This window comes from Balaenoptera physalus (assembly GCF_965194825.1).
Source record: "Balaenoptera physalus genome assembly, chromosome: 7".
NCBI lineage: Eukaryota > Metazoa > Chordata > Mammalia > Artiodactyla > Balaenopteridae > Balaenoptera > Balaenoptera physalus.
In genome coordinates, this window is record NC_138886.1 from 53,427,390 (window position 1) to 54,004,105 (window position 576,716).

The 576,716-nt window shown below is 39.5% G+C and overlaps 4 protein-coding genes and 4 long non-coding RNA genes across 40 annotated transcripts in view; 3 read left to right on the forward strand and 5 right to left on the reverse strand.

Annotated features, from left to right (window-relative positions):
* Positions 1-14,839: 14,839 nt before the first annotated feature.
* On the forward strand, positions 14,840-66,388 carry KCNV2 (potassium voltage-gated channel modifier subfamily V member 2). The gene is made up of 2 exons (XM_082471001.1): positions 14,840-43,124; positions 61,222-66,388. Exons 1-2 carry the CDS (start codon positions 41,511-41,513, stop codon positions 61,501-61,503), a joined length of 1,896 nt encoding a protein of 631 aa, XP_082327127.1. The 5' UTR covers positions 14,840-41,510; the 3' UTR covers positions 61,504-66,388.
* A 41,820-nt stretch (positions 66,389-108,208) lies between these two features.
* Positions 108,209-183,019, reverse strand: PUM3 (pumilio RNA binding family member 3). 9 transcript variants are annotated; one of them, XM_082470980.1, is made up of 20 exons: positions 182,917-183,019; positions 156,370-156,484; positions 143,022-143,113; positions 141,867-142,085; positions 139,133-139,268; positions 138,464-138,539; positions 137,820-137,927; positions 136,310-136,403; positions 135,983-136,049; positions 134,620-134,794; positions 133,532-133,635; positions 132,442-132,520; positions 130,153-130,251; positions 129,179-129,232; positions 125,650-125,730; positions 118,779-118,921; positions 117,897-118,119; positions 116,150-116,237; positions 113,713-113,803; positions 108,209-110,004 (listed from the first exon to the last, which is right to left on the reverse strand). In XM_082470980.1, the coding sequence occupies exons 3-20, from the start codon at positions 143,101-143,103 to the stop codon at positions 109,872-109,874; spliced, it is 2,052 nt and encodes a 683-aa protein (XP_082327106.1). In that variant the 5' UTR covers positions 143,104-143,113; positions 156,370-156,484; positions 182,917-183,019; the 3' UTR covers positions 108,209-109,871. The 9 variants fall into 9 exon arrangements, with proteins under 9 accessions (XP_082327106.1, XP_082327108.1, XP_082327109.1 ...); XM_082470982.1 differs by lacking the exon at positions 182,917-183,019 and adding an exon at positions 162,694-162,805; XM_082470983.1 differs by lacking the exon at positions 182,917-183,019 and having other exon boundaries at positions 143,067-143,113.
* LOC309664904 (histone-arginine methyltransferase CARM1-like) lies at positions 148,430-439,815 on the reverse strand. Of its 11 annotated transcripts, XR_014266089.1 has the most exons (14): positions 432,419-439,815; positions 335,436-335,561; positions 283,340-283,446; positions 282,248-282,352; positions 263,630-263,740; positions 230,014-230,191; positions 224,939-225,029; positions 210,513-210,594; positions 209,194-209,279; positions 206,499-206,588; positions 204,529-204,666; positions 199,568-199,657; positions 163,110-163,204; positions 162,928-163,006 (listed from the first exon to the last, which is right to left on the reverse strand). XR_014266089.1 is itself a non-coding variant. In XM_082471027.1 (13 exons), the coding sequence occupies exons 1-13, from the start codon at positions 432,600-432,602 to the stop codon at positions 149,156-149,158; spliced, it is 1,422 nt and encodes a 473-aa protein (XP_082327153.1). In that variant the 5' UTR covers positions 432,603-439,815; the 3' UTR covers positions 148,430-149,155. The 11 variants fall into 11 exon arrangements, 10 of the variants coding, with proteins under 10 accessions (XP_082327153.1, XP_082327154.1, XP_082327149.1 ...); XM_082471027.1 differs by lacking the exons at positions 162,928-163,006; positions 163,110-163,204 and adding an exon at positions 148,430-149,189; XM_082471028.1 differs by lacking the exon at positions 162,928-163,006 and having other exon boundaries at positions 163,016-163,204.
* LOC309665024 lies at positions 190,874-193,937 on the forward strand. The gene is made up of 2 exons (XR_014266166.1): positions 190,874-190,936; positions 191,386-193,937. It is a non-coding gene; the product is annotated as an uncharacterized lncRNA (long non-coding RNA).
* Positions 357,911-365,038, reverse strand: LOC309663604. The gene is made up of 2 exons (XR_014265364.1): positions 358,760-365,038; positions 357,911-358,405 (listed from the first exon to the last, which is right to left on the reverse strand). It is a non-coding gene; the product is annotated as an uncharacterized lncRNA (long non-coding RNA).
* LOC309665027 lies at positions 416,159-432,395 on the reverse strand. Its single transcript, XR_014266169.1, has 2 exons — positions 424,763-432,395; positions 416,159-424,681 (listed from the first exon to the last, which is right to left on the reverse strand). It is a non-coding gene; the product is annotated as an uncharacterized lncRNA (long non-coding RNA).
* Positions 439,816-466,578: 26,763 nt separating the features above from the next.
* RFX3 (regulatory factor X3) overlaps positions 466,579-576,716 on the reverse strand; it is a 307,605-nt gene continuing 197,467 nt past the window's right edge. For 14 of the 15 annotated variants that reach the window (XM_082470961.1, XM_082470970.1, XM_082470974.1 and 11 more), the window contains 14 exons: positions 568,294-568,552; positions 549,901-549,975; positions 541,344-541,525; positions 537,673-537,792; positions 526,780-526,901; positions 524,926-525,038; positions 520,457-520,572; positions 519,865-520,019; positions 515,777-515,874; positions 512,305-512,454; positions 505,593-505,801; positions 495,543-495,696; positions 470,950-470,992; positions 466,579-466,995 (listed from right to left, as the gene is read on the reverse strand). In XM_082470961.1, coding sequence (XP_082327087.1) covers positions 466,757-466,995; positions 470,950-470,992; positions 495,543-495,696; positions 505,593-505,801; positions 512,305-512,454; positions 515,777-515,874; positions 519,865-520,019; positions 520,457-520,572; positions 524,926-525,038; positions 526,780-526,901; positions 537,673-537,792; positions 541,344-541,525; positions 549,901-549,975; positions 568,294-568,552 — 2,035 coding nt within the window. In that variant the 3' untranslated portion in view covers positions 466,579-466,756. Of the gene's footprint in view, positions 466,996-470,949; positions 470,993-471,931; positions 471,995-495,542; positions 495,697-505,592; positions 505,802-512,304; positions 512,455-515,776; positions 515,875-519,864; positions 520,020-520,456; positions 520,573-524,925; positions 525,039-526,779; positions 526,902-537,672; positions 537,793-541,343; positions 541,526-549,900; positions 549,976-568,293; positions 568,553-576,716 lie in introns of all 15 variants that reach the window. The other variant, XM_082470966.1, reaches the window with a different exon arrangement.
* Positions 520,579-576,716, forward strand: part of LOC309665036 — a 143,505-nt gene continuing 87,367 nt past the window's right edge. The window contains exon 1 of the long non-coding RNA XR_014266177.1: positions 520,579-523,287. This is a non-coding gene — a long non-coding RNA (uncharacterized lncRNA). The remainder of the gene's footprint in view (positions 523,288-576,716) is intronic.

The following is a 576,716-nucleotide window of genomic DNA, read 5'->3' on the forward strand; positions in this document are numbered from 1 at the left end:
GTTTTTTGGTTTCCTGAGTTCATGCCACAAAAGTTTGCTGCAGGGTCCTGGATAACTTGGTATCAGAGAGCTTGCACCCCACTTCCTAATTTGGCTAAAAAATCATGCAGAATCATCTGTGAGCCATAGAGATGAAAAGATTAGAAGCAGAAAATAAATAGCCAGAGTAATTGGAAAAACTATTTCCTTACAGCTGTATTTATCAGATGGGACAAAAATTTTTTGGAAACTTTTCCATCTTATTTTTAAAGAGCTCTATCCTCTGGATTATTTTATGAACACATCCCTTGTCTTACTACTAAAATATTTATAGAGATAGAAAGTTTACAGTAAGGCAGTTTTTAGTTTTGTTTTAATAAAAACACAGTCACATTTTACACATCTCTTATAACCTTCATCTTTTTTCACTTAGCCATACAAGATGACAATTTTCCTATGTAATATATCTTGTCTAAAGCATGATTTTATAGGCTATATAGTATGTCATGATATGGCTGTGCCGCAATTTACTTAACCTTGTCCCTGTTGATGAGCATTCATTTTGTATCCAATTTTTCTACATTTGCCATTTTAAAGAGTATTTCCATTACTTCCCACCTATACAATAAATAAGAAACCCCTTAGATTTTTCTCATAGCCCAGATGACTTACTCCCTAATCCTGATAGAAATCTGCAAGCTTACACTCTGGGATGAATAAACCAGAAAGACTCTGGATGAAAACAGGGTAATCAAGTTGGGAGTCAACATTGTCCATCTTAAGAGCCCTAACTGTGTTAGTTCCCAGAATGATTCAGGCAGATTTACACTCCTGTACACACACACACACCACAAAAATTTGAAGGTTTTAATTTGACCGAGGAAAAGTATCTTTACTTGCCAATGGTTGAATTCCCTCTAAAAATGGCCAGGTCCTGGACCCAGTCACGGATGGGGAAAACCACCAGCCAGCAAGCCCACCTAGGGCTCACAGAGCTTTAATCAGCATTTGATCCCCTTACTCTTACATATGAATAAACAACCAAGGGTCACAAAAATTTTTGGAAAATCTCCCACAATGAAAAATGAACTAAATTAGACAAACAGGAAAAAAAGAACTTCAGAAGAAAGAGTGTCAATGGAGAAAACAGAGGAAACCGTCCAAAAATATCTCTAGAATTCATAACTTTAAGACAAAAGCTATTGCATGCATAAAATAAAGCCAGGATGCTGTAAAAAAGAACATTCAGAGAATAAGAAAAAGCTCTTGGAAGTTAAACACTGGAACCAAAATTAAAAGGTCCGTAGAAGGACTCAAAGATAAAGGTGAAAAAAATTTCCCAAAAGCAGAACAAAAGACAAAGTAGAAAATAGGAGACAAAATATATGAGAACTAGAGGATGAGTTTAGGAGATCCAACACTCAAAGAGAGAGTTTCAGAAAGAGTTTGGAGAAAACGAAATAAAGAATATTATCAAAGAAATAATTTATGAGTATTGACTAAAAGAAAGACATGAGTTGCTAGGTTGAAAGGGCCCATTGAAGGTCCAGCACAGTACACACACACACACACACACACACACACACACACACACACACACACACCATGATATAGCACCACAACACTTCGGAAAACTGAGGACAAAGTGAAGGTCATAATTACTTCCAGAAAAAAAAGTAGGTCAGATATAAAAGATCAGACATCACAATGTCACTGAACTTCTCAACAGCAATGCCAAAACTAGAAGAAATGTAATAATGGCTTTAATATGCTGAAGAAAGATTAGTTTTATCTAGAATTCTCTACTCGAGCTACTAGTCAAACGTGGTGGTGAAGTTAACACATTTTCAGACATTTAAGGTCTTAAAAAGATTTACCAAACAAATAAAAAGTTAAGTGATTATTATTTCCAAGGAAATTAAAAGTAGTTGCACAAGAAGAATAATAAAAATACTATAAGTTGTACAAGTAAAATAATAAAAATACTACCATTGGGAATAAGATTTACATCACTCTAAAAATCTAAACTTTAAATGTTAATATAATCCAAAATTGTATAATGGAAAGATGTAGGGAGGGAGAACGTGGAGGTAGAAAATTGGGAAAGATTTTTAAGTGAGTAAAATCTTCATCTTTTATTCTAAGAAGTCAATTGAAAATATCTAACTTGAGGGAAAAAACAGGGTATAGCAATAAAGTCTTATCATTTAGAAAGTGGAGTGCCAGATTAGCAATAACAGCAGTAATAGTTAATAGCACCTGCTTCTGAGTGGCTGGGATCAGAGGTGAGGGAGGAGACTATTTTTCATCATAATCACTGTAGAAATGTTTAACTCTCAAAACTATACCTACATAATTTTTTAAATAAAAATAACTGTAAAAGAGAGAATGAAGCAAGGGCTCCAATGGCCTCAACCCATAGGATTGAGGAAGTTCTTTTAGCTTTGGTGTTAAGGAAGGTAAGATGATCCAAGAAACAGGTCGGACTCTGAATTCCCTGATGCAAGGAGGAATGTGTAGGCTGAGTAGGCAATGCCAGAGGCACAACAAAAGGAATGGGAACTCAAGTTTGAAATAGCTGCACAGAAAGGTTTCAAAACACACACCTGGATCAGGAACGGCTTTCTCTATGGGAACTCTTCCCTGAGCCCAGCCAGGGAGAACACCATCTGTTAGAGATCTAGGCCCTGGATTAGGGCACCACATGTTGTAAAATGGAAGAGATAGAAGAGGACGCTGGGAAGGGTGGTGAGCATAGAGAGATGGGGAGAGAGTGAGAGAGACATCAACTGACCATTTATTGCCTGTGCTAAAGAGTTTTACATACATGATAACACACATTCTCACATCATAATAATTCAGTATTTCTGTCATCTCCATTTTACCAGTGAGAAAACTGGAACTCTGAGAGGTTAACTAATTTGACCAATTCCACACCAGGGGTGTGGCTTACATTTGAGCCAATTCTGTCTGATGCCAAAGTCCTCTGTACCACGGCAGAGACAAAGAGTCAGAGAAAAAGATGGAGTTTCCTTTGCTTCCTGGGCACATCAAAATGTCAGGTTTTGTTGTTGTTTATTTTCTTAACTGTGGAAAAATATACATCACATAAAATTTGCCATTTTAGCCATCTCTAATGTACAATTTAGTGGCATTAAGTAGATTCACAATGTTGTACAACCATCATCACTATCCATTTCTGGAACTTTTTCATCATCCCAAATAGCAACTTCACACTTATTAAACAATGACTCCCCATTTCCCCTTCCCCAGCCTCTGGTAGCCTCTATTTTTGCTTTCTGTCTCAATGAATTTGTCTACTCTACCTCATATAAGTGGAATCATGCAGTATGTTCTTTTGTTTACAGTTTATTTCACTTAGCATAATGTGTTCCAGTGTCATCTATGTTATGGTGTGTATCAGAAATTCATTTTTTAAAGGCTGAATAATTTTCCATTATATGTACATAACACATTTTGTTTATCCATTCATCTGTTGATGAACATTTGAGTTGCTTCTATCTTTTGGCTATTGTAAAAATGATACTCTGAACATTGGTGAACAAATATCTGTTCAAGTCCCTGCTTTCAATTCCTTAGGGTATTTACTGTTTGTTCATTTTTAAGCCTTTTCTTCTCCCTTCACCTTGTTCTCTGAAAGTTCCAAGTCTTCTCAAACCTCTCCTCACCCATTCTTCCACCCTCATTCCATGATTCAAACCTCTCAACCCAAGAGGGAAGAACAGAGGAAACTGCACTTTTCCAATAGCACCTCATACTCTCTGGACTTGCTTAATTAATGACCAACGCACTTGCATCTTTATTCATTCCTTCTGTTATTATTTACCAAATATTTTGCATGCTCATTCTGTGCCTGACACTCTTCTAAGCGCTTGGGATACTTCAATTCACGATCTCTGCCATCATTAAGCTTCCGTTCCACCTATTGGTTTTTCTGACCCAAGATTATCAGAATATTTCCAAATCACAGGAATGGTTTTTATGGGACAGGAGAAGATAAGCAGTGTTAGTCATTTGAGAATGCAATTCTTAAATATGAGTAAATTGATGGACGATATGGCCCTGCTGAAAGATTTGGATCCCTTCAGAAGGAACAGAGTGATTACTTGACACTCCCCCACCCCCTGCCCCCCGCCATCCTCAGGAAATGATGAAAGCAGAAAAGTAGGAGGAGAAAGAAGGAAGATGCGGCAAGAGCCTTAGTTCCAGAATTAGCATATCTCGCTTTGATAAGTCCCATTTCCGGGAGCAAGCTATGATGGTGTTTGCATCCTTTCATCATGACGTTTGAAAGTTTAGGTCCTCCAGTGGTTTTACCGGATCACTTAGTAGATGACAGGCAGCATTTTCTGCTGGACCCAGAGTCCACTGAGGATTCTAAAGGAAGTTTTCAGACTCTAACAAATTAGGAAAGATGACTTTTGCAACTGTGCTCCATAGAAAAGCACAGCCTCATACATTTCTTTTTAGAGTTCTAAAAAATTTCTGGCTTTACTATATATACTACGATGCGGAATCTGCAAGCTATTTTAGAAAGAGCCATGTCTTCATGGCTCTGAAGTAATTTGAAAAACATCAGTGCCATTGCAAACTGGAGCATTAGGTTTTCCCCAAAAGGCATGAATTTAGGGTTCAGTAACTGGCATCAACCCAAAAGCAAGTCTTGGATGAGTGCAGCCCCAGCTGGTCTGCGGGCAACACAGTGCAGGGGTTCCTTGATCTTTTCAGGGCACTAGCTAGAATTCAATGTACTTTAGTATTTCCAGATCAAAATCAAGATGACATATAGACACTGAAAAATGATCTTGAAAGAATATGCTTCTCTAGTTTGGGCAAGAGGGGGCAGAGGAATAAAGAACTGGTTACTTTCAGTGACACATACCAACAGTAATCCCTCTACCGAAAGCAAGCCAGGACTGTCAAATTCAGAGCATTACGGTCTAATACCCAAACAACTTGACGGGAAATTAACCCCAGCAAAGCAAACAGAAACAGGTTTACCAAGATGACACTGCTTGAAGACGTGTAGTACTGGATTGGCCTTCTAGCCCAGAAAGCAGCTGGAATGGGTTTTCTTGGGGGTCCTTTTTGTTCCCTTCTGCCATCTATTGATAACTTTTCCCCAAATGCGAATTCTCTCTAGCATGATTTTTCTGGGACAGTGATGTTCTTTAGGATATGAAGATAGTGTAACATTCTCAGGCAGGTGAGTTTCAACAAATGACTGTTTAAAGCCTGGGTTATCCTCAAGGGAATGTTTACTATGTAAATATTCAAATGGCAACCTCCATTCAGAGGGCCTTAGGACATAAGAAGGAAAAGCACATGCTAAGATACCGAAGGAAGTGGAAAGCTCCCTCACTGGGGCATGGGAGTGGTATACTGCAAAGGTGAGCTCAGTTACAATGGATGCTCTCTTTGCAAATTACAACTCGCCCTTTGTGCCAACTCTGTGCATTTAACGAGGAGTGCATTTAGCTCATGCACACCCTCTGCAGCCAGAGATTATTTTTAGGTTCTTTATAATCTAATTATAGACCTAATTATAAAACTTACTAGTTTATAAATAACCTAATAAGTAACAAGGGACTTTGAGCCTCACAGCCCTTATGAAGAGGGTCCCGAACCCTCTTCCCTCTTGCAATCTTTACTCCTTCCTACTCTGTAATCGTGCTTACCTATTGCTTGACCCAGGGCATCAACCCCTATTCCTAGTCCTCACTCACTTTTGGATGGGCTTCCCACCTGCTATTGGTCTTTTATGGCACCTAATCTCAGACTCCCTCTACTTTAGAAGCCATAGGCTAACTACTTTGCCCAAGCTTGCCCCTGACCATGCAGCTAACATCTTGGTGGGTCCACCTGTACCTCCTCATCCCAAGGAGAAACTTAGGCTACACTTTCCCCCTTCTCTAATCCAGACTATACCATTACGGGTGACGCCTGCAGGCGATGAGGTTAAGGTCACTATGTTAAGGTCCCATACCGAAGGAGACGGTGAGCTGTAATGAAGAACTCCTGGTCTTGGATTTAGAAAACTTGAGTTATATACACAATTGACACTATGTATAAAATAGGTAACCAATGAGAACCTACCGTATAGCTCAGAGAACTCTACTCAGTGCTCTGTGGTGACCTAAATGGGAAGGAAATCCAAAAAAGAGGGGATATATGTATACATAGAGTTGATTCACTTTGCTGTACAGTAGAAACTACCACAGCACTGTAAAGCAACTGTACTCCAATAAAAATTATTTATAAAAAAGAAAAAAGAAAACTTGAGTTCCACCTTACATCTACCTACCCCTTACAGGCTATGTGACCAAGTGACCTGGGTAAGTCCAAACTTCATACATCAGCACACAAGGCCCTTTACGGTGGGATTCCTGACAAATTCTCTGGTTTCATCTCCTATCACTACCTCCATCACTCCCTTTGATCCAGCCATACAATTCCAGTGGTAATTCCTCATGCTCTGGGAAACCTTAGTGTCCTCACTACATTTCCATTCAAGCTGACCTACCCTTCCCCTCACTTCTCCTTTGACCTAATTCCTGCTCGGCCTTCGTGATACATCTCAGGGATCTTCATTATTACAGTGAAGCCTTCGCTGTCACTGTACCATCATCATCGCCACCATCTCCAGCCTCCTCTGGGCTTCTTTTCTGGAATTCTTGGGGTCAGGCACTGTGCCATATTTGGTTGTGAATTTCCTGTCCTTACATATGCCTGGCACAGAGTAGTACTCAAGAAAAGTTTGTAAAATGAGTGAGTGCTAAGCTGTTTCCCATGCCTCCTCCCACTTAATACTTACAAGGTCTATATTAATATCCCATTTGGCAAATGGAAAACTGAGGTGTCTCTTCTATTGGCTAATTATCTGGTTGAAGTCATTCAATTACTGGGTAACACAGATGCTTTGTGAACTCAGGCCTGCTTCATTCTAAATTGCCATCTCCTTCCATTACATCGTGCTTCTTCTACTGCATAGAACTAACCTCAGTGATGGACTTGAAGCATTCATGCAAACCTAATGTGGACTTAGCCCCCTCTGAAGGCTTCTAGACCTTAACAGAATGGAATATGCCATTTATCACACCTCCAACTAATGGCTTTACAGTTAACATAGGACTTATGTCTGTGAAAAACCACAAGACCACTTCTCTACTATTGTAAGGCAAAATTTTCACCTCCTCAAACCTATGAGAAAGAGAGAAGGAGGGCGAATGGGTGGGAGCAAAAAAAAGCACGGAGGCAAGAAGAGAAAGCAAAATAAATGAAATAAGAGTGGTTATAAGGTGAAGAAATTTATGACAGCTTATGACTAAGAATGTTATGATCACATAACTGAATGGAAAGGCTTCTTTGTTGCAACTGGTAGGACTTGTCAATCAAGGTTTCAAAGACCTTTTCTTCTAGCACAATCATCCAGTTGCTCTGTTTCTCGGTAACAACCTCATTTGTGTGGTTGTGGGACTCTATGCTTAGAGCTCTCTGGTGCTTTCTATAAGCAAAGATATCTCTGGAATAAGAGCAGGGTTACGGACACCTGTCACCAGAATCCTGGAAAGATACAGTGTAACCAAAAATTAAGTTTTCAGGGTCCTTGAGACCAGTGCTTACTATAATCAACTGCCATTACTGTGGCCCAAGGTGTGTGTGTGTTTGGGCTCAAAAGAGAGAGATTCTGTGTTGAGGCAGAGATGAGATGTATCCAGCAATTAACAAATATTGACAGGTCTAATAATAGTTTATCCTCAGCTAATCCTATAATGTGCTCCCATAATACTATAGCTAATCATGTAGAGGCCTGAACCTCTAGCAAGCTTGCCTCAGCACCCAACTTCCTGCTATGGGTGGGACACCAAAGAAATAATTGACATTTCTCTATTTTAAAGATACTGACACAGCTGTGGGTGCTTTGCCTGTATTTTAGTGATTCAGTTATTAATGCTAGCGTCATGAATTTTGCATAAAATATGGAACAGAGCGCTTTTGCCTACCACCTTAAAGAAAAATCAAAGTCAAAAAATCTATGTAACCAATTACAAATGTTAACCCATTTTAAAGTGGAAATATTGTACTATATCTAGCCTCACAAATCATTTTTAAAGCTGCCCAGTTCTGTAATATCTCTACATGGTTTACAAAATTTGCGATAGGTATGCTTTTTCTGTTGTCATCAATACTAGACTCTTCCCTATCTAACAGTTTTTGCTTTTTACAATTTTCCACAGTATGCGAAAGGATAATAAAAATGCATCTTTATTTTCTACCCAATAAGCTCCAACTTATAAGCAATAAAGACTCTTTCATTTTCACCAAAGTCATCTGTATAATAACTATAAAAGTGACATTTTATTAGGATAATTTTGGCTGCACGTAACAAAAAAAAACGTGACTGTCTAAATCATAAAGAATTTATGATTTCACTTATTACAAAATCCAGCAGCAGGGCTCCTCCAGAGTTAGTTTCCTCAGGGCTTGAACACTGTCATCATGGACTCAAATTCTTTCCATATTTCTGCTCTATCACTCTAGGCTTCTCAACTTGTCCTCAGCTGGCTCCCTCATGATTGTAAGTCGGCTGCAATCATCCCAGGAGTCAAGTAGACAGGACGACAATGGGCAGTTTGCTTTATTCAAGGAGTCCCTTCTTATCAATGGGGGAAATTTCCTAGAGTCCTGCAGTAATTTTCCCCTAACTTATCATTACAGCCAGAATTATATCATGTGACCATGCTTAATCCAACCACGGGCAAAAGCAATGGAATCACTTTGACTGGCCAGTGCCACCTTTCAGCACTGGGTCTGGAGAGCACAGCCCTTGAAACTTAGGGATATGGAGGAGGGTAGCCATTTAAACAATAGCAGAGTTCTATTCCAAAGAAGGAAGAGGGAATGACTGTTGGGTTCGACAACAAGAATCTCCAACAAATGCAAAAGCTACTTGATATATTCATTTTTCATTCATTTAACAAACATTTCCTGGGTGCCCACTAAATGTCACACACTGTTCTAAGTAGCAGGAGAATATCATAATAAGAAAAAAACAGACTCATTTCCTGACTTCCTGGACCTACTGATCTATTGGGCATTTCTTGATTGTCCAGGTTGCATTGTCCTAAAGCTGGAAGGGACCATGGAGAGCAAATATCTCAACCCTCCCATTTTAGAGGTGAAGAAACAGAAGCTGGGAATGACTTAAGACCTTTGCTGGACCAAGAATAAACCTAATTTTGGATTATCTGCTGTTTGCACTTTCTGAGGCAGCAATTATCATGGGTGCAAAGGCTATATATATGTGTAAATATAAGTTGTCATATGCTAATCCAAACTTTGATTTACTATAAAACAAATCACTTTAGGGGGAACTACTTATGCTATGAAATGATTCCCCAAAAGATTCATGTAGATGACATCCATCTGCCATTAAAATAAAATTTAATTAATAAAATTAGTGCATAATCTTCTGGCGAAGTAATTTCTTTACAAATCATGAAATTCAAATTTCTTCCTCCCATATCCTGTCATAAACCCAATCACTCTCTCCTCTCCAGCTCTATGTGGCACCAGTCAGCCCCTGAGAGTGGTAAGGGAGCCTCTAATCTGCACCCCTAAGGGGTCATTCAGAGCCTTGCTGTCCTGTGAGGGGCGGGCTCACTGTGTATTCCTTCCCCCACCCCCCCGCCCCGTCCTCTGCACATTGGTATCTAAGGCATACCTGTATCTACGAATTTAAGCCCTACCCTCTAGGATCCCTGCTAACAAGTGTCTCCTGAACCACCCAGGGCTTTGGTGTGGTCTGGACATGCCCTGTAATGAACTGCAATGAAAGTGGTCAAACCTCTGCTCAGAAACTTTACTTATATTTATGCTAAATTGTTAGTACTGATAACTCCTTTGTGAATTTATTCACAAAGAATCACAGAGATGCACCAACGTACAAGAATATCCACTGCAGCATTACTTGTGGAAGGCAAAGATCAGAAACAATCTTTCTTTTCTAACTTTTAAAATAAATAAATAAATAAATAATTTTTGGCTGTGTTGGGTCTTCATTGCTGCACGTGGGCTTTCTCTAGTTGTGGCAAGCAAGGGCTAATCTTCGGTGTGCGGGCCCCACATTGCAGTGACTTCTCTTGTTGCAGAGCACAGGCACTAGGCACACGGGCTTCAGTAGTTGGGGCACGTGGGCTCAGCAGCTGTGGTACATGGGTTTAGTTGCTCCGTGGCATGTGGGATCTTCTCGAACCAGGGCTCGAACCCGTGACCCCTGCATTGGCAGGCAGATTCTTAACCACTGTGCCACCAAGGAAGTCCCCAAGATCAGAAACAAACTTAATGCTCCTCATCACATCACAGCACGGGCCTGAATATCACCTGACCAGTAAAATGGAAGTAACTCTACGAACTGATATGGGTTGACCACCAGGAAACCTTAACAGAAAAAGCTCAGTGCAGAACATTATGTATAGCATGGAGCCTGTTCCTGGTGTAAATAAATAGCGGCTTCCCTGGTGGCGCAGTGGTTGAGAATCCGCCTGCCAATGCAGGGGACACGGGTTCAAGCCCTGGTCTGGGAAGATCCCACATGCCACGGAGCAACTAAGCCCGTGTGCCACAACTACTGAGCCTGCGCTCTAGAGCCCGTGAGCCACAACTACTGAGCCCATGTGCTGCAACTACGGAAGCCCATGCGCCTACAGCCCGTGCTCCACAACGAGAGAAGCCACTGCAATGAGAAGCCCGTGCACTGCAACAAAGAGTAGCCCCCGCTCTCTGCAACTAGAGAAAGCCCGCGCGCAGCAACGAACACCCAACACAGCCAAAAATAAATAAATAAAATAAATAAATTTATAAAAAATTTTTTTAAAAAGAAATACTTTTTTAAAAATAAATAAATAAATAAATATACCAGGAAACAGAAGGAATGTGTAATTGAATATGCATGGAATGTCTCTAGAACAGGGGTCATCAAACTATGGCCCGAGGGCTAAATCCAGCCCACCACCTGTTTCTGTGTGCTATGAACAGTTTTCACATTTTTCAAAGGTTGAAAAAAAAAATCAATAGAAGACTAATATAATTTCATGAAAATGACATGAAATTCAAATTTCAATGTCCATGAATAAAGCTTTATTGGAACACATACACATCCTCTGTATTCAACAGTAAAGTTGAATAGTTGTGACAGAAACTAAGAGTCTACGAAGAGTGAAATACAGTTGACCTTGAACAACTCAGGGTGGGGTGTGTTAATCCACATGTAGCTTCTGGTTGGCCCTCCGTATACTGGGTTCTTCTGCATCCGCAGATTCAACCGACTGTGTAGTACTATAGTATTTACTATTGAAAAATACTCGTCGGGCTTCCCTGGTGGCGCAGTGGTTGAGAGTCTGCCTGCCAATGCAGGGGACACGGGTTCGAGCCCTGGTCTGGGAGGATCCCGCATGCCGCGGAGCGGCTGGGCCCGTGAGCCACAAGTACTGAGCCTGCGCGTCTGGAGCCTGTGCTCCGCAACAAGAGAGGCCGCGATGGTGAGAGGCCCGCGCACCGCGATGAAGAGTGGCCCCCGCTTGCCGCAGCTAGAGAAAGCCCTCGTGCAGAAGCGAAGACCCAACACAGCCAAAAATAAAAAAAAATAATAAAAAATAAAAATAAAAATAAAAAAAAATTAAAAAAAAGAAAAATACTCGCTTATTGAAAAATAAGTGGATCCACACAGTTCAAACCTGCATTGTTCAAAGATCAACTGTACTTACTATTTGACGCTTTACAACACTTGCTTTAGAAGAATAACTACAGTTTCCTCTTGGGAAAATACGGGAATACAAAGACAAGGCAGGAGAAATCTGTTTTATTGAATATATCCTATTCTGTATTTCCAGTGTCCCCCACTCTTTTTTTTTAAAGAATATTCTAAAAGAATGGCTTAAATTTGTATACAAATTGCCAGAAATGAGGATCCTCAGGTGATTCTAAACTACATCCAGGGTTAAGGACTCTTACCCTGAAAGAGCATCTCGAAAATTAACGTTGGTTCATATTCAAAAGAAAATATGAGAAAAATAAAAGAAGCACAATTCATGATCATAACCAGTATCCAAAAATAACCTTAATGAGAAAAATGTGTGCCCGTATATACAGAAAACAATGAAACTTAAAATAAAGAAGGTTTGAATGAATATAGAGCCCAATCTTCCATGATGAAATATTTAAAAGATGCCAATTCATTCCCCCAAACAAAAACTCATAGAATTTTTAAAACTTGATTGATTCTAAAATTATAGGAAAGAATAATTGAGCTGAAATATCAAAAATAATTGTGAAAAACATAGAGGCAGGGAATTCTGGAAAGACAGTGCCTTGATGCATTCTGTGTTTCCTACACGTACAACTTCATACAAGCTTTATCTCACTTCTTGTGAGCCTTGCAGCAATTCAGGCAGTGCATAGGTGAACTGACATGCGTGGGCTGCTTTAACGCTCTGGGCCAGGTGAGAGCCAGTTTTGGGGGGTGAGGGGGCAGCAAAAGATCATCTCAGGGCAAGGTTCTGAAGCAGTCAGCTTTCGGGGAGAACTTGATCCACAGGGATCCCTGGACCCCTGCAGGGAAACCTGACATCCATCGGTCAACCTGAGCATTCCCAGACACTGGCCAGTTTCCAAAGACTAAAGAGGCTGAGGAGGAAGTGAATGGGCAGACCGAGGGTTCCCCAACCCTGAGGCTGAGGAGGACTGTGGAAAGCCTCCCCTGCCCGATCCAATGCCTTGAGAGGGAGCTGATGGCTTCCTACCGCTGCTCTGCCAGTTTTCAGGGTCAGAGCACCTCGCCTTCCAATACTCTCATCCTCCCACCCCATCCTCCAGCCCAGCTTAGGCATCCCAGCCCTGAACCCCAGTGAGCAGCAAAGAAAAAGAATAAACAGATGGCAAGGGAGCTGAACAGTCAGAGAGAGGAAGAAGAAACAAGGATTAGGGCAGGGCCCTGATGGAATAAAGCTTATTGAAGCAGATGGAGGGCAACCTTAAAAACATAAAATAAAATAAGAGCACTAAATAATACGATAATACGAGCACTGAAGAGATTCAAGTTCAGCACATGAAAAGAGACTTCATTTTTTAAAAATCAGTACATGAATTTAAGAAGAAGATGATCACTCTTGATACTCAAATTCAGTAGCCTGGACGGTCAAAAGGGTGAAGTAAGTAAAACCACAAGGTAAAAACACAAAGATCTGGTAATCATGAGGGAAAAGAGAAGAGGCTTAGACAACAGACCTAGGAAACTAACCTGAGGATAGTAGGAGTCCTAGAAGGAGAAAAAAGGGAAGAGAAGGAGAAGAAACAAAAGTAAAAAAAACTTCTCTGAAAATAAAAATATGAGTTTCAGAAACAGCCTAATGAATTTCAGGCAAAATTATTGAAAAAAGAGAGGTATTTATCTATGTTCTAACAAAATTCCCAAACTCCACAGGTAAGGAGAAAATCTTTAAAACTTCCAGATAGAAAGAACAGTTCTCTAAAAAGTAAAAGAGAACCTACATGCTTGAAAATTTTTCATCCTAGTGCTATTTAAAGCAGAAAAGAAAGAAAATAGTTACATATTTACATCAGTAGAAGTATAACTAAGAAAATGGTAAATCTCTGTGAAATTTTATACAGCCATTAAAAACAATCATTAAAGTAGGTGAAGGGGGTCAAAAGGTACAAACCTCCCGTTATAAAATAAATAAGTCTTAGAGATGTCATGTACAGCATGATGTCTATATAGTTAACAATACTCTATTGTATATTTGAAAGTTGCTGAGAGAGTAGATCTTAAAAATTCTCATCACAAGAAAACAAATTTGTAACTGTGTATGGTGATGGTTGTTAGCTAGACTTATTGCAGTGATCACGTTACAATGTTTACGTATTTTGAATCGTTATGTTGTACACCTGAAACTAATATAATGTTATATGTCAATTATGTCATTTTTTTATAAAAGAAAAACCTAAAAAAAACTATAGTTACATGGACAAGCACAGATATAAGGTAAAATGGTACATTATAAAGTAGATCAGAAAATTATGAAATTCTGTGTGCGGAGTGATTAAAACTTTTAAAATCTACATGAAAAAGATAGAAGGAATAAAAGAGATGACAGTGGTTATGTTAATTAATAGGATTGTATATTTTTTCCTTCTCTGTTTTATAAACTTTCTATAATGTAATATTCTATCAATGATTTTTGAGTTAAGTAATAATTAAAGTTCAGTTTTTTTAAGAAGGGAGTTATATTTTTAACAAGTAACGTGAAAAATCATAGTTTTAATCTGTAGATGCCAAAGTAAAGTTCACCTGCAGCACCGGCCTTGCAGCTGGACCCGACAATGTGGGAGAGGTTCCAAGATCAATGTGCTAATATTAATTTTGCAGATTGACACTGCCTGGAGTAGGGCTTTGCCTTAAAACTTTAGGGGGATTAAAATTCTTTTCTTGGGACTTCCCTGGTGGCGCAGTGGTTAAGAATCTGCCTGCCAATGCAGGGGACACGGGTTCGAGCCCTGGTCCGGGAAGATCCCACATGCTGTGGAGCAACTAAGCCTGTGCACCACAACTACTGAGCCTGTGCTCTACAGCCCGTGAGCCACAACTACTGAGCCCACGTGCCACAACTACTGAAGCCTGCGTGCCTAGAGCCCGCGCTGCTCAACAAGAGAAGCCACCGCAATGAGAAGCCTGCGCACCACAACGAAGAGTAGCCCCCGCTCGCCGTCACTACAGAAAGCCTGCGCACAGCAACGAAGACCCAACGCAGCCAAATAAATAAATTTATTAAAAAAAAAAATTCTTTTCTTGCCATATGGAATAAAAGAGGCCTCAATTCCCTTAATCGCCTGTGAGTTTGAGCACATTCAAGCCAAAGTTTGAGGGGACACTCTTGTCCCTCTTTGAAGGCCTCCCCCGCATCTAGGGGGGTGCCCTCCTGGGGAGGCTCCTCAACCCCTACACGGTGAGAAAGACAAAAGCAGCCCCTGATGGCAGCGAGCAGGCCTCACAGCAGCAAATAGAGCTGGGTGTCGCTAGACGGCAATGCCAGACAAAGTCATTCTATTACTGTGATAAACTGAGACAAAAAGAAATCCGCCCCATAATCACGTCTGAGCTCAGACAGAAGTGTAAACGCCACCAAAATAACCAACTACCCTCCCTTTCAGCTTGTAAGGCAGCCTGACGCTTGCTCCCAATCACAACGCTACCCATGTTTCAGACCTCCTCACATTCCAGAGAAGAACTAAGATCCCCAATCACAGAACGGCCCCAAATTCCTGATAGCACTCAATCCAGAGCCAACCCCTTCTTCCTTGAACTCCCCCGCAAATCACCTAACACTAGCTCCAATCCTGTAACATTATAAACCTTCTGGTATCTTCTTCCCAAGGCTCCCCACAGTTCCTGCAGGTGTGCAGTTTCCCTCAATGCAACGAGCCAAAAATCCCTACTCAGTTCAGCTGCAGGTGTGTTCCTGGGCATATCTGGCTTTAGGGCACTGACAAATGGAATTGCATCTTTATTCCTGGTTTGAGGCAACTTTAGGGCAAGCAATCAAAATTTAGTTGGCAACCCAGCCTAGGTTCTTGCCATTGTATGAAAACTGAATTCATGGCTCCCTGTTATTTGGTGTTTATCGAAGCTCATTTGAGAGAAACAGTAGGATGGACTGCCTGAAGCATGTCATCCCCTTCTTTCTCTAAGACCTCTGAAATCTATGCCTAAATTCAAGGAGACCAGCAAAGAACACTGACCTGAATCCCACTGTTTGGCATCCTTAGAACTGCCTTTACTGAGTTCAGCTTTGGTGTAACCCTGTGAGGGCTTCCATGAAACCTCATCCGTTGGCCACCGTCAAGGTGGCAAGATGCCATGCATCACACAATGCACCTATTACCAGGAACAGTTTTACTTCTGAGCAATCAGTTTATTCCCATTTATTTCCATACTGTGTGGATTGTATAGCTGTGAAGTTTCCATTTTTTCAAGTGGGTTCTTGGAAAGGGAGCCAAATCTGTAGCAAGACTAGTCTTCTTTCTGCCATTGGTGTCATTCCTGGCTCCCTTTTATATCTCTGCCATTGTTTTTTCTTTTCCCCACGCCAAATCTATGTTACCTTGCTGTACTTTACGTACCTGTATAAACTACCTGAAATACTTTTTTTTAAAAAAAATTGGGTAGGCTGTAAAGAAAGAGAGAGAGAAAAATCAAGTGTGAGATAGTATGGCACAAATTATAAAGCAGGGAAGGCACTGAGAAGAAGCTGAGCCCCCGAGAGGGGCAGTCAGCAACGGTGCCTGGCAGGCTAGACGGAAGGAGGACCCAAGAACACGTTCCAAACTGGAGGAGAAAACTGTTTCCTCTAAAAGCAGAACCCAGGAGAGTGTACGTGGGGCAGGACGAACAAGAGAGTGAGGAGACGTGTCTGACTGTCGTGGGAAGTTCATGCTGGGGAGATAAGCCTTGGGATGCAGAACAGGAGGGGAAGGTGGAAGGGGACTTGGAAACAGAAGCAGGTGTTCAGGCCCCATGTAGGTCACATCTGTGCTTCCTTTTTGTGTGTCTAACAAACACAACTGTCCTGGCCCACACACTCGGGATCAGGAATAGAGGTGGCAGAAGGGGACTGTATCTGTTTCCTAGGGCTATCATAGCAAAGTACCGCAGACCAAATGCCTTAAACAACAGAAATTTGTTTTCTCACGGTTCTGGAGGTTAAAAGTCTGAGGGCAAAGTGTTGGCAGGGTTGGCTGCTTCTGAGGCCTCTCTCCTTGGCTTGTCCATGGCTTTTTCCTCCCTGTAGCTTCACATGATCTTTCCTCTGTGCATGCCTGTGTCCTAATCTTCTCTTTTTCTAAGCACACCAGTCGTATTGAATTAGGGTCCACCCTAATAACCTCATTTTACCTTAACTATCTTTTAAAAACCCTATCTCCAAATATAGTCACATTCTGAGCTACTGGGGTTTAAGACCTACACATATGAATTTGGGGGGGACACAATTCAGCTCTTAACAGTATGTAACTTCAGTAGCTTCTGGAGAAGGCACAAAGCATACGGCAGCTAAAATACCATGAGGGTCAACATGTAAAATGCAATTTGTCTCACCCCTGATGGAAGGAACCTGCGAAGAATGATCATTCTGATCACCTTGGCCCCCTGAAAATCAAGTACGGTTCGTCTCTTCCAAATACCACTATCCAACAATATCAAGAGGAAAAAGTGAACTTTGGGCTTAAAGAAAATGAAAAAACAATTTTACTGACAATGACTGTAGTGAAAACTGTGGACAATTTATGATCATCCTTAAATACAGTGAGTGATAAAGGACACGCAGTGGTTCATGACAGCTGTGTCGAGACTCTCATCACTAAGGAGATGGTGAGAACACAACCAGTGTGACCTGGACTAATTGTTTTCTGGTCCCACCTATACTCTCCTCCATAGACACCACACTGTCTGGCTGAGATGGCCAATTCTTTCTTCTCTGTTCTAATTGCTTATCAGACGAGTTCATAGATTTTGCTAACATACCATCTCAGTGTCTTTAATTGAGAATACATTGAGTTCTGTAGAAGTAAGGCTTTTCTTATTCTTAGTATCTTCTACCAAAAAAAAATGCTGGCTGCTTTTCTCTTCATCTCAGTTAACCCTAGGCTGGCCTGTGTGATGCAGGCCCTCTGTGCTTCTCTACTCTGAGATTTTGGTTGGTTTTAGCAGCTGTGTGTGCTTTGTAGATAGAGCATTCTCTCTGTGGAAACATCACTCCTGGAAAAATCACCAAACCCCTGGTTGCTATGTGAATGGAAAGAAAATGTCACATCTTTTTTAAGAGAATGAATTACTTTTGGTTGTGGGTCCCACTGAAAAATGGATCCTTCATTAGGTAAAAAACATAGAGCCCATGACATTTTCTATGCTATCTACTAAATACTCCCTTTCCAAGATAACTCATGACATTATAATTTAATCACTTCAATATTGCGTTTGTTAGATTAGCAAGTAAATTCACTCCCTTCCTTTACTGAAATCCCTTCAGGATGATTTTCGCCTTCCTGTGCAACCACATCCCTGCGGTATTTTGTGCCATTCCTGAAGGTTATGCCCATTATAAATTTAGTTGATTGAAGCAGCCCTCAATTTTCGCTCTAAGTAGACATTTTTTCTAATATAAAAACATTAAATGGATAAAAGTGGGCCTCAGATCCAACTCGAGAAGACTTGAGCTTGAGAAATAGAGAATAATTGGATGTTCTTGAAATAAAGATTGAGTGAGAAAATTCTGGTTGTAGCCTTCAAGGCAGACAAGCCCAGGAAAGGCCTGAAAATGTGAGGGATGGCTTATGAGGCATTTCAGCACCCCAGCCTGAGGCGATAGCTCAAGTTCTTGCACTCCCCCAAGCTATGAGAAAATACACGACCATGGGAACTAGGGCAGAATCTTCAGAAATGACCACAGTTAAAGGAGAAGCAAAACAAGTAGACCAGCCAAAAGAGTAGGACAAGGGCTATTGGGAAAAGATGACATAACCAAAGTTTTGAGCCAGAAAACTGTAAGACCTTATACCCCAAACTGCTTTAATTTGAGATGAGGACCCAGGCTTTGAAGATGAACTCAGTGTCCCCAAATCTTCGGTCCCAGACCCTTTCCACAATCCCTGCTAGAAGGAACACCAGGATAAGCAACGTCAAAATATACCAGCAAGCTCATGGCGATAAGACATTCCTAACAGAAGCTATGTTCCTCTAACACCTCCCCGCGATCCACTCCCTACCCCGATTAGCTTTCCGGTGTTGTCCCGTTTTGATACTGATGGGGTGAAAAGCCATGATTTATGTTGTCATTGAAGCTTCCCAGCATCACCACCTGGCTCCCTCCACTGACAGGGCAGCACTGACTTAGTGGCATTGCCCTTGTTGATGTGAGCAAATAACTGCCAAAGTCTGAAATGAGAAATAAAAGTCAATAACCCTGCCTGTCCCAAGAAGAATGAGTAAAGTCAGGGACTAAACCGAAGTCGTCTTTTCCCTGTATTCTCTCCTTGATCCCTTACTAAGAAATAAATATCTTGCTTCCAGGAAGACCTCGTGTTTTAGGGCCCACAGTGTAAGGCCAGACTTGGCTTTGGGAGGGAGGAAAGGTGAAGGTGGGCTGGCAGCAGGCAGGCTGAGGAAGGATACACCACCTGCGTTTAACTCCAGTCCCACCATTTACCAGCTGTGGCTGTTATTGAACTTTTCTGAGATTCCATTTCCTCACCTGCAAAAAAATCAGTATAATAATGCTTCCTCTGCAGGTTGTAAAGAAGAAAATGTATGATAATTCTGATTACATAGGGAATGCTTTAAAAAAAGAAAGAAAAAAAACAGTAGCTATTACTGTCATTAAGAGAAGGAAATAAAAATTCTTCACCATATTCTTTTTGCCAGGCAGAGGCCAAGTACTGTCGACATAAATTATCTCACTTAATCCCCATTTCTGCCCTATGTAATGTGTAAAATTAACCTGGCTCAGAAAGGTACAGTTATTAGCCCAAGCTCATTTGGCTGGCAAGGGGTGGTTCCAGCTGCCACCCCCAGGTCAGTTCCTCTCCAGGGCATCTTCTAGCAGACGGCTGGTTTAGCCAGGTTTCAGTGGTCCAGGGCAAGGCATTTGGCAAGGGATGCTGTTATTTCCCTAGTGCCGTATGACTTCCCCATTAGTCAGCTGGTCCTGTGGAGTTGTAACTTTGAAGATAGGCTGGGTCATTGCAGTTCTCAGGGTGCCTGAAAGGGGCTTGGATGTACACCAGTACTAGGTTCTGTTCTCCTTATATTCTGTCAAGCAAAATCCTATTTTTTAAAATTATTATTATTATTATTTTCTTATGGTTGTGTTGGGTCTTCGTTTCTGTGCGAGGGCTTTCTCTAGTTGCGGCGAGCGGGGGCCACTCTTCATCGCGGTGCGCAGGCCTCTCACTATGGCAGCCTCTCTTGTTGCGGAGCACAGGCTCCAGACGCGCAGGTTCAGTAGCTGTGGCTCACGGGCCTAGTTGCTCCGCGGCATGTGGGATCTTCCCAGACCAGGGCCAGAACCCGTGTCCCCTGCATTGGCAGGCGGATTCTCAACCACTGCACCACCAGGGAAGCCCCAAAATCCTATTTTTAAGTTGTTTCACTGACAGTTCTGAAAGTTCCTTCTCCTTGGATGGGTGAAGTACTAAGGTTTTAAACTATGTGTTTGTCCTCCTATACATACACACACATACTCACATAAATGTAGATCGTGTGTGTATATATATACACACATATATACATACATAATACTGGAGTTCTGTGTCTCTTTGTATGCGTGTGTGAATGTTTGCAGCTTTAGTTTTTTCCTTTCAGCACCAGACTCATGACTTACACTTTGGGATCCTTTACCGGGGTGAAGAGGCCCCCTCCCACATCATTATTTCTTTGCATAACTAATGTATGTCCTTGTAACTTCCAACAGAAAGGTCCTCCTGTGTTCTTCCATATTCTACACACAGCTATTCATTTCCTACATACGAAGTTACCCAGTCTTCCTGACCTTCAAAATCCAGCTGAAACCTTGCCTCCTTTGCTTGAAATGAAAATATATATATATTTTTGCAGTGAAGGTTCTAAATTTACAAAAATAAATGATAACCTCAAAGAAGGCAAGTTTTGAACCCAGGCCTCCGCTGTTAGAGCCCTAAGCTTGTAACCACTGCACTCGGCAGCCTCCCACTGATGCCAAGTAGCATTTGAAACAAGAGTGGCTGGAAAGTGGACTCAAGGTTACCAGGGTTGGAATGGGGAGTAACTGTTTAATGGGTACAGAGTTTCAGTTTGGGATGATAAAGAAGTTCTGGAAATGGACAATGGTGATGGTTGCACAACACTGTGAAGGTGCTAAATGCCACTGAATTGCACACTTAAAAATAGTAAAAACTGTCAATTTTATGTATGCATGTTTTTCCATAATTGAAAAAAAAAAAGACAAAAGAAGAAATGGTGATTACCACTCTGTTGCGATTCATTTAACTTTTCTAAGCCTTAGTTTCCCCATGAGTAAAATGGGAATATTAACACCTACCTTAGAATACTGCTGTGATGATTAAGCTCTAACATATAGAGTGCACCTAGCTCCACCCACCCCCATGTAAGCACACTGTGATGCTCAGCCGGTGTTCGCTCCCTTGGCTTTGCCCAATGCTAACATCCCCGTTCATTTAGACCCCTTGGGCTGAGCTACAGGAGGTGGGGAATGCGTGGGCTAAATGGGAAGACTGTCTGCTATTTAGAGGTGGTGGACCATCTTCTTCAAATTCCCAGCACTTAATAGATGCCTAATAAATGTTTGTCCAACTAAATTGGAATGAATAGATAAACCACAAGGGGACAATAAAAGGATGTGGTGTCCTATTCTAAAACAGCTCTTGAGCCATGTATCAGGAGCTCTTAATCCACAGGAGATATAAAGAATATTTGTTGTTGATGAGGTAATTCTGCGGTTCACTTGATTTCATTCCAGATTTAGGCTACTTCTTTAAAGCTGCCTTTTTATGTGCAGTCTTACTATCTTGAACAACTGGAGCCAATGGGAAATTGGTGTTTGGGGGACCATCTGCAATAAAGGCAATGGCAGTAATAGGCACAAGAAGCAGATTCACAAGGCACAAGTTGCTTAAGCCCCAGTTAGGGATTACACTGAAATCTGAAAAATGAAAATAGGCATTAATTGGATCCACCTTTCATTTTTAGGGTTGCCTAGAGTCTATATAGGAATGATCAATATAATTAGGTAATTTGCTACGTTTTTTTTAAAGCAAAAGCAAGGAGCATAAAACTCGCCAAAAATATACAAATTCTAGATGTATCTAGTACTTTCATTATATACTCTGGTTGGTTAAGTGAAGAAGATGAGTCTAAGTGGAAACAGAAAGGGAAATAATAGAGCAAAAGAGACAGGAGAGAAAGAAGTGCAGGGTAGATTGGACAGGGAAGCAAGGAAAATAAGAAACCCGTAGAGGGAGGAGGCATGAGTACAGAGAGAGAAAGAAACACATAGAAGGCCTAGGGTGATAAGTTCTCAGTTGGTTCTGAGGCAAGTGGAAGTGTAACCTACTTTTGTTACACCCTGAGGTTACCATCGCCCTCGATCATTACCATTTGATGGCCTCAGAGTTCATGGTCCTACAATTGCTGTCCCCATGTTCACTGTCTCAGAAAAAGGCTTCATCATTCACTCAGACACTCACAGGAACCCCGGGCATCCTTGAGCCCTCTCTCGTCCTCATCCCTGTTGCCATGTTCCGACTTTTTTAACATCTACATGTATTACAGATCTATTCACCTATCTCCGTCTCTACTGCAGGCCGCTCTCCTCTCTCACCTGGAGAGGAAGTGTTGCCATCAGATCTTTGCCCTCTACTCCAGCATCTGCGCTGCTGGTAGTGATTTCTCAATGGCAAACCTAGTTGCCCTGGCTAAGGTTCTTTTGTCTCCAGTAACAGAAACTCACACAAACAGGCTTAAGCTCCAAGTAGGGAAATCTGTAATGCATATAATATGCTAGAGCTTTTTTTTTTTTCTCCTGCAAGAAATGTCTCCTGTTCTGTGAGTTTCAGTGGGCATCTTGTGGGGAGAAGGAAAGGAAGCAACTTCCAGGACTGGGGTGAGGTAAAGCAGAGATCCCAAGGGAAATGTGACTCCAAGCAGTGAACTCCTGATCTTGAGCCACGCCCCCTGGAGCGGCTGGGGCTCCGGGCAACCTACAGGGCTGAAATAGCTACAGCCCAGGTCAGCCGCGAGGGAGTGGCCTCTCAGCTGAATGTGGTACAGATCTCTGTCCCTCACACCTGGAAGAGCCACGATGCCTGGGCAGGGCACCAGCACCCGGGGCCCCGCCCAGCCATATCACTGAGGACAAGACCTGCCATGATAAGGGAGAGGTTGCCAGACAAGGGGAGAACAGCTGCCTTTCTGGACACTGGTAAACATCTGGAAATGTCTGGGTGAAGAAAATGGCAGAACTAAAAGAGAGAGACAGAACGGACTTCCTGCAAATCGGGGAATGCGGGCAAGATCATTTGATTGCTTGCGTCCGATCGTCTTTGAGCAGCCCCACCAGCTACCGCCAGGCAGGCCCTATCAGGTAATGAAATCACAGCTGCTGAGACGCCCCCCGCGCTAGGGAGCTGAAGGGATGGAAGTCATCAGATGAAGGAGATGCAGGCTATGTCACCACCCCAAAATGCCAACCGTGCGCCATCCGCCCTTGAAACCCTTTGATTCCCTTTCCATGAACTATACTGACAGTTCTCATACTCTAGCCAACATGAAATTCACGTAGGGAGTATTAAAATGCAGATGCCTGGGCCCCACCCCTGAGATTCTGATTTAGGAGTCCGGGAACGGGCCAGAGAATTTGCATCTCCACGGACCACAACACTAAGTAGCATTAACCTAAAGGATAGAGTCCAGGCTTTCTACCATGATCTAATAGGCCTCCATTCCTGGTTTTCACCCCTCTTTAGTACCATCACCTGCCACCCCTCCACCTTTCACATCACGCCAGCACCTACCCCATGCAGCACGGTATTTAGAAGAGCACTGCAAGAATTCGGTTCTGAGGCTCTATCTGCTCTTCTCCCAAAGCCCTTCAACTTCTCCCAAAGGAGGAAAAGTTGCTTTGAGTTAGACGGACTCCAGAATACTTACTGGGCCATATTTGCTAGTGGGTATGTGCAAAGGCCAGGCTCTGAATGTGCATCTCTCTCTTCTGTCTATTCCATGTTGAAGGGCCAAAACCCACGTCCCTATGGAGGAGCTCTGGTCAGAATGCTCTGGCCATTCTCCCTCCCTTCCACCCAAGTAGCAGAACTGGTAGGCTGACCTTTAGGAAGAGCAGGCTTGACCCCTGGTTATCAGTCTCTCTGTGACTCTCCATGTGGCTGTCTGTCTCGCTCTCTCTCCTCCAGCCGATCTGGTAAGATCTACAAGATTCAGATATGGGCAAAAAGGGAAGAAAGAGGGTTCTCAGATTTTGAGCTCAGGACCCATGCTCCAATCTACACTGGCATTTGGAGGAAAAACGCAACCAATAATAAATAAGTAAAATGATATTTTTCTTTTCTTTGTCATTGTTCTTTATTGCAAGGTCACTGCATCTATGTCACTGGGAGGGTAGGATTTCAGTATTCCTGGATCCCCTGGCCTTCATGCCATCATAATACTATCAAAACCTCACCCTTATTCCTTACAGGGCCCATTTCATAGCCTGGTGGAAAAGCCTGGGCCCACGGTCTGGTACCCAAGGATTTAATTCCTGGCCCTGCCAACTAATGACTCTGTGCCTTCTTTCCTCCATGGTCAAATGGGGATTTAAACCCTGACTTCACAGCGCTGTTGGGAGGTGTAACTGAGGAAAAGAACTTCGAAAAGTGTTTGAAAAGTATGAAACGTCAGCCATTTTGCTAAAGTTTTATTCTTTCCAAGGAGCACTGAGCCTGAGTCCAAGCGCTCAGCATAAAACTCACCGTCCTGGCGCCCCTTCTGGATCTCTCACCTATTCTTATCCTGATGACCCTCTTCCAAGGCAAGAAAGTCAAACCTGGAGCCCAGGGATTCTCAACCCCTGTCCAGATTGTTTTCCTCTACATGACAGAATGTTAGCCATTTGTTGTATCTTCAACCACAAACATAAAATAGGACTGGTCTGTGCCCAACTAGCCCCAAATATATTAACCAGGGATCCCTGCCTTTTGGACTCTGACACTGCAAGTGGGAATTCACCCATGATGGTATCACATTACCAACCATATCATGAGAACTTCTTACAGGTGACTAGTCAGTATTAAATACATCCTGGGGTGGACCAGTGGGGATACCGCCGAAACATCCTCCTGGATTCACCACCATTTCAACAAGCACATTTTGACAACCTCCTTTGCTGCCTTCTGCAGATCACCAAGCTGCTACTTTCTGTGTTGTCACATCATACTTTATGAGGTTATACGCACTAACTTGTATCCCAGCACCTTCTGTACAAAGGGACATTGACACACATTGGTTCAGCTTAACGGACTTTCCTATCGGGACTGACTCAAGGTAACTTGCAGCAGGCTCCGCTTCACACTTCAGTATAAACTGAGAAGGCGGAAGTAGGCTCCAGATCGGATGGAAACTAGCTTGTATTATATGCCGCACACTCATAGGCCTTGTCTTAACTTCAAAACGGCCATGCGATTATCAGATAAGGAAAAGACCGAGAGGTTAAGCAACCTATCCCAACTTGGTCACACAGTTCGTGCTGGAAACCAGAATTCAAATGGATAGGTTTGATTGATCACAAAGTCATTTGTCAAGATAGGAGCACAGAGACATCCTTTGTATTATGTTTAACTACAACAGCCAAACAGCCAACAAACCTACTTGCATAGGTCCCCGGTGTGCCTGTGTGCCCTGTCTCTCAGCCGCTTCTTAGGGAACACAGTGATTTCTAAACCTTCAACAATGACTTTCCTTATGCCTCACCACCTCCAAAATTTTTGAGAATAGGACACTTCAAACGTTCTGGTGTCTACTGTCTTTCTCTCTTGCAACTGGGCAGGGATTCCCCCCTCTCCCCCGGGCACACTCTGATCCAGCAGTATGTGCCATTCATGGCATAAAGAAAGCAGAGGAGTAGAGACCTGAGCCTTGAGATTTTATTACGGAAACAGCGATACCGAACATCAATCACACAACTGTGGCCGGGAGGCACAAGTTGAAAGCATAACGCAATTCACCTCCCAAAATTATTCACCTATGTTGTCATGAAATGGTTGACAAAGAAGGCAATGACTAAAGTGATTTAAAACTGGCATGTTGCAATTGTCCAGAAAACTATTCTGAAAACAGGTTTTAGGAAAAAAGGGAAAACAGATTATGGAAGTGAAAAGGACCTGGGACAGAAGCATTTTCAAAACCAGCTTAGTCCCCAGAACTCATCTTTCTCACTGCCTTATGCCTCCCCATTTGCAATATTCATCTTCATCTTCAGGCCATGGTTCCCATACCTAGTAGTGAATTAGCATCTTCCTGGGAGCTTTTTTAAATGCAGATTCTCAAGTCTCCTGTCAGATCTGAAGAATAAGAATCCTTGCAGAGTGGGACTAGGAATTGGTATTTATTAGACTTTCACTTACGTATCATTAGTTGACTCAAATGCAGCCAGGAACCGGCTGTTTTAACAGACACCGGCACGCAAGACAATTTTCTGGAAGAAAAAAGTCCTTTGCAATTTAAATCAGAGTTCCTTGCTGTTTGAAATGCTTCTGGGAGGTCCAAAGACGTCTTCCGCAGCGGGACAGCACCAGTTCCTTAGTACAATTCACCTCTTCTCTCTCAACTCCCATGAGCCACCTGTTTATTTTTAACACTTTCTGTGTAAGGAAATGCTAATAATTTTGTAGCATAATATTTCAGTTTATATTCTGGACCACAAAGGAGGCAACATTCTGCTGACAGGCAAAGCTATCACATTCCCTTGGAGATACTTATACACAGAGACAGTGGGATCCTGGCACCAGCTCCTCTCTTTACATACATGCGGTGCCACAGCTAAGCTCAGACCCTGGCTAAGATTAGCAATAGAAGAAGGACAGGGAGCAATTAAATTCACTTCCTATTCCCAAAGCGAGGTTTTTTTGCTTAAGTAAGCAAAGGCTTCTGGCAGGCTCCTCTTTGTGGAATAGTTGTATCAAATAACATTTGCACAGCACTTTACAGTTTCCAAATCACTTTCCTTTTCAATACTATCTCATCTAATCATCAGAGTAGCCTAGAGCAGTAGGTATTATTTCCTCCATTTAACCTATAGAGGCTGAGGCTCAAGTAGTTAAATGACCTACACAAGTTCACACAGCTAGGAAATGGAAAAACACAATTTGGAACCAGGTCTTTTATGAAACAAACACAATGGTAAAGATTCAAGTTAACTTTAATGCATACTATTGGCTATAACCAAGGAAGACGTCAAAACCTAAGTAAAAACTCGGCATTGGAAATGGACTTTCAAACAGAAACCGAGTGTGTGAATTTGCTAGTTCTACTTTTCTCAGTAAGACATTTGTCAGGAATTTGTCTTCTGAGCTGTTCCACTGGAAGAATAGCATGGTGAATAAGACTATGGAACCAGAAAGCCTGAGTATGAATCCCAGCTCTGCTATTTATGAGCTTTGTGACCAAGGGCAAGTTACTTAACTTCTTGGTACCTCAGTTTCTTTGCCCATAAAATGGGAATAATAATAATCGTGCACAACTTATAGAGTTGGTTGAAGATTTTAAAAGTTAGATCTATGTAATATATTTTAAATTATACCTGGCACACAGCAAGTTATCAGACACTTCCTCTGTACATTAGTAAAAATATCTGCTCACACATAATCAACTCTCAATTGTCTATATGGGGATTATTCACTGGGTTTTAGGTTTTAGTTTGGTTTTCACCTAGAGCAATCTGTGGCCCTGATACTCAGTTGCCCTTGAGGAAGAAGAAAGGAATTCACTCTTGCAGAGCAAGTACCACATGCCAGACACTTCACATGTGCCACCAGATGTATTTCTCACCACACCACCACAAAGTAGCTATCATTGTCCCCATTCCACAGATGGGAAAATCTAAGGCTCAGAGAGTTGAATAAACCCTGCTCGTAAGTGGAAGGGAAGGTTAAATCCAAGTCTTTCTCTTTCCTGAGCCGTTGCTCTTTCAGACTGTCTCGTGCTCAATACAGATATGAATGCTATCCTTACTAAATTCAAACTGCAACCACATGCCTTCCCCCAAATCAAGCCATCGTCTCAATCTAGCTGCCGTCCCGGGGCAAATCCTGATGGCCTAGAGAAACCACTTCCTGGGAAGTCAAAGGGCACAGGAAGATCAACCACTCGGTCAAGCCACCAACAAACCAATGTTTTCACTAAGGAACGAATGTGTGGCATGTGCTCCAATATGCCAAGTACTAGGGAATGATAATAGTACTTACCTTAGAAGATGACTGCAATGATTAATTGACTTATAATGGCTCTCACCTGCATGTCAAGGGTTCAATCACTGTTAGTTGTAACAGATAGTGAAGCATAACGTTTCATTGCATGAACTTGAGAGCCAGATTGCCTGTGTTTAAATCCTGACCCTGTATCACTCACTAGTGGTGTGACCTTGGGCAAGTTATTGAATCTGTCTGTGCCACAGTTGCTCCCCTGTAAACTGGGGATAACAGTAACACCTACCTCAAAGGATTGTTGTAAGGATTAGATGAATAATACAAATGAAGCCTTAGAACAGTGCCTGGAACATAGTAGCATAGTAACTACTGTATAACTGGTTGGTTTTATTATTAAGAAAATGGGGGGTTGCGTTGGGGGAAAAAGAGGTTGGTGAAACATGGAAAAACAGGCATTTACATACACTGTGGGTGGTTGCATTATATTAATGCAACATTTTTGGAGGGTGATTTGGCAATATCCAACTGCATTTTAAATGTTGTGTCTTGTGATTCATCAATTCCATGCAAGGAATGTAAACTACAGATGTACCAGCACAAATGTGTGCATTTGTGTGTTGAGGGAAGCACCTAGGGGTAAGCAAGAACTCCTTTAACTCAATAAGGTTAACTATCAGAAGTCTAGGTAACAACACTCACAAGTAGAATAGTATCACAGAATCCCCTTAAAATCAGGAATGGGAAAGGGATACCCACTATCATTGTTTCTAGTCGATACCATACTGAAGACCAAGCCAAATGCATTAAGAGAAGAAAAATAAATAAGGATTGGAAGGACAGAAATAAAGCTGCCATTAAGTACATATAAGATGATTGTCTACACAAAACTCAATAGAGTCTACAGAGAATTTATTATTATTAAAAGTAATAAGGGAGCTTAGCAAAGTAGCTAGCTATAAGAATAATGTAAAAAAATAAATTCCATTTCTATATAGCGACAATAAAAAGAAAATATAAGTTTTCAAAAGCTCTATTTGTTATATATTATTCTGTAACAAACTATCACAAAATTTAGCGCCTTAAAACAACAAACATTTATTAGCTCTTACTATATCTGAGGGTTAGGAATCCGGAAGTTGCTCAGCTGATGGCTCTAGCCAGGGGTCTGTCTCTCAGGAGATTGCAGTTGGTGGCGCTTTAGTCATCTGAAGCCTTGACTGGGGCTAGAGGATCTGCTTCCAAGATGGCCCACTCTTGTGGATGGAGGCTGGATATTCGCACGTCTCAGTTCTCTCCATGTGGACCTCTCTGTAAGGCTACCTGAGTATCCTCAGGACACGGCAGCTGCCTTCCTGCACAGAAGGTGATCTGAGAAAGAACAAGGAGGAAGCCACAGTGCCTTTAATGAATTAGTCTCTGAATTAGTTCTGCTTTATTTTTTCCCTAGCAGAAAGTCTCTAAGTCCATTCCACACCTAATAGGAGGAAAATTAAGCTCCACCTTTTAAAGGGAGGCATTCCACAGAACATGTGGACAGATTTTAAAACCACCAGAGATATCATTTTTAGCAGAAAAATCCAACCTACTTAGGAATAAATCTAATGAAAGATGTTTAAAACTTTAAAGAGAAAATTTTAAAACTTTAGTGAAAGACATTAAAGAAGACCTAACTTAACATAGAGATATATGTTAGGTAGTCTCAAAAGCGATTCTTTCAAACTGATATATTAAATCAATTCATGTCTAATCTAAGCCTCCAATAGAATTAAAAAAAAATTTTTTTTTAACTTGAAAAGCAGATTCTGAAACTCATATGGAAATTCAAAGGCCCAAGAATAGTAAACACACTCCTGAAGGAGAGAAAGTACAATATTGAAGAATACGCTCCACATATATCAAAACTTCTTATAAAGCTTGATAGCAACAGCAGTTAAAACAGTGTGGGATTGTCTCAGAAATAGACAAACTTTGCAATGAACAGAATAGCGATCCCAGACACAGACCTATACAACTACAGAAACTTGATACACACCAGAAGGAACACTGAAAATCACTTGACAAACAGTATAGCATTTAATAAATAATGCTGCCATAACTGCTTATCCATGGAGGGAGAAGATGAAATTGTATCTTAACCTCAGGCCATATCTTTACATAAATGAATTCCAGGTAAATTTAAAACTTAAATGTAAAAGGCAAAGCTCTGAAAGCCACAAAAGAAAATATACGAATATGACTTTGTGACCTTATGATATGGAAGGGCTTCTTAAGCAGACATAAAAATATTAGCTATAAATATAATTGATAAATTTAACTACATTAAAATGAATAAAATTGAACATAAAAAAAAGAACTGTAAAGAAAGTGAAAAAGACAGGCCACACATGGGTAAAAATACTTTTAGATAACCAATAAAATAGTATCCTGAATATAAGGTATTTCTCAATTCTCAAGAGTGGGACTGCTATATCAGTGTATATGTGAACTTTTAATTTTAATAGGTATCAATAGAGAATACTTAAAGCAGCTGTTAGCAATTCAAAGGGTTCTTCCCCACCAGCAATAAATCTTTATTTTTTGCCACTTTAATACATGACTAACAGTGAAACTGAATATTTTTTATTTGTTTTTATTATGGCATGTTTTGTAGTATAAGAAGAGAGTTGGCATCCTTTTCTTGTTCCTGGTTCAGGAAAAATAGCTGCAGCATATGTTTATTGGTTATTTCTTTTGTTACTTTGTAAATGTCCTACTCATATTCTTTTTTTCCTCTACTATTCAATATTGTCTTGGAGCTATGAGCAAATGCAAAGATAAGAAAATGATATAATCTGTATATACATTGAAAAGCAGAGATAACTCTTTTGATTCATTAATATGATTTAGTTTCCAGAAAATGTAGTTAAAAAAAGAAAACTTGCTACAATTAATAAGATAATTTGGTAAGATGGCTCAATACAATATAACTATACAAAGATCAATAACTTTTCTCTATACTAGCAATAAGCACCTACAAATGGAAATATGGGAGACATTTCATTTACAATGGCAGATAAAGTGAATAAAGTATTTCAGGAGAAACTGAACAAGGCAGGCTTAAGACTTTTATAAATGAATCTATAAAATCTCACCAAGATCATAAAACAAGGTATAATGAATGGAAAGAAAAACTACTCTGGACAACTCTTCCACATTTATATCTGTCTAAAAGCAAGGAGTTGGGAATGAACTTAGTATATTTGCAGAATAATTCAGAATGCTGGTAACCTGGCACTTTCATTCAGTCATTCAGCAAATTTTTATTGGGTACTTTCTGAGTGCCATACTCGGCTACACACAAGTAATAATCCAGATGTGGTCCCTGTTCTCATGGAACTGATAATAATTTAACTAACAAAAGACAAGCTTTTATAAAATAATAAATCATGAGGGTTGGTAGAAGAGACCTTGAATGTCGCCTGTACTTGTGTCATTATTTGACAGACATGGAAACAGAGGTCCAGACAGGAGTTGTGGTTTGTTGAAGTTCACACAGCTAGTAAATACAAGTTGGGACTAGTTTTCTTGACCTCCTCAACATACTCTTCTGCTGCTCAGTTTACAGTTTGAGGGGGTTTAGACTATGCTCCTTAGTGTCGTCTAATCCAGCACTTACAGAGATTTTATAGTATAGTTATACACACGACTACAGGCACAAGACTTGAGAAAAAACTAGGCATCATGATGGTGCTCAAACCCTACTGATATTTTGTTAGACAATAAACAGAGTACATACAAACAAGGGAACACCAGGCAGTCATTAAAAAGATGATGTAAATCTAGAAATACACCTATATATGAAAAATGACTATGATACAACATTAAGTGAATAAAGATTATAGAATGTTACATTTACCATCATGCTATGTATGTAAAATTATACACATATATATCTAAATATAGGTATGTGAAATTATACAATACATAAAATTATATATACAATGATATGTGTGTATATGTATATGTATGTGTATACATATAGTGTGTGTATAGATATATATAGATATGCAGAGATATAACGATTTCTGGAAGATCATTTACCATGACGTTAACAGTAGTATTTGTTCAAATATGAGGTGGACTTTATTTTCTTCTTTGTACATTTCTCTATTGTTGATTTTTTTTTAATATTGATCCAGTATCTTGTTTAAAAGCAATGAAATTTATAAGATAATTGTTCTGAATAACTTCAGGTATCAGGAGCATGACCAACGCGTTGGAACAAATGTTTGTGTTAGAACATGGACATCGGATACAGAAATCACAGCAGGACCTACTCATCTAGTAAAAGGGATAGAAAAGCAAATCTGCATTTGGGACCAAATGATACACCTTCCTAAAACTTACAAATAATCTGAAGGAGGCTGCATTCTGGATGACACGCTTAGCCTCTCCTACCCCTGAATTGCCAATCTTTGGGCATCTTGTCAGAGGAGAAAAATAATGCCTAGATATAGAAATCCCTACAGCATGCTTTCAGTTACATGCAGCTAAACGGATTCCCAAAAGCTGCATGCAATAAAACTTCCTTAAATTTGACTTTGCTTAGTCATAGTTTGTGATGCCCCCACATAGCGGGAGCTAAAATTGACTTTTGCCAAATTAATTTTAAAACAAATCAACAGTGAAATTATGAGGGCAAGGAAAATGATTATCTTTCCTGAAAGACTAAGCTACTTATTAATCACAAGTCCTTTAGCAGCACCAAGCACAGGGTTACGTACAAATAGTTGCTATGTCCACTATAATGATTTTTATTTATTCTATAACTCTTTTTGGCAATATCTTGCTAATCCAGTTACAATTTGATCTGAAGTCCAGAATACTGACTTCTCTCATGGAATTCTCTAAAATTAGCTTCAGTGCTTTAAAGTTTAATCTACATCAACTTGAGAACAATACAACCACACATATATTCATTTAAATCTACCATCTAGGCTTTTCAGTGAGTGTAACTCACACACACACATTCATCACCTAAGGTCTAACTCTTCTGTTATGATTTTATGAATAAACTTTCCAACGCAGAGACACGATATTTTAGAAAGCTGCACAGAAAGTACTTACCTACACTATGTGATTTTGCCATGACTGATAACTACTGATCTGTCCCCCTCCCCACCCCAAAAAAAGGTTTGGAGTAAAACTACATAGGCAATTTGAATAATATAATTGAGTCATCATTAATCACTTGTAATCCCTTCCCTTTGCCACGTTTATTAATCCTTAAAGGTTTTCAGAGAATGGTTCTATTCCAATATTCTTCGCATACCATCTGTTCAAGCACATTCCTTGTATTCTTACTAGATTTTCACAGACGCCACTTTTTAAATCGGCAGATCTCCTCAGGAGCACCGTCTGGCTCCCTTCACCCCTGCTTCAGGGAGCCCCCTAGTCATCACAGTAATACCAGCATCAGAGCAGATGTTCCATGTTCTCTGGCAGATTTCCCTCCCTCAGTAGAGTCCTTGAATGCAAATTTTTGAGATTTGAAAAAAATCTTTTGGGTGCAAGAGTTTTCTGCAATTGCTTTCTCTGTGTCAAATGCAGTGCACAGTCCTCTTTTCTGCTCTTCTGGAGACCTGGTCAGAGAGAATCTCTTTGCTCGAAGTACAGGGAGCAGAAACAGATACATAGAGACAGAAACCAGAGAGAACCCTGGAAAACCGAAGAGAACGAGATGCAAAGTCAAATTATACAAGGCTCAACGTTTTAAAGGTCAACTGGGTCTATTGTGCCATGGAAATTAAGCAACATTCTGGTCTGGGCAGAAGAGAGCAGATTGTTTTCGGAAGATATGTGAAATATAACTGTTGACTACCTACTGAAAACAAAATGGAAGACAGAAATTTTCCATGGAATTAGATCACTGAAGGCAATTAATTTGGATAACTGATTTATTAATTGCCGGGATCTGATATTGAAATTATTCAAAAAGACTCCTTCCAGATCTACAGCTTGCTTGTTCCACATGAACACAACCTCAAAGTGAAAGTATATGCTGCAGCGATGCTGAAACAATGTCAAGTCTGGGGGAAAGGCACTGGCGTAGAACAGGGAATGTTGGTGGGAATGTAAATTGGTGCAGCCACTCTGGAAAACAGTATGGAGGTTCCTCAAAAAATTAAGAATGGAACTACCATATGATCCAGCAATTCCACTCCTGGGTATACATCCAGACAAAACTATAATTCGAAAAGATACACGCACCCCTATGTTCATAGCAGCACTATTTACAATAGCCAAGACATGGAAACAACCTTAATGTCCATTGATAGATGAATGGATAATGAAGATGTGAGATATATCTATAGATAGATAGATAGATAGATAGATAGATAGATAGATAGATAGATAGACAGATAGATAGATAGATATAATGGAATACTACTCAGCTGTAAAAAAAAAAGAATGAAATAATGCCATTTGCAGCGACATGGATGGAGCTAGAGATTATCATACTAAGTGAAGTAAGTCGGACAGAAAAAGACAAATACCATACGATATCACTTATATGTAGACTCTAAAATGCGACACAAATAAACTTATCTATGAAACAGAAACAGACTCACAGACATAGAGAACAGACTTGTGGTTGCCAAGGGGGCGGGGGGTGAGGGAGGGATGGAGTGGGAGTTTGGGATTAGCAGATGCAAACTCATATATAGAATGGATAAACAGCAAGGTCCTACTGTATAGCACAGGGAACTATATTCAGCATCCTGTAATAAACCATAATGTAAAGGAAAAAAATAAAACAGGACTCCAGAGGCAGGCACGTACTAACTCACCTGTCTATGAGACCCCGGGCAAGTGGGCTGATTCATCTGACACCTGAGTTTCCTTATCTCCAATGTGAGCAGTGGGACTAGATGACCACTAGGTCACTCAGCACGTGTGTTTATATTTTATGTTGAACTGGTTGCATCCACTTCCCAAAATGGCATAACAGATGGCAAGATCTGTTGGATCAGCTGGGGCAAAGTGAAGAAAAAGAACCATGTTGAAAGACTGTTTATGTATGTTTAGGAGAAACAATAAATGTAGTTCAGATATCAAAGTGAAGCTTTTCTGAGCAAGAGACATATCGTTAAGGGCTGCATGATCTGTCTCGGAATTCCAGAGGAGAGGAAGGCACCCAGAGTGGCAGATAGATGAGTCCCAGATTCCAGATCCAGCTCTACCAGCCAATCACTGAGTAACATCAGGCAGGAAACCCACGTCTCTGAGTCGCAGGTTCTTCATCTTTAAGAGAAGCAATTAGACGATGGATGTGCTTTGGGAAAGTGGGTGCACCCTCCAGATTTAAGCCTGATTACAAAACATCGATGAAAAGAATGTTTAGTTACAGACTTCTCTCCTCCCCGTCACTCACTCTTCCTTTCTCCAAACTCACAGACAACTTTCATTTGGGCAGCAAGAATTTCAACTGACTGAGACACTTTGCAGTCAATCGCTGTTCCCATTCATTCCACGTTTCACCTATGATGAGACAGGTAAATTCAAAGAGAAGGAGGTAAACAAATACCTCAATAATTCAATTATTGGAAGAAATTCACCAGGCTTAGCAGAGGCCTTAAAAAATAAAAACTTTTTTTTTCCCTTTATTGGAGATTGTTGTTTTTGTAATTTCTTTGTTTTGGCTTGGGTATTAATTACCTAGATCCTCATCAATTTCAATCTTAGTCGTTCACTGACAGGGACCACAGAGATCTTGAAGGAAATGCAGCTTCCCAAGGAAATGCTAAACTTCTTGTCCTTTCTCTCTCTCTGCCTTTCAGAGCTAGGTCTGGGTAAATTTGCCAAAGTGTTTATGTTCAGCAATCTTGTTCTTCTTACCATTTGCCTCAGTTTCTCCCTTTTAATACTACTCTCTTCCCAAGCCATCCTGAATCTGAATCCGTTCTGAAATGGCCCCACCCCCCAGCCTGCCCTCTACCTACTCACACGTCTCCATCTCATCCCATGGCTCAATTCATTCCTCTCAAAATTACTTTCTCCCTGTCTCATCCCCTTTTAGTTTGGGAAGTGGTAGGCCAGTTTACGGGGGCAAACTCCTACGACCGTGGGCTTAGTGTCTTAAAAGTTCATTGCTCCTTGGGGCTCTACATATTTAAAAGACACTGATTCAGACACAGATAATATCTTAACTCTGCCCTATCCAAATGGTAGCCACTAGCCACTTGTGATCATTTACATTTAAATATAAATTAATTAAAATTAAATAAAATGCAAAATTCTGTTCCTCAGTGGCCCTAGTCATGTTTTCAGCCATAAGATTATTTCTATCAACACAGAAAGTTCTGTTAGTCAGCACTGCCTTAACATAAAGGGATTCATTTTAATGGTGGATGGTGAATATGACCATTATTTCTGTGCTGAGAAACTCTACAGGTGCTAAAAATGAATACATTTGTGTGTTGTAGGTGTATAATCAGGAACTGGGGAAGGAGGTGGCTGGATGAGGGAGAGATGACTATCTTTTGATGAGTATTATAGGCCACGATTTGGGCATATGCAGGCCAACTGAAAATAAAGCAGAGGGGCATTCTTTTTTTATATTCACAGGAAATCCTCTAGCAACACATTTTACAGATGAGAAAACTGAGACGAAAAGATGTTAAGAAATTTGCCCAAAGCTTTGAAACCAGAACGCAAAATCGAGTCGGCTTGAATTCCAATATTCTTCCCATTGTACCCTGCTGCCTATAAATCTCTGTCACCAGGGAAATGGGACTCATAGCCACTGTTCCCAGCCTCTGAGCCTCAGAGCTCACTAGTTTTCTTTCCCTTCAAAGTAGGGCTTGGGGCCATGTCAGTACAGAGCATAGATACTTTTTAACACTTTCTTTTGGGATAATCCTAGATTCACATGCAGTTGTAAGAACTAATACAGAGAGATCTTGCATATCTTTTCAATATATATCTTTTAATCTGCTACAGACTGGATACTCTACAAGGCTGTCATGACCCTAGAAGACTTCAGAAGCTATCAGGGAACACATAAGTAAATAATTACTACAGCGCTTGTTAAAACAAAAATGCAATGTCATTTTCACCTATTGATTAGCAAATAACGATAACAGTAATGATGTCATAGCGAAGGCATGCTGAAAGAGACACTCCCATATTTTATTGGTTAGAGTGTAAAGTGAGGCAAATTGGAAAGCAGGTTGGCAATATATATGCAGTATTTCCATCTTTCAGCTAGTATATTTTGAGGCCTGCTATATGCCAGGCACTGGCCTAGACCCTGGGGAAAAACAGTAAACAGAGTAGACACTGTCCAGCCCTTCTGGAACTTACTGTCCTGTTTTGTTTATGGGCAGATAAGCTTTTGTGAGAAGTGCCGTTATAGGCAAAGTAGAGAGAGCTGCTATAGAATCACAAGTGAAGGGAGGTGAATTCAGCCTTAGGAGACTAGGGAAGGTATTCCTAGAGGGAGGATAAGGGGAGATAGCTTTCCATCTATTAAATGATGAACAGGAGTTAGCCAGAGGGAGGAGACAGGGTGGTGTGGAGAAAGAGTATCCTAAACAGAAGGAACAGCAGGAACGGCCCATGGGAAGGCTCAAAATTAAGAGACAATGGCCTAAAACCTCTGGCAAAACTACCTTAAGGAATAACCCAGAATACAAAAACAAACAAACCAACAACCTTTCAAATACAAAGCCTTTTATCACATCATTAGTGAAAATAGTGGAATATGGAAAAATATCTATTTCAATAAAAGCTATTTGGTTATGTTATGGATGCTATACTCACAATATGGAATATTTTGTAGCCATTTAAAATAATGCTTACAGTGTTTTTTAAAATACTGAAAATGCTTATGTTAAAATGTTGAATGAAAAAGGCAGGATACATAATTTTATGTCTAATCTGACCACAGTCATGTTAAGTATACATATATAATTATATATATATATATATAATTAAATGGAAGGAGACAAGTTAAAATATTGATAATGACAGTCTTTTTTTTTTTTTTTTTTTTTTTGTATATGTGCTGCCGAAGCAAGCACAATAGTCTTTTGATAGTGAGATTTAGGTGATTTTCATGTATATGCTATTTTATAGCATGACATGACGTTTAGTCTGGAGCAGAGCCCAGCTCCACCATTTACTATCTGTGTAGCCTTGGATAAGTCACTTAACTTCTCTGTGTCTCAGTTTCCTCATCTGTAAAATAGGAATAATTATAGCACCTGTGTGATAGGTTGTTGTAGACATTATCATAGTACAGTATCTGGGCATGATACTGTTATTAATGTATGGATTATTAGTATTCTGTTTTCTGTTTTTTAAATTTTTCTTTAGTGCACGTATATAACTTTTATAATGGGAAAATCACTCTTCATTAACAGAAGTGCCTCAGATTGTAAGCTAGTGGGATGTGCTATCTTAAATGAGAATACTGAGAAGGGGCAGCTCACCCATCTCGGGGAAATAGAGGGATGTCAGACAAGGGTCTCTGAGGGAGAAGGCGACATCTGAGCTGACTTTTGAAGAACAAGGACTTAGGGAGAAGAAGGGCAGTGGAGAATTCTAGACAAATGGAACATCAAGCAAAGACTTATAATCTTAGAAATCTCAAGGCAGAATGGGGCTTGAAGATCAACCAGCCCACCTTTCCACCCACGCGGGTCTCCCTCTGCAGCACGCCCTACAGATGCTTACATGCACGCAGGCAGGAGGAGCTGACTGCTCTAAGAACAAATCCATCCCCTGGTTGGACAGTTCTCTTTGTTAAGAAGTGTCTCCGTATATGGACACTCATCTACCGTTGCACTTGCATATATACACATCAGAGAAAATCCAAGCCACATGCCCACACCGACACATGCACATGTTGGGAGTACCGGTCACCTAACCGTGGTCCAGCAAAGCAAAACTCCTCAATCTACTTCATGGTTGTGGTGCTTGTGGCTTGACTCTGAGACTCCTAACAAACATTACTAACTCTATGGTTTTTAAGTGCAAAAGCCGTAAGAGTGTTAAAGGTTTAGGTTAAAAAGTAGTACATGATTGCAATAGAAAGAGAGGAAATTAAAAACATAAAAATAGTGATGCTTTCACTTTTTATAATAGGATAATTCATTCTGAAGGAAAAAGGTGACTTTCGGTACCACATGAAAACTCCTGTGACTGTACTCAGCACAATCTAAAGAAGAGATGGCGTTGGAAAATGGCCAAGTGTGTGTCTGGAGAGACAACATCGATATTGTATGCCGACTAGAGAACCCTAGAAATGCAGTGAGCAACTCAGAGGCCAGGCCTTGCAGGAGGCTTTACTGGAAGCCACAGTAAATGGCTCACAGGTCTGAGCCCCGTTGGAAGCCAAACACCATCTGCCAGTGTTAATCTATCAGGTGCAGACCTTGTAGCAACTGTTACCTGTCCCAACACCTTTGAAGCATAGTTAGAACTGAACTACATGATAAAGATAGTGCTACAAATCCACGAGGAAATAACAGATTATTCAATTAATGCATTTAACATCTGGATAAAAGCCCAGAAAATAAAGTTGGGTCTCTACTTCACTCTCGACATCAAAATTAATTCCTGATGGATCAAATCCTTACATGAAAAATAAAACTATAACAAGTAAGTTTTTTAAGAATGATAGAGAGGTGAAGACATTTCTAATATAACACCCAGAAGTCATAAAATAAATATTTTACATGGAAAAAATCTCACCAAAGGATAACAGGAAAAATATTTGTAATTCATAACACAGGCAAAGTGTCTGTTTTCATAATATAGAAAGCTCTCCAACAAATCAGTAAGAAAATACCAACAACTCAGTGAAAAATAGAGAAAGAAATATAGTAGCTCTTAATCACATGAAAAGATGCCCAGTTGCATTCATAGTAAGAGAAATACAAATTAAAATTAACTCACACATCATTTTTCATGTATAAAATGGGCAGAGCTCAAGGAGTGTGATAATATACTCTCATACATTGATGGTGAGTTGTCAACTGGTAAAACTTTCATGAAGGAAATTTGGCATTATCAATCAAAATTACAAATGTGGTTTTTGACCTAACACCTCCACCTGTAATAATTGATCTTTCATATATCCTGACACATGTAAAATAGTGTAGGTATCAGGTTATTCATTACATCATTGTTTATAAGAGCCAAGGTAGAAAACAACCTGAATTCTGTCACTATCAAACTACTTAGTGGCTATTTTCAAAATGAGGCAGATATTTATGTTCAGATATGAAAACACCTCTAAGATACATGGTTAATGGGAAAATAGCAAAGTGAATAACATACTGTAATTTGTGTTAGTAATAAAGAGCTATTTGGATGATAGATGGAGACAGGTTTTTGCTTATATATGTTTAAGAGTATTTCTGGAAGGGTAACCAAAACCTCAGAGGCACACTCGATAGCTAGGAATTCGAGTTGGGGGAGAAATAAATTTTCTACCGTAACGCATCTTTGTACCTTTTGAATATTTTGTAGTGAATGTGTATTAGCTATTCAAAATAAATTGAATTCAGTAACAAATTCCTGCTTGAAACAAATCCCTTCCTCTTCTCTGCTACCTCTGTATTTTTCACTCACTTTTTTTGTTGTGCTTGCATATGTAAGTATTTATATCACCTATAAAACCATGAGCAACTTGAGGGCCGCAACTATGTCTCTGTCAAGTTTCCATCTCCAGCATCTAGCATCTAGCACAGTGCCTTACACATGGCAGGAGACTTTTTTTTTTTTAAGTGATGTCTTGAAGAGTGATGAAGACTTTTTCCTTGGAAGGAAGTCTGGTCACCAGATACAGCAGCTGAGCGGGGCTGCAATACCCTAAGAACATCTACCCACCCATCCTGAGATTCTACCTTGAAACGTGTCCTTATCCTTTAAGAGAAGAGAGGGAGAGAGAGACAGAGACAAAGAGAGAGAAAGAAACTGAGATAGGTTTAAACATGAGACTAGACTCCAGAGCAGTGCTGCTAAGAGGAATACATTTGGGGAAAAAAATGTGATCATGTGACTGGATGGGAAGAGATCATTTGAGATCTTCTAGGATCTAAACAAAAGATAAATGCTGAGAGGAAAAGTGACTGGTCAGGAGGTCCACTTTAAGCATTCTGTTGCTATCTCTGTCCCTGTTCATGGCGGGTTTACCTAGGGCAGAGGCTGCAACTTCAACAGTTAAGTGTCAAGACACAGGCACAGACATTCTATAGCAAATTCAGTTGATTTCATCTCAGCACAGGGACACTGGGCACTTCCTAAGGGCAGGGTTGGCCGACATTTTTATTAGCAATCATCTCTGCCACCTTCTGATTATCTACAGATTTAAGACACATAATCATCCCCTAGGTCACAGAGTGGAGGGAGAGGGGGAGGAAACTGGCTAAGAGGCTCTAAATCCCTCCTAACACTTCTTCCCTATCAGCAAGATTAGAGCAGTCAACAGCCGTCTGCCTATGCGTTCAGACCCGGCAGGCTGGGCTGGGCTGGGCTGGGCTGCCCAGGGCCTGAGGAGGGAGAGCTCTGAGGGCGAGGCTGCGGACCCCAGGTCTGCTGGTCCAGGCCGGTCTCTCTACAACGGTGCAGAGCACGTGATCCGTCTACCAGTGGCGGTGAGCAGGCTGGGGACCCTACCACAACCAGGAGGGAAAAGCAAGGGTGCACCTCCTCCAGCCATGCTGAAACAGAATGAGAGGAGGCGGTCTTGGGGCTACAGGTCCTGGCACACTGCGGAGAGTGAAGACGCATCCCAGGCAGCCGGCAGCCAACAACGCAGGAGCATCTGCTCCGTGGGGACCCGCCTGGGCTCGCAGGCCAGCGTCCCGTCGTGGACCGAGGGCAACTATAACTACTACATCGACGAGGACGAGGATGGGGAGGAGGAGGAGGAGCAGTGGAAGGACGACCTGGCAGCGGAGGACCAGCAGCCCGGAGAGGCCACCACCAACCACGGCGAAGGCGGCACCGACGCTCCGGTCGTGTCCTCCACTCTGAACGTGAACGTGGGCGGCCACAGCTACCACCTGGAGTACGCCGAGCTGGCCAGCTACCCCAAGACGCGCCTGGGGCGCCTGGTCACCTCCACCAGCCGCAGTCGCCAGCTGGGCCTGTGCGACGATTACGAGGAGCAGACGGACGAATACTTCTTCGACCGCGACCCGGAGGTCTTCCAGCTCATCTACAACTTCTACGCGTCCGGGGTGCTGCTGGTGCGCGACGAGCTGTGCCCGCGCTGCTTCCTGGAGGAACTGGGCTACTGGGGCGTGCGGCTCAAGTACTCGCCGCGCTGCTGCCTCATCTGCTTCGAGGAGAGGCGCGACGAGCTGAGCGAGCAGCTCAAGATCCAGCGCGAGCTGCGCGCCCAGGCGCAGGCCGAGGAGGCCGAGGAGCTCTTCCGAGACATGCGCTTCTACGGGCCGCAGCGGCGCCGCCTCTGGAAACTCATGGAGAAGCCCTTCTCGTCGGTGGCCGCCAAGGCCATCGGGGTGGCCTCCAGCCTCTTCGTGCTCATCTCCGTCGTGGCGCTGGCGCTCAACACGGTGGAGGAGATGCAGCAGCAGGCGGAGCAGGGCGCGGGCGGCGGCAACCCGCGGCCCTTTCTGGAGCACGTGGAGATGCTATGCATGGCTTTCTTCACGCTCGAGTTCCTGCTGCGCCTGGCCTCCACGCCCGACCTGCGGCGCTTCGCGCGGAGCGCCCTCAACCTGGTGGACCTGGTGGCCATCCTGCCACTCTACCTGCAGCTGCTGCTCGAGTGCTTCACGAGCGAGGACCAGGTGCGCGGCAAGGGCTCGCTGCACGAGCACGACCTCGAGACCATGGGCCGCGTGGGCCAGGTGCTGCGCGTCATGCGCCTCCTGCGCATCTTCCGCATCCTCAAGCTGGCGCGCCACTCCACCGGCCTGCGCGCCTTCGGCTTCACGCTGCGCCAGTGCTACCAGCAGGTGGGCTGCCTGCTGCTCTTCATCACCATGGGCATCTTCACCTTCTCTGAGGCCGTCTACTCCGTGGAGCACGACGTGCGTGGAACCAACTTCACCAGCATCCCCCACGCCTGGTGGTGGGCCGCGGTGAGCACCACGGCCCGCGGGCTTTCCCACCCACTTCCCCAGCCCGACAGACGCTGCTCCTCACCTTCCTGGGTCATGCCACCTGCCTTGCTTTGTTCCCTCATCTTTCCCCTGCCTTGTTTAACGGCCATTGCTTTCTCCCTTCCTTCCATGTCCCCAGCTTAAAAAAACAAAAGATAAAAACAACAAAACAGAAAAAAAAAAAAAAACAACGGGTGGGTGCTAAAAGGTTGGAAAGACGTAGTCCAGTAAGAAAGACGTAGTCCAAGAAATTTGGTGTGGTCTTAGTTATCTCCAAATCTAGATTTAGTCTTAATACCCCTGAGAGGCTGATTTTAAGGAGTAGTCATTGTTCACGTTCCTGGGAAGATTCGTCATCGCCATTCTTGTTACTTGTCCCTTATTGAACACCTATTGTCCTAAGTGGTTTATAAAGCATATCTTAATTCAGCATCACAACCATGTGAGGTGGTTAGGATCACTATTTTTTTAAGAGGAAAATTTTCCTTCAAATTTTGAAGGAAGCCGTCCAGGTATGCAGGGGAGGAAATGAGACTTGGCTGAAAAGTGTCAACCCTCACTGAAATCCCACTGGTTCTAGCTAAATCTGAGCATCTAACACTGAAACTTGCTCCAATGCCACAAAAATTCTTTCAGGACCTGGCATTATTGCCCCATTTTACAGCTAGAGGAATTGAGGTGCAGATAATTTGAGTTATAGTAATAATTTAGACACACAGCTAAAGGTAGTAACGTGAGGACAAGCCTGTCCAGTTGCAAAGTGCATGCCCTTTCCACAGCCCAGCACTGCCTCTTTCAAGCTTCAGTTTTTCTGCATGCCTTGCTTAATTTGCACTTAGTATATTAGTTATTTTTGGCATTTTCTTTGGTGTTTGCCTTTTATAATAATTTATGCCATTTACTCAAATATCTGTGTTTCTGATGTGCTAGACTAAATCCTTGGAAAATCCCTGAATCCCTGGAAATGCTGATTGGGTCTTCTAAGATCAGTGAACACGTTGACATATGTGCATAGGAAAGAACTGGGTGTATGCTTTCCTTATTTTTTTTAAGTAGATTGTTTGTAATGCCTTTAAAGACATTAAGCAAATATAACCAGTTTTTCCTATATTAGAAAGTGGATATTTTCAACATTAACATTGGATATGTTAGAACCCACAGTCTGGAGTTCTGATATGAACCTACCCAAGGCTCCTACTAATAGTGTAGTATAGTGGAATGGAAGATTTAGATTTAGATTCTAGTCCCAGATCTGCTAATAATTAACTGTGATCCTACATGATTAACTGTGAAACCTCACTCCCTACCTCCCTGTCCTCAGTTTCCTCATCTCAAAAGGGGAGGGTGTAGAGCTCTACAATTCAGTGAGGCTTGCTTCCCTGGAAAGCAGAGCTCTCATATGTACAAGATTTGTGAGCTTTCTTCAGTGATGGGATGATGTTAGGCTCTTCCAAACGAGCTGGCCAAATGCCGCTCCTCTGATCATATTCCAAATGACAAAAGGTCATCCCCATAGTAGATAAATCATGTGTACAGACGGGGTTGATGAAGGATGATTTGTTTCCAGCAAATGACGTTTACTTTGGAGGTGAGTAAAGCAAGGAGGGAAAAGAGAAAATCCACATGCTGATGATATAATACCAAGTTTTAGAGAGTCAAGTTTCCATTCGTCCAAATATCTTAGAAGGCTAGCGTATGTAAGCTGCACCTAGTGGACCCTTTGATACTATATTCTGAATACACAAAACGTTTTTTACCTTTTGTATATTAATATAAAATTTTTGATAAGAATTCTATTGCTAATAATGAATTTTTCTTTTTAAAAAAATTCCTGAAGTGAATGCCTAGTGATCCCCTTTAATTTCTTGATGTGTTTATTGTTTAATAACATTTAAATTTTCAAATTATCCCCTTTTTAATATTAACAAAAATTATCTTACTCAAGGTCACTGTTTTCTATAGACTTTACAATAAAACTTGAATCACCATTCAGTTTCTATCTATAACAAATTTTACTAATTATTGCTTTTACCAATGTGAATTTTCTTTTGTAGTCATTATCTCTATCAGGCACTATTTTCACAGGCCAAAATTTACACATGTCAACCTACCATTTACCAACCTTAACCTTTACCAATGACCTTCATCCATTTTATTCTCTGAGAATTATATATACTATTAAAAATCATTATGGATTAAAGACTGATAGGTTGTGTTCGTTTCTAAACTAACCTATGAAAACAATAGGAGCAACTCCCCTTGAACATCTGAGGACTGCTCTATTCCCCAGGACCAATATACTATTAACCCAATTCTTCTATATACTTCTTATGACATTGTATATTGTGTAGTAAGGGCCCTTATTTTCAAAATAGCAAAGAGAAAAGAAGATGCCAAGTAAAAAGATGCAAAATATTAGGACCAATTCTTCACATAACCCACAAAAATCCATCTTCTTCATTCATTGAGCAAGATTATTTTTTAACATCTTTATTGGAGTATAATTGCTTTACAATGTTGTGTTAGTTTCTGCTGTATAACAAAGTGAATCAGCTATAGGTACACATATATCCCCATATCCCTTCCCTCTTGTGTCTCCCTCCCACCCTCCCTATCCTACCCCCCTAGGTGGACACAAAGCACCGAGCTGATCTCCCTGTGCTATGCGGCTTCTTCCCACAAGCTATCTATTTGGTAGTGTATATATGTCCATGCCACTCTCTCACTTCCTCCCAGCTTACCCTTCCGCCCCCCCGTGTCCTCAAGTCCATTCTCTACGTCTGCATCTTTATACCTGTCCTGCCCCTAGGTTCTTCAGAACCATTTTTTTTTAGACTCCATATATGTGTGTTAGCATACAGTATTTGTTTTTCTCTTTCTGACTTACTTCACTATGTATGACAGACTCTAGGTCCATCCACCTCACTAAAAATAACTCATTTCTTTTTATGTCTGAGTAATATTCCATTGTATATATGTGCCACATCTTCTTTATCTATTCATCTGTCGATAGACACTTAGGTTGCTTCCATGTCCTGGCTATTATAAATAGAACTGCAATGAATATTGTGGTACATGACTCTTTTTGAATTATGGTTTTCTCAGGGTATATGCCCAGTAGTGGGACTGGGGGGTCATACGGTAATTCTATTTTTACTTTTTAAGGAACCTCCATACTGTTCTCCATAGTGGCTGTATCAATTTACATTCCCACCAACAGTACAAGAGGGTTCCCTTTTCTCCACACCTTCTCCAGCATTTGTTGTTTGTAGATTTTTTGATGATGGCCATTCTGACGGGTGTGAGGTGATACCTCATTGTAGTTTTGATTTGCATTTCTCAAATGATTAGTGATGTTGAGCATCCTTTCATCTGTTTGTTGACAATCTGTATATCTTCTTTGGAGAAATGTCTGTTTAGGTCTTCTGCCCATTTCTGGATTCGATTTTTTTTTTTTGATATTGATCTGCATGAGCTGCTTGTATATTTTGGAGATTAATCCTTTATCAGTTGCTTCGTTTGCAAATATTTTCTCCCATTCTGAGGGTTGTCTTTTGGTCTTGTTTATGGTTTCCTTTGCTGTGAAAAAGCTTTTAAGTTTCATTAGGTCCCATTTGTTTATTTGTGTTTTTATTTCCATTTCTCTAGGAGCTGGGTCAAAAAGGATCTTGCTGTGATTTATGTCATAGAGTGTTCTGCCTTTGTTTTCATCTAAGAGTTTGATAGTGTCTGGCCTTACATTTAGGTCTTTAATCCATTTTGAGTTTATTTTTGTGTATGGTGTTAGGGAGTGTTCTAATTTCATACTTTTACATGTAGCTGTCCAGTTTTCCCAGCACCACTTATTGAAGAGACTATCTTTTCTCCATTGTATACTCTTGCCTCCTTTATCAAAGATAAGGTGACCATATGTGCATGGGTTTATCTCTGGACTTTCTATCCTGTTCCATTGATCTATATTTCTGTTTTTGTGCCAGTACCATACTGTCTTGATTACTGTAGCTTTGTAGTATAGACTGAAGTCAGGGAGACTGATTCCTCCAGCTCCGTTTTTCTTTCTCAAGATTACTTTGGCTATTCAGGGTTTTTGTGTTTCCATACAAATTGTAAAATTTTTTGTTCTAGTTCTGTGAAAAATGCCTTTGGTAGTTTGATAGAGATTGCACTGAATCTGTAGATTGCTTTGGGTAGTAGAGTCATTTTCACAGTGTTGATTCTTCCAATCCAAGAACATGGTATATCTCTCTATCTGTTTGTATCATCTTTAATTTCTTTCATCAGTGTCTTACAGTTTTCTGCATACAGGTCTTTTGTCTCCTTAGGTAGGTTTATTCCTAGGTATTTTATTCTTTGTGTTGCAGTGGTAAATGGGAGTGTTTCCTTAATTTCTCTTTCAAATTTTTCATCATTACTGTATAGGAATGCAAGAGATTTCTGCGCATTAATTTTGTATCCTGCTACTTTACCAAATTCATTGATTAGCTCTAGTAGTTTTCTGGTAGCATTTTTAGGATTCTCTATGTATAGTGTCATGTCATCTGCAAACAGTGACAGTTTTACTTCTTCTTTTCTGATTTGGATTCCTTTTATTTCTTTTTTGTCTCTGAGATTGCTGTGGCTAAAAGTTACCAAACTATGTTGAATAATAGTGGTGAGAGTGGGCAACCTTGTCTTGTCCCTGATCTCAGAGGAAATGGTTTCAGTTTTCACCATTGAGAACAATGTTGGCTGTGGGTTTGTCATATATGGCCTTTATTATGTTGAGGTAGGTTCCCTCTATGCCTACTTTCTGGAGAATTTTTATCATAAATGGGTGTTGAATTTTGTCAAAAGCTTTTTCTGCATCTACTGAGATGATTATATGATTTTTATTCTTCAATTTGTTAATATGATGTATCACATTGATTGATTTGCATATATTGAAGAACCTTTGCATTCCTGGGATAAACCTCACTTGATCATGCTGTATGACCCTTTTAATGTGCTGTTGGATTCTGTTTGCTGGTATTTTGTTGAGGATTTTTGCATCTATGTTCATCAGTGATACTGGCCAGTAGTTTTCTTTCTTTGTGACATCCTTGTCTGGTTTTTGTATCAGGGTGATGGTGGCCTCGTAGAATGAGTTTGGGAGTGTTCCTCCCTCTGCTATATTTTGGAAGAGTTTGAGAAGGATAGGTGTTAGCTCTTCTCTACATGTTTGATAGAATTCGCCTGTGAAGCCATCTGGTCCTGGGCTTTTGTTTGTTGGAAGATTTTTAATCACAGTTTCAATTTCAGTGCTTGTGATTGTCTGTTTATATTTTCTATTTCTTCCTGTTTCACTCTCAGAAGGTTGTGCTTTTCTAAGAATTTGTCCATTTCTTCCAGGTTGCCCATTTTATTGGCATAGAGTTGCTTGTAGTAATCTCTCATGATCCTTTGTATTTCTGCAGTGTCAGTGGTTACTTCTCCTTTTTCATTTCTAATTCTGTTGATTTGAGTCTTCTCCCTTTTTTTCTTGATGAGTCTGGCTAATGGTTTATCAATTTTGTTTATCTTCTCAAGAACAAGCTTTTAGTTTTATTGACCTTTGCTATTGTTTCCTTCATTTCTTTTTCATTTATTTCTGATCTGATCTTTATGATTTCTTTCCTTCTGCTAACTTCGGGGTTTTATTTGTTCTTCTTTCTCTAATTGCTTTACGTGTAAGGTTAGGTTGCTTATTTGAGATGCTTCTGTTTCTTAAGGTAGGATTGTATTGCTGTAAATTTCCCTCTTAGAAATGCTTTTGCCGCATCCCATAGGTTTTGGGTTGTCATGTTTTCATTGTCATTTGTTTCTAGGTATTTTTTGATTTCCTCTTTGATTTCTTCAGTGATCCCTTGGTTATTTAGTAGTATATGGTTTAGCCTCCATGTATTTGTATTTTTTACAAATTTTTTTCCTGTAATTGATATCTAGTCTCATAGCGTTGTGGTCAGAAAAGATACTTGATACAATTTCAATTTTCTTAAATTTACCAAGGCTTGATTTGTGACCCAAGATATGATCTATCCTGGAGAATGTTCCATGAGCACTTGAGAAGAAAGTGTATTCTGTTGTTTTTGGATGGAATGTCCTATAACTATCAATTAAGTCCATCTTGTTTAATGTATCATTTAAAGCTTGTGTTTCCTTATTTATTTTCATTTTGGATGATATCCATTGGTGAAAGTGGGATGTTAAAGTCGTGTTACTGTCGATTTCCCCTTTTATGGCTGTTAGCATTTGCCTTATGTATTGAGGTGCTCCTATGTTGGGTGCATAAATATTTACAACTGTTATATCTTCTTCTTGGATTGATCCCCTGATCATTATGTAGTGTCCTTCTTTGTCTCTTGAAATAGTCTTTATTTTAAAGTCTATTTTGTCTAATATGAGAATTGCTACTCCAGCTTTCTTCTGATTTCCATTTGCATGGAATATCTTTTTCCATCCCCTCACTTTCAGTTTGCATGTGTCCCTAGGTCTGAAGTGGGTCTCTTGTAGACAGCATATATACGGGTCTTGTTTCTGTATCCATTCAGCCAGTCTATGTCTTTTGGTTGGAGCATTTAATCCGTTTATATTTAAGGTAGTTATCATTATGTATGTTCTTATTACCATTTTCTTAATTGTTTTCGGTTTGTGATTGTAGGTCTTTATCTTCTCTTGTGTTTTCTGCCTAGAAAAGTTCCATTAGCATTTGTTGTAAAGCTGGTTTGGTGGTGCTGAATTCTCTTAGCTTTTGCTTGTCTGTAAAGGTTTTAATTTCTCTGTCGAATCTGAATGAGGTCCTTGCTGGGCACAGTAATCTTGGTTGTAGGTTTTTTCCTTTCATCACTTTAAATATGTCCTGCCACTCCCTTCAGGCTTGCAGAGTTTCTGCTGAAAGATCAGCTGTTAACATACAAGGGAATCCCTATAAGGTTATTTGTTGCTTTTCCCTTGCTGCTTTTTTTTTTTTTTTTTTTTTTTTTAATTTTTATTAATTAATTAATTTATTTTTGGCTGTGTTGGGTCTTCGTTTCTGTGCGAGGGCTTTCTCTAGTTGTGGCAAGCGGGGGCCACTCTTCATTGCGGTGCGCAGGCCTCTCACCGTCGCGGCCTCTCTTGTTATGGAGCACAGGCTCCAGACGCGCAGGCTCAGTAATTGTGGCTCACGGGCCTAGTTGCTCCGCGGCATGTGGGATCTTCCCAGACCAGGGCTCGAACCCGTGTGCCCTGCATTGGCAGGCAGATTCTCAACCACTGCGCCACCAGGGAAGCCCTCCCTTGCTGCTTTTAATATTTTTTCTTTTTATTTAATTTTTGATAGTTTGATTAATATGTGTCTTGACGTGTTTCTCCTTGGATTTATCCTGTATGGGACTCTGCGCTTCCTGGACTTGATTGACTATTTCCTTTCCCATATTAGGGAAGTTTTCAACCATAATCTCTTCAAACATTTTCTCAGTCCCTCTCTTTTTCTCTTCTTCTTCTGGGACTCCTATAGTTCGAATGTTGGTGCGTTCAATGTTGTCCCAGAGGTCTCCGAGACTGTCCTCAATTCTTTTCATTCTTTTTTCTTTATTCTACTCTGTGGTAGTTATTTCTACTATTTTATCTTCCAGGTCATTTATGCGTTCTTCTACCTCAGTTATTCTACTATTGATTCCTTCTGGAGAATTTTAAATTTCATTTATTGTGTTGTTCATCATTGTTTGTTTGCTCTTTAGTTCTTCTAGGTCCTTGTTAAACGTTTCTTGTATTTTCTCCATTCTATTTCCAAGATTTTGGATCATCTTTACTATCATTACTCTGAATTCTTTTTCCGGTAGACTGCCTGTTTCCTCTTCCTTTGATTGGTCTGGTGGGTTTTTACCTTGCTACTTCATCTGCTGTGTGTTTTTCTGTCTTCTCATTTTGCTTATCTTACTGTGTTTGGGGTCTCCTTTTCCCAGGCTGCAGGTTCGTAGTTCCCATTGTTTTTGGTGTCTGCCCCCAGTGGCTAAGGTTGTTTCAGTGGGTTGTGTAGGCTTCCTTGTGGAGGGGACTGGTGCCTGTGTTCTGGTGGATGAGGCTGGATCTTGTCTTTCTGGTGGGCAGGACCACGTCCAGCAGTGTGTTTTGGGGTGTCTGTGACTTTAGTATGATTTTAGGCAGCCTGTCTGCTGATGGGTGTGGCTGTGTTCCTGTCTTGCTAGTTGTTTGCCATGGGGTGTCCAGCACTGGAGGTGAGCAAGATTTTTTTGAGCACTTCGTGTGCCAAGGAGTATTATAAATACTAGGGATACCGAGTAATAAGAAAAAAAAAAGGTGAAATTTTTTCCCTCATGGAGTTTACATCCGAATGGAGAAAGATAATGAATCATTTCAGATATGAGTGTGTCTTATATAGGATAATAGGATAGAGAGTGATCTGGGTGGCAGAATCTACCTTTGATGGACTAGTGGAATAGTCAGAGAAACCTTCTTGGAGAAGATGACATTGAACTAAATCTTGAATGATGAGAAGGAAGTCATCTAAATAGACATGACCAAGCAGACATGAGAATCTGAGAAGTAGAATCCTAAAAGTACCTCTGCTCCAATATTCTCCAAGCATTTTATTGATCATACATCTCATAATTTTAAAAATTCTGAGCACACACCCATGATAAATATGTGTTTAGTTAATCATAAGTTATAAGCTATTTATTGCTATAATAACAATGCATCACAAACCACCCCAAAATTCAGTGGCTCGAAACGTCAAGCATCTATTTGCCTTGTGAGTTTGCAAGTCAGCAACTCAGGCTGGTTTCAAGTACAAGGTTAGAAGAACCTTGGACTGGTGTCAGCTGCTCACATCACAGTCTGATGGTCAGCTGGCTGACAGCTGGATGAATAAGGAGACTAGGGCTAAGAGGGAAGTTTATAGCAATACAAGCCTACATCAAGAAACAGGAAACATTCTCGAATAAACAACCTAACCTTGCACCTAAAGCAATTAGAGAAAGAAGAGCAAAAAAACCCCAAAGCTAGCAGAAGGAAAGAAATCATAAAGATCAGATCAGAAATAAATGAAAAAGAAATGAAGGAAACAATAGCAAAAATCAATGAAACTAAAAGCTGGTTCTTCGAGAAGATAAACAAAATTGATAAACCATTAGCCAGACTCATCAAGAGAAAAAGGGAGAAGACTCAAATCAATAGAATTAGAAATGAAAAAGGAGAAGTAACCACTGACACTGCAGAAATACAAACGATCATGAGAGATTACTACAAGCAACTCTATGCCAATAAAATGGACAACCTGGAAGAAATGGACAGATTCTTAGAAGTGCACAACCTACCGAGACTGAACCAGGAAGAAATAGAAAATATGAACAGACCAATCACAAGCACTGAAATTGAAACTGTGATTAAAAATCTTCCAACAAACAAAAGCCCAGGACCAGATGGCTTCACAGGCGAATTCTATCAAACATTTAGAGAAGAGCTAACACCTATCCTTCTCAAACACTTCCAAAATATAGCAGAGGGAGGAACACTCCCAAACTCATTCTACGAGGCCACCATCACCCTGATACCAAAACCAGACAAAGATGTCACAAAGAAAGAAAACTACAGGCCAATATCACTGATGAACATAGATGCAAAAATCCTCAACAAAATACTAGCAAACAGAATCCAACAGCACATTAAAAGGATTATACACCATGATCAAGTGGGGTTTATCCCAGGAATGCAAGGATTCTTCAGTATACGCAAATCAATCAACGTGATACATCATATTAACAAATTGAAGGAGAAAAACCATATGATCATCTCAATAGATGCAGAGAAAGCTTTTGACAAAATTCAACACCCATTTATGATAAAAGCCCTGCAGAAAGTAGGCATAGAGGGAACTTTCCTCAACATAATGAAGGCCATATATGACAAACCCACAGCCAACATTGTCCTCAATGGTGAAAAACTGAAACCATTTCCACTAAGATCAGGAACAAGACAAGGTTGCCCACTCTCACCACTATTATTCAACATAGTTTTGGAAGTGTTAGCCACAGCAACCAGAGAAGAAAAAGAAATAAAAGGAATCCAAATCGGAAAAGAAGAAGTAAAGCTGTTTGCAGATGACATGATACTATACATAGAGAATCCTAAAACTGCCACCAGAAAACTACTAGAGCTAATCAATGAATTTGGTAAAGTAGCAGGATACAAAATTAATGCACAGAAATCTCTTGCATTCCTATATACTAATGATGAAAAATCTGAAAGTGAAATTAAGAAAACACTCCCGTTTACCCTTGCAACAAAAAGAATAAAATATCTAGGAATAAACCTACCTAAGGAGACAAGAGACCTGTATGCAGAAAATTATAGGACACTGATGAAAGAAATTAAAGATGATACAAATAGATGGAGAGATATACCATGTTCTTGGATTGGAAGAATCAACATTGTGAAAATGACTCTACTACCCAAAGCAATCTACAGATTCAATGCAATCCTTATCAAACTACCAAAGGCAGTTTTCACAGAACTAGAACAAAAAATTTCACAATTTGTATGGAGACACAAAAGACCCCGAATAGCCAAAGCAATCTTGAGAACGAAAAATGGAGCTGGAGGAATCAGGCTCCCTGCCTTCAGACTATATTACAAAGCTACAGTAATCAAGACAGTTTGGTACTGGCACAAAAACAGAAATATAGATCAATGGAACAGGATAGAAAGCCCAGAGATAAACCCACGCACATATAGTCACCTTATCTTTGATAAAGGAGGCGAGCATATACAGTGGAGAAAAGACAGCCTCTTCAATAAGTGGTGCTGGGAAAATTGGACAGCTACATGTAAAAGTATGAAATTAGAACACTCCCTAACACCATACACAAAAATAAACTCAAAATGGATTAAAGACCTAAATGTAAGGCCAGACACTATCAAACTCTTAGATGAAAACAAAGGCAGAACACTCTATGACATAAATCACAGCAAGATCCTTTTTGACCCAGCTCCTAGAGAAATGGAAATAAAAACACAAATAAACAAATGGGACCTAATGAAACTTAAAAGCTTTTGCACAGCAAAGGAAACCATAAACAAGACCAAAAGACAACCCTCAGAATGGGAGAAAATATTTGCAAATGAAGCAACTGACAAAGGATTAATCTCCAAGATTTACAAGCAGCTCATGCAGCTCAATAACAAAAAAACAAACAAAACAATCCAAAAATGGGCAGAAGACCTAAATAGACATTTCTCCAAAGAAGATATACAGATTGCCAACAGACACATGAAAGAATGCTCAACATCATTAATCATTAGAGAAATGCAAATCAAAACTACAATGAGGTATCATCTCACACCCGTCAGAATGGCCATCATCAAAAAATCTAGAAACAATAAATGCTGGAGAGGGTGTGGAGAAAAGGGAACACTCTTGCACTGTTGGTGGGAATGTAAATTGATACAGCCACTATGGAGAACAGTATGGAGGTTCCTTAAAAAACTACAAATAGAACTACCATACGACCCAGCAATCCCACTACTGGGCATATACCCTGAGAAAACCATAATTCAAAAAGAGTCATGTACCAAAATGTTCATTGAAGCTCTATTTACAATACCCAGGACATGGAAGCAACCTAAGTGTCCATCATTGGATGAATGGATAAAGAAGATGTGGCACATATATACAATGGAATATTACTCAGCCATAAAAAGAAATGAAATGGAGGTATTTGTAATGAGGTGGATGGAGTTAGAGTCTGTCATACAGAGTGAAGTAAGTCAGAAAGAGAAAAACAAATACAGTATGCTAACACATATATATGGAATCAAAGGGGAAAAAAAAAGGTCATGAAGAACCTAGTGGCAAGATGGGAATAAAGACACAGACCTACTAAAGAATGGACTTGAGGATATGGGGAGGGGGAGGGGTGAGATGTGACAGGGTGAGAGAGTGGCATGGACATATATACACTACCAAATGTAAAATAGATAGCTAGTGGGAAGCAGCCGCATAGCACAGGGAGATCAGCTCAGTGCTTTGTGACCGCCTGGGGGGGTGGGATGGGGAGGGTGGGAGGGAGGGAGATGCAGGAGGGAGGAGATATGGGAACGTGTGTATATGTGTAGCTGATTCACTTTGCTATAAAGAAGAAACTAACACACCATTGTGAAGCAATTATACTTCAATAAAGATGTTTAAAAAAAAAAAAAAGACGGAGACTAGGTCTTTCATCATCCAGCAGGCATGTATCCATGGCCGTGGCAAAGGGCAAGAGAGAGAGTGTGCAAGCCCAATCATGCAAGCACTGATAAGCTTCTGCTCATGACACTTGCTCAACTCATTGGCCAAAGCGAGTCACAAGGCCAAACTCAGAGTCAAAGGGAAGAGCAGGTTAGCCCACTCACTGTAGGAAAGCACTGCAAAGTTATATGGCAAAGAGCTTGGATACAGGAAGATACAAAGAATTGGGTCCAGTAATACAATCATTGTACTGCGTTAAGATATTACTGTCCAAATATATTATGTGTATCAGAAAACATACACTCACACATTGAAAATGTAAAGAGGTAAGGAAAAACAGGATTGGTATTTTCTTGCCCCACTCCAGTGCTGTAGCCCTTGTGGTATATTCACCCACATTAGGGACAGGTTCTCTAATCCCTCCCTCCATGTGTTTTTAGTACTCTCAGACAACTCCAAAATCTGACTTGTTTTTAATAATCTCCCCTCTCTCTATGCCAAGGATCCTGCAACCTTCCTCTGTAATTCAACTCGGGTTTTTAAGAGAAACACAGTAATTTTCATTAATGTGAATTCTCCTACAGCTGCAGAACAAATCCCTCATGGACACCCATGTCTGCAAATGCTCATGCATTAGGATATAAGATAGACCCATCCTACTCGTCTGTCAAACGGAGGTTATTTGTGAGCACGAATGTAATAGGAAACATATGTAAAAACACTAGCCTGTATGCTATCCTCAGTAAATAGAAGCTACCATATCTGACTAGTTGATAGCCTTTATCACATGGAAGCAATAACCTTTGCTTCCAGTTTCATTTTTGGGAAAATAAAACAGAAGTGATTCCTTCTCTCCTGGGGAAAAGAGAGAGGCTGTAAGATGAACAAAAGGGTCAGCCGTTCTATCTTGGGAGAGTTTCTGAGTGTCCAAATAAACAGGCCCATGCCTGGAGCAGCTCCAGCCGTGTTGGGACTCTCCGAGTTGCCTGGGTGTGGGAAATGCTCGGCATAGCTCAACAAGAACAATTAGCTCTATGATGAGGCTGTAAGCTTTGGCCTCTGTTGTGGCTATGTTTTTAAGGAGAAAAGGACAATTGGACTGTTCAATAGACCATTTCCTTCTGAGCTTTCCAGAGCAAGTTAAAGCTGTAGAAACTACATAGGAAACTATGTCATGAACTCATTCCTTCAAAATTCATGAAAACTATCTCTAGCTGAAGCATCAGATAGTTGTAGCCCAGAGACCTTGTTTCTATCTTTGTTTTCCTCAAGTATGTTATCATTTCCTTGCAAATAGGTGGCACTTAGAAGATCACTGAGATTTATTTTATTTTATTTTTATTGATTGCTTGCTTGCTTTGAGAAGACCCCTTTGGAAGGTGAATCAGGATAACAGAAAACAAAATGTGGGAAATTTTAAACAGAAGGAAATCGATACAGGGAGATAGATACATAGGCTGGAAGAGCAAAAAGGAGAAAGTGAGATAACCCGAAGATTGGTAACTGTAGGAAATAGTGTTGGCCCCAGAACTGGGGAGACAAATGGGAGAAGGCAGAGTTACTGGAGCCTAGGAGTACAGAGAAGGAACCACTGTGTAGCTGTTGCCAGACCCCTAAGATGGCATCCCGAGGCTGGTGCTGGGTGTGCTGAAAGATGCCTGAGCCATAGCTATCCGCTGTTGTTGAAGGATGATGACAGAACCCAGAAGCAGGAAGAGAGACTCTTACTTCCTCATTCCATCTTCTAGTCTCCCACCCGTGTCTCTCATTGGCAGAACCTAACCAGAAGACAGCAGGCAAGGAAATCTGGGAAATGTAGTTTGCATCCTCCCAGCCGCTGAATTACAAAAAAGAGCACAGAAGGGTATCGGGCTTTAGGGCTGAGAGATAATGAGTAAATGTCTGGCACAGAAGGCATTAAAGTTCTCCTAGCTTCTTCAGAAATAGCACAGGAGCCATAAAGGGGGGCAAAGGCTCTTAGGCACTTTTATAACTTTTGATCTGGCGGACTCCTGATTTTGGGGTGGTCCCCTTCTGTCTCCCTAAACCCCTCCTGTTGGCCAATATAACTTGAGCGGGACGTGATAGAATTGTAGAGGGCAGGGAGAAGTAGCAAGTAAGCTGAGGATGTGGAGGGCATTGTCACTATTGTGTACCTTTCTAGGAATAGATCCCAAACTTGCCTTAGCTTCTGCACACCTCCCCCTTATTGTACAATTTATGTACATGTCAGAACTTTCATATACGGATGAGGCCGGTTGTTCTTTTCAAGGTGATTACCCATGACCTCATTCTAACAGTGTTTCCACTGATCAAAACATTTTTTGAATTCCACTGAGGAATTATCTTCAGCGCCTGTGACATGTCCATTTATTAATACTTCTTTGTAAGTGGGGCTAAATCTTTACTTTTTTGAAGGTGGATTCAATATTTTTAAATAGTCAAGACCCTTGAGTTGAAGACCGGCACCTAGAGTTAACCCTCAAGGGGAATAAGAACACTTGTTTCAAGGTCATGCCACTGAATCCTCTGAGCAGATTATAATCCCAAAGAGGAATTCCTGAAATATTTGTAGCAACAGCAGCACGGGTAAGCTAAATAGAGCCTTTGAAGCTAAATCCTTTAAAGGACAACATGCGTTGAAGTATGTAATAATTTGAACCAGAAAATGTTAGTCTTTACCACCTCGAATTCTTTGGGAAAACTAAGAAGAGGTGTTAATTCTTTTGAAAAATCAGTTTTATTCCCTGAGATCATAATTCCTAGATGCAGGGACTACTGGGTGCTAAAATGTAATCTGTGCGTAGATCATTATGAAGGAAACAAACATTCCTTGCTGAAGGAGAAATTCAAGTACACTTATTCTAAAGTTTCAGAGAAAAACCGGATGCTTGTTCTCCTGGTAACGTTTAGTGGGTCAGGATTTGCTGATTAGTGGGTGAGCTGCTAGGGAAAGGTTACATTCTGGCTTTGGGGATCCAATGGCTAGGGAAAATATGTAAATTTTCAACGGAATGGTAAGTTTCCAGTTTACAGAGTGGCTGAGCCAGTCAGTTTTTTCAGGATATTAAGATGGATTGCAGAAATTGCAGTCACATGTCCAAACCCCACTCCTGCTAATGTGAGAACTCACTCTGGGAGGTCACTTTGGTCCTTCTGGGACCTTCCATTTTTCATGCTCATTCAGGGAGAAATGGTTTGGCCTGTGGAACGTGGAGAAAAAGTTTCCAAAAGCCAAGGAATCCAGAGTTCCTCTGGAGCCAAGAAGCAAGAAGCAGATCACCGGGTGAGTCAAACAGAACAGTGCATAAATTAGCTATGCATTTTGAACAAATTCTTCAGAACCAGTCTTATAGAGTCTCGTATCAGAAGAGATCTTTTCTCTAAAAATAGAGATCCAAGACATACAAAAATATTTAGACCATATTATGCACATCAAATATTTAATCTTCCTTCAGCCAATTCTCTTTGCTTTTGACTTTTTGCTCAAAGTTCAGCCAAAAAAAAAGAAAAAAGAAATTGGGGTTGGGAGAGAAGCAAAGCCAGTGTGGGGACTGAGCAGAAGTTTAAATTAGGTACTTTGTCTCAATTACTTTCCTTCCTCTGTATCCTCCTATCTCCAACCCTCCCCCCAATCCTGGACCCTTGAGGGGCTGGTTTACACCAAAGCCTCTGCTTTGGCCTTTCATGGATGCTTCCTGTTCTGAAACTACCCCTTCCTGTCACCCGCTCTTATATCCAGACTCCCTTTAGGCCTCCTCCAGGGAAAGTCGACTGACTAAACATCCACACAGAGGTGTGAGTGACAGGGTTAGTGTCAAATGAAAGCTGTTCACACACCTGGACAGAGATCTGACTCGGGTTCTTTTACTTTCAGCGTGGCCAATTACAAGAAATACACACACACACACACACACACACACGCAGAGCAAGCTTTTTTTTTTTTTTTTTTGTACGATTAGCTCACGATCTTATTTTATCACTGCCTCTCATGGCCCTTTGGTCGAGAAGGTGGGAAAAGCAGATTCTCTACTGGAGACAGAGTGTACCCCCCCCAGTCTCCCTCACACAGCATTCGCAGGAGCCAGGGAGGAGCTTCTTTCCACAGCCCGCTGGTCTAACAAGCACAAAAACTAACATTATCCCTTACACACCCTGTGTGGTTCCTTCAGTTCCTGTAACAATCCTATGAGGTGCGCACTATTATTCTCTCCACGTTTCAAAAGCAGAAACTGAGGCAGAGAGAATTTAGGCGACTTGCCCAAATCCCACGGCTGGGAAGTGGATTCAGGCCCATGTGGCCCTAGTGCCACACCTGCTTCCTTAACCTAGTCGACACCCTCCTGCCTCTCGTAGATGCTGCCTTGTGTTTCTCCACTGTGAGAAGGGCAGCCCAGCCCTCAGCAGTTCTCTCCCCAGAGACGGTGTAGTGAGAGGTAGTGTGTCACCCATCCCAAGAGGAGTTGCAACTTTCCCCTTTTTATGGGCTGGATGGAGCTTTGGTTCTTATCAGCTCCCCCAGATTTGCCCAGCTGGTCCACGTCTCCATTTCATTCTAACTAATCAATCATACTTACTCTAAGTTCAAAGTAATCCTTACATCATCGCAACAAAAATGTTTACATTTCTAAGTTAAAGGCTGTCCCTGTACAAATCAACAGGGTGACTGTACATTTTATAAAAGCATATGCTGGAAGACTGTGCGATGACACAAATCGATGAAGCCAGTGCTGCCCCCTGGAGTTGTGCGATGCACAGTTTTTTCAACTGTAATCAACAGCCCTGCCTAAAAGGCTTCTAGTAATTTTGCCAAGAGTCTGGGGACCAAAGGGAGTCTTAGTACATGAGGCATAAAAAACAGGTCCCGAGAGATTTTTCTGGGTTTTCTCCGGCTACATTGACTGATAACTAGTCCCGTGGGTATCTGCATTTTAAAACAGAAGCTTGTTAACCTAAATAAATCTCTAATTAGTGGGATTTAAAGCAGTGTGACAAGTGTGATGGGAAGACTTTCATGCAGGGTGAACATATTTTTGGTCGGTGATGTCTTACAAAAGTCCCTTCGCAAAATAATGAGTGTGTCTCTCCAGACATTTGCAATTAAAGCACCTTCATGTAAAATATCTCATTTGACTGCATAACAACTCTGAGAACTATTACAATTGTCTCTATTTTAAGGATGAGAGAAGGACCACAGAGGAGGTTGCTTAATGCTTTTTGCGTGCCTGACACTGTGTGAAGTGCTTTATAATCATTTTCTTATTTAGTCTTCACAAGAATCCCGAGAGTTAGTTATTATCCTCCTGTTTTAGATGCAGGAACCAAGGCTTAGAGACTCTGAATGTTTTGCCCAAGGTCACTCAGCTGGGAAGGGTCAGAGTCAGGACTTGAACCCAGGTCTGACTGGTTCTAAGCCCAAGCTCTTTCCCTTACGTGTATCATGTAGGCAAATCCAGGGACTCCGTCCTAAATTTGGCCCCAGCTGAAGGGAGGCAAAGACCTACATTTATTGAGCCTATTCTATGCCAGGAACTTCACACACGTTATTCTTCTGTGCCCTTCACAACAACCCTTTAAAGTAGATATAACTCCCCTGTATTGTATGTAAGAAAATTGATAAGTGATAGGGTTTAGACTCAAGCCTTTCAGCTCCAAAGCTTATGTTCTTTCCACGCCTCAGGTCTTGCAGGCAACCTTTCCAGTACCTCCTAAAGCTGACTCCGTGAGGAGCTATTATACGACCCACGTGCACCTTCAGCGGGACGGAAGACACCTCCCTGCCTGGTCCTCTCCCTTTCTTCTCCTCACTCCCGATGCTGACAATTCCATTCTACTTTCCTCCCCTCACAGGTGAGCATCTCCACCGTGGGCTATGGAGACATGTACCCAGAGACTCACCTGGGCCGGCTTTTTGCCTTCCTCTGCATTGCTTTCGGGATCATCCTCAACGGGATGCCCATTTCCATCCTCTACAACAAATTCTCCGATTACTACAGCAAGCTCAAGGCTTACGAGTACACCGCCATACGAAGGGAAAGGGGGAATGTGGAGTTCATGCAGAGAGCCAGAAAGAAGATAGCTGAGTGCTTGGCGGGAGGCAACCCACAGCCCAACCCAAGGCAAAATAATTAATATTTGTTAGGATGTGCGGCTGGTCGATGCCATGAATTTCAAGGCTTCCTTCCTCCTTCCTTTTTTTTTATTATCAGGATTAACAGTGAAAGGACACGTGAAGCAGACGTACACAAAAGGCATTCAGTTCACAAAAATCTACCTCTAGAAATGTTCATTTTGGCCCAAACTCAGACCGCCTCATGTTACTCTGTAACTAACAGTGTTGTGTAAGATACTGACCTTCCCAATGACATTGATATTGAAACCTCCTTGAGGGGAGCAACAGCTTAGATTTCTCTTGTAGCTTCTCATGGCTTTTCGATAAATACTTTCGGACTTGAGTTGACTTGAGAAGAATTCCCCTGATTGAAAGAAAAAAGCATTCTTAATTGTCTAGAGAGAGGGAGTGTTGCAGCAGGTACTATATGAGCTTTGGAGTTAGACCAACCTCAGTCAGAAGCTCAGATCTACCAGCTGTTCAATTTGGGGCAAGTTACTTTTAACTGTCTGAGCCTCAGTTTCTTCAACTTTAAATTATACTTTAAAAGGCTTCCTAGTAATATGAGCATGGAGATTGGAGATACTACTTGTAAATGCTCAATAAATGGTAGCTGCTAAAATTGTCTGAGTAGGTATTGTGTAGTAGATTCTTGACTGGTGGTTCTCATTCAAGGGAGATTTCGTCCACCCCTCCCCCACTTGCCCCAGGACATTTGGCAATGCCTAGAGATGGTTTTGATTGTCACCACTGTGACAGAGGATGAGAGGGGCTACTGGGACTAGTAGGCAGAGACCTAGGTTACTACTAAGCATGCTCAGGACAGCCCTATCACAAAGAATTATCTGATCCAGAATGTCAGTAGTGACAAAGTTGAGAAACCCTGGTCTAGCTATAATGTGGGTGTCCCCAGACCTGACTGTGACGCATGCCCGAGGGTGTTAGCCCCCCTCCCTAGACAGGAGCCCCTACATGTCCTCACCTCTCAGAGCCTCCTTTTTCTCTGCTTTCCATGAAAAAACAAAAGCAAACCAAAAACAAAAAAACAAAAATCACTGCCTTTTGGACAACTGTTCTGGGCTAAGCACTGAACGAAAGGAATTAAATGGACATGGCCCTCTGCTCTGGGCACCATCTGTGGGTCAGAAAACCAATTCCTACAGGTTCTTTCTCTCCCTGCCCCCGTCTCCTCTTAATTCCTTCCTTCTTCCATAAGACTGTTGGAAAGTGAAATCCTGGGATTTAAAGGCACTTTTGAACTGAACAAACAGAGGTTGCCCCCGTAACTAGGGGCTTGCCATGCCAACTATCAAATTTGTCTCAGGGCATGATCGTATCTCCAAGTGAATTGTAAAAATAAGAGTAATCATTTTGTGCGTTCTTACACTGACAGGCACTATGGGCTGCACTTTAGAATATATAACTCCATTTACTCCTTCATCTATCCCTAAATAATTTATCATATTCCTTTTTTATTTAGGAAGAAATAGGCTCAGAGAGGTTCAGTAATTAGGCCAAGTTCACACCACCAGTAAATGGTAGGACCAAGCTTTGAGCCCAGGTCTGTATGATCCCTAAAGCTCTTGCTCGAAATCTAAACTTTTGGTTCTCAGACTGCATCAGGGTTTGTGAAACACAGAGTGCCAGGCCCCACCCCCAGACTGGCTGATCAGGAGGTCCAGGCCCCACCCCCAGACTGGCTGATCAGGAGGTCCAGGTGGGGCCCAAGGATGTGCCTTTCTACTAAGTACCAGGTGATGCTGCTGCTGTGGTCCATGGACCACATTCTGAGAACTATAGTCTAAATCACTTCACTCTGCCCCTCCCACAGGGAGCTCTGAATATGAAAGTAGGGGGCACCTGGTGAGAACTAGGTCTAGATCTCCTGATCTCCTAAGTCCTAAGCATCCTTAACATCGTTATAAATGACCTGGTACATAAAGGATGGACAGAAGCCCTACTGTTGGAAGGCAGCTAGATAAAATAGGATGCCCAGGTAAACCTGAATTTCAGATAAATCACAAATAATTTTTAGAAGTATGTTCCAAATATTGCATGGTATATACTTCTACTAAAAAGTTATCTCTTGTTTATCTGCAATTCAAATTTAAATGGGTGTCCAGTAGCCTCATTTGCTAAATCCAGCAACACTATACCATTGTTTTTCAGAGACAAAGGTTACTCACATGGATGGAAATCACCCCCAGGTCCTCAACCCCACCCAAACATCAGGCCCCTCAGCCAAGGGGGACTTCTCTCCCCTCTTGCCAAATAAGAGAGGGAGGAATTTCAAATCGGGCTCCTTGACAGAAACAATCCTGAAAACAGAGTTACAGCAGGCAGGAGATCTGGAGTGCAGCTTTCAGAACCACCTGACCTTCTCAATGCAACAGCCACCCCTTCCCTGGGAGGGGTCTGTTGATGAAATGCATCCTCTGGGGCTGTTGAGGACACAGGGAATAGGAAGGACCAGTGTCCATCACCCCTCCCTCTGCTCAAGACCCAGAGAAAATGACCCTGACCTCCTGAGCAAAACAGACTCCCTGAGAGACAGGGGTGGGAAACAGTGGAGGGAAGGGTGGAGGAGGCCTTGGTGAGGAAGATGAACTTTTCCAGCTCCCTGGGAGGGGATCTGGTCAATCGCAGTGGCCGCCTCCTCCCAGTCTTACTGGCCCCATCTGCTCAGACAGCTGTGCTCTGCCTCCCGAGAGAGACTGACAGAAAGGCGTTAAAACAAACAGAAGTAGCATTTCATGAGCCCAACTGTGCACCAGGCACAGAACCAACGTTATTTCACTTCATCCTTCAACAGCAAGAAGCAGGTTTCAAGGTGGTCACTTAAAGAGGCTTAGCCACACTGGCCTTGACAAGGTCTTTGGAACTGGGTTCGAAATCTGGCTCTGCCATCTACTATGAGGTTGAACCATATAACATTGCTATTTGCTTAAAAAAAAAAAACAGATGAATGTTGGCAGTTTCATACGGTAAAACTGAATAGTTGTGTGGTCACTTAATTTCTCTGAGTCTCAGTTTCTGCGTTGTTAAAATGGAGATAGCAATAGTGTCTTCCTGGGGGTTGCGGTAGTAATTAAATGACATAATGTATTTAAAACCCTTAGCACACTATGTGGCACATATTAAGAACTAAATAAATGTGGCTGCAATTATCATCATCGTTACTATTTTGCTGGATGTATAGAAAAATTGTACAAGCCCAGAGAGGGTCACTTGTCATCGGGGAGAGGATTCTGTGGATGAAGACAGTTTCTGAATCCTTTTGCCAGCCCCCTAGCCATCCAGGGCTGTGCACAAGACTCCAGACCAGTCTCTCCAATAAAACTGTCTGTGATGATGGAAACATTATGCACTAATACAGTAGCCACCAGCCATGTGTGGCTACTGAGCACTTGAAATGTGGCTAGTGTGACTCAGGACATACATTTTTTATTTTATTTCGTTTAGTATAGTTAACCTGTATTATTAGATTAGTGTCAGGTGTGCAACATAGTAATTCGATATTTTTATAGATATACTCCATACAAAGTTATTATAAAATGTTCATCATATTCCCTGTGCTGTACATTACATCCTTGTAATTTATTTATATCATACTTCGTAGTTTGTACCTTTTAATCCCCTTCACCTATTTTGCCCCTCCTCTCACCCCTCTCCCCATTGATAACCACTAGTTTGTTCTCTGTATCTGTGAGTCTGCTTCTATTTTATTATATTTGTTCATTTGTTTTATTTTTTAGATTCCACAAGTAAGTGGAAACATACAGTATTTTTCTTTCTCTGTTTGACTTATTTCACTAAGCATAATACCCTTCAGGTCCATGCATGTTCACAAGTGACAAAATTTCATTCTTTTTTTATGGCTGAGTAATATTCCGCCATCTATATACACATACATATATAATATATGTGTATGTATGTGTGTGTCTTTTCTCTATAAAAGTCTTTTCTCTAGCTCCTGTTGGTGGAAGGCTCCTTAACATTTCTGGTTTGGCCCTGCTCAGTTCAAATCTATTTTTACTCAAATAACCCTTATACTTTTAGCATGCTTCAGTATACCTTTTAACAGAATCTTTATCAAAATCTCTTTAAACACTTTGAGTCTGTTGTCTATTTTCCATCTGGATCCTGACTAATACACCTTGTCTATCTTAAGAAAAATATATTGCTCCTATTCCCCAAATCACCACTGAAAAGACGAAGCGTGTTTATCTGAGGATTCATATCTCCCCGACATATTACCCCAGACTGAGAAACAGAGCCCTTGGATTTAAAGACAGGAGGCATATCCAGCTCACAGATGTTTGTAGGACAGTGATGATGGGCTCCCTTAACTGCCAATGACTCATCCTTCCTGTCAAAGGCCTCCAGCTCTGCTCTCCTTAGGAGCAATTTTCAATGACTCAGCCTGTTGAATTCCCTTCCCCAAACCCATCCCACACATACAAATGGAGTTTCATGACTACATGATGGAACAGTGTGCATAAAATAAGTTGGAATATATGCGGCTAGGAACAGATGTTTTGGTGCCCTCTGAAGACATCAAGAAACCATCCTGGCCAATCTACTACCTTCACTCACACAAGTTTTATTAACCTTGTTTTGTAAGTAATATAACTGAAACCCAGAGAACTTAAGAAACATGCCCAGAGATGGCAAACATCTGTTTCTCACGCCGCCACCCTCCTTCCTATGCCCACAGCAGACACTGTTAATCAATCACTTTACTCTTTCCCATCAAAAAACCTTCTCACTGCAGCTCTCCGGTAGCCAACACAAATCTGTCAGAGTTGACACTCAAGACCTGTTTGCCATCCTCACGTGCTCAGACTTTAAAAATTAGAAAGTGGAGCTAGAAATCAGTCTCAGTAGTCTCCTAGTGCACTATTCTTTTTTTTTTTTTTTTTTTTTAAATTTTATTTATTTATTTATTTATGGCTGTGTTGGGTCTTCGTTTCTGTGCGAGGGCTCTCTCCAGTTGCGGCAAGTGGGGGCCACTCTTCATCACGGTGCGCAGGCCTCTCACCATCGCGGCCTCTCTTGTTGCGGAGCACAGGCTCCAGAAGCGCAGGCTCAGTAATTGTGGCTCACGGGCCCAGCCGCTCCGCGGCATGTGGGATCCTCCCAGACCAGGGCTCGAACCCGTGTCCCCTGCATTGGCAGGCAGATTCTCAACCACTGCGCCACCAGGGAAGCCCGCACTATTCTTTTTTAAGGATTTCCCTATAATCCAGAAAACCTGTGCAGACTATGTTCATTCTATCCTTAATACCTATGATGCCATTGTAAGGAAAACTCCCTGAGCCTCAGTTCCCACATTATAATAACGAGATTAGTAAGACCTCTTTGGGAGGATTAGCTGATATATGAATGCAAAGTCCCTGGCACAGTCTATCATATGCTAGGTACTCAACTCATGGTAGCTCTTATTATCCGTTCCTCATGAACAATGTCATTTACGTCCACCATCCAGAGCATGCCCTTCTATGGTGGTCATTAGGGTCCATGTCATTGAGCTGTTAAATATTTTCATTCTTCTGTAATATATGCATCGTAGCTTGCATTTCTCCACCACATTCAAGTTATGTGTGGCCAAGTGTCTGGCTTTGGCCAAACAAATGTGAGCAAAAGAGACACGTATTACTTCTGGACAGAAGCATTTGACTGCTGCCTCTGTATTCCAGTCTTCCCTTTTTCTGTCTCGGTGATTATGGAAATAGATTGCAAGATGGAGTATCCATCAGCCCACAGCTCTGAGTGACAATGATAAGCAGAACCTTAGGCTGACCCCACTTGACATGTAGTATAAGTGAGAAATACACCTTTGTTGGGTAAAGCCATTGAGATTTTGCAGTTGTTTCTTTCTGCAGCCATAACCTAATCTGCCTAGATAAATACCGCTTTCTATACCAAGGTTCCAGGGAAGCTGAAACTTCTCCACCTCACAAGAGAGAAGTGACTTGAAATATTCACGTCTTAAAGGTTCACATCCCCCAAAGTCATTTTGTTACTCTCTTACACAGTGCTGGATAGTAATGCTATTTAAATGTATTGGACTTCTCTGGTGCAGTGGTTAAGAATCCACCTGCTAATTCAGGGGTCACGGGTTTGAACCCTGGTCCAGGAAGATCCCACATGCCGCGGAGCAACTAAGCCTGTGCGCCACAACTACTGAGCATGTGCGCTAGGGCCCATGAGCCACAACTACTGAAGCCTGTGTGCCACAACTACTGAAGCCCGTGCACCTACAGCCCGTGCTCCCCAACAAGAGAAGCCACCAAAATGAGAAGCACACACACCACAACGAAGAGGAGCCCCCCTCTCCGCAACTAGAGAAACCTGGCGCAGCAACGAAGACCCAACGCAGCCATAAATTAATTAATTAATTAATTTAAAATATATATATAATGTATTAAATGCCCAATATGTGCCAAACATTGTTCTGGGCACTTCAAGTGAACAAATGTGCACACATAGCACAATTCTGGCATAGAGTAAATGTCCAAGTTCATGTTCATCTTCATCACTGTCCTCATCACCATGATCACGTATCATCTCCAGTCCTTCCAACGACCCAATGAGGTAGGGACGGCTATGATCTCCACTTGACAGAAGAGGAAACTAAAGCACAGAGCAGTTAAGTAACACGACGAAGGTTTCAGAGGTAGAAAATGACACAGCAAAGATATGAACTCAAGTATGCCGGAAACAAGTCCTTGTTCTTTCCATGCTGCTACATACACTTCCTGATGAAGACCACAAGTTCTGTGCCATGCACTTTCCTGGTCACTCCACTTCCCACTGGTGGGGCGGGTGTCCCACCATCAGATATACACACCTGGTGCCACCATTTGAAACTGTTGGAGGCTAATTCATGGAAGAAGGAGAGAAACCAGCCTCCCTTAGATCAACTCATCCATGGAAATGAAAACTTGGCATTCAAGAACAGGATTATGTTTTTCTACCAGCTTCAAGATTCACTGTTAAGAGGGGTTTCCCCCTCCCCCCTCTTTCAACTTTCTTCAACATCCCTAGGTTGTCATTTATTTCTATTTCATACGTAGCACAGGGCCAGGGGCCAGTGGTAAGTTTGCCTTGCCCTGTCCATCTCCCTAGAGCTGCAGAGGCCAAACAGGGAGGGAGGGAGAGAACCCAAGCGCGGACAGACCCACCAACTACCCTCCACTCACCACGTCTTCCTCCAGGCCATTTATTTCATTAAAGTGCAGGATGCTCAAGGGAACCTCCAGAAGGAGGACAATTTCATTTTTCCCACACCTTGGAAATTAAACTTCTTTCCAAAAAAATAATTTGCTTTGTTCTTTGAGAAAGCTAAAGAGAGGAGAAAAGGGGTCAAGGAGTAAGAGGTAAGAAAATGAGAGGCAGAGAGGAAGGGAGGGAAGAAAAATAAAAAGTTAAATAGAATAGGGGAAGAGAGGGAGATTAAGATAGTCAGGAAGGGAGGAGAAAGAAGAGTGAAAACACTACTGTGTATAAAATATATAACTAATGAGAACCTACTGTATAGCACAGGGAACTCTACTCAGTACTCTGTGGGGACCTAAAAGGGAAGGAAATCCAAAAAAGAGGGGATGTATGTATATGTATAACTGATTTATTTTGCTGTACAGCAAAAACTAACACAACATTGTAAAGCAACTGTACTCCAATAAAAATAATAAGAATAAAATAAAAATAATAAACTGTATTAAAATTTTTTAATTAAAAAAAAGAAGAGTGAGCACAGAATAAAGTAGCAGTGGGACTGGTTCTGTGCTTTCATGAGATCAGCAATCCATTTGAACTTTCATCTTTTCTTAAAATTTTAGTTGGTACCATATTGCCAATCGCCCACATCTGGGTGTTTTACAGTGTTCCCTTTCCTATACTCCTACCCACATCCTGAGAAAAGCTACTAACTCACTAGTCCCACAGTCCAATTCATAACCAGAGTTCATTTTGAAAGGACACAGAGTAGTGGGAGGAGGAACTTTGTAGTCCATCTGGACTAGGTTCAGAATGCAGCCCTAGCACATTTTTTTCATTCAACAAATATTTATGGACAACCATATATGTGCCGAGCACTGTTCTAGGCACTGGTTTACAGTGAACAAAATTCCACCCTCATAAATCTTCCACCTCATAAAGCTTTCACCCTCATAAAACTTCCACCTCAGAGAAATAAATAAAAATGAAAATATATGGTATCTTAGTGATAAGTACAATGGAGAAAAATAAACCATAAGAGGATAAGGAGTAGCAATATTGGGGGGAGGGGCACTTTTAAATAAAATGATCAGGGGAAGCCTCAGTGTGAGGGATGCTACTGAAACAAAGCTTTAAAATGAGGTGAGGGTTTAACCCTGTAGGTGTCTAGTGAAGAGCAGCCCCCAAGTGCAAATGCCCTGGGGCAAGAGTATACTTAGTGAGGGCATGAGAAGCAAGGAAAATGTGGAAGGTTCCATGCAGTGTAGGTCCTGGTGGGAAAGAAGGATTTTTGAAGTTCAGACACTAGAGTGAACTGGAAAATAGAAAGTGATGAACAAAAAGTGGGACAGTTGAAACTGACTTTAGGGAAAGGCTGCAGTTCCCTTAATGACACGTTCTGGAATAAGACCAGGGGAGTGAGTGTCTCAAATAGGATAGAAGATACAACCATTAAAGAAGATGATATGAAGGACCCGAGAGACAGAGCATTGGAAGTTTCATCTATGGAGATACTAGAGTCACCAAGAATTGGAGAGGAGAGGTTTTGGAGAGGGAGCCAGCTCCGCCTCTTCAAGGGACTAGAAGGAGGGCCTGGAGATCAGTAGATGATTGTGCTAAGAAGGAAAAGGGGGTCTGATGACTTGCAATTCAAATTTTCTTTGGAGCAGTTAGGGGGGAGGAAGGCAGAATGATCTGGAAGCAGCAAGAAGGAGCACGGAGGACAGGCCCAGTCGGTAAGGGCTGTTGGATAGAAAATCACCACCACTTGAGAGGAGTGCAGGAGAACAGGATCCTCAGGGGAGAGTCAGGTAGCAGTGAGGTTCATTGTCATCTCACTAGTATTTACTGTGCAGATGGACCAAGGATGCTAAACGCCCTGCAAAGCATAGAATAGTCCCACAAGATGAAGATTTGTCTCATCCAATGGTGCCCCCATTGCAAAACACATAATACAGTTCGGGAGAGAGAGCATTCAATATTCAAAGGAAAGGCTAAGAGTACAGGGGGAATTGTTGATGACTGACACAAGTTCCAGGGACCAGAGTGGAAGTACTGTAGAATTCGGAAAGGAGAAGAGATGGGGTCAGAAAAGAGGGTGTCAGAGTACCGCCTCTTTGTCCTGGAAGCTTGCTTGTGGCTTGTTTCTCCAGACCATCAGACTTAGGTCTTGGACTAGAACTACACCACTGGCTTTCCTGGGCCTCCAGCTTGCAGAAGTACTTCTCAGCCTCGAAAATTGACCGTGTGGCTGACAGGGTCTTCATGCTCTGGCCAGGTGTCCAGCCTGTGCCTCTGAGGTGGGAGATCCGAGTTCAGGACATTGGTCCACCAGAGACCTCCTGGCTCCATGTAATACCAAACAGCGAAAACTCTCCCAGAGATCTCCATCTCAATGCTAAGACCCATCTCCGCTCAATGACCAGCAAGCTACAGTGCTGGACACCCTCTGCCAAACAACTAGCAAGACAGGAACACAACCCCACCCATTAGCAGAGAGGCTGCCTAAAATCATAATAAGGTCACAGACACCCCAAAACACACCACCAGATGCGGTCCTGCCCACCAGAAAGACAAGATCCAGCCTCATCCACCAGAACACAGGCAGCAGTCCCCTCCACCAGGAAGCCTACACAACCCACTGAACCAACCTTAGTCACTGGGGGCAGACACCAAAAACAACGGGAACTATGAACCTGCAGCCTGCAAAAAGGAGACCCAAACACAGTAAGTTATGAAAAATGAGAAGAGAGAGAAATATGCAGCAGATGAAGGAACAAGGTTAAAACCTAGCACACCAAACAAATGAAGAGGAAATAGACAGTCTACCTGAAAAAGAATTCAGAGTAATGATAGTAAAGGTGATTCAAAATCTTGGAAATAAAATGGAGAAAATACAAGAAATGTTTAACAAGGACCTAGAAGAACTAAAGAGGAAACAAACACTGATGAACAACACAATAAATGAAATTTAAAATTCTCCAGAAGGAATCAATAGTAGAATAAGTGACGTAGAAGAATGGATAAATGACCTGGAAGATAAAATAGTGGAAATAACTACCACAGAGCAGAATAAAGAAAAAAGAATGAAAAGAATTGAGGACAGTCTCGGAGACCTCTGGGACAACACTGAAGGCACCAACATTCGAACTATAGGGGTCCCAGAAGAAGAAGAGAAAAAGACAGGGACTGAGAAAATGTTTGAAGAGATTATGGTTGAAAACTTCCCTAATATGGGAAAGGAAATAGTCAATCAAGTCCAGGAAGCGCAGAGTCCCATACAGGATAAATCCAAGAAGAAACACACCAAGACACATATTAATCAAACTATCAAAAATTAAATAAAAAGAAAAAATATTAAAAGCAGCAAGGGAAAAGCAACAAATAACCTTATAGGGATTCCCTTGTTTGTTAACAGCTGATCTTTCAGCAGAAACTCTGCAAGCTAGAAGGGAGTGGCAGGACATATTTAAAGTGATGAAAGGGAAAGACCTACAACCAAGATTACTCTACCCAGCAAGGACCTCATTCAGATTCGACAGAGAAATTAAAACCTTTATAGACAAGCAAAAGCTAAGAGAATTCAGCACCACCAAACCAACTTTACAACAAATGCTAAAGGAACTCTTCTAGGCAGGAAACACAAGAGAAGAAGAACACCTACAATAACAAAACCAAAACAATTAACAAAATGGTAATAAGAACATACATAACGATAACTACCTTAAATATAAATGGATTAAATGCTCCAACCAAAAGACTGGCTGAATGGAAACAAAAACAAGACCCGTATATATGCTGTCTACAAGAGACCCACTTCAGACCTAGGGACACATGCAAACTGAAAGTGAGGGGATGGAAAAAGATATTCCATGCAAATGGAAATCAAAAGAAAGCTGGAGTAGTAATTCTCATATTAGACAAAATAGACTTTAAAATAAACACTATTACAAGAGACAAAGAAGGACAGTACAGAATGATCAAGGGATCAATCCAAGAAGAAGATATAACAATTGTAAATATTTATGCACCCAAACAAAGGAGCACCTTAATACATAAGGCAAATGCTAACAGCCATAAAAGGGGAAATTGACAGTAACACGACTTTAACACCCCACTTTCACCAATGGACATCATCCAAAATGAAAATAAATAAGGAAACACAAGCTTTAAATGATACATTAAACAAGATGGACTTAATTGATAGTTATAGGACATTCCATCCACAAACAACAGAATACACTTTCTTCTCAAGTGCTCATGAAACATTCTCCAGGATAGATCATATCTTGGGTCACAAATCAAGCCCTGGTAAATTTAAGAAAATTGAAATTGTATCAAGTATCTTTTCTGACCACAACACTATGAGACTAGATATCAATTACAGGAAAAAATCTGTAAAAAATACAAATACATGGAGGCTAAACCATACACTACTAAATAATCAAGGGATCACTGAAGAAATCAAAGAGGAAATCAAAAAATACCTAGAAACAAATGACAATGAAAACATGACAACCCGAAACCTATGGAATGCGGCAAAAGCAGTTCTAAGAGGGAGGTTTATAGCAATACAATCCTACCTCAAGAAACAAGAAACATCTCAAATAAACAACCTAACCTTACACCTAAAGCAATTAGAGAAAGAAGAATAAAAAACCCCCAAAGTTAGCAGATGGAAAGAAATCATAAAGATCAGATCAGAAATAAATGAAAAAGAAATGAAGGAAACGATAGCAAAGGTCAATAAAACTAAAAGCTTGTTCTTCGAGAAGATAAACAAAATTGATAAACCATTAGCCAGATTCATCAAGAAAAAAATGGAGAAGACTCAAATCAACAGAATTAGAAATGAAAAAGGAGAAGTAACAACTGACACTGCAGAAATACAAAGGATCATGAGAGATTACTACAAGCAACTCTATGCCAATAAAATGGACAACCTGGAAGAAATGGACAAATTCTTAGAAAAGCACAACCTTCCGAGATTGAACCAAGAAGAAATAGAAAATATAAACAGACAAACACAAGCACTGAAATTGAGACTGTGATTAAAAATCTTCCAACAAACAAAAGCCCAGGACCAGATGGCTTCACAGGCAAATTCTATCAAACATTTAGAGAAGAGCTAACACTTATCTTTCTCAAACTCTTCCAAAATATAGCAGAGGGAGGAACACTCCCAAACTCATTCTACAAGGCCACCATCACCCTGACACCAAAACCAGACAAAGATGTCACAAAGAAAGAAAACTATAGGCCAATATCACTGATGAACAAAGATGCAAAAATCCTCAACAAAATACTAGCAAACAGAAACCAACAGCACATTAAAAGGATCATACACCATGATCAAGTGGGGTTTCTCCCAGGAATGCAAGGATTCTTCAATATACGCAAATCAATCAGTGTGATAAACCATATTAACAAATTGAAGAATAAAAATCATATGATCATCTCAATAGATGCAGAAAAAGCTTTTGACAAAATTCAACACCCATTTATGATAAAATCCCTCCAGAAAGTAGGCATAGAGGGAACTTACCTCAACATAATAAAGGCCATATATGACAAACCCACAGCCAACATCATTCCCAATGGTGAAAAACTGAAACCATTTCCTCTAAGATCAGGGACAAGACAAGGTTGTCCACTCTCACCACTATTATTCAACATAGTTTTGGAAGTTTTAGCCACAGCAATCAGAGAAAAAAAAGAAATAAAAGGAATCCAAATTACAAAAGAAGAAGTAAAGCTGTCACTGTTTGCAGATGACATGATACTATACATAGAGAATCCTAAAGATGCTACCAGAAAACTACTAGAGCTAATCAATGAATTTGGTAAAGTAGCAGGATACAAAATTAATGCACAGAAATCTCTTGCATTCCTATACACTAACGATGAAAAATCTGAAAGAGAAATTAAGGAAACACTCCCACCATTGCAACAAAAAGAATAAAATACCTAGGAATAAACCTACCTAAGGAGACAAAAGACCTGTATGCAGAAAACTATAAGACACTGATGAAAGAAATTAAAGATGATACAAACAGATGGAGAGATATACCATGTTCTTGGATTGGAAGAATCAATATTGTGAAAATGACTATACTACCCAAAGGAATCTACAGATACAATGCAATCCCTATCAAACTACCAAGGGCATTTTTCACAGAACTAGAACAAAAAATTTCACAGTTTGTATGGAAACACAATAGACCCCGAATAGCCAAAGCAATCTTGAGAAAAAAAAAAAAAACGGAGCTGGAGGAATCAGGCTCCCTGACTTCAGACTATATTACAAAGCTACAGTAATCAAGACAGTATGGTACTGGCACAAAAACAGAAATATAGATCAATGGAACAGGATAGAAAGCCCAGAAACAAACCCACGCACATATGGTCATCTTATCTTTGATAAAGGAGGCAAGAGTATACAATGGAGAAAAGACAGCCTCTTCAATAAGTGGTGCTGGGAAAAATGGACAGCTACATGTAAAAGAATGAAATTAGAACACTCCCTAACACCATACACAAAAGTAAACTCAAAATGGATTAAAGACCTAAATGTAAGGCCAGACACTATCAAACTCTTAGAGGAAAACATAGGCAGAACACTCTATGACATAAATCACAGCAAGATCCTTTTTGATCCACCTCCTAGAGAAATGGAAATAAAAACAAAAATAAACAAAGGGGACCTAATGAAACTTAAAAGCTTTTTCACAGCAAAGGAAACCATAAACAAGACAAAAAGACAGCCCTCAGAATGGGAGAAAATATTTGAAAATGAAGCAACTAACAAAGGATTAATCTCCAAAATTTACAAGCAGCTCATGCAGCTCAATATCAAAAAAACAAACAATCGGATCCAAAAATGGGCAGAAGACCTAAACAGACATTTCTCCAAAGAAGACATACAGAGTGCCAACAAACACATGAAAGGATGCTCAACATCACTAATCATTAGAGAAATGCAAATCAAAACTACAATGAGGTATCACCTCACACCAGTCAGAATGGCCATCATCAAAAAATCTACAAACAATAAATGCTGGAGAGGGTGTGGAGAAAAGGGACCCCTCTTGCACTGTTGGTGGGAATGTAAATTGATAACAGCCACTATGGAGAACAGTATGGAGGTTCCTTAAAAAATAAAAATAGGGCTTCCCTCGTGGCACAGTGGTTAAGAATCCACCTGCCAATGCAGGGGACACGGGTTCATGCCCCGGTCTGGGAAGATCCCACATGCCGCGGAGCGGCTAGGCCCGTGAGCCACAACTACTGAGCCTGCGCGTCTGGAGCCTGTGCTCCACAATGGGAGAGGCCGCGACAGCGAGAGACCCGCGCACCGTGATGAAGAGTGGCCCCCGCTCGCCGCAGCTGGAGAAAGCCCTAGCACAGAAACGAAGACCCAACACAGCCACAAATAAATAAATAAATTTATTTTTAAAAAAAGAAAGACATGGAGTAAACTTTAAAAAAATAAAAATAAAAAAAAGACCTGGGTGCTAGGTGTACTCATTATAAAAAATAAATAAATAAATAAATAAAAATAGAACTACCATACAACCCAGCAATCCCACTACTGGGCATATACCCTGAGAAAACCATAATTCAAAAAGAGTTATGTACCACAATGTTCATTGCAGCTCTATTTACAATAGTCAGGTCATGGAAGCAACCTAAGTGTCCATCAACAAATGAATGGATAAAGAAGATGTGGCACATATATACAATGGAATATTAGCCATAAAAAGAAACGAAATTGAGTTATTTGTAGTGAGGTGCATGGACCTAGAGACTGTTATACAGAGTGAAGTAAGTCGGAGAGAGAAAAACAAATACTGTATGCTAACACATATATATGGAATCTAAAAAAAAAAATGGTTATGAAGAACCTAGGGGCAGGACAGGAATAAAGACGCAGATGTAGAGAATGGACTTGAGGACACGGGGAGGGGAAAGCGTAAGCTGGGAGGAAGTGAGAGAGTGGCATGGACTTATATACACTACCAAATGTAAAATAGATAGCTAGTGGGAAGCAGCCGCGTAGCACAGGGAGATCAGCTCGGTGCTTTGTGACTACCTAGAGGGGTGGGATAGGGACAGTGGGAGGGAGACGCAAGAGGGAAGAGATATGGGGATATATGTATATGTATAGCTGATTCACTTTGTTATAAAGCAGAAAATAACATACCATTGTGAAGCAATTATACTCCAATAAAGATGTTAAGAAAAAAAGAGGGGGATGTCAGAATGAAAGTCTGGGAGCTGAGTAATGCCGCAGTAGTCCTAGGCATCTTAGGGTGACACGGATGAACGGCGGGGAGCTGGTCCTGCTGGTCTCAGGGCAGGAGGGGTGATGAATTTGTGAGTGTGGAAGGTGGGAGGGACGTGCCATCCTGGATCCACCTTGCACTCCTACTGATGCAAGCGTGGAGTCTCCATAAGGGGTGACCTAATCTGGAGCACCTGGAGCTTGGGATTCCCTCTTGGCCCTGAAGACTGGAGGAAGGAAGGCCCAACAAGGGCATTCCGAATGCCTCTTGATTCCTGACAGGCTAAGCTCTGTGTCCTCGTGCAAGTTACTTAACCTTGCTGAGCCAGTTTTGTCATCCATACATGGCCCCCAAATACCCATCTCACAGGCGTGTTGCAAGGCTTAAAATTAGGCAATGGCAGGAAGCACCTAGTCCGGCGTGTGATAGGTGCTCCCGGCTATCAGGCCCACAGCCTGTGGCTCAGGCTGCACATACCTGAGTTCAAATCCTGACTCTGCTGCCCATTAACTGTCTAACCTGGGGCTAGTTATTTAACCTCTCTGAGCCTCAGTTTCTTGTAAGTAAATCGGGAGAACACTACCAGGTACACAGGGCTCCTGTAAGGAATAAATGAAGGATGACGTAATGAGGTGTTATGTTTTGCCTTCTCTTTTCGGGAAGAGACTGCAAAGCATAACAAGGTAATTTTCTCCCCCCACCCCTAACCATTCCTCTAGGGAATCAGCAGGCCTCTGTGTTCTGAGCTCCCGGTCCCAGGGAGAATCAGGAACTGCTTTTAGAAGTTTTCAGGGCTGCTACTCAGGCCGTTGTTTGGCAGGCCCGAGCACATTAAGGAGTAAGGCGAGATTGTGCTGAACTGGACGGCAACGGAGACTAGGGTCTGGAGTTGACGCTGGCCGATAAGCAGCCTAAACCCAGGGAAAGAGCGGGTGAATTTCCTGAGATGGGGAGAGAGGGAGGAGGCCTAGGTTCTGCAAGGAAACCGCTGACGCTTAGCTGCTGTCCTAAGGTGGACTCGGGAGCTGTGGAACGGCTGCCGGGAGAGCGCACTCAGGGCCCGCACTTCTCTCCCCAGCCCCGCCACTCTGACGGCTGCTTCTGCAGCTCGGAAGTCACCACATTTCGTGTGAAGAATGTATGCTACATTTCCTTCCCCATCTTGTACTTGGCTCAGAGTGTAGCAGTCCACCCACTTGAGACAATCGGATAGCTCTGGAGTCCCGGTCGTCCTCCACACAGGTGTCCCTGGGGGTCACATCACCCTCTCAGCATGGGGTGGTGGCAGCTGCTTGCGATGCAGCTGCCTTGCCAGACATTGCGGGTGGCTCGATGACGTCACTTGGCGTCTGGTGTGTCCTGCTTCCCTTTATCCCCCACCTAGGCTCCAAATGTCAACCTCTTGCTTTCCACTCATCCCTTAGTGACTTAGGGCCAATCATGTTTTTTCCCTGTGAAATGGGAACAATTCCTATGGCCTAGGATTATTGTGACTCATGAATAATATAAACCCTTGAAATGGACATGGCAATTAGCAGATGCTGAATAAATGGCAGAGGTGGTGGTGGTCGTAGAGCTAATGGTACTAGTAGTACTAGTAATACTAGTAGTAAGACAATAGGTAAAGGGCTGGCTGGCCCAGATTTAACCAGTCCCAGCAGCCCTGAGAATGCTGTTCAGCTCCCAGCTTTGTCAGGACCGCGCTGGGAAAGTTGGGCCACCTCCCCAACTCTCTGCCTTTGTTTCTCCATCTGTCAAATGGGGATAGTCCCATCCACTTTAGAAAAAAACCCTTGGGGCTAGAAGGGTCCTTAGCAAACATCCGGTCCAACCCTTTCTTCTCTGTACCCCATTTGACAGAGGCAAAAATTGAGGTCGAGAATGAAAAGCAGCCTACCTAATTCATGCAATGAGTACTCTTTCCAAATCCACAGAAGCTTGGTTTATTTTTATTTTGTTTTATTTATTAGTAAGGATTAGGAGGATTGGGAGCAGCAAGGAGCAAGCAATCTAGAAATGTGACTTTCTCTTCCCTTGAGAGGCTTCTAATTTATTGGGAGAATGAGATAAAACCATGGGAAAAAAAGTTTTTAAAAAATGAGATAACATATGAGAAGTTCTCTGGAAAATGAAAAATACGTGTCGACAAATTGTGCAAACAGCCCTGTAAGACCGCTCCCTCTGACCTCACATCTCGGTATCCACAGCCTTGTCTAGGCCCCTCCCACACTGTCCCAGAGCTGATCTGTAGAACAGGCAGAAGTGATGGCATGTCACCCCTGAGATTAAGTAACAGAAGACTGCCCCTTCTGTCTTGGGCTGTCTCTCAAATCACTCGCTCTAGAAGAAGCCGCTGCCGTGCTCTGAGGACAATCAGGAAGCCGGTGGAGAGGCCTGTGCGGTCAGGTATCCAGCCACTAGCCAGACAGGAAGTGAGTCCTACTAACAAGCCCTCCCCGGGAGTGAGCTTGGAAGCAGACCCACCAGCCCCAGACCATTGCAGGACTGGGTGGCAGCTTGAGGGCCACCTCATGAGAGAGCCTCCACCAGAACCACCCAGGTAAATCTTGCCTGCATTCCTCCCCCATAGAAACTAGGAGATAATACATATATGTTTTTTCAAGCTGCTAAATTTGGGGTAATTTGTTATGCAGCAATAGGTTGCCAATACATAAACAAGGACCGCCATCATTCTTCATAGGGTACTTACTGTATGCCAGCCCTGTGCTCCCCAAAAGAAGAATAGGTAGCAAAGACGCAAGACAGAAACTCCAGCTAGGAATTATGACTGCACTGGGCTGAGGCTTCCCTTGGATGTGTCCCTTGGGAGCAGAGGGTAGTACACAATGATGGGGAGGATGTATTGGGCTGGCCAAAAAGTTCGTTCGGGTTTTTCTGTTATGGCAAAACCCGAACGAACTTTTTGGCCAACCCAATAGAACCCTCAAGAGAGCTTATCGAGTTCAAGTCATGGTTTCTTCCCAACAGTAAGATCACTAGGCTCATGTGTGTGCCCGCATGGATGTATGTGAGAGAGGGATGTACATATGAATGTCAGGATGGGCCAGGGCTCGTAGAGATGGCCATCTTCCACAGGGGCCTTAGAAGGAGGCAAGTTCTCAAAGGTTCCTTGACAACAGGAGGGAATACAATACCTCATCTGGAGTAAGACCTTTAGCTGCTCCCATGAGAAAGTCTGGCTGCCTCTGTGAACTAGGTTTCAGTCCTACCTATATCATGTATGGTGTGACATCAGTCTAGTGACTTCCCATCCACAGAATGGAAATAAAATCTGTTTTACTCTCTCAAAAGGATGCAGTAAAGGTCAGATGAGAAAATACTTTGCAAACTACAAAACACTGAGTAACATAAGGAAAATAAAGTGAGATCTCGTATATAAAGTCCCTAGAACAGAGCCTGGCTTACAGTCTAAGGTTCACAAATGTTATTTTTTCCTATTGATAAGCTCACCTCCGGTAAAAGAAGAAACAAGCAAGAAAAGTGATGGCATCAGGTGTTTTCTGACTTCTGGCCTGTGCGCAGTTGTCACTGTCCTCCCAGGAACCCCCATCAATGCCCTGAAACATCCCCACCCACCCAATCCCTCCCCCACCAGCAGGACTCACCCAGTGGGAACTGGCAGCCTCTAGGCAACACTGCCGAGAATAAGCAGGATTCGACCACAAAGCAGGGGCAACAGGTCGGGAGGGTTTGACAACTTCCTCTCACGAGGATCTGAGGAGGCTGAGACCGCTGGAAGGCATGGGATGGAGTGATAAGGAACAGGAAGACTTACTGAAAGGGCAGGAAAAGAAACCCAGAGCTTCCTTTAATCCCTCTGCCTAGGGCTTGGGTACTGATTTCAATCTCCAGCTCTAGGATTAATGGGACAAGGCAACAAACACCTGCAGACAGGTGTGCTTCTCTTGAAGAACTGCAGTTGAGGTCTGTAACAGGTTGAATTGTGTCCCCCCAAAAGATGCTGAAGTCCTTACCCTTAAGGTCATTGAATGTAAAACAGGGTCTTTGGAGATGATCAAGTTGAGGTCATTAGGGTGGGCACTAATCCAATATGACTGTGTCCATATAAAAAGGGGAAATTTGAACACAGAGCAGATGCACGCAAGGAAAATGCCATGAGATGGCAAGATCAGGGTGATGCTTCTACAAGCCAAGGCCAACAATTGTCAACAAACCACCAGAAGCTAAAGGAGAGGCATGGAACAGAACCTTCCCTCATAGCCATCAGAAGAAACCAACCGTGCTGAGACCTTGATCTCGGACTTGCAGCCTCCAGAACTGGGAGACAATAAATTTCTGTTAAGCCATGCAGTTTGTGGTATTCTGCTAAAGTAGCCCTAGGAAACTAATACGAAGTCATTTGGTGTCATCAGCACAAAACCACGGGGTCAGACAGACCTCATATGAACCTCTGCACTTACCAGCAGCATGACCTTGGGCCACTTACTTGCCTTACTGGGCCATGATTCTTCAACTGTAAAATGGGAAATTCCATACACTTTATGGACAGTGGCTGAGAATTAAGCAAGTAACAAATGAAAAGCATTACAATGCTTGGTTCCTGGTAGCCACTCCACAATGGCAGTGGGGTTTTCATTAGCAGGGATGACAGCTCAACTCAAATTCCTTCACCTTTCTAAACCACTGTATTCTCACGAGGGAAATAAAAGGACCAGCTTCCTGCCAGTCTGTGAAGATGCTGAACGCTGTGAAGGCAGAGGCCCCCAGACCCAAGTGTAGTAGATTTCTTTGGCTACATAACAAATTGCCACAAACTCAGGAGCTTGAAGCAATATTATCTCACAGTTTTGTAGATCAGAAGCCCAGAAGGACTTGGCTGGGTTCTCTGCTTAGGGTCTCACAAAGCCAAAATTAAGATGCTCTTAAGAGCCCAGGATGGGCTCTTACTTGGAAGTTCTGTGGATCAGTTACTTCTGAGCTCATTCTGATTGTTGGCCAAATTCAGTTCCTTGCCTTTGTAGGACTAAGGTTCCTGGCTTTGTCCTGGCTGTTAGTTAGGGGTCACTCTCAGCTCCTCAAGGCCTGTTATCTGTTTTTATTGACAGCACCTCTAATATGAAATGTAGAAATTGGCTTTCTACATCAAGCAATTCTCCAGTTCTCTGGGTACACCAACTGGATGACCTACGATCTCATTCAATTCCTGTCCTACCCAGAGTTAGCACGGACTCCACAGGCTAAGGGCTCAGCCCCACAAGATACCTCCACTTCAGACTCCAGTCACAAGCCCAGGCAGTCTGTACTTCTGACCAACTGGCTGTAAAGTTGGGGAGTTCCCATAACTCCCACCTCAGGTTTGATAATCTGCTAGAACAGCTCACAGAACTCAGGGAAACACTACTTAATGTTTACTGGTTTATTATGAAGGATATAAAAATGATAAAAACATACAGCCAGAAGAGGTATATAGGGTAAACTCCAGAAGAGCCCTGAGCACACAAGCTTCTGGAGGGTGAGACCGCCTCCCAGCATGTGGATGTGCTCACCAACCTAGAAGCTCTCCAAACCCCATCCTTCTGGGTTTTTATGGAGGTTTCATTACAGAGGTGTAGTTGATTAAATCATTGACCATTAGTTACTAACTCAATCTCCAGCCCCTCTCTCCTCCCTGGAGTTGGGGAGATGGAGCTGAAAATCCCAACCCTTTTAATCACAGAGGAACCAACCAGCATCCTGATGCTATCTAAGGGCCCACCAAGAGTCACCTCCTTAGCATAACCTCTGGTGTGGTTGAAAGGAGCTTATTATGATTAACAAAAGACATTCTTCTCACCCCTTAACGGTTTTAAGAGCTCTTTGCCAGGAATCAGGGATGAAAACAAAATATATACTTCTTATTATATCACACAATATTAAAAGATCCTTCTACAAGGCCCCCTCCATCTCAGCAACAGAGAACTGCCATCATGTCAAAACTGCCTCATACTTCAATTTTCCTGATGTCTTCTCCTGCCACTAGCTGGAGAAACTGCTCTGCTTTTAAAGGGCTCCTGGGATGAGATTAAGCCCACTTGGGTAATGTCTCTTGTGTCATGTCACAGAAGTGACACCAAAGAGCAAAGGTCATAGGCACCCTCTGAAAATTCTGCCTACCACACCAACTATTCTTGGCTCTACCACTGAGTGGATGATTAACTTTGGACAAGTCCCTTGTCCCTTTTGGACCACAAATTCCCTTTAACTCTAATATCTTATAACTCTCCCCTTGATCAAATCACACTTTCTTAACTTTATAGAATGTGTCCTGATTAAGGGTAACAAAGAAACCTCTGTTCTCAGAGAAGTTTTACAACCTAAATGCAACATTGTTCATCCTTTAATACCAATTACAATCAACTGGGATTTTTAAAAATACTGATGCTGGGCCCCCATCCTCAGAAATTATGATTCACAGGAACTCTTGGAAAAGACAGACAAGGGGAACATGCCCTTCTCTGTGGTGGGAGCTTAAATGGAGAGGGATGGGAGTCTTCTGTTTGCATTTAAAGTCTTTCAGGGATGGAACAGATAGGGCTGAAGGCATTGGCAGCTGGACCCAAGTGTGCATCTTAGCGCAAGACATCCCTACAAGTCACATAATTTCAATTTTGTATGTTTGCTTCTAGTGGTGTCCCTAGGAGTGAGCTGAGGATATAAGTTAGTAAACATACTTCTACAGGGACTGAAACACTGTGCTCCAGACACAGAACACTCTGGGGGAAGCCCGTCTAGCTCCAAAGCTCAAGTCTAGGTTATCTCTTTGAGAAAAATGAATGGAATGCATTTTTTTTTTTTTTTGGTCTAAGTATCCCTATGTAGGTATGTATGTGTGTAAATATATATATATACATATATTTAGAGAGAGAGAGATTATATAAAATTTCTCTTATTTGCTAACTACTGGATAGTAGACAGTTGATATTTATATTCTCTACCAAGTTCTTGGTATACAGAATTTTGCCTTGCAGATTTTAAATCCACACAATTTAAACATGCCAGAAAAAATTGTGAAAATTTTTGTAATGGGCAAAAAGACTATTGAGTGTCTTCAAAAGAATGCTAAGTATTTAGAGGAACTTTCTAGGGTTATCTGATTCTGAAGAGGTCTGTGCCTTCCACTGTCTTTGACTATTTTACATTCTGTAGAGATAGAAGTTGACTTCTGGAGGTCTAATAAAACGCAAATGATTCTCGTTAATAGAAATGCCAAATCTTATTGGGTGAAGATGCAGTGGAGTACTACCCTTTGGATATTGAAGAGTTTTATATCTTTCAGTAAATTTTTGTGACTTTCATTATGAAGGAAAAATATTAAGGCCCCTTTCTTTTTTTTTGGAGGAAAAAAAACCACATTTATTTATTTTCCCTCAGAGAAAGCAAAGGGGGTCATAGAGCCAGGTAATAAGGGAGTCCTACTCATTGCTAGGGTGGAGGTAAGTCTTATCTCAGAATGTGTGACAACAGGGGTCTTTTACAGTAGCCTTTTCCAGGAACACAGGGCTCAGATAAAGTTCAACACTGTCAACACCATACAGTAGAATTCAGCAATAAGAGAACCATCCATCTCTCATATTATAACTACAGTGAATCCAAACTTTTGACCTAACGTAGCTAGAACACTATCCATCATGATAGAAAATAATCTTTATTTGGGGGAAGGTCTTCTTTGACAGATGGGAAAGATTTTAAAATATCTACACCATAAACTTTTTTTTTTAACATTTTTATTGGAGTATAATTGCTTTACAATGGTGTGTTAGTTTCTGCTTTATAACAAAGTGAATCAGCTATACGTATACATATATCCCCATATCCCCTCCCTCTGGCGTCTCCCTCCCACCCTCCCTATCCCACCCTTCTAGGTGGTCACAAAGCACCGAGCTGATCTCCCTGTGCTATGCGGCTGCTTCCCAGTAGCTATCTATTTTACATTTGATAGTGTATATATGTCCATGTCACTCTCTCACTTCATCCCAGCTTACCCTTCCCCCTCCCCATGTCCTCACATCCATTCTCTATGTTTGTGTCTTTATTCCTGTCCTGCCCCTAACTTCTTCAGAACCATTTTTCTTTCTTTTTTTTTTTTTTTAGATTCCATATATATGTGTTAGCATACGGTATTTGTTTTTCTCTTTCTGACTTACTTCACTGTGTGTGACAGTCTCTAGTATACCATTAACTTTTAAGTCACAAATTGATGTTTCTCCATAAATTTGGAAGTCCTTTGATATAAAATGTACCCAAAATACCATTGGGCAGTATCTTTCATATCACATGATTCATCTAAAACTAAAGAAAAGTACTTGCAATTTTTCAAATTTTGAATTAGTTGATCTTTGATATTATTAGAAAGGTCTTGAATTCTATGGGCAATTCTTTGTTTGCTTAATTCAAGATCTTTTAACTTTTGTAAAATACTTTCAGGCTTCTCATACTTTTCTAACAAAGTTTCTATAACTGAAATAGATTTTTTTTTTTTACCATCTCTCCATCTAAAAATAGTTGTGTGTGTGTGTACATGCACACGCAAGAATTCAAAGTTACAAGCTCAAATCCTGTTAAAAATTATTTTTAAATTTTTTGAACATTTAATTTTGATTTCACGTGACTAATCCTGTAGATTGTTTTCTGACTCTTGAGAGGAAATTTCACTATTATTGACTTAAAATGTCTTTTTACACAACACACACCTTTTTCATTTTGTTCTGCTGTAGCAAACTGCAACTGCCATTCTATGTGAAATCTACAACATACCTCCTTCCAGTCTTTAAAAAAAAAAAAAAAACTCTTCTAATATACGCTATAGAATGTTTGTGTCCTCTCAAAATTCACATGTTGAAACCTAATCCCCAGTGTGATGGTATTTGGCGAGGGGGGCCTTCGGGAGGAGATTAGATCATGAGGGTGGGGTCCTCATGAATGAGATTAGTACTCTTATAAAAGTGACCCCAGAGAGCTCCTTTGCCCCTTCTGCCACTTGAGAACACTGGCAGAAGACAAGCTGTTATGAACCAGGAAGTTGGTCCTGTCCAGACACCAAATCTGCCGGCACCTTGATTTTGGACTTCCCAGCCTCCAGAACTGTGAGAAAGTTTTCTGTTTAAGCCACCCAGTCTGTGGTATTTTTGATATAGCAGCCCAAACAGACTAAGACATCATAGTCCTAGTTTCTCTGTCTCCATTCAATCCTGCATCAATAGTACAACTTTCTTTTAAAGTAAAAAAAATTTATATGTATTACTTTAATTAGAAAACTGATTTAATTATAACAAAAATAATAAGCATTTCAGCTCAATTACCTATCCCAATTTACATGGGAATTACTATAGCTCATGTGGTCTGTATAAAATGTTCAAAAAATTATACTATATCAGTACACAGAAAAAAAAATCAGTTGAACTGAAACAATCCACTGTCGCTGACTAGATCGCGATACGCTCGTGTGTAACACCAGAAAACCCAAAGTGCCCAGTCCAAACACTGCAACCATAATATATTAAGTGATGCAAAAATTAAAGTGAAATTTAGTCCTACTAAAACAATACATTCGTGTTTAATGGCAAAATGCTTTACACTGCTTTGGTCTTTAACTTTAAATTAGTTAAAATTAAATAAAATTTAAAAAAATCAGTTTCTCAATCAGCTGTGCTACATGTCAAGTGTTCAAAGCCACATCTGGCTAGTCGATACTATATTGAATAGTGCAGTTTAGAAAGGGGAGAAGAGACATCTGGGGACCTACCAGGAGATGTGGGATTTTGAAAAGAGGGAACAATCACAGGAGAAGATTTTAGTTTTGTTGCTGTGCCGTATTATCCTCCTTTTGCTGTTCCCTCAAGAAAATCTAGAGAAGTATATACACATATGTGTGTGTGTGTATATATATATATGTTTTAAGGCCTTTTGAATCACATCAGTGACTGCTTTTAGTTATTGCATTTGTCTGCTTGAACTGCTATAACAAAATACATCTCTCTAAATTCTCTTCTTACATACAGATGGCCAGCAAACACATAAAAAGATGCTCAACATCACTAATCATTAGAGAAATGCAAATCAAAACTACAATGAGGTATCACCTCATTGGTCAGAATGGCCATCATCAGAAAATCTACAAACAGTAAATGCTGGAGAGGGTGTGGAGAAAAGGCAACCCTCTTGCACTGTTGGTGGGAATGTAAATTGATACAGCCACTATGGAGAACAGTATGGAGGTTCCTTAAATAACTAAAAATAGAACTACCATATGACCCACTACTGGGCATATACCCTGAGAAAACCATAATTCAAAAACATACATGTACCACAATGTTCATTGCAGCACTATTTACAATAGCCAGGACATGGACGCAACCTAGATGCCTATCAACAGAGAAATGGATAAAAAAGATGTGGTACATACATACAATGGAATATTACTCAGCCATAAAAAGGAATGAAATAGTGCCATTTGCAGAGACATGGTGGACCTAGAGACTGTCATACAGAGTGAAGTAAGTCAGAAAGAGAAAAACAAATATATCGTATAATATCACTTATATATGGAATCTAGAAAAATAGTACAGATGTACTTATTTGCAAAGCAGAAATAGAGGCACAGATGTAGAGAACAAACTTATGGTTACCAAGGGGGGAAGGGAGGGTAGAGGGGGTGGGATGAACTGGGAGATTGGGATTGACATATATACACTACTATGTATAAAATAGGTAACTAATGAGAACCTACTGTATAGCACAGGGAACTCTACTCAACACTCTGTGGTGACCTAAATGGGAAAGAGATCTAAAAAGGAGTGGATATATGTATACGTATAACTGATTCACTTTGCTGTACAGCAGAAACACAACACTGTAAAACAACTATACTACTCCAATAAAAAGTAATAAAAAATAAAAATAAATAAAGTCTCTTCTTATAAGGACACTAATCCTATCAGCTCAGAGCCCCACCCTTACCACCCCATTTAACCTTAATCACTTCTTTTCTCCAAATATGGCCACACTGGGGCTTTGGGCTTCAACATATGAATTCTGAGGGGACACAAACATTACTCCATGACAGTTATACAGACCAACAGGAACAGTCAAAACTTTTTATTTTATTTACTTATTTAAAATTTTATACATTTTAAGAATTTTGCTGACTAGAGAGCCACAGAAAGGTGGACCCAGTGAGAATCCACAAGGTGGTCCAGGATTTTAAACAAATGTAGTATCTTTCCCCACAGATTCAGGCTAGCTAATGTGTAGCTAAATGTAGCTTTCCTTTAATCACTGTATTGGCTAACTGATTTGAGGTAACTCATACACTTCTGATTTAAACCCAGTCTAAGTGGGAAAATACTGATTAATTTGGATTATTCTCCTCCTTTCTCTCATCCTAAAAGTGGCACCTGGGCACACAGGAGATTACATAACACCATGATGTGGTGGATGGGGGCAGGGTGGGCATCTGAACCATGGTTGTTTCTCTGCGGGCATCCTCCACTGAAGTAACTCATCCATCTGTTCTTTGCTCCTCATCTCTTAACCTAAGGAATCCACTGTTCAGGTGCCCTTGTCCTCGGAGATCCTGCCTCTGGTGGAGGTAGGTTGTTCCATGCCTTTCTCATGCCCACCACAAAGCCTCTCAGGCAGCCCACAGTCATTCTGGCTGCTATCTGTCCCTTGCAGCATCACAGGAGATCAGATCTGGAGTGCCGTCTTAGGTGCTCCTTCCCTAAACATGCCATTGTTTCCATTTTGCTGTGATCAGTGCCCCCATATCTGGGGCTCCTCTAAGACACCTGCAGTCTCCTTCAAATACACTCTTAGAAACCAAGATACAAATTTTCTCTGTCTACAGAGGTCATCAATTATCTGAGGTTTTGCGTCCCCTTCAACCCAATCAGGTATCGACTCAATCAAGTAAGAAGACTGTTGATGTCCTTCTCAAGAACCTACAGCAGTGGTTCACCCTCACTCTCCTCATTAAATCCTCTCAGGAATCACCCCCACCCAAGCCCAGATGAGAATGAGTTTCTGTCATCCTCTGCATGGCAGAAAACCTGGCCTTGTATCACCACCTATTTCCCCACTGACACATACTCTGTGTTTCCAGTCCTCTAGATCTGGCCTCAGCCCACTCACTTCCATTAGGAAATGCAGAGAGAAAAGTAGAAAGAAGAGTAAAATGAAAATCTGCACACCCTCCACCTAGATTCAACACCAGTTAACATTTTACTATATATGACTCTAGCACGCGCTCTCTCGCCACACATTTTTTATACTTTTTTTTTAAATCAGGCATTTATAAACAAGAAAGCGTACATTAATTACGTAAAAATAGTTTTCGAATAGTAAAATTATTAAAAAGTTAGATTTAGGTTTTCAGAAAGATGGAGCCGAAAGTACACAAGGTTCTCATTTACTCTTCCTGCCACCCTCCCATCACACTCCCATCCATAGTTTCACCTATTATTAACATCTTACATTAGCGAGGTACATTTGTTGCAACTGATGAACCAATATTGATATATTATTATTAATTAAAGTCCATAGTTCATATTAGGGTTCACTTTATGTGTTGTTCTATGGGATTTGATAAATGTATGATATCATTTATCCACAGAATAGATTAACTGCCCTTAAAATCCCCTGAGCTCCATTTATTTCTCTCTCTCCACCCTCCATCCCCACCAAACTCCTAGCAAACATGGATCTTTTTACTGTCTCTATAGTTTTGTCTTTTCAAAATGTTATATAGTTGGAATCACACAGTGCACAGCCTTTTCAGACTGGCTTCTTTCACTTAAATATGAATTTAAGAGTCCTCTATGTCTCTTCATGGTTTGATAGCTCATTTTTTTGTTGTTGATGAATAATATCCCATTGTGTAGATGTAGCACATTCATCCACCTATTTAAGGACTTCCTGGTTGCTTCCAGTTTTTGACAATTCTGAGTAAAGCTTCTATAAACATCCGTGTGTAGGTTTTGTGCACACATAAGTTTTCGACTAGTTGGAGTAAATAGGAGTGTGATTGTTGGATGGTATGGTAATACTGTTTAACTTTCTAAGAAACTGACAAACCGTCTTCCAAAGTGCTGTACCATTCTGCATTCTCACCAGCAATGAATGAGAGTTTCTATTTCTTTATAGCCTCACCAGTATTGGGTGTTGTCAATGTTTTGGATTTTGGCCATTCCAATAGGTGTGTAGTAGTATCTTATTGTTGTTTTAATTTGCATTTCCCTAATGACATATGATGTAGAGCATCTTTTCATATGCATATTTGCCATCTGTATATCTTCTTTGGTGAAGGGTCTGTTCAGATCTTTTGTTCACTTTTGAATTGGGTTGGGGTTTTTTTTATTATCATTATTGAGCTTTAAGAATTAGTTCTTGGGCTTCCCTGGTGGCGCAGTGGTTGAGAATCTGCCTGCCAATGCAGGGGACATGGGTTCGAGCCCTGGTCTGGGAAGATCCCACATGCCGCGGAGCAACGAGGCCCGTGAGCCACAACTACTGAGCCTGCGCGTCTGGAGCCTGTGCTCCCAACAAGACAGGCCGCGATAATGAGAGGCCCACGCACCGCGATGAAGAGTGGCCCCCGCTTGCCGCAACTAGAGAAAGCCGTCGCACAGAAACGAAGACCCAACACAGCCATAAATAAATAAATAAATTAATAAATTAAAAAATAAAAATAAAAAAAAAAGAAACTGCCGAAGTGTTTAAGAAAAAAAAAAAAAGAATTAGTTCTTTGTATATTTTAGATACAAGTCTTTCATCAGATATGAAGGACTTTCTCCCAGGGTGCAAGCTAACAACCATAGTTTTATAGATGCTGGTAGAAGACACAGGACTTCTGTGTCAGAGACAAAGGATTTTACTACTCTCAGCACAGCAAGTGGCATGAGCTTCTTGTTCACATTGGCTTCTCTTGCCCTCAGTTCCCAGGGGGGTAACACAGAGAAGCCTGGGAGGAGGGGTGCTGTACACACAGTGGGTCTGTGTCACAATTAAGGAACTCCAAGCTCAGGAAGCCCAAATCTTTTATAATGGGCTGCAAGAAAACCTGCTTGACTTTTACCCGAGAGGGGGACTCTGTTTTTATTATGCTACACTCTAAAAAAACCTTTCCCTTTGGCGTAGAGAGAGACACTCTATCTCCCAAAGCTTTCTGCTAGTCAAATGTCATTGAAAAGACTGTTTGGTGAGACTTCCATGATGGCGCAGTGGTTAAGAATCCACCTGCCAATGCAGGGGACACGGGTTCGAGCCCTGGTCCGGGAAGATCCCACATGCCATGGAGCAACTAAGTCCATGCGCCACAACTACTGAGCCTGTGCTCTAGAACCCATGCACCACAACTACTGAAGCCCACGCGCCTAGAGCCCGTGCTCCGCAACAAGAGAAGCCACCACAGTGAGAAGCCCACACACTGCAATGAAGGGTAGCCCTCGCTCGCCTCAACCAGAGAAAGCCCGCATGCAGCAATGAAAACCCAACGCAGCCTAAAATAAATAAATTTATTTTTTAAAAAAAAGATTGTTTGGCACAAAAGCTGTTAGTGTCTTTGCTCATAAGATTGTGCAGAAATTGATAAAGAACTGTCTCCCCACAGGAATGATACAACACCTCTAAATATCTTGGCATGTGTACTCTAAATAAATTCTCCTGTATAATTACTATAACATTATCACAAATAAGAAATTTGACAATGATTTCAAAAATCACAACTCCAGCAATTAATATCCAGTCCATATTAAAATTTCTCCAAGTATGCCAATAACCTGTTTTATGGCTTAAAAAACAAACCCAAAACAGAATCTTATAAAGGTTAACCATTACATTTGGTTGTTTTGTCTCTTTAGTATCATCTTGTCTAGCACAACCCCCTCTCCTTTATTTTTTCCTATTGGGGAAAAAAATCTCACATTCTGAATTCATCTGATAGCTTACTTGTGATATCATTTATTTATTTATTTATTTTAAAATTGATTTTTTATATTTTTTTAAACACTTTTATTGGAGTATAATTGCTTTACAATGGTGTGTTAGTTTCTGCTGTATAACAAAGTGAATCAGCTATACATATACATATATCCCCATATCTCTTCCCTCTTGCATCTCCCTCCCTCCCACCCTCCCTACCCCACCCCTCTAGGTGGTCACAAAGCACCGAGCTGATCTCCTTGTGCTATGCGACTGCTTCCCACTAGCTATTTATTTTACATTTGGTAGTGTATATATGTCCATGCCACTCTCTCACTTTGTCCCAGCTTACCCTTCCCCGTCCCCGTGTCATCAAGTCCATTCTCTAGTAGGTCTGCATCTCTATTCCCGTCTTGCCCCTAGGTTCTTCATGACCACTTTTGTGTGTGTGTGTGATATCATTTAACCTGCTCCTCTCCCCCATGTATTTATGATAAATTGAAAATTTAGTCTAGAGACTAGATGATTCAGATTAAGCCATTTTGGCAAAATTACTTCATAGGTGATGTCCATTTTAAATACAGTGAGAAAGCATCATAGCAGGAGGCACTTAATGTCACGTTGTCTTGCTACTAGTTTTATTACTTGGATAAAGTGACAACTGCAAGATCTCTCCTTCAAAGGTACCATCTTCTCCTTGAAATTTGTAAGCAATCTGAGATGTAATCGTTTTGGCATCAAGCAAATAGCCTATTCTCCAACAGGTTTTAGCATCCATTGAAGTTTCTTTCCTGAATTAATTATCCAGTGGGGTTAGGCTTTGCTACTAATCATCAAAGCCAACCTTTTAAAATTAAAAGAAGTGAGAATGAAAGCAGGGAAGGAGGAAGAAGGAACACCTCTCTTCCTGTAAAAATGCATCTCTTAAAATTGACAGCTGTGGCTTTCAAGAGCTCATTTTGGAAAAAGTAGTCAAGAATTTTACTCTGTTTTTAAAGGTCCCCAGCATCCACCCTTCCCTGGAGCAGTGAGCCTTAGTCCCAACAATGGAAAGAACACAGAACAAAGAAGAATTATTGAGAAGGAAAAATACACCAGGGAATATTTCAAATATTATCCGGCTATACCTAAATGGTAGGGGTAGAAAATCATCAAAGGATACCAGAACTCGTGGGCAAAGGTTTGAGGAGAAACATAGTATTTACACAGTCACAGCATACATTCCTCCAAATTCCTTATTAATTTAAAAAGAAAAAGAAGTAGCTTTCAAGTTAAGAAGGCAGACCCTCCTTAACCAAAAGGTCAAGGTTAACATCAGCAAAAATAGGACAAACTGAAGATGCCTCCTGATGTACCTGGGACACAACATCATTTCTGTGCTACTCCTGCCTAGATAAAGCAAACTCTGGGTTAAATCAGGCAAACCCAAGCTGAGGGACATTTTTGAAGGATGTGCTCTTCAAAAATGTTACAGTCAATCATGGCAAAGGAATGCTGAAGAACTACTGCAGATTAAAGGAGATTAAAGAGGCATAACAACTAAATGCCATATGTGATTCTGGAATAGACCATGGACTAAAAAAAAGAAGCCATAAAGGAACTTATTGGGATAATTGAAAAGATTGTAATATAGACTGTAGATTAGAAAATAGTATTACATCACTGTTATATTCTTGATTTTGAGAACTGTACTATGATTTTGTGAGAAAATGTCCTTGTCTAAGGAAAGAGATACAGACGTATTTAGGGATAAAGGGACATATCTCCAATTTACTCTCAAATCGTTCCAAAATACACATATACAAAAATATGTTTAGAGAAAAAATGAGAACATGGGGCAAATATAAACAATTGGTGAATCAGGGTGAAGGGTATATGTATGATTCTTGCAACTTTTCATAAGTTTCAAATTACATTTCCTCCACCACCCAAATAAAGCCACTCCTGTTTTTTTCACTTTCCTTACTTCCTGCTCAAAAATTCCTGTGGGAGAATGAGAATTGGCCTGGAGACAGAAAACCTGATTATAATTCTCACCTTCAACAATTCACCTTCAACAATTTCCCATCCTATATCACACAAGAAGCCTTGGTAATGCTACTAACAGAAGCCCACTTGTGTGTAATGCTCAGTTCATAAACACTCTCACACATACCATCTTACTTCATTCTGAACATAACCCTGAGCTATAGGCAGGGAAACAACTATTTCCACCTATCAAATGAGAGGAAAAAACAACAAAAAAACCAAAACCTGGAGGCTTAAAGTGGCTTGTCCAAGGTCACTGAGTCAGTGAGTAGCCAAGGTGGGACTAAACCCCAAGAACATGACTCCCTTTTGAATGCCATAGCCATTATGCCCTGCTGGTCCTAGTTCGGCAACTGAGGGACTTGGTTGCATAGGTCTTACTTTCATGTCCTTTTCCCCAAGGACAGTTGGAGTATAGAAGATTTGGGAAGTGAAGAGGTGGCTGTGAAGATGATGTCCAGGAACAGGATTTTGGTTATGAAGGCTATGGTAAAGCCAGGAGAATACTGAGTCCCAGGCCAGGGATGTGGTGTATCACCGTACCATGGGATCAGGAAGAATGCATTTGCCAACTCATGACCCCTAACCTGAAAAAGAGTTCCTTAAACTGAAAGATGAAAGCAACAGAGAAAACTAACTAGATAAAATGGCAATAATTCCCACTAGGAAACCACAGAGTGGGTTCAGCTATAGCACTGATGACCTCAGATGTCTCTATAATGATGTACAAAAGGAATGACCATGGCAAACACGGAATTTTAATCTGAGGGAACTACAGTCTTACAAGTGTCAAGGAAACTTGGTGGGTTGAGGATCTCACAAAGTATGACCCCGTGGAAAGTTGAATCATTGAAAAGAAATATCTACAGAGGAGTAAGAAGAATCATATGAAATGTTAAGAGCGTGTAGACTTAGTTGGAAATCCATAGACCTGAAACAGACAGAGTGAAGAGCATGTGGGTGAAGCAAAAGGAGAGAGAACCAAAATTCTACCAGTGGAAGTATGCTTCTTATCAAAAAGGCTACAGCAAACATTATTAAGAGAGACACAAATGTCAAGACTGAAGAACCAATTAGAACTCTAGTTTCTTTCCATAAGGCAGGCCTCTAGACCCATAAGAAATTGCAGATCTGTTGGAGGGAAAGTAGATTTTGGCAAAATTACAAAAATAAAAATGATAAAGGTTAGACAAAATTCCAACTCCAGTCATTTCTGATTTCTCCCATGTCACATACCCAAAATAATCTGTGAAAGTGAAGAAAGACTGGACACAGACCATGTTCAAGTTTTCCAAGTGCGGAGAAGGAGAGATTCCAGAAACAAATGGCAAGCAATTGGCAAGCAAAAGTCCTCCCCCAGAGTGCTTAGCAGGTGGTTTGCCATTTAGAATGGAAGACAGTGGTCTTCAGGAGGCAGCATGGGTCACTGAAGCAAGCCATGACAAGGTGACTCCACTTCCTACAAGGACTGGACTGACAGCACAGAGGGGTGCAAGAATGTAGAGGACGTGCCGTTAGCAGAATTCCTGACATCTTCTCGGAATAGTGGACAAAGTATTTAGAAACATGGGCTGGATGTTAGTAAAAAGAGTTAAATCCGTAGCTTGTTGGGCTTGCCCAAACAATGTTGATTGACGTATCCACAACAACTTGGACAACAGCAGAGAGTCCTCTAGTTGGCTTCCGAGCTTGATCCTTGGCTTGGTTTTGATCAAAATTTGTATTAATATCTTGAGTAAAGATATAGAAGCCGTAGTGTGCTGAAACTGGCTTATGAGCATAGATCATTAAATTCTTAGAAGATTTGTGAACAGGCTGACATGTTAGCTTGTAATTGGTCATAGTGGGGTAATTAGACTATAGAAATTAGCAAGCACTGTAAATCAGGGCCTTTCCTTTCCCTTCCCAACGAGAACTGGTTGTTAACATCTACTACCACACCACTAAGTAGAAAACAGTATATTGGTTAGGACTCATTTGACTGAAGCTAAAATCGGTTTAAGCAAACAAACAAAAGAACAGGAATTTCATGTAACTGGAAAGTCCAGGTCAGAGCCTTAGGCAGAGTTGGACACTGGCACAAATGGTGTCACAAAGACTCAGTCTCTCTCCTTCTACTGCTCTCCCTCTATTCTGCTTTCCTCCATGTTGGCTTCATTCAGTAGTAACTCAAGGCTTTTATCATATTGGCATTGCAATGCCAGTGGAAAGAGAGGCCCTCTTCCTCAATAATTTAAACGAATGATCCACTCACTATGATGAACGGGATAGAGTGTTTTGATTGTTCAGTCCTGGGCTGTGTTCCTATCTCTGGGTATAAAGACTGAGAATGTGGAAGTGGCCAGCCAAATCATGATGACGTTACCAGGAGAAAGGGAGATGGATGCTGGGCATCTAAGGAACATGTGCCCGAAGTGCATTTACTTGATCTGTGAAAAAGACTGAGAAATTATAATTCAGCTAAAAAAGTGTAATCTCGGGATGACTGAATCAATGGGCATAGAGTGCCAAATCAGGAAATGTAAGAGCTGTTCTATAATTACTTAACTACTCGGAGTGTTGTATTCAGTTCTTGGCACTGCAGTTTACAAGCGCCATTAAATATTCATGAGAAAGTCCTAAAACCATGGATGTAGAAGAATGTACTGAAAATGGCTGAAGAAATCAAAGAATGTTTGCTTTGGAGAAAAGAAGATTTAGGAGCACATGGGATCTCTGTTTTCAAGTACTGAAAGTCCTCTTCTAACAGAGGCTGTCCTCTGTGTGACTCTAGAGGGTAGAGTCACAGGACCAGGGGGCAGATTTGATTCAACGTAAGAAACTACTCCCTGACCCTGAAGGCTGCCCAACAACTTGAATGGGTTGACTCACATCAGGGAGCTCATACAGATTAGACTCTATAGTCAGTAAGGCAAAAATCACATGCAGCCAAAATCACCTTGAAAAGTACCTATAAAGAATGGTTAATATAGATCATGGGTTTGTGCCTGTGATATGTATGTATAAACATACAATGTATTTAATAATGTACAACATAATAGAGAGCACAATCTTTTAAACACTGGCCTGACAAAACCTTTGAGAAGTGTGTGGCGACCAAATAAAACCACCACTGATTCAAGTCTCCCATTGACATTCACTTTGGGGCACAGACCGATTGGGTGTGACAATCACTCTTCCCTCCCACTCCTCTACAAGCACATTTGGTTAAATCATCCTGTTGTGTAATAAAAAATTTGACTTTCCTTTGTCCCTGCTTCCTGGGAGAAAGACTCTTAATCCTTAGAATTTCCTAAGTAACAGGAGCATGTATTTATTCATGAGCCTCTTGGATCACACCTGAGTTTATGCTAAGAGATGAGATAAGTCAGGATGGGGGCTGGTCACCAGAAAGACTACATGACTGGAGTTTGGGGACTCGGAGCCAGCCCAACCTCCAGGGAGGGGAGGGGGACTGGAGATTAAGTCCAACCCCATAACCAATGATTCCATCTATCATGCCCACTAAAAACTCTAGAGATCAGCTAAGTGTTATTTCCTGACTAGGGAACACATTGAGGTACTGAGAGAGTGATGTGTTCCACCAGGAGAGAGCACGGACGCCCTGCATTTGAAGCCCTCCCACACCTTGCCCTGTGCATCTCTTCCTTTGGCTAGTCCTGATTGTATCCTTTACAATAAAACTATAGTCACAGCGTGGTGCTTTCCTGAGTCTTGTAAGTCTTCTAGTGAATTATTGAGCCTGAGGGGTTGTGTGAACTTCTGAATTTGTAGCCAGTGGTCAGAAGTGTGGGTGGCCTGGGGACTCCTAAAGTGTGGCTGGCATCTGAAGAGGGGGCAGTCTTGTTGGGGACCATGCCCTTAAGTCTATGGATATGACACTAACTCTGGGTGATCAGCATCAAAAGCACACAGCAGTATTCCAGTTGGTGTCAGAGCAATCGTAACTTAAACATGGGATGTGATTGTACAGTACATCTAATGATAATTCTCTAATAACTCCAAAAGTCTACTTTTTTAAACTACAGACTTAACAAAATTAACACTTTTATCTTGGCCCATAGAAAAGCCATTAGGCAATAGTCTTGTACTATCTTACTTTACGGAATTTATGTTTAAAAGAGGCAAGAGGGCTTCCCTGGTGGCGCAGTGGTTAAGAATCTGTCTGCCAATGCAGGGGACACAGGTTCGATCCCTGATCCGGGAAGATCCCACATGCTGCGGAGCAACTAAGCCTGTGCGCCACAACTACTGAGCCTGTGCTCTAGAGCCCGGGCGCCACAACTGCTGAGCCCACGTGCCACAACTACTGAAGCCCGTGCACCTAGAGCCCGTGCCCCGCAACAAGAGAAGCCTTCACAACGAGAAGCCCACGCACTGCAACGAAGAGTAGCCCCTGCTGGCCACAACTAGAGAAAGCCTGTGTGCAGCAATGAAGACCCAATGCAGCCAAAAATAAATTAAAAAAAAAAAAAAGAGGCAAGAAAACTGGAATCTGAGAGTCTTTGGCTCTCATGCAATTTCACTTTACTGATTCAGGTTACCAGAGAGCAGCTAAGGTCTAGTCATGCAACAGCTTCTCCACAGTGAGGTCAGGCCAGTTAGGAAAGGAAAGCAGATACCCTCTTTCTAAATCAGAATATGACCCAGGAGACACTAGCACCATAATAACAAGATGGGCACTCCCATGTCTAATAGCTTAAAAGTTTGGCGAGATTTTTCTTTTCCTTTTTTCTTTGAGAGAGATGTGAATCAAAAATATCCACTGCCAATTTCACAGAAATTCAGAGAGAGGGGAAATCCACTTGCAAGCTCTTTCAGGGCAGAAAGGACAATGCATTTTTTCCCCAGCCCCTTCAGTCAGAGGCCAACAGCAGCAGTATTCATCCCCAACACAACATCTATTCAAATCCCTTAAGATGCCCCCAGAGATGTTGTCCTGCTCCCCCGGCGGTAAAGGGCAGGGAGTGAATTCCCAGAAAGCAGAATTGATCGAGGGGGGGAAGTTATAGGGGTCCTTCTCAGCTGCATGTAAGGAAGGACTTTCTGAGTGGAAGGTGCTTCTCAGGAGATTGGGGATGAACTCCCTGTTACTAGCAGGTCTAAGCTCAGGGTCACAGCCAACTCATGGGGACAACTGGACAAGGAGATGTGCAAACCCGATAAGGGATGAGGACATCAGAAGACACTTCAATCCCTGCAGCTCTGACAGCCTGTGGTTCTATCTGTATGTTCAAAGTAAAACCAGGGAAAATAATCCCATGCAATGAGACTCATCCGCTGTGTCCTTACCACAGACATTTCTCAACAATAAATCCCACTAGAGTACTTCCTGCATGATGTTATTTAGGGAAGTTAAGGGAGATTTTGGAACTACTTCAATGCTCTTAAATTCATTATCTAATGCTAATTAAAATGATCTGTTTTGCTGTCACCAAGGAAAATCTTGTTAGCGAAACTGATGAGTTGCAGCGAGCTCTGTGTCACTGAGCTGGGAGCAGATGCATGCTTACAGCACCACACTTCCTATGTCACCGACAGTTACAGGCCAAGGAGAATTAACCTGGCCGTGTACCTGGCCTCGAGCAGGTTTCTAGGGCCAGCCAGACATCTGACAAGCACTCGGCTGGACAGCAGGAGACTTGCCTCTGACCCTCTATGCCACCTTGGGGCAGTGACCTCATCTCTCTGAGTTGGTTTAGATCAGCCTTATTCAACCTATTAAAATCACCACAGGATCTTTCAACAATTCAGTACCCTGGCTCCACCCCAGACCAATTAAGTCAGAATCCCTGGAAATGGGGCCCGGGCATCAGTATTTTAAAGCTCCCTAGGTGATTCCGATGTGCAGGTAAGGTTGATTACCACTGCATCTGATGGCCTCTAAGAACCCCTCCCTCCAGCCCTGTGCCCCTCCCCGTTTCCAGACTAATCAAATGATGGGCAATCATTTGCTCCTTTCATCACTCTCTTGCAGACACTGGTTATAATGAGTCTGATTCAACGGACTTCCACATGAGTATCAGCTGTTAAATCATGGAGATTAACTACTGTTAATCATGACCATGTCTTAGTTATTTTTGTATATGCTTAGCACATACTAGGTGCACAGTACTGATCTGACAGATGAATGATGCAGAGGCCAAAAATTCCATGTGCAATTCATCCCATCTCTCTGCTTCACTTTGAGTGGCATTTTAGTCATGCTGCTGCTCCTCATCACTCAGCAGAGCAAGAAGAGTTAGTTACTAAAGTTAAATAATGTATAAGACTCAACTTTAATAACAAAATAGCCCCAAATAGTGACTTAAACAAGAAAAGTTTATTTCCCTAAATACATAAAACCTTGGCTTTCAAAACATGGTTCTGGGACCAGCACAATCCATATCACCTGGGAACCTGTTAAAAATGCAGACTCTTGGGCTCCAACCATTATCTACTGAATCAGAGACTTTTGGGGTAGGGCATAGAAATCTGTTTTAACAAGCCAACCAGGTGATTTGAGAACCCTGCCTTTATAAAACCGTTTGAGAGCTGGTAGTCCAAGGCTAATATAGCAACTCCATGAAGTTGTCAGGGACACAGGCTCCCTTCTGCTCACACGCCTAGGGTAAAAACCTTGTCCACATGCTCCAATACAGCTGCTGAAGTTCCAGCCATCACATCTAAGTTCAAAGGAGTGAGAGAAAGAAAAGAGCAGAGGAGGGCACTCTCTCTCCTTTAACGTGACTTCCTGAATGAGTACATTTATTCTTACGTCTCATTGGCAAAAAAACTTTTCTGTGAAGAAGGCAGAAATGTTTTTGAGTCGGGCAGTCCACCCAGCCAAAAAGTGGCATTCTGTTTCTGAGGTACTGAGATAGGAAACTAGTTGTTTCTATCTCGACTAATCACCTAATAATGATAAAAAGGAAAACTAAAACTTATGAGTGCTTTTCATGTCCAGGCACTGTGTTAAGTACATCACATGACAGTATTCTATGGGGAATTGTTACACAGTATGCGTTCTTAGCCTCAAAGCTATGCTACTCTGATAAAAATGCTGGTGGAGGAGAAGAAAGAAGATGAGCAATAACCAATATTATATATCCATTCTTATTTAGCAGGAATAATACAGCACTGGTTTTGCCATCACTTAATAAAGCTGAGCTTCCAAAGCAACACCCACCCCCTTCCAAATGGCTGGTTTGTTCTTTCTAAGGGTGCACGTTCAGTTCACTAGGACAGGTGTGTAGTGATGTCTGTACATTAAGAAGCTTGCGTCTTGTGCTTCCCTGGTGGTGCAGTGGTTAAGAATCCGCCTGCCAATGCAGGGGACACGGGTTCGAGCCCGGGTCCGGGAAGATCCCACATTCCGCGGAGCAACTAAGCCTGTGCACCACAACTACTGAGCCTGCGCTCTAGAGCCCGCGAGCCACAACTACTGAGCCTGCGCGCCTAGAGCCCGTGCCCCACAAGAGAAGCCACCGCAATAAGAAGCCTGTGCACAATGAAGAGCAGCCCCCACTCGCCGCAACTAGAGAAAGCCCGCAGCGCAGCAACGAAGACCCAACACAGCCAAAAGTAATAAATAAATTAAAAATAAATTTCTAAAAAAAAAAGAAGCTTGCGTCTAAGGCAAGGGATCCAGGATTCGTGGGGCCTAAAGCCTGTACAATTTAGGATCTCCCCTTAAGAAAAAATTAAATTATGAATACAAAATGATGTAGCAGGCTTTGGAATGCTAAGCAAGCAAGCGGCCCAGATGCTTAAGCCTCGCTGGCTTCACAGGAAATCTGCTTGCAGTCTAATGCCTCCCTTCTGGCTCAGCTTGCTGATTGCATGTGGCACTAAGGACACAGTGCAGGAGATTGCAATCTCAGTGGCTTTCTAGCTTTTTGTTTGTTTTTAACAGCAGAACCCTGTTACAAAAAGAAACCTACTCCAAATCTGAACACGTTAAACAGATATTAGTGGGGCTGCTCTCACTGGAGCCCAGGTGGCTGGTCAAGAGCCCCATCGGCTCTGCCCCCACCTCCTACCACAGTGTTGCTCCCAAGGCATCTCAGGGCAAACGGGGACTTAGAGCACCCCATCTAGAAACCACCTGATCTACTGGTGGGTTGGGGGTTAGAACTCACATCTATCCCAAGCTCTTTTCATTCTACCATACTAATCCTTCGATTCCCAGGCCAGGCCTCAAACGCCTTTTGCTGAGCTCTCACCTTATCCCAAATGCAGGATTTGTTGTACTGCAGAATCAAAGTACAACGTATTACCTGCTTCTAAGGTGAGTCAGAACATGCCTGTCCCACCACAATCCTGGTGGAGGAGGGCTGTGTACTTCTTGTATTAACTTAAGTCACTGAAGGTTATTCCCCTGAACTACTGGTCCTCTTTCTCCCCTTCTTCCACCCTGCACCTCTGGCCAAGGCGCTGGCACACTGCAACCCTGTGACTTGAGAACCAAGCAAGGCAAGGAATATCCAATCTATCTGGGGAATCATGAACACCTACAAAGTTTTACAAGGCACCGTCACATACACAATCTCATTTGATTCTGACCTCAACCCTCTGAAATTTTCAGGTACTAACTCTATTTTTATAAATAAGAAAACAGAAGTTTCTAAAGATTGTGACTCACATTCCTGGTCAGTCTCAGGGCCGAGCTTCAAAGCCAGATCTTCTGAAAACAAACTCCAAGTGCTTTTCACTGTGGCACTGCTCTCAAAAACCCCTCCCATTTGTAGTGAACGTTCTTGTTTAAAAAAGTGTATTAATTGAGGGAACATGAAGCAGGTGGCTTGTTTTGTAGATGAGTTAACTGAGGACCAAAATCACCTGCCTATAAGTGGCAGAACCCACGGCGGGTCCAAGCTTCTCAAACAAATCCAAGGCAACTTCCTCTACAAAGCAATCACCTAGAGTGGGCCCACAGTGTCTCCTGGTGCTGACTCATACCCATCTCTGCATGACAAGACCACTAAGCAAGTTGAAACCCTGTACTTCTCTGCTGTTCCTAGGCTTTTTGGCCCAGGTGAATGACCTCAAATTACCCCTTGCTCCTTCCCAAGGAAAGGAACTCCCTCTCCAAGCTGCCTAGCTCTCAGCATTCTACCCGAACAAGTTGATAGACTTTAAAGGAAGGTATTAATCACAGGCTACAGCTAAAGGTGCTGTTCCTATCAGGGTTATTTGCATTTAAAAAAGAGCCAATTTGGGCTCAAGTGCTTTCACCCATGCTTCCTAAGCTGTGGGCAGAAGAGACTGCAGGGGGCCTGCAGACCCTACCTTGCCCCAAGCCCTAGCTACAAATGGAGTGAAGGCTTTTCAAAGGTACACAGCTGTTTTAAATTGACTGTAAAATATGTATTTAAAAGTGGTAATGAATTCATGGACCTTCCTGTGTGATTTCTTAGCCAATACAAACTCAAAAGTGCAAGTGTAATACTGCATTTTGGGGCAAGGGTTGCTGAAATGTTTGATGTCAAAAAAACTCAACAATGGGAACTTTGACTTCGAAGTCATGGCTTTGTGACAACAAAGCTTTCCAGCAATCTCCAAATCTCCCATGATTCTACCTGGCCACTAGAAAGCCTGGCCCTGGGAGTGAGCCCCAACCTGTGTATTCAGGCCCAGTTTTAGGTCCTTTTCACATATAAACTCAATTTAAGTTGGGTTAAACCTCACAGTGACCCAGTGAAGCCCCAGAGCTCTAAATGTTCTTGTTTTGGTCCCATGCCAGATTCTGATTTGATGCTATTTATTAAAAAGAGCACTTTACCCATTAACTAGTCATCGTGGCCAAGTGAATGGTGTTATGATCTGGGAGACCTGGGTCACGTGCACCTGATGAAGGCAGGTCATGACGGGCTCACCCTACACAAACGGGATGGCTGAAACGTGAGAGGAGGGGAGCTCCCAAAGAGGTACCGGCTAGACCAAAACACACGTCCACCTGGTTGTGTTACACGCAGATGCAATGGGTTTCAATACATCTATGTTTAGAACTAGATTTAAGTATTAAGCAATATAGATGGGGCAGAATAGTTGATTGGGCAAGAAAAATAATACCCAAGACTTGTCCATTTCCTCAAAAGCACTTCCTTGCTGTTACACAGGTCTTTAAAAATCATGTTCATTCTTTCTATCACTGTCTACTGTTGAATGTAACAGCAGCAAGTCAATGTCATTACTGGCAGGTTTATCAATAAGAACATGAGTTTTAAATGCAAGAGGATTTCTATCTGAAAGGAAAGTCTGTTTTCAAGCATCTGGAAGTCATTTAAAATACCTAAATTATTCATTATACTTAATTATAGTCATCAAGAGCACAGTCAGATGATTCTCATAACCTTACCAGATTTCTATCACCTTCCACTTAAGTGCTATCACATATCGGCACAACTAAGAACTAATCATTTCCCCCAAGATAGAATTAATTCCCCTAAAAACAAGACAGCATGGACCAAAATTTCTCATTACCATGTTTTTGGAGCTCTCTTCGTCCACTTACATTCAGCAATGGGCATGAGGCCGTGTTTAAACATTAGAAATCATTTTGATGAAAGATTCCAAACACCAGTCCTTCACAGGGATGCAAGTGGAAACATCGGCACTATCTTCCAAGTCACTGTTTTGGGTACAAACATGCCCACAGCAATCAGTGTCTGTTTGCAAACTCTGGAATGCAGAGCAGAGCGGCCGTTTAGTTACCATTCATAAAAGACCAATCCAAAGAACGTATCTACTGGTTGACTTCATTTAAACCCTTAAGAATTCATCTGGGAAAAAGGGTAGGGAATTTGGAGGCACTGTGGTGGTGGAGGTTTTGAATTTAGAAAAGGAAAGGTGGTGTCTTAGTTTCCTAAGGCTGCCTAACAAATACCACAGACCGGGTGGCGAAAACAACAGCAATTTATCTCCTCAAACAGCTTCTGGAGGCTGGAAATCCAAGATGAAGGTATGAGCAGGGTTTGTTTCATTTGGAGTTCTCTTTCCCTGGCTTGTGGATTGGCCCTCTTCTCTCTTGCCTTCACATGATCTTCTCTTTATGTGTGTCCTGATCTCTTCTTACAAGGATACCAGTCATACTGAACTAGGGCCTACCCATGAGACCTCATGTTACCCTAATTACCTCTTTAAAGACTCCAACTGCTGATACAGTCATTTTCTGAGGTACGGTACAGAGGTGGGAGTGGCGGTTAGGATTCCCACACACACACTTGAAGGGGACACGATGAATTCAGTCCTTAACAGATGGAGATGATTATAACCTTAGTTTCCTTAGGTTAAACAGTTTCAGAGGTGAGAAAAAAGTTCAAGTGGCAGATTTTTATGCTTATTTAAGTTCATTAGTTTTAGAAATAGTTTGATTAGTGGCTCAGTATAAACTGTTGCTGCTTTTTCTGAGACCTTGTGCTCTCTTAACCATTATTCTAAAAATATACACACACTCTTGTCTTTGTAAGACATACTCTTAAGAGTGACTAATCTGCTATGATTAAGATGTAACCTTTTCAAAATTTCATTGCAAACAGAAACAGAAGTGCTATCGCATATTTTAAAGAGCCTGTCCTTTGCGTTCAGGCAAGCAGGAAGCCTTATTCCATTAGGCAAACACACATTACCCCAGGCTTAAAGGGGAACAGGTTCTCCTTCATTCTAGGCAATGTCAGATCGATCCCTGAGAAAAGCATGGGGTGCAATCTGAAAGCTACAAAAGCTAAATTTTAAAATTAAAGACATTCTCTAAAGCAGGAAACTTTCCATGGAAAATACATCCTCCATTCAGCCAGGTAGGCTGTTCTCAATTTGGTTAAAACCATTTGTTGATTTCTGCTAAGAATAAATTAAAATGGTAGAAAGTCAAAACAAAGAAAAGAAACAAACAGGAGAGAAGCCATCAGTGAATGAACAACAACAAATATCTGGAAAAAGAGGAAGCCACGGAGAAAGTTATCAGGGCCAAGAAAGCTGAATACCACGTATAAGCAGAGGAGCAAGTTAATTCTGTGATCTACAGAGAATCCCAGCAGGTAGAGGTGCTAAGTACTGGGGAAAGCTGGAGTGAGGCCTAGGATGGAAAACAGGGGGATTGGCTAAAACTGGTGGACTACCACTCCACACATTGGCAGAAGGCTGAGAGTTTATTTTGTGGACTCACAGTGGTTCGATTTCTTCAGACAAGGGGGTCCCAGGTATAAGAGAACATGAGGGAGAGGTGCTGTACTCAAAGCAGGTGGGTTAATGAAAATCTGCACACAGTGTTGAGCAACCAGAATTTTGGCTGCCAGGTGGATTTCCCTCTAGAGGCACAGAATGGCCCCGACACAAGGCCTATGGATCCTGACATCTGGAGGACTCCGGTGAAACAGGGGCATCCACACCTCGTTGCCTGCGTAATGAGCAGTCGACAGTCCAGAAGGGCCTGCCCCCTTTCTGATCAGTTTTAAGTGTCTTAAGTATATAAAGGAGAGCCAAAGGTCTCTCCCAGAAAGTGTCAAACATGAGAGACCAAAATAAACAAAAAGTGCAGACACAAGAAAAGAGAGAAAGCAAGGGAAAACAAACAAACAAAAAAGACAACATTCCCAGGGGTTTAGGAGATACTTCATTCAAGAAACAAGAAAAGAACACGTCAATGGAAGGGCTGACAGAGAAAGTGGAGGAAATATCTCACCCAGAAAGCAAAACAAAGAGCCAAAGAATTGAAAAAGAAAATTAGAGGATCAAATCAGCGTTCGAAATCTGCAAAACAGGAGTTTCAACGAGAAAGAATAGAGAAAATAGGGTTGGAGGAGGAGGGGGTTAGGGAGACGATACAGATACAGCCCCCAAATGGAAGGGCTTCACGTCTCCGACTAAAATCCTCAAGCACCCAGCACGAAGAATAAAGAGCAGACACACATGACACACAGCAATGCACATGATCCTGAAATACAAGGAGACTGCGGATAAAAAAAGTCCTGAAACCTTTCAGATAAACCCCTCACAACCCCCCCCAAAAAAGGCCACATATAAAAGACTGAGAATAAGAATGGCATTAGACTTCCATAGTAACTCTGCAAGCCAAAGAAAATATTGACCAATGTCTTCAACATTCCAAGGCAAAATTCATTTCAAACTAGAATTCTATATCCAGCTAAACTAGGTGTCCAGGTATGAAAGGGTAGAATAGACATTCAGACTTTAAAATTTTACCTCATATGCATTCTTTCTCAGGAAGCTGCTAGAGATTGTGCCCCATTCAAAAGAGGATGTTAAGCAAGAAAATGAAATGCATGGGATCCTGGAATGGGCTTTCCCTAGGAGACACGAAGGGAAGGCCCGGGATGAGGATGGCTGTGTTGCGGGTTCTTAGGACACTCAGAAAGCCAGCTGGCTCCAGCGGAGGTGTCTGCCAGGTGACCTGATGTACTGGATGGTGTGGAAGGCAGTGTTCACTGACAGGTTAGCACCACTTTAGCTGCAAGTGTCTAAAGATCCAGCTCAAAATGGCCTAAATGATAAATGAAAGTTAATTCTCTCACATAACAGGAAGTTCAGGGGTAGGGCAGCTCCAGGAGTTGATTTATTCAGCAGTTCAACATTAAAGTTTCAGATTCTTTCAACCTTTTGCTCAGCCATCCTCAGTATGCTTTCTGCATATACTGAAGTCAGCCAGCAGGAAAGGGACTCTGTTCCTTGTGGGTGTGAGACCAAAGGAACCTCTCCCAGGAATATACTTCTCTTCCGAGGTCCACTGGCCAGGCTTCTTCCTAAATCCATCACTGACTTAAGGAAAGGGCCCCTGGGATTAGTTCGTACCAGTGTTCTTTTGCATGAGCCACACAAGGGAAACGTTTGTATGGCCTGGTGGAGTAAGGGTTGAAGCTGTTAAAATTTCAGCACATCTATGACCCACTGGAGGCACACTAGATGGGTGGGACACACTGGAGCCATCGGGAAAGGGGTCGACCCCAGAATAACACGCGAGCCTTGACAGGCTGAGAAAAGAGGAAAATGCCTACTGGAGAAGAGTGTACGCAATTCTGATGGACAGTTTGAGAAAAATTAATTATAGGAATGTAGGAAAGTAAGCAAATAAAAATAAATGAGGCAATTTATTCATTCCGGGAAAAAAAAATGGTATAGGAAATGTCATGACAGCTGACTACTTCTTTCAGTATTTAACAACTGACGTCAACATAATCATATAAACTGAACACCGATTTATCAAAGATGATGCAATTCTACTGGGAAAATGGAAAGAAAAGAAGTACGGAGACAGTGGTGGTGAAGAGTCTTAATCTGTATTTTTCCATAACAGGAAGTTAAAAGAAAATGCCTAAAACAGATAGATTTTTTTTTTTTAACCCACAAAAATCATATATTTAAAAACTTAGCAGAGCTAAAAAGAACTGAAAGTCACTGCTTCTGGGGAGGACAAGGCAGGCGTGTGGAGGAGTGGGGCAGAAGAAGGATTTCTGCTCTTGTTATATGCTTCATAATATTCTAACTTTCAAAACTACGGATGTTATTTTTTTAGTCTTACAGATGGAACAAACAGCAGAATTTCTGTCCCCCTCTCTTTCCAAATGGGCCCTTTATACGGAAAACAAACACGCAATATATCAGTCAAACAAAAGCAAGCTCTTCCCCATTGTGTCCCACCCCACCCCCAGTTCCCCCAAGGGTCCCACCTCTACCCTTAGACCTGGCTGGGTAGGGGTGGGGGGGAGGCGGGGGGCGGGGTAGGGGGAGAATCCACGCCAAAAGGGAATTACAGGCATCGGCTCTTTTGCTCCTGCAGGGTTCAATGCACCCGCAGGAGAGGGCAGCAGGTAACGTCCTGGCAGCTGGTGCGTTGGGAGTAGTCCTGGGACCCAGCGGTCTGGTAGGAAAGGCACAGCTGTTCTCCTGAGGTGTAACTGCAGTGACAGACCTGAGTGGGTGTCCTGTTACAGCAGGCTACTTAGAGAAAGCCCCAAAGCTCGGTTTCGAAAGCAGTCAGGTATTCATAGGCAGGGCTACATGAGCCTGGCTATGAATTCTTCCAAGGTCTACCAATCCTTCCAAGCTTTGTTGCTTGGAAGCCAAGTGTAGTTTTAAAATTCAAACATCCTACTTGTACTTAAATTCCAACTTCTGCACTGTTAAGAACTTTGTGTATCCTTCTAACTCAAACTCTGTAGGCCTCAACTACTTTAGGGAAAGTCCCAAGAGAGAAAGTCTCACTACAAGGAGCTATTTACTTGGAAGGTCCAGTTTCAAAGACAGGAAGATTTTCCCTGTGACAATGACCTTAACACTGCTACCCACTATGATCCCCTAATTCATCCAGCACATTTCCCCCTACAAATCTTAACTTCCTGGAGTGGCTTGTTTCCAACAAAATCTAACATGGCACCCAATCCATAAGGCAGCTAGGAATGCAGCTGTCCTGGATGTAGAGTATCCCCATCCCTGTACCCAACAAGCCCCAAGCCTTCCTGAAGTTCAGTTCAAAACCACTGACTGCCACCTCACTGCTCCCACCAAGGACTCCCCGTGGCTCTTCTTTACCACATCCTGCCTTCCTCTGAAGCAGGAAACTCTCAGGTTCCTCCTCCTCCATGAAGCCCTCTCAGACTACTGTTCACTGAAGATGTCTTCTCCCCTGAATCAATGCACGCAACTACTTTATATAAATTTGGTTGGTCCCACTGTGTATGACTGTTAATTAAACCTTTTACATTGTGATTTGCCTACTATTCAACAAGATAAAAGAGAAGGCTGAGATTTTTTTCTTAAAAAGGCCAGTTTTAGACATCATTTTATAAACAGATTCTTATACAAAGAAGGAACGCATATACAGAGCACCCCAACTGCCAGTAAGACGGCCCCTAGCCCTTCTTTTCTGTGCTGGGAAAGCAGAAGAGGAAAAATGACTCCAACTTGTTCTTAACTGTTTCTACCTAGGCAGTCAGTTTTTCAAGTAGCATTTCTATTCCTTTGCTGGTGTTTTTGTTTTTTTCCAATGTGGGAATAAGGCTTTTCAATCCAGCTTTGACTTTATTTGCAACATCTTGATCAGAGCTCTGGAGAAGGCTGAAGAGAGAAGACAAAAATTAACAAACAAAACATTAAATTTCATAAAAAACCCTTAGATTGTCTGCAAATACTACCTTCGCACACAGTACAAAAAACTCATTGACTTGTGAGACAAGTTGTGTAACTATAAATACTTTTTTTTCCCCATTCATCAGATGAATGATGGGGGCTAGTAGCCTATATTCTAAAACCACATAATTGGTCCTGCTTTCACTTTGTCTTAGGACGAACACCCTGCCTTAAAATTGTTTACTACATTTATTCTACCTTTCCTTCTCCACCTAGAAACGCTCAGGAGCAAGGACCCTGTGCTTTATTTATCTCACGGCACCACCTACACAGAGCAGACAGTCAAGAAATGCTCACTGAGTGACTGAATTAACATGCGTGAATAGGTGTACACGAGGAAAGGTGGGGGGCATGAAAGATAAGCAGTTAATGAATGGCCTTCTTACCGAACTCTATTGCCAAAACATTGAGTGAAGGGGTAAAGAGCTTTACCTTGGAGCTTAACTGCCCAGATTTGAAACCTGCCTCTGCCACTCAGTAACTATATAACCAAGAGCATGCTATTTAAATTCTCAAAGACTCAGTTTCCTGGCCTGCGGAATGGGAACAAAAGAACCTGCCTTCTTCACAGGGCTGTGTTTCGAGGCTCACATGATCCCGTATCTGAAGCACCTAGCCAGAGCCTGGCTCCTAGTTAACCACTCGATCAGTGTGAGTCATTCAACAAAATGAGGTCAGCTCTGCTCTCTGAGACCTTGCTGGCGTACTTTATCACAGGTGAGCAGAGCTCTGCAGACTGGCAACAAGTAGGCCCCTTTCTCTCAATAGGGGCCAAGTCACAGGCACTCAACCACCAAACCCCAGGGCCGAATTTCCTATTCTCCCCCAACTTCCTCATGACCACGTTTAAATGCTGACCACTGAAACACAACCCAGAAAGAAATCACTTGGCATGTCTGAAAGACCCTGGTCCCAATAATTTCCATCATGTCCACAGAGAGGAGGACATGCTTGTGGAAGACAAGCAACAAGTATTGCTTGCCACCTGCAAAGCTGAAAAGTAAAGTGCCCTCTCGATAGACTTGTGACTCACAGGTGTTCTTATTTGATACACCTTGGCTAAACACACAGTCACACAGTGCATAATAGTGATACAGGTTAATATTTACTGAACACACGCATTAGACCTAATGCTAAGCATTATGTATGCATCATCCCATTTAGTTTTCATAACAACCTAGGATTATTATTAATCTCCTTTTACATCCAAGAAAATTAAGGCTCAGAAAAGCTGAATAATTTGCCCAAGGCCACACAGTGAGCTGGGACTGGAACCCAGGCAGTCTGTCTAGAGCTCATGCATTTAAATGCTAGAGAATTATGCTTCCCTGAGTTATTTTTCAGACTGCATACAAGGCTGATTTTTTCACCCAGAATGACACTTTGTCACTTACTCTAAAAAAGATTCAGCAAAACAAACAAAAACAAACACGCACACACACACATACTGCACGAGTTTTAAAGAAAAATATAAACAAGGAAAGAATTTTGCCAAATAAGCACATGACAATATTCTAAAGCCAAATAAAAATAATTATTATATTAGTCAATTATTAATTTATCGCCAGTTTCACTTCCCTTTAGAACCTCAGATACTTCATGTTCAGATATTTCATATTCCCGTTTTAAGGAGTATTCCATAATAAACCTATAGTATCCTTCTCATGTTTGAAATCCACCTAAGGGGAGCTCTGATTGATGAGCAATCTTTAAAAATTAATTTTGTTGAGGATTTTTGCATCTATGTTCATCAGTGATACTGGCCTGTACTTTTATTTTTTTGTGACGTCTTTGTCTGGTTTTGGTATCAGGCTGATGGTGGTCTCGTAGGATGACTTTGCAAGTGTTCCTCCCTCTGCTACAATTTGGAAGAGTTTGAGAAGGAGAGCTGTTAGCTCTTCTCTAAATGTTTGATAGAATTTGCCTGTGAAGCCATCTGGTCCTGGACTTTTGTTTGTTGGAAGATTTTTAATCACAGTCTCAATTCCAGTGCTTGTGACTGGTCTGTTTATATTTTCTATTTCTTCCTGGTTCTGCGGCACATATACAGTGGAATATTACTCAGTCATAAAAAGAAACGAAATTGAGTTATTTGTAGTGAGGTGGATGGACCTAGAGTCTGTCATTCAGACTGAAGTAAGTCAGAAAGAGAAAAGCAAATACCGTACGCTAACACATATATATGGAATCTAAAAAAAAAACAAAAACTGCTTCTGATAAACCTAGGGGCAGGACAGGAATAAAGACGCAGACGTAGAGAATGGACTTGAAGACACGGGGAGGGGGAAGGGTAGGCTGAGACGAAGTGAGAGAGTTGCACTGACATATATACACTACCAAATATAAAATAGATAGCTAGTGGGAAGCAGCTGCATAGCACAGGGAGATCAGCTCGGTGCTTTGTGACCACCTAGAGGGGTGGGAGAGGGAGGGTGGGAAGGAGATGCAAGAGGGAAGGGATATGGGGATATATGTATACATATAGCTGTATAACAAAGTGAATCAGCAACTATACTCCAATAAAGATGTTAAAAAAAAATTTAATTTTACGGCATTGCCAGAATTTTTAGTTAACTGAGTGTAATGAAAGAATGTGTCAGTAGGTGTTAACATTCCAAATGCCCAGTAAAGAAATTCATGTCAAAAAATTTCATGTTTCGGCTAATGGACTCCGGCTATTCAACATCAACTGGAAAATCAGCTAATTTTAATGATAAATAAACTAGTGATCTGTATCACCCATATATTTGGAGATACTGATATACCTAAAAATAAGGAATGCCCATTTGGAATGTACGTATTTGTGAGTATATGTGTACCAAATCAAAATATATATTGAAGAAATGCTTACAACATTTATAAACATATACAAATTAAATTGCATAGTAACTTGCATGTGAAATACTGTGGGAAATTCAAGCTGAGACTGGTAACTGTTTTTCCAAATCTCGATAACACAGCAGGGTGAAAAAAATCAACAGTGATTACTTCAAAACAACACACAAATCTATTTTAAAATGAATATCCTTAATAAAAGGGTTTTTTATCTGGGAATAGAATACATGGAAATTTCAATGACCTGTAAATTATAAACTCAACCTATGTCCAAACAACAATATACAAGTTAAGCATATGTCTCAATTTACAAATCATCAGTTTTCTATCATTTTAATTAGAAACAAAGATTAATTAGCATGTAGACTTTAATAGCAAATGCTTCTCGAATCCTTTTAGAATAGTTGAAAACAAAGTCAGTAAAGTCAGTCACGATTTGAAAAACAACTCTGTCAGTTTTTACAGGAACAAAACTAATCCATTAAAAAAGAATACAAGTAAACTTTGGTCAAAACCATAAATGTGGTGAAACAATCAAATGATGTCTTGTGAATGCCATATTTTATGATGCTTGCCATCCAAAAGAGGGCATATGAAAAAAAACTGTAAGGACTGATGGAAAGAGTTACATTTGCTCTCTAATATTTGGTACACTTGTGTAGACCAAGAGTAACTGACAGGAATGCTGGGCTATTGGAAACAGACATGAGAACTGAGAAGTGTGCGTGAAGGAAGCATGTTCTGCACTCACGGGCACTGAGGACGAGGGCCCTGAGCAGAAAAGGCACACGTTCTACATACCTAGAAAGAATAATGGCTCCTCGATTGACACTAGCCCAGGACTTCAGGTTCTTCATACCAACAAGCTCTACGAGTGTTTTTGCAAAACAACCTGTAAAATAAACTTAATGAACATCATATACCAAGATTTAAACTCCCAATTTCTCTCTCTACTACCCTTAAAGCTGGAAACATGTTTTAATGAGAAAGCTAATAAAGAGGTCTCACCCAGTATCACTTAACACTAAAAATTCTAGCTCAGCTTTATGTAATACGTTTTTAATACAGCCATTTCTCTCAACTCTGACCCAAATCCTCAGCTATGTTTAGCAGTAATTACTCAAGAGAAACAATGACTTCTTATAAAATGCTCGCTTGGTCATGTTTGCATTTCTTTGTACTATTTAATGATTTAACCCTGACCTGAAAATTATTCAGGAAGTAAATGTTTGACAGCAGCACCTCGTGTTTGGTTAAAATCAAGTTTCCCCTCAAGGAAAATGCTCACTCAGAAGGTGCCGTGAACACAATTAACAGTCAAATGACTATTCTGGCGTACACCTGGCAATTTCTCTCTACAATACTAAACATTCGTTCACCCATCAAAAATACGATTCATCTTTTGTGATTATAGCACATCTGATTCCCAAGGTCTCAGAGTGTATTATCTTATTCACTGTGCCATCTAAGTGTTAACTAACTCTTGGACAAAGGAGAAATTCTGAAGACTAGGATCTGGTACAGATGGAGGTGGGGACAACCTATCTTAAAGGCAAACATCTTGGGTAGGTAGCACGTAAAATTCAAAGATAGCCAAATATGAGGAGCCTTTAAAAGCCAAGAGGCCTATGACTATTTTACTCTTCGTGGCACATGCTCAAGAGGGACAGAAATCAGCTGGTGAGGCAGACAATGTTTTCCAAAGGTGACCACAACAATATCTCCTGTCTGTGTATGCTTCTAGAATAGTGCCACTCCCTCATCTAAAGGTGGAACTGATGTCTTCTCCTTTCGAACTGGGTGGGCCTTTGTGACTGACTTAATCAAGAGAGTACAGTACAACTGCCCTTAAATAACTCCTGAGGCTAAATCATGAAAGTACCATGCACCTACTTTGTCCTCCTAAAACTCAACCACTATATTGTGAGGAAACCCAACAGCCTAGGGAGAGGAACCAAGGCTGCTGGACTTAGCCACTGCCAGCCATTGTGAAAGTGGATAATCCAACCCCAAGCCAAGCAGCCCCAGATGACTCAGAGTAGAGCTTCTGAGCTCCACCGAACACCGACCAAATGACTGTTGTTTTGAAAACTAAGTTTTGAGGTGGCTTGTTACACAGCAACAGATAACCAAGACAGCTAGCCACTCATTTGGTGCTACATGAAAATGACAAATACATCAAGTTCAAACAGATGTGTTTTAGGGTTGCCAGGGCAATTTAAATAAGGAGAAAAGTCACTAGAAAATTGCTTGGATTTTAAAAACAAGACAACTTTTCTGACATAAACTCAGCTCAACTATGCACCAACTTCTTAATAATAAAGAGATAATTCAATACATTATTTTTTCTTCAAAATTTATTACCAGAAGCTTCCTGTTTTATAAAAAATTTACAGTGAGAAATAGGCCCAAGTCTCTGTTCTTAAAGGTAGAGTGAGAAGTGACAGTTCTTCTACTATACTGATTGCCTCACTAGCCATTAGAACTGCAACTTGCCTCAAGACATAAATTCATGATCTGTCACTTTTTTCAGACACAGTAATAGAAAGCCCAAACTGTTTTAACTCAGTGGGAGGAAGCCTCTTTAGCGGCTAAAATACCAGATGGAGTTTGAATTTAGAAAGAGAAGGTCTGGTCAAAGACAGGACTGAGAGGGGAATGATATGCAAATTTTCACTCATCAATAAATAAAAGATGCTGTCCTCCTCTTGAGAGCTGAGTTTCTACAGAGCAGCTGTAAGGTTTATGAAAAACCAGGAAGTGCCAAGGACTGGCTTGCTCTTTGGTCATATGTATTTCAATGCCAAATAGGCACCAGTTCAAAATTCTCTGATGAGGATAATTTTCTTCTGCTTATCCTTTCCTCAAAACTAAAGATAAATATGCTTTTCAACTGGAATGACGATACTCACAAACCGGCCCTCCTACTCTGCTCTCACCATCCTCAAAGAATAAAACGGCATTTTAGAACGCTGGACAAACCCGTTTTGAAGTCTGAAGTAGCAGAGGAGGGAAGAGAGAAAGGGGGAGAGGGGGGGAAAGGGAAAGAAAATGAAAGGATTCTAGGGGACAAATTTCCAGGGGGAAAAAGCGTTATTTGCGACCACTAAATCATTTCTTACTCACAAACTCAACAAACTTTCATTTGAACTTAAATGGCCGGCATAAAGTTCAGGGATGCCAGACATTACTGAAATTCCACATCCAATACAAGAAAAGGTCAAGTTGCACAGCCTACCTTCTCGTCCACTTTCTTTCATCTTTTTATCTTGTTCTATTAACCACTTCAGAACTAGATGTCCTGCAGGATGTTCTGCAACGTGAAGCTGTGAGGGGTCAAGAACATATTAATTAAAAAGCTGTTTTCATCCACTCTATATCACCACATACGGATAAAGTCTCAGGCGAGTTGAAAGTTCCAAAAGGCTTAAGAGGTCTTTACCTACAATGACTACTACACCTGGAGGGACGAGAGATCTACTCCAACCCTGACTGAAATGAAGATGGTTATTCAGGATAACGTGGTCACTGAGGCAGCTCACATTCAGCTTCATGAGCTCCAGTTTGAACAGCTCTACCACCAGGCTCATCTTAAGATCACGCTAACCACTTTCCAGACTGTCATACGCCATTCTGAGGAGCAAAGAAACCGATGGGACAGAACACTACAGCAGAAACATTAAAACCTAATGCTGAATGATGTTTAAATCATCGTTTAAGGTGATGCCCGAGGAGCACTACCTGATGAGCAGGCCAAGAAAGCATCGTTCAGCTTAATCTCACTCCTTTCCAAGGGCCATACCGACTGTTCGCACAGAGACCCCCTAGGATCTCTCCTTGTCCAGCACGGGAGACAACAGGCCCTGTGTCCTTACAGAGGGACTTTCATTACACAGGCATCGTCCCAATTTGTTAACAGGATCTGCTCTGTGAGGGCAGGAGCCAGGGCGTCTCTAAGATCCATGGCCCATTTCTTTCCCCATCTCCTGTGTCAGAAAACAGCGGGCTCCCCATCCATGTGGGTCCATCAGGAGCTCACAACCCAGTGCGGGGCGAGGGCCGGGCAGGATCTGGCTTCCGCCTTCCTCTTCCCTTTGCTCACTGATTTCCAGCCCCCTGAGCCTCCTGTTCTCAAACATGCTGAGCTTCTTCCTTCCTCCAAGGCGGCCGCACATGCTCTTCTCTCTGCCTAGAATCTTCTTTCTTCACTCAGCTACCAGTCCTTTGGGTCTCAGCTTAGCTTTCACTGCCTCAGGAAGTCCTCCTAGGACAGGCTGGCTCCCATTTGTACATAATCCCATAGAACCTGGCGTTTTCCTTCACAGCACGTATCTCTATTCTACAATAAATAATCATTTGTGTGCATATTTATTTAAGTATTGTGTTTCCCCAAATGGTATTCTCTTTTTTGGGGGTGGGGGGGTGTTGACCACTGCCTAGCACATATCCAGTGCATGAACCAAGAAACTTAAGATACAAGGCAGAATAACACAAGGCCCAAATAACATAGGCAGGAGCTATCAGAAAGAGCAAAGACTTTCTGACTGAGAGGGAATTAAGGAAGACTTCACGGAGAAGGATTCCGAGGACCTGGAAGGATTAATAAGGCTTTCTACAGGAAGAGCATAGGAAAATGGAAACATAAGCAGCACCTGAGGTTGAGAAAAGAAGTACATACAAATGAAAGAAGTGCAAAAGTCCACAGCAAATTCAAGACAAAATTAAGAACACAGAATATGCTGGAAAGACAGCCTGGGTCAATCATGGACAGCATTAAGAGGATTTTGTTTTTCCTCTGCAGGTATGTGGAGTCATCAGAAGACAGTGAGTGTTAACAGCACTGTTTTGAATTCGCATTTTCCAAATGTACTGTGGGTATGAGGTGAGTTCATTATCACTAAAATTCTCTTTATAGCAATGTTCCCAGTGATTGGAGTTTTTGCAGCCACTGTGGCTTTCCCACCTGTCTCATGATAGCACCGTACCTCTCCATCCTTGCCACCAGGATGCAGCTCTGCCGCTGCCAAACTGGCGACGGCATTCATGGCGGGCTGCACGTCTCCAGTGGCAGCTCCCAGGATGTCAGCCACGAGCACACACGCAGACTTATCCAGCACCACCTCTTGAGCGTGTCCTTGCAGGTAGCTTAGCAAAGCTGGAGAAATGGATTCTAAGAGCTCTCGTTGGCGGATCTCTGTATCTTTCTTACTGTGGTAACATGTTGAAAGAAGAATTAAGGCGAGATAAATAGCAAAGAAAATACGGTGTTTTATTATCACAGAAATCTCTAAGGGCTTATAACAGTTTGTGCCACGCTCTGTTGTCTAATTTCTGTTGTGCACGTAGATGAGCAGTTTGAGGGCGGGATATCTGTCTTTCATCTTTGTGTCCCCAGGATCTGAACAGTGCCTGGCACAGAACGAGCACTCAATAAGTGAAGCTTGCCTTGTGTAATACAAAAAAATAAATCTCAAACCAACCCCAAACCAAATATCGACAACAACAAAACATCTGACAACACACGTTTAGACTACCTTATGGATTCCGCTCCCTAGCGTACTTGATTAAGTGCCACCAGTTGCTTTAAACATAAAGCAAAACACACACCTGAGCGCCTACTATGTGCTCGGCCTCAGAGGCGTTCTTTTGGCATGATGCTTTCATTTCCTTTTCAGGATAAAAACTTTAAGAATCTGCCAAAACTGCAGGCTTAAAAGTGGAATTCACCTTTGGAGTTTTAGAGGGGGAGGGAGCATGAGAGGTGTACACATGTGAGTAGATTTATGGACGCACGTGCCACTCAAAACGGGTGAACAATCAGAGCACAGGAATAAAGGGCCCAAGCCCTTTAGTCTACTGTCCCTCACCTGTGTGCGTTACCGTCTCCTTTCTGCAGAACTTCAATGATCTCTCTTACCGTGTGTGCAGGATCTCTGGGGCTTAGTAAATACAACAGGACCTTCCTTCCATATTTGTCATTTACTATGTTAGGCAAGGAATTAATAATTTCCTGTAAAATTATAGAAACAAAAAGTGAACCTATATGCTTAAAATAAACTATGACTGGAATCTGAATGGTAAAGAAGGATACATAACTTTTCCCCAACGTACTTAATGAAAAATGTACAGCTAGTTCTGAAGTCGTCTCATTAAAGCACAAAGAAATTTACACTCGGAATACAGAACTGCCTCTCTACTGGGACTAGCATTACTGAACAATCCATTTACATTTAATCGACCAAGCTCAAGGACTTGAAAAATATATATCTAAAGGAGTTATCTCATTCATTGTAACCAACATTTCTTAGGCCACTATTACTAGGGACATTGCTTGCTGGGGCCACTGAGCAGATACAGTTAATTTGCAGCTGCACGTAAATCTAGCAGCAGCATTGATGACGACCATTCTTATTAGAATTTCCCTAATGAGATGTATGTGAAGGGAGATAAAGAAACTCTGTTAAATAGAACAAGTGGATAAAGGCTTTTAAAGTTAGGTTACTTACTCATGGCAAATGAAGGCTGTTTAAGTATCACATCGAAAACAAAAAGAGGTGGGAGGGAAATAAATGCAGAAAGAGTCCATGGAGCAGTTACAAATAACCGCATTCTATGACATTTCCAATCAACTTAACAGGAACAGTAACCTCCTTTTCTAGTTGTTTGATTAAGGAACAAAGGCAATGTCATCCCCACCCCACCTGAGCTCCTGTGTAGATTTGGTGATATTTGCAAAGACAGAAAAGTCACTGTTTAAAAATTCGTTTATCCTACGTATTCAACAGAAAAATCATTAGTCTTTCCCTCTCTAACATTCCTATTTCTTATAACAAACCTATTATTCAAAGCCATGTGTGTCTGAACACCAGAGATTCTTCAGAACCGGCTGGGGTCACAGAAAGAATTCAGTCCAACCACCCAGCTTTATAGATGAGGGACCCAGAAAGGGGGGAGGTGACCTGCAGGAGGACGTGAGCGTGTCAGTGAAAGGGCTCTCACTAGCTCTGGTCCTCTGACTTCAACTCTAGTCTCTTTCAAAGAAAACATACACCCCATTCTTAAGGAAAGGAATTCTCCAGGAGATGATATACTCAGATCTGCTATTCTCTTAAGTGCCTACTGATTACAACGAGATTAGTAATTTCAGTGCAGGAAAAAAAAAAAAAAAAAAAAAGCTAGAAAATAGGTGCAACAGATCTAACCACCTCAAAATCAATAAAAATTTTAACCGCTCAGAAAAAATGACTTAAAATTTCAGTACTAAAGGAGAAGACAGAAAAAAAATGTACATCACTTCATGGGGATGGGAGCTCTTTTGCAATTTCAAGGTAAACATGCCCCAAAGTAGACTCAACATATGCATTTTTGAAAAAAGAGGTATTTAGTGCCACAAATATGGGCTACTTTTAGTGTGGCTTTATTTAAGGTTTAACCAACTCATAAAAGAAGATAAATGCTTTAATCAGTTTAAAGAAGAGACTGAGAATGATACATAGCTTAGGCCAATTTGTACAATCATTAAAAAACCTCCACAACTTTGCTGTGCTTAAAAAACCCTCTGGGGTATTTATACCTTTAAAACAATTGCTTTAAGAAAAAGGGGGGGGGGAGTATGCAGTGAAGAACTATGAATGGCTGCTATTTATTTTTAATTAACTTTTTTTTTCTTGGCCTAGGAGGAAAAGGGGTGGCATGAAGCCAGCAATGTAGTCTTCAATGTACTTGATCTTCTCTGTGGGTTCTACACTTAAGGACTAGCGCATCGTATCTCGCTTGGGCAGGAAAGGTTTCACCTTAACAACACAAGATGCATATAAAATCCACGCAAAAATACTACTCAAGGACTAGTGTCCAAATTCACTGAACTTTTACTACCTTTCAGTATGTAATTAAGGAATTTAGAATCTACACTTAGGTTGGTCTAAGATTCTTAAAAGAGTGCAATGTTTATAAACTAACAATCATATGAAACTAAAAAATGTTTACTTAAAAATGTGATATCATTTAATTCTCCCCCAACTCCCCTGTATTCCTGGTTTCCTACCATCAAAAACATTCTCTTGGAAAAAATAAAACAGTATGAGTGATGCTATTTTATGGAGTACTAATTCATTTCTCTTTAACCTGGGTCACACACAGAGGAGAGAAATTTCTAGATGATCACCTGGAGAACACTGAGTGTCAAAACACATAGAGATAGGGAAGAGGCAGCTACAGAGCAGTTGATTTGTGCTGAATTTGGTCTCTGGGTTCAAGCTGTGTAGCCTTTAGAAAATCCTTTAACCTCTCTATACATCAATTCCCTTATCTGCAAAAGGAAATGATACACCTGCCCGACCTGTGGGCCACTATCAGGAGCAAATCAGAAAATTCACTCTGTAAACTGGAAACTGCTATAAAGTAATTATCTTCATATGAAAAACACCCATCAATATACAGCATCTTTAACTATGGAGATTAAATAAAGCTGACGGAGTCATGAGTTTGGCATCCTCAAAAGAGAAAGAACCCCAACAATGAAGGTTCAAACGTAAAGGTTTTCAATTCACTTTCCCTCTTACTTAGAGAAAATCACAAGAAGGACCACTGTTGTAATATCTTCCCCTTATGCATTACTCTAAAGCAGGTATGTAAACAGAAGAAAAGTGCAGGAAGAACAAAAGATCTCCCTTGTGAAAATGTGTGGCCATTCTGACCTTATGTTGGACCCTTATCAGATTCTTTGGCATTCTTGTTTTGCCAACCCTCTTTTAAAAGGGAAAGGGAAAGGTCAAAATGAAAGGTGCACACTGGAAGTAAGGTTAGAGCACACATGCATTTTCAGTGGAAGAAAGAAATGCAAAGTGCAACATACATTACTGAGCACCATGCCCATCTGTGGTGCATGTTCCTCTATGGAAGGTTGTGTGTGAACAAAAAGAAACACAGGCTGACCTTAACCTTAAAGAGCTAAAATCTAGCAGAAGAGGCAAGAGGAACTCTTTAAAAGTTAAAAATAAAAATAAGAGATTTAAATAATGGATAAAAACAGAAGTGTAAAAAGAAGGTTAAATCACCGGCAGTGACTGCAGCCTCTTGAGTATTTTGTTTTAAAAAATGCGGTGATTTTATACAAAAGTCCAACTTTTTGGCTGCACTCAAAAAATTGGGATGAGGTTAGTAAACGTACAGAGTTTTGGTTTTGCAAGATGAAAAAGTTCTGGAGATTGGTTGTACAACAATGTGAATACACCTAATACCACTTAACCATATACTTAAAAATGGCTAAGATGGTAAATTTTATCACAATTAAAAAAGAAAAATAAATTGGAAGATCTATCACCATGGGGCTCACACTCCCAGAGGCTGGAGCCAAGGGTGGCCACCGCCTTGGACAGGGCATGTGCATTCTAGTTCCCCCCGCCCCTCCCAACCTGGCCTGCCTCACTCATCTACCTGCCTGGTCAATGAATGTTTCTGAGTTTGTAAGCCCTGGGTCAGATCACAATTAACTGCTAAATGAATAGACGGCAAAGACAAAAATTATAAGAGCTGAGAGAACGGGGAGAGCAGGTCTGGCTGAGAGATCAGAGAACATTATCTGGAGATTGAATTGGAGCCTGGTCTTAAAGAGAAAAGGAGTGTTTGTTAGGCTATGATTTCAACCTGACATTTCAGGAAATCCAGTTACTCTGAATAGAATGCTTAGCAACACTAAATTTTCTTGGCTATTTTTAAAAGCACTGCATAATGCAACAGGTTTTGTAGTGGCTGGGCGGGAAACACAGACACACGACTCTATATAACATATGGGCAGCATATCTGGCAACCCACAGTTCTGCTAAGTAAATGCCTTTGAGAAACGAGGAGACATAAAAGAATGCTTACAGAATTATCTGGAAGAGCAAAAAATAATATGAATGTTTAAAGTTACAAATACTATAAACAACCTAAATGTCCATCAACAGAAAAAATGGAAAAATCAACTGTGGTATATTCATAGAGTGGAAAACTATTTGGCATTGAAAAACGAATGGTTTAGAACAGCGGTGGGTAAACCACGGCCTGTAGGTCAAATCTAACCAGCAGCCTGTTTTTGTACATCCTGTGAGCTAAGAATATATATATTTTTTTACATTTTAAAGTGTTGCTAAACAAAAAACAAAGCAAACAAGAATATGTGACAGAGACCATACACGACTCACAAACCCTAAAATAATTACTATCTGACCCTTTATTAAAAAAGCTTCCTAACCCTTGATGATGACTCACAAACATACGCCAAAAGGAAAAAGCAAGTTGCAGGAGAAAACACATCACTTATATAGAATCTGTAAACATGCAAAATAATACCATAAACATCTACATATAGCAAAAGGATAAGGGAATGCATGCAAATAATAAGCACCAATCCATCACAGCAGGGGTGGGGGGGCGGGTACAAGGATATGCAAAAAAAAAAAAAAAAAAAAGTACACAAAGGGCTTGTACTTCAACTGTATTTGGCAAGTTTTACTTCTTCCTGCCCGATCAGGTGGGAGGCTGGGTGTTCACTGTTATGATTCTTTATATCTTCTGTATAGCATCTTAAAGATACTACACTTCAAAGTACGTATCAATATTCACTCTCAAAGAGCAACTGGCCAGTGCACTTACTTCCTTTTTAGAGGATCACTGCTGTCAAAGCAGTTGCATCATACCAACAATTCCAGGATCGGATTTTATAAGTATGTTTATTTTAGAAAGTAAAGTAAGTGGGAAACAGTGTGTATCCATTTTGAAAGGAGAGGGCTCAACTGACCAGGCTGTGATTTCAACCTGACATTTGCAGGAATCTGGTTACCCTGAACAGAATGTTTTGCAACATTAAGCTTTCTTGGGTATTTTTAACAAGCACTGCATACTGCAACAGGTTTTGTGGTGGATGGCGGGGGAAAATGCAAGAGCAATTAGCATTCCATAATTTTATCACTGGCTACATAGTTTAATGATACACAAAACCCGTTGAGCATTTGTCAGCTAGAGGCAAGACATCAGCAAATGAGGCCATTCTCAGGGAAAGCTGCCCTAAGCATGAGAAAGTCACTAGGAATGTGGGTTAAACAGTTGTGGGAATCAAACTGATAAGCACAAGGAATTAAAACTGTTTCAACAGCGACTTTAAGTGGGATAAATCTTTGGAAAAAATTAATCTAGCAGACAATTGTGGCAAATCCTGAAGGAAGTTTGGTTTCTCTTAAAATCCATTTGGAACAGTTATGCAAATTTTAGTTGTCATGAAAATATTAAACAAAAGCAAGCTTTCAATAGCCCAGCCTGTTTCCATTTTCATGAAACAACTTTATTCATTAGCTAATCTATGGCCTCACATTTCTGTCACTGGAATGAAAAACAATCATTATTGATTGGAGTCAAAAGGGTAATAAAGTCACAAGGAACATGTCAAAATACTCAGTTTGTAACATCAAAGTCCTGCCAACTTGTTTCTTCCCACAATCCTATCCCAAAGAAAGTCATCACAATCTTAAAACAGTCAAGGGGAAAGCTGGAAAATGACAGCAAGGGCATGAGAAATTCACACACTGGGACCTACAGCTGGCATCTGAGAAAACAAATCTCCTATCCCTTCACTAGTTGGGACATTTTTCCTAATCACCCAGCTCTAACTGGCCCAGATAGGCTACAAAGAGGCCACAGCACCACCACAGGCCAACAGGTAAATTCTCTTTCTGAACATCCATATGCTTCTCCCTGCAGGTGGTGTGGAAGTCGCTTTTGTCACTAAGATTTCTGCAAGGGCCCCATCCATGTGTACCAACTTTCAAATGAATAATCTGTGTCTATACAGATTATGTGCTTTTTAAAACATTTCCAGGTTCGGTCCCTGCTACCAATGCTGCAATTTCTTACGCCTTCCCCCGAAACCTCTATCATACACCTAACACAACTTGCATGCTAGAAATAAAGGAAGGAAAAATAAAACAGGATCACAGAATCTCAAGTCAGAAATGGGGCAGTCATTGCAGAATGAAGAAAATTATTTCATAATATAGTTTTTACTTGGGTGAAGTTTTTTTAAGAGAACAGCTCAGTTTTTCTGAAGGCAAATTTAGGGTTAAGTAAACCGCATTCAATTATTACCACTTTATGGTCATTATACCAGGCTAAAAAGCTGAAATGAAAAAAGGAAGCTAGTATTCTAATTTTAGTTAAAATTTTTAATCTAACTCTACACCAGCTTTCATGAAGTCTCTAAGAAGCCATCACAATTGAGTGAACTTCATCAGTTTTTCTTTTCCAGTTCAAGTCAGGACAGATGTATTGATAAGCTATGCAGAGCTAGTTTCTCCAAAGGGAGAGAAAAAAGGTCATGGATAGCTTCTGCCTGGGGGGACATGAGTTCTTGAATAACTGAAGAATTACTATGAAAATAAATTTCCGATCAAATCTAAACACTGCATTGCTAATTTTTCTTTTAGTATGTTACATGGTCTAAAAAGTCACATTACCCTAATTTAAGCAGTCTTTTACATATTTAAAGCAACATTAATTAGTAATAATCAAGTAACAGGATTATGGTTTGTACGGGAATAAAGCAACCCCCCAAAATAGGCTTAAGGCAACTAAAAAATAAGAAATACTGGCAGAAAGTATTTACACACTTCAAAGTCTTTACACATCTACGTGTGAAATCGAACTTACACACTCACAAATGATGTATCAATTTAACTTAAATTCAAGACTATGTGAATTACTTACTGATATGATTATCTGCCTCACAAGCTTAGTATCATCAATACAGTCAAACGCCGCCAATAAAACCAAGTGGGAGTATTGGCCCTGTGGGAATTGAAAGCCAGTAAAGGTTAAAAAAATACACAGATTCTCCCTTTTCTTCCACCTAAAGAGTTACGTTAAAAGGTTATCACCCTGACAACGTATCCAACACAATATAACGGAGATGGATAAAAGTCATTCAAAGAAATGTGCTCTTGTATCAGGACCTAGTTAATTATATTCTAGGTTGAGTAAGAAAAAGACAGAAACAGATAAGCACATTCTTCAATGTTAAATAGCTGAGACTCATTTTTTTAAACAAATCAGAATATAACACCTCTCAAAAATAGGTATCCTGTTAAAGAATAGCTACTTGAAAATTAAACTCAAAGAAAATTACAGTGACAAGTGGGAAAAAAACAACTAGAGTATTGCAATCATGAAAAAGAAAATATATAAACTCAGATATAATTATATACACAAAATATACATCATACACATACACAGAAAATCCTAGAAGGAAAAACACTGTCACCACTGGGTTGAAGGATTACAAATAATTTTTCATTTTCTTTGGTATATTGTACAATTTCTTTAAAATAATCCTACATAATTAAAATAGAAACACTAAAAAAAAAAGAACTAGAAGAATATACTTATATAGTGAATATGAGAATAAGATAAAAACAACTGCTTTCAAAAAGTAGAGCAGCATGAGATCATACAAATATACATTAGGACTTTCACAATCACTACTATTGAAATAATAGAATTTTTTCCATGATGCTGATATTGTTCCAAGATTTAAAGAACTTCTACTTTATGTTAAAAAAAAAAAAGTTTTCAAAGGTTGTGGCATATTCCTTTTAAGTATCCCAGATGATGATATAAATCTTTTTTTACTTTAAGAGGGATTTGACTTTTGCTACCAGCCAACACTCATTCAGAGCCAGATCCGATGAATATGGCAGGAATAACATCTCAACTAGAAACAAATTGGAGAAAAACAACAAAGGTCTAACATCTTTACTGTATATAAGACCAACAATCAACTAAAAATGGGCTAAGAACATGAAGAATCAGTTCACAAAGAGAAGTACAAATGGCTTTAAGCATATGAAATAATGCTCATTAATTAAGGACTATAATTAAAACAATGAAATACTATATCCCACCTGTCCTATACACAAAAGTGAAAGCCCTTGATAATATACTAATTTGGCAAAGGTTTGGGGAAAGGCAGGCACACTTTTATGTTGCTGATGAGAATGTAAAGTGGCTCAACCTCTTTAAGGGCAACTGACAACAACACTAAAAATTTAAAATGCATGTACTTTCTGATCCAGCAGTTGTAGTTCTAGGGAGGTATCTTAACAGACATGCTTCCACATACCAACAAAGGATATGCCCTGGAGAATTATTTGAAATAAAAAACTAGAAACTAACGTGTCCGATAGTAGGGACTGGTTAAATGAACTATGGAAGTCATATAATAAAATATCAAAAAGTCATTAACGAGAGAGAGGTAGATAGATTAATATATATTGAAATAAAATGACCCCTGAGATGAATTAAATGAAGGAAACAAAGTAGAGAATGTTGTGCATATAGTACACAACCATGGGTTTCTGGTTTTTTAAGTCCCACACACGGAAACACACCCAAGTGTAAAATATCTCAGGGTGAATACAGAAGGTGGAACAGAATTTAAGTGAGAAATAGACAATTCTACAATTATACTTGGAAGTTTGAACACACTTCCCCAGCAACTGATAGAACTAGACAATGATAAATAAAATCAGTAAAAACATCCATGATCTGAAAACACTATAAACCATTTTGATCTAACTGACGTTTATAGAGGATGACACTCAACATATTCTTTTCAAGACATTAACACAGACCATACATTGGTCCATAAAATAAGTCATTATAAATTTCAAAAGACTGAAATAATACAGAGTATATCAAGAAATCCCTAATATTTGGAAATTAAATACTTCCAAATAACCCATAGACCAAATCCATGGGTTGTATTAGTTTATCTCACCCCTTTAGAAGCAACTCCTTGAGATAAAAAAGACATTGAATTGCTAATTTGCTAACATCGCAATACCTTGTGGGGATGAGGTTCTCCAAAAAAATTTACTGTTGATGTAACCAAATTGTAAAATTAAAACAATCTAATTTTATTACAAAAGAGTGTCTTTTACTATTAATACCTTTCAGAACGTTTTTTTCCGATGTTATTTTATTTTTATATTTTTATTTTATGTTGGACTATAGTTGATTTACAATGTTGTATTAGTTTCAGGTGTACAGCAAAGTGATTGAGTCATACATATACATATATCCATCTTTTTTTCAGAATCTCTTCCCATCTAGATTATTACAGAATATTAAGTAGAGTTCCCTGCGCTATACAGTAGGTCCTTGTTGATTATCCACTCTATATAGTAGTGTGTATATGTTAATCCCAAATCCTAGTTTATCCCTCCCTTCCACCTAATAGAACTTTCTATTAACATTCTATTTTTACTCATTTCTAATTTAAAATATTCAAACTAAAATGTTATACAAAAAGATTTACTTAATGATGAATTATGAATCATAAAATTTTCTCATACTCTGAAAACCCCTCACTCGAGAGCCTCTTATTTCATTTTGTTACAGGCAAGTTAGCTACCTTCTACGTGGTTTTATACTAACTCTCTTCCTAATCTTGAATCCTACAGAAGACAACAGATATGTATACAATCACAGAGCACCAGTTTATCTGAATTTGAATTAGCATTTACTATATCAAGTATTCACTAGATGCCAGTAGTTCTTATTGGATTTTTCAGAGGGAAAAGTTGTTGATATCACTAACTTTAGTTCATCTGTAAATTAGAAGCTATAAAATATAATATATAAAATAGTTCAAAAATTGAAAACTAACGCTTACTACTACATATATTTTAGAATTATTATGGAAAACTATTTAGTATTTAAATACACAGAAATACTATTTTTTGAGGCAACTAATCCTTCAGAAAAAACACTTTTTATATCCTCCAATTTCATTAGAAAAGCTGTTATAGCATCTCCAAAAGATTCCAAAGAATTATAAAACTTAACTAAAATTTTCTTTGACCACAGTACAAATTTAATCTAAGAAAAAAAAAGAGACAAGTTTCACTTTCTGTTATGTTTTGGTGGTAATGAAAATTGGTAACAAGTTTCTGAAGTGCAATTTACCTAGAGACTAAATGTCAGGTCTTCAAAACTTATCTAATAAAAATGGAAAATTGCCACAGTACAATGTTAAATGAAAAGAGGAGAAATTCATTTTGTGTAAATTTAATAATATATAAAAAGACATGCATATGCATAAAAATAGATTATAACAAAATGAAACAACAAATAATTTTCTTGGTAATTTTCTGAACTCTTCAAATTTCCTATAATAGATATAAATACATTTTATTATTAAAAATAGTTAAAAGAAATATGTAGTTTTTATACTTACATTAGCCACCTTTTCAACATAAGTCTTCATTGTTTTCACAATCACTTTCCTGTCCTTAAAAAAGAAAAACTGTCTCAATGAACTTACAGCTACAGGTTTAGTTATAGATTAGCTATAGATTAAGGTATTTCATAGTTAAAAATTTTATATAATATTAAACTTTCATTGGAGTGGCATACTTTTCATTAGTGAAAATAGTTATTGAACCAGAACCAAAAAATGCAATACACTATAAGAAGTCCTCTCAGAGCTATTTATAATCTTAGACTTCTATGTGACAATCCATTGAGACATAAATATGGAACCATAAAATTATTAGTTGCAAGGCAAACCTAGTGAAACTACCTCCGTTTATAGTCAGAACTGAGATCCCTCTTCCAATGTCTGAACTGTCTTCAAATGCATAAAAGTCTAGCATACAGATGGCATTCAATACATTACTTGTTGAGGAGAAATTAAATTTGTATTAAAAAGTGGATGAAAGAAAAAAAGTGGACAAAACACAACTGTCTTTTAAAGGCAGAATTATACCAATCAAGGAAATGAGGATCATTTCTGTTAAGCTTCTATAATGAATATGGATCTTTACCTTTTCCCTCAAAGTACTTAAGAACCATGGGAGCAAATGCACAGCTGCTCATTTTCTTCTCTTTTCTCTCCCTCTCCCACAACAAGATCATTAAATGAGGAATCAAAGAGGCTGACAGGTACCAAAACTTTTATAAACTTAAGCCTAACATAAATAGTGTGTTTACTTGCTTGACACACCCCTCCCCATACAAGACAACCCAAGGTTTTCAAACTTTAAGAAGACTCCAGTAGAGAAGAAACAAAAGGCTCAAAGGGGAGCCAGTTTCTGTGAGGCCTTGAGGCACAACTTTGCAAAGATAATATTGTTGTGCGCAAGAGGGCAAAACCCCAAGGAGACCGAAAAAGTCTAAGGAAAGGCAAGTCAAGCCCTGAGTGCCGCTTACCTTGGGCGTGCCGTGCCACAGGCAGTGCATGGCCACTCTGGCGCCATCGTGTGTGTGCGCCAGGTATACCACTGCTTCTCGGATGGCTTCAATCATTTCCTGGGGAATGAATGCAGTTCAGGGCTTTGGTTTACTCTTTCTTGTTGCTTTTTCACAATCTGCCTACTAAGGAGCAGTTATGCACAGAGAATGAAAGGCAGAAAGTATAGGTAGCAAACAATTTAATGTTTAATTTTGTGGACAGGCATAACATCCATACACCCTCTTCCTGGAAACATTCTTTTCCATCAAGAGCAGTAAGTACTGCTGGCAGGCAATTTCTATTAAAATCCCTGAGTTTTACCAATGTCTGTTCAAAAAAGTATGCATACAGTTGACCCCTGAGGGCAATTTGAACCAGGCGGGTCCACTTATACGTGGATTTTTTTCAGTAAATATGTACTATAGCACTACACCATCTGAAGGTGGGTAAATCCGCAATCAGAACTGCTGATGGGGAGGGCTGATTATAGGCGGATTTTCCACTGAGGGGGACGGGAGTGTCGGCACCCCAACCTCGTGTTGTTGTAGGGTCAACTGTTTACGTACAGTATATTCTAAAGGACTTCTCAAGAAAAAAAAAAATCTAAGAGTTGGCTGTGGGAAAAAGGGAGTTTTTAATAAAAAAGCCAGATAAAATAAATAAAATGTTCTTCCCTAAAAGAGTCATGTATATAACAAGCAGAAAACCAAAACACTAATTTTGTCTGAAAAAGTTTTTCTTTTTTAATTTATCACTGGATTACCTCTGGAAATCATATTAATAATTCACCATAAAGACACTTAAATAACATTTTTCTAAGAAATATTTATCCCTACATTAATATTTAGACTAGGCCTTCACTAGGCCTTTACTCAATGACCTTTAAGTAAAAACTCAATCACTAATTTATTACAAGGTAATTTTAGCTTATTTTTAATCTTTATTCCTTATTTTCAATGTATGTAATTTCGTAATTATATTTGGAAGTCTAGCATATAGGACATAAGTGAGTTCTGCCAGCTAACAGCTGCGGTGCCAGTTTAGTCTATTCCCAATTTAAAAATTTATATTAAATAAATACAAAGTCTCCTACCAGGATGGAGAAAAGTGGCCTATTTTTATCAATAAGGAACAGCAATTTCACCCTTAACTATCTCACAATCCTTTTCCAGGATAAATCTCAAGAACATAGCTTTCAGCTTACATACCTGAACTTATGAATCTCTTCAAAGCTATCCAGTTGGGGAGTTAAACATATATTCCAATTATGCTTCTTTTGCCTCCAAGTTTTTTTTTTTTTTAAAAAGTCTCTCTATTGAAAATGCCCCTGGGGCCACAAAGACCTGTCTGATTATTTTATATTCACACTAAGTTCCCAATGATTTTTTGCTATTACTAAAACACATTCAACATTAAAAAGATAAAGACTTTCCACTACGGAATATATTCAAATGATCATTTTCTCAGTTCTGAAAATAAAGTCCTGCCTCAGTAAATCCAGAACTGTGAGATACTGTGCTGTGCCAGAACAAGAGAGAAATCCCCCAAAGAGAATCAGCAGCTGCTGTGGTCACTGAACCACATGCTTAGGTAGGTGGCTACTCTTGGAAAACTATTTTGCATGTCAATTTTGAGAGGGTCAAAATTCCTATGAATGTTTAATCTGGCATATTTGTTAAAAAGACGTGAGTCTCATTACTTGGTTATCGCTTATTATTAGAATGAGAACAAATGGATGATGAGTTCACAGTATGATGAGGCAAGCAAAATTCAGGGGACTAAATGAATTCTCATCTATATTCCCATCACTGACTTGAAGGGCAGTGCAATTAACCTTCACTCTCATGTAAGGTCCAGTTTTTCACGGTTCACTTAGTTTTACCTAAGTGTCCTCCCGTAACCTTTTAACACCAATATAATTTTTTTTTTGTATCAATACAGGTGAATTTCAAACTCCCTGAATGCTGAATATTCCTCCATGTTAGTTAATTTTCTGATTAGGTTAAGTTAGAGGATGCTCTCTGGATTATAATTAAAATATAAAAATTCAATGAAATTGATAAAATTATGGTCAATTCTACTGTCTTTCTGGCAAAAATCTAAGTGGAATTAGTAGACTTCTTCAAAGGGAGTTTAGCGCATTATCTTTTCTAAATAAGGAAACAATTCTTTAAAATTTTCAAAAGCCAATATACATCAAAGCAGTATTCCACATTTTTTACACAGTTCTACATGTTTCAGTTTAAAACCTAAAACCAAGAACTTACTGATCTCAGCTTTGGGGGTGCATAGGTAAAAAAGTCCAAGAATACTTTATGTACCAGTGAGTGCTTAATCACAGCTTCTCTGAAAACAGAAAAAAAGAAGAAAATAAAAGTCAGAAACGGCACCACAATAATACAGACATAGGTAACCTCGGTCGCCCTAAAATAATCAAAACAAGTGAAATCGTTTTAGCAAATGTCATTTGTCATAAAATAAATCATATCTTTAGCAATACTAAGACTAAAAAAAAAAAAAAAAACTTTTAGACCTATTAAAATATTTATAGGTCTTGGTTGCCATCTACAACCAAGACCAGAGTACAAGTTTCTAGTATCTAATCAGCAAATATGAAATTATCATTCAAAATACACTCGACTTTCTTAAATAAGGACATCTATATTCTTTTACACAACAATGGACATGTGATTAGAAATCCACATGTTGACTATTTTTTAATGGCTATTTTCTTTCTGTCAAGCCTCCTTTATAATGCGTCAGTTTCATAAAATCATTTTAGCAGTTAAATCCTAAATAGATCAAAACAGTATCAGCAGTTGCAACAACACCTAATTGATCCGAGCCTCCTAGTGTGACACTTGGTGAATTCAGGTGTGCAGTGGAGGCTAATGATCAGGCACCAAAGACTTCAAGTTCACACGCAGTATCCACGTAGACGGCAAAAACATGTTGTTCTTAATGGCAAGGCACTGTTCTGAGCACGCTGGAAATATGAGCCCATTTAATCTTCATAAAACGCTATGAAATATATACTATTATTATCGTAATTTTACAGATATGGAAACTGAGGCACGGAGAAGTTAAGTTGCCCAAGGTCACACAGTTAGCAACTGAGAGAGGCACCAGGATTCACACCCAGGAAGACTGGTCCCAGACGTAATGCCCCGACCACTCCACTGTGGTACAAATTCCAAGAAGGCCAAATGCATGGGCTTTTAAGTCTCACAATCCAATTTAAATAACAGACTATAATTGGGAAACTATCCACCTTTTCTCTGCAAAGGCTATATAAAACTTTCCTCCTTCAAATGCCATTTGTTAAGAAAAAAAAAAAAAAAAAACCAGCTTCCTTACTTTTGGGCCATTGGAGTTAGAATCTGTTTCATTTCATCCATGATAAGCTCTAGTTTTTCCGGCTGTACCTTTAATACTTTGTCCAGAGTTGGGTGATCTGCTGACTGCAACAGAAGAAAAATCAAACCCCTCTAAATTTAATCAAGTTTCTTCAACTTCAGAACAAAGAAAATCAATTATTGTCATTTTACATAAACTTAAATTTTTAGATTTGCCATATTTACATAACAAAAGCCCCACTGTAGATACATTCACAGGGTACTCCTTGATTATCTAATTCTCATTCTATACACCCACCATCGTACTTCCAGAGCCAAGCTAAATAACCAACCAGCCAGTTCATACTCGCCAAGCACCTAGCATGTGCCTAATCATAAGATCAAGTAGTCAGTTAACAAATTCTTGCCACCATGTTTTGTAATTAGCTGGATATTCCTATAGTGACTGTGACAAAGGAAACAGAGCACTAAGCTCAACCCAGGAGCTGACACTGACTAGCAGAAGGAACCCAGGAATCAATCCATCTCCCTTGAGATAAATATGTGTATTTGTGTCCTAAAGTCTGAAATTGATCCTTTAACTGTCCTACTCCCATTACTAGCCTTGTACTAAATCCAAGGTTGGGTCTCTCTACTCTGCTTCCTCTCTGCATATGACCCGGGGAAGGGTAATCCACAAACATGAGGAAACATGGGAGAAGGCAGCAACAGGGAGCTCGATGCCCTTCAACCAGAGCTGGTTAGGGGGTGTTTACAGAGCTTCACTGACTATTAAGAATCTTCTTCCTTGGTCTATCTGACTGTAGAAACAGAAGTACCAAAGCATTACACACAGTACTTGGGAAGGAGTAACAAAAGTAGTTTTAATTTATAGGGGATTTAAAGATTGTGCTCTGGGAGAAAGAAATGTAAGTATGATCACTTGCTTACTACACCAGAGGCAAAATAATCCAAGAGGATAAAGGCTATGAGGTAGTCTCTTAAAGGAACAACCAAAGTATAAATACATTCTGAAAACAGGGCATTGGAAGGTAAGGAACAGCACACAGAGAAAGTAAAATCTCTAGGCAAGATGTCTTGAAATGTCACCTTGTAAAGCTGAAATGTGTTCCCATAGAGCTCTTCTGTCAGCATGTTCCTCTGCTCCAAGATGGCTTTATCATTGTAGGCGTACTCCACGATGGCGGATGCTTCCGCATGCCGAAGCATCTTCCTCACGTGACCTTTAAAGCTTCTCATTATCTCTGCAACCTGTGCTTTATTCCTAAACCCAGCGTGACCATGGGAAAAGAGAAGCGACAGAAGGAGAAAGCTGGGTGGCAACAAAACATGACACACTTCTTCTGAGACCAGCTCGTCATTGTGTGTGGAGGTGGCTAACACAGAGAAATGCTACGAGAAGGGAAATCAAATTGCCTTGTATTTCTACCCTGTATTTCTTTCTTTTCTTTTTCTGTTTTTTTTTTTTGGCTGCGCTGCACGGCTTGCAGGATCTTAGTTCCCCAGCCAGGGCTTGAAGCTGGGCCCTCAGCAATGAAACTGAGGAGTCCTAACCACTGGACCGCCAGGGAATTCCCTCTACCTTGCATTTCTAAGTGACTCGGGGGCCAGCCTGCCTAGGTTTGAAAAGACCTAGGGTCTTACCAGCTGAAAGACCCTGGGCAAGGTATTTCACCGCTCTGTGACTCAGCTTCTTTAGTCATAAAATAGAAAGAATAAGGTTGATGTGAGGATAAGTGAGTTAAGATGCACTGAGAACTGTAACCAGCACATAGTAAGTGCTCAATAAATGTCAGTTCCCATTAGTAAATTGTTCAGCTTAAAAAAAGTGGGGCAGAAGGAGAAAAGGAGAAGGTAAAAGTCAAACATGCAGGATAATATGAATAAAACATACTCCAGGATTCTCTTTTAAAACAGGACTTAATCACAAGTATTTCTATTCTATCCTAGAATAATCAAGCGGCCAGTAATTCTAGTCAGGAATACAGTTTCTGAAAATTTGTCAGCTGTACTTTTTTATTGTTGGTTAGCATATTTCGGCCCGTTATTATACTTGAGACAGCAAGACAAGTATCAATTCCACCTAGTTTAGGAAATCCTCCCACCTTGACATTTCCTAACCCACTAACCCTGCTTCTGAGCCTACTCACCTGCCCCTCCCATCACTCCATCTTCTAAATAACTGGTGACTAATTTAAAGTTCATTATAACCATTTCTCTTCTTCCAGGGCTTCAAGATATACTCGTAAGAACAATGAAGACAATACCATCATTTTACATTAATTTTAGTAACATTAATTTTTTAAGACCACACTCCTTGCAAACATCACAAGCATCTGCTTAAGCCTACTGTTATGGTAACAGACTTTTAAGCAACATTTATTTGCACACAATAGGTATCCACACCTTTAAAAAACTAATAAAAAAATATTTTATAAATAGAACAACTCACCCATACATGAGAAACTTCTTAACAATATTTCTGGAATATTTAGCTTTACTTAATTCAACCAAATCACCTGAAAAACAAAATACATTACATTAATGATAACCTCATTTCAGTCCTCCGGAAACAAGGGAAGAACTAACTGCACAATCTTGGGAACACAAACAAATAACTCCCTATTTGTCCCAGGCAAAAAAACAAATAAACAGAAAAGGTCCTGCAGAGGACACACTGCTATCCCTCAACAGAATTCTTTTCCAGGACAGTGTTGGGTATTTCAAGAGAAAACAAGCGACTTTTTACAAACAATTACAAAATATATATAAGAAATACCTCGCAGTTCTTCAAAAGCCTGTTTCCTCTGCTCTTCGTTGCCATACTGAATGTAACACTGGATCACACGAGTTGAATCATGTGCAAACGCAATCTGTAGGAAAACAGTTGGGGCCTTTAGACAAATTCTCCCTGAAAATATATGTTTCTATCATATTATTTATGTTGTATTGCTGCCTCTTTTACAATTCCTTGTGAGGAAAAAAAAGTAGGGTCTTCATGGCTAATCAAACCTAGGTTACTTGGGAGTAGAAATTCTTGTTTAATTGTTCAGAATGGCATTCTTTGGTTTTGCTGGCTACCATACGGCATTGAGACAGGAATGCATTTAAGTATTCTGCAAGATTCTATCACTATAATTCAAACCAAACCTGTCTAATGATTATACACACTACATTTTTCATTTCTCTGATAGTTACTTTCCCTAAAAGAGGAATTTTCCAATGCAAAAATTCTATTATTCTATGATTTTTTTTAAAATATAAATGATCTAAGAATGTTTGGCTTTGGCAATCAAAGTATTGCTACATAAATAATTATACCTAATTATTATAATAATCTAGATACACACTGGCAATTACATTATGAGCTAATCACTCCATTTCTCACATTTTCATTATAATCCCTGAACATACATCCAGTTATATTCCTAGAATTTCAAATCTGATTCTCCAACCCAACCCCCCTCACAACTATTGGATGGATTAGATCCTCACTGAAGGACTTGCTGATCAATTTTCTAAAGCAATGACTGCAGATAATCAGTCATGCACTATTATTTTTTATATGCTACAGTCTACTTTAATAGTGCTTATTACTCGTTGCTGAGTCTGTCTTTAAATTTTTAAATTCTAACAAGTCAGAAGGTGAAGGTATACCTTCATCAAAGTCATGGATTTCCGAAGAATTTCCTTAAGGGAGATTTGCATAGACATTTTTGATAAAACTTTAAAAATAATTTTTTTAAAAAAATAAGGCTGTTTTGTGCATATGTTGATTACCTACTATGTAACCAGTATGTATATGTGCTTTAAGTGTATTTTTCTCATTTAAACTCAAAGCAACCTTAAAAGTGGGTTGTTGTTATTAGCACTTTATAGATTAAAGTAAGTTTATGAGAAGTTAAGGAACTTGCTATCCTTGTGACCCTGGAGATGAAACTTAACTTCTCTGAGCCCAGATGTATCAAACGTTTAATAGGGATGATGACTAAGTTAAAGGATACAAAGTATGCACTGGTTAGCATAATTCCTAGCACACAGTAAATAATCAATAAATAGGCTGTTATTGTCTAAAGGCACACATATTTTAAATAGCAGAGTGAGTATTTGAATACCAGACTAACTCCCAAGTCCATGGGCATGCAGTAATAACCTAAGGGTAATTGGGAAAGGATCTTGAGTGTAAATTATTTATAAATTGAGTATAACAGACTACTGCTAGAGATGCGGAGGAGTTCCAACCTAAAAAGACCTTGCTGGCTTTAAGAAAGCAGCATCTGGGAACTCACTATTTTAAGACAGTCCTTCAAACTGCAATACAGCATCTGGTTAGACCCACGTACGTGGTTCGGCAAAGGCTGCCCCTCAAGGCTCTCCAAAGATACCGAGTCTGTTGGCTTACAAGTGAATATCACTAAGTATTTATCCAAATACACAAGAATCAATAGAAGTTTACTATAAAACAGGATTAAACAGCAACAACGAAAATCAATTCAGAAGTCCCAAATCTATTATTTTTTAAAGATCTTTGCATGATGCTTGTAAAAGCAGGAAGAAAGTAATCATGTGTTTGCATCACACATACAAAATAGCCAGCAATTTAGAACATGCAAAAGTAAAGAGTTTACAGCAAGACATTCTAACGAACACTGTTGAACTAATAAATTCCTGGAGATAACTTTAAGAGAACACTGACTTATTTTAAGTAAATTATTTTAAAATGAACAGTCAAAAACTTGATAGCCTTTTCATAATTTCCTGGCGGTAAGGTCTCTCACTATTAAATTTTTTAATCAGTATTATAAAAGGTATTTGAAATTTGAGGCCAAATACATTAAAAACAGAAACAATTTCACCTGCCACAATGGTCAACTACCCTTTACTGCGAGTCAATTTCAATTGTTAAAATTGCAACTGAGTATGCCCTACTTACAGTTTTAATTTTCCCTTGAATCAACTTCTGCAAATCACTCATCAACTTCACTCTTTTTTCTTTGTCACAATCTTTTCTATAAAAGAGGCAGGAAACATAGTCTAAGTAAAGACATTATTTTAAGCACACAAAAATAAAAACCATACCAGTGTATGTTCACCCAGTTCAGTATGATTTTCTCTTCGAAGAGAACAAACTGGACATTAAAATTACTATTCCAGAGCAGCCAGAGAAAAGTAATTTTCTCAAAGGCAGAAACTCATCTCACAAGGTATAATTTTATGCATCAATCTAAATCTTAACAGCCAGAACTTCGAAAGTAAAGAAAATAATAAAACATGTCCAAGACACCAAGTACTCAAGTATTTCAAAACCTAGCCGAAAAGAATTGTCCTTCATTTTCTCAGAAATTTCTCAGGAAGGACGTCAAATCCATTTAAACTCTCATTCATTTTCATAAGCAGATCTGACACCATCCTAATGATTCCACACGTTTCTGCGATGGGCAGACATCCGAACACTGATGCCTCTACTGGAGTGTTATGAGTACTCCCTAAATAACCCAAGCGCTATGCCATTTATCTGAGGACATTTCACTATTTACTAGGTACACTGTTACTCCTCCATCATCTCAAAGGGCCTAAAAAAGATGCCATTAAGTAGCATTACCTTCTTAAGATCTCCCAGATGTGCTTCGCCCGAACAACAACGTCGTAGTTGGTTTTATCACTGAGTTGCCTGCTCTGCTTCAGTTCTTTTTTCTTTTTTTTGAACTCATCCCATTTGGGTTTCTTGGCTGCTGTGTCTAGTCATTACAGAAATTATTTTCAATTACATTTAACATTCTCAGTGCCATACACAAGTACAAATTTGGTACCTATGGCAATCACTAATCAAGATCAATACTCATTGAGGAAACTAGAAAGGGAAAAACATCATTCCCTACCAACTTATACTTTATTTCATTTTCTGAGCAGTTTACACATTTCAAATTTGGTTGACACCAACTGTTCATTTATTCAACAGCTATTTATTGAATCTTAACAGGATACCTATTAAGAAAAAAAAAAGGAAACTAAACAGATTATAAAAGCAATTTAAAAAGTTTAAGCATCTTTCTCAATTGTAAAATAAAATTTTACTCTAGAACATTAAGATCATTGGACTTTAGGTATAATCAGTTCTCAATGAAAACAAAAATTAGTCCAAATTAACACAGGAAAAACAATATTCAAAAATTCACTCTTCTGAGTGCTGTTATGTATTAAGTAATTTAATTCTTACAACAACCCTATGAGGTGGGTACTATTATTATCCCCTTCATGTCAGGGAAACAAAGGCACCAAGCAGGTAAGTTCCTTGTCCAAGGTCACGTTAACTCCTAAGTGGCAGAGTCAGGATTCAAACCCAGATATGGCTCTAAAACTTTATTCTCTGATGTCTCTTACTCATGACAATGCACAATCAAAATCCCTCAGTTCTCTACAATTAGGGTCATGCTATAAAAGTCGAGTATCTTTCTATTGGTTATTTTTGGTCTTCACAATCTAACTTATTAATTGAATGAAAAACCCAAAGAGGCCAAACAAAAAAAAAAACTTAATAAAATGGGTATTATTTACATGAGTACCCTGCAAAGAACCCTTAGGAGAATAAGTTATTTCTAGATATCTCCCCTTCTCTGATTGGAAATACACTCAAAAAACAAAATTCTCCTATAATCTCAAAACCTAGGGATTAACATTTTATTCCCTTCTTGTCTTTTCCCCTACACGTTTTATATTAATTTCCGTATTGTCCTTACTTAAACATTATTATGTTGTAAGCATTCTTCCATGAAACTAAATATTCCTCAAGAATATACTTTTTAATGGCAGTCAAGATACTACAGTGTATTTAGTTACTCCTCTTTCTGCTCACTTGCTTATTCCCAGCCTTATTCCTACAGGCAACAGAAGGCACATTTACCATTAATATTAGGGCATCATGTACTATGCAGCAGAGAATAACAACCAATCCAGAGTTCATTTAGTTCTACAAATATTTGGGCACCCTTGACATATACCATGCTGGGTTGCAGCAGATACCACCAATTTTGGGGATGTCTAGTCTCCAATCCCCCTCAGTTGCTGGTATAAAACTGAGAAAATAAAATCAAAGTTCCACTTTGAGATGCTGGGAACTTATCTCCTATAGCAAAAGGAACCAGAGCTCCACTATAATAAGATGAGGATGTGTGTGCATTTAAAACGCAGGTGTCAAGAACTCCAGTGTGGAAAGGAAGATTTAGGACCTAATAGAGAAACTAGGAAAGAGTAGGTAGGAAAGAGAAGCTGGAAGAGAAGGGGGAAAGAGAAAAGATGGAAGCTAGAGCATGAAAGAATTCTCCAGGCCTAATGAGAAATAATGAAAATTTCCCTCCTTTCCTCTCTCCCTACGCCCCTGTCTTGGAGCAGCCCTAGGCAGAGCAGAGAACAGGGACCAGGTCTAAAGAACTGGAGTAAAAAGGCCCCATGGCAGGGTCTCAGTTGGCAGCAGAGGAGCAGTGTCAGGCTATGCCACGCTGGAGAAAAAGAGTATGAAAGACACCAGAGAAATTCTCCTGATGCTGCAGAGAAGGCATATGCGTGTCAGCACGCGTAACCTGGAAGCTGCTCGTCTGAGACCAGTGCAGGACAGACGATGCACAGCAAGGGCAGGCTGTACAACAGACAGCAAAGCTCTGGGTGAGAGACAACCGCTTAAACATCATGATGAAGAGATTAGTAGTTTGTTTCAACAAAGAGGAGCCTTGCCAACACTTCTAATCAGTTAGCAACCTATCCTGTTCAACCAATTCAAGTCAAATCTGTCACATGTATACTATACCTTCTCTGGAAGTGTTTACCGGGTCTGAGCCATCTGATGGGTTGATGATATTAGAGTGGCCTGGGCTCTGTGAGGGCAGGGTCTGTATGTTTCTTGTTCACCAGGGCATCCTTAGCCAAGGCGGATGTTTAGCTGGGACACACTGGTTATTTAAATATTAAATTTAAGTATTAACTATTTGTTTGTTGAATGAATGAGTTCATTAATTTTAGCCTACAGAAAGGAATGTTTTATTGAGATTCCAGTGCATAAAGCCATTACAATTTAGCCTAATTCCACAGCTAGGGGAATTCAGCAAGGGCCTAGGAAGTAAGGAATTCTAGGTACCAGAGGACAATTTTGACCAGAGAAGATGCTTTCTGTTTTTTATTTAATCCCATCTACCCTCCCACCCCCACCCCAAGTGTTGCCTGTCAAGGAACAAGAACAGAAGGTCTCTACCAGACTTCTAGAGTTCCTGTGCACAGTGGTTCAGGCAATAGCTCAGGCAGGGCAAGGTTTCTGCAAAAACTCTGCTAAAGGAATCAGTGCTTACCATCATTTTTACTGTCTGGCTGGAATTTTCTCTTCCTGTTGAATTTATCTGCCTGCTGGAATTTGTTCTTTGGTATTTTATCCCCTTGCTGCTTATTCTTGAACTGTTTCACACCTTTTTTCCCAGGTTTTGTGGCAGTTTTCTCAAGGTTCTTAGATGTGATTTTAGGTCCACCTTCCTTAACAAATTTTTTTGGGAATGTCTTTGAAGAACCAGAATCTAGTGACAATAATAAATAATTGTTAGTTCAATGATCCTGGGCCTAGATCTTTTATCCACTGGATTGTATTTGTTACAGAAAATTACACACTTTTTAGTGAAACATACGTTGTTTTAGTCTCAAAAACAGAGCACAGTAGGACTTAAAAAATCAAAACAAAATTTAAAAACTTACTCTGATTATAAAATTATAATACAGGTTCATTATAGAAAACCTACGAAGTAGAGAAATACATAATAAAAACTACCCATAATTCGAGAGATAACCACTACTGCCAGTTAGGTGTACTTCTGTTTTAAGCACATATCACAAGATGAGATATTATTTATATGTCTGTGTGTGTGTGTGTGTGTGTGTGTGTGTGTGTGTGTGTATTTAGAGGGTCAATAACATAATAGGAATCTAAGAATAAAATGAACATTTAAAATTTAGAAAGTATACCATATATAAACAAATTTAAAATGTTTATTTTTCAGAATTTCTAGTTGCAAGAAAAAAAAAAGATTGCTTAGGAAACTAGTCATTGACACAATTCCTGACTTTTCTATTTTGCAATACTGACACCTGATGGAACAATAAAGACATCACAATGAGAAATCCTGAAGACCTGGCTCACCAGTAGACGTATTAATCAGCCACAATTTATCAAACGCTAAAATAAAATGTTGTTGTGAACGAGTGAGGGAACAGCATCACTAGCCGACATGTCTTTCAAAAGTACAGCATCCACCAATTATCCTGGCAATTTCTCAAAGGTCTAAGTTTCACAGGGAACATGCAAACTCATATATAGTAACACCCATTTTTTCCTACTACTTTAATCCTAACTCTAACCCATGAATAGATTGGAATCTGCTACATGCCCCCTCATTGCACCAACCGCTCCCTCCAAGGGCCAAAACAACCACATGGGAAGCATGTTTTGAGTATCTTACCACTGTTTTTATGAAATCTGTTTTTTTCTTGTGATGGCTTTGTACCTTTTCCTGCGATTTTTTTTTTCCCTTTGACTTCCATTATAGCAACTCTGGAAAACAAAAACAAAATCCAAAAAAGGATCACTGAATTGCTCTCATCCAATAAAAGTCATTAGTGGTCACTGCCACATTTACTCCTTCAAGTCACAGATGCAGGACAAATTAGCTGCGTCCAGCACAGGCACCCATGAGTCCAGGAACTACACAATCATGACTTCTAAGATTGTAAAAGTGACAATAAATACGATACCAATACAAAAACTAAGAACACACACACACCTTGGCTAGTGTGTGATGTTTTGGAGGCAACGTTTCAGCAATAGTAATGGCTAAAAATAAATCATTATTTACACTAAGCATGATAAAACTGTCAGTGTTTGCATTACTTACAACCTGGGAAGACTTTGTGATGAGAAATTGACAATATTACCACTTGATTTTTTGGTCTCTAGCCTAAAAAGTCAGGAACAAACATTGCACTTATCACATATTCAAATTTAATGAAAGAAGATTATCTAAAAGTTCCTTATGTAACCCAAGGTAGCTAGAACAAAAACTAACTTCAAACGTTTAATCTGTTATTCTTTTAGAGGCAACCAAGTAATTTTCAAAGACCTCCGAAATAAGATTGTTGAAATATTTAATATTTCATTTTAAAGAAATCTGCCTAACAGGCTGCTTCTGGATAGAGACCCCACCGCGCACAGGGCAAACAACAGATAACCCCTCAGCTGCCCAAGGCTCCTGAAAGCAGCCGAATGTATCAAGAGTAAAAGTTATTATGTTTTATTTGTCTATTTCTGTACCTTCCAAAGTTGCATATTCAACTCATTTCAAAATTTCTAAAGTTGACCCTCGCGAGTAGATGCTAGGGATCCCTAGACAATTCCAGATATTTCTAGACAAGAATTTTCCATTGAAGAACAACAAATTTCTCAAGATATTAATAGATATAAGAGAAACAAGGGGTTCTGGGGTGAAATGTATTTGGGAAACTCTTAAATGAAAATAATGAAGGAGGCGTCTTTAAGGAAAGGCAGATTCTTTTAATTTGCTAATTTAAGCCATTAATCACCAAGCACAAGCTGAAGTATGCAGGATTTCCTAACCGTAGTTGAACCACTTTTTCCTGGAATATCTCAAGGGACCAGTAGGGTCCCAAAGAGCACTCTGGAAAATGAATGGCCTCTAAATTACTCCGTTTCCTTAGATCATTAATGACTGTAGGGTCACTGTCACTTGGCTATAGCCTTCATAACCACATCTGCATCCCTTAGCTCTTCTGTGCATGAACTTTTTATTTTGATATAAGTTTAGTTTTAAAGAAGAGTTGGGAAAGACACAGAGAAAGGTCCAGTATACCCCTCAGCCTCCCCTAATGCATTTACCCAAACTAAGAAATAACATTAATATGATGCTATTAAATTTGGATTTCGCCAGTTTTTCCACTGACGTCGTTTTTCAATTCCAGGATACCTTGCATTTAATCATCAAATCTTCTTAGTTTCTACCAATCTGTGACAGCTTCTCCATCTCTACTTGTTTCTCATGACCAAGACACTTTTGGAGAGTACTGGTCAGGCACTGTGTAGAATTCCCACATTTGGGGTCTGTCTGACATCTTCCTATGATTCTACTGGCCTTACGGATTTGAGGGAAGAATACCATAGAGATGAAGTGCCCTTTTCATCCCATCACATTAGGAGGAGCATGATATTGACATGACTAGCGATATTAACCTTTATCACTTGGTTAACATAGTGTCTGCAAGGTGTCTCTGCTGTAAAGTTACTGTAGTGTTTGCAAGGTGTCTCTGGTGTAAAGTTACTATGTCTCCCTTTCCATACTCTGTTAGAAGCAAGTCACTAAAATTCAGCCCAAACTTAGGGGGAGGAGAATTAAGCTCCACTTTCTAGAGCGGGGAGTATTAAAGAATTTGAATCAATGCATTAAAATCCCCAGAGCAATTAATAAATATTTTGGATATGTTTTGAGATCATGCAAATATCCTGCACCCCCCACTGATTTTAGCACTCTCCAGTGGATCTTGCCTGCAGCAATTTCCGTGGTGTTTACATGATGATTTTCTATTTCCCTTACTTTTACCTTCATTATTTTGTATTCTTCTGTAGGGAACATTTGTTCCTTCTCCTCATTCATTTAATCATTTATTTACATCAGTATGGCCTCATAGTATTTTATTATTTGTGATATGGACTAATAGTATCTTTATTTTGTTGCTAAAATTGTTCCAGCTTTGAAATCTCTAAGGTTGCTTCTGTGTCCTTTTCATATGGTCCATCCTTTTTTTTTTTTTTCCTTAGCATGTCCTTAATTCCTGGCACTTGTTCCAAGTTTGCCTTTTATTTTCCTTGCACAAGCCCTAAAATCAGCCATTTCTCCAAGGAACCCTAGAGAAACCCTCTTATTGAGATCTGAGTGCTAGGTGTGCTTGTCACTGGGGTGTCACTGCTTCTAGGTCTTTTCACCAGACAGGGCTAGGTAATATATGTATGTATATTAGCCTATGTGTATACACAAACCTGTATCTCTGTACCTATTAAGTAAGTTCATACTAATGTCTCCAACTCTAATCACGTGCCACAGGGTTATAGTTGGTAAAAACAAATGTACCAACTATAATGTGGTGTTTATTTACAGTTCTTTTTGTCTTTTCCCTCACAGTATCCACTCAAAACACTGCTTTCCAAAGTTACTTAGGTCAGCTCTTTTCCCTCCACTCCTTCAGTGACGTCTTTTTATACATTTGTACTAGTTAGATGCATTTTGTTTCAGTCTGCATTCCATCTCCTGACATGTCAGTTGACTTTCTTTTCATCTGCCTATAGTCAAGTTCATTCTTTTTGGTGTACAGTGCTGATTTTGACAAACCCACAGTCATGTATCCTCCACCACAGCACCTTACAGAACTGTCCCACACTCCTAAAAGTCCCCTGCGGAACCCCTTTGCAATCATCCTCTCCTGGCTCTCTTGGCAATGCTTGATCTTTTTTCTACCCTTTAGTTTTGTGCCTTTTCAAAAATGTCCTATAAATGGAATTCGACAATATACAGCCTTTGGGGTCTTGCTTCTCTCACTTAGCAAAATGCATTTGCTTGGGGACCCTGTACCATCACATCCAACCATCACACTCCAGTGTCTTGGAATTGTCTCCTCTTTTTCCCTTCCCTTTACTACCCCATTCAGACTCCATCTCTTGCTCATTGTTTTCCGCCGTTAGACCCAGTCTGCTATGATCCACCACCTGCTGCCCGATTAATCGTCCACTATCACATCCATTTCATGTCATTTCCCTGCTCTAACACCTTCAAAAGCTTCCCACTGCTTATAGGAAAAATTTCAAACTCAGTCTGGCATTCACGGCCATTCAAAACTTAGTCCTAACTTACCCACATCACAATACCACGCTGAAGCCAACCTTACTCCCTCACTACTCTTTTTCAGGAGCCAAACTTTAAAGCCATTCTCTATCAATATAAGTCCTACCCATCCTTCACATCCAGCCTAAATGACAATTTCTTATCATTCCTCCTCCAGATGCCTTCTTTCTTTCTCAAATGATTCTCCTTATTCCTATGGCACATTTTGATGACCTTCTTATAACAACGCTTTGGACTTGAAATGTATTGAATACCTACACACTATGTGCTAGAGAGCTAATGGGTTTTAAAAAAATATATACAAAAAAAAAAATCCAAGTGTGGTGTGATAGAGACAGGCAAGCAGAAAATTAAAACATGGCATAATTAAGCATTATAACTGAAGTATATAAAAAGTGTTCAGAGAGCCACAGAGCTGAGAGAGCCCAATTCTGCCTCGTGAAGGAAAAGAGGAGAGATTTCCCAGACATAGAGGGACACGTGACTGATCATGACTGATCTTTACTCCTCTCAGCAGGCTCAGCATTGCACTTTGAAAGTAATGACCATTCAGTACCCAACTTCTAAATGCTGGCATTCCTCAAGGCTTCCCCTCTCTCTTCTCCCTAGGTGATCTCGTGCAATCCCATGGCTTTCTATGCTGGACTCCCAAATTATCTCTCCATTAGGAACATCTCCTTGGGTTCCAGGCTTGGGTATCTAACTGCCTACCTGAAACTTCCATTTAGGTGTCTAACAAACACCTTACACTTAATAGAACCAAAATAAAATTCTTTAGCTATATGACCACTGCAAACCACCCCCAAACAATAACTTCCTCATCTAATTTCCCCACCCTATTCCTCCCCATTTCAGCAATGGCACAGCATCCACTCCACTGCTCAAGGAAGAAACCTAAGATTTACCTGTGAGAGTTTACTCTTCCTGGTCTGCTACATTCAATTTTTCAATAATTCTCCTTGAATCTTTAAAAACACCTCTAACCCTTCAAATTCAATCTCCAGTACCACCACCCTAATTCAAACCATCATCAATAATTCAATGATAAAATCAATAATAATCCAAATTATTATCCATTTTCCAAAAAGAACCAGGGCCTATTGTGTTTCTCCCTTGCTTATAAGCCTTCACTGTGTTCTAATAATGGGAATATTTTTCCACTGTAGAGAAAATCGAGACTCCCACCATGGCCTTCAAAGCCCTACAGAACCTTCTCTCACCCTACCCCTTTATCTTATATGGCTGAACTTCTAGCTCACTAACATCGGTCCCCCTTCCACCTCAGGGACTTAGCCCAAGTCACGGCCTCTGCTGAAAGTAGTTTTCCCTGGGCTTTCAGATTTCAGGGTTGCCTCTCGCCACGCTCTAGGTCTCGGCTTCAGGATCACATCAGACTCCCCTATCTTGTATCTCAGCACCCAGGTCATTTCCTTCCCAGCGCTTACAACCTGCAGCTGTACATTCAGGTTGCAAAACTGGGCATCTAGCACTGACCGGGCGCAGAGCGGATGTCTGTCAAATACACGACAAAAAGGCTGAAAGCGTGGTAGGGAGAGGAGTTGTAAACCGCCCTTGTCGCCAGGCTCCCGTCAACCCCCAAACTCCCAGAACAGAAAAGGGCACAGAAAGCCGCCCAGCGGGTGACATGTGTGAACACCTCTACCCGAGAGACCCTCCGCCTGCAGCGCCGAGCAGTCCGCAAAGCCCTCCGAGGAGCAGGCGCGGAGGACGCAGCACTCACCGCACACGTGCGACCCCGGCCAGGCGCGCGTCCCAGTTCCGCCGCCACGGCTTCCGCTTCCTCGCTTTGCCCCGCCCCCTAGTCGCCTTTTCCCTTCTTCCTCGGCCGAGTTCGGTTAAGGGGTGGGGATTAGCCGGAAAGACGGAAATTCGGCATTTCTATTGGCCCACTTGGGTTCTCACTTCGTCCAGAGGCGCGAGGGCTGCGTCACAGGCGAGTTTTGGCCCTTGGAAGGATCCGTGGGGCGAGGACGTGATAGCGGCTCCTGAAAGTGACGTCATTAACCCTGTCGCTTCCCGGCCGGGGGAGCCGGCGGCATCTCACGAGGCCTGACCAGTTGTGGAAGCGGAGGCTTGGTTGGCTCGGCTAATTTGTAGCTGGAACTGAGGCTAAACTAGTTAACGCTTTGAGAGTGCGTTCATTTGCATCCTCCCTGGCAGTCCAGCGGGGGACGTTAAAGGGAAATCTCGGGAGTCGGCTAGAATTGCGATCTCGATTTTTTCCCGCTTCTTAGCTGTATGCCTTTGGGCAAATGACTGAATTTCTCTGAGCCTTGGTTATCTGATTAATAAAATAGAGACGGCTGAGTCATACAGGGAAAGCGCCTAGCACATTGAATGATCAGGACAAGCGCTCAATAAACGTTTGCCGTTTTAAACGTCTGCGCGTTCCTCCAGACTGCAGTTACCCAACTTAACATTTCAGGAAATGAGACTAGTTAGGATGTTATCCCCTTTTTACAGATGAAGAAACACCACAAACCTGGTCTGGTCAAACAACAGAATTTATTCTCTAACAGTTCTGGAGGTTGGAAGTCGGAAATCATGCTGGGAGCGAGGTTGTGCACTCTCTGAAGGCTCTAGGGGAGCACTCTTTGCCCATTTCAGCTTCTGGTGGTTCCAGGCGTTACTTGGCTTGGGCTGCATGACTTCAACCTCTGCCTCTGTCTTCACACGGCTTTCTCTTCTATGTCTTCCCCTCTTCTACGTTTTATAAAGACACTTGTCATTGGATTTAGGGCCCATCAGGGTAATCAAGGATGATCTCATTTGGAGGTCCTTACTTAATCACATCTGCAAAGATCCTTTTCCCGAATAAGGTCACTTTCATAGCTTCTGCAGGTTGGTACACTGACATATCTTTTGGAGGGCCACTCGGAAAGTTGAGGAATGGGACTTGATCCCAGGGGTGTCAAGCATCAGATTTTACTGTCTTCTAAATCACATGGCTTCCCGCCTCTTAAGGCATTAGCCTTGAAACTGATGATTCACTAGACTACGCTTCTTGAGAGCGGGGGCCATCATTACTTCCCAGACACCTATTCCCACTCTTCAGCACACAGACCGTTGACAAGTACTTATTGTCTGCCTTACGTATTATGTTTGGATAAGCTCATTTAAGTCTCATAAGAACAGTTAAGTACGTCTTTCCCCCTCATGTTATGGACAAAGGGGAAACATTCAGTATTTCTGATCCAGTGAGTCTGACTCCAAACTCAATGTGACTGATTCTGGACTGCTTTCTCTAATTCATTAGTTCTCCAGTGAAAGCTCAAAAGGAGAGAATACAGAACAGGAATGGCAGGAGGTCCATCAGCAGCACGTATTAGGCAAATAGTATGGTATGTGCTAATAATAATAATAACAACAACAAAATCTTAACATATACACCCTACCTGGAAGAGATTCATTTGTATTTTCAGCACCCCATATCCTCTAAGACACATCCATGTAGCTGTCTTAAACATATACATCAAACTCTAGTATCCTTCTGCCTTCTCACCAGGGAGAAAAAAAGTTGTCACATACCTAAGTCCTAGATTATTATTTATGGTGTTATTTATCAAATCTGTGCTGTCAAAAAGTTAACAAGAAAGATTGACTTGAGTGTTTTGTTTGGAGTGAGTAGGAAGTATCTTGCGGTTTCGCAGACCACCACCACCACCAACAAAAGTTTTCTATAATTTTACAGTTGACCAAGTTAAGGCCGTTAATTCTTCAAATATTTAATGCTCTAAATGTTGAACGTTCTATGTATTCCTAGAAGCATAAAATGCTCTTCCTAAATGACATGGCATGCAATTTAATCAGGACAACCAGACCTGTACACATGCAAGAGGTTTATAGCAACAGAATTACGAGCATTGGCATTGGAATCAAAAGAACTTGGCTTAAAATCCAAGGAATATGTGACCGTGGACAAGATAACTAATCTGTATGGGCCTCAGTTTCTGCATATGTAAAATGGGAATAACAGCACTTATCTTTTGGGGTTGCTGTGTGACCCAAAAGCCGATAAAGTTATCAGCTAATAGTAAATGTTTGGTGATTTGTATCTTGGGGTGGAGGGGGAGAGAGCGAGCGCACGCCAAGGTGTATCCATTAGAAATTATTTTGGTTGCAAGTCATGGAAAGTTCAGCTAATAGTGGCTTAATCGATAATTTTCTTCCCCCAACAAAAATTCTGAAGGCGATTGGTTGCTGTAGTTCAGTGGCTCAACAGTGTCATCACAGACCCAAGCTGCTTTCATTCTTTCCTTTTTCGTTTGTACCTTTGGACCACCTTCACCCATTTCCCCTACGCTTGATCCCCCCGCCTCTGACAACCACCAATCTGTTCTCTGTTTTTATGAATTCCGGTTTTTTGAGATTCCACATATAAGTGAGATCACACAGTATTTGTTTTTCTCTGTCTTATTTCACTATTGTTTTCTGACTGCAAGACGTACTTCTCAGTTTCCAGATTTATATCAGAGTTCAGGGCTAGGAGAATGGAGAAAAGAAGAAATCCACTTTTTTCCCCCCAGTAGGGCGCTATCCTTTTATCTCAGAGGGAAAAGACCTGGCAGGGTTCCCCTTCTATTTAAGCACCTAGAACTCAGTCACATGGCCACCCCCAGGATTGGAAGACCATCAGACATAATGTTAACCAGGCATTTGGAGTTCATTCTTTTTCCAGCACTCTAGTAAAATTAAAGGTAACTTGGCAAATATGCTTTCATCCAACAGTAGAGGTTTGTTATTTAAACTGGTTTAAAACTTAAAATAACTGTAGTAAGCTTAAACATAAAATAATTGTAGTATCCAAGGTAGTGGATCTCAATCTTGGCCACACATCACCTGTGGATTAAAAAACAGCAACAACAACCACAGTAATTCTGATTTAATTAGTCTGAAGTGGGACCTGGGCATTGAGAATTTGGAAAGTTCCCCCAGAACATGCTAAGGTGCAGCTAAAATTAACTGAGGATTAAACCCTGTTTAATCCTTTTGCAGTCACTAGAATTAGAGAATTAAATGTATAGTGCACTTGTTTCTGTAAGTAGAATGTCTTGGACATAACTCTCTCTCTTGTTGCTTGAGGTCTCCTGCAGTGATTTAACATCATTAGATATTGAAAATGGTTTAAATTTGAACTATACACTTCCAAATGTATTCTGGAAAATATTCACTTTTTTTTCAATTCATCATGATTTTGTACAATTTTTCTTTTTCATAAAAATAAAGTGTTAGGTGTCAGCTCCCACACATCTCCCCTCCCTCCAGATCAGTTTAGAGTTCTAACTAATGGATTTTTAACTAATTGGTGTAGTTTCTCTGTTTCCCAAATGCATAAGCAGGGATAAAGGGCATGTTATTGATATAAAGCATAAGTGAGATTTTGGCAAAGATTGGGTTTTATTTTCAGGACCTATTAGAATCATAAATCCATGGAAACGGAGCAGTTGCCAACACATTTTCATTTAGTAAAAAAGAACTGCTTCTGAGTAGAGTGGATTATGTTTTTCAATACATTTGCTGAAAAGTGCACAAATATAGTCTAAACATTAATTGTGCATTTAGAATGTTCTAGTTACTGTCTAGTAAACGTAAAATTGACCTTGTCTGAATTTTACTTTCTTTGGTGACACCCACAGGAGCCACAGAAAGAAAAATCAGACCATCAAAACGAAAGTGTATCTGACTGTAGTATAAAATACCACCTTTAATGAGAGATCATGTCAAAGATTAGTTAATATCACTTAAAGCCCACGAGTTATCACTTATACATGGAGCATTAACAATGCACTATGGTAAAACAAAACTCCTCAAGCAAAATGTACCAGCCCCAGGTTTTAGCGAGGATGAGAACAATTAACACGTTTTTGGTTTAAGTTTTCGTTAAATTTTTGTTTTCGGGCTTTATAAGAGGTATTTCCTTTGGAAACTAGTGACTGGTTTTGGCTTGTGATTTCCTTGATTTCTGAGCAATAAAGACTTGATAACCAAGCTTATTAATAAATTAATAATTTTCTAACTACTTCTGCCATTTTACTTTTAAAAACTATAGACAGGTTAAGTCAGGGCTTACAATGATGTCTAGCTCTACGTCCCTACCCAACTTTCCTCCTACTTTTAAGATGGAGAAAAGATTAGCCAACTAACCTAAGCCCATTATGTCAGTTTGAATTCTCCACGAAACAGATGCCAAGATAGAATTAGAAGGCCAAGACATTTATTGGGGGGAAAGCCTGTGAAAGGCAAGGATAGAGGGAACAGGACTAAGAGGGAAGCCTCAGACCATAATACTGATCTAATACTGATCTGACACCTGTGAAGGGAGGGACAAAGGGAGGAGGAGGTGGTAAAGAAGATCTTTTAATTGAGGGTTCTGAGACTCTGGTAATCATACCCTTGTAAGGCAAGGACTACTACAGAGGTCTGCTTACAGATATAATGGGGGCTAGGGAGTACCGAGAGGCACCTAAGTGGATCGCCTGGGCTCTACAGCGATCCCACACGTCCCCATCTCCTCCTCCTGATGAGAGTTCATCACTCCTGCCAACACAGTGACTCCTCACTGTTGGTCCTGGACACAGTGAGTCCAAAATGTCCAGGTAGCAGCCATAGTTAAGGGGAACTCTGGCTCTGTCCTCTGCCAAGAATATGTCCCCTTTGAGACAAAGACCTCGAACTCTGCAGAGCCCAGAGCTGTAAGAACAGGAAACACAAATGGCCCCAGAGGGCCATTTACAATGATGGCAAGTGGGGCCATTCCTGCTTCTGCTCCTTAGGTCTCAGGCCTATGGAGTCTTCTTCTTACAGCACTATATAGAGATCTCTGATTTAGATTTATTTATTCTGCATTCTGGAAGATAGCATCCCATTTTTGCAGATTATGGCCTCTAAGCTGGTGCTTCAACTGCACCTTTAGAAAGCCAATGCAAAGCTCTGTCAGGTCGGCTGCCTCTGGATGGTGCAGTATGTGATATGTCCTGTGGATCACATGACCTCCCTTGTTGTGAAGTGTGTTCCCTATTCAGATGCCATGTTGTGTAGTTTTCCATGACCATGGATCAGGCACTTCTTAGCTTCTGGATAGCGTTGCTGGCTGAGGCTCTTGGGCAGGAAAGGCGAGTCCATACTTGGAATAGGACTCTATCCCTATGAGGAGAAACAGCTGGCCGTTCCAGAATAAAAGGAGCCCAGCGTCATCAACTTTCCAGCAGGTGGCCTGTTGGTCTCTGGGAAACAGTGCCATATCAGGGGCTCAGCACTGGTTTCTGTTGCTGGCAGGTTCTACATTCAGAGGAATCACTAGTTAGATTGGCTTTGGTTAAGTGGAAGTTCATGCTGTTGGGCCCATGTGTAGCCTCCGTCTCTGCCATTGTGGCCTCTCTGTTCATGTACCCATCAGGCCAGCTCTAGAGTGCCCAGTGCTGCAAGCTCACTAATGTCAACTGGCCGAGTCGTTTTTGTTTTCTTGGTTGTTCAGTGTTTATTGTGGATGCCTTTTGATGGATATTAACAATGTGAAAATTGTCACTTGCTGTGTCCACTCCCATCTGCCTCTACCCTGGACCTCCTTGTTTCCCATTGTCCTTTTCCTTCCAGGTCCCTGACCAGCTGGTTGGGGCATTGGCCAATGATAGGAATTTCTACATGTTCTCACCTTGGGCCACTTCTCCTTCCACATAAATTGGATGACCAGGAGCACTGCTTGCCCATTAGGAAGATTCTCCCCCTCTGCTGTCTTTCAGCCTGAATGAGGTTGTAATGCTACTATTTAGTTTCAGTTTGCACCCCCAAGCCTAGCCAACTCATCTGTAAACTGTGCTTGGGCTTTCTCCTCCATCAGCTATTTGTAAGGCACCCAGCTCTGTGGCCATCGGGGAGAAACGAGGAAGCGGGGCTGGTGTAATCACGTGGATGATATGGAGGTCTGGGTTTTCTATTCGTGCAGCTGACTCATGCCCTCTGGTCTTACTTGGGTTCAGTCCCTGATATACCATTTCCATGTTATAATGGATTGCTGCTGGGCCCTTTTCACTTCATGCATTGACAGGAGAGACAGAACCAACCTCCTAACAGGCAGTTGTGGGTGGATGGTCATTGGTACACTATCATCAAGCACTCTGTCTCTATGAGGTCTCAGTAACATGCTAGGAGCTATTTCTTCAGATGCACATAATTCTCCATTACAGATGGCAAGGCCTTGCTAAAGAACCCCAAAGCCCTGTGTTATGATCCTCCTACTTGGGCTTACCATGAACTCTGCGCTTGCATCTTTTCTCACCACTGACACTTCCTACGCCACAGGGTCTGCCCCATGTTCTGCTCTAAGTGGAGAGGCTGCTTTCACTACAGCCTAGACCCGCTGTACAGGTCCTTCCTGACCCAGGCTCCACTCAAAGGTGGCAGCCTTCCACACCCTCCAGAGCATGGACCAGAGCAAGATTCCCAGGTGTGGACTATTTGGCCTCCAGAACCTGAAGAGGTTCCCCAGATATTGTACTTCCTTGTTTGTTAATAGGGAATCCAAGAGGCAACAACGTGTCTTTACTTTGGAGGGATATCCTGACATGCCCCTGACCCTAAAAATGTGTACCTCCTTTTTTTTAGTCCTAGCTTTTTAGGATTCCTGAAAACTTTACTGAAGTGGCCTGTCCCTGAAACTCTGTAGAGTTTATTTCCCACCTTCTTGAACACATGCTTCTTACCAAGGTCTCTAGCATGCTAGCCATGTCTTTATTTTACAAATGTAATGCATCAGTGTGATGTTCTGCGGGATGTCCAGATGGTCCAGATCTCTTTGGACTATATTAAGACAGAAGGTGGGCGAGCTAACATAGCCCTGGTGCAAAACTGTAAATGAATATTGTTGTTCATTCCAAGGAGTGTGAACTGTTTCTGATCCGATTTTCCATCTGTTTTTTCCATCCTATTTTACCATCTGCTGTGGTAACTCAGGCATTTCACCTCTGCTCTGTGACTTGAGTAAAAACAGGGTGTTTGGCCCATTCCTCCAGGGTCCTCGCTGGAGTGTTAAATCCCATGTCCCAAGAAAGTGACCCCAAGTCAGAGTTTTCCCGCTTGTTCACTCTTACCTTCCAGCCCCTTGCTCAAGCACCCTCATAACCCAGTCCCTGGGGCGTCGTCTCCCCTGACAGTTGTATGCTGGCCAACTCGTGCTGGTCCCATGGGAGGGGGGGTAGTTTCTCTTCTTCTTCATCAGGCCCAGCATGTCCTCTGCTGGGCTATGCTGGACTTAACCCTAGTTACTGGCCTGGCAGCCAGGAGAGGCAGCGGGGGCAGCCCCTGAGAGCAGGGCATCGGGGAGCAGGTTTGTCTTGCAGGGAGAGGCCTCTGCAGTGTCTTCCTGCTCAAGCAGAGTGTGGATCTTTACGAGGCAGTGTGGCCACCTCTGCAAGCTCTGCATGTTCAGGGCAGTCAGCAGAGCAAAACTGGGGGCACCCACTCATGTCCCCATCCCATAGCTCAGGGTCTCAAGTTCTCCGAAGCGGGCCACTGGCCTCAGTGTAACAGGCTGCCTTGGCTAAGCATTTTAAAGGTTCCGGAGACCCGTGACTCTGGAATCTTGGGCTTGCCCTTCACGTTGTCCTCTCCCGCAAGGGACAGGAGCCTCTTTGCAAGTGACCAGAGATGCCTCTGCTTCCTCCACTCGCCTTTAACTATCTGTTTCCAGTCCTCACCGTCACTCTGCAGGGAGTCCTCCAACTCCACTCCCCTTAGATACACGGAAGCCCCCCATAACCTCCAAATGCCTGAACCGCCGCCCTGGCAAGGGCATTCCTCTCCACCAGGGACGCCCTGCTCATCAGTGGTGATTGTTTTTAGTAGTTGAACAACCATCTGTGCCAAGGACTAGCTGTGCCCCACTTACCACTTGGACTGGGGTCCTCTTCACCAGCCTGTGGTGAGTGATCCCGTCTCCAACCCCATCTTCTTGCCAGCTTTCTGGAACCACTCCTGGTACCAGTGGTGTTATTTCAAGTTTTCTGGGAAGCAAAAGCAGAGTTAGAAACATACGATTTATGCAGGGAATAGCCTGTAAAGATAAAGGGAAGAGGAAGCGGGGTAAGAGGAAGGGCCTCGGACTGCAACGTGGGAAGGAAGGATTGTACAGGAAGAGCCCCAGAGAACAGCTCTGAGAATGCTTTGGCCAGGCTGGTGTAGAGACTCAAAGCAAAAACTGGCCGTTAGAAGAGTCCCGAGTTGGGCAGGGATGGCCTGGCTCTTGCATCACAGCCACGTTCTGTTGTTGGCTTGGAGCAGCCCCAGAAACCTGTGGCCTTGGTTTGGATACTGTGGTGGACGCTGAAGGTCTGAGAGCTGGAGGCCTTCAGCTAACCCCACCTCTCACCTCCTGCAGCAAGTTCTCTCCTGAAGGAAGACCTGAGCGGTGCACACTCTGCCTGTCACTGTCATATGACTGGTTTAGTGTCAAGACCAGGACAAAAACCAGAACCACCACCAGGGCTTTAGAAGCCTAACCTTATGTCTTTCCTATATTTAGGGGGACAAGATAAATTTCTACCATATACTCTTTAACGTATTATCTAGTATTTAGCAACTCAAAGCAATAGGTCTTCCAAAAAAAATCTCAAAAAAATAGCTCCTTAGACAATAAATTATATAAACTATTGAATCAAAACATGACTTCGCATTGAAAGCAGAAGTTAGGTTTTTGGGGAGTACACAATCCAGTGTTTGTCTTAATACACTTTATCGCTGAGGTTTAGCATGTGCAAGGCCGGGTGCTCTTGGTGTTCTGTCCACAAGACAGGGACGTGAAAATAACGATCTGAAATTTTTAATTTGGTGGCTGAGTATTTCACATATATTAACACCTGAATTTTTACAACATCATATCATTTCACAAGGATTAGCTGTGTGAAAGCAGGGAAATTGTCCTCTGTTTGCTGCAATATCTCTAGGGCCTTGCAGACTGCCTGGCACATATTCAGTTGTCAATAATATTTGTGAAATGCGTGTCATTGTTAAACTATAATTGCATGAGTATAAGGATCGGAGCTATTTTATTTGTGGGCACATAGTAAGAACTTGAGTCAACAAATTCAGCAACTATATTTATTCAGTGGCTATTCTGTCCCAGGCACTGTTCTAGGCACTTGGGATATATATTAGCCAACAAAACTAAGACTTGCTGATACTAAACACCAAACAATAACAAACACTATATAAGGGCACTGTAGGATACATGAGAAGTACTATAGTAAAAAGAATAGGGCTGGGTAAAGAGAGAACCAGAGTAGGGGAACCGGTTATAATACCAAATAGGATGGTCCGAGTAGGTGTCACCAAGGAGAGGTTTGAGGAGAAATCTGGGGAGGTTGGGAATTCGCCAAACATGCATCTGGGAAAGGAGCCTTCCAGGCAGAGGAAAGAGCTGGAGCAAAGGACACAAGGCAGGAGTCAGAACCCCACATGACTATGTCTTTGAGGAACGGGGGCAGGCCAAGGAGGCTGGAATCAGCCAGGGAGAGGAGTAACGGGAAACAAGTTCAGGAGGAGGGCGGGGCTGGTTGGCAGATGGTGAAAGGGTTTTTAGGCCATTTTAAGGACTTTGGGTTTTATTCTGAGTGAAAAAGAAGAGCCGTCTGAGGGTTTTGAGCAGGGGAGAAAAATGATCTGACATCGAAACAATAAACTTCTGTAGGATTAATGAATATGTGAGGTAGATAGAATCATGCTACTTTATTGCCCATGAACTGGTTCAATAAAACTCAATGTAATGATACATATTTTTTTGCTGATTTTTCCTGATACTCATTCTTTATCTCTAGGGAGCTGCTTGTCTTACGTAACTTTATCATTCCCACTTTCAGCAGCAGCAGAAGGAATTATTTGCCAACCACTTAATCATGACTAACTAGATACCGCTGGATAGTTTCAAGAGCACTTTTCATATGTATTATGTCACTCAAATCATCACAACTATATGTAGTGTTACATTACCGATATATCACTAATACAGAAACAAGTTCAAAGAGACGATATATATATTGCTCAGTCACACATTTAATAAATGGCAGAGTATGAATTTTGTCTCCTCACCTAGTGTTTGTAAACCTACATTCTAGGTCCTAAAGACAGAAAGTGGTTTAACTTCCCTAGGAGGGGTTCACAGTTAGGTGGGAGGCCAGGAGAGGAATAAAGAAAAATATGGTAAATATCAGAATAAAGAAGTAAAGGCAACGTGCCAAAGTTATGGTGTGTTCAGCAAAAAGATCCACAAAGAGGACAACGGTCCTGATGGTTGGTGGCCTCAGATACACTGAAGCAGCAAGGCGTGGGGCTCAGGTGGTGGGAATAGTACCGGCAGATGCTTGGGGGTCAAGACGAGCATTGTGTCCTCTGGGAATGGTTGAAACCTCCATTTTGAGTGGAAGGAAGTTGTAGGAGACAGGATTACAGACGGTAGAAAAAAGCCACATGATATAGAATCTTAAGCCATAGGCTAAGACCATCTGTACTTTATCCACTGGAAGTTGCCAATGATTTCTGAGTGGAGATGGTGATGTTTACAAAGTTTTTGTTTTTTAACCTCCTTGGACTTTTAAAGAAAGTTCAATATAACATGACTGTTTAGTGGGGGTTGACATGAGAGGCAATGTCTTAGAATGAGTTCCTCCAGAAGTCAACCTTAAAACCAAGACTCAAGTGAAAATAACTGATTTTGGGGGTGGTGCCAGGACATACCAACATGGGACTGGGGGAGAGAGATGGGGAACAGAAGGCAGACAGTAAAGTATTCATTGTCAAGTAATTTATCATTGTGGATAACTGGAGATTAGTCTTGTTGGGGGACTCTGGGAGCCTGTGTAGAACATACAACTCAGAGGTATCCCACCCAAGGGATGCAGGAGCTGAGGTGTTTATACATGAGCTCCCAGCAGTCATTGGTTGAGGGCTGCTCCTGGGGGCGGGGATTCGAGGTTCCCCAGAACCATCAAAATGGCATCTGGTAGCATTGGAGAAACAGACATAAACGCACCTGCTGGCAATGGGGTGGGGGCAGTGTGCAGAATAGAAAAGGGTGGCTGATACGGACAGGCTATTGGCAGGATCTGCTACAGGCAGGAGCAGCAGTAGGTTAAGACCCCTAAGCAGAGAGTCACATGGGTCCAGACCAATGTGCTGACAGCAGGAAACGAAAAGAAGGAACAGATTTCAAGAGCTTTTATAAAGGAAGAATTGCAAGGCTTGGTTTTATAGACCCTTGCCTTAGAAGGCAACAAGGGACTCTGTCCACTTAATGACTGTGGAGTTAACCTCTGAAAAAAGTTCACCTGCCCCACATGTATTCTTTTTAATACATTAGGGAAAATAAGTACTTACAAGACTCATCATTTATAACACCTATGAAATACACATATTAGGGAAGGATCTGGGGAAAGGAATGGTAAAGCTTATAAACAGACTCATGGGAGAGTAACACACATCCAAATTCCAGACTTGCTCATTTTAGCCAATCTGTCTTTTGCATGGGGACAAAAGAAAAAGTAATGAAGAAATAACATAAACCAAGAAACATTACCTATGGATAACGGAGATAAAAAATAAGGTAAGTATAACCTAGCAGTTTGTTCAAATATTTCAAGCAGGAGCTTTTGAGAAAACTCACCAAAGACTGAAGGTAGAAAATGGAAGAAGCATGGGAGAGTAATTTACTGAGGCGTTCATTCAACCTCACTCTCAAAGCTGTCACTAAAAAATAAGAGGTCTTTTCCCCTTTTCTCACCCCTATGCTCCTTGGCAAGATAGTCAGACTTATTAAAAAAAAAAAAAAAAAGAAAGAAAGAAAGAAAGGAAAAAAGAAAAAAAAGAAAAAGGCTGTGTTCCTGGAAGAATGGAGCTGAAATGTCCAACAGGGAAAACACTGCGGGGATTGGAAAGGCAAAATCCGGGCGGTGATGGGCAGTGGAGTGGAGGTGGGGTCGGGGACTCCTGGAATGTGGGCGATACAAGGTGGAGCAGGGGCACCTGCCTCAGAAGGTCACAGGACCTGGGAAATGGGCATTTCCTCGGCTGCCATCACAAACTAAAGATTAAAGCCTCACTCCTCAGTTTTGGGGGCAGCTGACATCCTGTAGGATCCTTTAAGATCCACGAGCGAGGGAGCAGTTTCCACAAACCCAGCTGAAAATATTCACTACCTCTGGCGTTGGGAGCGCAGCCCAATCAATCTGATTTCAAAAGAAAAAATGCTGATTCCTGCAGCAAATTCATCCCTGCAGTAGAAGAAATATATAACCTTTCCTTTTTCTGTTTGCTTTGTTGAAACTATGCGCGCCGTTCTGAGGTTCGGATGGGAGGGCAGCGAGTGATATTTTGCCAAGTGTATGGATGGAACCGTCCTCCGCGTGACTTTTCCCAGACCTTGTTCGTCTCTGGAGGCTCCTCCACACTGACATTCTCAGTGATGCAACGAGAATTGATTTTTTCCCCTTTCTTCTCCTAAATTCTTCTCATCTTTCCATCACATTTGACAGGAGAACAAGAATGGGCACATATGCCCAAGGGGATGGAGATCTTTGAAAGGTACATATTTGAAAGGAAAAAGGAAAAAGCAAGGAGAGTAAGCAAAGCAAGGAGAACAGGAAGATGAAATGGGAGAGTGAAGCAGAAGAGGAGGCTGGGGTATAGGGGGGAGGAAGTGGAGAAAAAGCAGAGTAGAAAGGCTGAGAGAGGAGAGGGAGGGAGGGAGGGGACAGGCTTAGTCACCCTCTGATCCTTTTGCCTTAAAGAATACCATAGATGCTGACCATTCAGGGTTCCTTCCTGTCGGCGAGACAATCTGCAAAAGTACATTTGGGCCAACGTTTACAGGTATAGGAGAACTAGCCAAATGTCTCCTTGTAATATTTAATTTATTTAGTGACATGGACATACTCAAAGCCACATTTAAAATAAGATACAAATTTGGAAATATTGTTTGCTTTTATGTGTCATTTAATAAAGCCTTCATATTCATTTTTTTTTTTGTCTAGGATGTCTTTTTTATTTTTTTTTAGCTTGCCTTATTCATATTCATTTTCTTTAAAAATTTATTTATTTAATTTATTTATTTTTGGCTGCATTGGGTCTTTGTTGCTGTGCATGGGCTTCCTCTAGTTGCAGCGAGCGGCGGCCACTCTTCCTTGAGGTGCGCGGGCTTCTCATTACGGTGCCTTCTCGTTGCGGAGCACAGGCTCTAGGCGCGCGCGTGCTTCAGTAATTGTGGCACTCAGGCTTCAGTAGTTGTGGCTCGTGGGCTCTAGAGTGCAGGCTCAGTAGTTGTGATGCATGGGCCCAGCTGCTCTGCAGCATGTGGGATCTTCCCAGACCAGGGCTCGAACCCGTGTCCCCTGCATTGGCAGGCGGACTCCCAACCAGTGCGCCACCAGGGAAGCCCCATATTCATTTTTGATGGAAGCATCCTTGTCATCAATAGAGGCACTTTTGGAGTCACCCAATACTGTTTTCAGAAAGGACTTTCAACATTCAAGTTTACCACCCAGGAATAATGACTGTATAATATTTCTTTGTCCCTTAAAAAAAACCCAAGAAACAAAAAAACCTGACTCTCTCAGGAGCCTTCTACTCACATCCAAAATCTGCATTGATCTGAACTAGTTTATAGCTCATCTTCTCTAAGCAATATTCTGTTTTTCAACATAAGGTAATTGAGAGAAAATCTTATAAATGAGAAAGTCTGTAAGGACTGGATGCAAAGGTGATTTGCTTTCATTTTTCTTTGAAGTAAAATTCAGGCAAGTATGACACAGTTTTTCTAGAAGAGAGAATTTGATGGCTCAAGGCAAAGCTGATTAGTTTTAGCTTAAAATACTCCAGAGACTCCTTGAGACCTCTGCTGTCAGACCAGACCGGGAACAAACTCCAACTGAATCACACACAGAGAACACCTTCTAGGAGGTATTTTAGCTTCCATTAGGTTCTGGACTCTTCTAGCCAGGTCAGCCTCTCCAGAAACTATGCCATGAGGGAGCCTCGCCTGTCACCAGCGGTGGTTCTCAACTGAGACTATTCTGCCCCCCAGTGGTCACCTGGCAATGTCTGGAGATATTTTGGGCTGTTATTACTGGGGTGTATTCGTCAGAGTTCTCCAGAGAAAGAATCCATAGGATCCGTGTATACATACATAGAGAGAGAGAGAGACATTGATTTTAAACAATTGACTCACGTGATTATGGAGACTGGCAAGTCCGAAATCTGTAGTTCAAGTCGAAAGGCGATCAAGATGAAGACCCAGGGAAGAGCTGACGTTGCAGTTCAAGTCCAAAGGCCGTCAGCTGGCAGAACTCCCTCTTGCTTCCAGGAGGTCAGTCTTTTGTTCTATTCAGGTTTTCAACTGATTGGATAAGGCCCACCCACCTGATAGGGGCAATCTGCTTTCCTCAAAGTCAACCAATTTAATGCTATCTCATCCAAAAGCACCCTCACGGAAACAGGAGGTGATGGGACTTTTCCAGTTTGTAGGGAGCTATTAGATTCATCTGGAAAGAAAGTGATGGGTGAACACATCTTAATGAAGATCACTCTTCCCTTCTCTTTCCACTCTGACTTGCTGGGAAAGAGAACTATTCCACTGAGGGCAACCTATGACAAGCCCACTGGTGTGGGACTTCTGAGCAGACAGAAATGTAATTTCTTCATGCCGATGCCTCAGTCAATCTTTCAGCTGCAGAAATGTGCTGAGGAAAAGGGAAGAAAAGAGGGTTCATGGCAGCTCCCCTGACCTGGGTAAAATGTGAGCTCAGATGTCCCTGGAGTAAAACCAGCATCTGAGCGGAACTGTCACTGGACAGTGCAGCCGACCGAAGCAGCACAAATGCACCCGAACTGACAATGAACTTGCGGACAACAGTAGAGCAAATGGGCCAACGGTGCAAAGCCTGCATTCACTCATTCCTCATTCCTTCACTCAACAAATAACTTGCGCTAGGCTCTGAGCGAAGAAGGCAGCCGGGTCTCTGTTCTCATGCAGCCTCACGGAGAAAGAAGTGCAGTCAGAAATACGCCATCGAGGAGAACGTTGTTCTGGATGGATTTACAACCTCATTTAGAGGTGACTTCTGCTCTACGCTGGCGGGAAAGAGTCCCGGATTTGGGGCCAAAGCTGGATTCAAATCCTAACTCTTAGACTTCCTGGCTGCCAAGTCAGTGATCTTCTTGGATCTCCTGTAAAACGGGGCAAAAACACCTGCCACCCCACCTGTCATGTGGACGTAATGTGAGAAGCAAAGACAATAATGCATGAAAATGTTTTGCCAGTTCTAAAGTCCTGAATCAGGGTTTCTCCTCCCTGGCTGCACACCTGGTAGCTTTTTGAAACTACCAATGCCTGACACCCCACAAGGCCCCGCCCCTCACCACTAGCTCAGACTAATAGGGTCAGGCTCCCTTAGCGGAAGGATCTAAGCATTGGTATTTTTTAAAAGCTCTCAGGAGAAACTAGAGCAAAGCCACCTTATCGTCATTGTCAACTGGCATACTGTTACTTCCGCAAAGTAATCATATTGAAAACTTGCACTTAGTGACCCTTGCATCCCAAGGTTGGTTCAAATTTGACAGAAAAAGTAGATTTGGGCCACTCTGCTTTGGGGGGGTCCTGCTTTAATGCTACAAGCAACAGAGAAGCCTGCTATATAGCTCGGAACAGGAAAGTCATCCAGTGACCTCACAGGCCAGGAGAGTCTTGAGTGGCGGCTGGGGGACAGACCTCACTGCAGGCATGAAAGATGGTCCATCCATCAGGTAGAGTGTGATCTCCTAATGGCAGGAAATAGGACTCATACAACAGACACGGGATTTTCTGCTCTGTGACTGGTACTTTTTTAGATGTTAGGGATACTATCATAATCTGAAGAGACAACAATTGCTACTCTCATGGAGATCACGTTTTAGCAGGTGAAGGAAGACAATAAAAATTAATAAGTAAAATACATAAAATGTGAGATGGCGATAAGTACTACAGAGAAAAGTAAAATAAGGGGTATGGGTCTCTGGTCCTGTGAAAGAAGTGAGAGAGTGAGCCATGTTGGTCCCTGGAGGAACAGTGTTTTAGGCAGAGGGAACAGCAAGTAAAAATGTCCTGAGGCAGAAACATGCCTGGTTTGGTTGAGGAACAGCAAGGAGGCCAGTATTGTTGCTGAGGGTGAAGGTAGTAGGAGGTGAGATCAGAGAGTTATCCACAGGCCTGATTACAGAGCCTTGTAGGATACTGTGAAGACTTATTCTGACTCTGAGTGAGATGGATTTTGAGCAGAGGAGTGGTATGATTTGACTTGTGTCTCTATAGGCTCACTGTCTGCCACATGGAGAATGAACTCAAGGGGGCAAAGGAAGAAGGTAGCCCAGTTAGGAGGCTGTTATGACAACCTGAGAGGAATGACTGGTGGCTTAGACCAGTGAGGAGGCAGTGGAGGTCGTGAGAAGTGGTTGGGGAAGGGAGGAGAAGTAGCAGAGCCCACGTCAGGAGCTGGCGTCGCAACTGATGATTCAAGGACAAATTGACCAAAGCGAGGAAGCAAATCCAGGGTCAACGTGTCAGAAACCCAGAACCCACTAAGATCAATGCCACCTGAAGCCTCCAGACAGACAGAAAAGGAGTCCCCCGCAGCCTTCGTATCTCTCCGTGCACCTTGCATTTGAAACGCTCCAAGCACTAAGACAAATAAAAACGCTTTTTTGAGGGGAAAGAGACTGTCACCATTATAGAAGCCCTGTGAGCATGGGAATTTAAACACTGCCAATCACTGCCCACTGATGAACATTTCTAAAAGGAGACATAAAGTATGATTCTGCAAAACCTGGCTTGAATATTATCATGGATCAAATTTGTGATACTGGGAATTGGCAAGCCTGGACACATGTAGTGGAAAGAAACGCGGTAGAGCTATGCACAGACCATTCTAAATGCCAATGTGTTCTACCCTGAATGTTCCTACCTGCAAGACAGAGAGAAGTGTGAGGCTGAGGAAGAACATTTGCCACCAGGCGGCACTATTTCCCCTGAAATGTCTGACAGTATCCAAACCCACAGGATGGATGGGTGACACCTGAGCAAGCTAGAAAGAAGAGTCCTGATTATTATTAGTCTCTCCTAAAGTCGAGTGCCTGGAGCCCCAGAGGCAAGGGGCGAATGCGGTCCTATCTGTTCTTTGGCAATTCTGCAGGCTCCCTTGGCACGGAATGACTTGAAGGATTCTGTTCTTCCCAATCAAGCTCCTGACAGAGTGTAAAACAAGAGTTCTTAGCCCTCTGGCATTTGGCTGAGGCTTCTGAACTCCTTCTCTGCATTATGTTTTTAAATGCATAATATTTAGAATGCAAAGGATTACAAAGTAAGCCAATTATATTGAAATGCAATCATCAGAATACTGAAGAAAATGTGAGATACAGTAATACATGTGCTTCTTTATTAATGCAGTAAATGAGATCCAGGGGTGGGTCTCCTGCCCACTGTGGTTTTGGAATGCTAATGAGCGAAAATGATATTTCCAGGTATCTGCAACAACTGTAATGTGATGTTTGTGGTGGTTATATTTGATGGAATAGATTAATTTTAGTTAGAGGTTGATGAAAATAAAGATGTATTTGATTTTTCTCTCTCTTGCACCATTTCACGGACCGCTTGAATTCTGTCCAAAGACCTCTTGAAGACTGGAAGACCCCGGTTAATAATCCTTGTTCAGTGCCTCTTTAACGAGTCAATCACGCATATTGCCAGTTGAAGAAAGCAAAACCTCCCTCAGGCTAGCCAGGCTCCAGTCGAAGAAGGAATGAGTTCATTACAATCCTTCCCCCCCAGACCTCCTTTCTGGTCATGCCTCTGAAGCGCTGCGATTTCTTTAACACCTTCTCTTCTTGGAGTCTCTCCTCTCCTCTTTGGCAGCTAAAGCCAAAACCGATTCCTAGCCCCTCTTTGCTCCTCTCTTTCTTTCTTTACCCAAAATCAAGATGAGGAAAAAAAAAAAAAAAAGATGAGGGACTTCCCTGGTGGTGCAGTGGTTAAGAGTCCGCCGGCCAATGCAGGGGACACGGGTTCGAGCCCTGGTCCAGGAAGATCCCACATGCCGTGGAGCAACTAAGCCTGTGCGCTACAACTACTGAGCCTGTGCTTTAGAGCCTGCAAGCCACAACTACTGAAGCCCACGCGCCTAGAGCCCGTGCTCCACAACGAGAAGCCACCGCAATGAGAAACCTGCGCACCACAAGTAGAGTAGCCCCCGCTCGCCGCAACTAGAGAAAAGCCCGTGCGCAGCAACGAAGACCCAACGCAGCCAAAAATAAATAAATAAAATTTATTTTTTAAAAACCCAGAAAACAAAATCAAGGTGAGTCTCACTAAGTCCCAGAAATAACGCTCAGTCGTTTGTCCTTTGGTTTTCCTTGCCGTTCTTTTCCCTCCAGAGGTGAGGAGGAAGAGGGAGAGTGTAGTAATTGATGAAAGCCAGCAAAGTCCAACTGTTAGAGGAACAGAAAATATGGCAACTTTTGAGTCTCTAAGTCGTTCTACCTAAAATATCTCCTTCCCTCACTCCGTTAATCTCTAGCCCCCATCCTGCTTTACTTTCTTCACCACTCTTAACCTTATCTAAATTATCTATATATTTACTTTATTGCTGTTTCCCACACTAAAACTGAGCTACAAAAGGGCAGGGATTTGTCTGTTTCACGTCAGTCTCCCTAGTGCCTAGAACAACAGGACTGGGTGTGTAGTAGATGCTCAAGTAATACTTGTTAAAGGAAGGAGCCAGATTAGAATGGGATGGGAGTGCAAATAATTCTCAAATTTCAATTTTTCAGTCTTTTTTCTACCACTGTATTTTATTGATGCTGGAAGAACAAAAATACCATGGGTGAGTTCCCCAGAGGGTGACTTCTTAAGGATTAGACAAGTAAAACAGAGAACAAGCTTTGGTTTGCTACTTATAAGTAATACACTCTGCATAAATATCTTAATTTTATGCAATGCAAATGCATTTAAGCCTTTTTATTTAGGTTAGAGAATATTTTACGAAAATAAGTATTTTCTCCTCTTTTGAATTTGAAAAAAAGAAACCCTGTTTCATACTATCTCTCTGCAAATGGCTTGTGGGTCATGAGTGAATTTCTATTAAATATGATATCAAATATATATAATAAGGTTACACTTAGCTATATACATATTGCTAAATAATAGAGGCTGGGATAAATTTTATACAAACACACAGTCTCTTAACAGTACAAATGAAAATTGGTACTTTTATTATTAATAATTTAATTTCTCTGTAAATTGTCTTACTTCATCATTATGCACAAGATAGGTAAGGACATTTTGTCATTTTTCGTTTGTGCCTTTTGGTCCAGGCAAATCAAGGTGTAGGTAATGAGATACTGAATTCCTACTGGTGGGACTTCTGTAACCTCAAGAGTAACATGGGTAACAGAAGACTGCAAGTGGGAAATCCACGTTATTCTCATTTTCCAAGAAGGGAGAAAAATTCTGCAAGCTGCAGAGTGGGGAGTTGAGTCTCAGTTCCAGTCAGCCAGCCTGGAGAAGCTGTAAGACACCCTGGTGCCAGTGGGTGGAGCCAGCGAGCTGGGCCCAAGGACAAGTGGCAGCTCAGTAACTTCAATTCCTTTTTCCTGGAGCACGCTACACTGGCCAGCACACCACAGTCATGCATGAGTCCCCTGAAAGACATCTGAGGACCTCACTGTACACTTTCTGACAAGTGGAGAGATGTGGGCTAAGCACAAATTAGGTGAATTTGGAGCACTTAAAAAATAATTGGCCATTCTCATATCTTATCAAATTGTAAGATTCACTATTCTATCCTTTCTATGACCAACCAATTTCTAGATTCACATTGAATCACATATGAGATTGTTTTTATCAAATGAGTTAATAGCAATCAGAGAGTCGATTTGGGCAATTTTACAATACATTAGGAAATAAAACCAAAAATAAACAAATGGGACCTAATGAAACTTAAAAGTTTGCACAGCAAAGGAAACCATAAACAAAACAAAAAGACAACCTACTGAATGGGAGAAAATATATGCACACAATGCAACCTACAAGGGATTAATTTCCAAAATATACAAACAACTCATACAACTCAATATCAAAAAATCAAAAAACCCAATCAAAAAATGGGCAGACTATCTAAACAGACATTTCTTCAAAGAAGACATAAAGATGTCCAACAGGCACATGAGAAAATGTTCAACATGGCTATTAGAGAAATGCAAATCAAAACTACAATGAGGTTATCACCTCACTCTGGTCAGAATGGCCATCACCATGAAGTCTACAAATCATAAATGCTGGAGCGGGTGCAGAGAAAAGGGAACTCTCCTGCACTACTGGTGGGAATGTAAAGTGGTACAGCCACTATGGAGAACAGTATGGAGAGTCCTTAAAAAACTAAAAATAGAGCTACTATATGATCCTGCCATACCACTCCTGGGCACATATCCGGAGAAAACTGTAATTAGACTACACTAAATGAAGAAGTATAAAGTCTAGAATAAGAGAGATGAAGGGCTTACTCTCCTCTGGGCTAGTACACCTGGAAAGTTGTTTGTACTCAGTTTGGAATATCACATTTTTCAAGTGGATATAGACAAACAGGGAGACTATTAGCAGAGTGACAAGGGTGCTGATGACTTGGGATATGTATATGAAATCTGTACAAAAGATCTGAGGCTGTTTAAACATGAGGAGGATCATGGGTCACGGGTAGGGGAAAAAGCACGTGGCTCAGATCTTGAGGCTGACAAATAAAAGACTGTGCAGTCACTGATCTAGGACCGATGAATCAAAAGGGAAAGAACTGGAATTAGGTTCAACAAACAGAAGAATGTTCAAATAGCTGCAGATGTTCAAAGATGAAGAGATGTCATTAGGGGGGAGTGAGTTCTCATTCACCGGAAGTATTCAAGCAAATGACACTTCTCAGGGATTTGGGAAGAAGGCTCAAGTATTAGAGAAGTGGTCGGTGAGGTCAAGGTTCACCATATGCTAGTCTAGGGACTGCTGATGGTCCACTATAAAATTTTTACAAAGTCCCTGGAAAGATATAGGCAACATATCTTATAAATGAAAAGTTTCTAAACCTTCATTTATTCAATTTAAAGGACTACCATTTATTCCATTTTTTACCTCTTACTTTCTAAGGGTGAAATACCATACCTTGTAGGAAATAATGGTAATGATAGATAGTAGTATGTTTTTAAATATACCTTACCTGGCAAAATTAAAAGTTTGGAAACCCTCTATTGAAATCTCTAAGTTGTCTTGAAACATAATAATGAAAATTGAAATGAAAAAAATCAAAGGGCTACTTATCTTAGTGATCTTTAGGATTCCTTCCAATCCTGAGATGCTATATATGATTCTAGAAACTATTCAGCATCCTTAGGGAATGAGATTCTCCTAGACTTCATTTCTCTCCCCAGTAAGCCTAGAATGGCATTAGTGCATGTCAGCCCTGCTCCTCTGCCTTGCCCATCCTTTTTATGCTCATAACTTCCTGGGTTTTCTTCACACTTTTACCATATAAGCGTGCACCTCTAAACACCACAGTTTAGATTTTGCATGTTTTTGGATTTGATGAAAATTGAGTCATAGAAAACCTGTCCTTTGTATTGGTCCTCTTTTGTTCAACATTAAAAAAAATAAAAAAAAAAGATTGATCCAGATTGCTGTATGTAGCTTTTTAGTTTGTAGCTGAATATAGCCAAAATATAGCATGATTTATCAATTTCACTTTGATGGACACCTTTTCCTGTTTTTTGCTATTGTGAATAATGCTTCTCTGAACATTCTTACCTGTGTCCCCTCATGCAGAGTAAAGAAAAATTGATGTAAGTTGGATATTTTATATGAAATACAACTTTTGTGAAAATCAAATATTCTTGCTGTACATGATCACTGACTCAGTCATTACTGCCCAGGAGAGACACATGATGAAAATACTTACAATGTCTTAACAAAACCAGAAAACAAACATCTCAAAGTATGATGGACATTACTTGAAATATGAAGAGGTCATTTATCAAATCTACCAATTTCCCCCTATTCATATATCTGCCTGAATTGAGCCTCTTCAGTTCTGTTTTTTTTTAAACTTCATTTGGAAAAACAAAATTACACATATACAAAAACACATGAAACATAAATATGCAGCTCAATGAATCAGTGTAAAGTGACCGTCCGAGTAACAACCATTTGTGTCAAGAAATACATTTCCAGTACCCTAAAAGTCCCCCAAGTCCCTCCTGATCCCATCCCCCACTTTTATGCTCTTCACTTCCTTGTTTTTCTTCCCTTTTACCACATAAGTGTGCATCTCTCAACACTGTATCTTAGTTTTTGCCATTTTTGACCTTTATAAAAATGAAATCATGGGAAATTGTTATGGTCTGAATGCTTGTGTCCTTCTAAAGTTCCTATGTTGAAACCCTGCCCCACAGCATTACGGTACTAGAAGGCAGGGCCTTTGGGAGGTAACTTAGATGAGGTCATAAGGGTGGAGCCCTCATGAGTGACATTCGTGCCCTTGTGAGAGTCATGAGGGAGCAGCTTGTTTCCTCGCTGCTCTGCTCTCTGCCCTGTGAGGAAGACAATGAAAAGTAGCTCATAAGAAGGCTCTTACCAGCACCCAACTGTGCTGGCACCCTAATCTTGGACTTCAGCCTCCAGAACTGTGAGAAATAAGTGTCCATTGTTTCTAAGTCACCTTGTCTGTGGTACTTTGTATAGCAGCCTGAAGGGACTAAGACAGGACTCATTTTGTGTCTACCTTCCTTTGCTCAACATTAAAAAAAAAAAGATTTATAGTAAGTCCCCTACATATGAACCTTCAAGTTGCGAACTTTCAAAGATTGGAACACGTGTCACTGGATCGTTTTTTCAAGAGGGTAGATAGAACTGAATCCAACAAGGAACCACAACCTGTGCCATCAACATCATGTGTGAGTAAAACTGCAGCTTGCCCTCTGTCTCCTGTTGCCGATGATCCTTCGGCTCTACCATCTCCCACCCCCTCTCCCTCCTCCAGTCAGTAACTCTTCTTGCCTGTTCACTTGATGCCAGCCCCTGTATGCCAGCTGTTGTACTGCACTATTGTACTTTTCAAGGTACTGTACTGTAAGATTAAAAATGTTTTATTTTTTGTTTGTTTTTTATGTATTATTTTTGTGAAAAGTGTTGTTAACCTATTGCAGTACAGTACTATATAGCCAATTGTGTTAGTCGGGTACTAGGCTAACTTTGTTGGACTTACAAACAAGTTGGACTTACGAATGCGCTATCGGAATGGAACTCGTTTGTATGTAGGGGACTTACTCTGCTCTTACTGTAGCTGTTGTTCATTGACTGCAATTGCATAAAAATTTCTCTATCGGTTTTACTTTGGTGGTCATTTTTTCTGGTCTTTTGTTATTATGAATAGTGTTGCTCTGGAGATTCTTCTACATGTCTCATGATGTGCTTATGCAGACCTTTTCTAGGGGTAAGACTGCTACATCAAGAAGATGAACATCTAAAGTATTACTAGATGGTGCGAAACTATTTCCCAATGTGGATATCCAAATGTATACTTCCAATAACATTGCATATTAGATCTCACTGTTCCACGTTCTTATCAACATTTGACATCGTTCGACTTTTAAAATTTAGCCAATCTAGAGAATGTGCAGTGACAGCCCATTGCAGCTTTGATTTTTATTCCACTCTGAATTAATGAAGGTGAGCACATTTTTATTTGGATTCCCTCATCCAAAGGGAAGTAGCAATCAAAACCCTTCCCGCTCGCCTTCCTTCTCTCTTTCCTTCCCTCATTCTTTTTTCACTTAAGGATATTCAATTGTTACAGCACCATTTATTTAAAAAGACATCCTTCCCTGTTACTCTGCAGTGGTTCTTTAGTTATAAAGTGATTGTCTATGTATGAATCTGTGTCTGGGTTTTTAAAAAAATTTTACTGAAGTATAGTTGATTTACAATGTTGTGTTAATTTCTGCTATACAGCAAAGTGACTCAGTTATAGATATATATATTCTTTTTCGTATTTTTTTCATTATGGTTTATCATAGGATATTGAATATAGTTCCCTGGGCTATACAGTAGGACCTTGTTGTTTATCCATCTTATATATACTAGTTTGCATCTGCTAATCCCAAACTCCCAATCCTTCCCTCCGCACTGGCAACCACAAGTATGTTCTCAATATCTGTGAGTCTGTTTCTCTTTCGTAGATATGTCCATTTGTGTCATATTTTAGATTCCACATATAAGTGATATTATATGGTATTTGTCTTTCTCTTTCTGACTTACTTTGCTTAATATGATAATCTCTACGTCCATCCATGTTGCTGCAAATGGCATTATTTCATTCTTCTTGATGGCTGAGTAATATTCCATTGTATATATGCACCACATCTTCTTTATCCATCCGTCACTGGACACTTAGGGTGCTTTCATGTTTTGGCTATTGTAAATAGTGCTGCTATGAACATAAGGGTGCATGTATCTTTTCAAATTATACTCTTCTCTGGGTATTTGCCTAGGAGTGGGATTGCTGGATCATATAGCAACTCTATTTTTAGTTTTTTGAGGAACCTCCACAGTGTTTTCCATAATCACTGCACCAATTTACATTTGTCTGGGTTTTTTATTTTGTGCCACTCTCTACTTGCTCATCCTTGCACCCATACCTGGATGTCTGTCTACAGCACCATAGTTAGTCTTGACCTATGATGGAGAAAGTTCTCCCATCTTCTTCTTCAGCAGTGCCCTAGCTATTCTTTGCCCTTTGCTTTTGCACTGAATCTTCAGTAATGAAAAAATAGATCTATTTAGTTTCATTTCTTTCCTCCCTCTTCCCAATGTTTGCTCCTAGGAAGTCTCTTCATCCAAACCTGTTTTTTTTTTATCCTTGCTTTTTTTTTTTTTTAATATTTACTTATTTATTTTGGCTGCGCTGGATCTTAGTCGTGGCATGAGGGATCCTCAGTTGCAGCATGCGGACTCTTAGCTGCGGCATGCAAGCGGGATCTAGTTCCCCGACAAGGGATCAAACCCAGGCCCCCTGCATTGGGGCCTGGAGCCCCAGAAGCACCAGGGAAGTCCCCATCCAAACCTGTTTTATAACAACATCTCATTTATGTAATTCTTATTACTTCCTTTTAGATTCAGAAGACTTGAATTATAAAAGAATTACCCTCTCATATTTTTTCAGTAAAAAAAAATGTTTCTACATATTTAATAGGATGGGAAAAGAGACTAGAGATTAACTCTCCTTAATGTCTTAACATCTCATTTACAAATGACCTCAATGGATCAAACTAACTTTGTATTTCATGTGAATTTAAACAAGATGACATATAATAACAGAGTGCCTGAGTGCCAGGGTGCCTTCACCCTTATTCCACCTATGCCAGTTGGTCCCAGTCACCTCCTTCTTTCTTCCCAACCTCTCCTTGGTAATGTCTGGCCTCATCTATTGGAAAATCTATTTCACAGATGTTCTTTCCATTTTAACTGGTAAAGCCCTTTAACATCTGCTCACTCTCGTGTATTACTTGGACAAGACCTCTTCATGCATCATCAACCACCTGCTCTAGAGCTGTCACAGAACAACTGGATTTGAAAAATTTAAGTAGAAAATAAACTACTCAATGATTAATGAGTTTCATAGCATTTCAGGAAATGGATGTCAGACTCACCCAAATGCCTGCTACCAAAGAGAGGTTTATGGCAAGTGTGCTAGTGAACAGAGGTAACTAAGCTCAAAATCTTCATTAAAAGCCTTTAGATTTAAATTGCATTTGACGGCTGGTAATCAGAGACCTGATCTGAGTAGCTTAAACAGATGAGGGGTATAATTTTGACATAAAAAAGGATCCAGAGGTAGGCAGTCCAAGGTTGGTGTGATGACTCACTGCTACCAGGAATACAGGCATCTCCTTTTGCCTCCCCACCCTGGGTCATGGCTGCAGCCCCAAGGATGTTACTTCATCATCCAAGATGGCTACCAGAAGGCAACCACTCTTCTTGTACTTTAGCAAAGCCTCAACCTAGACCTAGAATGGGAGGATGAAGAGGCTTTGCCTTTGCAGAGAAGAGAGGAGAGGAGATGGAGGACATTTCCCCTGAAAGGGCAGAGGCTGGAAGTCAATGGAGGTCACAAATGTTTGCCCACATCTCTGTAAAGATCTCTGGACTACTAGTAGGTCAAAAGGTCTTTTTTTTTGGCTGCGTTGGGTCTTTGTTGCTGCACGCAGGCTTTTCTCTAGTTGTGGCGAGCAGGGGCTACTCCTGGTTGTGGTGAGCGGGCTTCTCATTGCAGTGGCTTCTCTTGTTGCGGAGCACAGGCTCTAGGTGCGCGGGCTTCAGTAGTTGTGGCACGCGGGCTCAGTAGTTGTGGCACACGGGCTCTAGAGCAAAGGCTCAGTAGTTTTGGTGCATGGGTTTAGTTGCTCCGTGGCATGTGGGATCTTCCCGGACCAGGGCTTGAACCTGTGTCCCCTGCACTGGCAGGCGGATTCTGAATCACTGTGCCACCAGGGAAGCCCCAAAAGGGTCTTAATTCGTGTTTTTAAACTGCCCCCCAGGGAAGCTGTGAGCCAGCAATCTATGAGAGTGGCTACCTCACTGCCCTCCTTGGTCACACTTGACCTCATTCCTAGGTACCCAGTGCGTTCATGATCTCTCTTCTCAATTTTCTATCAAGCCCCAGTTTTAGGTATTGCATTAAAATCTGTATCACTGATAAAACTCCTAACTCTCTCAATGATATTTCTATTTAAACACTCATAAATGACATCCAAAGTTGATCACTGAAAATGCTTTACATCTCTTCCAATTTGGGATTAAAATAGTACATCATTGCTTTATTTTATATTTATTTTATTATCGGTAAGTTTGGAGTTTTTCATGTTTATTCGTCTTTTCTGTATCTATCGAGAATTTTTGCTCATTTCTTTTGCACGTTCACAAATTGGAGTGTTAAGAGGTTTTATTTTCAATTTATGCAGTTTCCTTATATAGTTAGGTTTTCAGCCCATTGTCTGTATTTATTACAAACTGATCTTCTATTTCCCTGCTTCATTCTTCAGCTGTATCTATCCTATTATTTACTCCATCTATTATATTCTCTTTAAAATATCGTAGTTTTCACCTGGTTCTTTTTTTTTTTTTTAATTTTTGGCTGCATTGGGTCTTCTTTGCTGCACACGGGCTTTCTCTAGTTGTGGCGAGCGGGGGCTACTCTTTGTTGTGGTGCGCGGGCTTCTCATTGCGGTGGCTTCTCTTGTTGTGGAGCACGGGCTCTAGGTGCGCGGGCTACAGTAGTTGTGGTATGCGGGCTCAGTAGTTGTGGCTCGCAGGCTCTAGAGCACAGGCTCAGTAGTTGTAGTGCACAGGCTTAGTTGCTCTGCGGCATGTGGGATCCTCCTGCACCAGGGCTCGAACCCATGTCCCCTGCATTGGCAGGCAGATTCTCAACCACTGCGCTACCAGGGAAGCCCTCACCTGGTTCTTTTTTGACATTTTGTTTTGTATATCTAACATCCCTTATCACAGGCGTTTCTTGTGTTCATTTAAATTCTTGTTCCAGCAGTGCTGCTTTGGATGGAGTCTGAAGGGCTCATGTGTGTGACTTTGAAGAGAGGAAAGGATGAGCCCCATGAGTTACCAGGCAACTCCTGTGGTCGGAAATGTGTCTTTAAAAACTTAGAGAATATATAAGTCCATGCTACTCTCACTTCGTCCCAGCTTACCATTCCCCCTCCCCGTGTCCTCAAGTCCATTCTCTACATCTGCGTCTTTATTCCTGTCCCGCCCCTAGGTTCTTCAGAACCAAGCTAGTGGGAAGCAGCTGCAGAGCACAGGAAGATCAGCTCGGTGCTTTGTGACCACCTAGAGGGGTGTGATAGGGAGGGTGGGAAGGAGACGCAAGAGGGAGGAGATATGGGGATATATGTATACGTATAGCTGATTCACTTTGTTACACAGCAGAAACTAACACACCATTGTAAAGCAATTATACTCCAATAAAGATAAAAAATAAGTGAATAAATAAAAACTTAGAGAGCAGCAGTACTGTGGGGAGGGCACCTCTTCACTACATTATGTTATAAGCAGTCGCTCTGGGGTAGACATGGAGGAGGAGAGGAGTGAATCCTTCAAGACTGCCCTGTCCGGTAGCTCCTTTCCTTCAACACCTTACCCTAGGAGGCTTTAGGGCCTGCCTGCATCCCGGTTACACTGACAGAGGGAATCTGAAGAGGTGGTCGGTGATTTCTCCAAGTGACCTGGAGGAGAGGAAGGGCAGATTCATAGGCTTTCCTACAACTTCTCTTCTCCCTGTGGCCTCAGGCCACCCTTCTGGCTGTAGCCCCCCACTGGTCCTCCCACAAAGCCAGGCAACCCGCAGGGGCAGCTCACATTTTTTATCACTAGTTTCTAGAATCCATATTTCTTCTTGGTACTTGAGTTACTCCAGGGTTGATTCTGGAGCAGGGAGCCAGCAGCCTGGGTGGTTGGTCATTGCATGCGTTACCTAACGCTGCTGTAACCAGTGACCACAAACTTGGTGGCTTAAGACAACAGAAATGTATTCTCTCATAGTTCTAGAGGCCGGAAGTCCAAAATCAAGCTGTTGGTAGGATTGGTTCCTGCTGAAGGCTCTGAGTGAGAACCCATTTCTTGCCTCTCTCCTAGTTTCTGGTGACTTTTGGCGATCCCTGGCACACCTTGGCTTGTAGCTGCGTCACTCCAGTCTCTGCCACCGTCTTTACATGGCCTTTTCCCCTGTATCTGTGTCCTCTCCTCTTCCTATAAGGACACTTATCACTGGATTTAGGGCCCATTTGGATAATCCAGAAAGAGCCCACCAAGAGATCCTTAACTAATTACATCTGCAAAGACCTCTTTCCCAAGGACCTACTGTATAGCAGAGACCTACACTCAATATTTTATAATAACCTATAAGGGGAAAGAATCTGAAAAAGAATATATCTATATATATCTATATAGATATATAAATATATAGATATATAGATATAGCTGAATCACTTTGCTGTATACCTGAAAATAACACAACATTGTAAATCAACTATACTTCAATTTCAATTTTTTTTTTAATTTAAAAAAAAGATCTCTTTCCCGAATAAGGTCACATTCACAAGTGCCTAGGACCACCAGTCAACCCACTATAGCCATAGTGGCAGAAGCTAAAACCTCCAAGGGCAGCTGGTTCACCTGTGTCTATTTTTATGAACTCATCCAAGCAAGGCGTTTGTGCTTCTCTGATATCACCTGTCCCTCTTGTGAAACATGCCTTCTTGAGCCCAGAGGCCAAATTCTTTCAGTATCCACCAAAAGGTCCCTCTTTCTTTCTCAAGCCTTTAGGAGGTCATAAGAATTCTTGTTAAGGAGACCTTTCTTGGTCTGGCTTGGAGGAAAGCCACACCCATGTCCCAGGCTCTCTGACCTTCTCTCACCTCTGACAATCTTAAGAGAGAATTAATAGACATGCCTAGCGGGGCCAGACTATCTAAAAATCTATAAGCCATTAACTATAGCCATATTAAGCCAATAAGAACCCATTCCCACACTTGCCTTCAAAGCATGCCAGGCTCCAGAAGGGGCCTGAAGAGTGACAGCCTGCAGCTGGGCTTGTCATCCGGGGGGGCTGGCTGGGAACAGTGAGCTCCTCACACTTTACAAACCGTCCGACCCTCAGGAGAAGGTTCTCCAGCTTCACCTGAAGAGGAGGATTCATCACGGGTGGAGAAGGCCATTCCTTCACATCGAGACAGAACGAAGGCCCGGGAAGGATTTAACAGGGAATTAGTAATGGCCAAGCTCCTGAAATAATTGGGCTTTGAAAACCCCGAGTTTTGCTTTTCTAAATGACTCCGGGTCGCATTATGCCTATTGATCTGCCTGAGCTTTCGCAGCCTGTAAATGATGAGCCTTTCACTGCGCTCCATGACTGAAGGGCACACAACGGTGAGAACGGCTCATTTCATTTTTTTCGATTTATACAAAAGACGCCATGGCCTGAACCCTCTAGGCACCCATCTCAGTACATAAATATGCCAATTAAGCTAAACGGAAATCCTGCAGGTTAAAAGTGCCTCATGAAAGAAGGAGGCTTTTCCCAAAGCCAGAAAGTTTATCCACAGAGGAAATACCGAATCAACAAAAGTGGGTTTGCACCAAACCATTAATGTCAAAAAAAAAAAAAAAAAAATCAAGAATTCTGAGATCCAAAAACGAAGAAAAATCATTCCCCTCCCCGCCCAAAGCAAACAGAGGGACAATATCTTGAAGCTGTGAATTCAAGATGCTAAGCAACTGTTGTTACTGAATTTTTTTTAATTAATTAATTTATTTATTTATTCATTTTTGGTTGTGTTGGGTCTTCGTTTCTGTGCGAGGGCTTTCTCTAGTTGCGGCAAGTGGGGGCCACTCTTCATCGCGGTGCGCGGGCCTCTCACTATCGCGGCCTCTCTTGTTGCGGAGCACAGGCTCCAGACACGCAGGCTCAGTAGTTGTGGCTCACGGGCCCAGTTGCTCCGCGGCATGTGGGATCCTCCCAGACCAGTGCTCGAACCCGTGTTCCCTGCATTAGCAGGCAGACTCTCAACCACTGCGCCACCAGGGAAGCCCCTGAATTTTTATTTATGACATTTTCCTGGTGAGGGTTGGTGGTGGGGAGAGGCGAAGGGGAAGAGACCAGTGCTAGAACTGAATTGACACCAAGAGTGTCTCAGGTACCCACCACACGTCACAGTGGGTGTGGGCAAACCAAGGTCAGATATGCTGTGGTCTTGTTACCCAAAGTATGGCCCATCATACTGGCGCCCAGCAGCACAGCCAGCAGTGCCAACAGGGAGCCTGTTCCAAGTAGAGACTCTTAGGGCCCACCCAGATTAATTTAGGCAGAATCTGCACAGATGGTAGCAGGTGAAAGGATTTTTACCTAAGGCTCTTGGTAAAGATGTGTTTTGGGGGGCTGAAAATATTATATAATCCTCCCAATTTTTCTCCCACCAGTATTACTAAAGAGGCATATAGGTGCCACAGACTAAACAATGTCAACGTTATCAAATACATTTAATCAAACCCTAAGCGTCTTCATTCACTCACTCAGTCGCTCTCTCAGCCCCATGATAAATCCTCACTGAATATTTATCAGTCATCTACCTGACATATCCCATTGCCCTTGGACTGCTGCCTCTCTCCTCTGCTTTCTTTTCCTGCCACACTTTATAAAGAGTCCTCAGTACTGCTTTTATTTCCTTAAGATCTTGCTCTGTTTCTCTGCCATCTGTCTTTATCCCCACTGCTCCACAGAAACAAGTCTTGAAAACCCCCCGTTATCTCTTTGTCAAATGCCAAGATAGAGACTCTTGAACATCCATTAGGAAGCAGGACCTGAGGAAAACACCTTCTCTTTCTGTGGCTTCCATGACAGTGCATTTTATTTGCTCTCTTACTCCCCAGACTTCTCTCTCCCTTTGCTGCCAGCATTTCCTCTAATTGTTTACCTTCTCCAGGTGGAAAGAACAATCACGTATTTTTCCATTTCCCAGCACAGACTGATAATAGCTACTACTTTTGCATAGATGTGATGTGGGACAGGCACTGTGTTGGACATTTCACTTACATTCTCAGTTAAACTCACAGCATATCATCAAGTACTTGTTCCCCTTTTTAAAGGTAAGAAACTCAAGAATCCAAGGAGTTCAGTAACTTACTGAGGTCTCAGAGCTGGTTGGTAGGGAGCCAACTGCATCCAAAATATGGCCAGCAGGAAGCTGTTGTCCTCTGTAGGAATCCAGAATAACAGGTGCTGGAAGGACTGACCGACACTTTAGGAGAACAGGAGTCCTGTATGGATGAGCGCTGAGCGGAGAGGGCTGGAGGCCGCCTGTGTCACCCACAGGTAGAGTCAAATAGGAGACATCGGCGGCGCTGCTAAGCGGATGGAATAAACCTGGGAAGGAAGGCGGCTCCACGGATGCTGACACTGAGATGAGGAAGAGTCAGTAGCATCAGTTGGGAAGAAACCGGTCCAGAGACAAAGTCCTAACCGTATTATCTATAAGCACCATGACCCCAAATTACCAATTTTCAAGTAGGTTCAGTCCAGTGGGCAACACTATGGGCTTTTTCCACAGCCCACGCTGTCTAGAGACAAAATAGGTAGAATCACATTGATTTAAGGGCCCAGGCTTTGATTATTAGAGGGACGTGGATGTCAAGCTGGGCTCTACCCACACTTGCTATGTGGCTTTGTACAAGTAACCTCTCTCTCTGAGCCTCAGCTTTCTCAGCTGTAAATGGTGGTAATCATAATGCCTAGCTCATTCAATTGATACGATGTCTAAAGAGATCATGCAAACAAAGCCCTTAGTACAATAGAAAAGTTTGCTAGGTTGGAGGCTGGGGAGGGAGGGGAGTCTTTGCTCTCAAGGGCTTATAGGGGGTGGCGGAGGAGAGAATAGACCTTGAACTGGGTAACTGAACCATTTAGCCATATTTTTCTCATGGGATTCTTGTGGGGAAGCATTTGTTGGGAAAACGTGTGAGGTGACAGATTCTATCTTTATAGCACAGAACAGCAGGATGATAAAAACGGATGGAGAGTGTGGGGAAGCAGATTCCAGCTCGTTATAAGTAATAACTTTCTAACAATAAACATTGTCAAACAGTTCTTGACAGTGAAAGAGTGAGTTTCCCAACACTGGGATTCAACAAGCCAAGATGGGTGGCTGTAAAAAGGCCTTCAGGGGAATGAATTCCTGAACTTACGTTGTTTTGCTCCTACCCATCTTCCTGACCTTCCGGTCTGAGAGGCTCTCCAGGTTCAGGCATCTTCCTCCTCCACCTCTTTTCTTTCATCCACTCCCACTGACCACTCCACCACTTTTCTCTGTCTGAGGTCTCGCTTCTGAGCTCCAGACAGGTGTATCCTGTTGCCACCTGAACTTGGACGGCTCCGATTCCCCAAGTCCCAAGCAGAACCTGTGATCTCCCACCCCGCCCCCCGGGTCCTCCTCAATCTGTGAGCACGGACTCAAAGGCGTTTCAAAGGACTTCCCTGCTGGGTTGTGAAGGAGAAGTGAGAGGATGTACTGTCAGTAGAGGGAGATGTCAGCTAAGAAAAGAAATCTCACAAGCCTGGTCGATAGGATTTTAAGGCCATTTTTTTCTCAACTCAAAAAAAGCTTTTAAATTTGGCTCTTTTTGGAACTCTGAAAAAATGAATGTTGTTTTATAACTTCTGACAAGGTATTTTCTATAGTTGGGCAGGTTCTTTCAGCTGATTTGCCTTATGCGAGTGAAGCAATCATTGCATTCAGGCTTTAACGTAGACAATCCTCACAATCACACACATTTAGGTCTGCCTTTCCCCTGCCACCTGTGGCATAGAGCGGCCAACCCACAAGGCCCAACCAGGTGTGCTAAGTCCAAGCAAGACATGACCAAGGAAGACACACTTCCCAGCCCAGAGCTCCAGGTTTAGCAAGATTCTCCCTCTGGTCATGTGTCACAGGCAGCCCCTCAGCCATCCAGCCCAGCACATGGGGGTGAGCCCTGCTCTCGGCTCCGTTTTGTCCCCATCCTTGCATTTCTTTGTTACTCTACCCAGTTATAGTTTATACTCTGTCATCATATATAGTTTATCCTTGGAAACGCACTTAAATCCTTTTGGAAAAAGGCAGGATGGATGGATAGATGAGCGGATGGAGGGATAGATAGATATATAGGCAGATAGACAGATACTCTTTAACAGCCACCTGGGAAAAGGGCTATTGATAAATCCTTACTGTGTCCATTGATTCTACTTACAATTTCCCTCTCTTCTTTTCTCCCTCTGATTCAACTTCTCTTTGCTCTCACGTTCCTATCCTGCCTTCTGTGTCCCATCCCTGCCACCCTCCTCATCTCTGACCCAGGAGAGGGTCTGGGGTAAGTGCAGGCTTAGCACTATTAGAACTTTCCAGGAAAAAAAGCTCCCTCAAGTGTGTTCCAGAAACGCGAGGTCAGTGTTAATCTTCTTGGCACCTTTCCCACTCTTGTTCCATTCTCTTGGCCATCACTGGTCTTCATTCTGGAGAGCTCACCTCTACCTTGTGTCCTGCTCATTTTTCACTCGAGGCATTTGGGGGCAGCTGTAATCAGCTGGATGAGTTACAGAGGGAGGGGAGTCTTGAGAAGAGAACTGTCAGAGAAGAAAGAATTCTGAATGCCGGCTCCTGGTGAGAAGGGTCACATGCTGGGAACATCCACAGTCCAGGAATAAAGTAATGATACCTACGTACACGCACATACTCAGACTCATCACACAGCAGTGATGCCCGGAAGTCTCACACCTTCCCATACATTCACCTGACTCAAGGGGGAGAATCAGTCTTTTCAACAGTTCAGCTCTCACTCTCTCATCAGGACAGTCGCTTCGCACAGGAGGAGTTCATGGGAAACGAAGCCTTCGGAACCCATTCAGCGGTGGAGCCTCATCCTGCTCTAAGAAAGAGAACTTTCATTCAGTAAACATGTATTGAGTACCTATTGTATGCAAGGGAACCTGATAGGCAAAGGGAGTGAGGGCGGGAAGTAGAAACACAAAAATGTGTTCTAGCCAGTTCTGCAAAACTCTGGGGAAAGCACCATAAAGAAAATACTTATTCACAGTTGGCCAGTCAAAATCGCCAGATGTGGCGAATCATGCTCGGCATTCATCAAGATGAATTCTCTCACAATTTATATGGATAGAGTGTGCATGTCAGCTTCTGAGACAAACGATAACTATGCGTGCCAACCCTCCAGGACATGCAGTTATCAACAGTTAAGTCCATTCCTGAGTCATCAACAGCTAGGAAAATGTTGATTCCCAAACCACTGGAAGAGACAGCAGGTTGGTAAAGACTTTACAGGGAAACAAGGAAAGGAGCAGCAAATTGGGGGGTCTCAGTGGATATGAAATTCAGGCAAATGTTTCCAAGAATGTGGCCATTAAGAGAGGCTAGACAGAGAAGCCTAAAATATACTGCCACTTTCTTTCGGGTTTATCTGAAGTTGTGATATTTTAATACAAAGCTATGTATTACCTATGCAGTAAATAAAAGAACAAGCAACCCACTTTGGCCAAACAGTTGTCTAACAGCCCTCCATCCTGACACTTTGTTATAGGAGCTCAGTTTGGCTTGACTCTCCTCCCACAATATATCTATCTTGAATTGACAATGTTTTCATCTCAGTCTCTCTGGGTTTGGCGCTGGTAATGCTTATTCTTTTGTGCTTAGCTCTGTGGTCTCCTTTTGAAAGAACCTGTCTGTTTCCTCACCATTTCTAAGCTTAGGCAGTAAAATACTTCAGTTTTGTTCTCTCCTTGGAGCCACCATCACTCCCTAACATATATGATGACAGTGTACATAAGAGTGCTTTATCAACAGTAAAGCAATGGACAAATGTTAATTGATGTGATTCTAAGTAGCTGCTCTAAATATCTCAACTTGATTTCCAATCACAATTCCTGTTATCAGGTTAAATTTGAAATAAAATCGCCCTCCTTTCTTCTGTGATGACTGAGCCATCCAGGCACAATGCTATTATGACAGCTGGGAATCATTTGAAAATGAGCTTCACTTCACTTGGCATGTCAGATGGTAATTTAAAAAACTGGGTCCTTTTTTTAAAAATATTAGAATTGATTCACATTCAAGAGGCACACCCACCCTGCTAGGAGAGGGGCTCAGATATGCAGCTGGTGGTGGGACGTTAAACCAGGAGCACGGGGACCTGGTCACACGATAAATCCTGATGGAGGCACTGCAAGGATGGCCAGCCAAGACGGAGGCATTTGCGATACAAGGCCAATTTTGACAGAGAACAGGAGGTGATCTTCGTAGGTGACTGACTTCAGAGGGATCCAGCCAAGGACCCCCGTGGATGTGCTGGCAGGAGGGCAGAGCCTTCCCAGAGTACTGGAAGGGATGGGGTGATGGCGAGCAAACACGTCAGTGATGGCAAGGTTCCATGACAGACCTGGGAACTTGTATGAGAATTCTTAGGCACAAATGTCACATTTCCTACCTTGTTCTCCCAGGTACCTTCTACCTCCTCACAGGTCCACCCCATTCAACAGATGCTCCCAGACACATGAGAGATCTCAACTTAGACTCCGTTTTTCATACCTACTACTTAATAAAAAACTGCTTTCCTAAAAGACGTTCATCATGAATTTCACAGCTGTTAGGTGAAGCTGCAAAAATCCACTTCTCTCCAAGTTGCCAGATTCCTATCTTTGTAGATGCAGAATCATATGTTGGCTATAATACCACTTGTGCCAAAAGGCGGAGAGAGGGAAGAATGCATGTGTATTTGCACGTGTGTACTGAAGGATGGACAAGAAACTTACAAGCCTAGTTGACTCAGGGGATGGGAAGTGGAAGGCTGGGGACAGGGTTCAGATGGAGACTCCACTGTACATTCTTTTTACTTTATGAACTCTGAACCAGGTGAAGGTATTGACAGTTCAAAAATTAAATTTAAATAATTCCTAGCACTGGGAGCGTCTGTCACCTTGCTTATAATTGCTGATGATGGGAGGTCTCTGACTTCTTACCTTCAACCGTCATCATTTTGATGGTCATGCTTTCTGAAGACCCAGCATCGTCACTGACTGCCGTCAACTACATAGAACTTTTCTGGTTTTGTAAGGAAAATACTTACTTCGAGAAAGACAAATACCATATGATATCACTTATGTGTGGAACCTAAAATATAAGACAAATAAACCTATCTATGAAACAGAAGCAGACTCACAGACATAGAAAACAAACTTATGGTTACCAAAGGGGAAAGGGGGTGGGGGAGGGATAAAGTAGGAGTTTGGGATTAGCAGATACAAAATACTATATATAAACTAGATAAACAACAAGGTCCTACTGTATAGCACAAGGAACTATATTCAATATCCTGTAATAAACCATAATGGGAAAGAATATGAAAAAGAATATATACGTATATATAACTGAATGACTTTGCTGTACACCAGAAACTAACACAACATTGTAAATAACTATACTTCAATTAAAAAAAGAAAGAAAAGACTTACCTCTTTCTTCCTCTTTTTGTCCACGTCTCTCCTGGGTACATGGTTTACTCTTACTTTAAACGGAGACTCTAGTGGGCAGAAACTTGTCTTCAGGGTCGTCGGGCAGACAGTTGTACATTGCCAGACGTGGGGCTAAGGTTCAGGAAAAGACTCCAGCCTACATGTAGTCTATAAAGACCAAGCTGCTGCCCAAGTCCAACCGAAGGTGGAGAAAATGAGGTGCTTTACATGCTGTCAAGGCAGAGATTCAGATAGAGGCACCCAGCTCTCACCCCATGTCTCTGCTATTCTTCACGTCACGACTCCTGGGAAGAGCTCTCTAGATACTCTCTGTCCACTTTGTCATCCTCTCCTTCACTCTTCACCCCTGAAATGGCTCTTATCACAGCCTCTGATAACTTCCATGTGACTTATCCCAACGGCTAAGTCTGTTCCCATCGTATTTGACCTCATAGCCACATTTGACACAAATTGTTCATCCCTCATCCTTGAAGCAATTTCTTCTTTTGTTCTGTCACTCGTTCCTCCTACTCTACTGGGCAAACTGCTCAGGCTCTCTGGCAGACCCTTTCTACTCTCTCCAACTTTTCAATGTTAGAGTTCTCTGCTCCGGGCTCTCTTCTCTTCTCTACACTGTCTCCCAGGGGACCTCATCCAGGCCTGTGCTTTAATTCCCACCTGCATGCTCTGTGGCTCTCCTGCCCCGACCTCCAGACTGGGCTCCCCTTGAGTTCCAGATGCACACATCTAACTGCCTGCTCTCAACTCTCCTCTGACACAAGCGGCCATCTCAAACCCAACATGCCCACAACACAACTCTTGATTTCCCCTCCCAAACCTCCCCCTCTCCTAGTCTTCTCCATCTTAGTAAGTAGCCCTTTGTTGCTCAGACCAAAAACCTGGGAGTTGACCTTGATTCTTCTTTTCCTCTCCTACTGACAGCCAATCTATTGGCAAGTTCTGTTACTACTGTCTCCAAAATAGATCCTAAATCTGGTCGCTTCTCAACATCTTCACCACTAAAAACCTTGCCCTAACTCCTTCACTACTAATTTGTTCTGTGCAAACAGCTTCCTACTTGATTTCCCTGTTTCCATTCTTGCCCACATACTATCTGTTTATCAAAAGCAGCCAAAGTGAACCAGTACCTGGGATAAATCCAGTCCCATCACCCCTCTGCTTCAAACCTTCAAATTGCCAATATCTCTGAGATAGTAAGTACTCTGCAGATATTTGTTAACAACTGAATAAGAAAGAAAGAGACCCAGTTACCAGTTTGATGCACAACACAGAAATGTACAAATACTGAAGCACCAGGTGACAGCAGGACCAGCAGCCAAAGCTAACTCGGTACAGAGCCACCCACTGGAGCATGCGCCCTCACTACTCAAAGCGTGGTCCACGGCCAGCAGCGCTGGCATCACGGCGGAGTGTGTTAGGAATAAAGAATCTCAAGTCACACCCCCAGACCTATTGAATCAGATTCTGCACCTTAACAAGCTCTCCAGGTGATTCATATGCACATTAAAGTCTGAGGCGTAGCACCCACAGACCACTTGCATCTCCATTTCCTGCCCTAGCCCAGCACCAACTTCTCTAACTGGCCATTAGGGCCAAGCAGGTCAGCACACCTGCTCCTCATCTGCAGCATCACTCAGTGGGCCCGGCAAGGCGATTCCGATTGCCCACGGGTTTTGCCAAATTGCAAAACCTAAGATTGCCAGTCTCCATGCACATGCAAACCTAGTGTGCCCGATTCTAAAGCTCACGATGTTTAACTTCTCCATCTTTGAAAGAACATGGCCCTGGAGTTTTTGTTTTGATAAACACATTCTTTCATTCTAATTTCTAGGTATTTCCTAATACCTGGGAAACAGTGCCAGTCGCCTCTGGTGCTCCTGAGGTATAACTGCTTTTGTTGTGTCCCCCAAATAATCTCTCTCCTGGTGAGTTACAGATAAATGGGATTTCCATATTACTTCACTTATATTAATATAACACTGATGGGTTTTGTTTTTAATGGAAACAATATACTGCAAATATTAAACTAATATGTTTTTATTTCTTCCTTAAGTCATCACCCTTTAGTTCATCCTTTACATAGACTTTTTGATCCAAGGCAAGAGGGTGAATGAATGAAGGAATGAGTAAATGAATGAGATGACTTCTTTAGCCACAATATGTTTAAAATTAGGTTATGAACAGAAAGCGGAATTTTCTAAATTCCTTTCATATAAAAGAGACCCAGACAAGAGTTCCTTCTGTAAGTAGATAAGATGCTACTCCATATTGGACAGCTAGATCTTGAGACTGCTATCCTAAGGTAGAGGAATACGGTTATAAAGCAGGGGAAGGAATAGCCACTCCTTCTGCCCCAAGGAATTATAGGTTCCAGAGGGGAGAGAGAGTGGTAGATGGGGGTGGTCAGGCATGTGCCCCTTTTCCTCTTATAATTGGAAGCACAGAAGTTTTAGAAAGGGTATCAACATGGAGCTGGGAAGAGAAAGCAATAAGAATCTATTTCCTATGGCAATAAAATATGATAATAGCTATATTTAATGATGCAGGCACTGTGTTAAAAGCTTTATGTATATCACTGCATCAACCCTCCCAAGAACCCTATTGCTATTACTTCATTTTAGCAGATAAGGAAACTGAATCTCAGAGAAGGCAGGTGACTGGCTCAAGTTTATACGTCTAGTAAGTGACAGAACCAGGATTTGAATCCAGCTACACTCTAACTAAAGAGCCCTCACCTTTAACCATGGTGCTATTATATTACTTTCAGTAATAACTGATGTAGAACTTGGCTGATTTGCCTGCCTAGGGTCAGGTGAATTCCTCCTCCACACTGCCCCCAAAGAAACCCATGCTAGAGACAAATCTGATTATGTCACTCCTCCACTTAAAAAACGTGGAATGGTTCCTGGTTCCCTGTCTGCAGGGTAAAGTCCAAAGTCACCATGGCATACATCAGGAGAGGAGCCACTGAATGGAACCCGGATGAACACTTGTATAGAGAGCAGTTACCCTCTTCATTGCCTAATTTCTTCCCCATCCCCTGAGATAAGCTCATGCATTCAACCAGCTTTTGTATAATAGCATGACTTAAAATGGCGTCTCTCTTCTCCATAGCTGGATATTCACATCTGAGCAAGGCACTACAGCTCACCTCTGTGGCCAGCGCGTGTGATAAGTGCAGCTGCACAGGGTCCTGTGGTTTAACGCTCTGTAGCTGCTGTCCTGAGATCCTTAATACTTTTATCTTTGAATTTATGTAAGTGGAATATGCTGGGACTACAGAGCACGCGCCTGGGGCTGGTAGCTTCCGCTCACAGGGGGTCCCGCCTTCCCACTGCCTCTCTGGGATCCATCCACTAAGCCCCAGGCTCCGCCTGGCTTCTCCCTCCCTGCCCCTGCCCCTGTCCCTCTGACTACAGTAGCAACCAGGCAGGGTGGCCTGAGTTCTACTGTTACACTCTGCCCCCAGGGGGGTGCACGGCACAGGTAGAGTTGGAATCAGGCATGTGTCCAGCTGTTTCCAGAGGTGGGGAAGAGAAATGCTAGTTCCTGCTCAGGGACTGAGCTGAGTTTGCAAATCCGTGGGGCCCTCGCAGCCACTCTCAATCTCAGTACTGGGAAGTCACAGTCTCTTGCGGGGTCACCCATCCACCGTGGTTTGGAACAATAAGCTCACAAAAGGGGAGACAGACTCATCTACCCAGGCTGGGTCTCTGCATCTTTTTTTTTGCACTGGGTGGTACAAATTATGAAGCTTGCTCTGTCTATGGCTCTCTGATGTGTTTCGTTAAATATAGTGGAACTGTCAAGTCACAATAAAATGTGACATTAATGTTACTTCCAAGGGTGCTGAGTGCAAGACACTAACAATTTAATAAGTTTAGGCTTTTGTATTGACCTATGTTAATGTGTGATTTCATGCTATCTTGCATGGCAAGGGAAGTTTCTCAGAATTTATTTGATTGCTAGATCAATGTGAAAATGCATTATCGGCCTGCCTTGAGCATGGCCAACTGTTGACCTCTCCAATTAAGTAGACTTGAGAATGAAAATTCAATTATAACGAACAAACGTTTCTTGAACACTTTCTATGAGCCAGGCCCTATGCCAGGCCCTGTGGGGAATATGCACATTTGTGAGATTTGTTCCTATCTTCGGAGTGCTTGCAAGCAAGTGGGAAGAGGGAGACATGCATGTGTGGATGACTATGGTATAATACACCATCTTACCTTATAAGTGCAGAGGAAATGGAATTAGTAGTGCGGCTGGACTGTCTGTAGGCAGCCCCTCATAAGCAGGTGATAGTGGTTCCTTGCCTTATGTCCATTCCCCTTCTTGGGGAATGGAACCCTACTTTTTTTCAGGCTCAGTCCACCTCCAGCTCAGAGGTAAATCTTGTTCAGTTTAGCCCCTCTGTAGTAATCCCATGTCTCTTGTCACTGACTGGTTTAGAGGTGGGCATGTGACTCACGTCTGGCCACGGAAGCATGAAGGCAAGTCTGTGGGTTGCTTCTGAAAGGCTCTTTTGCAGTACAGAGAGCTTTGTGGTTAAGAGCACAGACTCTGGAGTGGACTGCCTGGTTTACAATCCTGGCACCACCACTTACTAGCTGTGTGTCATCAGGAAAATTACTTAACCTTTCTGTTTCCATTTCCTCATCTGTTCAACGGGGTTAATAATAATACATACCTACAAGGATTGCTGTAAGGATCACAATTAGTTTATGTTCGTAAAGTGCTTAGAAGAGTGCCTGGTACGTAATAAGTGTTATATAAGTGATAACCATCATATCTTTAAGAGGAGACACCAGAAGTGACAGCCTCTTCTTATGACCCTGGACGTCGGTGTGTGTAGATGTGACTCCTGTAACTTTCATGGTCTCCTTGTGCCTCTTAAGGGGGCTGACCCATGAGGGAGGATGGCAGAGCCAAAGGAGGGAAGAACCTCAGTCCTCGATGAAAACACCAAGCCACTGAGTCACCAATCCTGGAGTCCACTCTACCTCTGCACTTCTTGTTCTGTGATATGATCAAGTTACAGTTTTTTTTCAGTCAGTGCCTCATTTTACTGGCAGTCAAAGGCACAATTTAACCTCTAAAGCAACTGCCTGGTGTATGTCCTGGAGCTCCTTAGCCTGTGCGACCTCTAAGTCCCACAGCTGTCCTGGTTGCACTTCCCGAAATGCGGGCTACCTCAGAGCAGCTCCTGACATCAGCTCCTTACCAACTTGCTACGACTCCCCAGGGCTCTGGCCTTGTCTTAATTATGATGTGATGGCTTCATGAAAGACTGAGGTTTCCAAGGTTTCCCTAAATCCAGAATCTACTCTTGATATTCACAGGGGACATGCTTTGAGGTCACTTTCAAATTTGCAAATACTATGGTAATGTAATTTCCCCATAAAACACAGTAAATTAACACTTAATAAGTAATTCCCTTTGATTCTTAATAATTCTATAAGATACAGGACTGGAATAAGTAGTAAAGTTACTAGATTCCTCCATTAAAGTAAGCTCTACTCTACATCATTTGTTTAGTAACACTAAGAGCTTACTTAAATGTCTAAAAATAGGGTGAAGATGATGACACACAATTTTTAAGGAATACCTCGGGATAGTTATTGATGACGCGGAGATGCGTCCTCTGAGTTACTGACAAAAAGACCCTCCCTATCATCCACCCTTGTAGCAGGTTATCTGTTATCAAATTTGTGCTTCAGCGCAAATTATAAATCATAAATTCATAATATGATAGATCTTCAGGACTGTTCAAAGATTGGGAAATAATATCAATGTTCTGAATCATTAGAAGTCATGGGTTTCATCTCTTGTGCCCACGTCTATGGATTGATAATGGCTTCCTAGGGTGTCAGGCTGAGAAGGACTGTGAGGTCACATCAGGGTTCGGTGGGAAAGAGTGTGGGGATTGATTATGAATGTCTGCCCCGGGTGTGGGTGGAGGCAGTGGCAGCAACGATATTGTGTTTCTATAATCCAGGGTTTACGGTTTCTTGAAAAGCAATTAGAACACTGTCAGGCCTCATAAATTGTACCAATGTTTTCTTAGGTCAGTCTCCCAAGGCAATAGAAATAAAAACAAAAATAAACAAATAGGACCTAATCAAACTTACAAGCTTTTGCACAGCAAAGGAAACCATAAACAAAACGAAAAGACGAGCCACCAAATGGGAGAAAATATTTGCAAATGATGCGACCAACAAGGGCTTAGTTTCCAGAATATACAAACAGCTCATGTAACTCGACAGTAACAACAACAAAAACAACCCAATCAAAAAGTGGACAGAAGACCTAAATAGACATTTCTCCAAAGAAGATATACAGATGGCCAAGAAGCACACGAAACGATGCTCAGCATCGCTAATTATCAGAGAAATGCAAATCAAAACTACAGTGAGGTACCACCTCACACTGGTCAGAATGGCTATCATTAAGAAGTCTACAAATAACAAATGCTGGAGAGGGCGTGAAGAAAAGGGAACCCTCCTACACTGGTGGTGGGAATGTAAGTTGGTATAGCCACTATGGGGAACAGTATGGAGGTTCCTTGAAGAACTAAAAATAGAACTACCATATGATCCAGCAATCCCACTCCTGGGCATATATCCAAACAAAACTATAATTCATAAACATATATGCACCCCTATGTTCACAGCAGCACTACTCACAATAGCCAAGACATGGAAAAAACCTAAATGTCCATCGACAGATGAATGGATAAAGAAGATGTGGTATTACATACATACAATGGAATACTACTCAGCCATAAAAAACAATGAAATAATGCCATTTGCAGCAACATGGATGCAACTAGAGATTATCATACTAAGTGAAGTCAGAAAGAGAAAAACAAATGCCGTATGATATCACTAATACGTGACATCTAAAATATGACACAAATGAACCTATCTATGAAACAGAAACAGAATCATGGACATATAGAACAGACTGGTGGTTGCCAAGGGGGAGGGGGTTGGGGGAGGGATGGAGTGGGAGGTTGGGGTTAGCAGAGGTAAGCTATTATATATAGGATGGATAAACAACAAGGTCCTACTGTATAGCACAGAGAACTATATTCAGTATCCTATGATAAACCATAATGGAAAAAATATTTTAAAATGCATATATATGTATAACTGAATCACTTTGCTGTACAGCAGAAATTAACACAACACCGTAAACCAACTATACTTCAATACAAAAATATTGATTAAAAAAGAAAGAACACTGTCAGACCCGATTCCATTATTCTGATTACTCTTAACTTCAGGATAGATTTATTTTATCAACGTACATTTATTGAGCACCTTCCACGCACTGGGTGTACTGTTAGGCATTGTGGAAAATTAAAAAGTGAATCGGTCTCTGATCCAAGCCACAAAGAACCAGTTAATAGAAGAGAAAGATGTGCGTGTTTATGGTAGGAAGTGATAAAATGCTGCATCAAAGGGTTCGTTCAAGAAGGGAGACACATTAAAGGTAGGAAAGGGTACTTTTAGAGAGGCATGCTGGTGAGGGTGAGTTGCAAGGAAGCCTTGCAGTCTTGGGAGTAGGACTGTTGGCATGGATAGAAGGAGAAGGCTATTTCAAACTGAGCTGCCAGAAGGAGTGAAAGCACCAGAGTGGAAAGCTGACGGCTGTGGGTGACCGGCTGACTGATGAGAATATGTAACCGCTCTTTATCCCAGGTTCCCCCACGGAGTGAGCAGGTTGCCTGTTGGGCTTCATTAGATTGTGGTGCTGACGTGACATCCATTTTTATAAGGGTTGTTAAGCCAGGGGAAAACCCGCTCTTTAGAAAGATCATCTTTCACCACCATTTGAAGTGTGACATACGGCGAATGTCTTAACGTAAAGGAGAGGCCTCACTGGTGTCTCACACTGTACATTTTTATTGTAAACCTAAGAGGACTGACAAAGCTTCCATCTTTATTTTCTTAACTACGCACAGAGTCATCAAATACTGCCAATGAAGAACATTCCTGACATCATATTATTCCACGACCTGAATAAAGCAAAAATTCTTTAACACATCGCTGAGCTAGGCACTAGCTATTGATTTACTGAAAATATTTGCAAGAACAGATGAAAACTGCCAATAGGTCACCCCTCACATGCTCTAATGTCACGCCACACATATGCATACGTTATAAACATGAGGTAGGGTTTTGTTCAATTTCTTTTTTAAATACTTCAAAAATTAAAGCAACGCTGTTGGCTTTACTATAAAAGAAAAAAACAACAGAAAAGAAAATCATTCTTCGGCTACATGCAGAAAGCTGTTAAGGACCAGTCCAGGTAAAGAAGCACCAAGAAATAGATTTGTCAGTAAAATTAGGACGCACATTTGAAAGTTAAGGAGGGGAAAAAAAGGAATTTAAATAAACCTAAACAACCTTGTAAAGTTTAGAATGCATGTGAACGTGAAGGATTAACTTGCATGTCAAGGGACTTCTCGGGCCTTCATTTACTTATGGCTTGGCTTGTCACTATCTTCTAAGCAAACCTAAAACAGAGAAGGTGATTCTGTGACACTGAGTAATTAAATTGCACCAGATCCAAAGCTGCAGGCAAGCCGGTTGTATGTTCACGTCCCCTCCTTCCCTCCCTGCCCTCCTCTTACTTCCCTCTTCCTGCTCCATGCCGTTTCCTGGAGTTTTCATGGGCAGCCTTAGATCTGTATTTACCCACTATATTTAGTGAGTTTGATTATGCACAGCCTAAATTCAGATCTGAGATGATGATCCAGAGTTTTGTTCACTGAAAGACTTTTTCTTTTTTTACAGGTTTACAGCAGACTAAGCAACGACTCTCTTTTCTTGCTATTCAATAGGCTCGTTTTGCCTCAGGGCTTTGCCCTTCCTGCTCTCCTGCAGAAGGCTCTGCGTGCACGTCTGCCCAGGCTGGTTCCTTCCTGACATTTATGTCTTCACTCTGCGGCTACCTCTTTGGAGAGGCCTAGAAGATCACCCCACGTAAATAACACCCACCCCCCGATCCCTGGCCTTGCCACTGCCCAGCACATCACTCTGTTCATTTGTTTTCTGCTATCCCTTTTTCATTCTTGCAAGTTTTTATATAATTAAAGTATTTTTATAGATACTGTAAAGTTCACCCTTTTTAGTGTCCAGTTCTGCAAGTTTTGACAAACACATAAAGACATACTGCCATGATTACAATCAAGATCTAGAAAGATTCCATCGCCATGCACAATGTTCCCATACCCCCTTTTATAGTCAACCCTCTCCCAACCCCAGCTCTGATCTGTTTCCTGTATCTACAGTGTTCCCTTTGCCAGAATGTCATAGAAATGGAGTCATATAGTATGTAGCCTTTTAAGTCTGGCTTTTTTTCACTTAGCATAATGTAGTTGAGATTCAGCTGTATTATTACATGTATCAGTACTACATTGCTTTTGACTGCTGAAAATTATTCCATTGTATGGATGTTATTCATTCTCCATTTGAAAGACATTCCTGCTATTTCTAATTTTTTGTGATTATAAATAAAGATACAATAAACATTCAAATATAGTTTTCATTTCACTTGTGTAAATACCCAGGAGTGGGATTGCTGGGTAATATGGTAAGTGAATTTTTAATGATAGAAGAAACTATTCAACTGTTTTCCAAAGTGTCTGTACCATTTTGTATTCCAACTAGCAATGAATGAGAGTTCCAGGAGCTCCACGTATTCCTCAGCACTTGGTATTGTCAGGATTTTTATTTTAGTCATTCTAATAGGTGTGTAATGGTATGTCATTATGGTTATAATGTGCATTTTCCCTAATGACTAATGATGTTGAACATCTTTTCATGTGCTTATTTGCTATTATACCTTCTTTGATAAACTATCTGTTCAAATCTTTTGCTCTTTAAAAAAAATCATTATTTTCTTATTATTTTTCTTATTATTTTTGAGAGTATTGCATCACACCTTCTTTTTATATTCTGGATACTAGTTTTTTTTCCAGATATATGACTTCCAAACATTTTCACCCAGTTTGTGACTTTTCATTCATTTTTAATTTTGATAAAGGACAGTTTATCATTTTTTTCTTTTCATGAATTGTTTCTGGTGTCATATCTATGAAATTATTGTCTAATCCAAGGTCACAAAAATTTTCTTCTATGCTTTACATTTTAATCTATGATCCCTTTCGATCCCTTTTGAGTTAATTTTTAGAGATGGTATGAGATATGGAAGGGAGTTTTGTTTTTTTTTTTTAAATGGCATACTGATATCCAATCATTCCAGCACCACTTTTGAAAGACAATCACTTCTCCATTGAGTTGCCTTTGCAACTTTGTCAAAAATCGATTGACATATATGTTTGGGTCCGTTTCTGATCTCTATTTCATTCCATTCATCTACATGCCATCCATTCATCAGTACTGCACTGCCGTGATTACTGTAGCTTTCTTGTAATTCTTGAAATCAGGAAGACATTACTCTGTTTATCCTTTTCAGAGGTTACCACTATCTGAAATTATCTTATTTATTTGCTTACTTTCCTGATGTCTGTTGGGAGACATCAAACCATGAGACCAGGGAGTTTGTACCTATCTCATTCTCTCTTATACCCCAGCACTGAGAAGAGTGCCTGGCACACAATAATTACTTAATAAACTGGTTGAAAAAAAGCACAAAGGAAACCAATATTTAACTTGAGGAAATCAAGGGAACTTAGTATTTTGGGGGAAGAAGGGTCAAATTGTTTTGTGAGAAGCCATGAGTAGAACAGAGGCTTGGCTTGCGGTGTGAGCATGGAAGATGAAATGCTCTTTGGGCCACGGCATCTTGGTCACAGTTCTTTTAGGAGCCATCAGGAGCTCCATGGGGCCACATTCATTCACTCATTCATCAAGTGTTTACCTAGCACCTACTGTGCTAGATACTGCATTACACTGCATTATAAACGGCAGTAGGCAAAATCTTGTGCTCAAGGTATGTGGCATTGCGGACAAATAAAATAATAATTGAGACAGAGCCACCCAGGTGCCCTAAAAGTGGAATCTGCACAGGGCTCTTTGAGTGATGTGGGAGGGGCATCTCAGCCCGCCTCGGGCTTGGGAGGCTTCTCAGAAGTGAGCAAACTTGATTAAGGTCTCAAGTTTCAATAGGAAACTTTGGGCCCCAGCTTTCCTTAGTGGGACTTGGCAACAGTACCTCAGAGCTCTCTCTCCTGGTGCTCTGAAGCAGCTTCAGCTGTTTCTGGGTTTGGGGCACCCGTGGTGGTGGTTTTACGGATTAACACTCTCTTGGTGCCCTCTACTTTTCCTTCGTGTCACTTATTGCAGTTATGATGATATAATTAATTATGCAGACAGCTATTTAATGCCCACTTCCCTCCCACTACAATGAGAGCTTCATGGAGGCAGGGGTTGCACCTGCCCTGGTCACAGCCGCATTTCCACAGCCCAGCACAGTGAGTGGCCCAGCCAAGTCCTGGGACAGACTGTGTGGGACCCTAATGATGAAGGACTAGTCTCACAGTTCTTGGAAAATCTACTAGGTTACCGGAGAACTTTCCCTCCCTGATGGAGTAGTTTTGTGCCTTTGCTCACTTTTAGGAACAGCTGTAAGCTCTTCTTTTATTTTCAAATTACTTTCAAATAACCAATAGTCAAAATAAAAGTCCCCCCGACCCTGCCCAAGGAGAAAGAGAAACTTTCACATTATGTGTAATGGTGGATGCTCATGTGTTCAGCAATTAATTTGTTGATCTTGACATGTTTTTAGCATGTCACTGGTGGCCAGATGGTATTGGGGATCTGCCAAAACCCCAAAATGAATCTTTTGCTTTTGTGTGTCAGTAGGGCCTACTGTGCCCTAAAAATGGGCAGAATAAAAAGCAAATGGAGAGAAAGTTATTCTGAGGCTGTATTACCAATTGTTCCTCTGGGTAACGCCATTTATTTTAATTCTCCCACATACACACATACAACACACACACACACACACACACACACACACACACACTCTCTCTCTCTCTCTCTCTCTCTCTCTCTCTCTCTCTCTCTCTCTCTCTCTCGGGCTGCTGCTTCTCGGTTGCTGCAATAGCAAACTGGAGTTGCATGTGGGGGAGGAGGAGAAGGGTATTAACACTGTTGGACATTTAACTAAGCACCTACTATATACCAAGTACTCGTCAAAGATTCTGTCAGTTAGCCCACATCTCCACTGAGGATACCAAGGCCTAGACATCAGGAAGGGCTGGTGAAAAACTATAGTCAATATCTGTGATTCCCAGGGAAGTTACATTTTCAAGCACCTCATTTGCTTAATTAAATACATGAATCAGACTTGCTGCTGAGTGAGGGAAAAGGGGAAAAGGAAAGGCACCTGCCCCTTGCTCCACTGTCCATCTGTCTGACAGGGCTGTAGCCATCTTAGGCATCAGCAGACCCCTGACACTCTCACTTTGACCTTGTGGCTACTGTGTTTATGCCTTTGTGCGAAGCAGAGGCTGGCCAAGGCCCGGGCCCTCTCTCCGTGGTTTTCTGGTTCAAACCTTGGTCTTGTGCGATGAAGTGGAAGGGGGACTCAGAGTTACTAGCTTAAGTGGTTCTTTCATTCAAAAGTGGATTTTCTGAAACCTTACAAGAATTCATTTTCTTTTCCAAAACCCAAATGATTCTGTTTGGAATGAACTACAAATCAACATCTATTTACTCAGAGAGAGAGCTGGTGAGCCGAGAACAGGAAGAAAAGAAAGTGACATTTATTGAGCACCAGTTATGTGAACTACTAAGTACTTGGACATGTTATAGATCCTTGCAATCGCCTGGTGAGGTATGCTGTTTATCCCATCTTACAGATGAGAAAACTGAGGGCTAGGCAGGTTCAATAGTACTGGTGAGTAGTCAGCCTGTTCTCTCCGAGGCCAAAACCTGTGCCCTTTGCTTAACATGGCAGGATCGTGCAAGGGGATGGGAGTGAGGACTTCTCTCTTCCCTCGGAATTAGAGACAGATCCATATTCCTAACTGACAATAGGTTTCAAAGAGTCACACCATGTGTGATAGCCTACATACAACATATACAATTACAGCCTTGCCTCCCCTGCTTCGAGGTCAGCATTTCATTTTCCCATCTTGGCCAAAGAATTCTTGGTGTGGTTTCCTGAGTTTCCCCTTCTCTTCAAGCTTTTTAATACTATACAGACATGATGCTTTGAATTAAAGCCTTGGGGAGACATTAAAATATGAGAGGAAAGTCACTTTCTATTAAGAAAGTCAAGAGTGACAGTGTCCAGTGGTTTTATTTGTGTGGTTGATTTCATGTGTGGATATTTAATTGGCTCGCATTGAATAGCTATACAAATGGGGAGTTTTTCCAGAAACATTTGTTGTATCCAACCCACTGTGGCAAGTTCTTCGTATCAGACAAAATCTGCACAGCTGCCAAAGAAAATTGTGTCCTGACTTACATGATCTCAAAAAACATCTAAAAAAATTTACTTTAAATGGACTCATGTTTTAGGTGTATTGGAATAACTGCTACATAAAATCATCCCATAGTGAATGAAGGTCAAAGAAGATCATCTTTAAACTCTACATTTTGCAGATGAGAAAACTGAATGCCAGAAGGAAAGTGACTTTACCTGAGGTCACACAGCTCTTTACAGCTCAGCTGTAAGGAGAATTCACTTTGTAGGACTCTCCTGCGCTGTATCAGGATCAGATTGTTATATATTGAATTCTATTTAATGGAACATAAAACACTCAACTCCATATCGGGATCCAAGTCTCCTTAGAGAAGAAGAACAGATGCTTTTTCTCCTCTTAGGAAAGATGGAATTATTCTAAACCTCTTTACCTAGTCATATGGTCAGTTGAGATCCTATATACATAGGTGTGAAATGGATGAGGGCATATCTTACCTAAAGAAAGGATTCTTTAAATCGAGGGTGTTCCCAGACCTGAAGCCTGTCTGGTTTACCAGCGCCACGATCTGAATGTCATAGCTCTGTCTGTAAGGCAGAAAAAGAAAACCAACACATCAACTCACAAGGCTGGTGTTAGCCAGTCACATGTATTTAGGGCATCTTCTTTTTTCCTTTTTTTCTACTTTTTTGGGCGCACCATGTGGCATGTGGGATCCTAGTTTGCTGACCAGGGATTGAACCCATGCCCCCTGCAGTGGAAGCGTGAAGTCTTAACCACCACTGGACCGCCAGGGAAGTCCTGGGCATCATCTACGCATACCTACTTCATGCGGGTTTTAAGAGCATGTGTTTCGCATCTTACACATTTCTGCATCTGTTTATTTGGATACTATTAATATTGGTAGAGGCAACTGAAGGCTTGTTTGCTTGCAAATTGTTTATTACAAGAGTTTGATAGCTATAATTTCTTGGTTTAAATATTACAAAGGTAATGGTATTTCTGGTTGATTAAAGTATTTAAAAAAAAATCTTTATCAATATAAATGGCAGAAATGGCTTTAAGTAACAGAGACCCTTTATGGGTCACCACTGATGTACCAAAACAATCTTAACCATGCGAGAATTGGCTAAGCTAAAACCTCAAACTGACGTAAAACAGCCAACAAATGTGACTGATTTTAAGAGACCCCAGACGAAGGCTCAAGCAATTACAGTGAGAAGAAGCGGCTAATAATAACAAGTAATATGCTATATCCTTGATGACTAATCTGAAGGGGCTATGTTTGTGGGATTTTTATTAGTCATTCTCAAGAATATATGTATTTCTTTTGGTTATAAAAGGGTGACATATTCACTGTAGAAAAATAAGGAAAAATAGAAATAGAATAATCATAATGTCACTAGACAAGGATTCCTTCAACTAGCATTGTAGAATATTTCTCTTCTATGTAATTTCCCCTCTATATATTTATAAATATAAATTTTTAGCAAAATCATGCTTAAATTGCTTAAATAGTCCTTCTTATCTCCTTATTTTATTTAACGTTAGCATTTATCCTATAATTCTCAACAATGTATTTTTCAGTACCATTATGTGGGTATAGCACAATTCATTTAGCAATTTCTCATTGTTAAATATTTATGTTTTTATAATAACATATTGTTACTTATGGTAACAAAAATCTGGTTTTATGACAGAAATTCTCTGCAAAAGACATTCCTGTAATACATCTTTATGTACTATCTAGGATTATATTTCTTGGGATAAATTCTTAGAGGTAGACTCACCAGGCTAAAGCATATAAAACATATTTAAGGCTCTCAAGACCTACTGCTAAAATATCTTCCAGAAAGTGTACCAAATTACTTCCTCATCTACAAAGCATAAAACTACTAATTTCATTATACTTTTTCCAATTCTTAATATTTGAATGTTTGGGATTAAAATATTATTATTTTAATTTGAATTTCCTTGATAACTAGGCTTCTTTTTTAAATTCCAGAAATTAGTGAGTGATATAAATCCCTCCCTATCATTCCCAATAGTGGCCTGGGTAGGTTTAAATATAAGGTCAGATTCTGTGAAACCAGTAACTCAAGGTCTAGATTTTATTGAGGACAAACAAAATAAGAGGAAGACATAGACATATATATATTTTTTAAACACTCATTTGAACACAGGTATAGATTTATGTAAATACTGCCACCACAAACAGGATGTTATTATTCCTTTGCAGTCACACTGTCTCCCCACCCATAACCCCTGGCAACCACTGATCTGTCTCCATCACTATAATTTTGTCTTTTCAAGAAAGTCATACATATGGGATCATACAGTATGTAACATATTAAGACTGGCTTCTTTTGCTCAGGATAATTAGGCTATGCAAATTTTGAAGGAAGGTTTACACTCTGGGCCTCTTTCTGCTTAATAATTTTTAAATAAAAGTTTGCCTATTAAATTTGCAAATGATACAAAATGGTAGGACTCACTAACATGCTACACAAAAAAATTTTTTTAAGTAAGTAAGATAATCCATTGGCTCTAGTAAGGATCTAAAAACAGCATGATGAATGCATGGGTGGAATAAATACAAAAACTTGAATTGAAGCTGACAAAAATCAGCTGCATACTAGGAGAAGGGAGAAATGACTTAAAGATCATGTAAAAATATACTTTTTGCTTTTAATTATCTAAACACTCAAGTAAAATGGCCCCCAACTTAACTTAAACTTTAATTACATTACTATTATAAGTATGGTACTCAAAACAGCAGTGTTCACTGTCGCCTTGTAGCCAGCACTTACCAGGACATGTATGCTGTCCTGTATTTAGTTTTGGAGAATTATTTTATTTTATTTTTAAACATCTTTATTGGAGTATAATTGCTTTACAATGGTGTGTTAGTTTCTGCTTTATAACAAAGTGAATCAGCTATACATATACATATATCCCCATATCTCCTCCCTCTTGCGTCTCCCTCCCACCCTCCTTAACCCACCCCTCTAGGTGGACACAAAGCACCGACCTGATCTCCCTGTGCTGTGCGGCTTCTTCCCACTATGTATTTTACATTTGGTAGTGTATATATGTCCACGCCACTCTCTCACTTTGTCCCAGCTTACCCTTCCCCCTCCCCGTGTCCTCAAGTCCATTCTCTACATCTGCATCTTTATTCCTGTCCTGCCCCTAGGTTCTTCAGAACCTTTTTTTTTAGATTCCATACATATGTGTTAGCATACGGTATTTGTTTTTCTCTTTCTGACTTACTTCACTCTGTATGACAGTCTCTAGGTCCATCCACCTCACTACAACAAGTAACTCAATTTCGTTTCTTTTTATGGCTGAGTAATATTCCATTGTATATATGTGCCACATCTTCTTTATCCATTCATCTGTTGATGGACATTTAGGTTGCTTCCACGTCCTGGCTACTGTAAATAATGCTGCAATGAACACTGTGGTACATGACTCTTGTTGAATTATGGTTTTCTCAGGGTATATGCCCAGTAGTGAGACTGCTGGGTCATATGGCAGTTCTATTTTTAGTTTTTTAAGGAACCTCCATACTGTTCTCCATAGTGGCTGTATCAATTTCCATTCCCACCAACAGTGCAAGAGGGTTCCCTTTTCTGGAGAACTGTTTTAAAGGGGACACTGAGAACCTGTGTATTTCCAGAGGGAAGGACTTAGAATTTTAAACTATTTCAAAATCCCTCTTATAGGAGGGAGGAGCTGAGGACGTTAGCCTGAGGACAGGGAGACCAGGAGTATATTCAGTAAGATGCTCCTAATACTTGAACAACTGCCATTTGGAGGCTGGAACAGACCTATTTCTTTTGAATTCAGAAACATAACTAAGATCAATGAGTTGAATCTACAGGAAGTATCAATAGATCTGTGATCAACAGCAAGAATAATTTTTTAATAATTAAAGATGTCTAAAGTAGAAGAAAGTAGTCAACAGTCAATGACTATATGAAAAGTCATAACCTTATAAGTAATTAAAGAATTATAAACCAAAACAACCAGATGCAACTTTAAACACTTATTTTGGAGTCTATTGGATTTGCAAAAGCCATAGAGACAGTTATCATCCAGTTTCATGAAAGATGTGGAGAAAAGAGTTTGCTTATCTGTTGCTGGTATGAGTGGATATTGGTGCAGTCACTGAGAAAGGTAGGATCTAGTAGACTGTAACATGTACCTACCCTTTGATCCAGCATTTCTATTTTTAGGCATCTCATTTAGAAATATTCATGTCACTGTGCAAGCTCTATGTTCAAGGATACTTAGTGCAGAATTTTTTGCAATGGCAAAAAAAAAAAAAAAAATTGGAAGCAACCTAAATGTCAGTCAATCAGGGATTTTTAAAAAGACATTATGGTACATCCATGTCCTTGGCTGTTCTGCATTTATGAAAAGAACAAAGCAGATCTATCTGTACAGATTCAGGACTTATTACTAAGTGAAAACTTAAGTTGCAGACTGCTAGTGCAACCTTCCTGTAAAACAATAACAACTCTAAAACGATGTTATTTGTTGGTACATGCACCAAAAATCACTTGAAAGGATATGGACTAAGGGCTCACATCTGGGGAATGGGGTGAGGGTGGGAGCGTTCCTGGACTCTAGACACACTTGTAGTTTTCAACTTACACGTGAGCATGTTTGGTTTTTGTCATGAAAAAAATAAAGACTTTAAAAATGGAAGGGTTGATTGGTGAGGTAGTGAGCTCTCTGTCACTGGAGTGTTTAAGCACAGGCCCAAGGAAGGTGGTGGGGGTGGGAGTGCCGGTAGGGAGGGAAGAAATTTGGATGAGATGACCTCTGAGTACCCTTAATATCCTGAGAGTCCCTGAGCTACTCCTCTATGCCTTTCTCTGTTAATTCACCCAGGAAAAGCTCCAACAAGATGAAAGAAAATAGAGCCTTCTAAAAATGAGGTAAGTCAAAGTAATCACTGCTGAGACCTCGTGAGTCCATTACCAGAGGGCAGCAGCCGGTCCTGCCTGACACACCACGCACCACCCCTGCAGTACTTTCCCCCCTGCAGTACAGATCGATTTCCCAGTACTAAATTTGGGGATGTGGGGCTAGACAGATGGAAGTAAGGCCAGGAAGCTGACGTGGGCTTTAGAGCGCTTGATAATTCAAGTCTTCGGCAAGTGCTCCCATAAGCTGATAGATTTCCTTCCTTCCTTCCTCTGCGGTCAGGTGGGGAACACTGCCCTTGACTTATCTTAAGCTTCTCTTCCTGGCCGTGCTCAGTGCAAGGTGACGTGTGCCCTGCAGGCTTTGAGGCTGAGGGCATCTCAGCAAACTCAGCCAGGCCTTTGTAAAGCCTGCTGTCCATTTCTGGTGCTGGCGTCTCAGGGGCCTGCCAGCTTCCTCCCGCCCCCACCTGTCAGCACCCAGGAAACAGGCGGGATCGCGTCTGTACTCTCCTGCTTACCGTTTATTGGCCACAAACAGCACTCTCCCTGAGAGGGTCTCTCCTTCCTTGGCAAAGAGAGGAGTCTGAAGAAGGCACCGCACCTGATACCAGTGAGTCAGAGGCTCAGTGGGCGCTGTTGACAGCCAAACTGTTACCCTGTGGGGCAAGGGAAGAGTTAAAAGCCAATTAGGCTCCAGGCCCACATTAATGGATTGAACTGGGGACGAGGGGTTTTCATTGTTTATTAACTCATGGAACACTTTTAAGATACGAATAGCTCAATTTATTGAGCAGTTACTATGTGCTGGGTACAGTGCCAAGAGCATTATGTAATTAGCCCATTAAATCCCACAACAACCCTACAGAGTCAGGCCAGGCTTCAAACCCAGGCACTTGGTCACTCTATCAATCTGTATGGCTATGTCAAAGTTCATTAGAAGCCCGATAACAGCAGAGTTAAATTGGGAATTGATTTGTTGGAAAAGTCTGGCAGGGTGAGAAGTCTGGAGTGTAGCCTCTTACTGTCTCATGCCCACCTGTTCAGGGGTCCTGATGGGGTTTCTGGAAGCAAGAAAAACTACGGGGGCAGATGGCCTCTACTGCCCTTCAAGCCCGGACATCGTGTGTGTTTGTGTGTGTGTCTGTGTGTGTGTGTACAAGTTGACGTTCTTCATTTCATATGAAGAAGTGGGGACACCCTGCTGGTGCTTTGAACGCTGAGGTCACCTGTCCTGGGATTAGGCAGTGGTCATGGGCTTGTGGGCAGTAAGGTGCACACTGAACACGGGGAAAATTGCTAGAGAGGACATTTTGCCTTGAAGATTTTGGGGGGAAATTTTATATAATTTAACTGCTAAGTAATATAAACCACCTTTATATCAAAATATATATTCAGCTATATTACGGAGTAGAATGCAAATGTTCTACAGCTTTTTAAGATAAAGCATTTAACTTCAAAGAAATTTCCCCCTTGAAGCAGGCGGCTTCAAGCTTATCTCCCTTACCCTTGCAGGAACAAATTCGTTTACTTGGGATGTTAGTTGGGGAGAGTCTGAGAAATAGATGCACAGATTCCTTGAACACACATGCTGTGTGGAATAGGAATGACTCGTACATTGTTCCCCTTCTCTCTGATTGTCAGCCCAGACAAGGCTTCCAGGGATCCCGGCCTCCCCTGAGTCCCCCAAGCCCCCTGAGCTGTATCACAGACCCACAGACACGTCTTTCTCAGTAGGTGCTAAGGAGAGCCTGGATACTTTTATAAGAAGTGGAGGAGAGTGCACTGTCAGTTTTCCTTCTGCCTGGTCACGTGGCCCAGATCAACCCTCACTGCTAGCTGGGACACATGGAGAAGCCTGGGAAGAGAGCAGGGGTGTCAGGAGGAGAGCAGAGACTTGGGGGTCGTAGGAGCAGCGCAGCCCTTAAGAGAACACCCAACACTGACAGTCAACTAGTAGGTGGTCTCTCCCCTACAACTTGCAAACCTTTCCAGTAGGGGAGAGGAGCGTGCACGGAGGGGGAAGTTACCTAATGCTGCCTGCCTGATCACTGAAAAAGGATTCTAGATCGTGAAACTGAAACCTGTGAACCAACATGGGGGAAAGTATGATTTGAGGTATGACTCAGACACAAGAGGTTCTATAACCAGGTGTGATGGAAACAATGTCAGGGGCTTGCCTCCCCCATGCCCCCATCTATTCTGGAAAAGAACAAGCTGGTTGATAAAGCACAGGCCCTCTCTTACGCCTCCAAATCCCAACACAATTGGCCTAAGAGTATTTTAGCCAGAGTTGATATGGCAACTATGGAAAACTGTCTTATTTTCATTTCACTCTAAAATCTAAAAGTAACATTAACATCAGTGTTTGTTTTCTGGAAACGTGGAGAAACAAATATTACGGTTGTTGAGCTTAGTTTTTTTAAAACCTTAAAGTTACGGTAGAGGACGGCATGGGAGAGAGTAGGCAAAGAAAGGGTATGATACATACAGAGAGCCAACAAAGGCCACGTCAAACCAGAATGCCAGGCCGTGGATGAGGCCAGACTGCGCCATCTGAAACACAAAGGGAATTTCTACTCTGCAAGGAAATAAAAAAAAAAAAGAAAGAAAAAAAGAAACACTTGGAATTATTTTTGTTGTTGTTGACAGACATACTGGATACATTTGTGAGATCAGTGGGAACATTCACAGAACATTTTCTTTTTCTCTTAAGCACTCTTGCTTTGGCAGCAAGATTCTCTTAGTGGGTGATTAATGCTTGGGTGACGCTGCACATCTGAGAATGTTGCTTCTTGATGAAACTCTGCAAGGACCAGCCCACTGTGCTGCAGTGACCCAGAACTCCACAGGGCGAGTGCAGCATCCGGAGCTGGGCTGGACTACTAAACAGGAGGATGACTCAGGACGTAGCTGACAACCGTCCTTCCAGAAGCCAAAACATGGGCTGTGGCAGCTCCCCTACGCAGCTGTTCAGAAGCGAAAGGCTATTCAGGGCCCTAAAAGATGAAATGGACCACAAGGGGGAACATCAAGCTCAGAAGGTCACTGTCATAGCTCATTTATTTTTCAGGGAGGCAATATGACTTCCCACCAGGCTACAGCAAGAGTCATGCGGAAGTTGCCATGGTTGATGCCAAATGCAGAGTAAGTGGGAAGAGAAGGAATGCTGGAAAAGATATAACAAAATCTAGAAGCTGGACCTGTTTTAGCTGTGGAACTTTGGTAAGTCACTTAAATTCTCTGAGCCTCAGTTTCCTCTTTTGTTGAAGAGTGGCAAAATCTCTCTTCTACTTCCCTTTCACAGGTCTTGTGTGTGTCAAGTGGGAAAAAATGTATGTAAGAGTGCTTTGTAAACTTCAAAGTATTCCACAATTAAAAGATGATATTATTGGTCCACTGCTGGGGCTGTACTACTCCAGGGAGACACATTTTAGTGAATGTGCTAGAGATTTTCAAAGGAAAATCTTATTTTTAAGATTATTTGCATTTATGGTGCCTCCAAAGGCCTAACTTCTTCTACCCTGCAGTAGTCAGAGCATTTCTAGAGTTTTCCATTATACTTGTCACATTGAATTTGTTTGTTAATGCACTGTAATTATTTCCTCCCACTTTTGGAATTCCCCTAAACAGACCATGAGCTCCTCAAGGAGAGACTTAAGAAATTACTTAATGTATCTGTGCAAGCACCAGCACAGTACCCAGCACAAAGGAGAATCTTAACAAACATTTGCTGAATCAATGCAACAAATGAATGAGTGACATCTCTGAAAAGCCAACAAAGACATAATTTTCAAAAAATTCCCTGACTCAGGAGGCAGCTCAGAGCAGCAAATAAAGCCAATGAAAGTCAATTTTGTCTGGACCTGTGGTAGTTATTAGACTTGTTCCCAAATGCCACTTCTCTTGCTCTGAGCACACAGTAGTAGTGCATTCATCCACCTTCCTGTGCTTAGGTACTGCCACGTGATTTGCTTTGCCCAATTAAATGTGAACAGAAGTGAGCTGTGTCATTTCTTGGCAGAAGCTTTTATTGCCAGTACATGCTTTGCCGTGCTCTTTCTTCTTCCTCAGTAATCAGCCTTGTTCCAGACAGAGGCTGCTGCACCAGCCTGACTGCTGGCGTTGGCAATGCTGCATGGAGCTAAAGCTGGTGCACATGAATAAACCGTGTAGGGGAGAAAGGCCCCTGTGTTATCATAAGTCACTGAAGTTTGGTTTTGTTACTGCAGCATGCTCTAGCCTATCCTGACTGATACAGCATCCTTTGTCCATCATGATCTCAAGGTAGATGATGGTTTGAGTTAGCCAGCTGTACCTTCTGAAGTCTGACTCTTGCTTCCTCGGTAGTTCAGGCAAATTATAACCTAGCTGGGTCTTACATTTCTTACCCAGAAAAAAATACGAATATCAATCTTCTCAGGCAGAAAAGGGTAAAATACTAATAATGAAAGGTAATCCAAAGGGGATTCATATCACCACCTGAGAAATGAGTCTTCATTTCAGAGTCTCTTCAAGTGGAAAAAAGAGGGCAAAAACTAACATTTACTGAGGGCCCTCTTTGAAAATGAGCCAGTGCATGTAAAATTCTTAGCACGTTACCTAGTATGTAGCAAGCACTCAACAAGGTGTAGCTCTTCTTCCTGTCATTATTGTGGTACTGGCCTCGGTGAGTGGTTAAAAAGCCCAGACTCTGGCCTTCTGAAAGGTTCAATACTACCTCTAACACACATATTAATTCTGTGCATTTTACATAATTCTGTGTATGCAACTTACTGTTCCACTCTGCTTCATTTCTGTCATTGGTGAAGTGGGGACAAAAATAGTACCATCTGCATAGGGTTGCTGTGAGGATTAAATGAGTCATTATATGTAAAGGGCTCAGAACAGTGTCTGGCTATGTTAGCATAAGCTACTACTATTTAATTTTTCTCATTCAATTCCTAAAGCAATCCTATGAAGGAGGCATCATTTCCCTCATTTTGCAATAAATGAACTACTAATTGATGGACCATTCCTGTGTGTGACTCACACCTGAAATCTCTTCCCTGTGTGAGCTGTGGAACTCTGTCCTGAAGTTTGGGGGATGGGGGGGGTGGGTAGAGGAGATTTTATTTTATTTTTTATTTATTTATTTTTTTTTGAGGAGATTTTAAAAATCAAGAGCAACATTGGTTGGTACTAACCTGTGGAGATCTGCCTCTTCTGCATCCATAAAGTTTACTGTGTACTTGACTGTCCGAGCCATCAAAATCCTAATGTCAAATGTGTCCTTGGGGAAAAAAACCAAAGATGCCTTTCTATCAGAATAAACTGAACTCAAACAAGATTGCAGTCTAGCTTTCCTCCTGAAATTTTAAGTCAACAAGAGTTAGAATTTAGAGGGCATAAGCTTAATGAGTATAATATTAATAATAAAAGCTCACAATTATTTAGTAAGTGCTTTATTTAAGTAAGTGCTTTACTAGGTTATATCATTTAATCCTCACCAATGACTCTGGAGCAGGCATTTGGTGTTTTTTGGACCATCCAGAATTTACCTCCTCTCGACACTACAAGAAGTTCCATAGGAATTTAGTCTACCATCAGCTCCAGGTGTGGCCTATGACCTCAGATTGGCCAACGAGAGCATTGCTTTTCCCCTGAAGACAGGAACTGGCTCACAGATGGACGCAGGACCCAAGGTAGGACAATCAGGCTCTATCTAAACTAATTCTGGGGGTTTTGCCCAAGTTATTAGGAAAAGGCAGGCTCTCCTGTGGGACTTAGAGTTGTAAGAATCTGAAGTTGTAGCTTCTGCTGCCATCTTGCTACCATGAGGAGAGATCCTGTCTAGGAACAGAGTAAAACCAGAGGAAATGGAGATAAGTGATGAGAACAGAAAAACCAGACCATTGTGACATTGTCTGAACTCCTGCAACAGGTCACTGAAGCCAGCTCTGTCTCCAGGCTTTGCAATATTTGAGGACCAATAATTTCATTTTAGTTTAAGCCAGTTTGAGTTGGATTTCCTTCCACTTAAAACTGAAAGAGTTTCAGATAATGCAAACTTAAGTGGCCCAAGATTACACAGCTAGATGGGACCACAATTGAAACCCAAATCTGTCTGACAACAAAACTCCTGTTCCAAGCTATTTATTACCCAAAGCTTCCCCTTTTATTATGCCTTGGGCCACCAGAATCAATGGGAGGATGTGAATTATTGAACAAGTATGAGGGCTGAGTATTTGCATGGGGTGAGTCAGGACAGTTGGAGAATCAGAAGTTACTTACTGAAAGGCAGCTGGAAAATCTCCTTGCTTTCAACAGTATCATTCTCTGAGAATTTTCCTAATTGATCGGGAGATCAGAGCTGGAAAACTTGAAACATAGTGCTCCAAGGAGCTCTTTCTTTGCTTCTGTGATGGCTTAGCACAGAGCCTGAGAGCACAGTGCGTCCCAGGTGCCTGAGTTAGTAAGTGAATGAATCAACAGATAAACACATGGGAAGAAAGAGCACACTTACTACTATTGGCTGTCTGAAGTATTCATCCACCGCAGCACCCCGGAGACTGGACAGGTTAACCCCGTAGAAGCACTGCTGGTACCTAAAACAGGTAGCACAAAGAATCACCATGCATCTGTCCTGCGTCCCCAAGATCCACAGAGCTATGATGTGCTGCGAGGTCGCCTCACTGGTCCTCTAAGTTAGCCCTGGAGCAAGTGTGAGAACGTGTGAAGGGCAAGGGGTAGATTAGAGGAAGAAACCTCTCTAGAGAATCTGCACTTGAACTGGGGTGGGGAGAGAAGGGAGGAGGTAGCTGAGATGGAGGAAATTACTTGTGGGGAGAATACTGACAAGGATATTTGGGGGCAGGAAGGCCTTAGGGTCCCCCACCCTTGACCTCACACCACAACGTGGCTGCCTGCTCCAGGACATGCCTTCCATGTCCCGAAATACAATTCCTTGGCCCTCTCGTTATCTCAACCCAGAGCACAAAGCCTGGGTTTTGAGATCTCCAAAGCCTCTTGATACTCCCACTGTTTTAGGAAATAGATTTCCCTTTTCTGTCCTTCCATAGCCACTGGCCTGCACCTTGCTGGCATTTGCCATGGTGGCCAACACCAGTTAGAGTCACAAGTCAGTGACAGCTGTGTCTGGTGGTGAACTGCAGCTGACTCATCACTGGGCACATTTCTTCCCAATTCTGTGGTCAGGGACATCTGGACCACAGAAATGGACAAGTTCTACAGGTGCTTCCTCCCCTCACTGAGCCAGATGTGAAGCATCTACCAGCACATGACTGGTGCCTGGAGCACAGCGAGAACTCCCTGCCAGCTTGGCTAATGGTCTTGGCTCTTTACAGAGCAGATCGAGGGTGTGGATTAAGAGTGGCTTTGTTCACACTCTGCCACTGACTGACTGTGTGCACTGGGCAAGTCACCTGAACTCTGTGCTTCCGTTTCCTTATCTCTAAAATGGGAATAATTATAAGCTTACTTTGTAGGGTTTCAGTAAGGGTTAAATGAGTTACTATAAGTAAAGCACTTGAAGCAGTGCTGGGCATTTTGTTACTACTATGTAAGTGTTGGCTATTATTCTCTGAACTTCCCTTCTCAGATCACCACTGGGCACTAGGGCAGCGCTTCCCAGTATGACTGTGCCATGGGATTACTTGGAGAGCTTGTTAAAAATTCAAATTCCCAGGTCCAACTCCAGAAAGGCTTGGGGCCCTTATCACTAGAGGTTGAAGGCCTTTATCCCTAGATTGAAAAGAGGTTTCCCTACTAAGGGTGTGTGTGCACATGCTGTATATAGCCTGTGAATCAAATGGAAATTCAATTCATCAGTGTCTATCCTCCCCGACCCCTACACCTGCTGACCTGCAGGGAAAAGAGGGAAAAAAAAAACACAGAATAATCATAAAAATGGGGGGCGTGCAGTTAGATTTTCAGTCAAAGTAAGGCTCTTAATCAGGAGGCAATGCCTCAGATGCCCTCACGAGACGCAGGGAGGCCTAATATTGTTAAGTCAACAGCCAGTCGCCAATCTGCAAGCAAAACACCATCCCCCGGAGCCTCTTACAGATCCTGAAAGGCTTATACCATTTCTCACCTCTGAGCCTTTGCCTGTTTTCCCTCCTGCCTAGAATGCTCCTTTCCTTCTATTGCCCTATTAATTCCTACTCAATCTTTATGACTCAGCTCAAATATTTCCATTCGAAAATGTAAAACCTGGTATTATAATTAAATATTCAAGTTTTAGGCACTTAAAAGCGGAAGTTATTCTTTTTCTTTCAGTGTATATTTAGCACTTAGCATGGGGCCTTGAATACTGTTAGTACTAAAAATATCTACATATCTATCTATGTATTTAATGAATGAATGGAGAACTTGGTGTCCTGAATGGTCCTGTGTGTGGGCAATGGTGCCAATAAGGACAATGGGGAAACAGAAAATCATTCGCCATAGTTTCTTTGGCTTCATCTCTTGTTTCCTAATCTTCTCCTTCCATCAAGGGCCAGAGCCAGGCTGTCCACAGGTAAAGCCAAACTGCTGTATATCACTTTATAAATACACATTTTGAAAACAAGACTCCTATAATCGTAGAAGATGTTTGGAAACAGAACACTGTAAGTTTAGACGATCTTCTCAGTATTTAGAAAGAGAGTGGAGGTTTTCTTGGGCAAGTAAGTCATTATCACAAAATTTTTTTATTGGAGGGAAGGGGGGAGAGAGAGGGTAGGGGAAGAGAGGAGAGGGGTGGGAGGGAAGAAGGGGGTGAAGACAGGGAAGGGGAGAGGAGTGGAGGGTCAGACAGAGACAGAGAACTTCCCAGAAAGCCCAGAAGGACTCAACCTTGACTGTCCTTGAGAATCTCCTGGAAAGCTTTTAAAAAGTACCGATGCCTGGACTGCATCCCCCGAGTTGTGATTTATTTGATCTGGGGGTGCAGCCCTAGCACTTGTTTGTTTCCAAAGCTCAACAGGTGATTCTAATGCACGATCAGGGTTGAAGACTACTAAGTTAGCTGTTCTAGAATCCTGGCCAAGTAGGTGAAAGAGAAAATCCCAAAGGCAAAGACAGCCCTCCACCTGGCAGTGGCGGAGGATGGAAACTGCCCTCTATTCTCTGTGTACTAGTCTTTGCATTCAACCTCAGCTCTGAGAGGGGCCCAGGATGTGCCATTCTCTTTGTGTGTTCACTGCCTACTAAAACCCAGCAGCCAAGATCAGTGTGGTGCAAACGGGCACCATTCCTGGGGCAGACGGAGAGCTGTAGGCAAAGAGCCCACTGCCTGGGTTTTAAAAACTTTCTGGCTGGACCATATTTCCAGTTCTTAGAAATCTCAAATCTCCTTCTGAAATGCATCATAAAATAATGAAAGCAGATGGGAGGTGGCACCTTTCTGGGTTTCCTAAGATACACTGCTGGGGGATGGATCAGGAAACGAATCTGTTGACTTGGAAGCTGGGGATAATTTCCATTGTTTTCATCATATGTGGGTTTTATTTTCCAAGTTAGCTTATGGCCTCTTTATGAGCACATAAGGAGGAGTCTACATGCATTTTTTTCTCTTGACTTCAAATTTCAAGTGTACCTCCCTCTTCCTCTCTTCCTTTGCCACCATAAGACATGCAACATCTGAAAAGTCCTGCAAATACAGTCCAGAAGGAAAACAATCTTACATTGGCTACCTAAACACACCCAGAGTACAGCAAAAGAGGCCACCCATTTACCATTCCATCAGCCTCTCCATGGTCTCCATGCAGAGCCGAGCTTGGAGAAGCATCCAGGGGAATCCTCCCTCTTGGGTCTCTTTTGTTTTTGTCTCTCCTCTAGCTCACCTTGGTCTTTTGTCCTTCCTCCTCCTTCACATATCTCCTCCCACAGTGTCCTGGATCTGTCTTAGAAGGATGGTGGTACTGCCCGAGGTTCTCTTGCAGAAGTTAACAGTGGGGGGTTTCTCTAACACACACACTCCTTTGTCTTGCTAATATGAACACACGCGCTCTCGTAGCATAACTCAGATGTTTGACTATAATAAAAATCTCTCAGAAACTAACACAACATTGTAAATCAACTATACTCCAATAAAATTTTTTTTAAAAAAATCTTTGCTTCCTCATTCTATTCTAACAAAAAAATTCACTCATCCCCATTAAATACTTCCTTCCTTTAAAAAGGCCAAAAAAAGAGAGAGAGAAGGAAGAAAAGTAAGGGAGGAAGGAAAATCCTATTCTGCTGTTTGACAATTAAGCAACTTTTGGGTATCTTAATGGAATATGTTCTACCAGAATTAACAACCAGTGATATGCCAACCTGAGGAGAGACATATATAACCCTAAGAACTAGGAAGCAAAAACAAGGATCCAAAAATGTCACCTAAGCCACACACGATGCTGAGGATGCAGCCTAAGAGGGTGGCTGGAATGGCCTGCTGGGAATGCCTGGTAGGAGAAGGATGCGTGTCCAGAAACAAACTGCAACTTTATTTCTTATACATTCCTTTCATATAGCAGGACTTGAAGCTTGGCTGTTTTTGACAATTTTCTGCATCAACAGCATGCAGACATACCATTCTGTAAAGTGGTATCTATAAAGATGCTCAGCTCATTATGTCTCTGGTTTTGCTGGCTTAAACCCCAGCAAAGTGGCTTATATTTTACATGTGCTATATTTATATGCTTTTTGTATTTGTAAAAATAGGGTTTTTTTTTAGTATAAAGGAGAAAGGGAAATGGGTGCACAGGCCTTAAATGAAACCAAGCTTCAGACTGCCTCTTTCATTAAGAAGAAAGGGAAAGCCTGGGGTTCTGTAAAGGAACCCATGGGGCACCCCTCGGTGTACCAACATAAATCTAGACATTACTGGTTTGTATAAGAACCGGACCTACGGAAATGGATTCGAAGAAAGAGTGGATCAGTCAAGACAACTATGGTGGACATCTTTTGTTCATTCTACCCAGCAAATAGTTGCTCTTCTTCTGATTACGGCACCAGATTTTCTTCTGAGAGGCACTTCTTCCTCACTCTCAGTTCTTGGGGTTTGGATGGTTTGACTCTGCCCTCGGCAATAAAGTCTGGCATGTAGCTGAGTTGTAGCCAATCAGAGTGTCTTATCTCTCTGGCCTTAATGATGGACTCAGGGTTAAGCATGTGACCCAAGGAAAGTCAAGTCTAAGACTTTTGTTCAAACTGTTGCAACAGAGAAGTGGACATGGAGCTATGAGTGTATAAATCTGGATTTGCTGGAAACCACACTGCTGCCATGAAGAAAGAGCCCTAACCAAGAATGGAGCTGAGCTAAGGGATAGAGAGAGACCTGGACCCAATGAGTGTCTGTGCCCTGGAATCCATTTGTGCCTGAGAAGCTGAATCTACTCGGGCTTTTCAGATACATTAGTCAAGAATATTCTTTTTTTTAAGCCATTTTTTAATTCTTTCTTTTGTCACTTAAAACCGTTAAGTGTCTTAACTAAAAAGAAAACAGTTAATAAGAGTGTGCCATTATGTGTGCTATGAATATAATTCTGATGAATAGTTTTGTCCAATTCAGGGGAGTCCTAATTCTGTGAGTACAGAACTAAAGTGCTTTAGCTTAGACTGTACAGAACCAGGCCCAGGGATGAAGAAGTGATGTCTGCTGAAGTTGAACTCTGTCTGAAAATGGAGAGCTCTGATGCCAGAGGATCCAGAAACTGAAACAGTGTATCCCTGACTACACAGATCTGGATGTGTATGGGCCCAGTGGCAGAATACTATGAAAGAGCTATGAGTTTGACACAGGTTACAAGAAAGATGAATACAGAAATTGCAGCTTATTTCATGAGCAAAAGCCAGGTGAGTTCAAGAGCTGCAGACATAAAAGAGAAGCAGAGGAAATATCAAGAAGAAATACTGGGTAGCTGAACGAAGGTTACAGTTCCAGGAATCACTGAATGTAAATGAAGTAAGGACAGCGGCATATGAAAGTCCAAACACAATTGTGTTGGTAGTATTCCTGCAAAAGTTCTCTGTGATACTTTGTGCATACACTTGACTTCCGACAAAAATGTGGTTGTATCTCATGGTAATTTGAAATGTTCTTATTTGGTCCATATGGTATTTCTAAGAACCAGTGACTATCAGGGCCAAATATATTTTTGGGAAAGACCAGAAGGCCTAAACTTCTAGCTATACCAAAAGAACCTTTAGCAGAAATTTCAGTTTGGGGGCAGAATTAACCTAAGAACAAACCATGCAGTGCCTTTGCAGTAGAATGTAGTAGCTTGTTCATTCAGCGGAATGGATTCCCTTCAAAATAATGTTTCTCAGCAACACCGTGGTCAAGAAGGCATTTAGTAGAGTCAGAGTGGAAAGGTGCAAGAAGGGAGCTCTCATTGCCCGTGGCAGAATTCTGCTTACATTCATCTTCCCTTGTCCTTTGTAAGCACAGACTTCTGATGTCTGTAAAGAACAGCTGACTATAGACCATCCACCACCGGCATCCCTGCTATCGCTCAACTCGCTCTGCCGTTGTCAAGCATGATGGGTGCGTACAATCCACTCACAATACTCTGAAAAGGAAACTGGGAAATGTCTTTTGGTTCCTTAAGTGGTGTATCACATTTGAAGGGGCACCTCAGATCCTCTGTCTTATCTGCCTCTGGAGTCCTCAGCCAGGTATTCTGCCCCCGCTGTGTCAAGGTATGGACTCATCTGACTCCACGTGAGCACAACCCAGCAGCGCCTCACCTCAGACCTGCACCGTGCGCTCTCCCCTCCTGCCCTGAGCATCCCTGCAGACTGTGGGGCATGAGATGCCCCGACCCCCATTTGGTGTCCAGGCATGCACAACCCCGAAGTGCAGACTACTTAATGTTAAGGGGTAAACAGTTGCCCAATGAGGAGTTAAGAGCCAATGGATAAATACACTTCTCTCCCACCATCTGTATAAACTGTCCCGAGATATAGTTCATTTGACCTCTAAAGATGGTCCTGAGGGATCAAGCAGTCTCTTGGTATTTGATACCATGTGGTGGTCAGCTCAGTAATGCACTTTTGCATCATCTCTCCCTCCTTTCCTGCCTCCCTCTGTTTTCTCCTCATTCTTGTTTTACTGGGATGGCATTCGTTAATAAAGTAGCTTATGAGCTTTATCTAAGACCCTGATTCCTGGGGAACCCAAGCTAAGACAATCAACATGGCTGTGGCCCTTGAATGTAGAATTACTGGTAATTGGGGAGGGAAAATCCTTAGCATGTAGTTTCATCACAATTACTAACAGTCTCACTAGTGGCTAATTAGGATGCAGTAAAGGTAGAAGGTGAAGCACTGGGCTATATCGTAACTGTGTGCTTGAAGTTTTGGGGTGATGATAATTATATGGATTGAGGAGTAGACAAGGCTCTGTTAATAGCATTGGAAGCTTTGCAAAAAGAAGACTATTATCTCAGAGCAGTCAACTCCCAACTTAAGACACACTGTGAAATCCAGAGGGCTTCCTTAGCAGAATTTCAGGGAATTCCTATCTCCTTGGTGCTCCAAGGCCTTCTGTGCAGAAAATCAGGTATAGAATTTGATAGTTAAAAGCCACATTCTTGAAACTGGAACTGCCCCATCTCCCCACCCCAAACAAGATAGTAAAGCAGCAACAGTGGAAGAGTTGCAAAGGATATTGGGTGTGCAACCTTGACAGATCTTACATATCACAGTTGGGGCCCTGACAGGAAGAGACTAGGGCCCTGAGACCTGGAATTAAGAGAGTAGAGTGGACAAGGCAGAGAACCCTGAAAAGACCTTCCCAACTCCTCCGAATCCTTCAAACCAGCAGAAGCCTAATTCTCATCTGTCCTGTCAGAGGAGAGCAGCTTGCCTGAAGACTGCACAACAACTCCTCTTGAAGCCTGGGCCTTGCAAGATAATCTTATTCCCCTCAAGATCTGCCTCACTGTTGCCCATTGCCTCCAGGCTAATGGTCCCTCATTGCTGTCAGGCTGGTAACTCCAGCACAGCCCAAGCAGTAAGTACAATTCCTACTCCAGGAGGAGATAACTTATATTACTAAAACATTAGAGAAGCTGGTTAATATTTTCTGCTAAGAACCAGGGAAATGGGTATTGGAGTGGATTTTAAGGGTGTTGGACTAGTGGGGGTAGAATATGTCAGCATAGGGTGCAATTCATCAACAACGGCACTCCCAGGATTCAATGTTCTAGCAGATGCCACTCCTAGTAGTCTGCTGGGATGTCACTTTGAAGCTTGGTCATCATGATGGCCTGCAGTTAATAAGATGGAGATTCCAGAATTTCTGCAGTATAGTATTGAGGAAGGGGTCCAAAGGCTGAGAGGTGGAAATGCTAGATGGATTTACTGTGGAAGACGTAAGAATGTTCCACCTGACTAGTCTCAGGCAAAGTCCAAGAAACTCTCCATTCATAAAGGTAATGGGGAACAAACTAGTGAAAGATCGGAGGCATGCTGTCCTCAGTACATCAAAGACAGTGACGGGTGATGCTGCCATTAAATTCTGCTCCGAATGAGCATAATCTGGATGGAATTCCAGAATGTCAGAAGCAAGAAAGCAGTAATTAACCATCATGGGCTAGAATGACATAATTACTGTGTTGGACGGCAAGACTAGAGTGACAGTCAGGGTACCTGGATCCAGAGGGATCTGTAAGTGGTTGCTAAAAGATCCTAGTGTTACCAGAGAGGTGAAATACATGCACCGTCACTAGACAGTGCTCAATTTCTATAACAACAACAACAAAAATCTTGCTAGCTTATCAGCAGGATGTTAGCTGTCACAATGGGAAGATTAGGTCCCTCACCCAATTTCCAGATCTAATTTAGAGATCTGGTTTATGGATCCAGTGACCACTGGCCCATGACTGAAGTGGAAACCCAGTCCCTTGAGGGAGGACTCTGCAATGCCACCGCAGGAACACATGGTAAACATTCCCCAATTCTTCCCTGTGGCAAAGCAACTATGTAGCAGAAAGGAGAATATCTAGATTTTTTGAGGAATGTGAGATAAGAAGTGATATCGATATGAGAAATCTTAGGATATCTCTGGTTAGTAAGGGTTTATGCAGGTAGCAAAGGAAGGTTTGACCAAGTCTATTGCACAGGGTGTCCAATGAGTTCTTATCCACCACGTCGTTATTTTCCCAATCCCTGAATGTACAAATGGGATAGACATATTCAGCATCTGCTAGAACCCTCACACTGGCCTCTGAAGAAAGGGCTATGACAGCTGTACAAGGAGAGGTCCCATCCTTGAAACTCCCCATCCCCAGGTAGGTAACACTGTTAGCTTTAATTTATAAATAAGAAACTTGGGTCTAAAAGAAATTAGATTAACTTGGCTAAGGTTTTACAGTTAGTAATTGACAGAACCAAGAATTAAACACAATTGAATCTGGTTCTAGAGTCTGATTTATCTAGTTTTTAACTACTGCCTACTTGCCTATGCTTGTATGTTCTATAACTGTAATAAATGTAATGAGGTAAACTAGTATCATCTCAAACTTCTTGAGAATATTTGGTTATTCCTCTTAATTGATCCTATGTATATATTTTTCTTGATATGAGAATCCATTAAAAATTGTATTTAAAGGCCTTGGTTTTAACCCCCTGAACCAATTATATATTTTCAGTACTGTCAGTAGCACCCATCACTTAAAGAAGTTTTACAGCTGAGAATGATGATTCTTCATGACTGAGCCTTACTCTCAGGAGATACTCTTCAGAATCTTAATTAATAAGGGCCGAGGAATCTTAATCAAGTAAGAAAAGGAAATTATTAATTCTGTAGGTGACTGCTACTAACATCAGAATGTAGTAAGCTTGTCTACCAAGAGTGAATCCCATGACTGGTTATTTAAAAAGGGTAAAGTTATATGCTTAGTGCATACTTAAACTAAAATGAATTTTAGAGTTAAATGTATATTTGAAAGACTGTTAAGTGTAAAAAAAAAGTAAAATATGAAAGAAGTAGAAGGAAGCTAATACCAGACTCAGGGTGGGGAAGACTTTTTTCAAATAAAGGAAAAGAAATAAACTGTAAAATAAAATATTGGTAGATTTACGTACATAAACGTTTTTAACTCCTTTTGTGGTGAAAACCACCATAAAGAATATTACAAAGTGAAGAGAAAACTCTGAAGAAACTACAACAAAGTCTTAATATCCTTAATATATAAAGAAATCTTATAAATAATGCATTTGTCTTCTAGTTAACAAAAATGTATTGAGCAATTATGATCATCTAGGTCAGACGATGGGGACACAGCAGTAAATAGAACAGCCACTCTTACAGAACTTGTAGTCTCATGGGGGGAGATGGCCAAGAAATAAAACAGATAAGTAAAAGCATATATATGGCAGATGATAATAAGTGCTATAGAGAAAAATGAAGTGAGAAGTGGGATAAGGGCTTCCAGGAGGGAAGAGATTACAAGTTTTAATTGACAGACGGTCTCCCTGAGATGATGACAGGTGAGCTAAGACCTGAAGGAGGTGAGAGCGAGCCACAGTGACACCTGCGTTTCAGGCAGAGGGAAGGGCAGTGAGGTGCCAGCAAGCCTAGTATGTTCGAGGGGAAGCAGCGAGCCCAACCAATGAGGCCAGAGTGGAGAGGACAAGAGAGCAAGTAGCAGGAGATGATGTCCGAGGGACAGCAGGGTGGAACTTGATCAGGCGGAGTCTTACCATCTATCGGGAGAACTTTGGACTTTCCTATGCAGATGATCGGAAGCCACTGGAGGGTTCTGGGTGGAAGAAGAACATGATCTAATCATGTGTTATCAAGATCATGTTGGTTGTTGTTTGAAAAGAGGAAATGAGTTAGGAGGCTATTTCAAGACTGTAGTAGAAGCAGAGTTTTTCGTTTTGCTTGTTTTATGTTCGTTTTGCAGGGGTGGGCAGGGGGTGGTGGTGAAAATCAGCAGCTTGCCTTTGGATGTATTAAATTTAAGATGCCCAATAGACATCCAAGGTGAGCTGTCACCAGCCACTTGGACATCCAAAGTCTATGGTTCTGGGGAGAAGTCTGGCCTGGAGTTCTAACTATGGGAGTTGTCAACATAAAGATGGTATTTAAATGAGATCACTAAGAAAGTAAGCACAGACAGAAATAGGAAGACATCTAAGAACTAACCAGGAGTCAATCCAACATCAAAGATTTGAGTCATGAGGAAGAATCAGCAAAGGAGATTTAGGGCCAATAACGAAGGAAGAAAATCAGGCTTAGGCTCAGAAGTGAAGTGAAGAGTCAAAGGCGTCAAGCGGCATTGTTGATAGTTAAGTCAGGTGAGGACTGATGATGGGCTGTATCTGGGGATCTTATTTATTTAGCCTGTTAGTTATTCCTCAGTCTCTCAGCCCACTCCCTCAGAATACACCCAGACTCACTTTTTGCATCCCCCTCCCTCCCTTCAGCCAGCATCCACTTCTTTGCCTCTTCTAACGGAAATCAGAAATCGTGCAAGCTTTCACCACCTGTTCCTTGGATCAATACAACAGAGGGCCTTCATGGTAGTAGTCTAATGCAGAAACCCCCTTATAAAGGGACAAGAAGTAGAAACAGAGTGAAGGCTATGAATTTTGATAACTATATATTAAAAAATTTTGTGTGTGTATCTGTTGACTAAAAATAAAACCATTCAAATGCACCAGCTATCAAAGAAATACAGATTAAAAATAAATCGGCCACCATTTTTTTTTTGCAAATCAAACTGGCATTTAACAGAACATATCCTGTACGGGCAAGACTCAGCAGACATTCTCATATACCACTGGTGGAAGTGTTAATTGGTAAAGCTTTTCTACAGGGCAATTTGGCAACATATAAGAATAATTTTTTTAAAGTTTCTTCTTCACACCTTTTGGTCCAGTGATTCTGCTTCTAGCAATTTATTGTAAGGTAATAATCAGAATGTACAAGATTTCTATAACAGGATGTTCACTTTAGCATTGTTTCCTATAGAATTTATAGAGGTCTATAAAATTCTACATTCCTGTGGAATATAGGAACAATACCTCAGCATTGTTTCTTAATAGAATGTATAGGGTTAAATTATAATTAAAATAATTTAATACCCAACATTGGATCTTCAGTCAATAAATTACAAGAGAGCCACAAAAGAAATACTCTGCAGCAAAATAATATCTAAAAGACCTGAGAACATGTCAACAAGGTATTAATAAAGTTTTAAAAAAGAGCTATAAAATGGTATTTATGGTATGAGTCTAATTTCATAAAGAAAAAGAAAAATGAGAAAGATAGCAACTAAAATCTTGATGGTAAGTATTTCCATACATGCTTGAGATCACAGGAGTTTTTATCAGAAATATTTACTGAGGGCCTACCATGTGGCACGATAGGTAGTGAACAGGGACAATATTCCAGCTCTTGCAGTGCTCACATTCTACGAGGAGGGATACGGACAATAAACAATAATAAGTAAGTCTCTTAGGAGGTGATAAGTGTTGGAGGAAAAATACAGAGCAGAAAACGTGGGATTGGGAGTGGTATGGCTACCACTTTAAATATGGTGGTCAGGGTAGGTCCTATTGAGAAGGCATTTAACAAAGCCTTTATGGAGTTGAAGGAACTAGCCACGTGAATCTGGAGGGAAAGGTATTCCAGAGGAGGATGAGCAAATGCAAGGCCCTAAGGTGGGAGTTTGTCAGGTACGCCTGAGGATGGGCAAGGAAGTCTGGGAGGCTGGAGTGAACACAGCAGTAGAAAATGAGGAGCCAGACTGGGTAGAACCTACTGGAGGGCTCTGGGGATGTTGGAATAGACAGGTTAAGAAGCTACCGTAATAACTGAGATGAGAGATGATAGTGTTGTGATCAAGGGGAAACAGTAAATACAGGGAGAACTGGTCAGATTCTGGATATACAGTTGATCCTTGAACAAAAGGGGGGGGGGGTTTGTTCATGCACCTACCCTCCACGCAGTCAAAAATCCTCATTAACTTTACAGTCAACCCTCTGTATCCATGGTTCCACATACACAGATTCACATGTAGAGCTAGAGTATATATTTATTGAAAAAAGTCCACACAGTTCAAATCTGTGTTGTTCAGGGGTCAAATGTACTTTGGAAGTAAAACCCAACATAACTTCTTAATGGTTTAGGTATGGGGAACAAAGAAAGAAGGCCTTCAAGATTTGGAGCCTGAATGATTAGGAGGATAAAGTTGTCAGCAACTGAGGTGGAAAGACTGTGTGTAGAGCAGGTGTGGGGTGGCAGTGGGGGAGATCAGGAGTTGAGCTGTGGACATGGTGCGTCTCTCCAAGGGCAGACGTCCAGGAGGCAGTTGGCTATGGAAAAGTATGGAGTTCACAGGACAAGTCTGGAGAGATACACTCGGAAATCATTAGCATAGAGATGGTATTTGAACTGTGGGAATGGGGGAGCTCATCAAGGGAGTTCTTACTACCTAGAGAGTTATTAATAATCACAGTGGACGGGCTGAGCTCCCCATCAAACATACAAACATGTTCTATTCGTTCCATCAAAAAAACTACCTTTTTTATACCTCACTTCCCTGGTCAGACACCACCCATCTCTCTGACTCCCTTTGCAGTGAAATTCCTCAAAAGGGGTGTCTCTACTCAACAGTCTCCAACTCCGCCTCCTCCCCCCCCAACCCCTTTGATTTCTCTCAAGACATTCTGCCAAAACCACCAGTGCAGTAGATGGTACTGCTGGGAGATCACAAAAAAACTGCCTGGACGACCAACCTCCCCTATAAGTCTGGCATACTCTGTCACCTGAAATTCCTCTCTCTCCAACCTCTCCATTTAAAATAGAAACATTTAGGGTCAGCATGACCTTACATGACATCATTGCCCCCTCTGTCGCCACACACATACACACTAAGAGGCCATTCACCCCCGCTGGAAATTCTGTGGTTTGTAGTTTCAAAATTACAGATTGAATCGAAGCCATTAAAGGTTATGAAACTGTGGTGGGAAAGCCTATTTTGCAGGAAAAAACTGGGGAGAAAGAAAAATCATAACCCTTTGACCTCACTCCTCATAGAACTTCGTAATGCGGGAAACCAAAGCACTTCCTATTTCCTGCCCCTTCACCAAGGGATGGCATTACAAAGAGAAAGCCCTGGAAATCAACTTTGGATATCTCTGTTGGATGGTTCTGCATCCTCAGCCAGAGCTCAAAGTTTACATTTCAGTACGCATCCTCACCCGCCTGCGGCGCACGCTGCGCTCCCTCCTACACACCTCACGTTCCCACTTGGATGTGGTACAGCTTCTGTTTCTCCCCCCAACAGGTCCAATACTGTCATCCTCCTCCCCTCCTTCTCCTTATAAAAACCAGTCTCAGGAAAGAAAGGCAGAAGGAATGGTGGTTTCAAACTGGCAAGAGTTCTGTGTTAGTTCTCATTTTACCAATGGAAGAAACCAAGTCTCAACGATGAAGTGAACTGCCCAAAAGTCAACAGCTAATTAGTAGGAAAGCGCCAAAAATTTTCTGATCAACTCATTTACATCCAGGTATATTGATTGATCTGCTCTCTGACAAAGGCATGTTCTAGCAGAAGCCATAGCCTTGGGCCAAAAGAATGGATGGAGGAAGTGGAAAGGGAGGGACAGCAGGCAGGGGGAGGACGCTATTATTTCAGCATCAGGGCAGTTTTTTGGATGTTTGATTTTGCCTAACCGGCTCCCTTATTTGTCTATTTCAGTAGTTCTCAACAGGGGGTGATTTTGCCTTCCAAGGGGATGTTTTCGGTAATGTCTGGAGACATTTTTGGTTGCCACAACTAGGGAGAAGGTGCTAGTGGCATCCAGGAAGTGCATGCCAGGAAAGTTGCTAAACAGCCTACAGGGCACAGGACAGCCCCTGACCCCAGTATATGACCCACAATGTCAACAGTTTAAGAACTCTGGTTTACTCTGAAAGGAGGGGAAGAGAGAAGAGAACGTTACCAAAAGTTGGCTCTGGAGTGGTGTTCCATGTACAGCTGTTCATCAGAAAAGGGGGCCAGGTGGATGTCGCCGAACGTCGGGAACATCATTCCTATTGAGCAGAAGACAACAGACTCAAAGTTGACTCCTACTGCCTTCTTACTTGAAGACCTGCCACTTGACCTGTTCCATTCTTCCATTCCATCTCAGTTATTACACAGCAGGCTAAAACGTAAACTTGCCTCAAAGCAATGATAAGAAAATTAGGCAGAAGATTGGAGGGAATATAAAAAAGAATGTCAAAGCAAGTCAAAAGCTATGCTATAATAAAAGTTTAGAGTCCTAGGTGAGGCATTTAACCTGGCATATTGGCTTTCTAAGCTACTGTGTTTTTTTTTTTAACATCTTTATTGGAGTATGATTTTTTTTTTTAATTTATTTTATTTTTGGCTGCATTGGGTCTTCGTTGCTGCGCGCGGGTTTTCTCTAGTTGCGGCGAGCAGGGGCTACTTTTTGTTGCGGTGCACAGGCTTCTCATTGTGGTGGCTTCTCTTGTTGCGGAGCACGGGCTCTAGGTGCATGGGCTTCAGTAGTTGTGGCACATGGGCTCAGTAGTTGTGGCTCACGGACTCTAGAGCGCAAGCTCAGTAGTTGCGGCGCGTGGGCCCAGCTGCGCTGCAGCATGTGGAATCTTCCCGGACCAGGGCTCGAACCTGTGTCCCCTGCATTGGCAGGCAGATTCCCAACCACTGTGCCACCAGGGAAGTCCCTGGAGTATAACTGCTTTACAATGGTGTGTTAGTTTCTTCTGTATAACAAAGTGAATCAGCTATACGTATACATATATCCCCAAATCCCCTCCCTCCTGCGCCTCCCTCCCACTCTCCCTAACCCACCCCTCTAGGTAGTCACAAAGCACCGAGCTGATCTCCCTGTGCTATGCAGCTGCTTCCCACTTCAGCTACTAGTTTTTTTTCCTTTCTATATGTCCGGTGCTTGGAATTCTGGGCACTTCTTTTATTTATTTATTTTTTCTTTTATTTACTGTAAAAACAACTTAGCTTTGAAAACAATCAACGTTCCCTCATCCTATCACATGATTATTTTCATTCTTAGACTTTGTTGATGTATAATCATATTGACCATTTATCGTTCTAAGTGCTGTTAGAATCTATGCTTATGTGCAGGCAGGCTCACCATCCTCCACGCTGGGAAGCCCACAGCACTTGTGTTTTGTTCCTGACATTTGCAGTCACTGGGGGAAAGGGCAGATAACTTAGCAGGCAAACAAACACCTAGGCTGGCAGACCTGAAGCTGGGCCTTTCTGGGCAGGCAGATGTGGCGATCAGCATCATTATTCTCGTCGTCTAAAAAACTACAGATCTTTCATCATCATCACCGTCATCATTCTAATAATAATACCTAAAATTTCTTGTTTATGTTAACTCTGCCTTGAACCTTTTTATGGGCTTTCCATGTATTAATTCATTTAATCCTCATAATAATATAAAGTAGATTCTATTATTATATCCATTTTATAAATGAGAAAACTAAGGAACAGGGAAATTTTAATGATTCAGCCATAACCACAGAGATAATAAGCAGAAAGAAAAAACCCAGGGGTGAAATCTCTTCCAATAGTCAATGGTCTCATACGTTAACTATGCTCCCCTTGATGTCTGTTAAAATAGAACAGATCATTTTAATTACGGTATTTTCAGAGGTGGTCAGAGAAGAACCACGACTGTAACATCATTCATATTTCTCCATATAAATCTCAAGCACTGTTGTTAAAACAATAATGATTGCTTGGTGGTTTTTCAATTTCAAGATACAAGGTTATTAAACAACTTTGGAAAAGTCGTATGTATCCTTATTTGTGTAAACTTGGGAAGTTTCAGAGGAGGATGATCTGAGCCCAAGCCTAACAGGAACTGAAAAGATATTCGATAAAATGGAGGCGAGGAAATCATCAAAGGTAAAATATAAGAAAAATTCCAAGAGTCGAAGAAAATGAGTCTTCTGATTTAACATACCCACTAAATGGCCAGCACAAGAATTGAAAAAGTTTCACACTAAGACAACTAGAAGTGAAAAAAAATACTAAAAGCATCCAGAGGGAAAAACTATGTCATTTTAAAACTTCAGGAGTCAGAATGGCATTCAACTTCTCAATAGCAACATTGGGTACCAGACGCCAAAAAAAGATGCCTTAAAAATACTGAGTAAAAATTGTTTTCAAGTTAAAATTCTCTACCTAACAAAATGATAATATGAGGACTCAATACACAGTAACTTCTCAACCACCCTTTCTCCAGAAGCTATTAGATAATAGTCTTTGCTGAAATGAATGGTATAAACCAAGAAAGGGGAAGACAAAAGAATATGACGGAAAGTCAAAGTGGGGTAGCCATACAATAGGACTAGAGAGCTACCAGTTCATGCGTGGTCGAGGAGGACAGAGCATTACAGGAGAATTCCACAAAATAAATATTTATAGGCAATCTGTCAGACCTGTTAAAGCATGGAAAAAATTAGTCATGAGTATATAGAAAACTAAACTAATGAAAAAAACAAGGCAATTAACTCCAGGAAAAACAAAAGATTTCATGAAAAAAAATATATAATCATATGCACCTACTACACCACCTGACTCAGCACTGAACAGTATTCACATTGTCATAATAATGTAAACATCGATTATTGATTTAAACAAGTAATAATCTAGGTCTATATTTCCTTATATTAAAAAAAAATTCTGAAATCCAAAAAGCTCTGCAAAGCAACAGATTTTTGTAAGTTTGCAACATCATTTGATGGCAAAACCTGACCTGAACTGACATGAGTTTATAGTCTTTATTTATCCTACTTGGTATCCATGTTCATGTTTTGTTGCAGAAATACTATGTGTTTCGTTATGGAGGGCTGCCTCAGATCCCACTGGAGGTGTTAAGTAACACATGGTATATGACCCTATGACCTTTCCAAAGTCCTCCAGATTTTGAATTCTGAAACATATCTGGCCCCAAGGGTTTGGATAAGGGATTGAGGACCTGTATAAATACATTCAGAGGATGGGGGGATGCCTCAAGAAGGGAAGGAGCTGCTATGTAGGAAAGCTAACTCCTCAACCAGAGAGTGACAAGAATAGCAATATGATAATTTTACATAGAAATATGTAGGTAAATAATAGAAGCAACAGAGAACAGAGTTGAAAGGAAAAGCCTTCGGGGAGCAGTCTCTGGATAGGAAGAGGTGTGGCAGAGGGTGACTATTTTTCATTGTAAGCCTTTTTATTGTCATGTGATGCTGTAAGCTATGCCTTATTTTGATGGAAAATAAAAATAATTAGGAAAAAAATCAATCATCCTTCCCCCAGGAATGCACAGGGTAGAAAGCTGATGAAATCAGTATTCATTTCTACTTGTCTAGTTAAAAGAAACATAGCCAAATATAAAATTTCATAACCATTTCAAATATCTGGGGAAAAAGGATGCCCAGATATTGTCTAAATATCCGGCTTAGAGGGCAGCTCAACAGATGCATGTGAATTAACTTTGTTTAAAGTCTCATCATACAAAAGCACCTAACCATTTGAGAAAAATCCAGAAAAAAAATACAAATATTCTTTCTGGGAGGCATTGAGGAGGAAATCCAAGCTACTTTGCTTTCATCTCCTGTAGTTCAATTTTATCACATGAACACAAGGCCTCCAAGATCATCCTGGGCTGATTTATAAATGGGAATGCTAATGGAGTTCTTGACATTAGGTATACTTTGCCCAAGTTTATTTATTTCTGCATGAGTTTTTAAAAAAAAATGCCTATTTCTAAATCCCTAAATTTTGAAACATGCAGGAAATTACAGACAAACTTAAAGCTTTACTTATGCATATAGACCGGGTAACCTGGTGGGTAGGAGTTGTAGTTTATTCTCTGTTTTGTCTTCATTGGGTATGACTAGGGAGCCACAACAATAGTACTTTAAAGTAAGTAAAACGGGTAAGGAGCTGCAATTCTCATCAGAGATGCAACTGGCCAGTTACCTTCTAACCCTTAATTGAAAAAAAATGTGCTGTTGGAACATGTCCACTCTCTGGGGTGAACAGTGGAAAGTCAGTGTGTGTGCAAGGAGTTGTGAGTGTGGATTTCAGGGTTAGACAGATCTGGGGTCAAACCCCTGCTCTGTCACTTATTAGAGGTGTGTCCTTGCCACGTTGCTTTCCCTCATCGTGCTTCAGTTTTCTCTTCCTAAGTGCGGGTCGTAATACTGTCTCCCGCTAAGCCAGGTCTCAGTCTTGGCCCTACTGACATTTTGGGCTGGATAACACTCTGATGTGTGTGAGGGCTGTCCTTCACATTGAAAGATGGTTAGCAAGTCCCTGGCCCTTCTCCCTAGGTGCGGGTAGCACCACCTCTGCCAGCTGTGACAACTCAAAAATGTCTTCAGACATCACCAAATGTCCCCTGGGAAAGGAGTATAAAATCACCGAGAACCTCTGCACTAAACCTCCAAATAAACTGAAAACGTTCATTATTCACACTTCGTAAGGTTTTCATAAAATAATTTATGCAAATTGCTTAGCACACACAGACACTCGTTAAGCACAAAGAGAATACTGGACTTTATATTATTATCTCGATTATACGTAGTGACCATAGGGAAAGAGACACACAGTAGGAAGAGAATATGTTAGAAAGAAGAAATGGACACCAGAGAGTTTCTCACATTACAGAAGGTCAACACTTGAAAGGGCTTTAGAGATTACTTTTAATAATACTGATGGGGAAGCCAAGGTCAAAAGGTCAAGTGTTAGGCCAAGTTAGCTAAGGAAAACAGTGAGTGAACTAGGACAAAAATACGTAACTCGGAACTGGTCTCCTTTACCATACTGAATACCACGCAGCCACTGCCATCAATGTCTTTTGGAGACTAGCTCATTTATTATGGGAGAATAAGATGAGAAAATCAAAGAACTGGTTTAATAGAAATGCTCTCTCCTCCTTTCTGTAAAGGACTGAATATGGGGGAAGTAAGACAACATATTTTATAGAAAAGTTAGCCTACTTTCTAAACCAGGAATTGGCCAACTCACCATTTGCTTTCAGCCATTTTTTGGAATGAAGGTAACTTTCCAACATCCTTTCATTGAACAGCATGTATCCCATTGGTTCTGAAATGATCACATCTACAGCCTCAGGAAGTGAGATTTCTTCAATTTTCCCTGGCAAAACAATGATCTTGTCTGAAAGGTGGTTACTTTTCACTAGCATCTGTAAAAGATAAAGTAGAGTACCAGTACTACTGTTATACAGAATATTATAAAAATTAAGTATTATAGGTTAGGGGTTGGCAGGGTGATAGGGATGAGAGGGAAGTGACCTATTTGCTTCTATAAATACCATAAAAACATTATTCTTACTGCACAAACATTTCATGTTTACTATGGATAAATTAGAAGATACAGATATGGAACAAATAAAAACACCTATAATCAATACCACACACAAATAATAACAACTAATAGTTTGATATAGACCCTTCCGGGCTCTTTATACAAACATACACTTATATGTGCACGTGTGTGAGTATGTGTGGTCCATGTATGTGTGTGGATATATGCACATGTACTTTGGGGGGGGTATTAATAGTTTCAGCTTATTTCCTACTTTTCTACTGGCAATAAAGATGCCCAAAAGCTCTGTATAACAATCTTGCATAACTTAATAATCCTGATCCTTATTAAATCATCTCTTGATCTTTTGATTCCAAAAATAGATAATACCAAGTTCATTAGCCTTTTTTTAGAAGTACATTTTACAGTTATCTATTCTTTTTTCTTTGATGTCCTCTGTATTCTATTTAATAACTTTGAACTCTCTTAAAAGAGGGACCTTGAAGACAAATATAATTATTATATTTCTAATACATTTCTTAATGCCAAATATGACAAGGTGGTTGTATTATTACATGTATGTCTTTCTGCTGCCTGAAAAACTATATCCTAATAAACATCTTACATGCACCAGCACAAATATATACAGCACATCCTTTTCCAAGTTGTGGTTTCCTGAGACTCTTAGATCTTTGCTCATTGTATTTATATGTAGTCAGAGGCCCTCCAATTTGAATTTTTGGAACTTGACCCTTTCCTCACCCTAAATGCAGTATACCAAGCATTTGTCATGATTCAGTTGCATTTTCTCAATTTCTGATCACTTCTTCCCAAAGCTAGGGTATCTTTCACCTTGAATTCCATCCTCTAGGGTGCTTCTCACCAACATTACACTGCAAGTTTGTTAAATGTCTTTTCCACCTATACTTTCCTTGAAAGAAATCAAGTAATCTCTGATCTAAGGAAAAACAATGAAGAAAACTATTTGTACGTGTCATCCACTGTCAACATTTACCCACGCACAAGGAGTTGTGGAATTCCATTCTATCAACATTCTACACATGGATGTCAAGTTCAGGGGTCTGTGGACAAGAGGTCTAAAGGGTAAAACTTTTGGTGCCCTGCTTGTCTCTGTACATTCTCTTCTCAGGAGAGCCCTTCACCTCCGTAGCTGTAAGCACGGCTCCACTGTGGATGGCTGTTCACACTACAGCTTTAGGTTTCTTCTCTCACCTGAGCCCAGGCCATTACCCGGACATTTCTACCAACCTGCTTTGTTATCTCTTCATTCTCAACAAGTAAAGAGCCAACCTCAGCTTCTTCTTGAAAACTAACCATTCCTCTAAATTTCTTTAAAATCTCTATATAATCTTGTACTTCCTTGATTCCGTTTTGGTTACTAATGCCATAATCCTTAATATCCTGGAGGCATACATAGTTGCTTCCCATGGACAATTAGTTACTACCTTTTCTTATTTCTACTTTTCAGATATGTCTCATTTCCACCTTTCCTTTCTGCATCAACTTGTCCAGTTCTTAGTAGCTTCAAATCTGAAATTTAAAAATAGCATTTATATAATGAAAATAATAATAGCAGCGTCTACTTCACAGGCCTGCTTGAGGCTAGAACAAGATAAAGCATATTAAGGGTCATGTAAGTATTAAATTAGTATTGTCATATTATTGTTATTAAAGAAAAGTGTTCACTGAAAAAGAGAAATGTAGATGAGCAAAAGAATGAAAATAAAAATAACTGTATTCCCATCATCCGGATGTAGGCAGGATGCATTTCGTAGCAGACTTTTGAGTGTATCTCTGTTTATAAAAATATGTACTTCTGGGGCTTCCCTGGTGGCGCAGTGGTTAAGAATCCACCTGCCGATGCAGGGGAAATGGGTTTGAGCCCTGGTCCGGGAAGATCCCACATGCCGCAGAGCAACTAAGCCCATGCACTACAGCTACTGAGCCTGCGTGCCACAACTGCTGAAGCCCGCGCACCTAGAGCCCATGCTCCACAACAAGAAAAGCCACTGCAATGAGAAGCCTGTGCACCGAAATGAAGAGTAGTCCCCGCTCGCCACAACTAGAGAAAGCCTGCTCGCAGCAACGAAGACTCAACGCAGCCAAAAATAAAATAAATTTATTTTAAAAAATGTACTTTTTGTAGTAATATTTCATAACCTTTTGTTTCATGTAATAGGTTTTAGACCAGTTTTCTGAATATTTTTTGCATCATGGTGTACATAAAAAAATAACAGTCATTTTTATGACACACTAGTGTGAATAGGAAAGACTGCCTGCAGTTTGAGACATTTGAGCTGGGGGCTCAGGCCACACAAGACCCTGACCATCTCCCATGAGGGCAAAGGGCATCAAAACTTACTACCTGGCACACTTTTCGGGAAGCTCTGTTTTAGACATCTTTCCATGAATTGCTCTAGAACATAATTTTTATTGGCTGTATAGTATTTCATAGCATACCTTGATTCATTTAACCAACCCCAAGTTACCGGACATTCAGATTATATCAAATGCTTCATTATTACAACAGTGTATCAACAAATAACAATGCAATTCAATCTGGGGACATACTTCTCACAACTTTTCTCAAAGTTAAAGGGTGTGGAACTTTTAAGGGTCTCTGGTTCACACTGTTCCACTGCCTAATGGAAAGGTGATTCCATTTCTAAATTTCAAGCCCGTCCTAAATTCTGCTTATGGGGTGTGAGGGTGTCCACACAACCTCAACGTATAAAACTGCCTCATCCACCTGAACCGTGATGTTGGAAGGGACATTTTTCTGGCTAAATTTTGCTGGAGGGACCAATAAGATAGGATGATCAAGTGTGTGTGATATCTACTCTACATGGAGACTTTACAGAGAATAATCCTAGACTCTTGAACCCTCATGAAGATCAGAGGTCTAATATAGTTTCAGAGAGAGGATGTTATAAGCTGTCAGAAGGGCAATTTGAGGTTCACAGGAAAGAACCTGAGTCTCACTATTCTCACTGGTAAAGGACATACCACATACGTACAGCCACTGCATCTTGCAACTTCATTTATTTTTTAACCAAATTCAAAGAACACTAGATCAAGAATCTGAAGATACAGATCCTAATCCCGCCTTTACCATCGAAGAGCTGTGTGTCCTTGGGGAAGTCACTTAAACTCTCTTAATTTTAGTTTCCCTCTTGCAAAATTGGAGTTTAAAACTGAGTTGTTTTAAGGCTCCTTCTAGTTCTAACATTTCATGATTAGAAGAAAGCAAAATTTCTGCAAAGTACGTTCCAGGAGTCCATGAACATAAGGAGTTTCATGATCAAATAATATTGGAACTTCTTTATAATATATATCCTTCTTACGAATTCACAGCGTCTATTAGCATATTAATGGAGTTGAGAAATTCTGCAGAAAACTGTTTGGTTTGGCTAAATCAGACATCCAAACTTACTTGAATACTTGGCAGTTTTTTTTATTGAATGTTTATTTATCTCCCACAGATCAATCTTTAAGAAACAATAAAAATAGTTATTTGATAATCCTACGTTTGAATACAATTCCTTGACAGAGATATTTGAGAACAGGACATAAACTCAACCAATAATATCTCTAAGACACAAGAGCAGCTAATTCCACATGTGAGACACACTCTATTCTTTGAGTCAGTCTTGCTGCCTTCCTTGCTCTTTGGTTTACAACAGATAGTTTTATGTTAGCCTGTCACTTCAGATCCCATTCTTCCAAAATTGAAGTTCAGCAGAACTATCCTTTCTAGAGTAATACATAACCAATATCCAGGAAGAGAATATATTACACTTAAATCATATATAACCATTTTGGAAAACCATTTGGCATTATTCAATTAGCTGAAGATTTCTATAACTTAGAAATATCACTCCCTTTATAAATATACATTCTAGAGAAATTTTTGAACATGTGTATAAGATAACCTGTACTAAAACTTGATAATAATATTGGTAATTATAAAATAAAAATTTAAAATAAACTGGAATTAACTATTCACAAGGAAATGAATGAATAAATGGTGTTATATCTAGGGGCTTCCCTGGTGGCACAGTGGTTAAGAATCAGCCTGTCAATACAGTGGACATGGGTTCAAGCCCTGGTCCGGGAAGATCCCACATGCCGTGGAGCAACTAAGCCCGTGAGCCACAACTACTGAGCCTGCGCTCTAGAGCCCGCAAGCCACAACTACTGAGCCTGCGTGCCACAACTACTGAAGCCCACATGCCTAGAGCCCATGCTCCGCAACAAGAGAAGCCATCGCAATGAGAAGCCCGCTCGCCACAATTCAAGATAGCCTGCATGCAGCAACAAAGACCCAACACAGTCAAAAATAAATAAAAAAAACAAATAAATTTATAAAAAATAATGGTGTTATATCTATACTATGAATACGGTTAACGGTGAGAAAAGAGAACTACAGGTATTTGTGTTAACATAAATTAATTTCACAAGCAGAATTTTTGGGAGGAAAAGAAACAGGTTGCTGAAGAATATATAGTATGATTCCTTTTATTTAAAAGGTCAAATGTATTCAAAAGTAAACTGTATTGATTAGGATATACTACATTATTTTTTAAAACTCTTTTATGCTAAGATGTTGGAACTTTTGGGGGTGAAGAGAGGGCATGAAATTTGGGAGAAACATATAGGAATTTTAATACGGTTATATTATTCTAGTTGTTACACTGGGTTGTGGGCATATATGTGGTTTTTATATTTATATTCACCTTTATTTTTGGATGCAAAAAGTATTTTATAATAGGAAATTTAAAATTATACTTTTAATAGAAAAGTTTGAAATAATCGTAATAAATGCAGATTTAAAAAGACAAACTGATTTCTGCAATCAGATAGAAGCTAACAGATACGGAAGACAGATTAAAACAAAGCAGCATAAAGGTAATTAATGTCTCCGAAGAATGGGAAAATCACTCAAAGATATATTAAAATAAAATTCCCCTGAAGTAAAAAAAATGGAATCTGTTAACAGCAAAAACACATAGTGGTCATAAGAAAATGTCATACAGTAATAGCAACATGGAACTATATTCTGCTCAAGATTTTAGATTTAAAGAAAAAAGAATTAATTCCTTGGGTACCCTGCAGAAAAGAAAATCACCTTAAAAGTGAAAGAAAATCAGGCTGGCATTAGACTGCTCTATAGTCATATTCATTTTAAAAAGATAACGGGACAACATCTACAAAACTCAGAAGAAAAGAAAATTGTGCCCAAAAGAAGATTAAATCCAGAGGAGGTACTATTCATATTTTCAACATGAAAGAAATCAGGATAGCACACATAAGCCCTTTCTCAAAAACTGCTTTGCCAAAAATAAAAAATAAATTCATACAATTAAGATATGAATTAAATAAAGAATTTGGTAATAAAGAAGCTATATTAAGAAACTAATGGTTTGATCATGGCAGAGAATAGCGCTCGCTCCAGTTGTGATCTAATTTGCATTGTTTTCCAAGGCCTCCTAGGGTAGACCGCAGGGCTCTGTGGGACTAATGGTGCGTCCTGGATGTCAGAATTTTGGGTGGGTTCAGAGGTCACCCTGAGATGAGGACGGTTGTGAGAACCACCAGTGATTCTGGAGCTGTATGAGAGTGGAAGTCGTGTAGTCCAGGCATGTGATTTTTAGGACCCAGGCAGAGTTCCTGGATAACTCAAGTGGAAACACCTTTCATTGCTCACCAGCCTTCATTGCTACTGCAGCAGAATCCCTCCCATGGACAAGGAGAGGTGGTGGAGTTAACGTGTGGTTGGCAGAGTTCTACTGAAAAGGAGATTCAGATTTTTATGTGAAGCCAATTTCTATTCAAACTTAACTGAGCTGTACAGTTGGTATGCACTGAAATGAACATACCTAAAATGCACAGTTTGGTAAGTTTTCATATTTGTAAAGCCACGGATCCATTATCATAACAACAAACATCCAACACCAATATCTCCCTTCTGACATGTCTCCCAGGGCTCCCAGGCAATTACAATTGATTTACTTTTTTCCCCACTCAATTGGTGTTTTCTAGACTGTTAATATCATTGGCATCTTAATGTTTACTTTTGTATTTGTCTTTTTCTTTCATGATGCATAATTATTTTGAGAATCATTTAAGTTGCAGGTATGAATAGTTCATTTTCTTCCTGAAAAATAACAAAAGGGGTTTTGTGGTTTGTTTGCAGTTTGGCCACCACAAATAAGCTTACTATGAACATGTGCATAAAATTCTTCATATGAATATATGGTTTCATATTCTGAATTGAATGATGGCACCCTTATGCACTCCCGTCAACAGTATGGAAGCATTCCTTCGCTCCTGTGTGTTTAAGTCAGTGTTAATTTGGGTTTTGTGTTAGTTACATGGAGATGAACTAACTGATAAATGCTGGGTGTCTTGTTCAGCCCAAGGGGCCTTTTAACCGTGTGAGTCATAACAGAACCATGTAGTTTGAGAACTCAGATCAATTTCTACCCTTTTGCTTTTAGCTGAGTTACTTGTGGGCTCCAAGGGAGCACACAGTAGTAGAGGACTTGTGTGGATGGGTGAAGAGTCTCCTCTTCAGTCTGTGCTTCCCCTTATACAAATGAGTCATTTCTCTGGTGAGGCATTTTTTTTCCATCCATAAGCAATCTTCAGGGCTGTGAGTCTCCGGTGCAATTATGGTCATTAGAGAAATGCTACATATCAGCATATGAATACAAAAATTAAATTTTGATTTGCCTCCTGTGGGCAGATATATCAACAGTACTTAGTTGTATGATTATATAACTATGGTTATGGTTAGGTTATATAATTATATATTTATATGATTATATTTTGGTGGCTTTGCTTTTGGTAGAATCAATGATAATGTTAGACCCTTACCTATCACAAAGCGTGTCCCATTTATTTTCTCGTATCTATTCCATAACACTGTGAGTGAGGTGTTAATATTATTTCTACTTTACAGATATGAAAACTGAAATTCAACATGATTAATTCTATCAAGGCTACTCCTGTTTCGCTGTACCAACTGGTCGCTAAAGGAACTCTTGACTGAACTGAGATTTTTTAATAGCAAAAGTCATTTAAAAATATACAACAAAGAGCATTTGAAGTTAGAGCTTTCAATATATAAAAATGACCGACAAATTATATTCTTCATTCTGCTGATTTGGAAGTTGTAAAAACAATACCAGTAAACTGGCTATTGGTCAAAACAATGTGAGGAGCCTTGTTGAAAAAAATTATGCATCTATAAAATAATTCTGACAAAGCAACATTTTAACAATTTAAATATGAAGGAAGTGGGATTATTTGGATTGCATTTTCCACCAAATATGTGAGTATAAAAACTGTCTCAGGTGTTACCAAATTTCAAATGTTACATCTTCTCAAATGTGAAATTCAGCTAATTAGTCCATCCTTGGCTTTGAGAGCAATTAGTGACTTGAGAATATCTAGCGGCGCGATCTCCAGGCAGCTCTACAGAGCTCTGAAGACAGCAGATGAGCAGATGGGATTGTTCCTCCAGGGTGAGGGCAGATAAACGCCTGTGTCACAAAGATGTAGCCGAGGCATCCTGAATTTTCTTTTCTCCAGGTCCCTTTTAAGAAGAATACCCAGTCTAAAAAAGCTGCCTATGAAAGAACCACATTTCTAAAAGGTCATCCAAGCAGTATTATGAATAGGTGGAAGTATGTGTAACAACCACAAACAGATCTAAAGAAGTGTTAGCTTGGGCAGAACTCCATTACGGAGTTCTATAATTAGGAGCTTATAGAATAAACACACGGACGCAGTAGGGCTCTAGTAAGAAACTAGGTCTGAATCAAACACATTTACTCTACTATTAAAACTCGTAGACTCTTAGCATCTGGCTCTTGCTATGTGTTCTTCCTCCTTCCCCACACCACTTGCCTTCTTACAGGGATGGCTCAGTAAGACTGGACGTTTCAGAACTTCTTCCACATCTGAAGCCCTCTGGCTTCAGAGAAATATCCAGCCACAGAGCATCTTCCTTCCAAGATGATCCCAAACCACACATTGTCCCAGTTAAGCTTGCCAAAGAAAATTTCATCCCCAGGCCGTTAGTGCCTTAACTGACTTGTTATCTCCCAGAAATGTTTCAGCAAGATCTGATTAAAAAGTGACCTGGTGAAGTATTTCTGGAAGACCCTTCATCTGTTTCTGCCAGTTATCAATGACCTTAGTCCTCCTGCTAAGAAGTCCTAAGTTAAAGGCGAAGGATGCTTTTCCCTCTTTGCATTTCCTTCTCTTGATTTCTTTTTTTTTGGGGGCGGGCGGGGTGGCTGCATCGGGTCGTAGTTGCGGCACGCTGGATCTTCCTCGAGGGACACGGGATTTTTCATTGAGGCGCCGGCTCTTCGTTGGGGCACGTGGGATTCTAATTGTGGCATGTGGATTTTCTCTCTCCAGTTGTGTCACGTGGGCTCCAGGGCACGTGGGCTCTGTAGTTTTTGCGGCACGCAGGCTCTCTAGTTGAGGCGCGCGAGCTCAGTTGTTGCAGCACGCGGGCTTAGTTGCCCCACGGCATGCGGGATCGTAGTTCCCCGACCAGGGATCAAACCCGCATCCCCTGCATTGGAAGGCAGATTCTTTATCACTGGACCACCAGGGAAGTCCCCCTTCTCTTGATTTCTGTTTTACTCTATAACTTCACAAAGGCACTGTGACAAAACAAGAAATATATTTGATCCCTGCCCCTGGTGCCCCGACACAGAGCTCCTAAATCCCCTGGAATTTCCTGGGTGACAGAAGCATCTTTTGTTCTAATGAGCTGACTCTTGTTGGGCTCCTGGATAACTTCAGGATGGAGGATGGTCACCAGAAAGATCAAGCCATGATTAGAAGCTTGGAGTGTTTAGTCCCATCCCCCACTGTCCAAGGATGGAAGAGGGGCTGGAGATTGGGTTAATAATAATCGATCTTGATCATGCCTACATGATGAAGCCTCCACAAAAACCACTCATCTAGGGGGTTCAGAGAGCTTCCAGGTTGGTGAATGCATGCACGTGCCAGTAGCACACCCCAACTCCATGGAGACAGAAGCTCTGTACTTGGGACCCTTCTAGACTTCACCCTACGTACTTCTTTATCTGGCTGTTCATCTGTACCCTTTATAATATCCTTTATGATAAACTGATAAATGTAAGTAGATGTTTCCTTAAGTTTTGTGAGCTGTTCTAGCAAAGTACTGAAACTGAGTGGGTTTGTAGGAAACCCTGACTTAGTAGCCAAGATGGACAGAAGTATGGGTACCCTGGGGACCCATCACTTGCGACTGGTGTCTGAAGTGAGGGCAGTCTTGTGAAGCTGAGCCCTTAAACATGTGGAATTTGACACTAACTCCAAGTAATTAGTGTCAGAATTGAATTAAATTATATGACACCCAGTTGGTATCCAGAGAGTTGGAAAATTGGTTGGTATGGGGGGAGAAAGCCCACACATTTGGTGTCATAAGAGTTGTGAGTAGAGAAACAGTCTTCCTTTAACACATATGCACAGTGATGATGCCTAGTCTTCTATCTTAACACGTGGGGACACTCCTTTGCTGAGACACTCAGATAATTTCTCAGTATTAATAGAGTTGACCTCATGTGTCCCCCTTGTTTCATAGGGTTTGTTTATAAAACAGACTCGGGCTCTCATCCGAGTCTTGAGTTCAGTTTGAGATAATGCAATTTAGAATATACAAATATTGGCACTGAGCTCCAAGAGAGTAATTAAAGGGTAGGTTGTCAGAAGCTCCAGTGATTGTAACCATTTAGCCTGAAGACAGAAGACTTGGGGTTTATATGTTTATAAAATGTGATGGAAGAAGTGAAAGCATAGAAGGGACCTCCAAGATCACGATCATAGTTCAATGACCTCATCGTACAAGACAGGAAACTGAGATGCAGAAAAGGGATGTGACTTGTCAATTTCAAGAAACCAAGGAGCAACCCAGTCAAGGCTAGAAGCTGACCTCGCTGTCCCCCACCAGGAGGAAGATCCGAGTTGCTAGATCAGTCACGATCCAGACCGTGCCTCACAGATTTGCTGAACGACACTTGCACATCGTTTCCTTGTCCTGGCTTTACGCAGAATAATTCAACCACCTTCTCCATCACTAGCTGCTATGCAGACCAGCTGAGGAATTCTCCTGCTGATTTATTAGTCTCTACTGGGCTGTGTTCCATATAATTTTCAAGCAAAGGAGAGAAAAGATTCCTATTAGCTAGCAAGTTGTGTGAAGCACAGAGGTTAAAACAACATCTACCCTGAATAATACATTTAAAAAGTCACCCAAAGCATGTTATTCAATCTGGCACCCAGATTTAAAGATTGCCAGATGGCCCAGCCTGGCCTCTGAGGAAGAAATGTCACATTGCTCTTCCCTTCTTTTTTCTGACTTGCACTGATAATACCACAAAGCAGTAGAGTAGAAAACCACAGAACTGCAGCATTCAATTATGCTAATAAATAAAGGTAAGCCGCTCAGGCTGAATGCTCTCTCTATACCTGGAGACAAAACACAGCATTTGTATATATAATACCAAATTCCCTAAGCATTTCTAAGAAAGCCAGAAACCTCAGGAAGAGATCAAGAAAGGGGAGGGGTTTCAAATACTTCCCAGGGCAAGCCTTTCGGGACCCAACTATGCGAATGGCATGATAAAGTGTAATCTACCAAATATACTATCTCACAAAGCCAGATGGACTTTTAATTCCAGCCCCAGTATCACTCTGAATTGTCCCTACGTTTGGTTTAACCAATCAGTTCTAAGATTAGGTATCAGGCACAAAGTGCTCTGCTCTGTTGTACTACATGATGGGAGAGCATTACATATATGACCAAGCAGAGGCCCTGCCCACTATAGGTTAGTGAAGGAGATAAGACATATACACGGCCAAAAATAACAGCTAAAGCTGATGCAGGGCTTACTTATGTTTTGCACTATCTCAAGTGCCTAATATATTCATTTGTTTAATCACAATATCTCTACAAAGTAGGCTATATTTTTTATTCTATTTTGTTAATGTGGAAAGTGAAGCTAGGTAATTTGCCAAGGGTCACTGTTATACGTTGATTGTCTCTCCCCTCCCCCCTTAATTAATATGGTTGAAGTCCTAATCACCAGTACCTCTGAATGTGACCTTATCTGGAAATACAGTTGCAGATGAAATTAAGTCAGGTTGAAGTCACTGGAGTAGGGTGGGCCCCTAATCCAGCATGACTGGTCTCCTTATCAAAAAAGGGAAATTTGGACACCAGCACGCAGGCAGAGAGAACACCATGTGAAGATGAAGGCAGAGATCAGGTTGATACAGCAGAAGCCAAGGAACGCCAAAGACTCCAGCAAACCACCAGATGCTAGGAGAAAGGCATGGAACACATTCACCCTCATAACTGTCATAAGGAACCAACCCAGCCAACACCTTGATCTCAGTCTCCTAGCCTCCAGAACTGAGACAATAAATCTATGTTTAAGCTACCCAGCGGTACTTTGTTACAGCAGCCTTAGCAAGCCAATACAGTCACCAAGCCAATAAAAAATGAACACAAACCCAAGCAGTCTGGTGCCAGAGTCTGCATTCATAACCATTTCACTAAACTGCTTATACTATTTAAAGCATTGAGCTAAACACCATACACTTCCTTACATATAAGGCAGAATGAGAGCCACGTAAGGGATATATAAGCCAAGTCAGTTCAAAGAAAGATTTTGAGTAACTTAATACAAAACATTCATTCCATAAAGTATTTGTTGAGAACTTACAACTGTAGAGACTCAAAAAGTGTAAGGTGTGTCTCTATTTTCATGGAATTTAATAATCTAGTTGGATCTCTGAACAGCTAAATGAAAATGTACTGAATTAGGGAGGCTTGACATCAGAAGTTTATAAAATCCAGAAGGTCATGCAGGAGCTATGAGGTTAATACTGGGGTGGAGGAGATTTTGAGTAGAGAAAACAACATGTATAACGTCACAAAATCACAAATTGGAGATGGCAAGGCAAGGAAGAGAAAGCCCAGATTTCGAATAAACCATGTAAGGCTGGATTAGTGCCACTAACGTCTAGAAAGCAGCCCTGGGCTACAGCCTGCTGCCTCTGCTGCTAGCCCAGGCCACCCTCTTGTCACCATGCTGATTTCTTGTTCCTCATTCATGTCCACTCTGGCTGCCTGACTCCTCAGATCTAAACCTCAGCTTCTATGACCATCTCACACCTGCCACGCTTTCCACTCCCTGCTTCAAGGGCTTCTTGGCTTTGTCTCCAGCTTTTTTGGTTCCACACATCTGGCTACTAGGGACCTGGGACAGCCAAGTCTGCCTGGATCAGGCACTTAAGGGAGGGGAAGGGGCCGGGCCACTTGTCAGGATAAGGGGAGGGAGGTGAGTTGTTATGGGCTAATTGTGTACCTCCTCCGCCCCCCAAGTTCATATGTTCAGAGTCCTAAACCCCTCGCACCTCAGATGTGCTGTATTTGGAGAGAGGGGCTTCCAAGAGGTAATTAAGTTAAAATGAGGTCATTAGGGTGCGCCCTAATCCACACACAAACACAGACCCTAGTCCTGACAGAGACACACACAGAGAAAAGCCCATGGGAAGACACAGGGACAAGACAGCCGTCTACAAGTTAAGGAGAGAGGCCCCAGAAGAAACCAACCCTGCTGACACCTTGATCTTGGACCTCTAGCCTCCAGAACTGTGAGACAATGAATTTCTGTTGTTGAAACCACTCAGTCTGTGGTACTTCGTTATGGCAGCCCAAGGAAACTAATATACAGGTGATATAGGAAAAGGAAAGGGACATATTTGTCAGTGAATCCTCTCTGTCTCTGGGGCAGCTCTGGTTCCTGGAAGGGAGTCAAGATCAAGAGACTGGGCCTTTCTGCATGCCAGCTGTGGGACAAAGCCCCCAGCCAATTAAGGCTCTGGGAAGCGGGAGGCTCAAGAGAGACGGATCTCATCGCTGCCCCCTCCTCTTACTATAAAGACTGAATCAGACTCACCTTTAGGACTGTTGTCACAATAAGGTTAAGTGTGATTCCAAACACCTTGCCCATCTCCCCAACACACATATTCGTTTTCTCAGAAGCTGTCATTTATCCCAGTTAGAGTTCAAGGCCTAAAATGCAAAGGGATTAAGAAGGTGAAATTCAGTAACACAAGAGTAACCCAGTTGGTCAATCAACAAAGGGAAAGTGACAGTTATTTCTTCTTCCATGTTTTGGTTGGAAAAGCAGGAGGCATTGGGCGCTGGAAGCAGGAGGAGGGTTCACAACAGAGATGAATGCAGTGTGTGCGTATGTGTGTGTGCATGTGTGTGTGTGTTTGGGAAGACGGCTATAGAAATGGTGCCTGGAGGCACAGCAGTAAGATTTTTAAAAATTCTGCCTAGCACTGGCCTTATTTACCTTCAACAGAGTCGTTGTGCAAGTATTTTTGTTTATGCTCGCTGCTGAGCTTCCAAGGATTTATGAAGATTTCTTTTGTGACTTCATTATAAAGGTGCTTCCTTCCCAAGGGATCCATTCATCAAGGTACCATGGTAGTGTGCTTCCTGCCTTTGGCCTTGCCACGAAAGCCCTTTCAAACACACTGTGCACAGCTGCAACGCAGAGCGTGCTGCCTCAAGCACACGAATTAAATTAAACATCATTCAGTAAGTATGAGAAACAGGCTGTCAAGGCATCAGGAGGAAAGTGAAAAATTCAATTTGTCCTGATCCTTCCTTGACATAATCTGCATATTTGGAGCTATTTGGATCTGCTTGGAGTGAAACATTTCTCCAGGAGAGGGGTTGTGTCTTATTCTTCCAGAATATCCCCTAGCACCAAGCCAGGGTCATAGTAGCACTCAGCAAATGCATATTGCAGAACTATTCACATTGTCACCATAAAGCTGTTGTCTGGCAGGCGCAACCTCATTCCAAAGTACCAAGCACCCATTTCTAGGTTTAATACTAAACGGTTTTTGTCACTGACTTACTCGATTTGCTAGTAACCTCTTGCCTGTTTATTGCAACTTTACTTTCACCTAAGTAAGCGTGTGGAACAATGCTGGCCTGCCGAAAGCATTAATGTACCCTTGTAAATAATGGGGCTTTGTGTTCAACTTGAAAGGAATAACAACAGCCAGTAGCATTTGGACAATGCTTCACAGTTTGCAAAAGGCTTTCACATGCTTTATCTTATTTAGAGTTAGGCAGGTATACGTTTGAGCCTTGCGTTGATTTCACCTGAGCAGGACCTGCTCTTCCTGGGAATTTCTGGGCAATTCTTCCTCCCCTATTCTGATCCTGCAATGCTGGTGAGGCTGCCAATTACAGCCAGCTTCTCCCCACTCCAAGCCACAGAAGTGGGCCTGGGACCCAGGCCAGGCAATCGTAGTACTCCCATTCCTCGGACAACAATGATCCGAAGGATAGGTAGCTAGACTAATCAAAATCCTTTCCCGAGATTTCTTCAACGTAGACCCGGGGGAGAAGGTTACTTGTTTTCTGAGTCATGCACCTGAAAGGACGTTATTCAGGGGCTGCTGATGGTCTTCCCTTCTACATGTAGACGGACTGTCTATGGTAGGAGCATAAATCCAACACAGCGAGAAGGAAGCAGAGATAAAGTGGGGGAGGAGAGAGAGAGAGAGGGAGGGGGAGACAGAGCGAGACACAGAGAGAGAGAGAGAGAACGAACCTCATTTGGATGGCTAGCCACTTTCCCCTCTGGACTCCCTGGTTATGTGAGGCAATAAATTCTTTTTTCTCTTAAGCCAATGTGAGTTATACTTCTGTGATTTGCAACCTAAAGCCTGACTAACAGATTTTACAAAATTAGACCTTATCTCTTAAGTTGAAGAAACCAAACTGTTTTCCTATTGTCCACAAATATTCTCTTCCCCTTCCTGTGACCCATTCCCATCAGGCTTGGTCATGTGAGTTGCTTTAGGCAATAAAATAAGCCATAGCCATGGACATGGGAGCAAAAAATTAAACCTTCTGTTGTTGTTAGGCCCCAGAAGTTGGAGTTTTTTGTTACTGTAACAGAACCTTGAGGAAAAAAACCTTGCCTATCCTGACAGATACACCTACATTAAATGCTACAGCCCATATATCAACCTAGGCTGTTTGATTCCAGATTCTTCAGTCCTTATTTACACTATGCCAGGCTGCTTGTGGTAAATCTAAACTCACCAAGTTTTCCAAAGTATCGCTGAAAAATAAAAACCATAACACAACACAACAAAACAAAACAAACCATAGTCTCATGGAAAACCGCAGGTTGTGCCAGGATGACTGATGTAAACAACGACCAAGCTAATAACAAGAGCAGCTAATATTAACGTCCACTAAAAGGGAGCCTTAATGAGGACAGAGACCTAGGATATCGTGCTCACTGTTATATCCTCAAAAGTTAGCACAGTGCCTGGCACGCTGTGAAGCTCAATAAGTATCTGATCGACGTTAAAGGGAAGAGTTCCGTTTGCAGACTCTACGCTGAAGGGTTCACACACTCTCGTTGGACTCATTTACTCAACAGGAATGGACTGTGCACCTCCTATGTGCCAGGCACAGTTGTAACCACTGTGGACCATGGAGATGACACAGACCAGACCTCTGCTCTCACACCCCTTCTATTCTACGGCGCGGTTGCTTATGTCACCATTATTGACGCCTGGAGCCATGTCATTTTTTGTCAGGGGGCTTCTGTCTGGAGCATTTGAGGTGCTCGGCAGCGTCCCTGCCCTCTACCCCTCTCTCCCAATATGACAACCCAAAATGTCTCTAGACACTGACAAATGTCCCCAGGGAGGCAAGATCAGCCCAGACTGAGAGACACTGGGCTAGTGGTAGGAGACAGCCAAGCGGGCTATTGATTTGAAATATCTTAGGGTATAAAAGTGCCATTAGTGAACATAAAGCGGGTAAAGGAATAACGAACGGTCCAAAGGGAGGTGCTTCTTCGCTGAGTGATCAGGGAAGACCTGGGTTCTACGTTAATGTTTGAGGAGAACTGTGGAGTGAGTGCCAGCCCTGTGGCCACTTGGGGGAAGAATTTTCCTGTAAGAGGGAACAGTGAGAGCAAAGGCCAGGAGGAGTAGGAAGCGTGCTCCTTCCTTTGGAGAAGAGCAATAAGGCAGAAAGGCTGGAGCAGAGTGAGCGAGGGGAAGTGAGGCAGGAAACGTGGTCGGGGAGGGGGGCCGGGGGGAAGCCAGTGGGAAGGACGCTGGACTCTACTCAGGCTAGTCTGGGGAGCCCCTGGAAGGTTTGAGCAGAGGAGCGCCAGGTTCTGACATATCCTTTTAAAGAATTACTCAGGCTGCAACGTGCAAAACAGAACAAAAGGGACACGGATAGAAGCAAGAAGACTAGTTAGGAGGCTAATCTGCTCTTCTGGGTAAGAGATGGCTTTGCCTGGAGGGGAGTGGGGAACAGTGGGTGGATTCAGGATATATTTTGAAGGAAGAGCTTGCTAGATTTGATGTGTTGGATACGGAGAAAGAGGGAAAGGAATAGATAATCAGATGTACTATGATTAATATCCTCATGGTACAAATGAGGAAACCGAAGTGCAGAGAGTCGAAGCAGCCTGTGCAAGACCAGAGCTAAGTAGATGGCAGAGCCAGCCTTTCCCCCAGACACTGATATCAGAGCCTACACTCTTTTTTGTTTTTTTTTTTTTGCTGCCTGCTTGGAGTTTATTTTCCACTTGGTGCAAGGCACAGGGTTATGGGGTGTCAGTAAGGCTCTCATGTGGCTTGGATAGTAAACAGTGGGGTCTTCTCAACTTCCTTTTTGGTGTTCTGATGTTAAAAAACCCAACTGCTTCCCTTGGCTGCAGCCTGCTTAGGCTGGGGGAGGGGAAGGAGGGGCGGGGCTCTGAGGAGCCTCGCGCCTCGGAAGGAAGCCGGGCAGCTGGCGGTGGTGGCCCTTCAGGACGGGGCCTGCCGGTGCTTTTGTCAGGCCGGCCGCCAGGCTGCTGCTCGCCCACGGCTTCCCGAGCCGGGTCACAGGTGATCACTGCCGGCGGAGGCCTGGGCGGGTTCTGAGTGCTGCCGAGACTCCAGCACTGTGGCCATGAATGGGAGAGCGGACTTCCCGAAAAAGCAGCTAGCCCACCAGTGTCCCGGGCGGGCGCTGGGGAGACGGGGTGGAGGGGAAGGGCTTCCGCAGGAGCTGTGAACTGGCGGAGCCCAGGCGGCGCCGGCAGCAGTCGCGGGCGGCCACGAGCGAGCCGCTGGAGGGGAAGGCTGCCGCGCTCGGCCTCGTGGGTTGCTGGAAACCTCGGCGGCGACCCCTCGCGGGCCTCGGCGTCGGGGACGGGGACGCCAGGCCACGGGGCCCATGTGCGCGGGAGACCGCGGGCGGCCGCTCCACGACCCAGAGGCACGGGGCCCAGAGCCTACACTCGTGATCTCTATTTTATATGCCAATCACAGGACTGGCAGCGGAGGTGGGGGGGGGGGAGCAAACTGAGGCGCTCCAGTTACCCATCTTCTTCCGACATAGCACCCTGTCACCCTCTTTCAGGGTCCAGGACATCCCAGACGTACCCCTATAGTCATCATACAGAAACAAGCACACAAGACAGTGGCAGACCTGACCTTTCTCATTAATAGCTCTTGTTAGATCCATGCAAAAATAATGGATATTTAATTCTTACAAGAAGACAGCTTAAAAGATTCAAAATTACCAAGAAAACTTTTTGAAATATATATTTACACCCAATATCATTCACAACAAAGCTCACCTTAAGGTTATATATGGTGCTAGTAAAAAGCATCCGGATTTGTAAGACATTTAAACAGCTTATCATCTGAGATAACGGAGACAAACTTTTACAATTTTTTTTTTTGAACAACTGTTCAAAGAAATACATTACTCAATCCAGTTCTGCATAAAATTTCTCCAAGCTTTATATGCCATTTCTGAGGTTCCTTACATAATAACAAATGATCAAAGCCACACATCAATGAGAAATACTGGTTCTTCCTGCTGTGGTAAAAACGACTGAAATAATACATGGAAACAATATAGCAAAAAAGTAAAATGCATTCATCTATTACCAAATATTATTGACAGCTTAAGAGAAAACATTGTTGATGACTTTAAGAAACAATTCAGAAAAAATATGCTATGTGGAAGGTGTGCTACGTTTGTATTAAATACAGATGTTCCTAACGTAAGTTATGTTAAATTCTAGATTCTGTTTCAAAAACAGGTACCAGAACAACTGTTTTTCTGAGAGCCCACTAAAGAAACCATGTACTGAAGAAGATTCATGATCTTTAATAATATCAATGTATGGGAAAACTGTGTACATGTAACCACTGACGGAGCAGTTATTTTGGTGCCAATTTCTAAAAAATTCACATAAAGAGAATGTTTCAGAGATAGCTCACACGTGAAATTCCTTCACGGCATCATATATCAGTAAATTATTAGAGACAAAAAGTTTAAGTAAGAAGTCCACATGGGCTATGGGATGTCATCGATGTGAATAATTTTATGCTTTTTAAGAAAGCCTTTACGAGATAGTACACTGTTTATAGTACTTTGTAATAACATAGGGATGTCCTGGGAAATCTTTACAGCAATGAGCCTTTGCTGGCTATTTCATAGCAAAGTATTTATAAGAGCTGCTCCACTTACAAATGAATCATGGAATTTTCTTGTTAAAGACAAGAGCTGTAATTTGCTGAAATTTTCTATGATGACATGTAGCTGTCAGAATTATTCTACTAGCAGGCACTTTTGAAAAAATAAACTTAATTTGCCCTTTCAAAGATGACTTTTAGTAATGAATGAGGGAGGAACAATTTTTCAAGAGAAACTCATGCTATGGAAAGAACATTTTGAAAATTGTTGTTTTGGGATATTTCATGGTTTCATGATTTCATTTCCGAAAAGGATATAAAAAGTCTCAGATGGGAAAAATTTAAAATACTTGGAAGTATGATTTTCTAATTTGCTTAAAAATCTTCCAAAAGAAGAATTTTAATAATTTTAAACCTATTTCTTAAAAATGTAAAAATGTAACACCTTCTGATTAGTTTGTAAGACTTTTTGATTGACTATCAGAGAAAAGAGATATGTATTAACTAAATTTTATTTTGCATTGCATAACTGTAGATGGGTTAAAAATTGAGTATTGTGATTTATTTAGCTCAACTTATTTTTGCCCTTCTTCCATTTGAATTTACATGTATTTGTATGTTTTCCACCCAGTGGCAACAGCCCTCATTAACTAATTAAACTATATTTAATACAGAACCAGACTTTTAAATCACATTATCACCAAATATTAAATCAATATTTAAAATCACACAACTCTATAGGTTTTTGTGTGCTATTAGTGAAATACATATGTTTTAAAATATTATTGATTTTCATCCTTGTCTCATCGCTTCCCCCTTTTCATGCATTTTATTCCCGGTTCTTATATTACTGCACGAACTAAGACTTCCAGTACAAAAGTGAACAGAACTTTACTTTTGTTTTTTAAAAAGCAAGTCTACTGAATGCTTGTTGAATAATTTAAATACAATGAAACACACTCATTTTAAGTGTATATAGTTTAATATGTTTTAATAAATATGTGTACCCAAGTAACTACCACCACAATCAAGATATAGAAAATATCCAGCACCCCCGATTTCCTTCACGGTCAATCCTGACCCCTCCTTCACCCCACTCGCCACCACCTACCTCAGGCAACCACTGATGTGCTTTCTGTCACTATTAGATTAGTTCTGCCTACTTCAGTATTTCATATGAATAAATTAATATGCTCTTTTGTATCCAGCTTCTTTTACTCAGCATAATATTTTTGAGATTCATACATATTGTTATGTATAAAAGTAGTTTATCCATTTGTATTACTTAATAGCATCCCATTGTTTGGATATACTATTACAATTGGCTTGTCCTTTCATCTGCTGATGGACATTTGGGTTGCTTCTAGCTTTTCATATACAAATCTCTGTGGAAACATATATTCCGCAAAGAAATTCCTTACTTCATTTAGGTAACCACCAAGGAGTGGAATTGCTGGGTCACAGGGGGAGTGCATTTTTAACTTTAAGAGAAACTGCTCAATTATTCTCGAAAGTTCTTATGTCATTTTACATTACCACCAACGATGTATGCAGGTCCAACAGGCTTTATCGTCAGTCTTTTCAACTTTAGCTATGTGTGGGTGTATAGTGGGATCTCATCATTTTAACTTTGGAGTATGTTTATAATGTACATAATATGTGAGTACAATAGTACATACATAGTTTTCAAAATAAACTTATCTATATATAAATATATGTTGATGGGATAGCTAAAAATGTACACCAATCAGGATACACAAGCAGAGCTTTGCAGATACATAATCACCGTAAGGACCAGGTCCCTGCCTTAAGTACTAGCCACTCCAACACACAGGAAGTTGCTTTTTTAAATACTACATTATGGTGGTTTTGAGGTTTAAAATGTTTTATTTTTTAAAAGAATCTCAGAAGGAGAGAGAACAATTTCCTGCTTTCAGTTCCAAGTTCGATACCTGTCAGCAGAGGCTGCCTGTTTGCTGGGGCAGAGGGGAGACTGTGCTGCGTGTTTCTGCTCCAGTTTCACGTACCCTGTGGTGCTGGCTTTAGTGTCACCCGTGATTGAAGTTCATTTCCACAGAGGGTGACCCTAAAGAAAAACACGTTTCCCCTTCCAGCATTGCCCCAGGAGGTGGCTGGGCCCCAGCAGTTTCTTGGGCACTTTACTTGCCGTCCACACTAAAGTTTAGGGACACTCATCTGTCATTTCATGGCTTGTTGGCAGAAAAGCAGCAGTGCAAATACCAAGAAGTCTCAGCGGTAAGTCCGTTTCAAGCAGGTCAGATGCCCGGTAATATGCGCAGTGTGATAGTTTAATCAGAGAATCGTGCGGTATTATTGCTTCTGCCTGAGAGGAGCAGACGTTTTTCTTTTCAAGAAAGCTCTTTTCCGATGGCTATTAGGTTGTTGAATGAGGAGCTGCACAAAAGAAATGCCGGCTCCTTGTGGTCTCTCAGATCATTAAAAGGTAACCCAGGTGGCAAAACCCGTTATCATTTCCTCAGCTACAGCAGATGAAAAGAGCAAGATTGGACACCAATCTGAGGCTACATGATGGCCAAACCATCAGCCAGAGCGAAAGAGGATTCATCAATCCCGCGGAAGATGAGGAGTCAAAGTGATTACTTAGCATTGTGTGGGGAAGCCAACCTGTTGATGTGACTGAGTTTTTTCCTCTTCAGACGTTGCTCTGGTCTTCGAAGGGTCTCACTGCTAAACACCGATATTGTTTTTTTCCCTCTCTTGCGGGACTTCCTATAGGGTGAAGCTCTTGAGCTACCTGGAACTGGCTGGGGAAAGTAAAGTTGCGGTGGGGATGGGAGTGTGAAGCAAATTCACAGCTAGAGCTGAAGGGAGTTAGTTCTAAGACATCAAGACATTGTTAGCAACCATTAGTAATCAACCATCTGAATGCTTGTTAGTTTCACTCCCCAGGAGAGTTCAAATGACACCTTTCTTATTTGGACAAATTTAAATTACAGTCTGTACCACCTTCCCTGCTCTGCTTGCCAAGAAAATGTGTAGCCTAAATCACAATTCCCCTAAAATGTGTAGCTGCCACCGCAGAAAAATGCTTCAGGTCAACAAACACTTTCTGTAAACATGCTGCTTCTCTCCTCTAATAGCCAGAATCAAACTGGCCCTGAAATGGGGGCCAACGACAGCTCTGCACCATGGGGGCTGCTAGGAAGGAGGAGAGGGACAAGAAGGTGAGTGGCTGTGAGCTGAGACTCTGTCTTAAGGAAAGTAGATTTCAGAAGCTGCAAAGTGAGCTAAGGAGCTGCGTGGGTTATGGTTTAGATATGAAGACGTGTCAATGTTGGAAATAAGGACAGTTTCCCACAGCAGAAGAAAGGCAACTGTGGATGTGGGCAAAGCCCTTACTTATCTAGGCCCCCTCTGGAATTTGAAGGAATTGGACATCAGCTTCAAAAGGTTTTCTTTTAGCCTCCAGACCCTTCTTTAAATAAAAGTTGATCCAGAAACCCAGTAAGTAAAACAGATAAAAGGGGTATTGCTCTCCTAACCATCAGGGAAATGCAGGTCAAAATCACCATGAGCCATCACCTTAAATAGGATGGCTTTTTACAAATAATAGCAAAAAAATAAGTTGGTGAGGATGTGGAAAAATTGGAACCCTCCTTATACATTGTTGGTGGGAATATAAAATGGTGCAGCAGCCACTATGGAAAACTGGAGTTCCCACAAAAAATTAAAAATAGAACTACCGTAGGATCTCTGAATTTAAATTCTGAGTGTATATCCACAAGAAGTGAAATCAGGACCTTGAAGAGATATCTGCACTCATGTTCATTGCTGCATTATTCACAAAAGAAAATGTGGTATATGCATACAATGGAATATTATCCAGCCTTAAAAAAAGAAGGAAATCCTGCCATTTGCTACAACATAAATGAACCTAGAGGACATAATGCTAAGTGAAATAAGCCAATCACAGAAGGGAGAATACTGTACGATTCCCCTTACATGAAGTATGTAAAACAGTCCAACTCATTGAAGCAGAAAATAGAACAGCATTGCCAGGGGCTAGGGCAGGGAGAAATGGAGAATTGTTTTTCAATGGGTATAGTTTCTGTTATACAAGATAAGTAAGTTCTAGAGACCTACTGTACAACACAGCACCTATACTTAACAAGGCAGCATTGTGTACTTTAAAATATGTTAAGAGGATAGATCTCATGTAAAGTGTTCTTATCAAAAAAGACAAAAAAAAACAAAAGAACACAAGGAAACTTTTGCAGGTGATGGATATGTTTAGTAACTTGGTTGTAGTGATGGTATCATGGATCATGCATACATCAAATTCTTCAAGATGTATACACTTCAAGTGTGTGCAATTTTAAAATATCAATTATGCTTCAATCAAGCAAAAAAGGGGGGGTGTTAAAGGAAACAAAACCACTACCTCAAAAAGATATCTGCATTTCCACGTTCACTGAAGCATTATCTACAATAGCCAAAAAACGAAACAAGCTAAGTGACCATCAATGGATGACTATATAACGAAGTTGTGACCTATCTATCTATCTATCTATCTATCTATCCATCTATCTACCTATCTATCTATAATAAGAAATGAGGAAATCCTACCATTTGTGACAACATGGATGGACCTTGAAGGCATTATGCCTCAGATAGAGAAAGACAAATACTGTATGATCTCACTTATATGTAGAATCTAAAAAAAAAAAAAAACCCAAACAACAAAAACAACCCCACCAAACTCACAGAAAAAGAGATCAGATTTGTGGTTACTAGAGGTGGGGGGCTGGTGGAGGAACTGGAAGAAGGTGGTCAAAAGGTCAAACTTCCAGTTATAAGATAAATAAGTACTAGGGATGTAATATACAACATGATGACTACAATTAATACAGTGGTATGATATATAGGAAAGTTGTTTAGAGTAAACTGTAAGAGTTCTCATCACGAGGAGAAATCTTCCTTTTCTTTTTATTGTATCTATATTAGATCGTGAATGTTAACTAACCTCTTGTGGTAATCATTTCACAATATATGTAAATCAAACCATCATGTTGTACACCTTATTCTTATACAGTGATGTATGTCAACTATTTCTCAATAAAACTGGAAAAAAAAAAAACTGAGGTTAAAAATAAAAGCAAACTTTTTAAAAAGTGAAAGGAAAAAAGAAAAACAGACAGTCAAGTTGCTTTTAACCAAGTCTCAATGGAGTGCAGAATCCATTTGTTATTAAGCTTTTAGTCTTTCTGGCTATTTACTAAATTAGATGTAATAACGTTTATCCATCATTGTAAAAAGAGGGTGTTGCTCTCACTTTAGGAGGCTTGGGGCAGGTAGGCTCACTGCTGCTGTTCAAGCTCCTTTCTCCCTCTAATTCAGCCCCTGAAGGGTCTCCTTGATGCATCCTTCGAAAACACTGTGGGAAATACATTTTAGGGGCTGTTTCATCCCTGATGTTACGAAATTCCAGTGATTCTCAACCACTACTGACAGTTTCTAATCATATATTTGTGTGGTTATTATATCACGAGCTCCATGAGGACAGGAACCACGTCTATCTTGTTAGCCATTATAGTGGCGAGCGTAAGACCTGACACACACTAGGTAATCAACTAAAACAAAAATTTTTTTTAATGAATTAGGGTTATGTTAGACCAGGAGTCACCACTACTACCCACAGGCAGATCTAGCCCACTACCTCTTTTTGCACGGCCTGCAAGCTAAGAATGGTTTTTATATTTTTACAAGATTAGGAAAAATAAAAAGAAGAATGATATAACTTGACACATGAAAATTAAATTAAATAAAATTACATTACAGTATTCATCAATTGTTTTATTGAAACATTAAAAAAAATAAAAAGGACTAATAAGGAAATTTCAAAATGCAATTTAAACACACACTTTTGAAAAATGTGCTCTGCCTGGTCCCATGCTTCCCACTGTGCCTGGCATCCCTCTTCCATGATATCCGTTCAGTTGATTTGTACAGAGACATGGATGAAATGAGACTCCATAATGATACTGCTAATAACCACGACGGTGATAACAGTAGCTAGAGAATGTCAGGCACTGTGCTAATGCTTATATTGATTTTCTCATTCAATTCTCATAATATCTTCACAAGGGACTATTATTACCTATAATTTTATAGGTGAAGAAAATGAAGTAGAGAAAGATCAGGTAATTTGTGATCGTAGGCAGAATGGCCTTTCAGAAGTGTCTACATCCTACTCCCTGAACACTTGGGAATATGTTACTTTACATGGCAAAAGGACTTTGTAAATGTGATTAAATTAAGGATCCTGAGATGGAGAGATTATCGTAGATTATCCTAGCGGGCCAATATAATTGCAAGGATCTTTATATGACAGAAGCAGGAGGGTCAGAGTCAGAGAAGAAGTGATGATTCAGAAGTCAGAGTGATACAGCCACCAGCCAAGTAATGTGGGCAGCCTCTAAAAGGCTGGAAAAGGCAAAGAATGGATTCTCCCTTAGAACCCCCAGAAAGGACACAGTTCTGTAACACCTTGATTTTACCCCATAAAACCCATTTCAGATTTCTGACTTCCAGAACTGTAAGGTAATAAATATGTACTGTTTTAAGCCACTGAGTTTGTGGTAATTTGTTACAGCAATTAGGAAACTAATACACTTGTCAAGGTCACATGGCCATTAGGCCATGGATCAAGGATAAAACCCCACACTGTGTGATTCCAGAATCTGCATCATCAATTTTAATCCTGGCAAAGGTGTTTAGCGCCTGCCCCCCCTACTGGAAAGAGAGTATTGAGTGAGATGAAGAGGCATCAATACTCTCTCCCAAGTTGCCTTCTTGCCTCATCCATCACCAATCCAGCTACAAGTAGGGTTATTTCCTAGGTGGGGTTTTGTGGCAAATGGGGTGGCATTCCACGTGGACTACTTTAAACTGCTCCTATGTTAAGTGTGTTTCTAGTTGATTTTGCCAATGGAGGAAGGTTTCCTTCTTACATGGCAGACCTATCTGCCTGTTTAAGTGCTTCACAATAGATTTCTTTCTTTTTTTTCTTTTTAATTTATTTTTGGCTGCGATGGGTCTTTGTTGCTGCGTGCGGGCTTTCTCTAGTTGCAGCGAGCAGGGTCTACTCTTTGTTGCAGTGCATGGGCTTCTCATTGCGGTGGCTTCTCTTGTTGCAGAGCACAGGCTCTAGGAGTGCAGGCTTCAGTAGTTGTGGCATGCGGGCTCAGTAGTTGTGGCTCATGGGCTCTAAAGCACAGGCTCAGTAGTTGTGACACATGGGCTTAGTTGCTCTGCGGCATGTGGGATCTTCCCGGACCAGGAATCGAACCCGTGTCTGCTGCATTGGCAGGCGGATTCTTAACCACTGCGCCACCAGGGAAGTCCCCACAATAGATTTCTTCAGAAGAAAAAGATGTTTTTCCTCCTGGCTCCTGTATGAACTATCTACAGGGGTAGCTGCTCCAGCTTCTAGACAAACACATTCATCTCTTCACCTCCAAAGACGCCACTAGTCACTGCTTACCTGGATGTTGAAGAAGGAGGTGGCAGTGAAGGACTGTGTCCCATGAGCCGTGTCCCATCCTCACGACCTAACTTCTCCAAGGTTCTTCCTCATCTGTAATGTGGAGATGATATTATCTGCTCCAAGCACCTCAAAAACTCTTCCTGAAGAGCTATGAGTTTATAGATGTGGAAATGCAACCTGAATTCTAAAACTTCAACTTTGCAAAATGTGTATTATTATTTCCTTAACAGATCCGTTATTGCCACCTTTTAACTTTATTGTCAGTTCAAAAATAAAGAACTGTTGATGGGGCTGGATGGAATTTTGTGACTCAGGCTTTTGGTGTCTGTGGGAGAGTGACAATGGAGAAGTTAGCTATTGGAGACACTGAAGAAATTAGAGAAAAATCCTAGCTCAGAGGATAAACTCACGTTAGAACACTTCAAAGTATACCGTCTTTCTAGTGTTCAGGATTAAAAATTAGAAGTACCTTTTCAACAAATGGCCTTCAAAGCATTTGTGAAGAGATTATCAACATATTTAAGGCGAGGAATCCCGTAAGAATCCAAGGGTTTTTAAAAAATCTCGCTGTTGGCTGTAAGAGGTGCAAAAGGAGAAGAGGGGCATTTCACTTCTCTTCATCTTTAAGGATGCAAGTCAAATTGCAACTCTTCTCTGATGGTTCCGTGACCAGCCCAGCTGACGGGAATTGTTCCTTGCGGTGACATTTCTCGTCTCTGCCATTCAGATGCACTTGGCATTCACTGTCCTATGGCAAGAATCTCACTTGTGTGAAATCCAACTGGATGACAAACTGCTTGAGGGGAGCAATCACATCTTATATGTACCTTGTGTCCTCACAGACCTTAGAATAGTACAAAGCACATCAGATCAGATGATGGATTGAGTTTCTAGAAAATCGTTGCCCACCCCTAAAGCACACATAACATATTTACCCTGTGACCTTGCCTCTGCTTTTAGTATCATCCCGTTTGCTCCACCAATTCAACCCTCTTCCGTGATTTACCATTATATCTTTATTCTCCATCAGCTTCCTGTCTATAGACCAAAGTGAGGATCCTGCATCTTGATTTTGCAGTACTTGCTGTGGCGTACCATAAAGATCCTTCCTTCAGGACCAAGGCGTCATTCCCCCAGCTGCTGCAAATGTTGCCAGATGATGCTTCTCAGGTGAGTTTTGGTCTACGAACTTCCCTCGGCCCAAGAGAGTCACCTTACCCAAAGTTACACTCCTTCCTGAGGAAGTGTATACTTAAAAATGTGAAATATAAAGGCCCTTGCCTCAGGTGGTTCAACTCTGATGGGTTTCCCCAGCTCAAGAATTCCCTGTGGGATTGCCTGAGCCCTTTATTCCAACTACATTTCAGCTTAACTCCTCTACCCAATTCTATCTTATTTCCTTCACAGGTCAGGTTCCTGAGAGCCTTCTGCAATAAACTTCCTGCATGCAAATCTGTGCATTAGAGTCTGTTTCTTAGGGAACCTGTTCTATGCCAGATCTTACACATAAATAAGGGAAAGATAAACAATGCCCACGGCAAGAGGGATTGGGGAGGGCTGCCTCACCTAACATCACACCAGTCTGACCTGGCCATGGCTGCCAATACCTGGCAGTGAACACAGCCACCAGCCTGGCCATCACATGCCAGAAAAGTGACGTATGGCCACCTGTGTCCTCTTCATCAGTGCCACCCACTAGAACTTTCTTTGAGGAGGGACATATTCCGTATTTTCACTGTTCAATATGATAGCCACTAGCTACTTGTGGCTACTGAGCACTTGAAAGGCAGCTAGTGCGACTAAGAAATTTAATTTGGACGAAGTGAGAGAGTAGCATTGACATATATACACTACCAAATGTAAAATGGATGGCTAGTGGGAAACTGCTGCATAGCACAGGGAGATCAGCTCGATGCTTTGTGACGACCTAGATGGGTGGGATAGGGAGGGAGACTCAAGAGGGAGGGGATATGGGGATATGCGTATACATATAGCTGATTCACTTTGTTATACAGCAGAAACTAACACAACATTGTAAAGCAATTATATTACAATAAAGATATTTTAAAAATTAGTTTATATTTACATGTAAAGAGCCACGTGCCTAGTGGCTACCATATTGGACAGAAGAGCCCTAGATTATGAATCCAGCAGGTCTAGAAAGGCAGCGTCACAATAGCTCCAATTCCACCTGCCTTTACCTCCACCATCCATGACCTAGAAATACTTGGTCTGACTCCTTAAAAGTCATCCTAATGAAGCATATATAGGAACTGTGTACTAGTAAAGTCTAATTGTTAAGTGGCCCAATAATTATTATGAACATTGTTAAATCTACGAGCCAGAGAGCTTTGTTGCAAGTTTAAATTGACTACAACACATAAATCTATTCATGATTGCTGACCCTCATAGTCTTTTAATCTCCTGGCCCTTCAAGGAATTTATCATCCAGATGGAGAGACATGACATGCATTCGTGCACAATTTTAAGTTAAGAAATAGCCTCCCCTTGACTATATATACATGTATAAATTTGATTAATGCCTTTTTTCCCCATTTGGTCTGTATGATCTGAGGGCTGCAGCTTTATGTTTCATAATAAGAAAAAAAAAGCAAGAGATAGCTGCCCTTTAGAGGTGGGCAGGCTCATGGGTTGGGAACCCACGGGAGATCTTTAGTTCTGCCCTGTTCCTTGGACAAGAATGATCTCTTGTTACTGACCCAGAAATGTCAGATGTGGCCCGGGGTGAAAGCATATGGCTGCACCTGGGCAGGTTCATGACCACCCTGCAAAAAATGACTAAATGTGCATGCCCTCCAGACAAGGAGTCATTCACATCATCTCGTCATCTGAGGTCAGCCCTTACAAAATCAGTTTGAGCCACTGAATGCGACTGAAATTGAATTCTATGCAAGCTGAAAATATTGTTTACTTAAAGCCCAGAAGCCTTTCATGAGAAGAATCCAGGGACAGGCAATGGTAGTTAAATTTATACATTTTTCTTTCTTGTTACAATTTTATATTTTCCGAACAATTTAATGAAGACTCCAGAGAAAAGAATTAAATGTCTGCTGGTTCAATTACCAAATAATGAAAAGGTGGAAAGTAGCACCGTGTACTGTGTGCCGAGAGGCTATTGAAGCCTATTCTTGGAGTGAAAATCTTTTGTGTGCTGCTTACACTCGCCTTTGCCACCCACAAATTGTACAGACGAGTGTCAGCAGAAGAAGCAGAAACCAAGAGCTGGTGCAGATCATCCTCTGCAAGGGTGAAAGGCCTGGCCCACGGGGGACATCTCATGACACCCATGGCAGCAGCCAGGAGCACGGCGGAAGCCACGGGTTCCATCAGGAGGGACCAGGCTGTCCTTAAAGCCATCCTTTGAGAAGATTCTAACCATCCCTGGCCCTGAATGCATTCTTAACTAGCCTGTCCTTAGGGCCACATGCCGGGAAGGCCTCAGGGGCAAAGGAGACTTGGCAGCAAGGGTTTCAAGGATGCCTTACAGTCCCCGCAGCATTTGGAAAGCTACCCCTGCCCACGCCCCCGCACCCCCCCCCCCGCCCTAGCCATACACAGAAAAGAAGGATTACAGAAATACAAAAATCCTCCATAGAAGCTAAAACCAAAGACAAAATCAAGCTCTGATGCTTCAGAATTCTTTGGAACATTGGTTTTAACGCTTTAAAAATCAAGTCTCCCTGGAAATACTAAGCAAGGAAAGAGGCAGTTAAGTGTAGACTCTTCTCGCCTCAACGCCCATGGTGACAGCGTATCTCTGCTCACGCTGGGGCCTCCCCAAAACATTTTATTCAGTAACATCAAAAGACTCAATGGACAAGTCATTGTACAGCTTCTTTTTCACCTTTAAATTCTTCTTGGTTTATATAACAGAATGGTCTCGTTCTTAGGAAATCCACGCTGAAACGTATAAGGATAAAGGGCTATGATGTATATAACTAACCCATAGAAAAAAAGTGTGTGTGTTTCTATCTACATATATGTAAAAAATATATACACACACACACCCCTATACGTATGTATACATATTTGTGTATGTGTGTGTTCAGGTATGGTGAGAAGGGAGCAAGAGTAAATGATACAGCAAATGGGGTAAAATGTGAACAACACGTGAATCTAGGTAAAGAGCATTTGGGTAGCCTTTGAATTATTTTTATTTTTACAACTTATCTGTAAGTTTGAAATTAGGTCCACGCTTTAAATAGTTTAAAATAGTTTCAAAGTTTAAAACAATACAAAGTTTTACAATTTTAAGTTCCTTCCCTTTTCTTCTCTGTATTGGCTTCTTGCTAGAGACCCTTACAATTATCCAGCGGACCCTCTGGGTAAAAGTGTCCACGAGGGTAGCCCTGCTCTGCGAGAAGCCAACAGTCCTGCTGATGTGTTTAATCAGGATGAGAATTCTCTTGGAGAAACCAATCACACACACAGTTCCAGAGCGGCCCCCTCCCATGGTGTGCTGGTGATTACTGGGAACGTGTGCTGGGACATAGTTCTGAGGGAGACAGGACTATGTCTAGGGAATGCACCACTAGCTCGCTCTTCCTCTCTTCCCTTAAAATACTACAACCAAGGGTATGAAATTTTTAAAAATAACTATCAAGTATGTCTCAAACCACCTTAAATACATGAGAAAACAAACCATATGAGAAAGAGGAAATCTCTAAATTAATGCCTTTCTCCCTCTCTCTCTCTCTTTTTGGTGTCTGATACAAGAGACAACAACAGGATCAATCTCTTATTAGAACAGAAGCTCTCTGAATATAGGAATACACCTTCATCATTTCCGTTTCTCCTGTATCCCCCAAGAAACAGACTTGTGGGATGCAAGTGAATGAAGATGTGATTAAATGAATGGGCAACACCTGAGACAAAGTTCTACCCTCAACTCCTCACCCTTAAGATTGCATTTTGAGATCTATTAAAATCGAAGCAGAGGCATTTTTATCTATGGGTTCTCTCTATATAAGCTTGTATTTTCCTCTTTTCTTGTTTAGAATTCCACATTTAAATCTTATTTAGAACTCCATAAAGAGAAAAGGTGAGGCACAAAACTGGGAGAAGACATTTTTCACATGTATAACTGAATAGAATTAATATCCAGAATATAGAAATCATTTCTACAAATGAATTAGAGTCAGTGTAACAATTCAAAAGAAAAACTGTCAAAAAATTGGAACAGGTATTTCACAGAAGAGAAAGTACAAATGGCCAAACACTGTGCAAAGATACTCCAAGTCATTAGTGAGTAGAAAATACAAATTAAAACCACAAATACGTAATAAACACCAGATTGGCAAGAATTCCAAAGCCTGACAGTATCAAGTGTTGACAAAGTTGGAGAACAATGGCACTCTCGTTAACTGCTGGAGGGAGTGAAAATTGGAACAACCACTTTGGAAAACAATTTGGCATCACAGAACAGAGGTGAAGGTATACATGCCCTATTACCCAACAATTCTACTCTTGGTTATGTACTGAGAAACTCCAGCACAGATGCAGTGGGGAGTGTGTATAAGAATATTTATAATAGTATTTTTATAATGGAAGCCATCCAAAGTCCATCAACAGCTCAGTGCACTGAGCGTTTCATATAACAGAACACTACCCAGCACTGAAGAGGAATAAACAGTGGCTGTATGCATCAACCAAATGACCCTCAGGAGATCATGCTGGGTGAAAAAAGCAAATTATAGGATACATACATTACGATTCCATTTATGGAAAGTTCATAAAGGATAGGTTTTTAGGGACAGAAACATATGCGGTAAAACTATAAAGAACAGCGAGAACGTGATTAACAAAAATTCAAGACAGTGGTTACCTCTATTTAGGGCAGAAAAGAGAAGTGATCAGGACAAGACACATGAGCCTTTAATGGAAATGCTAATGGCCTATCTCTTAAAAGACATAGTTGGGACTTCCCTGGCTGTCCAGTGGTTAAGACTCCACATTTCCACTGCAGGGGACGTGGGTTGGATCCCTGGTGAGGGAACTAGGATCCCGCAAGCCACGTGGCACGGCCAAAAAAAAAAAAAAAAAAAACAGACGCAGTGGACACACATTCATTGTATTGTTGTTCTTGACACATTTTACAAACGTACACATTTGTACACATTTTACAAATATTAAAATGTACACATCTTACAAATATTCTTTTGTGTGCCCTAATAGTTAATAAAAATGACTCTTAAGAATTGGTACGTAAGCAAATGACCAAAAATATTTTATCCAAGACTTGTTGGAAGAAGAGAGTGTAACAACATGCCAGCCATCAGGCCCTGGCAGTCTTTCCTTCCGAACATGCCATACTGTCTACTGGTCTCTGGCCCCTTCTGGGTCATTCAATCCAAAACCAACCATCACTCAGAGCTAGCACTTGTCCCAGGTCGGAGGAAAGTTTCAGGCTGTTCCTCAGAAGCAGCAGCCCAGCGTCCCCCTCTATCTGCCATTCTATCCCTCATTTAAATGCAGGCATCCTCCAGGTGTGAATGACAAGCACATTACCTTGTGCGTGCACGTGCACACACACATCCAGCTCTGCAGCTTGACTGGGTTGTTATTACATCCAAATATTACTGAAAGCTATTATTACTTGACTCTTGACTTTGACTTATTCTCCAATATTTGTACACATTTTATAATGATAATGGAGTACCATATTTAAAACAAGGCATCTCCCTGTCCTCCAATCAGAACCTGAAATCTGAAAAAGAAGCACAGACATCTGTCCATGCTCCAATTACAACCATGTAGCAACAGTCCCTTAAACCAAAATTGAAATTTAAAGTGACTGGTGCAGTTACTGCCAGTACAGCATTTAAGAAAAAAAATAAACCTAGCTCCAGGGTTGTCTGACTCCTCACCTCAGTAGGTCATTAAAGATAAGATAGCATTCATCTCCCCCAGGCCCAAGAAAGTTTTGTTATAATTTTAGTATCGTGAAATTTTTAAAATAATTGTTTTCGTATCAATTATTACAGTGAAGGCGGGCTCCTTCAGCAGTAACATCCCAACAGGAAAAAAAAATCAGACTGGTAAAACAAAAATTCTTCTAAATTGACCTATGTGGAAGGTCAATCACTTAGTCCCCTGAAGTTTACTGAAGACCTAGTTAGTAACTGCTGTAAAAGTACAACCACTTACCTCAGCATATTGTGCTACTGAACTGGCCTCAACTGCATAGACTCTCCGAGCCCCGGCCTGCACAGCAAAAAATGACAGTATTCCTGATCCACAACCAACATCCAGAACAACCTGGAAGGAAAGGAAAAGACAAAAAAGGGGTGAAAACGCAAACTGGAGCTTAGTTGTTGGCATCATGCCAACTTTGAGCGTTGCGATCAGACAAAGTACTAGCTTTGATTTTTTACAAGTGGTCTTACCCTGGCCAAGTTATGAATCTCTGTGAGCCTTCTTTTTCTCCTACGTTAAATGGGGTTAATAATACCCACCTTTTAAGCTTTACTGTGGGGATCAGTATGAAGTGTATACAAAGCACTTAGTGTATAATTGGTGTTTTTCAAATTATTGTTATTATCACTACAGTTTCTTTGTTAACATGGTTTACTTTTAGGATGTTTAGGGCCAAGAAAAGTAGTGGGTCATGAATGAATTTGCTTACCCTACCTGTCAGCATGAACAAAATGAAAACTGTCTCAAATAATCTTTAGCATTATATACATATATACATATGTATATGCATATTATATGTATATGTATATGTGTGTGTATGCATATTCAGGAAAAACTGAAGATAGTCTTTAAAAATCCAAAAGTGAGATATGTGCTTTTTGTTTTAGGCCCCCTCCAAAAAGTTGGGGAGGTTTATATGGAGGGTAGGAGGGTATTAAGACAGTGGACACATAGAATTTACAGAAACTTCTTTCCAGAAACTTCTATTCTCTGTGTTCAGACCTAGGACTTAAATCAAGAAGACCACCACTCACTGGCACAAAGGGACCAACCAACATTTGGACCTGCACGCTGTGAGGAAGAGGAGGACAGTCTGGATTGGGCCCCTGGCCCCATGCACAGCTGAAGCTGAGGTCTGAAGCTCAGTCTGATCGCTGAAATCTCAGGCTCCTGTATTTCCGTCTCATCAGTGACTTTTATTCTTAGCATCTTTTAGCACTAGCTTTGAGCAAGGCATTTCACTTGGCTCTAAATCCTCACAATAAATGTATGAATAGATAGCCTTATTATGGCCACTTGTGAGATGACAAACTGAAAATCAGAGACATTGAATGAGCCCAAGTTCACCTAGCAGTAAGTAGGGGAGCCAGGAGTTGAATCTGGGCACTTCTGCCTTCCAAGCTCACGTTCTATAAAATCACACGTTGATTATTTAATTTCACTTTTATAAATCTGATATTTTAACCCAGCAATACCAATAGGCAATGAATGACAAAGTATTACTTTTTTCAGGAAAATTTATAATAGTTTTTTTTTTTTTACTTTGATAGTAGGAAAATTTTTCCAAAAAATAGGAAATATCAGACGTTGTGCATGTGTGTATCTGTGTTTTAATTGCAGTATCACACTGTGCTGACACAGCTACGGTGCCATTATTCTAAGAGAACATGCTGTTAGTAATGGGTTCACGGTGCTCACTTATATTAATCCTAGAGCTGTGGCTCTATTCCATATGGTCTCCTAGGGTTTGGATAATTAGGAGCATTACTAATTTAAAATGTCACCCAGTCTCTGGAATTTGCTGTCAGGCTGTCTATACTTTTAGAAATACCACTATTCACTTCTCCTCATCTTCCCTAGGAAATACTTCATCTTCACATGGTCCTGGTTTATTGCAAGAATACCCATGACTGCTGTCTAGAGAGAGGAGGCTGTAGGTTGGACAGTGCAATCCATGGTCCCCTAAAAAGATGCACCACATCCAGAAGAACCTTTCCAGAGCCTTCTTCAATTAAAAATATAATAGGACTTCCCTAGTGGCGCAGTGGTTAAGAATCCACCTGCCAATGCAGGGGACATGAGTTCGAGCCCTGGTCCGGGAGGATCCCACATTCCACAGAGCGGCTGAGCCCGTGTGCCACAACTATTGAGCCTGTGCTCTAGAGCTTGCGAGCCACAACAGCTGAGCCCACGTGCCACAACTACTGAAGCCCACACGCCTAGAGGCCGTGCTCCGCAACAAGAGAAGCCCCCGCAATGAGAAGTCCCCGCTCGCCGCAACTGGAGAAAGCTCGTGCAGAGCAACGAAGACCCAACGCAGCCAAAAATAAATAAATTAATAAATTAATTTAAAAATATAATACCTTAGATACTATGCTCAGTCCAAAATATGGATACAAAATTAAGATACAATAGAAATTGCACCTGCTTGCTCTGGTGACAGGTGTCCTAGAAATGTGTGAAGGGAACACTTTGTCTCTTTTATTAGGGTGTCATGAAGCACATCTTAGAGCAGTGTTTTTCAGTTCTCTTGATCCTGCAGACTAAAAACCAAAGAAACGTTTTACCACTGGGAGACAGACATCAGACAGAGGGAATGGGGAGAGAGAGAAAAATTCAGAGATGGGAGGGAGCCTGATATGGTTCAGCTTTTTGCCAAATTAGGCCTTTTGGTAGGAAGATGCACTGACAGGCCCAGACCCTACCTAGAGAAGAGTTGAAAAATTATAAACTGTTGTCCAAATACCTTATTTCGATAACTAATTTCAAGCCAAAACAACCTTATTCATTTGGCTATTTCAAAACAGAGCATAGCCCTTGAAAAAGAATCTGATCTTTTGCTAGCATTATCCAGATAATGCCATCTGTCTCCCGCTTGTGTGTATATTTAAAAAGTTAACAAGTGAATTTTCAGTCTGGGGCTTGGAGGAGAGGGAGAGGGGAGGGAGGGACATTCTGCCCCGTCTACGTAAGCCATGAAATGTTGGAAACAAAGCTGAGGAAGGCTGAGAATTCATTCTCTGGTGAAAAACAAACAAGTCCAAGCAAGTATTTAGGCTCTAATGGAAATACACTCCTTCAGCCCTTTCCAGCTGGGGTTTCCCAGACTAGGAGAAGACAGGACATTAATGCAGATAATTCTGTTACACCATCTTATCTGGCACCTCAGGAAGCCTTGGAGCTGCCTCTCATCACGTTTTCTTGTCCTCACAGAAGATTATATTGAGCCCATTTTTTATTCTACCATTGGTAGGCCATCACAGAACTGGGTATGTTTGAGGACCCTGGCAGACATTAAGTTATACTTTCTTATCCTAGGGAAAAGTATCTCACCTCAGACAGAGGCAAAAGAGAGTAATAAAATCCCTTTCCACGTGTAAAGCAGTTGCCAGTTTCCAAAGGACGTTCCCCTGACACTATCTATTTGAGCCTCATGCCCCTCTGGGATGGAGAGTACATAGTTATGTCCCCGTTGTAGTGAGAAGGAAACAGGCTTGGAGAGACTGTTTCCAGCCCAAGGTAACACTACTGGCAAAGGGCAGAGCCGGATGAGGACCCGGTGCTCAGCTGTCTGTAGCACCACGGCCATCTTTCTGTGCAGCAGAAGATGGGAGGAAAGGGTGGACCGTGAAGAGATGTAAATCTGACCATACCACACCCTAAACACTTCCGATGGCTCCACGCTACTGGACTCTGGTTGGGATCACCCAAGAGAAAAGACAACAGGAGGTCAGAGGCAGTGAGGACAGTGAGGTCAGATGACTTACTCTCCTGGCTTCCTCCCTCCCTCCCGGGTCTCCATGCATTGCTGTGTCCCCTCTACCAAAAGCCACAGCTCTTGCTGGGCTTCCATCTCTTATAGCTATGACTATTCTCTCAGGTTTCCAGCAACTACCCCTTCCCCCTCCCCCTTTAGGCCAAGGGGTGGTAACAGGTCCCCACTCTTGGTAGTGCCAGGCTGCTTCACCGTACCGTGTTGGTTCCCTTTACTCTGCCCACGTCACTGTAAATGGTCCTGTTATTTAACTCTTCTAAAACACCTTGTCGGGTGTGCCTTGCCTCTCCTGCAGGAACCCTGGCTGATACACCAACTCATCCTTCAGATCTCGAACAGCTCTCCCTCAGGGAAGACTTCCTTAGCCTTTGCTCCCCTCCCAGGCTAAGTAAAGTCCTCCAGCTCTACGCTTTCTTATCATCACCTACTCAAACCCTTCCTTCATAACATTCATCACAGTTATAGTTTTTCATTCAAAGAGGCATTATTTGATTAATTTCTGCTCCCTCCCCTGGACTGCAAGCTTCATTAAAGGAGAGACCTTTATCTGCTTCTTGGTCACTACTGCATCCCTGATACAGCATGGGGTCTGGCACACAGTAAAAACACTCACTACATCTTTGTTAAACAAACTGAATAAATAAAAATGTGTCTCACTACCACAGATAGGGAACAGATTCATGATCCAAAAGGTACAGCGCAAATCTGTTACCTCCCTGAGAAAGTACCTTCTACCAGCGTAACACATCCTCTTCAATCTTGTGATCTTAAGCATCCTTCAAAGGATGACTTTCTTTGGACATTGCCATATTGTCATTACATTACAATCCAGTTAGCTCTGGTATGCAATGTTCCTCTAGAGAGAGAATTCATCCTCAGCTTCCCCTGGATACACAGGCAGTAACTATAAAAATGGCTAATTTGGGGCTTATATGGGGCAGCACCAGAAAATGGTATGAAATCCTTGCGAGGACTAATGGGGAAAAGTCAACAATTGGTCCATGTAACAGTGGCCAAAAGTTCTGTGAATTTATTTGTAAATAAGGTTTTAAAAATATTAAAAATATAAGGTCATTTTGCTTGTACAGATGATTTTAATTACATGCTCTTATGGTTTCCTAGACAAAGAAATCTTGCAAAATGTTTGAACAGGTCTAAAAAGCCCCAAGAGGGTTCAAAGCTATTTATTTGGATTCACTAGGCTAAAATTAACAAAGAGCGTCCAGGTCCTTAAGAAAACATGAAACAAAACTACCCTTGAATAATAAAGTAAAAATAAATATGTACCATTATTTTTATACTTATTATGTACTACGCTTGTTTAGTACTTTTACCTTATTTACTCATGATGACAACTATCTAATGTGGGTACCATTATTTTCTCCATGTTGCAGATAAAGAGGCTGAGAATCAGATGGAGTTGAAGTCATACACTTAATAAATGGCAGAGATGAGATAAAAACAAATGTACCTAACTGAAACCCTATGCTCTTAGCCACTCCCTTCATTTTCAATTCTATTTTCTGTGTTGTTCAGGCTACAGTAATATTTGTCCCATTTAGCCTTCTTTTCACCCTAGCAGTTTTATAACTGTTTTCCAATATTGAGGTCCTGATTATCCCACAGTCAATTCCTCCAGTTATGCCAGTTATGATTTATTCATTCTTTCTTTATTTGCTTGAGCATATCAATGGCTGCTCTGAATTGCAATACCCCAGCTGTCATTTTTGTATGCCTTATACTCCGAAATTGTGTCCTACCCACCTGGCACTTCCACAGCCATTGCTGCTTCTTCCAGCCATTATTTTATTACATCTGTAGATATCTCCACTGAACCACCCCAGGTTACAAGTACCCCATGCTCTTGCATTGTCAGGTACTTTACCATCATAGTTACCTGCCATGGGCTCCCTACCCCATAGACTGCGCCCAACTATTCCAACATCCAAACTGTTGACCAACAGGGTGACCGAACAGCTTCCAAGCGGAAAGAGGATGAGGGAACTACACAGCCTTTTGCAGTCCATCACATCTCTTACTCTAGCTTTTGTCAAAGAAGGAAAATTCCAAATCACTTCAAGAGTTGCAGAAGACATCCCTTGATGGCCTTTGCAGCTTAGGCTTCAATCTTGTTCAGATAATTAGAACTTTCTCTATGGCAGAAGAATTCTGCTGTGATAGCTCCCCGTAAGACAGAACTCTACATCTGCTGTGCAGTGAAACCTGCTTTCAACAAAAGCGTTGCCTGTATTTAAATAATGAATAAATAATACTTACGAGCACCCTGTTTCATTCCACCTGGTCTTCTGGCAGCGGGTAGATAAACCCTTCACCAATCTTTTAACCACCCTTGCACCAGTTCTCCAACTATTTTTCTCTATTATTACAGAAAATACAAAGCTGCTGATCACTCCTACCTTCTCTCTCCATGATTAACCCCCTTCTTATGCTGCCAATAGACTCAGACTAGCTCACTCAGCTCTAAACCCTCAGGCACTCAATCACTCACCAGACATCAAAAGTGTCTTCTTCTATTACCCACTGTGCCAAATACTGCTAGATGCTGGGAACGCAAAGTTGAAAATAACATGACTGTCTACTAGGGAGAAGCATAATGCTGTGTTACAGTGGCAACGATAGTACTATATAATGGACCCAGTGAAACTATGAAGGAGGATTAGTCTACTCTACCAAGGATTCTGGAAAGACTTCACTGAGATGACCCGAGGAGTGAAAATCAAGGGGTAAGTCAATGTGTGCCATCTGAATGGAGGGAGTGGCAGGAGAGCAGTCTGAACAAAGGCACCCAAGAATGACAGAGCCAGTCATGTCTGGGAGGCAGCAAATTTTCTCAGGAGCATGATGTGTGCGTTAGAGGTACAAGTGGGGGCATGGTTGAGAAATGAACATGGCAAGAGCAAAAGCTGATGCTTGATTGTAGATGGTCTTGTATACGACACTAAGAGCTTGGACTTAATCCTTAAGCAAAGAAGGATCATAGAACAGTTTTCAGTGGAAGAATTATTTCATAGTCGTATTTCACCAGCATCATAGTGGTGGCGTGGATTGGAGGGCACAAGATCAGAGGTTGCAACACAGACACTGGTGGTTCCTAATTAACATCAGCCCCTTCTTACTTCCTATCAGAACCTCACTTTATTGCGTATTTATCCTCCTCTGTGTGGTTAACCATCCCCAGTCCCAGGGAGGGGATCCTGATTGGTCCAGGGCAATCATAAGTGGTTCCATTTCTCTTGCCAGTGATCATTACACTTGCGAGTGTGATAAAATATTGTTAACGAGACCTGAGGGGAAGTCTGTTGGGAGCTCCTGGAAAGGTTTTCTCCCTTCTAAGACAGACGTAAGAAAGATGCTGCTTCTTTCTTGGACATGGTTAAATTGAAATGTGATGCCCAGAGAAATTGGATTAAAACACCTCCAGAATCACACTACCTCCAACATTTTAGCCAATTTAAGTAGGGATTTCCTCCTACTGGAGGCCAAAGCTATCTTAACTGGGACAAGTAGGGAAGCTAACTGGAAAATATTTGCAATCCTCCAGGAAAGATATAGTAACAATGAGAACAAAGAATCAGCTGTGGGACAAAGGGGAAGAGAAGGAGTTGCAAAAATGCGGGATTAATAGAAGCTAAAGAATTTGGAAACTGGAAAGGAAAAGAAAAAGTCTAGCCTGACTCCCAGGTTCCTGGCTTGGGGGATGTTTATAACACCTTCAGTTTTTGCAGCACGCCAGAATGGAACGCTCGCCTTGCTGGCCGGCCAGAGTGGCCCTAGGAATTGCTTGTACTGGTCTTTGAAACATGGAGCTGAGTTTCATTGCTGCTGCTACAGCTGAAGGAGTTTGCTGCAGAGGCTTCTCCTGTTCCCTCACATTGCTCACGGGTACAATAAAACAGTGCCCACCTCCCTCACGCCACATGCACTTTGTCCCTTGCCTCCTACCGCAGTGCCCTTGTCGCAGCTGAGGCATGGGGCAGGCACGACAGTACCCACTTGGCACGCATGCACGTGCACCATGAAGAGTAGGGAGTTAACACCCTGCGGGGGCGTGCTTCACCAGTGGGAGATGGCAGCCAATGGAGAAATCATTCTCCTTTTCTCCCCCGATGAACTGTTTGAAGACAGAGTGGCTTCATACGACCTCCCTGAAGATGTCCAGTGACAGCGAGTGATCGGTTTTTCATCAAGCTGTGGCCAGCTCAGTAACACCCTCCCTCACACCTGCTCTCCCTCCTGCTCTGCCTCGCTCCTGCTCCACTGAGATGGCCCCCCCTAAGAAAGTACTACCACGTAAGCCTTTGCCGCATGATCTGTGATTCAGGGAACTGAGGCTAAGAACGTGGTGCTACTTAAACAAAATTCAACATGTTTACTGACATTTTTCTGTGATTCTGTCTTTTCCGGGTTTCTGAACTTCTAAATTCTAAACCTAAGCCATCACTCTGGAGTTGAGTGATTGTGTCAATACCTCAGATTTAGGAAATCAAGCAAAAAGAAGATACAGGCACAAGCTCTTAAGTTCATCAATGCCCAATTCCTGGTTCAGTGCTGGAAAAGACCAGGTTCTAGTACAGCAATTTAACTCCTTTTTACTGACTTTATCCTACTTATCCACTTACATTTTCATCCTGGAAAGCAGATATTAAAACAAAGACATCTACTTTAGAAGTTACGTTGCAACAGAGTCGTCTATATAAGCCTTTAACAAAGTCAGTCGTTGCTCCGAACTGGCCCTTCTTGGCACTGTCTTAGAGGGAATGGGAAAGGTTTAGAAATTCAACCCTAGGATGTTTCTAAAATGCCTTGACTTCAGTGGGAAGGGAATCCACCAGGCAGAAGTTAACAGTAAGTTAGCCATTAAAACCATACCAGTGAAATATTGATTTTTTTCAAACCTCTTTTTTTCCTAGTTCCCTCCCATGCGGAGCTGAGGCACTGAGAATTTCACCTTAGCAATCTGTCCCTTCTTTAATGATTCTGCAAGAGTGGCATCTGGTATGATAGTCATTAGTGCCACTTACCAGATATTTCTGGTTCTCCTTATGGGCACATGGTAGAATTGTATCCCTTGCTCTCTGGGAATTAGGAGTGACCACATGACTTGCTTTGGACCATGTAATGTGGTCAGAAGTTAACATGGGTCACTTTCAGGTGGAAGATTTAAGAACCAGGGGTGTGCTTTGCCACGCTCCGCCTCTCTCTGCAACAGGAACTAGTCATGTTTCACATGGAGGCTGCTTCCTCAGCCTGGGTCCTGGAGTGAGAATGAGACAAAATACAGCCCTTAGCTAACCTATAATGGATTAAATGAGCACGATATAAAGCTCTATTGGCTTAAACCACTGAGGTCTGGGGGTTGACTGTTACAGCAGCATAACCTAGTTGACCCTAATAAGCCCAGTTAAGTGCCAGTGATTTCTGATTCAAATTTCCCAGTATGTCCGCAGAATTCTGATGCTGTGCTGAGATTTTGGTACAGCAGTTCACTAAATTCTTATAGCCATCATGTGTTAAGTGTTCTTATCCCATTTTAAAATTAACCCCAAAAAGATTAAGGTCACATGTCAGCATCTTGAAAGGTACAGAGACAGGCTTGGAGCACAGCTATCTTGACTAGAAAATCCATCTACTGCATTAAAGCCCCTAGCTCCCTCTTTCCCAAATGCCCTGAAAGACAGTCTGTGATCGTTGTTTATTCAGTCTTCTTGGCTCTCCTTGAAAGCTGCACTTTGCTTTCATACCAAATGAAAGCATTTTCCTCTGCTGATTCTGGCATCTTTCTCCAGTACTCTTACAGGAGCAGATTTTATTCAGGCTCAGGAGAATCCTGGTACAGACACACCATCTGCTTTACTCACATTCAGGAAATCTATGTGGACACCCCCTTAGAGCTTAAGGGGCCAAAGAGATCAGTTAAGACCAAGATCCATTTTCTACCTCTTTCTCCTCACCTGTACTACAGAGAATTTATCCCAGAGATGAGTTTTTGTGATATATGACCTAACGTGAACCTTGGCCTCTGTACTAGGTCGAATAGTGTCCTCCAAAATTCATGTCTACCCAGAACCTGTGATTGTGACCTTATTGGGAAATAGGGTTTTTACAGATACAGCAAATTAAGATAACGTCATACTGGATTAGGGTGAGCCCTAAATCCAATGTGACTGGCGTCATTACAAGGAGAGAGAAATTTACATAGAGACACAGACACATGGGGAGAATGCCATGTGACAAAGAAGAGATTGGAGTGGTGCATCTACAAGTCAAGGAACACCAAGGACTGCCAGCAACCTCAAGAAGCTAGAAGGAGGCGAGGAAAGATCTTCCCCTGGAGCCTTCAGAGGGAGCATGGGCGTGCTGACACCCTGATTTTGGACTTCTGACCTCTGGAACTGTAAGAGAATAAAATTCTGCTGTTCTAAGCTACCTAGTTTGTGGTAATTTGTTATGACAGCCCTAGGAAACTAAAACGGCCTCCAAAGTCCAAGCCATAGGGAAAAACACACACACACACACACACACACACACACACACACACACACACACACTAGACAGAGATATATAGATGTATCAGAGATCATTTTTCACTATCACATCCTGCCCCCATACACGTTCCAAAAATCACATAGATAAAATAAAATATCAGTTTGATTATCAACCTAGAACACATAGAGAATGGCTTTATGTCACTCCCAAAATCACTGTGCAGTCCCAGCACACATGAGTTCGCATATAGCTCTACCACTTAGTAGTCGTGTACCTTAAAGCAAGTTAGTTAAATTTATGTATCTCTGGTCCCTTCATCTATACTATCAGGCTAATAATACACCTTGAATTTTGTTGTCGTGTGGTGTGGCGGGAGTTTACCATTCTTCTGTGCCTCTCAGCATCTGAACCCCCTTCCTATGCTTGGAGAATGTCCCACTTCTGGGGCAGCACCAGCCTCCCACTTGGGAAGTTACAGGTGTCTGCTCCTCTCTTCCAGCACCCCTGAAGCTAAAGCACAGGCATGACCGGGGCTCTCCTGATAAGATGCACTTTGCACTCTGAAGCTGGCAGTGTGCAGACGCAGGACAGCACAGAATCCACTCAGGTGCGGTCATGGCCACCTCCCGGTTCCAGCAGCACAACAGAGAAAGGTTCTAAGGACAACATTCCAGGGTAGCAGCGGGTGAAGCCTATGCAGGTTGCGGTGCCCACGTCTGGCTGCATGGAGGTCTCCCAGAGATCAATTCTGCAGCATGATTCTGGAAATTATTTTTCGCCTTGTAGCCTCCACGCCTAGCTCTCTGATGATCCCATATACTTTTCGGAAATTCTTTTTTCTTTTTTTTCTTAAATTAGCAGAGTTGGTTTCTGATGCTGGCAGCTAAGAACCCTGACTAACATGCAAGGATTAAAATGAGATAAGATATGCAAAGCACCTAGCAGGAGTCATGAGTTACTTCCTTTCTTCCCACTTCCCTCCACAGTTCTAAATGAGGATGCTGCTGTCAGTGGTTAACAGCACTCAGGGCGAGATGCGGAGGATTCGGAGAACGGATAAAGACACTGCGGCATACGCACACAATGGAATACCGTGCTGCCTTAAAAAAAAGGAGATCCTGCCATATGTGACAGACAACATGGGTGAACCTGGAGGACATCATTCCAAGTGGAATAAGCCAGACACAGAGGGACAAATACTGCATGATTTCACTTACATGAAGTATCTAAAAGAGTTAAACTCTTAGAAGCAGAGAGTAGATTGGTGGTCGCCAGGGGTTGGAGAGAGAGGGAAACAGGAAAGTATTAGTCAAAGGGTACAAAGTTTCAGTCATGCAAGATGAATAATTCTTGAACTTCCCTGGTGGCGCAGGGGTTAAGAATCCGCTTTCCAATGCAGGGAACACGGGTTCAAGCCCTGGTCCGGCAAGATCCCACATGCCGCGGAGCAACTAAGCCCGTGTGCCACAACTACTGAGCCTGCGCTCTAGAGCCTGTGAGCCACAACTACTGAGCCCGTGTGCCACAACTACTGAAGCCCATGTGCCTAGAGCCCGTGCTCTGCAACAAGAGAAGCCACCAAAATGAGAAGCCCGCACTCTGCACGAAGAGTAGCCCCCGCTCGCCGCAACTAGAGAAAGCCCGCATGCAGCAACAAAGACCCAACGCAGCCAAAAATAAATAAATTTTAAAAGAGATGAATAATTCTTACTTCCTAGACATCTATTTCACAGCTTAGTGCCTACAGTTAACAATACTGTATTTATTACTTAAAAATTTGCTAAGAGAGTGGATCTTATGTTAAGTGTTCTTATCACAAAATAATAATAATAGTTATCATTATAAATAAAGAGGACAGGAGGAAACTTTTGGAAGTGATGGATATGGTTATGGCCTAGATCGTGACGATAGTTTCATGGGTGTATACTTATCCCTAAACTCATCAAGTTGTATACATTAAATATGTACAGCTTTTTGTATGTGCTTCATACCTCATTAAAGAGGTTAAACATTTTTTCAGGAAGCAAGACCTGTTTTAACACATGCCAGCACGACTATCTGGCAGGCCTGTGCTGCAGCCTTTATTCCATCGGTGATTAAGGTTGGGCTTCATTAGTGTGCCAGGTTAACCAAATAAAGTAGTAGCAGTGTTTTAAAGTCAGAGAATTTCAGAGCAGGATCAGAGGTGGACTCAAGGACATTCGACCAAACTGATGATAAGTCCACACCAAAGAAAACTCAAACTGGAAGAGCCAGAAGCTCAGGCTCTGCAAATCTGAATATCAGCTGACAATCTGAACAGGCTGCTTTGCGTGTTTGTTGTAGTTATTTATGTTTTCTTTTAAGCCTTCAAATCCCTGAATCCCTTCTGCCTAAGCCAACCTCACTTTTGGATGCTCTAAGCAGCTGTCGCAACTGGGAATTCTCTCCTTTAGTGAAAATGCTGATTTAAAAAAAATAATAAGCTCCCGGCTCCTGCTTACTCTCACAAGTTTCCAGCAACTGGTGCCCTGACAAATGAAGCGTCAAAACATTTCCAAATTAAAACCCTACGGCTCACACAACCCCACACAACCCCGTACCCTCAGCAGGATGGACTTTCCCTGCTTGTTCCAAGTGCACACTCAAAAGAAACTAAAAATAGCCATATGGCAATTAACAGAAACTCTGGGGAGGGGGAGGGGGTGGGTTCCAGCAGCGTCAGTTTCCTGGATAGATTCCAAATGGGGTTCTCAGCCAGCAGTGCTCTGGCCAAGGAAGGATTTTCATTAAAACTGCATGGAGGAGGCAGAATGAAGAAATCAAGATTTGAAAGATTTAAAATTATTGCAGCGGTAGAAACTATAGCACCATCCCCAAGACCATCAATAATAATAATACTTGCTATTATGGACTGAGTTGATATTTTAGGCCATGTACTAAGCACTTCCTATGCATTGTATCATCTTGATCCTGCAAGGACTCTAGGAGGTAGCTGCTACGCTCACAGATAAGGAAATTGAAGCCCAGGGGCTTTAGATAACCTGTTCAAGACCTCAAGGCACACAGGATAAAGGTCTATGGCACATGCACAGCAGGTGGCCAAGCTGGAGTTTGAACTCAGCTCTCTGGCTCCAGAACTCATGCACATAACCAAGGTGCAATGCTGCCTCATACCTGCATGGGGATGTTTAAGTAACCACAATGTTTTCACTCCATCCTTAAGCCCAGAGAAACAAAAGTCTCTCTTGGCAATTTCAACCAACCTTCCCATGGCAGTGCCTTTCAGAGGTTATGTGCATGGGCTCTAAAGTAAGGTTAACTGGGTTCAAATTCTGGCTTTCTCATTTATCAGTTGTATAAAATCAGGTAAATTATCAACATTCCCAGGTCTCAGTTCTCTCATCTCTAAAATGGCAAAAATATTAGTCTTTATGTAATAAAGTTGTAATGAAGATCAAAGGAAGCTGCGATAGACTGAATTTTTGTGCCCTCCGAAATCCACATGTTGAAACCCCAATCCCCAGTGTGATGGTATTTGAATATGTGGCCTTTGGGAGGTAATTAGGTCACAAGGATGGAGCCCTCATGATGGGATTAGTGTCCTTATAAGAAGAAACAGAGGACAGCTTGCTTCCTCTCCCTCTCAGCCATGTGAGGATACAGCGAGAAGCCTGCTGTCTACAAGCCAGGAAATGAACCTTCACCAGACATCAGCTCTACAGGCACACTGATCTTGGACTATGAGAAATCAGTGTTTGTTGTTTAAGACACACAGTCTATGGTATTTTTGTTATAGCAGCCTGAACTGAGACAGAAACTGTATGGAAAGCTCTCAGCATGGTGCTTGCAGATACTTGAGTTGCTCAATAAATAGTAGCCATTGGTATTGATCATTCTAAACCCATGCCCTTTTAGGTAATCAGTTTCAATGAGAAAGAACACAAGAGCTTAGTAAAAAGGTAGCATCCTCCATGGACTGAGGGGTCCTTCGAGGAGGGTCTTCTGTATGATGAAGCAAACAGAAAAGGATTTTTAAACATTTTGGATTTGTGGTGGATTTGATAGATTTGGAGTTAGTGTGACCAACTATCCTAGTCTGTCTAGGACTGAGGGGATTCCTGGGACATTAAAACTGGGACAATTTGTTCCTTCAGTTCCCAGTGGGGAGGAGATACTTACTCGCAGGAGTGGGCAGTACGAGAAGCAAGAGAGGTCATCTCCCCTTCCTCTTTTTATCTCCTAATAGGAGTGACTTATCTGACTGGTGATGCTGGAAAATGGTTTGAGCTCGCATAGTGCTGGTACTTGGAAGGGGCCAGCCTGCCGATCCTCTACCCAAGCATGTGCTCTTGAGTCCCCCAGGTGGAAGCTTGCTGGGCAGGCTCTGGACTTGTCTGGGGAGACCACATGTTCAGCATACAAGTGAGAGGAAAAGTTCAGTTTGAGGGGGGAAAAAAGGGGTAGGAGGCCTTATGTGGATACAGGCCCAAGCCCCATTCTGCAAATAGCATTACCAAAAATAAAGCTGATACTGTGATTTCTACCTGACATCTGTGTCTATTTCTAAACTGGTTCAGAACTCAGAGGGGGAAAGGGATATAATTAATGATCAGTCATGTGATTAATTATCACCTTCATAAACCCCAACAGATGGATGCCTATTTTATTTCACTGGCAGAAAAACCCATTTCAGGCTGGCAGGAAAAAGGTATTTTGTAGAACCAAATGAGTTTAGAGGTGGGAGTGACCTTAGAGATGATCTGGTCCAATATCTTTGTTTTTACAGATGAATGACAAAATCTATATGAAATTCTGTGAAAAACTCATCAAATGCAAGTAATTTGGGGGAGTGGTCTTTAGAAGCTATAACCAGAATTAAAAACAGATTATAGATAATATAGAAAATAGAAAATAGATTATAGATTAAAACTAAGCAATTTCGGGACTTCCTTGGCGGCCCAGTTGTTGAGACTTGGCCTTCCAATGTAGGGGGTGTGGGTTCGATCCCTCGGGGAGCGAAGATCCCACATGCCTTGTGGCCAAAACACCAAAACATTAAAAAAAAAAAGAAGCAATATTGTAACAAATTCAATAAAGACTTTAAAAAATTGGGCCACATCAAAATAAAAAAATCTTAAAAAAAAGCTAAGCAATTTCAGAAGGAGAGAAATTTCCCCAAATAAAAGTATTACAATCAACAGTTGAGAGCTGAATTATTTTAATTGATGAGAAACCTGTAAGACTTAGGTCAGTAAGACTGCTTATCCACAACCTTGAACCCCAGGTAAGGTGTCAAAAGAAACAAGCTTTTCCCCTCCATCCTCACCTTGCCTACCTACCATAACCTGGTCCTCCTCATGAGGAATGCTTATTACTTCCTCACTGTTCACCAGGAATGCCCCACTGGCAAAGCAAGGGTCCTGGTACCTCAAGACATATGAGACCCTTTGGTCAAGCATGGCCATTTCTGGTCTTATCTTTTTCTCTTACCATCACCCTCATCCACCAGAGTACCTATATTTGACTTTTTGAAAATGTCCAGTTTTGGGTAAGCAGGAGAAAGCCCACTTTACCCTGACTCTCCCACTGAATACAGCTATAAAACCTGGACGGAATGCATGCAGCAGCTACTTGAAGCCTCTGAAAAGTCAATAGTAGCAGGGAGACTGGGAAAGAGGATCAGAACTTGAAATAGTACTGATCCATACCCCCTTACTCTCACCCGTGGCCTGAACTCAACACACCAGAAACGGACACCAGGGTGCGGGCAAGAGAGCTGCGGGAGGTGTCCTCTGTTCCGGCTCCAGCTGCAAGAAGGGGAACTCCGAATGCTCAAAGAGAGTGTGCAAATTGTTCTTCCCTCGCTCTTCTTTTTTCTTTTCCTCTCCCCTCCCCTCTCCTCCTCTTCCTTCCCCTCCTTTCTTTTCTGTCCCTTTCCTCCCTTCTTCTATGCTCCAGCCCCCAGAAACCTTGTGGGGGTCTCATAGCATCACATCAGCCCAAACTATGAGACAGGGGAAACTCCCTCTGCCTTCAATGGTGCCATAGTTCCCAAAAACTGGGGCCAAGCCCCACTGCTTTTTTCCCTCTCTTTGTCCTCTCTCTGCTTGGCGATACCTAGGCGAGGTCATAGACGTGCACGGCAGAGTGAGCTTTTTGTCCAGAGACTAAAAGTGGTCCCAGGGAACCAGAAAGTATCAGGGAGATCATGGAGTGGAAGGAACTGGGCAAAGAAACCCCATAAAGTATTTTTTCAAATAAATTCCTGTACTCACCCCTCAACCTATACGTGCATGGACCTGATCATGAGCACATCAAACTCTGAGAACTCTGCCTAGGTGCCAGATTGACCATCCAGTGACGTGCACATGGAACAGAGCCCAGCTGCACTGCTAAGGCTTTGAAAAGTGAAATGACACGGGAACCAGAGCCCTTGGAAATTCAACTAGTGGCGTGGAACACGCAGTCCGAACCTAACCAGGTTGAATGCATCCTAAATCAGAAATATTAACTCTCTGCATAGGCTTTAAACAAGACCCAGAGTCTCATAATATTCAAAATGTATGGAAAACAATCTAAAATTCTTTGGCATAGGAAGACCCAGGAAAATATCAGTTCCCTGGGAATAGATAATCAACTGAAGCAAACACAGCAGTGACACAGATGTTACAATTATCTGGCAAAAACCTTCAAGTAGCTATTATAATAAAGCTCCAAGCAGCAATCATGAACACTACTGAAATCAAGGGAAAAATAAATAGTCTCAGTCGAAATATATGACATAAAGAAGAGCCAAATGGAAATTCTGGAATTGAAAAAATATAACCAAAATTAAGAATTCTCTGATGGGCTCTATAGCAGAAAGCAACCCATGAGCAAATCAACTTCTAGCTGGGGGCCTATTTATCACTATTTTTTCGTGCGTCTTCTCTCTACTTTAATTAACTATTTCAGCATCATAAACTACAACGCAATTTAGTGGCTTGAACGAGAACCAATGTATTATTTCTCCCAACTCTGTGGGAGGGTTGGGCAGTTTCTCTGTTGGTCTTGCCTAGACTCATTCGTGTTCCTGCATTCAGCTGGAGGGCTGGTTAGACAGGAAGGTCCAGGCTGGCCTCAGTTATTGGTCTGGCAGTTGGTGCTGGCTATTGACTGGACTGCCTCACTTCTCCTCCAAGTGACCTCCCAACCTCCAGCAGGCTAGACAGGGCTTCTTCACAGTATGGTGGTCTCAGGGTTCCACCAGGGTGAGCCCAGAAGCCACAAGGCTCATGAAGGCCTAGGCTCTGAAACTCACACAATGTCACCTCTGTCATATTCTGTTGATCAAAGTAACATCCCAAGGATTGCACAGAGATAAGGGATAAAAAACTAAACTATGTCTTCATGAAAGGAGCAGCTGTACAACTTTGCAAATGGGTGTGGGTGCAGGGATTGGGATCCTTATTTCAATGTTCTACCACATTCCTCCTGGGGAATTAATGCTGCAAATCTCAAAGGCCACGGGTCTACAATTACTATGGCAGTAGAAGAGACTGTGAGGCCCAGAGAAATCTAGTGTTTGCCTACGATCACAGAGCTACTTAATGGGAAAATATGAAACTAGACCCCATGACTGCTGATTCACTGACCAGTGACCCTGTTTCTGAGATGAGCTGTATAGTATCTTGAAAACCTTGGCTGTTTAACAGGTAGGAAAATAAGGGACGACACTTGTATAGAGTGTTAGCAATCATTCATCATTCAGATCCATTCTGTGAAGGAAATAAATGCAGGCACTTGTGGAGTCCATGAAAAAAAAAAATTGAAGTAAAGTGACCCAATAAGGGCTATTCATTATGTAGCAATACAGCTCCTAACCTGTTCTGTGCACCAAAACATAGTGCATTCAGTCTCTTGAGTTCCTGGCTCTCAAAACTTAATTTCTTTACTGAGGTAAAGTTCACGTAACATAAAATTAACCATCAACCATTTTAAAGGGTACAATTCAGCGGGTTTTGGTACATTTACTATGTTATCCAACTATTACCTCTGTCAAGACATTTTCATCACCCCAAAAGGCAAGCCTGTACCCACTAAACCGCCACTCCCCAAGTCCCCCTCCCCCAGCCCCTGGGAACCACTAGTCTGCCTTCTCGCTCTGGATTTCTATTCTGGATGTTTCCTATAAATGGAATCACATGGGCTTTTGTAGCTGGCTTCTTTCACTGCATATGTTTTCATGGTTCATCCACACTGCAGCGTGCATCAGCATTACATTCTTTTTATGAATAATATAAATACAAACAATATTCATAATATTCCATTGAATGGATATACCACATTTTATTTACCTATTCGTCAGTTAATGGGCATTTGGAATGCTCCCACGTTTTGGCTACTGTGAATCGTGCTGTTATGAACATTAACGTACAAATAGTTATCTCAATACCTGCTTTTAATTCTTTCAGTTAGTTAGGTATACAGTCAGAAGTGGAATTTCTGGGTCATATGGTAATTCTATCAAAGCTGAATGTTCAGTCCAGTTTTTTGACAAGGCTTCTTAAAATGGGTTGAGATTAATAACCTGCTGCCAGCATTACCTTATCTCTAAAGTCAGTGTGGTTCTGGAGGATGGCTCTGTGGTAAGTGGCTGTCCTCACAAAATCTTGCATCATGTTCTGCTGCTGGGAAAGGCAGCCATAAAACTGTAAGGGAGAGAGAAGGACAGGGAGGGTAAACACGCCATGAGGCAGGACCTGCACGAGTACTTGGCTCTCACAGCCACCTGGGTCAAGGCAGGCTTGGTCTAACGCACCGGGGGGCCGAGGCTCTGAGACACCCGTGACCTCTCCACGCTGGCCCCATCTGTAGGGCCCACAACTCTAAGGAGACCCCAGAACTTTGCCTCTTGCTTCATACAGTGGATTCAGACCTAGACCTTGACCAGATTGGCGCCCAGGGTCCCCTCCCAAAGCAAAGGCTGAGAGAGCACAGATCAAGAATAACAGAGTTGCCTCTGTGAGAGAGAAAGGGGCCAGGGCCAAAAGGGATGGCCCTGACGAGTCCCATCAGCCTAGAGAGAAAGATGGGCCTTGGATAGAAATCCCAGGAGAGGGTGGGGTGGGGTAGAAGGCAGTGACGGTGGTGATCCTGAGGCAAGCCGGCTGGCTGATGTGGTACGTATAAATCCATGAGCATTGACAGTGAGTAATACATATCATCATTGTAATGGCCACCATTTGGTAGCGTTTTCTATGTGCCAGGCACCATGCTAAGTGTTTCACATACATCCTCTAATCAAATTAAATCACCAAAACGATCAGATGAAGTATGTTCCTCAGCTGAGGAGACTGAGGCTCAGGAAGATACAGCCACTTGCCCAAGTCCTGACAACTCACTAAGTGACAGAGACAAGGTTCCAATCCAGGCAATGCTGTTGCTGCTGGTCAGAGGACCACACACCAGAAACCGCTGCGCTCTCGGGACTTCCCTGGCGGTCCAGTGGTTAAGCCTCCCCGCTTCCAAGGCAGGGAGCATGCGTTCAATCCCTGGTCGGGGAACTAAGATCCCACACGCCGCGCGGCGCGGCAGAAGAAAAAGAAAAAACCGCTGCGCTCTTCTCCACCCACCGCCTCGCCCAGGTGTGTGTCACTCTGAAACGACCCAGTTCCACCTGGGACCGCTCCCCTGACCTGGAAGTACTGTGCAGCAGACGCCTCTTCTGTCCGCTGGCTGAACACTGAGTATTCCTTTTCCTCACGCCGGCATCTTTTCAAGGTATTTGAAAATGCGCTGAATTCTGCAAGGAGAAGAAAGCAGAGCTATTTCTACACCTTGGAAACCACAGCACTCACCACTGCACTGTTCACAAAATTCCAGCTGAGAAACTGTTAGAAGATTAAAACGGCGTGTTCACCTCTGAACACACGCGTGACAAGGAACGGCAAGGCGGGGATGGGTACTACTCTGAGGTGTGACACCCTTATTTACACTTGTCAGACATATTTGCATTCAGAAATGTCAAGTTTGAGACCATAATGGCACACAGGCAGAGTCTGGGCTCACTGAATTCTCCTGGTACGGTGCTAACAAAGCTCATATCATAGGCTTATTCTCAGTATGTGCTCTGAGGAAGGTGACTGTTGATGATAAGAAAAATAAAATATATGTGAATACAAAATATATATGTATATAAGTGAGTATATATATAAAATCTCATTCTATCATTATAGTGACAAGTTTTGTTTTTTATTTTCATATTTAGTATTCCCTAAGCGTATAGAGAAAAGGTAAAATAACTGGGGATATGTGTATACAAGGGAATGCTTTCTACTGTGTGAGGAAAAAAATACAGAAGTGAAGGCTCAAAGAATCCCAGAACTGATATTACTAATAGATAACACAGCATGCACAGTGGTCAAATTCTGTGACTTCTGCCTTAGAAATATCTCTCAAAGTCCCGCCCAGTGGTCCTCGCTGCCTGGGGTCTCTCTCCTCTCCACTGCTGGTGCTGTGACCGGGTCTCTCTCTTACAGCCCACGTGGGATCCGTAATGCCCACCCAGTCTGGATTCACCATGAGCTCCAGCCCCTCACGTCTGTCCGCCCCTGTGTGCGTGCCCTCCTCGCCCCCATTTCCTGCACACATAAGACCTGCACTACACCCTTACGCGCCCAGCGTGCTGCTGAAGCACTTACACATTTCCAGGTCAACCTGGGCCTGGCCTGGCTTCTTGACTTTGAAACCCCTGTCTCTTCTGTTTGGATTACCTTTTGACATGAAACTCTTATTCATTCTCCAAGATTCAGTTCAATGAGCATTTCTTCACTGCTGTGTTCTACAACACCCATAGGCAGAATGAACTGCTATAACACACTGGGCCTCAACACTTGGCTACAAACCAGAATCACCTAGGAAGAATTTTTTAATGTAGGTGTTGGACCCTCCACCTATACTGAGTAATTCAATGCTCTGGTAGTGGGGAGAAGGCATCTCTATTTTTTTCAAAAGCCTCCAGTTTTCATGTGTAGCCAGGGACCAGAACCTGTGCTCTCATCTCATGCTCTCAGCTTACCATCTTATTTCATATTTTACCCGATTTATCAATTTTTAAAGTGTCCATCTCTCTCTATATATCAAACTCTTTCAGGGCATGGTTTGGAGGCACGGTGTCAAGCCTTATTTATCTCTAGTCTTCAGAACATAGTGCTAACATAACAGCCACCCAGTAACAGGTTGAAAATGTGAATTCAATAAATTTGGGGAAATGATAAATGAACTTGGTGAAATTGTTTCAATTCATCTGTCAATAGATGAATGGATTAAGAAGATATGAGATATATATATATATATGAATATCATTCAGCCACGAGAAAAATGGAAATCCTGCCACTTGCAACACCATAGATGGACCTTGATGGTATTATGCTAAGTGAAATAAGCCAGAAAGAGGAAGACAAATACTATATGATATCACTTATATTTGGAAACTTTTTTTTTAAAAAGTCAAACTTATAGAAACAGACAGTAGAAAAGTGGTTGCCAGGAGCTAAGGGGTGGGGAAAATAGGGAGAGGTTGGTAAAGGGGTACAAACTTTCAACTATAAAATGAATAAGGCCTGAGGATCTAATGTATAACGTGGTGACTACAGTTGTTAACATGTATTATATAATTGAAATTTTTTTTTTTTTTGGCTGCATTGGGTCTTCGTTGCTGTGCGCAGGCTTTCTCTAGTTGCAGCAAACAGGGGCTACTCTTCGTCGAGGTTGCGGGCTTCTCACTGCAGTGGCTTCTCTTGTTGCAGAGCACGAGCTCTAGGCACACGGGCTTCAGTAGTTGCAGCACGCAAGCTCAGTAGTTGTGGCACGGGGGCCCTAGGGTGCGCGAGCTTCAGTAGTTGTGTCACACGGGCTCAGTAGTTGTGGCTCACAGGCTCTAGAGCATAGAGTCAGTAGCTGTGGCACACGGGTTTCATTGCTCCATGGCATGTGGGATCTTCCCAGACCAGGGATCGAACCCGTGTCCCTTGCATTGGCAGGCAAATTCTTAACCACTGCGCCACCAGGGAGGTCCCTATATTATTGAACTCTGCTAACAGAGAACTTAAATGTTCTCAACAAAAAAAGGAATAATAAAGTAAAATAAAATACAATAAATTCTCGGATATACTGAAAAACAAAGATGATACTGGATACTATTTACCCAGCTCTAGTCTCCTGGCACCTCTCCAATTCCCTCAGAGTTCTCAGAGATTGCCAGCAGTGGTTTGTGTTACCCCTCTGTGAGTTCTTTGAGTCCTGGGCATCTCAGTTGTTTGGGCTTTCAAAGCCTATGGTAAACTCACTTGTCCAATAAATAGTTTTTTGAATATTCTCTACAGTTTCAAGTCTCTATCCTTTGGGGGAAATTTTACCTTTAATACAGCCAAAAGTAATGGCTGCCTAATTTAGTGAATAGGATGTGTGGTGAGTTGCAAAGTACCATTTTGGGGTCAAAAGCAAAATTTTGATATAAAGTAATAAGGATAGTCTGCTTGTGTATCTCACCAATTGTCTTCAAAGGAGAAGGTGAAAGAGAAGCTCCAAAGAAGTTTTGTGTTACACCAGCATTCATGCAATACATAAACAGCCTTCCAAAATCAATACTACTTTGGATGTATTGGCTCTGTGTTTGCTATTTTTAAAAAATCCAATCGTATTACATTATACACGAAATAATCATCACTCTGTAATCCTGGCACAGGGACCACATTTGATAAACCAAAAATCAGGGTCTCTAGTTTGACCAGTTTGGGATTTAGGAAATTAGAAGTCAGATATTGGCAAGTCCAGGAATCAACATCAATTAACTCTTGACTATTGTGAATTCTGTCACAACGGCTGCCTAGAGAATGTTCTCTTCACAAGTCACCCTTACCTTTATTTTAATGGATAAATTAATGTGGGTAAATAAAAGAAATGTCTGTGTTTCCACCTGATGTATAACGATAGAAAAAAAAATCACATATTAAAAAGGAAAGGAAATTTAATTGTTTATTTCTCCCCTTTCCTCCGTCTCCAGAAGAAAGGACTCTGGTAGCCACTAAAGACCCTGTCTTAGTCCGTTTGGGTTGCTATAACAGAGTGGCACAGAGTGACTTATATAAATAACAGAAATTTATTTTGATTATAAATGAACTATTCAGTTCACTCATTTATAATCAGTAGGAGAGACTGTCTAGATGTTGGGGCAGCTCTATGATTTGGGTCTGTAACATGTAATAACTGAATTCAGTACCCTAGTTTTATGTTAAGCTATTAGGATTTTCTTGATAAAAGTTAATCCCCCTGCCTCCCCAGCCTACCTGTATTTCTCTTAATGACTTCTGGGTCCTGAGCTCCCTGTGCAGTCTGAAGAAGGTATCGCAGTCAGAACCATGTATTGATGATAAAAGCCTCTGGTAGCAATAAAAGTTGTCCTTAAAAACTGTTCTGGAGGCTGGAAGTCTGAGATCAGGGTGCCAGCATGGTCAGGTTCTGGTGAGGGTTCTCTCCTGAGATGCAGACTACAGACTTGTGTCTGTGCCCTCACATGGTGGAAGGAGCAAAGGAGCTCCCTGGGGTCTCTTCTGTAAGGATGCTAACCTCATTCATGAGGGCTCCACCCTTCTGATCTAATCAGTTCCCACCTATACCTGAGACTGCTATGCCTTTCTCCGGAAACACACATAGAATATATCTGTATAGGAAATTTCCTGAAATTCAATTTGCATTTATCTAACTTTGGGAGCAGGAATGAAGAAGGTATGGAAACTTTTTTATGTGAATATTATGTTCCTCTTCATTAAAAAAAGAAGAAAAGAACAGTAATACTGACATTTAGGAGTTCAGACGGTGAATAGATTTTGACTTAAATTGCACCATAACCAAAGATAATTGATTCTGCCAGTGATACCTAACTAGAACTTTTTGATTAATTAAACTTTCACTGCCAACTGGGCCCAAATACTTTAGTTCACACACCTCTGATGAGGGAATAAATAGGAGAAAATAAACCCTTGATTCTAAGGACCATGAAACCAGGAGAAGCAGAATTGAATGGGGGCACATGGTCAGTTTTGTTCCCTTTTTTGTATACTGACTATAGGAAAATAGATACCTTTTACTTCCTTCCCAGTAAAAAGACCTTAATCTGGCAAATCTGAGCTGATGGACTAGAGAGAATTCAAATGGGCTATCTGTAAATTATTCAAGATAGTCCAAAAGCAGCTCTGCAATAATGTCTACAGTTTGACCTTAAAAAAAAAAAAATCCATACCATGATTATCATATTGTCAGTGGTGGATTTTCCAGTATAATTTTGGGACATGTGGCCAGAACAGCTGAGGCAGTCAGACAGGTATCACCCTCTCCTGGCACAGAAAGATGCTACATCTTGGTAAATAAACTCTGTACGGCAAGCACCACAGACAGTATCACTTGTAAATAGTAGCTATTTAAGAGAAGCAAGCAAACAAAAACAGATCCCTTCAATCTGGTCTTTTAGGAGTAACAGAACAAAAAGGAAATGCTGTGTCTGAGTAGTCTTTAACTGATCCTTGAGTATAACTACATGCTAAAATTGAAAGTAATGGTTTGTCAAGAAAGAACCTAAGTCAAGTCTGAGAATCAAAGTGGAATAGTTAGAATCATGGCTGAGGCATGGAACTGTCAAGTCCTTGGTTAATATCTACATGATAGAGAAAATTACATCTATGTATTGTGCTGAGAAATGACAAAACGTGATGGTTTACAGCCAGAGTAGTTACAATGCCAGTTCCACCAGGCCATTCTCTTCAGAAACAGTGCTGATAAACGTCTCCTTTGAAAGGAGTTCCCATTTTACTCATAATCCATGCTGTGTCCGAGGCACTTGGCTTTTACTAGCAATTGAGGGTGTTTCCCCATCCTTATCTACTCTGCCCTCAGACCTCAGGGAAACACCCCACAGGGATCTCCTTATTCCAGAGCAGTGGTTAGGAGCCATATCCTCCCACCTTTTCTGCTCTAAGCAGTTAAAGGAGACAATATGCAAATGTGAATACCATTTAAATTTTGTTATGTTCTCAACAGTTGGCCTTTCTTTACTCTCCTCTGGGAGTCATCCTGGCTCTACAGAATTAATGGCATCTTTCAAACAAATGGTGCCTGCCGATCAAAAGTCTCCTCTATCCAAAAAAAAAAAAAAAAAAAGAACTCCTTGCTAAAATGTTTTCCAAAGGCATAATCACCTGCTGGATTTAAAGATCCCTTCACTCCTCTTACCAAAAGTCTCTCCCTCTAGTTTGGAGAACTGAAGAAGAGAAGATGGGTTACTATTACTGTATCTTATTTTGGAACCTCCAGTGAGCATTACTATAGACAATGTCTGTCCCCCCCGAAAATCATACCTAGTCTCCAATGTGATGGTAGTTAAGAGGGTAGAGCCTTTGGGAAGTGATTAGACATAAAGTAGATTCTCTGAGTGCCCACCATAGATAGCATTACTATAAGACACTGCAGGTTTCTATTGTATACATGAGAAAACTAGAAAAATGGACAGCTTCCCCAAACTTCAAGCTAGTGCTTTTGTCTCCTCTTTAAAATAAATTTGTTAGCATTTCTTAAGAGCAACTGCCAATCAACCTCTCTTAAAATAAATATGCTTATAAGCTCTAAGAAATCAAATTTATTTATTTGGTTTTGCTCTCCTCTCAAAACCTTACAATTAGCAACCAAACCTATAATTCATAACCTATGTAATACTTAACTAAAATTATTTTTGTACAAACAAAACATTAGTACAAAGCACTGGGAAGGGCTATTTGGGAGTATTTTGTATATCTGTCATATCTCTAAATATGAAGAATCTTATGCAGAATAACTGGATTACAAATCTTATCAAATGTCAGAGGCAATCTACATGCATGTCTTTAACCAATTAAACACTTTCTGAGATGACCAGCAGTGACCAAAACATTAGTAAAATAGTGAGCTTCACCATTTATGAAAGTAAGGACAGTTTGCTCATTTGTCTCATTTGTCTGAATACTGAGCCAGTTGCCCGATCCCTGTGGGATCCTAGCACACTTGCCCTGACACTCCACCCATCAGCAAGGAAAGACCAAGATCTGAGAACTGTGTGGTTTCCAATAAGCAGAAGGATCAGGGGTCAGCCTTGGACAGAGGGATAAGTGACTAAGCCAAAGCAGGAACAAAATTCTCAGGAAAGGATATCAGTGAAAACTCTTTTGTTGGCAAGAGGTGGAAATTCAACTAAGTTTAACTGAAATAGGAACGTTATGGCTCACCAAACTGAAAAATCCAGGATTAAAATTCCATTTTCTAGAACGGCTGTGTCCAGGAGTTCGAATGATCTTAAGTCCCACCTCACCACCCCCTTCTCTTTCTTTCCCTTTCTCTCTCTCGCTCTTGGTCTCTCGCTCTAGTTCTGTACTTCTCTGTTTTACCTTAAGGTTCAGGCGGGTTTCCCCTCCCACAGGGCAAGATGACTATCATCATCTCCAGAACAACACTGCTACTAGCTTAGCAAGCCCAGTCCTTCCAAAATGTTCCAACAAAAGCCCCCGATTAAGTCTCATTGAACCAAGTTAAATTAAAGACCCATCTCTGAATCAATTGCTATGGCTAGGGATCAATGCCTATTGACCAGACTTGAGTCAGCCCTATCTAAACCCAAAGGAAAACTGGGCTTCTGTTATCGTAAGAAAGGAGAGTAGATTAACCACAGTTGACCACTGCCAAAAGAGAGGTAGAAGCATTACAGACTAAGTTGAAGTGACAAACGGGTCACTCAGCCTGGACCAAAAGACCCAGGTACTAATAAACAGGATAGGCTCTGGGGCTCCAAAGAGGAGTGATCCTACATCTTGGTTTACCTGGGACATTGCAATTTATGTCTGCCATCCTGGAGAGATTACTGGTTGCATTCCCTCTCACGCTCAAAGAGTCCTGGTTGGGATGATAAATGACTGGATCACCCTGGCTACAAGATGATGTAGTCTTAGGGGAGGCAGCCAGGCAGGGTCAAGTACAAGAGGAATAGGCAGTTGAGAGAGATGACGACACAGAAAGATGCAGATGGGGAAGACCACACAGATAATACCTGTTTCGCCACATGGTTTCAGGACACTCTGTTCCTCTGCCTTAAATGTCATGAGACATTTCCTTAGAGTAACTTCCCTTTGTTGTCCTGAGCTACTTTGTATAGGTAGCCTTGACTAGAACAGAAATCTCCCACTTCACAAGAATTGTTTTTTGTTTTTTGTTTTTCCTTAGTCATTGCCAGTTGACTCAGGTTTAAGAGTTCTTTTGGTTTGGGTTTGGTTTGGTTTTTGGTTTTACTAACAATTTTATATATTTTTATGTTGTACTCATTTCAAGTGTTTTTTTTTTTAATCTACACCATACTTTTCTCTACCTTAGAGGTGAATCAGTGTCTTTGCAATTGGGCTCATTTCTACCATTATTTTTTAACCAATTTCAGTGAAGACCCTCCCATATGTGCACTACTTAGGATCAAGACTGGATTCCACAAAACCACCTAGTTATTTGAAGGTCAACAGACTTGCAGAAAGACAAATGGTACTTCAGTTCACTAAGCGAGGCCAGAATGCACCTTCTGGAGCATTTAGCATATATTCACAGAGAGACTAATTTATTTATGAGGCTGCACGAGCCATTATTCAATTAGTTCTCATGGCTTCCCAAGGCCTCTGCATGCCTCCCAGCAAGCAAAGCAGCACAGGTGAACACCAAACAGGTGGCATCAGGCACATTTCCAACTTGATTAGATTTACACAGTTTTTAAAATGATGTTTAACAACTTAAACCAACATTTTTACAGCTGCCTATGCCATACTCCCTACATTCCCAAAACAGTTGACTTTAGGTAAGCATTACTGTAACCCAACATGAAACTTAAAAATTTGAAATAGCAGACTGTACCTTCAGTACATAATGTTTGGGGCACTTCACTTTGCCAAGTGAAAACTTAGCTTAATAACTAGATACAAAAATCTCTCTGGGCCTTCTCTTTATATATTATCTGTAGACGAATGAGACAAAAAATACCCATAAACTCGGCTGAGAAATTCTGTACCTGTTGCAAGGCAAAGGAAAGAAAGGACTTTATACCTGGAAGACTTAAGATTTCAAGTTACATTAAAAAAAAAAAAAATTTCAGATGACAAGTAGCATCTTTTGGTTTTGCAATACAACTTTTAAGATCTAGCTCTCTTCCCATTCAAATATGGATTTAACAGTAATACTACATACAATACTTATAGGAAATTAATCTTGTCTTCATTTTTAGAAAGCAAAATGCACCTACTATAGTTTTCCCAATGACATGAACCTATAATTGGTTAAAAGCATGGATGTGCATGTGTCTTCTTAGCTCAGTCTCTTTGCTTTTCTCTTGTTTCCTCTTTCACATTTATACAGCTGGTCCACTGTGTGCAAAATGACTGAGCAGAGGCTAAATCCAGCCTACAGGCACTTTTAAACCTGGTCATCATATGTCTTAAAAATCAGAAAAAAAAATCTCACAGGAAATGTGAATTTCTGGCTAAAATTGCACAGCATGAAATCCCTGGGTCTGACTTGCTCTGTGGCAACAAGCACATGAGGGAAGTAGCTGCTGCCACCTTTTGAATGAATACGAGATTTCCCGTTCACCACAGCTGCCACCATTCTTTCTTATTTGCAACCAGCTCACTTCATGCATTTCCATGACCTGCCTGGGCTCTGTAGGCATTTGAGTCTGTGATCCCATATCCCCAGGGGTCCATTGCAAAACTCAGTGGACAGCAAGTCTGCAACTTAAAATATCAACTACTTCCCTTCAATTTCTAAGCACCATGAAATCACTGAAGCTAAGGAAAATGATAGCTAAACACACTTTATCATGCTATCTTTTCAATCAACTGTTAGTTGCATTTTAGGCTTACAGAAGAAGTTGCTGAGTTTCTCGACAATGATTTTATTTGGCTGTTTTGTACAGACACTCATTAGGGCAGGTTCAAACTCTGACTCTAGAGCTATTAGATAAGTTCTGGTGAAATGATCACTATCATTCCCAAACAAACTATTTTCATATGAATACGGTACTGTTGACTGACCTATAGTGTGATTTCAGCTGTGAAGATGAGCTTTCATTAGACCATCCACCTCCCCCAACCTTCCCCTGTAATTAGATATGATCAAGGAGACTCAAGAGTGTGACATCCACAGTCGAAGAGCAATTCCACTCAGGATGTCCACAGCATGCACTGCGTTATCATCATCCCCTAACAAACTGATCCAACCATTTACTTTGATGACAAACGGCTAGTGGATTTATTAACTGTTGAATGAATGCTTCCTGGCTGACATCCATCTATACTTTCCTCATATGGAATGGTGGATAACATCGACCATTTTAATTTTCCAAAGTCAGGAAAATTAAATCCAGGAATACTGGTTATCATTCAGTGTTTTCATAACTACAACCAGCAGTTCTTTTTGTATGTAGGGTGTATCTGAAACTTTAACTGCATCCTAGCTCTAGAATGAGCACTGAGTTTAGAACCCTTGATACTCTACTCTGAAATATGCTCTAAATCTTACTAGGAGCCCGCTCGAGAAAAATTTTCTTCAGAGTGAAATGCCAAGGGAAACTTGGCTTGACATTCTGCCCACCTACCACTGATCTGCCCCTTATGGACACTGGGAATCTTATAAGTCAACAGCATTTTCTCTTTTGCTTGGGTGCCAGGATGCTCAGAGCCAAAATCATGGGTTGGCAGTAATTACAGTACCCATGATTTATGGGTCCTATAATATGTAGGTCTGTGCTTTAATTTCCTCTTGGCTTCAGTCTTTCTATATTTTCCCTGATCTTAAAATTTTATCTATTTGTATTTTATTATATAAAAGCGTGAAGAAACAACTTCTCAGTAGAAAAAAGTGGGAGATGGATGGATGATGGATAGAAAAATTGATCTATTGTTCTCATCATTACTATATGAAGATTTAACAAAGACTGGTTGTTAAATCATTCTGGAATTTTCTGCCTCACTTTCCATACAATAACCCACCCTGCTCTGAACAGCAAATGCAAGGACTTTGGAAGCAACAGCGTTGGTCCCATATGCTAAAAGCAGATGGGATCTACACTGTCTTCACAGTAGCAGCTGCCCAGGAACCAAAGTGAAGAGGAGGAGGCTGGGGGAAAGAGCACGAGGGGAGAGAAACACAAAAGAGCAATCAGGAGCAGAGAAGAGAGATACCTCCTGCTACCAGTCTCAGCCACTGTTAAAAAGCAAGCACACATTTATGAACTGCTCCATTTGATAATGTTTGCACATTTATGGTGTCACTTAATTCAATTCCCACTGCCAAGAGGTGTTCTGATCGCCACTGTACACATGGAGAGGGAAAGACACAGTTTGTTCTGAGTAAAAATTAGCAAGGCCAATGTTCCTTCCAATACCACTATCTGCATTCCAGAAAGTGGGAAATTCTAAAATACAGAAAGTCCATGTTCTACACTGGAAGAAGCTGTCTATGTAATGAATGAAGATGGCTGGGAAAATAAGGAACAAAAACAAAAATTAAGATGTAACATATCAATGTAACATAAATGACAGGGAAATGACTTCAGCTGCAGCCAGAGAGACTGGCTAAACAGGGAAATCCTTTTGACTCCAAGTGTTACAAAATCATGACAGCAAAGAGTTCTCTGTGTGTAACTGCAGAATTTCCTTATTTGGAGATGTTACTTCCAACATCTAGTTATTTATTATTCTAGGTTGGCAAAATTTTGCCAAAAATTTATTTACAATACTCTAGCTGATCTCTCACTTTTTTTTTTTAATGTTTCTTGACTTTTTTAATAGTGAAGGGTGTAAACAATGTCACTGTCCATCTAGCGGAGGAATGAGCAGGAAGAGTGTGCTATATTAATACGATGGAATACCATGCAGCCATTAAAAGGACTAAAGTAGATACATATGCCAACAAACACAGATTTCAAGAATAGGGCTGAATATTAAAGCAAGTTTCAGAATGACTGTAGGATATAAGATCCTTTTATAACTTAAAATAAAGTCAATATTATATATCAGGGGTTGGCAAACTTTTTCTGCAAAAGACAAATAGTAAATATTTTAGGCTTTGCAAGTCATATATGCCATCTGTCACATATTATTCTTTTTTGTTGTTGTCTTTGGGCTTGAGGACACAGAGAGGGGGAAGGGTAAGCTGTGATGAAGTGAGAGAGTGGCATGGACATATATACACTACTAAATGTAAAACAGATAGCTAGTGGGAAGCAGCTGCATAGCACAGGGAGATCAGCTCGGTGCTTTGTGACCACCTAGAGGGGTGGGATGGGGGGGTGGGATAGGGAGGGTGGGAGGGAGACGCAAGAGGGAGGGGATATGTTTACATATAGCAGATTCACTTTGTTATACAGCAGAAACTAACACAACTTTGTAAAACAATTATAATCCAATAAAGATGTTAAAAAAAAAAGATCTCACTGTCCTTTTAAATCAGGTAACTATCAATATACATGAAATGAATATCAAGTTTAGAGTGATATCAGCATCATAGCTGAATAAGACGTCTCTTGTTCCTGTCCAACCCCCCCTTCCTAACAATAAAAATTTGGTATCCATCCACGGACAAAAGTGCCTTTGTGGGAGCTGTGGGATCCAGCACCATACACCAAGAAACCCAGGAGAAGTCTCACCCACCCATGTGTTGGGTAATAGGTATGCAGATCTTGGTCCCAGCTGTGGACCCTGAGTGGCCCATGAACTGGCTCCAGCCCCTCCTAGCCATGGTCTGGGAGGCCCTGGAAAACACTGTCTTAGATAATCACCCATGGACAAGAGATCTTTTGTGGAAGTCCAGGTTTCCAACAGATAAGTGCCAGCACACCATTGAAGCAAAACAAAAAGTGAATTTGGACACAATGGAGAGGGTAAGAGGAACATTTTGACATTTCTCAAACTACCTCTCACCCAAGGCAGTAAAGCTTAGGGCCAAGAGAGATCTTGCTCGTGATTTCTACCACGGTGAAAAACGAGAGTGTGTAAGTGCCCAGCTTCCGCAGCTGTGCAGGCTGCTGCCAAAGACGCTCATTTCTCTCTTGCCCCATCCACAGTACTGAATCGTAAGCAGCGTGTACTGGGGATGAGGGGAGACTGGGAGACGAGCAGACAGGATTCTCAGAGGGCATGAAATGAACAAGACTCCTATTAACTGCATTGTGAACTCCACCAAGAAGCTCACCAATGAGCTGCTGGGGACACCTCACCTGTGGATCTCCCCAACTGGCTCATGGGCATCCCCAATGCTCTGTGTGCCTTACCCACACACACATCTACCCTGTGGCCAGCTCTCTATGCAAGCTCCCAAGAGCGTCAGTGACAGCAAGCTTTGACAAATAGCTAGTGAGCATGTACAGAAAGCTAGCCCAAATCTGCAGGCCAGGGAGAACCCATAAACTTAAGCTTTAGCACCACCTTTGGGGAGACAAAGGGAGACTGTCAGCACTCAGCCTGGGGCATTGCAGGATCAAGAGAGGACATTCAAACTTAAGAATTCTGTCACAAGAGGGAGCAAGAAACACAGAGCAGATGTATCCATAGAAGGTCTGAGAGCCTCAGAATCCTTAGCAGGGCTGATGGAAGGTACTGCTGTCCCAGTTAGTAAGGACTGGAGGAAGTGATGCTACTTCAGATGTGAAGACAGCAAAGCAAATTTCAAAGAACATGACAAATCAAGGAAACAAGACATCACCAAAAGACCACAGTAATCTTCTAGTAACCAAGCAAAAAGACATGGAGATCTGTGATTTATCCAGTAAATAATTTGAAATAGCTGTTCTATGGAAACTGGATAGCTATAAGAAAACACAAAAAGACAATTCAACAAAATCAGGAAAAGTGTTTTCTGCGTGAACAAAATGAGAAGTTTAAAAAGAGAGACAAATCGTAAAAAAGAATCAAACAGAAACTCTGGAACTGAAGAATACAATGAACTAAATTTTAAAATGCAATAGAGAACATCAATAGCAGAATGGATCAAGCAGAAGAAAGAAGTTGTGAGGTAGAAGATAGGACCTTTGAAATTATCCAGTCAGAGGAGAATAAAGAAAAAAGAATGAAAAACAGTGAACAAAGCATATGTGATCTATGGGACATCATAAAAAGAAACAACTTAAAAATTACTGGAGTTCCAGAGGAAAAGGGGGGTTGCATAAAGCTTGCTTAAAGAAATAATGGCTGAGAATTTCAAAAATCTGCAGAGAAATTTGGGTATCTAAATTCATGAAGTTAGGTCACCAAACAAACTCAAAGAGATTCTGCCCAACACACATTATAATAAAACTGTCAAAGACTGAAGACAAAGAGAGAATTTTAAAAGCAGGAAGAGAAAAGAAGCTTGTAACTTGCAAGGGAACCCCCATTAGAGTATCAGCAAATTTCTCATCAGAAACCTTACAGGCCAGGAGACAGTGGGATGATGTATTCAAAGTGATGAAAGAAAAAACTGCCAACAAAGAATATCTTATCTGGCAAAGGCATCTTTCAGAAATGGAGGAGAGATAAAGACTACCCGATAAATGAAAGCTATGGGAGTTCATCACTGCTAGACCTCCCTTACAAGAAATGCTGAAAGGAGTTCTTTCACATGAAGTGAAAGGACACTATTAGTAACATAAAAACATTGAAAATATGCAACACACTGATAAAGGTAAATATATAGTCAAATTCAGAATACTGTCATACTGTAACATGGTGTGTTACCCACTTAATTCCAGTATAAGGATTAAAGGACAAGAGTATTAAAAATAACTATAGCTAAAATAATTTGTTAATAAATACACTATATAAAAAGAGGTAAATTGAGACACCAAAACTAAAACAGGGGTGGGGTGTATAAAAGGGTATAGTTTTTGTGTTATTGAAGTTATTATAAGTGTAAAATAGACTGTTATATTTATAAGATGTTTTGTGTAAGCCTCATAGTAACCACAAAGCAATAACCTATAGTATATTCACAAAAGATAAAGGGAATCAACGTATACCACTGTGGAAAATTACCAATTCAAAAAGGAAGGCATCGAGAGAGGAAAACAAGGAACAAGGGAATTTGTTCATCAAGAAAATAATAAAGACGGCATTGGTCAAGTCCTTACCTATCAATTATCAATAATTATTCTAAATGTAATTGGATTAATTTCTGCAGTCAAAAGGCATAGAGTAGCTGGATGGATAAAAATAACAAGACCCAACTATATGCTCCATACAAGAGACTCACTTCAGCTTTCAGGACTCACAAAGGCTCCAATCCAAGAGAAGGGACACAAAAAGATATTCCATGCAAATGGAAACCAAAAGACAGCAGTGGTAGCTATACAGTGGACCCCTAAACAACACAGGGGTTAAGGCTGCCAACCCCCCATGCTGTTGAAAATCCGCATATAACTACAGTCAGCCCTCCACATCTGTGGTTCCACATCCATGGATTCAACCAACCATGGATCATGTGGTAATGCAGTATGTATTTACTGAAAAAAATCTGCATATAAATAGACCCACACAGTTCAAACCTAGTATTGTTTAAGGGTCAACTGTACTTACATCAGAAAAAAATGGACTTTAAGCCAAAAACTGTAAAAACTGAAAAACAAGGTGATTATATAATGATAGAGGGGTCAATCAATCAAGAAGATATAACAATCACAAATATACATGCACTCAACACTGGAGCACCTAAATCTATTATACAAATACTAGCAGATCTGAAGGGAAAAATAGACAACAATACAATAATAGTACAGAACTTCAATACCCCACTATCAACAGTGAATAAACCAACCAGACAAACAACAAGGAAACATTGGACCTGAACTATACTTTAGACCAAATGAACATAACAGATTTATATAGAACATTCCATCCAACAGCAGAAGAATACAGTCTCTTCCCAAATGCACAGAGAACATTCTCCACAATAGATCATACGACAGATCACAAAACAAGTCCTAGCAAATTTACCAGTATCAAAACAAATCATACCAGTATCTTTTCTGACAATAGCAGTATGAAACTAGAAATTAATAACAGGAGGAAGGCTGGAATATTCACAAATACATGGAAATTAAACAATATACTCCTGAATAACTAATGAGTCAAAAAAGAAATTTAAAAATATATAAGACAAATGAAAATGGAAATACAACATACCAAAACCTATGGGAAGCAGCAGAAGCAGTTCTAAGAGGGAAGTTTATAATAATACACAACTACAGAAAGAAAAAAGAAGGATCTCAAATAAACAACCTAACTTTATACCTCAAGAAACTAGAAAAGGAAGAAGAAAATAAGCCCAAAGTTAGCAGAGGGAAGGAAATAACAAAGATCAGAGCAGATTCAAATAAAAATAGAGACCAGCAAGGGGGCTTCCCTGGTGGTGCAGTGGTTGAGAATCTGCCTGCTAATGCAGGGGACATGGGTTCGAGCCCTGGCCTGGGAAGATCCCACATGCCGCGAAGCAACTAGGCCCGTGAGCCAGAACTACTGAGCCTGCGCGTCTGGAGCCTGTGCTCCGCAACAAGAGAGGCCACGATAGTGAGAGGGCCGCGCAACGTGATGAAGAGTGGCCCCCACTTGCCGCAACTAGAGAAAGCCCTCGCACAGAAATGAAGACTCAACACAGCCAAAAATAAATAAATTAATAAAAAAAAAAAATAGAGACCAGCAAAACAACAGAATACACCAACAAAACAAAGAGGTACTTCTTAAAAAGGTAAATATAATTGGCAAAACTTTACACTATCTTTAAAAAAAAAAGAAGACTCAATTATTTCAGAAATGAAAGAGGGAACATTACAACTAAGACCACACAAATACAAAGGATTAAAGATACTACAATTAACAATTACACATCAACAAACTGGATACCCTGGAAGAAATGGATAAATTTCTAGAAACATACAAACTACCAAACTGAATCATGAAGAATTAGAAAATCTGAGCAGAGCTATAATGAATAAGGAGACTGAATCAGTAATAAAAGAAAAACTTCCCAACAAAGAAAAGCCCAGGGTCCAACGGTTTCCCTGATGAATTCTATCAAACATTTAAATAATTAATGCCTATCCTTCTCAAACTCTTCCAAAATATTGAAGAAGAGGAAATACTCCTTAACTTATTTTATGAGGCTAGCATTACCCTGATACCAAATCAGATAAGGATACTACAAAAAAACAAAACAAACAACAACAAAAAAACTATAGGCTATTATCCTTGATGAACATAAACGTAAAAGTTTTCAACACTCTATTACCAAATGGAATTTAACAGCACATTAAAAAGATTTATCCCTTTTAATTAAAAGGAATGTACCTCAAAATAGGAATGGCTATATATGACAAGCCCACAGATAACATCATACTCAATGGTGAAAGGTTGAATGCATTTCCTCTAAGATCAGAAACAAGATGAAGGGTGCCCACTCTTACCAATCCTATTCAACATAGTACTGTAAGTCCTAGCCAGAACAATTAGAAGAAAAAGAACGGAAGTAAGGAAAGAAGAAAGAAGGAAAGAAAGAAAAGGCATACAAATTACAAAGGAAGAAGTAAAACTGTCTTTGTGTTCAGATATGACCTTATATAGAGAAAATCCTAGATTCCACCAAAACACTGTTAGAACTAATCAACAAATTCAGTAAATTTGCAGGATACAAAATCAACATACAGAAATCAGTTGCATTTCTATACACTTACTAACAATTAAATATCTGAAAAAGAAATTTTAAAAAACCACATTTATTCACAATAGCATTAGAAACAAAACACTTAAGAATAAATTTAACCAAGGAGGTGAAAGATCTATACACTGAAAACTATAATACACTGATGAAAGAAACTGAAGATGACACAAATAAATGGAAACATGTATGTTCATCATTCAGAAGAATTAATATTGTTAAAATGTCGATGTTACACAAACTTATCTACAGATTCAGTGCAATCTCTATCAAGATTCTAATTGCATTTTTCATGGAAATAGAACAATCCTAAAATGTGTATGGCACCATACAAGACCCTGAATAGCCAAGGCAATCCTGAGAATGAAGAAAAAGCTAGAGGCATCACACTTCCTGATATCAAATATACTGCAAAGCTATATTAACCAAAACAATATGGTACTGGCATAAAAATATACACACAGATCAATGGAATAGAATTGAGAGCCCCAAAATAAACTCTCACATATATGGTGAACTAATATTTGTCAGGGGAGCCAAGAATACTCAATGAGTAAATGATAATCTCTTCAAAAAATGGTGTTGGGAAAACTAGATAACCACATGCAGAAAAATGTGATTGGACAGCACTTACTAAAATTAACTCAAAATGGATTATAGACTTAAACATAAGAACTGAAACCATAAAACTGCTAGAAGAAAACAAGAAAGAAACTCCTTGATATTGGTCTTGGTAATGATTTGTTGGATATGACACCAAAAGCAAAACTGCACAAGTGGGACTACATCAAAAAGCTTCTGTACAGAAAAGAAACAATCAACAAATGAAAAGATAATCTATGTAATCGGAGAAAATACTTGCAAATCATCTGTCTGATACAGGATTAATAAACAAAATATATAAGGAACTCATACAAATCAACAGCAGAAAAACAATGTGATTAAAAAATGAGCAGAGGACCTGAATAGATATTTTTCCAAAGATGACATCCAGATGGCCAACAGATACATGAAAAGATGCTCAACATCCTAATTATCAGGGAAATGTAAATCAAAACCCCAATGAGATATCTCCTTACATGTGCTAGAATGGCTATCATCAAAAAGACAAGAGACTGCAAGTGTTGGTGAGGAAGTGGAGAAAAGGAAGCCCTTGTGCACTGTTGGTGGGAATGTAAATTGGCACAGCCATTATGAAAAACAGTATGGAAGTTCCTCAAAAAATTAAAAATAGAACTACCATATGATCCAGCAATCCTACTTCTGGGGATATATCCAAAGGAAATAAAATTACTATCTCGAAGAGTTTATCTGCACTCCCATGTTCACTGCAGCATTATGCATAACAGCGAAAATACGAAAACAACCTAAGTGTCTGCCTACAGATGAATGGATAAAAAAGATGTGGCATATATATTCAACGGAATATCATTCAGCCATGAGAAAGAAGGAAATCCTGGCATTTATGACAACATGGACATACCTTGAAGGCATTATGGCAAGTAAAATAAGCCAAACAGAGAAAGACAAATACTGTATATCACTTATATGTGGATTCTATAAAAGCTGAACTCATAGAAACAGAGTAGAATGGTGGTTATGGGGCGAGGGAAATGGAGAAATGCTGTTAAAAGGTACAAACTTCCAGTTATGAGTAAGTGCTGGAGATCTAATGTACAGTATGGTGATTATAGTTCATAATACTGTATTATATACTTGAAATTGCTAAGACAGTAGACCTTAACTGTTCTCACCACAAAAAAACAATGGTAATTATTTGAGGTGATGGAGGTGTTGACTAACCCTACTGAGGTAATCATTTCACAATATATAAGTGTATCTAATCAACACACTGTACACCTTAAACTTACACAATGATATATGTCAACTATATCTCAATAAAGCTAGAAAAAAGCATCAAGTTTATAAAATATTGCACTTTAAAATTGTTTCCTGTCTTGTCTACACACAGGTACACAAACACACATGCACATACACTCACACACACTCACAGGACTCTAATCTGAAGAGGTACAGTATAAAAGTATATAGTGCAAATGCCAAGAGCTCAGACTCAAACTAGCCTGTCTGGCATCCAGTTGTGGCTCTACTATTTGCTATCGTGTGACCTTGCACAGGTTACTTAAAGGTGTCCTTTGAAAAATGAGGATTGAGAATAATACCTATCCCCTAGGGTGGTTGCTGAATATAAATATATGCACATATATACATACATATTTACATTTACTTACAAATGTATATACACTTATATCTATGTTTACATATATATGTCATATAATAAGTACTCAGTGTTAGCTCAGGTTGGAAATTATTTTATTCTGCTAAAGAAAAACGAACAGACACAGGTGTGAATTTTATCCAAGGGGCCCCTAGGCCTCCCCTCCACTGGGGATTTGTTTCTTTTGCAATTCCTCAAGGGTAGGATGGCCCTCTCTGAGTTATTTCTTTGAAGGTCTAGTATTGAAATTCATTCCAGTACTATGGAAGGAAGCCAAGAAAGTCAGCTTTTCTTGGAAGGCTGCATGCCTCAGAAGAACCTGAGCCAAGGGGGCCAGAGTGCTGGCAGTGAGTCAGCTCCTTATTAAAAAGCACTTATTGATCACCTGCTGTGTGCTGGGCACAAGAGCGGAGGCTATACAGGGGGTACAAACAAAACTAGAAATGAGGTTCCCACCCTCAAAGAAGAGACACACACACACACAAAATGACTATTACAAACCAATGCATTAGTACACACAAAATGGTGTGGGATAATTTGTTTTCAAAAATCCAAGGAGACCAAGTGTTGTGTATTCATCCCATCAGGGAAGGCTGTTTAGGGGAGGCGAAAGGTGAGCTGCAGGTAGCAGGAGGAATTTGGAAAGGCAGAGAGGAAGGAGGACGGTCATGGCCTGAAGCAAAGCTCCCAGCAGGGAGATTTTTCAGTCTGCTGTGAAAGTGGGGAAGTGGCCTAATTTTCCAGTGTGGAGGGGCCAACATATGGAGTTACAGAGAAAATTAAGGCTGGACAGAAAGGCCACTTGGTGATGTAATGTTCAGTACAAGGTTAGATTTGTCATCTCATGCAACAGGTAGCCTGTGTGGATTGCTGAGGAGGGTGTGATGACAATTTCAGCAATTTTCTTTGCATTGAGCTTTGGTCCTGCCATGGATATCACAGTTAACTTTTTGATCAGTTCCATCAAAAATCATTTGATCGCATCTTGTATGAGGGAAGGAAGCCTGTCTCTGGCCTGTTCACCATCGTCCAGGACGGGGACTGCACAGTATAGGAGTGAATAAGTAAAAATCTCTTATTTGATAATTAAATAAGTTAATACACGTAAGGTGCTTAGAAGAGTACCTAGCACAAAAGAAGCTCTACAAAAGTACTGCTATTCTCCCTTCCTCCTTCTCTTCTTCTTCCTCCTCCCCCTTCTTCATGAGTAAGGCAGAGTATATGCACCAGGGCCTCAATGAGTCCCGTCCATTGGGCCACGGTAGCTGAGTATCGCCACGCGGGTTGTGCACTGCACAAAATATTCACATAGACCACGAAGAGAATAGTGTTGTCTGGAATTGTTTTACACAACAGCCCTCACAGGCCAGCTTTCCATGACATACTGAACTTGGAAGCTCCTTTCACACTTCAAAATTCTAGAATAACCTCAAAACCCCTTCCTACCGTCACAGCAGAAGGGAGATCAAAGGGTGGACAGAGTAGAAAGAAACTGTTAACAGTGCAAAAATGAGAGAAGGCATTCCCAAGGTAACTGCCAGCTGCAGCAGGCATCTTTTAAGTGTATTGGAAGAAAAAGAGCCTCTTAAAGGGTTTTGCAAAAAGGAAGAATAAGAAGATCACTACTTTAAAGGCTTGAACTTGAGTAACTGCAGTCGGAGATACAGAGAAAGCTCTGCAATCAGTATAAAATACCTGATTCAAGAAGGTGCGAGGTCAGGTTGGGACGGAACAGCACAGGATATGAGCAACACGGGACACAAAAGGATTCGTGGGTGATGTCAATTCAGGAAGACTTCAGGAAACAAACTGAAAAGGATCAGGACTGCCGCTAAGGGATTCACCAATTCTTTCTGGAGGTAAGATCAGCTGTTAGTATGCGAATATCACTACTTATTATTATAGTCTCAGAAGTGTGTCTGCAATTCATTTGTTATATAAAAGGAAACAATTTAGAAAGCTGTATGCCATTAAAACCATATGGAAGTTCTAGGCATTCACGACAAGTCACTTTGTTATCCTCAAGGCCAGGAATATACAGGTAGGTGGTCCCCAGGTGATAAGCCCAGTAAGGATTCTAGTTGGTGGCCAGATTGGGCAGAACAAGTAATCTTACGAAGAAGTAAGGGTAAGATTGGTTTTTAAGCGGAAGTTAAAATAATGCAAATACCTCAAAGGTCAACAACCATACATCTCACCTTGCTTGCAAAATGACTTATCGGCAAATTGTGTACATTTTATTAGAATGACTTCCATGTAATAGAAATTTACCAATGACAAAGCGTTAACTGCCCAAACCTCAAGTGGGCTATATCACAAAGGATGGAAAGGGAAAGCTCTACCTCTGTGGCTGCCGAGGGACCTTGAGCAGAGGGAACAGCAGACGTGCTGGCAAGGGTGATGGGGATGCTGGGCTTCAGCGCCGCAGCGCCACTGGGCGGCCGGGGGCTGACACAGGTACAGGGACTGGCCTCGCCATGGCAGTCCCAGATGGGTCTACGCTTTCTTGGAGAGAACACCCTGAGCGTTCCCAAACACCCCAGAAGCAGTCCTGCAAACATCCAGATGACAAACTGTCCCTGCTGTGCCTCTCTTACAGCTATGATCACTCTGCCATGTGTGTGACAGTTACTGGGGCACACGGCCACCTCCCTGCTAGATTCCTAGCTCCTGGAGAGTGCAGCTGTGCCTGGTTCATTCTGGATCTCCCGCAGTGACTAGCCCAGCACTGGGCCCGTGGTGAATGCTTACAGTGTGCTGGGCTATGTACATTTTATCCATTATCTCATTTAATCCACCAGCAGTCCTCTGCAGTACATACTGGCATTACTCCCATTTCACAATGAGGAAACCAAACCTCAGAAGGATGAAGTGACTGCTGTTAAGTTATACGGCTGATCGGTGAAAGCACCAGGATTTGCACCAAAAGTCATGCTTTTAACTATCACATCACCCTTCCTCCAGATTAGGGGTGGGTAAACTATCACCCATGAGCCAAATCCAGCCTCTGGCCTGTTTTTGTACCGGCCACAAGCTAAGGAATTTTTTACATTTTCACATAGTTTAAAAAAATCAAAGCAAGAATAATATTTCGTGACAAATGAAAATTACATGAAATTCAAATTTCAGTGTCCATAAAAGATGTTTAATTGGAGTACAGCCACCTTCATTCTTCTACATATTGTCCATGGCTGTTTCCATGCTGCAAGCGCAGAGTTGAGTCATTCTGACAAAGGCCATACGGCCCATGAAACTAAAATATTTAGTAGCTGGCCCTTTACAGAAAAAGTTTACTCACTTCATCTCTAGATACAGAGCCAAGCAGCAGACATACTTCTCTACCCAGCTGTGCAGGAATATTGGCACATAAGGTCAGAGAAATCATGGAGTGATAAGTACCAGGTCAACTCGCAAGCACCATCTGAAGGCCATGGCTACAACCTGGCCACACCTGGAACCAGGAGGCAGGCACAAGGCACTTGGCTCAGGACCGTTTGCTGGCAGAGGAGGTATTGCTGATGGTAGTTCTGCAGGTCAATGAGGACGCTCAATAAACCACTGATTGCTTTGGTCAATTGCAAGTAACAAGATCTTGCGGATGACTGAGCCGTGCAGATGATATGAAAATCACATTTAGCCTTCAGTCAGCAACCTCCTTTCCTGCTGAGCTCTCTGCAGAGATGCCAACAAGTTGCGGAACTAACAGACTGGGGTATCGCCATCTTGTGCTACAGATGCTAATTGAGCAGTGACATAGCCAGGGGGCAGACTGCAGGACGGGAGAAGGGCAAGCCAGATGTCTGTACAATCCTGTACCTGCAGGATGAGTAGGACATGGATGAACCTTCTCTCTGCACAGCCAGGAGAACACAGTGGAAGCAGCCAGAGGGAGCCCTAAAAGCAAGAAACCAGCTCTGGGGAGGGGGTGGGGGGCTCAGGAGAAAGAAGGACACGGTCACTACCTGCCCCTATGTTTTACGGGCCTCCTGCCAGATGGTCAAGGCAAAGGACACCCATGCCCAGGTAAGGGCTGGGACAAAGTGGTCAGCACACCAGATCTTACTAGATCCCCCATACAGGACATTATGTCATTAACTGTGACCTGGTACTCTAAGGTCACTGTTCTGCACAGCAGCTCTCCTGCAAATGTGCAGTAACAGGAGGGGGAAATGAACAGAAATTACATCTTTGGAAAACAAAGTGGTACAATTAGAAAAGCACAGACTTTGGGGTCAGAATTCCCGGGCTTCAGTTTTGTCTCTGACACTAGTACTCCCTACATGATCCTTATCAGATCACTTAGTTTTTCAGATTTTTGGTAAACTCTGCAAAATGAACTATCAGAGTTAATCAATGGGTTATGTATCCTGTATGTCAGGATTAGGTTTGTCTGCATACAACAAAAACTCAAATAACAGAGTGACTTATTTTTCTCTCATATAAAGGAAGTCCAGAATTAGGGAGTGCAAGCCTGGTGCAGCAGTTCCACAGTCAAACAAACATAGGTACCATGGAATGCTTCTCCTCTGATGTGCTTATAATATACTTTCCACCCTCAGTGTGCCTGATAGTCAAAAACGACTGCTGCAACTCCGGCAATCAAGTCTACACTCCAGGCAGCAAGAAGCTGGAAGAGGCAATGAATAAATGACATAATCCCTCTCTGAATCAGCCCATATTAAGGAGATTTCCCAGAAACCCTGTCCAATAAACTGCCATCCTTATTTGCAAGGCTGGCTGGGAGGTGTACATTTTAACGATGGTCACTGTCACCTCTAATAAAATACAACTTCTGACAGTATGGAAGGAGGAGAGAATAGAATGAGGAGGCAATAAGTAGTCTTGGCCACAAATGCTCACCTCAAGGGCCGATGCTGTCCCCAAATTACCTAATGTGTATGAAAGGACATTTCATACGCAGAAGGACATGAAATAAAATCCACTCTCCTTGGTTTCCCATACAAGGCCCTTCATGATTGGGCCCTGCTCTCCCTGCTAAGTCACACCTCCTACCACCTCCCTGTCTTGTACTTTCTGCTCACCACAGCAAACTGCTGGCAGTTCCTTGCATGGCTTGCCTCCATGCCTTAAATCTCCTCCTCTTTGCCCAACTCAGGTACCATCTTCCCGAAGCCTCCCTGGAGCTCCAGAGTGAGGTAAGTGTTCCTTTGCTGTCCTCCCACAGTGTCCCACGGACATTCCATCCCACCATCCTCCTCATTACCTTGAAATAATCATTCTATGCTTTTATCTTTCCCTCTAGACCTGTGCTGTGCAATACGATAGCCACTAGCCACATAAGGCAAAAGAGCCCTTGACACGCAGGCCAGTCCAAATTCAGATGTGCTCTTAAGCACAAAATGAAATTTACAAGATTTCAAAAACACAGGGTGAAAGAAAAGGAATGTAAAATACCTCGTTAATAATTTTCTATATTGGCTTCACTTTTGAACTGTAACATTTTGGATGTACTGGGTTAAATTATACTATTAAAATAAAATTTATCTGTTTCTTCTGGCTTTTTCAAAACATGTGTTTACTACAACTTTAAAATTACATATGTGGAAAGAGTTCTAGAGATGGATGTCGGAGATGGTTGCACAACAGTATAAATGTACTTAATACCACCAAACTGTACACTTAAAAATGGTTGGGGGCTTCCCTGGTGGCACAGTGGTTGAGAGTCTGCCTGCCAATGCAGGGGACACGGGTTCGAGCCCTGGTCTGGGAAGATCCCACATGCTGCGGAGCAACTGGGCCCGTGAGCCACAACTACTGAGCCTGCGCGTCTGGAGCCTGTGCTCCGCAACAAGAGAGGCCGCGACAGTGAGAGGCCCGCGCACCGCAATGAAGAGTGGCCCCCGCTCGCCGCAACTAGAGAAAGCCCTCGCACAGAAACGAAGACCCAACACAGCCAAAAAAAAATGGTTAAGATGGGGACTTCCCTGGTGGTCCGGTGGTTAAGAATCCGCCTTCCAATGCAGGGGACGCGGGTTCGATCCCTGGTCAGGGAACTAAGAGAGCCAACATGCCACAGGACAACTGAGCCCGAGCACCACAACTACTGAGCATGTGGGCTACAACTACAAAGCCCACACGCTCTGGAGCCTGCACACCACGACTAAAGAGAAGCCCATGCGCCACAACGAGGAGCCCACGCGCCACAGTAGACGATCCCACACGCTGCAACTAAGACCCAACACAGCCAAAAATAAAATAAATATTTTTTTAAAATGGTTAAGATGGTAAATTTTGTTATGTGTATTTTTAAGAAGTGAAATACACACACATATATGTTTTAAATTACATACATGGCTCGCTTTTGAGGCTCACCTTGCACTTCTACTGGTGAGTGCTACTCTAAAGTATTAGCTCCTGAAGGGAAGCAACTATGTCTCATTAATGTTTGTGTCTCAAGCCTGTACAGTGTCTGTTTCCTAAGTGTTGGTTGCACAAAATCATACATATTATAAAATCTCTGATCACAATATGACAAAGGCAGGTGAAAGGGAAAGATGATAGTAGTAAAGGACATTTTGCAAGACCAAAATGTGCCCTATTCGGGGCCTTGAGAAAGTCTGGGAAAAACCAAGGTGGCCTTTGTCATGTAGTGGCTGGTGCACAGGCCCATGGACCTTGGTTCACATCCCAGTATCGCTATGAACCAGAGAATGACTTTCACAAGTGACATTCACCCCAAGCCTCCCTTTCTTCACCTGTAAACAGGGGATGATTACAGCACTGACCTTATCATGTTGCAAGGAGAAATAAAGGAGATTCTGCTGGCACAGTCCCTGAAGCATAATGAATGATCAATAAATGTTAGCTTCTTTTTTTTTTTATTAGCTTTTACGGGCCCGTCGTGAAGGAAAAACAGTTTTTTAAAAGTTGCCTGAAGCCAACCCACATTAAGTTATTTCCCTGCTGAATATTAAAACAATTTTCAATCTGAGATGACAAAAATAATCTGAGCTGGCAGATGTATGGTGTTGTCACCCACTCTGTTGCTTGGAATTGAATGAATTGTACGTAAGTACCACTCTTTCCTTGTTTGGAAAAGCACCTGACTTGAAGGTCTGCTGCGTGTTCCGTGGTGCTGAAGGGGTCCTGCACACGGGCACTATGGCATAGCCATGCAGGCAGGTGGAGCAGCTGTGCTGGCTGGGCCAGACACACAGGTGTGTTATGTTCCTAACTCAGTCGCCAAATCTCAGTGGCTTAAAACCACGTTTCCTTCTCATTTATGCTACATGCAACAGGCCAGTGCAGGGCCTTTGCTTCATGTTATTCTCACCAAAGGACCCAGGCTAGGAAGTGCCCAGGATTGTGTCTGCAAGAAAGCAGGAACATGGCTTGTAAAATCTTCAGGCAGAAATGACACACCTCTCTTGTTCACATCTATTGGCCAAAGCAAGTCTTATGTCCGCGTCTAACTTAAGGGAGTAGGGAAGTGGAATCTTATCTTATGGCTAAAAGAAGAAAAGGAGAGTAACACCCATGAAGAGCTCTGATGACTGCCACTGCCTGAGTAGATGGTCACGTGATGGCAAAGAAATGACACCACCCAGTGCCCAAAGATGAAATTCTGGGATTCTAACAAAATTGCCCTCAATTTCATATCCATAGAAAGCAGTGAAATGCAAATTGAAACTATGTACTGTTTTTAAGAACAACTGAGTCAGTAAAACCTACAACATCCAATTTTGTTAAGGTTTCAGTGAAACGACACACCCAAACACTCCTGTAGCCATCATAAGTCAGAACATGTGTTTTGGAAAGCAGTCTGGCAGTATGTATCAGAGCAAGAAGCGGAAGTTCATATCCTTCGGCACATTTGTTCAATTTCTGGGGATTGACCTGAATGAAACCATCCAAAAACTATAGGCCCAAAGACATTGATTTATTTGTAAAAAATGTTGCTATTACCAATTATAATAGCAAAAATATTTATAATTTAAAAAGTAGAAAAAATTAAAACATCCTACTATAGAGGCCAGGTTAATAAGTAAGCTATAGGAACTCTTTGGGGAATATTATTTATATTTTTTTAATTATGCTTATAAAGTCCAAAAAATATGGAAATATGCTTATGATGGAGTACTAAATGAAAATAGTAGGATGCAAAATAATATGGAAATAATAATCACAACCATTTAGAAATGGGTACAAAACAAAAATGCTGAAAATAATTAAGCCAAAATGCTAACAGAAATTGTATTAACATTTTTACCTCAGAAACAATAATGAACAATAAACTTTAAAATGGAAACTGATAAAAACTAAAAATTATCTCCAGCTGCAAGGGCTTCTGTGAAGAGGCTGCTGGGGCAGAAGTTACATTTAGAAAATGGTTTCTCCATAAAAGCATGGCTCTTTCACAGTACAAGCTCACAGTAGCTGCTCAAAAACATTATTGAACGAAGACGTAAATAGACATTTCTCCAAAGAAGACAGACAGACGGCCAAGAGGCACATGAAGAGATGCTGAACATCGTTAATTATTAGAGAAAAATGCAAATCAAAACTACAAGGAGATATTACCTCACACCAGTCAGAATGGCCATCATCAAAAAGTAAATGCTGGAGAGGGTGTGGAGAAAAGCAAACCCTCCTACACTGTTGGTGGGAATGTAAATTGGTACAGCCACTATGGAGAACAGTATGGAGGCTCCTTAAAAAACTAAAAATAGAGCTACCATATGATCTAGCAATCCCACTCCAGGGCATATATCTGGAGAAAAACATGGTTCAAAAGGATACATGCACCCTAATGTTCACTGCAGTGCTGTTTACAATAGCCAAGACATGGAAGCAACCTAAATGTCCATTGACAGAGGAATGGAAAAAGAAGATGTGGTACATGTATACAATGGAATACTACTCAGCCATTAAAAAGAATAAAATAATGTCATTTGCAGCAACATGGATGGACCTGGAGATTATCATACTAAGTGAAGTAAGTCAGATAGAGAAAGTCAAATATCATATGATATTGCTTATATGTGGAATCCAAAAAAATGATACAATTGAACTCATTTACAAAACAGAAACAGGCACACAAACTTAGAGAACGAACTTATGGTAACCAGGGGAAAAGGGTTGGGGAGAGGGATAGATTGGGAGTTTGGGATAGACATGTACACACTGCTATGTTTAAAATAGATAACCAACAAGAACCTACTGTATAGCACAGGCAACTCTGCTCAATACTCTGTAATAACCTAAATGGGAAAAGAATTTGAAAAAGAATAGATTCATGTATATATATATATATAACTGAATCACTTTGCTGTACACCTGAAACTAACACAACATTGTTAATCAACCATACTCCAATATACAACAAAAATTAAATAAGAAAAAGGTACAAGCAGTAAAAAAGTAAACACTAAATACCTTTTTTATAAACAAACAGAAAAAAGCATTTACTGAATAAATAAATGAAAAAGATTAATGGAGAAAAGAAAGAGAAACAATCATAAATGAATGTTGAATTGAGAACATGAAAATGGAGGGATTATCTCTCTTAAGAACCCTGGCTAGTTACCACTAATCACTAACGAGATAAATAGTAGTCAAGCCTAGAAAGAACAGCCTCCCTAGATTAGTTCTGGCCCAGGATGTGGGCCGGAAGGTTTTATCAGCCTCAGAAACTCATTTGTTCCTTGATGTCACCACCACTCAGGAGTCTCCTCTGCTTTTATTTCCTTTTCCCCCTCAACCATTCCTCCTTGAGTTTTACCCCTCCCATCCCCAAGACTGGTCCAGGACAGGGTCTGAGTTGGAATGCCTGCCTATTAGAAAGAGCAGATATTTTCCCTCAACCACAGGGAAAATAAGATAATGGTGATTTTACTCTCATTCTACGATCTGCCCTGTTCTTTTAATGATATGCTCTAAACCCAGATCACTTAATGAAATTCCCAGGAAAGCCTAAATCAAAGTTTCCCTATGGAATATAGACCTTACATAATTTAAATATGTAAGACCCCCATGTATGGTTTTACAGGGTGTGTACTGCCCAACCCTGGGGCCACACTATTTATCAAAAGCATTGCAGACTTATTTATTTATTACAACTCTTTAGCAAATGGCAGGCAATTGTATTTTCTTCTGACAGAATCAGTATACAGATAACCTTCTGGCAGATGAGAGAAAAACTATCTTAAGAAAGGGTTTGTTTTTTTTTTCTAGTTTGGATAAAGTGTTATGTGGACTATGGTGGCTTTAAAGTATGCTTGATGAATACATGTTAGTCCTTGCCTTCTCCTCCATAGACTACCCTAGAAAGGATTGGCACACTCAAATCCTTCACGGTTCAGAACAGGTTATGGAAATAAGTGAAGCAGGCCAAGTGTGTGCATCTTTAGATAGTGGCGACTGTCAAGAATCTGGAGGGTAGAGTACAGACCTAGTCTAAATGCCTTAAAGCTTAATTTAAAAACAAAATCACTTTGTAGGCTAAATGTAATTTATCTTCTGGGAAATTCATTTCTCTGGTGATCAGAGAACTGTTCTTGATTTGACCAAGAACTACATTTGCAAACTGTAGTTCTTGGTCAAATCAGTGATGATAAAAAACAAAAAAGGAATAGAAATGCAGCTTATTTGTTGAACCTTAATTTTCCTCCTTATTTCAGCAATCAAACCCACAGAATTTTCAAGAGGTTTCCAAGTTACTGTTTCTCAACCAAATGTGATTTTGTTCCCCTCGAGGAACATCTGGCAAAGTCTGAAGACATCTGGCTGTCACAACTGGGGAGGGGCATGCTGCTTAGAGGCCAGGGACGCTGCTAACCATTCCACGGTGCACAGGACAGCTCCGTCCACCACCACCACCAAGAATTATCCAGACTAAAAGGTCAATGGTGCCACTGCGGAAAAACTCTGCTCAAAGTAGTTCTGTAAGAATTGAAAAGAAAAAAAAGGAGAGAGGGAAAAAAGGAGACCTTTAGCTTGATGGGAAGAGAATCCTTAAACCCTATGAACATCTATAGGTGTGGATGGTAGAAACTAAAAAGGTTAGCCAATTTCTGGAACCAGCATAGGCAAAGGGGGTGACCAAGATGTTAGCAAAGAGCTATAGGCGTTCCTAGGCAAAAGGTTGTTCCAGTTTGTTCTGGGGACTCCTGGAAGCACCACTTTATCCACACATTTGTGTGATGTGCAATGTCATGTTAGACCATTACTGTATCTGTGAGTTTCTGGGCATATGTTTCATTAGCACGTGAACTACTGGAGAAGATGGTGGCATCTTAAATTCTTTCCTCAGAGAAACCTTCACCCATGTTATTATTCTTGCTGCTGAATATGGACGTTATACTCTATAACACTACTTGTTTATAAAGAGTTTGAATACTAAGCCTCAGGTATACTGTGAAATTTGCAAACTGGCCTGAACCTATGCCTCCTGCAAGTTACTTTGGTAGAGAAATGATTTCTGAGTTTCAAACCACCAGAAGCAGATCTTAACTCCATTCTGATCGATGTAAGACCACCATTGACTATACATCCCAGGAGGTCTAGTAGTCCTTTAAATGAGCAAACTAACATGTTGTCTCATCAACAAATTTTTTATAATGATACCTCTTCCTTGAGATGAGTTTAATACAGCATACTGTCTCTTTCTTTATGCCCCATGACTCCATAAGGATACACTAAAATAGCTTAAGATGACATGAACTAAATTGCTTTCGGGACATCCCTATCTTATCTGGGAACCACAGGGAGTCTTCTCTTACAAAGAGAAGGTGGGAGGGTTGGGGGAGGCACTTGCCTGGTAACAAACTGCTCAACAAACAAAATCAATGAAAGGGAATATTATATCCCTAACACCCAGCTCAGTGCCTGAATGGTTGAGGGTTTTAAACACCAAATAAATATTTTTTTCTTTGAATCACAGATGATATAAATAATGCCTCCCATTTAAAAATTTTTAATTTAACAGTGTATCTAGAAGGTTTTTTTCCTAAGTATGCAGAGGTTTTAGCTTTTAGACAGCTATATGGTATTCCAAATCACCAACAGTCTAATGATGAACATTTTGGTTGTTTTCAGTATTTTGATATTAAAAATAATGAGTTAATGTTAGTATTTTCTTAAATATCATTTCTCCCATTTATGAGCATATTTATAAATTAAATTCCTAGAAGTGAGATCAAAAGATATGCCCATTTTAATTTTGAAATATATCACCAAATTGCCCTCTATAGAGACTGTTATAATTTATACTCCACAGGAATATAGGACAATGCCTATTTCCCCACATCACCACCATCATAGTGCATTAACCACTTTTTTACCAATAAATAAATTTAAATATTTAAAACATACTTAAATATTTTCTTTTCTGTTAACCTATTTTATGACATAGTTCCTTTGACACTCTCAAGACAGCGAAAGCATTTAAAAGCACTTTAAAGAAGGATGGGGAGATGGCGCTAAGGAAGACTGCAAAGAGTAATGCTGAGCCCAGACTACCCTATATTAAATAACCTTGCTCTGTTTCGCCAAAAACTATTAGCCAAATTCAACAAAGCCCAAATTATAAAGATTCTCAACTTCTACTGCTCAGTCACCTCACCTTCCTGCAATTGCTACTGTAATTTGAAGAAGGCATTTCAATGCAACTTGAAAACTCTTGATCAATACACCTCGGATGACCAGCAGGTAGATAAACATATAGGTAAATGAGATTTGTTTCAAGGAAAAATGTCTGTAGCTCTTGATGCCCCAAATCATATTTTTTTTTTTTACGTTGTAACAACTCTTTTTTCCCCTAATATCTTTATAGGAGTATAATGGCTTTACACTGGAGTGTTAGTTTCTGTTGTATAACAAAGTGAATCAGCTATACATATACATACATCGCCATATCTCCTCCCTCTTGCGTCTCCCTCCGACCCTCCCTATCCCACCCCTCTAGGTGGTCACAAAGCATTGAGCTGATCTCCCTGTGCTATGTGGCTGCTTCCCACTAGCTATCTATTTTACGTTTGGTAGTGTATATATGTCCATGCCACTCTCTCACTTCCTCCCGGCTTACCCTTCCCCCCACCTCCCCGTGTCCTCAAGTCCATTCTCTATGTCTGTGTCTTTATTCCTGTCCTGCCCCTAGGTCCTTCAGAACCATTTTTTTTTTAGATTCCATATATATGTGTTAGCACATGGTATTTCTTTTTCTCTTTCTGACTTACTTCACTCTGTATGACAGTCTCTAGGTCCATCCACCTCAATACAAAGAACACAATTTAATTTTTTTATGGCTGAGTAATATTCCACTGTATATATGTGCCCCATCTTCTTTATCCATTCATCTGTTGATGGACATTTGTTGTAAAGCTGGTTTGATGGTGCTGAATTCTCTTAGCTTCTGCTTATCTGTAAAGGTTTTAATTTCTTGTTGGAATCTGAATGAGATCCTTGCTGGGTAATCTTGGTTGCAAGTTTTTCCCTTTCATCTCTTTAAATATGTCCTGCCACTCCCTCCTGGCTTGCAGAGTTTCTGCTGCAAGGTCAGCTGTTAACCTTATGGGGATTCCCATGTATGTTACTTATTGCTTTTCCCTTGCTGCTTTTAATATTTGTTCTTTGTAGTTAATTTTTGATAGTTTGATTAATATGTGTCTTGGTGTGTTTCTCCTTGGATTTATCCTGTATGGGACTCTATGCGCTTCCTGGACTTGATTGACTATTTCCTTACCCATATTAGGGAAGCTTTCAACCATAATCTCTTCAAATATTTTCTCAGTCCCTTTCTTTTTCTCTTCTTCTTCTGGGACCCCTATAATTCGAATGTTGGTGCATTTTACGTTGTCCCAGAGATCTCTGAGACTGTCCTCAGTTCTTTTCATTCTTTTTTCTTATTCTGCTCTGCAGTAGTTATTTCCACTATTTTATCTTCCAGGTCACTTATCCGTTCTTCTGCCTCAGTTATTCTGCTATTGATTCCTTCTAGAGAATTTTTAATTTCATTTATTGTGTTGTTCATCATTGCTTGTTTGCTCTTTAGTTCTTCTAGGTCCTTGTTAAACATTTCTTGTATTTTCTCCATTCTATTTCTAAGATTTTGGATCATCTTTACTATCATTACTCTGAATTCTTTTTCAGGTAGACTGCCTATTTCCTCTTCATTTGTTTAGTCTGGTGGGTTTTTACCTTGCTCCTTCAACTACTGTGTATTTCTCTGTCTTCTCATTTTGCTTAACTTACTGTGTTTGGGGTCTCCATTTCGCGGGCTGCAGGTCCGTAGTTCCTGTTGTTTTTGGTGTCTGCTGCCAGGGGGTAAGGTTGTTCAGTGGGTTATGCAGGCTTCCTGGTGGAGGGTACTGGTGCCTGTGTTCTGGTGGATGAGGCTGGATCTTGTCTTTCTGGTGGGCAGGTCCACGTCTGGTGGTGTGTTTTGGGGTGTCTGTGGCCTTATTATGATTTTAGGCAGCCTCTCTGCTAATGGGTGGGTTTGTGTTCCTGTCTTGCTAGTTGTTTGGCATAGGGTGCCCAGCACTGTAGCTTGCTGGTCATTGAGTGAAGCTGGGTCTTAGTGTTGAGATGGAGAACTCTGGGAGAGCTTTTGCTGTTTGATAGTAGGTGGGGCCAGGAGGTCTCTGGTGGACCCATGTCCTGAACTCGACTCTCCCACCTTAGAGGCTCAGGCCTGACATCCGGCCAGAGCACCAAGACCGTGTCAGCCACATGGCTCAGAAGAAAAGGGAGAGGAAGGAAGGGAGGGAGGGAGAGAGGGAGGGAGGGAGAGAGGGAGGAAGGAAGGAAGGGTAAATACATAAAATAATTAAAATAGAAAAAAATTATTAAAAATTAAAAAATTAAAAAGTAATAAAAAAAGAGTGAAAGAAAGAAGAGAGCAACCAAACCAAAAAACAAATCCACCAATGATAAAAGCGTTAAAAACTAAACTAAAAAAAAAAAGATCAAACAAAAAAACCAGACAGTCACAACCCTAGGACAAATGGCAAAAGCAAAGCTATACGGACAAAATCACACAAGGAAGCATACACATACACACTCACAAAAAGAGAAAAAGGAAAAAAAAATATATATATATATATATATAAAATAAGAAAAGGAAGAGAGCAACCAAATCAATAAACAAATCTACTAATGACAGTAATCTCTAAATACTAAACTAAGATAAACATAAAACCAGAAACAAATTAGATGCAGAAAGCAAACCCCAAGTCTACAGTTGCTGCCGAAGTCCATGGCCTCAATTTTGGGATGATTTATTGTCTATTCAGGTATTCCAGAGATGCAGGGTACATCAAGTTGATTGTGGAGATTTAATCCGCTGCTCCTGAGGCTGCTGGGAGAAATTTCCCTTTCTCTTCTTTGTTCGCACAGCTCCTGGGGTTCAGCTTTGGATTTGGACCCGCCTCTGCGTGTAGGTCGCCTGAGGGCGTCTGTTCTTTGCCCAGACAGGACGGGGTTAAAGGAGCAGCTGATTCGGGGGCTCTGGCTCACTCAGGCCGGGGGGAGGGAGGGGTACGGATGCGGGGTGAGCCTGCAGCGGCAGAGGCCAGCGTGACGTTGCAGCAGCCTGAGGCGCCGTGTGTTCTCCCGGGAAAGTTGTCCCTGGATCACGGGACCCTGGCAGTGGCGGGCTGCAAAGGCTCCTGGGAGGGGAGGTGTGGACAGTGACCTGTGCTTGCTCACAGGCTTCTTGGTGGCTGCAGCAGCAGCCTTAGTGTCTCATGCCCGTCTCTGGGGTCCGCGCTGATAGCCGTGGCTCGCACCCGTCTCTGGAGCTCCTTTAAGCTTCGCTGTTAATCTCCTCTCCTTGCGCACCAGGAAACAAAGAGGCAAGAAAAGGTCTCTTGCGTCTTTGGCAGCTCCAGACTTTTTCCTGGACTCCCTCCCGGCTAGCTGTGGCGCACTAGCCCCTTCAGGCTGTGTTCACGCAGCCAACCCCAGTCCTCTCCCTGGGATCTGACCTCTGAAGCCCGAACCTCAGCTCCCAGCCCCCACCCCGCCCTGGCAGGTGAGTAGACAAGCCTCTCAGGCTGGAGAGTGCTGGTCGGCACTGATCCTCTGTGCTGGAATCTCTCCGCTTTGCCCTCTGCACCCCTGTTGCTGCGCTCTCCTCTGTGGCTCCGAAGATTCCCCCCGTCTCCACCAGTGAAGGGTCTTCGTAGTGTGTGAAACTTTTCCTCCTTCACAGCTCCCTCCCAGAGGTGCACGTCCTGTCCCTATTCTTTTGTCTCTGTGTTTTCTTTTTTCTTTTGCCCTACCCAGGTATGTGGGGAGTTTCTTGCCTTTTGGGAAGTCTGAGGTCTTCTGCCAGTGTTCAGTAGTTGTTCTGTAGGAGCTGTTCCACATGTTTATGTATTTCTGATGTATCTGTGGGGAGGAAGGTGATCTCCACATCTTACTTCTCTGCCATCTTGAAGGCGCCCCCCCCCAACCAATCATATTTTTATAGACTTACATATGATTTTTACTTTGATTATAAAGATTTTCAAAAGTACATAAAATACATAGATTAATATAAAGATTTCTATCATCAAGATTCAAAACGTACTAAGATTTTGTAAATCTTAATTCATTTCTACAGTCACGTATTTTTTGTTTTCTTAGCTGCACATTTGAAAGCAAAACCCAGACATAATGTCATTTTGTCCATAAATATATCAGTAGTATGCAGATATTTCTGTGCACATGTTCGGCAGGAAACAGGCCAGTGAATATGTAATAAATGCTGAGAGCAGAGAGGCATGGAGCAGCCGTGCTCCAGATGAGTGTAACTGAACTATGAGTTTTCCTCATAAGAGAAAAAAATTGAAAAATAGCTCCTAGAAACTTGAAGCCTTTAGTTTTTGCTTTCTTGAGTCACTATCTGAAGCATAATCTCACATATACTCAATAGAATATCAACTTTAATATAGCAAAGGGGCATAAACAACCATAACGTGCAACAAATCCAGTTATAGTTGGTCATTCCAACTTTCCTCTCTATATAATTAATAAATAAGTAGACCAAGTATCATTAAAGATAAGTTGACTTGACTTGACTGATATTTAGAGAACAGTCCACCCAGTAATAACAAAACACATATTATTTTCAAGTGCACGTGGAAAATTCACCAAGATGGACAATACTGTAGACCTGAAAACAAACTCCAACAAATATGAAACTACTGATATCATATAAACCATGTTCTCAGACCACAAAAGAATCCAAGTAGAATATAGAAAGCTATTGGGAAAATGTCCAAATGTTTGGGAATTAAACAATATACTTTCAAATAATCATAGATCAAAAAAGAAACCCATAGGCCAAAAAACAAGTAACAATACAAATTATTTTGAACTGTATGGCAAGGAAAACAGAACATACCAAAATTTATTGAATGCAGCTAGGACAATGTGTAGAAAGAAATGTAGAGCATTAAGTGTGTATATTGAAAAAAAAGAATGGAATGAAATAAATGATCTAGGCATCTACCTTAAGAAGTTAGAGAGAGAAGAGTAACCAGAGAATCAAAGTAATCAGAAGAAGAAAATAATAAAGAGCAGGAATCAATAAGATAGAAAATGGACAAAATAGAGAAAATGAATGAAACAAACAGCTGTTTCATGAAAAGTATCAATAAAGTTGATAAACCTCTAGCTAGACTAATCGGGGAAAAAAACCTATTTCCAATATAAGAAATGAGAGAAAGGACATCATTACAGATGATACCGAGATAAAGGAATATTATGAACAACTTAATGGCAACTAATTTGACAACCTGGATGAAATGAACAAATTCCATAAAAGACATAAACTATGACAGCTCACTCAATAAACAGTAGATACATTAAATAGACCTATATATATATTAAATAAATTAACTTTGTAGTTAACAATCTTCTCCCAAAGACAACTCAAGGTCCATTTGGCTTCCATTGTTAATTCTAACAAACATTTGAGGAAGAAGCAATGCCAAATTCTACACAAAGAGTTTATAGATTAGGGAACCTGCCCCAATTTTATAAGACCAGTATTACTCTGATACACAAATCAAACAAAAAAATAAAGAAAGCAATACCTAAGGAACATAGACACAAAAATTATTTATAAAATTCTAGCAAATCTAGTTTAGCAATATATAGAAAGGATCATACATCACAACAATGATGTTTAACTCAGAAATTCAAGGTCGTTTTAACATTCAAAAATCAATAAATTTAATTCATGATATTAATAGGCTAAACATAAAAATGATGCAATCATCACAGATTCAGAAACAGCATTTCACAAAAGATAATTCAAGATAGAAACTATTAGCAAATTAGGAGTAGAATGGACTTTCTTCAACCTGATAAAAGACATCTACAAAAAAGAACTACAGCTAATGGTGAAAAGTGAATGCTTTTCATGCTGAGATCATGAACAAGGTAAGGATTTCCATTCTAATTTCTTCTAGGCAACACACTGTACTAGAGGTCCTAGCTGGTGCAATAAGCACGAAAAAGAAGTTAAAAAAAAATACAGATAGGAAAGCAAGAAGTAAAACTGTCTCTAATCAAAGAAGATATAATCATTTATGCAGAAAATCCTAGTAATCTATACAAGACACCTACAAGAACCAAGTGACTTAGTCTGTCTTACTTATCAAGTTCATCTATTGCATTCTTAAAATCAGTGTATCTTTCAGTTTTAGAATTTCCATTTGATTCTCTTTTAAGACATCTAACTCTTTAGTAATATTATTTATTTGGTAGTTTATTTTCTCAAACATATTAATGTACAGATATTTAAAATCTATAATAACCCTAATATCTGAATCACCTGTGGGCTTGTTTAATTGTCTTTTTAAAAAATAAATTTATTTATTGTTTATTTAAAAAAAAAAAAGAACTAAGTGACTTAGCAAGATTGCAGAATCTTGCTTACATATTAAAAAAAAAAAAGTCAACTGTCTTTCCAAAGCAATGGATAATAAATGTACACTAAATTTGGGCTGCTTGATGAGGAACAGGACATTTGCATGATTTCAAAGTGCCTTCACACAGGTTGCTTATTAGTTACATCTAACAGGGAAAGCATAATAACTTTATAGTGGAGAAACTGAAAAACATCTTGACCTGGTGATCAAAATTTCTATTATCAACAAGGGGTAGATAGATCTCAATGCTCCCTGATGTGAAATCCTGAGAAGGACACAAGAGCAGTTAGGTAGTTTTCTGACTAGGGATGCATAACCTGAATCTTTCCATGAGGAAACATAAGAAAAACTCAAATTGGGGAATATTTTATAAAATAACTGGTCTCTATTCTCCAAATAACATGTCATAAAAGAAAAGGTTGAGGAACTGTTCCAAATTAAGGCAGTCTAAAGAGACAAGACAACTAAATGCAATACACGATCCTAGACCAGATCCAGAACTAGACAGGGTAAAAAGATGCAAAAACATTATTGGGACAATTTTTGAAAGTGGGTTATGGACGGTAGATTAAATATAAATATTGAATAGATGTTAAATTCCTTAATTTGGTAATTCTACTGCAGTCACGTAAGAGAATATTCTTATTTGTAGGCTATACCTCGTGAAACACTGAAGAGTAAAGAAGTATGACATATGCAAATTACTCTCCAATGGTTCAGGAATATAATATGTGTTTATATATATGTACAGACATATACAGAGATGGATATAATGTGAAAAAATGTTGTAAATTAATGAACCTATTCAAAGGGTATTCAGAAGTTCTCTGTTATGTTTATGCAACTTCTCTGTAAGTTGGAAATTTTTTCAAAACAAAAAAGGATAAAGGAACTTCTCCAAGATTCATAATTCCCAGAATAAGGTTCACCTGTGTCTTTATTTCTTTTTCTCACTTAGTGGAATGTTGATAAAAGTGGGCTTTTCCATGTTTCTATTATTATCCCAATTAATGACATGCGCCTTCTAGATTAAACGTCAACCCATGGAGAGTGCAGGGGCAGACGGGAAGCTGTTGAAAGAACAGAGCCTTACATTTTCTCTTTGTCACTTGAGCAACTTCCTTCATATCTATGAGCCTTAATGTCTTTGTGTGAAAATGGGAATAAGTAATAATAATATACCAACTTCACAGGGATGATGTGAGAATTACAATAAGAAAAAAGTATAAATACATAGCTTTAAAAAGTATATTAAAAAGTACATACATAATGTTCAGGCAATGCTGGGCCTCTGCTTCATGCCCTCAGATACTTTCAATCTCCCTTAAAATCCTCACCATGACCTCCAATGTCTCACCTGATCTGGCCTCTCGTTCTCTGATCTCACCACTCTGCTTCTCCCATTGCATCTAGTCCCTCTGTTCTTAGTGCCATTCTGCAAGCATTCTCTGCCTCAAGGTCTTTGCAGTTCTGTTCGCCTGTCTCGACCACCCTTAGCCCAGACACACACAAGGCTCCTCCCCTCCTCCACTGCAGCTCTCTACTCAAATGACAGATGTCTTATCAGTGAAGCTTTCCCCCTAAAATTACTGACAAAACAGTAAACACACTTAATTCCTATTCTCTGCCTCTTTCCCTGATTTATTTTTCTTTTCAGGGCTTATCACACACAACCCACTATATATGTCCATTTACTAACTGTCTGTGTCCTCTTAAAATGTCAGCTATATGATTGTAAGGACTTTTATTTATTCAGCACTGTATATTTAGCACATAAATAAGTGCTTGGCACATAACACTCAATATTTGTGGAATGAATGAATGAAAAGGAAGTAAATCTTGCACATATCTAGTACATGCATAGTCAATGCTTCACAGAAATTATCTTAAGTCCATTTAATTAAAATGTTTTTTTCTCTGTTGACATCTGTCATTATTAAATATCCCCACTGCTTCTAAATGAATTTAAATGCACTGGATTTCACCGTAGTCTTTGAGATCACTGGCGATTATTTAATATGTAACCAAATCAGGCTTGCAGATCACTGAGTCACAATTTTGAAGAAGGAAAGGAGGGAAAGAAGAAATATTCCTCACACAGACATCTGAATATTTGCTCATTTCTTTCTTAGTGGTTCCACCTAATTATCAAGACAGGGCAACTCCCCAGTAAAGTTGGATTTTCTTTCTTACCCAAGTTACAGATAATTGGCAGCTGTTCACTCACTTCTAAATATAAAATAGCACCCTCACATTTCAAATGCCACATCCTCTTACTCCAGAAAAGCAGAGCACATCTCAAAAATTCAGCGATCGTGTCCGATGGGCAGTGACACCAAGAGACGGTCTTCTGTCAACACCCAGGCTGACAAATGACAATATCCCACTGCCACATGGGACCCTCCGAGTCACAGCCAGCTTGTTCCTCACTTGCCACTACCTTCCTGCAGCTGTGGCTTCCAGCCTGCATCACGACCTGCCCTGACAGATCCAGAATGAGGGGTCAGCTGCTTGGCTTGTTCTGTTTCCAGGGCCAGAAAAATCAGACAGGCAGCCAACTCCCCAGGGACTTTCACTGAGTTTGAAAACTACTATTCAATTAAACCATGGACGACCACCAATTTGCAAACATCTGCATTTGCAATCCTTTTGGTGCTGGGATTCACTTTCAGCAGAGATCAAGAGACACATGAACTCCAGAATAGGAAGATGTCATGAGGCATCCCTGGCAAAATCCTCAAGTCAGAAACTCCTGTTATCAATTATTTTTCCTTCTTACAGAGGAATGAGACTAATAAATTATAGCCAGTGCTCTAAAGCATGGTGAGCCCAGGTCTTGGTGCTCATTCCTAAAGTACAGATTACACACTGAACCAACTAAGAATTCATGATACCAGAATTAGTCCTATCCAAAGGGCTTCTTATTTAGAAACTTTCTTCCTTGCTTTTTTTATTGGTATAAACGGATTAAGAAGTATCTTAGTATTCTAAATTACTGAACCCAAAGTCTCTGTCTCAAGAAATGTAATGGAAAGGGCTAGTATACTCTCTCTACTTGTCACCTAAGTCAACAGAATAATGACAGGGACCTTGGTGTAGGATCAGGGCCCCCAGTACTGAGTCATGCTGGTTCTGGGCCTTATGACTATCCAAGCTATTTAAGATTATATCCTTCAGGTAGAGGGACAGAAGTAGTGTGGTAGTACATGGCAACTGCTTGGCCATTGGATGCGATAGAGAATAATAAAATACATCCCAAGTTCTTTACACTTTGTCTATTGAAATCTCAAAATTTCCATTTCACTGCAATTTAAAGATTCAAAGATAAGTTTCAACCAGAAAATGAAGGCAGCCTCAACTTTGAGAGTCCCTAAAACATGAAGTTCCCAGGCCTGCTAAGACTTTTGGTACCAACTCTGAACAGTACCATAAGCTTGAAACATGGATATCACAGAAATGTGAATTCTATCTATAGTTTTCCAGTATGGTTTCCTTGAGCATTAAGTGCTCTAAGTGAGAACACATTAAAAGAAAGGTTTTCCATTCAGTCTTCTTGCTGTGCAATTGCACCTTATTCTTTCACTGGTTTATTTCTTTCTTAAAACTAAATGTGTCATTACAGAAGGATGCACTGTGGTGTTGGAGTAGGTAACTCTAGATTTAAATCCTTAGTCAGTTAATTATCAGTCATATTACCTTAAGAAAGTGACCGATTTTCTCTGAATCTCAGTTTCCTCATCAGTAAGATGACCGATTAAATCCTTCCTCAAGTGGACGGTATATTAGATGAGACAATAGGTTTAACATTTATAGTATAAAAAGTCAAAACAACATTTTGCTCTTAACTTGGTTATGCTGATCACATAGCCCAGAAAAAAATTTCCATTTATTAAAGGCTTGAATTACTGAAATCCATAAAGTACCAAAAAATTATAAAACATTCACATGCTGAGATAAGCCACATTCTGATTTTCATTACCAAAGATAGGAATTTCTCGTTTTATTAAAACTGACTCAACCATAACCCAATCAGAACTGCAAACTGTCAAACAATTATACACCAGTAAAATGAACAACTGCAAGAAATTCCTAGAAATGTACAATCTGCCAAGACTAAATCAGGAAGAAATAGAAAATATGAACAGACTGATGACCAGTAATGAAACTGAATCAGTAACTTAAAAACTCCCAACAAACAAAAGTCCAGGACCAAACAGCTTCACAGGTATGCTCTACAGAACATTTAAAGAAGACTTAACACTTATCCTTCTCTATTAAACTCAAAAAATTAAAGAGGAATAAATGCTTCTGAACTCATTCTATGAGGCCAGTATCATCATGATACTGAAACCAGACAAAGACACCACAAACAAGAAAATTATAAGCCAATATCACTGATGAACATAAATGCAAAATCCTTGACAAAATATTAGCAAACCAAATTCAATAATACATTAAAAGGATCACACACTACAGTCAACTGGAATTTATCCCAGGGATTCAAGGATGGTTCAATATCTGCAATTCAATCAACATGCTACACCACATTAACGAATTGAAAAATAAAAATCATACAGTCATCTCAATAGATACAGAAAAAGCTTTTAACAAAATTCAACTTCCATTTATGATAAAAACTCTCAACAAAGTAGATACAAAGGGAAAATACCTCAAAGTAATAAAGGCCATATGTGACAAACCCACAGCCAACATCATACTCAGTGGTGAAAACCTGAAAGCATTTTCTCTAAAATCAGGAACAAGACAAGGATGCCCACTCTCTCCACTTTTATTCAACATAGTATTGGAAGTCCTAGCCATCACAATCAGATAAGAGAAAGAAAAGGAATATGAATTGGAAAAGAAAAGGTAAAACTTTCATTGTTCACAGAAGACATGATACTACATAGTGAAAATCCTGAAGATGCCACCAAAAAACTATTACAACTAATGAATGCATTCAGAAAAGTTGCAAGATACAAAATTAATATACAGAAATCTGCTGCATGTCTATACTCTAATAACAAACTATCAGAAAGAGAAATTAAAAATACAATCCCATTTACAATTGCATTAAATAATAAAATACCTAGGAATAAATCTAACCAAAGAGGTTAAAGACTTGTACTCTCAAAACTATAAGACGTTGATGAAAGAAACTGAAGATGACACAAGCAAATGGAAAGATATACCATGCTCATGGCTTGGAAGAATTAATATTGTTAAAATGACCAAAGGCAATCCACAGATTCAGAGTAATCCCTGTCAAAATACCAGTGGCATTTTTCACAGAACTAAAACAATTTTTAAATTTGTATGGAAACATAAAAGACCCTGAATAGCCAAAGCAATCTTGAGAAAGAAGAACTATACTACAGAGTTATAGTGATCAAAGCTACAGTGGCACAAAAACAAACACATAGTCAATGGAATAGAGAGCCCAAAAATGAACCCACGTTTATATGATCAAATATTATATGACAGAGGAGGCAAGAATATACAATGCGGAAAGACAGCCTCTTCCATAAATGGTGTTGGGAAAACTGAACAGCTAAATCCAAAAGGATAAAACTGGACTACTTTCTTACACCATATACAAAAATAAATTCAAAATGGATTAAAGGCTTAAATGTAAGATCTGAAACCATAAAAGCCCTAGAAGAAAACACAAGCAGTACTCTCTTTGACAGCTTAGCAATATATATATATATTTTTTTTGATGTGTTCCTTTAGGCAAGAGAAACAAGAGCAAAAATAAACAAATGGGACTATATCAAAATAAAAAGCTTTTGCCCAGCAAAGGAGACTATCAACAAAACAAAAGGCAGCCTACTAAATGGGAGAAGATATTTGCAAATGATATATATGATAAGGGGCTAATATCCAAACTATACAAAGACCTCATACAACTTAACATCAAAAAACAAACAAACAACCTGAGTAAAAATGGACAGAGGATCTGAATAGACATTTTTCCAAAAAAGACATACAGATGGCCAACAGACACATGACAAGATGCTCAACATCACTAATCATCAGGGAAATGTAACTCAAAACCACAATGAAATATCATCTCACACCTGTCAGGATAGCTATCATCAAAAAGAAATAAATAACAAGTATTGGCGAGGATGTGGAGAAAAGGGAACCCATGTGCACTGTTGGTGGAACTGTAAATTGTTATAGCCGTTGTGGAAAATAGTGTGGAGTTTCCTCAAAGAATTAAAAATAGAACTGCCATCTGATTCAGCAATTTTACTTCTGTGTATTTACTCCAAGAAAACAAAAACACTAATTCAAAAAGATACATGCACACCAATGTTTACTGAAGCATTATCTACAGTAGCCAAGAAATGGAAGCAGCTAAGTGTGCATTGATACATGAAATGGATAAAGAAGATGCAGTATATATATATATATATACACTGGAATATTACTCAGCCATAAAAAAAGAAATCTTGCAATTGTGACAACATGTATGGATTTAGAGGGTATTAGCTAAGTGAAATAAGTCAGATGGAGAAAGACAAATACCATAATGATCTCACTTATATGTGGAATCTAAAAAACAAAACAAATGAATAGACAAAACAAAATGAAAACAGACTCGCAGATACAGAGAACAAATGAATGGTTATCAGATGGGAGGCAGGTGGGAGATGCGGTGTAACGGGGGAAGGGGATTAAGAGATATTACCTCCAGTTACAGAGTCACAGGTGTAGAAAACAAACTTATGGTTACCGGGTTGGGGGGAAGGGGGGAAGGACAAATTGGGAGATTGGGATTGACAGATACACACTACTACATATAAAATAGATAACTAATAAGGACCTACACAGGGAACTCTTCTCAATACTCTGTAATGACCTATATGGGAAAAGAATCTAAAGAATAGATATATGTATATGTACAACTTATTCACTTTGCTGTACAGCAGAAACTAACATTTTAAATCAACTATACTCCAATAAAAATTTTTTAAAAAGAAAAAGAAAAGAAAAATGCCACAGGGATATAATGTACAGCATAAGGAATATAGTCAATAATACTGTAGTAACTTTTTTTTTTTTCTGGCCACGCCTCATGGCTTGCAGGATCTTAGTTCCCTGACCAGGGATTGAACCCGGGCCAAGGCAGTGAAAGTGCTGAGTCCTAACCACTGGACTGCCAAGGAATTCCCAACAATGTTGTAGTAACTTTGTATGGTGACAGACGGTTACTAGACTTATCGTGGTAATCAATTCATAATGTATGCAAACGTCACTGTGTAGTATACCTGAAACTAACATAATATTATATGTCAACTATATTTCAATAAAAATAAACAAATGCACATACTATAAAGTCAAATGGGGAAAAAAAAAATTCCCCCATGCTCTTTTACAGTCAAGCTCACCCTAACTCCCAGCCCCAGACAATCACTGATCAACTTTCTGCAACTGTAGATTAACTATGCCTGTTCTAGAATTTTATATAAATGGAATTATACGATATGTACTCTTACGTACCTGGTTTATATCACTCGATCTAAAATTTTTGAGACTGATCCATGTAGTTGAGTTCACCAGTCATTCATTTCTTTTTATTAATAATTGGCTTCCATTGTATAGATATGGCATAGTTTGTCCATTCACATGCTAATGAACAGCTATCTGGGTTGTTTCCAGATTTTGGCTATGGTAATAAAGCTGCTGTAAAAATTCCTGTACAGGTCTTTTGGCATACATAATGTTTTTCCTTCTCTTGGGTAAATATCTTGGCATGGATTTGTTGGGTCATAGGATAATGCACATTTAACTTTTTAAGAAAGTCTCGTTTTCCTCTAGGTCTCACCCACAAAGAGAATGGTTGCCAGTAAGTTGTATATATGTAACAGCAACTGCTATGTCATGTTTTAGGATGAGCAGGAGGGGTACCTGCCTGCACCCCTTTGGGACGGGGGTGCAAGGGGGCTACAAATGCTAGAATGAAGGACCGCTTTTCTGTGAAGTAGAAGCACATATATTAGCAGCGAAATTCTTCCCATTTTTTTCAGTCTCTTTACAGGCGTCCTCTGGTTTTTCCCTGGAAGTAAAATGCCTGTCGCACTTTCTTCATGGGGATGAAGGAAGGAGGAGAGAGGCTGTAGAGAGCCTGTTGATCATTAGGTAGAGAGACATTTAGCTAATCCCATCTGGCTCCCCCGTCCTCACTGCTAGCCTCCATATTACTGTCTGAGTCTGGAGCCCCTGGGGTTCTCTTTTATGGCAGCACCCACTCATAGATTCTGGGCTGCGGCTTCTTCTCTCTGATCACCCATCTTCTAGGAATTTGTTGAACTTGCATTTCCTGATGGTCCTTCCTTCATTCTCTTCACTCTTGCTGTGTTTGTTATTCTACTGAGGTGTTGGGAGAGAGAAGGAAAATGATTGTCTTTGGTCTGTAGCCCTCACCCAGAAATCAATGGATCTGATTCAGTGCACTAATCTTGTACTAAATTTGGCGACTGAAACTTCCCTAGCCAAGCTCATCAATGACCCTGCTGTTTAATCCAGCGCACACCTTTACGTCTTTTCCTACTCAATCTCTCTGTAACATCTGGATAACCTTGCTCCTGTCTGAAGTGTGCTGTTAACTTCCACAGTACTACTCTCACTTGGTTTTCTCCCGCCTTTCGGCTGCTGCTTTCAGTCTCATTTCCACACTTCCTGTTCTCTACCCATAAATGTCGGTGGTTCCTTAAGGTGTCTCTTTAGGTCTTTGTTTTTTCTCACTCTATATATTCTCCCTAATCTTGTTGCCCAATGTGCTCTTCTAAACCCCATTCTTGCCGTGTTTAAACAGTCCCTTTCCTGAGAAGCCTTCCTCGACCCTCAAGGCTGAGGTAGGTGCCCTGACTAATGTCCCCACAGCACTTAAGAGACTCGTTCAGAACTTCTCATATTGCTTGCTCATGAATCTGTTGCCTCCTCCAACCTTAAGATCTCTCAGAGTCCGAGGCTGTGTTTTTCATCCAGAGCAGCTCACCTGGGATATGGATGGTGATAAATAAATATTTGCTGGACTGAACTGAGACAACAGATATTTTAAAATGCTTTGTGTTGTATACATGTTATTACTAGGAATAACAGTAAAATTTGCACTTTGAAGAAAAAATTTGCCAGAGAAAGATAAACCTCAAGTTAATCAGAGAAAAACAAATTCTTAATTGTGTAACATAAGTTAATGATGTTGTGCAGAAATTAATGATGCAGTGCAGAAATTAATGACGCACATTTTCATGTGAAAATTATATCCTCTTCATTCCTTGGCACCTCTACAGAGCCAAAACCAATATAGATTTCACCCATCAAAAAAGTCTCATACCCATGTCCACAGCAGTATTATTCATGGGGGCCAGAAAGTGGAAGCAACCCAAGTGTCCATTGATGGATGAATGGATAGACAGGGTGTGCTATATGCACAGACTGAAATATTATTCAGCCTTAAAAAGGAAAGAAATTCTGACACATGCGATAACATGCATAAAACATGAGGACATTACGCAAAGTGAAGTAAGTCAGTCAAAGTGAAATAAGTCAGTCACAAGAGTACAGGTACTATAGAATTTCGTTTCTATAAGGTACCCTAGAGTAGTCAAAGTCATAGAAACAGAAAGTAGAATGGTGGTTGCCAAGGCTGGTGGGGAGGCAGGGAATGGGGAGTTGTTATTTAATGGGTACAGAGTTTCAGTTTTGCAAGATGAAGAGAGTTATGGAGATGGATGGCGAGAGTTGTACAACAATGTGATTGTACTTAATGCCACTGAATTGTACTCTTAAAACGCGTTAAGATGGTACATTTTAAATTATGCGTATTTTACCACAATTACAAATAAAATTAAAAAGTCACACACACACACAAAGGAATTGCAGGCTGTCATATCTGACCTACAAATATAGCCTTCTCTCTGTATCTGGGAGCCAGTTCTTGTGAAAGCAGGACTTCCTCATATGTATTTTATTATTAAAGATAAAACTCCCCTCAGTACTCCAAAAATGTTTATTAAGTTGTTCTTGTTTGAATTTTAACGTGGAGGTCCTACTAAGATGCTCACACAGATTTATGTATCAGAGCTTGCCTGAGAAATGCACCCTACAAGCTCCTTGGGTTCAGGCCTATCTTTCCTGGCTACTGGGGCGGGTCTAACTGTGCTGAGGTAGTAATTGTGTACTCACTGAGTCTGCTTCTAAATTATTTGTTGTTCATTGCTATCTGGATATCTAGCTTTATTTCTGCCTCAAGTCTGTTTCAATTATTTCTGTCTATTGGATGTCTAGTCCCCTCTAACAAATGAAAAGTACTGAGAGGTTGGTATTCATCCTCATTTGGTATTGTCTGTCCACAGTTTTGGAGATATCTTAAATGACTAAAGCACCTACTTATCTATAACGTAGGTCTACATTTTACCAAGACTAGGGGCCTATCTCTATTGAACTGTTAAGAGGGTTGCCTGTGGAACATCCTGTACTACTGATATTATTTTTCTTAGCTGTAGAAGAAATTCTAAAATGCCTTGTCCGTGAATGTCTTTCCTGGAAAATATGTGTTTGTGTCTGATTTGATTTGACCTATGAATGAAGTTTTCTGTACTATTGTTCTCTGGAGTTTATAAATGAGAAAATCTCCCTCCTCCTTACAAAGAAAAAGTTCTGGGAAATACTCCTCCATGGGTCTCTCTTTTTTTTTTTAAATAAATTTGTAGCACTTTTTTTCTTTAATAAATTTGTAGTATTTCTTTTTTTTAAAATAAATTTGTAGCATTTCTTTCTTTCTTTCTTTCTTTCTTTTAATAAATTTGTCCATGGGTCTCTAGATGGGACTCAAATATGCCTTACTGGGTAGGCCATGAATGCCAGGCCTTCACCACTCTCCACCTGGGCTCTTTCTCAGGGTGGTGTATGAAGCAAGCAACCTTGAGGTATGAAGTAATATCTTCTTCTGGAACAAAGAGCAAGCCTGGTTACCACTTGCTATTAAATAGAAGTTCCCCAAGCTCAGTGTTCCTCTCCTGTAATGCATCCCACTGCATGTGCAGGCCACCCATCTTATCCTCCACATCTGTCTGGGGGATTTGGGGCTTAAAGAACTCAGAGAAAATATGCTCACCCTTTGGCTACTGCTCTTTTCCTGAGAGTCTAAAATAGTCTTTTATCTCTGCACCAGGAGTCTTATGTCTTCTGTCAGCATTCATGGAAGAGTGGCAACCTAACTTGTTAGTTTACAAATCAGATAAAATCCAATTAATATTGTTAAAATGAAAATTCTCAACAAACTGATCAATCTCAATCACAATCAGACCAAGCACTTTTGTAGAAATTGACAACTTAATTATAAAATGTATATGTAAATGCAGAGGACCAAAAATACCTAGAACAATCTTGATAAAGAAGAACAAACTTAAATGGACTTCAAGTGTTACTTTAAAGGTGATCCAGACAATGTGATACTGGCACAAAGATAATCAAGAGAACAGAAGAGAGAGCTCCGAAATAGACCAAGTCTACATACAATCATTTGACTTGCAAAAGTCTTTTCAACAAACAGGGCTAGAATAAATGGATATCCATATAGTCTAAAAATAATCTTTGACTAAATACCTTACACCAAATAAAAAATGATTAAGATTGACTGTATACCTAAAATATAAAATCTGAAGCTATAAAACTTATGAAAGGAAATATAAAAGAAAAGGATAAACTGGCCTTCATCAAAATTTAAAACTTCTTCTCAACATAAGACATCATTAGGGAAATAAATAAGCAAGCTACAGACTAGAAGATAACACCCATTCATTACATATGTGATACATATCTGGTATCCTGGATACACAAAGAACAATTCCATAGATAAACAACCAGTTAGTAACAAGCAAATGATTTTAATTCATAATCATGTGAAAAACTGCTTAACATCATTAGGTATCAGGAAAATGTAAATTAAAACCACAATGAGATACAATTACACACCCACCAGAATGAAACAACAACTTAAAAGACTGAACGACCAAATGCTGGCAAAGATATGGAGCAATCAGAACTCTCACACATTATTGGTAGGAGTGTAAAATGGTATGACTACTTTGGAAAAAATTCTGGCTATTTCTTATAAAACTAAGCATACGCTTACTCTATGCCCCAGCAATTTTACTCCTAGATACTGATCCAACAGAAACGAGAAAATATATATGGTAAAAGAATATTCATCATAGCCAAATGCAAATGGTGATCTTCTACAGCTAAAGATATAAAGAAGGAACCACAACAAGATGGTAGGAGGGATGGAGATGTCATACAGTCAAGACCCATACCCCCAGGTGGGTGACCCATAAACGGGAAGATAATTACATTGCAGAGGTTCTCCCCAAGGAGTGAGTGGTCTGAGCCCCACAATGGGCTCCGCAGCCTGGGGGGTCCCACACCAGGAAGATGAGCCCCTAGAACATTTGGCTTTGAAGGCCAGTGGGGCTTACTTTCGGGAGTTCCAAAAAGCTGTGGGAAACAGACTCTGCTCTCAAAGGGTGCACACAAAATCTCACACACTCTGGGACCCAAGGCAGAAGCAGTAATTTGAAAGGAGCCTGTTTTAGACCCACCCACCGATCTTGGAGAGCCTCCCAGAGAGGCAGGAGGCAAATGGAGCTTACCCTGGGGACACAGACACCGGTAGAAGCCATTTGGGAAGCTCACTGTACCACATGGGCACTGGTGCTGGTAAGCGCCCTTTTGGAACCCTCCCTCTAGCTTATTAGTGCTGGGACGTGGCCCTGCCTACCAGCCTTTCAGCCTCAGTACTGGGATGCCTCAGGCCAAGCAACTAGCCAGGTGAACACGGCTCACCCACCAGCAGACCCACGGCCTAAAGACCCCCTGAGCCCACAGCTGCCCCTGTCCATCAGAGAGGCCAGGACCCAGGGCTGGCTCCACACACCAGTGCGCTAGCACCAGCCCTGGGACCCCCAGGGCCCTACAGCCAGAGACACTGGGACCCAGCTCTGTCTACCAGTGAGCCGGCATGAGCCAGCAGTAGGCCCAGGACCTTGTCTTACCCATCATTGGGCGGTTACCAGTCCTGGGTTCCCCTGGGCCCCAGCCCCACCTAGCAGCAGGCAGACACCAGCCCCGGGACCACTGAAGCCCTGCAGCCTGCCCTACCAGGATTTAGCCTGCCCACCAGCAGGCTAGCACTAGCCTCCAGACTCACAGGGCACTGCAGCCAGCCACCTGGTTCCCCCCAGCAATGAGCCAGCACTAGCTCTGGGGCCCCCTGGGCCTCAGCCTCACCCACCAGCAGGTCGACACCAGCTTTGGGGCCCCCCAGATCCTACAGCCAGCAGCCTCATGACCCAGCCCCACCCACCAGCAGCCAGAAATCTTTCAGAGTGCCTTTGAGTCTTTTCTTAAAATACTTCTAGTTATACTTTAATTTACCTCCCTATTGCTAGACATTTGTTGACCAGAGTCTAAAAATGCTCAGCAAGTGATTCAAAGACAAAAACAGGATGAAATCATTGACGCTCAAACTGAAAATCACATTTCGGCAAACAACTTCATCTTCAAGGAGAATCAACAACAGTGGTGAAGATCTGGACAATCCTTGGTGTCCTTTCCTGCAGCTTGGGATGAAGGAGAACCAAAGCAGGGTTGGCGGGCGGGGTATTAGAATACAAACGTTCTCACGGTCTAGGGAAGGCTGACTGCCCTGTAGACACCACATCAAGTTAAGCACCAGAACCAGTTCTAAACCATTCTATCAATGGATGGCAACTCACATCAGGAAACATGGTGCTGAAAGTCAACCAACCAGGAGATTTGCCTTTGGAAAAGCCAGGGGCTTGGAATAGACACAAAACTTACCAGCATGAGACTCAAACTTCAGCAAAGCACTGCGGTAGCCCAGAGAAATCAAGACGGACTCCTTCCCCACACAGCAACATTCAGTGTCTCCGTTGAGCGAGCATTTGAAGACACAGACACCATCAGCTATGAAAGGTGGGAAAAGAGGATTAGGAAAATCCACTTTGAGGACTCTAAAAAGGTTCAGGCGTTCCTGCGTTTCTGTTTTCAAGGCCCCCCATTTCTATCTCCTTAATATAATGCCTCCGGGGACATATGTGAACATGAGGATGAATGTAACCACGGTCAAAAAAATAATTCTTCGCATATGGCTTAACAAAGGGCTCGAAACTGACTCTTGTCTCTTGTCTTTGTGTCTATCGTTCCGTTCCCTATAACACTTTATTCCCCAAATCATTTTGTATCTCTTGACACCATCCCAGGAGAGATCAGGTAATGGTTTCCTGGGTGATTCTTGAGCACCTCCTATGTGTCCAAGATATCACAACAACTCTTCACTGTGTGTATCATCACTGCCAGTGTTCCTAGGTGAATACTAGGAAAAGAGTTTAGGTCCAATATGCTAATAAGTGGCAGAACTGGAATTCAAACCCAGGTATTTGACTCCAACGCACGTTCTTCCTACCACAGTGTGCAAGCAGGATAAAGAGGGAGATTCATTCTGCAAGCAGGACCTGTGGTAAGTGGCTATGGTCTCATTAGATTCATCTATAGATAATTGGGAACTAACTCTCAATTCCTCTCTTTACAGGTTAGACAGGGCTTTCACCTTGGGCAGCTGTAGTATGGTAGAAAGAGCAATGAAACTTGCAGTTTTGCTTTCATCTTTGATGTTTACTAACCCTGGAACTTCAATCACCCAATCATTTTGAGCCACATGTCTTCATTATGTAAAATAAAAATACTGATGCTTATTTCACAGGCTTTTTGTGAAGACTGAATAATAAAGGTGAAATAATTTCTAAAATCCTATTAAAACAATAAAGGACTATTATTATTCCTTTCATTATAAAGTAGATCTTAGTTTCTATTCTTAATGTTTTCCTTTCTCCCTTACAAAATTAAATAGAATAATTGTGTTAACTTAAAAACAAAATTATATATATATAAAATTCTACTGTTACACATGAGCATATGCACATTCAAAACAGACACACAGGGTTAAAATGACCAAATATTTTCAAATATTTTCATCCATTATTTCACTCACAAGTGAGTACCTCCTGATGGAAGCATTCACAAATATTTTTCACAAAACATCTTGGCTGGTTAAATAGTGCAGATGTTTTGAAAACATCTTCCTGGCATAAAACATGATTACAGGTTTAGATATTACAACCCAGTCAGTGTCTCAAAGCCATAAGCGTCTCCTTGCAGGGAGGTAGCCATGAATGTAGATACAGAAGAAGAGTTTGGGGTCTTTTAAACAATATGTTTTTTTTGAAATCAAAAGAAATATTTTCTTCAAGAAAGCAGGATTCCTAGCATTTACCAATTATTTCCTTCATGGTTTAGAAGTAGAGTAAGAGAGAAGGAAGAAGGAATGAGGATTCTAGGCTTCTACAGTCCCTTGTACATACATGACTATTATAGTCTGTGAGCTCTTTGTGGGCAGGGGCAATTTTACTTTATTTTTGGAATCAATATCTTTTTTCCTCTGAATCAAAACCTAGCCCAGTAACTGGTACTTAATATTTGCTGAATCAGTGAAAGCATTTCTCCATGTATTGACTGCATACCACCACAGAACAGGTAAAAGGCTTTATATTTTATCTGGTTCAATTCTCCATAACCAGATAGGCTCATAAATTTTTGTTTTATCATTGTTTGTTTGTTCTGTTGTAATTTGATTAGAATATAAATTGAATAGCTCCTTTTCCTACTTTTATAAATTGTAAAATGCCTGTCCATGTATCCTCCTTTCTTTATCCTCTTCTAACCCTCTGTTTAAATATGGGTGGAGAATGTCTTTTTAAGCATGCAACAAAATCCAGAAAGTACTGGTAATTACTCAAAAATTTAAAACCTACATATGGCAAAATTTTTAAAATACTTTAAACCAATTTAAAAAGCAATGATAAACTAGGGAAAATATTTTCAACACACTTAACAAAGACTTAATATCCCTAATATATAATCAGCGGTAAAAAATAAGAAGCAATCAACCTACTGAAAATTTAGTAAGAAGGATTAATAGACAACTGGCAACTAGAAACATGCTGATAACAAAAAAAAAAGTGAAAAAATAATCAATCTCAGAAATGATCAAAGAAATATATGATAAAACAATGAGGTCAAGCTTTTTATGTCTTACTGTTAAGTTTTTAAAAGTATAAAATGACAGTATCAAATGTTGGAGAGGGTGAGAGAAAACAGTGAATGGCAGTTATTCACAATGTAAATTTCTATGCTCCTGGAATACAGTCTGCCCATATGCTTCAAAATTTAAAACCTATGTACTCTTTGTTAGATATTCTACTCATAATAACATTTTTTCTACAATGTACTTTATCAAGTGTGAATAAATGTATATTCAAGGACATGCAACTTAGAGCTGTTTATTTAGCTATCAGATGTAAAGAGGCCCAGAGCCCATCACTTACATGGCTGCTTAAATCAGGCACCTCCAAGTTAAGGCTGCCGAACAGCATGTGTAATATTACTGCGGCAATTTAACGCTGTGTTTGTCTTTGGAGAAAGCTGTTTTGAAAGATATACATCAAAATGCCATCAGTGGTTTCCTCTGAATGGAGAGATGTGGGAACATTTTTATTTTTCCCCTCATAAAGTTCTGCCTTGTTTGAATTTTTTATGTGACTACTTATTTTTATAATTCAAAAAACCAAGAAAGCTATTTTCATCTGGTAAAAAGCAATCAAACAAAAGACACACTACCACTGCTAATGTAGTTAGCATGTTAACTACTAGTGTAACTGCCACATTCTCATTCTTGGTGGGTATTACCATTCCTTTCATTTGTTCATTTATTAGATATTAATTGGTACCTCCTTCATTCAATATAATTATTTAGGAATTTCTGCATCCAATATAATCATTATTTTAATTCTCATTTTAAAAATCATTCATGGATGGACTTCCCTGGTGGCGCAGTGAATCCACCTGCCAATGCAGGGGACATGGGTTCGATCCCTGGTCCGGGAAGATCCCACATGCCACAGGGCAACTAAGCCCGTGCACCACAACTACTGACCCTGCGCTCTAGAGCCCGCAAGCCACAACTACTGAGCCCACGTACCACAACTACTAAAGCCACGCACCTAGAGCCCATGCTCCTCAACAAGAGAAGCCACCACAATGAGAAGCCCACGCACCACAACGAAGAGTGGCCCCTGCTCACTGCAACTAGAGGAAGCCCGTACGCAGCAACAAAGACCCAACCCAAAAATAAATAACTAAATAAACATTAAAAGTAAAAATTAAAATTAAAAAAATCATTCATGGAAATGAATGTTTTATCATGTTTTTTATTTGCTAATCTTATATCTTCTTGTGTTGATTTCCTTTCCTGTCCTTTTACCATGTTAGTACAGAAAACAAACATTCTAAATGATTTCTGTCCACTAATATGATCAAGATTAAATTGCAGCTATTCTAGGGGAGAGTGTATTAACCGAGAATTGTGTCTTTTTAAATTTAGAGAATTTATATTAGAAAAATGAAGACATACGATAAAAAATTGTTTGAGAAATACATATAAATCCAAGACCAGGAGATACCATTACATTGGTGAAAAGTAAGGATGGTAAGGAGATCATTTCCACTGTACACCAAAGTAAGGTACAGGGCATCTATCTTTCTATCAAGTTGTTATTACTTGTAATAATAACAACATTTGCAGAGCACTCTGACTCCCTTTACAAACATCTCATTTCATCTTTTCAGTGATACAGAAGGCTGGCTGCTATCATTCTGCTTTTGAACTTTACTTTCATTGACGGCCCTCTTTGCTACTTTTTCAAAGGGCAAGGCCTGATCTCTTGGTAGCAGCAGAGTAACAAGCAGAGTAAGTTCATGTGCACAAAATTTAGCGAACTTTAGCAAAGCCCAGAGCCTTGTTTCCTTATTGAGGAAAAGCCACTGTTCTACCAGAGGACTCTCAAAGAAAATCCATAATGATAGTGAATCCAGATGCCTTACTCTATCCTCCACCTCAGCCTATCTGACACAACTTCCAAAGGCACACAAAGAAATCCAGGATCCAACCATTTTACGAGTGCATACAAGTAAACATGGAAAGTGCATACAAGTAAACATGGAACGTGGCACCAGATAAAGTCAAGAGAATTGTCCTTGTCTCTCTTAAACAGTATTTCTCTACTTTTCCACATATATACCTCCCTCTCCTTTCAGCCTATGCAAATGCAAAATCCAATCTCCACAGGAAAGCTACAACACTAGTTGATCAAGAATATTAGATATCAGGCATGGTCTAGAACAGATATTCTAAAATATATTTTTATACATAAATTCCTGGACCAAAGAGTACTCATGACCTAATAATATGTCATTATGCCAGTTCTTTGCTAAGTAAGCCTTTTAATATTTTGCTGTCAGGAACTAGGAAGCTAGTCTATCTAAGGAATGTTTTCCTAGACACATAACTAAAAAAAGGACTGTACAGGCAGCACCTATAAAGATGGAATAAAGTATATAGACAACTACACAATTATTTTCAACAAATTTAACTATGGAAGATGAGTGTAAAGAAAAAAGGACAGAATTATGGAACTCTAAGAAATCTAATATTAAAATTAGACATCAACGTTGAATAACACAATTTCTTAGGGGATGTGACACAGTAGTAATAAATGATATATTCATAGCTTTTTCCTCTCTTCTACCTGGTAAGGAGAATTCTGTATTTGAAAGATTAGATTCTAGGCTTTTGCTTGCTACAGTAATGATTGTGAAGAAAAACTGAAAATGGATCGATTGATTCAGGTTGAAAGAGACTAAAAGTTAACAGCAGAAAAGAAATGAAGAGAATGGGAAGATCAGGAGAAGGAAGAAAGGGATCTGCAGGTGGTTCTAGAGTTGAGAACTGGGGTAGCTGCCATATGTGAGAGACAGAGACAGAGAGAGAAAAGGGGCTTTTAAGACATCAGTCTCAGAATAATAATAATGAATACTATCACCACCAACTATGATTACTGAAACAGATGTCTAATTGTTTTGTTGTTTTGGTTTGGCGTTGGTTTGGCTTTGTAAATGTGCACCCCTTCCCCTACGTTTTGTTTTATAATTATGCTAAGTCTACACTGTCAACGCATACAGCCATTACACAGTAGGACTGTTCCTTTTCAGCCTTCATTTAATAACTACTTAATACTCCACACTAGTCCTATGCAGATGCCTCTCTAGTCTTTTTGGTTGTCCAAAGTCATTCTCTAGTGGAACCTTAGGAAGGGCTCGCTGAAACAAATTCTTTAGTAGATTCCTTAGGAAGGGCCAAGGGAATGATATTCTCTGAATTCTTGCATGCTAATCACTGTCTATGTCTTTTATATTTTTGAGGGTCAGTTTTTCTGGATATAAAAACACATTTTCTTTCTCTGAAGATCTTTAATGTCACTCCATTTTCTTTTAGCATATAGCATTACTGTCAAAAGTCTAATGATAATCTGATTTCCTTTCTCATAACAGATAATATGCTAATGTTGTCTAGATTCCTAAGGATTTTTTTCTCTTTCTTTATAAGGTCAGTAATTTTTACTAGAAAGTGCTTTATGCTGGGCATTCTAGGCCAATATAATATTTTCAGGCATAAAGTTTATTCTTTCAGTACATGTTTTCAATTATTTCATCAATATTTTCTCAACTGTAATTTTAGTATTTGTTTCTTTGTTCTGATATCTTCTTCAGAGACTCTTATGTATATGTTGCATCTTCTTTGCTTATGTTTGCAATTTTCTTTTGAATTCTTATGTGTTTTTATATTCCCTCTTACATTTTAAAAAATTTCCATTTTTCTCATTTATTTGATGTAGTTTTTGTCACTTCTATTGAGTCTTCATTTCTAAAATCATTATTTTATTTTTGGAAAGACTGGTTCAAGATGGCAGAGTAGAAGGATGTGCGCTCACTCCCTCTTGCAAGAGCAACGAAATCACAACTAACTCCTAAACAATCATCGACAGGAAGACACTGGAATTCACCAAATAAGATATCCCACATCCAAAGACAAAGGAGAAGCCACAATGAGACAGTAGGAGGGGCGCAATCACAATAAAATCAAATCCCATAACAGCTGGGTGGGTGACTCACAAACTGGAGAACACTTATACTACAGAAGTCCACTCACTGGAGTGAAGGCTCTGAGCCCCACATCAGGTTTCCCAACCTGGGGGTCCAGCAACAGGAGGAGGAATTCCCAGATAATCAGACTTTGAAGGCAAGAGGGATTTGACTGCAGGACTTCGACAGCAGTGGGGGAAACAGAGATTCCACTCTTGGAGGGCACACACAAAGTAGTGTGCACATCAAGACCCAGGAGAAGGAGCAGTGACCCCAAAGGAGACTGACCCAGACCTACCTGCTAGTGTTGGAGGGTCTCCTGCAGAGGCAGGGGATGACTGTGGCTCACTGCGGGGACAGGGACACTGGCAGTGGAGGTTCTGGGAGGTGCTCCTTGGCATGAGCCCTCCCAGAGTCCGTGATTAGCCCCACCAAAGAGCCTGCAGCCTCCCGTGCTGGGTCACCTCAGGCCAAACAACCAACAAGGAGGGAACTCAGCCCCACCCATCAGCAGACAAGCAGATTAAAGTTTTACTGAGCTCTGCCCACCAGAGGAACACCCAGCTCTACCCACCACCAGTCCCTCCCATCAGGAAGCTTGCACAAGCCTCTTAGATAGCCTCATCCACCAGAGAGCAGACAGCAGAAGCAAGAAGAACTACAATTCTGCAGCCTGGGAAATGAAAACCACATTCACAGAAAGACAAAATGAAAAGGCAGATGGCTATGTACCAGATGAAGGAACAAGATAAAACCCCAGAAAAACAACTAAATGAAGTGGAGATAGGCAACCTTCCAGAAAAAGAAGTCACAATAATGATAGTGAAGATGATCCAGGACCTTGGAAAAAGAATGGAGGCAAAGATGGAGAAGACGCAAGAAATGTTTACCAAAGACCCAGAAGAATTAAAGAACAAACAAACAGAGATGAACAATACAATAACTGAAATGAAAAATACACTAGAAGGAATCAACAGTAGAATAACTGAGGCAGAAGAACGGATAAGTGACCTGGAAGACAGAACGATGGAATTCACTGCCGTGGAACAGAATAAAGTAAAAAGAATGAACAGAAATGATGACAGCCTAAGAGACCTCTGGGACAACATTAAACACAACAAACATTTGCATTACAGGGGTCCCAGAAGGAAAAGAGAGAGAGAAAGGACCCGAGAAAATATCTGAAGAGATTACAGTCAGAAACTTCCCTAACATGGGAAAGGAAATAGCCACCCAAGTCCAGGAAGCACAGAGAGTCCGGGCAGGATGAACTCAAGGAGAAAAACGCCAAGACACATAGTAATCAAATTGACAAAAATGAAAGACAAAGAAAAATTATTAAAAGCAACAAAGGAAAAATTACAAATAACATACAAGGGAACTCCCATAAGGTTAACAGCTGATTTCTCAGCAGAAACTCTCCAAGCCAGAAAGGGAGTGGCACAATATATTTAAAGTGATTAAAGGGAAGAACCTACAACCAAGATTACTCTACCCAGCAAGGATCTCATTCAGATTGCACGGAGAAATCAAAAGCTTTACAAACAAGCAAAAGCTAAGAGAATCACCACCAAACCATCTTTACAACAAATGCTAAAGGAACTTCTCTAGGCAGGAAACACAAGAGAAGCAAAAGACCTACAAAAACAAACCCAAAACAATTAAGAAAATGGCAATAGGAACATACATATCGATGACTACCTTAACTGTAAATGGATTAAATGCCCCATCCAAAAGACACAGACTGGCTGAATGGATACAAAAACAAGACCTGTACATACGCTGTCTACAAGAGACCCACTTCAGACCTAGGGACACATACAGACTGAAAGTGAGGGGATGGAAAAAGATATTCCACGCAAATGGAAATCAAAAGAAAGCTGGAGTAGCAATATTCATATCAGACAAAATAAACTAATATAAAGAATGTTACAAGAGACAAGGAAGGACACTACATAATGATCAAGGGATCAAACCAAGAAGAAGATATAACAATTATAAATATATATGCACCCAACATAGGAGCACCTCAATACATAAGGCAAATGCTAATAGCTATAAAAGAGGAAATCGATGGAAACACAATAATAGTGGGGGACTTTAACACCTCACTTACACCAATGGACAGATCATCCAGACAGAAAATTAATAAGGAAACACAAGCTTTAAATGACACAATAGACCAGAGAGATTTAATTGATATTTATAGGACATTCCATCTAAAAACAGCAGATTACACTTTCATCTCAAGTGCACATGGAACATTCTCCAGGACAGATCACATCTTGGGTCATAAATCAAGCCTCACTAAATTTAAGAAAATTGATCATATCAAGCACCTTTTCTGACCACAATGCTATGATACTAGAAATAAATTACAGGGGAAAAAAAGTAAAAAACACAAAGACATGGAGGCTAAACAATAAGTTAGTAAATAACCAAGAGATCACTTAAGAAATCAAAGAAGAAATCAAAAAATACCTAGAGACAAATAACAACAAAAACACAACGATACAAAACCTATAAAACCTATAGGATGCAGCAAAAGCAGTTCCAAGAGGGGAGTTTATAGCAATACAATCCTACCTCAAGAAACAAGAAAAATCTCAAACAATCTAACCTTACACCTAAAGAAACTAGAAAAACAACAAACAAAACCCAAAGTTAGTAGAAGGAAAGAAATCATAAGGATCAGAGCAGAAATAAATAAAATAGAAACAAAGAACACAAAAGCAAAGATCAATAAAGCTAAGAGCTGGTTCTTTGAGAAGACAAACAAAATTGATAAACCTTTAGCCAGACTCATCAAGAAAAAGAGGGAGAGGACTCAAATCAATAAAATTAGAAATGAAAAAGGAGACGTTACAATGGACACTGCAGAAATACAAAGCATCATAAGAGACTACTACAAGCAACTCTATGCCAATAAAATGGACAATCTGGAAGAAAGGGACAAATTCTTAGAAAGGTATAACCTTCCAAGACTGAACCAGGAAGAAACAGAAAATATGAATAGACCAATCACAAGTAATGAAATTGAAACTGTGATTAAAAATCTTCCAACAAACAAAAGCCCAGGACCAGATGGCTTCACAGGCTAATTCTATCAAACATTTAGAGAAGAGCTAACACCCATCCTTCTCAAACTCTTCCAAAAAACTGCAGAGGAAGGAACACTCCCAAACTCATTCTAAGAGGCCACCGTCACCCTGATACCAAAACCAGACAAAGATACTATAAAAAAAAGAAAATTACGTACCAATATCACTGATGAATTTACGTGCAAAAATCCTCAACAAAATACTAGCAAACAGAATCCAACAACACATTAAAAGGATCATACACCATGATAAAGTGGGATTTATCCCAGGGATGCAAGGTTCTTCAATATATGTAGATCAATCAATGTGATACACCATATTTACAAACTGAAGAAGAAAAACCATATGATCATCTCAATAGAAGCAGAAACAGCTTTTGACAAAATTCAACACCCATTTATGATAAAAACTCTCCAGAAAGTGGGCATAGGGGGAATCTACCTCAACATAATAAAGGCCATATATGACAAACCCACAGCAAACAACATTCTCAATGGTGAAAAACTGAAAGCATTTCCTCTAAGGTCAGAAACAAGACAAGGATGTCCACTCTCGCCACTCTTATTCAACATAGTTTTGGAAGTCCTAGCCATGGCATGGCTAGTAGCATGTAACTGTCTGCAGATGACATGGTACTATACATAGATAATCCTAAAGATGCCACCATAAAACTACTAGAGCTAATCAATGAATTTGGTAAAGTTGCAGGATACAAAAGTAATGCACAGAAATCTCTTGCATTCCTATGCACTAACAATGAAAGATCAGAAAGAGAAATTAAGGAAACAATCCCATTCCCCATTGCCACAAAAAGAATAAAATGCCTAGGAATAAACCTACTTAAGGAGGTAAAAGACCTGTACTCAGAAAATTCTAAGACACTGATTAAAGAAATCAAAGATGACACAAGACAGTTGGAGAGATATACCATGTTCTTGGATTGGAAGACTCAATACTGTGAAAATGACTATACTACCCAAAGCAATCTACAGATTTAATGCAATCCCTATAAATTACCAATGGCATTTTTTATAGAACTAGAACAAAAAATCTTAAAATTTGTATGGAGACACAAAAGACCCCAAATAGCCAAAGCAATCTTGAGGGAAAATATTGGAGCTGGAGGAATCAGACTCCCTGACTTCAGATTATACTACAAAGCTACAGTAATCAAAACAACATGGCACTGGCACAACAACAGAAATATAGATCAATGGAACAGGATAGAAAGCCCAGGAATAAAACCCACACACCTATGGTCAACTCATCTATGACAAAGGAGGCAAGTATATACAATGGAGAAAAGACAGTCTCGTCAATAAGTGGTGCTGGGAAAACTGGACAGCTACATGTAAAAGAATGAAATTAGAACACTCCCTAACACCATACACAAAAATAAACTCAAAATGGATTAAAGACCTAAATATAAGACCACACACTATAAAACTCTTAGAGGAAAACATAGGAAGAACACTGTTTGACATAAATCACAGCAAGATCTTTTTTGACCTACCTCTTAGAGTAATGGAAATAAAAACAAAAATAAATAAATGGGACCTAATGAAACTTAAAAGGTTTTGCACTGCAAAGGAAACTATAAACAAGATGAAATGACAACCCTCAGAATGGGAGAAGATATTTGCAAATGAATCAACGGACAAAAGATTAATCTCCAAAATATATAAACGGCTCATGCAGCTCAATATTAAAAAAACAACCCAATCAATAAATGGGCAGAAGACCTAAACAGACATTTCTCCAAAGAAGACATACAGATGGCCAAGAGGCACATGAAAAGCTGCTCAACATCACTAATTATTAGAGAAATGCAAATCAAAACTACAGTGAGGTATCACCTCACACCAGTTAGAATGGGCATCATCAGAAAATCTACAAACAACAAATGCTGGAGAGGGTGTGGAGAAAAGGGAGCCCTCTTGCACTGTTGGTGGGAATGCAAATTGATACAGCCACTATGGAGAACAGTATGGAGGTTCCTTAGAAACTAAAAATAAAACTACCATGCGACCCAGCAATCCCACTACTGGGCATATACCCAGAGAAAACCATAATTCAAAAAGACACATGCACCCCAATGTTCACTGCAGCACTATTTACAATAGCCAGGTCATGGAAGCAACCTAAATGCCCATCAACAGATGAATGGATAAAGAAGATGTGGTACATATACACAATGAAATATTACTCAGCTATAAAAAGGAACAAAACTGAGTCATCTGTAGAGACGTGGATGGACCCAGACGGTCATACAGAGTGAAGTAAGTCAGAAAGAGAAAAACAAATAGCGTATGTGAACACATATATGTGGAATCTAGGAAAATGGTACAGATGAACTGGTTTGTAAGGCAGAAGTAGAGACACAGATGTAGAGAACAAATGTATGGACACCAAGGGGGACAGTGGGGGATGGGGGTGGGATGAACTGGGATTGACACGTATACACTAGTAAAATAGCTAATAAGAACCTGCTGTATAAAAAAATAAAATTAAATTAAAAAAATAAAATCATTATTTTATTTTTAATTATTTATTTTATTTCTAATTACTTCTTGAATCCTTTCATTTCACTTCTGAGTTTTTCTAATTCTGATTTATGTTTATTATTTCATGTCCTATATAATTTCCTTAATGTCTCTTGTCTTGCAAATTAATCTTACAGACATATTTTTGGAACATATCTTTACACCATGCTTTCATTGTTGGTAGGGATGTTATTATGTCCTTGACCACCTTTTTTCTTCGAGTCATTCTGTATGGGATTTGACCTCAATACTCTTCTGTTGCTCATTTTAATGTAAATATCATTTTCCTGAACTTTTGGAAGGATGGTAATTACACATATAGTTTTATAGGAAACTACTAAACTCTTTTCCATAGTGACTGTGATATTAAACATTCATATGAGCAATGGGCAAATAATCCAGTTTCTCTACATACTCAACAATGTATGGTGTTGTGCTGTCACTATTTTTTCCTTTAGACATTCTTAAAGTTGTGTAGTGCTATCTCACTGTGGGTTTAATTTGCACTTCCCTAATGGCTAATGATGCTGACCATCTTTTCATGTGCTTATTTACCATCTGAATATCCTCTTCAGTGAATGTCTGTTTATATCATTTACCTGTTTTCAAAATGGATTGGTTTTGTTTTGTTTTGTTTACTATTTTTGAGAGTTCTTCATATATTGTGGATATGGTCCTTTATCAGATAGGTGATTTGCAAATATTTTCTCCCATTTTGTAGTTTGTCTTTTAATCCTCTTAATAGGATTTTTCACAAAGCAAATTTCTAGTTTTGATAAAGTCCGATTTATCAATTTGTCCTTTTATTGATCATCTTTTGGTGTCAAACCTAAGAACTCTCTGCCTGAGTCCCTTGACCTTGCTAGTTCTATGGTTTCACTACCTCTTAACTGGACAACTGTGACAGTCTCTCCACTCTTATCTGCTCTGGCAACTGAAAATGAGTTTGCACTACTCCAAGCTGCCAGATTACAATTAATGAAGCACAAGTGCAGTCACTACAATGCTCTGCTCAAACCTTCAAAGATTTCCCCACTGAATATTAAACAACAGACTCTCCTGCCTGGAACTGTAAATCCACAGGTATCTTTCCTGTTTCTGCTCAACAGATCCACAACCCCCTAAAAATATACCATACTCCAGCCAGACTAATTACCAGCTGCTGTACAAGAAAAGCTTATAATTATGGTGATAGTAGAAATGTGAATTGGAAGAGCGGAACTTCTAAAGCGATCCAGAAAATCAATTCTGCCACTGAAAACACTGCCTAACTTACCAATGTCCATTTTAAACACCACCACCACCATGGCACCTTTCCTGATTGTTCCCAACTGGCATATGTTATCTCCCTCATTTCACTAAGCCAACAGCACTTTGAACCTCTGTGATAGCACTTAGCTTATTCTGCCATTTTCAGCCCAGTCTTAACCATTTTGCAATGTGTCAGACCTTCCATGGGTGGGACTGTGTCCTCTTTATCTTTGATTCCGCTGGAGGACCTGGTACGTAGCAGGGACCATCAACTGTTAACTTGGCTGGAACCACCATCAGCATCACTCCAGTTCGGACACGTCTGGCCTACCTGCCATATCCACTGCCGAAAACAAAGGGCAAGGACAAACTCGACTCACCTTTCTAGACTCTGAATCAGCTTAAACGTATTTTTTAACCATTCTCTCTTTTTTTCCACATCCTTCTCTCCACACATAACCACAGCAGAAAGAACAAATGAACACTGAAACCAACTTCATAATGAAATTTTAAACACCTCTGCGGCCAATATTTTCAAATCAGAAGGAAGTAACATTTCATACTGCCTTTAATGAAGGAGTATGCCACTTCTCTAACAGCTTCTCCAGGAACCTACTGCTCCCTCAAATTTATTTGCAATGCTTGTCTGAGTAATCCTGCAGCTCTCCCTGCAATTTCTCAAGGTGTGAAAGTGACTAGATGCCAGAGGGCCATGGTTACTAGGAATTCTAGGAAAAGGAGTACTGGATCTTGTTCTTCTTTTAATCTCAATTTTTCCCTATCAAATAAATGTCTACTGTTTCCAGAACAGCACTCAGAACAAAGAATATGATTGATACATGCTTACTGAATTAAACAACTGAATCAGTACAGTTACAGAAGCCTTGGTCACTTCCTAAACCACACAAAAACAATGAAAATGAAATCTCAGAGCATTACAGATATCAAAGTGTCAATCAAACACTTGGTATTTTCAGTTGACATTTTTTTTTTCAACTCTGGCAAATGGTTTGGAGCTTTTGACTAATGAAATGATTTTCCAGTTATGATGTAAGATCAAGAAAAAATTCACTTCCTCATTTTTCCACTAAGAATGGAAAATTCTTAATTCTTCCTACTTTCCCTGAAGAAGCTGGTCATCTCAGATTTAAATTTAATTTCATTGTGAATGTCTCTTTAGAGTCTAAACTAAATATTATGGAATCTACTTTCTTTCTGGGAAGAGTTTTCTCAGATCACCAGCTTCCTCCTTGTGGTTTCTAGAGACTATAAACTATTCTCTTGAAGTTAACTCAACCAGGGATAATTGCTCTGGTGTGGATTCACTAGCTATAACAACAAAAAAGCAAGAGCTTCCAATGAAAGAGTATAAAATAACAACTCTGCTGTCAAGAGCTGCTGTAGAGATTCATTTTCGGTTTTGCCCTGCAGCAGATGTGGTGGAACCAGATGTCTGCAAGCCTTGGTTTGGGGATTCAATCAAACATGCACACGCAGCTAACATTTATGAGCATCTGCTATAACCCAGTCATTGCTGATTGACATTAGGGAAGATGCAAAGATAAATAAACTGTAGCCACAGGCTTGAGAGAGCTCACAGCGCAAGAAGAGGTCTGTTCAAATGTTATGGCACTGCAGAGAAACAAGCAACTAATTTTGCCTGGGAGATCCCTCATAGGAGACATTACACGGGACTTGAGCCTTGGAAGAAAAGAGCTTTACAAGCAGAAAGGAAAGAAGGGAGAAAGGTCATTCCAAGCAGAGGAAACAGCATATGTATTGATACATAGGCTAGTGAATGAGTATGTCATGAATGAGAATGGCAGATCTGGAAGTTCCACTTCATTTGCAGGTGGAATAATGAATGTTAATACATCAGTCTGCAGAGGGCAATTGGAAAAGGGATTTTTTAAAAGTTTTGATTTGCTGCAATTAATGCTGCCATTTTGACTAACAATAGTTGCTCAAAGTAACAGAAAGAGAATCGGGTGACCCACCAGCTAGCCACCTTGGCTGAGCACTTTCACACCTTTCACCTCATTTGTTCCTCACTGCTGTGTCATGAGATGGGGTTCCTTATGCCCATTCTATAAACAAGAACATGAGGCTCAGAGTTATTGGGGGATTTGCTTAAGCTGACCTCAGTCTGTACTGCTTCAAATCTATTCTCATTGCTCTACCTTATGTAGCTCCCTTGACAAGTGAAAAGAAAGGGGAGAAGGACAGAGAAAGGCATTTCAGATTTTATACCAAGCTCTTCTTATCAAATTATTGACTCAAAAGACACTAGAGGTCATCTTACCCCACTTGCTCATTTAATAAATGAGGACTTGAAGCCCAGGTTGTAAAGTGATTTGTCCAAGACCATATAGTTAGTTAATAGCAAATCTGGGGCTAGAACTTTAACATCTTCCATTAGCCTCCTTGCAATTGGAAATCTGCAAAGTTGGAATTTTCTTTAGTTGGTTACATTTGCCTTAAAACCCTTATTCAAAAAAAACCTTAAATTATCTGTCAATTTAAACACACACACATTCACACTCCACACAGCCTCCTGTACACACTAATGATTACCATAGGTTAGAGAAGAGACCAAAGGATGGTCAGGCAAATCAGAAACTCTTGGCAAATGAGAAGCAGCTCTTGTGTAGTTTGGAAAGCTTACTGCAGAGACACTCCATGGTGACTGGTCTTTTCTACCCAATGGAAGAGACTGCGAAAGTCTCTCTTGCGTGTGCTGTAATAGCATTGCTCAGCACCACTGAAGTTCTGTTGACTTTGTTGCACTTCTACTATTACTGCCTGGAGAAATCTGAGAATGTGCTATCACCTTTCTTTTTACCTGTAGGTGGCAAGTAATCTATTTGAGGGTCAAGATTCTGGATGTTATCGTGGATGATTTGCACACTGAAAGAGAAATATAGTGGGGAAAATTAAGTCCAAGGTATCCCTTTACCAAGTAAAGGAGGAATCTCTTATTGTTAGTTAAGCCTAGAACTATAGAGATGAAAGAACTCAAATTCCTCTGTTGCCAATCAAAGTGTGCTCCATGGACCAGCAGCCTTATCATCACCAGAAGTTTGCTAGAAATGTAGACTGTCAGGCTTACCCCAGATTCTGCATTAGAATATGTATCTTAATCAACCCTAGATTCTGCATTAGAATTCGTATCTTAATCAAGACCCCAGGATGACTCATGAACAAGAAAGTTTAAGAAGGACTGTTCTAACCATCCAAAAATAAGGATTGTCTATCCTATTTTTTATGTCATGCCACGTATTTCCTTTTCATATTCTTTTCTGTTCATTTATTTATATGTGCCTATATGTTTATATGTTCATTAATTCATATGTGCCTATATTCTCAGCACCTTTGCTATTTGAAAAATAGAGTTCCTAGAAGTGAATGCTAGACCTCAAAATATCATTAGAACGATTAGACATTTGACTAAGTCTCTATTCCATTCAAAAGTAATTTCTAACACCACTAAATTAAGCTTAATTCAATGATGGCTTCAATTACCCTTGAGAAATAGATAATTGAATGTTTTTGGTCTTTTGCCTGCATAAAGGTTAAAGTAGATTCCTGGTACCAAGTACAATGTGGTAAAGGGGAGTTTCCCCACACCAGCAAGCAATTCCCTGGACACCAGCAGAGTGTCTCTGACACTATCTACCCAGAGACAGTATCAGATTCTACTGGTTAAGGGTCCACTCTTACCAGATTGCCCTGCCTCCAACCCAGCCCACTTCAGATGCCAGTCACAAGCCAAGGTTGTTACCTGTGCTTCTGACCAACTGGCTACAGATCACAGGTACCCACAACCCCCTCCTTGGATTCCATTAATTTGCTAGAGCAGCTCACAGAACTGAGAAACATTTTACTTAATAGATTACCAGTTTGTTTTAAAAGGATACCAGTCAGGAACAGATGGAAGAGACGCACAGGGCAAGGTATGGAGAAAAGACACAGAGCTTCCATGCCCTCTCCAAGCTCACATCTCCCCCAGCACTCCACGTGTTCACCAACCTGGAAGCTCTCCAAACCCCATCCTTTTGGGTTTTTATGGAGGCTGCATTACACAGACACATTTCATTCAAACTCCAGCTTCCCTCCCCAAAGGTCAGAGGATGGGGCTAAAAGTTCCAGCCCTCTCACCACATGTTGGCTCCGTTGGCAACCAGCTCCCATCCCTAGGTGCATTTCAAAGGTCACCTCATTAACAAGCCCAGAGACACTTTTATCACTCTCAACACTTAGGAAATTCCAAGGGTTTTAGGAGCTCTTAGCCAGGAACTGTGGACTAACACCAAATATATATGAGAAATGTATTTTAGTCATCTGAATGACCAACTCCATATTTCTTATAAATCACAGTATATCACAAAGGTAAGACAAGAAACAATCTAATTAGTCACTGAGTGAATTCAGCTCTGTTCCACCAGCTTTTACAATAATCAATGACTTGGGAGGCATTTCCAATTTTCTTAATGGTATTAAAAATTTTTAAGAAGCATATCAATGAAAAAATGTTGCCTGCCGCAATAAACAAAGGATATTGCAGCCCTCAGCCACTGCAGCCACCCTCAGCGATGCACCCCGAGGAGACTCTGGATGGGAAAGCACGGGATACTGGCCCCAGATAGCTGAGGTGCATATAAAAAGAATGATTTCAGTGAGCCCAGACTCTTGCACCTTCCCATACACAGAAAAGCGCTAAATTCCTTAACTTGAGATATGATTTTCTTTAATTAACAGTAATCTTTTGATGTTCTAACTACCTGTTCTTTGTTGCAAAAACTCCTATGTATCCTGGTTCCTCCCTAACCTCTTTGGAGCAGTCCCTCAGAGCTATCTGAGAGGCTGTGTCCCAGGCTTAAGTCCTCAGTTTTGCCCTGAGGAGAATAAAACATAATTCTCAACTTTTAGGTTGTGCATTTTTTTTTCAGTAGACAAGCGCAAAGGCAGTTAATGTTATGTTTTTCAAAATGGTTACTAAATAAACAGATAAACCGTCTAAAATTTTTAAATGTGCAATACTTTCAATATTCCTTTAATTAGGGAGCAACTAGGAAATGTTTTCCTAATGCCATTTAATACAGCAGATCTTGATTTGGAATTTTCCAAGAAATCCTAGGTTTGAAGAAAGGGTGACAAGATGACCAAGAGGGCTCTCACTGGCAATCAAATCGTAATTTTGCCCCACACCTTCACTTTATACAGGAATTCTTGATTCTTTTATAAAAGGCACTAAGAGACTTGATCCAGTACAGCAGTTGTATTTTTACTGCAGTCACAGAAGGATTCCTAATGTTTACATCAGCATGTTTTTATAGAACACAATGCAAATTTTTAAATAATTGAATTACTTTTTAACTTTACAAAGCACAAATAAGTGAGGACAGGATGGTTTACATTCAGTAGTTGTGTTGATACAATTGGATAAACATTTGAGGAATGAAAATCATTACATATTTACCTCTTATTTTTCCCCCACACCCCAAAAATTAAAATTTATTTGTAAAAAAAAAAAATAGGGGCTTCCCTGGTGGCGCAGTGGTTAAGAATTCGCCTGCCAATGCAGGGGAGGTGGGTTTAAGCCCTGGTCCAGGAAGATACCACGTGCTGCGGAGCAACTAAGCCCATGCACCACAACTACTGAAGCCCGCGTGCCTAGAGCCTGCGAGCCACAACTACTGAAGCCCCGCGCACCTAGAGCCCGTGCTCCGCAACAAGAAGCCACCGCAATGAGAAACCCACGCACTGCAAAGAGTAGTCCCGGCTCGCCACAACTAGAGACCCAACACAGCCAAAAAATAAAAATAAATAAAACAAATAAATTTTAAAAATAAACTATAAAGATAATAGAAGAAAATATAGGTAACTTGCCGTATAAACTTGGGCTGCAGAATATGTGTATACATTTTCTAGGTATGATACCGAGGTCAAGAGCCATGGAGGAAAAAACCAAATACATCTGACAATCTATTCTTTACAAGCTCACAAACTTAAGACAACTTACAAAATGGAAACATGTCACAATATATAATGAAAGGACAATATCTTTAAAGACCCACAAGCAGAGAAGCAACATTTCTGTCTATCAAATTCGTGAAGATGTTTTTAGTGAATGTGGGTTAAAATACAGAGAAATAACACTCATACGATGTGAGTGTAAATGAGAGAATATTTGGGGAGGACAAATTGATAAGATATATCAAAAACTTTAAAAGTAATCATGCCCTCTGACCCAGTAATTTCAGGCTGGTGAGTTTATTCTTAGAATATAATAAAGACTGTGTGGAAAGATTTAATTACAATTCATTCATTATAGTGCTATTTGTACTTTCAAAAAATTGGAAAATTTTAAATGTCAAGCAATAGGGGATTAATTAAATAGATCAGGGTACTCCACATAAAGAACACCATAAAACTGTCAAAAATGTTAACATGAATAGTTGTTCCTCATATATTCAAAAGAATAAAATGTTTTGTGTAACTCTAATTTTATAAGGAAAAGAATTATAGAAAAGTATCTGGAAGCATAGGCACTGAATCTTTAAGAGCATTTTTTTCTTGTGGGTAGAATTACAGGTTATCTTCTTGTCCCTGTTTTTGTTTTTGTTTTTTTTTATTTTTCAGTAATTAATATGCATAGCTTTTTTCATAAGACAATAAGATTTATTTTTACAAAAAGACAGATAAAAATGTAGTATATATCTCAGATGCCTTAAAGTGGTAGTAATCACTTAGTATTACATTGAATTGAAAAGCGCAGAAAATGAATCATATGTATGTACAACACTACACTGAAATTCCCCTCTAGGGAATTATTAGAATGCATCTGGCATTGAGTTCGGTAAATGCATCATAAAGAATGAGAGTATCAAGGCTAAGTGTGACTGTCTTCCCACATTTCTCTAAAAATTCTCATAGGTTTTCAAACAAATGAGTGCAAGTTCATATATTGTATGGTGTTTACGCATATCTTCCTAATTCACTATTATTTAAAAATACCATGCTGTATTTTGAGTAGTGAGCTTTCCTAACTTAACCATCTACCTTTTTTTCTTAACTCGAAATCTTTATCTGTTTAATTTTTCTGATAAATCCAGAACGTGAAACCTGTGTACAGATGAGACACTCAGTGTCCAGACACTCACGAAGGCCACTCTCTGAAATACCGCTAGACAAAAATGTATCTCCCCTGCTTTTTGTCTTCTACCATATTTCTAAATTAAAGTTTCCATCACCAAAACACTTGGTGAGGACCAGTCTTCAGACTGTAGATCTGTAACCCTTGAAATACTTTGCTAAAACATCTATATACATACATATGCTTATATTCATAAAATATATAATATGTATTTGTGGGTTTAAAGTTGTAGTTGACAATAAAGAGTAAATAATTGATGGTAATTTGGAATGTGTTTCCCATCCAATTATCAAATCATACAAATTTTTTTACCTAGATCGCCTCATGTATTGTACGTTTGTATTGGGTTGGCCAAAATGTTCTTTCGGTTAGTGAATATAGTGTTCAATAAAATTCTTGGTGAAAATCATAAATGTGTCTCTTATTTTTACGTAAAACTGAACGAACTTTTTGGCCAACCCAGTAGAAGTAGATTAAGGTATGCCCTAATTTGACTATGTTCACAATTCTGTGAAAATATTTCTCATTGTAATTAGTCCTTAAATCACCCTGGGGAGGTAAATTAAGAAATAATTATATTCCATCGTGGACCTAGAAATAGAGCCCCAAGTTATTATCTTTTCCCTTATATATAGTTCAGTATTTTAATTTATTTTTTAAGTTGGTTTTTAGTCCTTATATAATGTTACACATAAAAATTAACAGGAATGTTTACAGGCATAAATTCAATTCTGAAAAGCAAGCATAGGCAGGCGCTATAATATTCCAGGCTTTGCTAATTAAGAAGGTAACAAAGAAGAGCAAGAAGAGTTTCTGCCCTCCAGGGGCTCACAGTCTCAACTTTAAAGTGCTGTAATATAAAGTATAACCATGAAGTGTTAAGGTGACAGTGCGTGCAGACGAAGAGCACCTGCCCAGACTAGGAGGGGAGGGGAGGTGTTCCAAGGGACTTCCAGGAGACGGTTCTAAATTGAGGCTTAAAAATAACTAGGCAGAGACGCGAGAATGAAATTATCCAGGCAGAAGTAAGAGCAGGTACAAAGGCACAGAGGCATAAAGAAGCGGGGTATGTAGGGGAAATGACATTAGTTTGATGGAGCTGGAACACAAAGGGCGGGGCCAGGAAAAACAGGAGGAGGACGTTGGCAGGAGCTTCATATACCATGTTCTTCCATCAGGCTTTAGCTGAAAGAACAGAAATCTCTAACTAGATTAAACAAAAGATATTTAATTTAGAGAAACAGGGCTTAGAAAATCATTGGAAGAGTTTTGTAAGCAGCTTCTAGGCTGACCCTTAAAGAGCAATCTCCACAGCAATCCCTCCCAAATGACCCTCCAATGAAGCCACCATCTCTGCCATAATCAGAAACCAGAGAATCTAGAAGCTACCACTGCAGCTGCTGGCTACAGGGCTACGCAACTTCAGCTGCAACTGATGCCAGCAAAATGGGTGCTTCAGTCCTAGCTCTCAACACCAGATCCTGGGAACTCTGCTGCCTCTGCCACTAAAAAACATAATAAATTTAAATTCCAAATGTGTTCATGGTGGAAAGATCAGAAACATTGCCTTTGCGTCATTTCTGGCTCTTAAAAAAAAGCTCTCCCAGATCCACCTGCTTGGTGGAAACTCTCCAGCCTCTAGCCTGCATGAAGGCTTGCTACAAAAGTTAAAATGGATTCAAGTCATCAAAACCATGGTCTTCAGCACACCCTGAAAACGAACCTGGGTTTCATCAAGGATTTTTTTTTTTTTAAGATGTAATTCACATACCATTAAATTCACCATTTTAGAGTGTACAATTCAGTGGGTTATTTAATTCATAAGGTTGTGCAACCCTCATTACATAATTCCAGGACTTTTTCACTACCCTAAAAAGAAACCCCATACCCACTCTCAGTCACTCCTTATTCTTTCCTTCCACCCTCTGCTAAACACTCGTCTGCTTTCTGTCTCTATGTATTTCCCTATTCTGGACATTTTGAAAAACTGGACTCATGCAACATGTGATCTTTATGTCTGGCTTTTTTCATTTAGCCTAATGTGTTCAGGGTTCATCCATGTCATAGCATATGTTAATACTTCATTCCTTTTTATGGCTGAATAATAACCTAATGTACGGAAATACCATCATTTGTTTATTCATTCATCAGTTTATCCACTGATCAGTTGGGTTGTTTCCTATTTTTTTTTTTTTTTTTTTTGGCTATCATAAATAATGCTGCTATGAACATTCCAGCACAAGTCTTTGTTTTAACATATGCTTTCAATTTTCTTGGGATTACATCCAGCAGTGTAATTGCTAGGTCATATGGTAACTAAGTCTAACTTTCTGAAGAACTGTCAAACTGTCTTCCACCACAGTTGCACCATGTTACATTGCCACCAGCAATGTATGAGGCTTCCAATTTCCCTACATCCTCTCCAACACCAGTTATTATCTGTTTATTATTATTATTATTATTGCTATTATTAGATTATCATTATTATTGCCACCCTAGTAGATTTGAAGTGATATTGTGGTTTTGATTTGCATTTCCCTTATGACTAATGATGTAAGTAATCATCTTTTCATGAGATTACTGGCCATTTTATATCTTCTTTGGAGAAATGTCAATTCAAATCCTTCCTCCATATTTTCTCCCATTCTGTGTATTGTCTTTTCACTTTCTTTTTTTTTTTTTTTTTTTTTTTTTGGCACAGGGCAAATGACCCAGTTTCTTTTTTTTTTTTAAATTTTATTTATTTATTTATGGCTGTGTTGGGTCTTCGTTTCTGTGCGAGGGCTTCCTCTAGTTGCGGCAAGTGGGGGCCACTCTTCATCGCGGTGCGCAGGCCTCTCACTATCGTGGCCTCTCCCGTTGCGGAGCGCAGGCTCCAGACGCGCAGGCTCAGCAATTGTGGCTCACGGGCTTAGTCGCTCCGCGGCATGTGGGATCTTCCCGGACCAGGGCTCGAGCCCGTGTCCCCTGCATTGGCAGGCAGATTCTCAACCACTGCGCCACCAGGGAAGCCCTCACTTTCTTGATAGTTGCTTTTGATGTGAGTTTCTAATTTTGACCAAGTCCAATTTATGTTTTTTTTTTAGTGGCTTGTGTTTATAGGTATCATATCTAAGAAATCATCACCTAATCCAAGGTCGCAAGATTTAAGCCTACATTTTCTTCTAAGAGTTCCATAGTTTTAAACCTTACAATTTTATCCATTTTGAGTTCATTTTTGTATATGGTGAAGCAGTCCAAATTCTTTTTTTCTTTTTATGTGAATATCCAATTGTCCTGGTACTATGTGCTGAAAAGACTATCCTTACCCCATTTAATTGACACCCTTGTCAAAAATCAATTGACCATAGATGGGTTTATTTGTAAACTCTCAAGTCTAGTCCATTGATCTAAATGTCTATTCTTATGCCAATACCACACTGTCTTGATTACTTATAGCTTTGTACTAAGTTTTGAAATTGAGAAGTGTGAGTCCTCCAACTTTGTTCTTTTGCAAGATTGTTTTGTCTATTCTGGGTCTCTTACATTCCCATACAAATTTTAGGATCAGTTTATCCATTTCTGCAACAGAAATAATTGGATTTTTTACAGAAATTGCACTGAATCTGTAGATAAATTTGGTGAGTACTGTCATCTTAATAATATTTAGTCTTCCAATATCATCTTAATAAAATTGTCTTCCAATCTATGAACACAAGATGTCTCTCCAATTATTCGTCTTAATTTCTTTCAACCATGTTTTGTAGTTTTCAGTATAAAAGTCATACACTTCTTCTGTTAAATTTATTCCTAATTATTTTATTCAAACAATTTAAAATTATCTTCAGATTGTCCAGTGTATAGAAATGCAACTGATTTTTGTGTGTTGATTTTGTATACTGCAAACTTGCTAATAAACTCCCTTACTAGCTCTAACAGCTTTTCAGTGTATATGGGTTCCTTAGGATTTTTTATACACAAACAGAAATATTTTTACTTCTTCCTTTTCAGTTTGGATGCTTTGATTTCATTTTCTTGTTTCAGTCTCCTGTACAATGTTGAATAGAACTGGTGAGAGCAAACATCCTTGTCTTGTTCTTGATCTTAGGGGGAAAGTTCTTAGTGTTTCACCATTAAGTATGATGTTAGCTGTGGTCACCAAGGATTCTAAGCAGGAGACGGAAGAGTTACAAGATTGGAAGCATAGAGATGCAGGTTAATACGGGGAGATTCACTTTCTCTGCTTTATAAACTAAGGTCAATTTTATTATCATAATGTTCCTAGTGTCTGCTAGGTTTCTCAGTCTATTATCTCTCTACACTCTAGATTCTGTGCAAGGAAGAGACAGTTTCTAGCCTCCTCTTTCCAATGAGAGCACTTTTCTCCCAGCCCTCCACACCACCAAGAAGACTAAGATGCTACCTCCTAGTCCCAGTCACTAAGAGAACACTTCTCCAAGAAAACTTTATTGACCTCTTTGTTGTCACAACCCCAAGAACTACAGAAGAGAATAACACCCAGTGGCCCCACACCTTCCAGCTGGTGCCCACTCTCCTCACATTCAGGACTGATCCCATTGTGCTTCACCTTCCCATTGACCTCATGGAGTACTAGAATTTCAAGCCTCCCAAGTCACTCATTTATCTGGCCCAGTATCCCGTAATTCCATGGCCTCCAACACCCCGTCACTATACCCCTGGTCTTTTCCTCCATAACCTTGATCTTGTATTTGAAGTTCCCCTCATCCTCTTGTATACCAGAAACCTGGCTGACCCATAATGAGCTCACTCTGCAGGCCTCTCAATTAAAAGCTATTTTCTTTCTGACACCCCTTAGGTATTACTTACCTATTGCTGGTAACAAATTACCACAACCTTAGCGGTTTAAATTGACACAAGTTTATTAGTTCATAGTTCTGTAGGTGAGAACTCCTTTACTTCATGACTGGCTCCTTTTTCTCACTCAAATATCAGTTTCAACATCACTTCCTAATAATAAAGCCTCCCCGCTGCCCCCAATCATTCCATCTTTAGTCTCTCAGTGACTCCCCATCACATTAACCCTATTTTAATTCTCCACGCAGCTTTATCATTGTCTGACTTTTAATAAATTAGTTATATATACTATATGCTCTCCATTAAAATATTTATTGGAAGCTTTACCCCCCCCTCATCAGGTAACTTTACCAAATTTATTAATATACCTAACAGTGTTTTCAGTTGATTCTAGGTAAATAATCTGATATTTGAAAACAATGATAATTCTGTGATTTCCTTTCTGGCACCTTTTAGAAAAAACTTATTTTATTGCCTAAAATTTCGATGACACCATGGAACAAATAGCAGTGAGAGTAGGCATCTATGTCACATTTTTTTTACTATTAGATTAACATCTCTAGTTTGACCATTTAGTATGATGTCTGCTATGGACTTTTGATACAAATTCTTTACCATATTAAGGGAGTTTAAATTTTTAACATTGTTTACTAATATTTTTATCACAAATGAAGCTTGAATTTATGTTTCCAGCATCTATTTATATTTTCTTCTCCTTTAGTCTATTAATGTGCTAAGCGCAGAATTTTATTCACAGATATTCTATCCCTGCATTTCTTTGACAAACTGTCTTAAATATTGTTAATTATTGTTCTAATAAGCTACTGTGTTTCATTTGTTAAGAGTTTAGTATATTTTCACACCTTTATTCCTATGGAAGATTAATCTATGGTTGCTTTGCTCTTTTGCCATATTTGGCTGTCAATGGCATGTTAACTCAAAATGAATACAGTGCCTCATGAAATTGACCAAAATACTCTAACTCTGGATCAAGTTTAATAACACTGTAATTATCTTTTTTCTTAAGGATTTGGTAAAAGACTCCCAATTAACTACCCCACTTTAGTAAAAAATGACACTTAAAATTTTTCTCCAAAATTATCTCCTTCTTTATCTTTTGGAATGCTCTCCAAATCATACACTGGTTTCTTGCTTGATCAAATTGCAAACTGAGGTTTCTTAGTTCAATCTACCCCAAAACAAGGAAGAGGGTGAAAGGGCAGATGAAAAGGTAAGCTCTTGGTGATTCTACTTCAAACTATATTATTCTCTTTATCACTTCTAGAGAAGTCTAAAAGAGTAAATGCAAGATTATCTGTAAATCTGCTGTTTTCTTGTCCTTGTCCTTTGAGCCCAGAGGCAAGGATTGGTTATGGATTGGTTATGGATTAAAAGCTACTTACTCTCAGTGTAGACCCCTGGTTTCTGATATTTGTCAAGTTCCCACCATTCAGCTACTGAGAGAGCCAGGGTTCTGAGGAATTAATTCCATTAATACTTTCCCATCAATCAAAATGTTTCTTTTAACCTATTTCTTTTTAAAAGTTTTATATCATGCTCTTTTCAACTTGTTCCTTACTAATCAAATACCACTTTTGAAGTACATGACTTATTGCTTTATGGTTTCTTTTCTAATTAGGAGCAACGTGGGCCTTAAGAATAAATTGATCCTACTGTATAATACTGCCACCACGAAAAGCTTCTGAAGAACTATTAATTGGTGTAGATCAAATAATTCCACATAGCACAATACTTCAGTCACTTTGGTTTACATTTCACAAATAATTAATCTTGGAAGACACACAAGGAGGTTGTCCTGCTCAAACCCAGCCTTCTGGATATTTTAATGAGTCATAACTGTGGTGGATATTTGGTTGCACCTGCTTTAATAATTTTTCCAGACTAAAATTTATGTGGTCATGCTATATGGAGTAGAACTTTCGGTCTTGGTCTATACATACTGACTCTATGTTAGCACAGATGGAAATTTTTCTCTTATGATAATATTGATCCTGCCTTTGAGTCTCTACTCTCAACTGTTGCCCTTAAGTTCACTTCCAAGCAGAATATGTGTGCATGAGTGCATAGGTAAGCAATGGAACGGAGTAAGGCATAGAGACTAGTTCTACTCGGGCATGCAACCTTCTCCCTCAACCCCATTTTTATAAAAGAACGCCAACTATGTGCCTAGCTCAGCTGATAGTTAAAGCACATGACTCTTCATTCAATGGCTGCACAAAAGGACCTTACTCAGAAACATAATTTTGAACTCCTTCCCAATATCTATCAAAATATGGGCTAACAGTAATATTTTTAAAATATGTCTGCCAGCCTTGAAATTCTAATGTCCGCCTCTATATTAAGGCAAATGATCAGAAAGATGTATATCACACATCCATCCTTCCTTTGATACCTCTCCTCTTCCCCTTTCCATTGTCCCATAGTCTCCCATATAGGAGACTGTGAATTGATTATTCTTCCATCTTTACATAGATGGCTTAGAACTAAACTTGACGTACACCCTTAGCAAGTCCATAGCACAGAACCATGTTTGCTGCCCTTGCCTTAATACTGATACCATTTCATATCTTTACCCTTTTTTTCCTCTTTATCTTTCTTTCCTACTGGAAATTAATTTTCTTACTGTGTATTATTCAAATCTTTGAAGTCTCTCTGATTTCATTATGAAATAGAATGGGGGGCACATAAATAGCTGATCTCCCTGCTTCCAAAATTGCTAATACTTATTCTCCCCGTGGATGTTGAGTGAATTTTCCAAAATAAACTTTTTATCCTGCCACTGCTCTCCTTAAAACTCTTAGAAGGCTCTCCATAATATGTGGAACTGATTCCAAATTCATTTGCATGGGGCCTCTAAGACCTCTTTCTTCAAGCTCTTATTTCTTATTTAAGAACCAACATGGCATAGGAGTTAAGAGTTCAAATCCTGGTTTCACCAATAACTGGTAGCTGGACAAATCATTTAACCCATCTAACCTCGGTTTCCTCATCTATGAAAAGGCAATAAGAGTAACTGCCACACAGGTTGTTGAGCAGGTGAAAAGAGTTGTTATATATAAAATACTAAGATGAGACTTAGTAAGTGCTTAAAGCATATTAGCTCTTGCTATTAGTTTTTACTGCCTTCCCCATTAATTGTGATCTGTTCCTGACAAACTATGTGCAGTGATCTATAGTTCTCTCTACATTAAATAATTCCCACAACTTTCTGTGTTATGTACCCAACCTTTGCCCATCTATTCTAGCAGGTGAAATCCTCTTTTGCCAGAGCCAACCCAATTATCTAACCTCTCCAAATAGATAGATAGATAGATAGACAGACAGACAGAGTCTTCCTATTCCCTACCCAACCTTCCTATACAGAAGAGCTGAACTGAACAACTCTTTCTCTCACTACTATACTCTGTGGAGTCCTGTATTAAAGTACTAAGCTCATTGCATTTCAAATATGTATTTATCTATTGGCCTCTCTTACTGAATGGTGAGCTCTTGGAGGTTCAAGACTGTGACCTAATTACAACTTCATCTCCAGAAGCCAGCACAGTGACTAGCCCAGAGTAAGCTCTCAATAGTATGAATAAGTGAATGAATAAATGAATGAGAAACTGAATGAATGAATGATGGAACCCTGCTAGGTATAAATAATGTAAACAAAAGAAACAATTCATGAGAAGAAGCAATAAAGGGGATTAATGATTAATGGTTTGGGGGGAAAAGAAAGTAGACTATGTTTTAGCAAGCAATACAAAAATATGCTGAGGCTTATGAAGATCAAATGGGTAACAATGCACATTTCATTTTAAAGTCAGTGCATTTCTAAATGGTGAAGTGCCCATACTGGATAAGTGTCTGCCCCTAAGTAAATTTAATCTGCATCTCTATAGGTTGTACACATTATATATGCTCTGCGTATATTAATAATGTTAGTCTCTTGAAAGTTACTCAAAATTGCATGCTCAATAAGGTGAGGAAATATTTCTACGGCAAATTTTTGTGGTTAATTTTATGAAACGAACTCTTCTTCACAGAAGATTTATTTCATTGCAGCCCTCAGTGTGATATGGTCACCCTGGATTTACCCTGAGGCATATATATCTTTCCTCTTGTCTGCCTCAAGGCCAACATTCAGTATCTTCAAGGGAGTTACTGGAAGCTGCAAATGTCACCTATGGCCAAGGGGCCATCAAGATCATTGTTCCATCTAGGAATATATGATCATGACCTCTTTAGAACCAGATTCTAACCAATATATTTTCATAAAATTTCTCTTTCAATAGGTCCATTCCAAATATGTCGATAAAATAGAATCTTACCTATTCAATTAAAAAATCGTAAGTTCCCCCAAAGCATATACTTACAAAGAAAGAAAGAAGGAAGGAAGGCAGGGTGGGAGGGAGGGAGGAAAGAAGTCAGAGATAAGGAAAGACAGAGAGAGAGAGAGACAGAGAGCAACAGAGGGAGAAGGAGAGGAAGAGGGAGAGGGAGAGGGGGAGGGAGAGGGAGGAAGGGAGGGAGGGAGGGAAGGGGGGAGAGAGAGTGGGGGAGAGAGAGGGTGGGGGGAGAGAGGGGAGAGACAGAGAGACAGAGAGACAGAGAGAGAAATTGGATCAGAAGGCCATATTCATTTTTTTGGCTGGATCAATTAACTGCATGAGTTATTAGATTTTAAAATAAATCGGTTATTAAAAGTCCAAATATTAAAAGATTATTGATTATCACACTATGAAATAATTTAATCAAAAATTTCAAAATAAAATTGTTAATTTCTTCAGTTTTTCTGGATTAAGGCATGCAAGCTTGCTGAGGAAGAGTAAAATACTTTTCCATAGCCAAAATGTTTTTAAAACTCACTACTTCACTATCAACAGAAAGTTCCTCAAATGTATTTTTTCATCTTATATCTTATGTTCTAAATTCAAAATACACCATACAAAAGAAACATGAAGACATCATAAGTGTACAGCTCAAGAAACTTTCACAAATTCAACATGTATCCAGCACCAATATGAATAAATGGTACAATCCAGCAGCCCCACTCATGCCCACTCCTGAGTCTCTTTTCCTGACTTGCTATCCTGACTGTTGTTACCATAGATTAGTACTGCCTGCTTAAAACTTCACACAAATGGAATAACACTATGAACCTCTTCTGCATCTGTCTTTTTTTTCTTTAATTATAATGAGATTCTTTCATATTGTATGTAACAATACTTAATTCCATCTTATTGCTATAAAATATTCCATTTTATGAAAAGTTCATAATTAAGTTATCCATTCTACTGTTGATGAACATTTAGGTTGTTTTCAGTTTGGGGCTACTACAACTAGTGCTGCTACGAATATTTTGTACGTGTTTTTGATACACATCTATAAGCATTTCTATAATATATCTGGGAGGCAGAATTGTTGTAAACACTTAGGAGACAGAATTGCTGGGTTATAGGGTAAGAACATGCTATGGTAGCTACTGCCAAACGGTTTTCCAAAGGTGGTGTAACAATTTACACTTCCATTAGGAGTGTATGAGAGATTCAGTTGCTTCAAATTCTCACCAACACTTGGTATCATCAGCTTTTAAAATTTTATCCATTCTGGTGTGTGTAGAATGATATATTACTGTGATTTTATTTTCTATTCCCCTAATAATAAGTGAGATTGAGGGCTTTTTCTCATGTTCGTTAGCCATTTGGATATCCTATTTAAGCTTCTGTCCATTTGTCTATTGATACAACTACCTTTTTTCATATTGATTTGTAGGAATTCTTTACATATTCCTGACAGGATACCTTTACTGGATACATATAATCAAAGACCTTCTGCACCACACGCTGTCAGTCCCCTGCCAGTATGTCCAGGGATCTTACGCAGCTTGGTGGAAACTTCCCATTCATGCCAATGACTTTTTTACCAGGAGCATCTGTGTCTCTCTACCTGAAAGATTCTGGCTCAGATATGTGCTCAGCCCATGGTCAGAGTAGTCTAGGAATGCCAAGGAGTTCACGCCCTTAGGAACAATTCTCCCCAAAAGTGGAGACCCATCAACCCTTTCACAGAAAAAACCCAACAGCTGCCAGCAAAAATGCAGGTTTGCCTATTTGGAATAAATGGTCCTAAATATCTGTGCCAAGCAAACACAGTCACAGATAGCAAGCGCTCACTAACAAGGTCTTTCATTCTCCCTTCTGTGAAACTCCACCACGGGCTACATGCAGAGACTGTCATTCAAGGAATATGTGCCCATGACAACCAGCCAGCTAGCGCACCGTTTCCTGGTAGAGTCCACTCTATTAATAGACAACTACTTGTCATCTAAAGGCTCAGCAGGGCTGATTCACAAAATGTCCCGAAGTCTGAGCATTAACTCAAAAGTTCTAGTACACTTCTTGACGCTGAGTGATACGTGCCAATGACCACCAGGTGGACCCTGCAACTGAATTCACCAGAATTCAGTGAGAACAATGCTTAAAGGTAGAGAATTGTGATTTGGTATGACTTTGATCAACACCTTAAAAGAACAGAATAACACTTTTTTTTTAGATTTGATTTTTATAAGCTAGATAATAATAACCTGGACAAAGGATATCGAGCCCAAGATGAAAGACAAAATGAGAGAAATGGTCTGTCAGAAATATAATGAGTTAGGAGGGATAGTTATTAGTTTGGGAATTTGCCTTTTTTTTCATATTTGTATCCCCAGAGTCTAGCATAGGCCTGGCATATAACAAAACTCAAAAATACTTTTGAATGAGTGAATAAATGAACAAATAAACAACGCAACACATTAAATATGTTAACTGATATCTAAAAATATGTCCCATGTAAATCAATGTTTTATGAAAATGAAGGATCCCTCTAAGAACGGAACCTTTTGGGGGTTCAATCACTTATAATAAAATCCTTCTGAAAAGGCTCACTACTAGGTAAAATATTTAGGCTAGTGGACAGGGTTTAAAATCTAATCTGAATAAATAAATAAACAGCCTTCTCATTCAAAACACCAAGCATAAGTTCACATGTATTAGGATATTTTTTTTTGCATTATTCAAGGCTAAAACATGTCCTTCCCAACTATTCACTGACCATATATTTACTGATTGTACCCTGTATACCATGTATTAGATTAAGTACTGGGGATAAAGTGGTTTAAAAAATACATGTGATATAGTTGGAGAGATAAACAGTCTTGTAAATCAGTAAACCATGGTGGAAATACATTATGAAGGAAAACTAAAAGTGCAGTGAGAGATGACAACAGCAGACCTGATCAACTGCCACGATGGAACATAAGCAACTCAACTCAGCACACATTTATTGACCACCTACTAAGTGCAAGACACTGTTATCTGCCCTAAATGGAAGATAAAACAGGAAAGGACAAAATTTCACCCTTAGGAGGGCTACATAATGAACCAAACACAGATGATGCATTGGAGAAAGATCAGAGAAACATAGCAGAACACATTTTGAATATGATTAGCAAACAATTGAGATCATGGGCTTTTTTTCTTTTTTAAGCTATCCTCTTTTTACTGAGGTAGACTTGATTTACAGTATTATATTAGTTTCAGGTGTACCACATGGTGATTCAATATTTTTATTGATCATACCCCATCTAAAGTTATTACAAAATAATGGTTATTATTTATCTGTGCTGTAGAATATATCCTTGTTGCTTATTTATTTTATACATAGCAGTTTGTATCTCTTAATCCCCTACCCTCTTTCCTCTCCCCACTGGTAACAAACAGTTTGTTCTCTATATCTGTGAGTCTGTTTCTGTTTTGTTATGTATAGTCATTTGTTTTATTTTTTAGATCTGCCTATAGAGTATTTGACTTTCTCTGTCTGACTTATTTCACTAAGTATAATATCATATAGGTCCATACACATTGTTGCAAATGGCAGAATTTCCTTCATTTTTCATAGCTTAGTATTCCATTGTGTGTGTGTGTGTATATATATATATATATATATACACACCCACACACACACACACACACACACACACATTTATCCATTCAATTACTGATGGACACTTTTGTTTGATTCCATATCTTGGCTATTGTAAATAATACTATTATAAACGTTCAGGTGTATGAATATTTTCAAATTAGTGTTTTCATTTTCTTCGAATATATACCCAGGAATGGAATTGCTGGATTATATATGGTAGTTCTACTTTTATTTTTTGAGGAAACTCTACAGTATTTTGCAAAGGGGGTGCACCAATTTACATCCCCACCAACAGTGTACTAGGGTTCCCTTTCCTCCACATCCTTGCCAACATTTGTTATTTGTAGACTTTTTGATGACAGCCATTCTGACAGGTGTGAGGTGATATCTCACTGTGGTATTGATTTGCATTTCTCTGATAGTGATGTTGAGCATCTTTTCATGTGCCTATTAACCACCTGTATATCTTTTTTTGAAAAATGTCTATTTGGGTCTTCTGCCCATTTTTAAATTGGGTTGTTTGTTTTCTTGATATTGATTTGTATTCGCTGTTTATATATTTTACATATTAATCCTTTATCAGTCAGATCATTTGCAAATATTTCCTTCAAGTCAGTAGGCTGCCTTTTCATTTTGTTGATGATTTCCTTTGTTGTGAAAGAGCTTTTAACTTTAATTAGGTCCCATATGTTTATTAATGCCTTTGTTTACTTTGTCTCAGAAGACAGATCCAAAAAAACATATTGGGTTGGCCAAAAGGTTCGTTCGTTTTTTTCTGTAAGATGGCTCTAGCAGTACTTAGTTGTCTTTAACTTCATTCAAAACAATTTTCTTAGATTGTATTGTGACAGCTGTCAAACCAGCGTGCATTTAAAAAAAAACTTATCAAAATTGGTGAATTTTTGTGTAGTCATTTTAATAACTGAAGATGAAAGAAAAAAAGCAACATTTTTGGCATATTATGCTTTATTATTTCAAGAAAGGTAAAAACACAACTGAAACACAAAAAAAGATTTGTGCAGAGCATGGAGAAGGTGCTGTGACTGATCGAACGTGTCAAAAGTGGTTTGCGAAGTTTCGTGCTGGATGAGATTTCCCGCTGGACGATGCTCCACGATCAAGTAGACCAGTTGAAGTTGATAGCGATCAAATCGAGACATTAACTGAGAACAATCAACATTATACCACATGGGAGATAGATGACATTTTAACGATACTAATTTTTCCAGTCCAGGAACACAAGTATCTTTCCATTTCTTTTTATCATCTTCAATTTCCATCATCAGAGTTTTATAGTTTTCAGAGTACGGGTCTTTGACTTCCATGGTTAAATTTATTCCAAGTACTTTACTCCTTTTGATATGATTTTAAATGGGATTGTTTTCTTTTTTAATTTATTTTTATTTTTAGTTGAAGTATAGTTGGTGTACAATGTTGTGTTAATTACTGCTGTACACCAAAGTGATTCAGTTATACAGACATACACGTTCTTTTCTAAATATTCTTTTCCAGTATGGTTTATCATAGGATACTGAACATAGTTCTTGGTGCCATACAATAGGACCTTGCTGCTTATTCATTCCATATATAAAAGCCTACATCTGCTAATTCCAACCTCTAAATGGGATTGTTTTCTTATTTTCTCTTTCTGATACTTTACTATTAGTGTATTGAAAAGCAACAGATTTCTCTATATTAATTTTGTGTCCTGCAACTTTACTCAATTCATTTATTAGTCCTAAGAGTTCTCTAGTGGAGACTTTACGTTTTCTACATATACGATCATGCCATCTGCAAATAATGACAGTTTTACTTCTTCCTTTCCAATTTGGATAATTTCTATTTCTTTTCCTTGTCTTATTGCTATAGGACTGCCAATCCAATGTAAATAGAAGTTGTAAGAGGGGGCATCCTTGACTTGTTCTTGGTTTTACAGAAAACGCTTTCAGCTTTTTACCACTGAATAAGATGTTAGCTGTGGGTTTGTCATACATGACCTTTATTATGTTGAGATATGTTCCCTCTACCAAATTTGATGAGAGTTTTTATTATGAATGGATGTTGAATTTTGTCAAATGCTTCTGCATCTCTTGAGATGATCATGCAATTATCATCCTTACTTTTGTTAATATGGCATATCAAATTGATTGATCGGTGGATTCTGATCCATTCTTGCATCCCTAGAATGAATCCCACCTGATCATGGTATATGATCCTTCTTATATATTGTTGAATTCGGTTTGCTAACATTTTTGAGCGTCTTTGCATCTATAGTCATCAGAGATATTGGCATGCAACTTTCTTTTTTTATTTTCTTTAGAGTTTTTTGTCTGGATTTGGTATCAGGGTAATGATGCACCTGTAGAATGAATCTGGGAGTGCTCCATACACTTCAACTTTTTGGAAGAGTTTAAGAAGGATAGGTATTCTTCCTTACATGTTTCATACAATTCCCCTATGAAGCCATCCGGTCCTGGACTTCTGTTTTCTGGAATGAATAGCAGACTAAATGACAAAGAAGAATGAATAAGTGATCTGAAAGAAAGAAAAATGGAAACCACCCAATCAGAACAGCAGAGAGAAAGACAAATGAAAAAAATGAAAGCAACATACAAGATCTATGGGACAGGTGACTTCCCTCATGGTCCAGTGGTTAAGACTTTGCGCTTCCACTGCAGGGGACATGGGTTTGATCCCTGGTCAGGGAACTAAGGTCCTGCATGCTCTGTGGTGCAACCAAAAAAAAAACCTCTGTGGGATAATATAAAACATGCCAACCTACACACATAATAGGGGTTCTAGAAAGAGAAGAGAGAAAAAAGGAGATCGAAAATGAATTTGAGAAAATTATGGCTGAAAACTCCCCAAATCTAAAGAAGGAAACAGATAGCCAGGTACAGGAAGAACAGAGTGTCCCAAACAAGATCAACCTCTACAGAAACACACCAAGTCACATCATGATTAAAATGGCACAACTGAGAGATAAAGAGAAGATTCTAAAGGCAGCAAGAAACAAAGAGTCAGTTACAAAGGAACGCCCATTAGGCTATCAGCTGATTTCTCTTCAGAAACTTTGCAGGCCAGCAAGGAGTGGCATTATGTATTCAAAATCTTGAAAGGGAAAAATTCGCAACCAAGGATACTCTACCCAGCAAGATTATCATTTAGAATAGAAGAAGATATAAAGAATTTCTCATGGACTATTACTCAGCCATTAAAAAGAATGAAATCATGCCATTTGCAGCAACATGAATAGACCTAGAGATTATCGTAGTAAGCAAAGTACAATAGGTCAAAAAGAGAAAGACAAATACCATATGCTATCACTGATATGTGGAATCCAAAATATGACATAAATGAACATATCAATGAAACAGAAACAGACTCACAGATATAGAGAACAGACTTGTGGTTGCCAAGGGGGAGGGAGTGTGGAAGGGAGGACTGGGAGTTTGGGATTAGCAGATGCAAACTATTATATATAGGATGGATAAACAACAAGGTCCTACTATATAGCACAGGAAACTATATTAAATATCCTGTGATAAACCACAATGGAAAAGAATATGGAAAAGAATATATACATTATATTTATACCTACATATATATTTATATATAATATATATGAATGTATAACTGAGTCACTGTGCTGTACAGCAGAAATTAACAAAACATTGTAAATCAACTGTACTTCAATAAAATTTTTTTTTTAAATAATTTCTCAGACAGGCAAAAACTAAAAGAATTCAGCAATACCAAACCTACCCCAAAAGAAATATTGAAGGGTCTTCTCTCCACAGAAAAAAAAGGAAGAATCTATTAGAAAGGGGAAATCACAACAGGAAAGACAAATATATAAAAGGATTGAAGGTTACTTAAATAAGCCAGTATATAGATTTTAAAACAATCCAAAAAAATTTTGTAAAAGCAGTTATAACTACAGTTAACAGCAAAAGGATAAGCATGAGATGTAAACTAGGACATCAAAGTCATAAAATATGGGAGAGGAGAGTATTAAAGCATAGATCTTTTAGAATGTGTTTGAACCTGTATGACTATCAGTTTAAAGCAGTAGGTATAGCTGTGTGTCAACACACTTGAACTCCATGTCAATAACAAATCGAAAATACACAACAGATTCACAAAAACCAAATAGAAAGGAACTCAAGCATAACACAAAAGAAAATCATCAAACCACAAAAGCAAAAACAAAAAGTGAAGATAGAACTACAAAACAACTGGAAAACAGGGTTTAAAATGGCAGTAAGTACATACCATCGATAATTACTTTAAATGTCAATGGACTAAATGCTCAGATCAAAAGACATACAGTGGCAGAATGGATCATAAAACAAGAACCTACAATATGCTGCCTAAAAGAGCCTCACTTCAGGGTGAAAGACACACACAGATTGAACATCAGAAGATGAAAAAAATATTTCATGCTAGTGGAAATGACAAGAAAGCAAGGGTAGCAATACTCATCTCAGACAAAATAGACTTTAAGACAAGGACTATAAAGAAAGACAAAGAAGGACATTTTATAATGATAAAGAGATCAATAAAAAAGAGGATATTACACTCATTAACATATACACACCCAATATAGGAGTATCTAAATATGTAAAACAAAAACTAGCAGACATAAAGGGAGAAATTGACGGTAATACAATAATATTATAGTAGGGGACTTTAACATCCCAATTACTTCATTGTACCGATCATCCAGACTGAAAATCAGTAAGGCAACAAAGATCTTAAATGACACAATAGACAAGCTGGACTTACATAAATACAGGACACTACATAAAAAAAAGAAAAAAGGAAAAAAAAAAACCCAACAGAATACACATTCTTTTCAAACTCACATGGAACCTTCTCTAGGACAGACCACATACTAGGTCACAAAATAAGCCTCAACAACTTTAAGAGGACAGAAATTACTTCAAACATCTTTTCTGACCACAACAGTATAAAATTAGAAATCAACTACATAAAGAAAAGTGGGAAAAGAACGATCACATTGAGACTTAACAACATGCTACTAAAAAAACCAATTAGTCAATGATAAAACCAAAGAAGAAATCATAAAATATATCAAGACAAACAAAAATGAAAACACAACCTTACAAAATCTATGGGATGCAGAAAAAGCAGTTCTAAGAAGGAAATTCATAGCAATACAGACATTCCTCAAGAAACAAGAAAAATCTCAAATAAAGAACCTAACTCTCCACCTAAAAGAATTAGAAAAAAAAGAACAAACAAAACTCAAGGTCAGCAGAAGGAAGGAAATAATAAAGATCAGAGAGGAAATAAATAAAACAGAGATTAAAAAATATAAAAGATCAATGACAGCCAAGAGCTGTTTTGTTTTTTTTTTAATACTTAGATACACTTCTTTTTTATTTTTTTATAATTCTTTATTTTATTTATTTTTGGCTGTGTTGGGTCTTCGTTTCTGTGCGAGGGCTTTCTCTAGTTGCGGCGAGCGGGGGCCACTCTTCATCACAGTGTGCGGGCCTCTCACTATCATGACCTCTCTTGTTGCGGAGCACAGGCTCCAGACGCACAGGCTCAGTAGTTGTGGCTCACGGGCTTAGTTGCTCCGCGGCATGTGGGATCTTCCCAGACCAGGGCTCGAACCCGTGTCCCCTGCACTGGCAGGCAGATTCTCAACCACTGCACCACCAGGGAAGCCCCAAGAGCTGTTTTTTTGAAAAGATTAAGAAAATCGACAAACCTCTAGCCAAGTGTACCAAGAAGAAAAGAGAGGACCCAAATAAACAAAATAAGAAATAAAAGAGAAGAAATAACAACTAATACCACAGAAACACAAAATATATCATAAGAGAATACTATGAACAGTTGTATGCCAACAAGTTGGACAACACAGAAGAAATGGACAAATTTCTAGAAACATACAACCTGCCAAAACTAAGTCAAGAAGAAAGATAATTTGAAGAGACTGATCACTAGAAGGGAAACTGAATCTGAGTTTGTAATAATAACAATAACATAAAAAAACTCCCTACAAACAAAAGTTCAGGACTGGATGGATTCACTGGCGAATTCTATCAAACGTACAAAGAAGAACTTATACCCATTCTTCTCAAAGTATTACAAAAAGTTGAAGAGAAGGGAACACTTCCAAATTCATTCTATGAGGCCATCATCACCCCAATATAAAAACCACAGAAAAACACTACAAAAATATTATAGGCCAATATCTTTGATGAATATAAATGTAAAAATCCTTAATAAAATATTAGCAAACCGAATCCATAACAAGGATCATACACCATAATCAAGGTGGATTCATTCCAGGGTCACAAAGATGGTTTAATATACACATATCGATCAACGGGATACACCAAATTAATAAAAGGAAGGATGGACTTCCCTGGTGGCACAGTGGTTAAGAATCTGCCTGCCAATGCGGGGGACACGGGTCAAGTCCTGATCCAGGAAGATCCCACATGCTGTGGAGCAAATAAGCCCGCGAGCCACAACTACTGAGCCCACGTGCCACAACTACTGAAGCCCGTGTGCCTACAGCCTGTGCTCCACAACGAGAAGCCACCACAATGAGAAGCCCGTGCACCGCAACAAAGAGTAGCCCCTGCTCGCCTCAACTCGAGAAAGCCCACAGGCAGCAACAAAGACCCAATGCAGCCAAAAATAAATAAATAAATAAATTTATAAAAACAAGTAAATAAATAAAAGGAAGGATAAAAATCACATAATCATTTCAATACAAAATTCTTCATCCATTCATGATAAAAACTCTAACCAAAGTGAGTAGAGAGGGAACGTATTCCAACATAATAAAAGTCATTTATGACAAACCCACAGCCAAAATAATACTCAACAGTAAAAAGCTGAAAGGCTTCTTGCTAAATTCAGAAACAAGACAAGGATGCCCACTCTCACCTCTTCTTTTCAACATAGTATTGGAAATCCTAGCCACAGAAATCAGACAAGAAAACGAAATAAAAGGTATACAAATTGGAGGGGAGGAGGTAAAGCTGTCACTATTTGCAGATGACATGATACTTTATACAGAGAACTCTAAAGTCTGCACAGAAAAACTATTACGACTAATAAATGAATTCAGCAAGGTATCAGGATACAAGATCAATAAACAGAAAACTTTTTTTAAGAAATTTATTTAGTTATTTATTTTTGGCTGTGTTGGGTCTTCGTTGCTGTGCATGGGCTTTCTCTAGCTGCGGCAAGCAGGGGCTACTCTTTGTTGTGGTGCGCAGGCTTCTCATTGCGGTGGCTTCTCTTTGTTGCGGAGCATGGGCTCTAGGCATGCAGGCTCAGTAGTTGTGGCTCATGGGCTCTAGAGTGCAGGCTCAAGTTGTGGCACATGGGTTTAGTTGCTCCGCAGCATGTGGGATCTTCCCAGACCAGGGGCTTGAACCCATGTCCCCTGCATTGGCAGGCGGATTCTTAACAACTGCACCACCAGGTACGTTCCAATAAACAGAAATTTGTTGCATTTCTTTACACCAACAATGAAATATCAGAAATTTTTTTTTAAATCCCGTTTAAAATTGCATCAAAAAAGGAAAATTCTTAGGATTAAACTTAACCATGGAGTTGAAAGACCAAAAACTATAAAACACTGATAAAAGAAACTGAAGATGATTCAAAGAAAAGGAGAGATATCCCATGCTCTTGGATTGGAAGAATTAATATTGTTAAAATGGCCATACTACCCAAAGCAATCTACAGACTTAACATGATCCCTAGAAAAATACCTATGACATTTTTCACAGAACTAGAAGAAATAATCCTAAAATTTATATGGAGCCATAAAAGACCCAGAATTACCAAAGTAATCCTGAGGAAAAACAACGGAACTGGAACCATAACCCTTCCAGACTTCAGTCAACACAACAAAGCTACAGTAATCAAAACAGCATGGTATTGGCACAAAAACATATATATAGATCAATGGAACAGGACAGAGATCCCAAAAACAAACCCACACACCTATGGTCAATTAATCTACTAAAAAAGGAGGCAAGAATACACAATGGAGAAAAGACAGTCTCTTCAAAAAGTGTTGCTGAGAAAGTTGGAGAGCTACACGTATATCAATGAAATTAGAATATTTTCTCACACCATATACAAAAATAAATTCAAAATGGTTTAAAGACCTAAATGTAAGACATGCCACCATAAAACTCCTAAAAGAGAACATAGAGAAAATATTCTCAGATATAAATTGTACTAATATTTTCTTAGGTCAGTCTCCCAAGGCAAAAGAAATAAAAGTTAAAATAAACAAATAGGACCTAATCAAATTTACAAGCTTTTGCACAGCAAAGGAAACCATCAACTAAACAAAAAGACAACCTACGGAATGGGAGAAACTGTTTGCAAATGGTGTGACTGACAAGGGTTAATATCCAAAATAAACAAATAACTCAAACAACTCAATATTGAAAAAATAAACCACCCAATAAAAAATGGGCAGAAGACCTAAATAGACATTTCTCCAAAGAAGACACAGAGATGGCCAACAGGCATGTGAAAAGATGCTCAACATCACTAATTATTAGAGAAATCCAAATCAAAACTACAATGAGGTATCACTTCATACCATTCAGAATGGCTATCATTAAAAAGTTTACAAATAAGAAATACCTGGAGAGAGTGTGGAGAAAAGTGAACCTTCCTACGCTGTTGGTGGAAATGTAACTGGTGCAGCCACTATGAGAACAGTATGGAGGTTCCTTGAAAAATTAAAAATAGAGCTACCATATGATTCAGCAATCCCACTCCTGGATATATATCCAGAAAGGACAAAAACTCTAATTTGAAAAGATACATGCACCCTTATGCTCATAGCAGCAATATTTACAATAGGCAAGGAATCAACAAATGACTGGCTTATAAAGATTTGATATATACACACAGTGAAATACTACTCAACCAAAAAAAGAATGAACTAGCGCCATTTGCAGCAACATGGATGAACCTAGAGAATATCATACCAAATGAAGTATATCAGAGAAAGATAAATATTATATGATTTTACTTGTATGTGGAATCTAAAAAATGAATCTATATACAAAACAGAAACAGACTCACAGACACAGAAAACAAACTTATGGGCACCAAAGGGGAAAGTAGGAGGGGGAGGGATAAGTTAGGAGTATGTGATTAACAGATACAAACTACTATACATAAAACTGACAAGCAACATGGATTTAGTATAGCACAGGAAACTATATTCAATATCTTGTAATAACCCATAATGGAAAATAACCTAAAAAATATATTTATATAGAACTGAATCACTTTGTTGTATACCTGAAACTACCAATACGGTAAGTCAACTATACTTCAAAGAGAAAAACATAAAATCTCGAAAGTAGCGAGAGAAAAATGACATTTAACATACAACAGTACAGCAGTTTGAATTATCAGTGACTTCTATCTGTAATAAGAGTTCAAAGATAGTAGAACACCCTCAAAATACTGAAAGAAAAAAATAGCTACTAACCCAAAATTCTATATCCAGAGAAAATATTCTTCAAAAATGAAAGCAAAATTAAGATACTTTCAGATTATGGAAACCAAAAAGAATGTGTTTCTAGAAGACCTGCACTCTTAAAAAGGCTAAAAGGCAGAGGGAAATTATACCAGATGGAAACCTGAATTTTCAGGAAGGAAAGAAAAACATCAGAGATAGTAAATATGTTTTAATTAAAAAAGATTATGTTCTCTTAGTTGTTTTAAAAGTTGCCTTATAATTTAAAATAAAATGTATGCCATTGTGTTCTGAGGTTTATAACAAATGGAGATGTAATACATATGATAAATATAAACAATAGGAAAGTAAATGGAACTGTACAGCTGCAAATTTTCTACATTTTACGTAAGTGGTACCATAATAACTCTAAGTAGACTATGAAAAGTTTAAATGTGTATTATAATTCCTAAATCCACTCCTAAAACTGCAAAGAGATATAGCTAAAAGTCAATAGATAAATTTTAAAGGATTTATTTAAAATATTCAAATAATCCACAAGAAGGCAAGGTACAAGGAACAGAGGAAAAAACTGCAGAGGGGACAAACAAATAATGATGACAGAAGTAAATCAACCATATCAATAATTAATTAAATGTTAATGAACTAAATGTTTTAATTAAAAGGGAGAGTTTATTGGAATTAACTGAAAACCAAAACCCAACTATATGACGTCTACACCACTTTTAAATGTATATATGTGCAATCCATAAGCATGTCAACTACAAATTGGTACTTGCCATGTACCTCTACAAGGATTAAATCATGTGCTATTGCAGCTGCTGATTTTCAACACCCCTGAAAGGAGTTCAGGGTGGAGAAAAGAAATGAGACACTCTGTGCTAGGGGAAAAACTGGCAGAACAGGTCTTCAGACAGTTAGATATTTTCAGGAGCTGATTTTATGAGCCCAATTCTTGTATCTCCTCACATCTACAAAAGCACTAAAATACTTCATGGTGACGACCGCTCCTCGTGACTAGCAGAAACCTTCATGAGAGGAGCAGAAACCTTCTGCAAAAAATGTGCTTGATTGCATGTACTCCCCCCTTCACCACAATCACATATATACTGACCTTCCCCCCTACCTCTTTGGAGCAATTTCTCAGAGCTATCTTAGATGCTGTTTCCCGGGCTATAGTCCTCATTTTGCCCCAAATAAAACTTGACTCACAACTCTCACGTTGTTCATTTTTTTTTAGCCGACAAGCGTATGGTTGGAGTAGGTACACTCATATCACATAAAGTATACTTCAAGAATAAAGATATACCAGAGATAAAAAGAGTCATTTCATAATGTAATATGCTCATTTCATCAGGAAAACAAATAATCAAAAAAGTGTATGTACCTCGTAGCAGAGTTTCAAAATACATGAAGCAAAAATTGCCAGAGAAGAGCTTAAGACGGCGGAAGCATAAGACGCGGAGATCACCTTCCTCTCCACAAATACATCAGAAATACATCTACATGTGGAACAACTCCTACAGAACACCTACTGAATGCTGGCAGAAGACCTCAGACCTCCCAAAAAGCAAGAAACTCCCCACATACCTGGGTAGGGTGAAAGAAAAAAGGAAAAACAGAGACAAAAGAATAGGGATGGGACCTGCACCAGTGAGAGGGAGCTGTGAAGCAGGAAAGGTTTCCACACACTAGGAAGCCCCTTCGCGGGCACAGACTGCGGGTGGTGGAGGGGGGAAGCTTCGGAGCCACGGAGGAGAGTGCAGCCACAGGGGTGCGGAGGGCAAAGTGGAGAGATTCCAGCACAGAGGATCGGTGTCGACCAGCACTCACCAGCCCGAGAGGCTTGTCTGTTCACCCGCCGGGGCGGGCGGGGGCTGGGAGCTGAGGCTCGGGCTTCGGAGGTCAGATCCCAGGGAGAGGACTGGGGTTGGCTGCGTGAACACAGCCTGAAGGGGTTAGCGCACCACAGCTAGCCAGGAGGGAGTCCGGGAAAAGGTCTGGAGCTGCCGAACAGGCAAGAGACTTTTTCTTGCCTCTCTGTTTCCTGGTGCGTGAGGAGAGCAGATTAACAGCGCTGCCTAAATGAGATCCAGAGACGGGCGCGAGCGGCGATTATCAGCGCGGACCCCAGAGACAGGCATGGGACGCTATGGCTGCTGCTGCCGCCACCAAGAAGCCTGTGTGCGAGCACAGGTCACTCTCCACACCTGCCCTCCCGGGAGCCTGTGCAACCCGCCACTGCCAGGGTCCCGTGATCCAGGGACAACTTCCCCAGAAGAACGCACGGCGCACCTCAGGCTGGTGCAACGTCATGCCGGCCTCTGCCACCGCAGGCTCGGCCCAAATCCATACCCCCCCTCCCCCCGGCCTGAGTGAGCCAGAGTCCCCGAATCAGCTGCTCCTTTAACCCCGTCCTCCCTGAGCAAAGAACAGACACCCTCAGGCGATCTACATACAGAGGCGGGTCCAAATCCAAAGCTGAACCCCGGGAGCTGTGCGAACAAAGAAGAGAAAGGGAAATCTCTCCCAGCAGCCTCAGGAGCAGCGGATTAAATCTCCACAATCAACCTGATGTACCTGCATCTGTGGAATACCTGAATAGACAATGAGTCATCCCAAACTGAGGAAGTGGACTTTGGGAACAAAGATATATATATATTTTTCCCTTTTTCTCAATTAGAGAAAGAAGAACAAAAAAACCCCAAAGTTAGCAGAAGGAAAGAAATCATAAAGATCAGATCAGAAATAAATGAAAAAAAAATGAAGGAAACGATAGCAAAGATCAATAAAACTAAAAGCTGGCTCTTTGAGAAGATAAACAAAATTGATAAACCATTAGCCAGACTCATCAAGAAAAAAAGGGAGAAGACTCAAATCAATAGAATTAGAAACAAAAAAGAAGAAGAAACAACTGACACTGCAGAAATACAAACGATCATGAGAGATTACTACAAGCAACTCTACGCCAATAAAATGGACAACCTGGAAGAAATGGACAAATTCATAGAAATGAACAACCTTCCAAGACTGAACCAGGAAGAAATAGAAAATATGAACAGACCAATCACAAGCACTGAAATTGACACTGTGATTAAAAATCTTCCAACAAACAAAAGCCCAGGACCAGATGGCTTCACAGGCTAATTCTATCAAACATTTAGAGAAGAGCTAACACCTATCCTTCTCAAACTCTTCCAAAATATAGCAGAGGGAGGAACACTCCCAAACTCATTCTACGAGGCCACCATCACCCTGATACCAAAACCAGACAAAGCTGTCACAAAGAAAGAAAACTACAGGCCAATATCACTGATGAACATAGATGCAAAAATCCTCAACAAAATACTAGCAAACAGAATCCAACAGCACATTAAAAGGATCAAGTGAGGTTTATCCCAGGAATGCAAGGATTCTTCAATATATGCAAATCAACCAATGTGATACACCATATTAACAAATTGAAGGAGAAAAACCATATGCTCATCTCAACAGATGCAGAGAAAGCTTTTGACAAAATTCAAAACCCATTTATGATAAAAACCCTCCAGAAAGTAGGCATAGAGGGAACTTTCCTCAACATAATAAAGGCCATCTATGACAAACCTACAGCTAATATCGTCCTCAATAGTGAAAAACTGAAACCATTTCCACTAAGATCAGGAACAAGACAAGGTTGCCCACTCTCACCACTATTATTCAACATAGTTTTGGAAGTTTTAGCCATAGCAATCAGAGAAGAAAAAGAAATAAAAGGAATCCAAATCAGAAAAGAAGAAGTAAAGCTGTCACTGTTTGCAGATGACATGATACTATACATAGAGAATCCTAAAGATGCTACCAGAAAACTACTACAGCTAATCAATAAATCTGGTAAAATAGCAGGATACAAAATTAATGCACAGAAATCTCTTGCATTCCTATACACTAATGATGAAAAATCTGAAAGTGAAATTAAGGAAACACTCCCATTTACCAATGCAACAAAAAGAATAAAATACCTAGGAATAAACCTACCTAAGGAGACAAAAGACTAGTATGAAGAAAATGATAAGACACTGATGAAAGAAATTAAAGATGATACAAACAGATGGAAAGATATACCATGCTCTTGGATTGGAAGAATCAACATTGTGAAAATGACTGTACTACCCAGAGCAATCTACAGATTCAATGCAATCCTTATCAAACTACCAATGGCATTTTTCAGAGAACTAGAACAAAAAATTTCACAATTTGTATGAACCACAGAAGACTCCAAATAGCCAGAGCAATCTTGAGAAAGAAAAATGGAGCTGGAGGAATCAGGCTCCCTGACTTCAGACTATACTACAAAGCTACAGTAATCAAGACAGTATGGTACTGGCACAAAAACAGAAATATAGATCAATGGAACAGGATAGAAAGCCCAGAGATAAACCCACACACATATGGTCACCTTATTTTTGATAAAGGAGGCTAGAATATACAATGGAGAAAAGACAGCCTCTTCAATAAGTAGTGTTGGGAAAACTGGACAGGTACATGTAAAAGAATGAAATTAGAACACTCCCTAACACCATACACAAAAATAAACTCAAAATGGATTAAAGACCTAAATGTAAGGCCAGACACTATCAAACTCTTAGAGGAAAACATAGGCAGAACATTCTATGACATAAATCACAGCAAGATTCTTTTTGACCCACCTCCTAGAGAAATGGAAATAAAAACAAAAATAATTAAATGGGACCTAATGGAACTTAAAAGCTTTTGCACAGAAAAGGAAATCACAAACAAGATGAAAAGACCACCCTCAGTATGGGAGAAATTATTTGCAAATGAAGCAATGGACAAAGGATTAATCTCCAAAATTTACAAGCAGCTCATGCAGCTCAATATCAAAAAAACAAACAACCCAATCCAAAAATGGGCAGAAGACCTAAATAGACATTTCTCCAAAGAAGATATACAGATAGCCAACAAACACATGAAAGGATGCTCAACATCATTAATCATTAGAGAAATGCAAATCAAAACTACAATGAGGTATCCCCTCACACCAGTCAGAATGGCCATCATCAAAAAATCTACAAACAATAAATGCGGAGAGGCTATGGAGAAAAGGGAACCCTCTTGCACTGTTGGTGGGCATGTAAATTGATACAGTCACTATGGAGAACAGTATGGAGGTTCCTTCAAAAACTAAAATTAGAAATACCATACGACCCAGTAATCCCACTACTGGGCATATACCCTGAGAAAACCATAATTCAAAAATAGTCATGTACCACAATGTTCATTGTAGCTCTATTTATAATCGCCAGGACATGGAAGCAACCTAGGTGTCCATCGACAGATTGAATGGATAAAGAAGATGTGGCACATATATACAATGGAATATTACTTAGCCATAAAAAGAAACGAAACTGAATTATTTGTAGTGAGGTGGATGGACCAAGAGCCTGTCATACAGAGTGAAGTAAGTCAGAAAGAGAAAAAAGCAAATACCGTATGCTAACACCTATATATGGAATCCAAAAAAAAAAAAAATGGTTCTGAAGAGCTTAGGGGCAGGACAGGAATAAAGACACAAATGTAGAGAATGGACTTGAGGACACGGGGAGGGGGAAGGGTAAGCTGGGATGAAGTGAGAGAGTGGCATGGACATATATACACTACCAAACGTAAAACAGATAGCTAGTGGGAAGCAGCCGCATAGCACAGGGAGATCAGCTCGGTGCTTTGTGACCACCTAGAGGGGTGGGATAGGGAGGGTGGGAGGGAGACGCAAGAGGGAGGAGACATGAGGATATATGAATATGTATATGTATAGCTGATTCACTTTGTTATAAAGCAGAAACTAACACGCCACTGTAAAGCAATTATACCCCAATAAAGATGTTAAAAAAGAAATCAATCACATAATTCACCACTTTAAACTATAATGTTTCAATTAACAAAGAAAAGCCATATGACATAATTCAATAATTACCGATTATAAAAACTCTCAGCAAACTAGAAGGGAATTTCCTCAATCTGACAAAGGGCATTTACAAAAAACCCTCATAAAACATTATACCTCAGGGTTTAAAAATGTGAACAGGCAAGCCACAACGAGAAGAAAACATCCTCAAAACACACAGTTGGCAATATACTGGTATGCAGGATTTATAAAATACTCCCACAACTCCAAATAGAAAGACAAAAAAAACCCCAAAATAGGCAAAAGACTTGAAATGATACTTCACAAAAGAAAATATGCACAGCAAATAAGCACCTGAAAAAGTTCTCAACATCAGTAGTCAATTTAATTAAAACTACAACAAAATACATACTACTAAAACCCACTAAAATGGTTACAATTAAGAAGACCAAGAACACTTAATTGAGCTTGTGAAGCATCCAGAACTTTCATGCATAGTTGGTGAGAGTGCAAAATGGTCTAACCACTTTAGAAAAGGCCTGGAAATTTCTTACAACACCCAACATCTATTCACTCTATGACTCAGCATTTCCAATTCTAGGTATTTTCTCATGAGAAATGAAAATATACGTTCATAAAAAAGACTATGTACAAGGATATATGGATGAAAAATGTCACTGCCATATCAGTACACAAAGGATGTTGCAGCCATCAAGCCATCAGCCACTGTAGCCGCCAGCCACCTCCGTGGTGAGCCCTGAAGGAACTCAGGATGGAGACAAACAGGTTCCCCAGCACACCACCAAGTGGTCAGCCATGGCAGCGGCCCCCAATGGGGGGCCCCAACATCCTGGCTCCCCCCTTACCTCTTCCGAGCAGTCCCTCAGAGATCTATCTGAGAGGCTGCCTCCCAGGCTTGAGTCCTCAGAAAGTCCGCTGAATAAAACATAATTTCTCAGCTTTTAGGTTGTGCATTTTTTTTTTGCAGCTGACAGATATTTACAGCAGCTTTATTTATAATAGCCAGAAACTGGAAAGAGACCATGTGTCCATCAACAGAAATGTACAGACAAACTGAGGTATATTCATACACTGGAATACAAGCCGCCAATAAAAAGGAACTAAGTACTGATACTCAAAACAGCATGGATGAATCTCAAAAATATTACGTTGAGTAAAAGAGGCTTTACACAGAAGAGTAGGTACTGCGTGATTCCACACAGAAGAGTACGTACTGCGTGATTCCACACAGAAGAGTACGTACTGCGTGATTCCACACAGAAGACGGGCAAAACTAATCCAAGGGGAAAAGTATCAAAGTAGTGGTTGCTTTTGAGGGGGTGGGGAGGCACAAGACTGAGAAACTTTTAGGGGTACTGGTAATGTTCTCTATCTTGATAGCCGCTGGGTTACGTGGACAGAAGAATTTGTCAAAACTTATCAAATGGTACACATAAGATTTATATACTTCATTCATGTATAAATTTTACCAAAAAAGAAAAAAACAGTAAACAAGTTATCAAACTTTATGATTTGCATGCTGAAGTATTTAGGGAGAAATGTACAGCTGTCTACAACTGATTTTGAAACATGTCAAAACCAAAAATATTTATGAATTGATAGAGGAATGGATTAATAAACAGATATGTATAAAGCAAGCATAGGAAAACGTTAGTGATGGAATCTAGGTTTTGGATATATGAATGTTAACTAACAATATAAAATATTCATTAAAATATTTGGGGTAAAGAGGAAGTTCGTACTTCTCGAAATTTAGGTGAAAATATTTCAAAGTGGTATTATTTTTTTAAATGGAGGATTTGTGGCCATAATAACTATTTTTCTAAAGTTAAAGCATATTAATCTGGAATATAACCTAAAATGTATACTTTGAATTAACTGTGTTTACATTGTCTGTTATTTTTATTAGAGCTGCATCAGAAATCCAATCTGTATCTACACATAGAATGTAATTTTGAAAGGGATATTTTGAAAGCCAGTTATGAATTGGTTTTGAATAACTGTCTTCAAAAGATATATTTACCTCTACCCAAACTTTTTTTATATCCGTATGTGTCACGTTCTAATCATCTGGGAAATTTAATGGCTTTCTATTTTGAATTGGTTTGAATAAAGCAATCCTTTTTTATTCAAGTGTTTTCTACATAGGGGAGCCAAGAAAATAAGTTTAAATAGTAACAGTTGTGTTAAACTAGAATTTCTAAGTGACAATTCTCGTTTCTAATAATTCTACCAAGAAAGACTTCAAAATTTCTGACTCTTTAAGTTTTTACATATGACAGATTATGAACATCTTGGAATTATTTTATATAGGCAGATGAGAATTCCATGTGGCTCCGCAAGATACAATCTGTAGCTTGTTAGAAGTGATAGTATAAAACAAGGATGACAAACCTATGGCAACTCAGTTATTCAGTGCAGATCCTAATAATCCATCAGGGCGCTCCTTCCCATCCAGCCCAGAGCAGTCACAGAATCCCTCTCAACACAATGTCTAGTAGGCATTACTATTTGTAAGAGTTGACATAGAAGAAACTTAGTGATCTTGGCCCTTGCCCACGTGTCTTTAGGTCATGGATGCAGTAGTCACATTACTGTTAACTATAAACATGACTTGATAGTTACATAACTGAGCTCTGTTGACTGTGGAGGATTCTCTGGGGAAACACAGTCTGAATTGTTACAGAATTTTCAAACTATGAGGCTGAAAATTCTCTCATGGTAGAGGCAAAATAATTCTTATCCTTTTAGCAAAAGAAATATATGCAGCATTGAAAGTAATATTCACAAGAAGAGTCAAAATTTAAAGACACTGGTAAGTAACATATTTTATTTAGTAACTTATAGCAACTTATATTCTATCTCATTTCCAAAAGGTTCTGAATGTCATGAAGAACTGTATAGCACAAAAGATTTATTAGTTCCTTTGTTTTCTTTTGTGTGGTTTTTAAAGATTGTGGAATCAAGGTATGAAGGAAAAATGTTGCCTGCCCCACAGTAAACAAAGGAGGTTGAGGCCATCAAGCCAGCAGTCACTGTAGTAACCCCTAACTGTGCACCCTCTGGGGATTCAGGATAGAGAAAAGCAGGATACTGGCCATAGTTAAGGTGCATATCAAAGGAATGATTTCAATGAGCCCAGACTCCAGCATCTTCTCAAACATAGAAAGGCGCTAAATTCATTAATTTAAGATGTCTGGTTTTCTTTAATTAACAGTAACCTTTTGATGTTCTGACTACCTGATTTTTGTTGCAAAAACTCCTATATATCCCTTACCTCTTTGCAGCAGTCCCTCAGAGCTATCTGAGAGGCTGTCTTCCGGGATTAAGTCCTCAGTTTTGTCTGCCAAATAAAACATAATTCTCAACTTTTAGGCTGTGCTTTTTTTTTTTCAGTCGACAAAGGTATTTTAATTCAATTTGCTTCTACATAAATCTACAGGATGGAGTGACTACGTCAACAGGGCAAGAAGTGATCTCTGCTGCATTTAAAGTAGACCAGGACTAATCAAACGTGAGAAACAATGACATTATTTGAGCTCCTGAGTCCTGCTATGCCTGAAGCAAAATCATTTTTGAAATTTTGTAACATTAGTCTTTTTTACTTATTGCAGTTTAACACGTGATTCTGACACCTACAACAAAAAGAGTCCCCAGAAATAGATTATTCTAATAAAAATACATATATTAACTTGATAAAAAAGAGAATTAAGAAAAACAGTAAGAGAGCAAAAATAATATCTAACATGTGTGGAGAATTACATGTACCATAAACTGCCCTAACTGCTTTATACATGGTACTCATTTAATTCTCACAAATCAGTGAGAAAGATATTACTATTGTCTCCCTTCTACAGATAAGGATATTGAAATGCAAAAAAAAAATTGAGAAATTAACCCAGCCCCACTCACAAAGTTAGTAAAATAGGGCACTAGGAGTTGAACCGAAGCTGTTCTGCTTCAGAGCCCATCCTCTTAATCAATAGGTTAATCCACTTCTCTGCTTAAAGGTGGAATAAGTACACAGGCACACATCCTACAGTCTCATACACTTGCTAGAAATGGGCTGTCAGTTTGTCTCAGACCTTCTTAATCTGGTTAACAGGTTGGTTACACACAGAGATGAACATAATCAGATACTGTCTCACAATGTCCAGAATATAAATATATATCAATTACTCATAGATATCAGAGATACCTAAGAAATTCCTCTTCTGAATTTTCATGAGGAAAACAGACTGATTTGGTGCACAACACTCTCAACAGATAAGAAATACCAGGGTAAGTTTCATATAGCTCCTACTTATCGTATTTCAACTTAAGTTGAGACTTTCAGGACAAATTGTAAATAAATCAAAAGTTATTCTACTAGAGATCAAAAATAATGCTCTCCAGTCATAAACAGCCTGTTTTTACCTAAGATAAAATTTAGTCTATAGACGAAGGGCTGAATTTAATTATTTCAGACATGTACCTACATGAATATTATTTTAAATTGTTGACTTGACTTTTGTCAACTCCAGACAGCAGATGGTTGTGTTATAGTCTCTCTCAAGAAACTAGAATGCCCATGTTCCCTGTTTCCCTTAAAATGGAAGGCTTACATGTTTTGATATTGAAAACTGAGGAGCTTAATCAGTATCCTAGTCTCCAAAATAAGACACTCCACCTTCAAAGAGGGTGGACCAAAGGAGTTGATGGAGGAGGACCAGTGCATAAAGCCAACATATATTGAGAAAACAGCTTTGGATCTGTTCTCATCCAAAGAGGGGAGAAAGAATGGTAGCCCCATGCTTCTTTCAAAGAGAGCATGGCTGAAATCTTTTTTTCCTGGAAATTTTTCAAAATTGGCATTATTAATTTTAAGTAACGTAACCTCCTTGTGAACCCTCTAAGATGAATTAGTTGCAAAAGTAACCCCTAGGCAACACCTTGAATTGACCTTTTGTATAGTTACTAGATATAAACCAATTAAACATCATAGAACATCTGTTAAAAATAAGATCTTGGTTGAGAAGTAGTTGATTGTGGGCCATGGTTTGTTCTGACAGTAAATAGATATCTAGCAGGACCAGATGTCAGTTGAGTTTAGTTCTAATTTGTGGTAATAAAATCATATCCTTTATATTTTCCTTATCTATCTAACGGAATGTGATCCAAAAATTGGTTGACATCTTTAAGATCAAATTAAGAGAATTGGCTAGACTTTTCTCAGCTTTACAGCATAAGGAATTATTTTCTGTGTCAGAGGATCCTTGCCTGCTCATTCTGCTTTTTTTAGGGGTATTAAGTTTTGAGCTCTAAGTAAGCATCTGTAGACAAAGTTTTTATTGAGGTTAAGCAAGTTAGCTAGCTCCTGTACATAAGTCAAAGACAGAGAAAAGAGCAATAAAAAGTCTGGAAAAGTTATACAGAGAATCCTGACAGATTTCTCTATAAGGTTATAAAGAATATATTAGTGGTTTACCTTACACTACGTTGCCTTATATAATTTAATAGGCAATGTTCTAGAGGTTTGACAGTAATTACCTCATTTAATTCTCACAACAACCCTTTAAGTTCAGTACTACTGTAACCCAAACTTACAGATGATAAAACTGAGGCACAGAAATATGAATTAATCTGCCCCAAATCACATAACTAGAGGGTGGCTAAACAGACTTAAAACCTAGCCAGTCTAACTTCAGAATCATGCTCTAATCACTGTGCTATGCTATATTATCTCGGCTCATGAAGCACAAATTTGTTTTTTCAAAGGAGGTTTAGAATACGTTTTGAATGGGATGTCCAATAAACTAATGGATCTACCATTTGGGGAGGGAATGGTTATACACAAATGTCCTTTAAATAAAAAACAGATGACACCAAAAGCACAGGCAACAATAGATTTTTTTTAAAAAATGAGATTTCATCAAAATTAACAGCTTTTGGGCATCAAAGGACAATATCAAGAGAGTGGAAAAGACAACCCAAAGAATAGAAGAACATATTTGCAAAGCATATATCTGATAAAGGATTAATATGCAGAAGATATAAAGAACTTACAACTCATCAAAAAACCAAACAGCCTAATTCAAAAATAGACAAAGGGCTCATTAAATAGACAATTCTCCAAAGATACACAAATGGCAAGAAGCATATGCAAAGCTGTTCAACATCACTAACCATTATGGAAATGCACGGTCAAAACCAAAATGAGATACCACCTCACATGCATTAAGATGGCTACTATAAAAACAAACAAACAGGGATCTCCCTGGTGGCGCAGTGGTTAAGACTCCGTGCTCCCAATGCAGGGGGTCTGGGTTCGATCCCTGGTCAGGGAACTAGATCCCACATGCATGACGCAACTAAGGAGCCAGGCGAGCTGCAACTAAGAAGCCCACAAGCCGCAACTAAGACCCGGTGCAAACAAATAAATTAAATAAATAAATATTTTTTAAAACAAACAAACGAACAACCTCCTCCCCCCAAAATAATAAGTTAATGAGGACCTACCTGAAGAAATTAAAAACCTCTGCATTGCTTGTGGGAATATAAAATGGTGTAGTCACTGTAGAAAACAGTTTGGTGGGTCCTCTAAAAGTTAATCACTGATCCTGCAATTCCATTCTAGATATAAACCCAAAAGAATTTAAAGCAGGGGCTCAAAAGGAATCAAATTCTGATGCATGAATAGGGGCTGGGCCAGAGAAGCAGAACTCGAGGTGGGACCAAAGGCAAGGAAAAAAAATTCTGATACACACTACAACATAGATAAAACCTGAAAATACTGAGCTAACTGAGATAAGGCAGACGCAAAAGGACAAATAACTGTATGGTTACACCTTTACGAGATACCTAAGAGGCATACACATAGAGACAGAAAGTTACAATGGAGGTTACCAGGGCTAGGAGGAGGGAAGAGTGGAGGGTTATCACTTAATGGGCACAGAGTTTCTGTTTGGGATGACAAAAAATTCTGGAGATGGATAGTAGCAATGGTTGCACACATTGTGACTGAAGTTAATGCCACTACATTGTACACTTAAAAATGGTTAAAATGGTAAATTTTATTGTATGTATATTTTACCACAATAAAAACTATTTTTAAATTAATAGTATCTACAATGGTTTCATCCCATCCAGGTGCTACTTCACCTGTAGAATTAAACAGATAAATTATACGAGATCAGAGCAGAATTTGAAGAGTTTGAGACGTGCAACATCTTCACTGGCGGACTTAACTATCTGTAGAAAAGACATTAGTTGTGCCCAAACAGAAAGGTCCCTAACTCCGAGGAAACACAAGCTGGCCAGTTACCCTTGGTTTATGAAGCTGATCAAAGTAAGCCTCTCGGGACCAAGTGGAATATGGGCACCCATAACCCTCGCACCTGAGGTCCATCCCCTAGGAAACTGAACTGACATGTACACTAACTGCTGCTTCTCCTCGCTGGGCCTGGGTTCTTCCTTCCTAAGGGCTGTTTTACTTGAGACTCCTTAGGTCAAGGACAAGTTTGGGATGAGTTTTAAATGTAACAACAGCCTAGGTGGCTGCTCCTGAATTCCATTACACACCTTGCTTCAGTGACTAGGATGTTATCTGCCATTAACCTGGAGAAGAAAAGGCAAGGTTGCTTTTCTAGTCATCTAAGCAATTATATGACAAACAGCAAAGTGACAGCCATTTCTCTGTGCAGAGGATTGAATTTAAGATTTTTAAATGACTTCTAAGCTGGCAACCAACTGGATGTGAAACTTTGGGCATGTTGCTTAGATTCTCTGAGCTTTGGTTTCTCTTACCTCTAAAGTGGAGAAAATATCTGTTTCATAGGATTATTATGTAACTTAAATAAAATCTGGGATAGTGTCCAGTATGTAACACACACTCAATTAAAATGCATTTTTGTTATCACAAGGAAAACTCTTGTGTACTGCATTAGTCAGTGTTCTCCCAGAGAAACAACAGGATATATACACACACACACACACACACACTTACACACACAGAGACAGAGAGATATAGCGAGAGAGAGAGAGAGAGAGAAAGGAGAGAGGGAAAGGAGATGGACGGGGGGAGGGAGGAGGGAGAGAAAGAGAAAGAGAGACTGATGGATGGATTGATTGACTGATGTTAAGGAACTAGTTCACACAGTCATAGGGGGTAGCAAATCCTAAACCTGTAGGACAGGCCAGCAGGCGGGAGACTCAGGGATAAATTTGATGTTGCAGTCTCCAGTCCAAAGGCTATGTGAAGGCAGAGTTCACTCTTTCTTTGGAAGACCTCAGTCTTTCCTCATAAGGCCTTCAGCTGATTGGATGAGGCCTACCCACACTACAGAGGATAATCTGTTTTACTTAATGCCAACTGATTTTTTTTTTTAATATTTATTTATTTGACTGCACCAGGTCTTAGTTGCAGCATGCAGGATCTTAGTTGCGGCATGCAAACTCTTAGTTGCGGCACACTGGATCTAGTTCCCTGACCAGGGATTGAACCCGGGCCCCCTAACGTTGGGAGCGTGGAGTCTTAACCACTGGACCACCAGGGAAGTCCCGCCAACTGATTTTAAATGTTAATCATATCGAAAAAATACATTTTCAGCAACATCTAGACTAGTATTTGGCCAAATAACTGCTGATAGTCTAACCAAGTTGACACACAGAATGAACCACCACAGGTACCAAGGGTATTCCATCACATAACATTTCCAACTAGTCATTTTAGCTGACTAGTTATGCTGATTATGACTCCCAAGATGGGTGGGCTGGCGGGGTGGGGAATCCATCCCAAATGTTAGTAAAACCATTTGATAGAGACATAAAAAGAGAGAGAGAAGGAGGTTTTCTGACAAGGGTTTCATGCAGGGTACAAGCACAGTCACTGGACTTGCTCTCTGAACCCCAGGTTCTCCAACCGACCGAAACCAGCTCAAAACACACAATGCTCTGTGTGTCCCCACCCTCTTTGGCTCACTTTGATCCTTTCATACGATTTTCATAGAAAATCTGTGATTCACAATTTTCTGAGGTTATATTTGGAGTGTTATTGGTGGCTCTATATAAGGGATGAATCATCAGCTACAACCGGTCTGGGGATGGTAATATTTGCCACAATACGTGAAACCTGTACTATATGCCCTTCGTAAGATCTTGTCCATTGGCAAAAGACCTCAGAACACCCAAATGGTCAGGCTTGGGTTTTTAGCTATGCCTATCACATTAGACTGACTGCAAAGAGAAGCTAACTTATTAGGACAGAAATCAGTGATAGGAAGAAACAAAACCAGACTTGCGTCATGCAACTGTATGAACAGATTCTACTCTTAGAGTTGCCACTTGGCTCAGTAACTCAGGACAAGGCAATTCTCTCTAAAAGTAGTTTTTTCCCTGTAGAACAAGGATATAGCTTGTGTTTTCTCCCTTATGGGGTTTGCATAAACTTGGAAGAAACCACACAGAAATTAAAACAATTTTGACCCACGAAAATCAAACACTTCAGGAAACTTTACCCAGTGGCAGTCTTTCCAAAATAAATTTATGGGTCATTGGTCATCTCAGATACTGAGTAGCCATGACATGCTTACTGAAATTAGAGAGCCACTCTGGAAAGTTCCTTCTCATTTCAAGACAATATTTACCAAAATTATTCAGGTCCCATCCATTTCAATTTGGAATTGGAAACATGAAACATGGAAATTCACACATTCTTACAGATTAACAAACCAATGGCCACTTTACTTAATTCTTCTTTATTAAATATCATATGACAAAAGTTTCCATCATATCTATTTTGCATCTCAGAATATGTGAATGGGCTGCTAGGTTTTATAAGCTAAATACAGCTTTAATATTGCGGAACTCTGAAATCAGATTTTGGTAACAAGTGGATTAAAATTACTATTTTAAGAAACTGTCAGTTGTGCACATTGGTGATACAGTGCTATGATGCATGTCATTCCCTTTAAAAAAACTTCATTCAAAATCTAGTATTGTTCAACTAAGCATGCCAAGTCCTGTAAGTCAAACACAATCACCAAATTTTCTCAACAAATAGTTGATTAGAAAAACCTTAAGGGATATGGTAGCTCTTTTTGCCTATGGTATGATGCTCAACATTCTTATAACATGACCATTCTCATAACATGTTGGAAATTCAGACAAACAGAAGATTAGCACGTCAATAAAGATTATTACAGGAGTATTTGCAGAAGAAAAAACTACTCATGTCTCCAAAGCACATTCTCACACAGTTTAAAAATAGACAAAGGCATTTTCATTAGCAACTGAACCCTCTCAGCAATTGCAGGAAAAGGAAACAATAACTTTACTGCAAGCCTTATTTTTTTAAAAAACAGGGTGATACAAAAAATAAAAAAGGGTTCACACAATAGGGAAAGCTTGAAATTTCAGTGTATTGGGCTTCACTGTCAGTGTTTATTATCTGATCACTCATTTATTATTTTTTGCTGCAAACTGCATCAACCTCCTTTATCATTCTCCAGGAAGCCATATGACATTGTGTTCATAGTAAGTCACAGTTAATTTTACCTTGAGGATTCTTTCTAGAATTTTCTAACAGTGCTAAAATTACTGAATATACCCAGCATATCACAAACCAAAAATGGGAATTGTTAGGTGACCAGACAAATGTTAAGTTTCATGACACATCTACCTATCAAATGCAAGTTACACGGTACAATCCAAGTGAACAGAGGATTCTAGAGGAGCAATGACTCAGTCACAGAATTCTTGGGTAATCTTGGAATCATCCCTCTACCTTCAACAATTAAAATGCTAGGGGTGTCAGCAACTTTGCATGCATTTACAATTGTTATTTGATGAAACACTTATATGCGTTATACAAATCAAAGTCCTAATTGGGGGAGCCACAGAAATCCAAATTAGTAGAATCCTCTCCATATTAGATTGGATCATGAAGAGGAACTCAGTGAGCATGTACATATACGAAATCAGAGAAATGAAACAAAAGAAATCAGACGTAAGTCAAAACAGGTACTTGAGTGAGTGCCATGAAAAGTGCCTTCTGAATTCTCCTGAAAAGATCCTAGAAGCCATCTAGGAAGTGTGAAAAACACCCTGCTACATCAAAATAACTACTACTCTCTCTCTAAGGATAAGTAAATGTCCTGGGCCTATGAAATTATTCTGACACAAAAAAAGCACGGTAAATAATGCTCTCAAATAAAAGTCACTTTAATAAAACAAACTTACTGCAAGAAGAAAGTTTTAGTTCAAGTTCTCAATACGATAAAAGAAGAAATTGCCTTTTTAAAATAAAGCAGACTATTACCAGCAAGGTACAGGTTAAGATAAAGAAAGCCTGTATTAGAATTACAAATATGGTACCCAACTTAAAAACTGTAATAACTGTTTAAACTGTAAAACTGTAATAACTGTAAAAACTGTAAGAACTGTTAAAACCGTAAGAACTGTTTTAACCTGAGATTAGTATAAAATTGATTTTGCTTTACGGTCAGAGGTAAGGATCCAATTCATTATCACAAATTTGCTAAATAATGTTTCTTCCCACTGATAAGTACTGAATTCTCCTAAACACTAAATTCTATTTCTGGGATATCTACAATACTACACATCTACTATCCAATCTTGCACCAGTACAATACAATTTTAATTTGGGGAGTTTTACAACACAGGTTCATATCTGATAGGGGAGAGTCTCCTCTAAATATTTTTCTTTTTGAAACATTTTTTAAACTGTTCTTATTATTCATTGTTCCATAAAACTTTCTGGAATAATTTTGTTAAGTTAAATTGAACTTCCAGCAAGTTCAGTTGAGATTTTATTAAAATTGGACTGAATGTATCTATTAATTCTAAAAAAAATTGCATACCTAAGTGGAAAAAGAATCCAGAAGGAAAGACCTAAGAATACTAACGATGATTATCTTCAAGTGATGGAATTACAAAATCCTTCTAAATTTCCTCCTCATACCTTTTTGTGTTTTTCAAACTTTCTACAATAGACAATTATCACTGTTATATATAACTAAGGATTGCTTACGTATGACAGTATAGTAAATCACACACTTGACGCTGCATATAACTGAATCATAGAGATACATGACTTATTTCTAAGATGCTCCTGGAACCCAGGTGAAAATGACAGGCTTCATTATAACTAATGATGGATCAAATTGTAGGGACACAGAAAATATTATATTAATTTCCTTATACTCCATCAAATGTTATTATATTTTCTTTATCTTTCATAATTACATAAATACAGATTTAAGAATACATTTTAAAATCTCAAGGATAATGTTTGGAAAAAATCAGGAAGCAAAATTTTCCAAATATTTTAAGATGAAATAACATTAATCAACTCTGCCATTTGTTGACTAAATACCATGTACCATTTAACCCTCAGATAACAGGAGTTACTATCCTCACATTACGTCTATGGGGAAAACAACAGCAAAGAACAAAAATTAGCAGATTTGGGATTTCAATCTGTGCCTGTCTGATTCCACAGTGTATTTTTTTAGCCTCCATGTATACTCCCCCTCCCACAGTAACAGCCCACAGTGCCCCATGGTAATACCCACGGGATATAAAATTACATACTTAGGTCCATTTCTGGGATATCAATTCTCTCCCACTGATCAGTCTGTTGATTATAGTTTGGATAATTTTGATACCAGCATTAATAATAACGAATTTTTCTAATGTGGAACACAGTATGTTCCTTCATTTATCCAAGTTTTTCATGGCTCCCAGTCAAGTTTTAAAGCCACTTAATGTAAATCGCTAGACAATTTTTTAAGGTCATTCCTAGGGATTTTATATTTAGACCAATTGTCTAAACAGAATTTATTCCATTATAGGCTCTATTATGTTTTAGCTCATCTGTGGTCATGTGAACTATTTCTGTATGTTTGTTTTGAATCTGGTCACAACTCTCGATAATTCTAATTTTTCAATTGATTCTCTTTAATTTTTTTAGATAGACAATTAAATGATCTATAGATTTTCTTTCTTTTTTTTCTTATTTTTACACTTGTCATTGAATTGGTTAGAATTTTCCAGAATGATAATGGTTTAGCAGGTGTCCTGGTCCTGACTCTAAACAGAAATCCAGAACTAATTTTCACCAAGTCTATTGGTACGACCTTACAGGCTGGTAAAGAGCTGCTGTCCTGACACCCCCCAGGAAACCCCCAGTTTCCCACCCAGAAAGGTTAATGCTTTGCACAGCAGAAGCCTTCAAAGGACTCATCCAGTTCAAAGGCTCCTGGCCATCCTGTCCGGTGGTACCTGCAATGTGCTTACCAGCCATTAAAGTTTCTTCTATATCAACATTATAAAATAGGCTGTTGAGTGAAGATCTGCACCCTTAAAGATATTAAGAATCCTTCTCTTCCTGAGTTTAATATCAGAAAATTATGTTGGATATCGAATATTTACAATACCATAGACTTACTTAGAATGACATTTAGAGAGGATTTTTTTAGCACAGAAAACTGCTATGTTGTGATCAATGAAAACCAGAGCACCAATTTTACATATGCTGTAAAAACAAATATGTAAAAAAAAATACTTAGAACAAAGAGACTTAGAGTATTAGTGATGATTGTCTTATGAGATAGTTTTGTTTTCTTCTGCCTTCCACCTTTTTATAGTTTCCTTTTTACCTTACATAATGAGTTTGCAGTACTTCTACACTGAGGGAAAAAAAAAAACCTTTATGCCAAAAAATGAATATAATTCAGCGCCCTCAAAAACTCTGAAACAATGTGCACATACATTAGATTAAATTAAAATAATGACCAAGCAACATGTAAAAAAAAGTGCAAGAAATTAGCATAAAGTGAAGTACAGATGTGCAGCAGGAGGGAGGTATCCGGCAGAGTACATAGTGGAAATTATTCATTTATGATTTATAGGCTTACCTATTTCTGATAAGAATTTCAGGTTGTTTACAAGATTTGATGAGGGCAAAAGAGGGAAAGTTGTGACAAACCTCCTTGGAGAGTACAGGTGAGCTCGGCAAGCTTCAGCCACAATACTTTAATGATGTGCTATTTTACTGTGTCCCTGTGAATACCAGCAGCTCCGAGAACTGTAGAGATCTGAGTCAAGGCAATGTTAAATACTGACGGTATTCTGAAAGGATTAATTGTGCTGGGCCATTGAAACAAACCAGCATTGATACTTGACATCACTTGAACCCACCTATCTGCTTTACTCCCTTGTTAGAAAGGCTAGAAAACGTCTAATGAATCCTTTTCTCTCACTGTTGATTTGTAAGCACTCGTGGAAAGAAATAAAGACTTCAGGCTTCCTATCTGCTTTCAGGTATAACAAAGGAAAGGAACTAGATGGAGCATTCTGTTCCACAGAGTCTCAAAACATAACTGAGAGACACCAGTGGCCATGCATTTCATAGTTAAACGGCTGTGAGCCAGGCTGTACTTCGTCACTCCATGATGCTGGATGCATTAGCAATAAACCATGAAAATGCCAGCCCCAAACCAAAAGCTCTCACAAAATAATAGTCACACTTCACCTGGTGTCCATGACATTTCATCAGACCTGAGTGTGAATTAATCTAATAAAAGTGATGTGCTCTTGTTGCAATTTAAATTAGTACAAAAATCTGGGACACTAGACTACAAAAATGTACATGTAACTGAAGAATATATTGCTATATACCTTTATAATTTCTACAGACAACCACCAAGTGGAAGCTAGCTAACGAAGTTTGCTAAGCAATCGAAACAGGCTTAGGAGACTTTGGGTAAGTTATTTCACCTTTTTAAGTCTCAATTTCCTCAGCTATAATTATGAGATAATAAGGATGATGATAGTGATGATAATAATAATAATAATAATAATAATAATAATAATAATACCTTCCTCATGGGGTTGTTGTAGACTTAAATAAAATACCAACATGTGGATTTGTAATTGCTGTGTAAAGATGTGCTAGGCTTTGCTCTTCTTTTTGGGCATTTCATTTCTCTTTCCGTGTGAAGATCATTCTGAACAAATTACTACAATGCCAGCCAGTATATTTCAAAACAAGTGGAGAGTGAGCCTAAACCCAACAATCGTGCAAAACCATTTAAAATTACTGGCAGATGGCCAAGGGACCTACCCAGGCAAACAGAAGAGATGATAGCAGAACCCAGAGGTGCTGCTCGTTAACAAGCAGCTTGAACCTTCAGCAGGGATAACATGCTTAAAATGAATGGAGGTCAAATAAGTAATACAATTTTTAAAATGCTAATAGGAAAATAGGAAGCAAATGTATGAAAGTGTAAGAATAGCCAGGCTGCACAATGCTTCCAAATCCTTGCACTGGAAGCAAGGCCATATAGAGAGTACTGTTTAATCAAAGCGTCCTTAGAAAAGTAATTTTATACCCCGTACACCTGTATTAACTAACTAAACACACTTACAACATGAATTGAGAGAACTCTTCTCTGACCATGCCACTGTAAAACTTTTAGTTACTCCATAAAAACCAACACATCTACCTAGTGGAAGGCCGGCCCACGAACTGTCCCAGTTAAAGATCTAAATTAGAACATTGGGGAAATCGGTGAATTAGGGCTCCTGTTCTTTGTTTGTCAAGATGTTCTGCCTAGATGAAACCACTAGCAACTGTGAGTGCAGGAAACTGTGAATTTCCATAAATAACCACGTTTTCATTTCACACCTCTTATAACTTTCAAATCCAAAACCTAGACTCTCCCAGGTCTTCTGTGTGGTTCATCTGCTACTTGCTGTGAATCAATCCATACTTGAGCTAACAAGTCATTCCCTTTCATAACAGTGCAGTAAACCGATGAATATATTAGAAAATTCACAGAATGTTAAAGCTGAAAGGTCCTCAGAAATTCTGGCCTGAACCCCTTATTATCCAGATGAGAAAAAAACAGTGGCAGACAGAGGCCCAGGCATTTGACCAAAGTTGCACAGTAGATTAATTTTTAAGTGAATGGCTAACACAGGAAAGAGCACTTCAATACTAGTGGCTTTTCAAATAATTTTTAAAGGAAAACTTTTTTCGTTATTTTGTAATGAAATCTTACACGGACCTCCAATATATATAATAGTCAGAGGTGCCGACTAAAGGCCAGGGGAGCGACTGGCTGACCCAGCAGCCCCTCCTTCCACCTCCTCCACCCCATCCCTAACTCTGGCCTGCACCATACATCTGCAAAACCCTGGGACTTAGCGGAGTCTGTACCTTTGCATGCCTCACCATGGCACTCCTGTTTCTGCTGAAACACTGTTGCTGCCCTCACTACTGGGCTATATATCCTCTGTGGTCACTGAGTGCTCTGCTCCCGGGGGCCAGAGGCACCCAGACTCACGAGCCCTGCTCCTCTCCCCTTCCTCCTGCCACTGCATGCACTCAACTACTTCTCCTGGTGTCTTCTCTCCTTTTAGGCCATAGCCATGGACAACTCTATTAACTTCTCTGCATGTCTAAGCAAATCTATTTTATTTTAAAATGTATCAAAGCAAAGAAAAACAGATTTTCTGGTTCAGAATGTCACTACTGTTTTATAGTTGGCCCCTTCTTAACTTGGCAGTCTGTTGGAAAGAAAAAAAAAAAAAAAAAATTGGAAATGTTTCTTCCTGGGGTTTTCATCATTCTGTTAGTGAGCTGGGTGGACTCATTCTCCAGGGACTTGAGAAGCCCTGGCCTCTCCAATAGGCATATTCAAGCCAACACGGATCATTAAGCTTTGGGAAAGTCGTGGGATTGCAAAACCAGTTCAAGGCACTCCAACAGAAAGCAATAGACAGAAGAAGACTATTCCCGCTTTCTCACTGCTTTTATTTTCACAAGTGCTACAAGCTCAAAGCAAACATTCCCCTCCACCACTCCTGCCGCCCAAAAATAGACACAGGATATAATGCTACTCCCTTTATTTTTCCCTCTTCATTCAACCAGGACACCATTAACATTTGTGAAATGACAACTTTGCTGTGTGGAATTGTCCTGTACTTTAAAGGGCATTTAGCATTATTGCCTTCACCCACTGAAGGCCAATTATGCCACTCCTTAATCACTGTGACAACCAAAAATGCCCGCATATATTCTAAACACCTCCTAGGAGCATAGAACAACCTCTGAGAACCAACCCCTGGTTATAGCCTCCTCCATTTTTCCCTTCCTGCTTTTCCCCAGGTTAGGTCAGGTGCCCCTTCTCAGGCCCCCGTTAACACCTTTGCAGGTCTGCAGTACTGTCCATTAGAGTGTATTATCGCGTTATCCATTTCTGAATCTGTCCCCACTGCTCTCTGACCCTATCTATGAATATCCTGATGGCAGGGATCATACCTGAACCTTTGTATCTATTAAACGCTCAATAAATGTGTACTGAAAAGAATGGAGAAAACAAGCAAATGACATATGCAGGGAATTTGGTCTATGCTAAGGGAAAAATGGGAATGTGTTTTAAAACATGCAAAATTTTTGGAGCTTCTATCTTCTCAACCCCCTGAAACAACTCCAAAATGTGTAATTTTGGAGAAACTATGCAGAGATGTTTTTACTCTTTGGAGGAACGTGTGTGAATAGCTACTGCCTACTTTTGAACCTCTTTGCTACCATTATTAATAGGGAAAAAAACCTGATTCCACCACCAATCACAAATCCATTCAAACTAATTAAATTATCCTGGCAATATTTGCATAGTCAAAATGGTTGCTAAATGGGGAATAAAAAATCCATGTTTTACCTTAAGGGGATTTCATATGCCAACACCAGAAATAAGGGGTAGATCAGTGAAGAAAAGGCCTCACCAGGATGTGTGAATTACAAGAGACACACCTAAAATACAAGGACACAGGAAAAGCACCCATGAGTCCCTTATTTTACGAGGTTTCACATGTGCCTCAACTTATTGAACCTTCACTATTTAATCCCTTAGGAAGTGATACTATTACAATCCCCATTTTACAGATCAGGAAAGGTTCCCAGGCATTAAGTAATCTCCCCAGAGCACAAAACTCACAGGTAGCTAAGCCAGGATTCAAGCTCATCCAAGCTTAAATTCATTCACCTCCAAGCTCTGAATCACCATGTTCAACCATCTCCCACGCACGTAGGGTTAGGCTCTTCTGACAAAATTAAAGGCACTTAAATATAAACAAATTGTGTTGCTGCTTCAGAGTCACACATTACACTAAGTCTTCATGTGTCATTGCTCCCATATCAGGGCTGCTTTCTCAAGAGGAGAAGGTAGAAGAGGAAGGAAAAAGATTTTTTGATATCTATCATGTGCCAGGTAATGTGCTTTGTATTAAAATCTTATTTAATCCCTGTAATAAATGTACCTGTGTTGTCAGATAAGGAGATCGAGATTCCAAGGTTAAGTCACCTACCAAATCCATCTTTCTCTGAGGTCACACACATAGGGAAGACTCAAACTGGAATTCAATGCAAGTAAGGCTGACTATTCCATACTACCACCTATATAATTTTTTAAAACAAAGAAAATATTGGAAGAGACTGGGCTTCCTAAAGTGTATAGAAATACTGGCTCAGGTAGTATACACACGATATCAAAACATCAAGTAAAATTGCCGTTTTTGTTAGGATGATCACTTAGGCTGCTGGTGGAAACCAAATGATAGAAGCTTTTCCAAAGAAAGAGAGACTTCCACTAAATTTTTCACAGAGGTAAGAAAAAAAATCTAGCAAGAGGTTTGTTGACTGATACTCTTTATCTTCAAACAAATTCTGGCCCATCAGCCCATGCTCAAGAACAACTTCCTGATTGATAATTATATTAAATTATGCAGATAGAGCTGTGGTTCTCATCTGACTCTATTTTGTGCTTTATAAAAGTCTTTTCTAATCAGCAAAGATTAGTTACAATATGTTTTGTATCAGTAATTATAAAACGGCCATGGTATTTAGTACATTTCATTATATTTTCAAGCATCAGATTCTCAGGTTATTAAATTAGACATGCTACCACTGGGGAGTCTGGCAATTTTTCCTAATTAGCAATGACAAAGGGAGACAAAGGGAATATTGTTTCATGGTCCAAATGTATTCAGAAGCTAATATCTTCTAAGAGACACTAAACTTGGTCTCACACACACACACACACACAAAAACCAGGTCAACTTTTGCCAAACAGCACAAAGCTGGCATTCCATAAAAAAATTAAAAAATGAAATCCCTCTTTTCCCTCTATTTGTGCTTTTGATGCTATTTTAACACAACTGCAATCAAAATGATCATTGAAGGAAATATTACAAGTTATATGTGGACACCAATGAAAATCAATAAGGCCTCTTAAATAACAGTTCCAATGAAACCAATTATGCATAATTCTTACCTTCACAACTCAATGATGCTTGAAATGAAATCCTTTTATACCCTTTATGCAAGTATATCTCAGTAGTAGTTAGTGACTTGAACAAGGGGATTTTTATCAGCAAAACTTCTGCTATTGCACGTCTACCTTGATTTACAGGGTCAAGAGGTACTGGATCAATGCATTTAGGTGCATAAAGCATGCTGTTTCTTAGCCTGTAGAAAAATGATACCTACAGGGTCCTCCTGCTCTTAAATAGGGGTAAGAAATGGAAAAAAAAAAATCCTTTACACACAGGTTTTTTTAACTGTATCAAAGTTTTTATACGTATCAAAATTACAGTTTGAAAGGAAAATCAGAGAAACAATCCTTTAATTTCCCTTCTCTCTCTACTTTCCAATATAACACATCTTTCCCAGGCATACTACCAAAATACATATGGACAAGACTAGATATAAGGAATTATTTGCACTGTCAAAAAAATCATATATATATGTCTACAATGATATAGATATATATACTATATACATGTTTTAAAAATATATACCAATAATGACAGATATAAAATATATTTAAAATAAAAAATATACATATCATTAGTATATATTTTATACACATGTACAAACATCTATATTGTCATCAGTATATATTTTATATATATGTGTATACATATCATCATAGGTATATATTTCATGTATTTTTCCCATGACTTAGTGCAAATACTTCCTTGATTATAATATTGCCCAGATTTATTTTGGTAATATGCCTGGGAAAGATATGATGATGGCTGGCAATTATCACAGTGCTATATGCTAGGCACTATTCTAAATGCTTTTCACACTAACTCATTTCATCCTAAGGTAGGTACTAATATGATCCTAATGTTCCAGGTTAGCAAACTGAAGCACAGAGACTTTCCCAAGTCACACAGGACCTAAGTGCTAGAGTCAGTATATAAACCCAGGCAGACTGGTCCCAGGATCTGCACACTAAAGACAAAAGCTACTTAGCCTAGCCCAGAGGACCCAGCATGTGCAGATGCCTGCAGTTCTCCAACATCTTCTTCAATATCCTCACCTTTGCTCCTCACTACTGGCCACAGTGGCCTCTTTTAGAGCATTCTGTTCCCTGTGCCAGCCACAGGATCTTTGCACATGCTGCTCAGTCTTGCTGGATCACTCTCCCCTCTCCTCCTTGTGAATCTCAGCTCGTGCCACTTTCCCAGAAGCAGACTTTCCATGACCTCCCTGACTACCTACTGCCCCATTAGAGGTTTTCCTAGCACCATGTATTTTTTCTTTGGAGAACAAGATTACACTTGTCTATATAATCATGTGATAGACATCAGTTTCTCCCACTGAGTTCGAAGATGGCAGGAATTGGGTCTGCTTTTGTTCATCTTCAGTATTTCTGCCAGTACCCAGTACTGTGTACTGAATGCATGTATGGAGGAATAAATAGACTGCTTGCTATTGTAGCCTCTAAGCAGGTAAGTCTTTCAGATGGGTTTTTCTGAATCTGAAGAATGAAAACTGTTCATGTATAAAAGAGGGCCAAAAGGAGGGAGGATGTGTCAGAGAATGAAGGGCTGGGGGGGGCGGGCAGCGGGCAGGGACCTCATTCATCCACTTAGCTGGCAATCACTAAGCACCTCCCTGCTGAGTATCAGGAAACGTGGATGGCATGATGAGGACAGTTTTGGAATGAAACCATTCTGATATGGGTAATTAAATGCAATACAATTTAAGGGCAACATACAAAGGGAAGATAATGGAGGAATAAATCAACTCAACATGGGCTACAGTTAGGAATGGTTTCAGTGGCAAAGAGATATCTAGCTAAGCCTAGGAGGAGACAAATGAGTTTTTCAGGTTGATGGAAAAGAATTAGGTAAGTATTATGTTCAAAGTTACAGACATAGGAGAGAACACAAAAGGGTTTGGAAATGCAGGAGTGCCCAGGAAAGCTGGGGGCTGGGGGACAGGAGGCGGCTAAACAGTGGTCAGATCCTGGAGGAAACTGTATGCCATGCACAAGAGTTGTTTTTCCAGTGTTCAGTAAGGAAACAATAGTTATAAATGTCGGATAAATATGATATAAAATGGCATAGATTGTTTTCCCATGCCTAAGATGTTTCTTCTCTTAACTTCACAAACTCTTGCCTTTTCCACCCTCGACATGTTTGCCAAGGCTCTCTGCACTCTCTGCATGTGGCCCCTCACAGTTTCTTCTCTCTCCTGGCTTCAGGGATCACCTCCATGGAGGTGATTCTCCAGACACTATCGCTAACCCTGTATCCTTTTCCGAGTTTTACCTCACACCACTTATTTCCATCTGGGCATTTCCTCTTTGTTTTAGCCTTCCCTTGTCGACTTTCCAGTAGCTCCCTCTCATGACTTCACAGCATCTATTAATATAATTTTATTCAGGATGGAAGCCTCACACTCATATCTCCCTCTCTTGTTGGACAGGTGAAGACGTTATGTTTGTGAATATTGGAAAAATCGTACTAGTAGCAATGTAGAAATTATACCTAAGTGGGAATTGGGGTGGGCACTAGAAAGGCTGTTGCAGCCTTCCATCTAGTTCCCTTCGCCGTATGGAGCATTTCAAATGTGAACTGCACTCTGGGGAAGGCTTTGAGGTCTTAGATGTAGGTAAGGCCACCACACACAGGCGTGTAGGTTGTACACTGCACACAGGGGTTTAACAGGGGCTGAAATCCAGGCCACACTCTTGTTAACCTCTCCCTGTGCAGAGGGAGGTACCTTCTTCTAACTCAACAATGGCCCTGAACATAGAAGTCTAGCACACAAACAAAGCAGAAGATAACTCTGGAATCACACAACAGACATGCAAGAGGAAAAAGAAGAACGATCACTCTGCCTAGTGACAAATACACTGAAGTCCTGGTGTCATCTACACCTTTGGCAACTGGAGCAGAGGTCCCCAGGCTGATTGCTTGCTGCACATCCACACTGTAAAGTGAAGCCTGCCCTCTTACAAGAGCCTACTGCCAGGCTTCTCACTGAAGAGCAAAATATCTTGGGGAAATAGACCCTCACTAGTGCATGTCAGTAGAAACTCATGCTGGCTTATAGAATAATCAACACATAATTGCATAGGAAATGCACATCAATCCTATACACTAATCAATCTGGTCTTTTTAAAAATACATAAACTAATATAAACAAGTAATATAAATACATACAACTAAGGAAAATCAATGCCACAAAAGAGAATAATCAGGAGAAATAATCAGAACAACTGACAACAGAAGAACTAGAAATAATTTAGTAAAAAGAGGATATTTTAGGTTTGATATCCATGAAGAAATTAAAAGGATATTGCATCAAATTTTAGCAATGGTTGAATCTAGTTGGAGGGTATTATGTATTCATTGTACCCACTTTTTAATATTTCTCTATGTTCAGAAATTTTTTTTGAAAAGTTAACAGGCAAAAGAATATTGGTCTATAAAACAAGGACAAAGACAAGCTGCTATAATTGAGGGATGAAAAATAAGAAAGAATTCTGAAATGGAACGAGGTGATTATTAGAATGAATAAGTCTAAAGGTCAAAAAAGTGAAAGGCCACTAATTGCTGAGGAAGATGAATTTTTAAAAAGTTTAAAGATTCAGATTCATTTTTGTGAAATTTCAGAATACCAAGTATAGAGAGAAAAATAAAACTACTACAGGGGGGAAAAGTGGATAACCTATAAAAAACTAGATCAAACTGAGAACAGATTTCTCAAAACAACACTGAATACTAGAAGGCTATGTGGAAATACATTCAATGTCTGAGGTGAATTGTACAGCCAGCAGTTAGAAATTAACTTGAGGGCAAAATAAAGACAGTCTGGGTTATTCAAGACTCAGAGAATTCACCTCCCATGCACCTAATATAGCACACAATGTCAGCCAAAAATGACTTAAAAGTAGAAAGAAATCCCAAAAGAAATTAAAGAAAGCAATGTCTTTGCCATTGGGATATTATTCCTTGGTTAGCAAGGGTTTAGAGATATGAAATTATATTGCTTTCTCTATGTAAGTCCTAACCAGTACTTGGTACTGTTTCAAGTATCAATACAATTTAGATAATCATAACACTACACTATTTTACTGAACTTATAGACAAAGCAAAGGAGACTTAGAGATACGGAACAAGAAATAAGTGGTCAAAACATCAATAATGGGAAAAGATATGTGCTTAACAAAATCAGTAAGGTTAGAGTGAAAATGGTCTAAACTTCTCATCTACCATGACAAGAGCCAACAGTTTGAAAACCAACTGGATAACAAAGAAGACTACATCATGTGACATCATAAACGACTAAGCATGGCTACATATCAGGCACTGGATAGGGCGTACATGAAGGTAAAGTTTTTAAGATGGTAGAACCTTGAACCTAGCCCACTTTTCAAATTCCTATTTAAAAGGGACATATTGTAAAATAAGCTCACATAAGGTGGCAATAAATGTTCCTTTTAAAATATTTTCTCTTTTCATATTTTTCATCCCAGGAAGCCTCAATACAGTGGCAGGTGTATTTTATATAAATGACCAAAATGTAACAATATAAGTATGCCTCACATCTTGATCTCCATCTGTTTGCCTGTTAGAAAATTAAACAGCCTTGCAGCAGATCATCCTTTCACAAATTATCCCTTCAGATGGCCTCTGTGTGTGGCACATTAACCTGAGCCTTGTGTCTCCTAAAGTTAGAGTGACCCTCTTCAGGCTCCGCTCTCGGGACAACAGTGTTTTTCCAACACAGGCTCCGTCTTTACATTCTGCAAGCTGACTATGAAATTCATTTGACTACAGTGAAATCTGGCTTTCATGAGGGGTTCAGGAGTTAACTGTTACTGAAAAAAAAAATCTGTGGGAGGAAAAGTCTGTCATGGTTAATGATATGATTTATTGCAATTACAGAAAACTACCCTGATTGTTCAAATTGCGGTCTGTGGGCCTCAGCCAGATTAAATGCCAGGCTGCAGCTAGCACAGGGAGGTAATCAAGTAATTGCCTTTGCTAAAGAACACTGTTCTTAATTCACACAGCAAACTTTTTAAAGTATAAATTGGTATTATGGGATTGAGAGAAACAAAACACCAAGATTTTAAAAATTAGATCATGCAACGAAAAAGGACCTAGTATTTGCTGACCAAAGCTAATTTGTAAGGCAATTTTTCTTTGAAGATATTTTAAGTTTAGTGTGTTATATAGAGCCAAAGATTTCATATAACCCAAGATCTAATTGTTAGAAAATATAATAACTGCCATTTGTGAATGTTTGTTTCCCCCAACAAAATTCATATGTTGATATCCTAACCCCTAATATAATGATATTAGGAGGTGGAGCCTTTGGGAGGTGCTTAGGTCTTGAGTGTGGAGCCCTCATGAATGGGATCAGTACCCTTAGAAAAGAGACCCCAGAGAGCTCTGTCTCCCTCTTTTACCATGTGAGGACACATGAGAAGTAAATATGTTTGATTAGATATTATCCACTCAGAAGACAGTCTGCCTGAACCAACAGATTTGAGAGTGAAGGGTGAGGCAGCATTTTTGAAAGTCTGTCAACTGTCACAATTAATTTGTTCCAGTTAAAATAAAAAAAGAATTGGTCACCTATACTGTCTGTGATAGATGTGGATGATCAAAGATTCCCAGTGGTTAATTGTGGAAATGCTTTTCTAATCCCGAAAGAAAATGGTGCCAAAAGATAAGAATAAGAATAGTTAATATGGATGGTGGCTATCTGCATTATCTTTCAAAACCTCTAAGAGCAGTTTTTGTATAACATCCCTAGCACATCTAGACTCAAGCCATTTCCAAACCACTACTAAAGGGCATATGTTAATTACAGCCCACAATGACGGCACCAGACTCATTAAAGGCTTTATTGCATCCTCCCAAGAAGCATGAAATTAAGCTTTGTTCTAAAGTTTAGAGATGGGCTAAGTTTCCATCTTGCCTATGCTGAATCTACAATCTACTGAGAAAACAGAATGGACAAAGAGAGATACCACAGATAATCTACTAATGGCTCACCAGAGACATTCCATGAATACAAGGAAAACATGAAAATAAACACACATACTTTAGATACATTAACACACAAATCAGGTTGAGTGGATGAGGAAGTGTGAGATGCAGACTGATCTGGATTAAGGTAAACTAACCCAGAAAAAGATATTATTGGGTAGACATTAGAAAAAACTTGAAAGAGATAAATATCAGATGTGAAATATACATAGAAATGTAGAAGACATAATCTAATTTGAAACACTGGCCATGGAATAGGGCTCAGCCATACCAGAGGTGTTTACCTGTGCAAGGGCTTGACTGTCAGACCCACTCAGAGAAACAGGAGCTGAGGTAAGTAGTGAAGCTGAGGCCAAAGTGACCCATGAGAACAGCGGTTGCCAGGAACCAAAATCAGAATCAAAGTTTTTCAAAAATAATACGATAAATAAATAAATGACAAAAACCAGAAACCAAGAGAAACAAATTACAGAACAGAGGCTAGGAAAGATGAAAAGTGAAGGAAATGCCCAATTAATTTCAACAGTCTGGCTGGCTGTGTGCTGTTTTAGAGGACTGGACTTTTCATTCTCCTGGCTAGGCATTTAATTTTGCATCTATTTGGTTTGTTTTTCTGTTCTTCCCCCCTAAATACAACATTCATTAGAGGAGGAACTCTGACAACACAAAAGAAAGCCCTGGTTGTCTTCAGAAAGTCTCTGGGGTGAAAAATCTGAGGTTGGTAACTTTTCTCAGAAATGTATTCTGTTTAAGAAAAATCTTGGTGATTATTTCTTCATCTTTCTTTAATATAGCAATACTTATTTGTCTCCAAAAGGATTTGTTTCTGTTCTTCTGTATACTGGCTTATTAGTTACAGTTTATTTTTCATTCCTGAAATGCTGTCAGATAATTTACTAATAAATACTGTCCATTGTTTTTAAAATGCTACCACTAGGGTGTAACCAAGAGTAAATACTAAGATTCTTTATACATAGAAGGAAAAAAAATAGAAAATTTTCCAACTAAAGTAACTTAACATGTCTAGTTTATGCCAATAATGAGGTTAATAGGAGAGTTCTGTGTTCAGTTATAAGGATATATTGATGGAAAAGTCACAATTCCTGAGTTTAGGATATAAAAAGCCACAAAAGACCATCACTCTAACCCTAGTTTTATATTTATGTGTCAAGTTGACTGGATCGTGGGGTGCCCAGATATTTGGCTAAACACTATTTCTGGGTATGTCTGGGTGAAATCAGCATTTGAATTGGTAAAATCAGTAAAGCACTTTGTCCTCCCCAATGTGGGTGGGCTTCATCCAATCCACTGAAGCCCTGAATAAAACAAAAAGGCAGAGGAAGCAAGAATTCAACCCTTCCTGCCTGACTACTTGAGCTGGTACACTGATGTTCTCCTGCCCTCAGCACTCCTGGTTTTCAGGCCTTCAGACTTGGGCTGAATTACACCACTGGCTTTCCTGGTCTCCAGCTAGCAGGCAGCACATCATAGGACTTCAGCCTCCATAAATGCATGAGCCAATTCCTTACAATCAATTCTTCATTCATATATATATATGTATAAGTATAAAATATATATAAATATTTCCATATCCTACTGGTTCCATTTCTCTAGAGAACCAAGACTAACCTTGAGGTTACAAGGCAAACTGAATTCAAAACCCCCTGAGGCTAAAAAAAAAAAAAAAAAACCCTGAGGAGAGATGGGAGACGCAAATTGGCAAACTAGGGAAGAAAGAGGTGACAAACTTAAAAACATTAAGTGAAAGATTAATACATTTTTAAAGACTGAAGTAGACTAGCACAACAGTTTAGAATCCCTGGAAGCCCCAGACACAAGTGGAGTCCTTACCCACTCACTAACTCTTTTCTATGGGCCTCCACAGTGCTTATGAGAAAGACTGAATGCAGAGCGGGAAACCTGAGGGCCCCATCCCACACCTGATGTCACAGGGTGCAGAGCCTGACAAGGTATGGGAGTGGGGCAGGAGTATCTAGAGAAGCTAAATGTCTATTACATTCCTGGAAATCATACAATTGTTTTCCTCCCTAGCTCTATTAAAATAAATTAATGAATTTTCTAATATTCTTACAATGAAATTTTATTGAATATTTTAAAAATATTCTGTTGGAGTCCGTTCACTTTATTTAAGACTTCTTTCATCAATAGTCGTAACTGAGATTGGTTATAAATTTTTATAACCAGTAAATTTTTATGCAGTCTTTATCAGTTTGTGGATCAATGATAAATATGTCTCTTAAAACAAATTTGAAAGATGTCCTTTATTCTACTTTGGAATATTTTAAGTATGCTTTATGTTATTGACCTTTAAAAAGTTTGGTAGACTTCCCCTGTGACACCATTTGGACCTGGTGCTTTAATGGGGTAGCCCTTTAAATATTTCCTCTATTTTCTTCTATGATAATTGTTCTGTTCAGAGCTTTGACTTCTAAAAGGGTCAATTTTGTAAGCTGCATTTTTAAAATTATTTGTGGTATTTACTTTCTCAGTTTTTTAAATTTAGTACAAAGTAGTCTCATGAGTTTTATAATTTCCTCTCTTTTAATATCTATTTCTCCTTGTCAATTCTAGTTTTGTGTATTTGTGCTTTCTCCTTTTTCCTAGATTAGGTTAGCTAATGGTTTCTCTCTTTCATTGATTTTTCTCGAAGAACAAGATTTTGAAAGTTTTTTCACGTTTTCAACTTTCTAACTCATTCATTACTACTTTTAATTTTAATTTCTTCTGTTTTTGTTTGTTTGAATGTTATTTTTATAACTTTTGAGTTGGGTATTTATTTCTTTTCATTTTTATTGATATGATAATTTAATGCCATAAATTCCCTTTGACAACTGTTTTAGCTATATCCTACAGACTATGATAGGTCAAGAGGTGTTTAATTGTTTATTTGCTTTGTTTGTTTTTAAATTTCCAAGAAGGCCATGTGTTTTAAAAATTTTGTTTCCAATTTCTATTTTTATGCTAATAACCTTAAATGGCTTTTAGAGCAGTAAATTAAAAAAAGTTTTCAAAATAATGAAACTTTAGAACCCCACAAGACAAAAAAAGAAGCAAAGCAAGCAGTGTGTTTATATCGATCAAATGGGAAGAAAATGGAGTAAAGGGGCTAGGTTCTTGAACAGATAAAAAACTATAATGAGGGACTTCCTTGGTGGACCAGTGGTTGAGAATCCACCTTCCAGTGCAGGGGACGCAGGTTCGATCCCTGGTCGGGGAACCAAGATCCCATGTGCCTCAGGGCAATTAAGCCCGCACGCTGCAACTACTGAGCCCACATGCCACAACTACAGAGCCCCCAAGCTCTGGAGCCCATGCGCCACAACTAGAGAGAAGCCCACATGCTGCAACTAGGACTCGACATGGCCAAAAAATAAACAAACATACATACAGGATTTATTTTTTAAAAAACAAAACTATAATGAAAACTAGAAACTGCCAACGTTGCAGAGTCAAATGCCTAATCACCAAAAATGCAGGTAAGTGCTCAAAGAGAACTGGAAGGGAGAAGAACAAATGCTATGATAAATAATAACTGACATTTGGCCTCAAGATCAAAGAAACAATAGGGATGATGGGAAACAACAGAGACAAGAGGGACTGAGGCGACCTAGAGATCACTTTTCCATCTAAAAAATCCTTTGAATTTTACTTTGCAAGTCTCAAGCCATGCTGTACTGTAGATTTTCGGATTAATTTCTTACAGTTCTGTATCATGCAATTATTTATCCCTGGTTATTACATACCTTTGCTTTACGCTTTTTATTCACGGTCAATAAAAATCTGTTCTAGAGTTCCTCATGTAGTCATACAGTCTTTTAAAGATGTCACCCCTTTGTTCTTCACTGGAATTATGCACAATTAATCTATGAGAATTTCAGTTTTGATAACATCCAAATCATGATCTTCAAATTTTGAATCTTGGACCACAGTTATACACACTTCCTAAAATCTAGAGTACATGTCTCCAAATGCCCTGGGTTCTTCCTGCTAAAATAGGGCCATTTTTACTCAAAATTCCCATCACTTTCACATCTCTAAATAATGTTTCTCTGATGTGTAGAATGGATCAATTATTTTGCTTTCTAAAAAAAAGAAACTGTCAGCCAAAAAAATCAAACATTTACTCAATGTAATATTTGTACTGATAATTCAAGTTCCTCACCAGTGGATACACAGATAACCGAAACCTCTCACCACTCCTACACCTAATTGGTGATCATTGCCAGGCATGCAGCATCCACCCACGATTTCCACTAGGTCAGGAATTCTATGACACACTCCCACCTTGATATCATTCCAGCCCCCTATTTCATTCTCAGTCAAAAGCTTTCATGCCACCAATCCTGAGTTTACGTGTTCCCGTAAACACAACACCCAAGTACTCAGAACATCTGCACTTCCTTTCGAAGCGCTTACAACATCGCTAATTATCAGAGGAATGAAAATCAAAACTGAAGTGATTTGTAAAACTCACACCGGTCGGAATGGCCATCATTAAAAAGTCTGCAAATAACAAATGCTGGAGAGGGTGTGGAGTAAAGAGAGCCCTTCTACACTGCTGGTGTGAATGTAAATTGGTACAGCCACTGTGGAGAACAGTAGAGAGGTTCCTCAAAAAACTGAAAATAGAGTTGCCACATGATCCAGCAATCCCACTCCTGGGCATATATCCAGAGAAAACCATAGTTCGAACAGATACAGGCACCCCTGTGTGCATAGCAGCACTATTTACAACAGCCCAGACATGAAAACAACCTAAATGTCCATCAACAGATGAAAGGATAAAGAAGATGTGGTATATATATACAACAGAATATTACTCAGCCATAAAAAAGAATGAAATAACGCTATCTGCAGCTACAAGGATGGACCTAAAGATTATCATACTAAGTGCAGTAAGTCAGAAAAAGAAAGACAAATACCATATGATATCACTTATATGTGGAATCTAAAATATGACACAAATGAACTTATCTATGAAACAGAAACAGACTGACAGACACAGAGAACAGACTTGTGGTTGCCAAGAGGGAGAGGGCAGAACAGGAGGGTTGGATTGGGAGTTGGGGACTAGCAGATACAAACTATTATACATAAAATGGATAAACAACAAGGTCCTATTTTATAGCACAGGGAATTATATTCAATATCCTGTAATAAACCATAGTGGAAAAGAATATAAAATAAATATATATATAACTGAATCACTTTGCTGTACACCAGAAATTAACACAAAATTGTAAATCAACTATACGTCATTAAAAATTTAAAGATTTTTTTAAAAAACTACAATTGAAGAGCTTATTTTCCTTGGAAGAAGTGACACCCTTCCAACCCATCATAGTCATAAATGGAGCAATTTATACTTTTCAAACCTCTTGGAATGAACCCAGAAAAATCTAATGCAACTGAATAAGCTAACTCTCAGTCTAGCGGTCTTCCCAATATGTCATGTTGTCTCATCTGAAAGTTAAGGATGGATTTAATTCATATGCTCTCAAGCTACTTATTCAGTGACCTTTTTGTACTATAAAATGTTCAGAAGTTTGTTTTGTTTTCTCACACTCACAGTTTTTTTAAAAGTGTCTGAAGTATCATTATTATTATGATACATAGTTGTGGGAGCAAATATTTCTTAGATTTCAAATTCTTTGTAGCTAGCCATGGTCATTAGGTGATCTATATTTAACTCCAAAGTCCAGAGGAATATTGAACTACATTTTTTACTCAGTCTCAGAGGAATAATTTGACTGCCCATAATTATACTGAGAGAATGCAGCACAAACTCCCACTAGAAGGCATTGGCTATGTCTACTCAGAGAAAAATGGTTGTAAATTCAAAGAGTGAATTATCCAGATACTGAGTTTCTGTTTTAAACAACCACACCTACATTATTTCCAAACATGAATGTAACTCAATGTTTTACATGTTAGTTTCCTATGGCTGCTGTAACAAATAACCACAAACCCGATGGCTTGAAACAATACACATATAGCCTCCAGGTGTCACCAGGGCTGTGTGGCCTCTGGAGGGTCTACAGAAGAATCCATTCTTTACCTCGTTCAGCCTCTCCTGTTCCCTGACTTGTGACCACATGACTCCAATCTCTGGTCCCCTGGTCAAGAGTTATGGTAGATTAAGCACTTTTTAAGCTTACAATGTTCAAACATCATAGAATTATTGTCTTCTCCATTTGTTTCTCTCAGAGAGCTGTAGTGTGGTTGTGCTTTTCATCTGAAATACAATTTAGTTCATTTCTCTGTCTGTATTTTGGTTTAAAGTTTTCCCCCCTTGGATGCTGATTTTATTTATTTTATTCATATTGAGTATATAAAAATCAGCCAGTTCCAAAAGTCAGAACTACATAAAAACATGTATTTTAAGAAGTCTCAGCCTCTCCTCCCAATTATTTCTACCCTCTCCACGGCATTCCCATACCCCATCTTTGCCTTTAGGTAACCAATATAATTAGTCTCTCAAGTACCTTTCCTTCTTTGGGGTATAAATTTCAGATGCACAATTTCCCCTTCTTTCTTATACAAAAGGTAGTAGTAGATTTTAAATACTCTTTTCTACTTTGCCTTTTCCACTTATTCTGGAAATCACTCCACAACACCTCATAGAGATTGTCACATTTTGTTTGTTTTACACCTGCACAATCTCCATCGCACATATGTAACAGTTTATTTAATCAGTCTTCAGTGTTTCAGCATTTAGGTTGTTTCCAATATTATACAATTACAAATTCCACTGCAATGAAAAAAAACTTCACATATGTGTTTCCATAGTTAAAGGGGTACCTTCAGGGTAAATTCCTAAAAGTGAAATTGCTGGATCAAATGCCAAACATATGTAGTTTGTTTTGTTTTGTTCAGATAGTGCCAAACTCCCCTCCAAAAGGATTGTACCAATCTGCATTTCCACCACCAGTGTGTAAGAATGCCTATTTTCTCACAGCCTCAAAAACAGAATGTGTTGTTCTACTTTTTTAATTTTTGCCAATCTGATATATAGGAAATAATATTTCAGAGTACCTTTATTTCTCATTTTTTCTTACTAAAGTAAGGCTGAATAACTTTTTATATGTTGAAGGGCCATTTTGTATCTTTACCTGTGAATTGTCTGTTCATGTCTTTTGTGCATTTTTCTATTGGATTTTAGTCTTTTTCCCTAATTTTTTAAGATTTCTTTATATATTAAGGATATTAACACTTTGTGGTATATATTGCAAATATTTTCTCTTGGTTTGTCAGTTATATTTTTGAATTGCAATGTTTTGTGTTTTTCTGTAGTAAATTGTATTAATCATTCCTTTTATCGCATCAGTATTTTGAGCCCCAGTTAAAAAGCCTTTTCCTTCACACAGGTAAAAGAAGAATCATGCACGTTTTCTTCTGTTACTTACATGATTTTATTTTTTATATTTAGATTCTGATCCTTCTGGAGTTTATTCTTGTGTACCATGTGAGTTATGCATCTGATTTTATCTTTGTCCAAATGGCTAATAAGTTGTCCTAGAATAACTTATTAAAAAGTCCATCTTTGCTCTGATGATTTGAGATGACATCTTTATAATAATAAATATAGTTCCAGATACTCTTGGGTCTATTTCTGGACTTTTTATTCTATTCCACTGACTTTCTCTTCATGTTTCAATTATAGAGGCTTTGTGGTGTGTTTTAATGCATGGTAGGGCTACTTTTCCTGCATAGTTTTTCTTTTTTAGTGTTTTCCGGGCTATTTATTGTTCCACATAAACTCTAGTATCAACTCATCCAATTTCATCTTTACAATGTGAGTCACCCTTTTCAAGATGAGGGGAGAGAGTCTCTAATTTATTCACATACTTTTGTGTCTTTCAGGAGTGTTTTAAAGATTGCCTTACTTGGTTTCTGCAAATTTAGTGTCAAATTAATTTTAAGTATTTAATCTCCTTTGTTGCTATTTAAATGGGGGTTTCTCTACCACTATGTCTGCAAACTGGTTATTGTTTCTCTATCTGAAGACAAGCAATTTCAATTTCCTTATGTTAAATTTATATTCTGCTGCTTTACTGAATCTTTCTATTATGTGAGAAAGTTTTACCATTGTTTTCCTAGGGTTTTCCAGGTACAAGATCATATTATCTGCAAAGAGAAACAATTTTACTTCTTCTTTTCCAATTCTTATCCCTCTAATTGTCTTGGCTATTACTGCTAGGACAAGGTTGAATAGTAGTATAGATAGTATGCGTATTTTTCCTGTTCTTAGTATTAGTGGAAGTGCCTCTAGCATTTTCCCATTAAGATGCTGGCCTTAAGAATGAGTTACATATTTTTTATTAAGTTGGATTTTTGTCCAAAGATTTTTTAGCATCTCTGGAGATATTTATATGATTTTTTTCTCCTTAGATCTGTTAATGTGGTGTATTATTTTACTGGATTTCCTAATTGTGAAACAATCTTGCACTCCTGGAATAAATGCCACTTAATCATGGTTTATCAGTTTTTTATTGTGGTGTTGGATTCTGTTTGCTAATGTTTTATTAAGTAACTTTGCACCAATATTCATAAATTATATTGGTAATAATTTTCTAATTATAATTTCATTAGCTTACTTATTTATTAAAAAAAGAATTTCAATACTCTCGAATAAATTATAGAGCAGTGGGTCTATCTGGTCTTTGACGGTTTGGAAGAATTCCCCTGTGAAACCATCAGGATCTGGTGTTTCCTTATGAAGTAGCTCCCTTATAACCTTCTCTGTTTCTTTGATGGAAATTAGTCTGTTTAACCTTCTGTTTCTAACAGAGTCAATTTCTTTAGTCAATTTCTTTCTTTCTGTCTATTCCATACAGGTTTTCAAATTTATTTGCACAGATGTTGGCAAAATTGTCTCTAATGATTTTTTTTAATTTTTCTGTTTTAAGTGTTATTTCTTCCTTGCCAATTCTTGTTTTGAATATTTATACCTTCTCATTAGGTTAGTTAGTAGTTTGTATATTTTGCTAATTTTTTCAAAAACCATGGTTTTGACTTATTGATTATATCTAGTTTTATTTATTATTTTCCTCCTTTTTTTGTTTTTGTATACATTTTCTAGCTTTTTGAGTTTGGAATTTAATTTGTTAATTTTCATTTTTTCATTTTCATTGATAAAAGTGTTTAAGATGATAAATTTTCTTCTAATCACTACTTTAACATGTAACAAATACAACAGATTTCTCTAGCCTCATCCCCATTTTTAGTGTTAGATGTACAATGAAACACATTAAATTCTCATCACCAGCCCTTCTGAAGCTCATCTCCTCATGTGTTAGTGGGAGACTGATAGATTCACAAGAAGGGTCCTGGTTACAAAGTCCTGAGTTCTTGCCTATGTAAAAAACATGACAATGCTGTTCTACTGCTGATGTACTTTGTATGTTGCTTTTTAACAACAAATATTATGTTGTTTTTGAATGTCTAAAGCCACCCAAATACCTCCGTAAGACATTCTATCTTTTTGCCATGTAACTCTAAGGACTTTTTTAAAAAGCTTTATATAATCTAATTATTTTACTGAGATAGGTCTCAGAGTTAGTTGTTATGGGCCAATATTCCCTGATAGCTAGTAAGCCTTTTTAATATGTAGATTCTGACCTTTTACTTGCAAAAAATAAGGATTTTTAAATTATAGTTTTAAATATTAATTCTGTTCCATTGTTTTGTATATCTTTTTTCAGGGAATCCAATTATACCTAATTGAATCATCTTTGCCTACACTTCATTTCAAATACTTCCTCTCTTACCTTTCTATTTCTTTTTTAATATCATTTTTCATTCTCTTGGTATTTTCCTGACTTTCTTTAATGCTCTTATTAGGTTTTCATTTGAGTCTCATATACCTTAGGGAATTTTTAAAATTAGTCTTCATTGGTTATTACTCTATTATTGGTCTATTATTAGTTTTTAAATTTCTGCTTCAAACATAGTTTGTTTTTTCAAATCCTCAAATGTTTATTTGAGAATATCTTATTTTATTTAATTTAGTTGGTAGAATTTTCATCAGATGATTTAATTTGCTTCTCATTTCCTGCTATATTTTTAAGGTAGTTACATACAAATGAAGACTGTTTATGCCTCTGCATTTCTATGTACAGGTGGTTTGGAGTGGCTTAAGAGATGCCTACTTTAAGAGTACACTCTTCTATCAGGGTACTAAAATGTGGTAGATTTACTGGATGGATTTTTAATTTTTTTTTTTTTAATGAATGAAACATTCCTTAAATTCTATAGCGCTTTACAATTTTCCACAGTTTCACACACATGATTTCATATAATCCCATAACAACCTTTTTTTTCCCTACCCCTATATTCGCCCCCCACCCCCTTCCCTCACCCCACTGGTAACCACTAATTCTTCTCTGTATCTGAGTCTGCTTCTTTTTTGTTTTATTCACTAGTTTGTTGTATCTTTTTAGATTCCACATATAAATGATACCCTACAGTATTTGTCTTTCTCTGTTTGACTCATTTCACTTAGCATAACGCCCTCCAAGTCCATCCATGTTGCTGCAAATGGCAAAATTTTATTCTTTTATGGATAAGTAGTATTTCATTGTATATATATACACAATATTTTCTTTATTCATTTATCTGTTGATGGACACTTAGGTTGCTTCCATACCTTGGCAATTGTAAATAATGCTGCTATGAACACTGGGATGCATGCATCTTTTCCAATTAGTGTTCTTGTTTGTTTGTTTTTCGATATATACCCAGGAATGAAAATGCTGGGTCATATGGTAGTTCTATTTTTAGTTTTTTGAGAAACCGCCATACTATTTTCCACAGTGGCTGTACCTATTTACATTCCCACCAACAGTGTAGGAGGGTTCCCTTTTCTCTACATCCTTGCCAACATTTGTTATTTGTATTCTTTTTGATGACAGCCATTCTGCCAGGTGTGAGGTGATATCTCATTGTGGTTTTGATTTGCATTTCCCTGATGATTAGCAACGTTGAGCACCTTTTCATGTGCCTGTTGGCCATCTGCACTTCCTCTTTGGAAACATGTCTATTCAGTTCTTCTGCCCACTGTTTTTTGTTTGTTTGTTTGTTTGGGAACAAGGCTGTAGGGGTGGGGTTGTTTGTCCTTTTCTTTTTTCTTTTGTCTTGTAGGATCACAAATGTGCTTTATTTCTCTGTAACATGTGGTTTTCAAAGGGTGCCTCTCCTGCTATAACCTTCTTCTCTTCTCCTGAAGTGTTACCTTTCCAAAATTGCTTCTTGACACACTGTTTGCAATTTAAGTTTCTTTCCTAGTGTCAGTTTCCTGATCTACAATATCACCTTTTTTTCTTTCCAGAATTTTCACTCTTAGGGTGGACTTTCTTTTACGGCGATAGCTTTAGATCAATATTAGGTCTGCTACAAGTTCTTCCTTCTCTATTTTATGCAACTTTTCACGGACTGCCCTTGTAATCTATAAGGGCTTACAGCGGGAGGATGAGAGAGAACTCACTGAGACTCCATGTTTATTTTTGCAGTTGCAGGTATTTTGAAGTTTGGACAGTTTTTGTCTTCTTGTTATGCTGAGAACATGAGTTTTATTTCTTCTTGTTATTTTTGTTTTGGGAGGAGGATATGTTGGGAGATTAAGGTTTATACCATCACCATTACCTCAACTACCCCACAAATTAAAATATTTAATAATGTTGTACCACCACATAAAATACTTCTAATGACTGTCAGCGATGAGAGTTTTCTACCCTTGTCATGATACATACCCCAAAACATGTTTATTAATTCTCCAGTAAATTGGAGCATATAATCTCATGCCCCAAATAACATAGGAAGACTGGGCATCTCAGAATCACAGAAGACTTACATGTACATGTCTGTCCAAAAAAGAAGGATGTCCCCCCCACCGCCCGCCACATAGTTAACTAGCTGAAAGTGAAAAATATGAGACAAAAAGAAAAAGCAGAAATGTTAGGGAACAGATACATGGTAAATAACTATCCAATAAGAGACTTTTGCCATGTGCCTCGGTCTTTTTCCAAGTGTAGCAGGCCACCTCCCATTAATTTGCAATATTTACAAATACTTTGGGATCTGCAGTGTCATTAGCTGGACTTGGTTAGGCTGACAGCAATGCATAAAATTTAGGTTCACTTTCCTCTTCCCCGCCCTAATTTACGGATTTTCATTCATCTTTTATCTTCTGATACCCACGATTCAAGGCGTAGGTATTCTCTCAACCCTGTCCACTATCTATCTCCATGTCTTTTTTTTTTTTTTGCTGCGTTGGGTCTTTGTTGCTGCGCACGGGCTTTCTCTAGTTGTGGTGAGCGGGGGCTACCCTTCGTTGCGGTGCGCAGGCTTCTCATTGCGGTGGCTTCTCATTGTGGAGCACGGGCTCTAGGCGTGCAGGCTTCAGGAGTTGTGGCACGTGGGCTCAGCAGTTCTGGCTCGAGGGCTAAAAGCGCAGGCTCAGTAGTTGTGGCGCACGGGCTTAGGTGCTCCATGGCATGTGGGATCTTCCTGGACCAGGGCTCAAACCCGTGTCTCCTGCATTGGCAGGCGGATTCTTAACCACTGTGCCACCAGGGAAGCCCCTCCATGTCTTTTAAAATATACATTCTAAACCCATGACTGTGTAAATGTCAAAGTTTGTGAAATATATTTTAGATAATGACGTAAAACATGGCTAGTACAGAAAATATGGCTAGTACAGAAAAGAGCAGTGTTGCTGGAGTGAACCAGCTGTTTATCCCCTAAGATGCAATAAACCCACAGTGCGCACTCTAGCTTCCTTTCTTCTTCCCTCCCTCCCTTCTATCCATCCACCAATCCATCCATTGTTCCTTCTTTCTTTCTCCTTTCCCATCTTGTCCTAACTTCTTTGTTTCACTCTATAAAACTTAACAGTAATTTCCTGTATTTGAAACAGCAGCTCACTCAGTCTCCCCTGTGAGTGAGTTCATAAAAATGCTTCAGTGTCTGAACCTAAACACAAGGCAAATTTTATCTTCAATAATCTCTTCCCTGCATTCCTGCAAAGAAGAAAAGCCTTCCAGACAAAGAAATGAAGTCATGATGAAGTAAAGCTGACTAAAAATTAAACAGAGGTTCCCACAACAGGATTTGCCTTAATCATAAACATGGGCCTCTGCCATCCAGCTATCCAAAGCAAAGCAAAGGACCTAGAAGCCAAAAGCACACTGGAACTGATTTTCTGTTCCGTTGATCAGTGAAGCTCTGTTGAGAGATTTCCTATACTTTGAGATATGTGCTTTAGTTCTACAATTGAGCAGCAAACTCCCTGAGAGCTTCACGGCAGGACTATATGTGATAACTAATTTTAAAAAGCAGGATTCTTCACCTGGTGTTTAACAATTTGTGTTAGAAGCACAAATATATTCTCTTCACACAGGTCCACAGAAAGTCCAGAAAACACAAAGACACTGATGCTTTCTGACTGGTACTAGAATGTATGCTTGGTAAAAGCAGTGACTTTGTTTTGGTCATTTCTTGTGACAGGCAGACTCTGAGATGGCCCTCAAAGGTCCCTGCTTCCTGGTATTCATGCCACTATGGAATCCTCTCCCATCGGGTGTGGAATGGCCTACTGACTAACTGACAGACTACGACAAAGATCATGGCTGTCACTTCCATGATTAGGTTACAAAAGACTGAGACTTTCATCATGCTGTCTGACTCCTTTCTCTCTTACTGGCCTTGATGACACGAGTTACCATGTTGGGGAGCCCATGTACCGAGGAACTGGAGGGGGGCCTCCTGCAAATGGGCCACAAGGAATCAAGGCCCTCGGTGAACAACGACTGACGGACTGAATTATGCCAATAACCACACAAGTGGGCTTAGGAGAGGATCGCTCCCCGGTCAAATCTTTACATGAAACCTCGGCACAAGCAGAGCCTTGACTGCAGCTCTGCGAGATGCTGAGCAGAGAACTCTGCTAAGCCATGCCAAGATTCCCGACCCTCGAAACAGTAAGACAAGCAGTGTGTGTTTTTAAGCCACTGGGTTGGTGGTTATTTGTTACTCAGCAATAGATAACTAATACCCTGCTACTTACCCAGCACCTTGGACAGTGCCTGGCTCAAGAGCAGTAAATATGAACTGCATTAACCAATAAATGAAATTAATTCCCATCACTGATATGGGGAGCATTACTGAGGAAAGTTAGTAACCTATTCATCACCGTGCTGCTGTGTACAACACAACTAGGTGAATAAACTCAATTTTCTACAACAAGCATTCTAACAAATACAAGTTTCTAAAATAAACATATAGTAAGTAGATACAATTTCTCATAGCAAACATGTTAAATAAGATTTTCAGTAGTCTTAAGACCCTCAAGGTTGACTTATGTTTCCCAGGAGATAACAATAAACTTTCTATAGTTAAAAATAAAATATTATGGGAGACTTTTTTTTCCCTTAACAAAGAGACTGGCCAGGAACTCAATTTCATGATGACAAAATTCAGAATACGCGTAGCTCTGATCCAAATAGTCCTTCCACCTGACTGACAAGTGCTCTTTATTCTTTACGCCTTCATGGTTCCTAATTGGAAAATATGCTTCAACCTTCTCCTCACATTCTCAGAAGCATTTGGGTCAACCTCTTCCCTTCTTCTCAAGGTTTCTCACTGAATACTCCTGTGATTGTGGCCTGTGATTCCAACTTCAATTTTAACCAAGAGTGAATAACTATTTTAAAATTCCTCATTACAAGTTGTGATAATTGCTATAAAAGCGAGAGAGCTGAGCTAAATGGCGGTGGATGCAGTAGGAACAGTGGGCACTTAGCCTGGTGAGAAACATAACTTTCAAACTAAAGGATGAGAAGGACCCAAATACACAAAGGGCTGGGATGGGGATGTGGACATGGAACAGCATTTCAGGCAGAAGGAACAGCACATAAAAAGGCCCTGAGAAAAGATCCCTCAGCAGAGAGGTTGACAGCAGAGAGTTAGCCATATTCTGAATAGGAAAGACAACTATACACAATGAATCTATTAGAATCACAAAATACACACGTCCTCCAACAGTCCTGCAGGAAGTCCAGCACAGACAAAGAATCCTGATGCTTTCTGAATGGTGCTAGAATGTAAGCTCCACAAAAGTGGCAGCTTAGCTTTACAGCTGCTTGTCAAATATCTTTGCATTATTTTTATCTGATAAGTTTGACTCCGTTTACTTTGGAAATTAATTGAAGTCATTTTGAATTTTTTCACTTTTTATTATTCTGTTTATTCTCCCCATTACTTTATGAGGTAAAACTTATCTCAGCTTCCAGGAGAGGAAACCAAGGTTCAGGCAGGTTCAGTAAACCTACCCAAGGTCATGAAGCCAGTAAACCTACCCAAGGTCATGAAGCCAGTAAACCTACCCAAGGTCATGAAACCAGTAAACCTACCCAAGGTCATGAAGCCAGTAAACCTACCCAAGGTCATGAAGCCAGTAAACCTACCCAAGGTCATGAAACCAGTAAATGGGGGAATCTGATCTGGTTGATCCAACCACCTCACCAGCCTCATCATAAAACAGAGGTTCAAATGGTGAGAAGCAATTAACAAAAGAAGGTCACAGAATTTTATTTAGATGGCTGGCCTGGAAATCAGGAAACCTCACTTCTGTCTAAAATATGCCAAGAACAATACTATCAGCCACTCTACCCGCTCACTCAGGTTTCTAAGCTCATTGAAGAATCCAGCTCCCTCCAAGCAACAAGCAAGTGTTTTCTCATCCTATGGGTCTGCAGCTAGACATCCAACTTTATCACAGGCTAAAGACCGGGTAGCTAAACACAAGATGGTATCATGGAAAGGGGAAGGTGCTCAGGTTTTGAGGACAATATACCTGGAACAAAATGGACCAGTAAAATAAGGTCAATATTATTTACCCTCCAGGTCACTGTGAGGCTAGAGGTAACACGTGTAGCACCTACCACGAAGGAGTAGCTTAGCTAAATGGAGGTAAATATAATAATTAAAAAGTGATCTGGGATACCCAGTCATCTCTCAGACCTGAAAAAAAAGACCTTATTCAAGAATATAAGGGCGTTCCACTGAGCAAGGAATTTGTCCCTATTAAAATGCTAATGCACTGGAAAAACCTAACCACTTCAGCTTTTACCCACAAATCTTCAGGGTGAAACCCTGGCAAAATAGAGAGGGAAGTGAGCAGTGTGGGGAAGGCTCCCAGGCACCGGGGATTTATAAGGGAGAAAATCCTGGGAGGAGGAGGATACTGATGACAGAATGCACTCCATATGCTCCAATGTGCCAGGGTTAAGAGTGTACATCACCTGCGACCACAGGAGGGGGAAAGGACGTACAGAAGGAGTTTCAGCATCAGGATGGTTCTAATCTGGTACATTTTTATAAGCGTCATCTTTTAAAGTAATTATCTATTTCCAATATCCTGTGGCCAGTCACAACACAAAGCACAAATATGATGTCAGTGATATTGCTTTTCTTCCCCTTCAACAACCTCTTTGTTTTGAATAACAACTCTGAAAATTACGGGCAACTATGCTATCTACAGTCTATGCACAAGATCCCCATGCCTCTTTTCTCTTCCCAGGGGCACTGACTAAGTATTAATCTGTGGATTGCCTGTCTTTGGATTAGTTTATTCATTGGTACTGATCACAGACCACAATTTAGTAAGACTATTGAAAATGGGGGAGGAAAGGGATCTTAAAGGGTCTTTATTTGGCCATGAAAACAAGTCTTTTCATCTATTTTCACTTCTGGTGTCTTTAGACTCAGATGCACAAGGGCCTTGAACTGTTTTCCATTTGTCATCCGTTCGAGGTACCGTTACTGCCTGACAGAGGAAGGAAACGCTTTTTCTTCACTGGTATACATCCCATAATGCTGGAACACAAAACCAGGTCTAGCTGAAAGCCTGTTTCACTGCATTAAATATCTTCCTTGGAAAGCTGTAATGAAATCATGAGAGCACTGCTTTTGGTAAAATAACAATGAAAGAAAAGAGTTACTTGACAGGATTCTGACAGTATTTCACATCTTCAAACAACTCTTCAGGGCAACAACATCGAGATAGTTGCTAGGATTAAACAGCAGCAAGGTCAGACTTGCCCATGAATAGGAGGAACAGCCTACTGTTTGGGGGAGAGGCTACTGTGCCAGAGAAGTATGTAGCTGTTTTCCAAATAGTTTAGATGGAGGCGTGTTAGGGTATGCTGAATTTGTGATGCTGGGGCGGGCAGGAGGGGGAGTTCTGCATTTCTCCTCCCTCACGTGTCCACGTGACGGGAGCTCCACTAGCGCGCACGAAGACTGCTCTCCACTGTGACGGGAGACTGGGGTATGAGAGGCGGGGCGCAGGGTGCTAACCACGCTGCAGTGTTTCTCACAAGGAAGAACGTCCCCAGCACAAATGTCATTTGTGCCCCGCTGAGAAATGCCGTGCCCCGGTGAGGAGCCTAGCCTCCCTCCCCACCCCCGCTCTCTCTCCCACGGGGTTCTCTGATTTGTGCCTTTGGGAGCAGGACAGGACCTGCCCGCTCCGGCCCCCTCCCTGCTTGCTTCTTGGTCTGCTGCTTGGGGAAAAGTTATTTTATGGGATGCTCACCCCAAGTGGGAGCAAGTTCAATTTATAAGAGAAGAATGAGAAAGCCCACTGTGGTATACATCCAAACCCATGCTCTCCACCAGCTTTTTCAGTAATTGTGATGAAGAAGGCTGTTATCGTAGTTCCTGCAAAACCCCATGAGTGAGAGTGTGAGTGTGTGTGTGTGTGTGTGTGTGTGTGTGTGTGTGTGTGTTACACCCTACATGACCCAGTTGGTCTAACTGGCAGTTTTAAAACACCGTCCCCAAATTCTTTGATACTCCTCCCATAAAGAGGCGGGGTCTACATCCTCTCCCTTTGAACCCGTGCAGGTTTATAAATGCTTTGACCAATAGAGCATGACACAGGTGATGTCAACTGACTGCCATGCATGCATCACAAAAAGGAATGCAGCTTCTGCTTTGTCTGCAGGAAAATTCCCACTTGGAACTGGAAGTCTCCCTGGAAGAAAGCCCCAGTGTGAAGAAACCATGCAGGAGGAAGCCACGCCATATGCAGAGGCCACATGTAGTCTCCTACTGACAGCCTCAGCGTTCTAGTTCATGTCCAAAGGCCATCTACTGGCAGAATTCTTTCTTGCTCAGGGAAGATCAGTCTTTAATCTATTAAGGCCTTCAACTGATTTGATGAGGCCCACCACATTCGGGGGGGGGGCAATCTGCTTTCCTCAAAGTCACCAATTTAAATATTAATCTCATCCCAAAACACCCTCACAGAAACATCCAGAATAATGTTTGACCAGATATCTGGGCACATGGCCCACCCAAATTAACATGCAAAATTAAGCATCACACCAGCCCAGATGCAAACCCAGGTGAATGAAGCCTCCCTAGATCCCCCAGACCAGGCTGGCCACCAGCTGTGTGCCAAGGAGTAACCTGTCAATGACACAAGGAGCAAAGGAATCACCCAGCCACTCCCTGCCTGGTTTCTTAACCCCCAGAGTCTGGGAGCATTATAAAATAGTTATTTTAAGTCACAGAGGTAGCTTGTTATGCTCCAATAATAACTGGGACGCTAACTTTAACTTACATTCCTCCCCCTCCCCCTTAACAAGCATCAGCTACACTGGCCATCTCGAACACACCAGCTCCTTCTAGCTCCAGGGCCTTTCCACCTGCTGTTCTCTTGGCCTGTGATAGTTTTCCTCCAGCCCGGTGCTTAGCTGGCTCTTTTCATCCTTCCTGCCTCAGATCAAATATTACTTCCTCAGAGAGGCCTTCCCTGACCACACTCTCTAAATCAGCCTTCCTCTCAATGTCTCTGTTTTTTCATTCTGTTCGTTTTCTTTAAAACATTTACCTCAATCTGAAATTATCTTGCTGTATCTTTGGCTATTGTCTTCTCCCAATTAAAACATGAGTTCCATAAAGCTGGGTCTTTATCTAGCCCCTGTATTGCCCATACAGTGATTAGCACAGAACACATGTTCAATAAATATTTTTTGAATGAAAAGTAATTAATGTTCGTGTCATACAGAGGTGACTGACTTCCAGATTCTGTCCCTAGACCTCAATTTACTAACACTTTTATCACAGATTTAATGAAGGAAAATTAGTCCTCCCATGTGGTACAAAGGATACACTTCTCTGACGTTTCTTCTCCCTCCTCTAATGAGATGAGCAACCACGAGGGAACAAAAAACCTAGCATCCTCTCACAACCTCTCAGAGACAAAAACCACTGCATTTTTATACTGGATTATCAGTGTGGCTTATTTACAGATTTTCCAAACTCTTCCGGATTAACTAAAAGACAACTCTAAACTGAGGAAGGGAGGAAAAGTTCTCCCTTTTCTCCTGGAGATCCACTCAGCCTTTAGCCTTTGCACAATACAGTCTCAGCTCTTAATTTCTTCCCCCAGACCCCCGGCACGGGGCTTACAGAGACCTTGGAGAAAGGGGTGAAGGAGAAGCAGTCCCATTCCCCACTTTTTTTTGGTTCCCCTCCCTTTCCCAGTTCTTTTATACACTTGAGGTATGAAAACAATGTACATTCTTCCCCATCACCTGAACTCAACTCCTGACCCACAAGCCCTTCCTACCTGCAGCCACTCTCCTCTCCCAGCAGCACCCAGCCCCACCCTATATACTTATTAATTCCCTTGTATTCTGATTCTCCCTTGTATTAACCATGTCTTTTCGTTTTGTATTCTGATGCTTTGACATTAGGGGCCTTGCTGATGCTGGAGAGAGCGCCCCTCCCTGGGTAAGCCAATTCCCAAAGACAGTAAACAACATACCTGCAAGCACACTTTTCAAATATAATCCAACCAATCCAAAGCCCACACTCCAACCACCTCCTTTATTGGGCCGTCACACTCTAGGCCACTATCCACCTGCCTTAATCACCCCAGGGCCAGATACCCGACCACTAGGGAGAGCGTGTATGCACCAGAATCCACTGGAATTATTCAAACTAGCCAATCTACACCTGCCCACCCTGCCTCAGCCACTCCTTCCCACAGAAAGCACGGCGAAGCCTCTTGCCCACAGCTCCCCATCTCCCCCTGCCTCCTGACGGACTCCAGCGCTTCTCCTCACCCACCCCACCGCCCCACCATGGTGTGCCCTCTCGAGAACTGAGTAACAAACTATCTTTTCAACGGCAATTGTCTCCTGATCTGGTGACCTTACTATTCGTCCAATTGTCTGTTAATTCACTGTATTTTAAAACATCCTTCTAGACTGTAAGTGAAGCCAGTGTCTTAACCATTTGGGAGACAACTCAGAGCCTGCACTCTCAGTACTCAGTATTTTAATTCTCATTTTACCAAGATTAAAAAATTCTTGAGTTAAATCACTGACTCGCTCAAGAAACATTTATTGATGCCTTGGGTGTGCTAGGTATTGTGGAAGGCTCTGGGGATAGAAGGATGAACTAAGCATGCTCTCAGGCAGGCTCCTGGTAAGAAAGGGGCTCAAAAAATTGTTAAGGAAAGAAGGAATAGATGAATGTCTTCCCAGACTCCACAAGCTAGAGCACATTACTGGCTGTATCCCCTGGTATGCTCCCTTCATAAAATCACTGTCAATTTTGGAGGGATTGAAAATAAACTGATTTGTCTTGTTCTGTTCCATTCTTTACGTGACAAACTATTGAGACCGGGAATCTAAAAGATTATTCAATTTTTCCAAGTTATTACCAGATTTCATTAAGCTTCCTTTGAAACATCTTCACAAAAATACAGCCCAGCTATTCCTCAGAACGGCCTGAGAAAACTATTGTTTTGGGAACAGGACATAAATATAATATTATTGAAAACAGTGAACACTTACTGATCTCTTAATATATGCCAGGTATTGTATCAAGCATGGTGTTTGCATCCTTCTATTTGATCCTCATAACATGTGTATTATCATAACACATGTGTATTATTTTACAAATGAAGAAACTGAAGCTGAAGTAGGATGAACGTTTTGCTAAATGTAGCACAGCTATAAAAGGGTCCAGGCAGTGTTACTCCGAAGGCTACTTGTTTAACAACTAATTCTACATATGAGTTAAGAAACTGTATCATTTTCTAATGGTGCATTGCTTAGGCCCTTTCTTACAATCCATTAAAGAATTTGGGCCAATCTTTATCCCAGGAGAAATTCTACCCTTTCAAAATGCTGCTACTAAATGTACATTATTTGAGTACAATAGAATGTTTCTTCTAATAATTCATTAGAATTTGTTTGTAAGCTGCTCTGCCTGGCCACCATCCACAGGAGTCTAGTTGGTTATATAGTAAAATGAGCTACTTTTTAAAAAACTCCAGAATTGTTCTCCAAAACCTCTCCATAAAAGAGTGGCAAACCTTAGTAACTGTGTTCATATACAGAATGCATGTTAGGACTCAAGCTGTTAAGAGAGCGAGTTCTCTGCTTTTTGGTTAGTGAATCTTTCCCAAGGAATTTAGTCAAAATGTTGTGGCAATGACTGCTTGCCTTAGCTTTAATTATTCTTATTATTTCCATTAATTTGGTTTAACACATACCACACAGGTCATCTCCAGGCTTGATCTGCTACACCGGGGGAAACTTATTCCTCTCTGTAAGATAATTATATCCTCATAGGCCAGGCACTGGGTGTGCTCTGGGGGTCTACAACTTCAGTCACCTTGAACCTCTGATATTTCTTCTTTTAAGGCACATTTGTGGAAAAGCCACAGGACAGCAAGTACCAAGTATATCTCAAATATGCTCTTCTGTTTCTCTCTATGTATGGCTACAGATTAAACAAAATTACCATAACAGACAAACTGAACTCTCTGTCTGGCACCTTGAGTTTCAGAATTCCCAGGAGCAACACTGAAATCTACTTCTTTTTCCTTCTCCTTCCCCAAAAGGGAAAGCAGTGAGTTGCTGAGTAAGGCTTTTGATCTCTTGCCCAACCTCAGGCTTCCTAAGATACTGGTCAAATGATATTTAATACTTCTTTTTTTTAAAGACCCAAACCTCCATATCCCAGCCTAGAGTAAAGGGAGAAGACACACGTGCAGGGTTTCTTTTATTCTACAATAAGCAAGTTTTGAGTGCCTACTATGTGCCTGGATCTGTTCTAAAGCCTTAGAGATACAGCAGTGAATCGGTATCCTACTTATCACTGAGGAGGAGGAGGACAGTACTTTAAATTCCCACTGGAACCAAACCACAACGCAGAACACTTTAAACTCTACACAGCGTCTTAGAAGTTAGGGTCGGAAGAAACCTGAGGAGTCTTAAAAGACTTGCAGCTGCCTCAGGCTCTATTCCCTACACTTATTAGAACCGGGTACTTAATGAGCTGCAGGAAAGAGATGTGACCCCCTCATATTTATATGCAAAGTTTGGTGCGCAAGTAGACACATTTTCTGAGGCCACGTTCTAGACGTTTCCTCAAATTCTCAAAAAGGTCCGGGATCCCACAAAGATTAGCAGCATTCCTTTAATATACCCACTGCTCGGCTCGAGGAACCCAGGGGGCTGCACTTGCACGTTCTTGATAAAGGTCACCTTCTGAACCAAAAACTAATGCCTGGTAGACACCACACGAGCCGCCCCAGGGGCTCAGACTGCTGCACACCTGGCTCAGTCCTTCCTACACTCAGAACTTCGCCCTCAAGACAGCTTCAGGCTGGAAGGTGGCCCACTGCCTCGGAAAGGGAGCGAGGCCCGGAAGGAAGGAGGCATAGGCTCCCGGCGAGGAAATCACGCGCCTCACTTTGGACACCTACAAGTTTTGGCCGAGACTAGTTCGCAGAGCCTGTCTGCCCCGAGCGCCAAAGTTTCCCTGAGCGCAGTCAGACACAATTGGATCCATCTGGGCCTCTTCGGCACAGGCGAGGTAGCCCCGCACTTCCCCCCGGCGAGCTGTCGTGGGGAGGGGGCGCACACCTGCTCAGGGCCACGAGGCCCGCACCCCGCGCCCCCCTCCCACGCGCGCGCCAGGGGCCGCCACTTCCGAGCGCGACTCGCGTGCGTGGGTCGCGCCAGTACCTCACCGTCAGTCACCGTCGCATCCGCCTCCTCCCCTGCCGAGTGCACCTCCAGCCGCAGAGACTTCGGGTTGGGAAGCGAGAGCGGCCCCGCGGCGAAGAGCTGCTCCTCGGTGACGAAGCGCAGTTGCACGCGGTAGTGCCGGCGCGCCGGGGCCCGGGCGGGGGCGGGAGCGGGAGCCTCGGCCATGGTGCGAGCGCCTCGGCCACGAGCTCCAGCGGCGCCGCCCCGCACTGCTCCGTGCGCCCAGAACCCGCCGCGGGAAGGGGAGGGACTTGGAAGCGCCAGCACCCTCCTCACCTCCGCCGCGAGTTCGCTCTTCGTCCGCCGGCTGGGGCCGCACCCGCCCCCTTGCGCATCCGCCCGCAACAGCCGGTGCCCGGCCGCCGCTGGCACGCGGGGATCCCCGGCGCACAGGGCCGCGCGGTAGCTGCGCGGGAGGGTGCAGCCATCCCACGGGGCCGTGGCTCCGAACGCACAAGTTTAGAGAGCACGCGAAGCACCTGGAGGCAGTTGGGGTTTGGAAGCAGAAGGGTGACACCTGCTGTTCGCTGGGACCGCTCGGCGGGCGTGGTCGTCGGTTTGGAAATGGCCGCGGCCCGCGCTTCTTCTGGGTGGCCACTGGCTCTCGGGCGGGTTCTGGGGCTCCTAGCGCTCACGTGTGAACAGCCGTCCCAAGTACAGAGCTCCTTCCTCACTGACAGGGCCCCGGCAGTAGCAGCCAGGCGGCGGGGAAGCCCGGGGACACTCTTGCGACTGGCTGGGCCCGGATGACCACGTTCATCTCCCATCACCTAACTCGGAATTGAAAACGTACTCGCTGCTGGATTGTGAACCATTTCGCTAGACGTGATTCGGGAGGGCCGGGGAGTCTCATCCCCAAGTTGACGCCTGACTCCACCAGGTACCTAACCTACCCAGTTAGCTCCAGCGTCGAAGCATGGAGGCTCCAAACCGTATCAAACATTGTCTTCTCTGCAGAGAAATTGGTCTTCTGCTGCAGGGGGGTAAGAAAAAGAAGCAGTCCTTCTTTTGAGGAGAGTCCCCCGCTCGTAGACTCATTTGCTATAAAAGGAACTTTTCAAATTCTGAACCAACTTCTGTGTCCTAAATCTGTAATCTCCTGACAATGAACTGCAGGGAAGAAGCAAGGATTGTAAATACATTTGGATTCCATGAAGACAATGTCCTTAACCAAGCAGGCTGACTTTACAAGAATGAGCTTCCCTCGAGGTCCTGGGGTTTATTTTGCAGCTTCAGAATTTCCAACTGGACTGTTAGACCCAGCCAGGCTTTACGAAATCCCTGGTCTCATTTATCTCCCCACTCCCACCCCACCTCCCATGTGATCCGAGTTCCTGATGTGGCCTCTCTGCCTCCTCCCCTTATTCCCTCCCAAGGATTTCTCTCCCCTCCTTCTCTGTCTCTTGTCTCTCTCTTTCATCTAAATACCACCCCCGCCCCTTCCTTCTTACCTCATTCTACTTCCTCCTGTCTCATGGCCTTGACTTGCGGCCTGGAAGCCCCTGGAAATCAGAAATCCTTTAAAGAGTTGGAGCTGCAGAAAGGGTTTCTGGTGTGAAGACCACACCAGTATTCTGCCCCACCCTGCCCCTCACTGTATTATTCTGCCTCTCCTGCTTCCGGCCTCCTCAAAACATTTTCCTGCCTTCCTCATTTCTTTTTGCCTTCTCAAAAGAAGGTACTTAGTGATGGCACTAAGTACTTTTGTGCCACCCAAAACCCTCCAAAGTAGTTCTTGGACCTCTTTATCCTCTTTTTTGACAAGCTTGTTCAGCCTTCATATGCTGTCAGCTGTTAACTTGGATTTATACTAAAATGTGAATGATGGATGAAAATGACTCATAAAGCATCTCTACAAGGACAATATAATGGCCTTAGTAGAATTTCCACCATACTCTCAAGAAACCTGGAGTTCTGTTGCTTAAAGCAAACAAGAAAACATAAAACGTAATGGCAGTCTTTCCCCCACAGTAATGCAGGGGTCAAAAACCCAACTTAGGCCAACTGGAGAAAAAAGTCAAAATATTATGATTCACCACAAAGCCAGGAAGTCTAAACTTTGGTCATGACTAAATTTAGGGACTCCATTAAGGTTAACCAGATGGTCTTGTCTCCATCTTACAGAGAGGTCTTAGTCATATGCTAGAAGCCGTCACTGATTTACAACCTTCCAGCAAAGGCAACACTTCTCCTCTAACTCCAAATCAGGTTGAGCCATTTGAAAATGGCTGATTTGCTGTGATAGATCTACCCAACTTGGACTAGGGAGACTGGAAGCCTTACCAAATTTGCATCACCTGAATGACAGATGAGCAGATAACCACAGGGAGGAGGTCTCTGGGATGCTAAAGCAAGTTATAATCATGACATGTAACACAGAGTGCTTACCACATGCCTGGTACTGTTCCAAGCATATTACATACATTAATTCATTAATCCTCCCCACCACCCTGTGAGAGGGTAATAAGACTATTACGACCCTTGTTTTGACGAATGAGGAAACTAGGCACAAAGATTAACCAACTTGCCCAAAGTCACAGCTTAGAAGTAGCATAAGTCCTCTACAACAGTTCAGACAGAAAAGTCCATGAATGTCCTTACTACCACTTCTCAAAGTTAGAAGCTAGTAGACTAATTGCTTAGTATTCCAAATGGATAGTGCTCAAGACCTTTATGAGTCCCCAGACTTGTGAGCATGTTATTTAAACGGTTCCCACTTTCCTCTCCTCCTCCCACCCTCACGCAGATGGTGAAGAATCCCTTAGACTTCCCCTCCACAGGTGTTTCACCTTCCAATAGTTTTATTTACACTCGAGCAGTTTTGGCCCTGGTGCAAGCACTAGCAGAGAGTTCCATGAACAATTTTTCTTCTGCGTTGAGTATAATGTAGATTCACTCATCTATTCACTCATCATCTATTTGAACCACCACTGAATTTGACTTTCTGTCCCAAACTTCTGTTTTCTAACAGCCATCACTCTCTTCCATCTCCTCCTTTCTGTCATCAGCACTTTTCAGGGCCAGACTTTTTTTAAAAAATCAGTTCAGGATAGTTAAGAAAGGGGAGCGCCAGCCTGCAATGGAATGTTGATTGGGAGCAGCTGGAACTTAACTGCTAAGTTCCTGTCTCCGGTCTGCCAACGTCAGCATGTGCCAGGGGGAAGCTGTGTTTTGCCAGCCATTTGCAGAGACAGAATGGAGGTCTGAGGATCAAACTGGGGAAACTACAGCCATGCTCCAAATTCTTCCTCTTTCATATCCTCTAGAAAGAATGAGTTCGCTCAGAAGTGAGGGAGGACCCCTGGTACCTGATTTCCTTGAGAGACTATTTCCAGCTCCTGATTGACTGTTGTCAGTATAGCATCAAAAGCATTGACTTTGTTTATGCATATGATCTGTGTCCAAAGTTTTGAGAGATTCTTTCTACCCTTTTCTTTCTCCAGATAACACATGGAAAAGGACATCTGGCCAACCTCATTTGCAGGGGCCTGTGGCTGCTAGCTCAGCTCAGCTTCAGCATCCAAAGGGACATCATCAGAGCAGTGCTGAGCTGAGAGAGAGAAAGGAGGTCCACCTTTGTCTATCTCCTGCCTTCCCCAGGGTGCAGCCCAATCTGCAAATGAACTGCAATTCAAATAGCTTGAGGTCTAGACCAGGCTCTTCAACCCCTGACAAGCTCGTTTCCTCATATCCTGAGCAGAGAGACCAGAGTGCCTCCTGCTCCCTTCCCCTGACTTCACAGTATATTATCCTCAGCAATATGGCGGCCACACTACTTAGCATGTTGTTCCACCAAAAAAAAAAAATTCTGTGCCTCAGCCAAAAAAACAAATTTCTACACATCATGAAGAAATTTTGATGCCACTCCCAAGTCCACCTCAGACAGTTCTGCTGCTGTCCTTGGGACATGATTCTAGCTTGAGTAATTCAGATGCGGGACAAGGTACTCATAAAAGGAGGCGGGAATTAACCCTGAGATAAACCTAACCCACATCACAGTCAGGTTTCCTGAGAAAGGTGTATGGGAATGGCCAAGCTTAGAAGCGGAAAGTGATCTGGTCTTGCAGACAGAGGCGGACCTGAGATGAGGGAAGCAAGGTTAGGACCTGGGAACTTCATGGGAGGGGTTTCCCTCAGCTCACAAGGAAAGTCACACTTCACATGCAGTTTTTCTCATCTCAGGTTGTAAGTTCCTTTCAGTGCCCCATCTCGGTGCTGCAGTTTGTCAGCTCTGCCTCTGCAGCTGAGTGTGGTGGTGGGTTGGAACACAGCATAAGAGAAAGAAATGTGCTGGTCCCCTGGGGAGGAAACAGCATTTATCTAGAAGACTGTTTCCAGGATTGCAGATCATTACTAGCAGGAAATGAAAGGGACCCCCACAGGGCTGGGAGTGCAAGGCAGGAGCAAGCCCTGCTGAGGAGTAAGCCAAGAGGCTTGGGGGGAGGCAGATTTGGGGTCCAATCCCAGTCCCCGTCCTTACCTGAGTAACTCAGGCAAATTCCTCAGATGCTTTGAATTTATGGAAGTTTTTACAGTAAACACACAATGACCCTATAAGCTTATTGTGAAAATTAAATGACACTGTATAGCAAGCACTGAATATATACAGCAGCTATCATTAGTATTATTACTCATGCAAGAAAATATGGAAAAGTAAAAAGACAAAAGCTTAAATAAATCATATTCCCTCACCTGACTACAACCATTGGAATTATTTTATAAGAGTTATTTCTTACATTGTTTTTTTCTATTAGCCAGCTAATCTTGGCATTGTCAGCTTTTTTTTTTTTTTTGAAAGAAAAAAAGTGTGAACACCCAGAGGTAGGAGAGATGTATGTATATAGGATTGACTCCGTTTTCCCCTGATAAGAAAGACTTACTAGTTACATAGGCATGTGAGTTTCAGCTTTTATTTATTTTTGTTGTTCTGTCATTTATTTATGGCTTGTGATTTATATTGTACTCATGCCCAGAGGCACATTGGCATGTTTTGTAAACTACCAAATAAATAAACAGCAGCTATATTTCCAGATCCATTTGTATGGAGGTGAAAGCAAACATGAAAATTGGAGAAAACAAGCTGGAAAATTGAGAAGACGGTTGGAAGAGCATTTTGAAAAACTAATGTGATTATTATTAATCTGCCAATCCACACTTAAATCCAGGGTCAGACCCCCTGCAATAGGCAGTTACAAAGAAATTACTTCGAGGATCATCCACCTGGAGTTCTTCCCAGAGAGGTGATGTGTTTGTATGAAATCTATGCATGATTTCTCATGAGGTTTCCTTCTTGATCTCTAAGCAGGAATTCTAAAACAGACATAGTAAGCTTACTGACCCACCTCTTATTCTCTCAGCAACCACCAGAAACCAGAATACACTTGATTATCTGACTTATTAGAGAACACAGTAGGAAGAATAAAACGGATGTTAACAAAAAATGCATCCGTATATAATTTACTACCACACGCATACCCTTTTCAGTTTCTCCATACATTAAAAAAATGTTGCTTCACCAGTTAATCTTAATGCTTCCTTCCAATTCTAATATTTTGAATATGAAGGATAGCTGATATTTATTCATTGGTCTACATGAATTCTCATTTGTATCATATGGTTGCAGATTTACCTTTAGGCTAGTATTAGCACTCCACATTCTGAAGGGCAATGCTGGTCAAACAAACTTTATTATGCTTAAGAATCACCTGGAGAGATGGTTAAAATGCAGATTGCTGGGCCCAGCCCCCAGCAATTCAAATTTAACAGGCCTAGTGTGGTGCCCGAGAAATAATTCTATTTCTAACAAGATCTCAGGGGATGGCAATGCTGCTGGTCTGCCACCAATGGACCAAACTTAAAGTAACTCTGTTCTAACCTTGGGAGGAGTTGCATCCAAAGTCAGGCAGTGTGTTAAAATGTGCAGCAGCTAATCCAGGAAGCTGAAGAATTGCATATAGATAATGAAGGATAACTGTATCATTCAATTACACGTGTGCAGTATTTGCCAGGAGCTGGTTCTGCCACAAACATTTTGAACTATTTCCACATCATTTCAAAGTTGTAATAATAGCTTGTTTATCTTTTCAGGGGATACACTGACACAAAATTTCCAGAAGGGGCAAATGAAGAATAGGATTATTTTAAAGAACTCCACCTCCATGCTTGTACACCAACCAATCGGTACCTCCCTTTCACTCATACTTAACTGTTACATGAGCATCCCAGGTACAGCACAAAGAGCACTTTAACCTCTTCCATGTTTCGCCTTCCTCATCTGCAAAGTGAGGATGGTAACTCCAGTATCAAAGACTTGATGTGAAAATTAAAAGAATCCTGCATATAAAAGCAAAGCACTGCCCAGGGAGTACACCCCTGAGTTCCTCATTCTCTCAGGGCACCTCATTCCTTTCCCTCAGAGGGCTCATCACAGATTATAACAACACGTGGGGCGGGGGGAATGATGATTTAATCTCTCTCTCTCTCTCTTTCCCACACAGACTATCGTAAACCCCATGAGTATCTGTTTTGCTCACTGTTGAATCCACAGCACTTAACCCAGTTCCTGGTTCTTAGCGGGCAGTCAGAAAAGACAATATTTGGCCTGTGGTAAAAACTCAATAAGTGTCAGTTTAAACATGGATACACACAAAATAGTAGGTGCAATCAAAATGAGAAATTTAGAGAAGGAAGGCATTCTTAATAATTAAGAATCTAACTATGACACTAGAATTGGCTGCAAAGCCAGCACAGCTCTCACAGGGGACCTCTGAGGTTTCTAGCTGCAACAGCAAATCCAAGACTGAAAACTGGGGTGTTTAAGAGTTGGGTCATTACCTCCTAGGAAAAATAAAAAGGCTGAGCTACTGATCTCTTGGCTCCTCCTTTTTTGTTTAAGGATCTACTTTGTTTCTGATTCCTTCAAATGTATTGCCTGTTCTTTCTGAGTTCTCCTTCTTAATGGAAAATTTAAGTCAGGGATAAGCAAAGAATCTTAGAATTTACAAACACAATGCACATTTGCAGCTCAATAGTTCCTATAGGTTTGCCAAATTTGTCAAATTTATAATGATGGTCTGGGGAAAAAACTGCTCAACTAGATTGCCAAGAACACTGACACACACAGGGCACATAAATTTTTACCTTTCAAGGACCAAAATGAATTTTTGGTATGAGGACATTATTAGTATGACAGCTTTACTGTACAAGTTAAAAATAGGAATTGCATAATAGGACAAAGACACTATATCACTGAGCTCTTAGTGGAGGCGCACTGTTAAGGGTGTTTTCTTGGAAGAAGGAGAAATAAACAGCTCAGTTCCTGAGGCAGAAGTTGCCCAAGGAGACAACATATACAGACTAATTGCAGACAATAAAGATAAATCTTAGAACAATTTTTATATATACATAAATGCAAAGTAGGCCATTTTAGACAGATTTCCTAAGCTTTGCAGTCAGAACTAAACCTGCAGTGCTTGTGCCTTAGTTTGAAAAGCTTTCAAAATGAATTCAAATCTTCTATAGTTTTGCATTGTCTACTCTGTTTCTGCCATTCATTTCTACACTTTGGAAATCATGTCATTCTTAAGAAAAGGATTCCCAGTACATGCTGAAGAGATAGTATTTTCAGATACTCCTGTATTTGGTTTTCAGTTTATTATGGTGCAAAGAGACAGCGGTTTCTAGTCAGAAGTGTGCTTCCATCTCACCCACACAAGCTGGTATCCCCTCCTTAACCTCTCTGTGCCACAAGTATCTCCTCTTATGAGAGGTGGATAATAACAAAACTAACCTCACAGAGTAATGGCCAGAATTATCCTCTTAATTCTCATTTATTTGGGCTAATTTAAAATTTATTTCCATTTCCAAAACAAGAATAGTTCTATAGTGGAAAGTATGGCAATAGGAATAATACATGCAAAAGTGCTTAGTAATACTAAGAACCACACAAAGAATTTTATTAATATTACTTTAAATAACTTCCCCAATAAGGAAAGAACACAGCTGCCAGCCATGGGTAGAAACAGCCTCAAATGGTCACTTATGAGCCAAGCCTCCCACAGGTTTACTGAGCTCACACCTCCTTGGGTCTTTCAGAGTGGGCAGTGCTCGGCACTTCGCATCGACCTTCAGTGGTACCTGCCAATTATCTTCCCCAGAGACCCGCTAAGAGGGCTGTACTCTGGAACACCTGCAATCTCTGCTCTTTAAAAATAGAAAACCACTTTAACTTGTGTAGGCTTAACACAAGTCGGGGCAGAGAACTACCTCAACCCTGGTACACTCAAAAGATTTTTCTTCTCCTTTGTATCTGAAAATATTCTGTTTGGTTTTTTTTTTTTTCAAATAATGAATTGTTTTTCTGAAAATTAGAAATGAATTGATCAAATAGGACATTTATTGGTAAACTATAAACAAAACTTAATTACCACTACTTTCCTAGTTTCTTTAGGCATATTACTACAATTGAGAGAAATCATCAGCCTTGAGGATAATTTTCACAATCATTTAGTCCACATGGTATAAACCACCAATTCACACACACACACACAAAATACAAATTCTTTATATATAAGATCAGATGTTCAAGTTCAGTGTGGAAAATGTGAAATAAAAATTTTAAAACCTTTTTTTCACTTTCTAGAATCACAATATATCTTTAAAATTCTAATGAGACAAGAGAGGGGGGCTTCCCCGGTGGCGCAGTGGTTGAGAATCTGCCTGCCAATGCAGGGGACACGGGTTCGAGCCCTGGTCTGGGAAGATCCCACATGCCGCAGAGCAACTAGGCCCGTGAGCCACAATTACTGAGCCTGCGCGTCTGGAGCCTGTGCTCCGCAACAAGAGAGGCCGCGATAGTGAGAGGACTGCGCACCGTGATGAAGAGTGGCCCCCGCTTGCCGCAACTAGAGAAAGCCCTCGCACAGAAACGAAGACCCAACACAGCCATAAATAATAAAAAAAAAAAAAAAAAAAAAAGAGACAAGAGAAATAAGCATCCTGTTCAGTGATGAAGGCTATGTAAATTGGTAAATCTCTTCGGAGGATAGTATATCTAATTTCAAAATACCTATCTCTTAGAACTCAGCAATTCCACTTCTAAAAATGGACTGTAGATGGACTGGAGTCAAAGCTTATGAGGAGGCCAGATTTTTATGGTGAAAATCTAAATGAAAATTATAAACGTACTCCGAAATCCCTTCAACCTGCCTCAAAGTACAGCATCCTCTATAGAGTTACAATGTAATCTGCATGTGAGAAATATATAAATGTGTAGACATACATGTGCAAAATATAATTTTTATAGTATTTCTAGCAACAAAGGATGATGAGACCCTCACCCAATACCCCAAATTAAAAGATAAAGCTGAAATTATTGATGATTATAGTAAAGGGGAGTTATGCTCAGGCACCTTGTCTCTGCATAGAGCAGACTGCTTAGCTTTCATGGTTTGGTTTGGTTTTTTAAGCGTGGAGTTCAGGGGTTGCAACTTTTCAGAGGTGTGAGTAGGTTAACATCATTTGTAGAAGCCTGGTTACTTGGGTGAGACTGTTGGTTGTAACCTGAGGTGTGTTTACTGGCGTGGGTCTCTGGTTGACTGGCTTTCAGAAGCCGTGTGGACGTTGACTGGTTGCTTTGTAAAAGTGTGTTCAGGTTGTTGATCCGTTGGTTTATAAGGAGTTCTGGTGGCTCCTTGTTATGATGGCTACAGAAGAATCCACCTTTTCCGAAATGTGTGGAAATATATTTGGTCTTATCGTTTTTACCCAAATGTCCTTTGATGCAACTGCACTTTATAATCACAAAAATAGACAAGGATATTCGCTGCCTAAAGAGATTGCAAACAACTTACATAAATTAGGTGATTAAATGAATTTGGCACATCTGTACAATGGAAAACAATATAACTGTTTTTATAAGGAAGGAAACTAGATGTACTGATACGAAACAATTTCCATGATGTGGTGGTGAGTGAAAAAAGCAAGGTGTAGAACAAGTTCTTATCTGTACGTAGAAGGAAGGATTAAAAAAAAGAAACTGATAAAAGTATTTATCTCAAGAGAGAGAAACTGGGAGACTTTGGGTGGGAAGGGTAGAGGAAAACCTTTCATTAGGAAGTCAGCATTCAAAACCCAGTAACCTTGGACTCGAAATTCCATTCTCTTTCCACACTGCCCCGCCAAACTCCTCTTTTATGTGATTTTTCAGGTTGATGCTCCAGTTGGCTTTGGGTAAGAGCACCCCAGACTTACTCCATAAAATGGTCTTTAAAAACTTATCACACCATCAGCCCAAATCCCCCTCTTCTTATTCAACCCCATTTGCTTTATTGACTGTGTTCTCGAGCTTTGGCACACTTGGGGTCAGCACCCTTCTTAGGGATCATCCTGAGGCAGAACTGCCCGGCTCCCGCTTGCACTCCTTCCCAGCCCTGCCCCTGGTCCACACCCGCGGCGATGTCCCCACTCGCCCTGTGGAATGCTTCCGCTGTTTGCCTTCTCCGTAGACGAGAGCCTGTTTCCTCCGCCTTCCCTGTTTAGTCAGCGCAGAGTTGACACATCTGCGCGGTGTCTTTCAACCGCCCCCGGAATCAGCGCCTCCAGGGCCCCTGAAGTACTTTCCCCAGTCTTCTCTCAAATCTTTCCTGCCTCTCGCAAGCAGCTGAGAGGCCCACAACTAAACACAGCCAGCCGGGTGTGGTCTCCAGAGGACTCCACGGCAATTACTACTACAGTGAGAAGAGAACTCATTAATGCAAAATAACGTGGAGCAGGAACAAAGTCCTGTCAGAATGACTGAAATTTCTAGGGCTGCTCAAGTCAGCACTGCGTGAGGGGCGGCTGGGGAGCGAGGAGGGGACGCGAACCGTGGGCCAAGCAGTAGGAGGATGGTGCGAGGCTCGCTGTCCGATGGTGAAGGTGCTTCAGAGCCAAATATTCACACAGCTGCAGGGCTTTCCTCTTGGGTGGGGCTGCATCAATTAAGTAGGCGGATTCCTGTATTTTTATCTAACTTTCAACCAGTCCACAGGCTTTTCTTTGGAGCACATGCATGGAGAGAGTGCCTAAGGTGTCCCGGTGTCTCTTCTCATAAAGACCTGAATCCTATTGGATTAGAGCTCCACCCTGATGGCGTCATTAAATCTTAATTACTTCCTTTAGAGGCCCATTTCCAAATACAGCCACATTGGGGGTTTGGGTTTCAACTTATAATTTTGGGAAGGACACAAGCATCTGGTCCAGAGTAGGTGTATGTCGCCCCCTCCTATCATACTCGGGTCAAAACAGCAGTCTGCGTACAGCTCTAAAGCAGATGAGATGAATCTATTCTCCACAGACCTCCAGGCACCTGGGACTCTGCTGGGCCCTGACGGTGGGTTTTAGGGCATTAGGGCACCGTGGTTAAGAGCGCAGGTTCTGAACTAACGACAGACAGACAGCACCTCTTGTTTGCTGTCTTGGGAACGTGACTTCGGCTCTCCGGGCCAGAGTTCCACGGCGACACATGCACATGGCAGCACACCGGGTACTATGTATGCTGTGTCAAGACCTGGGGTGGCCTGAGCCCCTTGTTCCCTTGCCTCTGGCCACAAACAGCCTCCGCACTGAAACCGAGCAGGACCCTGCGAGGCCCTCCCCAGTACAAAAGCCTTTCCCTGTGCTCCGTTTCCTGTTTGTAGGAAACAGGCTTCGGCCTCCCAGACCTTCTCTGAGTTCCAAAGAGGAGATTCAAACAGGCATAAGGAAAGTGAGGGGATGCAGAAACAAAGAAAAAGCGGTCAAGAAAGAAGAGTGTAGTAATAAGGAAGGGCTCCCCCTCGCGGGATATACATAACAATCTGATACATATCTTTGAGTTCTTCTAAGGTTCCCACCCAGGTTGAGGATGGTAACTTCAGGCTGAGCACAAGCACACAGACCCCAGACTGGTCGGAACCAGGCTGATGACTGAGACTCCTGAAACACCACCCTGTTACCTCACCACCAACCAATGAAAAGAAAGTCACACACCCTGTAGCCCTCCCGCCAAGTATTGCCTTTAAAAGCACTTCCCTGAAAGTGTTTGGTCTACTGAGCACCAGCCACCTGTTCTCCTTGCTTGGCCCTGAAATAAACCTTTCTCTGCTCCAAACTCCAATGTTTCTGTTCGTTTGGCCTCACTGGGCACTGGGCACATGAACTTGGGTTCAACAACACTGTGACAGTGTACAATAATGATCTACACATGTCCTGACATGAAAACAGAACAGGTGATGGGGTTCAGGACACACTACCCAAAATATGGCACGTTGGGATATTAATATCTTAAGCCGAAGGAATTAAAAAAACAAAACAAAACAGCAGAAGCAGGAAGATCACTCTGACCTCCCCCTGATCACCTTTCTTCCCTGAAATAGGTCATAAAAGGCCTATGTGAAAAGTACACCATACCAGGAGGAGGAAAGACATTCATATCACCAAAGACAGGGGATTCGGGACCAAGAAATCTGTACAAACAAACCTTGTTAAACTAACCCTTATCGTCCTAGTTACTTCTTCACCATTTACTAACCCGAGCCCAAATCCCTTTGACTTGTCAATTCTTCACAAATTTATTGTTGCTTTGTTTCAAAGAAATTTTTAAAATTTCCTCAGTGAACACATGTTACTTTGTATAAATTATTTTAAAGTGTTTTAAAGCATTAAATTTATCCACTAAAAGAAATTCAAAAAGATTTTCTTCAGCTAGATCCCAGGTGGAAGGTCTGAAATATGAGAAATGGCAGACATGTGGGTGAATCTAAAAGAAACACTGGCTGTACAAAACAACAATCATAATGTCAAACGTGTGTGTATAGAAACAAGCCAGAACCAAAATACTGGGCAAAGATTGCATTAACCTTGAGAGGGGGTCATCAGAGCTACTGCAGCATATTATTCAGTGGCATTATTCACAAAGTACAGAGGAACTGCAGGAGTGAAAAGAGAAACACTAAGAACTTTCTTTAAGGACTCCTTTTGAGCCATTAAAATTGAGAGACAGAAAAAGCTTCTGAACACATTTGAGGGAGCCATCTCCATAAAATATAGGCAGGATTTATATTTCAAGATAAAGATAGGACATGGAACCAACCTAAGTGTCCATCAACAGATGAATGGATAAAGAAGATGTGGCACATATATACAATGGAATATTACTCACCCATAATAAGAAACGAAAATGATTTATTTGCAGTGAGGTGGATGGACCTAGAGTCTGTCATACAGAGTGAAGTCAGTCAGAAAGAGAAAAACAAATATTGGACGCTAATGCATATATATGGAATCTAAAAAAAAAAAAAATGGTACTGATGAAACTAGTTGCAGGGCAGGAATAAAGAGGCAGACATAGAGAATGGACCTGAGGACACAGGGTGGGAGGACGAAGCTGGGGCAAAGGGAGAGTAGCATCGACATATATACACTACGGAATGTAAAACAGTTAGCTAGTGGGAAGCAGCCGCGTAGCACAGGGAGATCAGCTCGGTGCTTTGCGATGACCTAGAAGGGTGGGATAGGGAGGATGGGAGGGAGGCTCAAGAGGGAGGGGATATGGTGACATATGTATGCATATGACTGATTCACTCTGGTGTACAACAGAAACTAACACAGTTTTGTGAAGCAATTATACTCTTATAAAGATCTATTAAAAAAAAAAAAAGAAAATATGATGGGAAAAATATCCTCTACACATTTTCAATATATTTATGTATATAATATATACAAATATATGCATGTACATGTATGTATATTTGAAAATAAACTTAACAAGAAATTTTTTAAAAAGACAAAGATGGACATATTGTACCCTTGAGAATGGATTTGTCTCTTAGTAACTTAAGGTCAGGAAAGCAAATGATGGTAATAACTTAAAAATAAGCACACGTTTGGCAGTTAGGCCATTTCATCTTAACAAATCCAGCTAAACAGTTTCTATAGCTCACAAGGTATTCATTCATAATTCACCAAACGAAAGCAATTTGTTGTATGTAACAAAGGCAAATAAAAGTTCTGTGAAATTGTTCCAAAGTTTCCCTATAATTTAATGTGATCTCCTTTTTATGGGGGACTCATATTTCTAATTTCATATGTTTTCTGTTTCCACGCTAGATATGAATCTATACATCTTGGTTCCATCCTTCATCATTTACTGGTAGCTAAATTATGGTGAATTAAGCTAACAAAAATTTTTAATCTTGTTTAATTTACCCATATGCTAAATATTCAGGACACAGGAGGAAAAAGAGTATGTTCTTAGATAAGACAAACTTGTGGATTCTGCGGATTTAAAGAACATTCTTGGAAGTCTCTTTATATTTAATGCTTATTGAGTGGATGAGTGAATGGATGGATATGCAAATGAATGGATGGTTATGCAAACAATTAAGCAAACTACTTGATCACATCCCTTCCTTTGGTTTTGCTTCCTCTACCCTGTCAGCTGGTTATAAGCACCTGCAGAGGTTATTTTGTGAAGGACTATTTTCCAAGTTGGCCTTAGTAATTGGGGGAGCGCCAGCCTTGGTTCTGCCTCAGTTCTGCCCAACACTCAGCCCCGCAGGCTCTCCCCTAATTGAGAGTGAGCACTGTTGGCTGCAGACACCTAGAATCTCAGCAGGGGAGCTGCCCAAGTCACAGACCTTGGTTCCCATTCCATTCGGCGCCTGTGCAGTTGGCCTGTGGCCTTGCATCCCAGCCTCAGCAGTGACAGCTCCTGATAGGGTTCCCACCTGGCTTCCTAAATCAGTGTTGCTCACTCAGCCGTGGGCTAGTCACCCCCATGTGGTAGGAGTGACGCCTATGAAAAGGTGCAGGGCCAAACACTTAGAGGAGAAAGTGGGGGCAATGCTGTATTTTAATAAAGAGGTGAAAAAAGGTTCTGATAACATGGGGATATATTTTGAAAGAAGTTCTAGCCAAAGACACCACTCTCACTCCAAAGGCTTATCTGTGAAGAAACACTGCATACAATGAATAGAAGTCACAGAAGCATAGACCCTTCAGAAAGAGGGGGTCGTAAAAGTCCAACAGTCCAAAGTCCTCCCTAGAGGTGAGGGAGACAGGAAAACCAGGTCTTTCCGGTGTCACACAACCTGTCAATGGCAGACTGTGGACAGTTACTTTACATGTGTCTGCCGCCTCACAAAGCACATCGGCATACGCTGTCTTACTTATTACACCACACTAACCCTGTAAATTAGGTATTTGTTATGATGCTTATTTTACAACTAAGGAAACTACCTGTCACGCTCAAACAATCCAGGAATCAGCAGCTTGATGGTTCTTTACCCTTGACCTAGGTATTTGATAATAAATATTTGTAGAACTGTGCTGAACCAAGTTTTTCACTGAAGTTGACTATGTTTTACAGACTGAGAATGATTTGGAGATCATTGAGAAATACAAACCACAACTTTGTGAAAAACAAAGAAAGTAAATATAGAGATAAATTTAAACTTTGAGCTATATAATAATAATTATGAATTGTGTTTTTCTTACAAATAGAATTAAAATACACAGCTCTAATGAATCAATTATAACATGTAATTGAGAAGGTAATAAATGGAGTGAAACTGTTCTAAGGCCCATGTATTATCCAGGAGGAAGGTAAAAGTATTGATACTTTTAGATCTTGTTATATAGTTAATAATAATATATATTATATATAATATTATGTACTATAATATATTTTATTTCTTTCGAGTAAATCAATAAAAGAATGGAAAAAGAGTACACGGCTTCTTACCCAGCAGAAGGGGAAATGGAATGATAGAAAGTATTCGGTCCAATAGAAGGGACAAACGGAGAAAGAAAACACAGGACAGGCAGGACAAATAAAGGCTCAAAATAAGATGGTAGATGAAACCTAATCATGTCAGCAATTGTATCAACATAAATAGACTAAATGCTCCAACTAGCATCCATGATTTGTCTGAAAACAATTTAACATTTACAAGAAATACATCTAAAACATTAAAATATATAAAAGTTGCAAGTAAAATTATGAAAAAGTATAAGTCAAAAGAATACTGGTATTCTATATTAGTATCAGACAAGATAGACTTCCAGGCAAAAAGCAGTATAAGGAAGATATGTAGTCACTTCCTAATGGTAAAAGGCTCAATCCTTCAGGAAGATAAAATAATTTTAAGTTGCTGTACTACTAACACCATTGCCAAAAGATAAACAATCAAGCAAACACAGAATTACAAGGAGAAGTAGACAAATCCACAATCAGACTAAGAGATTAAAACTCACCTCTCTGAGTAAATTATAGAACAGGAAGACAAACATACCAGTATGAACACTGAAAATATGAACAACATAATTACAATCTAGAGCACATGGATGTATATACAATCTGCACATAGTACTGAATAATACACATTCTTTTATGGCACCCACAATATTTAAGGAAACCAACTGTATACTAGGTCATAAAGTAAACCTACACATCTCAAAAGACTGAAATTATACAGAATTTCTTCTCTGACAGCAATGTAATTAAGTGACAAATCATCACAAGATAACTAGAAAATCTTCATATGTTTGGAAAGTAAGACACAGACTTCCAAGTTATCTATGGGTTAAACAGGAAATGATAAGGTAAATCAGACAATGTTCAGAGTGATTACAAACACATGACAAAATGTCCCGGACCATCTTTATGTCATTAGACAGAAAGACCTAGAAAAAATGGAAAATTTTCTTAAAAAAATGTAACTTACCAAAACTGACCTAGGAAGGAATTTAAAACTTGAGTTGTAACATAACCATTAAAGAAACTGAACCAGTCATTTAAAATATTCCCAAAAAGGAAATTCTAGGTCCAAGTGGCTTGGACTGACGAAGTTCACCAAACATTCAAGGAACAATTAAGAAAACAAGATAGAGCGAATGGTAGAGAAGCATTAATCAAAGAAAGCATGTCTGAAAAATACCTAGATGAGAAAGAAGACAGTAAATAAGTCCTCATTACTGAACCTAAAAGGACTCCAAAAGAGTTAATTACTAGCTTTATCAGCAGTCAAAAAGGAAAGACTGGAATCCCAGAAAAAAGTCATTTTCCTCTGGCATAATTATAGCAAGGACTGACCAAGCCCTTCCCCCGGAACTGCCCAGAAGATGGTGGGTAGGGGCTGCAGACCCTCCCACAAGCATCCCCTTGGGCTTCCCACACAGCTCACTGGCTATGTGTTATCTCTTTTAATCTTCACACTACCTCTGTGTTGTGAATCCTATTCTTATCTTAATTTTACAGATGATGAAGCTGAACTTTAGAAAAGTGATTTTCATAGCCACATAGTTAGCAAATGGCATGGCTCGGGATGGAAGACAGGCCAACTGACTAGAAAACTCATACCCTTAGCTTCTCCTCTACATCTATGTTATTAGTGGTCCTAATGAACCTCCCAGCAGGATCCATCAGGAATGTGTGCTTCCCCACAACAACTCTCCTCTTCCTTGGCACAGATAATCCAGTGCTGACTATTTCAAAGAAGTATATGGTGCCCAAGGATTGACCTTTGGAGAGCTATGTATAGAATGTGGACATTCTGAGATTTGTGCCATTATGTGAAAACAGGTGGTCAGCAGTTACCCATAACAGTTGTTTAAAATAGCACCTGACAAATATTTAGTATCTTCATAAAATGGGGTTTGACAATAGAGACTATCCCAAAGTAGAGTTGTTGGGATAACTGAGTTAATATTTGTCCTTTATGTTAACCACCAAGAAGCAAGCAGTCGGAAGGCCTCTCCGCAAAACACCGTTCACCCTTCCAGCATGGCCAACCAGTGCTGTGTCTGCCCAGCCCCAATTGCATTACATTCTGAAAAACATCCATGGACAGTTATGAAGAACACCTAAATTTCATAATTTTGGCTCCTCTCGAGAAGAAATATCCCAAATCTGAAGGAGTGTTGGAGGTGGAACAAATCAATTCAGCTAACAAGCATGCGCCTTACCCCAGTGCCCTGGGCTTCACCACCTTGAGTTAAGGAGTTGTCATCTCCCTTCTGGAATAAATTTCTCCTCTAGACACATTACTCTCACTCCCCTTATAGCTGTACCAGGTTCATATTCCAATTTCTCAGATTTTGTTACGTGAATCAGTCCAGTGTGTAACACTGAGTCTAAGGAATCATGAGTCATGTGTTACACACATTTCCCATTTTTATCTTTGCTTGGTGGAATGTGTTGTAGCATTTTAAAATAGATCTTGGTCTCCTTGAACCTTTATATTCAAATTCATTCTTCGGGTGAAAGAAAAAATTATGAAGTCAAATGTAAAGAACAGACTTCTTGTAAACCCATGACTAAGCAGCTGCCCTCAGTGAGCAGAGAGAGACGTCCCCATCAGGCCACTACCCCACCAGCACCTCCTGCTGGTCCTTCAGTCCTGAGCAAGAAGGCTGGAGGACCTGTGCCCCCAGCATGTATTTGTACTGGTGTTGCAGACAAAATAAGTTAATGCATTCAGAATTCCTAATAAATCTGACATCCAAATGTAAAGAAAGTGGAAACTTTGAAATGTGCTGAATTTTAGAGAGGGGGTGTGCCATTTATAGGAGCCCAAGAATTTTAGCATAGTGGGTGTAAATTTCACAACCCATAAACTCACTCTGTTACAAAAGTATTTTTTAAATCTCTATTTCCGGCTCCCCTTCTGCTGGTTAGCAGAACACTTATTAGCTGTTATCTTTGTAAAGTAGAATTGGATTGGGAGGAGGAAATTTTTTTTTTACTTTGTATACTTCTGTGCAATTTCACTTTATTATTTTATGAAAAAGGGTCCACTCCTCCTAAGTCCTAATGATAATCCTTTTTGGACAAGATTCAGATGAACTCTGTTACCCAAGGAAAAGCAAGTGGTTGATGGTGATGCTTCAGAATTCTCCCAGCAGAACATGGCAGCAGATATGTTCTCCCCCAGAAGCCACCTTGTAAAACTCGATGTTCGAACTCGATGCACCTACAGGTTATTGTTAAGAAACTGGACCTCTCTTAAAAACTTAAATATAAGATATGACACCATAAAACTCCTAGAAAAGATCATAGGCAAAACATTCTCTGACATAAATCATACCAATGTCTCCTTAGGTCAGTCTCCCAAGGCAATAGAAATAAAAACAAAAATAAACAAATTGGACCTAATCAAACTTACAAGCTTTTGCACAGCAAAGGAAACCATAAACAAAATGAAAAGACAACCTACAGAATGGGAGAAAATATTTGCAAAAGATGCAACTGGCAAGTGCTTAATTTCCCAAATATATAAACAGCTCATAAACTCAACAACAACAAAAAAACAAACAACCCAATCAAAAAAATGGGCAGCAGACCTAAATAGACATTTCTCCAGCGAAGACATACAGATGGCCAATAGGCACATGAAAAGATGCTCAACATCACTATTTACTAGAGAAATGGAAATCAAAACTACAATGAGGTACCATCTCACACTGGTCAGAATGGCCATCATTAAAAAGTCTACAAATAACAAATGCTGGAGAGGGTGTGGAGAAAAGAGAACCCTGTTACACTATTGGTTGGAATGTAAATTGGTGCAGCCACTATGGAGAACAGTATGGAGGTTCCTCAAAAAGCTAAAAATAGAGTTGCCATATGATCCAGCAATCCCACTCCTGGGCATATACCCAGACAAAACTATAATTCAAAAAGGTACATGCACCCCTATGTTTATAGCAGCATTATTTACAATAACCAAGACATGGAAACAACCTAAATGTCCATCAACAGATGAATGGATAAAGATGTGGGGTGTGTGTGTGTGTGCATGTGTACACACATTATACACACACACACACACACACACACACACACACACACAAATGGAATATTACTCAGCCAACAAAAAGAATGAAATAATGCCATTTGCAACAACATGGATGAACCTAGAAATGATTATACGAAGCTAAGTAGATCAGAAAGAGAAAGACAAATACCATATGATATCACTTATATGTGGAATCTAAAATACGATACAAATCAACATATCTATGAAACAAAAACAGACTCACAGACATAGAGAACAGACTTATGGTTGCCAAGGGGGTGCAGGGGTAGGGGAGGAAAGGAATGGGAGTTTGGGATTAGCAGATGCAAGCTATTATATACAGGATGGATAAACAACCAGGTCCTACTGTAAAGCACAGGGAACTATATTCAGTATCCTGTAACAAACCATAATGGAAAAGAATATGAAAAAGAATATATATATAATTAAATAATATATATATAAATAACTGAGTCACTTTGCTGTACAGAAGAAATTAACACATTGTCAATAAACTATACTTCAATAAAATTTAAAAAAGAAAAGAAATTGGGCCTCTAATAAGATACAGAAACATTCTAGTGCTGGAAAATTGAGTTCAATAAAAGCTGGAGGTAGAGTGGTAGGACTAAATAGGAGGGCAGACAGTGAGTGTGGACATCCGTATCGGCTCAATAGTTGACAGCCAGCAAGGACAGGGACAGCTAGAGGAGTGGGGTAGACAAGCCCCGGAGTTCCCGTCTCTGGCTCTCTTCATTCCTATGACATTGCTTAGCAAAAGCATTTCTATGCAAGAGCGTGACTCTTGCTGTTTCACTAGTCCTAAGTTGTGTGGCATTTTGGATTTTGCAAATCATTCGGGATGGCCATATGGCATCCTAGGTTTAATTGACTGAAATTGGGCATATGGTAGTGATAGCACACCTATCAAGCAAGTAAACCATACTATTTCTGCAATACAAACAGTGTGATTTCCTGCCCATATCTGCTGTTTCTTAGGGTTTCCCCTAGACATATTCTGTGGTCTTGGTCTACCGCCGAGTGTCACAGCGAGGCCTCTATCTTCTAAAGATCACAGGGCTACTCCTCTGATGCACAGAACCTGCTGACGTTAATCATCTGAATAGCCATTTGGGCAAAGTGGAAAAACACTGGGAACTCTAGGCCACTGAGAAACGCATTTCTGCAGGATCTGGACAGCTTGTAAATTTGGGAGACTTTCCAAAATTTCCTGTTACAGAGTGTATCTTTACTCTTATCAGGCACTCAGTTTTTTTAAAAAAGAATATTCTTAGCATTTATTTGTTAACTCAAATCAACAAATTTATCCTTTTGTAATAAGATACAAGAAATCAGGTAGGCAGTACTCAATTGTGATTACTGAAGCATGAACATTTCATAGCTACTTCTGGTTTAAGACATCATTAAATAATGTGTTAAAGGTAAAGCTGAAACACAGTATTTGGGACACCTTTCAATATAAATGCATAAGTTAAATGTTTCCTGGGCTCAAGGAAACTGTTGGGTGGATTTGGGATTTTAAGCCATTAGGTGAGACTGAACTCAGACTAGTTTTCATGTTTTTAAAAAAACAGCTCGATAAATTATCTTACAGCATACATACAGATAACAACTACACACAGATCAAGAAATAGAATGTTGTTAGCACCAGAAAACCTTGAGCTCTTTCCTAATTGCAAATGTTTTTGTAACCAAACAGGATCCTATGGGCCCTTCCTGGGACAGATCCTTCCCCCATATCCTCTGCTTTGTCTCCTCTCTGAAATACCTAGATAATAGCACCTGATGCACTTTTCCTGAGTTGTTTTACAGATGTGAAAACTACCACCAAATGGAAGAAATTAACTACTTGATGACCATGAGCATGTAGCCCCCAGACTTACTGGCACCTTAGGATTGATAATGCTAACCTCTGTGACACTGCCCTGTTACCTCACCATTAGCCAATCACAGAACTGTGCATGAGCTGATCACATAACCTTAGACTCCCCTCCCTCACCTTGCCTTTAAAAATGCTTTCCTGAATTCCATCGGGGAGATGGGGTGTTTTGAGCACTAGCTGTCCTGGACTCCTTGTTTGGTGCCCTGTGATAAATGCTGCACTTTCCTTCACCACAACCCAGTGTCTAATAAGTCTGGTTCATTTTCTCCTCTCCAAAGGTAAACAATAAACTTTGGTATGCGTCTTCCTGGTTTTGAACTTTATAAATGGAATAATGTAACATGTATTCCTTCATGTTTGGCTTCTTTTTGCATGTAATGTTTGTGAGATTTATCAAGTTAATTGTACTTTGTTTTATTCACTAATGTATGGTATTCCTTATATAAATAGCTTGTAATTTCTTTATTTTACATTTGAAGGAAATGGGTTGTTTTCAGTTTGGTAAGATTATGAGTCACTTCTTAGCTCAGAAAGATTATTTTTTTAATTTCTTCTTTCATAATTTAAAGAACAGTTCCTCTACTTTATACACGTAATGACGTGTTCTGAGAATATGTAGGTATGTTTAACAGGCTACAATTAAAATGACAGTGATGTAAGGATATGTTAACAGAAGTGCTTAGTGTTGTATTTGCAATTCATATTCCAAGTTTAGGATGATCACTTGGGGTATAAAATATTTATTTGCCCAAAGTGCATCCACAATTAATATGGCAACTGCTGACGAAAGGGTTCCAAATAATCAAACATCATTTTGCTGAGTACTCAATTTGCCAAATTATTTAGGAATTTTTGAAGTGTTGATATCTCTGCCTGTAAAATGGCAAACAGTCCTAGATCAAACATAAGATGATTTTACAACAATTTTTTTCAACTAACTGGCTTCTAGTGATTTGATTCAGAGCTTTTGAAGGAATTACAAATTGGTTTAGGCTTTTACAGAGTTCAGCAACATGTTCCAAAAAAGTTTTGCCATGTATTGTCTTCCAGAAATGTGTATAGAGAATGTGTGTGTATGGGAAACATAGGATGAATGCACAGAAAAATGCTCAAGAGGAGTCATTAAGAATTATTTGTAATGGTAGAAACCATCAACCTTAAATCGTATAATCATTAGGTATAATCATGAGAATATCTTAATTCATACAAGTATTTGTTGATTAAATAATATGCTAAGTACCATGCGACACCCTGGGAATTATGTAGTGATCAAGACTGAGAGGTCCCTGAGGTTTCAATTGGAGATGGCGACTTGTAAGATCCTGAACTCACTTCCTCCCATGGACACCGGGAATCTACAGCTACAGATGGAACAAATTTCCTCTGAAAAAACCCTAAAGCCTGGCTGAGCAACTCCTACACGTTGGGTAAACGAGAAACAAAAACACATCAAAGCAGGTAAGACAGACTGGGACACAACCTCACCACAAACTTCACCCCCCCCTCCCCCTCCCTCCCAATCAGGAGGGAGCTCAAAACCCAGAATTTCTCCCTGAGCAGCCAAGCCTTCCTACCCCACATTGGGCATCTCCACTTTTAAGACCTTCACCTCACAGACGAGCCCCCCAAACATCTAAAACATTTGAAAACCAACAGGGCTCCAGTCCTGGAGACCCAAAATGCTCTAGCAAAACTGAGAAGGGCTCTTAACGGGCTGGAACGCCCAGACTCACCGCCCCAGGCTCCACGCAGACTTGAAGTGAAGGACGAAACTCGTTTGCTTCTATTAAAAGCGGCGTGGAGTTTAGCCTGCTCACCTGGGAGCCACCGGCATCCTTCCGGGGAGACAGGTTGGCGCCATCCCCTCGCCCCAGCCTGGCTCCAGCCACCGGCGCCATCTTTTGTTGTTGTTGTTGTTGTAAACTATAGGTCTTTCTATTTTCTTCCTGGCAGGTACCCTCTTCCTCTCCCTTTGCTGCACTCCAGAGGCAGTATCGTCTAGGAAGGAAGCTTTCACAGTTGTCTGGTGCCTCCGGTTCGGCGGCCAGCGTCCAGGGAACTCTGCTCAGTCACGCGGCTCTGCAGGCCAGGGGGTCTTGCGTTCCTGGTCCCCACAGGACTGGAACAATGGAGAGACAGTCGTGGCGGGCTACCACCCCCAGGACACTGCACAGACAGCTCACTGACACATACCCCCAGTCTTTTTGAGAAAGAGCCCGTTTCCTGGTCCAGGAGCTCTGGCCTGGGGGGCACCCTTCCAGCCTCAGAGAATGGAGGCTAGCGGTCCCGGCCTTCGCGCTCTCCCTGTGCCTCCCTCCAGCTCACCAGCATCGCCCAGAAAGGAGCTTATACTCTCGTCTGGTGCCCTGGTTTTTGAGGTTGCCACCAGGGAGCACCTCTTCATGGCCTGGCTCTAGTGGCCCACAGGACTGTAACGAACAGAGTTCTTACACACTCACCCCCCGCAGGACACGGGACGAGGCAACAGACCCAGGAGCTCAGTCTCTCCGTGAAAGTGGCCCATCAGCTCATCATCCATCGTAACTGCAGCCTGAGGGGCAGGCATCTAGTTAAAGACCAAGAGGTCCCTGAAATCATGAAGTTTGGAATTATACAGGGAAATGGACATTAAGGAAATAGTCAGCCAAATATTTATTTAGTGTTAAAAGTGGTTAGTGCTGTACACATACACTTTCAACACCTTGGGTTCTGAGAGTTCTTTATAGCTTTTGGTTACAAGTCCTTTATCAGGTATATGTTTTGTAAATGTTTTCTCCCAGCTGGTGGTGTCAGAAACTTATTTTAGCCTGCTGGCAAACTAACAAGTGATCCTACCAGGGTGTTAAAGACACTGGCAGGACACACGAAGCTCCTGGGTTAGAGAAAAAGGACTTTGGAACTGCATATTCACATCTGTTTCATTTGCTCCCCCAAACGCTCCAAGACCCTTGAGGGGCACGGAAAGGCCCAGGTAGGTAGTGCACACAGGGTGGATTTGTGTCACAGCTGAGAAACCCCAAGTTTAAAACCACGATCATTTAAAGAGGGCTGATGGCAAAGCTACCCAACCTTTGCCCTGGTCAGGAAACAAGCATGCCCTTTGCCCCAGTGGGAGACTTTTTCTCTATCTTGAAGGGTTTTTGTTACATATAGCTTTGAAAAAATAGTCCAGAACAAAAGTGGTTAATGCATTTGCTCAAAACACATGCAAAAAAAAAAAAGAAAGACCCAAGGAAAATCACCTCCCAATACATGACATGTCTTTTCATTCTCCTAGCAGTGTCTATTGAGGAGCAGAAAATTTTTGATAAAGTCCAAATTAGCAATTTGTTTTTTAATAGATCATGCTTGGAGTCACATCTAAGAAAACTCTGCCGGATCCAAGATCTCAAAGGTTTTTCCTATTTCTAAACGTTTTATAGTTTTAGGTTTTATATATGGGTTTATGATGTTTAATTTTTATGTATGGTGTAAGGTAAGGATCAAAGTTCATTTTTTTTAACATATATTTAATCACTCTAGCACTATTTTTTGAAAGACCATACACTTTCTGCTGAATTGCCTTTGCTCATTTGTCAAAAATCAGTGGTCTGTAAATGTGTGGGTCCATTTCTGCACTCTTTATTCTGTTCCATTGATCCATTTGATAGATTCCATTGATCTATCTTGATGCCAATACCACACTGTCTTGATTACTATAGTGTATAAGAGCCTTGAATTCAGGTACTGGTAGTTCTCCAACTTAGTTCTTCGTTTTCAAAGTTTTTTAGCTATCCTAGATCCACTGTATTTCCATATGAATTGTAAAGTCAGTTTGCCATTTTCTATTAAAAGTTTGATGGGCTTCTGATGAAGGCTGTGTTGACTCTATAGACCAAGTTGGGGAGAAAAAATATCTTAACAATATTGAGTCTTTTGCCTTATGAACACAGTAGATCTCTCCATTTAGTTAAGTCTTTGATTTCCTTAGAAATGTTTTATAGTTTTTCAGTGTACAGGTCTTACACACCTTTCATCAGATTTATCACTATGTATTTCATAATTAGTTTTTCTATTTTCTTTCCCTATCTTTTTGCTTTCAGCTCTTCTTGAGTGTTTTTATCCAGACACACAGAGAGGTGTCACCTTTTAAAATTCCTTCTGACAATCTTTTACTTTTTGCGTTATATAGTGCACTTATATTTGCTTTAATTACTAATATATTTTTGCTCAGACAACTCAGACACAAATTCCCATGTTGCCAGTTATGCATGGGATACTTCCCAATCTCAGAGTTAGCAAGAAGCTGATGCAAAACCAGAAAGCTACTATGTCTAAGGTCCCTCGGCCTAAATCTTCTGCTTGCCACCCAGCCCCTGTAAGGGTAAGCAGACCCTGCCTCCTGGTCCAGTTGTTGCTTCCGAGAGAAGCAGACCAGAGTGCTCTGCTGCTCCCTTCCCCCGGTTTCAAAGTACATTATCCTCAGCAAAATGGCAGCCACACTGCTTATTATGGTGTTCCACACACAAAAACTCTGTGTGTCAGCCAAATGACAAATTTCAACATGCATTACTTTTAGACCACGCTGAAGAAAAAATCTGGTGGACTGACTTGAATCAGCTAATGAAAACCAGTGACATTTCTCGGGTTGAGTTCAAGTCTTGAAATATCCAGATTCTAAAAGAAAAGGAAATAATATTAAGAACACATGGGGGAAAGAATATTGTTAACCAAGAAGTAAAGGTACTAATTACAGGATATATTTGAAAGACCTCAGATTTCCAAGGGAAACCGAGTACAAAAATAAGGTTAGAAACTGTGAACTCCATTTCTTTGTACAAAGTCCTAAATATCTCCCATGTGTGATGGCTGCAACATAAAAATGCCTAAATTGGTCAGATTCATTTTCTTTCTAGCATAGTATTGTATCTTATACTGGCTATAATTTTGTCTCTTCCTTTCATTTATTTATTAAATAACATTATTTGGTACACTTCTACGTTACTGGATTAAATGTCCATATAAATTAGAATGATTTTGGTGTTTTTGTGGGCTAACATGTCAATGTTTGTTTTAGAAGTAACTTTGTATTTATGATATGAAAGCACCATGCTGGAGATTCCCAAAATAATATTTTCTGCCTTTCATTTCTATCCTTTAAAGAAACCCAAATGAACTGGCTATTCCATATTCTAGGAGGAGACCTTATGTACATTATGATTAAAAAAAAAAAAAGGCCTGGAAGGTAAAAAATGTTTCAAACTTGATTGTGGTGGTGTTTACGTGAATGTGTGTGTTTGTCAAAACTCACAGAAGTGTACACTAAAACGGATGAATTTTCCTGTATGTAAATATATAATTCAAAGAAGAAAAAAAATTGGGGCAGGATATCTTCTTACGTATATTAAAATGAATTTTAATAAGCTATTTCAATCTAAGCAAGGAACTTGGGTGCCAAATATCAAAGTGAAGTGACACAAAACAAACACATTATGAACATCCAAAAATCTGGAATTTACAATGGGAATGTTGACAGCTTTTGAAATTAAACAGCACTCAATCACTAATTTTCTTGGAGGGTAAGATTTGTACCCTGCTGGGCTTATAATTTTGTTTTCTCTTTTTGTGCTGTTCATGTATAAATATTGCCAATTTCATCTGACACAAAAAAGGAAAACAACTTAATTTTGTTTCTAAGCTAGTGAATGACACAGAGACTACCCTCTAGATGAGACAGTGTAATATAAGCATCATGGCAATGATTTGTGGAGGGGGAGGTGGGGGGGTGGGGGTGGGAATCAAGCCATTTCGAATGTATTTGTAACAAGGAAACAAATTTATTGATTTTAAAAGACAAGACACCATTTTGTTTTGAAAAACACAAGAAAGCTAGCCTGAGTTCAAGTCTGAAATATTCAGAAAAATCCTACTAATATCTTTAGTATGTTCCAGTCATTTGTTTAAACAACACACTAAAAGTTAATATATATTTTTATAATTATAAAAGTTCCCCAGTTATTGTACAGTACACAATACAAATCGCCCACAAACTATTATTTAGCTCCTGCCAATTTTGAGAGGACATGATATACTAAAAGATTTAGCATTTCTCACAAAAATCACATCAGGAAATACGTATTTACAAAACCAAATACATTATACAAAAAACCATCACATGTTATTCGGTAAAGATGTTTTTAAATAATTAAAAAGTTTATTCAACTGTAGTCCAAAAACTGGAAAAGAACATTACATTATCTCACACATACAATCTCTACAAAAGTTGCTTACCTCATTTACATAATATATTCAGTCGATTGTAAAATAAATGTTCAAATATCTCCTAGTGTTACTATGTTTCTGTGCTTGTGGGACTGAATAATGTAATCTGCCACTTACTAAGTGAAATTTAAATGATGGCACTTAAAAAAAAATACAGTATTTTAAAAAAACACAATGAAAGAAGTTTTACCTAGAAGGTACGAAAGCCCTGAGTGATAGTAGAATTACTGATTGGTAAGCACTACAATTAACCTAATTAAAAGTTTAACACCCCAGGCACAAATTTCCAAGTTTTCTCAAGGCACTCACTTATAGTTTCTGTAACCAATGCACTGGTCACCACCATAGGTCCCAATTGATGATGGAGATGAGTAGAGAAAAAAATTTGCTTTGGTACAAAAGATGCTTTTTAAACGAATAAAATTCAATACCTCCTTTATTGGGTCATTTAAAATCATGTTTAGCAGGTTAAAACAAGGCAATTATTTGTTCAAAAGTATTAATTCATTGAAGGAAAAATTTACTTGGTTATCAACTGTCAATGGGAGTTTTCACTTTTTCTTTCCTCCCCAGAATCATAATTCCTCTAATAAAGATTTGTTGTCCTCATTATTGAGCTACATAAACAATTCTTACCAAAGATTTCATTACTCAGGGCTTCCAATCCCAACATCATAATTTATTTAAAAAAACAAAGGAAAGAGGTGGTGGTGGGGTGGGGGGAGGGAAGGATCAAATACCAGAACCAAATGAGAGACAAAATACATTTTTGAAAATAGGACATACTACCAATTACTTCAAACCAAAGGAAAAAAAAAATCCTAGGCAGTCACTTTGTAAGTGGCTTTTACTATTTAAGTAAAATTGGTAAACTAAACTCAGGTCTACTGGCACATAAAATCACTAGCAGCAATGATCAAGGCATGCAAACTGAGAAGCATTTACAGTAAATCATCATGAAGAATTCAAAAGAAGAGAGTTAAATTAAAACCCTTTGAGTATTGCATGTTAACACATGAGTAATTTGCATGGTTTGACTTCCTAAACTGCCTAAAAAAGCAATGTTTACGGCAAACTTGCACTATGCTATGGATGTCCTTTCACCAGACATCGGAATAGGTTACACTCTTTATGAGCGCCCGGCTAGGGCAGCGCAAGCACATCTGCAGATGACACTGCTCTCACGTTCCCTCTCGCAGGGGACAAAGGGGGCCCAGTGCACGCAGAGAGGCCCTTGAGCAAAGTCAGCAATTGTGTAAGCAGACTGGCATTTACAGATATCAGAAGCAGTAGTCATAGCATCTCCTGACAGATGAGCTTAAAATCAAGTGCTTTGCTCTCCATTCTATCTATATATAATTTTTTGACAAAGTATTAAAGTTTTGGAGCATAGATAAAATTATGCCCTATATGAAATTCCCAAACAATATTTTATGAGAGATCTAACTCCAAATAGCTTACCTGCCCCATAGTTCAGTTTTCCTTTATCCACTTGAACTTGTTTCTTCCTAAGGCTTCACTTACAATTGTACTTTCTAAAGCTAAATAAACGAGATCTTTTGCTCTGTTTGGGGGGAAAAAAAAAAAAAGAGAGAAAGAAATGTAACCCTTTCTTTATCATACCTTTTAAAGGCAATCTAGGTACTTTCAATGTGCAGAGATCAGTTACGACATGGGTCTACAGGCCCATGTATTTGTCCTCCTTTTCTAGAGTCATGATGTGATGCTAGAAAAGTTCATTTTTTTTCTGTAAACAGTACACTTACTTAGATGGCAGTGAATATTTGGGAATAAATATATCAAGCCCTCTTGAAGAAAATTAAGAGTTGTATATAAAATGCAAGTGTTCAGCGTGGAAACACTTTCTCTTCCTACCCCCCCTTTAAAAAACAGCATAATTAGACATTTGGATATAGAGTATATTTTACCGGTCTAAGTCTAAATAAATGATCTGAAAGGCTTTTGTCCCCCATTGTATATCTTACAATGCTCAAAGGGTTAATACAAGGCATTACATCAAAGGGGTTTTCTAATACTAGAACTAAGCACTGAATTAAAATGCTTCTATTCCAGTTTTAAAAAAATCACCAAAGTTGCAGAAATACTAGGATTCCATTAATTGATTTGTTCTAACCATACACATGGAGGTTGATCTGATCTAGTGACAAGCCTAATTTTCAATAGCACTGCATGTCAACCCCTCTCCCCCATGTTCTGGTGTGATTCATACAAATCACAAGTTCTAACTTCAATTTTTTGATGATTGTTATTTTCTCACCAGGAATTTGGGGGAGGGGAGGTTATAACAAAGGTCAATTTGTTGTATATAACCACTGCCTCAAATTGCACACAAAGGTGACTTGCCAGTTTTTTACTTTCTACTTGTGTCCACACAGGGAGGACCAACATCACAGTGACCCACATTTTTTTCTTTTACACTAATATTTCAAGCACAGCATTATTTTAGATGTTTCAAATATATCATCTGAAGAATTTTTCAAATTTGAAAATGCATCACGTTTAGCACTTCTAGAGAGTGCGTTCATGTAAAAAGGTTCGTGATTACGGTAATGAAACCGTATTCAGTCCTGAATGACTTTAACAGCATTCTACAAGAACGTGTTCCTTTTCACTCGTCTACTACAAATCAAAGGCAGTCAATGTTGCACACTACTAATTTTAGGTATGCAGTGTTAAAAATCATTTTCTAAAATTTACTTTTGTTTTTCAAGTACACCATCTAAAGAGAGGTGCATGAACCGTGCTATACAGTACAAGAAAAAGCACAAAAAGGAAAGCAGATTTCTGTAAAGGCAGTAAGACTTATACAGTCAGTCCAAGCGTAGTTTGGATGAGAATCCTGAAAAAGTGACCAGCCACTTGATATCCAAAGAAAAAATTTAAAATTGGGCCCTGTGTTCCAAGGAGATGGTTCATCCATTTCACCCCATTGTTCACTGGCTTTGTGAATGCAAATCTTTTGGGTATGATTCTCAAAGTGTATGTGAAGATCAAACTATACTCATGATACTCAATCCTATTACACAGAAATATCTTTCTTGAAACTTAAAAATAGCCAACATGCCTTCCTCACATTTTTCCTCACTGAAAGCATAGCACTAGGTCTACATAGATATTTTTCATGACTAGTGTTTAATTACAGTGTCAAGAAATATTAAGAAGTCCTTAAAATGTGTACTTGCCACTTGTCAATAAATCTACTCTGAGAATGTTAGTGTCATAATATTATTTAGAAAAATCGGTTTCAGTGAACAGAAAAAATGAAAATAAGATGTTCAATAAATGTTTGCTCCAATTTGCTCAATTGTATAAATTATGTTTTTATTTTCTAATATACTTCACAATTCAAATTCGAAATTGCTTAAGATGTGTGTGTGTGTGTGTGTGTGTGTGAGATCTTGTATATATATGTGTGTGTGTGTGTCTTACTGTGGATTACAGATAACTGGAAATAGCAGAGATCATACATGTTATTTTGTCTATTGATCAGAACTACCTACCCTAGTCCCAAAGAATTAATGTTCCTGTGTTCAGAAAAGACATTAGAATATTTTTAGTGAGACAAGTTGAAATGTAATAATATTTAATTCCTCTAATCTGTCCTAATTTAGAACAAACCGTGAACAATTGGAAGAAATGTTGAATCCTGTAGGGTGCCCAATCCCTAACTTTCATCAATCTAAATTTGCCATTATCAGATTCCTCTAATGAGACAAATATATCCAACATTAAATTAAACAATGATAATAAATACATTTAAAATCATTCAATAAACAAGATGAAACCAGTAAATACATTTGGTCCAATACAGATACAATAAAGTTCTGGGGGTTGTGAATGGGGAAGTGAAAAAATTCAGAAAGGAGCATCAAAATGAAGAATTTTTTTTCCTTTTTAGATTTTAATTTTACCTGTAAACCTTTCCTAATGCACGATGAAGTAGATACACGGTCTTTGCAGCTTTAAGGTGTTTGTTTGCGTTTGTGTGTGTGTGATAGTGCAAATTCATTGCCTTTAGAGGAGGAAAAAGGGGAATGATCATTTAAATGACATTTAAATGAAGGTGATGCTAGGATGCTAATGAAGACTTTCAAACATGTGAGTGAGTTGTATGATACAAAATTTGAATCGATTTTAAAAATTATATCTGAATGATTTAAAGTTTACTTAAGAAGCTTTGTTGATCTTAGTTATTTGAGTAGTCTAAGGCAATCAAGTAACAACAGTTGAAATATACTGCATGTTACCCGATAAGCCATTTGGTATTTTCAACTGTACAGACTGGCTCACCCTCTCCTTTCCACCCCCCACCCTCCCCACCCTAATAAAACTGGAAAGATAAACGTCTTGAGTGTAATATAGGCCTCATTAATAATCTGTAAATCACTTTGTGCTTTCCCTTTTTTTGGCTCTATGTGTTTGTGTATTATTTATTTTTGCTAATTAGCTTTTTTAGAACTATTTAAATAAATGGATGTGCCTGTTTTTGTTGTTGTTGGTTAATAATTTGAGAGCTTAAAAGAACCTTGCTTTTCACGTAAATTAAAGTAGGGATGGGTGTATCCTCTCTGGGATCTCACCTTCTGACTTGGTAGCTGACTCCTGCCCACGGACACTCGCGCGTGCATGTGGGCACACAGACACTGAGACACACAGAGAAACATTTAGACTGAAAAGATGCACTTCAATAAGTACCTGCTTATTGTGTTAATTTTCTTAAGTTATAACTAGATAAGAATGGTCTAAAATATATATGATTTTCTGTAACAAAGTTGGTAATTAAAACTAGCCTGCTATTTCACAATAGCAATCTGATCCTTAATCCTTACGCAATGTGATTTGTAATCAAGTAATATTCAGCTCTAGGAACAAAAATAAAGTCACGGTCACTCAAAGAGGGGAAGTGATTTTTGTCTTTTCGTTTTGCTTTGTTTGCCCTAAATTTCCTTTGAAGAACATGTTACCTGTCCTTACTTCGGGAATCTGAAAATGACAGGCACACCTTGTCAAATGGATTGAAGAGGAATTCACATGAACAAAATAAGCCTTACTAAACCTTAGCTTCAGTTCTGTTTTAAGGCACCATGTAATAGCCGAGGTACGATGATCCCTGATGTACATTCTTCAACGGCACTGGTCCATCCAGCCACCTATCCAAATCCTACAGAATTGGGGATAAGCAACAGTGCGGTGTGCCAGTTACACTGCCTTCAGGTTCTGTTTAAAATTTAAATCCACATACTTTAGAAACCAGGAAATATTTTTGAAGGAAATAACGATATGCAGGTTGCTACATTCCTTGCATTCCATAAATTTTCTTTTATAATAGCAGCATATTGAACTACTATTAGGAAAAAGACCTGGAATAAAAGAAAGTCATTCAAATGGAATGGTTTCCTGTATGTCCAGCTCAGCATAAGTAGCATGTACACTTAAAAAAAAAAAAAGTCAAGTCATTTTTTTCAGCTTCAGTATCTAACTATAACAGCCCCACTCAACAGCAGAATGCATCTGTGCAGTGGTCCCAAATACAGAATCAGTAGTCTTTAAACAGAGGAATTGGTATGCAAATAACAGTTAAAATTCAATGTTTAACGGAAGCTTGCATTAACATGGTTTAATAATTATGTACACAAATTATGTACATATTAGCATAATCTCTTGCAATTCTGTCCTTTACTCTGAACTGATAAATGCACAGCTCAACTTTTCTTCAGAGAAAAATAGATGACCTTCCCAACCCTCTAGCACTATAATAAAAATGCTCTGTATTCTCTCTCCATACTCCAAAATGTTATGAAAATAGTGTCTTGTGGTTCTGTCCAATGAAAAGCACCTTTCAAAAGCAAATTTGATGCATCTGCTGCCAAATGGGCATGCCTCCAGTGTAAATCAAAGAAAATCATTTCTTTTGATATTTCACAGAAGTGCATCTAATTAAAAACTTACACATGAAATCATACACCAAGACTAACAATCAACAATAAAATATTTTAAGCTACAAAAAATGTAAATTATTTTTTAATTATAAGAAAACAAAAACATTGACATTAAGTGTTGTAAAAATCCTTCTTGACACCCAAAACTAAGGAAAAGAAACCTCATTATTAAGAAGCAAATAATTTGTTTACATTAAAAAAAAAAAAAAAAAAAAGACCTGGCAAAATACATACACCCATTCCATTTCACAACTCCAAAAAGGTAATGTTCAGCACAGAGAATTTGACAACAGTTGACCTTCAGGCTTATTAAAATTTCAACTTAAGCCCAATATCAACAGGGTTAATGTTAGCTGGAAAAAAACGCTTTAATATTCTTTAGACTGCAGTGTAGGTATTTCCTGTAGCGCTGCACTGTCTGATAGTCTGAGTACTCGTGACGATGTGCTCGCTGTGAATTGGATTCAGGAGGCTTGGCTGCACGCCACTCTCGAGAACAGGCTGCATACAGCCCACCGGAAATGCCTGGTTCAGCTCGGTTTTCTCTCTTTTGGCTTGAGGTTCTGAAGAGTCATCTAATTCCTCATCCATTTCACTCTCCACTTCACTGCCTTCATCTGCACAAACAAATAATACCAAGACTATTACCAGAAGACAAACTGGGAAAGAGCAATCAACACGTGCTTTAGGAACACTTTGATATAGTACATTGAGAAAGCAACTCCTTAGCCCTTCTTGGGGGACAAAGCTTGTGGGTTTTCCTTTCAACAGATTTTACCTGTGTCAGTGCTCTATTCTTTTAAACACAGCAAAGGTAATTTATTCTTGGGTTTGTGATTGATATCTTTAATAGGTCTTTTAAGAAGACCTTTGGAGTTCCCTAAAGTTTTTACATTAAATAGTGGCATAATTTGTGTCATTATAAAGTAGTCACTTGGGTACACTACGCTGGCTTTGGGGAATGTATTGTGCTGAAAAATGCTAACTAAAAAAAAACAAAAGGAAGAAAGAAAGAAAAAAATTTGTTTTTCCTCTGAAAATCTACATCTGATATAAATTTTATCTGTGCTGATGTTAATGTACGTGAGACCTATGTTGAGTCACAGAATAACTATAGCATGCATAAGCAGGGGCTGCTGACAGACTTTCTGTGCACATGAATGTTGTAGATCACAATATTAATTAGGCCCTTAACTTTTATTACAAAATGAAGACTGAGGCAGCAGTATCAGATTAAAAATGCACAGTGAATTTCCATTCCTAGCAACACTGATATTCTCTGTTAACAGCTAGTAATCATTTCTGGAAATCAGGTGTATAAATAGTCACTGTTACTTCCAAATTTTAATACATTTTATATTAACTAAAACATCATTATAATGGAATACTATTTAATTTTTTCCAGCATGCACTGTTAAAATTCAAAAGCACAGCATAGAGAGAAAATGCTCTCACACAGCTTTACTACTGTGTAAGATTCTCCTCAGAGGAGTGGAGAGAATACCTCTTCATAAGTGCTAATTTTTAAACAGCTAGGGATATATTTCTGCCTCAAAAATCTTTTCACTGGGAATTCCCTGGCGGTCCAGTGGTTAGGACTCTGTGCTTTCACTGCTGGGCCTGGTTTCAATCCCTGGTCGGGGAACTAAGATCCCACAAGCCACATGGCACAGGCAAAAAAAAAAAAAAGTCTTTTTCCTTCATCCTCAACATGTTTTATTGTTTACCAAAAAAGCCTCCACACATAATTACACCAAAACCTCATCTATAAATAAAATATATCTATACTTACTCTTATATTTGACTTATTATGGTGACTTATATTAACAGAATCAGATCTCCATTATATTCTATGGCATGTCACATGCAAAGAGTGTGTAACAAGTTACTGCAAAGTCAGCTGGACTCTGTCTAAGAGGTGCTGAGTCTAGTATTACCATTTGGGGCACACCTGCAGCAGTTCTGCTAATACAGTTCTCGGCGTAAATGGGCTCCCTGATGTTGCTTCTCTTATTATCAATTGGTGCAAAGATGGTTCCAGAGAAAAGTGGTGAGGAATAATAGGGCCTCCATATAAGGTGCAGGTTGTACAGTTGTGCAGTTGCCGGGAGCAACGTCTTCTGGGAATGTTGTGTGATTAAAAAGATTGAGATTAGATGTACTGACTAGAAATGGTGTCTGAGATGCACTGAACGATAAACAGAGTTCTCTGGGACGAGGCAAGCTGTCTTGGCCACCTGCTTTATCCGGTTACCGTTCACCTCTGGTAAAGGACTTGAGGATAGCATTACAGTTTGTCCAAACAAGCACATTCGAAGGGCTGGCGAGCTGTCGGAAAGGGCTACATTTGATAGACATTTGCTTCATTAAGAGGATATAATCAAAATATGCTTGTATGACACTTTTGCATTTCTTTTTTGTATTTGTTTTCATATGAACAAACAAAAGGTCTGGAAGGATCCTCACACTAAATTCTTAATGGTGGTAGTCTCTTTGGCTTTTGACTATGAAGTTTTTACTTTCTATAACTTCTAATTCTCTGCATTATTTGAAATCTTTATACATAACTAATGTTACTTTTATTATCCAGAAAAAAATCAAATTCTCATTTTGTGGAAAAAGCCCACAAAAATTTCTTAAAGATTTCACATTCAAACCTTAGGTTCTGAATATGCTAGTTTGGTTAATTCTCAAGAAGCATCCAGTCTAGAGGTGAATGGGACCAGCAGAGCCACCCGAGGAAGGTGATGGCAAGTCACACTGCTTCTTGGCTCCCTTTCCACCAACTTTTCTGTGACTGAGAAATAGTGTCAAAGTAATAAAAAAGGCAGCAGTAAAAGAAAAAAAATCATTTCAAGCAGGCAGGCAAGTGGAGAGAGAGTGGGATGTCCTTTCATCTCCCCTGCTGTGGACGGAAAAGGCAATGGGGCGACAGACAGAACAAACTCCAGTGCTCCAGGCCACGCTGCTTCAGGTCCACTTGTGAGTGACAGGGTTCCTTTGGATAGGCTACAAAGCAATCACAAAAGCAAGCCCTTTCTCTAGTTCCCACAGACATTTTATGCTCCTATAAAGCCTCAAAAGACATTTCCTGGGAACCTACTTGAAGTTATGGGAATTTGGTACACAAAAACTAAAACTAGGTGCTACTGAAGTTTACCAAAGACCTTGGTTCAACGCTTGACAAAGAAGACTGGCTGTCATTCAGTGTTTGGCCCAGGAGCAACATTCCTACTACACCTCCAGACACCCTGGGATGAAATCCCCAAATTCGAATTACGAGGCTTTGGTGTCAGTGCATCCTCAGGGTTGCCTTATGTTGGGCCTGCGTTTCAACAGCCACTTTTCCTGCTCTGAATTTACAAACTGGTCTCATCATTGATTTACCTCTCTGATGTTTCTTTGGTTAATCCTATAGAGTATATATTTGCAGCAATGATGTTTTGGGGCTATCGTTCTCTACTTTTCCTGTTTTGCTATTATGCATGTTGCTAAAACAGGAATTAACGCGTACACAGTTGATAAATAGTGATAGGAGTTTAAAGTGGGAGTGATGTTGATTCACACAGGACTTTCCCCGGCATGTGAATGTCTTCCATCACCAAGGAGGCACGGAAGCTGAACACTGAGTACCCTGGTACAGGACGCTGCAGAGGACAGTGTGACACCTCATGTGCGGATTCCCCACGTGCTTCCTCATGCCTCAGTTTCCCCACTGGCTCTGGCTCTGTCCTGGAAGGGATAATGGTGTAGTTCTCCCCAATCTATGTACACTTTGTCCCTGACTCCAAAACTCAATTCCTTAAAACCTCAAGAAATCTTCACTTTTTTTGTTTTTGTTTTTTGAAGAAAGGTGTATATTTTCTGCAGTGCTTATTTATTAGAAATTTTACATTAAAAAAAAACAACAACTGAGCTGGTATATTTTTCAGAATTGTTTTTGTTTGTGTGCACTCTATTCCAACCTCATTTTCCTTCAAGCCCTGTTCCTTTTACTCTGTGGTTTTACAGGTCGTGAGTTTCTTCAGAATTATATATTGTGTTGTCATATTAGAGTGGCAATGCTGATATGAAAATTTAAGAAGTATATACGTTATCCTTTTCATCTACCCCAATACTGATCTTGCTTTTATAGTAAACTTCACTGCTATCTCTGAGTTCTTTTTCCACTGTAAAGTGTGAATTGGTGACTTGAGTAGGCTGAGGAATCTTTTTCTTGCCGGGTGGGCCTTAAATAAAAATATTTGACCCAATTTTACCACTTTTTTCCAGGACTCTGGCGAAAGCCAGAAATAATTTCTGGTTACTTGTACTTAACTGCAGGCAAAAAAAATCAAGAAGAGTTTAAACTGTATTTAAATTCAATTCTTGCACTTAATATATGTAACATAAAGAAAGCATAGAAATGGAAAAATAAAAAAGATTCCAAAAGACTTAACTGTCATATTCATCAAGGATTGTATGCCATTTCCACAAAATAAAAGTGCTATACACATATACTACATTTTCCTCTATGAGAATTTCTTACTCAAAAAAAGTCCTTAAAAATGTACATTATTTTCAATTCTTACCTTTATCCAGATTTCCAGGAGACACAGCATTTAAATCACCAAACTGCAAAACAGTAGTCATTTGTGCAACAGTTACTACCAAGCAGAATAAAATAATATTCTCAGAGACTGCAGTAAAAATACCACACTACGACTTTTTAAAACTGTAAACTAGTGACCATTTTGATCTCTAACTACACAGGTCACCTAATTTTCCAATCAAACCTGTCGAAATTGAACAGTTTAAATTGTGTCACAATTTAGCTGTCTTAGCCTCTTTGCAAAAGGATAACAATTTTCTGTCTTCCATGCTCCATTTTACTTTTTATTATTTGAACTCAGCAGTGAAGCAATAGGGGCCTGGCTGACCTGGATGAAGATGGATGTGGTAGAATAAATTTGGAAAAGCTCTGATGAAGCAGGATGCATCAGCTCCACCCCCATTAACTGTCCGTGAGTCCACCCGGAGTCTACACTATAGAAACATGGTCCAGCCACCTGGTTGAACTCTGTTTTTTTGAGTTTTTATTTGTAGAAATGAAAAACATAATAGGAGCCCCAACACTGAGAGTATTTATGTTTACAACATCTTTGAGACTTCTCTTCTTGTAATTGATCTTTTTATTTACTAAGATAACAGGGTCCCAAATTAAAAAAGAAAGGCATCTGATTGTTATTAATGCAACAAAAAAGGTATTAAAACAATATGGAACAATTAATAACCTTCAGCTTAGACTATATTGGCTACCTTAGTTCAAAAGCTTGATGATATTTTTACAATGAAAAAATATATTTTGAGAGTCTCAGGGTGAACATAAACAAAAAATTGAAGAGCAGAGGTAACAAAGCTAATCGGAAAAAGGTGAAGTAAAACCTCATAGCACCTGCTTTTTAAATGGTAAACATTACTTTTCTTTTAAAGCTGAAGATTCAGAATAAGTCATTATTAGAAATTCGGGTTTCTCAGAAAGCTTAGAAAGGGTGAGACAGAAATTCTACTTACATTTGGAAGTTTGCTTATAAAGAGTTCCATGATAGGAGTATTTTTTTCATCTACAACATATGTCTATAAAGTAATAAAACTGATCTTATTTTGCAAACATACACACATAGTTTCTTTTTTTTACCTAAATATGAATTGTTCTTCATAGTAGCTACCTTGGGAGCTTATACATTTATTCCAAGGTTCAAGATTCTGGAATTCCTCTTTGACAATCAATTTCAAGAGTTAGTTTATGTATCATTCAAGAAAGCCCATCTTGTTGTTTTACATCAAACTGTGACTCCAAACACTCCACATTTTATTCATTGTACTTGGTCCTGAGATGATTTCTGATTACTTACCAAATTTAAATGCATCTCTGCCACAATTCAGGATATTCAAAATAATGTATCATTTTACTCTTTATTATTTCTGAGCAGTTCAGAGGCAGTTTAAAAAGAGGCATTCCACATCACTTTAAGCCATGGCAGTATTACTGAAACAATGTGTAGCCTCCCGAGGTGACTGCCTTGAAGGGGACAAGGGCCACCTGGTTGCACAACTCTTAGCATATTTGTTTGAAAGACTGCCCCATTGTGTTATAGTTACGTCCCATGGGCAGCAAATATAAAATCATAAATACTGAACTGTTGTTTTGAAGTTGTGCCTGTTCACATGGCTCAGAACCTTATGTTAGTCTAAATAAAAACCACAGTTTAAATTGCACAGGATTTCTTGAATTAAAGAATATAATAGATTAACCAAGATGGCGGAGTAGAAGGACGTGTTCTCACTCCCTCTTGCGAGAGCCCAAGAATCAAAACTGGCTGCTGGACAATCATTGACAGGAAGAACCTGGACTTCACCAAGGAGGATACCCCACATCCAAGGACAGAGGAGAAGCCACAGTGAGACGGTAGGAGGGGCGCAATCAGAGTAAAATCAAATCCCATAACTGCTGGGTGGGTGACTCACAGACTGGCGAACATTTATACCACAGAAGTCCACCCACTGGAGTGAAGGTTCTGAACCCCACGTCAGGCTTCCCAACCTGGGGGTCCGGCTACGGGAGAAGGAATTCCTAGAGAATCAGACTTTGGAGCCTAGTGGGAATTGATTGCAGGACTTTGACAGGACTGGGGGAAACAGAGACCCCACTCTTGGAGGGCACACACAAAGTAATGTGTGCATCGGGACCCAGGGGAAGGAGCAGTGACCCTGGGGGAGACTGAACCAGACCTACCTGCTGGTGTTGGGGGGTCTCCTGCAGAGGCGAGTGGTGGCTCTGTTTCACCGGGGGGATAAGGACACTGGCAGCCGAGGTTCTGGGAAGTTCTCCTTGCCGTGAGCCCTCCCAGAGTCTGCCATTAACCCCACCAAAGAGCACGGGTAGGCTCCAGTGTTGGGTTGCCTCAGGCAAAACAACCAACAGGGAGGGAACCCAGCCCCACCCATCAACAGTCAAGTGGATTAAGGTTTTACTGAGCTCTGACCGCCACAGCAACAGGGAGGGAACCCAGCCCCACCCATCAACAGTCAAGTGGATTAAGGTTTTACTGAGCTCTGACCGCCACAGCAACAGTCAGCTCTACCCACCACCAGAGCCTCCCATCAAGCCTCTTAGATAGCCTCAACCACCAGAGGGCAGAGAGCAGAAGCAAGAAAAACTACAATCCTGCAGCCTGCGGACCAAAAACCACAGTTACAGAAAGATAGAGAAAATGAAAAGGCAGAGGGCTATATACCAGATGAAGGAACAAGAAAAAACCCCAGAAAAACAACTAAATGAAGTGGAGATAGGCAACCTTCCAGAGAAAGAATTCAGAATAATGATAGTGAAGATGATCCAGGACCTCGGAATAAGAATGGAGGCAAAGATTGAGAAGATGCAAGAAATGATTAACAAAGACCTAGAAGAATTAAAGAACAAACAAACAGAGATGACCAATACAATAACTGAAATGAAAACTACACTAGAAGGAATCAATAGCAGAATAACTGAGGCAGAAGAACGGATAAGTGACCTGGAAGACAGAATGGTGGAATTCACTGCTGCGGAACAGACTAAAGAAAAAAGAATGAAAAGAAATGAAGACAGCCTAAGAGACCTCTGGGACAACATTAAACGCAACAACATTCGCATTATAGGGGTCCCAGAAGGAGAAGAGAGAGAGAAAGGACCAGAGAAAATATTTGAAGAGATTATAGTCGAAAACTTCCCTAACATGGGAAAGGAGATAGCCACCCAAGCCCAGGAAGCGCAGAGAGTCCCATACAGAATAAACCCAAGGAGAAACACGCCGAGACACATAGTAATCAAAGTGGCAAAAATTAAAGACAAAGAAAAATTATTGAAAGCAGCAAGGGAAAAACGACAAATAACATACAAGGGAACTCCCATAAGGTTAACAGCTGATTTCTCAGCAGAAACTCTGCAAGCCAGAAGGGAGTGGCATGATATACTTAAAGTGATGAAAGGGAAGAACCTACAACCAAGATTACTCTATCCGGCAAGGATCTCATTTAGATTTGATGGAGAAATCAAAAGCTTTACAGACAAGCAAAAGCTAAGAGAATTCAGCACCACCAAACCAGCTCTACAACAAATGCTAAAGGAACTTCTCTAAGTGGGAAACACAAGAGAAGAAAAGGACCTACAAAAACAAACCCAAAACAATTAAGAAAATGGTCATAGGAACATACATATCGATAATTACCTTAAACGTGAATGGATTAAACGCCCCAACCAAAAGACATAGACTGGCTGAATGGATACAAAAACAGGACCCATATATATGCTGTCTACAAGAGACCCACTTTAGACCTAGGGACACATACAGACTGAAAGTTAGGGGATGGAAAAAGATATTCCATGCAAATGGAAATCAAAAGAAAGCTGGAGTAGCTATACTCATATCAGATAAAATAGACTTTAAAATAAAGAATGTTACAAGAGGCAAGGAAGGACACTACATAATGATCCAGGGATCAATCCAAGAAGAAGATATAACAATTATAAATATATATGCACCCAACATAGGAGCACCTCAATACATAAGGCAACTGCTAACAGCTATAAAAGAGGAAATCGACAGTAACACAATAATAGTGGGGGACTTTAACACTTCACTTACACCAATGGACAGATCATCCAAAATGAAAATAAATAAGGAAACAGAAGCTTTAAATGACACAATAGACCAGATAGATTTAATTGATATATATAGGACATTCCATCCAAAAACAGCAGATTACACATTCTTCTCAAGTGCGCACGGAACATTCTCCAGGATAGATCACATCTTGGGTCACAAATCAAGCCTCAGTAAATTTAAGAAAATTGAAATCATACCAAGCATCTTTTCTGACCACAACGCTATGAGATTAGAAATGAATTACAGGGAAAAAAACGTAAAAAAGACAAACACATGGAGGCTAAACAATACGTTACTAAATAACCAAAAGATCACTGAAGAAATCAAAGAGGAAATAAAAAAATACCTAGAGACAAATGACAATGAAAACACGACGACCCAAAACCTATGGGATGCAGCAAAAGCGGTTCTAAGAGGGAAGTTTATAGCTATACAAGCCTACCTAAAGAAACAAGAAAAATCTCAAGTAAACAATCTAACCTTACACCTAAAGAAACTAGAGAAAGAAGAACAAACAAAACCCAAAGTTAGCAGAAGGAAAGAAATCATAAAGATCAGAGCAGAAATAAATGAGATAGAAACAAAGAAAACAATAGCAAAGATCAATAAAACTAAAAGTTGGTTCTTTGAGAAGATAAACAAAATTGATAAGCCATTAGCCAGACTCATCAAGAAAAAGAGGGAGAGGACTCAAATCAATAAAATCAGAAATGAAAAAGGAGAAGTTACAACAGACACTGCAGAAATACAAAACATCCTAAGAGACTACTATAAGCAACTTTATGCCAATAAAATGGACAACCTGGAAGAAATGGACAAATTCTTAGAAAGGTATAACCTTCCAAGACTGAATCAGGAAGAAACAGAAAATATGAACAGACCAATCACAAGTAATGAAATTGAAACTGTGATTAAAAATCTTCCAACAAACAAAAGTCCAGGACCAGATGGCTTCACAGGTGAATTCTATCAAACATTTAGAGAAGAGCTAACACCCATCCTTCTAAAACTCTTCCAAAAAATTGCAGAGGAAGGAACACTCCCAAACTCATTCTATGAGGCCACCATCACCCTGATACCAAAACCAGACAAAGACACTACAAAAAAAGAAAATTACAGACCAATATCACTGATGAATATAGATGCAAAAATCCTCAACAAAATACTAGCAAACAGAATCCAACAACACATTAAAAGGATCATACACCACGATCAAGTGGGATTTATCCCAGGGATGCAAGGATTCTTCAATATACGCAAATCAATCAATGTGATACACCATATTAACAAATTGAAGAATAAAAACCATATGATCATCTCAATAGATGCAGAAAAAGCTTTTGACAAAATTCAACACCCATTTCTGATAAAAACTCTCCAGAAAGTGGGCATAGAGGGAACCTACCTCAACATAATAAAGGCCATATATGACAAACCCACAGCAAACATCATTCTCAATGGTGAAAAACTGAAAGCATTTCCTCTAAGATCAGGAACGAGACAAGGATGTCCACTCTCACCACTATTATTCAACATAGTTCTGGAAGTCCCAGCCACGGCAATCAGAGAAGAAAAAGAAATAAAAGGAATACAAATTGGAAAAGAGGAAGTAAAACTGTCACTGTTTGCAGATGACATGATACTATACATAGAGAATCCTAAAACTGCCACCAGAAAACTGCTAGAGCTAATTAATGAATATGGTAAAGTTGCAGGATACAAAATTAATGCACAGAAATCTCTTGCATTCCTATACACTAATGATGAAAAATCTGAAAGAGAAATTATGGAAACACTCCCATTTACCATTGCAACAAAAAGAATAAAATACCTAGGAATAAACCTACCTAAGGACACAAAAGACCTGTATGCAGAAAACTATAAGACACTGATGAAAGAAATTAAAGATGATACCAACAGATGGAGAGATATACCATGTTCTTGGATTGGAAGAATCAACATTGTGAAAATGAGTATACTACCCAAAGCAATCTACAGATTCAATGCAATCCCTATCAAATTACCAATGGCATTTTTTACGGAGCTAGAACAAATCATCTTAAAATTTGTATGGAGACACAAAAGACCCCGAATAGCCAAAGCAGTCTTGAGGCAAAAAAATGGAGCTGGAGGAATCAGACTCCCTGACTTCAGACTATACTACAAAGCTACAGTAATCAAGACAATATGGTACTGGCACAAAAACAGAAACATAGATCAATGGAACAAGATAGAAAGCCCAGAGATTAACCCACGCACCTATGGTCAACTAATCTATGACAAAGGAGGCAAAGATATACAATGGAGAAAAGACAGTCTCTTCAATAAGTGGTGCTGGGAAAACTGGACAGCTACATGTAAAAGAATGAAATTAGAATACTCCCTAACACCATACACAAAAATAAACTCAAAATGGATTAGAGACCTAAATATAAGACTGGACACTATAAATCTCTTAGAGGAAAACATAGGAAGAACACTCTTTGACATAAATCACAGCAAGATCTTTTTTGATCCACCTCCTAGAGTAATGGAAATTAAAAACAAAAATAAACAAGTGGGACCTAATGAAACTTCAAAGCTTTTGCACAGCAAAGGAAACCATAAACAAGACGAAAAGACAACCCTCAGAATGGGAGAAAATATTTGCAAATGAATCAACGGACAAAGGATTAATCTCCAAAATATATAAACAGCTCATTCAGCTCAATATCAAAGAAACAAACACCCCAATCCAAAAATGGGCAGAAGACCTAAATAGACATTTCTCCAAAGAAGACATACAGACGGCCACGAAGCACATGAAAAGCTGCTCAACATCACTAATTATTAGAGAAATGCAAATCAAAACTACAATGAGGTATCACCTCACTCCTGTTAGAATGAGGATCATCAGAAAATCTACAAACAACAAATGCTGGAGAGGGTGTGGAGAAAAGGGAACCCTCTTGCACTGTTGGTGGGAATGTAAATTGATACAGCCACTCTGGAGAACAATATGGAGGTTCCTTAAAAAACTAAAAATAGAATTACCATATGACCCAGCAATCCCACTACTGGGCATATACCCAGAGAAAACCGTAATTCAAAAAGACACATGCACCCGAATGTTCATTGCAGCACTATTTACAATAGCCAGGTCATGGAAGCAACCTAAATGCCCATCAACAGACGAATGGTTAAAGAAGATGTGGTACATATATACAATGGAATATTACTCAGCCATAAAAAGGAACGAAATTGAGTCATTTGTTGAGACGTGGATGGATCTAGAGACTGTCATACAGAGTGAAGTAAGTCAGAAAGAGAAAAACAAATATCATATATTAATGCATGTATGTGGAACCTAGAAAAATGGTACAGATGAGCCAGTTTGCAGGGCAGAAGTTGAGACACAGATGTAGAGAATGGACATATGGACACCATGGGGGGAAAACTGCGGTGAGGTGGGGATGGTGGTGTGCTGAATTGGGCGATTGGGATTGACATGTATACACTGATGTGTACAAAATTGATGCCTAATAAGAACCTGCAGTATAAAAAAACAAACAAAACAACTAATACTAAACTTTCATTGGGTTATTTGTATGGAAATATGTTAATATAAATGTTTCAGACATTACATGAAATTCCTAAAAATCTTATATTTGTATGGAAGTATGTATGGAAATATGTTAATATAAATGTTTCAGACATTACATGAAATTTCTAAAAATCTTGTATTTGTATTTGTATGGAAATATGTATGGAAATATGTTAATATAAATGTTTCAGACATTACATGAAATTCCTAAAAATCTTATATTTGTATGGAAATATGTATGGAAATACGTTAATATAAATGTTTCAGACATTACATGAAATTTCTAAAAATCTTATATTTGTATTTGTATGGAAATATGTATGGAAATATGTTAATATAAATGTTTCAGACATTACATGAAATTCCTAAAAATCTTATATGTTCTGGTATAATGTTATAAATAATAATCCTAGTTATTACTTTAAAATGTATATCTCAGAAATAACTAATTTTCTTGTCAACTGCATTATTATGAACTTTCATCAAATCTTTTACCGTGGTCATTTTTAAGTCTTTTGTCATTTACAGACAGTTCTGGGTGTACTCTGATGATTTTGCAAATATGTTCCTATAAAAGGGTTTCATCTTCAAGAAATTCATGGAAAAGACTCTGACAAGTACAGGTTTCTGGTAACTGACTGTACTGCTGAACTGAATGAATAAGCATTTTCAGAACTCTGATGAAAAACTGATGAACTCATAAAAGTGCTAACAAAAGATCAAGATGGAAAAAAACAATTAATTACATGGGACTGAGTGAACTGATGAGGATGAGTATAATTTTTGTGACTTTCTGTCTGAATTAAAAAAAAAAAAAAAATCCCACAAGGACTCAGAGGCAAAGAATATACAAATCAATTTTCACTGCAAAGTAAAGGAGCTGTTACAGTGGAAAAAAAAAAAAAAAAAGAATATAATAAAAGCACCAAAAAACACAACAGGATTCTTTACCTATTTTTGGTATTATTTAAATATTTTAGAACTATAAACAGAGAATGCCCAAAGCTGAAGGATCGTTTATATGTTATTTCTAGTAGACACACAGAGTAAGATTTCTATTTCTTTTAAATGAGTACTTAACAACACTTCAAGACCCAATACTGGAAATGAGTTGGCAGTGATGAGCCTAAACGTACTTCCATATCTATAAAAAGTGAATACACCATTTGTTTTTGATAAATCTTGAAAAGTTGTTTGAGACTAAATTATTACTGCCATCAGTGATCAATAATATCATGCAAAGTGGCTAAAACCAAACTTTGAACACATATGGAAATTTTTCTTCGAAAGAAACACTGCTTTTAGTTGCTACTTAACTGAAAATACAACAACGTAATAGAAAGATTTTCCTTTGAAAATTTCTGCTTAATCTGAATGAATACATCTGATTACTCAGGATGATGAAAATAAAAACCAAAAACAATCGAAATCTCTGTAATCATTATTAGCGTTAGTAAATAAACATTTGCATACTCAATGCTGAGGGCTTGTGACCATGCACTGTGAGGGACACTGTGGAAAAAAAGAAAAAAAAAAAAATCTCCAAGATACTGCCAATGCCTGTAGTTGTCTCTGGAATTAATGACAAAGTTCCATATGTACAACATACAGTAGATTTAAAATAAAAATCTTGTGAATAAGAGGTTTTGATATCCCTGTATAGTGGAAGGTGAAGTCTTTTATATGCATTTTATGTGTGAGGAAAGAATATACATTTGAGGACTTCCCTGGTGGCGCAGTGGTTAAGAATCCGCCTGCCAATGCAGGGGACACGGGTTCGAGCCCTGGTCCGGAAAGATCCCACATGCCGCGGAGCAACTAAGCCCGTGCGCCACAACTACTGAGCCTGCACTCTAGAGTCCGCGAGCCACAACTTCTGAGCCCGTGAGCCACAACTACTGAAGCCCACGTGCCTAGAGCCTGTGCTATGCAACAAGAGAGGCCACCGCAATGAGAAGCCCGCGCACCGCAACAAGAAGCCCGCGCACCGCAACGAAGAGTCGCTGCTGCTCACTGCAACTAGAGAAATCCCGTGGGCAGCAACGAAGACCCAACGCAGCCAAGAAAAAAAAAAGAAGAATATACATGTGATTAAGGAAAAAAAACACCTTAATCCTATAGATAGAGTAGGTAAGATTAGGACAATCAGTTCATTCATTCAGTATTCAAAAAATATTTACTGAGAGCTTATTATGTGCTAGGCACTCTGCCAGCCAGTTCCAGTCAGATTAATTTGGAAATATTCCCTGTTTCTGAAGGTGAGTATCAGAAGTTGTTAAAAAGGACAGGTAGTTTAGCCAAAAACCAAGGCAGCCTAGGAAACCTTCAAGAAGGTTTTAAAACCACAGGGTTATTAGAAAGGGAAGTCAATTGCAGGGGTTTGGAGGGAGCAGCAAGTCAAAGTAGCAGGAAGGGAGGAAGGAAGGGAAGGGAGGCAGGGAAGACTGAGAGTGGGCATAAGGAAGGCAGCATCACAGACAGAAGAGAGACGACAGGGACGTAAATGAGGCCAGCACAAACCGGCAACAGAAGAGGAGGAGGAGAGACATGATTTGGATAAAAAAATGGAGGTTGGCAAGAAAGTCCAGAGATTACTGAAAAGTTATAGCTTCAGAAACTGAAAAACTGTTACTGCTTTCTAATTTCCCCTGCTGCACAGGGGACTGGAGGGAACTACTATTCACTGAGGTGACGTCTTACAGCTTATAAAGTACTTTCATGGTTCAGCATATAGTTGGCTTCCTCTCAAATATGATGACCTCAAGTATCACTTTCTCAATATCACTTCTTCAGAGAGGCTTTTCCTCACAGCCCTACTTAAGCATCTCCTTCCCTGTCACTGTTCATCAGCGCCTCACAAAAAACTTATGAACCTGGCAAGGTAAGGAGCTTAGATTTAATCTTGCAGCTATTGAAAACATGTTAACATGTTAATATTGTCTAACATTGTAAGGAAATATGGTGGTGTTAGATTTGAGACCAGATATTCTGACCATCAGTTTAGGAAGGGAGGGAGTAAGGGAGTGGGAGGGAGGGAGAGAGAGAGAAAGAGAAAGAGAGAGAGAGAGAGAGATAGAAAGAGAGAAAGTATGTATGTTTCCTACATGGAAGAAAGAATATAAATTAAGGGATTTAAAGTGTGCTCTGGGGTAGAAAGCATATGGCCTTTGATGTATGTAGGAGTTAAAATTCTGTCAGCCAGATAGATAAATAGGGAACGTTCTGAAGTAGAAACAGAATGGAACATAGAGAAAGCATATCTGTTGTTTTTAGGAAGAAAGACCTCCTAGCCTAAAAACCATTTCTCCAGGCCCTGACAACCGGTCATAATAATGAGCATGCTCCTGGACAGCAGCAGACTAAAAAATGTGTGGTCAAGGCAGGCAGCGGGAGTCTGTTAGACCATAAATTCATGATGAGTAGTAATGGCCAGGAAGTATACATGGGAGACTGGTCAGCACAGCCTATGTGACTACTGGCAGCATCCTTGAGAGCAACCCTGAGTATGACCCTGACTTGTGGCCAAGCAGCTGAGAAGTAGTTCATCATAGGACTGTGAGGCCTAAGCACAGGCACCATGAGAGAAACCAGGCTCAGCATGGCAGGATGCAGCCCACAGGTGTACTGCAGAGACCACTGCAGGTTAGATCCAGCAGCAGTGAACTTTCCACAATAAGGGAGGCAAGCCTTGTACTGTAATAGCTGGAAAGTGAAACAATGCAGAGGAAGCCAGGGGACTCAGACAGCAAACTGGTGAGGATCCACGGGGGCCCACGAAACAGAGACTGGGGATAGAAGGAAGGAGTTCAAGGACTGGGATGAAGACCTCACCCGTGGGGATGCTCTCCCTGCTGGAAGAGTTTACCCCATCCTGGGGAGGAGGGATTAGTGAGTAATCATAACCGCATCATCGGGGCAGCCAGGTAAGCATCCTCCACAGAAACCACATCTTACCACAAAATCTCTCTGCTGGTATGCCCAGATTTATAGATTTACAGGCAGACAGATACAATCTCTCTCTCTCTCTCATACACACACACACACAAACAATGTATAACTGATTTACATGCTGGCACCAAAATATGAAAGTGTATGGTCTAGAACAGGGGTTAGTAAGGGGTCAGGTAGTAAATATTTTAGGCATTATGGTCCTGTTGCAATTACTCAGCTCTGCTACTATAGTGCAAAAATAGCCATAGATGATAGTTATATGAGTGGGCATGAATGTGTTCTAATAAAACTTTATAAAAAATCGATGATGAGCTGGCCTTTGGCTAAAAGAACTTGTAAACCCTAGAAGATTTGGTCCAGTTCACAGACAGTGAAGGGAATGGAAGATTTTGTCTTTAAGGAAGGTGTGAAGACTTCGGCCACAGGGAGGATATAGAACCAGAGGCTTTAAGAACTAGCTTCATCAAATAATGAAGGTCACAAGGAAAGAAACATGGGTCAAGTTTTAAAGATGGAAATCAGTTGGAAGACTAATCTTCCTCTCTTTTTTATGGAGGCTTGTATGTACAGACAGAGATAGATAAAGGTTGGTGTTTGTGTCAATTAGTGGGTGAAGAGGGATGAAGTCTAGGATACGAGGAAAGATTGCATGGAAAAGAGACTGGGAAAAAGATTACATGTATTAGTAATTTAGATGGGGCAACCCTCCCTAGCGGGAAGTTTTTTTTCCAATTTGGATGAAGGTGTGAAGAGATAGTCCAATAGCATAAGTTCTCCATTGGTAAAAGCAAATAAGGAGCAGTTCTAGATGAGGATGGTTTTTGGTGTGGAGTCATCCATGGAGACATGTCAGTGAGATGTATGTAGAGGAGGGGAGGAAGTAAGAAAAAAAGAATATACTGGAGGAAGAGTTCATAATCCACAAGTAATAACTGACTTCATTCAGAGCAATTTAGCTTTTATACTGTAATAGTTTCCTATTGCTGCTGAAACAAATTACCGCAAATGTGGTGGCTATAAATAATACAAACTTATTATTTTTTAATTCTGGAAGTCAGAATTCCAAAATGGGTCTCGCTGAGCTAAAATTAAGGTGTTGGCGGGGTTGTATTCCTTTCTGAAGATTTTAAGGGAGAATTTCTTCTTTCCTTTTCCAGCTTTTACAGGCTGCCCACAGTCCTGGGTGTGACCCCCTTCTATCTTCAGAGCTAGCAATGTCCGGTCAAGTCTTTCTTCCACTACATCACTCTGACACTGACTCTTCTGCTTCTCTCTTCCACTTTTAAAGACCCTGTGATCACAGTGGGCCAATCCCGATAATCAAGGTTAATCTCCTTATTTTAAGGTCAATTAATTAGTAACCTTAAGTCCATCTGTAAACTAACATATCCACAGGTTCCCAGGGTTAGGATGTAGACATCTTTGGGGGTCATTATACCGCCTACTACACACATCTAAGCTACCTCAAAAAAACTGTCGCATTTGCCTGAATAAAATCATTTGACAGTAAATTTTTTTCTACTATTGGAGGAAATACATCCTCCAGATCAAGCCATTTGTAACACAGTAATTTCCCCCTCAATTTTGTCTGTTTTGTGCTCTTCATTAGGGGTGAGGTGGGATAGTATTGTATATAGGCACAAATTCATTTTTTATAATATATTTCTCATTAAGGGCATTTGTTCTTTATTTTCATTTACAGACTTCGAATTTTATGTATAAAACTTCCTATCTCTGAAAGTTTTTCATAGCATGCATTTCAAGGTTTAGACTTATTGGAAGCACACATACATCCACAAAGTTTACCAAGATCACAGAGCTGAAAGTTGTTAGTGATGACACATAAGGAAATCATTCCTGACAAAGAAGTGGAAGTCAAAACTGAGGGAATCAAAAGCTACTGAGTAGTGGGGCCAGAACAGCCCTAAGCACCACATCCAAACAGAGGCCTAAGGAGAGACTCTGATGATAAAGTTACACACTAAGGACCAGTTACATACATATTGGTCCTTTGGACAGTTTCATGAGAGCAACCTGTGCCACCAAACTGCACAACAAGCAGCTCCAACAACCTCGGAAAGCCCTCTTGTGTTAACACTACTCCGTGCTTCCGTGAGCATCCATGCTGTATAGACGCTGCAGCCAGATGCCAAGGTGCTAGCGGGGGATTAGCTGACATTAGATGTCTCTTTGGGACTTTTACCTTTTAACTTGCATAAATTTTACATATATATATAATTTTATATATAATACTTTCTTCCCGCTTCACAAGTACATATAAGACCTTTCAATCAATCCTACTGATAAGATTTTATCCAAGTCTAGCTATGTCTAGTTAGACTCAATTATGTTTACGCTTCCTCCCTAATGTTGCCATTTTCTTTTCTAATTGACTCCTTTCCCCATTCTATTATGTTGGCGGTGTTTTATAAAGCATTGAATTAGTTTGCCTCTGATTACCACTTTGGCTACATCCCAAATAATGTGGTTGGATGCTTTGTAATTCCTTGAATCATTTGACTCACCATTCAAAAACTGTCTACAGGCTATTTTCCCCTTGTAATATAGTATTATTAAAGCCTTCACGTGCCTTTATGTTATCTGTTTTATTAATTTCAACTTCTAAGCTTATCCTTGTATTGTCAAGAAATGATGGTCTAATTCAACTCATTACTTGGATTGTCAGTGTAAAATCAATATTAAAAAATCTAATTCAGAGTAGAAGGCAATCAAATATAGTCCCTCTTGACTAATACACATAACTTCAGATATTTATATACTTATGGAAAGGAAAGGGAAAGGAAATGGAACTAACAAAAATCTGGTACCTTGTATGTGCCTGTCTGCTTGCCTGCCTATCCACCCCATCTATCTACCTATACCTAATAACCTATACCTATCTTCCTTCCTACTTTAGTCCTCACAACATCCCTGTGAAGGAATGGTTCTTATGTTTATTTTGTTGATGAGAAAACTCAAGTTTTCTTGAGATATACATATATATAACTTGCCCAGGTTGCAAAGGTATTAAATGGGAAATATGAAATTTAAATTTGGGTGTCGAACAACTTGGGATGTAGGGCCAGCCTGACCTGGGTTTGAATCCCATCTCTGCCACTATCAGTCCTGTGACCACAGACATAATACTCTTTGATCCTCAGGTTTCCACATATATGAAAGAGACAGGGTTTAATGTCTTCAAGACTCAATTTTCAAATACTAAAGTCCTAGAATTCCATTTAACCCTAAAACCATAAGATGGTGATTTCAAAATGAAATGTCTCTAGCTGAGTGGGGCTACAAGGAGTACTGCTTCAGAATGGAAGTGTTCCTTAGGCTTTGACCTAAGGTTGTTGACACTATAAACTCAGTCTAGGGCTGAAGTTGAAGTCACTTGATGTACTGACCAAGCCATTTATGACTCAAGCAAATACCATGAGAAGGGCTATCTTAAACAAGGATGGTGTTGTGTGTGTGTATGTTTTGTACCTTTAGCGTAATGAGGATGACCACACAACCAGAAATAGCTGACGAGCTCAGATGAATGTCAACATGTAAACCTTGACCTAACCAACTGCTTCTCGCTCTGTTCTTCTAAGAAGTCAATAAAGGAGTAAGAGCCTTTAAAGCAGTTCCTATAAAAGCAGGAAGATTGTTCCCATGCAGATTTGGAAGTTCTTGACCCAATTCCAATCTTTCAACATTCTGTACTTAGCTTGAACTTTACAAACCTTAGATAGCTGCACAATCTCCTATGATTTCAGTTCTATTAACCGAAGTTAGTAGAATCGATCACAAAAGGATTAGGTAGTGGCAACTATTTTGAATGTTTTTGATGGGGGAGAGAAATGTCTTGAAATTTCAATCATAAGGGATTTCAGAACATTATTAATTTCTTTAATGTCTGCCAAATGAGAACCAAATTAATCAAAGCATTGCATTTAGCACTGGTACAGGATTTCACAACTGAGGAAAAATAATTGCTGACTTTAAAGTGATTTCCGATTTTATAAAATTCGCAAGGCAAGTTAATGTTCCAGTTGGTAAAATCTTGTGTTCCTTGGTTTGTTTGTTTGTTTGTTTTTCTGGAAGAGGACTTTTCTATGTATTTCCAAATAGTTTTACTGAAGCCTGCTAAGATGGCTAAGATTTCTGCCAGTTTGCTTCACACCAAGGCAAATTCTGCCCTATATTCGCTGTTGGTTCTACCCCTTCAGGCTAGCCAGCTATCCTGGCAACTTGTGCTGTTGGCTACTCTGTACCCGGGTAGCATATTTTCATCATGATTCTGACTGTTCAGGCTTTTTTGTTGCCCTCTGCACCCTGGGAACACAGTAATTTATCTACCTTTATATTGTTTCAAAATTTCTAAGAAGTGATATAAATGACTATGTATAAAATAGATAAGCAACAAGGATATATTTAGAGCCCAGGGAAATATAGCCATTATTTTGTGATAACTTTAAATGGAGTATCATCTGTTAAAGTACTGAATCGCTATGCTGTACACCTGAAACTAATATAACATTGTAAATCAATTATACTTCAAGAAAAAAACCTCTAAGAAGCACTCATGAGTGAGCACACAGGTAGTGAAGAAGTAGGAATACAGGCCTTAGTTGCTTTTGAGGAGAAAAGTAATTTCAAAACCAGTAACATTTAATGCTACCATTAGGCAAAACCAAGAGGGGCCTCTGTCCTGAGCCCCACACCACGGAGAGCCCTGCTCTGGCTTTCCTGTGGCCATGGCCCTCCCCACAGACAAGGAGTCCACTGGGCCATGTGGATGTGCCCTCCTGGAGCCTGTGTTTCACTCCTACCCTACTTCTGTTACCTGAGATCCCAGAATTCCCTGCCTAAAGCCCCAAGTCCCCTTTCAGGCCTGTGCAGGTCTCTCCCTAAGTCCACCCTTCAGAAGAAAGAAGGGAGAGCCAGTGCGGAGATGCAGCTATTTGCAAAGGGCAGACAAAACCTGAACACTGGACCGAGGTGCCCACAAGCATGAGCACAGGCTCTTCACAATACAGGATAGGGAATGATACACAAGAGAAGTGGTCTAGGGGCCAAGGGTGGGCCATGGGTCAACTATGTCTATGTCACCATTTTCTGGCATAGAACTAGGAGGAGCCTAAGAATTTTAAATTTAAACCCAGCCTTCCAAGTTATTACCAAGATATATTTACCAACCTAGGTGGATAGAACAGATTTTATTTCTAGTTTGATTCATAACTTTTAAAATATTTAGACGTACGGTACCATAGGTCCTGCAAATGCTAGGGTTGGGCCTGGCAGCATATCCTTTATGTAAATAAAACTATGGGCTGAAAAGAAAGAACCTTGGTGCTCTTAACTAAAGACAAGCTCCCACTGAGGCCACCTTCACTGTCTATCAGGAAAGCATGATATTAATTTATAATGTCAGAGGAGTACCTATTTTGATTATACCACTTCCCTTTTTTGGGAAATTATTAACTGGAGAGACAAGGGTGGTGGAAGTGTGGAAACATGTTCTCTTTGTACCAAGGAGACCTTTACCACTAGCATGAATCAGACTTGAAGTGCTTGTAGGATCATCACAACTGGCCCATATACTTGCTGAAAATCTCCCGTACTTATGAAAGTATATTTTAGTATAGTGATGGTGAAAAGCAGAAAACAATTCTTGTGAATTGAGGAAATTACCCATCCCAAACAAGGACTATTTCTTTACCAGGAGGACCAGCAACCATCAACTTTACCTGTGTCTGAGCAAAAATATCAGAAAGACAATGGAAGGCCAGAGCCACTTGGGCTGGGCACAGGATGATAGAGCATGGCAAGGAGGCCAGCAGGGGGAGCTGTCATGCTTAATCTAGGCCAGGGAACCTTTCACACCTAGCTGACTCTGAGGCTGGGCTACCAGGCTAACCTCTTGCTAAGCAAAGAGCCCAGTGGTGGACTTTGCTGAAGAGGACAGTGTGCCGAGTTTCCCTTCCTAACGTCTACAGTGATCATTTTAGTTCTTGAAAAATGTCAAGAAATCTTGGATTTCTATTTTCTTCTCTTTTCCCACTTCCAAACACTTTAGGAAAACTAATCTCTCGTTGTAAGCACTTATGAAAACCCAACTTCATACGGAGGTTCTCTGAAATACTGAATGAGTATTCTGGGGAGAGGGAGCTCTTCTTGGTCTAGGAGCATTATTTTCCTGCTGATATAGAAATCCAGTATGTCCATCATGAAATGAAATGAGAAGTTCTGTTAGTTGGTTGTCTGTCTTTCCATCATTCTTTTGTACTTCCTTCCTTGAATGAGTATTTTTGGGGCACCTATTGTGGGATTGTGTTTAGACCAGAGCTGTAAGCAAAACTCCATTCCCTGAAGAGGATGTGAGGAGAGGTTAGAGCCCAGAGCAAGCAGGGAAGGAAACCAAGTGGAGGAAGCTAATGAGCAGAGATCCCCGAGGGATAGGGTTGCAGCCCTGGGCTGCTGAGTCAATAGGTGCTTTGCTCACATGCAAGGAGAGTAAGGAACAGAATGACAAACCAGGAAAGAGGAGAAAAAAAACATAGGAGAGCATCTACAGAGATAATTCTTAGGAACTTGGAGGATGAAGGTGTAGGAGAAAGGCTTTCCAGGGGGTCACTTTTATCATTTATTTTCAAGTTGTCAGAATTGTGCTAATGTAGAGGAGCAGATTTACAGCTAAAAGCAAACTGCAAATTCTAAAAACATAACTTTGATTTAGGTCTGGTCTGTGGGTGGGTACAGAGGCGCTGAAGGGTGTAATTTGTTGTTGTTGTTGTCTTCTGGCAGATTTAGCTTTCCAACTGCAATTTGCTTAGACTAATATTCCATTTAGTTTGCATATTCTGAACGTCTACCAACAAAAAGTGGAAAGGGGAAGGGTGGTAGGACTATCAAGATGCATCCTGCAATGCAGAGGAAAGAAGCCTTGGAACAAAATAATGAAAGCTTTCATACCAGGCATCTGGTTTGTGCACGATTGCGAGTGTGCAGGCATTTGGGGGAGTTATAAAGTACAGACAGAAATAAATTAGTCCCTATTCCAAAACTGTCTATAAACAATTTATATGGTGAAAAATTAAAATGTGGATTGAACCCATTGGGCTATTTGGAGTGAGACAGCCCCACTTCCTACAGTTAGCGCTACCACTAGTTCTGATATTGGGCAACTTTCAACCTCTGTTTTCCTTATGGGTGAAATGGGGACACTAACATATCCCTTGTAAGGTTTTGGTGAATATTAAATAAAAATGTAAGACATTTAGCACAGTAGTTGTCACAAGACCAGTCTTCAATTAGAAAAATATTAATAAACAGTAAGCTTTATTATAAATGATAACTAATATAACTTCTGACAAGTATTCATTACACTTTTTAAGTTACTACTGTTTCAAGATTTTTTTTTCCTGCAAATGATTTCAACTGTGATATGATTCATCCCTTTTAAATATTCTATAACAAGTCTATTATTCAACAGATACATTTTCAGTGTATTCCCTAGTTGCACTAGAATAATGTTCACTGAAATCTATTTTTCATTAATTCGATTTTATCTTAAGCATCCATGCATATTTACAATGGTTGTACTTCCATCAAATGGAAGTTTTTCACTCAACTTTTATCCTAAAAGCTTGCCTGTGAATTATTATTGCTCTTCTCCAGTTTTTAAATTTTAAAGAGTTTTTTCCCCTTTCACTTTGAGTATATCAATTTTAGTGAAGCCAAGACATTTTTCTTTTAATGGTAATCCTTAAGAGTTCCTCAATTTTTTTCCCTAAAAATATCACTAAAATATTATATTTTTAATATTGATATTCACAGCTGAGCAATTAAAGCAGCTTTTGGTTCCTATTTTTATTTCAAAAAGTTGATTACATAGATATAATATTAAGTATAATTAAATTATGATAAAGACAATTTAAATATATTTAATACATTAAATATAAAAATGTTTGTCACAGAAAATCATTTTATGTAGCAATAAAAATTTGTAGATTCAGTGAATATATTAAGACTACGTATATTTTAAAGAAATAAAGCATGTATGCCATTAACTTCTAAATATCCTTCAAATAGTCATAAAATCCAAATAAAAGGATATTTTTCTGCTCAATTTTCCTTGTCAGAGCTGTACAGAAAACCTTATGATTTTTAAAAAAATTTAACAGGTGTGCAAACAGATGCAACTTGTTTATTTTACTTTATTCCTACTCTTAAAATTTCACCACTGCCAGAAACTCTATGGGCATATTTATAATATTTAAATAAAAATTCAAAAAATTGCATAAATCTTAGCAGTAAATAAATTGTTTCCTTTTTATCATCTAGGCAAAAAATAAAAATAATAATGAAACTTTGGAAATGCAAATGCTTTAAATAACCTACTGCTCAGTATTAATGTAGTAGCAGGCTGACGTTTAGAAGAAAACTCATGGTGGTGATGTTGTTTCATTTGGGGGTTCCATTACATGGTAGACTTCATTTCAACAACTGAAATGTCAGGGCTACAGGGAATGTAAAAATAAAACTTGTATGTGTGCATACTGTGTTTATATGTAAAACATGATGTATTGGTCTCTCTTGCCTGCTCAAATAATGTAAATAACGTTAATTTTAAAACTCATTTATTGAATTCACATTAGTGAAAAGATATATTAATTATCCTTAAATTACTTTGAAAGGGAAACCTTTCCCTTTGCTTCTGGATCTATTTAGCTGCCTGACACCTCTCCCAAATACAGCACCTATAAAGGTAAAACAAATGTCCAATAAAGTTTGTGACTATTTTTCAGCTTTCCCTTTACTGATTTCTGAACTATTCTTATTCCAATCTCACCCCATCCTGCAGCAGGTAATAAGCATGGTAGATTAACAGCAAGGGCTTTGGTGCCAGGCTGCTTGGTTTCAGAACCTGATTTTACAACCTAGTAGCTGTGTGACTCTGTGTGACTGTGACTTGATGGCTCTGTGTCTCATTTCATCATCTGTAAAATAGATTAAAAATAATATTCACCCACAAGTGAATATTATTCTTTAAGTATTCCTATATCCCTTTAATTTTCCTTTACAGCACTTATCAGAATTTATAGCTATGTAGTTATATGAACATTTAACAAATATGTATCTCCTACTAAAATGTAAGTTCCTTGAATGCAGCACCAAAATCCATTTTGTTCATCACTATATCCTAAACGTTATAATGTTTGGTCTAGAGTAGATGCATAAGAAGTATTTGTTAAATAAATGAATAAATTAATTTTAGAGATAAGTCTGAGAACCAACAAAAGTGAACACGATTTGCCCAAGATTATACTACCATAAATGACAGAACTGTAAGTAGAGTTTAGTTCTTCTAACTTAAAGTTCTCCATTATTTCCAGGCGTTAAATCTTCGATAACACAAATCATACAAAGAATCATGCAATTAATATTATGTAGGTTCTAGAATGAAAAGTAAAAGTAAAAATCAGAGAGTGAAGGAGTATCTAACGTAGTCTGGGGGAAATTGGGCCTCCTCGAGGAACTGATATTTTAAGACATGAAGGAGTTAGAATGGGCAAGGAGAGTCAGGCAGAGGGTTCCAGGTAAAGAACAGTTTACACAGTGGTCCAATGATGAGAAAAGCTTGGTGAATAAGAACAGAGAAAAGACTACTGTGATTGCAGCAGAAGGACCTGGAAGAGGGAGGGTGAGGTTGATCAGAGAGACAGGGCCAGATCTTATACCAAGGAAAGACTTTTCTTCCTTAAGTAGAAGAAGAAAAAGCCACTAAAGGGTTTTAAGTGTGGATAACACAATCAGGTTTGCATTTTCATAAGATGATACTGACTGCACTATGGGGAGTTTGGGAAAGGGCAGACTTAGTAACTGGCTGGATATGCAGGTCAAGACAGAAAGATACATAAAGATGATGCTCACATATCCAACAGGATCGACAGGGAGGGTACCATTTACTGAGAAAGGACCATTAGCAGATAAATCAAGAGCTTGATTTCATTAAGGGTATAATAAACTCTCAATAGATAGTGACAATTATTATTGTTTTTGTGGTTGTTGTTACTGTTGATTGAAAATCACTTGCTGCAATTGAGGGTAATGGTGATTTTTATGGATTTCAATGGATTTTGGCCTGTGGTGTTGCTCCCATTATATACACAGGCACTTCTGGACTTGAGGTTTGGAAAGGGAAGTCATTTAAGGAGCTAAGAATGCAGCTGAGGCTTGACACACGAAAGCCTTTTTTACCTCCAATCTCATTTCTAGGGTAGGCTTAGGATAACACGTGAGAGATGCAGGAGAAAACAGCCTTCCTTTCTCTTGAATTTCCTCTCCTTTTCCCAAGAATCAAGAAATTTTAGACATGATAATATGACCATGGCCAACAGGTCTATAATGGCCAATTGGTCTATGAAGCATCAATGTTTTATGGGGAGATCAAGTCTGTAAAATTAGCTTTACTTGGCCTGGGCTGAATAATGGATGAGCAAAGACAGCTCAAAGGATTTTCCTATAAATTGAGTAAGGAGATAGTAAGCAAAGAGATCAAGAGGTATGCTTAGATCTTTGATCTTAGAGAAGGTATTTATACCTTATTTTCTGATCTAGACTTTATTTATATTATATCTTTGAATCATGTGGCAATCTGTCTTATTCATTTACATTGTTTCCATATAGTAAAAAAGAATGTCAATTAAATCATTAGAATGATTAATTGGCAGTATAGACTACATAAGGCCATTTTAATACTGGTGAGCCAGTACTGCTTGTATTAGCATATGAGGAGGTCGCTAAATCTTCACACTGTGTCACTGGCTCATGGCCACAGGCTTTGTTCCCTAGAGATGCAAGGGAAGCAGAGATCACGCATCAGGATTAGCCACATGGTGTTAATGAGAATCGCTGTTTATCATTATCCTGGTTATCCTGTTAAAGAGGTCCTGGAGCATATGAGGTAGTTGCCAAATGTGTTAAATATACCAAAAGGCATGTCTATTTCAGAAGTTTTGAGCCCTGAGTTAAAAAATTTTATCGTATTTAATCTATTTGCCAACTGGGCGTTTTGCAACCAGGCATCTATAAAAGAACTAAGGAAAGAGGCACTGAGGGGAAGTCAAATCTAAGAAAAGTCCAGATTGTTTTTGGTCAAAGATGAGGCCCTGCCTGTAATTTAAAAGCTAAAATGAATCTTGCTTAATCTCACACACATATAATTGGCATCATTTAGGCACAATCACCATTAAGAAACATACAAACACATATAGATCAGCATACAGCAAGGGATTTTAAAGAGGGAAAGAAGAATATTTTAACCAACTTTCTGAATAAAAGTCACATGTATTTTACTTATATTATAATACTTATAAAGGTCCTTGAGGTATTTTAATATATTTTTAAATTTATACCTTTACCATCATATTTATTAAACTAGGAAAAGCATCTAATATTTATTTTTACTTTTTTAAATTTAAATAAGCACATACACATAGCTTAAAAGTGAACATGTCTTCTTGACTGCTTTGGGCAGTAATATGTAACATTGCCTAACCTGGCATAATCCAGCAAAATCTGGATTCAATCAAAACCCAGTTCAATACAACAAAGTGAGCCAGGGCTGAATCATTTGTGCATGTGCATCTCTCCCTCATTATATTAACCAGCCCTTGTGTATATTAACTTTAGCATTTTAGTTTTACGACATGTTGAAAATACATTTTGACACTATCCAGAAATTAAGAAGAGAACTTTTTTCCTACACCTTCAGTGATTAGGAGCATGGGTATGAAAATCAGACTGAATATTCAAAACAGGTCTCCACTGTCTGCTAGCTATGCAACCCTTTAATCTCTCTGTGTCTTAGCTTTCTTCCTGAACCTCAGATTCTCATCTGTAAACAGGATAACGTAGCACCTATCTCAAAGAGTTGTTGTATGTGTTAAATGCTTTATCATACATAAGGGACTTAGGACTGTGTTTGGCACATAGTAAGTGCCCCCAAAATGTTAGCTATCATTTTCATCATCATTGTTATTATCCTTCATTTTGTTCTTGGGCACTTGGAAAAAGAGTCTACAAAACACATATTTAACTTTTTCCTCTGAGTTCCTAGCCCTTAGCCTTATCAGAAGCATCAATCTTTCTTATTTTCCAGTCAATAAGGATTTTTTTAAATTGAAGTATAGCTAAGTTACAATATTGTGTTAGTTTCAAGTATACAACAAAGTGATTCGGTTATACATATATTTATATATGTATATATCTATAAACTTTTTTTCAATTCTTTTCCATACAGTTTATTACAAGATATTGGATCAAGTTCCCTGTGCTATACAGTAAAACCTTGTTGCTTATCTATTTTATATATGGTAGTGTGCATCTGTTAATCCCATACCCCCCAATTTATCCCTCCCCTGCTTTCCCTTTGGTAACCATAAGTTTGTTTTCTATGTCTGTGAGTCTGTTTCTGTTTTGTAAATAAATTCATTTGTACTATTTTTTTTAGATTCCACATATAAGTGATATCATATAATATCTGTCTTTCTCTGTCTGACTTAACTTCACTTGGTATGATAATTTCTAGGTGCATCCCTGTTGCTGCAAATGGCATTATTTCATTCTCTTTTATGGCTGAGTAATATTAAGGATTTTTTAAAGTTCAGTGATTCTCAAGATTTTCTTTTACATAGACACCTTTATAGCATATTGAAATATTCCATGTACTTTCACATGATATAATCGACAGTTTTAGAACCTTTGACTAAGAAAATATATATGAACAGAGGGATTTAAGGACCCCCTGAAATAACCACACAGGCCCTCTGGGGCCCAAGACTCATTGGTTAGGAACCGTTGCTTTGATGATTAATACATTTAGATTAAAATAAAATTCAGATCTTTTTAGAAAGCCCTGTGGGGTCATAGCTCTTTTAGCCTCTCTTACCTCACCCATGACCGCTATGGGTGTCTCTCCTGTTGCCTGAGCAACACGATGTTCTACTAAGTAGAACATATACTCGTCGTAGAGCAGACGGATCAGGTGGAAGGAGCCAAAGCTAGCAGCACTGCGGAGGGTTAAGTCCCGAATAACCATTGAGCTGTTCCAAGAGAAAAGACACATATGCAGCCATTGTTAGTGAGCAGGATTAGAGTTCAATCTAATTTTCCTCTTAAAAGAAGTTAGAGGTCTAAAAGATTGGTACAGCACACAACCTGCCATGGAATAATTTCACTACTGAAAGCAGTTGGCTCAACTCTTTCAAACAGAGTGGTAAAGAGGTCATCTTCACTGAAACTTGACTAGATCCTTATTAGAGCTAGACAAGTATTAACTGGGAAAAACCATTTTACTGTCATAGGCAAGTCTTTTGATTCTATTAAATTCACAAAGGGGTCAGAATTGAATAAAAAAGATTTTTGGAAGGCTGACAACTCATCACCATAAGAAAAAGCAACTCAAAGTGAAGGTCTTATTGATGATGCGTAAACACTGTGTCACTATCTCTCAGTGATAACGACCTCTGGGGTATGCTGTGAGAAAAATATGTATTTGACCAAGTTTACAAAATATACTAAGCAGGGACTTCCCTTGTGGGGCAGTGGTAAGGAACCCGCCTGCCAATGCAGGGGACATGGGTTCGGTCCCTGGTCCAGGAAGATCCCACATGCCTCGGAGCAACCAAGCCCGTGCGCCACAACTACTGAGCCTGCGCTCTAGAGCCCGTGAGCCACAACTACTGAAGCCTGCGCGCCTGGAGCCCGTGCTCCGCAATGAGAAGCCATCGCCATGAGAAGTCCACGCACTGCAACGAAGAGTAGCCCCCGCTCGCCGCAAGTAGAGAAAGCCCGCACGCAGCAACGAAGACCCAACGCAGCCAAAAATAAATAAATTTATTTTAAAAAAAAAAAAAATATATATATATACTAAGCAATGTTCCCAGATGTGGCAATGTAGAATGTAGGAGGTTATGTACAGGGATCCGTGCAAGTTCTGTTGGAAGGCAAATTTATTAAGTGATTCTAGTTCCTTACTGATTTCCATTAAATTAAATTAAGGTGATTTTTCCATTAGAAATAGCATAATAAAATCAATTAAGAAATGCATAACTTTGAAAAATATGAATGTTTAATTTATAAAATACCAAAATCTGAACCATATTATTAATAAAATACTAACAATACACTCTATTATACTCAAAATGGAAGTGAGTCAAAATAAAATTTTGGCCTCATTGAAGACATGTCAATTATTAAGCTTATCCATGCACTTCAAATCTCTTTAATATTTCTAACTTAGAGTCAGGGTAGGATGTGTGTGTGTGTGTGTGTGTGTGTGTGTGTGTGTGTGTGTGTGTTTCTCCTCACTTTCACTTAGTGTCCTTTTCTAGAGATTTCTGTCTTACGCAAACTAAAACAGGCATTATATTCTCTGATAGGAGGAGATAGAATCTCACAAGTGTATGGGCTGATATTCCTAGGCCTTATTTTGCAATGAAGAATTGTAAAATGCCAGACAGATGGAAAAACAGAAGACTGTACATTTCTGTTTCATTTTCAACCTTATTTATATAGAGGCTAGTAATGTATCAAATTCTACACATTCAACTTGGCAAGTGACAGATCATCCTTGTACATCTAAAACTCTAAAGCCCTGGATTCTGATCCTGGTTCTTCATTAATTCACTATCAATCTCAAAAAAAAATCATTTCCATGAGAGTGTTTTTCCTTTTGGGTGAAAGTGAAAGCAGTACTTTTGGTCTTACCTAATTTGCGTGATTATTTCAAGGATAAAATGCGTTAAAGGTTGTGAAATAAACTTATGAATGAATAGAACAAGACTCAAATATAAGTGATTATGCTCCTAATACACAGAACAGGAGGAGCTGAGCTTCTGACTCTCATTTGGCTACGGCAGCAAGAACAGGTGTTACTATATGATGATGGCAGATGTCTCTCATTCTGTGGATCTATTTACTAAAAAGAAAAAAAGCATGGGTTTGGAGTTAGATCCATGTTAACCACTATGTGATCTTGATTGTGAGTATGTCATTCAATATTTAAAGGTTCAAGATTAGCCTGAGAGTCAAATGAGATAATGTATGTGAGATCTTAAGCAAAACTGCCTATTACCACACTATTCCATATGTTGGCATTAATAATATACTCATTATCATAAAAAGCAGTACTGGTGAATGATTCCTTAGAGTCAAATACTTTAATGAATACCTTAAGTTTGGAACTCTATAAGAGAATCACTAAAAATAAATTAACACTTTCATTTATATGTCAAAGATATAATGACAAAATTGTTATAATTTGATGCATGCTTTTCCCATAATTCAGTAACACATCACCTATTCATAAAAATAATTATTATAAATTGAATAGCTATTGAAATTAAACTTTATTTTCCTATGGAACAAATTTTAACAGGCAGAGAATCCTCTACTTTAAAAAGCAAAAGCAAAGACAACATAAAAATGACAATAAAAAGTTGCCTAACATTTTTACATACATCCAAATTTGATCATGTGAAGTAAATAATTTTGAAAAATTAAGTAATATGGGGTGGAATATTCACTCCTAAGTACACATCTCTTGCTGAAGAAAGACAGCAGCTATTTAAAATACAGCCTGGAGAAGACTAATGGCTAACAAGTATATAAAAATATGACTAATCTTATTCAAAATTAAAAGAAATGTAAACTAAAGGTAAGATACCATATATCATCTATTATACTATAAGACATTAAAAGATCAGTGTTGGAGAAGGTATGGGGAAAGAACTCTCATTTGCTGTTTCTACAAGCATAAATTCACAAAACATTTATGAAGGGAAATTTGGCAACACATGTTGAAATTAAAAATGCACAAATGCCTTCACCTAGCAGTGTTTTCTTGTTGTTGTTTTTACAAAATACCTTTCATTTGCAGGCTTTGGAGAGCAACCAACCCAAGACCATGATCCTTGATGGAAAGCTCGGACGATAAGCCCTCATACAAGCAGGCTATCTCTCTCTCTGACGGTGTTTTTTTTTTTTCTGTTTTTTAACATCTTTATTGGAGTGTAATTGCTTTACAATGTTGTGTTAGTTTCTGCTGTATAACAAAGTGAATCAGCTGTATGTATACATATATCCCCATATCCCCTCCCTCTTGCGTCTCCCTCCCACCCTCCCTATCCCACCCCTCTAGGTGGTCACAAAGCACCGAGCTGATCTCCCTGTGCTTCCCAGTAGCTATCTATTTTACAGTTGGTTGTGTATACATGTCAATGCTACTCTCTCACTTTGTCCCAGTTTACCCTTCCCCCCCGCCCATGTCCTCAAGTCCATTCTCTACGTCTGCGTCTTTATTCCTGTCCTGCCCCTAGGTCCATCAGAACCATTTTTTTTTTAATATTCCATATATGTGTGATAGCATACGTTATTTGTTTTTCTCTTTCTGACTTAGTTCACTCTGTATGACAGTCTCTAAGTCCATCCACCTCACTACAAATAACTCAATTTCGTTCCTTTTTATGGCTGAGCATCGTTGCTTTACAAAGCTGTGTTAGCCTCCACTGCACAACAAAATGAATGGGCCATACACGTACGGATATCCCCTCCCTTTTAGACTTCCCTCCCATTTAGGTTACCACAGTGCACTAGGTGAGTTCCCTGTGCTATACATCATGTTCCCATCAGTTATCCATTTTATACATAGCATCAATAATGTATATGTGTCAATCCCAGTCTCCCAATTCCTCCCACCCCACCCCTTTCCCCCTTGGTATCCATACATTTGTTCTCTATGTCTGTTTCTCTATTTCTGCTCTGCAACTAAGATCATCTATATCATTCTAGATTCCAGATATATGCGTTATTATACAATATTTGCTTTTCTCTTTCTCACTTACTTCACTCTGTATGAACAATCTCTAGGACACTCTCTAGGTCCATTCACATCTCAACAAATGATCCAATTTCATTCCTTTTTATGGCTGAGTAATATTCCATTGTATATACATGTACCACATCTTCTTTATCCATTCCTCTGTCGATGGACACTTAGGTTGCTTCCATGTCCTGGCTATTGTAAATAGTGCTACTATGAACATTGGGGTGCATGTGTTTTTCTGAATTATGGTTTTCTCAGGGTATATGCCCAGTAGTGGGATTGCTGGGTCATATGGTAGTTCTATTTTCAGTTTTTTTAAGGAACCTCCATACTGTTCTCCATAGTGGCTGTATCAATTTACATTCCCACCAACAGTGTATGAGGCTTCCCTTTTCTCCACACCCTCTCCAGCATTTATTGTTTGCAGATTTTTTGATGATGGCCATTCTGACCAGTGTGATCACCTATCAGTTCTAATTCTAGAAATTTACACAAATGAGCAAAGATAGTTTTAATTGCAGCAATATTTATACTAGTGAGAAAATAGGGGGCAACACTAAATATCCGTTTGTAGGATACTAAGTAAAAAAAAATGGTTCATTCATATATGTAAATTTATACATAGTTCAAAGAAATGAGGGAGAGTACACATATAGGCAGTAACTTGGAAAGATGTCAATGATATAATGTTAAGTGCAAGAACTAAAAAGTATAACGTGAGCCCATTTAACATAGAAACCATCTATATAATTCTTAAAAAAATTCTATCCCTAAATAAATGGGAATGTTTAATACTTTATTAGCATCGAGATAGCACACTTCATTAAAATAGTATTAGTCACCTTAAAAAGTGCAAATTTATTTCAATTTATCTGAAGATAAATGTGCAACTTTATACAAAGATAATCGTTACAGTATTTTTTATAATTGTATCACAAGACCAAAAACCACCTAAATGCTCAAGAATAAGAGACAAATGGGATGTTTAAATAATGTATGAGACATACACAAAATGGAATATTGTGAGGACATTAAAAATTATGTTTCTTAAGATATGCTTAAGGTATAATGTTAAATGAAAAATGTTAAGGGAAAAATACAGATAATAAACTCTGATAAACAATTGGATCTCAACTTTATATAACACTGAAAGAAAACATTTTACCAGTAGTTATTTCTGGGTAGTAAAATTATGGATGATTTAAGTTTATTCTTTTTATAGTATTTGTATTTCCCAGATTTTCTAAAGTGAGTATATACTAATTTCATAATCCAAAAAATGTTTATTTTAAAAAGAAGATATTCATTGTAACATAGAAGAATCCTGGGCCGGTTGAATGTCAATAAATCTTTGCAGGGATAAATATCACAGATATAGAATGAATTATATATATATTTCAAAATTCAACTTTTAGGGCTTTATATTTCCCTTAAAATAATGTAAATGACAAAGACGAATATTCATACTGAGTAGCTTTCTGGTATTATTAAACAAAATGCAAAGTCAATTTTTTTATTCCAAGAGAATTCACATTCATTCATTCAATAGTTATTTATTGTGTTCCTACTCTGTGCCAGGGTCTTGTTCTAGAGCAAGTCAGACAAAAATTTGGTTTCAACAGAGCTCACATTCTAGTAGGACAGACAGTTGATAAAAACAGAGTAGATATAAAATATAAAGTTAGGTAGTGATAAACCCTATGAAAAACAATAAATCAGGTTAAGAGATTGGAGAGTGATGGGTGCCGGCACTTGAAGTTAGGGTGTCAGGAAAACTCTTTTTGAGGAGGTGATATCTTGAGCAGAACCAAGACTGAAGTGAAGGAGTGAGCCGTGTGAACATGTGAGCTTTCCTGGCAGAAAGGAGAGCAAATACAGAGACTGAGGCAGAACTATGTTTGTTTTATTCCAAGGACAGCCCAGAGGCTAGTGTGGCTGGAGGACGTGAGCAAAGAGAATACACAGTGGGACCTGGAGGTCACTAGCAGCTGGACCTTGTAGGATCTTATAGGCCATGCTAAGGCTTTTGGATTCTATTTGACAGCTGGGCAATCACCTTATTTCAGCATAAAGTACACACGTAATACTAAATTCTGTTGGAAAATGAAAAAAAAAAAGGGTGCTGACCTTCAGTTAAAATATCTAGTTATTTTTAAAAATACTGATAAGCATGCTGTGAAATTATTGTCATATGTTTAGAAAAGAATCAGTTGAATTATATTATTAATGCTATGTCTGCTTCATGCTCTCTGTGCTGGGCTTCTGCCCTACAAGCCAAGTATCAAATGACACAATTAACAGTTTAATTGGAAACCTATTGTCTGATTCAGACTTCTGTAAGATATGTTGCAAAATTGACTCCACTGAATTTCATGTTGCTAAGTTACCATGAATTCAACTCCTTTTAAAATCAGAGTTATAAATGTTAATTATTTTATAATGGATGAGAAATACCTTTGTGTATTTGTCTTTATAACTCATGGTGTGGAAATTGAAACATATCCCCAAACACATGATACTCAATCCACCTCTTTATGTATTTGGGGATACATCACACCCTTCCAAAGAAGAAAGATGAGAACGTCACACCTGTGACCACCCCCTCCCCGCTACCGTGAACTCTCTTCTCAAACAGTGCTTATAGCTGATTCTGAAAGAGTATTACTTTTTGGAAGATTTATATATTGTTCAATTGTAGGCAAACTAGGTTCTCTGTGCCCCCTTTCAAGTCACTGTATCAAAGCTATAAATTTCATTCTTTAAAAATGGGATACTTGGTTGACCCTCAGGGTGACCCTAAGGAATTCTGTGTTCCGTTATCCACAAAACACACAAGCTGAGAAATGGCCCACTTAACTTCTACATTTCTGCCCAAGAAAGGTGGTGATATTTTTTCCACCTCCCAGGGAGCCAGCGGTAGCCATTCAAAGTCAGGTTAGGCAAGGAGAGACCCCCGTTTGGAGCAGAGGGTGTTTGCAGCAACATGTCAACTGCTGCTATCATGATTCTCTGCCAGTCCATTTCTTTATTTGTATGCATATAAATATATACACAGAATTTTAGAAATTATGAGATTAATCAACTTCAGAAAATGAAGGATTAATATATGTGACTGCCAAATTCTTATTACAAAGCCAAAAACATTAAAAAAAAATACTCTGTAATTCTGCTTCTGTTTGTGAATGCAGTTTTCATTACTCAATATGTTTTTATGCCTCGGTAAAAAACAGGTCAGATTTTAGAGGCTCTTAAGTTTCTAAGCTATTGACTTCGCCTACCAGCAGGAGGTATGCATCTGTCTGAATATGCCTTTCCTTCTGTGGCACTGAAGTATACGCCTTCAACACTGCTTGAAATGAAAATAATAACCATAATAGTGTCTAACAATAACAAGCCAACTATCCCCAACTCAGGGAGGACAGAGGGCAGGCAAGTGATGATCTACTGGGTTTGTATATCTGCAGAGAACAAGAAATACAAGTAAGTAATTTTCTGTCAAGAAACCTGTAACAAATCTCTGTGGAGACAAAGGCTCCAGGAGTGTATTTCTAAAATGATATCAACTAAACATAGAAAAAAAAGTCCTCAGGAAGGAGTAAGGGTAAGTCTGATGTAATGACATAAGAAAGCAGTAAGAAGAAAAAAAAAATCCTTGCTTTTTTCTGATATAGAGGATGCACTCTGCTTTTGGTCATATAGGTTTTGGAACAAAAGCTAGTATCACTTCTGTTTCATCATTCATGAAGCACATATACCATCTATATGATTTTCTGAGGAAAAAAAAATGGACGAAATCAACTTGCAAGCAAATGGGAAAATATCTGAAATCTTCTTAAGAAATGTTCCCAAATTAAAGTTTTGAACCCTACTATTACTACTACTATTTCTACATCTACTTTGAGAATTATGTGATAATGTTTTCCAAATCTTCCCCATATATCAAAGGAAAACTCATATCATCAACACATTGCACACTGACACCCAGCTCTAAACCTAGGACTGGCTTTAATGAAGCATATCAGTGGGTCACAGAGTTAGACAGCACCTTAATAAGGTGCTTTTCAAATCATGTGGGCTAAGAGCACTAAATATATGAGAGACAGAACTGTGGAATTAGTCCATCCCCAAAACAAAAACAAAGCAACAACACAAAACTGGTAGACTTTCTTTCACTGCATTTAACCCTGGGCTAGACACTAGAGAACGATTTTCCGGATGTAAGGATAATTTAACACCTAATTAAACATATACAGCGAATCTACACCTCTACTTCAGTTTAAGAAATAAGAATTGGACCAAATCAGTTGAGAAAGAAAGAAGTCACAATAAAAACCAAGCAACTACCATCATAATTAAAAGATCTCTGGTTCCATCTTTATCAAGGTGGTCAAAACAAGATGGAAATCCTGTAATTTGGGCTTACTGGGTTCAGAATTTCTGCTAGTCTCTAAACTCAGCTACTTCTTTGTATACCTTCTCTCCTCACAACTGCTTTGGACTCACCACTGAGGTCCAGATGATGACCATAGGGTACCCATAGCCACAGTCAGTGGTATGTCCTGTAGTCACTACTTTGATATACGCATGGTTGCACAGGAACTAAATTAGGGACTGCCTAAACCTCAAAGTAGACATGGCTTTCCGGCCCGAGCCAGTGAGGCCCCCATTATCTAAAGAAGCAAAGAAATGAACTCCCATCACAAGAATAAATTCTGGGGTCAAAAATATAACTTACCTAACTTAGCTTAAGAAATGGAACTCTGTCAATTCCATCCTATGTCACATATATAGTATATATGCCAACTTACACAGGTTCTGTTTTTAATCCCTGGAGTAGACCTATGGTCAGTGGTTCACCCCGACATTTGATATCATATATCAAGTAATCTTTCTCTCCTGGGGTTCTTCTATGTCTAGAAAAACATACATTTATATATATCTATATATATCCTTTTAGTCAAAAAGTGATTCATTTTGTATTACTAGATTATTCGATATTAAACTCGCTATGCATTAGAATCACCAGAAGTAAGCTTTTTGAAAAAAAAATTTCTGATTACCCCTACTCCCAATCACTACTTTCTAACCACCACGATTTTGATTCAGTAGTTTTTGGGAGATACCTAGGAGTTTTGTTTTGTTTTTCTTTCCACTAATTCTGAGGTGCAGCTAGGTTTGAAAACAATTGTAATTGATCAAATTAAGAACTTAACTAGGTGGTTCTGAGTATGCATCTGAACTGCCTGGACGATACTTTAAAAAGCACAGATTGCTGGGCCTCCCCTCCGCAGTGTCTGATTCAGGTAGATTTTGGGGAGGGGTCTGAAAATATGCATTTCTTTATTTTATTTTATTTTATTTTATATGTTTTTGTTTTTTTTTTATTTTTTATTTATTATTTATTTATTATTTTTATTTTTGGCTGTGTTGGGTCTTCGTTTCTGTGCGAGGGCTTTCTCCAATTGCGGCAAGTGGGGGCCACTCTTCATCGTGGCGCGCGGGCCTCTCACTATCGCGGCCTCTCTTGTTGCGGAGCAGAGGCTCCAGACGCTCAGGCTCAGTAGTTGTGGCTCACGGGCCCAGTTGCTCCGCGGCATGTGGGATCTTCCCAGACCAGGGCTCGAACCCGTGTCCCCTGCATTGGCAGGCAGATTCTCAACCACTGCACCACCAGGGAAGCCCCAAATATGCATTTCTAATGTGTTTCCAAGCAACAGTGATGCTACTGGTCTAGGGGACCACAGTTTGAGAATCCCTGAACTAGAGAAGAAGAAGAGTGGTGGTAAGGCCTCAAGAAAGAAGACTAAATAATACACGTTTGCCAGAAGGAGGACTGTAGTCCTTTTCTGACCGTTGCTAAGCATATTATCTAGACTGGAATCTCAGATGTTCCCATCTGAGAACTTCTAGGGCTTTGAATAAGAGCCTTTCTTTTCCTAGCAGAAATTGTATTTCCATCAGCTTGCTGGTACAATTCCATGATGCTGTAATCATGAGTTGGGTTGAAGATAATCACAACAGGGAGTTTCTGCAAACTAAAGTCTTCCCTTCTTTCCTTTTTTCTGAGAAGCATGTACATACGTAATTGCAGAATAGGAAAAGTTGAGACGATACCTGTAGAAAGACCATTTTAGCAGAAACTGCCTGGCAGCTTTAGGAAAACTGGGTCTTCCTTCGTAGGGCCTCAGTGCTTGCATCATCACATTGTCAAGCCATGCAGCCCACTGCTCCAGGGTGCTCTGCTGCTGAAGAGTCATCTTGAAGTCTGTTTCTAGTCTCTGAACCATGCTGTCATCACACTGACATACCCAGGAAGCCTGCTCCTGGGACAGTACACAGAAAGCAAAGAAAAAGTTCAACTCAGCATCTTTTCATTGAGTGTCAGCACACAGACCATATGCATAAATGGCAAATTATATTGAAAGCGTAAAACAATTAAACGAGTTAAGAAAATGAAGGACTGCTTGTCGGTGATTAAGGAAACTAACATCTCCTTTGTGCATGAAAAAGTGATGTGACATAAAAGTATGACTTGGTTTTTCTACATTAACTAGTCTGTGTGAAAGACTAAAATACATGATTACTTAAGAAAAATAGGAGCCTGAACCTGCAGTATGCGGCGTCTTTCTTTAGTTTTTACTCCCTCTCTTTTTTCTCCCAATCAGATAAAACTTTAAAGCCAATTCATTTGAAAAGATTTAGGGTAAGTCAGATGGATAAACAGATTCAATTGGCCAAAAGTGGTCCCTCAGGATTAAAACAAAAACAAACACTGAATGATACAAGGTAGAAGTATATGCTATATGAGTTTTATGGATAAGAAACTGAAGTCTCAAGGGCTATAGAGGCAAGGCTATGAATGCCAATTAATTCACAGAACCAAAAACAACAACAACAACAAAAATACTTTTGAGAAAATGTAGGAAGGCTACCTGCCAAGAAATTTGATCACTACAGTTTTCCTTCTGGTTCTGACAGGAAAGTTTCATGTTTGGTAATAGCAATGAAAACAGGAACTTTTAAAGTTAATTTTCAATGGTTGCCATAAGTTTTACAATGTTTCTAGTGCTATGTTGTATTTTAACATTAAAAAAATACTATACTTCTAAGGTCAGAATACAATTATTTGGTAATATAATATTTGAGTAAGGACGTGGATGGTAACATAGGGCCTGAATTAGCTAAACTGACTTCAAGCAATTCATTCAATCTGCGTGGGCCTCATTTTCCCCAAGCATAACATTAGAGAAATGAAACGTGACAAGAATTTTTAAACTGGGTTCACTGCGTCCAGATAATATTTTCACAATAGATTTCTGTGGAGGGGTGTCTGTGAAGGTCCTAATTCTATATCTAAAACATTGTGAATATGTATGTATTTTTCTGAAAAGTGTCTATAGCTTTCAATCTGTCTGTTCTCAGAGGACAAATTTATTCAAATCAACCATTTCAACTAAATAAACCCCTAATCTTCACCCTCTGGTTCCAGCACCTCTCCTGACCCTACAGACTTTACCTTATTTAAGAGACATTTCAACTGGGAGGTACTTCAAATACAAAATGCCCAAACTCAATTCATTTTATTTCTTCAGGGAAACCTAAGGTTTCTTCTACATTCCCAGCTGATGATACCATCTACTATCCTTCTTCCTCTTATCTAATTAGTAATAGTCTTTCCGATTTTACCTCCTAAATATCACTTTTAAGTATTTTAAGTACACTACAATGATTATTAAAAATTGAAAATACAAATAAACAAAAAGGAACAAAATATTAAGAATATCTAAAATGCCAACATTAAGAGATAACTACAACACACTAACTTTCAAACTGTTCACATGCAGTATAGACATATGAATGTATGCTTGTGTACATATGTTATTTTAAAAGAGGCTCATATTATACATTTTACTTGATATTTTGCTTAGTTTCACTTCACTATATATGATAAATGACTTTCCATATAGGCAAATGAGGAGCTATATTTATTGTTCAGTGATTGAATTTGCTTCAATGCATAAATATTCCATTATTTACAAAACCAATTCCATATAGTTACACATTTATGGTCATTCCAATTTTTTACTATTAGGAAAAATGCTGGAATTAGCAATCTAGTAACTACATCTTTGCTTACTTTTGTACTTATTTCTACATAATAGATTTTTCAAAATACACTGTTAAATGACTCCCAGAACTTTCATATCAATTTAGGAGTCCAGAAGAGCACCCAGGGAAGAATTTATGTCTCAAGAAAGGATAGGGGAGGTTGTTTTCGTTTTTTCATTAATGGCTAAGCATTTTTTTATTGTGGTAAAAAACATATAACATAAAACTTATCATCTTAACCATTTTTTTTTTTAAAGTTTAATTTTTATTTATTTATTTATTTCTGGCTGTGTTGGGTCTTCGTTTCTGTGCGAGGGCTTTCTCTAGTTGCGGCAAGTGGGGGCCAATCTTCATCATGATGCGCGGGCCTCTCACTATCGCGGCCTCTCTTGTTGCGGAGCACAGGCTCCACACACGCAGGCTCAGTAATTGTGGCTCACGGCCCCAGTTGCTCCGCAGCATGTGGGATTTTCCCAGACCAGGGCTCGAACCCGTGTCCCCTGCGTTGGCAGGCAGATTCTCAACCACTGCGCCACCAGGGAAGCCCCATCTTAACCATTTTTAAGTGTATAGTATAGGAGTGTTTACTATATGCTCATTATTGTGCAATAGATCTCTTTTTCATCTTGCAAAACTGAAACTCTATACCCATTGTGGAAGATATTTCTGTGCATTGGTAAGAGGCAGGAGGAACTTACTGGTATCCTTGGAAGAATTTAATTTCATTTCTTAACATAAATTCAAACTCACTGCTTCCTAGGAAGTTAGTTCTTGCCAAGAGATAATGATCATCTAAAACTAAACTTAGAGAAGTAAAGCCACAGGACATTATTCTGACTTTTCAAACTACTTTATATTATATTTCATTTTACTACTCTTCAGACTGAAAATATACTAAAAATAGAGTACACTGTAAATACTCCTGTGAAGTATATTCCTGTGAAGGAATTTGGATATTTCAATTCTATAGAGGAAAAAGGTAAGGATGAAAATTAAAGATATTATTAAGTTAGAAATAAATTATCTCCAAGATGATAAGGAGTCAGTAGCTTCAAAATTAGAATGTCTTTTAAATACAGAAACACAAGTATATGCAAAAGTTAGGTTATCAGGTCAACCAACCCAAGTATATTTAGCCCATACTGTATTTGGAAAACTATCCATTTACACAAAACAATTAGAAAGCAATACTATTGTAACGCTATCAGTTAATTAAAACAGAAAACCAATTATACGGCAATAGGAAAATTATCCTGAATGCATGAGGAAAAGATTTAATTAGAGAAGAATGAAGTGATGAAAGAGATTTATGGATATCCTGAAAGAAACATAAGCTCTTAGAGCATTAAAAATATTGACACTTACATGTGATTTCGTTGTTTTAAATTAAAGTTCCCTTATTACAAGAGCATCACCCTATATGTGTCAGTCTTAACTGAGGTTGATCTCGTAGGGGCAGGGACTTCCAAATGAACAGGAGAGGGTGATGAAGGTGGAATGGGAGGCAGAAGACAGAAAACCAGGCAAAATGTGGAACAGAAAAGGAAAGAAAGGAGTTAAAGATAAAATATGCTAACCTGAGAAAGAGATTACATGTGAAAATGAACAGAGTTGTGAGAGGTAAAATGTAGGGGGAAATGGAGGGCACACCACTGTGCTCATGGTCCTCTAATGAAAGGAAGGAGGTCTTGGAGGACAGATACTTAAGCACACAGGTTTCAGCACTAATAACTGTCACGTGGACCCAGAAAAACTTGGTAGCTGAGAATAAAGGAAGGGAAAAGGTCGGTGAGTGGGGGATGAGTAGTAGTATAGATGTGTAACTGACCATTTATATGCAATAATGTTGCCAAGGCTGGCGTTTATAACCAGGAAGAACTCATTTCTATACATACTTCATAGGGTTCAGACACACAACTATACGAATGAAAATAATGTTAACAGAAAATTTTAAATCTTTCTCAGATATTATTAGGAATCATTCTTAAATATATTTTCTGTTATTAAACTTAAATTACTTTTTGAAACTAGAAGTTGCCTTACCATTTCAACTTTTCTTAAAGTACTTTTAAACATATCTTTTCTGAATGAAGATTTGAAAAAAACATAACAGTATACATTTTAAGGCAATAATGTATGAACTCCTAATATTCCCATTAAAATCAGTTAATGTAAATTCCACTGAAATATGTAAAGTTAATGGATTTGTAAATGTGAGACAGTTTGTTCTTGTGGAGGTTACGTATTTGCATGTGTGTGCGTATGTGTGCTTGTACATATAAAAATATTTATGTAGATCTAAGAAAAACTATACACATTAGAAGTTTAAACCCAATTCATGAAAGTCAGAATGAACTTAACTAATTAACGACACCCTAAAATAAATCAAACCCAAATGTTACTTTTTGATATATTTTAAACAATAAAACTAGTCCAGAATTGTAGATTAAACTTTGTAGGAAATGGAGTAATAATTAGTTTATCTGTAAGCAACAATATTGTTTTTTAAAACAGTTTTATTGAGATGTAATTCACAGAGCGAACAATTCATTCATTTAAAGTATATAATTCAATGGCTTCTTTCAGTATATTCACAGAGTAGTGCCTCTATCATGACAATCAATTTTAGAATGTATTCATTTCTCCAAGAAGAAACCCCATACTACTCCTTATCTGTCACCTCCCAATCCCCCCAGTCTACAGGACCTAGGCAACTACTAATTTACTTTTTGTCTCTATAGATGTACTTATTCTGCACATTTCATATAAATGGAATCATGCAATGTACGGTCCTTTGTATCTGGTTTCTTTCACTTAGTATAATGTTCATCTCTGTTGTAGCATGTATCAGAACTTCATCTCTTTTTATTGCCCTATAATATTCCATTGTGTGGAATATCACATTTTGTTCACATAGTCATCAGTTAATGGACATTTGGGTTGTTTACACTTTTATGTGGCTAATATGAATAATGCTGCTGGAACACGCATGAACAAGTTTTTAGGTCGACATGTTTTCATTTTTCTTGGTATGTACCTAGCAGTGAAACTGCCATATCATATGGTAACTCTATGTTTAACATTTTGAGGAACTGTCATACTGTTTCCAAAGTGGCTGCAGCATTTTGCATTCCCATCACTAGTGTATAAGGGTTCCAATTTCTGCACATCCTCACCAACACTTGTTATTATTTGTCTTTTTGATAATACCCATTTTATTTTATTTTTTGATAATACCCATTTTAGTGTGTGTGAAGTCGTATCTCGGGTTTTTTTTTAGATTTAATTAATTAATTAATTAATTAGTTAATTTACTGGCTGCCTTGGGTCTTCGTTGCTGTGCATGGGCTTTCTCTAGTTGCAGTGAGTGGGGGCTACTCTTCGTTGCGGTGCACAGGCTTCTCATTGCGATGGCTTCTCTTGTTGAGGAGCAGAGGCTCTAGGTGCACAGACTTCAGTAGTTGTGGCACACAGGCTTCAGTAGTTGTGGCTCGCAGGCTCTATAGCACAGGCTCAGTAGTTGTGGCACACGGGCTTAGCTGCTGTGAGGCATGTGGGATCTTCCCGGACCAGGGCTTGAACCTGTGCCCCCTGTATTGGCAGGCGGATTCTTAACCACTGCGCCACCAGGGAAGCCCCTCAGTGTGGTTTTAATCTGTATTTCCCTGGTGGCTAATGAATGAGTTTTCCAGTACTTTATTGGACATCTGTATATCTTCTTTGGAGAAATGTCTATTTAGAACTATGCCCATTTTTTAAACGAGGTTGTCTTTTCATTGTTGGGTTATAAGAGCTCTTTTTATACAGTCTAGATATAAATTTTTATCAGATATATGATTTGCAAACATTTTTTCAATACTATAAGCTGTCGTTTCATTTTCTTGATGGTCTCTTTTGAAGCACAGAAGTTTAAAATTTTGATTATGTTCAATATTTATGTATCTTTTATTGCTTTTGCTTTGAGTGAGCCATGGACTGTTTTTTTTCATTGGTAACAATTAGCTTCATTATTTTAGTATGTGAAATAAAATATTTGTTGGGATTCCATAATAATATTCCTAAAGTAGCTATTTTTTATGTGTACTTTGACGTACAAGTGAGTAGTTTTATCATTAGGTTAAAAAATTATTCTTTCATTTGGATGATCAAAAGAGTCAGATACGTTGCACCTAATTCTTTTAAAATAACAAATATTTACCAGGTACCTATAGTAAACTCTGAAATAGAGTTGTTCTTGCTTCTTTCAAGGTGGGGCACTTTTAAAAACAAATTTCTCGTGTGCGTGTCATGGTGCTATGGGCTTTACGTATTACTAAATATGTAAACAATAATCTAAGATATGTGTTATAAAATGGAGAAAGTAAAGCCCAGAAGAGTTAAGTAACTTGCCCAAGACCCCACAGCTAGTAGATGAAAGAGTTTCATCTCCTGCCTATCAAACTTCAATGACTGTGGTCATCATTACTCTATTAATCATTCAGCAAACCCTGGTGACATATGTTGCTGTCTAGCACTATAAATATTAGCAGACTTTAACTGCAAAACAGAGGAGGAGTAAAGCCATAGCTGAGTAAAACTCTCCTCTTTCAGGATATTGTGAACCTAGATGTGCCTGTGAATTGATGTAACTTTGAAAAGAAATATGATGATCCTAATTAAGAAGAAAAAAATTGGATACCTTTCATTAAAAGACACGTTTTGAAAGAAAACAGAGTACCTGGACATTGGCAAAGTCGACACGGTTGAGGTCATTGAGCATCTGGTTGATCTGAGAAGTGTTCTGAAGCACTGCACGAGCTGCCTGGGCCAGGTGATTGAGCGACGTGTATCTTCGCAGAGTCTGGGCAAAGGCACTTACAGCTGCAACCTGTAAAGAAATCCAATTAAATTGGGATTTCTTTTTTCCCCTCCAGTAAAAGAAACCACCGCAATCTTCAAATCTTTATTCCCTTGCCAAATTTTAAATGCTTCCCTCTGATACTTATTTCAAATTCATTTGGTGAGAGAGCTTACTTGTAAATTATAGCATTTAAACCTCTAAACCAAGTATTACTTTCCTTTTGAGTAGGCTGAGGTCAAGGCTAAAACAAACTCCCACATTCTTCAACATCTGAGTGCACCATTAATTAAACCAGTCTTGCAAGTAGCTACTAATCCATAGCAAGAAATGATTTAGTCGAGACAAGTAGGAAAAATGTTGATTTTCATTTCTTATTCTCTGTACGACAGTCAACTACAAATTAAGCAAATAAAATTTTTTTCCTTTTACTTGGAAAACCACACTATCCAGTCCCACTTTTTAAACTGGATTAAAAAACATACTTTTCAGAGCACTGTCATTAAGATGCACTCTTTTTACCTTTATTTTATAGAGGTGAAATAGGAGTGGGTAATTCTGAGGTGAAATAAGAGCACTCACAGACTTTATTAGCAAATACATAGCTAATAAACTTATCGGATACAAGCAACAAGAAGAACTCTTCAGAATTTGAATTTCTGTAAAAGGGCTATCCAGAAAAATCTCCATTTGTCCTTCAAAATATACTTTCCAGCCTTCTCCATTCTGCTCTGTGCCCAGGAAGACTAAACTGAATAGATTGCATTAACTGCCTCTCTTGCCCTTTGGCTTCCAGTTGGGTTTGGCCAGTGAAAGTCACTGGTAGGAGACTGAAGGATGGAAGAAAGTAGTCAGAGTATTCATTCCCTCACAACCTCTGCTCTCTTCTTCCTAAGGCCACAGTTCTGGAGGAAGGACAAGATCTGATGCCATAATCACTTCTTTCCCCTTCAAACCTAGGGATGGGCAGGCTTCCCACTATTGCTAGTCCTGGGGTGCTTTACCATTCCTCCCTGGTTTTCTTAACTCTTTTCACACGTTTAGAAACAGACCCTTCTTAAACTCTATTCAATTATTCTCCCCTTAGGATATACCATTTTTTTCCTGCTGAAACCCTGAACAAACTGGGTTATATTGAAAGATAGCAAAGATAACGACAAAGAAAAAGTCTAGGTAAATATCTAAATCTCATGATCTCATGAAAATTTGTTACTTGCATAGCAGATCTAATGAGGACTTTAACATATTTACAGGAATGACATTAAATCACTATGGGTACATAACAAGCAACTGATTGAACAGTCAGTTGGCTGAGCGGTAGAAGGTGTTCCACAGGCCAAAGGATGCTCTGTCTTGATAGTGAGATGTTTCAGGACCATGTGGAACTTGGGGGACGTTCACATACCCCCAAAGAGAGTATTTCACATTTTCTCATCTCTGTGGTTTATACTAATCAAGGACATATCACGTTCCAGGCACTGTGTTAAAATGCCTAACATACATTACCTTGCTCAATTCTCATAAACATTCTATTAGACACATGTTGTGACTTAGGGAGGTTAACTATCTTGCTCAAGGTTACACAGAAACTACAGTACAGTGGTGGGATATGAATCCAGGCATTTTGATAATAACTTTCAGTCACAACCTCATTATGCTGTTTCCACTGTCATGCTAGATCATCTTTGTTGATTAAATGCTCAGCTGAAAAAAGGCTGCATGTCCGTGAGAGAGGAATAGCAGAAGGCACCTTCCACCAAGGAAAATCACCCAAATCAACTCTGGAGATCAATGAGATGGCCCATATTGCAGATGGATTTCTACCACATCCATTTTGGTGACACTGGGGCAGGAGGTGCTTTTAGCTGTTTGAAAGTATTGTTATAACTATGACTGACTTTGCAAGTTGGAAAGCATTCCTCTGACCATCATAATCAAATAGCACCTCCTTTATTTGCCTACCTGAACGTGGCACTCTAGAATAGCACTACCATGGAGAGCTTTCTGCAATGATGGAAATGCTCTACATATGTGTTACCCAGTATGGTAGCCACTAGCCACATGGGTTAAGGTGCACTTGAAATGTACCTAGTGTGACTGAGGAAGTAAATTTTAATGCAATTTAATTAAATTTACAATTTAAATAGCCACATGTGGTTAGCCCTACTGTATTGACAGCACAGCTCTAAAGCAACAATCTACGGTGGGCATATCCACGAAATGTGTCCTTCTATATGTTTTAGAGATAGAATGTGTTATTGCAAACCTTAAGCTGAAGCAGACTTGTGCTATCACAGACTTGTCAGCTACAAGAGCTTCAATCACACTCTCAAACTGAAAGCCAAGGCATATTGCTGGCGTCTGACAGTAGATACAGACCCTGACAAAAGGCCACAAATGTGATTTTTGTTATCAAAGTTTAGACAGAATCAGTCCCATCTGTCATGTATGTTCACAGATTAACCTAAAGTAACATGGTTAGTAGGGGACAAACTGGAGAGTAGAATTCATATCTCTAGCTAAATAATCCACATTCCTGAAATACACTCATCAACTATGAGATAACTGTTCTCTTTAAGAAATGATTACTTGGGCTTCCCTGGTGGCACAGTGGTTAAGAATCCGCCTGCCAGTGCAGGGGACACGGGTTCGAGCCCTGGTGCGGGAAGATCCCACATGCCGCGGAGCAACTAAGGCCATGCACCACAACTACTGAGCCTGTGCTCTAGAGCCCGCCAACCACAACTACTGAGCCTGCATGCCACAACTACTGAAGCCCGTGAGCCTAGAGCCCGTGCTCCGCAACAAGAGAAGCCACGGCAATGAGAAGCCCGCGCACTGCAACGAAGACCCAACGCAGCCAAAAATAAATTTAAAAAAAAATTTATTAAAAAAAAAATTACTTGATTCACAAAAGCATTCTCCAGTGTTAAAAAAACAAAACATCCTGAAAAGCAAATGGTTATTAATTTACATTTCGGAACACAATGAGTATATTAGGGGACCTAAAAATCTAAAACTCAAATGGAAACCATTTGAACATTCTAGGCTGTTCTTTTCAATATTTGAAATTAAGCAATCTTAAATATACATTTTAGAAAAGGGCTGATAAATACACCACACCTAAAATGTTTCTCTAGTCTCTCTGAAAGGAGTATTATCAAACAACATATCTTGTGCAAGTTCTTTACCACATGGTTATAAAATACAAATACAAAAATCAATTTAAAAAGATTTAATTTATTATAATATTAATATTCTACATAACATCATTTGATAGGACAGATTTAAAATTCATAGTTCAGAACGATTTCCTAAACACAAAAGAAAAAGCAAGGACATAAAAGTGTACCTTGGTTTGTATCATTCTCTGTGGAATATTGTTCATGGCATTGGAAAGCCAACCTTCAAGGCTTTTTGCAAAATTTCGAATGGCTTGGGTCAAGGCACCTAAATGTTAAAGAATACAAGCAGAACGAAAAAGATACCAAAGAACATTAATCTTTATGCTAGAATAAGGGAAAACATGCAAGCACAACATGTGAAATAGCACAGACCTTATATTATCCTCATTGACAAGACTTTATTTAACATTATTCCTAACTTTGAAAGAATCCAAATATTATATCATGGGCTTGTCTTTTAAAGCTATTTTGTTCCCAGATACTTATGATACTTTGTTGGGAAATGAAAACATTCAAACATTTTTGCTTATAGCAACATATACCAGTTGTGAATATACTTATGGAATTTTTTATCTTAGACAAAACACTCTTTTCAAAAACAGCTTTGTGCTCAAAGGCTAAGTATTTTCTTTAGAAATTCTTTATCTTGACTTTTTTCAAGCTCTTAACCTATTTTCATTTCTTTAGTTAAAAAGAAAATAATGCAAAGCTTTCTCTTTTTCTCTATGCATCTCTTTACATTAGAACATGTCAATTAGAGTAGTTATCTCACTCGTGTTGAAAAGTAAGGTAAAATTAAAATTGCCTGCCTTGATAATTCTGGATAACTATTCTCCATTTCACTGGCAGGTAGCGATAAAAGAACACTGTGATAATAAAATTGCTGTCACAGAGACCAATATTCTTAAGATATTCCTAAAACAGTCCATTCCATATTCTTTACATTTCTGTTAAAACCTGAATAGGGATAGGTCCCATGAGATTAGTTTTTATGGTGGTCATAAAATGATTAGAAGCATTTTCCGTTAACAGGGGTGATTATGACTATTTTATAAGAACAGATCTGCTTACTGAGAGGGCTGTACAATAGGAAACAGAATTCTTCTCTTGTTCAACAAGTAATTCAGTCAGTAGCATTTTATTTCACCTGTGCCCAAGGCGCCACAGTGTAGGGAGCAGTTTTAGACATTTAATAAGTTAGTGTTTGAAGCACCCACAACAGAAAATAAATCCCTGTGGGTTCCCTATAATGTGGGTAAGTCTTACAATTGGTAGTCCACAATAAGAGACAGAGAAGTTACATTTTTGTCCAAGGCTCCCAAGAATATTAATGATGGGATTAAATTCCTTGGTTTTTCTTTCTGTGCTCAAATGAGTCTGACATGCTTCTTTATTACTTTTGTAAAAGCAGGGTTAGAAATAATTAACTTACTCAAATTAATTGCAGAAGATATAAATTTTACTATTCCAATAATAAAAACAACCAATTTTTAAAAATTATTTCTTTAAGTGGTCAAATGACAGAAGAGGGACTGAGATGGCTACATTTTGATTAGGAAAAACACTCAAGAAGTGCAGACTTTTAACCATGAGAATCATCTATTGGAAACACTGAGTTGGAAATTTCTTGAGAACTAATTTTTTGAAATTTCCAAAGCTTCTCACTTCAGCCAAAAAGAAAAAAGAAAGAAAAATATTTTTCTGTTGTATTATGTACTGGAACCATGGAGGGCAGGCATGAATGGAAATGAAAAAGAGTGGAAAAAAAAATTAAAGACCCTCTTTGAAACTCAGTAAAATTTTTACAAGATTCAATTTGGCTATCTGTATTACGTAGTTTTCTATAATTAATATATAATAATTACTTAATCTGAAAAAAACAAGAACTGGGAAAAGTTACTTTAAAAAAATTTAATATGGGTCTTGTTTTATTTAGACACATTTAATGCTAGGGAGATTGTAAAATAAAAAAATATGTTTTGTATCTCAAATGATTGTAAGTTTTTCCTTTTTTGTACTAAATGACATTTTGGGTCACCTTTAATTATAATCATAAATTGTACATTTGAGTGTTACCAGTTGAGTTCTTACACAATTTTTTACACTTCACTTTTTTTTCCCCATTTTCAGATAAATGTATTTTAGAGTATAGTAGCTTCAAGCTGACTTTAAATTAGTGTGATATGCAGACTTTTTTGGCTAAAAAAAGGAATCCCATCTGGACAGTAAATGGTAGAGTGAAGTACTAGTAGCCAGGAAAATTAAATTTTCAAAAATAAAATTAAGTTCGTTCTCTCTATAGGGATACATGTCAGATCAAATTGAGCAGATTGACAACTTTTTCTCATGAATGGATGGTTAGAAATTTAAAACTACTTTAAAGCTAACTTGTCTCAACCTGCCTATGATTAATATTAAAATGCATACAATAAGAAGATAGTGATCTACACTGTATTTTAAGCTTTATTTTTGTTAAGTCTTGTTATAGAACAGGAATTAAAATTCCAAATTTACTTGGTAGGGTGGCACCTTAATGCATCTTGTAATTTCAGAGAAACTGTAAAACTATACTCATGAGATAATTCCTGAATTTGAGTTGTCTGAATGCAGAGACAAACTACTTGACAAAATAAAATGGTTTTCAAATCAAAATTTGCCAAAAACAAAGGTCATGTGTATTGTGTGCTTAAAAATTCTGGGGTTTAAAGCCAACTACACTTGATACATGATTTAACTTAAGGAACTGCTGAGTTTACAAGTTAAAGTCTTGTGATGCTATAACACAGAAGCAAGAGATTTTAGAATTGTTTAATGAATACTGATGCTGTTGACTGGCCTCAAAAAAGAAAGCGTTCACTGACACCTTTCCTTATATCTCATGAGAGAAATTTATGTTGGTGGCAAGATGTCATAGGCTAATGAGCTACCCTATGCAACTTCTCTTAAACATCTCTAGAGATTATCACTCAGAGCACAGGAAGCAAGACAAAAACAGGAAAATCAGATTCTGGAACATAAATCAGTAGAGAATTTACACGTTGAAATTTTCCATGACAACATCACTTTTAATCAATCTTTAGTCAGGAAACTTGGTGCAGATAGGGTAGAAAATATTAGTAATTTATAAAAATGTGAGACCATGGCAGCTGGATTTTTTAAAAACTAATTTCTATACAAATTTATGTATGTTTATGTGTGTGTTCATTGATATTATATGTAAATGTATGTCTAAGCATATATTTTAAGGTGGTAGGGAACATATGAAATAACTCATATCTTCCACTGTTATCATATTTTAAAAAAGAAAGTATAAACATACAAATGTTAGTATCTTCACCATTTCTTGCTAAATCCCTATTTAAATATTTTCTGGAACGATTTAACACAAATTAACTGTGAAGAGTGTACTTCGAGTACAAGGCTGCTAATTTTACAAGCTAAAAGATTGCTTTTACCTTATTAATGTCACTGTAGAGTAGCAATTCTGTTCCATATCTTTAAAAGTCAAGGTTACTAGTAGGTGCTCATAAAGATGTACACCTAAAATCATTTCAACTGCCTCTAACACAAGTATCCATAATGGCTTTTATATTGACACTTGCAAAAAATAGCTTTGTTTGCAACAGGGTAGTTTAAAAAACACTATCACTTAAAAAAGTAATCTAATTTATCTATGTAATTCCTATTTGCTTCATGGCAGGAACACAGTGCTAGTGCAGTTACATTGATTTTTCTCTCAAAATGCCAGTTAAGCATTACTGTTAATGGAAACTGCATTTGTAGTTCTTAACATGATGTCGGTGACAAAGTAAATGCTTTTATAAAGAAATTCAACTTCAATAGAAACCAAGATAAATTCATTTCAAATCAAAAGCAAACATGAAAGAGGCTGGTCTAGCAATTACAGATTTCAAAAATTCTGGGCTTTATGAAGGAAACCTTTTCCTTGGGTAGAATGATTTTCACATGGTTGACTGGCCTGGGAGTGTTCTTGCAATTAGTCATTGGGGCTGTCACATCTATAGGTTGTCTTTTTTGTCAAAAAGAAAATGAAAGATTGAAAAACAGAGAATTTTTCCCTTTTTACTACAGTTTTGCTCTAGGCTGCTTTCATGCAATACTCTGTGTTGCATGTTTTCTATTTGGCAAATTTAATGAGATTAGAATCACTCTAGTTTGCAACGTCACTACCCAAAACTTCCTGGGTGGAATGTATGAGAACAAAAGCATCCGTACTTGTCTGCATTTAACTTACTAGGAATAGGTCTAAGGACGTCGGGGATGAGAATCTCCACCAAAGCCTGGTACATCCCATGGTCACAGTTACACATCCATTTCAGGATAGACTCATGTTTGCACAGAGTTATCAGCTTTGCTTTCGGAAGTCGACTTTCTATTTCACTCAGATTGCTGGTGTGAATAAATGTAGCAAATGAATAGATGGCAAATGAGGATAAAAAAGAAAATGGACTTTAAAAATAGTTTTAGTTTATCAAATATTACTGAGGTTAGAACTATACCACCATTGCCCTGGTGCCACACGGCTGGATATATATAACACTCCCCCAGAGCTGCCTATGCACGTTAATACTTTCTGACGGTATGAAAGGCAGATATGATACTAATTCCATGAGGATGAAATAGTTCTACTGCAGTCCCCCAAATCAATATAAATGGGAGCTATAATACACACGCTGAAACCTCAAAAGAGTAGTTTGTGGTTTATTTCAATCTATTCAATTAATGTTATCAGGTAAGGTTCACAACTGGTATACATATCTCTGATTTGTTAGCTGTGACATCTACTCAGCCATGAAAATGAATTGGAAAAGCATATTGATTCTGACCTTGATTCAGTAATGGTAGTGCCATCAGTTGGAGTAGAGGGAGAATAGCGCCAGAATGTTTGCCACAATTTTTCTATCAGGCTAAATTGAAGATTCACAACAACGTCCAATATTGCCTAAAAAACAAAATGGTTATTGATATTACCTTACAAAATTTCTTATGGGGATGTGTGAGGAGTACATACTGTAACAAGACTTAAATGTAAAGATACTTTTGGGTTCATAAATTAATATGGTGAAACTGGACTAAATTTTGCCAATGGAAATGGGAAAACAAAAGAGATTAGCTAGGAAAAAAAGGGGGGAAATAACTCTTAAATGATTAAGCAGGGTAACTTGTATTCCTCCCAGAATGACCTCACATCCCACCCTTACTTTTTCCTCTCTTTTCTCTCCATTTTCACGCTTGCTTCCCTGACTTTTCTTTCATTCCTTAACCCACTACTTCCCTGGTTCCCTTACTATTCTCAGATCCACAGGGACATAGAACATACATTCAATTCACATCAGTCTTTACTGGACTAGCTGTGTCCACTAGCCATAAAAAAAAAAAAGCAGAAGAGAAGGGTATGGAGGTGCTTGTGTATGGCAGATGGAGTTAGGGCTAAATCAGCTCTGGTTAGGGCTGCTGACCATGGGTTCTGGAGTGTTCCTAGCCAAGCAGAGGCTGGGGGCAGAAACTACAGAGTCAGGCTGACCTCCAGAGGGTAGTGCCTGTCTTGGCAGAAGAAAAGCACAGCACACACCTCTCTGTGGTCACAGAATGGCTTACATTCAATCTTCTCTCTGCATACACCCTTTAGAGAGAAGCTATAGGACTAGCCCCTTTTCTAACCTTGGGGGTGGGGGCCCTCACCTCCTCCTTCTTAATTTTATGTCTTAGATCTCCAGCTGCATCAAGGACATTTTTTTTTTGATGATGCTAAAATTTGCCACTTTCATTAACTTTTGATGATCATATTTAATTTCACCCTGCCATTGCAATTAGTCTGCAAATTCGCCTTCAGATAAAAAGCAGTCATGGGCTTCCCTGCTGGCGCAGTGGTTGAGAATCTGCCTGTCAATGCAGGGGACACAGGTTCGAGCCCTGGTCTGGGAAGATCCCACATGCCGCAGAGCAACTAGGCCCGTGAGCCACAACTACTGAGCCTGCGCGTCTGGAGCCTGTGCTCCGCAACAAGAGAGGCCGTGATAGTGAGAGGCCCGCGCACCGCGATGAAGAGTGGCCACCACTCGCCGCAACTAGAGAAAGCCCTTGCACAGAAACGAAGACCCAACACAGCCATAAATAAATAAATAAATAAATAAATAAATAAATAAATAAATTAGGAAAAAAAATATCCACACCGCTAAATTAAAAAAAAAAAAAAAGCAGTCATAAAACCAAAACTTGTTTGTACAAAGATCACGTGATTCTGTGATTATTTTCAGTACAAAAGACAAGTCCTCAGTATAACGTGTTTGATGTCATCAGCATTGAGAACAAAAACACGTAAAACAGCCCCTTCAAAATCTGCAAAATTCATAGAAGCTAAGAGACAACAAGGGGCAATCGAGAGAATTAGTCTGAACATTTAAGGCAGAAAGAGGAAACTGCAACTTTGTAATTCTGGAGTCTGTGCTACCCGTGTAGATCTGGCCCTGTGCATGATACAGAGAATAATTGATGTTCTATACAAAAACACTCTGAGACCAATTCAAGTATTAAGCAAAATCTGTTTGGGGGCATGTTCTGGGAGCTAGTAGGAAATGTTGCAAGTAGTTGGAAAATGAAAATGGAGGGAAGGGGACTAATTAATTAACATGCTCCCCACCCTTTAATATCAGCAACAATAAAAACACAAAAGCAAGCCCTGGAAGGAAAGGCATCCAGATGTCCTTGCTCCCAGGCAAAACCCAAAACCTTCTCAGGAGGCAAATTATTATAGCTGCTTTCCCAAATGTAGTTTAGGCACATTCCGAGAGATGTCTATTAATGAAGCAATTAGTAATATCTGATACAATACCTTACATATTTCTAGCTATGAGATTGCTGTAAGAACACTATGCATATATTAAAAGAAAAAAATGACTGTCAGAGCATCTTGTGTAGAAAATTATATTTGTTCCTTACATAACTAGTGATACTTCCAAAATATCTTTGATAAGCCAACTGTGCGAATTCCAAATAACAGCCAAAATGGGTATATTAATCTTTCTTAAAAACATAGATTATAGGAAATATGAAATAAAATAAGGCAAGTAACAAATTCAGCGCACCTTAAATTAAGTATCTCTTCAAATGAAATAATCTCAAATAATTCTTCTGAAAAGGACATTCATATCAGCCACATTTAGTCAGTTTTACAAATGAATAAAACATTTTATCATTTGTCCACCCACTTTTAAATATGTTCAAACTAAAATGTATGCCAAATATAGTTTAAAATAATCCGTATTCCACTGGCTTAGGGCAAACAACCATTTACAGGACTGGATCCGAGACTCAGGCACCTGTCCTTGAAAAGTTTGGAAGTGTGACAGGAAAAAATAATTAGAATTCTTCCTTTTCATATATGTCTTTATGCCCCATGAGAGATGGCATGAACACTGGTAACTCTGAAATAAATGAGAATCATTCTATGAACTGCCATTTCCCATGCAGATTAATTACTATGTATGTTCATATCTCTTCATATAGAGTATTCCTGACAATTAATGAAAATTTTGTAATCCAAAGAATATTTTCACCTTATTGGGGGAATTTTTCATTTAGATTAATTTTTTTTTAAACATCTTTATTGAAGTATAATTGCTTTACAATGGTGTGTTAGTTTCTGCTTTATAACAAAGTGAATCAGTTATACATATACATATGTTCCCATATCTCTTCCCTCTTGCATCTCCCTCCCTCCCACCCTCCTAGATTAATTTTAATGTATATTCTTTAGTAATGTAAATAATCATGCTCCAAGTTATATTTTGAATAAATATGAGAAACTTAAAACAATCCAAATTATATTTGTGTAGGCGGGGTTGCTTGAAGCAAGGTTCACCTGAACACAGAGAAATGAGAAACTGATTAGAGAATCTTTATGTAAATCTTCATTGAATATACATGATATTCATGCAGAAAGAAAGAAAGAAATTTTTTTCTAGATAGGTAAGGATCATCCAGAAATTCTCTAATATTGGGAAAAGCAGTCAAAGAGAAAAAGATAGTAAGTGTTTTTCATCATAACAAGAAATGCTGGGAACAACAAACTGGCAGGACATGTTGAAAAACACTTCTGGCACACAGTTTGTTAATAAAGAGAGAACTTGCCCTTGGTTGTTAATAATCTAGCACCCTTGACAAGTACTCAGATTCACTCAAGCAGTTCTTATTTCTGGAGTCGGAACAAAAATCTGTGAATGTTATGAGCTGAGACTTCTCACTGCATACTGCATCATCAGCAGTCAGGAGGACTGCCCAAGGATTATCTTTTACTTCTAAGTAGATCATAAATAGCCCTGGAATAAAGCTACTTAAGTTCTAAACAGTTCCTCTTTCAAAAGGAGGGGTACTTTAGAAGACTCTTATGCAATCTGTTATCTTCTTTCTACCAGGTGAGCTGCAGGTGCACGCGGGCTTGGAGAGAGTTCACCTCCTGGAGACAATGTAGCCAATTTTGATATAGGATACTCAGAAAGGGAGTAGGAGTAGGGATGGAAAACACTAAGAGAAAACTCAACCATGAAAACAAAACAAAACTAGAGCCTCAATGACCCCTGGAAGGAACACCTAAAGTGCTTTATAAAACATTTCTAGAAAATAGTTTTGATAGAAATACACATTTATGGTGTAAAATTCAAAAGGTAAAAAGAGTATATTGAAAAATTAAGTCTCTTTCCCCTGACTCCCAGTCACTAAGTTTTCTTCCCAAAGGCAACCAGCATTAATATTTTGTTCTTTCTTCTGAAGAGATGTATATAACAGGTTCTTTTTCACTCAAATGATAGTATATTATACTCGCTGTTTTACATCTTGCTTTTTCCCTTAAAAATAAATCCTGGAGCTTGTTCCAAAATGTACATTTAGAGTTGCCTGTTCTTTTTAATGGCTGCATAGCATTCTACTCTATAGATCATACCATATTTTATTTATTCAGTTCCCTGTTAGATATTGAAGTTATAAGCAATCTTTTTCATTAAAAACCATAATGCAACAAGTTCCCTGTACACTTATCTCTTCCCCTACATGTAAGCATTTTTCTAGAATGAGTACCTATAAGTGGAATTGCTTCATCAAAGGATTCGTATTAGAATAGGCTAAGAAGATGGAAAGTAAAATTTATTCTCCCTGAGACATGAAGAAAAGATAACTTATTAGTGCTCAAAGAAATATGAAGTAACTTTATCTGTCCTCTAGGAATATGTTTGATTATTCTGCTTTAGCAAGTTGCCTGGCAAAACCTAGCACGTGTCCGACTATGTTTGAAAAGACTTACCTCACAGTGCTCTCGATAAAGACTCTGCAGTGACTTGATATCCTCAAAGGTAGTACCATCTGGCAGAGAAGAGATTTCAACTTCTCCAAACTCTGGAAGTGCTCGAGATGCATCTGTTACCATGACAACACAACAGAAAAACAGTTATTGTGGATGGTGCCAATTACAGATTAATGAGGGCAAATTTAAGAAGACTAAAAAAGAAAAAAATTTAAAGGTCAGTGGTCCAAAAAGCAAGGACTTTTCATATTAGTATTTTATAAACAAAACTTAGCAGCAGCAGCACAAAAGAATAGAGAGGATACTTTTAAAATTCTAGAGAAACTGAATTTTCACTATGATTATATTGGAAATAACATATCTCAGTGTCTCTCAATATAGGACCCCTATGATAAGAAAAATACCTTGAGCTGGCCAGTATCAATTTTAGTTATTTTTATCATTATATTACTTAGGTATATAAAAATAAATCTAGCTTTAAACTTATTATTATGCTTATACCTCTCATATAGTCATAAACTAAAAGACCTACAAAATAAGTACAAAGAAACCTAAAAAAATAACATTAAACTTAACAACATTAATTTGATATGATAGATGATGCTGTTGTCCTGTAACTGAATTACCTCTTGCAACATGAATACAGTATTGACTGTTGCGGCGCAGGATCTTTTGAGTTTGATAGCCCTATACCAACACATACTTCATGATGGCTGGTTCTCCCATTATGCTTCTATATTCAAATGAGCTGTGAAACTTTCCTATACACGGAGCACTGGGACATCATTTAGCCTTCCCTTGGCATGAAGGAGCAATTTACATAGTAAGTCTCTCTCTGTTCTTTTCTCATTGGCTCTGGACAATTAATGTAATACACTTTGGTGCCAAGCTTATGATAAATTCAAATACAAATGCAGAAACTAAAACTGCAGAACGGCATTCGTTCTAGTCTTCCAGGTAATCCAGAATATGCTTTTACTTTTTTTTAAGATTATAATTGAAATAAGGACACAAAATAAAAAACATAAAGATTCTTGCTGAGAGCTCAAGGGTCTACAAGAATATACTTGAGGACTCTAGCTTGGGAATGCTACCATAACATAATGCTTTCAACTTCAGTAGCCCTTCTGACCCCGGAGTACATTTCAGTTGTCTTTGTCAGAAAGTGCACATAGACACATATACACACACACAGACACATACACACACGCACTCTCTGAGAGCTTCTACTTATCTTGATCTGTTGTACCGAAACTATGCATGTTCATCTCTAGAAGAGCTGTCAATTAAAGTGCCATTTTTGCACCTTTAGCTATGACAGGAATATGCAAAAGGTTCAAGTTCCACTTCCTTAACTCTTTAAATAACAAGAAACATGTATACCATCTATAAAATTACAAAAGTAGGAAATACTGTGATCAATTTAAAAGAATAAATTACTTTTTAAAAGTTTATAATAATTTTTTCTAATCTGAGACTATATGCATATGCAACTTTATACGCAGGAAATGAGAATTCTTTTTGGCACTTCAAGTTACTACTGAAACTACCACACAATTTTGATCATAAATGCCCAATTAATACAAATTCTGGAAAACAATTTCATAGAAATGAGCTTTTAATTCATATGCATTTAAAAGTTCTACATAGCTTGAGATTTTTAAAAATAAGCTCTTTTTCTACGAAAAAGTAGAAATTAACTAGAACTATCATATAATGTGCATAGTTTCAGCACACACAAAAAACTATGTAATTAACATCTGTAATAGACATTGTACTTGGAGAAAACACTGCCGTTGTTCTCTTGTTTTCAAAATCCTGATAGCAACTAATATGCATTACACCTTAACATACCTAAAAACTGTTGATGATGTTGACTTTGGGCAATTACAGTTTGCTCAACAGATGTGCCTGTCTGTTGACCACTTCCTGTGAAACCATCTGCAACCCCATCCACTTTCTGCATAGGCTTGTACCTAAAAATATTAGATGGGAAGAAACAAATAAACCAAATTATTCCTTGCTTTTTTGTACTACACAAAACTCCCAAGGCATTCAATTTTGTTGTCTTCTTTAATGTCTTATGATAGTTGTAAGATTTTCTTCCTTGACAGTCTCATAAAGTTAGGATGAAGAAATTTTTGAAATTGTAAAAAGGAAAAAGAAGGGGAGGGGCTCAGGAAGGGGACCCATTTTCAAAAATTCAGAAATTTAGCTAAGAATGAAAGTGTTAGGAGGTATTTCTTTGGACAGCAGTAGCAAAGATGTCCATGATTATAGTTTTAATACACAGTTTGAACATAACTTTTAATGGCCAATGGATCAAGGGAGAAACATGTTAAATACATTGGGATGTTAATCTGTATTAGGATCTAGGACATTGGGCCTGAGAAATGTTAATGAATGGCTTTCATTTAATTAATATCTCCAAAATATGATTCAGCCTACAAATTCTACCATACTGTTTTTCATATCACCTAAAGCCTCCCATGCATAGCAACACATTCATCTCCTCTGACTCCTGTCCACATCTGCAAATACAAAGACCATAAGCATCAGCTTGCAGCAAAATGCATGCAAAAATCCATCTACAAACCTAGGTTATCAAATTTAAAAAATAAAAAGAATCAAAGTCAGCTACAATTATGTATTTATATTTAGGTCCTCGTTATACAAACTCATGAACTTTCCATACTGCTAAAATAGAGAAAAGATGCTTCAGCAGCATGGGCAAGAAGGAAAGACTGCTTGGGAGAGAAATACCACATACAAAAAATGCATAGGTAAGTCTCCTAGGATAAGCAAATACAAAGTAAGAAATAAGCAGCAACTATAATTTCTTCTTTCTCTAAGATTTCATATATTTTTCTTCATTTTAGAAATTAAAAAAAACAGATAAATGCAAGAAAAAGTTAAAATCTACAATGAGCTTATTACCTAGAGATATCATCATGCACTTTATGTTGTTTGTCCTTCCATTTTTTCCCATTTCTAATTATATTTATAAACAGAACCACCTAATATTCTCACCACCCAGATACTTGACTCGTACACTGATACCATAAGTTAACTGTATCATTAATATGAAGTTACTGTGAGTAACAATGTCCCCACTACATGAACAAGATACACTCAAAGATGCCTGCACTCTGACCACAGACAGGAAATGAACGGACCTGGTGAAACACTGCACAAACTAACGTTGAGGTTGCCTTAGGAAATGATTCCATCTTGAATGTTATTAATTATGACTTAGATAAATGAAATTTCCACGAAAAACTGCAAAGTCACTCATAATGACATTTACATGTATTTCTTATGTGATAGCATCTCACAAAGGACTATATGAAAAGCAAAAATAAAGTCAGAAGATGAACAGGGTGAAAAAAGGGTACAGCACACTCATTCTTGTTATCATTTTAGTGATGACCGTGTACCACCAAAATGTTGGTTGTTATTTTCTAATGATATAAAAGAACTCAAACCTATTCTTTTCATTAATGGGAAAAAAATCTGGAAGTACTCTTCAATTGGGGCCACACCAAGAGATAACACAAGGGTTAGTATTGTGATGTGCTAGAAGTGCCATTTATAAAAAATTGAATGTTTTTCTGATTTTTTTTTCCTCCTTAAAGAATCATCTTAGAGAGGCAAAAAAAAAAACAAAAAACCTTTGTGAGGCAAGAACTTGGGGTACTTGTGTGGGGCAGCAGTTGCTAACCATTCTGTTCTAGAAGACTTGAGTGATTTTATCTTTAGGGAATGTATTTAGGGACGCTTTTGTCCTCATTGATCCATTCCAGGTTTCATTTGATTTTAGCCTCCCTTTTTCATCTGTGAAGTTTTATATCGCTAATAAAATAGGCTAAAATTGTTTAAACATGTTTCTTCATTTACGTTAATGGAGTTTGGGGTTCATGGAGTTAATAAACAAATGTGGTTAAAGGGATTTGAATTATTTACTCTGGAGAAGAGAAAAATGGAAGTATTTCCTATAGTCTTCAATTATACTAACTTTCAGTATAGGATGAGATGGTAATTATTAGACTTTGCCCAGCTATGCTTTATCCTGCACAGAGTCTAATATACTACAGATGTTTAATAGGCACAAGTATCAAGGACCGTAAAAGGATATGACATATATTCGTCTTAGACTGACATATAGACATCTTACAGATGCTATGTCACTATCTACTTGCACATAGTGCTTAGCAAGCCTGTAGTCTGCAAGCAAAATTATCTGCTTCCTTAGAAAGATGTAGACAGCAGCAGTTCCAAACGAGAAAGAGATTTTTTTAATAAGCACTCAAAGTCACAATACATTAAAATTAATGTATGATTATGCTTAATAATAATGATATTGAGTGGGAAGGACTGATTAGAGGTACATTCTATTACACAGGAGATGGAAAATACATCAAGATTAGCTTGTAGACAAAAAGGAAATAAGTTGATTAATTCTGGAGAAACTGTACAGGTCAGTACTTAAGAACAAATCTTACTTAGGAGAGGTGAAGAAAAAAGAAAATACAGTCAGAATTGTAAAATGAGAGGTCTAATTCTAAGCGCAGAGTAAGGGTCACAAAGTGAAAGGTAGATTGAATGGATTGGGCGAAGATGCACTATGTGTATCCATTCTTGCTTGCCTGGGTTAGCAAGAATAGGACCTCTATAAGCCAGAACCTTCCATTCTATCTCTTTAGAGAAAGGTGTGAAGACAAGTTTGGGAGGGCTTTGTGACATAAAGAATGACATCAGAAAGGGCAGGGATAGGGCTCATATAAAGAACAGTATTAGTGTGGGCCTGTAAGTATGAGAGAGCTACCAGGTAGTGTTGACTTTTGCTTTTCCTGCTTTAAGTAGTGGCATATCCACAGTGTATTGCCTGGCACTGTATTGATACTTAGAAGGAATCACCAGAAATTAGAAATACTGAACTGAGGAAAGCTAGATGTTACTTTTCCTGATGTCCTGTCTAAGGAAAACATCCTATCCCTCCCATCACCTCAGAGGGCTGGGGCTTCCCAGAGAAGGAGGGAGTTTAACAGGAAGTTGAACAGGCACATTATACATAAGCTAAGCAAATAATTGTGGTAACTGACTCTTTTGGAAGAAACAGTTCTAGATGATATTATATTAGGTTTTGCAACCTAATTGTATATCAGTATCTGGGTAGCTTTCAAAAAAAAATTCAAATGCTAGGCTCACCCTAGATCTACTGAACAAAATCTTTGAGAATGGGGATTAGGAATTTATTATTTTAACTAGCTTCTCATGTACTATTTAAGTAGCCTGCACAAAACTAGACCACAGGAGCTTCTCAGACCAATAATAAATTCCTTCAGCCCAATGTTGTAGAAATACAATTAGAACATTACAGAAAAGTCATTTTTCATAAAATAAGTCATCATTTCTCAATTTTTCAATAAACTACATTTGTAATGTAAATAACTATCTCTGAATGGATGGTGGATGAATGAATGAATGTATGAATGAATGCTCAAGGTAACATTTCATTTTATCACACCATCAATTGATCTTAACATATAGCAAATCTATTTAACAAATATTTATTGAGTATTTACTATGGGTAAAGTATTGTAGGGGCATGACTTTGAAAAGGCTGTGTATAAATAGAATTTTTCCAGGATGTTTTTTAATATTCCATTGACTTACATGATAATCCAACATTATCTTAACTCTGATTGAATTTCAAGTGACTTTTTAACATTGAAACACAGCTTTCAGATTTCCTATCTCTCTCTCTCTTTTTTAACAGAAAATAATCACTATTTAAATACTAAATTGTAAAAAAAAGATACGTTTTCTACTGAAAAAAATTCTTTGTCGAATCTTTTAAAAAACTGAACTCTTCAGTATTTAAGAATTCTCTGCTTTTACGCCCATTTATTTTACAAATTCATTGTTTTAGAATAGGTTTTCTTATAGTAGATTCTTAGTGCTCTTGAGCTGTGTGCGCTCTGAGAAAGACCTGTACTACATCAAATGAAGAAACAGCTCTTGGTTTCAAAATTAGTAAGAGGCAAATGATAATTTTAACAGCTTGCAACTCCCTGGGCAATCAAAGCTAAAGTTGTTAATGATTAAGAAATCAAAGAAACTCTAATACTTTAATAGCTGAGCGTATGCCTGAAACCTGTCACTAACACAGGAACTTGGAAAATTATTAGGAATCTTCCCCCATGGGGATAGTTATAGCTGTTATTTAGAACTTGGACAGCTGTAACTCTTCTGTAAAATAATATCTAATTCTGTCAATAATCTCACACATAAAGACACTGAAGGAGTCCAATGGAAGGCAAAGAATGGTATATAGTTACCATCACATTCAACTAACAGTACCAGGTGGAAGGATTTTCAACAGACTAAATGAAACATTTGGAAAACGACCTTTGAATCAGGTGAAAAATGTACATGAAAGATGCAAAATCTGAGCTGTATAGGCATTTAGGGTCATTATTATGTTTATAAGTCTAGAAGGTACACAATCATTTGATTTGCATGACAATCAGGACAAAAGGCTAAAATTTTCTGCTGGAATCTTGAGATTCTCTTTGGAAAAATTGTCCCAGAAAATTTGTAGATGATTTGAGGTCTGAAATGAACTAAATGATATAAACATGAACAGATCAAAAGAAAATAATGCTGAGTGCCATCTTTTCAGAATAGTAATGAACTCCTTGATGCCACACTGAATACTTCTATATCTAAACAACTTCTAACATCAACCCTGCTGGTTAATGATAGTTATTACATCTCTTCAATCCTTGGTGGCTCTCATAGTATTTGTCTTGTCATTAGCTCTACATCTATAATTGGGAAAGGATAGGAGGAAAAATTCAACTCAAATGGGGGTATTTGTATTAATTGCATCAGTTTTAGTAGGAAATGTGGGAGAGGTAGGGAAGGGAAGAGGTTGAAGCTGCTGCCTGAAATAAAAGTCTATGGATCATTCATTCATTTCACAAATGACAATGTGCTCACTGCTCTCCTAGGTGCTGAAAATGCAATGTTGAAAGAGGTAAATAAGGTTCCCTTATCTCATGAATTTCATTGAGTTCTCCTAGCGTAGGTAATTTAGGGTTAACTGTATAGACCTGATATATTCTTGCTACAAATATGTATGACACCTTTAGGATACTTCTTTTATCTACAGCTGGTCCTTTCTGTTAAACTGATCCTACAGGAATGCTCCCACTCTTCCTTTATTTGGAGAATGACAACCTGACTCCACCTGATGTCAAGACAGCAACAAAAACGAAAAAGGGCATCTGCAGCTCTATCTAGGAAAAAATAAATTAGTGAGCTTCTTGCATACAGTAAAATTAAATGAGCTTCAGTTTGCTTAACAGTAGATAATGATATAGTTGCCAAATGAGATCTTGCACATAAAGTGCTTATTGATGAACAATTTACAAGTTCAATAAATGTTCATCAGAAGGATAAGTGGTGACTGTTAGTATTAAACTTTACATGAATGACTATACTTAATAATTACTGAATGTGATTATTTATGATTCTCCCATCTTCAATGGAAAATATATTTACAGCAAGGACTTGCTGCAGTGGCAGTGAACATCAAATACCTCAGTGCCAAGATTCCTTGTTTATCTCCTAAAAGCCAAATGCAGATACCTGATCATCCTCCCACTAAAGACTCCTGCCCTCCTGCCACCCTCAGCTGCCTCAGAGCAATTTACCAGCCCTAGATGCTTATCTCTGTAATGACACCAGGGAATTTATGGCCAGGAGAGGAACTGTTAACTATTAACATCAATCACAGTTGGAAACCACAGGCCTGGAGGTATAGAGAAATGGAAGCCAAACTTGCCCAATTGCCAGGCTTCATTCTTCTCCAAAACAGCCTTATTCTTAAAGAAATACTTTCTAAAGAAATATTTTCTCTAGTGCATATAGTATAATAATGATAATAATTATTATTTTATCCTATCACTTGGATATTTCCAGTTATAAAGCCCTTTATATACTTTTTTCCACTTGAACTTCAAAATAATCTTTGAGGTAGTCTATTATTATTTCTATTTTGCAGATGAAGAAACTGAGGTTCAGTGAAGTTCAGTCACACACACTGAAGTGCCAAAGCAGCCTGTATTCAAATCCCTATTTCCCACCTTTAAATATAAGGTTCATTCCACTAATCTATGAAACTATATTAAGAAAGGTCTTCAAATGACAAAGGTTCTTGTCCTCCCTCCTTAGGAACACGCATGCTTTCACATCTGTCTACAGCCAACTAGCCTTGCTGTCACATCTTTCCAATTGGCCTCTATTTTCCTCTCCTCAGTGCCACAAAGATTTCCTCTTTCACAGAATCCAATTCCTATGAAAACACCATTCACAGAGGCAGAAAGCGGCACATTTCCTCACTTATTTAGGACATACTCAAGTGTGATTTTCCCCTTAAATTTTATTACATGTGCACGTTTCTCTTTGGGTTATATTACCTCTTCAAGGACGGAATTCTTATAAGAACAAAGACAAGAGGACTGGGTTCTTGTCCTGGTTTCTATATGATCGTGGATACATTATCTATCCTTTATGGACTTCAGTTTTCTCATCAAGAGGATGAGGTGCGCTAGGTGACCTCTCCCTTCCAGCTCTAACTTTCTATGATTCTGTGAATTCTCTTTTAGATGTGATGGACATATTCTATATGCAACCATTGATTGTTATGTATTTGTTGAAGGAATGATATATGCAGTTTAATACTTTGAGAATGGCTACTGGGATCAAACACAGCCAAGCACATTGTCAAACACACTTGGCTCTATTCCACCACTTTTGCTACTAGGATTTGGAAGAATAGCTGACATACATGGGCCAACACTCTCTGAGTGCTTCTTTTAAATATTAGAAATAAACTGCAGCAAACATTTTTACTTAGTTTGTAAAGCTGAAAATTACTCATCTCCTTTTTGCTCTATAATAACCTAATTTATTTATTGTCTAAATTAGGGTAAGCAAATTAGTCCATGAGTGAATTTCCTTGAAAACTGAAGACTACCTCATTTAAGTGCAGAAGTTATTTTCACATGAAATATTTTCAACAGAAGGTATTAAAAGAAACCAACTATTACACATTCTCCTGTTTCCTTAACCAGGGTAGTTAACCTCTTCTTGATTACCTATAATGTCATCAACATGCCAAATAGTTATTACACTGTGTTAGACTAGATTTTAGCCACTATAGGGATACTTAAAGGGCCTACTGGAATGCCTAAGTCTATGTGTCCCTCCAATGAATGTGTACAGACTGCTGAGTTGAGTAACCCAAAAGTGAATCAAAGACCCTTGTCTACTTATATTTCCTCTTGTCAGCTGTTATATCTCATGATTGCCTATGAATCAAGTGGGCTCTAATCTGCTCCTTTATTTTAGGTAAATGACTTGAGGATGGCTTCATCTTTTCAATTAAGCTAAACTAAGGGCTCTGTGACATCTGTTTTACAGTCAGAAGCTGTTTCCATTTATTTCCAGACTCATGGTTATGTTCCCATATGGTGGTGTTGCTGGGAATCTGATTTGTAGATAAGGGGAAATTTCCTCTACTACCCTATCAAAGCTTCAAATGAGATATCATATGTAAAGGAGCTCTAAAAATTATAAAGCTATGCAAAACAATAACCATCATTAATGCTACAACTACAATGATTCCAAACTTATCAGAAAAAATGTACAAATTTTTATTTGATAAAATAATCACTGCATATAATTGAATTTTCTTACTATAAGAACAGGTGAAGCATGTACGTTTATACTATGGAAGATGTGCACATATAGATGCATACAAAAAACCTTGAGGCATTTAAACAATTTGAATATTCCAAAATATTAAATACTAGTATAAAATATTTTAAACCTTTCAAATGTCACTTGTACTTTAACAGGAGAATGGCAGTCTCTTCTTATGTGAAATTTAATATATTCAGTAGAATCATTTGAGTTTTGGAATCACCTTATTTTATAAGCCATAAAACAAACAGTACAATAAGTCCCTTTTTCATTGTTTTCAACAAATACTCTTAACCCTTGCATCCAGAATCAGGAAGAGACACTTTTCCTCTCCTGTCCAAGTGTTTCCTCTAAATGCGGTAACTGGCTTCACTTAAGGCCTATCAATGTTGCCAGGGATATAATCCTTCAGAGAGACAACAGAAACCTCCCTCTGTCCTAATCCCAGTGAGGGGTTGGTGAAGTTGATAACACTAACAATGCAAGCAGTTATCCAAGACACCATTCCAAGAGCAACTGTCCATAATCCAAAACTTGTACCATTAAAAAACAACAACAACAAATTAAAGGAAGTTTCAGTACTTCTTTGGTTCTCTAACATTCTTATTTCATAAGAAAGCAAACACTATAAGAAACTAAAGTTGGTACAATTTATGAATATTACTGAGAATTTTATATCACTTCTTAAATACAACCATATTATGTCTAATTCTAAAAGCAATAATTACTATACTTATATTGCAGGGTTTTCATGGCTCATTAATCTTTATAGCTCTGAAATTTGTTTCATAAGGAGACCTTTGTAATTCCTTGGTCTTGCTTACCTAACCCAGGCTTTGTATAAAGAATGTCCCTTGAAGGCTTCCATTTCCATGAAAACTTGCTAGGATTCTTTGCAGTGAAATCACTGGACGAAGTAAGTTTCAGCTGTCTTGGGTGCAGTTTACCAAGGTATTGTTCATATTTAAGTTTGAGTATATATTATTTTTGAATTAATCTTTTTTTCTTTATTGCACCAACATCTCCAATGTGTAGTGCTGCTATGCATGAGCGCAGAGACCACACCAGAAAGTAAAAGCTATGGTATTGCCACTAACAGGTGGAAACAATAATGGTAACTCACGACAACAACAGTTTATTCCACTTGACACAAACTCTGTCTCCAACTATACAAGGGACTGTTTTATGGCTTTTTTTTCCCAGAGCCCTTCTTAGTATATTTCACTGACTATACCTCAAAAAACAGGAATCAGCAATTTAAAAAATAAGTTTGAGAAAACATAATAATTTATATAATAGCCAATCTTGAACTGACTCTTCAGTCTTGAATACTCGCACTAGAAATTATGACTGTGTTAAATCCACTTAACAAGTGTCTTTACTGCCAGTCTCTTCCCACTAAATATGTCTTGCCCCAAATCAAAAAGTAATCTCTCTAGAAAAAATTTGAAAGTGTCATTGTTTTGCTTGGAAGCAAGTCTTTGAAAACTTGCACAGTATCTAACCACAAAGAACAAACTCATTAGCCTCATATACAACCAAATTCCTTCATCTATGATCCAAACTACTTTTAAAATCTCATCTCCCGTTAAAGTACCCAATCTTCTTCTCAATTCTTCTCCCGCAATATCAACCTCACCAGATCAGAGTGCATTCACCAAAGACGTCATGGACTTTACCTCTCGGTGGTGATTTTGTTTACATTATTCCCTCTGCCTGAATGTTCCTCTCTTTTTCTGATCCCTCTAATTCCCTACTCAAATAGCACTTTCTCTGTGAAACTTCCCAATCCTCCCTCTCCCAGACTTTGCTGAAATAGTTCAGCAAAGTACTCCAATAGTTCCTTGATCAAAGCTTTGTTTTAGCATTTCTTAGGTTGCATTACTTAAAAAAAAAATTCCCATGTGCCTTCTCATCTAATTTCTTAACTCCTCAAAGGTAAGGACTGTGTCTTATCTCTGCACACAGGGCCTAGCACATGGTAGAGACTCAATTGGTGCTTGCTGACTAAATAGATAAAGGACTACGGCGTGATATACTTTTTTCTCCAGCAGCTACTTGGAACTAAGGCTTCTCATTAAGGTAGTATGATGTGGAGGAGATCTCACCACGGTGACTCACCATCCCAGATCAATGGCTTCGGGAGACTGATCAATGGATTAGGCCAACTACACCAGGTGCAGTCCTCCTTTCTCCTACCTAATTTTGCATGTTCAATTGAAAAGAAAAACTGTAGCTACTGTCATGGTTGAGCTATACTGGTAAAGAGGGAAAGATTTTTCACTTTACTCCAAACTGTGATATAAGTCACATGAGACAGAAGGCCCTTGGCTATGTAGCAGCATTATGGGCTTGTACAAATCATTTAACCTCTCTGGGATTTATCTGAAAAAACAGGGGTCTTCATGCTTTGACTGCCACAAGGCTGAGGGGCCAGACTAGACTGATGTATTTTTCAATTCTAAGATCTATGATTCTATTCATCCATCCATTCATCCATCCATCCATTCATGAATGCTTAAGATCTCTTACAGATCTAATATCTACAATTATACATCTAGGAAAGTTGGAGTCAAAGAAAATGTAAGACGTCCCAAACATTCTGCAAGAATTTATACTGTCAAAAAGAATGACCTGAAGGATATGCAGATTAACAAGTAAGAAGCTCATGAATACTGACAAATTTCTCCAGATGCTCCTTACGGTTTGTGTTTAGTTTCCTTATGTGAATAGTTTGGGATGTCACATTTACTTAAAGGCGACAAACACGCTGTCTGATAAGTAATTTTAAAAGATTTGGAAAATAGAATGAAATTCTAAATCATATTTGAGAACTGTCTGTAGTGAAAGCATGTCAACAATAGCGACATTCTTGCACACTTAGGTATTTGTTCTACTTGTTCAGAAAAAAGGAGATGGAACATCTAAAGAAATACATAGCTTTGACATGTCAATGATAATTCCAGAGTCTACCTTTGTTTCTGTTGCATGGGTTGTTGTCTCATAGCCATATACTGCATGTCTTCTTGCAGACGATTAAGAGGGGAATCTGGCTTGACACGAATCCCATAGTAATGGTACTTGGAGTTTCCTCTTCATAAAAGAACAATAAACAGAGACACAAAAAGTCAGTCAAGTCAATATTAATCATATAGGATGTCCATTTAATTTCATATTTGGAAAAATTAGATACAGGCAAAATATTAATGTTATATATTTATGATTTACCTGTTCTGGACATCTGTATATTTTTATGGTGGCTACATTTGAAGAATCAAAATAAAATTCTGAATCAATCAATTCAAGGCCCTAAGAAAAATCTTTCCTCATAAACTTTTGCTTAAATATTAGTCAGAATCCATTTGCTCAATTTAAGTTACATTTTATTTTCAACTTTATATTTTAACTATAATTTAGAAGATTAGGTTAACAGGATATTCATTAACAGGAAAAAGGGTTGCACACTAACTAGGAATTTATTATCAAGGGGTTATGCAGAACAAAGAGAAAAAAATCTTAATTCTACTGTCTTGGAGAAGTCCTGTATTTTTCTAGTTCTATTACTGCAGGGATGATTAAGATAACTTCATTGATATAAGATGTTGTGAAGTCTATTATTTAATATTTTGAAACCTAAAAAGAAGCAGGCATTTAATCTATTGATTTCAAAACATATTTTATTAGTCTCTGTTTTTGTGGATTCATATCAGTTTTTCAAACTGAATAAGATGTGTCACAACAGACATGGGGAAATTTCTCTGTGAAAATGGCAAATTTCCACCTAGATAAAAAATGTCACAACTTTCTCATGTTCATGAGAAAGACCATATTTGTTATTAGAAATGACAAAGTTTTACTCTGAATGAAATTTGCAAATTCTTGCAAAAATAACATTTTAAACATGTAAATTTTTGCAAAGAGAAAATAGTAGTTTTTCTCAAGTCTATATATAGCAAGACATCAGCGTTCTTTCCAACTTTTTCTTTCATTTACAAAAAGAAATGCAAGTGGAGTGTGGATTCAATATTTTATATAAAAATAAAACAGAATTTTACTTCCAAGATTGAAGAACACATTAGATGAATCCCATATATTTGAAAAGACATTAAAATCTTATTATATAAATAATATTGTTAGTTTAAAAACATAGGGCATTTGAATACCTACATAGTTTCAGCAAAATAAACCAGTATGAAAACTTAATGCCTTCCACTTGCAGACATTAGATCTTGCCTCCAAGATCCACTGTAGAATACAGCAAAAAACAAAAACAAAAAATACCAGAAACTCAATCAGCCCTGTTCTCCCATACAAACTGGAGAACAGGAGGGAGTAGCCAATGACAAAGATACAAAGTAAAATCACATCTCTCTTGTGAGACCCCAAAATACATGAAGTATCTAGTTTCTCTTCAGTTTCCTATAAATTGGAATCTTGGATGGGCTGTTGGAGAGGTGGTTCTTTCTATTGCACTGAAGATGGTTGGGGGAAATCAGTATGTTCCATGGTCTTCTTTGTTTAAACTTAATTTGGAGATGGGATGTAACAAAAACTACCTTTTGATTTACCTTTGTTTAAAAATATGGTGATATTACTTATCTTTTATTTAGCTCCAGAAACTTGAGCAAAAGTCTGGTTCTGGTTTTAATTATCACCAGATAATTTTATTGATGGATAAATAACAGTTCACATATGGTTTGCTTAAAAAAACAAAATCTGAGTTGGTTTGCCTCATGATTTATACTGATTTTCTTTCTGTTCCCTGGGTTAGGAGTAGAATGAATGCTAAAACAGTTTCCATGGTAGAAAGAACCTCTGGCACTTCACCCCTACCATTGTCAGTTTTTCTACATAAGAGTTCTGCTAGCTTCATAACACAGCATTTGTTAAAACTTTCTCCCTAGGATTTCTTTTCTCCTTATTCTTCTAGGCTTTGTTTTCCATCTCTAATTACAAAGACTACATACAATTTTAAAAGGAACAGGAGACACAATTGTTACACAGTGAGAGGGGAAAGTAAAGAACATCAGAAAGAAAAAGCTGCAATATTGCAATATGTACTTACAGAGCATAGAGTATGGATTCTACTCATTCACAAACCCAAACAACCCCAATTTTGTCCCTTTCTATTTTAAAGATGTGTTTCAAGGTTTGAATGGAGCCTCAAAATAGGATCCATTGAAATCCCTTTCAGTAACAAAAGAGGCACAACAATACAGCTATTACAATGCTGAATAAAGCCCAGAGATTCAAAATATTGGCACAGTATGCGTAACTACTGAGCCATCAGCTAGGATATAGTAGGTTAGGTCCCCAAATAACGATTTTCCTGGTCCTGGGAAAAAAATACTAGCGAAACAAGAAGGTTTTTTCAAGGAACTGGAAGCTAGTTCCTTTACTCCAAATAAACAATCATATTCTTCAGTTTAAAATATACTCTCCTTTGAAGTACAGATAGAAGAAAATACATTTATGAGAGAACCGAACCTCCAGCAATCTGAAAGCTGTACAATCACTTAAAATGCAACAGAAAGGAATAATTCACACTTTGACTACATATAGACCTTGTAAATATCGTAAAACGGCCACACTCCTTTTTTTTTGTATAAATGTATAGTGAAGTCAATTACTGAGGCTCTGTTTATTTTATTAAGAATATTAAAAATGCTTTACTAGAATACTATGAGGCTGTGACTTATAACTCATTAAAGGTATATCATCTGTCATATACAGTATAGGATCTTTATTTTTATACTTCTAAATATGGATTTTATAAGATTTAGGAAATCAAAAACATCCATATCATTCTGCTCAGCTATTCAAAATATTTGTTATGATAACTTGTAAAAATTATAGAAAGGCAAAAATGAAGCTCTACAGTTCTAAGTATTATTTTCAGCATGTTTTGATTAGTAAAAACACTCATATCTATTTACAAAGGAAGGGAACAAAGAAAGTAAGAGTCTTCTTCACATTACTGGTTTCTCTGCAATGGAACTATACTATATTTTTACTTCCATAGATGCATGGCTTCACAATCAAGAGTTTAAAAAAGGCTAATAAGTCAAATAGGACCACGTCATTAACTGAGAGCTTCAAACACCTCAAATCTTCAAGTTCACTAAATTATTTTTAATTGGTCTCCAGAAATGAAATGAAAAACTCAGCTTTAATTTTTACTCTATTCAAATAGAGGAGTTATTTATAAAGACATTTCAATGTAATTTTGCAAGTCAAGAGATACACAGTTTTCCACTGTGTCACTTTACTCATCATCTTTAGTACAGTTATTCTTCAAAAGAGAAGATAGTGATATATACTAATTTTTAAAGTATCATATATAAATATTCCATTAATAGCTTGGTCTGCTCATTTCTATGTGATTTGAGAATCAGTTTTTCTCAAAGCTTTGTTTGCTCTGTTGATGTTTAGTAGACAATGCATCATACTGGAACGGCAGTTTTCAGTGAATAATGACCTTTCCTTTTCCTGGGGGATTTTATAAACTGAGCTAATTCTTTAGTTTTTCTTTATATGTTATCTGTAATCAAGTACTTTTGCCCAAACAATATACTGAACTATATTGTTTAAAGCTATAGTTTAAAAAAGAGAGATTAGTTTATGATATTATTTTTAGTACTAACCTGGTTCCCAATCTCCTGGTTCGTAGCCCCATAAAAATTGACCTTATAAGTTTTCCAAAAGAAGCAGCATTGACTGGGTCCAGTTTGTGTTCCTGACAGTGTCGTAGGTAGTGGTTGTAAAGAGTGCTTCTGGGAAGGCTCACTCCTTCTGCTGTCTCGTAATTGTCCAACAGCCACTGGAGCTAGTATACACAAGACAGGGTAAACACAGAGAAACCAAATCATTCACCAAAATGTCTCTAAGACACTGCAACTGTAATACACAGAAACACTTAGAAGATCTTCCTCAAGCCATGTAATAGGTAAACTGTTGTAATTCAGAGGACTGTGTAATCTGACTTTGAAAACTCTCAGAAGTGTAATGTAAATAGCTGACCGTCATTTATTGACCTCAGACCATGTCCATTCCTTCAAACATTCAAGCACATATAAAGACATACTAATTTTCCTTAGGTATTCTGGAGACAAATACCTCTTCAAGGAACTCAAATAATCCCATTAACTGGTTATAAATATAATTTATAATTGCTACAGAAAAAAAAGATGTTACCAAGCCTGGCAGCGTGGCACATAATATGTCTTTAGTGTTGGTTTGTTACAACACATGAACAGCAGGCTGCCTTGTATAATTATTTACACTAAGGTTCTATTCATTTTTATAGAATTCTAATTTATTTATCCAATTTACTTACACAAGATAATACAATAACGGTATTATCCACTGGGACAAATTCTATAAGCAGTAAGGAAAAATTTCAGTCTTTTCTTCCCCAGGAAGAAAGAAACTCCCTAGAGACTGGTTTAAAAAAATAAGTGCAATGAAAAGGAATAATTTACTACAATCATTTGAGTTTTTCTACCTCAAAGCTATGTTTTTTCATAATTTTGGAAGACATACTACAATGGTAGTTGGTAAAGCAATGTTTTCTCAGTCTATAGTTCACATTTTAAAGTTTTATGTTGACCCGTCTATATTTTAAAAAAATAATCTGTAAAGTACATAATGTGCAAGAAATTTTTAGAAAAATCTAATTTATGTATATAGTACTGAGTTTCAACATTAGAAAAACCAAATTATCAATCTGTTCATTATTTATTTATAAAAGGAGAACTGAAATAGGTTTAAATGACTTTCTTAAGGCCATACATACACTGTCTCAGTGCTTGATCTGGTTTCCAACACACTTTCCTGATTATTTGTATACCAGTTATTATTTCTACAAAAGCAGCATATATGTCACATTACTTGTCTCAACCAAATTTCCATGCCATATATAGAAGGTGTGATAAAAAGCTGATATTCTACATGCAGTTCAAGTTAAATATAAGTTATGGAAGGAAAAGAATTCCTTTATTGACCATCAACTATCAACCAGGCAAAGTGCTAGGCTCCTATGGATGTAAAAATGAATGTGACCTCACTCTTGTCCTCCAGGAATTTACAATCACATACTAAAAATGATAATAAGAACACTCAAACTAAAGCATTTCTCCATTTTGCTTACATATTTTAAGATTTGTGATCAAGCTTAGAACCTACACTTTCAGACTCTTAATAAGAAAATCCATTAAAAATATTGTCAGAATTATTTTCTTTAACCATGACAGCTGAATTTTCCAGAACAATTTTAATTTCAAATATTCCTACATGATATTTATGTAATTAAACATGTCATTAAACCCATACTTGATGTTGGCTTAGAAAATATGGCCACCAAGCCTATAAGACAGAGCAGAGTAGCTTTAAAAATAAAAATAAAATTAAGGTTCTGGTCAGGAAGCCTTTAGGTTCTCTATGAACCACATGTGCATATGAATACATTTAAATATACCTATTGCCTCTGAACATATACAACCCTCCCCTATGAAATTTTTAAAAGATTACACAAAATAAACATTCATTTTTATAATGGCCAAAAAATTTACAGGTCAAAAAAAATTCTTTTCATATGAATCATCTGTAACCTTACTGTCAGTAAACAAGTTTTCCAGAGGCATTCACACATGATTTCTGAGTACTCTACATGCAACATAGAATACGTTCACATATACATATTCATTTAGTGTAGAGACAGGAGGCAAACTGATTGGAAAATCCAGTTATACAGGCTCAGACTAGTATTCTGCCTACAACAGTGGGTCAGTATGTCTCTTTAGTGTTCCTTTTGAAATTTTAAGACTCTGTTGATTATGAAACAACTGACAGAGACGACACATAAAATGTGGCAAAGCAAACCTGCCTCACATATTTCATCCACGTGCCTCAGTAAGATGACTGGGATCTGAAAGCATTGTTTCCTCACTTGAATGGTGTTAGGGCAGCTCTAGTGAACCATACTGCACACAAGTGATGGCTCTTGTTTTGTGTACATATACTAGATAGAGCCTTCCATTGGTATTCTAAATATATAAAGAATATAGAAATAAAGAATATTGAAATACAGAATAGAGAAAGGAATATTCTATGAGGAATTTAATCCCTTGAGATCAAGGAATATTTTTTTTAAACGGGCAAGCATATAAAAACTGTAAGTATTTTTTGAAAAACAGTCATATTTTGCAACTGAACTAATGAAGTGCCCACATCCACAAGCATCGAACAATGCCAGTAAGTTACAAATGTCACAGATATGTCTGTATGTCTGTCTATGTATCCTCAAATAATAATGCATATTGTCAAAGCCAAAATGGTATGATTTCTTAACAAAAAATAAAAATCAAAGAAAATCAAATATTTCTTCCTTTGCTAATGAACAGAACATATATCTATATAGGAAATGTTAATTTAAAGGGCTCATTTTTCAGAAATGAAAAAATAATCAATTTCATAATGTGAACTTTATAACCAAAAGTATACAAATAATAAAAATAAATCTGATGTAAAATACTTTTAATAAGATATAAGTCAAATGAAAATAATTTGTTTAATTAATCAGATACAACTTAAAAATTTCTGTAAACTGCCTTAACTGTTTACCTTGCAATATTTAATTACTTAAAAGTAAAGACAAATATCTAAAAATGAGAGTTCATTAATATCTCATGATCCAGAAAATTGTCTTGTAGATTAAAAATTTTATAAAAGAATTTGAAAAAGCAAATCCAAGATAAAATATTTGAAGGGTACTATTGTAAATTGCCTTTTGTAAAAGTGAAAACTTGTGCAAATATTAAAGTTCAATATAAAATATTTTAGTCCAAAAGTATGTTTACATATATAAAAATATTAATCAGACCATTCTTAATCAAAGAAAACTTTGCACAGAAATAGTGAGATAATTACAGCAAAGGTTGACTTAAAATACTCATAAGCCTGAATAATATTACTCAAGCCCCCAGTGAATAACCTGGAGAAAATGAAGCTTTTATTGAATTGGCCACATGGTCCTCTGAAGTGGCTAAGCAAGTCACAGAATCTGGACTGGCTCTTTCGCAAACTGATTGTTCTTCTTACATAATTTTACATTCTTAAAGATTTTTCTTCATTTCTAATCCAGTTTTTAAAAATCTGAGTTTATTTGTAATATGTATTTGTGTGTCTATGTGTGTACACACACTCATATGTGTATACTTATTTACATACATAGGTATATTATATATTTTTATATATATATATATATATATATAAATAAAATCATTAGTTGGTTTGAAAAATTCCACAAGAGTGGGTATGCAGGTATTCCAGTGACTATCACTTTTACAGTAGCAAAGTTACACTTTGTTCCCTGTCCTTTGCTTGCAGGAGGAGGAACTCTTATTCTTTCCCAGAAGCCTGGAGATCACTTGGGAAGGGCAGGAGGTCAAGTGGAGGTAAAAGCCCTGAAGGATGGAGGTGGCTCTGCTGCAGCCATGACTGCTCCAACTAGGAAGCCTGCCAACAACTGCACACCCACAAGTAGTGCTCCCAGAAATTGACTGTGTAAGTGGAAATCTCAGATAAGATTCTGAGATTTAGCTGGGGATTAATCTGCATTCTACATGTCAGTATTTAACCTTCGAGTTTTGACACGGTGATAAAATTCTGTCAGATCTTTGAGTCTAAAACATAGTATAAGAAAGGATTAATTTTTATCATAAGAGAAACTTGGCAGTTAAGTGTAACCTGAAGGTATACACTCCATGTGCTGCCCCAGGGAAGTTCATGCCTATTATAAGATATATTGTTTCCTTGGATTTCCTCTTTTATAAAATGTATTTGGACACTAATTCAATACCCTTAACATTTAGTAATTTAGAAATAACTATTGCTATTTCTTTTACTCTTTTATAAGATGTCTTATAAAATATTTGTTTATATTTATGATTTTAAAAGCCCATGAAATACCATAGGAACTTTTAACCTTTACCTTTAAAACCTGATTATTCTACTAATGAACTAACGTAAATTCATGTAAGGGTAGAAACCAAGATAATTGCATCTTTCAACCTTTGCATTTAATCTATATTTATCAGGGTAGATTAAGGAAGATGAACAGTTCCTATTTTTCCCAAAGGGAAATACTGATTGACAAATTAAAAAAAAATACATTATTGCATTCCCCAATTAACATCTAAATGTAACATTTGGCATTTTTCCCCAGATGGATTATTATCCATTAGGATTCATTTTAAGTTCAGTTCACTGATGATATGCATTTTGACAGGTATTATTTCCATCATAACTTATATTTACAGCACAGCCAAGTCAAGAGAAAGTAAGCATAAAACAAGGTTTTGCTTTGAGCTGAATATATTTTAGCTAAAACCAGCAAAAATCATGAAACGATTATTTGCTAGATAGTGAAAGGTATATAAAATAAATGCCTAAAGTTTTTCATATACTTTAAATGGAATTTTAAAAATGCACAAGCTGAAAAACATTAAGTGAAATTTGGGAACAATTAATTTAAGAATGTTTCTGTATTTAAATTTATAATCTAAAATATCCCAAATTTGATACAATATAGTCATTAAATGCCAATTTATATTATTTACAACTGAGAAGAAGTATAAAATAAACTTAAGTCTGCAATGAAGAAAATTAAGATATTCTAATTTGATTTAGGCAGACTACACATCATTTACCCATAACATCTTCACATGCCAAAAAATTTAGAAATAAAAATATTTAAATAAAAAAAACACTAAAGGTTGTACACGAGGAAATGATAGCTCGGCCATACATTCTTTCACTCAAATGGTGTGCAGGGAGACCACTGTCTTATCAACAATACTCACACATACACCTAATTGAAGCATATTTGGTAACAAAGAATGCACGTGTGAGTCCCCAAATAAATGCACACATGATTGGTAAAGGTACTTAGAATACTGAAGGCAAAATAAGGTCTGTTCCCTTCTATTACTTGTCTCTTACAGTTATTCACTTAGCAAATATTTAGTGAGCACCTACTATGTACCCGGCACTGTTCTAGGCACCAGGGGTGCATCAGTGGATAAAACATATAAAATCCTTACTGTCTTGGAATTTTCACTTGTCAATAAATATTTGCTGTCTGCCTATATAATGCTACTACTGGAATAAGTGCCATTATGTTAATAATGTTAATAGAAGGGAACAGGGCACTCAGTGTAACTGCACTCAGTCACAGATGAGGCACTATGTTGGGTATGAAATAGGCAAGTTATACATGCATTTTGACCTGGACGATAAGAGCATGATGATGATAAAAACAGAGCAGCAGTACAAAATACTCTTAAGAATATGTTGAAAAAGGGATATAAAATTTAATACCTCACTTAATCTTCTAATGTGTAGAAAGAGAGGTGAAAAACAAAGCAATCAAGTTGGATTATACCGACAGGGGATTATTTATTTGATTTGATCCTAATAAGAATTTTCCAAATTATTGTGAATAATCGAATATATAAAGAGAAAATAGAAAATCCATCTATTCCATATTGCAAAATAGAATGACAACAGACTTTCAGCTCAAAAATCATGACTAAGATCCCTCTTTGGAAACTAGTAAGTATGGGACACAAATTATTGATAATTTCTCCTAAGTTCTGCCTAATGAAATTGATCCTTTGTAGAAACTGATGTCAGGGAACTATTATCATAAGGTTGAATTTATGTCCACTTCAAAGAATCCCACAAACCTCAAATGATTCTATATTATGTACTATATAGGAAGGGATAAAGATAACTTACAGCTTATTAACATTTAAGTTGTAAGCCATATTTAAATTAAAAAAAAACCTCGCCACTAAAATTTTTCTACACAGCTGAAAATCATCAATTAGGTTAACAGAATTTAAAATACCCTTAGCAGGTGACTATCAACTGGAATGCATGTAGTAGCTTATGCCAGTTGTTTGGATAAATCTAACAAAAATTAGGAGCATCGCTAATTTTCCAAGGACAGAAAGACAGCATGATCTTCTAATGGGTTCAGGTGGAAACAAAACCTGACTGGTCAGCAGAAAACACTGATCCCTTCTCCACTGTTTATAACCATCTGTAGAATCATTTGTATTTCCAGAGACTTGACTATAAATGTGTTGTTTTTAAATAAACTTAACTGTACCTCAGAGGTGTAATAAAAGTGAATCAGGATATTTAGAGAAAGATTATCACTACATTAGCAACATTTATGCCCACTCTCTATATACTGAAATGCCTCTGGCAGTTATAAACAGTATGGAAGAGTTGCCACGCTATGTACTAAAAAGTACAAAGCCATAGAGTAACAAACATGTATCTGTTGTTTATGCAGCTTAATTCACACATTCATTAACATTAAATATTACTTCATGAATTTTACAAGAGAATAACAATGAAAAAAAAAATATTTGAAAAGTTTCAAAAAATCAACAAATAAAAATATACAAAAATGTTCGTATATCCACATAATTGTTCATAAATATGCTAATTAAGATGGGTAATTCAAGTTAAAATTAAACATATCACATATTTTACTAAAGTATATATCTCAAATGACAATGAGATGTGAATTGAATATCAAAGCACAACTTCATAGAAGTCTGAAAGTTCAAAAAAGGTAACTGGAAATTTCAGGATTCTTTTTCTTATATCCCTGCACATTTTCAACTAAAAATGAACAACATTTTCACTTGCCATTTTCAAAACAAAACACCAGATGGTCCTCACCCCCTCCCCAAAACATACATCCTAAAAGTATATAGTAAATCAGCCTCTACACACAACCACAGACTCATGCTAGCACAGCAGGAATATACCTATGAAACATATAAAAGAGTGATATACTGCATACAAACTTTCAGAAAGGGGAAAAATCATATTCCTTAAACTTTCAAAAGAAGGGCCAAGGTATATATTGTTTTATAATTTAGAATCTATAATTTTCACCAAAATTGTAGTCATTCTCCAAGTAGGTTAACTTGTTTTTATTTGTCATGATATACTTCCCTTTGAAAAAGAAACAAACCACTTCATCTAAAAATAAATGTGTAAGAACATAAGGAAGTATTTTGTGTTATGTTAGAATATAAAATTTAAATGTTTGAAAATTCAAATATTTAAAAAGCACAGTGAAACATTTTCTATGAGCTAAATGTTTAAGGTTTATTGAAAAAAATGATATTTATTTCACTTTTCAGTCACAAAATATAGGGAAGAATTAAAAATAATAATTTTATCTCCAAATTTAAGAATACATTGTCAGCTGGGAGGGAAAACTCTAATTCTTACTATATTGTACATTAATTAGCAATTAATTGACATTAATTTAGCAGAAGAACTGTCTAGACAGATTTAAATCATAGGTCTGTTTACTTTTTCCCATATATTCAGAAATCATGATAACAAAATAATTTTTAACCAACATTTTCATTGAGTCTCCAAAATTTGAACATTTGATGAAAATCTTTATAGTTTCACAAATCGTCATCATTCTTCTTACACTCACCGGTGTTGTAGTGATGCTGCATCTGATAACAGTTAAAAGCTTTCAGAAATAGTAACAATAATCCTGTTTTATCTGAATTATTAGCAGTTTATGGCTTATCTAGAATCTCACTTGTTCTTTTGGCCCAGATTCATTTTTCTTTAGGTCTTAGGACCTGAGCTCATCTAGGTAGCTGTTTCCTGCTCATTTTCTATAGTCTTACTGGTAAATAAATAATTTCAAACAGTTTATCATTGGGTTTGGCATTAACAATCTTTTTTCCACTTAAAGAATATTACTGGTCATACAAATAGACATGACCATTTCTCTGTCTCAGGCTCGAAGATGCAGATTACAAACATTTGTTTCACAGTAAATAAATATCACACTAGAAAAATTAAAATCATCAGTTACTTTTTACCAATATTTGGTAGCTTGTTATTAACTTGGAAATATATCTGTACCAAAACAGTACAAAAACCTAGTGAAGTAGTATACTGGGGGCTCTATTTTTAGATATTCCACTGTGCAAAATTGCCATTAAGTGATACAGAGATCATAAGGGGCTGAGAAAGGAAGGTTAAGAAGCAAAATAAATAAGTAAATAAATAAAACAAGCATTTAGAAGCAAGCAACACATGCAGAACAAGCAAGAGATTAGTTTACATGAAGAAGAGGCAACTTACATGGCTGTTGAGAAGAGAGCTTCTGTGAGTAGACAGACCGTCAGACTTTTGCAGCGTCTCAATCGCCATTTCAATCTGATAATAGATGTCATTAAAAAAAGGGCTCAAGACAAGATAGTAATAAAAGGCTCACCAGAGAATTTTTGATAGATTCTTTAAAGTTCAATTTCTTCTTCAATGGTGGCTAATGAATAGCTCTCACTAAATGTGTATTTCCTCCTTCCTCCCCCCAATCCCAGAGAATAGCATAAAAATAGGCACACTACTAATAAGCTCAATCACAAAAGTAAACCTTTTTGAATATTCCATAATTATAATAAGAAGGGAGACCTGAGAAGCAGGAACCCCAGAGGATTGTGCTAGTTAAAATATTCTTGACTTTCGCAGTTCAACACGTGAGAGAGTAACTGCTCTCTTTCTAAATAGTCTCCCACCCAAAGAGTATTTAATATTTGTTCCATTCTGTCACAAAAGAAAACTACTGCAGATTTGTGTTTTATTAATATGCATTAGTATTTTAATGCAAATGTGCAAAGACACCTTCATCAATGTTCAAAAGCTTCTAAATCTATCCATTCTTCTCTAAACCCTGTATTAAAATTTGGAAGTGGAGGGTCATTAGTATGAACACATTTAGATGTAATCATGGTCCCTACATCATAGTTTAGGATGTGGTGGTGAGTCAGAGCTATTAGAAATGATAGCAGAAATGGAATGTAGAAGAGAAGATAATTCAGAGCCAACAAAGAAAAGGGACAATCACAGAAACAGTTTTATTCTGTGTAATCTCAGCACACCATGAGCAATCATAACACCTTAATTAAGTAGCAGGTACCAATAATAAGTGAAATGCACTCTTGATAACCTCATATTTAAAGATCACTATCTCTCAGCTCCTAGCACTATAGCACTTACTGTAAGATCAGGTTCCAAACACCCTGTATTTGATTACTGGATTCTATTAACAATAGTAACTACAGTTAAATTAAAAATCACACTATATAGGAAAGAAATCATTATTTTTATCTTTGCTATCTGATCAAATCAACATCCCTACAAGCAGTTATAAAAAATATTTCATGCTTTCAAACGTAGATAACATACTTTACATTGGCTATGAAAATTAATGATGCCTTGAAATTTAAACATACTGCCTTCCCCTACCAAAAAAAAAAAAAAAAAAAAGATGGATGGCAAAATCCATAGCAAAGCAAAGTCTTTTTTTTTTCCATCAAGTTTACAACTGCTTTATGGTGGAATACTTTATACACAGAATGTTCAGTCTCAATTATGTCAACATTAAATTTAATTTTCTTAGGAATTAGTAGCTTTAATTTTATGTTATTTCCCCAAGTTACTTGTTCTTCTTCCCTAGAGTTAATAAAATGTAATACAGAAAAGAATGTTAGGTAGAAATTATAGATAAAATACTCTTAAAGTATATAATAATTCATAAGATGATATAATACGATTTTTATATTATTAAATTTTTTTTAATCACAAAATTAAGTAAACTGGCTTCTGAAACACTCTTTGCCAGATGGAATGTTAATGTAGTTCATCATTATACTTGAAAATAAACTGAAGAAAATGATATTGTACAAACCAAAAAAAAATTACGGAAAGAGTAATGTAAATGTAATGAGTAAACAAACATTTTACCAAAATGTTAAACTAAAACCATAAAGGACCTCAGTATTACATCTCTTAAAAGGGCATCAATAAGTGCTCTTGTTTTCAGAGAGAAAACATATATCAGGACTTCCCTGGTGGTCCAGTGGTTAAGACTTCGCCTTCCAATGCAGAGGATGTGGGTTCGATCCCTGGTCCGGGAGCTAAGATCCCACATGCCTCACGGCCAAAAAACCAAAACATAAAAAACAACAGAAGCAATATTGTAACAAATTCAATAAAGACTTTAAAAATGGCCCACATGAAAAAAACCTAAACAACCAAAAAAAAAAAAAACAACCAAAAAAACATATATAAAAAGACAGCTGAAAAGCCTCATCCTCACGTGACTGTAAATCACTTCTAGGAAGAATTTGCTCAAAATATGAATTTGCTAAAATGCCTACATTTTCTTTAAAGTTTGAGTGTGGAAAATTTGACGTTAGGTTTCGGTCTACTTAAAAATAAAATGATCTGTATCTTGTGAATTTATAGGTTTAAGTGAAAGGTAAAAATTATCAAAAATATAATAGCTGAGCAATAATGAGGGAGAAATCCACATCTGGCTTTGTTTGTTAACAGCAATTTTAATTTCTTTATGACTAAAGGATTTGTGGTTGTTTTGACAATTAAAAAATAAGTATGGTAAATAAACATTTTCCATTTCTTCCCTAAACTAATTAAGCTTTAGACTATGAGTATACCTTAGCTTTTTTTTGAAAAATCAATTCTCTGAACTAAGGTACAGTGCCCAGTTGTATCTCTTAGTGAATAATCATCCTAGGACTGAATCGCCAACAGTGCACATTTCTTCTCCACGATTATCTAATGCTAGGATACATGGTGATTGGCAGTTTAGACTGGTTCATGATGATCCTGAACTATTGCCTCGTAATCGGATAAGAAGCTATGGCAACTCCTCTGAGATCAAATGGTGGGATGTTCCATTTGAGATGAGATGTTCAGCATGGAAAGACAGGCTTACAGAGCATTAAGTGCCATTACTGGAGTGGGTGAGACAACTCCCTATGTGAAAGAGCAGGTAAGAAACTGATAACCATTCTAGCCACAATGAGCACATGAATTCTTAGAAAAATCAGTCTTTTCTGGAAGATTAAAAAAAGATCGTTAGCAATATACTAGGGATGAATTAAAACCCTCCAGGTTCGCCAAATAAAACAGGATTCCCATGAGAATGGGAATCTACTCTGAGGGTGGTTATCAGTCAAAGACAGAAACCCTTGGTCCAGTGCTACTGCAGAAACACTTTCAGAAACTGGAGAAGAGGATTCTGCACTGTGTTTAGACACGCCACTGAAATATTAGAGGACTGGCAGGCTTCTGGGGCAGAAAAGTGATAGAGATCAATGAAAAGTCTTCCAGCCATAGGAATTATAAGTGTGAGACCACCAGCCTCAGATGCTACCCCAACAGAATGCCTGACAAAGTCTGAAGAGTCAGAGCTCAGGTAATGTGGAGAGCTTCCTACATGCATAGGCCAGGTTTCTTTCTGACCGCACATTAGCAGAAAGATGAAAGACCTCTTTGCAGTGTATCCCATGACAAGGCGCTACAGAGCATAATTTGAAAAATCAGACCTGGTTTGAGCACTTGCTGAGAGTAGTTCACAGTGAAGACTATTCAGGAAAACAGACTTTCGTCAGAGAGTGCAGGGACACCCATGAGTTTTGCTGTGAGTGAAGCTTAATTTGGGCGAAGAAAGAGAGGAAGGTAATACTAGTTGCTATGAGAAAACGATGTCTGAGCTTGTCACCAGTTAGGAACTGCAGAATTAAAGTAAATACAGGTATGACTCAGCTCCCCCAACCAAACACTGAATTCTCAAAAGACAGAATCCCAGGGAATGGTGTAAGTGGTTTCCCTCATTTGGGCAAAAGTGGTTTCCCTCCATACTAAGAATGGAGTGCTAGTTAAAGACTATGACAACTATTTTTTCTTCTGAAATACAGAGTGCCATGGTCACAAATGTGATAAAAATATGACCACATGGCAACAGGAAGACCTTAGTTCTTGTGCGGTAGATTCAAGGAAAAAAATACCTGGGCTCTGTAAGGCAGAAGAAACCCCTATTTGTTTGGAATATAGAAAGTATGCATGTCTGTTGCAGACTGCACCAGTGAAGAAATTCTTCCATGATTTCTCAGGAATTAGGAACAGAAATCAGTAGGAACAGGGAGAAGCTGTACTTCACATCCAGGAGGAAAAAAAATAAAGCTCAGTGGAGCTCCTACAAAGATACAGCAAACCCTCTAAGAAGGACCTGAAGGGGACAGGGCACCTATTACCTGATGGGGGATACTTATACAGTATGATAAACATGTGGCCTAAAACACAGGCTGCAAACTCTTTTCCAGTCACTCAAATGCTAATGCTGCCTTGTTGGAATCCAGGGACAGGTGGAGAGTCTCTAAGCACCCAAGGTCACTTGAGGCTTGTAAGATATCCACCCAAGAATCAGTGTCCTGAAAAGGACAACAGAGAAAAGTCACACCTAAGCCCTTAGGAAAAGAGGTTGGGAGAGCAGAGAAGAGGGGTCAAATGATGTCTGGATGTACAGTAAATATTCTGTTTATATTCTCCTTTCCCAAGCTCAAAGAAGAGATCAATATTGTACTTTTACTAAGGCAGCAAATACTTTTTTCATTATTTATTTATTTAAACATCTTCATTGGAGTATAATTGCTTTGCAATGTTGTGTTAGTTTCTGCTGCATATCAAAGTGAATCAGCTGTACGTATACATATACCCCCATATCCCCTCCCTCTTGTGCCTCCCTCCCACCCTCCCTATCCCACCCCTCTAGGTGGTCGCAAAGCACCGAGCTGATCTCACTGTGCTATGCAGCTGCTTCCCACTAGCTATCTATTTTACATTTGGTAGTGTATATATGTCAGTGCTACTCTCTCACTTCATCCCAGCTTACCCTTCCCCCTTCCTGTGTCCTCAAGTCCATTCTCTATGTCTGCGTCTTTATTCCTGTCCTGCCCCTAGGTTCATCAGAACCATTTTTTTTTTTAAGATTCCATATATATGTGTTAGCATACGGTATTTGTTTTTCTCCTGACTTACTTCACTTTGTATGACAGACTCTAGGTCCATCCACCTCACTACAAATAACTCAATTTCGTTTCTTTTTATGGCTGACTAATATTCCATTGTATATATGCGCCACATCTTCTTTATCCATTCATCTGTCGATGGACACTTAGGTTGCTTCCACGTTCTGGCTATTGTAAATAGTGCTGCAATGAACATTGTGGTACATGTCTCTTTTTGAATTATGGTTTTCTCAGGGTATATGCCCAGTAGGGGGATTGCTGGGTCGTATGGTAGTTCTATTTTTAGTTTTTTGAGGAACCTCCATACTGTTCTCCATAGTGGCTGTATCAATTTACATTCCCACTAACAGTGCAAGAGGGTTCCCTTTTCTGCACACCCTCTTCAGCATTTATTGTTTGTAGATTTTTTGATGATGGCCATTCTGACTGGTGTGAGGTGATACCTCATTGTGGTTTTGATTTGCATTTCTCTAATGATTAGTGATGTTGAGCATCCTTTCATGTGTTTGTTGGCAATCTGTACGTCTTCTTTGGAGAAATGTCTATTTAGGTCTTCCACCCATTTGTGGATTGGGTTGTTTGTTGATACTGAGCTGCATGAGCTGCTTGTATATTTTGGACATTAACCCTTTGTCAGTTGCTTCGTTTAGAAATATTTTCTCCCATTCTGAGGGTTGTCTTTTCATCTTGTTTATTGTTCCTTAAGGCAGCAAATACTTTTTAAGAGAACAATGTAAAAAAAAAAAAAGCATTTCCCCATTATTTACAATTCCCCATCGTTATTTATTATTGGTATTTATAGCTCCCCATTGCCTTTTAAGGAAGGAGAATCCTTATCACAGGATGGCCCCTTGTTTTGCAGAGTTAGTATCAGGTTTAAGTGCTCTGCTGAAGGGCTGAGAGATTTGAGGAGACGGGGATCTGGGCACACTGGCGGTGAATGCTCATTGGTAGAATGAATGGACAGACTTGGGGGGACAGGTGGTGCAGAGAGGCTTTGAGGGCCTGTGCTCTGGAGAGTGTGATGCTAAACCTCAGCTCTTTCCTCTACAACATTTTCAGTAAAATTGATGCCACTCACAGATACTTCAGGTACAAGTAATCAAGACTGGCTGGAGCACAGGGTTCATTTAGGGGCAGTTGATGATGTCAAAAAGGTAAACCTCAGTTTCAAATGCAGGGAAATGTGGAGAGGTTCGGAGCCTTTTTAAAATTGTTGATATTAATTTTATTATCACCATTATTTACTTCTAACAGAAAGAGTTATTTATTTTTAAGTAACCTTGGAACCAATTGTTTTAGAGCTAACCTTATTTCAAACGTCAGGATACATCACTGTTGGGGAATGCCAATCACCCTCATCAAAAAGGAATAGGAAGACTGATCTCAAAGTGAGAGGTGCTGAGTCTTTTGCATGAGTTGCATGGGGCAAAAAAGAGGATTCCCTGTACATGTGATTTATGTACACATTATGCACATCTATTCAATGGCCCAAATAGAATATGATATATGTGGACAATTAGGACTTTGTCTTAATGTGAACATCAGCCAGTCATTCAATTATGTGCCAATAAGACAGAAGGAAAAAGAACAATTATATCATCTTATTCATTGTCTTTATAGGTCAAGGCATATTCTCTTGACTCTGAAATGGCTTTTTAATCTTTTTTAAAGACTGAAGGTCAAGATTGATATATTCAACTACCACTATAATTAAAATTGGTCTCATGGTAGAAATTATTTCCTTTCTAGAACTGTTTAAGAAAGTGATCTAAAAATAGAAGTAGGGCTTCCCTGGTGGCGCAGTGGTTGAGAATCTGCCTGCCAATGCAGGGGACACGGGTTCGAGCCCTGGTCTGGGAAGATCCCACATGCCGCAGAGCAACTGGGCCCGTGAGCCACGATTGCTGAGCCTGCGCATCTGGGGCCTGTGCTCCACAACAAGAGAGGCCGCGACGGTGAGAGGCCTGCGCACCGCGATGAAGAGTGGCCCCCGCTTGTCACAACTAGAGAAAGCCCTCGCACAGAAACGAAGACCCAACACAGCCAAAAAAAAAAAAAAAAAAAAAAAAAATAGAAGTAATACTATAATGCTTTATGATTTATAAAGCCTTTTTACATTAATTCTCATTTGATCTTCACAACTTTGTGAAATAGCAAAGGCAAGCAATATTATCTCCTTTTCACAGATCAGAAAATTGAGGCTCTCTGGGATTGAGGGACTTTCTTGAGATTACATAGGTATTAACTATGAGACGGGAATCCAAGGTTTATCACTCTGAGTTCAACAGTATTTCCATTTTATACAAATATAACAAGAATATAAATCAAGAGGAAATATCACTGTTTTTAATGAAACTATCTTCTGAGGAGTGGCTTGTAAAATTAAAATTTGCTAAATGATTTACAGTTAACAAGGTTTACTTTCTAATAGGAAAGGGTTTACATATGAGTAATAAGCATTACTTGAAAATGATTTCAAAGTGATCAAGTTACAAAGGAACAAAAACTTTTGAATGCATAGTTAAATTTTACTCATCATAAAAACAGTTATATAATGATTGAATTTTCTTGTTAATACAGGTTGTTCTGTTAACCTCACCAGTTAACACTTTCTTAGAGAAACAGCATTTTTGTTTCCTTGTGAAAGAATAGTAAATTCTTTAGAGAAACCCAATGAAGAGAATACACTTAAGACTGGAAATTTCCTTTGGGGTAATTTTTCTCCTGAACTGTAAGACTTGACATTTTGTTTGCATTTGAGATCAAGTAAGACAGAAACAATTTCTACTTGGTGGCTTGTTCAGAAAAAGTATCTGTGGGGCTTCCCTGGTGGCGCAGTGGTTGGGAATCTGCCTGCCAATGCAGGGGACACGGGTTCGAGCCCTGGTCTGGGAAGATCCCACATACCGCGGAGCAACTGGGCCCGTGAGCCACAATTACTGAGCCTGCGCGTCTGGAGCCTGTGCTCCGCAACAAGAGAGTCCGCGATAGTGAGAGGCCCGCGCACCGCGATGAAGAGTGGCCCCCGCTTGCCACAACTGGAGAAAGCCCTCGCGCAGAAACGAAGACCCAACACAGCCATAAATAAATAAATAAATAAATAAAATTAAAAAAAAAAAGAAAAAGTATCTATGATTGCTGACATGAGCATGTGACCACCGCCCTTATACCTGTTAGAAATGACCACCTTCTGGTGTGTATAAGTGTGTGTTGGGTGGCAGGGGACTTCTACAGCAAGCACTTCAACCAGGAACACAAAGGAGACAAACCCTTTCACTTTACATGTAGTCTATATAATCACAACCCAGGTTTTTATCCAAGAGTGGTCCTAGACGCTTGTTAGAATTATCTGGGCACTTGTTAGCAATGCAAAACAACAACAACAACAACTAAAAACCAAAAACAAGAATGGACACGGCATTCTGGTGGCTCATATCTGTATTGCTAATGGTTTGATCTCTTCTTCAATTTGTCCAAAGCAGCGCTTTTCAGAAAGTAAGGTGTAACCCATTAGTAGGTTATGATATCAATTATCCTGACCAGCATTTTTTAAAAATTAAAGAAATCAAATAGAGTAGAAAATACTCAAATGTCCTGGCACACAGTACAGATAAGTATTGTTTCCTGGAACTTTGGTTTCAGTCCTCTGTCTATGAATGTATATAATAGTCATGTGTGTATATATAGATGCATACTCATGAATGTATGCATGTATGTATGTGTATGAGTACTGGGCCAAAAAGTAAAGGTATTTCTCATTGTAGATTGTGGCCCCCACACTTTGAATGCCCTGCACGAAGGAGTTAAATCAGTTCCCTTCTAGTAATTGGATCCCTTCTAAGGATCTACAGGTGTCTCTTGGGCCCACGTGTCCCTGCAATGCAGATAGAAACAGCTCACTGAGGCTAAAGCTGTGAATATGACACCGCTCTCTAAGTTGTATATTCAAGTGATACAGAAATCAACATATGAATATATTACTCCACAGCAATATTAAAAAGAAGCTTAACTCAGAGATTCAGGACAGGTTGTTCTTTTAACTCTTAAAAAAATTAAAAATGCCCAGAAAACACACCTAGCCAGCTTTGCTTTTCATCTCCTCTTGAATAAAAGCTAAGAGAAAATCTTAATCTTATACACTAAGCATTTAAAGCAAAGAAACCTTACTTAGGTCTTGTAAATGCTTAACTACATGAAATATTTTTTACTCACTGATAATTTTATGACATCTAGAGAAAAAAATTTTAATCATTATGCTTTCAGCCTGAAGTTTTGTCAATTTTATACCACCTAAAGCTAATTTGAAATATTGATAAGAAATAACATATAGAGAAGATACTTGCATGAACTGAATGTGTTTGGAGAACATTTGGTTTAACTAGGTGAACTGAAACCAAGACTGTTGTATTGGGCTTCCACTGATTATTCTGTAAAGCCGACATCCCTCCACCCTCACCAGGACTTTGTGAAACTGGCATTACTGATGTGTGACAGTAAAACTAATTTTGAGATACCAACTGTATAAGCACTCAGGGCTACAATTACCCTTCAGGAATCTGCTGGGTTAGGATTAAGTGATAGGATTTAAGGCCAAGTTGATATTTTCAAATTTAAGATTTCAAATCTGCCTTTTGCAGATTATTCTGAGTACTAAGAACATTTTCACTTTGTATTTAGTTCATATAATCACTAAAACAGAGGTTTTCTCAAAGTGTAATTCTGGATCAGCATTACCAGAGTCATCAGGTGCTTACAAGAAATGCACATCTTGGGTCCTTCTCCACACTGAATCAAAAGCCTTGGGGGTGGGGTCCAGCCATGCATTTAATCAATGCTCCACACATAATGTACACTCAAGTTTGAGAACACTGCACTAAAACATAATCAAATTTATCTTCTTTGCCAGGGTCAGACTGCAATTAATACTTCAGGGAGAATAAGTAGGGAGGTAACAGGCATTCCTAAAATGGCCCTTGCTAACTCTGTTTAAAGGGTGGTTTTAAAGTTTAAGTATTATTTGGATTTTTGCCCCTTTTCATTCTCTTGCTATCCAATCCTACCCAGCATTTAGACAATTTTGCAATTTATATTAGTAACATAATCAGAAGATAAGCACAATTTTCGTGAATCTAAAATTAATCAATTTACAACATATTAACACATTTGTGATTTAAAAAATAATGTGATGAGAAAGAAAATGAAACTAACCACTTAAAAGAAGTTTGGGGGCTATTTGTGGATTTCTATTTTTGCCTTGGAGGATTAGGTACCTTTCAGTGATGAAATTAGCTCCATTACTCATATTGTAAACCTTTATATTCACAGAAGCACAGTGGCTGGTCAATAGTGATTGCTCAATAAATGTTTGAGAGAGTGAGTGATTAAGGAGAATAATCCAGACTCTAAGTACATGAGTATACCAAACATTCACCTTCACTCCAAAATACTGAATAAGAATGGCTCTAGAAATCTTTACTAAATTTAATGCGCGTTTTCATTCTCTAAACTTTCAACAGTCTAATAAAGAAGGACTTTTTCTGAAACCTAGAATCAAGGTTTAACTTGAATCATGATACCTCATAGACAATCTTTATACTGGGCACATAAAGAAAGGATTGTTTCAGTTACATGCATTTGGGTAGCATGACCAAATAGATACACTTTATAATCATTAAAAGCTTGCCTAAGATTTTCAAAAATAATAAATCACTTTTTTTGACTAGAAACTATATTCACATGCCTCCCACCTTTTTTTCCTTCATTTCTTCTTCTAGAGATATCTTTGTACTTACACAAGCATATAGAAATGTATATTTCTATTTAAATGCGCATGCGCGCACACACACACACACACACACACACACACACACACACACACACACATTACTCCTTGCTTTTTCATTTAACAATATATTTGGAGATCTTTCCACATCTATCTCTCTCTCTATCTACACATATGTAAACACATACACACACTGCCTTACTCTTTTTAATGGTCATATAAAATTCCACTGAATGGACAAATGCGCTAAAATGTATTTAACTATTTCTCTGCTGATAGACAATTAGGCTTCTTCCAATCTTTTTCTAATACAAATAACTCTACAGTGAATATAGTTGTTTATGCAGCATTTCACATATGTAAGAGTATCATCAGTGGATTAAATTCCTAGAAGTACTCTCTGAGTCAGTGGTTATGTGTATTTTCAATCTTAATAAAACTTTCCTTATTGCTCTCCAATCCTGTACCAATTTAGATTACTATGAACAATGAGACTGCCTGTTTCTTTACACCTTTGCCAAGGTTTACTAACTTTTTAACTTTGCCTGTGTGAGAGATGAAAAATGGTATCTCTTTGTAGTTTATTTTTCATTTCCTTTTCAGTGAACTGCTTCTTCAAATGCCTTCCTCATTTTGGTCTCTTTTTTTTTCTGAAGGATTTCTATGAGTGGTCTATATATTAAACGAATTCATGCTTTGAATATAACATTTCAAAACTTTATGCGAGGTTGTTGTTTCACTGTTGCCTTTTGTTGCTGTGGTTTCTGTCATATGGAATGTTTTTACTTTTATGTAGTTGATCACATCAATGTATTTTTTTGTAGGATCTGAATTTTACAACAGGTTTCCCCACTACAACAGAATAATAATTAAAAAATTTTTCCATCCAAGTGAAATTAATTTTTATATAAGGAGTAACGTATGGAACCAATCTAATTTTCTTTTAAAAATAGTTATCCAGTTGTCCCAAGCATCATTTATCAATAATTCATCATTTCTCTATTGACAGGCAATGCCACATTTGTCATGTTATATTCTTATATGCATTTGGCCTATTTATGGTCTTTAGTCTATTACTGGCCTACACTGGTCTATTCATGTGCCTAGACAATTCTGTTTTAATTATTAATTTTATATATGTTTGAATAACTGGTAGGGTTGTTTGTGTCCCACACCACGCATCATTATTTTTCTTTTTATACAACTTTCTTCACTATTTTGCATGTTTATTTATGTAAACAGCCTTTCTTATAAAAGAAAAAAATCTATTGGTATCTTGATTAGGATCATATCAAAATTTTTAAGTTAATTTAGGGAGATTCAAAATGTTTGACACTGAAACTTCTCTTTCAATTATTCACGCTTCTTTTTGTGTCCCTTAGGAACTTTAAAAAGCTTTATTCAGCAGCTGGATCTTGCACATATATTGTTAGCTTACTGCCTGGTATATTTTGAGTTTATTATAAATGAGATCTTTGCTTATATTATTTTCTAGCTACTGTCATTTGTATTTAGAAAATGTATTGATTTCTTTGTATATTAATTTTGTACTAAGTCACTTTACTAAATTCTCTTATTATTTGTTACAGTTTTTCATTTGATTCTCTATGATTTTTATCAGGTACACAATCATATCATCTGCGAATTCTGACCTCTTTACCTCCTTCCTAATTTTATATTTCCTTCTCTTGTCTAACTGCATGTTTCCTATAATTTTGAAAGCACAATTAAAAATCACATCCTCCTTTCTCACAAGGCAGATGGGAAAAGTTACTAAAACTTATAGGGGGTAAATTTAAAATAAATGAGTTAAATTATTTTAACATTCTACAGATAGATTACAAAATCCCTAGCCCATGAAACTTTGGGGCTATAAACAGTTATAATTTTTTAAAATCTAGATTTTAAGAGAAACCAAATAATTCCACAGCCAATAAATACAACTGTAGTTATGCATACTGAGAAAGTGGTAACCAAATCACATGCTTTTGGAGGATGAACTCATAAACATGGGAACATGGAGAAACTCCCTTTCATTTGAGAATTGATAATTGGTCATAGGCATCATTTTGAATTTTCCCTCATTAAAATAAAAATAAAAGACATGGGCCAGTGGAACAGGCAGTATTAAAATTTTATGGGTCTAATACTGACTCATATGTAACTCACAGATGACAGTATATTTTAATTTGCCACCAATACATTTCATATTTTATCTGGGTCACCTAGTCTCCATAAATGAAACATTAGTGATTTTTTTCCTTCAAAATCTACAGTAGTTTCAAACTAGTAAATTAACTTGCAATTTGATTTATAAATATAAGGATCAAGTTAAAGTTATACAACAGGTCACCTGGAACATAGTTTACTTCCATATTTATAAGTAGAATTTACAAACATCATTAAACCTTCCTAATCTAGATTTTGGATGAAATAGAATCTAGCCGTTTCTGGCATGTTGCAACACACCTGTGGTTCTGAAATGCTGTTTCAGTATGAAATAGCTAAAAATTAAAATAACTCATTGTATTTTGCTTTAGAAGGGAATCCATCAGCTATACTCAGGAGGAGCCGAAGGCCCCTGTCATTCTGTTTGTCTTAACCTTCTAGTTTATCAAGATTTCTAGGAGTAGAATGTCTTACAGCCTTAACCATAAAATTACTGCCTCTAGATCTTATCAGCTTCAAGGCTGGAGCAGTGTGAAACTGACCGACAGCTGAATGGAATATAGATGAAGCAATGGAGACTACGAGTCATTCAAAGTCCCATTTTACTAAGTGCTTTGAAAATGAGGTCCCAGAACCTTCAGTCAATTTAGGATTTAGTGCAGAAAGCAGAAGATTCGTGGTACTCTCTCTGAGGAGTTTTATCTGAGAGCTCAGGTTGGCCTAGGGAAAATGGGACACAGGAAAACAGAAAATACTAAGATCATAATGGACATACATACTTCTGCCAAAATAAGTGGAGAAGTAGTTTTGCTTGACTTTCATTTTTAAATCATTCAGGCTAACTGTAAAACTAAGAAAATTATTTAAAATAGAAATTTATTATTTCTGTAATATGTAATATATAAAATAACTGTGATTTATGTGTAACATCACATTTCTAACAAAAAGTTTCTTCCAAGCATATCTTTATATATGACAATTAGAGAGAAATTTTCATCTCATGTGACTATGTTGCTTTTCTGTCTCTATATAGCCATAACAAGTAATCCAACATTATTTTAACATTTTTTACCCTTTGGTAAGAAGAATGGGCAGTTCAGCTCCTTCTAATATAGCCATTTCCCCATAAATATAAAGAAGCCCTTCAAGTATTGATATTAAAAAATTTCTGACACACACCGTTAGGTGGAAAAAAAAGCAAGATTCAGTATTTTTGTTACTATTCGTAAAAAAAAAAAAAATGCTAAAGGGAGGGAAAGAGAGACATTCTGCTTGTACATTCAGAGAATATCTCCAGAGTGATACTCAAAGAACTTGATAACTTTGATTGCCTCTATGGAGAACTGAGGAACAGGAGTGAGAGGGACACTGCATTATGCACTTTCTTTTATCTTTTGAATTGTGCAACTTAAGAATGTATAACTAATTCACATAAATAAATTCATAAAAACTTTACATGCAAACCCAAGGATAAAGAAATAAAAGCATCTACAATTCTTGAATGAATTCTTAACTTTCTATAAATTATATAAGATAGGCCAAACTTTTACTTATATAGCAGTAGATGGACATTCAAATTTTCCTCCAAACAACTGAAAGAAATTACAGTATTTTTCATTAATCAAAAAAGGTAGAGATATGAACAATATTAGCTTCAACACATTTTCCTTGTGCCCTTTGGTGGGATCTAATTTTAGCAAGAGCCATTTAACATATATAATTACTAAATGTATATACAGAAAAGTAGAAAATTAGCTTTCATATCACAGTCTCAAAAATGATTAATGTAATCTAATTTAGTTAGTTTTCTTATCAAGAAGAAAAAACAACTCCATAAATAACCATCTCATTAAAAGAATTCAAATGTTATTTTATGGAGGAATGAATAAATTAGGCTTCTTACAGCAAATTGCTTATTATTATATAGTCTGGTATAAGATAAACTATGTTGTGATAAATACAAAAATATCACTAACTACAATCACAAACTTTTGATTCTCAAATGCAAAATGTGTTCCTGTTCCAAAATTCTAAAATTCTAAAAAAAATATGGTTATATAAAAAATAATGATGAAAAATAAATTAGAGTTCAAAATGAGTAAAGACACATAAGGAAACACTATGGAGATGTATTTATTTAGAAGGAAGATCAACGCATAATGAGTTCAGATATGACTGTAGTCAACTCTTCTACCTTAATGTCCATGTTCTCCTGAAATGTCAATAATAAATAGATCCCTACCATTAATTTAATGAAATGTAAAATGTTTACTCAACTAGTAACTTAGCTGAAGTCATACCCAGTGATGTTCCAATAAAAAATGTTACATAATCTTTTTAAAAATTCTTATTTAATACTATCAGCAGGAAATGCCTTTTAAGTGTGTGTAAGTTTATACTTATATTTAAATAAGTAAAAATATATACATACATACATATTTAATAATTTATACACATGGACTCCATTGACCAAATAAAAGAGCACAGTAAAAGGAGAAAAAGTATTTTGACCAAATCTGAATATTGGTAGTTTGTACCATAATATATTCATCAAATAAAATTTAATATGTTACCATAATAATCTTTTGAAAAATTCTGAAATTTCTATGTACCTTGAAAACTGAAACATTTTACAATGCATAGCAAAAATGAAATACTAAACCATGTTTATGTAAAATATTTTTTCACTTAAGGTTATAAAACTAAAGTAAATCATATGCTCAAATAAAAATTCTCCATTAATGTAAAGATCCTTCTATTATAAGAAAGATGGTTTTATATTCACTATTAGACTAGGTAACAAAATATTTCAAGTGCTGATCATTTATTTTTCTTAGTAGTGGCTTCAATTTCAAATCATCTCTTTTTACTGATTTATCCTGAGAAGTTGGTTTGCACATTGGAGTAAACCTCTTTGTGGCAGAAAGTGATTCCTAATAAATTTAAGTGAAAGTATTTCTATATAGACAGATGTAAGAGACAAATGTAAGAGACAGCTAAGGCAATTATTCTGGGAACCAGAGCAGGAAACCTTGGTAACCAGGAACCACATAAAGGTATTAGGTTTGTGCTGTTCCCAAGCCCTCAAATTTAACTAGTTTCACATCAACTGAATTAACTGACTATACATTCCACCTATTCCAGGCTCTTAAGGAACAGCCCAACTGGCTACTACTGTCAGGAATTCTGGCAATAGTAGAGGCTGCTCCTACCCAGTTAGCTGCATCAGGCATGCTATGGGTGATAGGTTGAATACTAAAGAACAGTCAGAAAAACTGAATTTATATGGCACAGTCTGGCTCAATGTTTGGAAAGAAATGGCTTGCATCTCGACTAACAGGTTCTTAAAGACTGTGCTCATAGACAGTCTTTGTATGGTTCTACAGTGAATGAAAAAGGTACATGAAAATAAGCAAATCTCCTTTAATGACACGGCACCTACCAAAAAATCTAGAGTTTTAGGAGTCTAAACAACTACAATACATAGCACAAATTTTCTAGCATTTGGCAAGAGGAGGATGGGAGGAAATCTTAAATAGGTGTCATAGCACTTAAACTTTGTTAACTTTACGACAGGAACAGATGTGAAATTGTGTACAGAATCACCACCTCACTGCGAATGAAGCAGATGAAGATCTTCAGCACGACTGAGAGGGGATCTAAATCAAACATAAACTGTGGTAATAAATGTAAGGTAATAATTACTAGCAGATGTATATTTAGATAATATGTATCTATCATATGTCACTATCATGTGCTTTGATGAGGACACCTTATGATTTTTCCATGCAAAAGTTCTCTCTTTATTTAACTTTTAAACTCCTTTTGCTAAAAAGGAAATTTTCTTGTAAAAATGAAAACAAAAAACCATCCTTAACAGAACCTTAAATATTAATGCCTTTTTAAAAGTGTAAATTAATATGTGCAACTGACACTAGGAATTGATTTTTTAAAAATAGTTTTCCCACTATTCTCAGCTGTTATAAGTCAGTTATTTTGTGTTAATTTACCAATTAATATAATAAAAATTACACCAAATTTGTGTAATGGATAACTTAAGGAGTCATGCCATTTTTCACACACTATACAGAAAAACAAACAAAAAAATCAAGCTATAAAATTCATCCTGCTAATGTTTGTACCTATATATACATGACCTGGAATAATCAATTTAGTTAACTTAGTGATAGCACTAGTAAATTTAGTAAACCCATATCTAGCTCATGAGGACGTTTAACAGATAGCTAAAATTCAATGTGAAGGCAAGTAGCAGTGCCTGGGGAAGGTGAAGCAGGAGAGGGCTGGGGATGGAGCGCTGGTAAGCCAGCATGAGAGAGGGTAGATGAAACGAAAGTGGGAAAGGACTCTTCCTCCCCATTTTTTCCAGTTTTCCTAAGGCCTTGGTAAGTGGCAAGTACTTCCCTTTCCACTGAAAATCACTTTCCAGATGGCCTGTATCAGGAGCATTATACAGTACTGGTACCTAATCTACCTCTTTTCCTTTTATGGTAAAGATACAGTTATTTTACACCTAGAACATTTTACAATTCCTTGGTAAATATTATGATTTTGAAGCTGAGAGGAAATTAGGAAATCATTTAGTCTAACTAACACCTTATTTTATTGACAGGGGAACTGAGGTCCAGAGAAGCTTTGATTTAGTTTCTAATCTACATAAATATACTGGTGTGACTAAAAGGTTTAGAAATGCTGTATTTAGTGTTATCAAAAGCAAGAGAGAAATAGGCATTAGAAATGCTTCAAAAATACAAAGAAAAAATGACAAAAAGAGAACTCTCCACTTAGAACGGTTAGTTATCTGTTCTGATGTTACCAGAAAATAGTGAATTAAAAATAAAGGGCTTGAAAAAATGGATTAGGGAAAAGATACTAAATGATGAAAGTATGAACACATGTAGTCATTACAAACAGAAAAAAGTATATACAACATACTTACCAAGTACATATTATATCATGAAGAAAATCCACAAAATGAAAAATGTAAAGCCTCTCATATAATTATTTTCTTCCCAATTTGTTTCTATTTCATTATAAGAACAAACTATATGGTAGGATTATGGAAAAGGGGTACATGCACTTAATTCAAATCCCCAGGCCCCTTTTATATGAAACATCTAGAAAATCAATTCCATTTCTACTTTAGCTAGGTGGTTCTAAATGATTATTCTCCCTATGCTTAGTTGAGGTAAAAATGGAAAGGCCAGGTTACAGAGTTTGAGGATATCAAATTCTGCATAGGTTCTTATTACTATTTCTATTATAGCATTTTAGCACATTAAGATATCTTGGGTCAAAATAAATATATTTATTAAAATATTAAAAACTTGAAAACTCAAATATGTAGTTGTGTTCCTAAGATATTATTTGCTCATACCTATGATAAGAGCCAATATAAATGTTTTTCATTGGAATCACCTAGATCAGTGCTTCCCAAAGTTTCCCTCTGGTAGAATGCAAAATGACTTTACATATGGCATATGGGTAAACATTTTTAATTTTACTATTTAAGTACAGATTTTAACATACATTAAAAAAATTACACACTAAAACTGCTCAACACATTGTTGCCCCAGCCCAGTGTTTTGGATTTTTTCTCTCTAAAGAGAAAAATGTACAATAGAGGCGATCAAGAACCTAAATTAAACAAATAAAAACTCAAATACTTACTGTCGCTGGGGAAGCCCGAGTGGTATGTGTCACTGAGTGACCAGAATTCTCCATTGAATTGCCAATCAGATAGGTTCCTCCAGAGCTGCTGATGAGTTGTCCTCCCGTGACGCCCATCTGAATCCCACCAGTGCCCACCATACTGTGGGATGAGACCACGGTAGTCACCTGTGCAGAACTCCCTTGAGTATCAAAGTAATTCCCTCCAGTGTTTTGGCTGTACATCTGCGTTTCTGTGTAAGGATAAGTTGTTGTTCGGCTTTAGAAGAAGAAGAGAAGAAGAAAGAAATTTATTTATATCATCTTATTTATTTTTTTCTAGTGTGAATATATGTTTAAAACATATCAGCTTAGCCTTTGGAACATGGTGAGTTTTTGTATTTTATATGAAACTTCATTCCCAGAAATAGTTGGGTTTACTTTCCAAACTAAAGGTACATTTCTTTATAAGTACCTTAACACTTTTCTCTACTTTAGAGCTTTTGCTTCTGTTGGTGTCTACCTGCAGTATATAAATAAGCTCAGGTCTCTTCCCTCCAAGAAATCCTGCTGCGTGACTTCTTAAATTTCTTACAAAACTTCCTGCAAATCCCAGTTTTAGGAAAGCTGGGATCCAGAATGACTGGGGGCTGCAAGTCAGCTCCCCACGCTACTTCACACTCCTGGGTGACTTGCAGTAAACCTCCATGACTAAGGTAGCTAGCATGGATCTTTTTCTCGCCACCATAAGGATCTTGAGCAAAGATTTCACTTACCATGGGCCCTAAATCCCTAACTCTTTCTTTTTCTTTACACTCAAGTTTCTCCTTGATGTGATCACTATGCCACCTCATGTCCTCACTTTCCGCTTCCCAACAACTGCAGTCAAGCTTCCGCCCTTAGCCTCTCACTGAAAGTGCTTTTAATAAGGTCACTTGTGACCACATCTAAATACCAAGCTAAAAGGCTGCTGTCAGTCCTCATCTTTCTTGACCTATCTGCAGTATAATATTGTTGACCACGCCATGTTGCCCTTTCCCTCCTTGTTCTGTCCTGATTAAGCAGCTTGTTTGACTGATTTATTTTTAATATTCAATTGACTATAACTTATATTTTAACATAACTTTTATTTTTACTTGCAATTAGTATAAGCTCACAAGAAGTTGCAAAAATAGTAAAGAGGTATAAAATACTTTATTTAAAAACTTAAACATCAAATTAAAATTCCCAGTTTTTTTGGTCATTATCTTCAATACCACATTCCAGAGCTAGGCAGTACTGACAATTCAGTGTAGACATTTGCAGACATTTTCTATGTGCAAGGTCTTTCTGTTTTAACCTCTCTTGTTCATTAGTTTCTATGACATTTTTTTTTCACCTTTTACTTTTTTTAACCACTATGTTTCGAGAGCTTTTGGAGGCTCCATTTTTCTGGCACATTAAATACTGGTAATTTCTGAGGTCTCCATTTTCAGCTCTTATTTTTTTCTCACATTTATTCAGACCATATACCTTTATCATATACTACATGACCATATACACGCTCGTAAGTTGATATCTCCACTTTCTAGTTATACTTCAAGAGTTTTAAATCTAGGTTTCTAAAAGCCACCTGGTTATCTCTGTTAGGGAACCCCATGATATATGGGAAGTCTCAAATGTAAAATTGAACACATGCCTAAAAGGGAATTCTTTCTCTCTCTCGCTCTTTTTCCTATATTCCCCCTCTCAGCAGAGGGCAGCACCACAACCCTCAGCTTTGGAAATTATTGCTGACTTTCTGTGCTCAGATTGACATCAGTCACTAAATCCTACTAATTTTACCTTCTAAATAATTCTCCAATTCTCCTTTCCATTCTTGTACTCACTTGCCTTAACTCATAATGTTCTCCATTATAACTGCCTTCTAATTAGTTTTCCTTCCTCTATTCAGGCTCTCTTCCAATCTATCTTCACTTTGCTGCCAGGGGAATTTTTCTAAAATGCAAATATGAAAATAAAGCTTTTCTTAAAAACCTTTCCATGATTCTCTCTTGCCTTCGGAAGTAATTCACAACCCTTGACCTGCCTTATAAGAACCATCAGAGCCGATGCCTGCATGATCTCTGGACTTGATATCAGTCATGTCCTCAAGTGCTTTCTTCGTTTACACCACACTGATCTTTTTGCTGGTCCCTGTAACGTGCCATCTTCTCTTGCCTCCCTGCTATATCTCATGTTTTCCTGTCTAGAAGGCCTTTACATTTTTCTTCAGCTCTCTTCTTTTGTCTAAATCACCCTTAAACTCTCAGTTCACGCATCACCTTATCTCAGAATTACTTTTCCGCACCCTTTGCCCTCTGTGGCCACTCCTCACAGGCCTGTTATGTTCTGTTCTCTGTACTTTCCTAACACCTTGTGCATACCTGAAATACAGCTCTCTATACACTGTTAATTTCCTCATGTATTCATACTCCCATGAAATTATGTTTTATTCCCATATGTACCCTCAACACTTAACACAGTTGCAGCTACACAGTGGGCACACTAACCAACAAATAGAATATGATTCTGTTTGAAAGTACATTTGACATAATGGTGACTTCCGTAAATTTCTAAAACAAAAATCCTTCTTTTGTTTTGTTAAACCAAACAAATTGGTTAGCACAATTGAGAAATTGTGCTAAACTATTCCAAGATTTTTCTGTATTATTTAAAACAGGTCATTTTAACCCGTTACAAATTAATTTGTAATGTAATTTCTAATGTAAATTTTAGTAAAATAATTAGAGTGCTCCAAAAGTATTCCACACTGGGTAAAGTTACTGCTTTCCAGAAAAAGCCACCACAGATCAACGTACAAATTTTAGTTTGGGGTGGTGACAGAAACAACTCCATAGAGAACGTGTTTTTTATAGATAGAAAAATGCCATTTAAAATACACAGTTCTTCTCATTTTTGTTGTATTTCCCAGCTGGATACCTCATTTATGTATTTCTTTCATTATATATTTATTTAATAAAATAAAACAGCCATGTTGATTTCAAATTTAGGTGAAAAGAAAAGTGAGGTCATTTTAATTTATGTCTGCTAAATATGATAGTGACCCTATTTAGCTGTGCTTAAAGTAACACAATCTGATGTTAGTATTTAAGTATAATCAAGTAAGGTGTACACATAGATATAGGGCAATAAATAAGTACTTTGACAGATGCAGGAAATGGTGCCAGCTTTCCATTCCATAGTCCAAACAAAATGCTTAAGCACGCTCCCCAGTAGTAAGTTGATTTTATAAATAAATCATGTAATAATGGCTATCGATAGCTAATATTTACTGACCATTTACTACACAACAGGCACCATTTTATGTACTTTTCAGGTATTAACTCATTTAATCTTCATTACAACTTTATGAGATGGGTACCGTTATAATTTCTATTTCCACAGACAAGGTGAATACTTGAAGTTTGGATAGGTTAAATAGCTTTATCCAAAGCACACAGCTGGTAAAAAATGGATTTGGAATCTGCACTTAGCCCATGCTCTCAACCATTCTGTCACATAAAAAGAACTTAAGTTTTTACGTATGTCAATGATACGTGTGAATGACTATTGAGGAACAGTCCCAAAAGCCGGTATAGGGAACATATGGACTTTCTGTTGCTATTTGGGAGTTCCTTATACCTTAGTTAACTGTTTACTAACACCCCACTACTCTCCTCTCTTACTCAGAATGGAATCTGCAGAAGATGTACTTGCAATGGTAAAGAAATAGAGATGGAAAAGGTGAGACTATTTTGGAGGATACTTACCACTGCACACTTAGATTTCAGAAGTTCTATGATCATGCAAGTTGCAACTCTATTATAAGAGAAACATTCCAGGGGGTTTAAATCACTGCATCTTTGGGGTATGACTCCTTTATATAATTAGTCCTCAGTGAACAATAGTAATGTAAACAAATGCATCACAGATATATAAAATCTGTATCTATAGCCCTCAAGTCAGCATAAAAATATGGCAGCAAAGAGCTTTGATTTCCGTACTTCCCCCTAGTTGGAGATGACTCGTTAGCTAAAAAATGAGCAAAGAACAGGATAAGAGTGAAAGTCGCTAAAGAGTACGCCTAATCCATAAATTATGCTCATTACTCAATCATAACCCATGGGACTGAGGAGAAGGCTTGCATAAACACACACTGGGGTAAAGACTGGTAATTTCTAGGGGAAAAAAGACACAATTATATTAGGAAATGAAGTGTCACAAATTGTTGCTGAATTTGTCTCTGACACTTATACACTTGCAGTGGGGAAGAGAGGAGACTTTTAAACACTGGATTGGGTAATAGAGGCAGACCATAATATCCTTAATCATTGTTCTTCAAGGGTAAGAAGATAAGCATTAACACATTTGTTGGAGGCCTGTCTGGAGCCAGAGCCAGAGTCAGGCACAGATAATTCCTAAACGTCTTTTCAGTTCTAAATGTTCTAAGCTCCTGAGTAAATACTGGAGAAATTTTGTTTAAAAAAAAAGGCACCACCAACAAAAATAAACACTTCTTTCTTTCTAGGTACTAGAAATAATAACTCTTTAATTCTGATACCTAGGATCAACTTGTCTTTCATACTGCTAAAATGAATACATATGAGATATTGCTTGCACACTATTTCCCCAGAAATTTCCACGACATACGTTTGAGAAAAGTACTCAATTTCTGGCATATCAGATAGAAAGCAGCTAACTATTTCCGCACTGTACACTACTGAAACAGCTAAATTCCCAAGCAATTCTGTGCACACTTGAAAGATGCTTTTGTGTTCCTTTTGTTTGTTCTTTAAATTTTTATTTATTTATTTATTTATTTATTTATTTATTTATTTATTTATTTATTTACGGCTGTGTTGGGTCTTCGTTTCTGTGCGAGGGCTTTCTCTAGTTGTGGCAAGCGGGGGCCACTCTTCATCGCAGTGCGCGGGCCTCTCACTATCGCGGCCTCTCTTGTTGCAGAGCACAGGCTCCAGACGCGCAGGCTCAGTAATTGTGGCTCACAGGCCTAGCTGCTCTGCAGCATGTGGGATCTTCCCAGACCAGGGCTCGAACCGGTGACCCCTGCATTAGCAGGCAGATTCTCAACCACTGCGCCACCAGGGAAGCCCTGATTGTTCTTTATTGATTGCCTCAGACCGTTATGAAAATAATGTGTCACATTATTCTATAGCAGAAGAGAAATCTTTCCATTGTTCTGCATATGTATCCAGTAATGAATGTAAACACATAGATATGTGCATACTTGCTGACAGACGCTTCTTCATAGCTGACTCTATTATCAGGTTCTATGTAAATGTCAGGACTATGATCCATTGAATTCAGTAAATTAGTGCTGTTTGCGTCCCATCATGCCTTAGCATATACCTTGACTAAGCATGACCCTGAATATTCCCTGCTTGCTTATTCACTAGGATGATTATGTATGTCAATTTATTTTAGTTATAACCAATTTTTCTGTTTTCTTTATCTTCAGGTGTCTTATCCACAAGTCCAGATATATAATATCTCTAAATTATGTGTTTTGTATTTTACCTAGGTCTTGAATATCCTCTCACCAATAAGCTAGTCAACTACAAAATCAAGCAATGGTATGAAAATGGCAAATTAAGAAAATAAAATACCTCGCGAATTTCACACCATAAAATTTATTATGAAGATAGAATATAGTAATGTTGATCATTATATCTTACATTGGTACAATGTTTTATTGCTTTCAGGCTACTCTGTACACATTCTTTTAACAAATATTTACTAAGCATCTATTCTGGCACCTGGGAAAAAAGGACCATGACCTCTACTGTCATAAGGGCTGCATAACATAAGGGGCAGGTGGTCAAAAATAAGAAAGGAAATAAGATCATTAGACATTTTCTTAAATTTATGAAAGAGAAAAATAGAATATTAAAGTGTAATAAATGGGAGGGTGCATATTAGATGAACTAGTCAAGGAATGTTACCTCTGAAGAAGAGATATTTAGGTTGAAACTAAAGGATAAAAAGAAGTCAGTCCTATGGAAAACAGGAAGAAAAATATATCAGGAAGATATAGTGTGGCATGTGCAAAAGCCATGACACAGGAAAGATCCTGGTATTTAGGAAGGAATTAGAAGTCTAGAATGGTTGGTTAAAATGAATGAGAAGGACATTAGAAACAAATGAGGTTTAAAAAGTAGATAAAAACTAAACATGTAAGTAGTGCAGACAAATTTTTTAAACTGTGGGTCATGATCCACAATTTAATGGGTCACACTAGCATTAAAAAAAGAAAGAGACTACAGTAGACTAGACAACATCAGAACATATCACACCTAGTAAGGATAAGAATTATCTTGAGAAACTTTGTTTCTGTCATATGCATATACGGTGTGTGTGTGTGCATGTGTATATTTATCTGAGTATAAAAATGTACATCTAATTTTCTCAATGTGGATGGTTGTTTAAAAAGCTTAAAGATATCATTGTGGACTATGGCAAGAAGTTTGGATGTTATTTTAAGCTGGGACAGGAGTTTAAGGAAGCTAAGGTACGGGGAGGTAAGGCAATGTTCCAGCCAGAGAAACAACCTAAAGAAAGGCCTGAGGTCAGAGACGTAACAGGAAACCATGAGAAAAGGGAGTAGCAAACAGGGCACACTGCTACAGATAAGCCATGTAAGATGATTCTGAAACATGTTCATTAGATATAATGAGAGGACATAATCTTATTGTAAGGTGTTTCCATGTAGTGCTAGCAAATATATGTCTGATTGGACTTGACTGAGGATATAAGTAACTAAAGGCAGCCAGAATGAATCAGTTTTAAATATTTTCAAAAAGTTTGAGAGCTAGGAGAATTTGGGAACTGGGAGAACTGTTGTTAGAGATAGCGGCAGCAATGGCCAACAGCGTTTGAGGTGATTGTGGTCGTGTGGTGTCCTTACTGGACAACTTCTGGGGTGTGTTTTTGCCTTTGGTCTGGCTGCTGTCTAACAATGCTTGTACCTGTCTTTTTTCAGCTTGATTCTTCAGACTTCCTAGAAATTCTGAGTCACAAATATCTTTCAATAAATTCTTTGTTTTGCTTAAATAAGCCAGACTTGGTTTCTGCTGCTTGAAACCAAGAACTCTTAAACAGTTTTTCATTGTGAAGTTTTTATGGGAGTCACCAAAGCCCTGCATAGAAGTAGCTAGATTATTTGGAATCTTCAACAAATTGCAGTCTTGTGGTATGTAATATCTGGTTGGCTAACATGCACTACATTTTTGAGTGTTTTTTTTTTTTTGGCTGTGTTGGGTCTTCGTTTCTGTGCAAGGGCTTTCTCCAGTTGCGGCAAGCGGGGACCACTCTTCATTGCGGTGCGTGGGCCTCTCTCTATCACAGCCTCTCTTGTTGCGGAGCACAGACTCCAGACACGCAGGCTCACGGGCCTAGTTGCTCCGCGGCATGTGGGATCTTCCCAGACCAGGGCTCGAACCCGTGTCCCCTGCATTGGCAGGCAGACTCTCAACCACTGCGCCACCAGGGAAGCCCTATATGTAGTATTTTTAATATTATATATGCTGATAATGTGCAGAGTACTGAAATCATAACTTTAAATTATCATTACATAAAGATATCTGGACATTTACACTTTACTGTGCATTTCAATTCTTCATTTGTATATCGTAAAGTAGTGGTTCTCACACTTCAGTGCACATCAGAACACCTGAAGGGTTAGTTAAAACACAGATTGCTAGGCTCCATTCCCCGAATTCCTGATTCAGTACAACAGGGCTAGGGAACCAAAACTGGCATTTCTAACAAGGTTGGCGTTTCTCAGATGAGGTACATGCTGCTGATCTGAGGAACACACTTAGAGAACCACTGTACTAGAGGATAATAAAAATGTGAAGACCAACTTTCACAGGAGTAAGGAAAAAAAGTGCTATTTCGCAACTATTAGTGCTTTTAGTTTATTTGAGTTTTTTAAAAAGTCAAAGTCCACAGTTATAAAAGAAGTTTTATATTCTGTGGCAGTTATCCATGAAAGCCATTACCAAAATTTCTGTTCACTGCTATAATGGTTTTTGAAGCATACCAAAAAGGTGCACATAATAAGTACATATACAGGTCATCTGCCCTGACAACGGAAGCCAGGGAAGTAGATATAGACTTAAATCAACTTTGGCAGGAATGACATCATAAAAGATTTTGATCCAGAGTTACTGCTCTAAATTTACAAATAAGAAAAACTGGGCTGGATCATATGGTAGTTCTATTTTTAATTTTTTGAAGCACTTCCATACTGTTTTTCATAATGCCTGTACTAACTTACATTCCCACCAATCGTGCACAAGAGGTTCTTTTTCTCCACATTCTCTCCAACACTTACTTCTTTTTCAGCCATTTGCAACAACATGGATGAACCTTGAGGGCATTATGCTAAGTGAAGTAAGTCA

Excerpts from the sequence above, each read along its gene's own strand:
- LOC309664904 (XM_082471023.1), bottom strand. The coding sequence starts at position 432,602 with ATGGCCGAGGCTCCCGCTCCCGCCCCCGCCCGGGCCCCGGCGCGCCGG. Across the intron at positions 283,447-335,435 it reads GAAGTTTGAGTCTCATGCTG|AATTCAGCGCATTTTCAAAT; the intron begins GTAAGTTTTGTG and ends TTCTCCTTGCAG. Across the intron at positions 206,589-209,193 it reads GAAGAGGCAGATCTCCACAG|AGTAGAAATTCCCTTTGTGT; the intron begins GTTAGTACCAAC and ends ATTTCCTTGCAG.
- KCNV2 (XM_082471001.1), top strand. The coding sequence starts at position 41,511 with ATGCGTTCAGACCCGGCAGGCTGGGCTGGGCTGGGCTGGGCTGCCCAG. Across the intron at positions 43,125-61,221 it reads ACGCCTGGTGGTGGGCCGCG|GTGAGCATCTCCACCGTGGG; the intron begins GTGAGCACCACG and ends CTCCCCTCACAG.
- PUM3 (XM_082470980.1), bottom strand. The coding sequence starts at position 143,103 with ATGGAAGTCAAAGGGAAAAAAAAAATCGCAGGAAAAGGTACAAAGCCA. Across the intron at positions 138,540-139,132 it reads ATCTGGGAGATCTTAAGAAG|AAAAGATTGTGACAAAGAAA; the intron begins GTAATGCTACTT and ends CCTCTTTTATAG. Across the intron at positions 110,005-113,712 it reads GGAGCCATTATTCTTTCTAG|CCTTCTCCAGAGCTCTGATC; the intron begins GTATGTAGAACG and ends TTCTCTCTTCAG.